The sequence below is a fragment of the Falco punctatus genome (genome assembly GCF_963210335.1).
Source record: "Falco punctatus genome assembly, chromosome: 3".
In the NCBI taxonomy this organism is placed as follows: domain Eukaryota; kingdom Metazoa; phylum Chordata; class Aves; order Falconiformes; family Falconidae; genus Falco; species Falco punctatus.
Window position 1 is genome coordinate 85,529,151 of NC_137582.1, and position 487,587 is coordinate 86,016,737.

Consider the following 487,587-nt stretch of genomic DNA (forward strand, 5'->3'; position numbering starts at 1 on the left):
GCCCTGACCTGAGATAGTGAACAGCCTGGGTGCAAATATCTGTGCTGGTCTTGAGACCTCAGCCCCAATACTTGCAAGAGACTGGCACCACCAGGTAGGTGGGATTTCTGCTTCTTGATGTAGGAACCCAAACACCAGCCCCAGTAATTAATGCTCTGGGGGCAGTGCACATCATGCCTTTCTTTCTGATGGACCTTTGGCAAATGCTTAGACACCAATACCTACCAGCATCTCCAGGCTGCAGAAACCTAGTGAGCACAGCTGAATTTAACCCCGTCTCCTGAGAAATCCCCTGTACTCTAACCTTTAGATATCTAACCAGAGCTGCTGCATTTTTTATATTTATTTATTTACAGAGATCCCTGCTGCTGTTTCTGAGTTTCCTTCTCTGTGTCCAAGAGTACTGCTTTCCCAGGGGAGAAGTGAGTGCTGCAGGAAGACAGAGGGCAAATCACACACCAAAGACCCTCCCATGCAGTGCAACGCCGTGTTCCAGATGCTGACAGCCAGAATGAAAGACAGAAGCCACTTCCAACAGGACAAAGAAAAGTCTGAGCTGGTCCAGGTACTCCAACAACAGAAGAATGTGCTGAGAATGGAAAGAGAAACCAAAGGGCAGAACAGAAGAATCAAGTCTGGGCTTTGGGGACAGCAAGAGTGCTGGGCTTGTATTGACTGTCTGTTGAGATCATTCTATACCTCTGCAGTTTGGGGCCACTGGGACTCACCTAATGAAAACTTCACTAGATTATCACTTTAAAAACTTTTCTGATTAACTTTGTCAAATGACTGACCCTACCTAGGCTACGAACCCTCCATGCTGTTAATGCTGTGACTCTGTTTTTCCTGAGTTGAGGGTAGCTTCATTTCATGCGGGTATCAGTTTCAAACCTCAAAGGGCTCTGTAGGTTCGGAGAAGCATCCTGTGGCCCAGATGCTTGTCTGAACTGCTTGAGCCTGCACAACTGGGCCAACTGTCTTGCCGGAAAGGAAAGTCTTGTGAGCCAGCAGGCGCTTCCTGGATCTGCATGGGCCAGAGTTACTGCAAGAACTGGGGTTCTTGTGCTGGCTTTGGCATGACTGTTTCCATCCAGACCCAGAGTGTGCCAAAGATTTGCAAAAGACAAGAGCTTGAGTGAGTTGAACAAGACAGTTTTGGTTCACATCTCAACTGAAGAGGTCCAGATGGTTCCTCTCTGTTCCAGAGCCAACTGCCCCGGGTATGCTTGTGTGTGTGTCAGTGCGGGTGTGTGCAGGTGTATGTGTGTTGAGCAATCAAATCCACCTAACTAAATTCTGTGGTGTTTTGTTGTATTTGAACTAATCCAATGAGACCTAACGTACATTCCAACAATGCTCAGCAGAAATGTCCAGGACTGGAAAATTATATAAAACCACTTAAAGGCAGACTTCACAGGTATCATCTCAAGGTCAAAATTATGTTTGATTCTGAGGTGCTTAATTTCCACAGTACCTTTCAAGGGGCTTGACTGCCTCAATAGGCATTTTATTTTTCCATAGACTTTACTGCCTTTTTAATGAATTAATTTGTTTGTGCTATTGGTCATTTGGTCCTGAGGTTTATACACTTTCGGCTGACTTTTTGGAGTGTGCAGAACTGAATTTCCTGGACTGATTTTATTTTAACTACTGCTCCTAGCAGATTGGAGCTTTACTTGTAGCACCCTGGTTTATATTACCAGCCTCTCCAGGAAGGACTGGTAGTTTATTTTCCTGGGGCAGAGTCACATGGATGAAGAAGTGTGTATGTTTTGTGTCTGTGAGATTTTAGCAGATTTCATCCCTTAAAAAATTTTACATTTAACTCTGAAAAAACTACTTTAGAGTTTTTATTTTTACTAGAGATATTATTAATTAAAAAAAACTTGTTTAAAGGCAAACACATTGAATCGCTACAGGTTATAGAGGCTGAAGCCAAAAGGTCTTTGTAAGCCGACATCACTTGCCCTAGATCTGACTGTATCAGGCAGTTTATTCCTCATGTGTCATGTTGGAGTTACAAGATCACACCAAGCCACTAGAACCTGCCAATAGAATAGTGCTACTCTCTATTTGCTATTGTAGCAAAGCCTTTTGTAGATTTATACAATAAAACTTTGAAATATCTGCTTCAACTGTTTTGTGCCTTGCTTTCTTGTCTTTCTTCATTGGTTCATGGGAGGCTCAAATGTCTATTGCTCTCTGAAGATTTGGTCTTGTCAGCTGTTTGGGCTCACTTGACTCACAAAATCTTCCTTCTTGGCAAAAGCAGATGATTGACATAAAAGTGAAATGTACTGGGCCTTTGAAGAAGAGGGGTTGGATGTAGAAAATATGGAGGTATTTTAAGAGGGTTGTTTGACATCTCAGATTGAGTTAAATGCAGCCCATGAGGCTGGGAGAAACGGTCCCTTGTAGGACTGTGGATTGTGCAGGGCTCTTGTTGGGTACAGCTAAGAGAAAGGCTATTGAAACAGAGGACAATCACATTCCCATCGATGCTTGAGGTGTAATATGTATGGAAGAACTGAGGCAAGTCAGGGCAAGGTGAAGAATTGCTAAGCCTGAATCAGCTCTACCTGATATTCAAAAAGACTTCAGCAGTCAGAAGTAACAGCACTCAGCAGCACGGAGACCCAGGAGCTACTACCAGGTTGGTGCTTTGCAACCTGGTGCAGTCTCGTACAGCAAGGTTAATCTCCATTCCTCGGGTTCTTTACCTATAAAACACCCCTGGGTCATTGGGACTGGAGGAAGGCAACATAGCAGGGGATGTAGCTCAGTGTTTTAAATTGAAATGAGTGTTTTTATGGTGGGCTGGGCTCAAAGTTCTGGCCCCAAAGACCTTCAATCCATGGGGACAGAGGACTCTGCTTTGCCTCTGCAAAGCTTTCTCTTCTGAGAAGGTTTTGCACTCAGGTGTATTTAGCCCCCCTTCCCTGCTTCGTATCTGGTCTCTTGCCAACAAAGACGGTGTTAGGACTGGCAGTCCAAAGTGTGGTGCAGGTGGTAATATGCACTTGGGTAGGCCAGCTGGAGAAACAAACATGCTCATTCCTTTCACAGCAGGCACTAAATGTGCATTGACCTTTTGAGCTCAGGTTGGAAAGGCAGAACAGTCTGATGGCCAAAAATGCCTAAAGGACAGCTGCTAACCTTTGTGCCTTCAGCTCTTTACAGCTTATTCAACTACAAGCCCTTATCCAGACTGAAAAAGAAACTTTGAAGATACAATTTGGATCCACAGCTGAACTCTGCTTTTGTGACCTTAACTACTGTCATCAGTAAAGAGGTGAAAAACAGGCATTAGGTGACAGACCAGAAACAAGGGTGCAGCCAGGTCATCCCATCCCTGGACAGTACAGGCAAGATTGGTCAGGAAAGCAGGGTTAGACTTTGAGTGTTCTATGGACATGGCAAAAGGGCTGGGTCTCCTACAAGGACCAACCCGATGTCTTGCAAATCAAAAAGCAAGAGCTGCTCAGCTGGAGGTGCTGAGCTCTTCCAGTAGAGGGGGGCAGAACTCCACTGTATACTGTGGGAATTAAACTTAAAAAAATGCTATAGAGACATACGTTCTCGTCATCATCCATCCCTACATGGTCCACTCCCACAGCTTCAGTGATACAAGATCAGTGGTTGCTTCAGTTGAGGAGATCTGAGGGCAAGGAGACAAGGGACAATGAGAGTTCAGTATGGAGAGGTGAGGAGGACTGATGGCCGAGTTATGGTGGAGAAAGATGGACAAGATGGGGATGACCTGTTGAGGGAGATGGGGAAAGATAGATGAGGCTTGTGAACACCAGTCTGTGATGGATAAACTGGGAAAGTTTCCAATTTTGTTCCAGAGCCTTCCAAATCTGAATCTAATAATTGTTATTTACTTTCTTTCTGAGAGTTCCAAATGCAAATCTCTAGAAAGTCACAAGGCCTACACCTTCACTTAATTAAGAAATGCCTTATTACTGCTCTTGGCTTTATCAGTACGGAGTCACCTGGGATAGACATAGCACAGTGATGGATTAACTGGCTAACACTAGTTGAAACCCCCTCCAAAATCAAAGCGGGAGCCATCCCTGTGTTTTCTGGGGCGTGATCTAAAATGCAGAGCTATTCATAAATGTGAATGGTGGAAAAGGCATATGGGGTCAAGAACTTACAGAATTGAGAAAAAAACCCCACTAATTCACACTTATTTGATAATTTTTTCCTCCCCTTCTCTCTTTATCATGGCTATACTGATGAGCTCCTTAATTTGCTTATTCAGGACAGCTTAAAGAAAGTGCTAAGGTGGACCTTCTCAGAGTATTGCATTTTTATATGAAATATTTATTGTCTCTCTTTTTCCCTCTTCCTTTTATCTCTTTTTTTTAACCAAAGTGATTGTACCGGTCAGTCATGTAAATCATATTTATTGACTTTTCAGGCAGGCTGTGTTTGTGCATAGCCTACCTGCTCCCCTGGAGCCACTTTTTCCAGCAAAGCAATGTGTAATTAGGGAGGCTGTGGAACTTTCATTATTGACACAATCGGCTATAATGGCTCCACTTATCACGTCAATACGATGCTCTGGTGAGCTCTGGGTGCTCACTTTGATCATGGAGCAGGATGCTATCTTAGTCCTATTCCCACAGATACTAATTTGTACTAAGTCCGAATTGCAGGCAGGTGACATGCTTTTTACAGCCAATATCTAACCATTAAAAATTGAAAGGAGAATTGCTATATGCAAAACTGGGCTTAAATCACAAACAGGTTTAGGTGAAAAAAAATGGTAGTTGATTATTGTCAAAGGGGCAAACATCTTCATAACTTTTGAAGCTACATTTAGGAATAGTTATGACCCTGTTTCTGAAACTTAAAATGATCATGCAGTGGCAGCGTGTGTTTCAGTCTTTCCCCCCTGCACGTTTGTTAACTTTCAACCTATTAACTTGTATCATGCAAAACCAGAGACTCCCAAAGTCACCAGAAGCCTACATGTTTCTGATATGGAGATGCTGAATAGAGGACAGTTCCATTGCTCTCACATAGGCACAGACTGAATGTGTTCAGCCAAAAGAATTGAAACACATGCCATAAGTCACTAGAAAATCAGATTTTATGTCATCCTGAAGCTTACAGAACCACTTGCTGACATGAAGTATTTCTTTTTTTCTAAAGGAACAGAATCTTGACATTTTCAAGATGAACCTTTTTGACTTTTTCCAAAAAAGCATTACTTAAACTGACTTCAACTTGTAATCCACACAAGAAACAAGGGACTGGGTGGTGTGGTGTGGTCAGGAAGGCTAGAAAACTTCTAAAAAAAAAAAAAAAAAGAAGTGGAAGAAACTGTTCTGGGATTCAGAGACATGTGACAAGCTGGTGTAAGAAGAAACCTATTTTTCATGTTCAATTTAATCCGTTGAGATATTAGGAGAGTTTCTTTCCTGACTTGACCTTGCCTTGTTTTCCCCCCTCTCCTCATTTGACTATTCAACTAATAAAAATAATCCATTATTTCCCTTGTTGCAAGAAAACACATCCTCTGTGCTACACGCTTCACACAGAGCTTTGTGTATGTCATCAGAAAGGTGTGAGTCGCTTCCTTACTCAAAATGAAGTTGCTTTCTCAACAGGGTTGAGAAGCAATCTTTTTTTTGTAACCAGGATTACAGATACTATGTTATACACTTGAAATATTACAAATCCACTCACTGGAGGGCCCAAATTCACAGCTAAACTTATGTTTGGTTTAAGCCTTAAAGACCATCCTCAGTTTCAGCAGTTGTATCAGTACTGTCCTCAAGGTGCTCTATGAGGATGTTCAGTTATATCCCACCCTGGAGTTCAAGGTCCTTTTGTGCTTGTTTCATCTTGAAGTAGAAAAAAAGGGACTGAGAACAATTGGAATTGCTGACATGATCTGGATTGCAAACCTGTGCATGTTGTGCTGTGTTGCAGCACTATCAAAACTGGCCCACTACAACAAAGCTTTTACCATTCCATCCCAGGTTACCTTCAGTAAGTAGTTCCTGTGTCTTGCCCCAGCACAGCCATAAACCTCCCCACAAGGTTTCAGAAGTTCAGCTTCTGTCCATGCTGAGTTTTGGGTTGTTGTTTTTTTTTTTTCATCCTTTTCAGGCCAGTCCGCTCTGCTTCTTGCCTCTCCTACATCCAAGGCACTCTTGCTCCTCCCTCTGCTTCTTCCAGGGTACTCTTCATCCACTCCCTCTCTCCTGTACCCCTTAGAGCTATTTAACCACTTCACAGGAACCAGCCACAGCTGCACATTATCCACATCAGCCAAGCCTCTGAAGCCAGCCCACAGCTGTATATTATCAATGTTAATTAACCTGCCTTCATTCCTCTATAATTCCTCTACAGTGCTGTGGAGACAGATGTAGACTATTAGTGACTGTGGTTTGTATTGTCATCTCCCACTGGCTCAGGACCTCAGCTGTAACCTGTCCACCCTCTGCACTCATCTAGCCCTCCCTGCAGCTGGCTGTGTTATGGTCCTGCATCAAACCCATGGTTAAGGAGAAGATGACAACAGTGTGAAAGAGCCCTCAGTGAAGACAGGCACATTGAAATACTAAGAAAAGCACTTCCCCACCTTGGCTCCCCAGTTGTCAGTGTCTTGCCTGAAAATTGTCTTTAGAAACTCACAAGCACTGTAGGGATATTTTTCATGCCATATGGAGTGATCCTAGAAACCTGGCCAGGAGAGGGCACTACCAAAGCAGGCTTTCTATATAGAACAGGGGTTCCTTTAGCACTGTTCTGGTGGAGGAAGGCCTGGGAGGGACTTCACGCACTAACCATGTTCAGGGAAACAGAAGAAATGCTGGGGTCACTCTACCCCCATTCACATAGCTAGCTGGCTCCTGGGCTTGCTCCAACCCACAGTGGTCTCCACAGCTTGGCAGACATCTCAGCAACCTGATGCTACCCAAAACTATCTTGTTTGCAGTCAGTGCCCCATCTAAAAACACACTTTCCAGGCTTGGTCCTGACCTACCATACTCTACCAGGAAACCAGAGACAAATTCAACCCAAGGACTGCCATGTGCCTAGGCACTTTTTGGGCTTAGCTTGGCTAGATTACCCCTATAACAGCAGCCAAAAGCATTCACAGGGCTTGATGGACACTAAGACATCCATCTGACATGTCAGCTGGTTAAATTTTCAAAATAAATAATTCTTTTCTTGGTTACAGAATAATGTAAGCCTGAAGCAAGACCTAACCACTGTATACCTGTGACTGCTCTTTTTAAGCATGCAGACAGCGTGCTTGTACGGTGATGTGTACAACTGCTGAGCTGCTGTGCATATTCAGGCTGAACTTAGACACTGAATGACTTCTATGACAAAATGACCTGCCTGGTGGATGAGGGAAAGGCTGTGGATGTTATCTACCTGAACTTTAGGAAAGCCTTTGACACCATCTTCCACATCATTCTCCTGGAGAAACTGGCTGCTCATAGCTTGGATGGGTGTGCACTGTGCTGAGTAAAAAACTTTCTGTATGGCCGAACCCGAAGAGTGGTGGTGGACAGAATTAAATCCAGTTGGCAGCCAGTCACAAGTGGTATTCCCCAGGGCTCAGTACTGGGCATGGTCCTGTTTAAAGCCTTTATCGACAGTCTGGATGAGGCAATTGAGTGCACACTCAATAATTTTGCAGACAACACCAAGCTGGGTGGGAGTGTTGATCTGCTGGAGGGCAGGAAGGCTCTGCAGAGGGATCTCAGAGGGTTCTGGAGATGCTGGATCGATGGGCAGAGGCCAGTTGTATGAGGTCCAACAAGGCTCAGTGCTAAGTCCTGCCCTTGGGTCACAATAACCCCGTGTAACACCACAGGCTTGGAGAAGAGAGGCTGGAAAGCTGCCTGGAGGCAAAGGCCCTGGGGGTGCTGGCTGACAGCTGGCTGAACATGAGCCAGCAGTGTGCCCAGGTGGCCAAGAAGGCCAACAGCATCCTGGCTTGTATCAGAAACAGTGTGGCCAGCAGGACAAGGGAATTGATTGCCCCCTGTGCTCAGCACCGATGAAGCTGCACCTCGAACCCTGTGTTCATTTTTGGGCCCCTCACTACAAGAAAGACATTGAGGTGCTGGAATGTGTCCAGAGATGGGCAACGGAGCTGGGGAAGGGTCTGGAGCACAAGTCTTATGAGAAGCAGCTGAGGGAGCTTGGGTTGTTTAGCCTGGAGAGGAGGAGATTCAGAGGAGACCTTCTCACCCTCTACAACTACCTGAAAGGAGGTTGTAATGAGGTGGGTGTTGATATCTTCTCCCAAGTAACAAAAAGTAGGACAAGAGGAAATTGCCTGAAGTTGCACAGGGGAGGTTCCGATTGGATATTAGGAAGAATTTCTTTGTTGAAAGGGTTGTCAAGCGTTTCAACATGCTGCCCAGTGAAGTGGTTGAGTCACCATCCCTGGAGGCATTTAAAAGCCATGTAGACATGGCACTTAGGAATGTGGTTTACTGGTGGGCTTAGCACTGCTGAGTTAATGGTCAGACTTGCTGACCTTAAAGGTCTTTTCCAACCTAAACAGTTCTATGATTCTCCATCCAGTGAAAGGCCAACAGGTCTTTTTTACAACCTGTGTGCCTTGCAGTCCTAGTGTCACTGGGGACATCTAGGGTGTTGTGACCCAGAGGAGGCAGAGGTTGGAGAGAGGGATTTATTAAATGTCTGACGGAGAAGGAAGGAATGAAAACTGAAGACACCTCTGTCCCATGTAGGGTCCCTACTGACATCCACCTAACACAGATCATTCTCATTTCATAGCTGTAGGAAATGAGGCATGCAGCTGAATCATTTGCAGGTGTTAGAAGATCTGTGTGGTTTTTGTGGGTTTTCCAGGGACAGCACCTCCTCCCTCTGTGCTTTCAGTGCTCAGCTATCAGTTTCCTCTGCAATCACTATCACTTGTTTCTCATGGCCATTTAAGGTTCCTAAATCTCCTTGCAGTCAAGTGAAAACTGGACTGTTATCTACCCTGTTCCAAAGACCCTCATCTCTGAGGCCTCCTCTACTCAGAGACTTTCCAAAAAGCAAATCAATACTGAGTCAAGGCATGGCTGTAGAGGAAATTAACTGGAAGACTTTAGGACCTGTACCTTCAAACTTCTTCAGAATTAAAGTGACCTTAATGCAATGTGGCTCACTTCCCTTTGGCTTGATCAGACAGGCATGTTGGGAAATGAATTAATCTTGGCTGAATTAACTTCTCCCTTGATCCTCATTAAGTTTGTGCACACCAAGCCTTTAGGCCACCCTATGCCATTCACCACAAAAGTAAATGCCATAACCTTGCCTGTACATCTCTGTAGAGACAAATGCTAAAATGGGTCTGGCACTTCTCTGCCTCGCATACCAAGCAGGAGGGCATGGTTTCTGAGGCTGGTTGCATCCCATAGTCTTGTTCAGACTGGTAGGCACCGTGGCAACTACAGGCATCTGCCTCCAGCATCATGGACTGTTCCATGCATCTCTGTCACAGGCAGTGGCATTCAGGCCATCAGTGACAGTCCATCCAAAGTGATGGTCCCATGGGGAGGTGCAACCATCTCTAGACTGTCCTAAAAAGCTATAAAATGGAAGCATTTAAACCTCCTTCTAGGACAGGAGAGACACTATAGAAGTATTTTTCTTTATCTTTCAAGAAAATGTTTTTTTCTTCCTACTCTGATAAAAAGAGGGCTGAGGGGACTGGAAGGCTGGAAATCTGCATGGAAACTGCTGGAAAAACAGGCATCCAAGACCAGCCAATATTTTTGCTAAGACCTACAACCAGCAAATTCTGCTCCCTGACACAATGGACACTCTCCTGGGAACCACACTATGATACTGAAAGAGTAGACACCTTGTCATTCTCTTTTCTACTGAAGGTGAGACCCATGGGCTCCTCTCCATGGCAAGATCACTCAAACCTCCCCAGGTTCTGCTTTGCACAGAATATTGACTGCATCACAGTAATTCCAAATGAAACACAGACTGAACCTTAGATGAGCAAGCATACACAGACTGACGCAGCATTACATGAGGTATGTACAACCCAAGCACCTGAAATTGCAGACAAATGCCATGAAAATCCAGGAAATTCTGCTTCCTGTAGGGTTTTTGTATATTACATTTGAACATCTGGGAAATGTAATTTCTTAGAATGTCACATATAATCTATGAAGATCATGCAAAATCCACATTTTTCCTGACGATTTGCACTATTTTTTGTTCCTTTTACCTTAAATCAGACTAGATAAAGAGGCTGGACCCTTTCAACATCCCTGCTAGATGTTACCTCCTAGACCAAGCTGGATGGTCCAAGAAGAGACCACCAAGGATCTCTGCAAAACAGAAAGACATTGGTATGGCTGATTTCTCCTGGAAATAAAGAAAACTGGAACGTTTGTCACCTGTAACAGCAGAAATCACTGTCTGGCAACCCTTGTACCAAAAGATTGGAGCTGTGCTGGCTAAAAACATGAAGTGTGAAACGGGGCCTGGAAGCAACAAAGCTAGGAAGTCTGCCATTTTACCCAGTGAACTCACCCAGAGATGTGCCTTCAGGAACTGGACATGGTGGCTAATACCCAAACCCAGCAGCATCACACGGGGGTCATGAGACCAGGCCTCAGGCCCATTTACCGTGCAATAAAGAAGTGGCTCTACTCAACGGGCCTAATTCATTCCAAACCATGCAATGTATTCAGGGTACAGAAAAAACGCAAGCTGTCTGGCCCTTGACGCATTGCCATGGCTTTAAGACACCGCATTTTTCTGCTTTTGTGGAAGATTCTTCCACAGCTACCCACAGCTCATAAAATTATTGCTTAATCTGGATTCCCTTGCAATTCTGATTATAAGAAGGAATGAAACACTTAAGTTTTTCCTTATTCAACCTTTTCTTTAGTGACCAGAGTACAAACTAGCCATTTGTCTACAGATTCACCTGGCTGCTGAAATCAGGGGGTGATCACAGACTCCAAAGCTCTCAAGCCTCTTTGGCATGCGGAAAAAAAAAATTCAAATAAATAAATAAATTAAATAAGGAAACCCTGAAAAGCCCAGCCAGCTGCCATGAGGGATTTTAATAAACATTCAGAGCTTGTTTCTATGACGCTGAGGCTCTACCTCTCACAAGGTACAAAGTGTCAATCAGGATTTCTGCTGTTGGAAGCAGGGACCCAAGTCTCTATGGAAACGAGACAGAGGCGAGGGGTGCCTATGGAGAGGCTTTCTGCTTAGATTCCCATCCTGACAGTTTACATTTGATAAAGATATTAATACCACTGTAGTTCTGGAAAAGATAAAAAATGTTGTAGCTTCCTTGGATTGCAGACCCTGATGTTGTTCCCCCCCCTCCCTCCTTCTCTCACCTACAGCCTCAGTCAATGAACTATACCCTTTGGCTGGTTTTACTTATTTACCACCATATTATAAATTATTAAATTATTGATGTAGGTGAAAAATTAGTCTTACAAGTTTTCCTCTGTAGAGGATGTGAGGATATAACAAAGATTTGCAGATGCCCAGGATGCATTTCAATAGGGAGGTACAAGCAGAGGGGATGCTTTGGGACTCAGCAGGGTCCCCCAGTGCAGCATACATATATGGGGGGGAACATGATAGAGAAAGTCCCCCCAGTACAAAGAATATCTTATCATGACTGCATCCAGCCCTGGTTTCTCTGCAACAAAGCCCCAGTTTTCCCTGTTAGGCAAGTGATCTCAGGACCCTCCAGCATCTCATCTTGAGCATTCCCCAGAAGTGCATCCCTCTCACAGTTCCTTTGCTGCCATTCTGCTTTTCTTGCCATAAGCTAGCCAGGAAGGAAAACCACCAGAGCTGCTCTGTGGGTGGGTGGGTGGGTGGTTTCCCTTTCTCTTTTGTTGATCAGTTGCTTGCTCTTGGGCTAGAGAAAAAGAGAAATTGGTGAGTTGCTCGACATCCTGACTGGATCTGAGGAACTGAAGAGATGAATTCACCACTGGAAGAAGTTAATAAATTGTTCTGTGCCTGCCATTGTGGAGTTTGGGATCTGAAATGGAGTTTGGCCATGCACAGGAATGAAAGATTATAGACAAATCTTCAAATTAAAAAGCTCCCATACAGTAAATATGTTGAGGGCAGGAGTGGAGGGCCAAGGGAGCACAAAGGGGAGATAGTGAAGGACCAAGTGTCAGACTTAACAAGCTTGCTAGGTATAAAAAGCAGTGTGATGTGGCTGTGACTACCATGCAGTGAAGATAGAGATGACTGTCCACTTGGACCTTGGCCCTGCTCCTCACGGACTCAGTAAGTCTCTGCCAAAACCAATTGCAAGTCAAGCAGGAGCTGTCACTCCTGGGGTAGTGTTTTAATAAGTGTCCCTGCAGGAGATGTTGAAAATGGTGTTAGCTATGAGTCCTGCTGCTCTTTGATCCTGAAACACAATGAGTCATAACCTGTCTCCTGCTAGAACGTGGTGAAGACTTTCCCATAGCTCATCTGATGCTAAAAGAAGGGAAGTGGCCACCTACCCATTTGCTCTGTTATCTTCTGCAAAAGTGCCAGATATTTAGTGCTAGCATATTTAGTGGCATTGCAGAGGTAATTCTGTGAAACTGCCTCACTTGTTGGGGGATCATGCAAATACAGAGTTTTGAAGGATCATAGCGTCCACCTGCTTCAGGAGAACGTTATTTGTTGCCATGCTTGCAACTCACAGATCATGTTCTAAACCATTTTTGAAGCTCTACTGGTGGAGACCTCACACTTTCTCCAAACAGTTTAGCTCAGGATGTTTCTACCAATGGCTAGAGAGAACAGGACAGCCCCTTTCTGCTTGCAGAAGACTTTTCTGTACTGAAAGGCTCCTACTATGTAGGCCCATGGCACTGGGAGGGTTGGAGTTGTTCAGCCTGGAGAGGAGAAGGCACTGGTGAGATCTTATTGCAGCCTGTCAATACTTAAAGGAGGCTTAAAAGAAAGGTAGGGACAGACTTTTTAATAAGGCTTGTACCAATAGGAAAAAGGGTGATGATTTTAAGCTAAGAGAGTAGATTTAGACTAAATATAAAGAGGAAATGTTTTTATGTTGAGGGTGGTAAAACACTGGACCAGATTGCCCAGAGACACTGTGGATGCTCCATCCCTGGGAGTGTTCAAGATCAGGTTGGATGGGGCTCTGAGCAACCTGATCTAGTGGGAGGTGTCCCTGCCAATCGCAGTGGGGCTGGACTAGATGACCTTTAAAGGTCCCTTCACACCCAAATGATTCCATGTCATCCCTCAGGATGTAATTTCAGAATATGGGAAACTGGGTGGCAAAAATGGTGTAAAATATTCTCACATTCCTTCCTATGACTGACACTATCAGTTCCAGGAGGCTCAATTTGACTCCTTCCCTGTTCGCTCAAGAAACTGTCCATGGGACCATGCTTTAAATAGGGTTGGTGTAGTGATCTGATCTGTTTTCTTCATATGGATTTTATGAATTTGTCAAACATGCTTTCTGCATCAGGACCTTCTCATTGCACACCCCTTTCTTGTCTAGTCTGTCCTCCCACTCATCATCAGGCTTATTTTACACCCGATAATTCCCTCCTTTGAATTATATAAATCTCTCAAATCCACTGAAACCTGTTCTAGGTCTCCTCAAGAGGTCAGAGATAGCAGCTGCCATGGGACTGTAGCTTCCTGCCAGAATATCTGGCAGCATCAGCTATGGTTTCGGAGAGTAGTTTTCTCTACCCTACAAGCAAATCCTTCTGTTGTAATAGCTAACACCCCTCAAGGGAAAAACGGACTTCAGAGAGCAAGCTTATTCTGCCTTTCTAAGGCTGAATTTCACTGAGGCAATTATAACTCTACAGAGGACCAGGACTGAAGAAAATTCCCCAGCATCCACCTGTATCTGTTCTCTGCATAATTCAGGAATATTCTTCTTTCGAGATCTTTGCTGGGACTCTTTTTCTTAGCACTGAAGCTGGATTTCCAACAGGTGCATTTTCAAATGCTGAAGCTGAAAGATTTCTGATAGGGGTGAGCTCACGTGTTCACTAGGGAATTATCTATACCCCAGGACCTGTAAAATAATACAGAAGCCAACTTACCCCTTGGGCAGGACACTGCTGGGAGTGCAAGGGACATGAATGGGTTGATGAGCTAATCGGATCTGAGTGCTTCCATGACTACTGTTGCTAAGGAGACTGCTTCCTTGCATCTGCATAAGTACTCCCCTACCATTAACTTTTTTAGAAAATTAGGCTCCCAGGTACTAAGTGATGAAGAGAAAGACAGCACCAGAATTTTACAAGGGAAAATTCCCTTATAGACTCCAACAAGCAAACAACCCCAAAGCTCTTTTCACATGCTTTTGATTAAGCAGAGGTTTTGTCCTGGTTTGGCTGGGATGGAGTTAACTTTCTTCTTAGTGGCAAGTACAGTGCTGTGTTTTGGCTCTGATGTGAGAACAATGTTGATAAAGCATTGACGTTTTTCAGTTGCTGCTGGGTGATGTTTATGCTAATTCAAGGAATTTTTGGTTTCTCGGGCCCTGCCAGCCAGAATGCTGGAGAGGCACAAGAGACTGGGAGGGGACACAGTCAGGACAGCTGACCTGAACCAGCTGAAGAGGTGTTCCATACCATGGGACATCATGCTTGATATATAAACTTGGGGGGTTAGCTGGGGCCGGGGTATAGTTGCTGGGGGACTGGCTTGGCATCGGTCAGCAGGTGGTGAACAGTTGTACTATGCATCGTTTGTTTTCCTTTCATCCTTTTCCCCACCTTTCCATTCTAACTGTTGTTGTTGTTATTGTTATTATTGCTATTGTCGTTATTATTGTTATTGTTGTTCTTACCTTTTTATTCTGTTTATTAAATTGTTCTTATCTTAACAATCGAGTCTTGCATCTCTTTCTGATTCTTATCCCCATCCCTCTGGGTGGGGAGGTGTGAGCAAGCAGCTGTGTGGTGCTTGGTTGCTGGCTGGGGTTAAACCATGACAGTTTTCCGCAGCGGTGCTGCTGTCATGTGATGGAGTCTTTGAGTCAAGATACAGAATGAGAATGATGGACAGATGCTAACTGCTTTTTTCTGCACACAACAAATACATAGTTCAGTAGCTGAGTTTCTGCGTCCAGGTGGAATTCATGCCTTTTCTACTGTTGACAGAAAGACATCTCAGCCCTGATCTACTCAGGGATCTAAGGAGGAAGAAAGGTCTCCACACATTTACCCTCCACTCCAGAGCCTTACACACATCAATAGAAAGATTTGCACCATGTGAAACAGTTTTTGGGTCAAGGCCTCTAATGAAGACATGATTACGTTTATGCTATAGGTTTTGGACTGACTGTACCAGCTCAGAATTGGGTAGAGATGTAGGACAGGTATAGCTGTGCAGGCTGTAGGAGATGAAGCAACATGACTGCAGAGAAGTTACTTAGGAATTCAGACCTGAAATTACACCTCAAGGGGTTTTCAGACCTCAGAGAACCTATTTCTGTAAGAGGTCTTCCCAGAAGTGTTCTGGCCCCGGAGTCTATCAGCTTGTCTTTTCCTGCTCTACTGCTGTTACTAGGTTTTAGGCTGGCTCAAGAGTCTTCTGGTAAGCAGCTATCATGGTTAACAGTTTATTCCCTGTATTTTGCCCACTTATCCGGAGTGACATGCTGAGCATTTTAAAATTCTCTAACAAGTAAGTCCAAAGCCGCCCTTGCAAGACATCATTTTGAACTCTCTGATGTATAGATTGATCTTTTATTTGGTTTTGGCTTTTTCAAGGGAAAACAGTGCATAGTTCTGCAGCTTCAGCCTGCCTGGGTTCCCAGTTTTAATCAAAACACATCTATTCTTTCACCTCTAATTCTCAGCAATAGTGGCCTAATTTGTATTTTGCCTGTTTTATGTAATGACATAGTAAAAGCATTTTCTCATTATTGACTTGACTTTGTCTCCTATCATTAGATACTGTCATGATGACTCAGTTCTAGACAAGGATTTTTTTTTTGGAGAACCCCAGGTTCCCCACCAGTCCTTGAATCACTTAGCTGCCTGTTTGGTCTGATATGAGGTGCTGCTTCATTGACCTGTTAATCACACACCTTTCCCAGTGTTGATCCATTGGGATGGCTTTCAAACTGGGAAAATAATGCTGAGAAGACTCTGCACACACTGATGGCTTATGAACTATTCACAGTGATACTGAGAAAGTTGTTTGTGTTCAAATCACAGGTATCCAGCAGGCTGGCAGTCTGGTGTCTCCTTTAAACCCTTTTCACCCCCAGCCTGCTCTTTGTTAAATCAGGTGTTCTGGGACAGAACAATACCCTAAAAGTTATTGGTTTACCCTCTGTTGTCTCACCACAAGGCTGAAATCAACCTCCTTAATTTTCACTGTAGTAGCAGCCAAAAAACCCACAAAGAGTAGTCAAATGGGTGGCAGGATGGGTTAGGACTTTCCATTTGCTGATAATTTGCCTTGGCTGAATTTGCTTTGATTGTCTGTGGTTAATCATGGCATAATCCCTCTGAGTGCAATCAACAGCAGCACACCTTCATCCTGTGCAGGCCACTAGGATATTTTTATTTCCTCAGACAAAAACATTTTCAGCAGCATAGGTGGGAAGTAGGTACCAGACAACCACTCCTTGTAGCTGAGAACTTTAATATAGACTGCAAGCCTCTGGTGGAAGGGGGAATCTTCACGGATAGGTTATAGATAGGAGATTGCAACGGTCCCAGCCATAGGATAGGAATAAGATGGGCAGGCTACTGGGTGCTGCATGGGTCTGCAAAGCTGTGCTCAGGAGCTCCTGGTGGTTTGCTTCATCCCAAGGCTGGGTATTTAAATTATTCTGCAACCCCATGCCAGGTCAGCTCTGTTGTAAGTGTAGATGCATAAAGCTAATATCTGTGGGCTTGCATTGCAGCTCTACTTAAAACACTCATGAACAACTCCATGTAGCCAGAGGACCATTGGTTTCTTGTCCCTCCACCTACATGGCAGGTAACAGAGAATTCATAAAAAAAAGACTGCAGTTTGTCTAGAAGTTAACCACCTAATGCAAATGAAGCATCTTGGTTTTCTCTCTGTACAGCAGAGGGAGAAAAGCATCTCCTGAGGACTTTTTGTCCCACCTTACGATTTTGCCAAAGAATGCAGTGAGTCTTGAAAGGTATCAAGTTCTCAGCCTTTCATCAGCAAAACCCTGATGAGAGAAATTCCATTCCTAGGGTCAATTCTTGTTGAAATAAATCCCTCTTTCTTCTTCTCTTACCTTGGTCAATTCAGCCTGTGAGCTCATATATATATATATATGTGTGTGTGTGTGTGTGTGTGTGCGCGCGCGTGTGCGTGTGTATACACTATTTCATGTCCTTTCAATGGATAATTTAAAGACAGACTCCTTAGCCTTTGATTAAGGTCAGGTCAACCGGTGGCATGTGGGCACCCAAAGGAGGAGAGTCTGTGACGTTGCACCACAAATACCTAATATCCAGTCCTGGTTATGTGGGACTGTGAAATGGAAAATGACTGCCAGCATCTCACTCTCACTCTGTAAGATTGCTTCTCCAGTGTGAATGGATGTGTTCCTTGCCAGAGAAAACCAATACCAATGAGACTGCAACATGACAAACCCCTAGTTTTGGCAGGGATTGGGAATTTCCTAGGTTAGTCTAAAACTCCTCCATGTCCCTCCAAAACAGACCAGCCCAGCTCTCCTGCTTGGAGTTTTACAGCCTACTAATAAAATCTTCCTGCACAGCACTGCAGGCTGTAGGCTTCCTGTTTTGTCTCTGAGGCATTCTTTGCTGCAGGGGGCTTTTATTTGTCTGTTCCTTTGAAGCTCACCGTCTGCTGCCTGTTCCCATCTCTCTCTGCTCTCCCTGCCTGACATATGTGAAGCTTGAAAACTTTCCCTTACAGATACTGCCTGCTTACTGCAGTCTTTAAAAATAAATCAAGCCAGGCAATACTCATGATTAATGGCCTCATGCAAACACAAAGCACCAGCCAGTAATCTGTTACCTAGCTTGTCTGTACCAACACCATGGCTGAGCCCCTCCTACAGTTTCTCTCCTTTATTTTTTTTTATGTGTGTGTTCCCTTTTTTCTAGTTTTCTTTCTTAGGTGGCTCCAGCAGTCCATCATTATACTCTGAAACTCTTCCCTCTGCCCCCTGGGACAGACAGAGCTTATCAAAATGATAAAGGGGAATACAGGTAACATTAGTTCAGCTCTGTCAATGAGAAATCATCCTGGACTTAACTGGGCACGTGCATGTGGAACAGGGCCGGCAGGAAAGAAAAAGGGAAAAAGAGACCAAGATGCTCTTTCCTGGGAGAGAAAGGGGGTCTTACTCCAGTCCTAGAAACTATAACTGCTGTCGCTGTTCCCTTCAGAACTGTTCACCAAAAAGGATAGAGACCAAAACCAAGCAGGGAGAGGCCCATGGATGTCCTTAAGATGGACATCCCTTAGCAAAAAGCCTCAGAGCAGCAAGAATAGGTGATAAACGATGACATCTGACATCCCTGGACATTGCTGGGCCAAGGTCCAGACCCAGCTTTTCTTGTCTCCCAATTTTGCTTTGTCCTCAACTGGGCAGGAGAAAGAGCAGTGTAGGAGCAGATGGATCTGCAGAGGGAACAGACAAATCTCCACGGAGCAGGAGGACGCACATGAGACACTGCAGCAGGAGCTGCATGGGGTGCCTGAAGGAGCTGCTTCCTTTGCTATCTGCTGCTATGCTGCTCTGAAGCCTTAGGCAAATCACTTCATTCCCTGGGTCTCCATTTCCACCCTTCATCTTGTCTACATGGGTGGCTTTGTAGAGTCAAGAGGGCCTTTTCATTGTACATCACCTGATCCAACAGAGCCTTGATTTTGTGATGGTCCTGATTTTTGTGATGGCTATGTGATTGTCCTGCAACCCCAACAGCAGCAATGCTATCCCTGTTCATAAGTAGGACAGTCACAGACAGCAGAGATGGTTAAACTGTATGATAAGGAAAACTAAAGAAAATCCTTGGATGTAAAAAGCAACAAAAAGGTTTGCTGTCCTTGAGTGTGACCCAGAAACATTCAACTTCACACCTAGCATTGGCTTTTTTTAGTGCAGCCTTATCCACCAGTGCCTTGTTCAAAGGAATAATTACCATCTGGGGCTCATAAGGAAAAGTGTTAGGTCCTTGACTGAACATATATTAGTTCTGGTGCTTCTCACTCAACAAAACATTCTGGTATGAAAAGACAAAGAGGCAAAAAAGAAACCCCAACAAAAATAGACCTAAACTTTATCAGGGAACTGTGTAGAGGTTACCTAGAAGCAATAAAGTGACTTTTCAGTGAGAAGACAGCTGGTGAGCTAGCAGAAACCAAACAGATCTCAGTGCACAATACTTAAAAGGTCTCCCATTGTTTTAAAGGTGGTGGAGAGGAGAAGAACATTAGGAAAAATCTCATATCATGTCTCCCTTTCCTACTCATCGCCTCCTGAGAAAAATGAAATTGCAATGCAAATGCATGCCACAGCCCAGCTGTACCTGATCCTGACTGCAGATCTGGATTAAATCAGAGGACAATTTATATATATAAATATATATATATATATAATCTTGTTCAGCTGAAGTAGCCGGGCTTAGATGGATATTGGTATGGTTAATATAACATCAAAGGGACCCTGCTTTGCAAAAGGCATTTAAATCTAATGGGTGTGAAAAAGGAAGGACATGGAACTCTGAAATGATGCAGTAGTCAGGAGGAGCAAACTCATCTGTTGTTTGCTAGAATATTATTTTTGGCTGAATCCTAAATCAAAACTAAGCCTAGTCATTGCTTTCTGAGTTTTTTTCTGAGTCTCACCAATATTACATATATTCTCTCTCAGCCTCTTTCAGGAAAGTCATTCACACTGCATAGTGAAAAGGCACTTAACCTTGAATCAAAATGTTTTGAAGGCAACTGATATCCACACTTATGAAATTGTTTCTGATTCTTGTAAATTGTAGAAAAATGTGCCTAAGGGTAAGGTTTGTGTTCAAGGAAAAAAACAGTGAGAATCTGGCCCTGGAATTCTCCATTGCATGTTTTTCTTGAGGAGGAAGGACAGTCAACATGTAAGTGCACTAATGAGATAAATACGAATCGGAATAGTACACTCTGTTCCAGGCTGGATATAGACATCCTCAAGGAAAGAAAAATACATGTTGTGCTGATAACTTGTATGTCAGTACGCAACACACACTTCCAGCTGGCATCTTATGCATATGGACAGATAGGGACTGTTTGGTAGAAGGAAAGTTGGTAAAGCAAATTATTATTATTTATCCTTCTTAAGTTTGTCAGATCTCAGAAGAAAAATTAATAAAACAATGTTCATTCTATTTCCAATTTGAACTTTAAATTTTAATCCCTACATTTTTTTCGTTTATCTTTCTCTGCCATGTAATACTCCATCATTTTATGCCTATTTTAACTAGTGAGCTTTCTAGAAAGTCAGTTGTAAAACTGGATTTTTTTTTACATTGAGTGAAGGTATGTCATTGTCACTAGCTCTTCATATATTTTTTACCCAAAATGAGGAATGAAAGTGATCTCAGCTGGCAGTTACACAGAAGACTCCCACATCCATGGCTTTCCTTGCAAAAAATATTCTGTGCTGACCCTAGGGAGTCAATTCAGTTGTCACCTATAACCTTTTGGACTGGTAAATGCAGGACAACACAATATCCTTGGTATTTTAAATGGTATTCGACAACTCAGTCAACTGTTCTCTACTGACTGTAACACAACATTTATGAAAACATACAGCCAAAGCTCACCTCAGCTGCAAAGCTTCAATAAAGGTAAATTTAGCCTCTGTAGGGTTGAGTCAGGGTGTTGGTTTAATATTGTAACAAAACAAACAAAAAAACCCACTTCAAAACAACAACCAAAAAAACCCACCACCCAAACCCCAAGAAAAACAAAAGGAAAGGTGGATTTGACTCTCATTTTATGAACAAAGGGGTGATTTTGAATCATCTGCACTGACACAGGTTTTAGAAAAATGCAGGGTCATTTTGAAGTGGTTCATTCAAAAGACCATTACAGATCATACACGAACTATTTCTATCCAGCTGGAAAAAAGTGCAAAGGTAGAAAAGACTTACTGACTTCGTAACAGCCTCTCCTAACTTTTTCAAATTTGGGCCTGACCTACTTCATCATACAGGTTATTAAATTCGCCCAACAACTCCTGTGCCTACCCAACAGAGTAATAATACAGAGTAATTCTGTAATAATTATCTCTGGAAATACTCTCAGCCTTTTCGGAAAGGCCTAGCTGATGATAGAAAACATGCTGTATTCCCATGGTTGTTTATCCTAATAACCTATGTTTGTGCCATATTTTCAGGCTGCTTGTGTCTATGCTTGGCTTCTAGGCCCTGGATTTGGATCCAAATTTATGTGACAAATTAAAGATCTCCCACCCCACTGAGCTGTACAAGATCTCCCCTCTGTTCCTCATGGGATCTATTTTACTTAAGTCCAGTTTAGCATTAGATTATTGACAACTGCTCCACCTCCCAACACCTCCTAAGGGAAGTTAAAGTGAAAAATTACTGGGAAAACTTATTGGTCACATATAGGATTTAAATGTCATTGAAAATATGTAGGAGGAGTTGTAGTTGGTTAGAGTGGCCTTCAGTTCGTGCATCCTGTTTCTAATGTGGTAATGCGGGTGAGTAAAATGGGGTGTCGCTCTCAAGCTGTATCCCTCCCACAATAAATGGGTTGTGAAGGAAGCTTTCCTGGATGCTTCACAGATTAAACGCTGCAGGGTTTGACACTTCCTGAACTTTGCTTTTTAATTGCATTATGTGATCACTGTCAGCTCTGGGCATCCCAGGTGTGCTCAGGTGAAACGTAGCTCTTCCCCAGAGCTGCTCGCTGCTGTAATAGCCCTGCCACCTCTCATTAGCACCTTCCCAAAGGTAATCCAAACAGACACTGCCATCCTGGTGCGAACCAGTATGGGTCATTTCCATGAAACTGCAGAATTCATTATAAATGAGCATTAGAGGAATCTGCAGGAGGTGGAAGATAGAGAAGTAAATGGGGAGAGGCTATAGAGTACAACTCATGCATCTATAATACAATTGCTTGCCAAAGGGAATGACAGCTTTGAGGGTTTTTTTTTTTTTCCTTGGTACAGTAAGTCTCAGACTCCAAGCACGCCACAGCACCTTCCATAGGCTCTGCAATGAAGATGAAAGCAAATTATAACTCAGTCATGGGTTTGCAAAGAAGTAGGATTCAGAAGTTGAGATACTTTGACATTCCTCTGGACATCCCAGACTGAAAGCGTATTTTTAAAAAAGGCAGGAAGAGACGATGAACCCATAGCTGCTTGTGGAGGAGGTACTTCTCTTTCCAGTTATAGCCAAGTCTGTGTTCAAATTGCCTGAGATGCTATTAAGAAGTGATAAGTAAAGAGAAAATTGTATATGTATACAATCTAAGAGATCCTGTGGATAATTCTGTATTCTTTAAGCTTAAGTATTTGAGAGTTTCAAGGAAACTGCTCTGGAGAGGCAAGGTTTCAAAACTAAGCAGGCTAATCAGGTCAACCCAATAAAGACATGCAAAATTTTAAAGCTTTTCCTCTTGACTTCAGTAGGCTCACTTATCACAGGCTTCTTGGACAGAGACTCACCCCCAAGTGAAATACCCTTGCACTACTGTAAATACTTTCGTGATTGTTTTGCTGTGTAATTGGGCTCTGGGTTGTAGATGATGTTAGGCGTGGAGAGTGTGTAGCCTTTCTTTAGCATGCAGCTGGGGTAGTGAATATGTTCTCAGGCAGCAAGTGAGTGTCTGGGGATATTTTAGTGTCTGTGTAGCCTGAAAAGAGACCCATTTATCAAGCAGCTCTGAAAACTTATTAGGAAGGAAGATCCCAAGCAATTAACACAGCTACTTCTCATGAAAATGTGCCACTTGAATGCAGCAAAGTGCCACCTCAGCCATACCAGCAAGGTAAGGGGATTGCCCAGGTATTAGCAGTACTTACTGCCCACACCAAGATCTCACTCAGAGATCCAGCTGGCATCTTGCAACTCTCTCACCCAGCCATCTTTCCCAAGTCCAGTACCTGTTGTTCCTGATATGCCCTTTGGAAAGTCAATGCTCAGAGCTTTTTCTCTGTCTTTGCCTCCAAGGACACTACGCCTAAATTCCTGACCTCCAATACACTACCCTTCAGTTTTGACTCACCAGCAAGTCAGGATCTTGCATATTTTTAGATACTTGAGGTTACAGAGACAGCCACACTTGCACTGTTGCTTTCTCTAGGGCTAACACAGAGAGAGGGACTCTAGGAAAGGACTCTGCCTACTGTCTTCAAGAGTGGACAGAGCCACAATCTCTTTGTGGCTACCTCAGAGGAACAGGGCATAATTTTTTCATATTTGCAGACTGCTTTGAGGTGTCTGAATGGAAAATATTTCCTGGGGAGAAGAAAGGCAATCTTGGATGAATTTAACACTTTGGGAATAGGCAGCAAAACAGTCATCTGCCACTTACTCACTGTGTGGCCTACAGCAAATGCTGTCACACCCAAGTTCAGCATCTGTGACAGGAGAATAATATGTGGTTCAGCTGTAATACATGTAAAGAAATGCATTGTAGACCTCTACTACTCAGCCCCTTTAACAGAGGGAGAAAACCAGGCATTTTAAAATGTGATTCATCTCTTGCTATTCAGCTGGCTACTTTAGGATGAGAGGAATTACCCTGTGAAAGTGCCTGTTGATTGCAAAGGGAGTTCAGGGTGACTGTCACAGATGGCTTTATTTGTCTGATGAATCTATCCTAAAGTGCCTCATTACATGTGTACGAGGAGCCAAGCACAACAGGACCTCAGTCAGAGCTAAATACTACTGTAATATCTATAATAATAAAGAGAAGCTGCTGCTGGGTGCAAGCTGTGTATTTGGCTTCCCTGTGTGCTAGACTGGTATCTCAGTGCTGTGGCTGTTCCTTTTTGCATTCTCCTTGTTTACCACCAAAGCAGCCTTCACAGAAAGCTTGGGAGAATGTGCAATGTGAACTGCACACAAAATACAGCCATGGTTTAGAGCCTTCATTGAACAAGTTCATTAGAGTTTTGCAGGACATCTCCAGGGCAGATGGGCACCACCACACTTGCTCTCCAAAGGGTTTTGTCCATAGCAGACACCAGCAGACAACATGTTTTTGGATACAAGGATCTTTTCCATGGAAAATATGTAAGATTCACTACTCACTACTGCCAATGAGCCAAGTATGTTAGAAGTGGGTGACTCTTTTCCCCTCAATTTTTAATGATGCCAACAGCACCCTGGTTTGTATAAGAAATGGTGTGGCCAGCAGGACCAGGGCAGTGATTGTCCCCCTGCACTCAGCACTGGTGAGGCTGCATCTCAAATCCTGGGTTCAGTTTTGGGCCCCTCACTGCAAGAAAGACATTGAGGTGCTGGAGCGTGTCCAGAGATGGGGAATGAAGGTGGTAAAGGGTCTAGAGCATTAGTCTCATGAGGAGCAGCTGAGGGAACTGGGGTTGTTTAGCCTGTAGGAAAGGAGGCTCAGGGGAGACCTTACTGCTCACTACAACTGCATGAAAAGAGGTTGTAGGCAGATGGGGTTAGGTCTCTTCTCCCAAGTCGCAAGAGATGAGATAAGAGGAAATGTCCTCAAGTTGCAGCAGGGGAGGTTTCAATTGGATGTTAGGGAAAAATTCTTCACTGAAAGGGTGTCCAAGCATTGGGATAGGCTGCCCAGGGACATGGTGGAATCATCATCCCTGGCAGTGTTTAAAAAACACATAGATGTGGTGCTTAGAGATGTGGCTTAGTGTTGGGCTTGGTAGTCCTACGTTAATGGTTAGACCTGATGATCTTGAAGGTCTTTGCCATTCTAAATGATTCTATAGTTGTAGGATTATTGGCTTCTTCATGGCTCTGCCGTAAGGTTTTGCACTGATTCAGTGAAGTATATCTATCTGTGGGGCCTCATCTGCAGGACATCAGTGTAAAGAGCTGCCCTGAGCAAGCACTTGTGCCTAGGCTGTACCAACAATAGGCATTGCCAGCTACCACTGTGAGAGCACAACTACTCCTCCGTGGGAGGTGAAGTCATAGACATTTGTTACCTGCTTTTATCAGCTCCTTCCTTCCCATGTGAACTTGCTCCATGAGCTGAGCCAAAACACCTCTCTTTGCCTGCTTGTACCTTTGGAAGTCCTCCTTGAACTACTGCTTATTTACAAGCAGCTGTGCCGTTTAACTGCAGCACTGTCATTACCTCTCTGCTGTGTGCCGGGATTTGCTTTGTGGCATGGAGTAAACCATTCTTCCATTCTTTTACTCTGTTGTTCTCTGTGCCAAATTATCTCACTCTAGCTCTCCCTCTACTCCCCCATCGTGATTCTTTCACTCAAGATCAGACCCACGCGCTTGGGCTGGTGGATATATGGTCTGGACTTCACTGAATGAATCTCTTATCACTGCTCCCAACACACTTCTTATGAATATGCATATGCTCCGTGACTGCTCATGAACTACAAAGCAAAACTATAGTGCCAGTTAGCAGCAGCTGCCGAGCTAGATTCCAGCAGTCATCTATAATTACACCCGGAGATGGGTTGTGTCAGAACAACCCTCACTCTTGTATTAGGACGTTTCTGATTTTTCAGTCATAAAGAGGGATTTCACTCATCACCAGCAACAATATCGCAGGCTTAATATTACTCCCATTACAAATGCAATGAATAGCAAGGTGCATGCTGCATCCTATGCATCACTGTAATAATATCTCAAAATAAAAATAGTACTGGAAGGGATCGGGCAGCTTTCTGCAATGAAATGAAGTGATAAGCACTGGGCTGCAGTACTGGGCCTCAATCAGTCATCAATAAGTCTGCTATCCCCCTACACCCACAAATGATCTGGAAATAAATGAAAGCGATATTGACTCTACCTTTCATTTGTTAAGACTGGAGGATTCAAAACAAGGACTATGACCCGAGCCTAGAGTGCCTCCTCAAAATGTTATCAGTCACTAACTATGGGGAATAGCATGTTAGGAAAAGACACAGATAGTGTTACGCCAGCAGCCTTGGATGTCACAGCATAAAGACCAGTTATCCAGACAGCTGCCCAGATAGCTTTGCGTCCAGGGGCAGGACAGTAGATGTTGCATTTCTGAACAGAGACCTGAAGAGTTCTTCCTCTGCTCTGTCATCATATCCTCAACCAAATAACTTGCTTTTACTCCAGTTGGTTTTTTGGTTTTTGTTTGTTTGTTTGTTTTTTAATTTGATTTCTCTAAGAAAAGAAGCAGAAGCTTACCAAGCTTTAAGAAGAAATGAACATTTACAAGACTTAAGATTAAATAAAAAAGCCAGCAAGACCAAACTTGTGGCCGTCTTTGGCCTATGATACCCTTCTGTCCTGACAGCTCTCTTCTGCTTTCCTGCACAGATGATTGGTTATCGCCTCTGGAATCATAATGAGGAGAATTCTGAACCTCCAAAAACCTCATCTATTTTCAGAAACTGGAGTAATGAACAACTGACTTTTGCTGTAGGTGTTTCACAGTCAACCTAATCAGACAATCTAGTTAAAATACCTTCCTGTTGAAAAGGATGCATGAGAAGTATTTTGGCTTCAAAAAACCAATGTCTTTCAGTGAAACACAGTTTTGACATCTCCAAAAACTGATCTGGAGAGTGCTGAAAAACTTGCATCCTCTTTTCTGCATCATAGAAGCAATGGGGAACAGTAAGAACTGTCCTCAAAGAGTTTACTGTGGGGGGCCTACCTGTACTGACTGAGTAGGGTCCCAAGGTCTGGCCTCTCTTTTTAGCAGACTCATTCAGCAGTCTCAAACTTTACACACAGTAGTAAGCTCTTGTACATCTATTGGCCATGTGCAGTAAGTGGTCTAAGTATGGTCTTTATATTATAAAGTGCATTAAATTCTGACAGGGAACATGAGATCAGCATATGTGGATAGATCAGCATATATGGATAGAAGCAGAATTCACAACATGGACGGAAAGGCCAAGCTCAGGCTTATCTGGGTGAGACTGCTTTAGCTCAGTGTCCATTTCAGGTCCGACTATAGACAACAATATGATACCATTCATCTATGAGTGATTGGTGTCATACCAAAACCAGCACAGTGATTTACACCCTTTTACAACTGACTGAGCCAGAACCTTTGGTAATAGACAAAAGCTGGAGATGACTCACAATAATGACTGAAATAACTCAGGTAATTTCATGCCTAGTTTGACAGCGAGTCAGCAGGTGCTCCATGGTGATCACTTCACCATAGTGTAACAGCCCAAATTTGAATGAGCCCAGGTACCCAACCCTATTTGCACTCTGAGTCAGACCCAGGTATGTAATTAAAATATGTCAGTTTAAACCATCTTCAGGGTGTTTCAGTTGAGGTAGACCTTACAAAATCGTCCATGCCAGCCCAGCTGACAGATGGCACCCCAGCAATGCATTGGGTGACACACCCTTACTATTGATTTTAATAACTAAGAGGTAAAGGGTGCCATGTATTATTTCAAGACACTTTTCTTGGTGTCCTCTTATTTTATGGATCCTTTCCCACTAAAATTCTCCTGCAAAGATGCATTTTTCTGATGTCATCATGTCAGTCTGGTACAGAGCTATTTAATTTTGCATTTGCTAGTAAACAAGCAGAGACAAGCCTTCCAGACAATGCTATCTGCCATCATTTCAGTGTTTCAAAACCATCCTTGATCTCCTTGTCTTTTGCTCCTAAAGATTTGATCTATGTTTCATTTAATATTTAACAAAGATTCGTCTAGCATCCTGCTATCTGTTGTCAGATGAAAGTCTGCTTGGTTCTACCAAGCACTTGAGCTTTGCCTCACCGTGTTTTGCTGTTCCATCTACCGCTGACTGCCCTGATAGATTTCTTTACACTCAGTGCTACAGTCCAATATCTGAGGTCAGTGAATATTTCAGTCCTTCACCTTAGAGCCTATCTGGTAGATCCATTATCCTTTTCAACCTTCCAGAGATTTCAGGTTGCTTACTGTTCATTTTATCTTACTTACATATTACAAGGTGAGTTTTGGCAGTCAGATCTTCACCCAGTTTCTGACCAAAGTGTACTGTTGCCCTGTGCACAGTGGTATTTGACTTTGTGAATGGGAGCAGAGGTGCAGGATAATTTGAACAAGTTTCCCTCTGTCTTTTTTCTAGGAGGAAGCTAGAGATCAATAAACTGTTTAACATCATTTATGTGTTCTGCGTAGACTGACTTACAACTCTGTGTGTTCCTGGACCTGAACAATCAAAGCAATGCCAGAGCTAAACCCACATCTTTCTGTCCTGAGCTACAAAAACTCCTTGTGAATGACTTCTTAAAGCCTGGCGTCTTCCAGACAGGAGCTGTAGTGGTCATAAGTAGATTGCACTGAGAGTTCATATATGGATAAGAATGGATATGGCTACTCACTGTGTAAGTCTGTTGTTTGGTCCCTGAAGAGTCATCACAGAGCCAGAAAGCACCCTTGCTGGACTCCTACAAATGAGGAGCAGTTTTTCTGAAAGTCCTTGCATGCTGAAGAGCACTTCTTGAAGAAACATGCTCCTCAGCCCATAGCATTCACCTCCACAGGGCACATGCCTGTTGCTGTCACAAGAAGCCAATGCACAGGGTCAAAACAAAACTGACCATGAGGGCTACAGGGTGAATCTGCTTCTCCAGATGCCACCAGTGCTAGTACATCCAGTCATCCTGGATGCTATCTCATCTTTGCTTTGTGTCCAGGCTGGAGGAGGACAGGTAGAAATGAGATTTATCATCATGTCTTCCCACCTCCATCGTCCATTGGAGGTGTTTGGTGGGACTATATGGAAATCTGGACCTCTGCTTCTGAGGGATGTCCTTCTCTGAACAAGTCGGATAGGGAAACGGGGACAATTTTGCCAGTTCCCCCACACCAAGGCTTACACCAGCTTTAGAAGTTTTACATGGCAGTCACAGATATAAGGGAACACCATCAGGGCAGTGGGAACTTTCCAGCTCTTTCTGTGGCCACCATGTTTGAATCAGGGAGTGGGGATAGATATTCCTCCCCCTCCAATTCCCTCTCCCTTCCCTACCCCTTCACTTTTCAAGAAAAGGGACATGATCCCTTCTGGCTCCCTGGCCCTGCTGCTAACATCACCCTCTCCTCCCTGACCCATGCTCCACTTGCTGGCCATTTGTACTTACAGTCCCCGTCCACCCTCCCAGCCTCTGACCCTCATTAGCCCAAGCATCCACACCAGTACATTTCTTTGGGTTTCACTTCTTCTCCCATTCTCCAGCTATAAAAAAATAAGAGATAGGGAAGAAAAAAAAATATTTTTCAAATAGGTATTGCTGGCTGTGTGGCCTGAGGTCTGTAACTTCAAGCATCCAACATTAGTTTATTGCTTAATGAGGTACTTAATGAAGGGTAGGTTAATTTTTAACTCTTTAAGTCTCTGATGTTTTGGTGTTTTTTTTATTTTTTCTTTTTTTTTTTTTTTTCTTGAACATAAATGAAGCAATGGATATATGCAATATAGTGGGAAAGGGAATTTGTGTGCAGTGCCTTTAGCCTGGGGAAAGTCAATATTAGGATAAATACTATAGACTTCCTCTGCCATCCGTGCAGAGAGTCCGGCAGCTCTCTCATCTCAAGCTGGGTCCCCATGACAGTGGGTTGAACTGCTTTCTCACGTCCCTTTCACCAACGATGATGGAAAGTCCATGGATGATTTCTGCAAACCAGATACTGAATTTGTAGGTTAAGGAAATAAGTATGGTAGCTAATGGGAAATTAAATTAACTTGATCCCACAAACATGGACACATAGCCACAGGCTATCACTAAAATAAAATAATAAAAAAAAAAACAACACAGGAGGCAGCATAGATATTCCTGTTGGTAACACTACACTTATAAATAGGCAATACCATCATACATAACAAGTATATTTTCTAGGCTTTCACACCCTAAAGTGATCTGTAGCACCTAAGAAAGATGTTACCCTTGATGGCTCAGGACAGCATTTCACCTTCCAGTGTACCCACTGCAGCCTTCGAAAAAGGCAGAGCACAGTCCCAGCATGCCATGGCAGGTTTTTTGGTCCTACATTTCTGACTTGTCCAAGAGCAATGGCCACATCCCGTTGCTACCATTAAGCTGAGGGTGTGTCCTGTCTCCCACAGAAGATGACAACAGGCTCTTCTTGCCTTATGCCCATGCAAATGCTCTTCTTCTCCTTCCCCTGCATTGGTAGAGGTTGCAGCTTGTGATGCATTTCCCAGCCCCGGCTTGTTTCCCCCAGTATTTACAGCCCCTTCCAGTCTTTACAGCACTCCTCCAGACCATCTCTTCTCTCTGGTTATGAAATAGCTGCTATCGGCTTTTTTCCCCTGAGAAACAATTTAAGCCTATACAGGTCTCTTGGCACCCAGTAGGAAACATTGCTGTCAAAAAAGCATTCCTAAATGCAAATTTAGACCCATCTCAGGTCCCTCCTTGCTGGAAAAAGTAGTCAATTCTCACTTCTCCCCTTCTCTCCATTACAATGCCCTGGGCATTTCTCACACTTCTTCAGTGCGGGGTGAATGAGAGCTGGGAAGAGGGGATGAGGGTAAGATTTTCCCTGTCACAGTTTTATTTATGAACTGCCAATGCTTCTTTCTTACTGGCAGGAAGATACACAAATGGGACCAGCGAGTGTCCTGGAGGGATAACTCTGGTCATGTCTCTTCCCATCCTAGGTCTGCCCTTGCTGCATCTTCCCTTGCCCTTCCAGCTTCTCCCTTCTTTGCTTGGGATTGTACTTTGTGTTTCTCTGCTCCCTGTGCTGGCGCTGATCGAAAGCAGGAATGAGTTGCACATTTTGCCCTCAGCTTTTCCTGGAAAGAGTATGAAACTATTGAGTTTTAGCTCAGCACTGATGTTCAGACTTATTTTTCTTTCCTGGTTCATGCCTACAGCTTTACTCTGATGGTGGGTTGGAGTTTCAAGACTGTGCTCGACAGCAGGAGATTTATTCTCTGTGGCTGAAGAAGCACATAGAGCAGAGACCTGAGCTTAAGACAAGCTTTCTTGATGATGAATACTCTTGGAGAATGGACAAAATGAGAATTTTCATCTCTGCAGACCTCAGAACATTTTGGGAAGACCCCTTTTCTCTCCCTCCCTCTCTCCTCCTCTGAAATGATGACCTTATTTATCCTCATTTAGCTTGAGAGGAAAATAAGACACTGATTAGCTAAAGAACAAGATAAAAAATAACAGATATCTGTCTAAAGAGCCAGGTAAACAGAATTTATACATCTATATGCAAGAATCTTTTGGGAAAAAAGAAGCTTCTTGACTTGCCTGCAGGCTTGAAATGTCTTGGTACTTAGGCTCTGGTGCCCACAGTTCATTATTCACCTAATCCTGAGCTAATGAGAACTGAAAGCACCATATTAGGTGGGACTCAGATGAAATAGTCCTGTAGTACAAATAAGTTTGAGTTTCATGAGCCATTTGAGCCTTCCGAGGGATGACACTGAGGAACAGCAGTGATTGCACAGTCATATCTCATGTGACCTGCTGATAAAAGGCAAAAATTAAATTACTTCCTTTATTTTCTTTTCCCAAAACCTTTGCTTTCACAGAAATTGAACTGTCGGGGGCTGGGGGTTGGGGGTGGGGTCTGGAGGAACCTCCTAGGATGATTTCGAGAGGAGGAGAGTTCAAACCAACAAACTTCAGTCTCAAAATGGACTGCTCGTTTTATTTATCTTAGTTACAAAAGACAAAATGAAAAGAAAAAATCACTTCTGAGTGAAAGGTTTCTTCTTCATCTTGTGGCATTAAAAAATCATAACCTAGCTTAGCCTTATACACGCAGCAACCAAAACAGCTCTGTAAAAATGCTTGCCTAATTAAAAAGGAAGGTTTCAAATGAGCTAGAGTCATGGGTTCGTCTGTTTGGGGACAGACAGTCCCCGTGCCCTGCTGCTGAGAAAGAAGTCTTGGGGAAAGGTCTCTGCCTTGCTGCCCTGGGAGATGTTGAGGTGTCTGACACACACCACTCTGTTGGCAATTCTCCCCTTTCTCCTTTTTCCACATATTTTCAGTGGCCACTGCCTAGTGACCTCCATGTGGAAGAGGATGGCAGATAGGTGATCATTAATTGTAGGAAATAGTTTTTATTATGTTGTAAGCAAGGAGCCAACTTGGGAGCTGGCACGTACACCTGGCATAGGCAGGGAACGTGGGACCTTGGGCCTCGAATGAGATGATCGTGTGACTCCATGCCCTGAGTGTACCTTTCCTCACTGAAATAGTGTGTGCTGGCTTCTTGCACATGTGTGAAAAGAGAAAGGAGTTATTAATGGCTGACAAACTAGTTGCATCAACAAACACCATCTTGAAAACGTTATGCATCTCCCAGCCGCATTTCTTAGTCTTCTCCTAAGTATAGATGTAACAAAGGGTTAGAGTTTGTTAGTCCAAAACGTGGAGCCAGATGCATACACATGTACAAACACAAAAAGGAAATATTTCTATAATGCATAGTTGGGAGTCAAGGTGAGAATGTTCGAACAGAAGGGGAAGTGTCCCGAAATAGTGCAATGCGAAGGAGCATCTCTTGGGTGAGTAACAGGGATTAATCCTTTCTATTGTTTCTGTATCCATTTTCAGAGTATAATTTTATCATTGTCTTAGAGTGGTTTCACAAAACAAAGCTCTCAGTAAATTATATTGCCATCGACATGGCTGACATCTAGCTGCCATCTCTGTGATATCCTAAGTGTGCCAAAGGGATGGGACACAAACATTGTGTAAGTCCCTTGGGACAGGATGAGAAGGCGGGAGCCCCAATTGCAGTGAGGGAGGTGCAGACATGAGGGGAAACATCTTGCAAGACAGTCAGGCACTGCATAGTCGGGGAAGGAGGGGAGTCTCCATGGGTGGAGAATTTCAGAAAAAAGATTGGGCTAAAATCTCTTCCACTGGAGTGGGAAGAGGTGATCATCTCTGAAGTGCAAGAATGATCCTTCAAGTTTTTCTTTGGTCTTAAAACAAAAGACAAGCTATGCAGTGAAATCAAGAATTGCCTCGTAAGGCACTGACTTAATTTACCGTCAAGTAAATTAGGTTTAAATATGGAGGGCATTTGTTTTTATTTTTCTCCACCTGTGTATGTGCTTATTTGTGTGAACGCAGTGTGTGTATCTGTGTGTGAGTGTGTGTGGCAGGGTGAGAGGAAGAAGAGGGATCCTCTGCTGCAGCCATTTTGTAGATCCCCTCCTGAAGCTTATGGATCTGCTCAAGAAACCATAGGTTGTCACTCACCTAGGGTCTTCCTTGTCTTATTTCTGTGGCTCACAAGTTGAAAAGAAGGAGAAGAAGAAAAGTAATGCGGATTTATAAATCCATCACAGGACAGTTATGAACCATAACCGTGTTGAAAGTGTGACAAAGGTGAATGTGATGCTGTATCAGGAGACGATATCATTCCTGATATCATATTCCTGTAAGCTGGGAGCATACGGGGAATGTCCCAAACCAGCCCATTCACCTTCACTCAGGCAAGATGGGTGCAACATGAAATGCATGCAGGAAAAGTCTGTAAGAACTGTCAGAGCTAAGAAGAGTTCTTTTAATAGAGAAGACTAGAAAAGCCTGGCTAGAACTGAAAGCTGAGTAGGAGTATGCCTGGTCTACAGACTCTTCCTCTAGACGTGCAGAAGGGAGGAGGAAGAGTTATTTTAGCTGCAGGATAAAACTGGCACCAGGACAAAGAGCTAAAACTCATCTCAAATGTTGGCTGGAAATGCAAAGATTTCTAAGCATCAAAGCCAAAGGAGGTTTTGGAACATCCTCCCAAAGCATCCAACAGGTTTCAGGTGGTGTGTGATCCACTTGTGAGAAGGATTATGGAAAAGCCATGGAGTTCAAGGTGCAGAAAACTCTTTCTGGTCATACACCTGTCTGAGAAAGACATCTAAACCAAATCTCTGTGGAAATGCATTAGAGGAATCTTCAAAGATTTGGGAATTCTTTCTTGTATCTTTCCTGCTCTCTTTTTTCTGATTCATTGTGGGTCCTGTTCCACAATGACATAAATCCTTCCCCAGAGCTGGCTGCATTTCAGTGCTGGGTGAGTATATGTGAAGGTTAAGAATTTCCTTTGCAAAATGTTCTGGAGACGTGAAAATACACATAGGGGTTTATTTGCAGTACATAAATATTTGGACTCCACAGTTTCCCCATGCACAAGCTCACCTGTGTTTACAGGAAACAAATATTGCAACAATGTTTTCACCATTTCTTACTAGAATTTTTAAAATGCTGCTTTTTCATCATTTCTTAAAAAATGTAATCTAAAGTCCATTTATAAATTTTAAGAATGTTATTAGCGATGACAGCAAGAAACCTCTCTTATTTGTGTAAGGCCTGTGTAAACGTTTGCCTGCTGCTCAGAAGCACAGTGGGTATGTCTCTTTGGGGAGTACCAAAATAAGCCTCAGCACAATCTCTAATCAAACTAGCACACTTAAACAAATTCTGCAAACTGAACAGTTTTAAAGTTCCTCCAAGGCAGATGAAAGTGACTCCAAGGGAGATAAAAGTCAGTAAAAGTGACTCTCATTTAAGGTGACTCATCTGCACACTGGACCTATATCACCCAAGAGAACAGGAGCCCCATCTAGGAAAGGTGGAGATGGTTAATACACTGGCTGGTTTCATAGGTAAATTGGCTTTTCAATCACAGTGCTTACAGAAGGACAAGAAGTCTTTTGCAGTTCATCAGATTGGTTGGTCGAGCCGGTGCAAGAGCTAAAAAACCAAAACCTGGACAGTTAAAAGATATTGTGGAAGGAGCAAGAGTCACTGTGTGAAAAACCTGAGTGATTTGGTTGTCATTGTCTTCTGTGCAAAGATTACATCCACCACTGTTATTTGATAATATGTTTGCAAGGAGGGGAAGAAAATTTATATTTCTAAATTTACTTGTTGTTTACTGAGGGGAAAAAAAATGTTATGGATAGGGTCTTTCATGGCCCAAAGCTTCATATTCATCATCATGAAACTGTGGAAGGAAAAAGGCAAAGAGACGTTTTGTCTGTTCTAGTTAGGGTGTACACTTAGGAAGTGCATGAGTAATTCTTGCAATGTAGCATAAAATATATAGTGCTATGAGGTCCTTTGTTATCATACATGCTTCAGGAAGTCATATTACATTCCGTTTGCAAACAAGAAATAACAACTTGACCAAACTCTAGAAAATCTCTTTGCTTTGGCACAATACTCAGTAAGAGGGATCCTGCCTCACCTACGACTCCAAAGCACAGCTGCGAGAAGTAATAAACATTCAGGGATGGAAAATACAGCTTTTCCTCAAATCACAGTTTTCATGCAAACAGTTCATATCTTTCAGAACTCTTCAAATTTTAATTAAAAACAGGAAAGCCTGAGAACTGGATTTAAAAGATTTTGGACAGAGAGAATTTTCAAGTTTGAAAGACGAGCAGCTTTTATTTTTGGCAGCTATATCCCAAAACCTACTTTGTTTTCCCAACACCTGAAGACATTCTGGGTGAAAAATGTAAGGAGTTATGGAAGAAGGGGTTTATGGATGGAAGATCAGGAGTCCTATATAAAGAAATACTGAAGTACAACCAAGTTTCTTTGAAATAAAATTGATTCATCTTTTCTCTCTTTTTTCCCCACTTTTAATTCTGAACCCTTTTGGTACGGGGAAACCTCCAGAAATATAAGCTGGATTTGCATATTCCTTCTTTTGTGTATTTGCAAAAATGAAATCTAACAAGCATTAAACCAAACAAAAACCTAAAGAAAATTAGCCAATGTTCTTACCTCTCTATATATAAATAAATGCCTAGGATATGGAATGGAGATCTGTGAAATCATTCACTGCAAATATAAGTATAGGGCAGCCAACATAAAGGAAGACTTAGATATAATCTACCATATGCACAATGACAGATTTCCCTGGCAAGCCATCCGTGCTAAGCAAAACCAGCTTTAACTGGAATTCACCATAAATGTAATGACACCTTGACATATGTTAAAATGTTCTGTAATATAATGCAGCATACAGAGACATACTGAATCGCCATGACACCTGATTTTGCAAAATCCTCTTAGTAGATTAATGTATTAGTTCTGTAATGAAGAGCATAGTAGCAATGACTAATGTGCCTATAAAGATGAGAGCACTGCTACGACATGCCAAATCATGACCTGCTCTGTGTTTCTCCAGTGTACCAATTGCTGATTTGATGGAATTTATGGAAGAAAGTTGAATTCAGAGGTCCCACCAGTTTTATAAAAAATGTCTCTCTCTGACAAGGTTTGAGTGTATAAATCACATGGGAAGTGAGCCTTCCCACACAGAGGGTTTAAATATTTAGTGTGCCAACACACAAATACACACAGGACAGTGCACATGCACATAGCACAAGATTCCTAACCTTCCAAAATGACATTTGGGGAGATTCCCAGATTCACACAGACTCAGACATTCATCCCCACACATGAGCGTAAGCATACCTGGAGCTCTATGGAAGCACCATAATCACTGATGTGTTCAAGCAAGGCCACACACCCAACATCACAGACAAGAGAACACGCATGTGCACCCACACATGTACACACATGCTAACAGTCATGCAGACCCCGTGGGTAGACAGCAGTCCATAACACTCCAGGATCATCATGAAGTCCAGGGCTGGCTTTTTTCTAGTGGTACAGTGAGGAGCAACACTGGAACAGCCAATGCTGCTACACACAGAATGGCTTAGCAAAGTAGAGTGGGGAACTGGGAACCTGATGGCCATATCATTAAAATTCCCTAGAACCAGCCCCAAGAAAAACCAATGTATTTTATTGTAACAGAGCCTACAGGAAAAAGCAAGACTGCATGGAAAACGGTCACAGCATTTATTTTTCTCATAGATCATTTCAGGATTTCTTCAGAACTGGCACCTTATTCAGATGAAAGGTAAGAATCTGAGGGCTTTGGTAGAAGACTGAAAAATGTCAAGTGATAGTTTGGGATTGAAGGGGAAGGTGGGTGGTTTGTTTTGTTTATTAGAAAAGACAAATCCCCTGGAAGGAGACATTTCTCATGGAAATACCACTTATTCAAAACCATCCAAAGAAGGTATTTTTTCTGAGATAAATATTGAGATCAGCCTGAAACTGGATTTGAACTGCAAGTGAAAGACCTGCCCAAGTCATTGGAGGGTCACTGACCCACCGACCTCCAAGGAGAAACCATTTAACATCATAGGCTGAAGTTACAGTTTGCTTCATCTGTTGACCTTCGCACAGCTCACCCTGACTCATATGTCAGCTTATCTGCAGCCATGCCTGGACATCCTACACCTCTGCAATCCAGTTGTGCAACCCGTCTCCTGCTGCAGCCCTCATGCACCCCATACAGCTGCTCACTAAAGGATGGAAGGCAGAAGGAATGGCCAGTTTCTGGGTATGTCAGCTACCCCCTGCCATACCACACCAACCTGATGCACAGCCTCTCCTATCTACGGCTGCAGCACACAGGCTGCTCTTACGATTTTAAAAATAGGTATAACGGTTCATACATGAAGCTTCACTTTGCTTCGAGAAATGGGGAAAAGATCTCTCCCTCCTGGGGGTTGTCCCCATCTCGCTATCTTCTGTGTCTCCATGCCTGTTCCATGTTTACCTCCTTGCAGAAGATGGGAGGGCAAAAATATGTGCTTAACACTGACCTGATAATGTCTGGCTTCCACCTGCCGTTACTGGATATCGCAGTCTTTGTTATTATTGCTGTTCAGACCCTGCTTCCTAGAGACCCTATTCCACATGCACTGATCAAGTCAGTTCTCCACCTTCTTCTCAGAGCAGAAAGCAGCCTGAACAGCCTCAGGTTGTTCATTTGTAACACATGAGGCTGTGGTTAAGAGCAGGTGCAGCTTACCTGTTTCTAATGTGACCAATGTGGAGTTTACCCAGCTTCACTGGCCTGGGACACTGAAAATGAGCATTATTACCCCCTTTTCTCCTTTCATCACAGAAAAGACCCATTTTCCAGATGGTTGCAATATCCTTCCCGAATTTCTCTGAACCCCTGGAAGCCTGCCAGAAGCCATCACAGCAACTGTGGTTGTGATCCCACCTGAACAACAGAAACAAGTCAGAGCATGAAGTTTTGTCTTCCCACCCTTCCCTGAGCCTGGCAGTGAGACAAGTGAGTCCAGATTGGGCTCACCAATGAATAACACTTTCTAGCATGGGGTTATTAGGATGTCTGGTTAATTAGTTCAACCAGGGTATAAAGCAGTGCGGCATGTAAGATGAGACGAGGGTTCACTTTGATATAAAATATTGCCACAAAACAGGTGACATTCCAGTCCAGTCCACAACAGTGCAATACAGGACACTACAACACAGTTGGATGCAGTGCAGTTTGTTGCAATGCAATATGATGTGGCACATTATTGTAAGATATAATACACAATATAATACCCAATTCTGTTGGAGCTGGAGGAAAATGGCAGCTTTCCCAGTTCCAGTTCCTACCCTATGTTGCTGGAATTTCCACTTCTTGTATAAGAAGAAATAGCCAAAATGAAAAGTGCTTCACGACCATGGAAAATAGCTCATGGGGACTGTGCAAGTGATGACACATCACAAAATGAGGTCCAACGTGCAGCTGTGGGCATCACTGCCATCTGAGCACCACACTGGTTCCTTGACCTGCTGTCAACACCTGTCACTTCTTGATCACATGAAAGATGATTTAGATACCTCCATGCCTCATAAGCATTGAAAATGCAAAGGATATCCAGAAAATCTGACATGGTACACTTGTGTAGGATAAAATGGCAGAGGGAAAGGTATTTAAAAGTTATAGCAGACGTTGTGGGGGATGGGAGGTCTTGAAAGGACTGGAACAGATTCCTTTTCTGGCTCCTAATTAGTATTTGAAAAATCTCTGTGTGTTAATGAAGAGTAGTCATGTTCAAATGTCACTTACACACATTGCGATTTAAGAGACTATCTTTCTGGAGAGAATTATTATAGGATATTTATGTGAAGTGTCTGAAAATCACAATGGAAGAGAAATCCTCTCATTGAAACTGAAGAGCAAAAAGGAGTTTTTTGAATGGTGAAAGCAATAAAAATGTGTTGAGTACCTAAACAGGCTGCAAAGAGGAAAATTAAGGAAGAAGCAATTGGAAGTTTATGATTAGGAGGTAGTACGAACCGTCATCCCAGTAATCATCAGAGCACTTGGTTTGCTGGCAACATTGTTCTTTTCTAATGTTTTTTCCTCCAACATCTGTCCCTTTTACTCTTACGTGGAAAAAGGAACAATTAATTGAATTGAGACCTTAGTGTGATTGGCTTTGACCCTTTAATTGCCTCTCCCTGTGTCCTGAAGGTGTAGCTTTGCTGTCTGCAAGGATCTCCTTTCAAGGTGTTGCATTTCAGGCAGGACGTATATATTCAGGCTTAGTGGGTTTGTAAAGGGAAGGTGTCATTCTGAAATGCTCTGGACTGATCAGAATCAGTGTTTTGGACCATGTCTTCAGTTTGACCAGGGTTATTTTATCTGCTCCTGAGATAGGTGCCAAGAGTCTAGCAAGAGTCTGACAGAGGTTTGGAGGATGATGCCCCAGACTTTTCATTGTATGTCACCAAAAGCTACCAAAAAAATCTGAAATTCTTTGAATGCCCAGCCCATGATATCAAAAAGCTACCTGGAGGCGAGACACAGGAGCAAATTTCCAAGGCTGTAACAAGTGTACAGCAGACTATGCTAACTTCTCACCCACCGCCATTTGTGGTTCAAAACCTCACAAAAATCCTAGTCAATATATAGGTAAAGGAAGCATTCATATGTGCTATTAGTGGTTAGACTTATTACAAAAAATAATTATTAAAAGGAGTAGAAAAAACAGTCTTCAGGTATGCAAAAACCTTTTGCTAGGACAAAGGAAACAGTCTAGAGTGCAAGTCCATGGGGGATGACCCAGGAAATGAGAGACTTTACATTCAAGCATGGGAGATAAGCTTGGAAGTTATCAAAATCTGTTCATCAGGAAGGCTAATGAAGCACAATAATTGGTTGCTGGAAAGGAGGGGAAGTGCTTTGTGTGTGGAAGAATAACAGCACATCCTACACAAGTGGCTCAGGATGGACCTAGGTGGAACTGACCATGCCTCATGGCAAAGTCAGGAATTACTGACCTTAGGAAGTCCTTTCCATCTCTGTGAATTTTATTACCACATTCTAGCTTTGATTTCCCTGGGGATTTAATTAGTTTGTCTTCCAAAATACTTTTGCATACTGTGTTCCTATGAAAGCTGAGAGATTGAATTCCTGCTTTCCCAGTGAAGAGATGGTAGGTGCAGAAGGTCTTACTGACACACTTAGCAAGGCCAGTTTTCCTCAGCAAAATTAGTGATGTCACTTTATTTATTTATTTATTTATGTTTCGCCCAGAGGCTCTGGGTTATGAATTTTTGCCTTGGGCAGTTGTTCTTGCTCGGGCAGCGGAATCCAGTCCGAAGTCACTGTAAGCATGCACAGTACATGTGAAAGCAGACCTATTACAGGGGTATAATAGAACTAAAACCCTGTGTATTTTTAGCTCTCCCAGCTTAAGAAATCAATAATCCACATCTGGAAGATATTAAGATGACTTCCTTCCATTAATGAGTGGTGGGTGCTTGCTGCAGGTACAATATTTAGGTTAGCTTGTCCACTGTCAGCAAGATTTCTGTTGCCTGCTCTCTCTTGCTTTCAAGGGTGTTAACGTTTCCTAGTATCTGTACTTACAGTTTTTGGCAGTTGGGGCTCACTGCCTTCAGGTCACCCTGAAATTCTCCTAGATAACTGGGGGTAACTAGAGGTAACTATAAAAAATGTGGTTTCCAAACTACAATCGTCTTTTATTTTTTATTTTCTTAAAATCTGACAGTGGCTAAGCAACACTCCCTCCGTATCTCCCTCAAAGATGGTAAGAATAAACTTTTTAATGTTTTGGGGCTCTATTTTTATTATCAGTGGAAAAAAGTAGTTCAGGGAGTGTTATTTCTTGTTATGCTGAGTTTATTACAAAGAACAATTTAACCTGAGTTTCTCAGCTTGCATGCGCATCTATTCATATCCTTCTGTTCCACTTTGAACTCTACTCAGAGAAATCTGTGCCAATATTGATTGCACCATGGTAACTTTCTACTTTGGGAATTCATTTAAATGACTTATAATGGTATAATAGTACTGAACACATTGCTTTTGTCCCACAAAACAAGAGAGACACCTGCAAGCAGGTGGGATTCCCTGTTTACTGCAGTGTTTATTAGCTGGCACATTTCCTAGACTGACTATGTTTAATTCAGACTGTCATGCTTCAATTCACGTACATAAAGCAGAGAAGGCCATAAAGCATCAAGCCACTGAGAGAAATATAGTTCATAATCTGTAATCAGTCACTCTTGTATGTGCAACTTTGGATGCTCTGAGTACTGTGAAAGCAACCAAATACACGCAGAGTTGGTAAACTAAAGACATCTTGAGGTACAGCCGCTACCATGGTCATATGTTTTATATGACTGTGCAGACAGCCAGGATTGCCACTCAGTGATAGTAGCCCAGCAGTGTCAATGACACACAAAGAAGAAACAGAATTTGGATCACTAAAAATAACAGCCTCCTGTAAATGCCAGATTTCTTTTCTTTGTAGGAAGGACACAGTAAGTTTCTGAAGGTATCATCCTTCTTGGTCTTTTGTGCAAAACAACCAGTTGGATATTTTTTTTCGCTTTGATAGACCAATAAAGGAGAAAAAAGAAATTGGAGTAAGAATGGTGCTGCTTGTTTTGACAAAGGACATGGTCAAAAATATGCAGCAATATGAAAGCATAAGAAATAGATGGTTCTTTGGGCATGCTGTGTCCTGTTACCTGCTTTGTGAATTACTCTTGGATATGGTCTTTGCTTGTCAAAATAAAGTACTGTTAGACTTCAAAAAGCATGACCATTCTTTCTGTATTTAAAAGATGCCACAATAATGATCTTTGAGAAGGTAGTTCTTTGAACACTGTTTGTACTCAGTGAGACCGATCTAGCCTATGAACTGCCCCACAGAACATTTTGTATGATCTCAATAATGCAGGTAATTGCATGTAAGTGCAAATGCTGGCCTGTGATGGTCCACCCTGGTTCAATCTGAGATGCTTTGGCCTGTGCCAACTGGACTTCACCCAGGACAAACCCAAGGTATTATATCTATATATATATATATTAAGGTCTGGGGAACAGCATAGGCTGAGCACTGTGTCCAGTAGATGTTTTGGGTATAGTCACCTTCTTTTGGGGGGAACATAGTTTGGGAATACACATATGAACTGAGCTGAGCAGTGCCCTAAGGGACTGAGAAAGAATCCTGATAGACAACCTTGTGTTCAGAAGTACAGGCAGTTTCACCCTTTCCATATGTTTGTCTTGTCTATGTACAATTCTCCAGCAGATGATTTGGTTATTTTATTTGGTTATATTATTTGGGACTTCAACCATTCTTGCTAACCTGTTGTGTTGCAAGGATACCAGCACATCACAATACCCTAGTTTACAGGGAGAAGTGACCTTTACAGGAATGCAGGTCATGGATTATCTTATCTCTGTTATTAGCACTTCCTAGGACTGAATAGCCTTTTTCAGTTTCCATAATCTTGACACAAGCTATGACTTTGTTTGCTTGGGTTTTCTGAAGAGGGAATACTAAGAATGTGGTGGAGGCTTCTCCAAGACAGCAACCAAAAGGCAGATTCTCCAAATGAAGAGGTACAGCTCACTGATCTCCATGCTGTTATGCTCAATTGCACTGCTGGATAATTTGGTCTTGAAGGCCCATGCTCAGCCAGATATTACTTTTTAAAGATTTCCATTTGGAGATTAAAATGTATGAACACCGAGTCGAAGGCTGAGAAGCAAATTCAGTCCCCCTGAGTCAGCAAAGATGGAATTTACAGCTTGCCTGAGTTCTCAAAAATCTTGGGGGCGGGGGGTGGGGAGGAAGGGAGAAAGAGAGAGAATAAAAAGATTTATGGAAGGAATGAAAGGCTGTCTCTATAATACTGCAGGAACCAAAACAATTACTCCAGTGAATCATTATTTTTCCATTAGACCAAAGGGCAGGTTTCACCTGCTGATGTCCCGTAGGGGCTGGAGCATGTAACAGATGAGTCTCTACAAAAGCACAAAAGAAATTAGAACAAGAAAAAGCAAAGTTCCTACAATCTACCAATTAAGAGCCAACACAAATACACCAAGCTATTAAAATTATTTGGGATCCATGGAAATACTTATATAAATAATTTCATAAGCATTTACCTTTTTCTACAAACTTTTAGGGACAGTCTAGTATCTGTAGCAACACTATCCCTGCAGGCTTTTCCAGATATCCCTTCATCTTCCCTACTCCACAATGCTGAGAGTTATCCCTGAGCTACCAAAATTGGATTCCTATCCTGCCACTCACTTAGAAACCCTGTACACCTACTGTTTTGCCCCTTGACTCAAAGCTGTAAATGACAGCCTCGGCATCATTGACTTAAACAGTAATAGATGGATGTCATCCATCCTGATAATATCTCAGAGCATGAGACTTGTCCAGCTGAGCTGGTAACCTGCTGACCATCTCTGGAATGCAGTAGAACTGGGGACAAGATGGCCAAAAGGGTTTGGAGAAGCCCTTCAGTGCCAACGTGATTGGAGCCTAGAGTAAGACAGAGTCTTAAAGTGGATCATCCCAAAACCTGAATTAAAGTGAGCTCATGAAAAAGCATTAAGCTGTCTTTGCATCTCTAAAGGTATGTTTCCCTGAACTCAAGCTAGATAAATATGTTGTTTAAAGAAATATCTTTGAATCTGCTGTGGAAAAGGGAAAAAAAATACAGATTTGTAAACAAATATGTCCTTTGACCTTTGGTCCTTTTCTCCCATCATTAGCTCAACATTTTCCAGTATTACCTGGATTGCAACAAAACTGCATTTTGGGGTCCCTAGGGAGAAGGCTATTTCCTTCCATATTTCATGAAGCTTGGTCACATGTTTTCTGTCAGTTTCCTAGTTTCTGCTCATTCTTGACTTTCCCACCCCACCACGTCTTCCCTGTTTTATCTCTGTTTTCAATGTGCAGATGGAAGTGGAAGGCTCCTTTGACAGTGTTCAGCAGATTAGTCAAATTGTTTTTCTTCCAGCTTCTCTGTCCAAAACTTTCTAAGAAGCATAAGGACTGTGAACAAAGGAACACAGGAATTGCTCTTTCACACCAGGGACTCATAACCTTCTTTAACATAACAGCCAGCTAGTTTTTTGGAACACTTTTTCATAGTGCTGCTGCAGTGGCGTTTGTTTGTTAGACACCTAAAACTGAGTCTCAGTTTTAACTATCCATGTAATGGTTTACATTCCCACAATTTTGGCTTATTTACTGTAATGCAGAATACTGTATAGTTCTTTCTGCTCACTGATAGGTTTTCTTGCAAGCATTTCTCAAGTACCATTTCATAGTTTTGCAGAATACCTAGTGGCTGATACGCCACAGGTTGGGCAACACTGATTTGCCATCCAGACCTACAAACTATCTGCTGTTACATTTATACACATGTACATTACCCTCAATACGTAGTTATGTTTCTACTAAGGCTTCCAAAAAGAGACCAGAGACTTGTCTTTCATCTTAGGAACATGTCTATCAGAGAAAATACGGTTCTTAGTCCTCCACTGAACAGAACCAAGGTTAGTGATGAGAGCTTTTCTGTCCTGTCCTTTGGCTGGTGGAGTGTAAAATAGGATTTGTTATCCTTATTTGAAGAGATAATTGATCTTACTCATCTTTCTGTGAATTAGCACAGAGAGAAAAGCGTGGTATCCTGAGTTTCAGAGTTAATGAAGCTTATTTCCCTACAGATTTGTGTCTTGTTGATTTTGAGGCATGTGGAAATACAACCACCAAGAACCTTTGAGATCTCTGCTCTTTTGCCAGGTGGGTTTCAATTCAGACAAGGAGTTCAAAAGTTACAGGGAAGACACACAGAAAGGACAACAGACACACAGACGCAGGACAACCATGTCAACCCATAGGAAATACAACTCCAAACCACTTTAGGATAGATCAGCAGTGCACTTAAAGAACATCCTTGGAGAAGGCTACGAGCAAAGATGACCACCTGCTCTGCTGTCTGTCTTCCACCAGGATATCTAAGCTGTGGTTTGCAGTCCTTGCCAGAGTGTCCAGGACTGTGGAAATACAAGACTGCAGGGATTTGGCTCCAGGTCAAAACATGTATAATCTGATGTCCTTTTGTACCTGCCAACCACAGTTACTGGAGATTTGTCCATACAGGCAGCAATGTCTTGAACTTAGGTGGGGCTTTCCAAGATCCCTCTGTATTCATCACAAAAAGGGCCTCTCTAGTGGGTCATTTAAATGTGGGCCCTCTTAAATCCAGCTCTTTGAGCCCTTGGAGTCTGTAATCCAAATTGATCTAATCTGGGATGTGTGTAATTTTCATTACAAAACCATCCAGGCTTGGAGCAAAACCCCACTGCAATAAGTACTGAACAAATATATTGTCTATGTACAAAGCAGTTTGCACACAGCGTTAAAAAACACAGACAAGCAGCCAGCCATGTTAGCACAAAAAGCAGTGATCTCAGTACCATCGATTCTCCCTCTGGCACGGTTTTCTGCTGGCATTGGCCATGACGACCATTAAGTTCTCTAACCGAAATTCAAATACTGCCAGGGCTTTAGCAAGAAGATGCAAACATTCTTCTGAATGGTAGATGTGGAGCACTACTTCAACCCTAAAATATTGATATGAGTCCAAAATAGATTTGCAACAAAAAGGAATTTAATAACATTTCCTAAACCCATGTTAGGCTTTTTAATTTTATTTTTAAAAACATTGGTTGCTGCTATCAGCATCCAGCAGGTCAAAGCTTTGGTGAGATCTTGGCCACTGTCCTGGTTTTGGCTGAGATAATTTCCTTCCTAGTACCTGATACAGTGCTGTGTTTTGGATTTAGGATGAGAATAATGTTGATAACACACTGATATTTTAGTTGCTGCTAAATAGTCTTTATACTAAGTCAGGGACTTCTCAACTTCTCATGCCCTGCCAGTGAGAAGGCTGGAAGGGCGCAAGAAAATGTGAGGGGATACAGCCAGGACAGCTGACTCGAATTTGCCAGAGGGGTATTCCATACCATATGACATCATGCTCACCAGATGAACTGGGGGGAGTTGGCCAGGGCTGGATTGCTGCTCAAGGGCTAGCTGGTGGGGAGCAATTGTATTATGCATCGCTTGGGGGTGTGTGTGTGTGTTTGGGTTTTTTTTCCCTTGAGTTGTATTTCTCTTTCTTTTTTTGTTATCTCCCTTTTCATTACAATTGTTATTATTATTATTATTAGCATATTTTACTTTATTTGAATTATTAAACTGTTGTTATCTGGACCCATGGGGTTTACATTTTTGCCAATACTCCTCTCCACTGCACTGCGGGAGTAAGCGAGTGGCTCCGGGGTATTTAATTGCTGGCTCGGATTAAACCACAACATCCTGTAGCGGGGAGATTCACAGCCTGGTTACTGAGCATGTGGAAGAGTAATTTTTTTCATTATAAGATTCTAAAAAAAGTCGGGGATCACCAAGACCATCTAACTCCTCCCTTGTGTATCTATTTTACAGATGAATTTTTTAATGGCTTCGACTGTTCTTGTGTTTATTTGATGGGGGGAGGGGGGGAGGAGGCAGGGAGGAAGACATGCAAAGGCTGCGTGCTGTGATCTCCAAAAAGGCTTCCAGAAAGAGGAAGGAATGTCTGTTCTCCATGTCCATCATGGATAGGGGAGGACATCCTGAATTTAAATTCCTGTCAGTGACATTATGGTTCGATATTAAGAAAGCACTACTAACACAGGGGACTCCGTTGTGCTAGCACTGTCGCTTGAGCACTGGGTACAATCTCCATTGTTAGGGAGTTTTAGAAGCATGCCAGTAGAAGGTCTGTCAGGACAGGAGTAAGGAGAATTGCCCCTTCTTTGGAGCAGAGCAGGGAATAGAGTAGCTCTTGAAGTTTCCCAGTAGCCCTATTCTCTATGGGATTGTTGAATAATTCAGGCTGAAAGGAACCTCTGGAAGCTACCAGGTCCAACCCCCTCCCACCCCCCACTCCCCAAGGTACTTTGACATTGAATCAGGTAGCTCAAAGTTGCCAAGCTTCTTAATATCTCCAATGAAGGAGCTTCCACAACATCTCTGGGTGATCTGTCTCTGTTTGTCTTATACATTTTTTTGCTTTATATTCAGCTGGAATATTTCTTGAATGTAGCATATATGTTGCCTCTCAACATTTTGATGTGCACCTGCAGGAAGAGTTTGGCTCCATCTTCTCTATACCCGTCTGGAAGGTAGTTATAGACTACAAGAAGATCTCTTCTTAACTTTCCCCACCACCCCACCCCCCCCAGGAAGAACAAAGCCTGTTCTCTCAGACACTGATGCTGGATCATTTCATCTGGCCCTCCAGCCATCTCAGTGGATTTGCTCAAATATGTTCATGGTCTTCTTTGCAGCAGGGAGTCCAAAACTGGACAGAGAGCTACAGATATACTCTCACATGGGTCAAAGAGAAGGAAGTAATCAGTGGGAAGGAGCAAATCCAAATCATATCCAAACATGGTAAGAACAAGGTGATCAGGACTAGTCAGCATGGATTCATGGAGGGGAAATTTTGTGACTACCATGACTGGATGATAGCCTTCTACAGTGAGATGACTGGCTTGGCAGATAAGGGGAGAGATGTTGATGCTGTTTATTCTGGCTTTAGCAAGGGTTTTGACACTGTCCTGTAATAACCCCATAGGGAAAAAAAAAAAAAAAAAAAAAAAAAAAAAAGAATGGACTAAATACATGGATAGAGGTGGACTGAACAGCTCTTGTCCTTCATGTACTTCAAACAGGTACCAGGGTCAGGTGCTCCATCATCTTCCCAAGGACTGAGGTGAGACTCAGTGGCCTGAGTTACCATTCTTGTCCTACTTGAAGATGGCAGTGACATTCACTCTTATGCTCCTAGGAACATCCCCTGATCACCATGACCTTTCAAAGATAAGTGAGAGTGACCTTGCAATGACATCAGTACCCATATGTCCTGTCATGCCCAACACATTTGTGTATGTCTGCTTTGTCTAAGCGTTCTCTAACCTGATCCTACTTCACTGAGGTTAAGTCTTCCTTGCTCTGGTCTCAGGAGGCAGGGATTCCTGAAGGCTGATCTTACCAGTAAAGACTTAAGTGAAGAAGGCCTTGAGTACTTGGGCCTTTTCCATCCTTTTTGTCACCAGAGCCCCTGCCCTCTTCAGCAGCAGGCCCACATTTTCCTTAGCCTTCCTTTTGCTGCTGACATGCCTGTAGAAAATTTCTTTGTTCCCATTGATGTCCCTCAGTAAATTTATCTCCCGACTTTGACTTTCCTAACCCCGTCCCTCCATGCTTAGCCAGTGTCTCTATTCCTCCTCCAGTCTATTATTTTCACTGCATTCATCAGTTCTTTTTTACTCATTTCTTCTGCAGATGGGGCTACATGGAGATCTCCAACATAGGGGAACACCACTCCAGCACCAGAGATCATAGCTGATATCCCAGCTTGCCAGCTTTTTTTCAGCTATGCCAGCTTATACCACATATGGAGTCTCCTTCCATGTGAAAACATGGAGATGTTTTGTTCAAATAAAGGCAGGGAACCGCACTGCACGGAGCTGGGAGGCAGACTTCTGTTTGACATATCCCACCAAGAGGTCACAGTCATAAAGAAAAAAAAGACAGACACAGGAGAAGGGCTGGACCTGTTTTTTCGCTATGCAATGGAATAACAAAAGTGGGTTGTTCTGTGTGAGTGTTTATATAAAAGACCTGCTGGGGTTTATGTTGTCTCATATATAACAAGAAAGATACCTGTGGCACCCTGCACCTCCAGAAACAGGGGTCTCAGACAGAGGATGGGTTGGTAAATTGAAGAGGCAGGATACTTCCCATGGTTTTCTTTTTAAGTGTCTTGTTAAAGAGAATTATCTGTTTCACATTTTTTGTGGGGAAAGTTTCCTGTATCAGGACTTAAACATGCTTTACTATTGTCTCAAATCTTTTCTGGCCAAAAGCATTACCACCATAATTTAGCTTTCAGCTTCATCATCTTGTCCTCTCAACTTCTGCCATATTGCAACATTTTCTACCATCTCATGTCAATGCTCTGAGCCATCAGCACATCAGCAAAGGATGCTGGAATGCCGAGGTCAAAGCCTGCCAGGCAAACCTGGAGCTTCGAGTTTACTTGGGCTTACTGGATCTATCATCTCTGTCTTCATGACCTCCAGGACATCAGGGTCATACTGTCAAGGGCACCTACACCTTAGAAAAGTGTTTAGGGTATTTAAGCACTGATTTGACAATACACTGTGATAGCCAGGAGAGCCACTGCAGCTCTGCCCTTCTGGGTTTATTAAATAAAGTGTTATTTTTTATACTACAAGGCTCAGTAATGTGGGGCTTCTCAGAGTCCACCTGATGGGTTGGCCCTGGAAACCACTTTCCCTTGAGCTGCAATACCACTTGCAGGCCTCTTTCATATATAATAACTATCATATTTGAAGCACTGGTCTTTAGCCTTTCCAAGACTCAGTTCCCCATTTCCATGAGGAGGCAAAAGGCTCTTTCCTTTGCTTCTCCCATTTACACAGCTTGGCTTCTCCTGTTTCCACAGGTTGTAAATTTTCTGCTTTCCCAGAATATCTTTGCCCAGTAACTATACTTACCTGACTTCTATCAAGGACTGTTAACACCTCTGGTTTGGAAAGTCCCTGAACTTAAGACAGCTGAATGCTGATCATGTTAACCGTATTTTCCTGCCCCCTGCTTAATTTTCTCCCTGGAAATCTGCAGTTGCTCATTGGATCTTGGAGACAGGATGCTGTACCCAGATGAACGCAGTATGATGTCCCTTTATGTTCTATAGTACCCAGACCTTTGATGACATGTTTGAGAGACATGTTAACTGCCATCATAACAATGATAAAAGGTGCATATATAATATTCACATGCACACATACAGACACATTCGAGTTCAACTCTGAGATATTTCCCAATGGGCAGTAAAAGAGAACTCAGTTTCTCATGCTCTGATTTATTCTGAGGCCTTATTCCTTTTCATCTCATTCATCAAGGCTTGAATGAGATACCAGCTTTAATAGATGCTAATTAGCAATATAAACCATCCACCATACAAATCAATAGCAGAATAATACTGAAAAAAGCCCTGTCATAATAACAGTTTGGTCCAATGATTGAAATGGGGGGAAAAATGCCGCTGGATTCTTAATACTTGAGTGCAATTAAGAAAGAAAGAATAAATTATTATTTTCCTCATGTGAATTATAAGCAATTAAGCAGAGCATATAATAAACCTTGGGACTGAAATCACTTTGGCTTTCTTGTGTCAGCTCCTCTGCTCCACACTGTGTTTCAGGGGGCTGCATTAGCTGAACCACAGTTGGATGTGTTTTTTGTCAGCTCTTGTTTGATTATGTGCTTGAATAGGAAAGCACAGCTATGACTAGCACAGATTTACTACAAGAACTGGAAATAGGAGACACATTCTGGATTCAGCTCACGGCCATCATTTCAGTGGATGCGAATGTTCTGCTTCTGCTTGGAGGACTGGTATGTGGCAACTGGGCAAAGAAAAGCAATTAGTCAGTATGTGTGGGAAGTAATTTGTCTGGAGAATTAAGGGGAAAGGTCCCACAAGGCAGACAGGCTCGAGCAGACCATATGAACGCGCCTCAACTGGCTGGACAGTGGGTTCAAACAGCAATGCCTGCACTGTAAACACTTAAAATCTGTAGTATCTTCTTCCCCCCAAAATCCTTCCTGCTCACGTGAATGGAAGTATTGCCATGCATTTGAAAAACAAGAATTTTCTGGGGGGAAAAAAAGGATCTGTTCTGAACGTACAATGAGATTATATGTGTATATAAAACTATATGGTAGGACTGCACATGTATAGTCTGTCCTGTGACTAGATATAGACACACAACACGAAGAGAACAGCTGCCTTCTGTTATGATGCGTCATGTGTACATTTTTCTGGTTGTGGGATGATGGGGTAATTTAGGTTGCTCCTACCACAGGCTGATGCGAAGGGTGATATAAATCAAATCTAGGTCCCATCACGTGGCTGGGGGAGACACCATTGGGAAAGTGGCAGGGAGCATGCTATGGCAGAGGTTATTTTTCTCCTGAAGCTGGACTGGGCTTACAGGGAAGAGGTTAGCATAGCCTGTCTCTGAGTGGAGGATGGAGAAAACAGGCACAGTAAGAGCAGAACTGAAGAGCTGCAGAGAGCCCTATGTAGGAGACAAGTTCACCTTGCAATGTTTTTTGTGAGAGCTGTGAATAGGAGTGGTTAACTCCCTTCAGCATTACCTGTAGTTACCCACTGGGTGACCATTATATCAGAAGAATACTATTAACTTCTCTGTGGTTTAAGGAGGTTTTCATGCCTTCAAAGGAGCAGGAGCAGGTTTGTTGGCCACTACTGGGATCTCACTACTTTGGAAAGATGTTCTTAAGTATTATCTCAGTGCCCAATGTTTTAAGATTAACATGTTCATGCCATGTGCTGATTACATAATTTTAAGTGAGAAAACCAGGCAATTAATTGAACTTCACTTGGACACAAGTCTGTCCTGAAGTCTTTTGATCAAGAAGGGATACCTCTTTCATGATATTTTGACTTCAGTCAAATTGCTGTAGGTATCAGCTGCTGAGATCATTCTGGCTTCAGGAAAAACACAAAATTCCTGTGAATTCAAATGTTAAAGCTAATCAGAAAAGGAACAACTTCCTCTGTTAAGCATTTCAAGATAGTGTCCATTTAAAAGGTATTGGAACAAGCTCAGTCCATGTGTTTGTCTATCTGTCTACCTATCTATGCAGCTGTTTTCCCTCAAGAGCTTCAGAAAGCCTTCTGGAACACATCAGCTTGTGGGGGGGACCTCACAATTCATACCATCAGAAAAGAAATATCGCTCCTATCATCCATCTTCCTGCAACCCAGATTTCAAAAGTATTATAATAATTTTCTATAAAACTCCCTGTGAAAAACACCAGTTCCCTCTATATATGTGTCTGTGTATTAATATATATATGCATGTATATATACACACATACATACATACATATATATACACACACACACATATATATACACATACATTTATAAAGTCAGTAAGGCACTGAACAAAATTTTTGGGAGGACAGCTTTCTCCTGCAGTGAACGTTGCTCTGGGGAATTCAACCAATTCCTTCTCTGCCATTAACTATCTGGCATTTGTCCTTCGTGGTCCTGTTTCTGAGGAGTCTCTAAAATGGACTCAGGGTGTCCAGAGGAGCTATTGGAGCCCTCCTGCCTTTTCAGGAACCCAGGCATCAAGGTGGGTTCCGGTTAAAAGCCTTATACTGTATAATTCTTTTTATTAAAAATAAGACTACAGATGGCATTGCTTTCCAAGTCAGCCACTGAAAGCCAGAACTAATTTTTTTATTGTTTCTATTTAAAAAATAAAAGATGATGAATTATGATCAGATATTCTGAAAAAAAAAAAAATATAGGTATTTCTGGAAAAGGCCACAGTTCTCTACAGAAAGATGAAGTGTTTAAAAAGACCATTATATAATGTGACTGTCTACACTGGAATACATTAAACTCTTAAGCAGTGCAGGCTATACTTTGTTTCACTTCCCACTGCTCCTAATAATACTCTTTGTTCCACTCTAAATGAATCTTTCCCATCCTTTGTGGTTTTTACATTCTGCAAATGCCTGTAGACAGTTCTGGTCCCTTTAGTCATAGATTAGACAAATTGTGCATATTGTTTCTTTTTAATCTTGTCTCCTTCCTGACTTTTTAAATACTTCTAGTTGTTCTACACCATCATCTGCAGTTTACCAATACTTGCTTGGTATTTTGATGTGCAGAACTAGCATGATTCCATAGTGGGAGTCAGATGACGCTGGTACACTTGAGTCCTTTCTGTTAAGTAGCAGTTCTGGGAGAAGCATCTCATTGCTGGCTGCACCAGAACATATGGTTTTGAGAAAGCTGTTGCAAATAGATCTCTAATTAGAGACAAGGCCTGGGGCATAGGTGATTTCTAGCAAAGGGTTGGTGTTGGAATGAAGACATATGCAATGAATTGATCTGGCCTCTCTTTTTAAAACTAGGTGGGTGCAGTGTGTCTGGATGCATCATCAGATAAGAAAGGAGGGACAACAACAGAATTCTTGGTATAGCCTGACCATGACATAAAACCAGCCTTCACAGTTTTGTATTCAGAGTTGGATCAGTCTTTTGCAAGCAGCCAACAGCCTTTCCTTCCACCAAGTAAAGTCTTCAGCTCAAAGGAAGACTTTTTTTTAAAAAAAAAAACCTCAAAGCTTGAAATTCACTACTGTCCGACATCAGCTCTGGGATCTTTTTCTTCCTTCCCCTCAGCAGAAAAGGTCTTTTGGTAATGCTATCTAATGGGAGGTGCATGTCTGAGACTGCACAAAGTGCTGCGGCATTGCATTTATTAAGAAAGTAAAGATAGGATGATTCATCTGGTCCTGTTTCCTTGCCTTTAAGACAAACTGGTTTTACTGCTCTTTTTAAGAAGCAGCGAGTACCTCTGTTTACTTGACTGCAAATTGATTGCAATGGTGATAAGCTACGACCAAAAAGGAGCCTGTGACTTGAGAACTATTTGAAAGTGGTCACTTCTCAGCTGATTACCACCTTTCACCTGAGACACAATAGCTGGCTGGGTCAACACTGGTTGTCCATTACTTTGGAAAGAAAATCTTCAGTATGGTTTAGATTACCAATCTATGCTTCCCTTTCCAACAGACTGAGTGTACATACGGCCACTTTTCATGCATCAGCATAGCCAGGTAAACGTGAATAATGTTTTCAGCCAGTCTGACATTACTCTGATTGTACCTAGACAAGGTGAACTGACACAGCTCACTTATCTGGCAGAAACAAACATTCAATTGTTTTAATAATTATTTTTTTTTCCCCTCTCTGACAGCTGAGTAAGCTAAATCAGATCACCAAGGGGACTGGAGAGCAACATCGCTGGCTCAGAGGAGTCTGTAAGAGCAATAGGAGGAAGCAGGGGTGTGTGGAAAGTTACAGGACTTTTTTTGGAGATTGAGAGCTGATAAATTATCTCAGGTCACCTCATCAAACTGAACCCCAAGGGAAACAAATCATTGCCACGAATAGCTACTGATCTGAGATACGAGGATAACATTTCTACTATCAGCAACACACTAACACTGCAGTGCTGTATAAAAGACTATCGATAAAAGACATAAACTCAAAGAATATGCAGCATAAAAGTTATGAAGTCACAGAAGCATTAGGATAAAATAGTTTTAAAAGATTATTCTGAGTTTAATTGCTGCAGCTGCTGCATTTTTGCCTTGTTGCCTTGTTTAGGTTTTAAGACGAATTCTGTGCTTCATTCCCCTGCATGTTACTGGGAACAATACGAAGCTAGCAAGCTGTCTTCCACCGAGCATGTCCTTCAAATGCGTGGAGCACTTCCCTGGGCAGCCAGCGCTGTTCTTTGCAGTCCATCTGATCAGCAAAGAACAGCCTGAACAGTTATGTGTTGGTTGTATGAACCTGGTGATGAAGCCAGAAGTGAGCTTTGCAAGGAAGGCATAAGGTTGGCAGTTCTCTGCTTGCTTACCCATCAGTAAGTGGCACAATAGATTAACAATCAGGTTAGCATGGGATTAACTAGTATAGTACGAAAACCAACAGAATTAAGGGGGGAAAACCCAAAACAAAACAAAAGAACCACTAGAATCAGTAAAGGCAGAAAAATGGAAAAGACAATAATTTCTGGCTTTTCCTCTTACCTATGCCACCTCCTTTCTTTTTCCTTGGTTTTTTTTTTTTTTTTTTTTTTTTTGTTGTTCTTTTTTTTGTTTGTTTTTTAATGTATTTATTTATTTTCCCTGTATAAAATGCTGCAATTTGTCCAACAGTCTTTGGATGAATCGACACTGACATATACAGGAGCTGATGTCTGTGTGAAGCAGCATGACTTTCCTCAGATCTAAAGCTCAGTGCAGGAGGGAGCAACTCCTCAGAGATGCTCTGAGAAAGGTCATCTGTTGGTTTTGGGAGAAGCAGCAGGGGAACAGCAGGGCTTAGCTGGGACCATAAAGGGGGCTGAGGAAGTTTAGTTTCAAAGGAAATGAAAGGAGGCTTTATTCCCCGAGAAACTGAAATTGAAGTAAGTGATAAATCTTTGAGAGTAACAAGAGTGACTAACAATATATCTGAGAAAGAAAAAGCCATGCAAAATAAATTTCCCCCTTTATGCATCATATTTTAAGGAGATTCAGTGACAACAATCTATTGCACAGTCCTTTGGCACTGGGGAGGGTCTTCACAGACTGGTGCAAGGAGAGGTCATATTTAGAGAAAGGAACCCAAGGCAGAGGGTAAGAGGGCTGATAATTAAGTACATCCACCCTGAAGATCTCAGTCCAAAAGCAGAGCTCAAAAGAGAGGAACTGAGAAAGACTTGGAATCACAGGGGCATGGCTGAAGGCCTGGAGGTAGACCTGGTGGCCTGATCTAGCCTGAGCCCTCTTTCGTCCCTCACTTGATTAGTTTTATTACATGTTTGTGTATATATATATACACATACACAGACACAGCCCATTATAGAAGATATATAGTTATGCTATAATAAATACAACATTACAGAGGAACATTTCAGCTTCCTTAGTAACTTCATCCTGTTAGAGAATTTCTCAAATTGGTAAGGAAATAGGTTCAGGACATCTATAATTATCTCCTGCTTCTGCCCACATTCCCGGCTGATGAAAAGACATTACATGGCTGTGGTTTATATGGTCCAGAGCCCTGGCTAATGGGCCATGTTGAGAGGCAGAGGAGATTCACTCAAGCTTGGCATTGCAAGTGCACAGCTTTGTGCTTTTGATGGATGCAAAGCACTGTTCGTCACTGTCCATCACAGGGATATGGCCTTAACGACATGACCCATTGTCATGAGAGAAAACAGTGTCAAAGAAGGGAGTCAAACAGCAGGGAAATGAGTACCAACCTATCATCAAACCGATGTTCCCCTTGTCTTAGCTTACAGACAGACACAGAGATAAAGAGAAGGAGGGCAAGTCAGGGGCCCTAGATGTTGACTTGAAAGGTATGCTGGTCAACCCCTGCTCCTCGAGCTCTTTGGGGACCGGTGGCATCTGGATGTGGGTGGATACTGATGACTAAGAAAGGTGTCTTGCAGCACTCCAGCTGGTAAGGAATATGCTGCTTGAGGCTCAGAGTAGCAAGTACAATGCCAAGGAGTCTCCATTGGGTAACCGGTCTACATTTGGATTGCTTTATATGAGAATAAACAGCCGGCACAAAACAACCTGCCAAATTCACATCCACACTGTGTCCTTTTAAAGCACTACCTTTTTTTTTTTTTTTTCCTTCTTCTTTGTTTAACAGCTTCACATGCTCCCAGGCAGGATCGTGTAGCAGTTTTAAAATCAATGAGGCATTTGCCATTTCCTTCTCACCTTGTCCGCCTTTGGATTGGCACTGCTACACAGCTCATATGGATCTCTCTTGATCGATCATGAAAGTAAATGACACTTTAGCTCATCCTGGCTGGAGAAAGGAGAGGGAGCAGGGAAGTCTCTGGTGCCCATCCTGGCAGATGAATCATGAACTCAGAAGGAGATTTTAGAGGACAGGGACAGCCACCACCTACAAAGAGCAAGGGCAGAGCCATGGTCCAAGGTCAAGCACTTTGGAGGAGAGCTTCACAAAACAGCACTCATTCAGAGGGACACCTCCAGGGTCTACACTTGGTGTACTACACCAAACTGTGAAAAAGTTAGAATATCTGTAAAATACTCATCCCATGTCCAACAAGAGGGATCTTAAAGCATGAGAGAGGCCATAGCTCTCATCTCCTATGTAAAATCCATGCTGCCTGGAGCTGATCAGAAAGCAGCAGCCACCTGGCATTCTCTTTTGAAGACTGGGACATTGCAAGCACGAGGGCGTCAGACTATTACCCTCTATCATCTTGGGAAGGTCCAAGAGACTACCATTTTAGCGGGAGGGTCTATTTAATTGTACAGTTGCAGGAACCCCAAATGTTACACTAAGATAACACAAGTGTGTGCTGGTCCTCAAACTAATCTTGTTGATCAAAAATACCCTATTTCTACTAGGGGAAGCATCTTCAACCCAACTGCTCAGCTGCAAGTGGAAAGCCACTGATGAATGAACCAAAGGAAGCCAATTTGGTGATGGACCAAAGGTGAGTTCCTGAGGACTATTTGTGAGCTGTGGCTCCTAGGGAAGTTTTTAACCATATAAACATAGAATCATGGAACAGCCCAGTTTGGAAGGGATTTTGAAAGATTACCTGGTCCAATATTTTGTGAGGAAGTGAGCCTAGATAAGATTGTCTAACACCTGGTCCAACTGCATCTTGAAAATCTCCAGCAATGAGGACTCCACCACATCCCTGGGAGAGGTTGTTTCAGTGATTAATTGTTCTCACTGTAAAAAAATTGTTTGTTTGTTGGCAAGATGAAACCTGCCCTGGTGCAATTTGTACCTGTTGCCCCTTGTCTTCTCCATGTGATTCCTTGTGAAGAGAGAGCCTCTGTCTCTGTCTGCTTTGCAACTGCCTTTTAATACTGAAATACTGAGATAACGTCTTCTCAAGCCTTCTCCAGGGAGGATAGACCTAACTCCTTCAGTCTCTCCTTACAGGGCAGGTTCTTCAGCCCATTGGTCATTTTTATGACTCTCCTGTGGACCCTCTCCAAACTGTCCCTGTCTTTCTTGAATTGTGAGGACCACAACTGGACACAGGTGCTATGTAACAAGCAATGGGGATGATCACGCCTACACCTTTGCTAGCCATGCCTCTGTGGATGCAGCCCAGGATCCAGCTTGCCTTTCTTGCTTCAGCAGTGCACTCCTCACCCATGTTCAGCTTACTGTCCACCAGGATTGACAGGTCCCTTGCAGCACGGCTGCTCCCCAGCCACACAGATCCTAGTTTTTACTGGGCTCTTTGCTAATGCCATCCCAGATCCAGGACCTTGCACTTCTCTGTTAAACTTCATACAGTCCTAGCTTGCCCACTCTTCCAGCTTGTCCAGATTTCTCTGTAAGAGGGCTGTCCCTTCTGACATGTCCACGTTCAACTCATGCTACTGCTGCTAGGCAGAGATATGTGAGTTTAATTGATTGATGCTTATTAGGAGAAAGACTGTATTTCAGAAGAATACTGTATTATTTCATTCATTATTTGAAAGTGGGGGGAGCAGGAGTGGGGTATTTATTTAATTTTTAAATTTAATTTAAAAATAAATTTAATTTACAACGTGGAGGGATTTTTCATCAAGCAGTGTAATTAAGTCAAAGACACTTGCTTACAGGTATCCAGACTCTTACCTGCATGAAAAGACAAGGGGAGAGGCTGTTTGGATACAGCCTGTAATGTTGGATGGGGTCTTTATATTGCAGCCCTGTGCAAACTGAGCCACGGAGGAGAAGTGTCCCTTCCCAATAAAAAAAATGGGTTTTTTTACCACATGGCTTCACCTGGGCTAGAAGTGCCAGTCACCTGTTTACACTGCTGCCGCCACCTGAACAGGACCAGGGTGCTGGGCTGCCACTGCCAGCCACCCAGGGAAGGAGCAGGGGACAGAATCGGGACTGGCTGGTCTGTCGATGGGCGCTGCTGCCCTCTCCTGGCTCCAAAGCAAATAAAACCAGAGCAGATCGGCTCGGGAAGAACGGGCATGGCAGCAGGCTCTGCAGGGATGCAGGGCAGATGGGAGATGCACAGGTCAGCAATGCAGAGATGCAGCAGGTGATGCTGCTTTTCGGACAAATGGGCTCATCCACACTGCCTGCAGATGCTCAGCCCAAATCATCACAGCCGCTGGGCTCCTGCCCACCAGTTCTTGCTTCCCAGTGGTGCAGGGATGACAGGAGCTGTCTGTAGAGATCTCCCGGGCTTGTCCTAGATAGGGGAACAAGGGCTGCAGGTGGTTCCTCATGAAGATTGGACTTTCACCTTCCACTGGATTTTTTTTTGCTCAAGGTTTTGCACAGCTGGCCAGCAGTGGGGCTTTATAATGGTTTCACAAGCATGCAGCAAGGGATTTAAAGGCTTTTTTCTGCTAGCAACCACTCTCTGCCCTAGAACACATCTCTTCTCCTCTCTGGGCTTCTCTTACTTTGTTGCTGAATCTCTAAAACTGCAGGCCAAGGTCTATAAGACCAAATAAAATGAGCTGGCATCTGTTCTCCGTCCCTGATTCAGTGTTTTAACAGAGATTTGGGCCATATGGACAAAGTCTCACCCTCCTTCTCACCCTCAAATCAGGAGGCCACATCCCTAGCACCTCCTGGGACTTGTCTCTCGTCTAAGCTAACTTAAAAACTAGGTCAGAACATTAACAGAGAGAGGTTGACGGGGGAAAACCTTTAAAAAACATCCTGAGGGATTTGCTTTCAACAATGGAAGAAGAAATGTGGAAGCCTTATTTGGTTCTGAAAAGCTGTTGGCTTGGAAAAATGATACATTTTCTGCTAATGTGACACTCTGGGAAGATGTGCTTGCTCTCCAGTGCACATGGCATCCATCATCTCTGGAAGAGGATCTTCCCAGCCAAGTGACCTTGCCCGAGGGAGCAAGATCACCTGGTGCACTGTTGTGCATCATTGCAGCATGAGGGAGGGGAGCCCAAGTGCCCTGCTGTGGTGACAGGTTATCCCTTGGCATTTTTCCCTGATGTTGGTATGGTGATGTCCAAGTCTTCACAAAGTTGGCTTTCACCTGGACAAAGCTTACCTCTGTGGAAGGTAACTTGATTAACTTCATCTTGGAAACCTCTCAGATGAAACCCAGCAAGCTGAAATCCTCTCCCTATGCTTTCCTTTGCAAGGAAAGACATAAAACTAACATTTGGAAATAAACAACCAGCTACACTGTTGTTTTATCTTAAGTCAAGCAACTAATGCAAAGTGTCCTACACACATGTGAACCCCCTGAAAGAAGGCCAGTCAAAGGAGAGGACAACTCTTTAAAAAGCAAGAGAGGCAAGTGCATAAATGATAGCTAATCACATCAAGAATGAAAAGGCAATTCTGGAAAATAAGAAAAACATCCAAAACCTATTAAGGAATGCCTTTGTATATGAAGCTGTATAGAGCCTACATCTCTTGATCTGAGTATGAGTCATATACCTAAGCCTGAAAACTTAATATTTTTTGTCTCTGAGTCAAGTGTACATTTCCAGGAAAGTTTCTTTAGCAATCCCAAGTTCAACTGCTTTTCTTCCAGCACACTTGCTTCTTCAAGCACTTCGTAAAGGAGGGGATCAAATTTATTTCTGCAGCAGATATGAAGACTTGACAGGGATGCAGAACCGTCCACATCTAATGGTGGTTCAGCTAAAGCCAAACCCATCTCTCTCTGGGTTTGCTCCTTTACCCACCGACACACAGAAAATGCCAAGTGCTTCTGTTCCTGGCAGCACAGCCAACAGTCGTGATTCCTTGAAGCTGAAAATAGGCCGAGGCTGGCAGCAGCTGATGCTTTTGCTCACAGTTCCCAACTGAGTGGGCTACCTACAGAAAGCAGATGGCCAGGGAGGAACTCCAGCAATTTGCTACAAAACAGCTAAAAGTCCCCTTCGCCCACTGCTCTGAGAGCTCAGGATTTCATGACACCTAGCGGGCAAGCCAGGCACAGTGATTTGTGCAGAAAGAAATCCTTTGAAACACGCCGGATAAACTGGGCGCAGAGAAAGGCAAGTGTAAAGCCTTGTCATACAGATTCTCAGGAAAAAAAGGGGGAGGGGGGGGGGAGAAATAAAAGCAGGTTTTGCTCCCTTGAAGGAGTTACAACCTCAGTAATCATTCCAGGTGGAGACAGGGAAGGAAAACAATATTATAGAGAGGGCAATTGATTTGAGAAACATCATACATCTGGTTAGCTTGATGCAGCCAATAATATTCATCCTCACCCCTCTTCAGCAGTCTGTCCTGCCTCCTGGTTGGAAGGAAACCTGAGCTCTTTGAACAGGGACATCTCCCGCAAGTGCCAAAGAAAGGAGAAAATTTCCTGAGAGAGACTTATGGACCTATTTTACATAAACAGAGAGAGAAACCAGGAGTGTTACCCCACAGGTAAAGTGTGACACTGCAACACATCATCAAAGTGTGCGATGTTCCTGCATCAGGCATTAGAGACAGATTATAAAGAACTACAATCACTTGCCCACTCATAAGTTTGCAAACCATTTGAGATTCATCTGCTTTAGTTTAGATCATTTCCTTAGAATGAGGTACCTCATTTCCTAGAAGTGCCTAACTCTTTCCATCTTAAAATAACCCACATCTAGCCATTTATTTGGATGAATATGTCAACATCTGGCGAGATGAAACCTGTCTCCATGGACCAGAGCATCCAGACCTACCTGCTTAAGATCTTTGCCAGATTTTGCATAGAGCCATGCTACCTTTTACTGAGCTGTTTACTGAACTTTATAGATGGAAAATAAAATGGCTGCATGCAAGATGGAGTTACAAGTCTGTGGTCCTCCGCTGTTTTGCATGGAGTGGAGGGGGTGAACCTAACCCTGATGCTGCCAGCTGAGCCTTATTCTTGGCAGTGTAAATCAACAGTTTTGCAGACTTTTGAAGACATGAAGGATGGAACCAGAGATAAGATAATACAATGAAGCAATAGAGGTCCAGTTTTATTCTTCAAAGACACCACTGTGTGCACATCACATATGCCTTTCTTTTTTCTGTTTTCTGTTTTCTGTTTTGTTTTCTGTTTTCTGTTTTCTTTTATCTCTGTGGGTATCTCTAAATACACCCTTTCCTTTTCTTCTCAGAGAATTACCTATCCCGTTCTTCATCCTCCTATAAGGACTATAGGAGCAAAAAAAAAAATCATTCAAGTTGTAAACCCCAATTTTTTACCTCTACCCAAAGATTTTGCCCAAACCACCTAATTGAAAGAATCCCAGGAGCTCCTGTTCACTCTCAGACATCACCTCACTGCTGCTGTGTTGTCTTGCTTTGCTTTCTGAACCTGTCTGCTCCTTCCCAGAGCTGCTTCTGTTCCAGGCTTTCTGAGTCACAGAGGAAAAGAAAAAAATTAAACAAAACAACTTTCTCCTTTAAGCCAAGCACAAATTAGGCAACTGAGCAGACAGAAATGCTCCCTGGTACAGGGGACAGTGGATTTGTAATCTAAATTACTGTGAAATAAAAGCATCATCCTCACTCTGTTCTCTAATTTAAACACTGTCTCCTGTTTTTCTTCCTTTTTGTTTGAGTAATTCAGTTGCCTTTGGTCTAAGGGCAAGGAATTATCATTTGCATATTTTAGAAGACATTAATTACAAGTCCTTTCACTTCAAGTCCTGATACTCATACACCGACTAGGAGCTTCAGTCTAACTGCAGTCCTGGTTCCTCAGAGGGTCATTAATTATTAAGTCTATTGAACTATACTTGAACATAATGAGTTCAGGAATGAGCAATGCCTCCCTGGGGGTACAGCTGGAAGGAGAGAAGGAGTAGCGGGAAGGGAATGAGCCACACAGCAGCAATCCCAGTTTAGGAGAAGGTGTGACTGTGAGAACAACAGAACAAGTATCCTAGTGGATTGTTTTAATTTATTGAAGTGCCCTAATCCTGTCCCAGACTGCCTGTCCCACAAAACCTGAAGTCAGATTAAGTCCTAGATTAAGGACACCAGACAACATTGCTTTTTGGCTTTGCGCACAATTGCCATGGCAGAGTGCTGAAGGACCCTACCATAATGTGCCTTGAGCTTCCTTTTTCACACCCAGGTCTTCTACTGCACTTACAGGTGAAATGGAGGATGCTATTTGTCCCATAAATTGACCCATGATAAATATTTTTAGACTTTGTCGTGCAGGCATGAAGTGTTATCAGTGCATCTGGGGAGCTGGTGGCATCATGTGCTCTTTCCAACATGGTGTCCCCTATTCCAGTTGTGGCAACCATTTGCTAGCTGACCTGTTGTGTCATGTTATACCAACAGTCACCTCTTGTGTCATAGAACCATAGAATCATTTAGTTTGGAAAAGACCTTTCAAATTATCAAGACCATCCATTTGCCCAGCACTGTCAAGTCCATCACTAAACTATGTCCCTACACACCACATCTATGCATTTTTTTAACACCTCCAGGGATGGTGATTCCACGACGTCCCTGGGCAGCCTGTTCCAATGCTTCACAAACCTTTCAGTGAAGAATTTTTTCCTAATATCCAATCTAAATCTTAAGGACATTTCCTCTTGCTCAAATCTTGTGACATGGGAGAAGACACCAATCCCCACCTTGCTGCAACCTCCTTTCAGGTAGTTCTAGAGAGCCATGAGGTCTCCCCTTAGCATCCCTTTCTCCAGGATAAACATCCCCAGTTCCCTCAGTCTCTTCTCATAAGACTTCTTCTCTAGATCCTTCACCAGCTTCTTTGCCCGTCTCTGGACATGCTCCAGCACCTCAATGTCTTTCTTGCAGTGAGGGGCCCAAAACTGAACACAGGGTTCAAGGTGCAGCCTTATCAGTGCTGAGCACAGGGGGGTGATCACTGCCCTGGTCCTGCTGGCCACACTGTTTCTGATACAAGCCAGGGTCTCTTAACCTTCATGCCCTGTGGGCACACTGCTGGCTCATGTTCAGCTGGCTGTCAACCAACAACCCCAGGCCCTTTCCATCAGACAGCTTTCCAGCCACTCAGCCCCCAGCGTGTAGCGCTGCATGGGGTTATTGTGACCCAAGTGCAGGACCCAGCACTGAACCTTGTTGGGCCTCATACAGTTGGCCTTGGATGATCAGTCCAGCCTGTCCAGATCCCTCTGCAGAGCCTTCCTACCCTCCAGCAGATCAACACTTGCCCTCAGCTTGGTATTGTCTGCAAACTTACTGAGTGTGCAATCAATCACCTCATCTAGATCCTCAATAAAGGTATTAAACAGGATCATGGCCAATACCGAGCCCTGGGGAACACCACTTGTGACTGGCCCCAAATGCCTTGCAACTCCACTCACCACCAGTCTCTGGGCTCAGCCATCCAGCCAGTTTTTTACCCAATGAAGAGTATGCCCATCCAAGCCATGAGCAACCAGTTTCTACAGGAGAATGTATGAGAGATGGTTTCATGTTTTATCTGTCCAAAACATCTGAAGAATTTTCCCAGTGAGGAACAAATTGTCTTGCTTTTTTTTTTTTTTTTTTTTTTTTTCCTGTGGAGCAGGTCAGCCTTCTTTGGTTTGTATTTTCTGGGCTGCAGCATAAGGTGAGGAGTGATATTGGAAGTAGTTTGAAGCCTTACCACAATGTTTCCATTTTTTCTCTCACATATCTGGGGTTTCACCCGGCAGTTGCCCAGGCTCAGAGGTTAAATTTGGGCTGGTCTACTAAAAATAGTCAGCTCTATTCTTCAGCTCTAAGGACCACTGATATAGAATGACCTTATGTTAATCCTTTTTTTTCCAAAAACAGGGCAATTGTGTACAAACTTCCTTCACTCTTACTATACTCTGGAATTGTCTAGGAGATTGTCGGCTCATAAGGGCAAAATACCTCCACAAAATGGGCCACTCCAACATGATAATATGGTAGAAGATCGACTTCTACACTTTGGGAACACCACCTGAACTCTTCTACGAAGTGTATCTTGGCATGAGCTAGCCTGCAGTTGCTTGGCTCCCCTTGGTTCATACAGACCATATGAATGAACTTGGGCTCATTTTGTGGTACTGAAAAATATTCAAACTCTCCCCTTTCTTGAGAGCTTCCAGGCTCTGATTATTAAATATTCCAGTCAATGCTGGTGCAAAGTGAATCACTCTGGACATCAATCTGGATCTGGACCCAACCTGACCCAATGTGTGGATGCAGATTTTGTGCTGTAGGTCATGAGAAGTTCTGGTTCCTTAGGAATCCATGCCTGTCTGAAAAGCTCACTTTCAGAGCCTCATTCAATGCCATTTGAAGATACATCAAGATAGACAGAAGGTGTCTTCAGAGGTCATCTGGTCAATGCCCATGTAAGATAGGATCTAATCTTCCTGTGCTCCATGCTTCTCATTACTAGAAATTTTTTTTTCTGGAGGTGTAGAGCTGGGTTTTTGGTGTCAACGACTTCTGCTGGTCTCCTCCAGAAGATGGCAGGAGGCAGGACTTGTTTTGCAATTCTTCTGTTCTTTAGTACTGACAGTAAGCTCTGGATGTTATTTACAGAGGTTAGTTGTGGCAGTGCAGGGAAGGCTGAGGGACATTTGTATGGCTGTCTGTAACAGCAGTTAAATTTAAGGCTCTGCTGTGTTTTATTTATGCCATGTTTCCAGATGCCATGCATAGAAATCATTTGTTTAATAAATAATACAAATAAAGACATCCAAATGCCTTGTGCTAGCAGTCTAGACAGCCACACACTGAGTGACAGCCTGCCAGAAAGCAGGAGGCCTTTGAGCAGTTTGGTTCTTGAGGTCTTCCTCAAGCCATTACAGTAATGAGTGACTACAGGGTGGGCAATTTTTTTTTCAGGTGTGTACCTCTCTTTTCAGAGACCCCTCAAGTAGCACAGGGGCCAGTGAAAAGCACATTATACTCAGTGCTAAAAGACATGGTTTTGATCCCTTTTGGTACTGCAGTTAACCTTGGGAAAGTTATTAATGATATGGAAATCTGGGAGGTTTTAATATACGTTTGAGCTAACCTCTCAGGGCGCCCTATCGTCATTGTAGAAGTGGTCTATTGAGTCAGTTGGCTGGCCTGATCACAGGTCCCTGGCACTATTCCAGGTGTCTCTAAGGGTCCTGCATGGGCAGTAGGAGGGAATGGGTCTTCTCTTGGCTCTCTGTCCTGTTGGCCAGCAATATGTAGAGTATTAGTATCCTTTGTTGCCTAAAGCTTCAGTAAATGCTGGTGCCTGGGCAACTGAATCACAGTAGACTGTAGACATTTATCTCATCCTAAAGTAGACATGCACTTTGTCAGGTGATTCACACCCTAAACTCCATTCAGGTCATTGATTGGATTGTCTTTAACGATCATGAGAATGAAGGTATTTAACCACATGGAGACAACTAAGTTGCAGTTGTTGTATAGATGAATCCCATTCTTTGTGCCTCAGTTTCTTAGTAGTAAGAGGATATTAATAACACTTTCTTATCTTGCAAGGCTAAATAAAAATGCCAAGGTATTCAATACCAGAGGAATGACATCAACATGTGATAGCTTTTCTCTGTCATGGCTTCATGGATTGAAATGACTAGTTTGGAGAACAACCCAGGTCTAGCTAAGATTAGGCAGATAGGAAGGTATTTCAGGCACTTCTTCCTCCTCATGTACTCACTCTGGATGAAGTTTCAGAGGAGAGTTCTTATTCCCTTCTGTCCTCTCAGAGAGGCCACTGCTCCTCCATATGGATGAAGAATCATTGTGTCAGAAGCAGAGTTACAGTAGTAAATGGATAATAAATGTTTCTACATAAACTGTTCCAGATATTGCTGTAGCAAAATCATTCCAGGAGACAGTAGTAACCACACCAAATAATTTGTAATCTTCATGAGTGCATGTCCTGGACCCCAAAACTAAAACATGTCTTAACACTGGGACAGGAAGAGTTCAAACACTTCTGTGGAGAGGGGAAGGAGTGTGGGACAGAGTAAGAAGAGAAAGGTTGATGAGAAATCACTGAAAAAATGAAGGATGACAGAGAAAGTAGGGAGAATGGAGAAACAGAGAAATAGAAGAATTTTTTTTTTTTAACATTTGTTGTCTACTAGCCTTTCTGCCTCTGTTTGAGATAAATGTTTAGAGTTCAAAAAATGGAGGGCTGTTCAGTGCAGCCAGTGGTCTTTACATCCAAAATTCAACATTCAATGTCTCTAAAGCAAACAAGCTTTTGGTGACGAGTTCAAATGGAGACATCTACATAAAACTTCAGAAAAATTTAGGTCGGATATCACCTACTGAGGTATCTGCTCCAAACCTCTGTTTCAAGCAGGACCAAGCTGTTCAGGTCACCCGTGACTTTTCCAGGCAAGTTTTTAGTATCTCCAAGGATGGAAACTCCACAGTTTCTCTGGATAACTTATTCCAGTATTTGACCATCCCCAATATGAAAGGGATTTTCATTCCCCACCCCAACCCCCACCCCTCCACTTACCTGATCTGAATCACTTCTGCCACAGCTTCAGTTTGCTGCATGTTGTTCATTTGCTGTGAGTTGGGATCCATCTCCTTGGCATCCATCTCCTCCGCATCCTCCCTGTAGGTAGTTTCAGATGGTAATTAGATCTCCCTTTATCTTTTGTCTGAACAAGTTTTCTCTTCCAGCTTCCCCCTTGCATATACTGTCGTCTAGCTCTCCCAACAATTCTGGTTGACCCACTCCAGTATGCTAGCATAATTTTTGAACTGGAGAGTCCCAAACTGGACACACTAGTTATTTTCCTCATTTGACTCCTAAGCAGCAGTAGGTCAGTAATGTGTCTGGGTCTTTCCAGAGTTACTCTTACTCACTGAGTAAGGACTGTGATAGGAGGAAGTGTGGCCAGTTCCCTGTATCTTCCCTGCCCTTCTAGCTCTCCTCTAATGCTTGACAATGAATGGAAGCTTCTGTTGAGGCTAAATACCTTTTTACATTGTGTTTATGATAATTAGTTTGATGGTGGCATTTCTAGTCACTTTAATACATGTTCGTTATCACTTGGCCCCTCTAATATAGGTTAAAATCTGAAGGAACTGAAATGAATGGGTTGTCTAAATGTCATTCACCCCTGATCAGCAGAAGCCACAGGATGCATCAGAAGCAGTTTCCTTCACACCATGAAAGTGAGGGAAGAGAAAGTTCACGTTTTAAACTTCCATTTCAATATACTTAAAAGCCAGATTGGCAAGAAAGAGATAGATAGCTTTTCTCAGCTTGAAACCTGAACCCAGAAAAAAAATAATTTGATTTTATATTTTGAACATACAGCCCACTGAGTTATTCAGTAATCAAGACACATTTGCTGTTTTTCCTGTACTTTCATGGATACATACATATATAAAAGTGTGTAGGTACATATACCACTTTAAATCAATCTAGTGATCAAAGGAGTTGTCAAAGCCTTGGCCATGCTCTGTTCCCAAACTGCCATATCCAGGAGGTGACAGCCTACCTCCACTGACGTCAATCAATGCTTTTGCAGTGGCTTCAAAGGAGCAGGCATCTTCTCTAGCATGCACTCAGGGAAGAAGAAATGCTTGTCTATTCCCCAGTGGGACAGAAACAGACACATTCATATTGCTCTTTCAACCACTCTGAAGCATCCAGGCTGCTTGTTTATCCCAAGCTTAGCTAACTCCCATGCGTGACAACTGGTCCGGGAGAACTAACATTGTTTTTCACACAGTCCCTCTGCCAAACTCTCCTTTTCTGACCAGTGAAGGGTGAATGTCTTCTTCTCTGGGTCATTAAAGAACAGAGAGAGATAAGAAAAAACAGTGACAAGATGAAAGCTCAAGATGAAGGAAGAAATTCTTGCTGCTGAAAGATAATTAACTGCTTGTATGCTATAGAGGTTTGTCTTGGGTGGGAAAAGAGTGAAGCCAGCCCCGGACTTATCCTACCTTGGTACAGATATCGGAGCATCTCACCTTCTCCTATTCACTCTGACACTGTCCCCAGGAAAGGAAAGATTACTTTCCCCAATTCAGAGCCACAGTGTCCATGAGACCAGGGCACTTCAAGAACCACCCTTCTGCTAAGGCAACATCTATGCCTGCCTGCATCTACTCCTGACTCTGTTTTAGGAAGACTGTAATTTAAGATCAGTATCAAACAGTTCACAGATCATGCAGCTGAGCCTAAACAAGCTGATAAAATCACTTAGGGCTCTGAGAAATGTATCTCAAGGGTGTTGATGACACCAGGTCTGCACCCACAACGTAGGTGTGCCAGGGTGGGAAGTCTGGTCACTTTGAATACAGCTTCAGTCTAATGGGGCTGAGCAGCAGCTTCCAGGGCCAGACCAGCAGCAAACATGAAAGTCTCTGCTTAATGCTGCACTGAGGCTGTGGATATCCCACAAAATACTGCACTTCCACTACTTATTTTTACATCCTGGGAAGACCAAACCATCTTCTGGCAGCAGTTTAAGGAATGTTTTAGGAAGCACTCAGGCTCCAAAGAATGAGTTTTGAGTGAGAAACAGTATCTGAGAAGATGAAAGGTCCTGTGCACTGAGGAACTTTGCTCCAATGAAGTGGAAACAGCTTCTCTTTCTTGATACTATCTGCATTGTCCACCAAGCAGAAAGGCTGGAAACATGAGCTGGAATTATTTGTGCTTATATAATCAAGCCGCATCCATGCAAAATTGCTTCTTAATGACTCATCAAACTGCACTGTTTGTCTTCTCCTGCCGACCAGCTGACTGAGAGCAGTCGTTAGACCTCAGATTCCTCCCAGGCAGCCTCTATAAACCTTTTAGTTTTATTAGCTGTTTATAAATTATATCAAAATACATCAGGCACCCACGGTTGTGAAATACTGGCAATTGCTACATGTAATAAATAACAGAGCATGGGATGAAAACATATATATATATACATTTTAAAGTGCACCTGAGGCATATTATAGTCATTGCATAATATGTTTTGACTTAATAAGAAGATGCACTTTGCATAAAGATAGCACTTAAACTAGCTTTCACTGACTGATTTATTAAATGTAAATGTTTACACTTCCAGTTTATATCCTGGGGCTAGTATGAATAAAGTCAAAACAACCTTGCGGGGGGGGGAAAGCATTTCACTGGGAACAGTGAAATCCTCCTCTCACTTCTAGTGATGTAAAGCTGGTGCATTTCTCCTGACCGTGCTAGAATTGCAATGAGCTGTCTTTGAGATCAAAATGGTGCTTTACACAGGCAAAGTAGATGCACACAAGCTCAAAATGCATATTTATTTTCATTTTTCAAATAAAATAAATAGATGTTTGAGCAGCTGACACATGGAGATGATAGTTTCCTTATCATGTGATTTCATCAAGTTGCCATGACCTGAACCCCCCGAAAAATTATAGAAAACAAAATTATTTGTGGCTGTAAATTAGACATTATGGGTATGATTTTGTATATACATTATATAGATATATAGATACATATATGTGTGTGTATATATATATATATATATATATATATAAAGACAGAATTTTCAGAGGATCAAAGAACAATAAACTAATCTTTCTTGCTAACCCTACCATCTCTGAAGCTAGGCTGACATAACACTTTCCTGCTTTCATGGAAAAGACTTATGGATGGAGTCAAAAGCCTTCTGGAGAGATTTCCATGGCTTTGGCAGGTTTTAGATTTAATTTAGTGTCAATAAGTGGGAATTCAGAATATTTTCACTACAATTAACTACTGTTTTTTTCAAAACTGTGTGCTTTTCTATGTATTTTGTACACAGGGTAGTACTTATACACTTAGAAGAAGCCTGTTTCTGGATCTTAGATCACTTTACAGTCACTAATTAACATCTCCTCTGAGGTACACACAGTGTTGTTAGCTGTGCAACATTCCTTATCTATGTGTATTGATTTGGTTCAAATATTTTTTTTCTCATGTAGTTGACAAAATCTAAGGTTGAAGACGTACTGGTGGATGTTAAACGGAATTCATATGACCCAAAGTTCATGAGCCTTTTTCCCAACATTTTTAATTTTAATGATTTCTTTTAATATTCGTCTAAGTCTTAGTAGTTATTTTAAATTGCTGAGATATTTTGGTTATTAGTTGAACTGGTAAAACAGATATATCCACCAAATTTTAAATTTAAGCATTGCTTGGGGTTTTCCTTATTTTGGGGAGGATGGCAACATAATTCCCTCATCCTCATTCTTCCTTTGTAATTTAAAACTCCTGTGGTGGGTTGACCTTGGTTGGATGCCAGGTGCTTACCAAGCCACTCTATCACTCCCCTCCTTGGCAGAACAGGGCTGGAGAGAATAAGATGGAAAAAAACTTGTGGGTCAAGATAAAGGAATTTTAGTGAAGCAACAGCAAAAGTCATGCTTCAAAAAAAAGTGGAAGCGAAGGAAAACAAAAGATGCTACACTCTACTTTCCATCAGCTGGACATGTTCAGCCACTTCCCAGGAAGCAGGGCTTCGATAGGTGTAACAATTGCTCCAGAAGACAAACATGGTAAACAGCAAATGCCCCCCTTCCTCCTCCTTTCTCTCGTCTTTTATATCTGAGCAGACATCCTGCAGTATGGAACATCCCATCGGTCACTTTGGGCCAGCTGTCCTGGCTATATCCCTATACCCACTCCCAAGGTCTTGCCCACCCCCAGCCTACTGGTGAGGCGGGGGGAATGCTGGAGAGCCATCCTGGATGCTGTGCAGCGCTGCTCAGCAGCAGCCAACCCCCTGGTGCGTTATCACCACCTTCCTAGCTCCCGGTACAAGCACAGCACCGTGAGGGCTGCCGTGGGGCTCAGCCAGACCCAATACAACTCCCCACTTTGTCACTTGTAGGTTTTTTTAGTTTTTAGGTAAGTTGCACTTTAGGAATTACCAGCGGGTTAAACAGCCACTTACAAACCCACTGCCCTCTGTGCATCAGTACTATTCTTAGCCTGCCTAGTGTAATATATGTTTGTGTTTTACTACTATTCTACCCTTTTACTGATTTTTCAGAAATAAAACTCTGATTCCTCAGAATTGTGAGGGATATTCAGCTGAAAAGGGATAGCTGCTCTTAAGAAATGTCAAAGAAGATCCTAAACAGAATAAATTTCTTGCAATGTAGGTCTCCAAGGTCACAGCCCTGCCTTTCAAGAGACAGATGAGTACTGGATGGAGCAATAGATAAAAGCTGCAGGACTGTCACAGTGCACAAAGATATCAGAGGTAGCTTAAACCAGCCATGCAGCACAAAGCTAACAGTATCTGCAAAATCCCACAAGAAGGATAAATTAGTTCATGCTTCGTTCCATCCTGGCTCAGTTGATACTTTGATACTTCAGTTAATGAATTTAAAATAAACTTGAATACATCTCGAATGCTCTGGGATTTGTAGACCTGGTTCCACTTTTTAGCTCTCTGAAAGACACCCTGTGTAACCAAGAACCTCTCCGTGTTTCGATTTTCCCTCTGTAAATGGGTATACTGGCACTTTCTTCAATACAGGACTGTGAGAATAGACTGTGCATTGGCAGTGTGCTTAGGTACTCTGTAAAGAGCAGATAATGCCTCAAGATAAAGAGGAAAGCAACTGTTTTCATGACTGAATCAGAGACATAGATCAATCAAGCCTTAGTGGAGAAACTGGTGTTATGCTCAGAGTTGGTCATCAGTTCACAAAATGGATATTTACTTGTTCTTATGAGTTTTCTTAAGCCTTCAGCAATGCCTAAATGTTTTGGACTTACGTACAGGCTGACAGTATAGTGACACACTGCTGTACTTATCTCCCACCCTTTCAGAAACTAGATGGGGACTAGAGGTCATGAATGGTGCTCCCAAGTATGGGTCGTTAGATTGCAACTATTAAAAAAGCCTCAGGTGAGACTTTATGGGAGGGGAGAGGTGAAGAAAAAAAACAAAGCCAGTTTCACTCATTTATGCTCGTATACACACATATATGTAAGCATCTTGTCCCTACAACATGTCCAGTATGCAAGACACAGAGATATTTGCTTCCAACTGCTCAGCCCGGGACAACACAGAGGACATGAGGGATGTCAGTCTTAGCACACAGCTCTCACCTCCTGGGTCCTCCTTAGGTAGGTGACCACACATTGGGTTTAGATATGCCTTTTTGTCCCCTGCAGGGTGTGAAGGGCACCAGGATCCAAGCCATCAGAATTGACTCACTCCTCTATCTCTTGATGTGGGTTTCCAGAGAAGCTGCATGCTTCAGGCTAGGATCTAAATGAGCCGGAAATTTGGTGTCACCAACACTTGCCATCCTTACAGCCATTCTCCTGTCCTTTGCTACTTCTGTTGCTTCCACAACTGACGTTCCCAACCATTCTCTGTTCAGACCAGTCTCAACATTTTTATCACAGTTTTCTATGACAAGTCAGCAAGTCATTTTTCTTTTGTTTTCTGTTGTCCAGTTTGTCCTACCAAAGATACAGGAGGGGAGGAAGAAAGAGGCACATGACTTTTTTTTAAAGTTCTTTTGGGTCTTTTCTGAGGTGGGACATCAACCAAAAGTGACACAAGGACCCCAGCTTCTCTGGGACTCAAGGTCTACTTTCTCCATTCTCAACCAGCTTCTCCCTTCTGGGTTGAGAATGGATAGCCTTGCTGAAAGGTGTGTAACACCCTTTTAATCCATCCCTTTATCCACAACTATATTAAGCCTGCCCAATCATTGTTTGAAGGTAGTAAGAGAAGCAAAGGGCAGCAGCCCAGCCTCTTGCATCACTGTGCTACTGAAGACGAAGCTGTGGCATTATTAGTCACAGACTCATAGAATTGTTCAGGCTGGCAGAGGCCTCTGGTGGTGATCTTGTCCAACTCCCCAACTCAGACAGGGCCACCTAGGGCAGGTTCCCCAGGACGATGTGCTGTGGAATATCTCCAACACCAGAGTGCTGCATCCAGTCCTGGCTGGGGCAGGACTACCAGAGAGAAAAGGAAGGAAACACAGACCTGACCCTGTAAATTTTTCTGAATTACCTCTTGGACAATACTCCTTGATTGATGTTTCCCTCCTGTACCACAGCCTGAGTTGTCCACCCTGCGGTCCCCAACCGCTTTAGTGAAAATACAGACTGTGAACTAGCTGCTGCCTTTGCACTGGGAAAACCTTCATCTTTAAACCAAAGTTTATGATTCTGAGGTTTGAGGTCTGAATTAAACTCTAGTTCCAGGAACCCTGGCACAGAAGCACAAAACATCAGCATCTTATTTAGAGGCAAGCTGTGGTGAAAATGGGCAAAAGCTCCATAGGCAGATGATTCAAATTAAAACCAAAGAAAGTGCATAAAACAACAACAAAAAGGGAGACAGAGAGAGACTGTGATAAAAGAAAAGAAAAAAAGAATTTTAAAAAAACAAAACCAAATCAAACACACACACAAAAAAACAACACCCCACCCACCTATGGCATCTGTACTGTTGCTCTAATCTGGTATCAAAAAATCTTTCACCCTTATTAGACTGTTGACAGACTCCATGCTGGCTTGCTGGGATAGACCAGTGTTTGAGCTAATGATGTCAAATAGCTACTGTTTACAGCCTGCATGGATGCAGATCTGTCTGGGAGGAAAGCAGACCTGGTGGGTGATAGTGACACAAAGTGCCCTGGTTTTTTAAATCCCTGACAGTTGCACAGAGGGAAGCTACACCTGCCTCAAAGGGGGGAAATGATAAAACCAGGCTCCCTAGAGATAAACCTGGGGAGGCACAGCAATGGCTGAGGGGCTGTGTACAAGCAAAATCTTTTAGTCTGCTGTAGGGGATGGAGTTCCATGCTGCAGCAAAAGATGTGAAGGTTATTGCTGTGTTAGAAACCACAGAAGAACCTGAGAATGATGAAGTAGGAATTAGGGCTTCTCCCCACAAAAAGGCGGCAGAATCAACAGCCCAAATAGCTGCGTTCACCTTCACCAGTCCACGCAGCATGGGCAACAAACAGGAGGAGCTGGAAGCCATCGTGCAACTGGGAAACTGTGGCACAGTTGCCATCACAACTATGCATGGGATGATCACCACAACTGGAGTGCTGCAGTGGATGGCTATAAACCCTTCAGAAGGGATAGTCAAGGAAGGAGAAGCAGCAGGCTAGCCCTCTATGTCAGGAAGTGTTTTGACTGTCTGGAGCTTAACGGTGGTGACAGTAGGATTGAGAGTTTATGTGTAAGAATCAGGGGGAAGGCCAACCAGGCAGATATCCTGGTGGGAGTCTGTTGCAGATCACGCAACCAGGATGAAGAGGCAGACTAAATTTTCTATAAGCAGCTGGGAGAAGTCTGATCACTAGCCCTTGATCTCCTGGCGGGGGTTCAACTCACCAGCTGTCTGTTGGAAATACAACACAGCAGAGAGGAAACAGTCTAGGAGGTTCCTGGAGTGTGTGGAAGAGAGTTTCCTGACCCAGCTGGTCAATGAACCAACTGGGGAAAGTGCCCAACTGCTGTTCCTGAACAGAGAAGGCCTTGTTGTTGATGTGATGGTTGAAGGCTATCTTGGGCACAGCAACCACAGATGGAGATTCAATTCTCAGAGAAGTAAGGAGAGGGGTCAGCAGAACTGCCAGGTGGTCTTCCAGAGGGCAGACTCTGACCTGTTTAAGAGCATGGTCACCAGAGTCCTTTGGGTTGAAGTCCTGAAGGTCCAAGGAGTCCAGGAAGGTGGGACATTCTTCGGAGGAAATCTTAATGGTGCAGGTGCAGGCCATCCCTATGTGTTGAAAGATGAGCCAGCGGAGCAGAAGACCAGCCTGTCTGAAGAGAGAGCTTTGGGTGGAACTCAGGGGAAAAAGTGGAGTTAATAACCTTTGGAAGAAGGGGCAGGCAACTCAAGAGGACTACAAAGACGTCATGAGATAATGCAGGCAGAAAATGAGAAGGACCAAAGCCCAACTAGAAATTAATCTGGCTACAGCTGTAAATGACAGTTAAAAAATGTTTTGATAAATACATTAGCAACAAAAAGAGGGCTAAGATCTCCAGCCTTGATTGGATGTGGGGGGAAAACCCTTGATCGAGTTGAGGTACTTAATGTCTTCTTTGCCTCAGACTTTAATGGAAGACCAGTTGTTTTCCAAGGACCCAGCCCCCTGAGCTGGAAGATAGGGACAGGGAGCAGAATGCAGTCTCCATAATCCAAGGGGAAATGTTCAGCGACCAGCCATAGCACTTAGATACACACAGGTCTATGGGACCAGATGGGATCCACCCACAGGTACTGAAGGAGCTGGCAGAAGTGCTCACTAAGCCACTTACAATCATTTACCAGCAGTCCTGGCTAACTAAGGAGGTCTCAGTTGACTGGAAGTTAAACACCATGATGGTCATGTACGAGAAGGGCTGGAAGAAGGATGTGGGGAGCTACAGGCCTGTCAGCCCTACCACAGTGCAGGTTATGGTGCAGTTCATCTTCAGTGTCGTCACGTGGCATGTGATCACGCTCAGCAAGCATGGGTTTATGAATGACAAGGTCCTGCTTGACAAACCTGATCTCGTTATATGACAAGGTAACCCACTTAGTGGATGAGGGAGAAGCTTCGAAAGTTTTTTACCTGAACTTTAGTAAAGCCTTTGACACCATCTCCCACAACATCCTGCTAGAGAAACTGGCTGCCTGTAGCTTGGATGGGCACGCTGGGTAAAAAACAGGCTGGATGGCTGAGCCCAAAGACTGGTGGTGAGTGGAGTTACACCCAGTTGGTGGCCAGTCACAAGTGGTGTTCCTCAGGGCTCAATATTGGGCATGGTCCTGTTTAATATCTTTATTGACAATCTGGACAAGGTGATTGAGTGCACACTCAGTAAGTTTGCAGACAATACCAAGCTGGGCGGGAGTGTTGATCTGCTGGAGGGCAGGAAGGCTCTGCAGAGGGGTCCAGACAGGCTGGACTGATGATCCAAGGCCAATTGTATGAGGTCCAACAAGGCTCAGTGCTGGGTCCTGCACTTGGGTCACAATAACCCCGGCAACATCACAGGCTTGGGAAAGAGTGGCTGGAAAACTGACTGATAGGAAAAATTCCTAGAGGTGCTGGTTGAGAGCCGGTTGAACATGAGCCAGCAGTGTGCCAGGTGGCCAAGAAGGCCAACAGCATCCTGGATTGTATCAGAAACAGTGTGGCCAGCAGGACCAGGGCAGTGACTGTCCCCCTGTACTCAGCACTGGTGAGGCCGCACCTCGAACCCTGTGTTCATTTTTGGGCCCCTCGCTACAAGAAAGACATTGAGGTGCTGGAGCGTGTCCAGAGATGGGCGAAGAAGTTGGTGAAGGGTCAGAGCATAAGTCTTATAAGGACAGACTGAGGGAACTGGGGTTGTTTATCCTGGAGAAAAGGATGCTAAGAGGAGACCTCATGGCTCTCTAGAACTACCTGAAAAGAGGTTTAGATTGGATATTAGGAAAAATTTCTTCACTGAAAGGTGGTTAAGTGTTGGGCAGGCTGTCGAGGGAAGAGGTTGAGTGACCATCCCTGGAAGTATTTAGAAGACACGTAGATGTGGCACTTAGGGACATAGTTTAGTGCTGGACTTGGCAGAGCTGGGTTAATGATTGGACTTGATTATCTTAAGAGTCTCTTCAAGCCTAAACAGTTCTATGATTCTATTCTATGATTCTGTCTATCTTAGTTATGCTCATTTCTGATGAGACTGCTGTCAACTTAAAAGGAAGGATTTCTCTGAGTTTGCAATAACTCTGCGCTCTGCAACATACACAGGCAGGTCAACCAAGGAGCCTGATCTATGGACATTTTTTTTTCCTTAAACATTGTGAGAAGTCATAGGTGCTTTGTGTGTGTGTAGGAACAGCTAACATCCTCTCTGTAACTCCCATCTTCATGTTGTGTTGCAGATGGACCATGGTGTGTGTTAAATGTTTGGTGGAATGGAGCAGGACTCTGCTCTTTGAAATGCACCACATCTGCAGCAATGATGCTATGACAACATGTTATTATCAGCAATATTATTTCTTCAGACATCATTCTTGGTATTTTTACTTGTCTGGAATGCCTAGAGTCTAGTCTGTGTGGATTCTTTTGTATAAAACATGTATTTCAAACACAAATCCTGTTAATTTCTTGTGTTGGGGTAATGTCTTGGATCCCCTGCGGCCAATCAAGTCTCCATGGAGCATGCTGCAAAAAAATAGAAAAAGATGGCTGTTATCCAAGTTCCCTGAGTTGCCTCCATGGTACCACACAGTCTCTGGTGTGACTAGATGTGCCACAGGAAGGGGAAGTGGAAGTAAGAGCCCTCAGTGTATGTCAGGACCCCCAAACCTTTCCCAGAGCCTTTCCTGCCAGGTGCCACAATCCTTTTTTTTTTTTTTTTTTTTTACCTTGGGTCTCTCACAAGACTCTCAAAACCATATTTCACCAAGCGACATTGTATCATTCCATCACACCATCATCATCAAAGCATGGAAGGTCCCCAGATTTAATCCCCACCTCCATTCCAGCAACAGGGGATTCTGGAGGACCCCTATAAGTGCATCAGGACTCTCTTTTTCTCCTCCTCTTTCCCCACAAAAAGACCTGGGTTTCCCTACCCACACCATTTCAGGAAATCCTACCCATGTCCCTATGTACCTGAATTCACCACAACAGCTTCTGAGGAGTTAGTCCGACATTTCCCTGAGTCCAGCACAAGGCCTGAACAGAAAGAGGACTCCTGGTTAAGTGGGTCATGGATGTCTGGTATGAGTTCCTCCCAGAGGGCTGTTGTGGAGGTCCTGAAAGAACCTCTTACTAACCAGCTATAGAGCATGCAAAGGAATACTCTGGGAGGAGAGGTTTTGTTACAGTCTTTCACAAGTTTTATGATGGTATAACTAATCTTCTTTATTTTTATTATTTTCACTAGAAGTGAGAGCAAAGACCTGGTCCTCACCCCCGAAGTAATTTTCTAGCAGTTTCTTTCAGGCTGCATGAGTAACCTCCCTCTGCTTCTGTAACTTTCCCATTGTCTGTGATGTGCTGCGGTGCCCCCAAGCTTTCAGTGCATGGATCCATGCCTGTTTGCACTCTACACAGCCAAACCCGGGAGAAGGTTGTCATCTCCTAGAAGGAGGGGTAGCAGCCTTCATCACCTGCACCATTTGATGACTGTTGTGGAAAACTACTGTGCCACCTCTGCCACACACAGCCAGCCAGCCTTTGCTGAGCTGGGGGTCTGCAGCTTACTGCTGAAGCTCTGTCATTGCCCTGTTCTCTCTCTTTCTCTCTCAGGCTTGTGACTGATTTGTTTTTCACCCACTTCTACTTGCTTATCTGTAAAGCTGTCCAGTGAAACTCAAAGACAAAAATCTAGAGGTTGCATGCAAAGTGAATTATGCTTCTGCAAGAAATGGAGCGATAAGGTAGAAGCAGGGAAAAGAAAATTCTTAACAATTGAGGGTTTTATGGTTTATAATAGAAAAAATACAAACTCAATTTTCTGATACATGGGCTGTGTTGGACTATTCATATGCTGCCAGTGAACAGCAAAGGGAGGAAACAGAGTGGGGTGGATTGGACCTAAACACAATAAATTTCCATAAGCCTCAAGGCTGATCAAGGACTGTCTGAAACCAGAAGAGATTCCTGTCTACATTGCCCGTACAAAAAACCACCAAACATCCCGTGTCTTCCGCCCTCATGTCATCAACCACAGTCCAAGGTTAAGAAAAAGAGAGATGGCCAGAGAGTGAGGAGGGAGGTGCTGGCAGGTTCAGGTGATGCCTCTGATCTTCTTACAATAGTGAAATCAAAGCAGGATGGCTGGGGACAATTACATCTGCCAGTAAAGTCGATTCTTGGCTGCCATTCCTGTTCAGAGACTCCTCCTTCCCTCTTCTCCTGATAATTACCCCTTGCACAAGTATCCCACTGCCAGTGTGTTATTAGTTCATTTAACACTGCTTGCCTGTCTCCTGTTGTTTTTCCTTCCCCACTTTCCACTGTATCTCTTCCCCATGTTTGTCCTCAGCAGCCTTTGTTGGATTTAAATCTCTTTTATTTGCTCTCTGGGGGTGGGAGGCTGTTCAAGCTCTGTTTGCCTTACAGCAGAGGCATAACAAGATGGGATGTGTTAGGCCAGTGGTATTTCATCCGTCAGCATGATTAGCTTAGAATCAGACTCCTTTGATTTTCATTCTTTCCATGTTTTCTCCTCATAGTATAACTAATTCTTTGATTTTCCCTGTATCACTGACTCAATCTTTATGTGTTGCCCCCTTCCCAATATTTTGCAACCTGTATAAAAGATACTTATGTTCTAATTATTACTGGGGCCCTAGTATAACTTCTACAAAGATTAAACATCAAAACTATTTTACAAAGTATTGCTCCTGTGAACAGATGCTAGCTGTTGTGGTTTAACCCCCTCTGGTAACTAAACATCATGCAGGCCCTCGCTCACTCATCCTCCATGGGATGGGGAAGAGAATCAGAAGAGTAAAAGGGAGAAAACTCATGCATTGAGATAAAGACAGTTTAAAAAGTAAAGCAAAAGCTGCACACATGCAAGCAAAGCAAAACTAGGAATTCATTCACCACCTCCCACCAGAAGGCAGGTGCTCAGCCACCCCAGGACAGCTGGGCTCCATCATAGTAATGGTGATGTGGTAAGATAAACGCCATCACTCTTAATGTCCCTCCTTTCCTCCTTCTTCCCCCAGCTGTATGTGCTGAGCATGTTGTCATACAGCCTGGCATACCCCTGGGGTCAGCTGGGGTCAGCTGTCCCGGCTGTGTCCCCTCCCAGCTCCTTGTGCCCCCCCAGCCTGCTGGCTGGTGGGTGGGGTGAGGAGCAGCAAAGCCCTTGGCTCTGTGTGAGCGCTGCTCAGCAGGAACCAGACATCCCTGTGTTGTCAGCGCTGTTTCCAGCACAAATCCAAACCACAGCCCCATACTAATTACTACAAAGAAAACTAACTGTACCCCAACCAAAATCAGCACACTAGCAAAGGTTTATAGGCAACTTCATTAGGAGCTTTGCTTAATCCTGAATTGTAAAGCCTTTCATATGGATTCAGATGCATGGACACATCTGCCAACACATCCACCTGTTCGCACTCACGTGGATCCACAAGAGGTGCAGTCACGGTGATGAGTGCATGAAAGACATGCGCATCCAACTCACTGGCACAAAAGCCCAAGACCTCTTTGTGAAGTTTTTTGGTGTAGTTTTGGAGGTGAGAAGTAGGAAGGAGCTGCAACGTGCACTGAAAAAGATATTCAGGCAGATCCTATTAAGTGCTGTTCCAGCAGGATGAGAAACCTTTCCTCAGAGCAGCTGTATTTCCACTAGAGGGCTGGAAAAGCAAAGCTTGTGCAATGTGCAATGATCTACACATAGAAACATCATTTATTCCTTGTGCTTCACAGTTATGCAAACAAACTCTTTTATAATTTGAAAAAAAAAAAAAAAAAAAAAAAAAAAAAAAAAAAGACAGACTATTTGAAGTATTTCCTTACTTCCTTTCTTAAAATGTCAGCCAGAAACCTTGGCTATGTGTGTGCAAGATGGCACTGCAAGCAGAATTTGACATAGAGCAGAGGCTGTGGCACCCTGAAAAAAGAATGTGTGAGGTAGTTCCTCATGGGCCAGAAACAAGGTAACATCTTTCTTATTTTTGACACAACTTTCATTCTTGTCCATCCATGCAACCATCCATGCATCTATCTGTGTCCTCCAATGCTTTATAATGCTATCAACTTATCTATTAATATTCCTAATTATTTAAACAAAATTATTTTATACCATCTGTTCTCCTGCCTTTTTTTTTTTTAAGGAATGTTACAGATAAACAAGTCTCCTTTCTTACTGGCCTTGACCACCTCTTTGAATGTAAATGTAATTGAAGAGATGCTTTGGCTTCAGGCAGGTGCTATATCTAATGTTAAATTTGAGGACAAGGAAGGCTGTTTATCTCCTAGGGGCTCTGGAGAAGATGTCACCAAGAGCTACTCAGAGACTATTTCTGAGAGGCCAAAGGGAAATGAAAGCAACGAGTGCTCACATACCACATTTCCTCATTTTTAGGGTTAAAGGAGTATCCATATGAAGGCTACTCTCTTCCCTGTTAAACTGAGCTGTGCAGAGAGGAACCCTGTTTACCAGTAAGAAATAAAGAAGCATTGCTAATGAATTGGTGCTCTATGATTCCTATTCCCTTAAGCTTTGCAGTTAATGATGATATTAACTGTTACTGTTATATTATGCTGACATTTAGAGTACTCCAAAATTGGCACAATGTGCAAAATGGGAGAATTAAACACAGAGAAGCTAATGAGTGATGCTTCGGCAAGGAGGGGAGATCACCCCTTGCTGACAAGAGAGACTGGCTGAACTTTTTCTCTGTTTGCCTGTGATGTACAGCCTGTCAGAACTGGCAGGTTTTAAGCAGAAATTCTACTGTAGTGGAAGAAAAGGGTAGAGAAGGAGATGCCATTTACATATTTAAAAAAATAACAAACATCTGACTGAATCTATAAGCAAGCACAAACTATTCCTCTTTAGGATTTACACACCTCAAATTGATCTGTAAGAAATACAGAATGTACGTACCCACACACACACTTCAAAGCAATTATTTTTATGAACAGGAACACAATGGCAGAGAAAAAAAAGTTTAATTACAGCAAATAAAAACAATAATCAAAGCCTCCTGAAGCTTTTGAAACAATATGACATAGATATCAATTTAGCTGCTCACTTGCAAACTCTCTGCTGGTGAAATGTGTCCACAAATCCTGGCAGAGGTGCCTGGTTCTCACCTGATACTGGCAGATGGCAGAGCAACACGGTCTGCCAATTTTGGATGTCAAGGTAGTGGAATCACAATTCTTCTTTACTAGCTATGAGGCATGGTCTCTTGGGGAAAGCGGATACCATGCAGATGATAGAAGCAGGAAGCAGCTCCAAAACCAACATCCCTGTCCATAACTTACACAGCTGGTAGCTCATGGTTGCCCTGTCACTGATACCTTCTGCAATACGAGGGGTATTGGGTTTGTGTGGCAGGGTTTTGGTAGCTGGGGGAGGTGGAGGCCTACTGGGGTGGCTCCTGTGAGAAGATGCCAGAAGCTTTCCCTGTGTCTGATTAAGCCCATGCCAGTCGGCTCAGGATGGACCTGCCATAGCCAAGGCCAAGCCAACCAGCCATGGGGGTAGCACCTCTGGGATGACATCTGGGATGACATGTTTAAGAAAGTGGGGGGGGGGGGGGGGGGGGGAGAGGAAACTGCTGCACAACTGCATCTGAAGAAAGGAGTGAGAATATGTGAGAGAAACAACTCTGCAGACACCGAGGTCAGTGTAGAAGGATGGGGAGGAGGATCTCCAGGCACTGGAGCAGAGGTTTCCCTGCAGCCCATGTTGAAGATCATTCTGGGCTCTAACGTTGTTCAACCCATGTTTTGTCCATTACCTCTCCCAATTACTAACCTTATCTCAAATTTCTCATGACAAACGTTGGGCACCAAAAAAGGACTGTAGTGGGTTGACCCTGGCTGGACACCAGGTACCTACCAAAGCAACTTCTGCTGGTTTTGGCTGGGATAGAGTTAATTTTCTTCATAGGAGCTGGTACAGGGCTATGTTTTGGATTTGTGCTGGAAATAGTGTTGATAACACAGGGATGTTTTAGTTACCGCTGAACAATGCTTACACAAAGTCTTTTCTGCTCCTCACCCCACCCCACCAGCCAGAAGGCCGGGGGGGGGGGGGGGGGGGGGGGCAGGGCACAAACAGTTGGGAGGGGACACAGCTGGGACAGCTGACCCCAGCTGACCCAAGGAATATTCCAGATCATATCACGTCATGCTCAGCATATAAAGGTGGGGAAAGAAGGAAAGGGGGGACATTTGGAGTGATGATGTTTGTATTCCCACGTCCCATTTATACGTGGTGGAACCCAGCTGTCCTGGAGATGGCTGAACACCTGCCTGCCAGTGGGAGGTGGTGGATGAATCCCTTGTTTTGCTTCACTTGCAGGTGTGGCTTTTGCTTTACCTGTTAAACTGTCTTTATCCCAAAGCATGAGTTTTCTCACTTTTACTCTTCTGATTCTCTTCCCCACCTCAGTGGGGGTGAGTGAGCAAGGGGCTGCATGATGTTTAGTTGCCAGAGGAGGTTAAACCACGCCACCACTCTATCGCTCCCCCACCTAATCTGGACAGGAGAGAGAAAATATAATGAAAGGCTTGTGGGTCGAGATAAGGACAGGGAGATCACTCAGCAATTGTTGTCATGGGAAAACCAGATTTGACTTCAGGAAATAAGTTTAATTTTATTTCCTATCAGAATCAGAGTAGGATAAAGAGAAATAAAAACTAAATCTTAAAACACCTCCCCCCTTCTTCCCAGGCTTAACTTCACACCTGATTTCACTACCTCCTCCCCTCAGTGGTGTGGGGGGATGAGAAATGAGGGTTGTGGTCTATCCATCACACCTTGTCTCTGCCCCTCCTTCCTCCTCACATCCTTCCCCTGCTCTAGCATCAGGTCCCTCTCATGGAAGACAGTCTTCCATGAGCTTTTTTGACATGAGTCCTTCCCACAGCTGCAGTTCTTCACAAACTGCTCCAGCGTGGGTCCCTCCCACTGGGTGCCAGCTTTCAGGCACAGACTGCTCCAGCATGGTTTCCCTGTGGGGTCACAAGCCCTGCCAGCAAACCTGTTTGAGCATGGGGTCCTCTCTCCATGGGGCCACAGGTCCTGCCAGGAACCTGCTTTACCATGGGCTTTTCACAGGGTTACAGTCTCCTTCAGAGTTTCATCTGCTCCAGAGTGGGATCCTCCACAGGCTGCAGGTGGATGCCACTGTGGACATCTATGGGCTGCAGGGGGATGCCAAGCAACTTTCTGCTGGCTGTCAGTGAGCTAGAGCTATTTCTCCAGCTGGTGAGAAGAGGTTTCTACCATAGCCTAAAAGGTCCTGTGCTCAAATGCATGTTCCAGCTTATGGCCTTTTATTTGAGATGTCACAGAAGAACGTCTTTCCAGAGACACTGACAAAACCAGATTACTTTTGCAAAAGAAGAGTTCAAACCTCCTGTTTCCTGAGCCACGTAAAATTTGACCTAGCAAAGTGAGGATATGATATGGATGATGGTCAATCTTGCATCATGTAGATAGAAAATGCCATCACTGAAAGAAAGTGTACATGTGTACGTGTGCAGCTGTACTCCACCCTACCAGAAGGAAGATGGATATCTTTATTAAAGTAGGTGGTTCTGGAAGACTAGCTAAGCCCAATTAATATTTATAATAACTGAAATTATTAAGAAAACAGTTAATTAGGTTGTATACAAAATAAGACACATCAACAGGGGATAGATCTAGCTGCTGTCTGAATTAGGGTTGGAGACTTCTCCACAGCTGCTGGAGGTGGGTTTCTCCAGAGGATTCCAAACCCTCCCCAGTGCCAGGGCAGGGAGAAACAGCCTCAGCATGCAGAGAGGTCATTTGGAGGCTTGATGATACAGATGTTCCTCATATGCCATTATCCCTGTTTCTAAGACAGGGAAATGGGTAAAGAAAGCAACACAGAGAGTTCGGGGCTTTGAAAGGTAAAGTTGTACCTTTGCATCTCTCCTGCCTTTCTTGCTTCTGCTTTCCCTCTTCGTTTTGCCCTTCTGTGCTCAGACAGCCAAAAAGAAAAAAAAAGTAGAAAAAAAACCCACCCTAAACCATTCCATACTTCCTTGCAACCCTCTCTGCCTTGTCTCAACCTCCCCTAGGCTGTGAAGCATCAAGCTGACACGGATATCTGCTGACGTCTCATTCCTTGGTTTCCAGCTGCAGTCATCCTGCTTTAAGTTGCTCTGCTTCTCTTGGTTCAGATGTCATTAGAAGCTCATTTGTGTTCCACAGAGCATAATCCATGTTCCTACAGTGTCCCAGAAAGGAACATGTCACATCTGCATATAAACTAGAATCACCACTGCCATTAAACACAGATTTTTATTTGCTTCAAGAGGATGAGCTTTCCAGTGACCGTGTGCTTTGGATGGTGTGGTCTTAATGTGACAAACTGTTTTGGGAAGGTGTATTGACTGATTTCTTACCAGTATAATGTCGGATAGGAGAAAGATCAGCAGGGATGGGCTTGTTCATCAAATCCTATCCTCTGGAATTTGCAATTAACACCAATTCCAGAAAGTACTGGAAAGAGCCAGTGCATACATCAGCTGTAGCAAAATACAGAGTTTACCCCTGAGTTTGGACAGCCCAGAGTTCTCTTTATAATTTTATTCCTAGCTCTCATGTGACCTCAGTCTGCTCATTTCCCTTTGCCAGAGTTTCTCCATATGTAAAAAAATTCTTTATGTTTCCATCCATTCCTTGACATGGTGCAGATGAAAAATGTGATTCATTCTCATTGCTTCCCAAGAAATTTCCACAGGAGGTCCAAGCCTTGCAAAAGCAGATTTTGGAGGGTGAGATACCTGTGAGAAGTCCACCTCATTTTGCATCCAGTTGCCTGGAGTACAGGTAAGGATAGTCCTTTTGCATGGATCCTGTGAAAGCCTCCATCTACCATGAGACATCCAGCAGCCCGGCATGACTGCATCCTGAATGGTCCACTGAGGAGAGTGAGGTACCTCCAAACAGCTGGTGAAGGTGGGTTGGGTCTACTGAAGATAACCAGGGAACTACTTAAATGGATTTGGTGTAGTTATGTGTGATACCTATCTCTAATATATTCCAACACTTCTGCAGTGATGTTGTCTTCATCTCTCATGCCCTGTTGTCCAGTTCCTACCTTCCCTGATGACTTCCCTTCAGGCTTTGTTTTGCAATTCATGCCTCCCTGTCCTTACTTCAGTGGAAATGCAATTCACTGTCCCATTAAATTTAACAGAATTTAATGCAACTTAGTTCAGGTCTGGTTTTCAGTGTTTTTTCATCCAACTTGCCCTAATTCAATCTGCTTCAACTAAATGCAACACAGTTAAATGCAATTCCAGGAATTTCATTAAAAATAATTTGCTGCAGAGGAAATAAATAGTATTTGTTCAAAACCAAACAAAAATTGATGCAACGTGATTTGGTTAAATGCAATTGCATTCAACAGCATGAAATTAAATCAAAGCTATGCAGTGTATTGCAATTAAAATTCATCCCTGAAAATCAGGTCAAAGTTTAATTAGTGCCAGTGAGGTTTTATTTAGTTTTCTTGAAAATATTTCTGTCTGGTACAAATTAGTAGTCCTCTATATACTTCTTTGTAATGCTGCCATTGATGCATCATTTCCCTCCCACATATTGCTGCTGAAAGAGTCATTTTACACATCTTGACCCATGAGGTTACTTCCAACTCCATGTTCTTATGTTTTATGATGCTTTCTGTCTTGACAGCCTATTGCCTGAAATTCTTTTCCTGAGCTGCTGTGAACAGTGCAGGACAAAATCAGTTTCAGCTGTGATTAGGGCTGACCAAATCCAACCTGAATGTTCAGGTCCGTGAAGAGCACAGGCACCATGTATTTGGCTGGCCAAATATTGCAAGCTGCACTCCACCACCTCTCTCTGCTCCCTTTTCTTGGAGAACAAAGGCGAGGATAAAAGGAAAGCTATTTGAGCATTTTGAAAATTAATCTGGGTTGCTATTAGTCCCCTGTCAGTAGAGCATTCTGCCTCAGAGATTTTCAGGTCAATCACTGCTTACACAGAGATATGTCTTTCCCACTACTTGTGCATGCGTATCCATTTATAGAAAGCAATGCTTGTGCCCCTGCTTGCTAGGGAAAATAACAGGTCTGATGCATACTTGCACCATTTGAGGTCCCAGCTGGTGCAGCTCCAGAGATACTATCCTGGAGTCTGTTCATGAACAGATTTAGGAAAGGGACTTAACTCATTTGACTTGCATAGAGGTTTCCTTGTGAATGATTTGTCTTCTCTTAAATTAGATACAGAAAATAACCCAATGTGACCTGTCTCAAAAAGCTTATTTCTCTCCACTGGCTCAGAGGACTAGTTGAGATATTAAAGTTGTACAAAATGAATTGCATTCTGGATGCCTGTTTTTCTTTATGCTCCCATTTACTGTTCGTTGAAAGGTAAAGTGTCTATACTCTACAAATTTTTTTTTAATATAAATTATTTTCCTTTCTAACAGGACCAGACTTTGAAAACTTAATTCAGAAACACATTAATGACCTGAAAGAAACATTACAGATCTGTAATCTGTATATTATGATATGATTAATATCATGTAAGGTACGGCTAAAAAAGGGAGCATCTGAATGCCCCAAAGGAAAAAGAATTCCATCTGAAATTTTTTTCTTTAAAAAAAGAATCACTATAAATTATTAAAAATAAAGTAGCCCTGCGAGACACTTCAATATTGGTGAAACAACAATTTCAGATGGAAATCACTCAAATCAAATTTTCTTTGAGTAGGTCCACTTACAGTGCTCTGGTGGAGTAACAACACAAAAGCATCTCCTCTGAGCATTGTAAGAAAGGCTGTTCTCTTTTAGGGAAAGGATCTGCTTCATTTTGTGGGAACAGGAGAGAAGGGAATCAAGCAAGTGCTGATAGTGCTGTACAAACAACTTCTCAGTTTTCCAGACTTCGAAGGAGCAAAAAGCAAATAAATCCACACCACCCGACTTGGACCTTTTCAGGTGCAGACAGAATAGAATGAAGGAGCAAAATGCAGCACGCAGTTAGGAGGGGAATCGATGAGGTTTCCATTCCCTCTGGTGTCTGTGATTCCTACAAGCCAATTTAACTGCCTCCCACCAGCTCAAGGTTATTCAACTGCACTGAGAAGTAGGAAGGAAAAGCGTGATGAGAGACAGTTACTCTGGGGTGTAACCTGCCCCTCAAAATGCGAACAATAACTGCAAGGGTTGATGCTTCTGGAAAGTTGTTTTCCTGCAGTCTCTCCATTGCTCCTGTAGAGACTTTGTACAATCAGATGGTGCCAGATGTCAGACAAGACAGTGATGACCCATAGGAAATAATCCTGCAAGAATAAAGCTGTTGTGATTGATAGGGAGTTTTTTGAGCTGGTCACAAAGAAAGAGATATGCAGATTCAAACCAGCTTGACTACATCAGTGTCATTGCCAGCATTACGTTATTCTCCCTGAGCCTTCCCCCCTGAACTCCTAACACACAGAAGTGGGACAACCTTTAGAGCAGGTAGCTGTCGCAGCACTCTCCAAACCAGCCAGCTGCAACAAGGCCTTTTACCATCTCATATCAACACACTTTTCACACCAATCCCTCTGCTGCCTTCTCCTCATCTAGGGTGCATGTTGTCTCTTCTCTTACTTCTTCCTCGGCTGCTCCCTCATCATTGGCTTTCAACCACTTAACAGAACCAGCCACAGCTGCACCTTATCTACATCGGCCAACCCGCTGCCCCTGAAGCCAGCCCACAGCTGTATATTATCAATGATAATTAACCCAGCTTCATTCCTCTACAGGTAGCTTCAGGCAAAGGCACCACTGGAAGTTGCACAGGCCTGGACATCCCACCCTCATGCCTTGCTCCTCAGCATTGCTTTCCTACAGTCAATTATTCCTACAGTAAGACGCTGGGGAGATCAGGTGGGTTCACACTGTGCGAAGGAGGAAATCAGCAGGAATAGGCATGAGCGTGGAAGAAACAGCAGAGTTTGGGGAATGTTTTTTCATGAAGGTGAGGAGAAAGGGTTTAATGCACTTTGCAGGGTCTAGTTTCTGTAAAATTTGGAAAAAGAAAACTATTTAGACAGGGAAAACTGTAGAAGAAAATGAATTCCACTTTCTTCTGTTAGGACATGTGTTTTGTGATGACTCAGCTGGAAAGAAAAACTGCAAGTTATGTCTGTATTTTCTTTGTTTCCTTTAGTTTTACTTCCTTCAGGCAGTGATATATATGATTTGTTTATGTTCTTCTTTCTTTCCACTTATGAATGAAAACTTGAAAAGCCAGGACTTTGATTAAACTCCACAGTGTGTCTTTCAGGAAAAGGAGGGGTGGGAGAAAAAAGAATTTCCTGAAAGTTTTTGGTTTTGGTTTTTTTTTTTTTTTTTTTTTTTTTTTACAAGGGCTTTGAAAACTTAACTGTGCTTTTGCAAAATTCTGGAATCCTTTTGCTTTACAGGTTTTTAATTGGGACTTGAGCTCACCACATCCAAACCAAATACTGAAAAAAGAAAAATAAAGAGCCTCAGCTTCCTAGACTTAACTGGGTAAATGGAAACTGTAAAAAGCAACTATGGGTCAGAATGCAGTCATTAGTTTTGCGAATTAGTGAGCTCAGCATTATGCTATCCAAAATGAAATAAGGTTAAAACATGCTGGTTTAATTAGATTCTCATGAGCTAGGAAAAGTATTTTTCATGGCATGTATCAAAATATTAATGACAATTAGATAGGCTCGGATTTCCTCTAGCAAAATTGTACAAATTAACAGGTTTTTGAAGGTGTCCATAAAATCTTTTAGCTGTGTACATGTATGTTAAAGTGGGGAGAAATGTTCTCCACTGATGAAGACTCACCCACTTTATGATATCAGATCAAGACTGTAAATCATATTCATTCCTCCTCATGCTAGAATCTCACATTTCTTTTGGCTTGACACTCATTATCAATGTAACTAATTTTCAGTTAGAAAGCTATTAGCATTTGACTACTTATAATGAGCTGTGCTGTACTAAGAGAGATGTGGTAGGTACAGAAATGATTAATATGGTAAGGAGACAGATTTGTAGTAATTATTTCTTACTAGATGGCCTCAGGGCTACCTTGGACGAGACTCCTGTTGTACAAGGTTCTGTACAAACAAGGGACCAGAAGTGAGGTCTGACCATACATCACAGGCCTGAGCTGAAAGAAAGATGGGTTTGGAAAACAACACTCAGCATAGTCCCATGAATTGCAGCCAGTCTGGCTGGGCAAGAGATACCCTTTGATTCAGGGTTTAGTGGGTTTCTCTACCCATCCAGATCCAGTTCTTGTCCTTAGAGAGCCCAAGGTGAGCACCTCTCCCTACTGTAGAGCTAGGCTGAACCCACAGATGAGTTCAGAGCAGATAACCTATTACCAAGCAGGTCTTCTTCAGGCCTGTGGTGGTGTAGATCTGCAAGGCCATTGCATAGGAGAAAGTCTACCCCTCACCTTGTATGTGATTGCAGTCCCTTCAGTGTAAGGAGTAGGTGTCACCCTTGGGCAGCATCCTTTGGAGCAGCACATTTCTGTCTACAGCATGGACACCAGCAGAGCTGCTTGTAGGGGAGGTAGGTGGCTTAAAGCACATTCTGCGTCAAGGAGAGAAAATAATTCAGCTTTGAACAATCTAATCCCCCTTTCACAGCTGCTTCCACCTCTGTCATAGTAGGCAGTCCTAAATCACGTGCCATGTGTTTAATGTGCAGAGGGGGTAGGTTATGTGCCAAAAAATGCAGGACCTCATGCACTCCTGATTTTATGAGGTCCCTCCTTTCACTTAGGTGCAATGCAGCCCCAGGGTGACTTTTGCTCATAATTTCTCCAAAATCACCTGCAAAGACATTGTGGTAGTTCAACAGTTTCTTTTTAGCTTACTTTTCATCATGTACACTTACACAATTGCAAGTAATGTGTACTTCTTGATTTTCCTCCTTTTAGACTTAGAGCCAGAAGGCTCAGATCCACAGAAGTATTTACTAGACAAAGGATTTGAAAGGGGGTCTTGCTCCTTAAATGGGAATTAGATGTGCAAATACTTTTCTGGTTTTCTGAGACTAATATACCACAGTGCAAAGTGATTTATGAAGACAACAGAGGCTGGTTAATTTAGGAGACAGCTGGTTCTTTGCTTTATTGTCTGTAACTTCTTGGCAGAGATGCATCCACTTCTATTCAATCCTTCTGCTGCCCTAGTCTTCCCCCCCCCCGCCTGGTTTTTAAGATCTTTCCAGCACCCCAGCTGTTGCTTCTTCCAGTAATCTACATGCTAAACTGAGCACAAGGACTTCAGAGTGACACAGGTTCCTCTCACAGATCATTTTCACTGCTTGTTCTTTGGTAACTATTTCAGCTATGAAATATATATTTTTTTTTACTATCACTGAACAGCCCTAGTGCCCTTACCACAGTATAGACACTTTTAGCGCTCTTTGGTAAAATGTCAACGACACATGAACACAAGAGGAGAACAATGAATTCATATACTTACTGGATAATGTTGCACCACCGTATGTATGCACCACACAATAATGTTCTTGGAGATTGCTCAGTTTATTTCACATGGTCTTCTATGCAAAACCAGCCATAATTTACTGTCTTTTGAGGACTGAGGCTCATGACAAGTTCTACAAGGTAAAACCTTCTGCAAGCATTCTCCACATGCACATAATCTATGGAGCACATCCCTCATCCTTGCTATGGAGTGGTTGTCAGGTCCCAGAACATTTCTCTTTCAGTCCTCTTTCCCATCAGATGTGCCCATGAAGACTAGCCTGAATCAGTGCTATAATGACAAACTCCAGGTGCAGATCCATAACTTGGTGACCTATCCACTGAATACTGCTAGTAGAAGACCATTGGATTTGGTTAGATGATTCATTCAAACTCCTTGTGATGAAGTAGTAGGGCCTTAGGCAGACTGGGATGCAAGAGGGGTAGTAGTTTAGGGGACAGCTGCACGGTTAAAGTTCTCACTCACCCCTCAACATCTTTAACACAGAAAAGGCTCTGCTAGAGACCCTGTGTCTCACCAGAGAGCTTGCAGCCTTGGGTGGCTGCAGAGTGGAGAAGGCTGCAGTGTGGATCCTCAAGAGGAGAGGGCAATCACAGATTTCTCAGATTATAACAAATCAAGGGCTACTGCTGAATGCTGTTAAATAGGGAATTCCTTTCAAGGACATAGAGAAAGAGCAAACCAACCCAGATTTGGTTTCAAACCTAAAAAAAAGCCCACCTGCTGGGAAGCTTGCCTGACCTACACAGTTCAGGGTACGAAATTTTGCCTCAGCACTTTCCAGTAGCTAGCCCAGTTATTTCTGCCTAAACTACATAGAAAACATTTTTTTTTTTTTTTTTTTTTATTAATAGAGAAATGGATAATCTTCCTCTAAAGAGGCTAAATGATGGAAGAATTTATCATGTCCACTTGTTGTCTGTTCTGAAGGCTGATTTAGCTTAATGATTAAAGATGTACACCTTGACTTCAGTTCTAAATTTGCTGACTTAGATTTCCAGCCACTGGAACTTGCTATGCCCTGTTTTGATTGACTCATGAGCAAGTATCTGATAAGTAATTAGAACCTCTAATCTAGTCATCTGCTAAACTGTTTCACTTCTCCAAAGAAATCGTGCTCCTGATTGTCCATCACTGAAGAGTTTATCTTTCAACTTCACATCAATGTCCCATCATATCTCTGAGATATACCCAACAGCTTCACTATTACTTTTGTTACATTTTGAAGGTGGGTAGCAGGAAAGAATACAGCTATTTATATCTTTTCTCTGACCATGTTTTCTATTACACAAGCTGCCCTATTTTTGTGTGTGTGTGTGTGTGTGTTTGTTTCTGGGTGTTTGTTTTTTGTTGTTTGGGTTTTTTTAAGAAGGAAAATATCACACACCTTTAGTGAAGGGAGAAGCAGGAAGGTGGAATAGTGCTAACTAATGATAGTCTTTGACGTAAAATAAAAATACCTAAGCACAATGCACTAAGAAATGAGCGGATCTGGGAGATATTCTCTTAGCATGAGGATGTTTCTTCCTACTTTCCAGTTTTTTCCTGAGAAGGGTTTATCCTGGTCTTTCCTGCTGACCTGATGAATAGCCCCTTTACAATCTCACCTGACTCACCTCCCAAGCATCTGAGATGGTTCCTGTGGTGTCCAGAACAGTGCCGCTGTTCAGGTCCCTGAGAAATCTCTCATGTGGATGTGTAGATCCCAGGAATTTAACAAAGTAATTTTTTCCCCACAGTAATCATATGCTAATCTCATAGCATAATGTCAGAATTCTTCAGCATTTATGCATGCACAAAAAACCAAGTGATTAATAGAGTTCAGTATTAAATTGCATCTGCATAATTGCTCTTTTCTTCTGTCTAGTTACATGACGCACTGTACAATTTTCAATTTTCTTGCCCAAGAAGATATTGCCACAGTGCTTGTGAAACTGTGGATATCATGGGATAAACTGAGAACAAGCTCAGGCCCTTGAGAACAATTTGCTTCAGGTTCACAAAGTTATTCCTAGGCCTGAATTGAGGTTGCTTGAAGATGTCATGGTGGCAGGAGAATTTCGTAACTGCAGTCAATAGGAGCTTGAGTTGCATGCTAGGATCAGGGCTTTCTCTCATCAGCATCTTGCTATTTGTCAAAGAGATTTAGACGTTTTCTGCACCAGGTTCTAGCTGCTCAGTGGGGGATATTCATGGGTGCATACATCCCACTAGATGCTCCAAAAACTTATCAGCTTAGGCATGAGAACGGATTTGTCTCCACCAAGGGGTACCATGACTAGTGTAGCCACACTGCTCAGAGTAAGCTTTATCACTGGACAAGATTTAATTAAACCATTTTGGAAAAATAGCAGATTTAAACAAAACTGAAGCAGTAAAGCATCTTTAGGAAAACGTATTTATCAATAATTCAAATCTTTGTTGATTATTTGATACCTCCAGTATCTCAGATATTTCTCAAGGCTCAGTAATTAGCCTGCATGATCTATCAGCATGCCCTGAAGATTTCTTAGATCTACATCTTCCCCTTCCTCTTAAGGCAATGCCTCAAAAGGCAATTCTGACACCAAACTGTGTTCCTTCCAAGGTGGCATGACTCCCTCTCACGTCACCCTTGTGTTCGCCTGAACCTTCTTCGCATGTGGTGGACACAGAGACATCACACACTAACACATGGGGGAGGATCTCTTTTCCCTTGTCTTTTCCCCTTTCTAATTAACATTTCTGGCACATAATTTAATTTACACATTCTCTCAATTTGGTTGGCTTCTACTGTTAATAGCTCTCTGACAACAGACTGATAAAACTTAACCTTAATATAATGAGGAATATTAATTACACTTACAGTTTCACGACTGATCTCTTTCTTTGAGCATCAGATGCAGACTAAAAATGGTTCAAAAACAGTCAACCTTCCACTCCAGCAAGCATGAGAAACTCTGTCTCTGCAATAGAAATATTCAAGCTGGATTTCAGGCAGGAAAATCTTTTCTCCCTAGAGGGGTAAGGCAGCAATGCAATAGGCTACCCAGAGATCTTGTAAAATCTCATTTTGTGGAGATCTTAAGGGTTTGACTCAACAAAGCCATGTCTGACCTGACCTAGCATTGGCAATAGTCCTACTTCAAGTTGGAGGCTGGATGAGGGACTTGCAGGCATCTTGTCCAGCTAGTACTTTTGGGATGGGGAGTTCTAAACGTCCCTATAAGGATCCCAAGTAATTCAGTGTCAGAATAGAGCCTTTGCCTAGATATGCAATTATCCATGTGTTCTGAAGCAGTAGTTTATCGCGACACAGCTCCCAGTGTAGTCTTTCCCAGTTTTTTTTCGTTTTCACCATCCATCAAGATTCAGATCCGGTTCACACCACCTCAGACCTTGGCTGCCAACGAATGCCTTGGCTTACCCTGCACCCTGTCAACTGCTGTTTTAAATCTCAGCTGTTACACTGGTATTTTCACCAGCACTATCTAAAGGTGGCTAAGGGAAATGTCTCCTGTCTAGACATTGAACAGATATAGAGCACTCCCCTTGCAGATCTCCACAGTCTTAATTTGGGAATCTAGTCTTCCACAGTTAAGGGCAAGAGGCAACCAAAGCCAGGGGTGATTCAGAGCTGCCAAGAAGAGTGTTTCTGTGTATCTTCATCTGAAGGATCATCTTCATATCCACTGGTGACAGACTCTACACAACCAGCTTAGAGTTTGTGCATTTATTTCCCCCTTAAAGACACCTCTCTCCAGAACCTGGACCTAACATGTGAAACCCTCTCATTGAGAAAGGCATCCCAAAACTCTTTCCTTTGCTGCCAGAGGTAGCGTCGCAAAAACAAGTCACAAGCCCATGGCAGACATCTTGCAGCAAGTTCCTTGTGTCATATTGCTTATACAAGCCATTTGGGATGCAGGTTGGGGCTGCTCTCCAGCATCCACCCAGTCAGTATTGCAAAGCATTTTGGTCTTCCAGGGCAAGTCACGCAATAGAGGCCATGGAAAAGCCTGTATCCCTTTTTAGTATCTTTTACATCCTCCTGGGGATCTAGCTATGATCCCTTGGAATCATCATTTGCAGCAGTTTTACAGCTCTACGCCTTGCTCATGTGTATCGCCATGTTATAACCAGTTAAGATTTCCTCATGTGAGGTGTATGCGTCTGTCAAAAAAGCATTTGGCAAAGGAAAAAAATGATCCCTCCACCCCACCCTCTTACCATGTATGTAGGTTGGAACCTGAATTCTCAACACAGTGCAAGGTGGGCAGCTGCACCGCCATCTCCAACCACAGAGAATATAACTAGCATGGCTGTTTTCAATAATAAATAAGAAAGTTTAAGGCTAATTATAACAGGTCTTCTAATTTCCATCTGAATCACAAAATCAATAGAAACTCCTTGCTCCATTAAATAATTTAAGTTGCCAATAGCTGGAGCTGTTCCATCTGCAGATGTGCTAAAACCCTGTTGATACAATGGTTATCTTGCTCCAAAGCCTTTTTGAAAAGAATGTGGTCATATAGGTGCCATCTCCTCCACCAGAGAAACAGAAGACATGAGGGAGTAGAAGCATCTTGGGCTGCTTTGATAGAAGCATGGTATGTGCTTGGGTTGTGCCAAGACAGACGCTAGGGAAAGGGAAAGTTGATCAAATTTTCTTGAATCGCTTTAAAATGAGAGTGCACTGCTGATGCTGAGGTTTGTGATACTGTGCTCCTAACAGGGCCTAAACTGCATTGTCCTCTGAAACTCCAGTGACTGATTTATGGCTAGATTCATCCTCCACCTCCGCACCCGCAATATTGCATGGAAAGATGGAGGCACTAACAGTCTCAGTTTAAATGGGAGGAAGTTTCAGTTCATTTGACCAAATTCATTACATGGGTAAAAGCAGCCTTTGAAAATGGAGTTACAAAAATTTTTCTGGTAGCCCTAGTCAAAAGAAGAGATTCCAAGGGTGACTAAATGATGCAAAATCTATTTGAAAAATATGGTTTGGTTGGGTTTTGGTGTTTGGTTGTTTTGTTTTGTTTTGTTTTGTGTGTGTGTTTTGGTTTTTTTGTTTGGTGTTTGGTTTGGTTTGGTGTTTTTTCCCCCCAGGTATCATTTGTCTACAGGAAATAAGATGGACTAGTAGCATGATTTGAAAATCTTTAATTACTCTTGACTAGTCTTTCTCGACATTTGTTGTCTTGTTCCTATTGACTTGAGGTGCTCTAAATTCTTTTCATCTTTCCCTAAAATCCAACTGGATTTATGTATTTTTGCAGATGTTAACCTTCTGGGATAAAGAGGAGACAGTCTAATAAGAGGAGTGGAGCTAAGTACACACCCTATAGACAGCTGGAACTTGCTCTGACCTGAATGTGGGGAACAAACTTCACGCCTGCAGACAATGCCATCAGTAAGTTTGAATTGATTTTGCACCTCTGGTCCTCCTGACTCCTAGGAACCAGGAGTTCTGGAGGTGAACACCATCAAGGGGAATGGCCTTCAGTGAAAGTGGTGGAATGGGCTCAGTAAGATGGAATATCTTTCTAACATTAAAGTAGAAATGAAGAATTCTCAGTCTGTGGGATATTTTCCCGCTGGCTAAAGACACAAATGGTTTGTGCAGTTTGTGCTGGTTTTCTGCTCTTGTGAAAGCAACTATTTATGGAGCTTCTTCACGAGTCTTCCCTTGGTAGTGACAAGACTGATGCCTCTCCAGACAGATCCAAACTGCAATCTATTCTCCTTCTGAGCTCTGTGTAAGTCATTACGGCTTCTCAAGATACACTGAACTGTAACAAAAATCTATTAGGATGAAATGATGAGTTCAACAAGCTGAACCGCCTTACAAACTGGACAGCAGGGTCTATCAGCTGTCCATCTTCCATTTAAATGTTTATTTGAATGAACCTGCTTTTTAGCAGGACTAGCTGGCTAGGAAATGCTTTCCTATGTAGATATCTAATAATTTTAGGTTGATTCCTTCAGGTCTGTACCAAGGCAGACTGATCATTTTCTATGAGCAAAAGCCTTTCATTATGGGAAAAAATCCTGCAGAACACTCTGTGTAAACAATATGAACACTTTAATCAAATTTCTACTAATGCAGCTTCAACAAAGGGCAATACCTGGCATTTTCAGGGAGTAGTTGTGACGTAAAAGTGTAACCAAGGAAAGTCGAGGAGTATCATGTTAGAGCAAAACAAACAAGTGTCACCTTAGCATTGACAGCTTGTAACAGCTAGTAAATATTCCCCAGTTTGCATCTTAAAACAAGCGTAACGGTTGCTCCATTCACAGTGTGCCTTAGGCAGCCTGCTAGTGAAGGTTATTAAAGCATCTTTTAAAATACATTTCCCCCAAAATTACTTGCCTTTGATGGGACCTTAAATAATAAGTGACTTGGAAACAAGGAGAATTATACATCTAAATTCAGCCTCTATTTGAGCTTTTTCAAGTATATGAAATTGGAAGAGGAGGGTTCATTCTTTCCCATGGAGAAGGGGACTTGCCAACAGTATTAGCAGCTGATGTGCTTGGAAGAGTGCTTCATGGCTGACCAATATGCTTGCTTTTTACTGTGCTTTCTAGCCATCTACCATCATCTGTCAACTTTTCTGCTGTGGACCTGGTTCAAAAGGTTTTTGTGGTAGGGGCTTTTGGTTCATTCTGCATGCATTCAAAAGAGACTACAATATTCCCTGCTGTAGCTGTGCTGTGTGTCCAATAATCCTGTGTTAAGCCCTGTGATTAGAAAAGCTTTTATCAGGAAAAGTTGTTTCAAAGATCTATATAGTGCAAAGATGGGGAGATACCGTAAGCTTTGCAATCTCTTGAGATATTGAGGATTCTAAGGAAAACAAAGGTTTGTATACTAAGGGGAATAACCAAAGCAGTTTTAGGTACCTGTGGAGAATGGTACAAGGATGTTACTCACAGCATGAGCAGCCATGGGAAATGCAAGTGAGTAGGAGCTTGAGCTCAGAATAAAAGACTGGTGAAAGATGTTAAGAAGTAGAAGACAAGAAAGGGAAATCCAGTCCTGGTAGTGAAAAGATGAAAGAAGAGGTATCTGAAGGAAGTAGAAAGAACACAAAGGTATTTTTACAGCAGATGAAGGGCATACTTCTAAAGTCAGTGGGTTTTTTGCAATTAGAAACAAGACTGCAAATGTCCACCATGTTGAAGTGCTGCACTTAAGGAGCAAGCAGGCTGTGTAGGACTAATAACCATACTTGAAGCATGGAGAAAGTCCAGGTGTGCCTCAGACCTTAAGGGGAAGAAGCAGGTGTACAGCAAGTCTGAGAGCATCCCAGGCATGATATCGCCTTTTTCACATGTATGAATGACTGTAGCTCCTGTGTACTCTGAGGTCTAAGTGCAGGTGCTGTGTGGTTCCAGATTATTTTAATTACGGCATGGTGAAGTTCCATCCCTTCTCCAACCATTAAACCAGGGGTCCTCAAAATTTTTAAGCAGGGGGCTGGTGCGTGGATGAAGTGGCAGGCAGCCATCTGCAGCTGCTTGGTTTCCTCCCCCAACCCCCGGCGGGGGGCGGGGGGGTTCTGTAAATACTGGGTGCCAGATTGAGGACCCTGGGGGGCCGTATCCACCCTGCGGGCCATAGTTTGAGGACCCCTGTATTAAACCATCCCTTCTCCAACCAGTTTTCTCCATTAAAAAACAGGAGTCCTCTCATAATGAATAAAAGGCCATAGGAGAGTGGGGAATTAATTCTGCAGGTAAGAAGCGGGAATCTGAAGACAAATACAAGGACGCTAACCTGTGATTTTCTTACTCAATATGAGTGAGGAAAGATAAGCCTGATTTATGTACAACTGGATGTAGTACTGCTGCCATATTTAAAAGAGTGGATCACGTTACAACTTCTGTAGGTATTAGGGGCAGAAGGCCCTTTTACAGAGGATGTCAGCTTTGCAGGGTCTCAGGGATGCTGAGGATAGAATGGGGTCTCATAAACACTGTGAAGCTCCAGGTCTATGCAAGCTATAGTGCTACTGCCCTGAACATTTCTTCAGGGGAAAGAAGAAAGTTGTAGAAGCAGGACTCCAGCAAAAAAAATTTGTCCCCCTTGGAAAGGCCTCTGGTTAGTTGCTTTTTTGCTGTTCTCTATGAAATTAATATATATAGTTGTGAGGGGAAGATGAAAGCTCCCTGAGTCAAACTAGTACATATACACTCTCTTAAGCCTGTGGAAAGCATTGAGACACAATAAATTGAGCAAGGCCCCTTAATTGCTTCCCTCATCTTTCTACTCTCTGGATTGGCAGGACTGGGATAAGTGTTCCAAAGCACATCCCCAAGCTTTTCACCCATAGATATGTGATAGAAAACAGTTTAGCAACACAGACCTCTGTATCCTGTTTGTTAACCCCAGGCTGTCCACCCATTCAAGACATGTAAGCCTTGTCAGTCTTACAGGTGTGTCTGGACCAGAACAGCTCCTCAAGCTGTCTGAGCAGAGCTCAAAAATTGACCCTGCACAGCAAGCAAGGAATGAGCTTCCTTAGGCCTGCAAGGCACTTGCACAGATGGTGCAATTAGGGAGAGCAGCTATGCTGCAGCGTTCAGTATGGTCACCCTCAGTTCCATATGTGTCCTGTCATCTGAAGTGGACTGGCGCCCGGCCAGATATCCTCTGTGTCTGTGTTTCCCTGGCACGCACATACATAAGATTGAACAGCTCTCTGCTGGGGCTGCTGGATCCTAGGGGCTGCGAGACTGGTGATGAGGACACTTACCTCCAGAGGACCAAGCAGCCTCTATGGGCATCCACTCTGGGCTTGATTTGCCATGTTTACTGCTTTTTGGGCACTGAGGATCAGTGTGAATAGAGATGATGTTCCCCTACTTTCTGATAGCTTGGAGACAAACTCCCTTGTATCAGTGAAATAGTCAACGAATGACAATACAGTACAAAAATAGTGTAACAGCCAGTTAAAAGATAAGGATGATATACATCTGTGGATAAAGATGAGCATTTCAGAAACCTTTCCTGCTTCTCTTACTTTGACCCAAATGAGAATGAATGAGTGGACACAACCCACAGACACAAGGTCTGTGTCAGTTGTTGAACATTCCTACCTTTCTCCACCAGAAGGCAAAGAAAAGCTCAGGAATATTTGCTGTGGTGGGTTGAACTTGGCTGGATACCAGGTGCCCACCAAGCCACCCTATCACTACCCTCCTCAGCAGGACCGGCAGGAGACAAAATAAGATGGAAAAAAAATCCCAAAACCTCATGTGTCAAGACAAAAGCAGTTTAATAAAGCAAAAGCAAAGGTCGTGTGTGTGAAAGCAAAGGAAAACAGATGTTTTTCTCTACTTCCCATCAGTAGGTGATGTCTGACCACTTCCTGGGAAGCAGGGCTTCAGTACACGTAGTAGTTGCTCCAGAAGACAAATGTCATAAATAAGAAATACTCCCCTTCCTGCTCCTTTCTCTCGTCTTTTATATCTGAGCAGACATCCTGCAGTATGGAACATCCCATCGGTCACTTTGGGCCAGCTGTCCTGGCCATGCCCCCATCCCAAGGTGCAGGGGAATGCTGGAGAGCCATCCTGGATGCTGTGCAGTGCTGCTCAGCAGCAGCCAACCCCCTGGTGCGTTATCACCACCTTCCTAGCTCCCGGTACAAGCACAGCACTGTGAGGGCTGCCATGGGGAAAACTAACTCCAGCTCTACCAACACATTTTCCCAGCTGTTTTAAAGAATGAGCTGGTATATTGCAAATAAATACACAAATCCAATCTGACAGGTGAAGCAGCAGATGTGCAGACAAGGGATAAAACTGTCTGAGAGGGACTGAAACATATCAAATGGACTTTCTTGTGGGAAAGTGACACTTTGGGGATCAAACTTTGATTCAGAATTGTATATAATCTGTGCTTCAGTTCCACATGGGCAACTACTGTGAAGACTAACAGACAAACTGGGCACATATGGGCATCAAAAGTCTCATAGAATGATCATCCACTAAATCTGCCTTAGCATGGCTGGTTTGTTCATTCGGCAATAGTATGTTTTGGGAGTGATAGAAGGACGATTTGGGTATCCCAGGAGCTTCTGTGCTGAAAAGGGAAGGTTTCCATCGTGAGTAGGGGGAGGACACTGGTGATTGTTCAAGTGCACATGTAAGTGCAAGCAGCATGATACAGGAAACTTGTGGTCTTAGTTACAAAGAACTATTACCCAGACATGACCTTTTATTTAGTACCTCAGATGAATAAAAACACTCTTTGTCTCTAGAAATCTTGGAGGCACAGCACTGGGTAGATCCCCAGGACCTTTCATGGCAGTAACTAATCCAGAAATAAGACCTGATAGGTGAAAGAGGAAAGAGACTGTCACTATATTCAGAGCAAATCATAGTGAATTATTCTGCAGCAAATGCCACCAAGGCTCTCATATCTCATACCATCCACCATGGGAAAGCAAATGAGCTGGTTGGTAGCCACCTCAGCCCAGGACATGACTGCCTGGGACTTGTGATGTGTTGGAGTTGTGGCAGACCAGCACTGAGAGATGGTGTTCTCAGCAAGAAAGGCTCAGAATGATGTCTTGCTGGAAGTGAAAGACAGTGACCAACACTCTGGGTAGCTTGTGCAGTCACGTTATTTTACCCCTGCTAAAGATCTGTTCCACAGAGACATTATCCCAAGTCACTTGTGCAACAAATTATTTCTCTATTCATACCAGGAGAAAATGAGTGAATATAATCTTTTACATAGGGCTGGCTAAAAAATGCCATGCCATGAAGACACACCATGTATTTGATTTAAAAATCAAATAAATCAGTTCATAACTTCCTCCAAAATCAGAAATATAGGGCCCCCCCCCAAAAAAAAAAAAAAAATAAACAAACTTTTTTTTTCTCCTGAAACAGTATTACTGCAAGGTGATGATCCTATCCTGTTCCAGAGACCATCCAATTTCTTTGTGGAAAATAAGAACACCATGCTGTGAACTGCAGGGTTGCATAGAGGTATCTAAGTGTAAAGTATTATTATGTAAGCAAGGTACCAAAAAACATTACAAGGTGAGGAATTATAATGAAACTTAGGTGGGAAACTACTGAGAATAAAAGTGTGAGAATGAGAGGATGCAAAAACAGCAATGGGGCACTGAAGAAAGAAGGACTGGGATTATTTCGGCTAGCAGGGATGTGCTAACAAAGGATACTGAATGCACAGCTGGTTTGCTCAAGAGGAAATATAAACAAATGGGAGTCATGAACCGGATGGATGTCAGGAGATGGGAGGAACACCAGGACCGTACCACAGCCCTCTCATTTCATGCCTGATACAGAGTGTGGTAGGCAGGGAGCTGTGTGGTTCTTAGGTGGATAGGAGTGAAGCGAAAGGCAGGGGAAGGGGACAGAAACAGGAGAATTTGAACCATTGGCCTTGGGTTGCTGAGTTAGGAAATGAAAGAGGCAAATTCAACAGGTGGATTCAGGTCTACTTTTGAAGAGTGAAATTCTCACCCATGCTTTCTGATAGGGAGGAAGAATGAAGCAGCAACATAAAAAGACCCTGCCAAAGCTAATGTGTTTCCCAGGAAGGCCTATTGGCTTTGAGAAAATTCCCCAGGTTTTAGTGCAGTTACTTGGAAGGTTTCTCTAGGGGTATCAGAACCAGTGTGGAGCATGAAACAAAGAACATGGGGTGCAGGAAGGCAGTATTTGGAGGGGATACCCCACATCTGGATATACATGGCATGGATCCTGGCTGCTTCAGGGACTCCTCAGTGAATCTCTGACAGCCCTTTAACTTTGATGCATAATTGTCTCCTGCTACCACCACATCCAAACCTAACATGAGCAAGACTGATGTAACTTCAAAACATCATTCATTTGTCTAAATAGCCCCAAGGCATTTCCAAGGCTGAAAACTAATTCTTGAGGTGAAGGGAGGCATAAAATATGCCTCACAACCTGCCTGCACATCCTGAAGTTCAAGATGACCCCTCCTCACTGAGATCTAAATACCAAATACCTCCTGAGTCATAGACTTCAGTCTTAACCTAGAACAAATTTTGACCATTGTTTTTATACAAATCAAACTGGGTTATCTCATAGAAAAGGAACACTAAAATGAAGACTTGAAATGGATGAAATACAGACCACCAGGAACAAACAGATCTATATGTTAAGGTATCAGAATCCAGATTTATGCTGACATTATTCTTCCACCACTGGGTCAAATCATGAGTTTGGATCAAAAGTTTTGATCCAACTTGGATCAAGTTTTGGGTCAAAAAGCCTGGTTAAGATCCATGTGTTCCCAGGGAAATGAAATACATATCCCTTTTCAGTTATCATTTTATGAAGCTAAATGAACTAAATATGTGTGGAAGCAATCCTTGGATTGACATTTTAGTTTTTGTGTCTTTTCCTGTATTACCCACTAGTAAAACTTAATTTTAGTGTCCTCAAGCTCAGGTCTCGGTGGAAGAAAATACCTTGATAATACCTGATACCTTGAACCCGAGTGTATTTTTAATTGTAATACGTTCTTTGTACTAGAATGTACAGGCCTGGAGCAGAGATGCAGATACTCTTCTTTTTCAAGGACTGCAATCCAATATTAACAAAGCCTTTCCACAAAACTGTCCTGCCTTATGAAATTACATTTAATGTAATAAATGTTTCCTGCTGCTCAGAGGTTCCTTTTCTGCAGAACCTTGTCTAATGTAGTAATCAGAGAGCAATTTCTTTAAAGATCAAAAAATACTTTCCAAGAAAAAGATCTTATAGTACAGTACAATCACCAAGTGACACCATTATTCAGAACTGAGAAGTCAACGGTACAGACTTTATCCTACAACACCTTCTCACTTTATGCCTATAGGGTAGGTACTGATAGGAACTCTTTTCTCCATCTCCAAGTAGGAGGGAAAAGAAGACACCCAACCACAGACAGGCAATGGTTTGAACTAGGGAATAACCCCAGGTCTCCCCTTAGTCCTGACTGTGTGTGCTGACCACTGCTCCAGACTTCATCTCTGCATTAATGGAAATGATGATAAATCTGGTGAAAATCTTTCAAACACAAATCAGTTTTTGTTCTGACAATATTCACGGAAACTTGTTTATGTTTTTCCACAAATCATCTTGGGAGAAAGTGAAGACTTTACCTTATTAGGTTTTTTCCTGAATTTTATTCCCCAGTTGTCTTAATGTTCAGAAGAAATGAGGAAAATTGCTGGTAAACAAATGTATCTCAAAAACCTCAGGGCATTCTATTGACTGGTGCAGGGATGGAAAACACTGGTTTCCTTCAAGTTAGGATCCCACAATCCTCCATAACTCTTACTTTGGCTGCTTTACAGTTGCTACCCTCTTCAAAATTCAGCCGTGAGAGGGCATGTTTTGTTTCCTGAGAACTTAATGATTGCTGATCCCAAATAGCAATGTTTCTATCTGCTATACAGTTTGATTTGAGCAGTCATCAGCAGTATTTGCAATTTAACGCATAGCCAAGGCATTGTTTAATTGACAGTAACTTTCTGAACTCAGCACTGGAATATTGAAGAATTAGACAGGAGAACAATTTGTGGACAATAAGAAAGTGCTGCAGCCTTTCCCTATTCAGTTGTCTTGTCACTTCAAGCTGTCATTGAAAACAGCCCGTCATCTCTCTTCTCCTCCACTGACGTTGTTTTGTTCACCTTAGAAAGGCTAATTAGCTCCTTGTCAACTACTGGCTCCTCCTGAGTCTTGAACAGGGGAGCTAAAATCAATTTGTCTTTCCAGCAGCATAAACCAGGAAGGGATAGGGAAGCTGGCAACAGGATGAGTGGCAGGGAATACTTAAGCCCCTCAGAATAATTATACTGAGAACTTGGGCTGGTCTCCAGCAACTTTATGTCAGTCTTTGATCAGGAGAGCCTAGACTGAATTATTCCATTTAAAAGAGAGAGAAAGTGAGGTACAAAGCCGATCTGCTCATGGCCAACCATCAGCAGAAACAGGAGTTCATGTAAGTTGTCACAGGTAGCTCCATTTGTGCTGCTGCTTTCTTCAGCTCATGAGGTGGGTCCAAGCTGTAGGTAGGTCCTTCTTGAGCTCAGATAACAGGGCTGAACTGCAAAGCCCACAAAGTAAAGGGTTTCCTGCTATAAAGAACTAAGCATCCCAGAGATCCACCATGAAAGGCAGGATCCCCAGAGAAGTCAAATGATTATTAAAACAATTATTAGATTACTTGGTTTCTTTCTTGGAGTTTTTGAGTTGGCCCAGCATTACAGGGCATTGGGTTGTTGGCTTCATCTTGGGTAATGAGCCCTGGGAATTAGCCAGTTGTTTGGGGAAAAGCGTTTTAACAGCTCACAGACAGACATTTTTTTAGAGAATACAAGCAAATGGTCGCTGCAATGAAAGTTACATTTTGTGGAGTGCCAGGCATATAAAAAAAGGTTGACATTTCTCTGCGTGGTTTTCCTCTATTTTTTCCTTCATCCTACAAGTCCATCAGGAAAGTCACTTTAAGAAAAGATTAATTTTGAGCAGATTGCAAATACTGTTTAATACCTGGCTCATCACATCCAGGAAACCTGCTTGTGCTGTTGTCAGTAAATTTGAAATGGGTATTAAGTCCAAATTTTAGACTTTCTTCTATTGGAAGTCATTATTTTTTTGCATCAATGTTCTCAGAATGGACAAATTTTGTGAGAATTAATTACGTGTTCCCCATATTACTCACCATGGGCCCATTTTCCTCAACGGAAAACAGAAAGAACTCTTTCCAAAAGTTTCAAAACAGTGCTTTTCTGTTGCTAAGTTTGTTATTGGGTTCAGTAATAGCTCAGGGTAACAGAACTGTTTCAGCTTCAAAAGCCGAGGATCCTTGCTGTCTTCCCTGCCAAGTAAGGTTCCAATGCAAAGAGGGGACTTTGAACTGCTCTTCACTTTCTGGACCCCAGGGCAAGGTAAGACACATCAGCCTGCAGGCAGGATTGCCTCTCCACTCTGGCCTGTCTCGGTCAGAAAGATGCAGGTGCCCTTTACCTTCTAGATCGTTTGGCTATAGCACTATAGTTAGTGCAAGAAAACAATATGGGACCATTCACATCAACCCTTTCCTAGGTGAAACTTTTCCTGCGCTTTATTGAGGTTCTTCTGTGCCCTGTTTAGATACTTCCACAATAGCTTGAAAAGGTGGAAAGAAAGAGACAGAGACATTCAGCTCATGCAAGATGGTTGTGTTTGCTAACAGGAATGATGATTGCCCCACTTAATTCCTCTGGAGAGGTGCAAAGTGCCACATACTCATTTAATCTTATTTTTAACTTTCAGCAGTGCTGACATCACATCACTTTCAATGGGAAATGAGCGAGTGTTTAAGTGTTCTTTCTGAATAGGAAGAAGTCAAGCCCCGAATCTGGGAACTTAGCTTAGTTTGAAATGCTTGTAAGCACTGACAAAGGAAGGGATTTTTTGTTTTCTCTTTTGATGGCTCTGCTTGTGCCTGTAATACCACTAACTGGGTATGACATACGGAATAAGTCCTCATCTTATTTAACGTCTCAAATATGGACAGTCTCCAAAGACTGTCCTTAAGGGAGGACAGCCACTGAGTGTATTTACAGCTCTGCCCTGAAATTACACGCCGTGTGTCTTGGATGCCCCTGTACACCCTCAGCCTTCCTTCTCCCTTTTAGGTTACACACTCCCTTGGGCAGATTCCACCTCAAGTTGCTTAAGTCCTGAGACCTTTCAGGTGGGATCCCCATGTAAACAACTTCAGGTGTCTATAACACAGATTTCTTCATCTGAGCCAGCTGACTGGGTTCCCAGTATGGGCAATGGAGATGTAGTCTACAGAGTCAGAGCAACTGACAGCATGCTTCCTCTGTCTTACTCTTCAGCCTAGTGTTAGAGGTTCAGAGCATGCCTCCCAGCTCTGGCCATAGGGAGGGGCTGCACACAACAGGGTCTGTGTATAACTTAACTAACTTGTGTCAGCTCTGGAGCCCCCAGCGTAAGGCAGACATGGACCCGTTGGAGCAAGTGCAGAGGAGGCCACAAACATGATTGACAGGCAGGAGCAGCTGTGCTGTCATGACAGGTTGAGAGAACTGGGGTTGTTCAACCTGGAGAAGAGGACTCTGGGGAGACCTTATAGCAGCCTTCCAATACCTGAAGGGGGCTTACAAGAAAGCTGGAGAGGGGCTTTTTACAAGGGCCTGTAGTGATAGGACAATGGGTAATACCTTTAAACTGAAAGAGGGTAGATTTAGATTAGGTATTAGGAAGAAATTCTTTACTGTGAGGGTGGTGAGGCACTGGAACAGGTTGCCCAGAGAAATTGTACATGTCCCATTTCTGGAAGTGTTGAAGGCCAGGTTGGACAGGGCTTTGAGAAAGCTGGTGTAGTGGCAGATGTCCCTGTCCATGTTAGGGGGTTGGAACTAGATGATCTTTAAGGTCACTTCCAACCAAAATAATTTTATGATGTTATGATTCTGTAAATAATCTCCTGCAATGAGTAGTCAGGTGGATCTGGTGTTACCTGCTCAAACGTCCTGGAGAAATGACCAGGTGAAGTAACAATGTACATTAGGACTTTACCTGCTGTGAAACAAACAAACAAAAAAACCCCAAAAAACAACACCCATTTATCTTTCTGTTTGCTTGAGTAAAAAAAGACTATGTAAACTGCCTGAAGACTGCAACTTTGGAGAATTAAATGACCCACCAAATAGGACTCACCATGCAATTACTTCCAGAGGAATCTTCAGCTGAAAAGAGGTTATGTTCCCCATGTTCAGGGCCCAGAAAGGAGTTATGGAAAAACTAGGCTCATCTTGTCCCTTCAGGAATCCTGTTGGCTGCAGATTAATTGATCAGGGCTAAACCTGATGCAGGATTGGAATTGCTGGCTTCTACCGCAGTCCTAGGTTTCCCTTCCCACCCACTGTGCCTTCACGCACTTACAGTTTCACCCTCTGAGCTTAATGTTTGGAAGAAACAGGGATCAGGACCTTCAGTTAGTCCACAGCTGAACTGGAAGTTGAAGGCATACCCTTTGCCTTCCTGAGCCCAGTGACATGTAAAAGAAAAAACTTCTCCTGACCTCTATTCATGACATGCCAGAAGGCCTTGACTTCCCTGTTTTATTTATGTGAAAGATGTGGATGTTGACTTTTAAGAAATCATGCCTGTGAAAATCAGGACAAAAGGGGCTTTTCAGACTCCTTTAGGAATCGTGGTGGTTTGTTTAGTACTTGCTTATTCAATTGGGCCCCACTTCAAAAGGGAGCATCACTATTACTTTTCCTATAGATATCAATTAGCATTGAATTACCTAGATGGAGAGAGGAGAGAGGCAATTCCTTGTCATTTAGAAGGACCACAGGAATCCCAGCAGCTCTGGGAGGGCTCACTGAATATCAGCAAGCACTTCTCTGGACTGTTAGTGGCATTGTTTTTCATACGTTTTCTGCTGGTTAGATTAACCCTTGGGTTGTGAGCCAGCAGGCAGAAAAGACAAGGAGTGAGCCTAGTGGTAACAAACCCACTGTGTTCTTCAACTGGCAGCTAGAAGGGTCCCACTGAACAATCCTCAGGGACTAATCACAGTGATTTGAGCCCCCTGTTGTCATGTTGACTGCATGCTGAAGCTGGTGAGATAGCTGGTGGGGTTACACCTCATTTTGATGTACTGCGCAAGCAGGAGGTGAACGTTCTCAGGAACTGAAGGGTATCTGCTATTTTTTTGAGCGGATTCAAGCAATATCCCCTAATGAGGGGACATGGAAAGCTGTGAGACACGGAGGCTAGTCCAGATTTACCATAGCTTGGGGACCCCATAAACCAGCCTCTGACGACTTGTCCCATCTCATGTTTCATACCCAGGGAGCACAGCAGCTGGATGAAGCAGGAGGCTTAGTCTTGTATGACAGTATTTTATGTCTTGACATATGGGGAAATCTGTGGGATTTATAATTCATCTACTGTAGCTGTGACCAGCCTAAACAGGACCCCACTTTTCAAAAGCTGAATTGTCTGAATGTCTTTGTAGATTATTAATTTGCTTTCTCAAAACATTGTGTTCAGTGCCTAAAGGATAAAGATTCCTTTTGCTTTCTTTTTTCTTTATTTAAATTATGATAAAATATACATTTTGCATGGAGCAGAAAAAGCAAATAAACTAAGCAGCAGTATCAAGGATTATACCCTGGCTGCAAAAACTACTTCAGAGCTGTAACACAGGCTTCCCTCCTCTGAATGGTGCTACAATCCCAAAATCTCCAGTTCACTCAAGTTCCATAGTATTACTAAGTCATAAACACTAAAAATATAGTAATTATCGGTTAATGAATGGGTATTTAATACCCTTAATATAGCAGCATCTGGCAGCTCCAGGATTTCACAATGCTCTGTATTCATAATGCAGAACATAAAGATACTCCTGCTGTAAAGATGTGAGATACAAACTTGCTCTCAGGTGGGTGCAAAGCAAAGAAACAACAAAACAGTACTGGCAAAATGCGTCAGCATCCACCAATGGTTTTTACAGCCACCTCATCAGAAGATCTCTCTATCTTCAAGCCTTCTGTTTCACACATTAATCTCAAATTCCATCTAATAATGCAAGCCATATCCCTCCTCAGTATATCCAGAAAATCTCCTCCTGCTCTTTCTCTTCCACCACTTAGTATAGCCAAGGAAACACACTCCATATTGGAGAGATCTTGTCAAGAGCAGCAGACGGAGGGTTGCTGAATGTACTATGTTTGTAATCTTCACCCCTCCCCCCTCCCTTCAGTGTTATCCCTCCCACTTCTAACATTTGACAGAAGCCAGGGTGAAGAAAAGGACAGAAAAACATGATGGTATTCAGGCCATTTTGGTTCAGTGAGGATATAAAATTTTATGGTGCTGGAGAGATAGCACAAAGGTCACCCTCCCTTTCTCTCCCCCATCTCCACTTCTGTACCAAGAAATGCATTATAAATCTCTCCCTCATGCATAAATTAAGGACTGTTGTTTACCAGTAACCTCCTTTCCTCAGAGAGTTATCAACTGCCTTGTTTAAAACGGGGTGTTCACAAACTATGAGGAGATTTAATCTTATTTTCCAAAGGTGTATGAATAAATTACCCCAAACTCTGATGGAGCAGGCAGCCGGCGGGTACCCATGAGTGGGAGGTGAATGCCTCATGCAGCTTCTGATGTTGTACTCCAATGTTAGTGCCCCAGGTTCGCACGGCTCATCTCTCAGGCTCCCATTCAGACAAATGCTGGGGTTTGTTGTTGTTGTTGTTATTATTATTATTATTATTATATTTCCTGGTAATGTTTGGTAAATCACAGTAGCAATGTGATAACAGCAAGCTCAGCCCATTCAACAATATGCAAATGTTTTCCCAGAGGAAATGAGATAGAAAAATCATGTCCACAGATTTCAAAAGGTCATTTAGACATCAGTGTGTAAACACCAGCAGTCTGCCTCCCTGCTGCCTTCAGCAATAACTCCTGTTTCGGTACTCACCAGACACAGAGACCATGCTAAGTAAGGTGTGAAAACATGAATGACAAAGAGATGGAGGGCAGACTGGGATGGAGAGCATGAGGGACCAAGACACTGAAGAGCAGAGGTGAGAGAGCTGAGCCCCAACCAGGGCTGTTCTTCAGACCAGAGTTCAGAACTCTGAAGTTATGCTGAAGTCACTTCCCAAAATACTCATCGACACATGTCACAGTTGTTTTGCTTCAGGACATTTTACATCTTTTAGCTAAATATTTCCTGCCTGCTTCCTTACCACACCAGATATGCAGTCTGCCCTGGAGGAATAGGTACAGAAAGGAGACTACAAACCTTCAAGCAATTCTACTCATACACAGTCCCAGTGGGCAGCTGCCTTGATTAATAAAAGAGGCAACACATTTTCAGCCAGGACTAAGGTACTTTTCCGCAGTTAAAGGGATGGCTCCATCACTTCTGTAGCTCGCCCTTTACACCACCCAGCTTCTAGAGGAGCAGCTTACCATGCATAAAAAATGCTTTGTGTGATGACCTTGATGCCATGGACCGGATTAATGATAACTGTTAATTTTCTCTTTCTTGTCTCTCTCTTTCAGCACACACATGGTATGCAGGCTCTGTCCTGCCACTGCATGCCAACGGCTCTTGCAAGCAATATTCAGTGATGTCTCACATCAAGGTGAGGACAACAGAGGGGGTTTATACCAGCCATACTCACTTGCCCTCACTGCCTGGCTTTATTCTTCTCTACTCCCCCGCCCAAGGTTTTCCTGATATATCTCTGATCTCTGTTTTGTCTTTGATTAGCCATACCCTCTGACTCTTGTCCTTCCTTTGAAGGTACTTGAAATATAGCTTTTATTTCTTTTTTCACTATCAGTAGAGAAGTAACTCTGGATGTATTGTCACTTCTCTCTCTAGAACTCACCATCACAAGTGCTTATGTCTGTCTATCATGTTAAAGAAGGTTGCTGGCTACATGTATCCTGTAGAAGGATATATCTTTGTTGCAACATTTATTTAGGGTTCAGTTTGGATTCATCAAGCCAAAACACCTTACTAGTTCATAAAGTCTACACATTGGCTAGAGTTGACAGCAAGACTGGCTCAGTGGGAAGGGAAATGCAGGCAGAAGAGACTGCTCAAATTTAGCTCCTGGCCCTGAGGCTATGCCAAAACAACTCATTCAAATTGTGTTCAAGCATACTTAAAGCCAAAATTGGACCTGAGGGTGGGAACAGACATTGGGGAACAGTGAAGGAAGGAGGGTGCCACTGACATTGAGATCTCATCTCCGTGACTCATAAAAAAGCTGCAGACAAATGATGGTACTTCTTCATTTGGAGTTTCAGATGTGCAGCCATGGAACGTATCAGGGTAGTGCATGTGATGGTATCAGGACCATAAGAGCCCAGTAGGTGGGTGGATGGTCCTGAGAGATGGTCTCAGGTATCCTTTTTTGGTTATGTACGTGGAATGGTTAAAGATGAATCATCTTGGTTGGTGTTTCCCATGGAGGAGGAGGTTTTACACTGTACATTCTGTAACTGATTTATTTTAAAAATTCTTTTCTGTTTTGCCAGGGTTTCTTCCAGCTGACACATTTTATTTTCTTCATTGACTCTGATTTACATTTTCTACTTAGTCGACGACTCATATACTTCTTTAAATTGTGCATACTTTGTCTTTAAGGCTATTTATTTACAACTCAGGAGTGTGATCTATTGCCATAATTTCTTCTAAAGCAGATTAAAAAGATTAAGAGGATTGATATAGCAAAAAAAAAAGTGCCTCTCAGAGAGGATAACCTTTAGTCTTCTGTAGCTGGATGAAGAATATTGGCTTGCAGGAGATAAAAGATAGCGTGGCTTTGTGTGTGCATGTGCTTTGTGGTTAGATCCTCTCCTCTGTGCTTCTACTCGCTGGGGAAGTGGCAACACTTACTCCTGAATTTGCAGGGAACAATGCATGAAGAGGCATAGACCAAGTGGTGTTTTTGCGACCTTAGGAACCAAGAAGATGGGTGGAAGGTGCTGATACACAACAGACTCAAAGATTAATGTTTATGTTTTCTTTGAGCAGGTACTGAGCTTGAAGTACCTTAAGAGAGTGTGCTTGTGCCATTATGTGAAAATGTCACAGCATTTTGGTGTATACAGATCTTTGTCCTTTCATCAAGCCCTCTGGCAAAGCACAGTGCAAAGGACAGAAAATCCCACATCACTTCTGTGAAGTGAGTTATTATTGCAACCACTTCTGGGCTGGGAAATGGGAGCTCAGACTTGTTCAAAGTGACTAGCTTCAAGATCATACCACTAGTCAGTATGAATGTCATGAAACCTGATTCCCCATTCCTACCATCCTAACAAAGAGTTTTTACCTCCTTCTACATAAGCTCTAAAATAATGTTAATATTGAACTAACATGCAGGCATTCTTGCCAGGTTTTTCTCTCAGGCTCCCCACGCCCCCTTTACCCTCCTTTTCTGTTTTGATGAAGTTTCATTGGTTTTATCCAAAAAAATTGCAGTGGATCTGGTAGAATTTATTTATAAGAATCAATATTTTACTGATGTAAAAAGGGGTAAACCCAGAAAAAAACCCTCACATTTTAGGACTTTTAGCACTTACTTTTTTTGGAGGGAAATACAGAAAATTACAAGTCACCTGCTCTGGAATCAGGACTGCATCTTTTACTGTACAGGTGAAGAAGTGCCACAGGTTGGTCCCTAATATTTTCCTATCATACATGGTCAACTGTGCCAGACATCAGCTTTTGATAGCAAATTTTTTCCTTGAGAACCCCTTTTCACTGCATATACTCCAAGTCCCTCTGGCACTGCTGTACTGATCTGACAGCATATACCACTTCCAAGACTGCCTCTGTGGAGAATTATCTCCCTATCCGTTATTCTTCTTGACTGAAAGACGTTGTATCCATGCATGAGCATGTAGTGTCTCCAGTGTTCCCATGATCCTTGGCCACTTCAGTCTCTTGGGAATGTAATTCTGCTAAAATCTTGATATATAAAAATGTACTGTTCTACTCTGCCAAAGCTGGAGAGAGCTGTGAGACAGGGAAGGACCATCTCTGCTCAGCCTGGTCCGCAGGGTGACCAGAGCAAGTAGGTCAGCACTTTGGAGTGGAGATGCCTGCCAGATTGATCAAATCCTGATTAAATCAACAAAGTGAGGGAGACAGTCATCTCACAAACTTTCTCTTTAGTAGTATTGCAGCAGCTGCTGGGAAAATTAGAAATGGTTTTCACCCAAAGAATGAAATACATACATAGAGAGGAAGCTTATTGATTTAGAGCTTCCAATCAGATTTGAGACACCACACAGGATAGGTAATGAATACTTTTTCTGAATTCTTGATGAAAACCTTAGCTAATTTCACAGGTGCTTGTCCATCAGACATATCTCATAGCTTAGTATTCAGCTTTACATCTGCATCTGTGCTTCTGTACTTCTGTGCTCTTACAGAATGAGCCCTAAAAAACTCCAAATCAGTGCTCTAGTTTTTCGGATACTGTAGGAGAGGACTTCATCATACCAGCTGAGGTCAATATCAGGCTTTTGTTCTGATTTATTAAGGATCGCCTACAAGAAGGTAATCATCAAACTGCATTACAATTTCAAAAAAACATGCAAGGTATTCATACTAAAGGTACACGACGTTACCTGGGATTCCCCAGCATTGACTATTGTGCCACTGTAACCTGATGTCAACTGCACTGCTGAAATGAGAAGATGACTATGATAACAGTCAGGATCATGTGCTGAAAATATCTTCCTTATGGTTATCAAAAGTCCCTGTAGAATTCATTCCCTGTATTCCCGCTCCCCTCCCAGAGATAAGCTTTGACCAAAGGAAGCATACAACTGAATAAATTTATTTTATAATTTCCCTTTTTTTAATTCTGAGATAAAAGAGATCCTCTGGCAAGATATTTTCCCTTGGGATACATTAATATTTAAGAGGGAGACAGAGGGAGAAATGTGTTTTACATGCTTTCATTTTAAGACTAATTTCCTCTATTAGAATAAACAAAGAGACAGGATGGAAGAACTAATTTTTCAGACTCAAATGATTTTTGCACCAGTATCTGATGTGCAACATCCTTCCCCAGAAAAAGCAGGGAAAAGAAAGCAGAGAGAATTACAAAGACAGCACATGAAAGAAAATTTTACTGAGAAAATTAAGATCTATGTGCGCGTAATATGCAGGAGGAAGTCTTGCAAGGTCACAGTGGACTTTCTTTGGGACCGAGCACTCACAGCAGCTACCACATCTGAAGTAATACAACAAAATTATTTTAAAAGAACAAAACAAACAAACAAACAAAACCCACAAAACCAACATGCACGTACACACCAACAGAAAAGGGCACACAGCAAAAAAGCAAATGACTGGCACAGATTATCTTTATGGGATGGCCACATTACTATGCTGGCTGAAACACTTTATTTCTACTCTGCAATACATAATTGACATGAGGAGACAGTGAAAGCCACGAGCTTAATCCTGCAGTGAGATTAGTGCCGGTCCAAGGACAGCAGTATCATCACGTGATAATAAGGCTTTTGGAGAGTTTGCTAGCATTGACATTGCTGGGTGAGGGTTTCTCCTTAGGTATAAAGATACAGCCACCCAGCAGAGTTGGCTGCTCAGCCTGGCTGTGTGTGGGCAACCAGAAGTGAGGATATGTGAAGAGGCTGGGAGATGTAATGGAAAGGTGCAGAATTTTACAGTGCAATGCACAATGCAGCATGAAAGGAGGGGAGATGCACACCCAGCCCTTACGCGCCATGGGTAATGGGAATGAAGGTACAGGAAAAGCCTACCAAGAAAGATGACTGCCTGCAGACAGCTGGCTGGTATCAAGGAAGAACATCAAAGTTCTACCACGTGAGTAACTTGGCCTTAGTTGGTGTAAAATGCACTTTTGTTTTCAATTAGGCCTATGGAGTACCTCACTAAAGTGTCATCAGAAATTAACTTTATGTAAAATGTCTCTATTCCATGGAGTAAGGGTCACAACAATTTCCAAGATGACACAGAGTCCTTCCGTAATTGCCAAGTTTTTGCATATATAGAAGATACCCATCCCTATTAATTTCTTACTTGCAGGGGTTTGAACTCTTGTCTTGAACTCATGTGAGGGTTTTTGGGGGTAAAAGCTTTGTGTGCTGGGGAACAGAAAGGAAGGAATCAGAATGGAGAGACTCATCTTCCTCTCTTGAAAACTGCAACACTCTCTTTTTCTTGTTTGTTGGGTGGGTTTGTTGTTTTGGGGTTTTGTTTTTTGGGGTTTTTTTGGGTTTCAGGGGGTGGGGGGCAGTCATGGTGTGTTTTATTTACATTTTAATTCAAAGGAATGTTTCCATTGTTTTTTAAATATGTATGAGGGATTTTGGGGAGAGGGAGGTGGTTTTTTTTTTAATTTGGTTGAGAACAGCAAAATTTTGAATTTTATCTGGCTTGATGCCAGCCTGAATTTAATGAAACTGTGGTCTTCTTTTAACCTAGGGACACTTCTTTTCACCCTCTCAGAACAATGATGAGAACAATTCCTCCAGGTTTCCCAGCACCAGGATTGAGGAATATATTTATTTGCCTCATTTTGCAATTTTGCATATTCTTTTTGTGAGTGCACACACACACACACACAGAGAGAGAGAGAAAGGTAATTATCGCCATGTCACCTTAGTCTGAAAGAAATAGGAAAGAAGAGTCAGCATAGACATTCCACTTCAGTGCAAGTTAAGCACTGAAATGTAGTACTGTTCATACTGAAATTCAATAAAGTAACAATTAAAAAATTGGGAGAGGAAGGATACAAGCAAAGCATGGGTCAAAAAAAAAATCCATATTGAAAAGCTGGCTTACCATTTCTACATGGAAACCCTTCTTCTCCAAGACAGAGAGTTCATCCAGAACTCAAAAGCACATGACATCTTTGCAAACCTAATCAATAGGCACTGGAGTTATGAAAGTGTAGAAATCCATGTCATATAACAGAGCTCGGGTTTTTGTCTTGATGTTTTTTGTCTTTTTTTGTGTCTTGTCTATTATCACCCCAGCAGTATCCAGAGAAATACAGGTCATGTTTATGAGTATTTTCTGAGGTGGTAGAAAATACAATCACAGTGAAAGGTGTTTTCCAGAAATTCCAGGCTGTATTTCCATGTCACATGGCTGATACATGCCATCTTCCTCATCTTGGGATAATTCAGAAATAGACTTTTCCCAGGGTATTGGCTGTTGTCCAAAGTTTCAGCAATGTTCAGGACAAAAGAAGACGTCCTTTGAATTCTTTCTTTTGGTATGCCAAGATGTGAAACTGTAAAGAGTGTTTTTAGAAGGATTTTTCAAAGGATTGCAAGCTGATCTCTCTCCATCCCAGGCACTGAGACAGCAGAAGCATCTGTAAGTGTCCTGTCTCACAATGAAGCAAAATGCTGACATAAGAAAGAACACAAACCTTTGAACATCTGGGCCATTTGAAAGTCTGTAAAACTGTGGTGGGTTGACCTTGGCTGGATACCAGGTGCCCACCAAGCCACCCTATCACTACCCTCTTCAGCAGGACTGTCAGGAGACAAAATAAGGTGGAAAAAACCCCAAAACCTTATGGGTCAAGATAAAGGCAGTTTAGTGAAGCAAAAGCAAAGGTCGTGTGTGTGGAAACAAAGGGAAACAGATGTTATTCTCTACTTCCCATCAGCAGGGGATGTCTGACCACTTCCTGGGAAGCAGGGCTTCAGTACATGTAGCAGTTGCTCCAGAAGACAAACATGGTAAACAGCAAATGCCCCCCTTCCTCCTCCTTTCTCTCGTCTTTTATATCTGAGCAGACATCCTGCAGTATGGAACATCCCATCGGTCACTTTGGGCCAGCTGTCCTGGCTATATCCCTATATCCACTCCCAAGATCTTGCCCACCTCCAGCCTACTGGTGAGGCGGGGGGAATGCTGGAGAGCCATCCTGGATGCTGTGCAGTGCTGCTCAGCAGCAGCCAACCCCCTGGTGCGTTGTCACCACCTTCCTAGCTCCCGGTACAAGCACAGCACCGTGAGGGCTGCCGTGGGGCTCAGCCAGACCCAATACAAAAGTCCATCTCAGAGTGGGAGACTTGGAAACTTTTTGCCTTAACAGTTAGAAAGCCAACAAGTTGCCTGATTGCTAACATAAGGATGCATTTAGGGTGAATATTTCAGAAGACCTCTATAAAATGCACCTTATATAAAATACTCTTTTGACTCAGAGGGTTTTATTTCTAAAAGGTTCGTGCCACATAAGTCAGAATATCAACTTTATAGGACATTAATGGTATAATAGGGATCTCTGAATGCCCACTGGGGAAAAAAATGAAGATATGTGCAAGCTAACAAAGATTAAATACCTTGCATCTAGTGTAGAATAAAAATACATAAGTGGATGGATATTGAGGTTGGACATGTGTGGCCTAGAAATCAGGTTTATATTTCTAATCATGAAGGTAGCTATTCAATGGAAAAACCTGTGTAGGGAAAAGATATTCAGTGTTGCTCAGAATTTTTCAGTCTAAACCACCCTTAAAAATTAGTGTTGTCTCCATTGGAAGGTAGTGGCTCCATATGAAAACTCATGGACTACTTCAGTCCTACGTGCTATATCCTAAAATCCTTTCAAGCTTTAACTTTTCATTAGTGATGGATACAATAATTGAGATCAAGTTTTTTCTCCAAAACCAAAGGATTTTGATCTCAAACACTGCATTTTTCTGCAAAAAGGAATTATTTGCAGACACAACAGTTCCTGAAACAACTCAGTAATTGCAGGGACATTCCACCATGGATAGTGTTCCTTCAAAGAGACCACTCAGGTTTTTGTTTCTTCAGGAGGTCTGGCTGTGTGCTGCTGGGTTGCTTTCTGTAGTATAATGAAGAAGGTGAACTTGAGGAGTGCCTCTCTGTCCCCATTCTCCTGCTCTCCAGAGACACACTGTCCACCTGTGGGGAAAGTACTCCTGCCTTTAGCAAGCCTGATCTCTCATGCTGTTATCATCTCGAGAGGGGTTATGAGTACAGGTCTATGTGTTGGTGTTCCAAAGGCAAAGAGCTCAACAGTCCCATACCCTAAATAAAGTCTTTCATGCTGGCTGGGGAAGGCCCCGGGTTGCCAAATGATGACCCAAGTACTTGGAGTCTTGTTTACCCTGTTGACAAAGAGGGAATGCAGGGAGAAACTTTAATCTGAATTTGAAAATCTGAGAATAATCTGATGCTAACCTAGCCTCCCTAATACTAAACCAAGGTATTCACTTTGAATTTAAATGTCAGATGCTTGTCTTGGCTGGTTGCCTCCTACTGACTCTCTGTTAATGGAAATCCCTCTTTGCTTCAGTCCAGATACAGGAATGAAAATATTTCCCAGTTGCAGCTGATGAGGGAATCCAGAGAAGATCTGAGAACTAAAGATTCCTCCACTTTTTATTCCATGGGAAATTTAAACCTGCTCACTAGCCTGGATACAGTCTGTGATGACATTGCAAACCTGCTTAAGAGCATTAGACAGTATGCCAGCATTTATCCACTCAGCAATGACTCTTAATTCCCATTACATTCAAATCCCCATCTTTCGCTGCAGCTTGATTACAACGGTGATTAATTTTAAAGTCAACATATTTACCCAAAATACAACATCATTAAAAAGACTAAACATAAAACTGCATATTTACAAATATCTTAACTTGATGTGATTAAAACAAACAGCCTTCACTATCCTTGTTTGAATATACACAGATGAGCCCAGCTTCTTTTTCACCTTTATTTTTTTATGCCAATAGATGGCACTAGCATTTTCTCCATTTCTTTCTACAATGTTAGATTTCCATACGATACCTGCCCTCGCTTGGATTTTCAAAGGGTTGAATTGCTCATTTCCAAGGGGATGTTTTATCCTTGGAACATATATAATATCACTCCAGTTTTGCTTTCAGCTAGTAAATTTCTGCATACTTCATAAAACCTCAATGCCATGAGGCTGGCTTTTTCCTATTGTGAAAACAAAATGAATTTAAAGCTTTCATTTCCGTACTGATGGGAGAGTTCACCATAAAAAGCCTGTAGGACCTCAGTATAGGGTGTCTTAAAACTTCTATAGCTTTTACTACATCACCAGTGTGAAAATAGAAAGAAGTTGCTCCTTTTCAATTACATTTTTTATTTGAAGAATGATCAGTGGGTTGCATGAAAAGCAGAAACATGAACAAGTGTGAATAAGGTTCTCCATTTATTTTACTCTACCCCATAAACTTGGGAACTGATTAAGATTCCCTTTGCACACCACATATGCTAGCTCAGCTTTTCTAATTAAACCCACACTTTAGGAAAATGTATTTTAACATTCTAGCAGGTGCTCTTGTTTTTTGCCAGTGTACAGTCCTCCTGAATTAAAGCAAAAATTTTGCTGGTCATTGCCATCCCAAACCAATTTTTGTTTTGTTTGCCTGTGCTAAGGAAAGGATAATGTTGTGAATGGCTCCTCCAGTGTGAGAGGATCAATGGACTTGTATTTCAGAGGGTATCAAGTGTAAACAGGGTACGGACTCAGTTCATTGCTTTGCCAGAGAATCTTTGTGAGAACAGTGTCCAAAATGCCTGAAAAGCTTGCTGTCCCAGTTCCCCAGCTGCTAACAAAAATGGTATTTCTCCAACTTGTGAGGTTATAGTGAGGATAAAAAGAATTACAGAAATGCCTTTCCCTTTTTCATATCTGCTACATACTGAAGAAGATTCAGTGGGAACTTAGATGAATCCATCAACCAGGACACACCATGGAGTCTAATTAAAAATACCATGCAGATGTTCTTATAGACACGCATATTGGTCATGCTTCCTCCACTCCCACCAAGACTACATGGATTTAGGAAACAGCCAGAAGTTAAATCCATGACAGGTCAGTGATGGGAAAGTCCCCCACATGTTGTTCTGAGAAAACATCAGGTCATGACTAATGAGTTATAACATAAATCCAAAGGAATAAGTGAGTCCTGGACCCTGTGAAATTTATTCTCATCAGATCTCTGTATTACTGATAGATCTGCTTAAATATGGCAGGTAATTATCAGCTGGCCCAGGCAGCAGCATTTTGCTTTTGCAATTTTATGCCTTTAACATTCATGGCATCTCCATTTGCTAACACAGAACTAATTAACATGCCAGTTATGGCACCTGGGCTTTGACATGGGAGCAAGCAGAAGGTGCAGAAATTAAACCACTACAATTAATTATGTTTGCCTCTTGGAGCAAGGCACTGGTGTCCTGGGATTTTCTGTCTGTCTTCGTTCCCTTTGTTCATCTCCCTCCTTGGTAATAACGCAACACTTGTAGAAATTAATTTGGTGGAAATTGATTAAAGGTGGACATTGTTTGCCCATGAAAGGAATTATCTATGATGCCCGGTGATGGGAAAGACGTGCACATATGTCTGTAGAAAGTGCATATATCTGTAGAAAGGTGCATGTTAATCTTCTCTTCTCAAGCTGCAAGTGTTGGGAGGTGGGTCAAGGAGGTGAGCTCAACCAGAAAGCATGGAAAGGAAAAGAAATAAAACGAAGGTTACACAGAAGGAAAGTGAGTTCAGCAGCAGCATCCAGCTAGACAGAGAGTTCCATAAGGTTAAAGGATTATACCCAACTGAGGCAACTTGGTAAAAAACCCACTCATACAGCATTACAGAATTGGGTCTAATGGCTGTACTTCAAGGTTTCTTGTAATTAGGAGTTTTGTCTTTGCTCTTCATTCCTCTTCCAGTTTATGCAGTTAAGACAGTACTTTCCAGGGAATAGGTACAACATAACTAATTCAGATTAATCTTGTTACAACCTGAGTGGGAACGGATTTTTACTTTCTTTTTCCTTCTGATCTTGTACTATTAGCCAGTAGTATGAAGGGGATCTCTCTGGCCACATGGTTTTACTGTTGTATGTCCCACCCTTGCAACACCCTCAGTGGGGGGAGGAGAGCTCTGTCCTCCTCAATCCAGTTTTTCTCCAGTGAAGATGGAAGTAAGAGATGAAGGAGTCCAGGATTACAGCTGAAACCAGGGATTATCCTTCACAATTTGACATCACACCCATGAGCTGTTGCAAATGGTTTTAGCCTGATAGCCAAGTATTATCAGAGGCTGTTACAGATGACTAGTCAATCCATGTATAAGAAAACAGTCAAGTAAGGAAAGCTGATTATAGAGGAGTACAGAGGGCAAAAACCATGCAAAACCTAAGGGCTGAAATTAAAGTCTGGGAGTAAGAAGACCCTGTTCTGATAGCCAAGATCCCCACTGTCTAAGAAAACTTAAGCAATTTTTTCATTATTAGTGGAGTCTGAGATCTGAAATGAAAAAGAAAGCAGAGCAAAAAGCAGAAAGAAGAAGCTGGGAATGCTGCAGCTCCATAAGGAATGTAAAAAAGTTGGTTCATCTCTCTCTGACATCATTATCTCTCTCTGTTCCTTTAAATACCAGCTCCTTTCATCATCCAGACAAACTAATCTGAAGCATTTTTAACACTTTTTCAGAGTACCATCTGTTTGCATAATAATTTCCCCCAAGTCCTTATAAGGACTGTAATAATCCCTTCATGTTAACTTTTATTATTTGATTTCCAGCTTCCTCATCTCTGAAGCAATGGCATGGGGTAATACATGTATTAACAAATAGCAGCTCCCAGCAATTGCTACTGAAAATAATCATCAAAAAAGCATGTTTCAACTACCTCATTAAAGCAACATTGTTCACATAAGTATGTTTCTATCAGCCTGGGTTGTAGTCATGAGAACCTAAGGGCAGAGGAACTGGTTCAGACTAAGCACAAGTAACTTGTCTTCAACATCAGTCAAATCTGGGTGTCTGGGGAAGAGTAAGAACAGAGCAGGCAGAGATGATACATACTCTGTTTTCTTCTATCCTCCAACCATTTTCAGTTCCACACCTGAGCCTCTTGTAGCTTGTCTATTTATTAATCTGCAGCAGGAATCTCTTCTGAGGCTTCTTGCAGCCTGAAAGGATGGTTTGAATACAAACTGTTGTCTTGCAAGAAAAAAACATCCCTTGAAGAAGGTCTTCAAATCTACAGCTGTACTGCTTTTGGCAGGAATAGAGTTAACTTTCTTCATAGTAGCCTGTATTGTGCTACATGTTGGATTTGTGATTAAAGCAGTGTTGATAATACAGGGATGGTTTTGTTACTGTTGATGAGTGTCTACACAGAGCCAAGGTCTTTTCTGCTCCTCACCCCACACCACCAATGAACAGGCTGAGGGGGGGGGGGGCACTAGAAGTTTGGAGGGGGGAGAGCTGGGACAGCTGACCCCAGCTGACCCAAGGGATATTCCAGACCATATGATGCCATGCTCAGCAACAGAAGCTGGGAGAAGGAGGAAGAGGAGGTGTTCAAAGTGATGGTGCCTGTCTTCCCAATTAGCTGTTACACATGACGGAGCCCTGCTTTCCTGGAGATGGTTAAATGTCTGCCTGCCAATGCGAAGTGATGAATTCCTTGTTTTGCTGTGCTTGCATGTGCAGCTTTCACTTCGCTTATTGAACTGTCTTTATCTGAACTCAAGAGTTTTCACACTTTCACCCTTCTGATTCTCTTCTCCAGCCCACTGAGGGGGAGCGAGTGAGTGACTGTGTGGGGCTGACCTACTGGCTGGGGTTTCTTTTAAGAATCATGTCCTTTCATTTATTCTGAATCTGGCTTCTAGTCACTTTGTTTATTCACCTAGTTCTAGCAGAAAAGATGATGAACAGCAAACCTTCACCCAACATCTCTAAAAGCTTAGGGTCTTATAGCAGTAAAAAAAGGGACACACATCACTCATGGAAAAGGCTGGAAAGATGAGATGTATTCAGCTGAACAGTACAGTTAAAGGTTGTCATATGTAATACTCAGAATGGTTCAGGCAGACTATATAATACATACATCATGCAATAACCTGTCTGAACTAGGAGGACATTTGGAGTTGTTACAATATTCAAGGTGGTACTTAGCAGAGTAAGTCTCCTGTTGTTCTTCTCTGCTTCCCATAGCCTTCATAAAACCAAAAATTACCTTCCAACTACATCTCCTTCCTCTGTACAGGAAGATAATTCTAAATATATGTCAGACCTGTGCTGACAAGAGACCAAGAAAGTGTACCCCTAGGACATTACTACTGCATTTGCCTCTGTCATACATGAAATAAAGAACATGTGCCCTGTGCGCTGCCTTGTTGGGCACCAAACCGCCTGTAATATGAGTGTTTCCACACTTCAGTAGCAGTACCTTTGATGTTCACTTTCTAATATTGGATAAAAGATTACATGAAGACAGCCTTTCAGATTCCTTCTGCTGTATATTATAAATTTGCCTGCTCTGCAGAAGAGCAGTACAAGGACTTTGTTCTTCTATTCTAACTGTGAGACAATGTCAATAGATAAGCATGTGTTAAAACTTCAAGATCATATTATTTAGACTTAATTCAATTAAACTTTTTTTGTGCTTTTGTTGGCAGTTTTCTACTAAGGTCATTCAGTCAAGCTCATACTTAAAAAGAAATAGCTGTGTAGAGTCTTGCTACTTAATATATAGGAGTGCTTCAATTGCCAAAGTCCAAGGTGAGTCAGAGGAAATGGCTGCTCAGGTAGATAGGAGGACATGCCAGCAAACAACCAATCTCAGCCAAGTCATTGCTGTCAACCCCAAACAAATATTCCTTTGTCAGTCAATTGTTTTATCTATATCTTCTCTTTATAGGTGCTCTGGCCAGTTGCAGAGAAGGACAAAACTACACTGAGTTCAAGAAATCTCAGCACTGTAGCAAGATCCCAAGAGCACTGAGAATTTTCCCAGGGACAAAATTTATCCTGAGTTTTAAGAACAGCAAATGTATTTTTGAATCAATGTACAAGCCATCACAAAACTATGGTAGGAAGGTTGCTTTACATGTCCCAAGATCAGAGAATTATAGAATGGTTTAGGTTGGAAGGGACATTTACAGGTCATCTAGCCCAACTCCCTTGCAATGAGCAGGGACATCCTCAACTAGATCATGTTGCTCACAGCTCCACCCAACCTGGCCTTGAATGTTTCCAGGGATGGGGCATCTACCTCCTATCTGGGTAACCTGTTCTAGTGTTTCACCACTCTCATTGTAAAATATGTCTTCTGTATATCTAATCTAAATCTACCCTCTTTTAGTTTAAAACTGTTACCTCTTCTCCCTATCACTACAGGCCCTGCTAAAATATTTGCCACTGTCTCTCTTTACCCTTTTAAGTACTGAAAGGCTTGTACTACATCCCGTTCTACTCCCCTCTGAGCGTACCTTCACATCAGATTTGAGCAAGACTAATGAGTTTTGTATTTTGGGTGTGATCTACCACCTGGAAGACACCATGTGGCCAAGAGAAACGAGCAAGATGAGGGTATCAGGTGTGCCTAAGGCCTAAAGAGATTTTGAAATGAACTGCAGTCACCTAGGGCTCCAACCCCAGTTTTCATGATGGAAGAAATTAAGCAGGCAGCAGCTGTTTGTGCAGCTTTATTCAAGAACAATGCTTGTAACAGAGAATGCCAGCATATTCTAATAACTGTGTGGGCACTAATCTCCACCTGAACCTAAACCGACATTGTGGAAGATGATACTGTCATGGACAAACCCCCCGGACCTATTGACATAAATTCTACCACATTAAAAGGTGCAAGAGCTTTCACGGTATTCATGTATCCAGTGAAAACCATGGCATCCAGGTGAACCTTTACATTTAGATGGTGACGTAGGAGAGCATCTGTACATTATTATAGGTGGTGGGTCCATGTACTGGGGCTTGGAAAACCACTAAGGCGAGGAATACATCAACTACAGCAGGGAAAGTGTTTCAATACAACATCAGCAAAACCAGGACTCCTTGGCTGCTAGCCCAGGTATATTAACACTATTGCCAAGTGCTGACCTGTCTGTAACAAAGACCTCTGAGTCTGCCGCAAAGTGTACTTAATTGGATGGAGAGATCTCCATTGATTTCAGCAGGATCTGCACCAGGACTCTCAGTGTGAAGGAGGGGGCACTTCTGAAGTGACCTATCAGGGCCAAAGCAATGTCACACTCAATTTGCTTTCATTTGCTTCAGATCTAAAACTGAAGCAAGCAATAAATGTATTCAAATATTAGTGAAAGTCTTCACTTAAGCGAATTTGGGATGTTTATGCCAATAGACATTTGCAGTGGCTTTGTTGATGTCTCTGCAGAAGTGTTTTGTGTTTACCTGTGCATATTTCTATTCCTGAAAAGATTATCTGCAGTGATGTGAAAACAGTGATGCCTAGAAGCATGCCAAAGACCAAACTTCAGAGACCTTGCAGTCCAGACGTGGGTGTTTCACCCATCTCCAGGCTCTACTTTCTTAGTCTCAATATACTACTACTTTTTTTTTCTGATTTTTCTTGAAAATAAGACATTCTGAGGTATAAATGGAAAGCAGAAACAATATCAGTAGCCAACTGCCCAACCAGCCAGTCTGGGCTGGGTTTGCTGGAAATGGATGGGATGCAGGTAACACTGAGGTCTCAGTATGCCAAAGCATTTTCAGTGTGTATGTTCACAGGATAGACTCTGAGAAATCTACTTGCCAAGATCTGTGTGGTATGCTTTTTCCCAAAATATGTGCTTCTTTGGCAAATTAATAGTACTAAACAGAAGATTGACATGCAGACTCCTTCTTCAAAGGGAAGTATGGGAGGAGAAAAAGAATGTAGTGCAGACTGAAAGACTCTTCCAAGAAAATTGCCACGAATAACACTGACTTACACAGAAGCAGATCAAGGAATATATTCAAGGCAGTAAACTGTGTCATAAAATCGGGCTAAAAGAAAAGACTTCCTGGAAAAAGTAAGACAGACAGCTTTATGGTCCTCCTGGATCTGGAATACTTGAAATAGAAGTTCTTTTCTCTACCACAGGGTACATTAACAGCATTTTGCCAATCTTCTAAATTGGATTATTGCTTTGTGAAATGGCTGATTGTCACTCTTTTGCCTTTATGGCCAGACTAGTATAATCTTAAGATATTTGGATGGTTCATAACCATATTGCTAAAGACACTAGCTTCTGGAGCTTACGTGGACCTTCTGTAGATTGTAGACATTATCACCTTAATTTGTGTGTGTTTGTTGTGGTGTAGAGATTGAATGCTATGAGAACTGAATAGCTTTAAATTTCTGTGTTTTGTGATCAAGATCTATATTGGAACTGCTTACCAGTTTAGCACCTTGAATGCCCCTACCCATGAATGCTAAATTAATAATTGTTATAGCAGAAGGACATTCTGTTTTACATTTCCAAGTTCATCTGTGATATGCTGTTAAATGCAGATTGAACTATAGGATGCAATTACTCTGGAACCAGGGAAAGATAATAGGAGGGTTGTACCTGACCTGACTTTGAAGTGTGGTTAAAAACAGTTAAGAACAAAAAGTGTGGTTCCCTGATACTAATTTCAGGGGTAAAAGTGAGTCACAGAGTAGAACAAAAGGATATTCTCTTATTAGCAAAAGTTATTCAAGGATTTGATGGAGATATGCAACAGGGATGTGAACTGCAAGAACCAGTGATAGATCCAGGGCGCACACAGTTTAAAATCCCATTGTGAGCTTCTTAAAATGCTCATTTTACTTACACTCACTGAGCACTTTTGAAATATAAGGATGGAAAAAGCACTCACTACTATTATAAAAGATTCCTCAATAATTCATTCACTACGCTAATGCTTCTCCAAAATCAACCTACATTCTTCTTTCAGTCTCTGCTGCTCAAATGTAGTCACAGAAATGTGAAAAATGCACTGCTTACAACCACTCTCAACAGAAAAAACACCAGAGCTTCTCTTTCTGTGTTGCTTTTGTTTGTTTCTTAATTTGTTCTTGGTATGTAGTTTCAATTATTTTATCATCTCCTTTTTTGATAATTTCCAGTTTATGCTCAATGGGATTGTCTTCTGGCATTTTTACTAGATTGCCCTGCCTTTGTGTGACTGGCATTCGAAAATTAAAAGCCAGTCACTTAATTTCCAAATTTTAAAGAGCAGAAATTACCTGGATGCAGGAAGCTGGTATTTTTGCAGCTCAGTGTATCAGCAAGATACTGATTTGTGGTAGATCTTCCGTTATTTTCATATCCATTGACCACACTGTGACCATTAACCTCCATGACAGAATTTCCATAAAACTCCATTATACAGGATCTTAGTGAGTGCACCCAGCTCTCCTCAATGGGGAAAAAAAACGTCCATGATGTATAACTCTTAAACCAATGTAAGATTTACCACATGGAATCAGACCTGTGGTCTTCATGTCCCTTGATTAGAATAATTTCATCAGAAAATGATATAGCATGTATTCCTGTAGAAAACCACAGAAAACAATCTCTTTTCAATGTAACATCTTAATTTTTGCTACACCAGGAGGATGATGTGACTTGCTGAAGGTCATGCATGCCAGAGACCTAGAGAGAAAACCTACATCCAAATGATCTAGGCAGTAGAGCATACCTTTGGGTATCCTGGTTGGTTCTCTGGGTTTTTTTTCAGGAATCTCAAATTCGGAAAAAAAGCAAATAGTTCCCTTGCTGAGGAAGCCCAGCCATGGAAAAGAGCATATCTGCCTCTGGAGTCCATACCTTAGAGGCAGTAGGTGTATGAATAAGTCACATCATTTTTCTAGGGAATGATGACTACTCCCTGGAAAGCTTCGTAAAACATAGCTGCCACCTACAGCACAAGTAATGTTGGGCTAGCAGCCACAGCATCTGAACAGATATCTGCAGCAGGTCCTGAGGACTTCCAAACTCAACAGAAACCACTGTTTTGTGGGAAAGCAAGTTCTAGTGCCAGGTAGGCCAGCCATATCTTTATAATCTTGCATTTACTGGCCTCTGCTGCATTTTTTCTAGCACATCTCATCTCATCTCATATCTCATCTCATCTCATCTCATCTCATCTCATCTCATCTCATCTCTAATTTATGAAAGAAAAATAGCCTGGCATGTCATTCAGAAGGTTGTTGACCCCTGTGTCAGACCATGCTGCTTTGCACATGCTGTACACACCAGGAACATTTGAATGGCAGCCAGCTGAGATAAGCATATTACTGCTTATAGTGAGGGATGTACACCTAATACAGAAACAGAATCCAAAGACAATATAGGCAGGCTGAGGCTTCCCAGGACTGGGTTTGCAAATCTTTGATAAAGAGAATAAAATATCTGAGAGGTTTAGTTTAATATTTACCAAATAAAAGCAGGATGAGGTCTTACTGCTTCGTTGGCAGAGCAAAGACTTAGTGATAGAACAGACAAAATCACTGAGGTGAGACTCCCTTCGATTACACTTGCAAGTCAAATCATATATATGAATTGTCACACTGTTATCATGTTCGAAGCCAGTACTGTAGATCCCACTTCTTAAAATTGCTCTGCAGCAAAGCAAGAGCAAAAGCCTGTTTGTCAATCGTTTCCTTTGTCAGTTGAAGTATTTCCAACATCTCCCACTTTCCTCAGTTTCTTCAAGCAATCATGTGAATGTAAAGGATTTGATTGCAACTTGGAGACCATTTTGTAATACCTAAAGCCATAAAGCAAACCTTATTAGCCTTGGTAGATACACTACAAACCTTCTTATATTTTTCTGTGCCTTTGAGGATAGGCAGAGCAGTGTGGTTTGGCTGGGAAGAGAAGGAGTGAAATAGAGACACAGAAATCCAGGTAGGACATGAGTAATTACAGAATTGTTTAGGTTAGAAAAGACCCTTAAGATCATCGAGTCCAATTATTGCACCCTGTAAAGATTCACAGACCGTGGGAAGCTGCTTACCACGAAAATGCAAATGACTCGCTCTGTTTGATCTGAAGGGAGAGCTGAAACACCAGTCAAGGAGTTGCCGGAGTTGACAGAAGTGGTTAAGCAGATGGTCACATCACACAACCAGTTTAAAACAGGGACTGTGATTTTTATATTAACTGTCATATGAGGAAGAGAGATATTCTGATGGGGAACGGGGAAGGATATGTTAGTTGAAAAAGGGAAGGGAAAGCAGTGTTAGTCCTATTGCTATAGAAAGAAAGGGATATAGGGATATAGCAACTTTTTTTTCTTGACATACGATGTTGAGCATACCTGAGGGACACCCCACAGCCATGACAGTCAAAGACTATATTTCTCATAAAAGGTATATCAAAACTTATTCATCGTGTGCATATTTGCTTTCAAATACAAACATACTTGCAGTAGGAAGGATGGGACTTTGAAGATATCCATCTGAAAGGCCACTTTCTTACACAAATGGGAAAGGATCTCATGAGGCAGTTCTAGGATGGTAAGGTAGGCAAAAGGGTTATTACCCATATTCTCGTTGGAAATTAATCTCTGACTTCCATTGCTATCACACTTTCTTGAGGTAGGAAAATCATTCAGGCTAAGTGCATCACTTTGCAGAGGGGCAGCCACAAAACCTGGCCACCATGCAGGTCTCTTTGGGGGTGTTTCTGGGACCTGTGCCCACAAGTGCTTTTCACTATTAGGGACTATAAATAGGACTATCAGTTCTATATAGTCATATCAAATTATAAGACTTACAAATATTGACTCTTCACACCCCATTCCTTTCAACCTTCAGGAATCTGATTGCAATTTTATGGCTGACTGAAATATCTACAAGGATTTTGGTATCTTTCCCTTAACTGAGTCAGAATGACAGCTGTCAAGGAAATATTAAATTACACAGAGACCATTTATCTGTTCCAGCTCTGGAATATTAAAAGAAAACAAAGGTGAAGGGAGGTAATGAATGAAAGGAAAAGAAAGACCTCAGTCATAGGAAAGAAAACAATTGACTGCTCCCATCATAAACCCTCGGTGTTTATTTTGGTTTGGGTTGGGTTTTTTTGAGGTTTTTTTGGGGTTGTTTGGGCGAGAGAGGCCATTGAAACTGAGATTGCATTTAGCTAGGATGGACCAATCCTGATCATAAAATAATGCTTTCATCTTGAAGAGAATGACAATGAGCATATAAATGAAGGAGAGTTTGGCACCTGATTTCCACATGGGTTTCTTAAATCTTTCCCTGACTGGTGATGAGTTTAGCTGCTGTACCACTATGATATTGTTTGGCCACAGAGCATCAGGGCATGAAGCCTCATGGTAGAAGGAACCACTGGTCTTGGTGTAATGTGAAGCTCACAGGTACTGCCACATGCATCTGATTTTACTTTCACAAGCTAGCAATATCTCATCTAATTGAGAAAGAAGGGTTGTGGACGTCCTCTTCATAAAGAAGACAGATTCTTTCTCCAGTCCATGGATGGACTCAGTTAAGTTACGCTCCCTGGCTGGATCCTTCTAGGCAGCTTCACATTCAGTCCTTGGTTTCAGTAGAATTCACATGGTCAATCCAGGGCTACATTTTATTTCTTCTCTGTCAGAAACATGCATTAGGTATTACAGCAGGCCTGCTCTTTCATTTCCTTCAGAGCAGCCCTGCAGGACTACCCTGGGCAGCCTAAATGGAGCAGACAGCTTCATAAACTCATTCATGATTGACCTGGCACCGAACAAGCTTGTTAGGAGACATAGTTTACCGTATTCAATACTTCCTGGTAGACTGCTGAGCTCTTCTCAAAATGGTTGAAACTCCACCAGTATTGCCCATTTAGTGGCCTGGGTGAGACTATAGAATCATAGAATCATAAAATAGTTTGGGTTGAAAGGAGCCTTAAAGATCACCTCGTTCCAACTCACCTGCCATTGGCAGGCACACCTACCAGTAGACCAGCTTGCTCAAAGCCCCATCCAACCTGGCCTTGAAGACTTCCAAGAAGGGGCCATCAACAACTTCTCTGGGCAACCTATTCCAGTGCCTCAGCACCCTCACAGTAAGGAATTTCTTCCTTATATCAAGTCTAAATCTACCCTCTTTCAAGATTAAAATAATTCCTCCTTGTCTTATCACTACATGCCCTTGTAAAAAGCCCCTCTCCAGCTTTCTTGTAGGTCACATTTAGTTACTGGAAGGTCTCCCTGGAGCCTTCTCTTCTCCAGGCTGAAAAACTCCAGTCCTCTCAGTCTGTCCTCATAGGAGAGGTGCTCCAGCCCTCTGATCATCTTCCTGGCCCTCCTCTGGACTAGCTTCAACAGGTCCATGTTCTTCTTATGTTGGGGGCCCCAGAACTGAAGACAGTACTCCAGGGGGTGTCTCATAAGAGCCAAGTAGAGGGGCCGAATCACCTCCCTCTACCTGCTGGTCACACTTATTTTGGTCAGCCCAGGATTTCATTGGTTTTCTGGTCTGCAAGCACACATTGATGGGTCATGTTGACCTTTTTGTCAGTCAGCTACCCCCCCCCCCCCCCCCCCCCAAGTCCTTCTCCTCAGGGCTGCTCTCAATCCATTCTCTGCCCAGCCTGTATTTGGGCTTGGGATTGCCTGGACCCAGGTGCAGGACCTTGTACTTGGCCTTGTTGAACTTCATGAGGTTTGCACATGCCCAGCTCTCAGGCTTGTCAAGGTCCCTTTGGATGGCATCCCTTCCCTCCAGTATGTCAACTGTACCACTCAGCCTGGTGTCTGCAAATTGCTGAGGGTTCACTCAATCCCACTGTCCATGCCACTGACAAAGACACTGAACAGCACCAGTCCCCATACAAACCTCTGAGGAACACCTCTTGTCACTGGTCTCCACTTAGACATCCAGCCATTGATTGGAACTCTTTGAGTGCAACCATCTAGCCAATTCCTTATCCACTAAGTGGCCCACCTGTGAAACCTATGTCTTTCCAGTTTAGAGACAAGGAGATCATGTGGGACAATGTCTAATGCTTTGCAAGAGTCCAGGTAGATACCATCAGATGCTCTTCCCTCATTCAACAACACTGTAACCCCATGATAGAAGACCACCAGATTTGTCAGGTACGATTTGCCCCTAGTGAAGCCATGTTGGCTGACAGCAATCACCTCCTTATTTTTCATGTGCCTTTAAAATAGTTCCAAGGAGTGCTGCCTGGCACAGAGGTTAGTCTGACCAGCCTGTGTTTTCCTGGGTCTTTCTTATTTCTTTTTTAAAAAAATCAGTTTTATATTTCCCCTTTTCCAGTCCATGAGAACTTCACTGGACTGCCATGACTTCTCAAATACAATGGAGGTGGACTAGCCATTTGATCCATTACTTCTCTCAGGACCCGCAGATCTCATCAAGTTCCATAGACCTGTGCATCTTCAGGTTCATTAGATGTTCTTAAATCTGATCTTCTTCTTCAGTGGGCAGTCCTTCCTTCTCCCAGTCCCTGCCTTTGCCTTCTGTGACCTGAGTGATGTGGCTGGAGCACTTGCTGGTGAAGACTGAGGCAAAAACATCATTGAGTACCTCACCCTTCTCTATGTTTTCGGTAACCAGGTCTCCTGTTTCCTTTCAGAGACAGCTCACATTTTCCCTAGTCTTCGTTTAATCACCAATGTACCTATAGAAGCTTTTCTTGTCGCCCTTCCCATCCCCGGACACGTTTAATTCTCTCAGGGCTTTAGCTTTCCTGACCTGATCCCTGGCTGCTCAGACAATTTCTCTTGTACTCCTCCCAACATACTTGTCCTTGCTGCCACCCTCTGGAAGCTTACTTTTGTGTTTGGGTTTGTCCAGGAGCTCCTTGTTCATCCATGCAGATCTCCTGGTGGTTTTGCCTGACTTCCTCTTTGCTGGGACGGATTGTTCCTGAGCTTGCAGGAGGTGATCCTTGAATATTAACCAGCTTTCTTGTGCCCCTCTCCCCTCCAGGGCTTTATCCCATGGTGCTCTACCAAGCAGATCCCTGAAGAGGCCAAAGTCCAGGGTAGTGAGCCTGGTGTACAACCTTCTTGCTGCCCTAAGAATCTTGAACTCCATCATTTCATGGTTGCTGCAGCAAAGGCTGCCCTTGAGCTTCATGTTCCCCACCAGCCCCTCCTTGCTGGTAAGAACAAGGTCCAGCGTAACACCTCTTCTTGATGGTTCCTCCATCACTTGGAGAAGGGAATTATCATCAATACATTCCAGGAACCACCTGGACTGCCTATGCCCTGTTGTGTTGTCCCTCCGACAGACACCAGGGTGGGTGAAGTCCACCGTGAGGACCAGGGCTTGTGAACCTGAGATAGTTTCTATCTATCTATGGAGGTCCTCTCTGCTTAGTCTTCCTGGTCAGCCAGCCTGTAGCAGACTCCCACTATAATGTCATCTGGCCCTGCGCTCCCTGTTATAAACTCTTAATAAACCCATAAACTCTCGGCTGGCTCCTCATCCATCCCTAGGTAGAGCTCCATGCACTCCATCTGGTCATTTACATAGAGGGTGACAGCAACTCTTCATCTGCCCTGGCTGTCCTTCCTAAAGAGCCTGTATCCTTCTATCCTAACACTCCACTCACGGGAGCAATCCCACCACATCTCCATGATACCGTTAAGATCATAGCCCTCCAGGTGTGCCCACATCTCTAACTCCTCTTGCTCATTGCCCATGTTACGTGTGCTTGCATAGAGGCATTTAAGCTGGGCCCTGATCAAGCTGAACTACTGACTGGAATTCCTTTGTGCTGTGCTTCAAGTGGTATCCTGCTGACCTGTGACACTTTTGCAGGCTCTGGGCATCTGTTGATTCTTTTGATGCTTTTGTGCAAGCAAACCCACTCACCCAGTGAGCATACTGACAACCATTTTTTCTGGCAATGTTTCAAATAGGGGATCTCCTCCTTGCAGGTTGCCCTAGGGACAAGCATTTGTGCTTTGATTTCACTGGTCTAGGCTCCTGGTATTGCATTCTGTGTGGTGAGAGGAGGTAATAGCAAAGCTGGATCACATCCTTATCCATTTTGCTAACTGATTAGCTCAAGATGTAGTCTGCTTCCCAACCCCCCAAAATGTAGTCTCTTGCACTAGTTTATTCCTAAACTCTACTGTCAGTTTCCACAGCCTCTTGGGACATGTCTATGCAGATTTCAGCTCAGAGAGACCAGCATTACTTGGCTTATTCTTCAATTATTTTTTTCATTTTGTTCTGGCTTCAGGTTTTATACATGTCTTGTTTTTCAGGTTCTCCATATTCCAAGAATGGCCCATAAAAGATGCATACCAAATTGCTCTGATTCCCCCTCCATTTCTTAATGCTCTTGCATGGGATTACAAACAGATCATCATCCTCAAAAAAAGATTAATTTTAAGGACAGGATTTTGAAGTTCGTGTGACCAGACAAACATATATTTCTCCTTCCATATATATGTATTCAACATCTGCCAATCCCATCCTGGTATCACAGGGGATATTAAATCTCTGTTGTGTCCTGACCATACTGATGGAGGTGATCAGGTACACCCTTATACCTTAGTCCTTACGGATCCTTTGAGAACTAGAATAGTATAGAATAGAATAGAACAGAACAGAACAGAGCAGAACGGAGCAGAACAGATTATTTTCAGCTGGAGGGACCTACAAGGATCATCTCATCAAAGTGCCTGACAAATTCAAGGCTAAACAAAAGTTAAAGCCAATTATTAAGGGCATCATCCAAATGCCTCTTAAACAGACAGGCTTGGGGCATCACCCATGTCTCTAGGAAGCCTCTTCCAGTGTTTGACCACTCTCTCTGTAAAAAAATGTTTCCTAATGCTCAGTCTAAATCTCCATTTGTACAGCTTTGAGCCATTCCCATGTGTTCTGTCACTGGACTCCAGGGAGAAGAGATCAGCACCTCCCTGTCTGCTTCCCCACCTCAGGAAGCTGTAGAGAGCAGTGAGGTGACCCCTCAGCCTCCTCTTCTCCAAACTAGGCAAACCAGAGTCCTCAGCTGCTCCTCACAGGACATGCCTTCCATCCCTTGCACCCGCTGTGTTGCCCTCCTCTGCACACATCTGTTCACATCCTTCTGAAATTGAGGGGCCCAGAGCTGCACACAGTATTCAAGGTGAGGCTGCACCAATGTTAATTACAGTAACATAATCACCTCTTTTGACTGGCTGGTTCTACTGTGTTTGGTGCACCCCAGGATGCAGTTTGCCCTCCTGGCTGCCAGCGCACACTGCTGGCTGGTACTGACCCTGCTGCCAGCCAGCACACCCAGATCCCTTTCTGCAGGGCTGCTTCCCAGCCACTCCTCTGCCAATCCTCTCTTGAGGTTGTCTGCCCAAGGGCTATCAAATTATCGCTGAGTGATATTTGATTGCATCCAGATTTTGAGAGTGAGACACAGAATCTGCTACAACCTGGCTAGTCTGGGCTGTCCAGTGCAGAATGTCCTGCAAAAATGACTGCAGGGACTGACTTTTCTTCTTAATCCTGCGGGCAGCAGGTTTGGAGAGGGGATAGATGAAGGAGGAGATTTTTTTTTTTTTTCCTGTTCTTCTGATTTTATCCTAATCTTTATTTCGCATTTTGTGGAGGGTAAGAGCAGAAATACACATTGACTAAAACCTACAACATCTAAGCAGTGCCCTGCATCCCTTCTACCATGACTTTCTCAGGCTGTCACTGAATTTACAATCACAAATTTGGCGTTTATAGCTATGTATGACAACATGAAGAAATTGTTCTAGAACTAATTTTCTACCATCTGGTAGGTTCTAACAATATCTTTGTAAAGCCTCAGGGAATGTGTATGGCTATGTACAGCCATTAAATACTGTTGCATACATTGATAAAATTTTCTGTAGGCTTGTGCCTTCTTAGCCTTATTGGTATGAATTACAGATGTATTTGGTTGATTGACCCACACAGTCAGAGATATGCACAGAGAGACACACAACCACAGCATCTGCACGTTTTCCTCAGAAACTTATTACAGGTCATGGACATTTTAATGTGTAGGTAACTGGCAGCAGTCAGGAAACATTACCGCAGTACCTGATTTCCCAGATATTTAGTTCAGCAGCCCACAGATTTTAAGGCTAGATGGAGTAACAAACCCATCTTTTTAGATTTCATTTGAAAGCCATGAAGAAATGGAGTCCTGGAAATCAGTAGGGATCAAGTTTTAATCCCGGGACCCCTCAGTCTTGACCAAAGAATTGCTTAGAGGATATCCACACTGAACTCAGCTCCACAGGTTTTTAAGCTATGAAAGTAGATAATCCACAGGGCTGTGCAATTTCTCAGCCACTGTCAGTCGACTTCCTATTATAATTCACTGCACGTTCCTAATAAACAAAATGTTCTTGTTGCAAATTAACAACATTGGGCCCAATCCATGTCAAGGCCAACATCAGGAGTGTGAAAAATCCAAAGCGTCTGGCGTGTTTCAGCAGGTTACTGGGCTGCCCAGACTCCACCTCTCTCTTTTTCTCTGGCTTTTTTTTTTTTTTTTTTTTGTTTTCATTAGAAGAAAATAAATAGTTGTGTAGAAAAAGAACAGAGTGTGCCACTGTTCAGTCAGTTAAAGAGGTTATGTGCTGATAGAACTCAAATAAGTGAGATAGGTTTGTTCAAAACCAGATATTTGAAATCACTGGATTTTAATCAGCCAAACAGCAAGTTTCAAGTAACTTTGGGTCTCACTTTGGAAAAATGAGTAACTTGTATCTTGTATAGTCTTCACATAATGGAGATTGTCATAGACCTTCTTTCCTCCCAAATAAGTATTTGCCATTTTAACAGATTTTGAGAGTCAATAGAGTCATTGGAATCACCTATTTGTGTGGACCCATCCTTTCCCCACCCATGGCCAGTGCTATTTAGCTAGCAAATATTGGTGACAAACTCCCATCATTTTTTTCCTATGGGTCTAAACATGTGGATTTCTTGTATTTACAGGCTGTCTAGCGCTCACAAGTTTTATGGGCAATGTTTTGCCCAAGAGTCATGGCTTGGGAATGACTGCTTTCATCTGACAGCCTGCATCATGTCGGTTCAGTTATTCCTCCAGCAAATCCACAATGCCATGAAATAAAAACTTCATCAAAGGCCTTCAAACAAAAAGACATCATCTCTGGCTTGGAAAGTACATAGAGGGCAGATTGCTGGAGGCTGGGAAAGTATAATGGTGAGGCATCAGCTTTTTTCACTCTTCTCAAAGCATCTGCTACTGCTCACTGTGGGGAGCAACACAGTGGAGTAGACTGAGCTTTTGGTCTTCCCTGGAGCATCTGTTCTTATGTTCATCTATAACAACACTCTGAAATACAGCAAGTATTTTCATGTTTAAATGCAATTTTTTCATAAAGACTTCCTTCTGCTTGCAATGAAGTAAAAAATTCCACCTTTTGTTGCAGTCATTTCTAGTAACTCAACACAGGACCTTTAGTCTCTCAACTTAGGATTTGTCAAAAACATTCTTCCTGGAGGTACCAGTGTGTGCACACACAAATAAAAATGTGGGGAGTTCACAGTAGCCTCTCACCAATTTTTGTGTCAGTTAACTGTTGGAGAAATTGCCTCAGGGTCATACATCAAACTGCACCAAGACTAAAGCAAGATTCTGGTTCCCAAACTATACCAAGGAATAGCCAGAAAAATGGTCGTTTGGAACCAGCTAGAGGCTTCTTAGAAACACAAATAATAAAAAAAAATATTTCTTCTTTGCAAGAAGAAGAATTGAGATCAGACCAAGTTTTCTCACATCATGGGAAAAGGAGTTCAGAAAGAGGGGTCATCTGGAATAGCAAACTGCTATGTGAGGTCCAAAAAGCTGGGAGCATTTCCCCTCCTACTTTCAGAGCAATCAGGGGCCTGGAGGTGGGGATGCTACTGGGGAATTGCACCTTCCAGCAATAGACAGAGCTTCACAGATCTCTGCTCCTCTCTCAAAAGCTGGCCAAACGGTTCTCCATAGCTCTGCCCTAGGCTAAAGGGCTGTGAATCTTTGGCTGCTTGCTGCTTGTGGGATTTGGCCTTTGCCTGTGCTTAATCTTACATGCAGCCTGTCCTACCTACCCTCCTCTGCCCAGTTCCTTGAAAATCCTTTATTTTCTCTGTGCTGAAGGGGAGAACTGATATTTCTAGTGTCCCATCCCTTGATTCATCCACTGTTTTTTACACTCGCTTGCCTAAAAAGACCACATTATATTTGGGTATGAAAGGCTCTCCGTGGATCACTTAGCCTAACAAAACAAACAAGGGAGTGACCTACCAATATCCAGTTTTCTTAATTCCTCATCCCATCAGGTATCTTCCAACAATGCTGTGATCTCAGATTTCATCACTATTTTTTGTTATGTCTGATTATTTCTTGCCTTCCTGCCTCATCCACCCTCATTCAGAACCAGGTATGCCCAAATTCAGATAAAGCAATGCAATGTCATCTCACAAATCCTACATCCACCAGATGGGAATGTAACTGAAATTATTTTTGTAATCCACTAATATACTGCTGTGTCTGAAAGAGCCAGGATGGTGTCAAGGGAATTGATGGTGGATGTTAGGTTCTTTATCTGCTAATTAGAGTTTCTTAATTTTTTTTTGCAACACAAAACCTCACACAGCCTGGCACATCTGGAAAACATAAGCAGGTTTTGGTGAATGTGTGTTGTTTACCTTTTTCTACCCACACAGGATATTAATTTTCTTTTCTGGCAATCTCTAGCACTTCAGCTCAAGTTATAACTTTTCACTCTATTTGTTTTACAGGTTTTTCATTCAATCATGGCCTGTTGGCCCAAAAGACATCCATTACACACCCACAGTGTAGGCAGAGAAATGTCTGGGGGAGGAATGAAATGTTTCAGTTTCTGAGCTTGGTTTTAAAGTTGTCACTTCTGTGTATAACTAAGTTTCTGGTCATGGCATTGTTTGACCATGTTGAAAAGTTATTGTGTGTATTTGCTGGAGATTTTCCCATTCATTGCACTTATGGTTTTTTTGACCTGCTTTCTACCTGCTTCCAGAGATAAATGTGTTTAAAGGGCTGTATTTTAAAAGGAAAAAATAAAAGAAGGGGGAAAATATTTTAACCATCATTGACCTACAAGCAATCTTAAGGCTTTTTCACACGATGGAAGGACAGGAATAACAGCTTGAGAAACAAAACTAGAAGGACTCTGGACAGGAGAAAGAATTTTTTTTCCCTCCTTGGCTGACATTACCAATGAATTGATTAAACATCTTCAGAAATGTGTCATCTCTGAAAGGTTTTGGAAATATTACTAGAAAGTTGTCATTTTATAAGAAAAGAGACTACCTTTTCTGTTTGATATTTCCAAAATATACAGAACATCATCAGCCAAAATGCACACATTGGAGACAGTCAGAGAAGGAAAGAGGCACCAGTGCTTGCGTTTGCTACCATACAAGGGGCAACATACACAGGTTGAAAATGGGTGGATTTAAGATTAGATGTTAGGAAGAAATTCTTTGCTTTGAGGGTGCTGAGGCCCTGGAACAGGTTTCCCAGAGAAGCTGGGGATGTCCCCTCCCTGGAAGCGCTGAAAGTCAAGTTGGATGGGGCTTTGAGCAAGCTGGTCTAGTGGCAGGTGTCCCTGCCCACAGCAGGTGAGTTGGAAGTAGATGATCTTTAAGGTCCCTTCCAACCCAAACCATTGCAGGATTCTGTGATTCTACAAATATCATTGAGAAGGAAGAATGAAGGGCTAGCAACTTCCAATAGTACCTCTGGTAAACCTTTCCTCACTGATCTTAGAAAAATAAGATCACAGAATAATTGTTGTAAAAAGTAAAAGTCCTTGGTTTTCCTTTTCTTCTTTAATTAAAAATTTTAATTAAGAGAAAAGAAAGAAAGAAAGAAAAACTAGCTGCTCTGCTTAAGATCTGCTTTACCTACTGGAAACAATTGCCTGTTCCATAGTGTGTTGCTAACCATCTCTCCCAGACTAAGCCTAGATCTCTTCCAAATGTAAACCTGGACTCAAGGTTGGATTTGTCCTGCACTTTTCTAATTTAGTGCAGTGCATAAACAGCAAGCCAAACATCATGTGCTAACAACCAGCCATCATGCAGCAGGGTCCAGCTGCCCAGCAGTCCATGTCCAGAGGATTAGGTTCCTCTTTTAATATCACCTCTTTTCCCATTGCTGGCAATGTCCTGATGTGTGCATTTCAGCCAGCTAATTACCTTGTCCACGCACAAAGCATGCATGAAAAATTCAAAAACCATCAGAGCCACATGTTCACTGGATATTCTTCACCTTCAAATACCATTTTCAGACATTTCTTGGTGTGTCTGTCCTTAACACAATCCCACAGATGTCTCACGTAGGCTTCTGTTAGTCTTTGAAGAGCTGTGCACATCATGCCTTTTAGACCATTAGCTTCTGCTTATCAGTCACACTCTCTAGTCCCTCATTACTATAGTTGCAGTGTTACTATAATTAGACTTTGCATTTTTCAGACCTTCATGGCAATGTTTTAGTTTACAAATTGAAGAGTTCGTTCATGCCAGAATGTTTTCTTTCGTTATCAATTTCTTTCTTTTTTATTTTAATTTACCCAGTGAACCAAAATATCTATTATTTGCAGAGCTCTAATTTAGAGAAGAAATTAAGGCATACATTTGTAACACTGTGCTATTAACTATTTAATCTGCTTAACTAATGCTGTGATGGATTCTCCATCCCTGTAACTCTTAAATCAAGAAGAACTTTTCTCCCTTTGTTATAATGGAATTTTCTTATTTAAAAATTAAGCTTTAGTATTAGCATGACTATTAGACTTGAAGCAGAAATTAGTACTGAAAAATCCTATTTCCTGTACTGTCAGGCAAGAAGCCAGGGTAGGTAATCACAGCACTCCTTTCTAATAAAATAATCTGAAATGTAGTTTACATAATTTATGATGGTGGTACATCCAGACCAAGTGTCCCCATGTGCTCCAGGAACCATCTGTATATGATCAGTAGTCCCCAAAATTCAGGTAATCCCTCCAGCTGTCTTTGACACCAGGTGCCTTAAAGGTAAGATGGACATAAATCAGCAGCATTTCCCCTGAAGTGCAACAGGAGATTCACATTGCCAAGGGCAGATCTCTGATGTGGGTTTCTATGGGGATCCTTTACTTGTGCTTTGTACAGCTTTCTCCTGAAGTGAGAGTCCTAATGAGCCCTAATGTGGCTACAATTCAGCTGCTGCAGAAGATTTTTTAGATCTCTCTCCCTTTCCGTTCATGGCATCTGGGTGGCAGGGCTGCAAAATCATAAATTAGCAGCACATGTTCAACACAAACTTCTCACACAGGATCTCAAGGGCTGCAAGGTCTTTTCAGAACTGCCACAGGCTCCTCTGAAACAAAGAAATCTAGAGAAGGATTGATCTTCCACCTGGAGAAGTCCACAGGCTTTTGTGTCCAACATCTCCATAAGACCTAGTTGCCTCAGGTTTTCATTGTGAATATATGGAGGAGAGATGGAGACTCTCCCATGTTCAGGTAAAAATCTAAAGTAAGAAAGATGGAATAGGTACTTTTAGGATATGACTCTCTTGTCTAAGAAGAAAATCACTGGTCCAGGTGCAGGAGTGTATAGTCAGAGAGATTCAGATTTCCTCTTTCTTAGTTGTCTGTCTGTAGAAGTATTCAGCAGGGGTTTGGTTTTTGTTAACCACAAAATCTGGGAAGCAAGGGTAGAAAGAGAGAGAGAGGGTGCTTCAGCACACCCCACCACTACCACCACCATCTCTTCCCTGAGCAGGAATCACTGAAACCTTGACAAGCGGCAGCTCTGACTCAACATAAGCAGGCCAAGAGTGAAGGCAGCCAAACCCCCACATGTACAAAAGTAGCCCCCAGGAAGCATGAGTGACCAGAAGCATGGTGAACAGGGTGGGCAAACAGGACATGGTGCATCAGCCAGGGCACGGTGCAGCAGTTTGCACTAGGAGGGTGTGCAGGGAGGGCACCATCACCCTAAGGGCTCAAAGAGTCAAGCTCCAGTAGTGGTCATCACCCTCCCAGAAGAAACCTAGCCATGGTTTCCACTTGGCCAAAAGTCAGAGACAGAAGGCACGTGGTGACCCAGATGGAGCTCCCAAGAAATAGGATAGCAGCGGCCCAGGTCATGGGCTGCATGGAGTGCCTGAGCCTGTCATTGTTACTGGAGGGCAGAGGAGAAAACACCTGCGTGAGGTGTGACCAGGTGGATGATCTGCTCAGCCTGGTGGTAGAGCTGAAAGAGGAAGTAGAAAGGTTAAGGAGTACCAGGGAGTGTGAAAGGGAGATAGGCTGGTGGAGCCACTCCCTACCATCATTGAGACAAATGCACCACATGGATACATCACAAGAAGCAGAGGCTCCCCTAGCTGCTCGCTACCAGGCAGATGGACAAGGCCTAAGTGATGAGGAAAATGGAAACAGGTCCCTGCTCAGAGCAGTGGATGAATCACCCCCCAGCCTACTTCACCTTCCAGATGTCCCTATACAATAGATATGAAGCTCTGGAACCTGATGGCCAGGAAAATGATGATATGGATGAAGGCCCATCCAGGCTGGAGGAGTTGCCTAGGGAGAGTCAATCAATCCCACGCATCATGGCCAGCTCTGCTAGGAAAGAAAGAAAGGTGGTTGTCATCAATGACTTGTCTCTGAGAGGTACAGAGGGCCTGATGTGCTGACTGGACACAACCCATAGGGAAACCCGCTACCTTCCTGAGACCTGGGTAAGGGACATTAGTAGAAAACTCCCTTGTCTGGAAAGGTCCTCTAATTACTACCCATTACTGACATTCCAAGTGGGCAATGATGAAGTGAAAACAAGAAGTCTGAGGGCAGTCAAGAGAGACCTCATGGCACTGGGGGGACTGGTTGAGGGATCAGGAGCACAAGCAGTGTTTTTTTCTATCTTGCCAGTTGCAGGGAATGACGAGGCGTCTAATTGGAAGATCACACAGATCAACACCTAGTTCCAGGCCTCCTGTCACTGGCTATTTTTTTATTATTATTATTATTATGGCTCACTTCACATGGCACCAGGCCTGCTGACAACAGATGGAGATCTGTCTCAAATGGGGAAAAGGATCCCAGCTCAGTTAGCAGGGGTCATCAAGAGAGCTTTAAACTACAATCAAATGGGAAAGGGAATAAAACCATACTAGCTACTGTGGAGAAAATTAACCCTATCCCAGCCAAAACCACAACATGACATCTTGATCACCTTCTATAAAGGGCTAGTAGGAATTAACTGATCCTACTTGGGTCTACTGTCAGTCCAAGCATGATAAAAAATGAAAAACTGTGATTACACAGGAACTGTGTTGAGGATGGCGCTCATGAGTATCCTATACCTGTTGTGGAATTTACAGCTTGCAGGACAGTACTCTCCAGTCTGCATCACAAAGATGGACACTAAAAAGTTAAGTTTAAGTGAGTCAACACTTTAAAATTACCTTTTATTTTTTTTTTTAACGAATACGGTACAAGAAACAACTAAGATTTGATGAAAATAATCTTTCTTTTTATTGACTCTTTTCCTCATCTTTGCTGAAAATAGATGGGACAGGGGAACCCAGAAGAGAAATTGTTTATTATTATATAAAGTACAGAGACTAAGGAGGCTTTGGCCAAGGCTAGCGCTTCAAAACACTGCTATCATGTGTTTAATAAATGTTACTAATATCACATCCTTAAAAGCCAGAGAGAGTTGTGCCTTCATTTTAGCCCAAATATGGCTTAAATTTTCAACCTGAGTTCAGTCAAAACTTGACCCAGAATTCATTGTAGGACTTACAGGTCAGTCTAGAGTTTCCATTTTGCAGGACCCCAGTTCTAGGTCGGTAAGAAAACTTCCCAAATTTCATTAAGAAAATTTCCCATGTCTCCTCCTTCACTATAATTTCACTTGCCTCGGAAATACTGGAATTCACTTATTGCTTGAGGCAAGATACAGGAGCAAATGGACCACAGTCTAATTGAGTCTAATAAATCCTGTGTTCCTCAATAAAATATCATGCTTTTAGTCCCCTGTTGTTTCTCTGAAACCATGCTGTGCTTTTGAGACTGGAGAGCATATTGGAAACCAGAAGTTGGAGAGGTTCAGATGCGCAATGGAGACGTCATGTTTGCAGAAATACAACTTGGCAATTTTCACTTACAAGTCTCAATATTTGACCTTATATTCAATATCAAGTAAAAAATTATTACAAGGAATTCCAGCAAATCACACAACAAAAAATGACATTGTTTTTGCTGTGATTCAAATCTTTTCCTTTGTTGTGTTTTCTGTCGTAGTGGTGGGTTATATGAAGATGATTAAATGATATTCTCTCCAGGGGAGTGTTTTTAATTATGTGCTTCTTCCACGGCAGCTTTGTAACAGCAAGTTTCACAGTGTTTCATAATCCTTTGATGGGTTTATCCTCATAGAACATGCATGAGCCCAAGGTTTGGAATCTGCACTCACCTGCCTTGTTGTCAGGACGATTTATGGTGAGTCAATGGCAGCACCACAATTCACAGTAATTAGTCCAGTGGGAAATTCACCCTAAAAGACTGCTGATGAGGAAACCAGCCTGGACACTTTCTCTCACTAAAACCCAGGGAGGCTGAGTGAAAAATCATGGTGACGCTGAATTATGGCCATTCAGGTCTTTCCCAATTCACTGCAAGGTCATTGTCACCAGGCAGGCAAATATTCATTTAGTGCAACCTATACTAAAATCTCACTAGAAGGTACTTCATCCTCCAGATGTCTCAAATTCTAAGTCCTTATAAAATGACATTTACATGCTTCAACAAAATAGAGCAAAATCCCAGCTATCTATGCTAATATAAACAGGTAAGGGATAACTAAGGTGATAGGCACAGACCTTGTGTCCAGTGCAAAACCAGCTCTGGTTCACTATACTTTTTACTGGAGGTTCAATGCAGGATCAGTAAGGCCAGGCTACTCCTATATCCAGCTCTCAGCAAAGCTACAGTGAGTATTTATGGTGATGGCAGGTCTTGCACTACATCAGGGACAACTGCATAAGCATGCAGCCCTATTGCAGGGCACGCCATCAGAGCAAATAAGCTGCTTAACCTGGTGCTCAGTGCAGAGACATCCCAAATGGCTCAGCTGAACCACTTGGGTTGGCCATATTTATCAGTTTCTGCTCAGCTCCAGCCATGTTTTATCCAAAATCCAATTCTGTCAGGGATGTTTTGCAAAAGTAGTTCACATTTATTCTTCTCAAATTCTGCTGCGCCTCTTACTAGTCCTTCCCCTTTCCTGCCACTGAGGGAAACTTCTGTGTTTCTTTTATACAGTGGTGACAAGAGACATAATTTTCACAATGTCAAATTTTACAGAGAGCAGCAAAAAACACCTCACTCCCCTGCAACACCCTACATTTTGATTTCAGGCAGACTTTAAATACTAATAATGAGTTCTTTGGAATCTGAGCTTCCAAAAATAGTGTGTTTATACACTGACAAGCGAAAAGATGAAGTTAATGAACCTGAAGTGAAGTTTTGATCCATCACACTAATAACAGCAGCATCATTTTTTACATTTGTCAAATGCTTCCATTACTGTAACATCTCAGAGTCATTAGTGCATTCAGCTCAACTGCCTTAGGAAAAATAGCCTCCATTTTATCTATTAATATTTAACGGACAAGGAAGTTAAAGGACCTGTCAAAAACCACCCAGGGCAGTTGTGCTGTAGCTGGGAGCTAAATCCAGAAATCCCAATTTTTAAATTAGTACTTTAAGCCTGTGATAAAACCCTGTTCACTTTCAGTCATTAACACACAAAAAATACAATCAGAAAATATCAAGATGCTGTAGTGTTGTGCTTTCTAAGACATAACTTGGGTTCTAAGATGACCAGATTAGAACTGCATGTCCTTTGGAGTGTGCTTTAGCATCCAGAAAGTACTGAGGGATAGAAACAAAGGCTTTTGACACCGTCTCCCATAATATCCTCATAGATAAGCTCAGGAAATGTGCGTTATATGAGCGGGCAGTGAGGTGGGTGAACCAGCCAAATGGCAGAGCTCAAGGGTTGTGACCAGCAGCGCAGGGTCTAGCTGGAGGCTGTAACCAGGGGTGTTCCACAGGGGTCAGTGCTGGGTCCAGTCCCATTCGACTTATTCATCAGTGACCTGGCTGAAGGGACAGAATGCATCCTCAGCAGGTTTGCAGGTGATACAAACTGGGAGGAGTGGCTGATTCACCCAAAGGCTGCACCGCCATTCAGTGAGACCTGGACAGGCTGGAGAGTTGGGCAGAGAGGAACCCAATGAGGTTCCACAAAATCCAATGTTTGGCCCTGCACTTGGGGAGGGACAGCCCCATGCACCAGCACAGGCTGGGGCTGAGCTACTGGGAGGCAGCTCTGTGGAGAAGGTCCTGAGAGTGCTGGTGGGCAGCAAGTTGCCCATGGGCCAGCAGTGTGCTCTTGTGGCCAAGAAGGCCAATGGGATCCTGGGGTGCGTTAGGAGGACTGTTGCCAGCAAGTCAAGAGAGATGAACCTCCCTGTCTGCTCTACCCTGGTGAGACTGTTTCTGGTGTGCTGTGTTCAATTCTGGGCTGCTCAGCTCCAGAAAGACAGGGACCTACTGGAGAGGGCCCTGTGGAAGACTACAAAGATGATGAGGGGACTGAAGCATCTCCCTTCTGAGGGAAGCCTGAGAGAGCTGGGCCTGTTCAGCATGGAGAAGAGAAGGCTGAGAGGGGATCTTGTCAATGCATACAAATATTTTAAGGACGGGCGTCAAGAGGATGGGGCCAGGCTCTTTTCAGTGGTACCCAGCAAGAGTACAAGGGTCAAAGGGCACAAACTGCAACATGGGAAGTTCCATTTGAATATGAGAAAAAACGTCTTTACTTTGAGGTTGACAGACCACTGGGACAGGCTGCCCAGAGAGTCTGTGGAATCTCCTTCTCTGAAGATGTTCAAAACCTGTCTGGATACATTCCTGTGCAACCTGCTCTAGGAGAACCTGCTTTAGCAGGGGGTTGGACTAGATGATCTCCAGAGGTCGCTTCCAACCCTGACCAGTCTGTAATTCCATGATTCTGTGAAAGGTGTTTCTTGAATATTTTTCTATAACCTTTTTAAGGCTACAAGAGAGGAAATACTGATGGTGTTTTGAAGGTATGTTCAGTGGGATTCAGCTCTAGCACAAACCATGGTTATTTAGGTTTCTGTATATTGTTACCAACATGCGTGTCAGGTATCCAAGGTCCAGTCAATACAGACCTAGTCAACATAGTCAGAGGATCCCAGACAGTAGTTCAGTTCACCCTGAAATAGACATCATAGGTAAGATCCAGTTGCCTGAACATAGACGTGTAGTGGCATTTGTGACATCTTTGCATGGCTGTGATGATCAGCTCAAACCTGCTGACTGTACTGATTAGCTCATCACTGCTGTGAGCTCAGATACCAATGGATGTATAGAAAGCTGCTTGTCAACACCTACAATGAAGTATCTCTGCCTTTACCTGATTACCACTTTTTTGATGCATTTCACTTCAATTTCTGAAATTCTAAAAATCAGCAACTGAAACAAATTCCTGAGTGATAACTATGGTCTTTCAAGCACATCAGGGCTACCTGCTTGCTTTGCAGGCTGTATTCAACTACAATTGAGCAGGCTTTCAGACAGGGCATCAAGATTAAGAACCCTCTTCTTTGAAGGGAACCTTAGCCCCTTTCAAGGTTCTATTTGGCAGATATTTCCATCAAAAGATGCTCTTAATTGTTGTGTAAAGGGCCACCATGATCTGGCCAGGATAGAGTCTTAAATTTGATGCACACTAAATGAAACATTACTTCTGTGGCTAACCAGGGATGACTACTACCTAGAACTAAGCTCTCAAGTGATCTTATTTACCTCTTCTCACAGATTTCCATTATGTTCCCTAGGAAAATGTAGGCCAGAAATGTGTTGGCAAAATGCTTCATGGAACTGCTCCTTTCTGTGAGGAACGAAAATATTTACACAGGCTACAGCAAACAGCCCAAAAGGCCATCTGATGCCCAGATGGCTTCTTGCATTTATAGCATGAAGGTGACCTATTTCTGCCCAATTTGCAATGGCAAGTATCTGGCCATCTTTAATTTCCCATTCAGAGGTGATTGTCTAGCAGTGACCTTCAAAACGAATCTGCAGTGAAGCTTGAATTCATACAGCTCGTTCAACAGTAAGAAACAAAAGAACATGTTATCATCAAGGCAGGTGTGTTGTGTGTCTATTGTCCTTCACACTTCCAAGCTGGTTAGAAAATGGTAGGTGTAACTTCTGACCAGTTTCTGCCTTCTCTAACTCATGATTCTCTGGAATGGAATCAAAATAATTGCCCAAAGTTAACTATTTTGCTGAAATGTCAGTGGTATCTTGGCAAGGTCACCAACTACCTGTTGGTCAAGACATGGACTGACATATGAACACCTGCACAGCCTGGCTGCCTCAATCCTCCTACAACACTTCTCAGCTGCTGCTCTCTGTACCCTCATCTTCCCATGTCTTTTCCACTGGCCAGCTGTCACTGAAGATGACAGAGCTTCATTTTGCTGAGGAGAAGACTGAATGTGAGGCAGGTACTTGGAAACATTTGAAAAAACAGGTTTTCAAAATATCTGTTCAGGAAAGCAGAGCAGGTTCATTTTTATGGTGGTTTTTTTTTGGTTGTGTTTTTTTTTTTTTTCTAGTACTAGTTTCTCTGCCACTCAGATGTTGGCAGCTGTTGAACTCCACTCAAGAGGGCTAGAATGCTTCCTTATTCTCACTGCAGTTTTAGTCTTTCAAAATATATTTTAGTATTGCTCAAACATAACTTCAAGGAGAAGACACTTCATCCTGTTCTCCATCCTGACAGGGTAAACTTAAAGGAGTAGGACTGAAGGCAAAGAGATCTATTTCCCCTTCAGCATAGTTTGGAATAATAAATGATGATGAATGATATTTGCAGCTTGCCTTTCAGTCTTTTTATCGCAAAATGAAGGAGAGTACTTAGCCTCTGCCTCACAGGTTTTGAATCCAGCTGTTCACACAAGTACTTACTTCAAAAGGCCTTTGTCTGAAGCATGAGTATAAAGCCACTTTCCATTTAGATGGTTTGAGCACAAGCGAGAGATCGGTGCATGGAGATCATTATATTTAGTCCACATTAAACCATTTGATGCATGAGTGCATGGGCAGAGAGAAGGAAGGAAAACAGACCACTGGGACCCAAGAGACTTTGTACTTTATACATCATTTTTTTCACTCTGGAGACTTTTGCTGGAGGCACTGTATAGAATGGGGCATTGTTAAAAGGGACATAGGACGTGAAATCATATCTCCCTTTTCCCTACCAGTATCCACAATCCTCTAAAAAAAAGGTAAATCTCACTGAAAGTGATTTCTCCTTCTTTTCAGAGGCAAAGAAATCTTACTTGGTTAGTCATTTCCACATTCATGGAGATGATGATCACTGAAGGATGATCACTGAGCTGTTGGGGAAGCAGATTTCCTGAGTACATATTTTTAAAATTTTTCTTCCTAGCTTAACAGCTAGCTTCTTCCAAACTCTCCTGCCTCAAGCAACACACTCTCTGCACTGCATTTCCCAAAGCCTGCTAGTAGAATTAAAAAATATGTTCAATTATTACAGCTACAACTGATTAATCTAAGATACACAAAAGTGAACCCAGTGCCAGTAAGCTTCTGTAAACTCAGTGTTGAACAGAAATGTCCTGACAGTGCTGTTGGGAACTCCAGACTTTTCAGCTATGCAATTAGGGACATCAAGATTGAACAATATAGGACCTCTCAAATGCACAACCACAGAGCGGAGTGCATCCAAATCCTACCAGCAGAAGTCTTTGCTGAACAAGAGATCTTGTATGAACAAATGGACTAAGCTTAACTGAAGAACAAAAATCAACAGCCTAACCATATTGAGCCAGGAACCAAGCACAGTCAGCCAACTCTATCTAAATATCAGCTCAATAGTTGCCCTTTCCAGAGAAAGGATTATTATTATGTGTTTGTTGATTTTCTGGTTATTTGGCACCTAAGTTTGTAAATCTGCATTATAAGATGCTTCTGATTAGCTGGGGAGAGGCAGTCATATCCTTCATTTGCTGAGCAAAGACTAATTTTGTTACAGACCTAAGAAATTGCTGGCATCCCCCCGGCTCAGTGGGATTCCCGAAACGCCTATGTGATCCAAGTGGCTTGTACAGCAGGAAGGCACTGGATCCCATCCCAGAGGTGCTTGGCAGAACAAGTAGTAAAATGTCCTTAGTCTGGCATAAAAGGAGTATTCTGAAGAGAGGTAAAACACACATGCACTGACAAAAGTAACAGCAACCTCTAACCAGCCCATAGCCCCTGGCTGCGTACCAGAGATCTCAGCTAAGCAGAGCCTGAAGGATGATTTCATCTCCTAATGTAGCTTGTGTGAAAAGGAGATGATATATGAGATGTACCACACTTGAAATTTTGCGGTATTAGACCAAACCTAACATTGCCATAAGGTGTAGAGCATTGATCCAACGGCAGCTGTTTTGGCAGGTTATTTGATGGGTTATAATTATTAGGATTGTATTTTGGAGAACAGAAGGGGTCATCTCCCTCTCACTCCAGCTTCATGGTGGGTTAGATACTGTCTGTCTTCCCAAAGCCAGCCTGAAGCCCTCATAATCTCCATGCTATCCTGTGTTGATTCAAATCAGATGTGTCCTGGAATATGATCCAGGAAGACATCAATCCAGAATTAACAATCACAGCTTGATACATTACTACAGGGTCCAGTTCTATTGTCAACATCTTTAACCATGATGCTGAAAACAACCTGGACTGTGTACAGAAAGAGCTGCAAAAATTATTTAAGGGCTGGAAAAATGTTGTATTGTGGTGGTGGAAGGGGGAAGTCAAAGAACTCAATATGTTTTGCTTAGTATAAAGAACATTCATTACAGTGCATAAATGCCTTCATGGGAAGAAAATACTGGGTAATAAAAGATTGTTTAATCTGGCAGAGGAAGGCAGAACCAGAACTGATTGCTTGAAGCTGGATTCAGATAGATTCCAATCAGAAATACAGTAGAGGCTTTTAACTGAAGAGGGAGGGGACATCCCTACTGAATCTGACAGTGAAGTGCAGGAGGTGAAACTCTGAACTGATCTAAAATTGATCTAGGAAACAAGGTAAGGGGTATGCATGAGCAGTGTTGTTTACACAGCACTGGCTGCTTGGTCTCGGGTTCAATCCAATGCCAGACACAACAGTGCCAGGCACTGAAGAGGGAACTAAATGATGGCTTTTGTCTTCAGGACATTTACAGTCCAGTTATAGGACAAGAGGGAGCCCTGGATAACCACAAGGAATAAAACAAAAAGTGGGCATTGCAATGGGCTGTATGTTGGCAATTCCAATGATGTGTTTTCACAGTTAAGCCATGGTACGTATCTACTATGCACTCAATAATTACTGTGTGCCTTTCCAATTCCCCTGTCTCTAACAGAACAGAATAAAATTGGAAAAGATACAGAAAAAGGTGATGGGGATTATCATGGAAGTGGAACAACCTCCTTGTAAAGAATGACTAAATAAATTTGGCTTCATCATCCCAGAAAATGAGACTGTTGGGAACTGACAGAGGTCTGCAAAGTATTGAGTAGCCTCAAAAGGGAAGAACCATTTATTCATCATCTCCTTTTTAAAACTATTTTTAAAAACAAAACAAATTGAGTTATTGGGAGTTCTGAAATGGGAATAGCAGGTGGCACACTCAAAATGAGCAAAGGAAAATACTTCACACGGCAAAAACTTCAGCTACAGGACTTCTCAGCATAGGACATAATAATTGCTAAATATTTACACATCTTCAGAAGTTGATTAGACAAATTAATAGAAAAAAAGTCAATCAACTGATGACTGCTAAATACAATATCATCACCTCCAACTCCAGAGATCTCTACAGGGTACAGTAGCATTTTGCAGTCTACTTCTCTCTGTCCTTAAACTCTCCACTTGGCATCATCTATTGAACATTTTTTTAATACATCCACACTGCATTCCTCAGGCAATGTGAAATCCCACCACCTGTGCTTCATGGCTAATGACAGCAATGTGGGGTCACTGCAGGGCTTCAGATACCAGCTTAGAGGGGCTTCTGGTTTTATCCAATAATAACACTTTTATGTCCTAAGTCAATGCCAAAAAAATGAATTTGGAGATTGCTGAGCACAGGAAACCTACATGTTTAGCTGCTTCTTAGCCAAGACAATGGTGTCATTTTGTATCAATGTGAACACATGTCATTACAAAATTAGCGCAACCCAGGTTTGCTAATGCAATTCTGTCTAGAAACAGCTGTAAATGATGCATGGCCTCCATGGTGACACTACAGCAATGCCTAGCAATTCATGAGTGATCAAACATATCAGAAAAGGGGGAGACAATCTTCCTAGAAAAAGGTATGGGAGTTGCTTTATGCCTAAACAGCAAGGCATTATAAACAGGTTTATTTCCCCATCTGTCAGGAAAAAAAAACCCAACATAACAAATACCCCATAAGTAAATGAAAGACGTATAGAAGTGAAAGGGAGGATAAAAACTAAGTATCCATTTATAAAATACAGGCATATTCCCATAAACAGAAGTGAATCAAAGTATAAAACCTTTTTCAGTAAAAAGCTTAAAATTCACAAGGCATCACCCTCCACTAATTATAATCACATCATTTTGTCTTGTCAACCAACAATTATTATCTATCTATTAAAGCTTTTAGATTATAGGCTGCCTTACATTGTTAAAGAGTGACAGGCTATATAACGTTTTCGAAAATGAGCATATAAATAAGGGTTCTTATTATTTTTAAAAACAAAAGTGTGTATTGCAACATTGTAATTCTGGGTTTTTTTTAAATTAAACTGAACCACAGCTGACAGCTCTTGGAAATTAATATATTTATAAGAAGGCACTCCAAAGACCTGCAAGATATACTGCTACCCTCAAATAATCCTAAATCACAACTCTTTCTTCTTTGCTAATGCATTTTGCTTCCTGTTATCAATGACTTATTAAAGAGTTGTTTGTGTCATTTGTATTCTCACAGAGTATATTATAGATGATTTATTAAGCAGTTATATAAGTCATCAATGTCAGGTTACAGTTGTGCATTATTTTCTTTACTCAGCTCATTAGAACTGAGCAGCCTCACTTAAGGAAGATGTTTATACTGTAAAAGTGGAACCCCCAGTCTGAAAGACTGCATTAGTTAAAGATCCTCAGATGCTACATAATGTATAGTGGTTGCAACCCTTCCGTAATCTATTATTTCCATAATTCTCACCTAAGAGCAGGAAGAACCTCTGTGAAAACGCAGAGTGATTTTCCCCACCTTTAATGCCTGGCTGAGATGGATGTTGTGTGTGTTACATGATACAGCAGACGTGTCATGAGAGGAAAAGAGGATGACATGTTCATGCCTCTACTGGTGTCTGGACAATTTTTTTTTTTTTTTTTTTCAGGGTGTTTTCCTGCCTTTGAAAGCATTAAACATCTCCTGGAAATGCCTTGGTGCATAATGCTATAGAATGGATCCAGCCTGCTTCTCTATCTAGGTATTAATAGAAGATTAAAGCAATTGGATGTCTACTGGTTTTACCTTCGCAAAATGCCTTCTGGAGGTGAATCACTGAAGCTTTTATCCCTGAGGACATCTTTCTGAGATGCCAACAGGTCCAGGTCTCTGGTAGCTGTCAGCAGATAATGCTGGGACTCTTCTGAGGGACTGTTTTAACAGAAAAGATCCATTTGTCATACTGCCAGCTTTTTTCAAGGCTCAGCTGATCCATTAAGAATTGTCTGCTATAGCTCCTGACTCCAGGCACTCACTCCAAAAAGTGGTCACAGCCATATGGGTACCTCTAAAAGTCCCATGTCTGAGTCATTACCAAGCTGGCAATGGTCATGTAGGTAGGGATGTTCTCCTTTCTGCAAATTACCTATGTGACACCAGCCTTTACTCGTCTCCCACACAAAGAAAAGCCATGAAGTATTGCCCTTGTAGGTAATGGTAAATTATCTCACCTGTCAAGAAACATGGTGGGTTTTTTTTCCGTGAAACTTGCTGGTTTATCACTTGTTTTATACTTTGAAGCCTGTAGAGTTATTTCCTTTCTAAATGGTGAGCTTTAATTAAACCAAATTACTTCCAACACTGTATTGAAGGATCCTGAAGGCTCTCTGCATCCTGCTGTTAATACATATTTAAATTACTATGAAGAAAATGGTGCTGTGAATTGCAGCGATGCAGCTAAATGACTTTGTTCATCAGAGCACATCTAGGTACAAGAACAAAATGCCCTGGGTTCCTGCTGGGACCCCTGTACCTTGTCTCCTCTTCCAACTGCCCAGTAGCAAATTTCTGCTGATTCTTTAAAGCCAGGCTTCCTTCCAGGAGAGTAAGTTGTGGCAAGAACTTTCTTCAATAATGAGACCTGCAGGGAGAGGGTTTGGTTTTTTTTGTTGTTGGTTTTTTTTTTTTTTTGTGTGTGTGTGTGTGTGTGTGCTGTTTAAACACAGGTTGCCCATAACTACTAACCATCAAATTAAGTGGCACGTGTGTTGGAGTCAGCAGAAAGAAAAAAACAGTTTCATACCCTTTGTCCATGGCTTTTATGTTCTGCTTCTCTTGGGGGCCACAAAGTTTCCTCCTGTCACTGGGAGAAAAGAGAAAGAGAAGCCATAAATTGGTTGCTCACATTCTCACTTTGGTCTACCAGGCACAGAGCAAGTGTACAGAGAGGCAAAGACAAGCAGATGCACATAGCGCCTAGAGGGCTGATTCTGCATTTTCCAAAGTCTTGTGCTGAAATATGTTTCCCTGATGGGCTGTTGCTTCTCCTACTGTCATCTGAACTGCAGCTCAGGAGTGTTAAGTTGGAAGGGATGACCTGGGTCATGGTCTGCTCTCTCCTGGGGCACCAGGTACCATGTCATACGAGCCCAGATTTTTAAACTGATCATGTTTTGCCTTCCAGTTCAAGATTTTAGTTCTGCTGGGAGCCTATACCAGCATTCCTCTCCTCTGACAGCCAGGAAACATCTTTCATTTTCCAGCCAAAGTTTATTTCTGGCCTGCACAGACTTCTTTCTTCTGCCTGTACTGACTTTTTTATCAGGTGGCTCTTCTACTACATTCAATGCTCCTGGTGTGCTTATATGTGATCACCATAGACTTCATTTTAGTGATATAAGCAAGGTTGGATCTTCTTTTTTAATTCTTCAAGAGCTGAGCTTTTCACCCCCTAAAAGACACTGAATCCCATTTTGCTTGTCCTCAAGTTTTTTTGGTGGTTTTTTTTTTTTGTTGTTTGCTTGTTTTCCTTAGTCTTGGGTAATGAGATGTTTACATAGTATTCCTTGTACATATTCACCAGGAACAGGACTATGTGCCACAGTTCTGAGAATTATTTCCACTAAAGAAACCACTTCTAATACATCCTTACCCGTTATGGGCCACCGTAATAAGGATCCTGCATGCTTTGAATCACTGTCACTCCTATGGCTTGGCCATAAAAATGCAACTGATAGGACTGGACCAGGGTCTTCCTAGAAACAACACTTAGGAGCAAGTAAATCAGCATTCAGAAACAGGCCTGTCTCTAGTTTTTAACCATCTAATCGAAGACAATTTTTTTCCTGGTTGCTACATGTGAAAGCACAGCCAGAGATGGAGAATGGACCAAATTACCTCAGAGAGGTACCAGACACACAGAGGGATTTTAATTTCTACTGAAGTAAATGGGAGATAGGCATCTAAATGTCTTTGTGGATTTGTGGAGCTGAATGACTGAATGGATTGGGTCTCTACACTTTAAGAGATCATTTTAAAAGACATTTGATCTCATTTTTGAAAGATCTTTTGAAAGTCTATCAAGCTGAGGACTGCCACAAGAAAGATCCTCCAAATCATTAGCCATTTCTTTGAAATATTAGTTCTCTTAAGGACAGCTGTGCTGACACTACTCAGTGCATATCTTTAATGTGAGAAATAATTCAGAATACAATATATCCAATTTGGGAGAGAGTAGGTGTTTAAAAGGTTTTGAGGAGGAAAAGTTATTTAACAGTGTGCATCACTGATGTAAAAAATCAACAGCAGTGTGTGGAGCACTTGAATCCCACTAAGAACTCAATAATTTTGAGATTCCTTAGCATTCAAAGGCAGTAAGTAAAAATTTAGAAGTACTGCTTTGCAATGAAGTATTGCAGGAGATTTGATGGCTTAGATGATGGCTTAGTCTTTTTAATGGTTATTAAGCAATAGTCAATGCCATCATTTTCAGTGGTGAGGTGCTCTCTGCTGTCTCCCCACTTGACATCCACAGACAGACTGTTTCCTCCATGCTGTATTGTTTTACATATTTACAAAAAATTAGGCTCCATCTGCAGCTTGTGAGGCTGCAAAAGGCAAACAATTCCCCCCAGATTGAGAGCAATAATAGGTTGTTCTCCATGCAAATTGGGCACAGCAAATGCTGGGTAATTGGCTAAAAATGAGACTCTGATGATCTCTGTTCCAAACTGTCATTTAAGACAAACAAATGTATTTGCGTGTGCGGAATAATGCCAGCGTACAGCTGGAGGAGTCTTAATAGTTGGGCTATCATGTATTGATTCAGGCTAGACTTCACCATGCAGATGTGTGTGTGTGTGTGGGGGGGGGGGGGGGGATGACATGTTTGTGAGCAAATTGAATTTGCTCTGTCCTTGTAGGGGAATCAGGGAATAACAGGACAACACAACCCCCACACAGCCCTTGGGAACCAGAAAGCTTTTGTGCTTACAGATACCTTCAGCAGAAAAGCAATGGCTATCCTGGGCCACAATAAAGGTACGTCTGGTGCTATAGCATGCCTTTGATGACAGCCAGAGCAAACACTTCAGAAGGTTATAGAGTTGTATTTCCCTAGATATTGCCTCTTAGAGACTGACTTAGAGACTTTCTTTGTTGTTGAGGGACACGTGCTCCAGCCAGACCAGAGCCATGTGCTGATGCCAAGGTAATGAACCTGTTAAATAGTAAGGTTCACATTTTCTGTATTTCTATTTACTTTTTTTTTAGTAGGTTCACATGGGTGGTTTTTTTTGTGCTTGATCTTGGTTGCAGATCACAGGGAAGGAGACCTTACATCTGCCTTCAATGTACCTTGGGGGTACATGCTAAGAATAATACAATCTTCTTTCCAGTTCTCTGACTGCTGTTTGATCACAAACAGGAAAGTAAAAGGCTATCATTGCATAACACATTGGAGAGGTGAAGGTTTTACTACCCCTTGATACAAGGAAAAATCTTCAGATGGAGCCCTTAAGAGGCTGACCCTCAGCAGAAATCACTGCCACTTGAAGAACCATCAGGTGAGTAGCTGGTAGGGGCAGAGATCAATCAGATTGGCAATAGGCAACCCAGTCTGCAAAAGCACCTGCCCTCCATTGCAATTCAAACCTTCCCAGTTTGTTCAAATGAAGGCAGGCCCAAACAGAGAGCCATTTGAGGGCAAAGCCTAGTGACAGGCAAATGAGCATCAGGTGCAAACAAAGTCCACTCAGGAATGTCTATCCTGACAGTCTTCAGGGAGATGGTGCTATAGGCACAGCAGGACATTTATCATGCCATGGGTAAGCAGACTGACCCCAATCTTAGTTGGATCTAGGCTGACTAACCCTCTGGCAGCTCCTTTGAAACAATAATATAATAACTTGGGAACGTGCCCTGAATGTGCTGCTTTGTTATCAGCAGGCAGCTGTTCAACTGCGATTCATAAATCCTCATCAGATGAGGAGGAGTCACAGCACAGTTCAGTCAGTTCAGTTATACAACACCTGCTTGTCACCAGGGACTGGGCAAATGGCAGTCACAGAAGCCCAGCACTGCAGGTTGAGTGAGCTCAGTGCTGTAACGCAAAGGGTCTGCTTTTCAAAGGTATGCAACTTTGTTGTTTCCATCTTGCTACGTAATGCCTAGAGAAACTGTTTAAGCAGAATGACAGCTTTCAGTTATCGCATCAGTTCTTTTTCTGCCAGAGACCCAGGCTGAAATATTAAAACTCTGCATGATCTCATCCAAACAGGCAAAGTACTGCAGGTTTACTTACACGGCACAAGCAGGGTTAAAAGATCCAGGGAAGCATTGCTGGTAGAGCAGTGCAAAGGCAAAAGATTGCTGTTAGTCCTAGGAGTGAAAAGTAGAGGGTGTTTCAAATTAAGAGTGAGGAATAAAGCTCCACTCGGTGGAGTCAGAGTCTACTTTCTTAAGCCCTATGGTGAAGATGATCTCAGCAGTTCATGGAGCTGCATTGTACTGAACCCCACAGATAACAACCAATACAGGCTTATCTAGAAGTCTACTTGATTTTCTGTTCTATAAAGAGATAGCTTTTATTATTTACATTCTTCTCATACTTGTCTATCATCTTACCCTTCTCAACCCCTTCTTCCAGTGCTGTTGACTAAACAGCAGTGACCTTTTGTAGCAACTCAAGCACACAAGGGTGGACCTCACAACGTGCAAAAATAGAAGCACAGTTAAATTTAAGTGCAGGGATTGATCCTTGAAATACAGCCATGTTCTGATTTTGCATAATCAGATGCAGTAAAAAAGTAAAGATAATAGGGAATAAACAAACACTTGAAAAAGCAGTTAAAATGAATTACGCATGTGCATATGTGAGTGTACAGAAAGATTCAAGAAACAAATAACAAGCATTCACAAAAATAAATATTTAGGCAAAATATAATAAAAAATTCAAGGAGCACTGCAATAGTCCTTCAGCTTTCTCCGGAGACTCTGACAACATTCTCTAGTCTCTTCTGTAGGTGTTTAGTGATTTACTCATAGGAAAGTGGACTTTAAAAGGTTGAAGTATGTGTCCAAATACAGATGCTAAATGAAGTTAGATTACACCAATACAAACAAGAAATGTGTCAAAAAAACATTTTACACTGACTGCTTCCCCAGACCAACTCCAGAGTTTTGAGTCTGGTGAGGTGATACAAGGGTAATAACAGCATATTTCTGGTCTTAAAAGTTCAGAAATTGTATTTGCAGTTTCTGTTCCTCTGTATCCCCCAATTCTGACACCTCTGCTCTACAATAAAGCTGTACAACTTGTGCTGTAGCAGTATCTGCACTTTCAACTGTGCATCCAACATGCAAAAACAAAAAATAAAAAAAAAAGTAAAGACATAATTGTGTTTTGTATAATCACACCTAATGTAATTAATCAAATAAATGGACTACTCACATGGACCTCTCTTTTTTTGTCCCCATTTAGCTAACAGCTGTGAATCCCTCAGTCTTTTATTCATTAAAGACACAAGCAATAGTAAAACTTTATGCCCAGACAGAATATTCTGCCTCAGCTGTTGGAAGGTCTCCAGGCCAAGAGATGTTTTTTTAGGGTATCTAAGGCAATGGCATCTCCGTGATAATTGGTGAACCTTGGCATCATAGGGTGCACAGAAGTAATAATGGAGGACAACTGCCTTATGCATATGGAAAGAGTTGTAATAAGGAAAGTCTTGAAGATACGGGAACAATTACTTTCTAGGGCTGAGTGTCAAAGCTACATAGAAGCTTTACCCAAAATCGCAGCAGGAACTTTGCAGAGAAGCATATTAAAGCTTTGTTTGAATTTACTCCAAAACCCAGATGTGTCTACCATCCAAACCATAACCATTTCAATGATTTCTACGAGACCCAGGAACTGGGGTCTTGAAATTAGAGCCATTGGATATACTGAATATGGTCCCTTTCAGGAAAGGTCTTGTTCATGCAGCATGCACCTTAGGACCAACAAATGTATTACAGTCTGTTCCATCAGTTGTTATTGCTGATTTAGCCTGATCTGCAACCTGGCCCAGAAGTGTGTGGTCATGGTTTGCAGCAGGCTTAGGCTAGCTTTCAAATTCAGCCCTCACCATCAACAAAGAATTTGGCATTTCTCATTTGCTGGTGGCAAGAGGAAGAACTAATACCTCATAGAAAAGCCCCCATTCCCCACTGAAAGCTGATGACTACGGCAAGCCTGGCAACTGAAATTACATCCCCGAAGGTCTCAGCCATTCCTCTGAGCCAGGAGCCCTGTCTAAAACATATCATATCACCAAAGAGAAAGCTAGCCTAACAGAATCATCAAGGTGTTGGACAAACTCCTTTGGCTGCAATCTTCTGCCTTCTGAAAAGCCTGAAGGAAATATTTGTGGGGAAATGTGGCCATGGAGAAACACTTGTTTTCCAGGCAATCAGACATGATGGAAAACTCCAGCATAAATTTGTTATGCCTGGTTAAAATGAAAAACAAGTCACAACAGTGGGACAGACTCAGACAAGAGGCCAAAGAATAGCACAAGAATTTTGTCACTTCTCATGCCGAGAAAACAAACTGAACCCAGCCTCTTGGTGTGTTTAAATCACAACATTTCCATGCAGAGGCAAGGATTAACTGTTCCCTTGAAGATCTCCAGCACAGCAATCACATAATCCCTCCGCCACCTCATATTAAAGATATTTTCTTTTCTATAGCTGAGGGTGAAAAGTTTAGTGAAATCAACTTCCCAGAATATCGTTCTTTTATTTATGGGGGAAGCTGTAGTACTTAAGCTCCAGACATAACTGCTGGAGCAAATAGCTGCAGCCACATCTAACAGGGCTGTAGCCCTCTTCTCCTTTGTTGCCCAGTCTGCAAGGGTGGAGAGTAAATGCAGGGAGGGCAAGCAGAACCCCTGTCCTCGATACTGCAGTGTTACAGTCATAAATCAAGCCTATTCTTAAGGCTGGATCTATCATTAACGTTATAAATATTGAAGCCAATGTTACAGGCACAACTTCTGGAGGTCTTTAGATGAGGAATTGCTGAGCATGTTAAACCTATTGCAGCAGCCCAAATTCATGCATAACTGAGTAGATCCAGGATCACAAAGATTTCCATTATTCCAAAGGCTTTCTTCAACAAATTTATTTAATGGTGTCTACAGAGGTGTGTGTGGGTACTGCAATGACCATCTCTTGTACATCAATGCCCAAGATCTGTACTGCATATGTAGGTGGAAGGGGATGCCTCAAGAAACATGTTCTCCAGAAAGCATCTTTGTCTTCTAAATGCATCATAATGATGTTGTTTGCCTTCTGCTTTGCCTGATCTTCCTACAGACCCTACGCTTGCTGAGGCAGTAGAAATGCCGGGAGAAGCCAGAGGAAGTGTTATATTTTCATTTACTTTTGTGACAAAGAATTATAGAGATGGAGTGTAGCTTTGCAAGGCTGGTCTTTCATCAGACCTGCCAATATCCTCAGGTAAACCTTGAGCTATCCTGGGCAAAACGGACACTATGACTGAAGACTTTTTATAACTAAAGGACAAAATGCACAGTTCAGAATAAGAGGGGAAAGTGAATGATTTAAAGTGTTTCCTCATATTGTGGAGCTCTTTGGAGGTGGACAAAATATCTGCAGATGCAGCATATCTTCTGTTAGGATATATATGGATAAACTGAATTTCTTTAGGAAAATCTGCTTATTGAACCAGGCTGTGAACTGGGTATCTATGAGCTGTGAACTGTGAGACCTATAACAACTATGTCTCAAGAATCACAATATTGCTGCATGCTACGTAGCTGTAGGAATAATGTGAATTATCCTTGCCTGGGTAATGGGATTTAATATATTAAGAAATTTGCCATGTCTTAAACTCCATGTAAAAGCTAAAAGAGTGTCAAAGACTATGAGGGACTTAGTGGAGCAGCTGATAGATCCACCTTGTAGGGATAAACACTACCCATAAAGTACGCGTGTACTTGTTGAAAATGTATAGACCTTTTACTTCAAAGGGAGAGACTGAGAAGTAGAGGTCCTTTTCTTTCTTGAATAATGATTTTTGGTGCTTTCTGCGGATGGTTAGGTTGTGTGTTTACCAGCTTGCCCTAGAGTTTTGCATCAGTGTGGGATCCCCCCCGGCAGGGTTACCAGAGGTCATGGTCATCATTTCAATGAGTTTGAATATGACTGGGTTTCAATCACATTGAATAGGGTTTCTGAACAAAAGCCCTCCTCTAGATGTCTGTCTTTTACTGGTGACTGGGTACACTGAAGGAGGTGGTATATGGCTTGATTCATGAAAGATGATGTTTCCAGCTTAATTTGAATGAAGTAGCTCAACTAAAGAAGAGCATCACCCGGCCACACCTTGTCTTACAGGTTAACACAGACCACATCCACAGAGGTGTTTTGTCCATCAGGATGCTTTCTGAACCAAAACTTCTCAAACTGACTCCAGTATTGAGCCCCTAACAAAACTGTCCTATCTACTTTCATGGCTGCCTCAGAGATCATTTCATTTTTTTTCTACATGATGTGTGACTACTTGGAAATGATGTCTCTTCTTTAAGCTCTGTGAGGGTCATTAATATAAAGGCCAGTTGAATCTCTGAGATTCCCCCTGCTTTTAACAGCTGCTCATTCAAATGCTGTAGTCCTGCGGGTAAAAAAGCAACTGAAAGCTTTTTCTTCTCACCTTGTTTCAGCAGCTAGCAAAATAATGGAGGGACATGGGAACAGAAATCCATAAATACTAAGAATTAGAGCCAAGTATTGTCACATCAAAGGCCATTGCTTTTAATTCACCAGTTCCCAGAGGATTATTCCAACTGCTTCTTGTATGACCCAGCTTCTATTTGTGCAAATGACTTAGCCCAAGAGGACATTTTAGATGACATTTATTATTTACATTTTTATATCCCTTTGGAGATTCCTTCCCCTTCCACTTGCCCCCACATCTTTCTATTAATTTCTGTCCCAGCTTTCTCACTGTGCTATATCATTTCAACTACGAGAGTCAGAGCTGAGGAATATACCCAAAACCAGTGTTCGGAGTACTGCAGGAGAAAAAGAAATAATGGAATAGCTCATCGGTTGAAATTCTAGCTTTAACAGGTTGTACTAAAGTTTGCTTGTGGTTTATCAGTGAAACAGCTTGTATTTTCATGTAGAATTTCTTCCCAAAGGGTTTTGTAGTAAATGTGATTTAGCAGGCAGCACTCTTCCTTTATTCAGTCACAATAAAATAACATTTTGCTGGACACTGTTTTCATACCATAAGACCATGCTATTCCTAGTATGCAGCCACAGTTTGCCCTTTTTGTCATGCATCTCACAATTTCTTTTGCTTTCCCGCAGGTATGGGTGGCAGTATTAATTTTAGCTCAGAGGTGGCTGTTGCAAGGGGTAAGAGCATGCGAATGAGGAAGAGGATAGAGTTATCTAAGAGTAACTCCCAATTACAACTGAATGCAAAATGTTTTTTCCACGCTATGAAGCATGTTAATAGCCTGCCTCCAAATCTTCCTGTCCTTTCCAGGAGTAACCTGTGCATTTCAGTGTTCTTGAGCGAGACAAAGTTTTATATGCCTGAGGAGTGGAGAAGCCACTGGAGAGGTGGGAAAAGCAGCCTGAAGTCTTTGCCTGACACAAAGGAAGGATTTTGGTCAAGGCAAACAGCCTCCCCTGGGTCATTCTGAAGGACCAAGTTGACCTTTCTTCCTTTCTTTTCTTATTTACTGTTACACAGTGATGCCATCTGCTCCTACAGAGCACATGTGGCCACCCAAAATGTGGCCGACCAAAAAGCCATTCAGGTCAGGCTGTTACATCTTCCATGGGAATCTTCCTTAATACTCCTGAGGAGCAGCTGCTGAGATACCTTAACTCAAACTAACAAAGTTAAATTTAACCTTTGCAGAACTGACCTAAATACAGGTCTCGCTCTCACTGATGGATGGGGTAACTCCACATATTCCATAATTTAATAGGAAGTCCTCAGGAAATTACTCATTTAAGCATGTTCCTCATCTACTAAAGAACAGGAGTTATTATTTATAAAATAGTCCACTTTTCACGTGTTCATGTCTGAACCAATTATTTGTTCCACAATCACCCTCACTTTCAGGAAGGCTGTATATCTGGGTATGATATGTAAAGATTAGATATTGTAATGAAAATTTACAAATCTGTAGCCCCTTTTAGCCACAGACAGTTAGATGCTTTGCTAATCTACACGCCTATTTAGTTCTTTTTACCCATCCCTTAGTGGCAGATGTGAAGATATTCAGGGACAGGTTGTCACTCATGCACATTGTTACCCCTGCAGTGCATGTTAGGACAGCAAGAGAGAAAAGTTTTCGTTTCCAGGTGCAAAAGGAAGGGGAAAAGAAAGAGGCAGGGAATTTATGGTAGATAGACTTGGTATATCACCCCAGATCATTCCAGAGGGGTTTTCCAGAGCCAAGGACAGACTCCAGTGGGGAAAGCCTGACTCCTTGACGTCAGTAGGGATCGTGCTACTGAATTTCATCTAAGTTTGCACAGACTACTTCAGGCTGTGAGCAAAACTGGTCTTCTTCCCATTCAAATGAGTCCCCTGCCTTTGCACTTCCCAAACCTGTGCTCAGCTGTGCATCTCTGCTCCCTGCTAAGATCAGGGCAGGACTGGCACAGAGGCTACAGAGGGTGCTGTTTGATGTCTTGGGTTTGTCTGTGTTTAATAACCACTAAACTTTCTGTGTGATAGCCTTTGCTCAAAGAGTGGGGCAGGAAACTAGGGATGAAACACCTGGCTTTCTGAGAAAGGAACAAACTTAATGCAGTTTTCCCTTTTGCCAATACGTGAATGGATGTTGCTGCTTGCAAGTTATCACACGTTCAGACATCTGATGTTCTGTGCAACTTCAAGCATATTCAACATCTTCCCCTAAGTAACAGTTAACTACTGGAGGGAATAAATACTATTTGGAGAGACATGAAGAGAGAGAAAGGTGTCTCTTTGGCATTGAGATGCATTTTAAGTGAGTGGGTCTGAACTGTCAGTGAGCACAGACTGTCCCAACAGCTATACAGCTGGGGAGGCAGCGTGTGCATGTGTCTGCTAAACTACAGCATGAGAAATGGTTCGTGGCTTCACTGACACTTTCTTAAAAAGAATAGCTTTGCTACTGTTTGCAATGAAACCAAAAAATTGTCAAATCCAAAGGAAATGTTTCAAGTCATTCAGTGCTTTGAACTGTGGAAATGTTTCAATGAAGTTTGTTGTTTGTTTTTTCTTTTTGCAAAATGAAGAAAATTTAGAAGTGAGAGTCTGTTTCAAATGCTAACTATCTATCTGTTTCATACAGGGAAAAATCAGAAAATTATTATCCTGCCTTTTCAGTTCCCTCTGCTATTTCTTTTCACCGAAGCCTCAGAAACCCTTCAGGCTCTTTGCTCATTTATAAACCCCAGGAAATTGTCACTAGTTTAAGAAGGAAAAGTAAGAGAAGCATTCGCATATTTGATAACCTAGTACTTCAGAGTCTATTCTCATCTACCAAGGGACTATTCTCATTTACCAATATCACTGGGGGAAGCCCAATCCAAAACAGAAGATTTGGTGAATAGGATTTGAAAGCTATCCAGCCTGGCATGGGATGGAAACACACATACCCCTCGCAATCAATGCTGTCTACTACAAAGAACCACTGCTGCTTTGATACCACAGCCTTGTATGAAGACAGTCATAGAAATGCAATAACAGCACTCTGAAAACTATAAGTAGCGCATTAAACTCTGCTCCAGTTCCTTAGCTCCCAGTGATAACAAGCATTCACCAAGAATATTAGTTATAAAGATGCAGCACAACATGTGCCAGGAAATTATAGACAGAAAAATCAATCACGTCAAATGATGTGAATGCAGCACTAATCCAAGCTCTAAAAGCCAGAACTTCTGGTTTTGTGCCTAGAAATATCCTGGCAGAAGATAAAGATCTTATCACTTGCTGAAATGAAAAATACAACTTTTTAAGAACATATTTCTGCACCCACAGAAGAAACGCCAACATTCATTTTTGGATGAAGGAATTTGGTATTCCTTCTTCTATGTCTATGAAAACTTATGGAAGATGGAGATACTCTGTGTTAAAGGAGATGCAATAATTCACTGATTTGTGAATTCAGAGCGTCACCCCTATAGGTAACGTTTTTAAAGCCTATACTTAACGCAAGATGAATAAAAGAAAATTTCAAGCCTTCCTGGACTCTACTGAATAGCTCAGTAACCTTTGTGTGCATTTATAATTTGCTGTTGCTTTTCAAAATGCCGTGCACAAGAGAGAGGAAGAGAGACTCAGAAGGATAGTTAGCAAGTGGAATGGGTTATTGGGGAAGATGATTGAAGAATCTCATTGTGCTGAAGTTTTACTGACATTTCCTTTCTACGGAAGGCAGACTGCCACCTCAGCATTTCTCATCTTCTTGAAGTGTCTTATCTTCTCAGCCATGCGTTCATATGCTGTGTTAATGAGCATGATATATAATACATTTCACATAGAGCCAATGCAAGCCTGATTTACAAAGGATGGGGTGAAAACCTGCCTTTGCAATGGGATGTGAATCCTAATGTAGCAGAATATTCTGCAAATGTTGTATAGTTGTAAATAATGGAAGAAGGATAAGAATAGAGAAGTCAACCCAATACCTGAGATGCATCTTAATTGCCTCTCTCGGTAGAAACAAGTAGCAACACATGTTGATTCTAGTGAGCTCAGCTGTGCAGATATTTTAATGGTTTTGGCCCAGTTTGTAAAACTTACAATATTTATGGATTATTGTTTTACCAGTTAACCTGCCCCTCCTGAGTTACACCAATGCAAGAGGAAAGGTTAGTCTCATCTCACTGGCATCTGTTTAGATACATCTGAAACATTTTTTAGACCTTCTGAGCTGGTTGTAGTGTGAGGTCTGCAAAAATGTTCAATGGTACCAAACTGAGTGAGGAAGGGGACACTTCAGAAGGGGGAGCCATCCTGCAGGAAGACATGGATAGGCTGAAAAAGTGGGCTAACAAGAACCTTATGAAGTTTAAAAAAGACAACTACAAGGTCTTGCACCTGAGAAAACAAAATCCAGGAGTGTAGCACAGGCTGGGATCTACCCAGCTAGGGAGCAGCTCTGTGGAAAGGGACCTGGGGATCCTGGTGGACAACAAGCTCAACATGTGTGAACAGTGTGCCACTGTGGCAAAGAAAGCCAACAAGATACTGGGTTGCATCGACAAGGACATCATCAGCAGAAATGAAGAAGTCATTATCCTGCCCTACTCAGTGCCTGTCAGGCCACAACTGGAACACTGTTCAGTTTTGGTCCCCTCTATGCAAACAAGATGTGGACAGGCTGGAGAGGGTCCAGAGAATGGCCACAAAGGTAATCAAAGGACTAGGAAGCCTGCCATATGAGGAAAGGCTGAGGGAACTGGGTTTGTTCAGCCTTGAGAAAAGAAAGCTATGGGAAGACCACGTTCCAGTACTGAAAGGGTGGCTACAAAGAAGATGGAGACTCCCTTTTTACAATGCGTCACATTGAAAAGACAAAGGGTAATGGGTACAAGTTACTCCTGTGGAGATTCTGACTGGACACAAAAGGAAAGTTTTTCACAATGAGAACAATCATCCATTGGAATAACCTCCCCAGGGAAGTGGTGGATTCCCCAACATTGCACACTTTTAAGGTTCAGCTGGCCAGGGTGCTGGGCCATCTTGTCTAGACCATGCAAAGAAAGGTTGTACCAGATGATCCTTAAGGTCCCATCTAACCTGGTATTCTGTGATTTTATGCTCAAAAAATAGGCTTCCTTCAGCAGATCAAAGAAAGAGGTATTCAGCTGTATTCAGACCCAGCACAGGTTTGTAGACCCTGATGGGAGCAAATGGATTTCCTTCTTCCTATTTCTCTGTTGCTCTTGTGCCTTTATTTTTTCCTCCCTTTCAAACCTCTTTCTAAAGCATATTAAAATCTGTCCTGTATTCACTCTTTCAAGTGCAGGACAACCCTCAGTACCAAAATTCTAAAGGATCTGTTTGTCTCTCGATTTTTTACGTATGTGTGCTTTCCTAAGAGCTCAAAATTAAATTTTAGCAAAACAGAGGAACTTGAGATATCGGGCTGTTCTTTCCCCTTTGATTACAAAAGATTTTGCCTACCATTGCAAACAACATTCTCCTTTGCACTAAGAGAATATTAACTTTTGACACCAAAAGATGTGTTCAGCTCTTTGTTTATTTATAGTAACACATGCACTTCTTTTAACTACAAGTCAGTAATTTTATTTCATTGACTTACAATACACAAGACCTTGCTGAACATCTGCTAGGGAGACCATGAAGGGAAAGGGCAGGGAAGATCTCATCACCTTTCTACCTTGCCACAGCACTTTCTTGTAGCGCCAGGCATTTCTTTGTGCATTGACTAGACTTTTGTACAAATTAGGGAATGGTGTCTCCTGTTTGATTTGATTTTGATCCTTCAGGTAATGTTTCCTGCAGCTCACTTCTTGTTACCCCTCCCGTGTCTGCATTTGATTAGTTGCTGATGGAGTCTGGCATGGAGTCCATTCCATCGTGAAGGTGGAAGAGACTTCTGCAATGTGTGAAACATTAACGCATGCTGTGTTCATCTGTCTATTTGCTCAAGAAATACCATGTGAGAAGCTCATACTCTTCGGAATTGTCCATTCCAGAGTGCCCCATTGAAGAGTTTCTGCAATTAGTGACAGGATTGCTCTAGTCACAGCATGCAAGCAGGCCTTGCATGCAACAAGTTGGTTTGAAAATCTCCTTTAGTCAATGTACTGGACCTGGCTAGGACAGAGATAACTTTCTTCATAGCAGCCCATATGGCGCTGTATTTTAGATTTTTTAAGACCAAAACAGTACTGATAACACACTAGTATTCTAGCTTTTGCTGAGCAGTTTTTGCCCAGCATCAAACCTTCTCTGCTCTTCAGTCTGCATCCTTGGAGGTTTTCAGGACCTGACTGGATGAAGAATTAGATGGCCTGGTATGACCTTGTAGCTGATCCTGCTTTGAGCAGAAGCTTGGGCTAGAGACCTCCTGGATCCCTTCCAGTCTGAATGAACCTGTGATCCAACTATCATGTATAAACACTGTGGTCTCCCACCTACCTTTCATAGTGCAGGAAGGGGGATTTTATCTGAGGAATAGTGAGTTTGAAATCTGATACAAAACACTGCACTAAAGCCGGTTTTCAGGACTCCAGGTCTTTGCTGCTGTTTCATCACAGTGGGTAGTCCTTATTTAGGAGCCAAGCTCTCAATTTTGATAGAGTTTAGTGAAATAGAGATGAAAACAAATGATGGCCATTAAAAGCTGAAATGCTGCTGCTTGCTAAAATTCAGTCAACTGCTCCTGTGACAAAGTGCTTTATAGATACTCAGTCAACAATGAGGACTTCATTTTTCTAAGAATTGCCCTTAGAAGCACACAGATCCAGTTTTTCATTAACATAACCTAAGCTCTTCATGTGAAAGTCATCTCCGCTGTAGGATGGGATGGCACTTAGACACAGGGTACTTCCTTTAAGGTGGTTGCCATAAAAGCTCCCTAAATATAGAGCACAAGTAGACGTGCCTTGATACTGATGTTTACTAAGCGTTCACTGTCTCCCAGTGGTAGCTTTTCTAGGAAGGAAAAACTTAGACATATACAGAATGAGAGTTCAGTATCTGAATAAAAAAAAAGAAGTGGGTGTATTTCAGCTGGATTGGTACAAAACTGAAAGTTCACTCAGTTTGGGGTTTACTTTCATGTTTTGTGGAAAGAAGAATGCTTTGCTTCACTTTCAGGTTGGAAAAGTATTTCAGAAAACCCTTTTCAGCTAGAGGCCAACCGAGAAAGAAAGACTTCTTTTTGAAAGGAGAAGTCAAAGCATTCTTCTTCCACAGGAATTAGGTAGATATTTCCAAAATATTTCAGTGGCAAATTTATACCACACAGTGCATAACAATTTATTTACTGGTTGAAAGGAATCATAGAATCACAGAATGGTTCAGGTTGGAAGGGACCTTAAAGATCATCTGGTTCCAAGCCCCCTGCCATGGGCAGAGACTAATTCACGACCTCATCAATTCATGACCAAATCAAATCGATGTAATTTAAAGAACAATTTTGGCAGTCCATTTTTTTCTTTTTTGGTTTTTAATTGTTTTTTTTAAAAAAAAAAACAAAATCAAAACCAAACAAAACCCCAAAACCTCCATTCAGATATAGCCAGGAGGAGTTTAGCCAAAAAAATGTGTTGAAAGCTCTGTTGTGAAGATCTTGCCCTGTCATCTTGTCATTAACTTAAAAATCCTAAATAAAAATAACACAAATTCCCCAGAGCACCTTCAAAACATTGCCTTTGTAGTCACACTAAGGCTCATCTTTCACAGCATCTTACAGATCCCTTACGTAGGGCCAGCTTGTGTCTTAGTTTTACAAGGCAGAAGATTTGATAAAAAAGAAAAAACTCGTTTGAGCTCCTGCCTAGGAGTATGAGCTTCCTTCCTACACTTACCAGGAAGGGAATTACCATCTTCTGCATGAAAGATATTTTCAACAGAAAAAACAGATAATAAAATTCAGTTTCTCCAACATATGAATGTCACTAAAGCTCACTGTATTACATACTGCCCCCCTCACTCTATATAAGGTTTTTAATGCAACTTTTTTATTATTTACCTGCATATTAACTTTTTTTTTAGGATTTAGGGGAGTTTCCTGTAGTGCTTTTTCTTGCCACATCATCAGCAGAGTTCTTTACTAGTAAGCACTTGTTAAAGCAATCTTCTCCCGTGTGTAATCCAGCAATAAACTGCTAGAGAACAAAATGGTGAATCTTAATGTATTCTGAAAGAAATGGTGCCCTTGTAGGACAAGGGGAATTAAAAAAAAATAAAAAGGGAAAAGAGAAAAATATTTTGTTGTCAGATTTAATTTATATTAAGGACACTTATACTGGAATTCAGAAAATGGGGAAGTTTTCTTTTGAATCTTGATGTGCTACTTTAATTTCTTTTGGGGGAGGATGGGCAGCTGGGAAAAGAGGACAGGAAAGAAGGGCTAAATTACAGGGAAGCCATAGGAGCATTTTGCTAAAATGACAATTGATAGGGAACTATATAACCCAATGCTTAACCACCGTTTGTATTGGGAACTGGAGCATACCTAGGTCTCTCTTCATCCAGAAGACTCACTATATTTCCACATGGATCTCAGCAAGATTTCAAAGTGTAGCTTAGAAAAAATAAAGTATCTTGATGCACTGGAGTGCAACATGCAGGATGAATAAGCAACTTTTCCCATTTGCCTGATCTAAAATTAACCTCCAGTGCTGCAAACACACATTTTTAAACCTTAAAATAAGGATCAAGCTATGGGTAAGAGCTGGCAGGAAAATTTTCTTCTGATTTAAGGGACCATTTATCTCAGAATCCAGTGTAAAATACAACTCTTCTCTGTAGATGGAGCACAGTGTTTGTGACCTGAAATATGAGATTCCCAGTTGCGTTTCCACATGCATCATAGAAAAGATACGGAGCAACACATCTGCTATAGAAACATGAACTAGACAGCCAAGGATCCAGAGCTTGGATTTACCAAACGGGAAGCAAACCAAGCATAGATCGTATTTTTGACTACGGAAATGCCATGACCTTATCAGTTAATTGCTTGCTGGCACTGTTTTTAAGCATGAAAGTATGGTCCTGGCAAACTCCTCTATAAGTATCAGAGCCAGATGAAGTGCCCTCATTTTTCTGGAAAGCATCCCTGGAAACCCTGTATTTGATAAGAAGCACAGAGAGAGATATATCAGCCAACTGACTGGTGCATCTTCCTCAAGCTCAAGCTTCAAAAAGTTGCGATGAGTATTTCTGCCTTAACAATTTTAATTCAGAAAACCAGGGGAATGGGTCAAAGCTATCATGTGATTAGATTCTTCTCCGTTGTCTCTCTTTCTGGATACACCATTTCCAGGTACCTACTGACTGAAACTGAAAGACACAGAGCCAGTCCTAGTTGCAACAGAAAAAAAAAAAGAAAAAAAAAAAAAAAAAAAAAAAAAAAGCAACTGAGTAAACTGCTACCAGAAATTTGTTCCTTTCCTTCCTCTGTTGTGAAGAATCCACCCAGGTAACATTACCCTACATCTGGAGCACTGGCAGGAATCAGTACCATCATGCATTATCTTGTAAATCTGTTTCTCAGTAAGAGAGCAAATACCGACTTCTTGAGGGAAAGGTCTTTGGTAACTCCAAATAAGACTTTTTTTTCTAGAAGAGCTGGACATTCCTAGAAAAGCTGGATATCCCAAGACAACAACTCTCCTTTCTCCAGCACCCTGTTTCTTCTTCAGTCGTTTGCACTCTTCTGAACCAACCTGATCAATACATAGTTAATGAAAAGCACAAATAGAGTTGGTCATGGAGAAGCTAAAGGGCAGGATTGGACTAATTTAATCTACATTTAAGGAATTTCAGTTTGTCTCCCTACAACCTGGTCACACCTTTTGGAGTGCGCAGAGAAAAAGGTGTATGCAGTAAGTGATTCAAGTGACATATTTCAGCTGTCTGTATTAGGATGCTCCAAACTCCATTGCTACGGTTGAGTAGCTCCTCGCTGGCAGCTTAGGTGCCAGTGTTTGCACTGAATCCCATAACAAGTGATCTGCCCAAAGCCTTGGGACTGAGATTACAGGACCACTGCAAAAGGGAAAGTTGTCCTAAAGTCCTGCTCCAAGGACCCCTCTGCTAGCCCAAAATCTTATCCCACTGCCTGGTCTCTGATCTCTAAACTCAGGCAAGAGGCTTTCTATTGCTCTGGATAATGCTAGCTGGTTGCATTTGTATTTACAACTCACTTGCCTTTGAATGCTCAGAGGAAACATTTTTGCCTGTTTTTCTTTTACATCAGTATTTACAACTCGGTTGATTGGGGCTGAGGTGGTTTATTTCAGGGTGAGTAATTATACTAGGGACTTCATACATGAAAAATTAATGAAAGGAGAAATTGATTAATTTGTTTGATCTTCATGTGGAGGTAGAAAAAAATCCCACCTGCTCTGAGAAGGAAAATAAAAAGTACTGTTTAAAGCTTGTGCTCATGTTATGAGGGTAATGTCTTAATCAAGGGAAGCCATAATTCAGCATTGCATGGGCAGTTTCACTCCTTGTTTCTATGCAGCACCCTCCCATTCAACCTCTAACGGATTCATCCATTCTCACATCATGTATAGGTGTTGTCCTCTCCATCGTATTTATATGCACAGCACAGAAAAGAAAAAAACACACAGGGAGTTGGCACAGAGCTCCCTTCAGTCCCCCATCTGGTAGAGCCCAGGAGCTCTGTTCATATCCCTGGCTGCAGCTACTCCACTGATTTTTTATTTTTTTTTTTTTTTTTATAAAGAGTTATTTAATAAGATTTTTTTAATTGGTTTTCTCTAGGTTTTGCATGGACAAAATTAAACCCATAATGTGTGCAGATAAATGTACTGCTACCCCAGGGCTGGTATATCACACAGTGAGATGCTCTTTATTAAACCAATTTTTCTTTTTAAAACAGTATCCTCAAAAGAGAGCTAGGAGAGAAGGAAGATGCTCTTGTGGCCCAGAAGCCAGCCTGGAGACATGCTCCCTGCTCTATCTGCCCACAGGGACTAAATATGAATGCACATGAATGCAAGGGGAGCTTCTTGTTTCTTCACCTAAGTTCATCTTTGATCAATGTGTATAAAACTAAAACTCCTAAAGCAAGGCACATCTCCTAGGGCAGTGTATGCAGTCGAACAGCCAAACTCCTGTTGCAAAATCCAAGCATGGCTAGGGGCTTAAGTGCACTAACCACTATATTTTATTTTTTTAAGGGACAACTTAAATTATATCATTCTGATTGAGCCAAAACAGATGTATCAGCAAGCCCTGGGATATTTGTGTTGTCTGTACCCTTTAGTGAGCTAGAAAACTAGTTGCTCTGGTATGTTCTTGAGGCCACTGCAGTCAACAGCTTCTTTGTGTTTTCACTGATAGGCTGGTTCCTAAGGAAAAAAAAAAAAAAAAAAAAAAAAAAAAAAGCCTGATCCTTTGCCTCATAATACTCAAGCAGGTACCACTTCTGTTTTAAAAGCAAAAGTCCTTCCTTCAGGAACCAGGACCAGAAATAGGCTGTGGGACCCATTTGACAAAGCAGTGTTAAAGCATCTTTGCAAATAACCTTTCCCATGTGGAAAGGATGGGTTTAAACTAGGTACTTCAGAGGATGGTGGTCCCAGCTGAGGGAAATGGGAGGTCAGGGTAGTAAGTACCTAGTGTAAGGTGAAAGGTGAGAGAAAAGCCCCAAAAGGGATGAAAACAGGTTAGAAAATGATCGTCTTCCCATGCTTGTGCACAAATGTCTGGCAAACAAGCAGAGGAGACAGAGATCTGCACGATCCCCTCTGCAGTGCAGTAACAGCATCCCTGAAATACTGGAGACACGGTGGGACAGCTTGCAGGACTCAGTCTGGGCTCCCCAAGAAAGGCAGAGGGGTTAGACTAGAGACCTCCAGAGGTCCCCTCAAACCTGTGTGTTTAGGAATCTGCATTTCTACTTGGGAAATTGCTGGCAGCCAATAATGTCATTCAGAGCGGGTGATCTGGGGAAGACTGCACTCTTGCCGAGTACACAAAAGTGGTGTTGAGCTGTGACTCAGGATGATGAGAAAGGACAGTGTGCACAGCCAGTTTTCAATGCGATGTGGCTGTTACCTCTCACAAATATGCTTGATAAAGTAGGAATGTGCCTACCTCCCTGATGGTCACTTTGGCAGAGGGACAGATCCCTGCAGAAAGCAGCTAGAGATATGAACCAGAGCCACGGTCAGGATGAAGGTTTTCCCTTCCCTCCCAGATGACCTGCTAAGGAGGATTTTTCTTGTCGTCCTTTGCCGAGTCAAAGAAAGACACTGTTAGAAGAGTTTATTTCAAGGGAGAGTGAGTGGGAAATGAGAAATGAAGCAAAGAGTGACAATGGGGAACACCTGGAGCAGGACAGAACCAAGAGAAAGTGATTCCCTAATCACACCAGCTTTTTGTTCTGGTGGGTTGGCTTACAGCATGTGTGTAAAGGGATAGTGGGGACAGCTGGACTGCAGGAAAAGCAATGGCCAACCACCACTGCATCCTGCGATTTGGGCTAGCTACCCTGTCTGTCTTTCTTTCCAAGGGACACACTGGCTGACCACTAAGTACTTAACTTCTACTGCATTTATCCTCCAGAGCTCAAGAAGAAAGAGATGTGTTGTTAGAGCCACTTCCAGGCACCGAGAGAGGAATGTGGCTGGAACAGTGCAGGGAAACCGTCCACCTCAGCTGTAACTGTCATTTATGCCTGAAGTTTTGCTTGTTCTCTCATGAGAAATAGTAAAAGGAAGAGGAAGCAGGAGTGAAAGGTGCAGCAGGAAAACAATACAAGACACAATGAGAAAACATGAGACGTCATGAAAAAAAAGATAAAGAGAGATGGAACACAAGGCAAAACATCCAGAAAAAAAGAAGGCAGGCATGCAGTGGCTTTGCTAGTCAGCGTTACATGAGAAATAACCAGTATCCACAGTGCTGGACAGATGTTTGGGACCCCCTCAGAGAGAAAGCGATTGAGAAAGGGAGAAAAGGGAGACAGAGGAAGAGAGAAGGGAGAAATTAAAGCAGCAGCAAGTGAAAAATAATCAAAAATAAAACAAAGTCGACACAAAAAACGACTTTCATTTTCTCTTGCAGGCACTCTAAAGTGAGCTGTATGAGCAGAGACTTTAATTTGCCTCCTTCCCACAGTCTCAGCCCTGCTGATTCATTCAACTCGGCAAGGCTACACTGCTCACTAACCTACAGTACCAATTTATATGCTAATAGCTTTCGTTTGTAAATCAAGGCAGTCTTCTTCAATGCCTCCCCCCACCCTAAATTCACTGGAGCAAAATGCTGTCCATTTCTGTACACAGGGCTGGGAATTGCTAACTCTGAGACACAGAAGACATCAAATCCTAAATAATTGGATCACTGATGGAGTTAATCCCCCTGGATTAAGTTGCTGTTTCATCTCAGCCCCTCACCTGCTCGGCAGGAGCCTTTCTAAACAGTTTTATAATTAGTGAAGCTTGGGAAAATAAAAAAAATAATAAAATCCTGCCTTCTTTTCCTCTGTAGCCTTCAATGTTCCCTGATTTTATTCTTCATAGCTCTTCTTGGAAGGACAAGCTGGGACAGGGAAATGGCACTGCTTGTTTCTTAGATCCCTTTTCCACTTTCGAAAGAGTCTACAAATAGCTGAATAGGGCAAGTCTGGGAGGAGCTTGCCCACATCCAGGAGACAGGATGAGAATAAAGTGGAACTACTGAGGTCCTGGGTTATTTCTAGTTTCCTGCTGGAGGACACCCAAGGGACCAAATAAAAATACATCCTATCTCCCAAAGGAAAGATGCTTTTGGGAAGCTTTGGAAAACCAAGAAGTCTGTTTTCTCAGCAAAGGTTAGGGCTGTGTTTAATTCATCACCATTTTAAAAGGAGATCTTTTGATCCCTTCCATTCCCTCTGAGAAAATCCTCTGCCCCTACATGGTGCTGCTACAAGCAGCCACTGGGATTATGAATTAAGCTAAGCAGAAAGTGACTTGAGTCTGGGAGTCTTCTACTGCACCACTAGATATTCCACAGTGGTCACACATGTTCATTTATTTTGAACACAAAGTCTGTCCTTTTCCTGACAAACTATCTTTCACAGTCACTGGATTTCCACAGGCCAATAAAAACAGTGTAGTTTGGTATGCAAAGGTTGTTACTTGGAGTAATTCATACCCATCCTTAACACTCCAGAACTCCTAGCCAAGTTTCTAGCAATCAATACGAAAAAAACAGTTACCGAGCAATCATGTACTTCTGCCTCCAAAGGCAGCCCCGTTTCTTCTTGGAAGCCTTTTCTTCAATAATTTTTGCCCAGGATACTTTCTCGCTGTCAGCTTTTGTGTTTTGTGGCATTCAAAGGGATCCCTGGTATGAGCTACTCCTGTATGGACAGGAAAAACCTACTGCTGAGCCTCTAGACTGGACCCATGAGTTTTGAAGATGCCCTTTGGGTGTATTTTGACCACTTCCCTCTTTTGAACACAGTAACTTTAAGAAATCCTGCATTAACAGCAATGGAGATAAATGCTTAATGAATGACGGAGGTGATGGCATAGTGACATTCACATCTCCCAGGCTGCAGGTCAGGGTGCTGTGGTCCAACCCTACACCTGATCACCATAGCATCCTGTCTTCCTATTAAATGTTATTCCTAGTGATTTTCTGTGCTGATTTGCTCTGTTAGTTCTACCTTGAGCTTCTGTTTGAATGCACTGAGCTGCAAGCCAGGCTGGTTATGAACAGGGTGGGAGATCTGGGGCCACCTGCTAGATTGACCCCACCAGCCTCAGGAGTTCAAGGTGCCAGACAATGGGGAGGACTGAGACCTGGAGGTCAGCTGCTGAACAGTTCCAAGCCCACATGCTGGATGTGACTATCCCTGCGGTTTCAGTTCTGGTGGGCTGGGGACAAGGAAGAGGATGGAACCATCTCTGCTGTTCATGTTTATCCATTACATGTATTTATGGGGTGCTGGTAAAGGCACGGCTCTCTGTGCTGAGCTGTGTGTCTGGCTGTGTCTGTACACTCCCTGTGTGTGTGCCTGCTGGGAATGCATGCTCACCCCCAGTGATGTCTGGACTTAGGGACACAGCGCTGCACAGCTTTTGTGCTGGAGCAGGAGGAACACTCTGCCCTGTAGCCCGCTGGTTGTGGCTGTCTTGAACACCCTTCTCTTCTGTGGGGTCTCTCTCTTGATCCTCCTCCATGTTATTATCGCCCCAGCTCTCCCCCAGGTTGGAATTACCACACTGCCAGTTAGGAATCACATCCTGACTTCCACCCTTGATTTTTCCACATTTCTATCTTTATAATCAGGGACTCTTACTTCCCTTTAGATCCCATCAGCATCCTTTAAGAGAAAGAATTGAATCCTTGAAGAGAATCCTTGAAGAGAAAGACAGTCATCAGCAACAGTCACAAACCTCTTGACGTGGTTTAAAGAGATTAAAGGAGCCAGTCTCTCTCAGCTTGACCATGTGGTCTTGATTCCTCTGAGCCTTTGAAAAGCTCTTCCCAGTTTGAATCCCTCTTCTCTGACTGGTTGCACTGGTCTCACCACCAAGGAGGCGTCAGGAGCCTGGGCAGCCCCAGGACCCCTGGGTGACTGGACACACAGAAATCTCACCAGGTTCTTGCAAAAAGTCATCTCCTCTTCTTTACTGGTACTGGAAAGGTCTTTCCTGGTACCCTCCAAGCTTGACATTTTATTTTTCTCTGATTGCTGATTGTCCTGAATAGATCCAAGCCTCTCTCCCTTGTCGCTCCCATCTGCTGAGCCTCCCAGGCTGTAGCATGAGCTCTGTGCTTATCTTGACCGTGTGCTTTGTACTATGAAATGTCATTCCGTTCCTTTCCCTGTTCTCACCAGGCATCTAGTTCTCCTCGGATGATGTCTCAATCCTTCTCTGTATTGACAATATCCCTCAAAGTTTTACCTCCAAATCTTTTATTGGCAAACACAACTTTTTTTGTTCCAATGCTCCAAAGATAAATTAAGACAAAATCTTCAGCTTAACTGAGGGACATGATTATTGACTTGTGCCCTACTCCCACCATAGGCTCTTACCCCCAGCTGTTTCCTTATCTACCACTCACATGAATTCTCATTTTCTCTACCTATATCACAGTGCAATAGTCTATGAGACACTTTTCAGAGAACAGATAAATTATTCTGATTGCAGATCTATGCTCAGGGAAATCAGCTGTTTTATTCAAGGAAGATAATTAATTACTATGGAAAAGCACTCTTTGGTTGACTATCTACACAGTGTGATCCATTTTCTATCTCCTTTGGTCTTTACCGATTATTTTAATGGGTCCAAAACCCTGCCTGACACGGAATGGGGTGAACTTTTATAATCCAAGCTGATTTGCATTGTCCTGGCCTAGCTGGAATGAGAGCATCGGAGGCCAAGCTTTTAAATCACTTTCTTTCATTAGCAAACAATAGGTGTCAGCCCTGAAATGTCAACCCTTCCTCACCCCACATCAGAAAAGAGCTTATTTCACGGGCAGCAACTGGGACCCAGAAATTCCTCTTAGGCCTTTGACCTCCTCCAGAAAATTCAGCCAAACTGAGTGAGAGGATTTTATACCTTGAATGGTACCATGGCTTGGCCTAAAGGGTATCGGTGGAGGAACCAGATGGTCAGTATTTAGCCCTTCCGTCTGCTGCTGGATATTCTGTGCTCAAGACAAACTCCTCTGCTTTCCTCTGTGTTCCTGTATTTTAAGCAGGTTGCCAGCCCTTTGAAGAGGACATAGCCTCTTATTTCCTATGTAAATGTAAAGCACCCACGACTGATGGAAGCCTATGTTGGCTGAGGCCTCAAAGCTTGAGTTACAATATTAATAATAGGTCTAAACATGAGCTAATGCAAAGAAGCTGCCAATTATTTCAGACAATTGATCAAAGCCAAGAAACACCTTATATACATTAAGTGACCCTTTGATTGCCCATTCCCTGAAGACCCTCTGCCCTCACAGACCAGGAGATGGCTATTTACCTTTTCATTTAATTATTTCTCCTGAAAAGAAACTCCCCTGCACTTCTCTTGCTTCCTGCAGAATTTGCCTCCTTTCTCTCCTGCTTTCAAATCACTCCCAACATTTGCATAACTTTCTTCTGTCATTGCTCCACCTCTGGAGAGGTCACTTGTCAAAGTGCTGCCACAAAGCAGCACTTTATTTTAATTTCGAATTTCTGTGGCTTTGAAGCTGACATTTTCCATTAAAAAAAAAAAAGAAATAAAAAGAAGCTTATTTCCCTCTATGTACTGCATAAAGCACAGCTACGTGTCAGCAACAGCAGCAGGTCACTTTACAAAACCAGCCGAACACGTCGGGAAATGTGGCCACCCTGGGTACCACCACAGGTACTCAACAATTTAGGGAAGAGAAAACAGGGGAAGACTCAGGCATTTATGCAAAAGTGGTGCAGGGAAGCCTGTGACAAAACTAGAAACTGAGTCTCCATCTCAGAAGTCACTGCTCAGTACCTGCTCCATAGCAAAATTCATGTTGACTCCTGCACTGCTACGCCAAAACAGGAACTCAAGATTGTTTTTCACCTCCATGCCCTGAGCTCTGTGTTTTTCATGCCTGCCCTGATCTTTGCAGGAGGGCAGCAACTTGCTGAGTTTAGAATTAAGTAATGCATTTGTGGCTGGTCACCTGTGGGAGGCAAAAATGAGCCAGTCCTATAGGATCAGGTGAGACATGTATTTCTGTTCTTCTTTTCCTTTGCTGAAGCTGAACTTTATTACCAGTCTGCTCGGTTGAAAAATTCAGTTTCCTCATCATAAATAGAAAAAAAGAGAAAAATAAATAATAGAACCCCCAAGCAAACAAAACCCAACAAAAAGCCATTGCAGTTGTGCACATCAGACAAGTGCTACTGCAGCTAATTAATTGCTGCATCTTGCTTAATTCCCATTCTCTTTCTGGAGTGCATTGAGCACATTTTTCACATAAATCTTAGTTGCTGTCTGAGTGCCTTTTTCAAGTCAGTTTGACATTAGAAATGTGCTGTATTTAACCTGCCCCAATGCATTTTAATGTTTTTGTACATTTATGGTTTTTTACCTGTTTATGGAGTGGTGTGTGTGTGAGAGAGTATATATGTGTGTATATATATGGGTCTCTGTGTGTATGCATGTGCCTATGTCAGAGATTTAGGGTCAGAGTGCTGTTTTGCATCACATATGACATTTTGCCCCATGAGCACTGTGTAGGACATGGTGGTGGCTGCCCACACAAGGTTATATGTACACACTGAGCACTCCTTGGGCATGTGAAAATGCTAAAGCACTTCTAGCCCCATCAGAAACATGCTTGTCACTACTAACTGCTGGGGACATGCTGATTTTGATGATCAGGCAGGTATTCACTTTCCTTTAGAAATCTGGATTAACTGAAGGAATACGTTGGTGATGTCCTGTTTTCTGCATAATGTTCTAAGCCTTTGAATTTTCACCTCCTCTAATGAACAAGTACCTGCCCAGCTGCTGCTGCTAACGAAGCTGCAGGCATTTCCAAGGCAGAAAATTTCATAGTATTGACTTGTCTTTTCCTCAAACTTGGCCTTTTACCTAAAGGACTTAAAAGTCAATGGGAAGTGGTGGTGGTGAAGACTCGGCCCTGGTGTATCTTTGTAGACATGGAGTCGTCTAGCACAAGTCAGGATGCAGCGGCTGAGAGCAGCGCACCTGTGCTTATTTCTTAAGTGAAATCTGCAAGGGGAGAAAGCAAACAAAAGCAAACAAAAAACCCAAAGGATTCTTCCCCACTGGATGAGGGTCCTGCTTGTCCCCTGTTCCCTTCCAAAATACATCATCTGTCCTTTTTTTCCCCAATTTAGAAGTTCAAGGAGCTCTTGCAAACTCCACAGGAGACAAGAGATGTTGCTTTTCAAAGAAGCAAACAGCTGTGAAGCAGCTGGCTGGTGGGAACCTGATCCATGATGGTGATCTTGAGACTTCACCTCTTAAGATACCACAGCTCTTCTGGCTGTCATGGTGGCTGCATGCTCTCTTCAGAAGCCACGTTTCTCCTCCCTAACATGTCAAAGCCACAGTGTCCCTGGGACACAGGAGGAGATGAACAAGGCTGGCCTCCTTATGGTGGGGTTCCACAGAGAGTTGTTAGGGTGAAGGAAGACAGTTCAGGTTGTATGGTTGACTTCTCTTGAGATGATCTGTGAAGAGACTGGAGAGTGACTGAAACCTGACCAACTCATACCCTGGGCCTCTTTTTTGATGTTACTGTCATAGCAGCTACTCAACTTGGTGAGACAGTGTAATGAGTAACATTCATTACTGAAATATAATGTGCATACAATCAGCAGTGAGTTTCTCTGTTGTCGCTACTCAGCATCATGTCCCCAAAAGATTCACAGGTTTTTAAGCCCAGGAAGGAGTTATTTTGACCATCCAACATGAAGTCCTCCTGCATGGCCCCAGCTGAGGAACTGTGCTCATCTTCCACACTGTCATCTCTGACGCTTGGTAGGAAATTGTTCTACCCAAGGGACATGCCAGCATAAGGGAGCTTTCAGCCTCAGATACATAAAGGAGTTTTGGAAAATCATTAATCAAAATAGGTCTGAGCAAAGAAGCACCTGGAGAGCCCCTCTACGGTCTGAGCAAAGAAGCACCTGGAGAGCCCCTCTACATGGATCCCCTGAGGACTCCTTACTCAGAGAGCTGTTGAAAGCTACTTTGAAGGTGTTTTCTATTTTCTTGAAAGCTGCAAGGTAGGCACATCCCTGGTGAGGCACTGACCTCTTCCTAGGAGGAGTGGGCTGGGAAAAATAATCACATCCACGCACCCACACACACACCCCATCAACATTCATCTCCTTTCTTTTCTTCTCTGTTTAGATCTTGTCACAACAGGAGCTCAGGAACAGATATTCACTTCAGGCCCAGATTCATCATATCTCATCTTGGACACCTCAGACAGTAGTGCAATGAGCCCAAGCACTGCCTTCAGCCACAAAATAGATAGACCACAGAGAGTCTGTGGACTCCTGCCCTAGTCCCAAACCTTCCAGGAATGCTATCTTGCTCCATATGAGCAGCTGTCACGAATGGGTGATTTGTATTGCTGAAATCACCGCTGTCAAAGGTATTGGCAAAAGTGATCTTAATGTGATGTTGTAAAAGTGTGACTTAACAAAGCTTAATGGGAAGATTCACTCTATTACTATGTGGAAGAAACAAACAAAGGAAAATCAAGTTAAAAGCAAGCTGGAATGATTTACGCAGAGACCAGAGATGCAAAAGGGTAAAGGAGACCCTCCTGTTGAGTCACAAGGTTTCTAAACTTCTTATGGAGCCTAGGTGTGGTTAGGTCCAATCTTAGTTTTAGACTCAGTCAACGGTCTATGTCTAATGGAATTATCTATACAAAGTTTATAGTAATTAATACTGAGTAACTAAATGGATTATTAATGTTTCATTAGTATTAATTCAGCATGCCATAAGTCACTTACCAAGGATCTGTCATGAGTTAGAGATCTCTCTGCCTTGGACAAAGAAGAATATTAAACCTTGAGAGACAACCCTGCTCAAGGGGAGAGCTACCTGGCATGCAGTCCAGTTGCAATACAGGGAGAACTCAAACTGGGCTCATTCAAAGATCCATTGCTGGTAAAAGGTCTCTCTGCCTTGATGAGCAACCTTGAGAGTGTCCCAGCTCAAGGGGAGATCACTGCCAGGCGGCCACCCTGCCTGTCAGGGAGAGCTCAAAGGCAGCTCAGTTGGGCTGTCATATTTATGGAATAAAGTAGTGGCTTATAGTCAAATTGCATACAATGGAAAGGTGTGCACGAGATTCCTCGTACCCATAACTTTCTTTGTTCCTTAGTAAATGAGTCTTGGAAAACGCACCGACTATTAATGTGTTAATTCCATGACTGGTGTTCCAAGCTCATGGGCATCAGTGCTCACTGTGTCACTCTGCTCCTTGGTAGGTTTCCTAGAGGAGTTTTTGGATGGGTGTGGCTCAGGCCTTCACCTTCTTTGGAGCATGTACCAAACCACTGCTGGTTTAGCTAAGGGGTCAAATATATCCGTCACAGCAGCCCAGGGGAAATGCATTTTATTCAATTTTCAGATTCTCCTCAATTTTCCAGCACAGCCACATTTTCCCAGCCTAGCAACCAAGAAGTATGATTTCTTCCATGTGCAATGTACCATTTACCCACTGCCACAGCGTGGCTCTGCCTCCTCCTTGTGAGATCATGTGGGAGTGTTCTCTGTTTGCCCCATGGCTAATAGCCTGGGGTGGCTGCAAGGCAGGATCAGGGGGTTGTAGGTTCAAGTGGACCTCAAGAGGCCCTTTCCAAGCTTGAACTATCATCCTGTGACCCTTCCTTGCAGCCACACCACATTATGACCACAGTGCAAACCGAAACCACCTGTACATATGCTGACCTCCTGTATCCACCGCTTCTGGCAGTGCTGTTATATTTGCAGTCCCATGAACAAAGCCAGATCAAGTGCTCCCTCCTTCCAGCTCCCTTTGATGAGTAGCAGCAGGACCTCCTGATCCATCCTAGGGCTGTGAACTGAGGTTTGGGCTCTCCTGCCCATCACCTCATACTGGTGGTCAGTATCTCCCTTCTACCTGCTAATGCTATAGGATCATGGTATGGGAGATGTAAGGTGAGAAACATCCCTGTATAAAGGATGCAGAAGCCCTGGGACTCATCATTATGTGCTGCTGATTGCAGAAGGGTTGGATCTTGGCTCAGGGATGGGGATACTGGGCAAAGAGCCTCCAGGTAGCCCCATGCCTCTGCAATCATTTAACATGTTTCCAGATATCCAATTCAATTCAGCCAGGCCAAGAGACATCATTACAACAAGGGACCTCCTGGGCCATAATGGCTTTGGATCAAGGCTCTGAAGAGGAATAGCCCTGGATCCCATTTGCCAGATCCCTAAGTCTCCTGTAGTCCTGCATATAAACCTAAAAACTGTCAATCAGGTGATGGAGCAGAGTCAAGGAGATAAGGACATGTTTTCTTGATGAAGGATTTCAGCCATTCAGGGGTAAGCGGCAAGGAAGTGAGTAATCCCTAGTTCAATTCATTTCTTGTCAGCTTTCACGAGCGATATCCTTAACTCCCTCGTGCACTGAGCCGTGCTCCTGCTTGCAGCCTGCCTGGTAATGCAGGAGGTGGCAGGGGAATCCAGGTGAAGCTGAGACGGGCTTTGCAGCCATGCAGACAGTGTAGCATCAACATTGCCCTGGCCCCATTGGAAACCATAACCCAGCATCACTGCCCTCTGCCAGTAACGCTGCCAGACCTGTGTTCAATACTGGCCCCTCACATCGTATGATATTGGGTAGGGGGCACCAAGGCTTGGGTTAGAGATACCTGCAGAAAAGCAGGCTGTGCTGCACAGAAAAGGGAACCCCTCGTGCCCTGGAAACATGCATCATAGGGGGAGGTATTTTTTTGGGGTGTCAAGCAGCCACAAAGCCAAAAGCAAAAGATGTACTTCTGGGGCAAGTTTGGCCCCAGAGTATGGCTCTTCCAGAGAAGAGGGCTGAGGTGGCAGCTTGCGGGGCCAGGAGAGGTGTTTCCCAGCACCCGGGTGCAATGCAAACCACACATGGGGCATGGGCAGGGGCACTGTTAAAGAGCAGACATCACTAGAGTTTACACCTCTTTTATTAGAAATAAGACACATTCATCTTGTGCTCTGAAAACTGTACAGAAAAAAATTGATGAACACAGAGAGGAGGGAGGGGAAGGCATGGCATGAGGCACGGCAGGGCATGGGGAAAACAGAATTAACCGGAGGAGCTGAGCAGAGAAAGTCGAATATCAACAGTTATTAAACAAACATTTATCTCTCTAATTACATAACACCGTTAATGTCCTGCAAGTCGGCTGGAGTGGATGGGTGAATGGGGAAAGCTGGAGAGAAAAAGGCAGGCTCAGTTGGGCAGGGAAAGGTGGAGGGGGGGGGGGGGGGGGGAGGGGGGGAAGAGAAAAGAATTAAAACACAGTAGAAAGATATCTGTATGCTAAAATTCATAATGTGTAATTATAATAATTACAATATCATACAACCCAGCATCTGAGGGAGGCCTTTGTGCTTTCCTGTTTCATAAGAATAATGTAAAATTGAACAATAATATCACAGTTTTTTATAAGTAATCAGTTTCCCTATTTTTTAACTATTTGGATTTTTTTAAAAATTTTTTTTCTTTCCATCCTTCATATTATACAGTTAATGGCACGGTAAATGCCATTGTCCTTAAAGATTACCCAGGTGGCCCAAAGGAAAGCTGAAGCAGAGATGTTTGCACGTCAAGCACCATCTCTCAGTGGAGGAAGCACAACTGGGGTCAGTGACTGTTTTGCATGTGGTATCTGTTACTAACTTTTTCTTAAAAATGTGTTGTGGTGGTTGTTTTTCAAAAAGAGACCCAAACGCACAATAATAGCTCAGACCCTGATCAAGCTTTACTGCTGTCTGGCACGATCTGGCCACGCACAACCAGAGAGAGGTTTGTCGCCACACATCTCTAAAGCTGGAGAGCTGTTCCAAACGTCAGACAGTGCTGGAAATGTTTAAAAAAAAAAAATGAAGTCTGCATGTAATGTCTGTGGTATATATTTTTAACTATAAAAATATTGCACATTTTTTGGGGTGAGATGTAGATACCTTATTTTTTGATAATGGCCTTGAGAAATGTTTTATTTAAAAAAAATAAAATAATTATTGTTTTTTTCATGGTGAAATAAAAAGACAGTATTTTACAATGAGGAATATCCTGCTCTCCTGATCAGCTCCACCTCTTCCTTCTTGTAGGACCACAAACCTGCTTGCTAGCTCTGGGCAGCAGGGAGGGAGGAGAAGAGCCAGCAAGGGGAAAATAACCGAAGCCCAAACAGAATAAAACAAAGCAAAACAGCGAAGGGGCTGTGTGTTCCCACCATCCCAAACTTTCCACGGAGCAACTTGCCTTCCACCTTCAGCAGGTGGCATCCTCACCCCATGCCTGCGCAGTCCTATGGCACAGAAAGGCATTCGAAATGACAAGAGCCAAAGAAAAGAATAGTCTCGGGTTTCAAGTTCTCTTTTTATTGAAGAAAAGAAAAGAAGAAGGAAAAAAATAGATTATTTTGTCTGTTTGTTTGTTTGTTTGTTTGTTTGTTTCCAAGTGGACATTATTCATGTTGTCAGTTTGTCTCAGTGTCCTAAGGCAACATCTCTGTATACCAAATATCTCCAGGTACATCGGCAGATCTGTCTATCCCTCTTTCTCTGCCTTCCAGGGAGGGGCAGCTTGGAATAAATCTGAGTCCAAAAGCAAGGAAAATAACAGAAAAAAAAAAAAAGAAAAGAAAAGAAAAGAAAAGAAAAAAAAAAAAAAGGATGAGGCCAAGAGGACCTTTGCAAGGCCCGTGCTGAGTTTATCTATTTAACAGTCAGTGAAACGACCTACATTCTTCTTGTTGGTCAGTTTTTCTAACACCATCAACCCTCTCCCTGGAGACGGGGCAAGCAGGTTTTGGAGGTGGTCCTTTCCTCCTGCACCTGTCCCACTCCTTAGGGTGCGTAGAAGCTCCGCTGTGAAGGGATGAGAGGAGGAAGCCTCACCTTACCTCTCCACCTAAGCCACGGATGACACCACCACTTCCTGCTCCAGGCCCCGTGGGGAGCTGCTGCAGGGATACCACGATGACAGGTCATGGTGTGGCACATAGGAGTGGGAATGTCTTCTTGGCCACCACTTGGTGCATCCCGTCTCCTTCCTTCTTGGATCAGCTGGTGAGAGAGCGGTGCAGGGCAAGGATCGGCAAGGGATGCCACAGACCCTCAAGGCTGGGTCTCCCCCAGGGATCTACGGCCAGACCGTACCCCAGCGAGGCTCTCACAGGCATCCCCTCTTGTGGTCTGCAAACAACCCCAATCTTCTTGGCCCTTCGCAGTGGCTGCTGGGCATTCTTCCACACCTCCCTACAGCAGAGCAGGAAGGCTCCCGGTGTGTGGCAGCAGCCCGAAAGCATCTTGGCAGGGCTTGTCCCCTGCAGCCCCTCCCCACCCTCTGCCTCCTCCTCGCTCTCTTCCAGGTTCACTTCTTCTCCAGTCCTACCTGGGAAAGCTCGTGTTGTCCTGAACCTACAGCTACTATACTCTATAAAGTAATATTCCCCCTGTCTGCTGAGAACAATACAAAAGTTACTCCATCTTACCAAAGGTTTCAAAAGAAACCAAACACTTCTCTCGCTCGGTTCCAGTTTAATTTAATCTTTTCTTTAAAACGTGGTTTTGTTTTGTTTGTTTCATTTGTTTTCTGGAAAAAAAAAAGTCCCTTTCTTCCCTTTCCACTCAGACCTCTGTCTGAAGGTCAATAATGTCTTGTCCCACCAGGGGAATGGTGGCTCCTGTTTTCTCCCACTCTACAGTTTTTAGTTCTAGGGGAGACTGTGCCACAGGTTCGATGTCCTTTTTAACCCATGATGGTGGGGACTGGACTTTTCTGATTCCTTCCCAGGGTCTCTTGTTTGGTGTCTGCTGTTTTTCTTGCTGTGAGATGAGGGAAGTGTAAGAAAAGAGAGAGAGATGGAATGAAACAGAGGTTAGTACCCATGCAACAAATCGCATTTTTTCACCTCCTTATCTTACGTTAAAGGCAATTTTTTCTGTGAAACTCCTGATCCAAACTAAAATGGAGTTTCAATGACAATTGCACTTGCTGTGTAAGCTGTCTCTTTTCAGGAAGAAAATATAAACTTCCCCCCCCCCCCCCCCCCCCCCTTTAGCACTTAATGCCTAGATAATTCAGCTTTCAGCTGAGGTTTTTGCCACTTGCATTTCCACTGAAAACCTGAACATGCTTTTAAGAATTTAAGATCCTTTTCTACTTCTACAGAAAATCCCCACATAGAAATTCAGCTTACAATGAAGTCTTTCTGAACCTACATAGACTGCATTTTATACAGATACAAATACATTCCTTATGTAGCACAGCTATTTATAGGCTATTTAATTGCAGCAAAACATGCTAACTATTTTGCCAGTAAACCCATGCTGTTTGATGGGCTGGATCATAAGCTCTGAAACTGAACGCATTTCCATCAACTCCACACCAAGCCTTCAAGGCTTTATCGACCGCTGTTAGCCCAGTCTCCCACCAGCATCCCACCACGGATATCAACCCAGAGAATATCTTTCAATGTTTCTGCTGATACGTACCAAGACAAGACTCTGGGGAGAGCTGAGGTTGTCTATAACGGGTGTATTCTTCAGTGTGTATATGAAGGGAAGCCCATGCAAAGATTTTAAATGAGTTGTTCCACTAAGCTTCACCCCCACATCAAGAGTGATGCTGTTCACAATTAATTACTCCCACAAAACACTCCAGCACTGGGTAAGAAAAGTCTTCCCCGCACGTGACAGGAGCACAGAGCCCTTTTGAGCCACCTGCCAAAAGGGAAGTGGCAGCTAGCGGAAAGGGTGGGAGGAAAGGCAGCTGTATGGAGGATGGCAAGGACAGAAGTCTTGGAAGAAGGTGAGGAGACAGACATGCAGGTGACATGAAGCACAGGACATGTCACAGCTTGATGCTTTCACTAAAATGGATTGATTGAGGGGACATGAAGCCACACATAGATGGCAGTGTCATGATTGTACTCCAGGATGCTGCAGAGATTGCTGTAGCCCCATAGGAAACCTAAATACCCATCTGCTAAATGCTAATCCACCTCTTAGCATCTAATTTTGTCCTTTCCTAAGAGACTTTTGTAAGTCTGTTGTTTATCCCACCTCCACACTGCAACGCCAATAGGAAAGGCACTGTAGCATTATCCCTACATGGACAGCTTTCATCACATCACTCAAGCCAATTTTGCTTTTCCAGTCTTTCACCCTCAATATAAAAATAAGATATGTTTGAAGTTGCTCCTGCATCCTTACAGCTGCTCACAGGGAGAAGGCTCTGGGGGAGGTCATTTGGTGGCTAGACTGGGAAATGTGCAAATGTACAAGCCAGGTAAACCTGGTCTTCTCAATGTGAAGTGAAAACATTTGATTTATCTTTATTTTAATTCAAAGGGAGAATAATAACTTTTTTAAAGTCCTTCGAAAGATAATTGTTTTTCCAAAAAATCAAATTTTGGAAAAATATTGTTCAGAAGAATGTAAAACATCTCACTTTTTGAAATCTGCAGCTGAGGCTTTCATTAAACTCTACGACACACAGCTTTTCTTATGCTGTTGATGTTATTCTCACTTTATTCCATGATGTAACACAATGGTGATCAATACCACCATGACAGAAAAGGTGATAAAATTGTTGATTTATTCCATTATCTATTTTGGAACTTATTTAAGAACAACTGCAACTAAAATCTGAAACCTTTTAACGGTACGTGTGTCTTAATGAGACAAGTTTGAGACTTCCTCAAGTGAAACTACCTACAGTGGTTTTGCAGGCCTTTAGTCTGCCATGAAAAGATGCAGCAAGAAGATATCAGTAAAGAGAAAAGCAAGTACAGAGAGAAAAATGGAATGAAACAAAGAGTTTCCCAAAAGGTGAAGGTAAAAAGGCTTGGTCAAAACAATTCTTTTCAGCGAAAAACATTTTTTCTCCTACAACTGATGTAATGCCACAAGTTTTCAAAGTTACCAATGTCCACAACTGTATTATTTAACAGAGAGCAGCACAAATGATCATATGTATGTAGCTCATAAATAATTCCATCTTTTCCCTCAAATGAAAGCCCTTCTTTGATGGCATTATTTATGGCCACCTTCAGCATCTGTGTCTTCTATTCCCAACCAATCTCTGTTTTAACAGTCCCTCCGTCTGCCACACTCCTGACCTTCAGCCTCTCCTTCATGCTGTGAAGATGCACCCAGATCTGATCATGTACACTGAACGTGATCAGCAAACCTCAGAGCCATCCTTGTCATGGGCTGCTTTTGAGCTACTGAATGAGAGCAGCTGCAAATCCATGTAGAGAACAAAAATGGGAAAAAAAAAAACCCAGCCACCAAAACCATTATGAGCTCATATCAATAGCAATGGCCTCTGATCAGACCTGTCACTGGGGAACAAGACCTAAGGGTTACAATAATCATTCAGTTGTGATAAAACACAGACATTAAATGTTGTGAATTATTGAGAAGGGATAAATTAAGAAGGGAAGAGAGAATTAAGCAGAAAACATCACTATGCCAGTGCATAACTCCACTCTGCACCTGCATCTTGTATATTATGTGCACTCTGAGTGCTTCCTGATATAGAGGAAGTGATAAAGGTGGTCCTTTTTACAGCCATGCACAAAGTTATGGAGCATGTCGTGTAGGAGGAAAGATTACATAGACTACGACCTTTCAGCCTTGAAAAGAGATTGTGGATGGATGTGAAAGAGGTCCATGAAACTCTTAGAGGCTTATTGTCAGTAGGAATGGACTACTGATGGCTGGAATCATCTCTTCCAACACAAGAACTACAGAGCGTGATGAGGCACCAAGCAGTGCCTAGCCCAAAGCGAACCCCAGGTGCTGGTCCTGCACATGGTGCCCAGCCAAACTGCAGACTGCCTTTCCACAGCTCTCTGTTGATGCCAAAAACTTCCAAAGTTATAAAAAGTCCGTGGAAATATGCACAAAAGCAACACCCATTCAGTAGGGTGAAGTAAAACGACACCATTCTGCATCAGGGAGTCTCTGAGCACAAATTACGGGAGTCCTGGGGACCTTTTTGGAGATACACTACCACATGCTTGCCCTCCTCTTTTATTTTTTCAAGCTGCTTTTTCCTCTGCCACGGAGACAAGGCAGGGCCAGACTGGCCTTGGGTCTGACCTCATACAGTTTTTTTTTTATCTAGCTTATCAGTGTGATGTGTTATCTAGCTATGACTTTGGTGGGCTCAGTGACTCCAAAGATGTCTGCTTACAGTTAGAAGATGAAAAGGAGTCTTGGAAGACCAGGAAAGGAGGAGGGGAAGCTTGCTTTTAGTTTCCCACTTCTGAGAAAACAATCGGACTTCTCTCGTGATGCTGTGAGCACAGGTGCTCCCTCAGGGGCGGGATGCAGCAGCTGCCCACCAAGGTGCACCAGCAGCTCACGAAGCTGCATGCACGGTGCTGAGCTGAGGATGGGTGCAAAAGGCTCAGTGCCTGGTGAGATCTCTGAGCAGGTTAAACACACTCAGCCAGGCTGAGCTCTGGCAAGGATGCTGTGAGACAAAAGAAAATTTTCTCATCTTGGCAAGAGGTACCCTGGGAATTGGTAGCAGGCTTCTGGGAACAGCTCCCTTTTTCTTTCCTTCCATATGGAAAAGGTTTTTATCGGGTCTTGGCCACTTGAGCAGCATACAGAAGCAGCCACTGGGCTCATGCTTCAACTCCAGCATTTTCCTCTAGCCACACTGTTGGGTCTTAGCAATCCTTGCAGACAGGAGGGAAAACTTATCTTCACACAGAAAAGAAGAAAAACCTGGAGAGAGGGTTGTGTAATCTGGCTGTAAAAGGCGCCAGTGCTGGCCCAGAGCCTGGTGCCTTGGAGACAGCCAGGAATGGCCCAAGACAGGAGCTGAAAGCTGTGTAGGCTGCTCTGCCAGTAACCCACAGAGACAGAACCATTACTCTGGCCTGACACAGCCCATGGGCTTCTGGCCGTCAGGGAGCAGGGAAATGTTTATCAGTTCCTGCCTGGTTCCAGCACGGCGGAGCAGCCTGCTCTGTCGGAGGGGTGGGAAGGGAGGGAGCACCCAGACCCAAGACTGGGGTAAAATGTGCTGCACAGGCAAGTCTTCATCACCCTGGTGGTATTTGGAGTCTCCTTCATTCAGCCACAGCTTTCATTATGGCTGCACATCTTCAGGGCAGAGGGAGAGGATTTGGGATAAAAGGCTAAGGTGCAGTGCCAAAAAACCCCAAAACTAAATCCCTAACAGAGACACAGGCGAAGTGTACTGAGATAACCCCCAGAGCCCTCTCCTACAGCTAGTCCTGGCAGACTGCGAGTCACCTGTGCTGGTCTCATGGTGGCTATGGCAAGGTGATGGTGGTGGAGTGAGGCACCTCCCTACCACGGGATCTTCTGCGCGTTGGCTCTGTGCCACCTTCAAGGGCCCATCCAGGCTTCATCCAGAGCACCTGGATCCCAGTGCGACCCTTTGGCTTAGGAGTGGCATCAGTGCGTTGCATAAATACGGCACAGGAGACTGAGCAGCTGCTCTCAGCCACAGCTTCCATTTCACATGTGCAAGCTGCTAAGCTGCATGTCTTGTGTTTGGTTTGTGGGTTTGTGGTTTTATTCACTTGGTTGCTTTTGGTTGGTTGGTTGGTTGAGGTTTTTTTTTTTAATACCCAATTTTTATAGTTACCCTGAATAACCTGAATAAGAATTCAGTGCTTTCTACAGAGCACTTTGGGATAACTCCCCAAGAACCAACTACTCCCATGCTGTTTTCATCGCCTCTAGTGTCAACTTGAAGGATGTTTCATGACCCAAATGGTCTCTCCCCATGACACTGATGACTCTAGGACCAGAACAAAGTTATTCAGAGCATATAGCAGGGAATCTGAAAGATAAATGTGGCTCACGCTGTCTAATCCATCTTTGGATCACTGTCGATGAAAAGTGATTAGAGAATGGGAAAGCTGTCTTGTTTTTTTTTCACAGAATGATAAATTTTCCTTTTCTTGTTTGAAAGAAGTAGCTGCAGTTTCTTTTATGCTACTGAACTACAAAGCTAATATTTTTTTTCTTTTTTCTTTCATTTAGGAGAAAATCAAGTGGTTGACTTTGTTCAGAATCTCATTTTTTTAAAAAAAGAAGAAATAATATGTGGTTTTATCTTGCATTGATGGAAATGGGTTAGGAAACTTGAAATACCCAGCATTTGCTGGGTTATAAAAACATCTGCTTCTGTATTCTCTGAAGTTCAGATGGTCCAACCTGTAGGGGTTGCTGTGAGCCAGAGTCTAGTGAAGCCATGCACAGCTGCAGGTGAAGAGGCACTGAATCAAGGAGGTCTTTCATAGACCCTCAGAGGTTCTTTGCATTGACTTACAAACAGCCCCTTGCCTGAAGGTTACAGAGAAAGCCTGTGGTCCCACCAGCATGAGGACCAGGCTACTCTCCAGACTATTCTTGTTAATCCAGCTGGTTAAGATATCAACTTTTCTTGGACAAAGCTTATGGTCTACTGAAGAGGTCCACTCTACCTGGTAGACATGGAGGACTAGGCATTCCCCAAAATGCTGAAAGCATTCAAGGCTGCCCCACACCTCAGAGGGGCACCTAGGGACTCCAGGAGAAGACTAAGAGCATCCAAAGTGCAATTTTTTGTAAAGTCCTTTTAAAATCAGTCTAAATAACCAGGAGCTTCAATGTGCTGGTGGCCACTGCATGGTTCTGGAGCAGCTGATAGCTGGAGAGCTTCAAAGGGCAGGAACTGGCTGTCGGTACAGATATAGGGGACATTTTTTCTGAGCAATATAGAGTAACTGATGCCTGATACTTGGGACATGAGGTATCAGATGATCTACAGAAGGAGGTGAACTTCTGATTGATGGTATATTTGGACAGCCGGTAGCTGACAGATGGTTTATGGCTGAATGAATTAAGGTTTGACGTCATTTTCATAACAGAATTTATTGCAGTAATTATTATACTTTATGTAGCATTCCTCCCTATAAAAGTTACCCTAATTGGTCTTTTATAATTTGCCAGTTACTAAAGCCTTTAAGAAGTGTGGAGAGGATTAGACACATGGCACAGAGGAGATACCCTACCCGTGAGTGGAGTTTCCTTGCAGAGGCACACACAGCAGACAGCAGGAGGAGCACAGCCTCCCAATTTCCTAATTCCTCAGTGAGGAATGAACAGGAGTTTGACACTGCAACCCCCATCTGAGCTCCTCCACCCCCATCATCCGCCCAGCAAAAAAGTCCCCATGGACAGGAACGAAATTTTCCCACCTGGGAGCAGGGCTGATGCCTCCCCAGTTAGCGAAAGGACAGGTAATCAGCAAGCAAAGGAATTAATTCTGTCATGCAGCAGATCATGCCAGGGACACACAGAAAGGCCAGGAATGAGCTGCAATATTGACCAATACTCCTTTTTTTCTTGCTACTCTGATGCTAAAGAAAGTGCTGGTGGAATGGGTATATCCTCCAGGTGTCTGAAGCGGAAAGCTAAGAAAAATCTCACCCTGAGAAGAGAAAGTTATCAAGACAGAAACACTGTCTAGAAGGAAATAAGGAAAAGTCATAGAAAGGCAGAAAAAAACCCAAACTTTGTATCTTTTTCCACTGGGCTTTGGAGCAAGTGGTTTCTCAGGATCAACAGAGAGATGGTACTGGATTTGAGAACTGAGTTACAGATGGAGTACAGATCCCACCTGTGAGCCCCAGGACAGGGCTCCAGGCAAAGCTAAAGCCATCCAAGCTGCAGAGAGCGGAACATAGCAAGTAGCTAATAAGCAAGTATGGCAAAGGAGAGAAATTTGCAGATCTCTGTTCAGCATGGCTTTCGCCGACCTTGGCACAAGTAAAGAGCTGCTGTTTAAAATGAATGCAAAGCCAGATGTTGGCAAGAAGAGAGGAATGTATATGTGATTCAGACTTCTCTAATGGAGCTGGATTAAAGAACTCCTGCTGAGGGGGAAGGCAGGAGTGTCACTTCCACTGCTTTCAAAGCTGGTGGTGTGCTTAAAAGAAACAAAGCCTTCGCTTCCTTTAAAAGCTGTAAAGCCTCCACTTTTGTACCATGCTGTTGCAGAGCATGTGAACCCCTCCCAGTGTCCAGCCCAAGTACTGGAATGTTACAGCACAGAAAATTTACCATAACCCATGACAAGGGCATGCAGGGATCTATTAGTGCATTGAAAAAATAAACTTTTCAACTTGCAGTCACCAAATCTTTCTGTACGTCACTGTGCTTATATGTTAACTCCCTAGCACTGAAAAGTTAGCTTTGGATAATAGTGTCTACATCCCTGATTAGTTCATAAAGCCAAAAATGAGTGAGACCCCTTTACTCTGCTGCAGTGGTGAGGTGGCCTAGGCTTGAATGCAGGTGGATGTGTGGTCCTTTATGCTTTGAACACAGATCCTGCTGGACAATGTAATTTTAATCAGGAATGTCTGAGCATGCTTCCAGTGAGAGCATTTTATAGTTGAGGTACATATATAAGAAAGTCCATGTTACATGGAATAGACTTCATGTGGAAAAAAAAACCCATGGACAAATTCAAGTTTGTTGCCTAAGGAAGGAGAATTCTGTATTACTGTGCTCAGAGGCTCAGGTCAGTTTAGCATTAGTAATGTGCTTTGGTTTGTAGCAAAATAACTGCAGCAACCACCAATGCCACAGTGCTTCGAGGGAATGCACTGCATATGGTCAAGTTTCAGACTTGGCTGGCATTCCCGGCAGTATTCTGCATCTCCTAATTGCCTTCCTCTGGCATACCATCCTGGCAACATTGCTCATTAGTAAGTCGATGACAGGTCAGCTGATGACAGCAGGGACACCCTAATCTCAGCAGGATGTGGATTAGGCTCCAGATCTCTGCTGTAGCTGTTCCAACTTAAAGATTGACATGATGTCTAGCAGCAGCGTTGCACGTTGCCTTGCATCATGTGCATGCTTCCACTATGTGCCCTCCAGTGTAAGGGAGAAGAGAGGTCCCAGGGAAGGACACCTTGGTCGCTGGGTTAGGGGAAAGCAGAATTCACCCCCAAACCTGTCTCCGTGCCTGATGGGTGAAAGACAAGCCCAGAGGCATTTGTCAAGGTTGCCTTTGATAGGGATTGGGTCATTCTCACCACAGTAATGCCTTTCAGAAATGGACCTTGTACAGGGAGAACGCTGAACAGCTCAACATTCTGGACTCCCTGGTTATGTTTGCAGCTTTGCTAGTAACTACCCTGGGGCAACGGGCAAAGGGCAGTCTTCTCTATCTTTCAAGTGTACACTGTGGTAATACTTATCCAAAGTTATTCCAAAGAACTTTGCTGAAGACCTTTTAAAAATCATGTTTCACCACTGAAGCTGGAGAAATTCTCTACAGTAAACACATGTGATGGTTGAATTTTCAACCCCTCTTCCTAAAGAGACAGAAGATCTGTTTCTTCCTCTCATTCTTCTGCTGGTGCTTCCTTCAAATCTGACAATGTAGTAGTTCATCTGAGAGGAACTATGTATTTAATGTGATAAGGTAAATAATTTTTGCCAGTGCACTGAAGTACAGAGAGGACTAGCACTGACAAAACCAAAATCCAAACCAATCCCAAAGGGCCAGCACTATTCCTAGGAATTCCCAAAGGAGATCTGTCCTATGCAGGCATTTACTTCAACCCTCAGCAGCCCCTTTCTGACCTTGAAGTTGAAGGAGGAGAGAGGAAGTGCAAGAAGATTAGGAAAAGCATCATGTCTTGGAAAGGACTAAGGACAATGGGACATGCTTCCAGGAGAGGATGGAAGACTGCCAGAGCTGGAGAGGAACTCGGTAGATTGACTTTGTGGTTGCTTGTTTAAAAGGGAAATCAAAGATACAGCAGTTCAGGCAGATGGACTAGACCCAGTAAACATCCCCCCTGCTCTATGATGCTAGGTGTGAAGGGGTTCGAGGGTATTCCAGGATCCTTATGACCTTGTTCATGCCCACAAGGCAAGGAGTTTCCTACTGCTGAAGGAATGTGTTTGGATTTGTGTGTCATGGAAGGGTTTGGGACAGGTCTACAATGCTTTTCAATGCAAAACAAAAGCCAGACTTACGCTAACGTTAGTTTTATCACTTCCACCAGAAGAAATACTCCATCGTTTTATAACCTAAACATACATAAAAGAGAAAAATTTCTTATGTTGTTACTTTAATCCCTGGTATCTGCAGTTTGCCTTCTCAGGGCAAGCTGAAGATGGGGCATGATTTCCAGTGGGTCCTCAGCAGCAAATGGTAGAAAAAAGGGTGAAGAAAGCTATTTATTTTTCTTTGTACTGCTTTGGATGTTTTTAAACCAATACCCACTACTGACTTGCCAATAATGATCGTTGCAAGCTCTCTCTTCTGGGTTACATCCAAGGGAAAATCACAACGTGAAAAAAAATCAGTCAATATGCAAAGGCCACCTTCACAGCTGCTTTCCAGCAGTTCAAAGCTCTTTGATACTGACACTGGAAACTTTAATTCTACATAGATGCATCTCTGAAATTTTGAAAACATCTCAGTCTATAAAACCATCCTGCAAACATACCACAGATTAACTTTTACATGGTATTTAAGCATTTTTGATTTTACAGCAGTGTCACACCTAAATAATAGGGGAAAAAAAGCAGACATGACATTCAGTGAAACACATCGGGATTCTGGGCCAACAGAGCCTTCTTTGATCTGAACCTGACTTCTAGATTCACTATCCCTCTCATTCTGTAATGCTGGACAACCCATAATGACACCTTGCCACACACAAATAAAAGTAGATTTTGCTGGGACCACATCTCTGGAGCTCAGTACAGCAATGCTGTAAGATCTGAATGCAGACCAAAGGCTCTGTGGTGCTCTTCTTCCACAAAGAACCAAACTAAACCACTTCTTCAATCACCCTCTGAGCTCTGGTCTTACCTCTAAGGAAGTCCCATCAAAATAAGCCCCACTAGCACCACCTTGGCCATGCTGCAGGTGACTATGCACCCTGGATCTGACCTCGCTTCCAAATGACCAAGAATATTATGAATATCTCACCTTGCCCCTCTTCTGAGTGCAGGCAGAACCCAAACTTCATTTCTTACTGCCAATCCAGCTCTGCCATTTTTATTTTTTCCCCCTTCTGCTGGAACAGATATACTTCCTTGCAACTTTTCAGCTCTTGCCCACCATACCTAATAGGCTGAGACATGGGGTAGGTGCCATCAGCCTGCCCTTCCTTACTTGTGTTACCCACATCACTTACTACACAGACTCCTGCTACCTGCTTCTAGTACCAAACCTCTGCCCCTCTGAAAGGCTGCCCCTCAGCCTGCCTCCCTCAAAGTCTCTTCTTGCCCTGGCAGTTTGCTCTTGACCAGTAAAGCCATGTATATGGTGATCAGCTGCCACAAATACATGCATCTAATTAGCATGCAGTTCCCAAGAAGCGCTGCCACCACCATAACTTAAATCCCATTGCTATGGCTTTCCCAAACAGCTATACCCATCACTGCCACCTTGGCCTCCAACTCAGCCCCTGCATGCAGGGTACATGATTCCTACTGTCCCCACCTTCTGCCCTCCCCGCTTTCCACCTAGATTGCCTCAAGGCTGTTCTAGTTTCCAGTTCGTAGCTATGAGTGGATGCACACAGCACTCAGAGATGACCTGAAAGGGAATGCAAAGAACAGACACAGACACAGGGAGCAAACACAAAGAAGACAACTCAGACTGTTCACCATGAACAGACATGAGAACAGACAACCTCCTTCTGGGCTACTGACCACTCTGTAGGCAAGCTAGTGGTACCTCAGTGACTCTCCATGTCCTGTGTGGTGCATGTGTGCTTGTTGCAATGTGCATAGACAGAAAAGCAAGGTAAAGTATTTAGTGAGAGGTCCTAAACCTTCCTGCTTCTTCCTGTGCTCCTGCTGGCACTAGAGGGCTCTAGGAGATGACATTTCTGGAAGTGTCTGACTAACCTTGCTGTCCGTTGTTGGAGACTCCTTCTCCTTCTCTGCGTGCTGGAGTTTTCTGTTCAGGTCTTGGAACATGTCTTGGTGACGTTTTCTTGTGTGCATGATTTTCTGAAGCAAACACAAGGGCCACAGATCAGCAAACCTTATTCAGCTGTACAGAAAGGGCATGTCTTCCCCCCAGAGTTACATACATTATTAAAACCTAGCGCTGTCTCCCTGCAGGTGCAATGTGTCGTGCCTAAACTACCTTCAAAGTTCACTGTGGAGCCACTGTAGCACTGCCTTTATTTTCAGGATGAGATGGTAGAAGACAGTGGAAAAGACTATTTTTTGACCTTATAGTTACCCTAAAGCTGCAACTGCCAACTGTTTATGCTGCAGTTTGTGCTTGACTGTCAGTGTTTGACGAGCTAGACCTAGGAAGATGTGCTGGCCTTCTTTAACTGATAACCTGACCTCTATTATCAGTGTGTCTCCTTTGCAAACGTGTTCAGAGCTTACCCAAACATGTAGAACTTGGGTACAAGAAGTCCATCAGAAACTATTTCATAATTTTCTTTTTTTTTGTATTTTGGCCCTTCTGCATTTCACTTCTATCTTCTATTGCCCGGAAGGAAAGGCAGGACCAATTTCTATAAGGACTTCCCTTTGCATACAAAAGCATGTTGATTATGGCTTTCTTGTGCTCTGCCAAGTGCTAGGTAATTGGAGAAGGTGGCTCAAATAGTTTGGGACCAACTTGAAGTATCAGCTTAGATGTACCCATGAGATGAAGGTCACAACCTGGAGCTCTGAAGTGAATCTAGTGTGAAGGCAACTCCTTGTGGGCACGTAACATGACTGTTTTGGAATAAGCTAGCAGTTTTGAAAAGAAAGGATAGCTCTGCCAAGAAGGATGCCATGATGGGACTCAGGATAACTGCACTACCTTCCAGTAGCCCACGGACCCTCTGTGGAGGATTGGCTCCTTCAAAGCATTCCACTCTGTGCCTCAGGTGTGAGGACAGATATTTCCCTATGTACAAGATAGACTTTTTCCACCCAGGCTGATTCTGTGAGGTTCATTAATAGGTGTGAAAGACCAGGGTTGATGATGGGTTGTGACAGTGGAGGCTTATTAGCTTCCTTTCTGTTAAGCAACAGATCTTGTGCACAAAAGGCAAGGCGTTTTAGGCCACCAACTAAATGCACCTGTGCTTCCCAAACATTAATGTGGGGCAGTCACCTGCCACTCCATCAGCTCTCCATAAGCATTGTGCTCACAGAGAAGAAGTTACAGGCCTTGGGCAAGCCCATGTAGGATCTTGATACACAAGTCTTTATACAGAAGCTACTGCTTCATAAATTATGTACCAATATAAATCACACATTTGTTTAGCTGCACCGGGTAAGCCTTACTAGGCATCCAGCTCAACTCTTCCAACCCATCATTTTTAAACCCTTGGAGAAGCTCTTTGGCAAAGGCAGCACTCCTGCAAAGGTGCCAGAAAGAAAAGAAAGCAGCATTTTCTTTTTCTCATCTTATCCCTAGAAAAGCACATTCAGAAAGAGATGTACTCACCTCGAAATCCAGCTCTGCATATCGGGATTTCCGCCTCTGCGTATTCAAAAGAAAAAGAGGTGGGTGAAGGTTAGGAAAGGGTTGATGCTGGTAAGTGGGCACAAACTCAACCACACAGTACATAAAACAGGGAGAGTGCTTCTCCCTTTCCTTATTCCTACACCTTTAATGTGTTTCTCTGGCTCTTCATGATGGAAAGTGCCAGCCATTTAAAGGGATGTCTACTAGAAAACACTGAGCCTTGAGGAGGACTGAGCATGGGCTGAACATGGGAGTTTGGCCAGTTCAAGCTCTGTCCCAGTTATGAGCTTGCAGATTGTTTGCAGAATGGGAAGCAGAGAGAGAGCAGTAGATCATCCAACTGATCTGCTGGAGCTTTTGAGCACCAGTCAGCCGAGACTAAGTTTGGACAGCAATGGCCAACACCTGCTTTCTGACAACAGGCAAGAAAAGGGCCAGATTGCCTAGGACAGACCTCAGCATAAGATCTAAGGTCTAGGGACTTTATTAGCATATATGCTAATATATGTAATGAGTCATCACAGGTCAGGAGAGGGCTGCACTTATGCAAAACCTCTGACATCCCTCTGATGCTAAGAGCATGCTGGGGCATGCCTTAGGGACACTACACTTGTGATCACTAGGGTTTTCTCATCTGTATCATGACTGAAGTCATCAAAAAAGGAAACAGGCAGAGGACAGAAGAAAAAAAGGTAATGCAAGCCATGTGCCTTGCATTAAAATGAACAGTCTTCGACAAACTAATATTTTTATTGGACTTTGCATTGCCTGTAGGGCTAACAACAGTTCATCCAGCAATGGAATATGTGGAAGACGTTAGCGATTTTAAACATTACATTACAAAATGTAATCACATGCCAATGATCCCTCACGATAATATAATACTGGCACTGCATGGTGGGCTGCATTTGGCCTAAGGTGCTTCTATTGAAACACCTGGTGTGGTCAGTGTTGAGGGCAGGGCATAATACTGGGCTGAGAACAACACAATAATTCACATGCTTACCTCCAAGGAGCTCATGGAGAGGGTGGAGACGGTCTCACTCTTGGACACCACACCTGAGTTCCCTGAGTCACCTGTGTCACAAAGGCTGTTGGGAATCTGTGACTCGTTGGAGACATTTTGTGGAGCCAGCTGCTGCTGCTGTTGTATCATGGGGGAACCTTGAACCTCACTACATGTCATGGTTACAGGCTCCCGTGGAGGACTTTTGACAACAAAGCCTGGGTCAGTAGCCATACTGAGGTGGATGAGTCGTGTCTGGGGCATCTGGTCAATATTGATGCTGTATTTGCTCTCCTCTTTGGGTGGTTTGGCCCGTAAGGTAGAAGTGTTGGTAGGCAGAATGACGTAGCTGGTGTCCAGCGTTTGCTCTTGTGCCCGGGAGAGTTCCGAGTCCAACTTCTTGAAGATGTCCCCATCACAGATGTAGATGGACTTAGGTGGCTGGTTCTTGTCCTTCTTCAGAGTGAGAGTGTGATTGGTGAACTCATTCAGGTTGATAGCCCCCAGGTAGTGTGGTGAGCCCTGAAGATGCATCTTGGAGACATTGGCTGGAAGACTGTTAAAGTTTGATGACCCCTTCTGGTGATTGAGTTTCAATTTCTCCTCATCTGGCAGTGATGGACGCTTCAGTGTTCCTGTGATGGTTGAGGTCCTGCAGGTGGTGATGTCTTTATTCAGCACTAGGGAGACAGATAAGTATCCTTAGCACCTCACCTGGGTTTTTGTTAACACATCAATACATCTACCACAGTCACACCATGTTAGCATGTTCCCTTGGACCTCCCAGAAAGAGGCTATGGTGGCAGAATGGTTTTATACATTTGGGGTTTCTTAAATCCAGGATGCTGAAGGAAAAGCTAAAGCTAGGGAGGAAAAAAAACTCATTTTGAGAGATGTGTGATGCACAGAGAGATCTCTGTGATGCAAATTTTCCAACACAATCATGGGTAAACCTCCCAATCAGGCCAACTGATATATTATTTATAATAAATAATATCTTGAAAAGTGAATACATGTATATCTATTTAGTACATGTAGTATATGTATATATGTGAAATATATATTTTACTAGCCTATGGGGGAGTAGAAGTCTTTAAAATAAAACATTGCTTTCATGCTAAAAATTATTTTGATTCAGAAAATAACTGAAATGCAACATTATCAATTATTTTAAATGTAATTTTTTTTTTTAACTCACTGAACTACTTCAAGTTGCTCTTTCCCTTGAAGAGTTTCAGTGTCAATAATTTGGTATTTTAAAATTCACATTTTGTTATAATTTTCTAACTGCTCTCTGAAAGAGCTTTACATTCTAGCAAACATGGCAGACTTTGCAAGAGCTAATTATTTAGTGTTTTTCGATTTCCCTTGAGGAAAGAAAGGAGTGCCATGAATATTCCTTAATAGGAGAGGAAAACTTTAAATGGAGGATGAGGTGAACATGCCAATTAGGAGGTATATAAAAGACACAGAGACATTCACTCCCACACAGCACTGTCCACAACAAAACATTTCTAGGCATAAGGATCTATTGCTTAGTTGCTTTCAGGCTGCAGCAAAGACCTTAGGAAGATAATGACATCAGCCTTGATGTCTCCAGGGGATGGGGATCACAGACTGTGGGGCAGGGGCAAAGTGGTGGGGACGGAAGGCTACTTACCCAATATTTCAGCACAGAAAAGGAGAAATAAATGCATGTTCCCCTTTCACTCATCTCAGAAGGAAATAACAAAAAAGGTCCTTTCACCGATTTTTTTCTCAATGGACTAGAGACAAGATTCTTTGGGGTAAGTGATACTCCTCAGCTGCTCCACCTGGGACAGAGGCAGGACATGACACAGGCATCCCATGGGACTGAGGACACTAATTTTTCCGCCAATTCATACCGGGAGTGATGGGTACTGGAAGAACAAAGCTCCCCTCAAAGACTACAGAGCAGGCAGAGCAGGATGACAAGGATACCAAGTAGAAGAAAAGAACTTTTAAAAACCTTTTAAAGCTAATCACAATGGGTGTAATTATGGCAGCCATGGTCGTCTTGACATTGCTAGAGGACATGCTAGGATAAATCAGAGCGTTGCAGCGTATTCACAGCATACACTGCGGGATGATGTTACTGAAGTCAAACCCTTCATTTGGGAGTGTCAGTAACGTTTATTGATCCAGGCTCTTCTCCATGCTCATGTCAGTTGCAGAAAGTAGGTTTGGAGAGGTTTGCACTTGGCAGTCTCCAAGCATGGAGTGGAGTGAGCTTTCAACACTGAGCTGTGGACCCGATCCTATCAGTGAATCTAAGTGAGGAGGTTATGAGTGGTATCAGGCACATCTCCCATCTGTCATAACACGAGAGCTGGTGCCTCCAAGAGCAACGATGGCCAGAAACCAATGGACAGATTTCTATTTTTTATTATTCAATAAGCAGAACGCATAGATGATGCACCATATAGAAAGGCCTCTGAAATGGGGACTGCTACTAACAGCTTGGCACAGACTAGCAGCATTTTAAGAGCAGAAATATCTCTTCAGGCAGACATCAATAAACAAATTGTGTAGCTGTATGCTGGCAAAGAAAGGGAAGCCTAGGCTGTTAACAAGCTGCTGATCCAGCGGCTTCTGCCCTGAAGTCATGTGAAAGCAGTCAGCTCCTCCCTTTCCTCTGGGAAGCTCAACTTGGGAGGAGCAAGAAGCTGGGTCGCAGGTCCAGAAAGGCTTCTTTACTGCAGGAGCCCAGGGTCTGCCTTGGTGTCTCACTCAAGGTGGGCTGCTGGTTGTGTAGCTGTTTGTGTGTGCCAACACCCAGCCTGAATGCACGTTCATTGAACATGCATTCAAGTCAGGCGTGGTCTCACACGCATGTTTTCCACACGTGATTTTTTTTTTTTTTTGAACTGAGATCTTTGGTGCGGAAAAGGAAGGAAGACAAATGAGAAAAGGGAGACAGCTAAAATTAGATTAGAGAGTGTGAGACAGAGAAACAGAAAAGAAAAAATGGACAAACCCTGAAAAAAGATAAATGGACAGAAAGAGACCATGAAATAAGATATCACAGAGATAAGTGAGATAAATATACTGTGACTGTGATAAGCATAGGGAGAGAGAGTGAGGCAGAGAGAAGGACAGGAAAACATAAATAAGATATAGATAGATATTAGATAGATAAATGATTGTGACAGTGATAGACAATACACAGAAACACAGTGACAGAGATAAATGTTGACAGAGATAGAAATACATAAATAACTACAGCAAGACAGACAGCTGAGGACAGAGATAAATAAGTGATTGCAAGATAGACAGAAAGATGAATTATAGATAAAATACATTAGAAGCAGATAGATAAATGATAGATTAGATAAAGAAAAAGGTAAATGAAAGGACAGGTAGATGTGTACAGAGAAACAGAAGGAGAGAAACAAAGAAAAAAGGAAGAGAGAAAAAAAGGAGGAAGGAAGGAAGGAAAGAAAGAAAGAAAGAAAGAAAGAAAGAAAGAAAGAAAGAAAGAAAGAAAGAAAGAAAGGAAGGAAGGAAGGAAGGAAGAAAGAAAGAAAGAAAAGAAAGAAAGAAAGAGAAAGAAAGAAGGAAAGAAGGAAAGAAGGAAAGAGACAGACAGAAGCTTTCCCAAGCAACTGAACGAAGAATGTACTGTCCTTGGCTAGGGGAGATCCTGGTTTGGAAGATATGAATTATGTGCAAGCGCCAAGCAAGCTGGTATTTCTCTTGCTTGGGAGAGCAGTCAAGTCTAGGAGGATAAAGGATAGCCTAAATATCTACAAAAGGTAAGGAAAAAAAAAAAAAACCAAAACCCAGCCAAATGGTCAGGCATGCCAGGACCAGGAGAGGATGAAACCTGCAGAGACAAACAGGTAGCAAAGGAGAATCTGGACAGTGCAGACACCCCCGAGGACTGAGAAAAAAGGGGATTATTGCAGAAAGGGACTGTCAACTCATGCAGATCTTCAGGATCAGCATGAATGTGTGTGATTGAACACACAGCAGAAAGGTGCAGGCAAAAGAGAGACCTGACCCACCTCCCTATGTACAGGCAACTTCCAACTGCACTAGAAGTGTGCATGGAGCCAGGTGGAGTGGTGGGAAGGCTCTCCACATTCCAGACCTTCAGCTCTCTGAGGTTGGTGTGACCGGTGTAAGCCCCTTGGGCAGGGCTTGCTAAAGCAAAGGAGGACCACAGTAGGAAGAGATGGATCCAATCTCTTCTTCCTTGATACTCTTCTCTGCCACTGCGTTACATGGGTCATAGGTAAGAAATAATACTTTGGAGGCAAGGCTTAATCTTAGTTAAAAAGCCAAAAGAGCTACAGGGAAATGGGTTAAGCAAAGCATAGAGGAGAATTGGGGATGTTGCTTTCTTTTGGCCAGGGCTCAGAGTAAGGGCAGCTCAGACAAGTACATGCAAACCACTAAGACACACACAAATAAAACAGAAAGGAAAAAAAAAATGGCCTAGTTCAATCCCCAAACCAGGTCACTTGTTGATTCTCACCTGTGATGTGCTCACCTGATCTACAAGCCATATCCACATCTTTCTCAAAATCGGTCTGAAAGACAGAGAACACAAAGGACGTCGTCAAAAGGGGGTGTGGCGTGGGGGCAAGAAAGCCATTTGGAAAATGCAAAACTCCACTTTAACTAGTGAGGCAGACACGACCATTGCCAGAAGAGTGGAGGAAATACGTTTTGCTTGGGTTTTTGAAACACGGTAAACAGACCAGTTTTTTCCACTTGTGGCTTTTGAACCTCAGGCAGTGGTAAAGTTGCAATGTTGCTTTTCAACTAGATTCATCTGGTCGTCCATACGCTAGTTCCTGTGCTGCCAGATGAAAATATATCCCTGGAAAATGTTTATGCACATTTCTAAAAAAGAGGGGACAGGTTCCTGGCCTGATCTGCCTTGGATACATCACCCTACACTTAGTCTAAGTGGATTCCCCTCCAATCATTTTAAGGATTTGGGGATGCCGCTGAGAATGCTCCATACCCACTGGGCTTTCTTGTGATCTATCACCGAGTCACATGAAGTGGAAACAAGCCTCTGCTTCTGAAACTCAACATATAAAATCAATGGTCCTTGCAGGTACAAAGGCTGAATAACTTTTTCAAGCTGTCTGTAAACTCAAGTGAAACTCCTTTCTTCTCCCAGTATGCATTAGTTCTTTTTCTAAAGCTTTTAGCAGATAACATTTCAAAGAACTGTATACACTGAGTCACAGTGGGTCATGAGTTTTCATGGAGTAATAGAAAGGCCACAGACTAGCAAAAAGGAGAAGAGTTCACTGATTATTTCTAGTATCATTTCACAAAGAAGACACTTAATATAATTGTATTAATGTGATTAAATGCATTCCAGTTTAATACTATGAAGAGTGTAGGGAAAAAAAATGCCCACCCCTCCTGTGATAAACACTTTCATATTAGCAGTTTGAGATCCAAGAGTTTTTGAAGAGCTGTTTAAGGAATTAGCTCAACCTTCTTGAGGCTAATTTCTTAGTAAATTATTTGAGATATCAAAAAAATCTGGAAAGAATGGAAGAGAAATGAGACTGAACTAACATTTAAATGGGCAAGTGGGATGACACAGAAAAATATAATCTCATTTTCATGATAGGAGTTCCAGAAAAAAAGTAATCAAACAGCCTGTATTAGTTCTACCGATAAATAAAAGATAGGTTTATATTTAATACCAGTCAACAAGATTTTGTGGAAAACAGTTCTACTCAGCTAAGCTTCTTTTCACTTTTTGGGCAGATTTGGAGATTACTGCAAAAGGTAACAGCAAAAATGCCAGCCTGAAAAGTTTTTGATTTCTTTGGTTATTTTAGAACTCAGTCGCCATACAGTAACATTGTACCCCTCTAAAAATATCAGTGCAGAGTCATCATTCATGTCTAGTTTGCAGACCTTTTTGTGCCTGAATGTGAGGAAACTGATGGTAAGCTCTCTACTTCATACATCCATCAACAGTGCAGAAGTAAATGCTTTGCTAAATACATTGCTAAAAAACTTGTAGTTGACACAGAACTTTGCAAGGTGGTTGATAATGAATCAAAACTGGGTGTTAGACAAAAATCGGGAACTTCAGAATATAGTGCTTGGGATGGTGACAATAGAGTAACAAATATAGCATCCACATTTTAATAGGATGGTGAGTGTCTGAAGGGCATGTGGAAAAGGGTTATATAAATAATTTGAAGGGAAATGTCTTACAATGGGAGAATAAAAAAACTCAGTGTGTTAACTTATTGAAAGGAAGATTGAGACTGATATGATTACGCTATTATTGAAGGAGAAAAAGTACTAGGCATGCAAGGGGCTTTCTAATTATGAATAAATAGGCATAGCAAACCTGTCCAAAAATAAGAAGACTATGCATTTAAATTAGAAATCAGGCACTTGTTTTTAACAAACACCTGTGAGGTCTGGTAGAATTATATATCTCTCTTGATGTCTCGGTGTCTTGTGCTGGTTGAGAAGAGACCTTGTTCCCAAGCACAAGCTACTTAGCACAGGAGTGACTGCAAAAAAAATACCTTTGGGTTATGATATGGGTCTAATATTAACTAGACATTTTTGGAATTTGTTCAAATCTTGTGATTGTCCTGATGTCCTTACTCCAACCTCAGAAATCAAATGCCTCTTGTATCATCTACATCATAACACTAATAAAGCAGATGCAAGACAATTTCTTATAATTTATTCTTCTACAGCCTTATCTAGGCTCTTTGTAAAGGACTTACACAATAGGACCAAGGTTTTCAGTGCTTAAACTGTAATCCAAGCGAAGCAATGTAAACAAGTGTGCTTTTGAGAGAAACAAATTCCTTTGAGACAGCATCTTTATAATAATGACCCAACACTCTGTGACTAAAACAGTATTAAACTACTGCCTCCTAGCTCCAGCCAGGACAAGGCAGTGTGATGGGGATGAAAAGGTCGGGAAGAGCTGGGAGGTATATTTTGGCTTTGTATTTTCCAGGAAAGAAAGGATCTTACCAAGATGCCTGCAAAACCTCGTGTGTAAGTCTGAGCCCCTTAATATTACAATGAAAAGAAACCAGACTTGTGTGAAAAAGCCTATGCTGAGTGCTGTTTGTTCAAGCATAGGTTTAATCGTAGAATCAGAATCATAGAATGTTTTGGGAAAAAAAGGATGACAATTGCAAAATATATGACAGATGGAGCCCTTTGTTTATCAGTTAGGAGTTAAAAATGCCCATAGATCCATTAATAACAGACTAGGTGGTAGTTTTCCCTACCATTAGCTGAGCATGTCCGTTCTGAAATGACCCCCCTGAGTCTCCATTGCCCTCTTCCTGACGATCTACTACTCGGCACTTTACAGCATCCTGGACCTGCAGGAACAAGTGGATTTGCAAAAGTCAGAGTCAGAGAGAAATACCAAATCATATTAAATTCTGCTGAAGGGAGGAGAAAAAAAGTCCTTGGTAGATCAAAAGAACATGGATACTACTTTAGTAGCATTCAGGTATTCATTTAAAATGGCTTAGATGTTACATATCTCACAGACTAACAGAACAAATCAAAGGTTTTACAGGTATCCTGGGTCACTGCATTGGTCACCTCTAGTTCCTTGATTTATATGATCAGGAATCAAAAAATCTTCTATTTTGCAGCTTGAAATAGATTTACAATAAATGTTATTGCATAAATCACTATATTGGGGTCTACAATGTCTGTTTATGATCCTTTATCAGCCATAATATATGACTGATCTGAACCTCACTGAAATCAATGGGGAAAAAAATGGCAGTGACTAAAATGGGAGTTAAATACTGGCCCATATTCATAATGCAATTAGTTGAAGGAGTCTCAGCCAAGCTAGTGGTGTAATTCCATTGATTTCATTGGCCTGACATAAGAAATTAATCTGTTTTACTTAATTTAAAGAAGCTGTAAGAAGATAAAATGAATATTGAAAAAAACCCAACCCTTCCTGTCTCTGTTATTAATAGTCTATCCACTCAGTAGGATGAAAAGAATAAAAGAAACATAAAAGACTCGTCCTTTTCTTCCCTGATACAATTTACTATTTTAAACCTCCACAAGGAGGTTGGAGAGAGTTTACTCAATTTCCTTGCTTGATTATTGCCAGCTTTACTCTCTAGCTTGAATATCTAGGTGCTAATGCCAACACACAATCATTCTGTAAATCTCAGTGTAAGTTGCCCCTCTTGATATCAAACAAACTAATTGTTTTCCTTAATATTCCATTTTCAGAGGCAGGGTGTAAACATTCTGGAAATATTTATTTTGGTATTAAACAAGCAAAGCCTGACACGTTAGCTAATCTAAGACTGTTCCCCCAGATTCCATTCTGCGACACACTCAGCATGACAACCATCGATTCATCTCTCCTTCCCTCTGACCGATACTGTCACAGTCGTTTTTGTGGTCACTGTCTACACAAAAGGAAAAATTCGTGGCATACCAGGCTGACTGGACATTTTTCAGATGTTTTCTATGGGAAGTGTGTTGATTATATAAAAGAGAACGCCTCATTCTTCTCACCTCCCGCCTCAGTATGCAATGGACCATAACGATGACAAAGCCCTCCAATGAGTCAAAGACAGCAAACAGGATCTGGAAAAGTGCTGAACGCCGATCTGTGATTGCCAGAACTGCAGACATCCAGGTGAGAGCCAGGAGAGGTAGGACCACGCAGGAGCTCCAAAGGGATGCCCTGTCAAGGGAGAGGAAAAGAGAATTCAGTTCCACTTCAGCCTCACGCACTTCCACGTGGGATGCTAATTCAGCCTCCTGATCCCATGGGGCTTCAGAAGACTTCTTCAGCAAACAAATACTCGTGCTAGATGTCTTCTGAGTCCCTGTCACAGGGAAGCAGGAAGATGCTTTGCACACTCACGCTACCAAAACAGGTGACACATTTCTACGGGAGGGACTACATTTCAATGGTGCAGTCATGCATAAAACTTGAGGTAGGGAGGAAGGATGCAGATACCTCACTCCCCCTTTCACACCCTTCCCACTCTATGACACTAGTCCACAAATCTGGCATTTCCCAAGGAGGGGAGACAAAATACAATCACTGTAGGTTGCCAAAGGGAAGGGGAACAGTTGCAGCAGAGACTGGATTGTCACGATGCCTGTTGGTACTTGGGTTACAGACACTTGGACTTCCACAGCACATGGAAGACACCAACACTGGGGACATGTGTCACGGTTTCAAGTGACTAAAACGGACAAGCATAGAGCTGATGTGAAGACTGGTATTTCGCTCTTGGTCCCTTACTCTACAGCTGATGGTCCCTACAACACTACATCAATGAATATCAGGAGAACTGATACCTGATCCAAATTTTCTGTGAACAGAAAAATTTCTCCTTTTTGTGTGATCTCCCCAGCTGAATGCTTTAAAAAAAAAATTACAGTTGTTTTTATTTTTAGCAATTATTGTAAATAATTTTATTCTTGGGTGGACATTCTGGATTAAAATAATTTCAGATTCAAGCCACTTAATTCACAAGACTGAAAACCAGACAAAACAGTTTTCTGTAATGCAAGCACTGCCCTATGAATCTCCACTTTATCCATGAATGATGGCTACAGAAATGGGAAAGCAGCTGTGTTCGCATGGACTATTTAGTCATTCTGTTCTCTGACCAAAAAGGGTCCCAAGCAATTTTAACAGATTACTAGGGAGATTTTAAGCTGTCAGTCATCCTAAATATTTGGCAGAACTGGTGCACTAGGAGTACCAGGAGAATTTCTCCATGGACTTTCATCAAACAATTAAGTAGACTTACGCATAAGCTGAATAACAAGTTAAGCTTTAAGATTTTTCGGAATAGAAAACCTCAGCCTATATACTAAGAAACAAGTACAAGTAACACCATAAATTACAGGACAGATATCATGACACACGCTTTACAGTACTTACATGGGACTTGCTTACCATTTTCTGAGATATGATCAAGTTTTTAACAATGTTTACTTGCTGGTTATCCAGGTACTGCTCTCACAGACCTCAGTGAGAGTTTTACCTGAACAAAGCTGGAGCTTGGACACAGGTATGGACATCAGGATATAATGCCCTGGCTTCAGTTAAGTGTTTTGCAAGGATTGTTACATCTGCTGGGCTGTAATGACCACATACTGAAATGACAGGTTATTTTTATAGTCATATTGATACTCTAATTGCAAATATTTATACAACCTGTCCAGACTCAGATGTGTTCCTTAGTGGTATTATTAAGCAACGTAATTTACTTAAGGGAGCAGGTAAGTGGAATATACTTTTTTTTTTCCTTTTTGATTTAAAGAAGCATTAGGAGACTTCTATGTAAGGTAAAGGCCGTGACATAATTTGATGCCTTGTGATTTTATACAGGATGACAAACTGAATGTTCTTCAACGTCAAATATGAACTATAATTTCAATGTATTACTTTAAAATAATAATTTTTAAAAAGCATCAGCCAGACAGCCCTCAACCAAACAACTCCTAAACAGACATTTTTATTCCACTTCTCCCTCAGCCCTCTGAAATCTGCCTCATTATACTGAAATCTCTCTTTGCTGTCATTTGCGGTGGTGCATTAATAAAACTGGGTAAGCAACTAAGTGCAGTAAAAAAACTCAAGAGAGGCAGAAAAGCCAAATGAAAAGATAAGACTTGCTCCATAACAAGCCACTCTAGATGTGTCTTCCATGCAAGCATCAGCAAACACAACATGCTGATATGTGGTTTGGTAGATGAAGTCATTCCAGTAGCAACTTGCAATTGCGATTGCTGAAAACTGGCAAAGCCAATAGAGGCTGCTAGAAAAGGTCTGTACCAGGCAACTCTGCTTCCTGGAATTATCTTGTCTCCCAGAATACTCTTAATATACACAAATCTGTATATACACTTAATATACACTACCACCAATGTGCAAACAAAAAACCTGACAGACACATCTGAGAATGGATCTGGCCTGTAAAGCACAGGTCTGAACCAGCCATCTAAATTTGGATAGCTTTTCCATTCTTGAAAAGAACTGCAACATCAGATTGACAATGATTTAGATCTGGATCCAAGATTTAGGTGTGGATTTGGGGTTGTAAGGGATGCTGTGAGGAGAAAAATTATGATTCTTTTTAGCAAATGGTTAGATTTCAATCCCTGTCTTCAAAACCTGCTTAAACAAATTATGCAGGCACCCTGCTTTAACAAGGCACCGCTGGAGCCTATTTGCTATCCAGAGCAAAGATGCAACAATCTGTAATGACAGCGGCCTCCGTTCAGAGCTCCTGCTGTCTTCATGCTGGACTCAGTGAGTCCTTCCCAGCCCCTTGCTCTGTGTGTCTCCATATGGGCAAACTATTCAACTTCCTTCTGAGTCAAGACATCCTGATGGACTTCACTACTGCTTCCAACACAAGCAACCTTAAATCACCACTTAAATCTCTGCCCTTCCAACCAGAGGACGAAAACATCATCTGCCCCTCCAACTCAGATTATGAAAACAGTATTATGCCACATATTCATTTGGAATAAATCCCAACTGAGTTGCACTGAATTACACCAGATAAGAGTATGGCCTTTCTGCTCTCTTTGTGATTCACTTTGCAGATGCTTTGTCAACAATATTCATCCCTTAAAAACATTATGGAAATGTTGCTTGGCAATGCATAATCTTTATTCTCAGGCAGCAGATGGCAACAGGTCACAGGAATGTAGCTTACTCTAACCTCACTTTCAGAGCTCTGCTTATCTTTTGGAATATTAAATTAAAAAAAAAAGTTCCCTTAAAAAAACCCCAAAACATAAAGACTGAAATTTTAGAAGTAAACTCAGGGGAAGATAAGCGGGTTTCCTGTGACATTGCCCTTAATCCTACTTACTGTGAGCTGAATTCATAGTAGAATTTACACTTCTGCCACTTTTCTATCTGTCTGTATTTTAGGAGGTACTGTGCATCCTTAAAAGAAATAACTTATAAGACCTAAGAAACTTCATGCTATGGTGCCATGTGATGTGAAACGAAATTATGATTTGCTTTATAGTGACTCTTCATTACAGCTTATCTATGATCAATGAATCTAGGAATTGTATTGCTTCAGACAAAGCAGATATATGCCAAGATCTGGCAGACACTCCTATATATGACAGCACTCATGATAAGTGACAGCAACATCAAGGGAAGATCATTACACTGCATCGTGGAAGCACGTTGCTGTTTTATTGTGTGATGACCATGACATGACAGTGTTACTCAGCAATACAGTTATAGTGTCACGTTTCTCCCCACCACACCTTCCTTGCTGCATTGCAAAGGAAGGGAGTTACTTTGGGATATGGCAATGCCACAGCACCATGCAACCAAATGTAATTACACTGATGTGTGACAACATGGCCACACGATAACACTGTCCACAGCTTTAGCATGTCAAAGACAGCCTTCTGAAAGCCCATAAGCAGCCCCAGCTCTGGCCACAAGCAGACGATGGTCTTTGGCCAAAACGACAAAGACTAGCTGTTGTTTTGTTCTTTTAGCTACCTCGCAGCCTTGAGAGCCTTCAACCTCACAAAAGAAACAGGATAAACTGATGGCACTTAGAGGACAGTGATGGAAAGAGCAAAAAAATGGTTTGGAAACAAAGATCCACATGAAGACAGATTAAAAGGCCTGCACCCTGACAAAAGGCAAGTGCAGAGGGAAACACAGGACATGCCAACAAAGATGTAAAGGGCCATTATAAAGAGGTAAGTGATCAATTCTTCTCATTACTCAACACAGACAGGGCAGCCAGTACCATAAGCTACAGAAACAGCAGAAGGAAAAATAACTTTATAATTCAGAAAGGAGCTCCTGGAGAGGAGCTCTGAAAAGGGAGATGGTAGATGGACCCAACGCATAAGGCAAGGGATGGCTCCTACATGCTGCACAGCGTGGCATGTGCTGCCCCGCTGCTCTGATAAGTGCGCTAGTCCTGCATCACAGCAGTTCTGCTACAGGAAAACCACAGTGCAAGGATTTACTTTATTTATTCTCTCGTGCTTTATCTCTCCTCTAACTTGTATTCCTCCTAAAAGCAAGAGAGTTGCCCCAATTTAGGGACAGTTTGGGAGAAATTCCCTTTAATGCAATGCCCATATAACCAAGATAGGAAATCTGTAACTAGAAAAAAGGGGGCTCTGTGCATGCTCTTCCCATGCACAGGCAACACAGAAACACAATATATTATTTCTATTTTCTCTAAAAGACAATTCTTCTCTCAGTTGCTGTGATCTGAACCATACAGCTAGGGGAACAGGAAATCAAATGCCTCTAAATGAGACAGGCAGGTAATGAAGTAGCATACTGCTTGAGTATTCACCCCTACTAAGGGAATTTGTTCTTTGACAATCCAAGAAAGGACCTGCAGGGCCCAAGTATTATCCCCAGGTTAAGCACACAATTTCAGATTCCTTGAACTATGAGAACACTCTCTTGAGGAACAGTGTCCTTCATAAAACCAGCCAGGCATGGAAATACTGATGCATATTAGTCTTAGAACTATGAAATGGGCAGAAAATTTGACATCTAAGATTGAAATTACTTTGAGCCCCAAGAAAAAGAGCAAATCTCTTAGATGGGAGATTTGATACATGAGCTTCTGATGACATAAGAGGGACGACACATGAGAAGGGTCATGAGGACTCCCTGACATTGACTCTTGGGTGGGTTGTCTGCAAGAAGAGTACATTGTGCCAGGGCCTTAGTCCTGGGATAAACACTTCCATATAATCAGAACTTGCAAGTCCATATTAGCAATGCACGGCCTGGCAGAAATTCCATCCATCCATCCATCCATCCATCCATCCATCCATCCATCCGTCCATCCATCCATCCATCCATCTGTCCGTCCATCCATCCATCCATCCATCTGTCCGTCCATCCATCCATCCAATCGCAGTCAAGTATTTGCAGTGGATGTCCTCTTTCACAGCAAGTACAAAGAAATGGCATGCTCCTGAGATATTTTTTCCTTGTCTCCAATAAAAAATTTTCATGGGCAGCAAAGGCAAATTAATTATAAGGCAGTATTTCACAGGCTGAGGCTACCCTACAGGCAGCAATAAAATGAAGGAAATGTGGGAACAGAAGTCTCCAATGGCACAATATGCCCAGCATCTTCTCCAGAACAACCTAAAGGGAAGGGGTTTTTTAACCCACACCTGTCAAGTCTAGCTAACCCTTAACAGGTCATAGACATCCAAAGCTTTCGTTTTTATCATTTCCCAAGAATGAGAAATTGCACAATTTCCAGTGCATAATTTTTTCACTTCTATCATGATTACTACCTGCTATTCCATCAGTGGTTTACCCTGATTTCCCTCAATTACACATCCTCTTCTCTGACCCCTTCTCTCTTAGACACAGATATTACCACGAAGAGTTGCTCAAAACTTCTATGATTTCCAAAAGCCAAGAAAAACGGGCAAAAGGATCTATCCTTCCATGCCATGCTATTCCAGAAATGGGCCTCTGAAACCTATGGGAGGTAAGCTGGACAGAGCATGAGCAACCCCAGCAAGAGCAAGGCAGGAACAACCTTGATGTGCTCTCTACCAAACAACCATGGTGAATGCCAGGTCAGAGAGGACCCAGGAATCCTCATGGCACCTGATTTACATGACAAGACTTCAAAACTGAATGGCAAAGTTGGTCCAGCGTCTGGGATGAAGGCCAGCACAATTGTGGCAGTGGTATGAAGTATAATCAGGTCTTTGCCTTATTGACAGCCTTATGTGCAGTAGATTTGGAGTGGACGACAAGGGTAGATGAGGGCTGAGTGAACTAATTCAAGTATTAGTGGTCCCTTTGCAAGGACAAGAACATAGGACACTTCAGGACTGTCCTGGTCTTTGCTGGAATAGAGTTAACTTTCTTCTTAGTTAAACCACGGGTTAAACCATGACAAAGGCAAACAACAAAGCCAGTACTAGCATTTATCATCTAGAGTATTCTATCTGCTGGGGGAAAAAGAAAAAAAAAAGACATATCCTCTTACAAGAGCCCTCCAATTTCTATAAAACCACTTAAATCAAAAAAGCAGGGTAAGTAGGAGATCTGAATTTCATATCCCCGTTTTTTTTCTGATTTGAAGATGAATCAGAATATGTGATTTATGACAGACCAATGTCAAACAATATGGGAAGGATTTGAGGTTGTTTTACTTTCAAAATGAATTTACTATGAACTTAAAGCCTCTCCTACTCAACAGTCTAATTTATTAATTGTAAAGCTTCTGCTGGTTTAGCATTTCTTTGCCATCACAGGAAACGGACATGTAGTGACCTGCTAATTCCAGACTCGTGATATGAGTGTCTGGACCAATGCCATCTCACCATCTCAGCTGGGCACTGTTGCAGAAGGTAAGTAAATGACTTCAGCAGTGAAAAATAAATGAGATATTGTTTAGGTTTTGCATCTCATAGAAACTGCTAGCTCTTAATAGAGGTGATTGCCTGTTCTTTTTCCTGTTCTCTTTTTCTAATGATAATTGGTTGCTATTCAGAAATGTACATTCTTCCCTAAATTATTTTGGATTTTATATAAATGGCTCAATTTTCAGAAAAAAAGGAGAAAACCTTGTGGGTTTATTTCCTTTTGTATTTCTACATTTTGAGATTTGGCACTCACCTGCCTATTTTTGTTTAGATTAATTAAAGGTAGGAGTTTTCAAATTGCAAATGTCTAGATTTGAGACTGCTTCTTTCACACATTTTACACAGATTACTTTAGACATCAAAAGAAATATTTAGCATCACTTGGAAATGATGTAGATAATAAAATTTCAAAAAGGGAAGGGAAGAAAGACAGACCTTCCCTCATCACTCTCCCTCCTACCTTAACCTTTGGGAAAAAAGCCAACTATATAAATAGCAACAATTTCTCCAGCAGAACAAAGCTCTGGCATTTTCTTTTCCTTTTTTTTTTTTTTTTTTTTACTAACTCCACCAGCATCTAAGAAGAGATTTAACAGCATTTGACTTTTGTAACTCAGAGCTATGAAGCGCTTTAAGATTTTAAGGACTAATTCCAAGTGCTTTCAGGAGTCCGAAAGAGGCAGTCAAGACTTATCAAATCAGAACTGCAGCCCTATGAGGTATTAAACTGAACTCTAGCCTTTTATAAGAGAGAAAAAAACACTTAGAAGTGATTCACCAACTCACTTAAATCATACTTAATGCTCTGTAGCCTCTGGAGTAAAAAAACTCAAGCACATGCTGAAGTGTTTGACAAAGCTGGGGTTTGAGGCCCCTGTCTACCATTTAAATTAATGGGAACCACATCTTTAAGTTTGTAACTTCAACAACTAAATTAAACAGGGACATTAAACATATATCCAGCTTGCAACAAATGAACAGTCCCTCTGTCTTCCATGGGCTGCTCACATGCTTAAATCTAGGCATGTCATAAAGTGCTTTTCAGGATCCAGCCCATCAGCTTTTGCTCTAGCAATGTAGCAGGAGCCCTACACTACTCATGGCCCACAGAATGAGGTCAGGGAGAGTTGGGGATGTGGGGAGGTGGGCAGGGACATGGGGGGAGAAAGCAAACAAGGGCTGGTGAGTGCCGGGAAATGAAAGAGGGAAATAAAATAAACTAAAAAAAAAAATTAAAAAGAAGGTGGAAAGAAAGAAAGAAAAGAAGTTGAAATTAGAGGAACTAACATGGCGTTACTGGTGGCTGTGGCCGAAACTTCAGCAGAAGAAACTACTCCACACTTGGAACATTTGAGCGTCATGCCGTAAAGGGGCACTGCCATCTGACTGCAATTAAAACCAAAAGACTGAAACAAAACAAAACACTTTGCTTATGAACACAAACGTAGAAAGGAAAGGGAAAGAGAAGCCAAAAGAAAGGAAGAACAAAAGAAAGGAAGAAAGAAGAAAGGGAACCAACCAACCACACCCAGTTTGAGAAGAGAAATGAAAGATAGGTAGGAATAAAACTCTCTCATCTGTACCACTCCAGATGCAGGAAATGGGAAGGATGTACAATTCAGAGACATGTTGGTGCCGCTGGAGAGGGTGGAACTGTGTTGGTGAATGTTTTGCGAGATTCAGGGTGTCTCTTTCTGGCACCCACGGAAGAGAAACCAGTACTGCTCTCCCAGTCTCCATCTCCTTATTTTGTTTTGTTTTTGAGAAATTACACGTTTCCCTCCTGGCCTTTTTTACTCCAAAACAAAAAAGGTGGCAGGGTTGTACAGTAGAAGGCAAGAAGTAGGGCTGTGGGGACTGTGTGTGCTTATCTTCTTCCCTAAAGCAACACAAGGGATAAATCATATGTTTTCTCCACTGGCCCTTGTATGCTAATCCTCACATTGGTGGGGATACCCACATGGCAGCTGACAATACCAGGAGATAGGCCACTCTTTGGTTGCTTATTCTGTGATGAAGGGCATGCAAATGGGCCTGTTTATGTCCTGGAAGTTAAGCAGGAGCTTGCTGTTTTGTAAGGCCATCAATCTGCCCTGAAGGGAGCCAGACTGGCTGACTACTTTAGAGACATTTCTCCTCTCAGGTCTTGTTTTGGAGCTGAAAACATCTTTGGGATGAACCCTGAGACTTACGTCAGTTGCTCCCACTTTTTCTGGAGGGGATCAACTACAGAACCAGATCACTGTGGGCTGCTGGTACAAGGGGCTGCAGGGATCTGCTAAAGGACACATCCTCATGATTTTTAAAAGGTGATGTGTGTGAACCCACCTAGCTGACAAGCCAGCTCTTAGGAGCCCAGAAGCCACATTAGCTTGGCACTGGCCCTGTTTCTTCCCAGAACTTACTGGTTTGTGTGCACTCTCTGATTTGCACAGACAGACATCCACATCAGATCTGGATTAGAAAACGGGCAGGTGTCTGCAAAACATCCTACAGACCTCCACGCAGTGCCTGATATGACAGAAGGCATGAACATCATTGCCAAAGGACAGTAGGTCTGTCGTTCTTGGGTGATGACAGTGCGGCTGGTGAGGGGTGACCTTAGCCCGTCCCAAACATTGTAGGGTTTACAGCCCTGCCCTGCCTGGGAGAGAGATTAGGCAACTTAACAGATCATTTCTCAGCTTTTATGGCCTTGTGTTCAGTCTCACTGAAAAAGGGCATCCCCAAGAACACCAACACAGCATTATCAGTGGTCCTAGTGGCCCACTTTCAAATGGCTATTGATTGGTCTTTTAATTAGTTACAGTGACATAAGCCATTACTCCCTTCCAGAAAAATAGCTAAGGTATCCCACAGAAACTTTCAGCCTTCAGACACAGAGAAAATTAGCTCCTGTGTCAAACGATACACATCTTCCAGGAAGGATGGTGCAAATCCAGTGAGGACAATGGCTGAACCAAAGATAAAGTGGGTCTTGAGAGGCATTAGGTGCATGACCCTTAAAAAAAGACAGTTTATCCCCAGATCTATAAGCCACAAAGAACAGATAAGCAGAGAGACAGAGAGAGGCAGAGATAGGCAGCAAAAAGAAAGTAGATTGATTTGAGGAATTTGATGGAAAACTATACCAGAAAAAACATGAATGACACTGAATCACAAAGAACTGTCCAAAAGACCACTGTAACACACAACTGTAACTGCTGTTGGGTGTATTTATACAGAAAGTTGTAAGCAGTAGGCACAGATGTGGATACATTTAGATTCTAATTTGTTCTTGTTGGGGGCATGTGGTGATTAATATATTGGATTTCCGTAGCAGGTTTGTATTGGTGCCTGTATAAAAGGGTAGCTAATGAAATAATCAAAGTGAATAATGCATTCATTTAATTTAGCTTTTTCTGCTTCCTAAATATCCACTAACAGCTCATGGACTCATCTGGTGTGTTCACTGGAGCCTGGATTTTGCTACCTTTTATTGAACAGTGCTTTAAACCATGCACGGCCCAAAGAGCAGGAACACTGCTTCCAACATGATACATCCTCAGATGAAGGACAATCCGAATCTGTTCCTATTTTAATGTTGTTAGTTATCTTTCCAATTATTTTCTTCTCTATGCACTGACAATCCAGCTCCATTACACCCCACCAGGACAGTCACACAGAGAATATTTCATACAAGGTATCGGGGCAAACTTTCTCAAGTCCTCTGTATAATCAACAGAGAGATAAAAGAAGTAAAGGTCCTCTAAGGGGCAAGTTGGAACAACTAAACAAGGCTCCCGTCTCTCTCCAGTAGTTACAGAGTAAGCCTAGGGAGATTAAACTCAGCAGGCTAAAATTAGCCTTTGTGTATATACCCCATAGTCTCATTCTTCTTCCCTGGCTGTGTGAGCACACAAATGCTTCTGGAATAAACGCTGAATAAATTTAAAATTCATTTTAAAGGCTCCTGCCTCTGACATTAAAACATTCATCTATAGTAGCATCCCTGTCAACGGAGCTCAAACACTGTCAGTGCAGCTGCCTGTGAACGGAGACTGTTCTGCTGGAAGATACTTGCATGGTTTTCTCCCGTGCCCAGAGAGGAGTTGGGGCAGTTGTGTGCATTACTCCATCTTTCCAGGTGATCACACCCAACTCTCTACAGCCTGGTTTTGTGATACACCTATAAAATCATTGCCATTAGAAAGTCAACATTTTCTGGCAGATGTGACGACATAATCATAGCAATTTCCTTAGCTATGATATTAACAAATTCCTGCTAAGTATAGGGCAAAACCTATCCTGTCTTGGGTATTCGTGGGAATGGTTAGCACTGATTCATTTGTGCCAGTCGATCTGCCATTTGTGTGTCAGGCTCTTCTTAGTGTTCCAACAATACTTTTTTTCCACTCTTTTTGGTTGTTTTTTTTCCCCCCATCTTTGTTTTTGCAGCACTGAACCATACTTCTTGCCTCTGCTAAAGGAAACACAAGGTTTCTTTATACCATCTACTCAGATCCAAACATCTCATTCAGATCTACCTTCCAACACGGTTCCCAAGCCCAGGCCAGAAGCGGCTAGCTAAAGGGAAGGAGCACCAGAGCTCTCCAAAGTGCTCCCGCACTCTCAGTGGGTGCACTTCGAAAGCAGAACTAAATCTTTGAACACAGAGAAGGCTTAAAAGTGCTGCACACACACACACGGACACAAAAGGGGGGGGGAGGGGGAAGAGAAAAGAAAGAAAAAACAAAGAACATCAGAAAAATGACTTTTTTTTTTTTTTTTTGCTTTGCAGGTTTTGTTTCAAAGTACAACTATGAATGTGATCAATAACCAGCTATGTATTAAATAAGGTCATTCTGTATGTGGTTTAGATTAAAGACGGAGAGATTGAGACAGCAACTCACTGCTCTGCTAATCCAATAAACCATTTATTTCAGCGCTGACTTTCAAGTGCAATTATCTTGCTACAGACTCTGCCTGCAGTTTGGGTATTTTTTTGAGTTCTCTCTTTGTAAAGAAGGCATCACCCAGAATAAAGCACTCACTTGTTAGCAGCTGCTTCAAGCAATGCACCAAAGTCACTTCTCCATGTACCTGTTCAGCTGTTCAACCCAGCAGCAACCAGCACCTCTGATGATCCAAACGTGCTTAAGTATCCTCACGACCATGGCACTGCTCAGGCATCAAAATTTCCTTCTTTGCTGCACTGAGGGACCGCACTGCTCAGTTATGTCAATACTGCTAATAAAACATGAACCTTAACAGGTTCCTGTGTTTCTCCCCTGGCTGGATAAGATCTTGCTTCTACCCTCAGTTTTGCTGCCATCACTCAATTAAAAACCACTTCCAACAGAACTACTCAATAGTGCAATGACAATGACAGGAGTATTGAATCTCACCTGTATATTTTGCCTCTACCCTCTGAGACCCAGTTTTAGGGCTCAAGAATTTGTAGCACCGCAGCGGATAAAGCAGCTTATCCTCCCTGTGAAGCCTAGCAGTGCAGCAAACAAGGCTACAGGTACCCATGGTCCCTCCACTTTCATAGCTAGGGTATATCCTGAATCTGCTCCACCAGCTTCCTAGGGTTTTAGGCTCTGCCTGTAGCTGTGGTGCAGAGGCACCAGAACACCTCTTGCTTTCCGTGCCTCTTTGTAAACAAATTCTTCCTTCAAGACTATGAGCGTTACCCACTGTGATAAATCAAATGCCATCACCGGACAAGTGAGAGCACACAACCCTGTCTTTTCTAGCAGCAGGTAAGGAGACAGTGTCTCTGACTGCAACAGCAAGCCAAGTAAGGCCATGGAAAATAACGTACAAACGGCAGCCAGGTTGACCTGCGTATTTGATTTGACTCAGAGTGTCAGCATGCCATTTCTGTCCTTTGCTTGGAGCATGGCATAGCTCAGGGCTAAAGTCTGAGCAGGCTACAAACTCATTTCTAGAAACGACTGTGAAGGGGGGTGTGTGTGTGTGTGTGTCTCATCTTGCTGGAGCCAATGACAAAATAGCCCTTGTCAACAGAGTTTGGAAGTAACTCAACAGAGAGCCCTGCACGGCAGCGGCCACCCCAGCCAACCCCTAGCGAGACCAGGGTGGTAAGAATTGTGGAGCCAGCTCTTCAATTTATACTACGCAGAAACCCATGTAACATAAGCCCCAGGCTTCAGGGATGGAGGTTGGGGTGGTGGCTGTGGAGAAGATAAAGAACATCAGGTGGCATCAGAAATTTTTCTTGCAGAAAAGTTATCTTACCATTCCTTCTCTTTACACATCTACCCATCTGCTAGTCTGCTCACTGCTAGACCTCCAAAGACCCTTTCCTTAAAAGTATCACACAGCTTTGCTGTCCCTGTGCCACCTGCTAGCCATTAGACATGACTTCTCTGTTACACAGCCCATACCATGTGCCACACTCAGCAATGACAGGTCCCTCTCTGATCCAGCTGCTCTCTCTAGGAGTTAGTGAGAAGAATCACTTTGCTCTCCCTAATCTTTGGGAGGATAAATAAGCCTGGGCTGAAGCCATTTTAACAAAGAGATGAACTTCTAACCTTCCTCCATAGTAACACAGTGCTGCTGCTTGGGTCTTTTGTCTCTGCTGCACTGAATGACAAGACAGAGACATTAAACCAGCTGTTGTGTTTGGGGTTGGGTTTTTTTATCTTTCATTTTGTTTAAATCTGCTTTTGCTTTCTGTTTGAATTTCCAATCTCTCTTTGCGTTCCTTGCCTGGTTATTGATCACAGCCTTGGGCGGTTTGTTGTTTTTTTTTTTTTTTTCATTCTTTACTTAGATGTATTGATAAGGCATACCCTGCCCGTTCCTTCAGTTTCTTATCTGTTATTCCATCTTTGGATACAAGTTTGTTAAAAACCAGAATGCCAATAACCATGTTCACCTGTCGAAAGAGAAACAACACACAATTTTGTTCTCAAGTGGGTCAGGTCAAACTTGGTAGCAGAGAAGGAAAAACCCCAACATTTGGCAAGCTAAGTCCCTCCCATCTTCCCAATTCCAGGTAGCATGGTCACACCTCTGCAGGCCATGACCCCTTTTGTCCCCTCTCCACCCTGTCCCACCTCCCCTGGCCATGCATCAGTGAGTTTGGGAGAGCAGAATGCAGCTGGCAGCAGATCGGAGAGGTCTCCATGATCCAGGACAAGACTGTAAAGTGCTGAGATTGCTGCAGGGCTGTTTGAAGCCTGATGTATGCTTGAGGTCTAGCAAGGCAAACTCCAGGCACAAGAACAATTTTTCAGGCTAATACAAATAGAAAGTGGTTGACGCTGGCTTTCAAAAATGTCTTCTGGAGTCTGTGCTACCAGAGCAGCAGCATTAAGAGGATGAGGCAGTGTGGTGCAGACAGCTTGTCATAGCTCTTGCTTGGTGAGCCACCACTGCTGCTCTCAAAATAAGAGGTGGAAGGGGCACTGAAGCAATCAGAAACATCAGCTACTCTGGTGGAGTATCTTGGGAGATACTGCAGATGGCACAGCACACAGATTAGCCATCTAGTCATTTCCAAAGAAATCAGTGGGCCGGACAACTACATGCAGTCCTTCGGTTTGCTTTGTTAGGGTGAGAGCACGGATGTCTGCGTCGATCAGGTATAAACATTCACAGTGAAATACAGGCTGTACAGAGCTGAGGTCTTGCCAAGTGATCCTAAACTCTTCACTGTCTTCTGACTGCATTCACTGCTGCCAGCTGCATCTGGTTTACAAACCTCATCCAAACTTCAGCAACCTCTGAATGTGAACACATTAGTAACACGTGAACACCACCCTCTTCACGGAGGCACGGAGGCACAGCACTGATGGTGGAAAAAAGTGACACTCTCCTGGTTTTGCTGTCAGTGAAACGTCTGGTGTTGGTAGAACGATGTGCTAGATGCTCTTTTGCATGTAGGGCTTACAAGGAAATATTTAAGGCCAAATTCAGATGTGCAGCATCACGTGCTAGCTGAGAGCTTTGGTGAGTTTAATAGATCCTTGAGAGGTGGTCCTAAGAGACACCTAGTACAACACTTAGCCTAAAGGAAGGCAGATGTCTGCTCACACCAAGCCTCCATCTAATTGCCTAAATCATCCTCAAGAATGAGCAGTCCTTCTGAGTTTGGATTGCTGGTTTCAGCAAAACACAACCAAGCTCACTGATGTGGAGTCCACAGCTGGGAATAAATGGAAGATCTCACAAATAGCAGTTATTTTCTTTTGCATCAGCTGCTGGGTCAGTGGACTACTTTCCACAGCTGTGAGTCCATTTCTAGAGCTCACCATGGTATTGTTTTAGAGAATCAACACTGGCAAGTCAGACATAGTAACTCAGCCAAGGATCAGCAGGAACTCAAACCCTAGTTATGTGCTTGGAGAGGGAAAGCACTTTCAGTTCACTGATCCTTCTTCACTGTGCTGGAGATCAACGGGGTCAAGAGAGACCTTGTTTTTTAAGGCAGTAGGAAAGATGGGGTTGAAGTGTGGCAGGCTGGATCGCTCCTGGGACTGGCCACAACCCATTGTGTATCCTCATTCATATGCTATATCTCCTATATAGCAGGGGAGATGACAAAGTGCAGCTCTGCAATTCTTTTACTAAATAAAAGCTGTTTTATCCAGTACATTGATCATCATGATCAACATCCTGCTCTGATCCTGGCTCCGTTCCTTTAAAAAGGCAGGGATATAACATGGACGTGCCTCTAAACACAGCCACTCTTAATAACATGTTTATTAATTAATAAAATGCAGTGCAGCTTTACTTCTTCATCTCTGGGATGCCATCTCACAGCAAAGGCACAGGTCTGAGATTCAGCCCTTGAGATAAGCAGTACCTGATGACTGTCCTGACTTCACCATGCCATGAGCCTCTCCCTGCAGTAACCCACTGCCTTCCACCTGCACACAACTATCACCAGGCTGCTTTGCCTGAGTAAGGTGAGTAAAACTGCTTGTAAGAGCTCTGCATTTGAGGTTGCCAGGGTTTTTAAGACTAAACGTCAAACCTTTGCAGCTGTTCAGTGTCAGTGGACTGACTGCAAGCTGCAAATATTGCTGAAACTGCAGGCCATCTGAAGAATATTATTTTGAGTAAAGATACTCTCCAAGCCAAAGGCCTTTTTCCAATGTGAGAATAATAAGGCAGGCTGTGGAGGAAGAAAGTTATTGCAGGTGATAGGAAATCATGTTGATAGCACTGCAGTACCGAGATGCTTGAATGGCTTGGTACGAGTAAGCACAAATCTTGCCTGGCCAGGGCTAAGGCAGAGGTAACAAGCCCAGCTGTAGCCAAGTCAGCTGTGTGCAAAGTCATGCTTGGGCACATATATTTCACACTGATAAGAGTTTTGGGTCAGCTTGGTCATGCCCCACCTTGATCTGTGCACCCCTGCACAACAGCAGCTGTATTGCCTCTGGAGCAAATGTGTCCTGAGAGCAGCACAGCTGCATATCACCTGTACAACCCTGCAAGAGCCTGGCTGTCCATATGTTGAGCTAGGTGAACTGTCCCTCCATCGCTGACATGGTCAACCTGAAAACAGGGCAAAGTACGTGGAGAACATACAGCTGCCCAGTGCATGGCTGAGAACTGTATGTTCAATTTCTGGCTCTGCTCAAAGTCACAACATCTGGGCAACTTATTGAGCTTATCTGATTCCCATTTACAAAAAAATCTTTCAGTGCTGCTGCTTCTCCTTCTCCTTCCCCAAGCTCCTCAGTACATATATCAACCTGGGCAGCATTCACTACTCACTTTAGCCAGCATTGAGTTAGGTAGTCTAAACTAGATGTGTGGGCTGTCTCTCCAGGTACGGATTAGAGACAGACACCCCCAGAGATGATTCAACACTTCTTAATATCAGCTGTATGAACCACCATTTGCAGGTGTTGACCACTCTGTAAGGACATCTCCATTTCCAGCTTTGATGGTGACTGAAAGCTGAGATGCCAAATTGAAAGCAGGCTTATGTGTTTTTCTCACACTTTAAAAATGCTAAGGAAAGCTGAAGGATTACTTCACTTGTTGGCAGAACAAAAGCAAAATGGCTTGAGGCAGCAGATTGACTCCCTCTTCTTGGGCACTACCAAAGCTCCTTCCCTCTTAATCACTGCTGTCTATTGAGCCTTCAAGCCACTGAGCCAGAGCTATAAGCTGTTATGTTGTTGGGGCAAATAGCTTGTCCATCTGAAAGCACTAAGCCACTTAATGCTCCTGTCAATTTTCCTGGCTATAAAGAAGACCCTGACCCCTATCAGCTACGTTACTGAGGGAAATCCAACTATCATATGCCTACAGAGACTGAATGACTGGCTGGTATGAACACCCGTTTACCCCCACTCTTTGCTGACTGCTCTCTGAAGGCTCAACTACGTGTCGCAGCCTTCCACTAAAGAAAGACCCTAACTGATACAAGCCTTGCTTTGTTATAGAGGAGGGGAACTGCTGGCTTGGTTCTTTGTCATCATGATGAAACCATGGCACCAAGGTCATTTGATGTGCAATGGCAGCAGTGAGAACAGAGGCAGCAATAGCTTTCATGTAGCTACTCTCCTGTAAGCCTGCTCCTGCAGTGGGGTGGTTAACCTTCCAGGCATTGCACAAAACAAAAGCCTGATCTGAAAAAGAAATCGTGTCAACAACCTCATTCCTGTGGGGCCCCCCAGGGCACCTGAGTCTTAGAGGACATACAGGTCCTACACTGGATAAAACACTGGGCTGCAGAGAAAGACTGTCACTTACATGTGGAGGCCCAAATGTGGCATTAAATCCATTTGAGATTGCTGCAGAAGCGATTTCCTAGAGGATCAGTAGTTCTCAAATTCTTTGAACCCTGACAGTCAAGATTTCTCATGGCCAGTGAGGCTTCAACAGCAAGGAAGCTTGATAAAAGGTATGTCATCTTTTGAGTGACACCTTCAACTCAAGAAATGACTGGCCAAGACTGGCTTTGGTGCTGTGTTGGAGCCAAGGGTGAGGGGACAGTAGAACAGACTCCCACCATGGATGGGGACAGAGTTTAGGAATGTCCACTTTAACCATCCCATCTCTTTGAACTAGAAGCAAACATGACATTTTTAGGGTCACAAAAGACCCCCGCAGCACTGATTTGAAAACCTCCATTTCACCTGCAAACAAGGAAGCAGCTTACATGCACTGAACATCTGGGACAGACCAGGAATAAATGCTGGCTGTGGAAACACAGCCTGGTCTGAAAGTAACCAGCAACAGCAGTTTCTGAAGGAGTTAATGTCAGGTATTTCCACCATCATCCTGCACTTCCAACCAGATTGGGCAAAAGAGAGGAAAAACATTAATCTGATGTCTAGGGAGCTCCAGAGAGGACAGAGATGGAAGGCTGAGAGCCGAGGCATATTACATTTCAGAATCAAACCCATCCCAGATTGCTGGCTTCTAACACTTTGCTCTTTATTCCTGGGGGAGAAAGCTATTCAAAGCATGAGTGGAAATAAAGAGGGGCATTCTTGGATTGAAAGAACAAGGAAAATGCTATAAGGTAAAGAGAAAAAAAGAAAAAAGAAAAGCTTTCCACCAAGCTTAAATACCAAAACAACAGCAGCAGCTGGTCCCACGAAGGCATAGAGAAGACCTCCCTCTAATGACAGCCAGCAGCTGGAAAATGAAGAGAGAAAAGAAAGTTACCCAGTGGCTAGCATCACGGACAGGTACATGTCTGCTTCTTCTCTTTGCCTGTAGGGTTCATCTTGGGAGGTGATACCCCATGGCAAAAAGAGTTTACAGCAAGCAAGTTTTGCTTCCCCTTTCTCCTGAACTTGCATAAAGGCTCATTTGCCTGGGGGTCTGCCTGCAGAATGGCATTCAACTGTGCACGGAGGAATGCATGCAAAATTAATGGTAATGCTCTGTTTCAATGGAAGCAGAAGCGGTTGGATCAGTTTGCTGGCAAGATGATGCTCTTGTCCTACTCACTTAGAAAACAGTGGGAATTGTCCCTTGCTCATTAACCACTGTGCCTGCCAGAGGATTAGGTCCAGGAGGGCAATACTTCTCCTGGATCCTTCCTTTGAGCTTGCTGCCATAGGGAAATTTGACAACACAGCAGCAAGGTGGGAATTCATAGCACTCCTTAAGTGAATGCTCTGAAGGAATGAGCTGAACATGAGGGGTATGGTGCATCTTCTGGAAACCAGCTTGTTCCTTCTTCCTCACACCATGAAACCTGAGAGGACTTCCCCTTTCTCCATTGACCATGAGTGGAATTTAGGTTCCTAAACTGCATGGTGCCTACACAAACTGAAGGGGCTCATCTAAATGCTGACATATGCCCTATTGGTTCTACCACAGACCCAGTCACCCTTTATGGTATTTCTAGTCAGCAGAGATTCAACCAAAAGACTCCGGGATGAGGCATCTACTTTCAATCAGATGAATCACATCCTGAACTCCCTTGACTGCCTTGACCAGATCTTCACCATCCAATTAAGCAGCGCACCTAACCCAGATGGAGACATCACTGGAGAGATTATAGAATCATCAAATCCTAAAATGGTTTGGGTTGGAAGAGACCTTAAAGATCATTTACTTCCAACCCCCCTGTCATGAGCAGGGAGATCTTCCACTAAACCAAGTCATTCAAAGCCTTATCCAACCTGGCCTTGAACACTTCCAGGGAGGGAGCATCCACAGCTTCTCTGGGCAACCTATTCCAGTGCCTCAGCACCTTCACAGTAAAGAATTTCTTCCTTATATCTAATCTAAATCTACCCTCTTAAAAGTGTAAAGGCATTACCCCTTGTCTTTTCACTATGTGCCCTTGTAAAAAGCCCCTCTCCAGCTTTCTTGTAGGTCCCCTTTAGTTACTGGAAGGTGTCCCTGGAGCCTTCTCTTCTCCAGGCTGAACAACCACAATTCTCTCAGCCTGTCTCCATAGCAGGGGTGCTACAGCCCTCTGACCATCTCCGTGGCCCTCCTCTGGACTTGCTCCAGCAGGTCCACATTCTTCTTATGTTGGGGGTCCCAGGGCATAACACAGTACTCCAGGGGGAAGTCTCTGTAGAGCAGAGTAGAGGGGCAGAATCACCTCCCTCTACCTGCTGGTCACACTTCTTTTGACACAGCCTAGGATACAGTCAGATTTCTGGGCTACAAATGTACATTGCCAGGTCATGTTGAGCTTCTTCTCAACCCATGACCCCAAGCCCTTCTCCTCAGGACTTCTCTTAATCCTCAATCCACTCAGCCTGTATTTGTGCTTGGGATTGTCCCAACCCATGTGCAGGATCTTGCCCTTGGCCTTGTTGAACTTCATGATGTTCACATGTGCCCACCTCTCAAGCCTGCCAAGGTCCCTCTGGATGGCATCCCTTCCCTCCAGCATGTCAACCTACCACTTGGCTTGGTGTTGTCAGGAAATTTGCTGTGGGTGCATTCAATCCCACTATCCACGTCAACAACAAAGATGTGAAACAGAGTTGGTTCCAATACTGACCCCTGGGGAACATCCTTCATCACTGGTATCCACTTGAACATTGAGCCATTGACTGCAATTCTTTGAGTGTAACCATGCAGCCAATTCCTTATCTACCAAGTGGTCCCTCCATCAAATCCATGTTTACAGTTTAGAGACAAGAATGTCATGCAGGACAGTGTCAAATGCTTGACACATATGAGTACCTCAGCCTTCTCCATATCCTGAGTAACCAGGTCGGTCTCCTGTTTCCTTTCAGAGACAGCTCACATTTTCCCTAGTCTTCGTTTAATCACCAATGTACCTATAGAAGTTTTTCTTGTTGCCCTTCCCATCCCCGGACAGTTTAATTCTGTCAGGGCTTTAGCTTTCCTGACCTGATCCCTGGCTGCTCAGACAATTTCTCTTGTACTCCTCCCAACATACTTGTCCTTGCTGCCACCCTCTGGAAGCTTTCTTTTGTGTTTGAGTTTGTCCAGGAGCTCCTTGTTCATCCATGCAGATCTCCTGGTGGTTTTGCCTGACTTCCTCTTTGCTGGGACGGATTGTTCCTGAGCTTGCAGGAGGTGATCCTTGAATATTAACCAGCTTTCTTGTGCCCCTCTCCCCTCCAGGGCTTTATCCCATGGTGCTCTACCAAGCAGATCCCTGAAGAGGCCAAAGTCCAGGGTAGTGAGCCTGGTGTACAACCTTCTTGCTGCCCTAAGAATCTTGAACTCCATCATTTCATGGTTGCTGCAGCAAAGGCTGCCCTTGAGCTTCATGTTCCCCACCAGCCCCTCCTTGCTGGTAAGAACAAGGTCCAGCATAGCACCTCTTCTTGTTGGTTCCTCCATCACTTGGAGAAGGGAATTATCATCAATGCATTCCAGGAACCACCTGGACTGCCTATGCCCTGCTGTGTTGTCCCTCCGACAGACACCAGGGTGGGTGAAGTCTACCGTGAGGACCAGGGCTTGTGAACCTGAGATAGTTTCTATCTATCTATGGAGGTCCTCTCTGCTTAGTCTTCCTGGTCAGCCAGCCTGTAGCAGACTCCCACTATAATGTCATCTGGCCCTGCGCTCCCTGTTATAAACTCTTAATAAACCCATAAACTCTCGGCTGGCTCCTCATCCATCCCTAGGTAGAGCTCCATGCACTCCATCTGGTCATTTACATAGAGGGTGACAGCAACTCTTCATCTGCCCTGGCTGTCCTTCCTAAAGAGCCTGTATCCTTCTATCCTAACACTCCACTCACAGGAGCAATCCCACCACATCTCCATGATACCGTTAAGATCATAGCCCTCCAGGTGTGCCCACATCTCTAACTCCTCTTGCTCATTGCCCATGTTACGTGTGCTTGCATAGAGGCATTTAAGCTGGGCCCTGATCAAGCTGAACTACTGACTGGAATTCCTTTGTGCTGCTTTTCAGGTGTTCTATAGTTGACCTGGAATCCCTGTCAAGGCTCTGGGCATCTACTGGTGGCACTGGTACCAAACTGGTAGGAGTGGGATGGATTGAGATTCCCCTTCCCTGGCAACTTTAGTTTAAAGCCCTCATTGCTACCTGAAATGCAGGATGAATTCCATCTCTCACGTAAATAGTATGAATACAGCCTAGGTGTCCTCATGAAGCTCCTACTGCACCGGACAGTGACGTGCTGCGCACAGACATATCCATACTAACAAACTTGCTTAAAAAAGAAAAAAACCAAAAAACAACAAAAACAAAACAAGCGAAGAGAGGCAGGGGAAATCTCACTCTGCTCCCATCCTCAGAGCTGAGCATCACAGGCTGTCTGGATAGCCAACAGGATTTTCAGGTTTGACCATAAAGTCAGGAAGAAAACAATTTTTCACTGGGAGAGTGACTGAGCACTGGCAGAGGGGTTGTGGAGTCTCCATCCTTAGAGCCACTCAGAAGCACTCTGGGCATGGTCCTGAGCAGCCAACTCTAGGTGACCCTGCCTGAGCAGCGGGGGCATTGGAGCAGACAGCCTACAGAGATCCCTTCCCACCTCAACCAGCCTGGGGCTCTGTGACAGTCATCAACAGTTACAGCAGCACTGGAGCTGAAATTTCCATTTTGTGGGCAATCCAGCTGTTCAAAGCATGGACACATAAACTAGGTACTGCGAGGCAAGAAAGGATGCAAATTTACACTGTGCCAGCAACCCCATGGAAAGTCTGCATGCTTTGACATTGCAGTACCCTGGAGAAAATGTGCAATGAAGTAATCCTGTTTCAGCAGTAAACTACCGTGCGTTTACCACAGGAGAAGAGCAGGTAACCACAATGGAGCAAGGACTTTCTTAGAGCTCTGAACCCAGCTAACCCTGCAGTAATTCAGTTACGTGTCTGTACTCTCAGCAATACGGTTTCATTCTGCATCAGAAGCAAACCCATGTTGACTCTCAGAGTCTCCCGGGAAACAAAGCCCTCCTGGAAACATTTCAGTTTTGTTGATCGGCCTCATATGTTTTTTGTATCAATTCTGACTTGCAAAAAACGCTATTTTTTCACCCCAAAACACAGAACATTTGGGAAAAGAAAAAAAAAAAGTATTTCAAATTGAAAATCGAAAGCAGGACATTCTGTTTTTCTGAGACCTGCATCTTGTTTATTTCTAAATTAAACCTGTGATGTGTTAATTTAATCAATTCTAATTCCTTCCTGATAGCAAGTTGCTCTCACAAACTGACTGAGCTGCTGTAATAATAAAACGAATAATCAGCTGAGGAGGGAATAAGAATGAAGCTTTGTAGGGTTGCAATAACTGGAGGTCTCCCTAAATGCAAGGAGAGGGCAGGGGGAAGCAGGAGGGCTCCCAGATCTCAGTCCTTGCTCAGACCTTTTTACTCCAATGCTCCATCCTAATTTTGAGACCCTTTTTCCCAGGGTGTCTTCCAACCAACAGCTGAGCTGAAGAAAGAACTGACAGTTCCACACTCCAGTTAGTGATGAGGACTTGGTGTAATGAGGGCTCTCGTTCATGCCAGGTCCCTGGCAGCCCCTCCTCCCCTCTGAGCATCAGGCTTTCTGAAGGTGAGTTCACACATCACCAAGCACTGGTCCTTATCCCTTCTGACTGTCTGACCTCCCTGCCACAGTGCATAATGGAAGCATTCCCAAGGCTGTCAGAGGTGGTGGCTGACAGCAAGGGAAGGGAAAAGGTGAAGCGATACCCAAGAAGAGGAACCAACAGCAAACTCCAGCAATATATTAGTCTAGCGGAGATGCTTTTAGCCTTGTGCCTACAAGGCGCATAAATAGTTGCACTTCACTAAGAGGTTCCCCAGTACTTGCCAAGGAATCTCTTCACAGATCTCTCAAATAAAATTACCACTGGAAGGGAGTAAGTGAACGGTTTAACAATGCTCAGCAGCTCCAGACTGCTATTTCTAAGCGGTGCTTCCCTGACTGACAGCAGCTCTTGTGTTCAACGTGAAAGACCTCTTTGCAAAATATCTGATCCTTTTGTGAATCTGCCACAGCAAAAATGTGAGATGGATGGCTTTTGTCTTGGTGTGAAGGGCTGACTTCCAGACACCTTCTTGACTACACTGTACAGCTCTGCCAGCAACAGGTCACACCTAGATCGTGTGCAAAATTAAGTGGCTCCAATGCAACAGCCAAAATATTTGTATAAGACTGCAGCTGGGAACTGGGGCTGTCCCATCAGTACTAATTTAGAAATTAATATAGAAGCTGCTGAGACACCTGTGGGTGACAGAAGCCCTGACACAATGACACACAAGGACCCCTGGCAATTTGCAGTGTCCTGGCACTGCTCTCAGAAAACTTTTTGTGGGCTGTCTGCTGAGGAAGGATATGAGTTCCCAGCTACCAGTAGCACAACCTCAATTACTCAGTTCAAGCTTTAGGAGGCAGTTTGTCAAGCTTTAGAGGTCCAGGGTCAGTCCCTGGAGTACCAGCTAAAAGGAGAGTTATTATTCAGGCATTCAGCCTAATACCAGGAGGTGAGCAGTGGCGGGCCCTTTAGACCTCCATTATCTCCAAGACTCTTCGAGACTGGAAGTACAGCAAGTACCCTACCCCAACAGCTCTCCAAACAACCACACAATCTCCTTTCAGATGCTGTTCAGATAAGAAAAAGGATAAATCCCCTTGTGTTCTCCTCCCCTCCTTGTAGATGGAGAGTTCACAGCACTCCAGAAGTGTCTTTAGCCAGAAAGGCCTCTGAGTGAATGGCTGCTGGGGAATCGTCACTCAGAAAACAACAGAGGCACAGTCCAAATCCTGCAGTACGTATTAAATTCTTAATTTGAACCTCTCTCTCCCTTCTCATCTTTCCACCCAGTGGCCCAGTCTGGCCATCTAAAGGGTAAATATTACCTACAGCCTTCCCACACTTGGCACTGTCTCTGATCTCTCGTGTTACAGCTTGGAGATGCAGCCAACCCTTCGACTGCTACCACAGCCTGACGGGACAGCCCTCCACACTGCCACTCACTTCTGTTCTCATCGTTACAGAATAGCTTCACCCCATGAACAAAAAAAAAAAAAAAGACAGGACAAAGCTGGGTGAAATCCTGCTTAGGACCCAGGTAGACCACCTTGTCAGAGGTCCCTTTCTTAATGTGCTCCACTGCAGTTGCCACCTTGGTGTACCCTGCAGATGAATAGTTTCAGTCATCGTGACACAGAGACACGTTATGCATTTCACACGCTGTCCCTTCCACAAGCTTCACCATAGCAGTCTGTAACACCAAGATTAGTGCTACCATGACTTCAACAGCTGCAGCTATCCCCAAAATGCTCTCACAACAATGTCCCATAGATGGATGTCAGAGGTTTTTTACCATTGTGAGTGGGATGAGAAGACGACTGATATTTAGTTCAAATCCTGTGCTCAGCTAAATAACAGAGCCCTGCTTTGTCTTAATGCCCATGTCCAGAAGAAAACCAATGGGTGATAATGCACTGCTCTTAGGAATCAGAAATTGCAGGATTGGAAGAAGCTTTCAAAGACACTGTGAAGTCCCTTGTGGTATATCATGCCAGCTCTTTTCCCCTGCTTCACAGGGAGGGACGTGCTGGGGCTAGTGTCTTTCCTTCCTTCTGCAGGATGGAAACATTGTGCCTTGAAAGTCTGCCACTGCCTATTTGAAATGCCCTGTGCATGCCCTGTGCATGCTAGGGACAAAGCTGAAATAGCTCCTGATCTCTAGCTCCAAGCTTTGCAGCCACCTCATGCATTTCTGCAACGGACAGAAACCAACAAACATCCTGGGACCAGCTTCGATCCATGTCTGTATTCTTTTTATATGCCTTTAGCATCAGACAGTGTTAAATCTAGGTCTGAACAACTTCAAGTTTTTGAGTTCAAGCTCTGAGATTACTCCTATGTAATATTGACTTTACTCTAGAGGAGAGGTAAAACCAAGGGCATTCCCACACATAAATGTAAGACAGCTTTTATGCCTTTGGAGCAAGGAAACAGGGATAAGTGTGAAAGCACTGCAGCCTGTCAGGGCACCCTGCCTAGCTTGGTCCACATGAATATTTGTTTCATGTTTTAAAATGCACCAATGCACAAATGTAACTCTCGTTACAGTGATGCTCAGCACTGTTTTATGCTCAGCATCATGGCTCATGAACCCACCACATCATCCACCTGGCACAGCAGTGAGCACCCACTTGCTCTCCCTGCATGGAGGCAGGACAGGGACTGCTTAACCAGCACCCATGGGGACATCCACGCTGCTTGGGGCAGAGACGCTGGCTTGAGGGGGTGACTGCAAGTTAGCTCTGTTTAGCTCTGGCTCTTGGTAAAGCCAACAGCAGGAATTACAACAAGATGGCAGCGTTAGGAATGTCTGATGGGCTCTCTGTGGTTGAGAAGAATTGTTGTTCTTCGCTGGGACTCACCAGCTTTACCACATACTGGGCTGCAGCATGGAAGGGAGGTGAAAGGAGGACAAACTGGACTTGATGGGGTGTGAAGGCCCCCTGCTATTTTGGTGACAAGCACCTTGACAGCAGAGCTGGGAAACAGTGTCACTTGGGCTGCAGATCCTGCTGGGAGCACAGGATCCCCTGCCATTCCTCAACCTCCCCCTCCCCCTGCCTCCCATCCCCTGCTGGGCAGGGAGGTAGGCAGCATCCAGCCCTTGGATGCAAGGAGCAACAGCGTCTTTAGGGCTGAAAGGAGTCAGAGGATTAGCAGCAAAAGGAGAAGAGCTGGTGTGGTTAAGCATCCCCTGGGAACGATGGAAAGTCAGCGCAGCCTGTTGGCCACCTTGCCGGCGTGCCAAATCTGGGAGCAAAGCAGGAGTCCAGCAGGTTTTGTCACGCGTTGACACCCTTTTGACTGCAGTCTAGAAGGGTATTGCTCTGGGCGGGGAGATGTTGGCACGCAGTGGTCCAGGGCAGTGAAACAGGGTGTGCTTTCCTGCACGTTCTTCCCTTCCCTGCCCAGGCTCTTTTGTGTGGTCAATGTGGACCACAAAACACGCGGCGACCCTAAGCATTAATGGAGAAGGAGCTACAGAGCTTTTTGCACCAATTGCCACCAGTCTCTAAACAGGAAAGGAAGCCAAAATATTTAGGACCTCCTTCCCATTCCCCTGATGCTTGTTCATTAAGAACTGGTCTTGCAGACTTGCACAGAGTAAAGTGCCAGAAACAGCAGACCCACAGAAAAGCTAAAGGGTAGCTGGGATCTCAGCAGTGCTTCTGAACGCCAGGCTATGCGTTGTCCTCTTCTGAGTCATGCAACACGCTGGATCACTCTCCACCAGGACACGCTGAAGCCAAGTCACTTGAGCTGGGGCAGGCAAGTCAGGACAGGTATGACCAATGCATCCTGATGCCAGCACAGGCTTCAGGGATTGTAGCTAGGGATTTGCATTTGACCAACCCACGTTCCTGAGCCCTCTGTATTGTACAGTATTTTGCAGTAATTTAGACTACATAGCAAACAGAGAATGCTACTATGCTGTTTCAATAGTCTCCTGCAATCAAAATGCAAACCCTGGACCATTTGGTCGTGGGTGTGCACAATATGGTGGGAATTGAGAAGGAGCAGACATTCCACATGATATTTTCTCAGTGGACCTATTGAACCCTCATCCGTCACTGGCCACATCTCCAACTTCTGTCTTAAACATTTTTCATGTGGGATGCAATCTACTAGCTAGGAAGGCTTTAGATAATGATGGGTTGCAGTAGGGAAGGGCCTGATTTATTGCTGCATAAAATATTATCCTTTGGCTGCCACTATACATAAAATTTCTAAGCTATCTTTCTCACAACACAGTGAAAAAACACCACTTTCTTTTTCTTCCTCTTTTTCAAGTTGCACTAATGCTTCAGCTCTGAGTAATTCCAGCCTTGCCATCATGTGGTTTTTACCTCTGAACCATCTTATTCTATTATTTCTACTGCTGCCTTCTTCCCACATTACATGCTTCCTAAAGGCAAATCCTGTGGAATTTGGAAAACAGGCAAAATGATATCAATTTCCAAACCCTGGATTGAAAAACTCATGCTCATTCTGGTGTCTCAGACTGAGCCGAGCTATTTTTAAAACCTGGGACCAGTCAAGTAAATGATTAAATAGATAAACACAAAAGCTACTTTTAATTTTTAAACATCCTAAACTTTAAATAGTCTACATTTTCTCCTAAAAAATAAAATTAAAAAATCTCTAAGTAGAAGGTACATACATCAAAGTTATGTCATATACACAACAGTTAAATCTTACTAGTCTCTATAAACTTGCTTTTAAAGTAATATACAACCCACCTTGGCCAGCTGATGGCTGGAGGAGGCAGGGAGGCAGGATGGCTCCTTCCTCTCCCATCATCCCTGTCTCCCTCTGCCATGGGCAGCACAGCAGAATTTAACCCCTGCCCTGGCTCCTGCAGCTTGTGACTGGATTTTGGCAAAAAGGATGGAGGGTAAGACAGGAAGAAAAAGGAAGAGCTCCTTTACTCACTAGTTCACAGTGCCGTACCCCTTGGCTTTAGTAAATCCCACGGAAATGGCAACGACCAAGGCGGGGAGCCCTGTGGAAATGAAACAAGGAAAATTGGTCATTTAAGCATATGTGCAGCTCATCTCCCACTCAACCGCATAATATACCCTATTCTGTCCAGTGTTATTCTAGCACCATCTGTCCCAGCCTGGGTCTTTGGCAGAGACTGAACTCAGGACCTTCAAAGCCAAAAGCATGAACCCATGTTACCTCTGCTAATGAAGTAAAGGCCATCAGCTGTAATCAGCTCATATCCTGCCGTGGTCTCAGCGGTTGTGTGGTGATTGACAGTACATGCAGATGCATAAAATGCATTTATTTTGTTCTTGTGTATGCAGGCTGGCCAGAAATATATAAGGGTGTCTCCTGAAGATGGAATATTCAGCCACAACCCAACACAAATAAACTAGCAAGGGGGAGATTAAGGACTATGTTTGCTCTTAACAGAATGTATGATGAACAACCCAGGTTCAAATCTCATCCCAAATGAGACAGAAAAGGAAACGGAAACATGTTTTCCCTATCACAAACAGGTCCCGGTCCCAAACAGGTCCCCCAAAAGTGGTGGGCCATGATCTATAACAGAGCAGGTCCCTCTGAACAACAATGGAAAAGAGCATCAGAACATCAGATCTTTCTGCTAACCAGGATACTTCCTCTCTTGCCAGACCTGCTCCCTTTTTGTTTCCGAAAGGGGAGTAAACCAGCTGCCCTCAAGACGACACACTTCATTATGAGCACTGCAAAGGATGCGCAACTTAAGTCTGTGGCTGGGATGCCTCAATGTACCAAGTATAATTTATCTTCAGAGTATCATGAGCTAATGGGGCCAAGATGGGATGTCATTTCAGGTGCATAAGGGGGTGAAGCTATGGATTTGATCTTGCTGCTGGAAGCTCCCACAAAATTAGAGAGGAGTATAAAGAAAACCTGCTGGTTATTGTGCAACCTGCTGGTTATTGGAAGAAAACACATAAAAAGCTCTGAAATTCTGGGGTCCTTGAATGTCTAGGCACAATGAGAACTAGCAAAAGACACTACTTCTTGCTAATAGTCTTCTGATCTTTCTTATTCCTGCCACGACGAAGTGCCCAAAGACCTACGGAGGAGATTGGGTACTTTTGTGGTTCACTAGCCCCAGCCCAGTTCTCCCCTTTCCCTGAAGAAATGCCTGGATATCAGCTAGTTATATCTGGTTCTTCATCTATGGAGGTCTCCATGTGGACTTTCACAGCCCTCCTCCTCATGACATGATGAATTAAGCTGTCTCAGTGCTAAAGATGGGCAAATCCCTTTAAGAATTAGCAGAATCAGTAGCCAGTTAGGGTTAGTACTTCTTGACAAGACCCCAATTCTTGCACTGTAGAGGTCATGGCAGGTGACTGCAGAAGACACTGTAGATCAAAGGGATGTGCAGACACGGCATCTAAACAATAACCCTGCTGGCAAGGTGGTCACTCAGCAATACAAATCATTGCAAGACTGATTAATGGTGATGCTCTGCAGCCAGCTTGGAGGTATAAGGCCAGGTTGGCTGGAGTATACAGCATTTGAGAGTTATCATAAAGGGAAGTGTTTCTCCTCTCGTATGAGATTTCCAAGCACAGCTCACGTTTGATCAGTCTAAAACCAACAGGCAGTGTGTTTAAAAGATTTCTTTTCCTTTTTATTTTCTTTTTTTTTTCCTCCCCCCCCCCACCCCCACCTTTTCTTAGTTGAATATTGCTTCTCTTTCTAAGCCTCCTTCACACCTCATCTGGATATATCCTGGGTGCTGTACTCACTAAGATGCCATCAATATGGCATTCCATGACAGGCACACCAAGAAACCACATGTGAAAGGACTTTTTCAGTATAGCTTGATGCAAAAGGCTCTGTGAAAGAGGAAAGTTGGCTAAGACTCCTCCAAAAATAGCAGCTTGTACTTCGCAAAGTGCCTCTCTTAGATGTGATAATTATGCAGAAATACAGGCTGTGAACTCGTCAGCTTATAGGGACTGGTTTGTACTGAGCCTGGGTAGGAGCCTCAGCTTGTGCTGAAAATGTACCTCTGCAAGGAGCATTTACTGAAGGTGGTAGCTATGCCATGGTAGCTAAGCTAAAGAGCATTGTAAGGAGGGGTGCTGTACTCCTCTGCCTTGAGAGAGCTGTTAATGATCTAATCACAGTTAGATGTGATGAGACTGAATAAGAAAATCAAAACTCTTAATCTGTTTTTGATTATTTGAAAGAAAGTTATTCCTACCTGGTCTGTTCCATTTACTGTGTGTGGATTCTCCTCCTAGGCAGTCAGTCATGCTACGTAATCAGTGGCAAGGTTTTGGGGGCTTTCTGCAGAAAGTGAATTTTACATATACAATTCCAAATAAATACATTAGAAACCTGTTTCAGAGAGTTTTGTACTGCCAGGCCAGAGGAGAATCAGGTCATGTGTTCATCATGTCCCCCTAGAAAAGGTCGTTTGCCAATAACTGCCAAGAGCCATAACTGTTATGAACAACTACAGACCCACTTAAGAGCTTGAACTGTGGCAGCATTAAAAATCTAGTAGTGGAAACTATGACATGGTCATAAAAAGACTAAAAAAATTACTTATTCTTTACTCAGGCTAAATATGATGACTGAATTGTTTCTACGGAACAGTTTGTCTGTCTGTTCTAAATAATAATAGTAAAAAATTTCCAATTGCTCTTTTCTGGAAAGGCAGAGTTACATACTGAAGAGAAGAAAAAAATAACACCCTAGGAATAAATCTCATTGCTGATGAAAACCACCATAGCTTCAATGAGCTACAGCTGACAGCAGCTGAGAACTTGGCAAAGATGTCTAGAACAAGGGCTTAGAGAAATGCTAATATGCAAAGGGGGAAAAGGGGGAGAATCAGCCCATGACAAAGTGAATTGTGCTAATTATTTCAGATTATGCTCTTTAAAACGTATTTTCGGACTCTTTCCTCTTAGAAGTGCCATTAATCCCAGCTCTACAGCTGAAGTCTAACAGGATGCTAAATACCAGAAATTCCCTTGCTGCCTTAATAGGCGAAAACGTTCTTCATTTCTTGTCCTAACCTACTCCAAATGGTTAGTATGCATTATTTATCAGCCAGTGCATCCTAGCTCAGAGATGACTATGTTTTACTAGCAGTGCAAATTATGCTTCTACACATGTAGGGTGTTTTCTTAAATCTGTGCAGACTACAAATGTGAATGTCGCTCATCCAAAATTCCCTTGGCTAACACACCCATCTGTCCCAGCTTTTACAAATCAGAAAAATCCCTTTTTATTGCCTAGAAAAGCTATTAGTTGGTTGCATTCGATATCCCTGATGTCCCTTGAATCGCTGTGTTCGTGTATAAACATATGCATGAACACACACAGGCGCATCCAGCCTGTGCTTTGCATGTATGTGGCTATGCTCCTGCTACACACAAACAGCGGATTTCAATAACACAATTTATTTTCTATCGTAAGCAAGAGCTAGGAGAGAAAACTTAAAGGGATCCAGGTGCTGGAACGAGGATGGCTCTTGATGTGCCAGAATAAATCACATCAGGGCACCTCGTAAGCATCGGAAATACCTTGCCTGGGGAGAAATGCTAGACTTCAGTAGTAAAACGAGACACTAATACAGCTCAGACACACAACGGTTTCTCTCTCCCTTTCTCTTTTTTGCCTGCTCGTTTTTAAGCAACTTTTTGTTCAGTTGCTCTTTTCAAATGCACGCTTGTTACTGCTTTGAAAGCCCAGGTTATGGGTTTGTGTTTGTTTTCTACTACAGAATGCATCATTTAAGGCTAATAAATTAAACATACGGAAGAGGCAGAGGGAGAGAAATTAGTTACCAGCATCTGTACCAGTCTTATAGTTTATTTGTCTACAAAAAGCCCTGCTGCCATGGAGATGGGATTTCAAAGCTTGCTTCACTCCAGGTTGCACGTGGAAGGAGACAGTGAGAGAGAGAAAAGGAGAAAGCAAGAAAGAGACCCAAATCCAGCAGAAACTACCCTCAGCATACCCTTTGAAAACTCAACCCCTCCGCAACTCATCTATTTGGTGTGACCCTTGGGTATGCTGGGTGGCAAGCAGGTCTTTGCAGCTCTTGCTGATGCTGTTTTTAACCATCTCAGCCTTTCCTGACACCCCTGAAAGGGTTCCCAGCACCCTCTGCCAAGCCTTCTGCAGGGCATCAGTCCCTCTTGTAGCCCAGACCCTCTCTGCTCCACAGACCCAGGATCCTCACCCCATCCAAGACACAAGAAGCGCTTGCGGATGATGCGGTTCCGTAATCGGCCCGTCACGGCCATGTAGGACTGCCAAGCCTCGGTCAGCACCCAGCAGAAAGAGGAGAGGAAGAAGAAGTGCAAGAAAGCTGCCACCAGCGTGCATATCACCTGGAGAGAGGAGGAAAGGAGGACATGTGAGAAGAGCAGCAGGCAGAGAGAGCAGCGCTTAGGAGAGCAGAAGGTGCAGGGAGGTGCTTCCAAACCAGGCTCTGGAAGGCAAGGTCATGGAGATCAGGACACAAAGAGACGTTTTAGAAGGCAGCCTCCCCCACCAGCTTCAACCCAGCAAAAGACCAAAATTTCAGTACTACACGGAAATCAGCTGCTTTCAAGCATGAGCTCTAAGATTTTTGCTGAAGTCTGAGCCTGCATCCCATCCTGGTGCTTTCTTGGCTTCAGCAAGGCATATTCATTTTCATAATGATCAAAACCATTGCCATGATCCTTTTGAGGAGGACGAAGCAGTTAATAAGCCGTGCACTAATCTCAGCTCAAAAGATTTGCAAAATACCATGTCATTGGCAGCCAAGCCATAGAAATGAAATCAGAGAGGGGCAATTTAGACAGTGTCCTGCCAGGGAAGGATCACTGAACGAAAGAGTTAAGCCATGAGAACTGGGTGAAATCACGGCTGCCAGGGGCTGGTAAGGACTGCAAACATGAGTAGTGCAAGTTGCCCAAGAGCATATAACTGCTAGCAGACAGGGGGAAAACAAACAAACAAACAACAAAAAAACCAACCAAAAAAAAAAAAAAAACAAAAAAACCACCACAAAAAAAAACCACCTAAAACCCCCAAAGAAACTACATTGGAAGGAATTTCATAATGGCGATCTCTACTACTCGGTAGGGAAATGTCTCAAGGGAAACGTAGGGAGCTTAAGCCATTTAAAATTAAACTGGGGAAAGTACTAGCAAATGCATTATGAAGAACAATCCTGTAGTGCCAGGGAGATGGACTGGAAAGCTGACAAGCTCGTCTTTGTTTTTAACTCAACAAGGCCAAATCTTTCACTGGTGCAAATTGGTGCCGCTCTGTTTAACTCTGCCAGTTTTCCACCATCTGTGAGCTGGAAACTGTGAATCAATGTACTCAAGAAGAAAATGATGGAAAGAAACTTCAGTGGCTCCCAAGGAGAAGGGAGAACAAATAGACTTTAAAAGTGACTCTGGAGAAAAAAAATATGGCTTAAGGCATTCAGGGCAGGGGGAGGTTTATAATAAAGCATTTCTCTGCTTTTATCAGGAAATATGGACTTTGGGTTTACGGTCAATGAACCTTCCTCTTTTTTCATCCACCAGCATCTTTTAACACAGAGCTCTCATGCATGGAGTGTCTTTTTTCACGATTTTATCGGGTTGCTCTCGATTCATACACTGGCACAAACTGGCATTATCAGAGGTTGTGAATAAAAGTAAGACTGTGTGTTCTTTGAGACAGGAACTGTCTTTTTGTTCCACATTTGTATTTGACACCAAAACCCTTTGCATTCTGCCTATAAACAGATTCTGAATGGCAGTTCAGTACAAATGACACAGCTCAATATGATAATTTCAAGTAATTTTCACATTTTAAAAGAATCCTAAAAAGGTAGTTGTTATTCATCAGCTTACATACATACATAAAACAGTTAAAAACACAGGATGCTTTCTGGAATATATTTTAAGAAACTGTTATTTTAGAAAAAACAACATTATTTTTTATTTTTTTTTTAACATCACATACAAAACTATTTGTTTTACCACTTTGGTTTTGTTCTGCACAAACACAGTTCTGCCCAGTGTGCCAGCAGTTTGTTCTGCACAAACACGGTTCTGCCCAGTGTGCCAGCAATTTGTAAAGGGGAGAGAAAACCTTTGCTTTCCGATTTTACACCAGAGATACATTTTCTGGGTATTTTTTTCTCAATCGGGTAGTTTTGATAAAATGGGAAGGAAGAAGAGAGGAGGGGAGCACAAAAGAAATATGCACACCTTAGCTGGGCCAGGATAAACCCATTGTCTGAACTGAAACCAGGCTGTGAACTTGGCGAGCTGATGGGCAAGCATGTATTTGCTTCTTCTACTCCTGCTGCAGGTTTTTTTTCCTTCCTTGTAAGGAAAAATAATCACCTCCATGAAGGCCTAAGCACAGGGATATGATGTCCCAAGCTGCTGCAGAAAGATCTAGCAGAGTTTGTCAGTCTGTCAAGGCCATTAGCCCTTGTTTTCCTTTAAGAGGAAAAATCTGTTTCCTTGCAGCATGTAGCCATGCCTTTGAGACATGGACAGTTCATGCAACATTAATTTCTTTTGTATCACATTATTGCTGACACTAATTTTTTAGCCTTTTCCCATGCCTTTCATCTTCAAAAAGCTTAGCAAATCCAGGCATGGAATCTTGCCTTTGAGGTTACATGGATGGAAATCAAGGGAGAATTTGGCATTTCCAGGGAAACTAATACTGTAGAAAGTCTCCCAAGTAACTGCTATTATAAATCAATCATCACCAACACTTTAAGATGCTCCATTATCAATAATTGAATGTGAATAAAATCCTAATTTACACTTCTTCGTCTCTTCTCTGTATAGTTTTCTTTCTCTGTTCCCTGCCAGAGACTGTTTACTAGATGGCTAAGCGGAAATCCAAGAATAACCTTTCTATTTATGGTGTTTCATGCATATGTATGTGCAAAGAGCTAATCTGCCTCACGCAATCGAAGCCCGGAGCTTTGAATCCCTGCTAACAGCTCTGACAGTCAACACCCAGAGTAATGTGAGAAAAAGCACGAGGGAGAACCTGAGCTCACAACTGTGCCCTGAAAGGGGTGGGAGAGGGTGAAGACATCCACCTCCTGTCCTGGGGTGAAAAAGAATAACCAAAGAGGTGGTCCAGGCATGGTTTGCCATATCGTGCATACTTCAGTATTTCTTTCTATGGAAAGAAGTTCCTAGCCCACACTTGGGGTTGCAGACGATGCACCCAGGGAAAGCAAGAACTTATCTCACGCCTTCTCCACCTCTTGCCAATGATGTTGGCCATGAAAGGCAGCTCTGCTTCATGAACTTAATTTCTGAAAGGCACTTGTTTAATAGCAGCAGGGCTGGCTGGCTGCATGTCTCCACACTTCTTTTCACACGCATGACTCAACAGCTGTAGAGCTTTTGCTAAAACAACCTACCCCTAACAGCCCTCCACAGAAATGAGTGTTAGTGATTCAGTAAACCCTGGGGCTTCTCTGCAGAAATGCTTCCAAAAGTGACAGCATGCTCTGGCTGCCAAAGTAGAGGCTTGAAAAAACTGGCCATTCACTGGTTATTATTAACTAAAACCTAAATTTTTACTTCTGATTGAGATTGTGGCAGCAGGAGTAGTGGAGGATGCTTCTTGCCTCAGTTTTCTGCTTAGCAGAGTTAGGATAGTTGAAGCACTTGTGGGGATGGGGAAAGGTACAACTGGAAAATACTAACAATGAGCAGTGATTTGTCATGCCAGCCGCCAACAGGGAAACTAAAAGTACGCTAGCTGGAGAAAAGTCATACAGGCAACATGTGCGTCTCCAGCTGGGTCTGTAATGGGGGAAGGCATGTACGTGAAACCAGGGCACTTGGCTTGAAAATCCCCGTTATGTCTTGCCTTTACTGCTCGAGTCACACTGTGATCCACAGCGAGTCCCTTGCGGTCCCCAGCTCTGCAGCGTGCACAGCACGTCTGGCAATGCTTCCTAACCCAAATAAAGGTGTTTTTTGTGGCTGTGTTCATTAACATCTGCTAAGCGCTTTAAGCTCCGAGTATAAAAGTTGCTGGAGAAATAAATGTAAAGCTGAGATATTGTGTTGTTTGGTTGTTGTTGTTGGGTTTTTTTAAAGCCTTTTCTCAATCTGTCTTTCTTTGTAATTTTTGGAAAATAAAATGGTTAAAGCCTTGCAAATAACCATGTTTCTTTAGTGTGCCGTGTGCCAGCTACTCTAGGCAGACACTCAAAAATATCACATTGGTTTTAATCAAAGCCCTGAGGATGCTGACAAATTATCAAAGAAAGAGTGAGAGAGAAAATAGAAATCTGCCATTTAGTTGTGTCTTTGACATGTCGCTAATTAACAGATGGAGGAAAAATGAGGAAGAGCTGCCTGAACGGATCATTTCAGTGCTAAACCAGGGGAAAAGCAAACAAATAAACAAAGCCCAACTGATCTCTTACCTTATTCCGGGTCTGGGTCTGTCCGATCAGGATGAGAGCGTTGGAGGAGATGATGGATAGACAGAAGTTGATAAGAATGACAGAGCGCTCTGAGCGAATATACCTGCAGCAAGAGAAGAGGGGGAGGGAGATCCACCCTGTCACAACGTACATTAAGTTACCTCTGCAAAGCATCAACCGGGTGCAGGTTGCACTGGGCCAGGCTCTACAGAAGGCCATGGTAAGAGATGGCCCATTTCCTGCAGATCTTGTATGTTAAACAGACAAGAACAGGGGGGAAAGGGAGGGGGAGAGCTCGGGTGCAGTGCTCAGCCCACAGATCTCTCCATCCTCCCGCATCAATGCTGGAGTTATGAGCATAAGTCAACAAACAAGGGGCCAGTCTGGTCCCTAGTCTGAGCCTCTCCTAAAACAGTAGAGTGCTTCAAGTCTTCTTCAGCTCTGCTTACTTGAAAGGGGACTTGAAAAGGAGCTTACAAGAAAACAGACAGGCAACACATGGAAAAAATCCCAAATAAGAAGAGCCACAGGCATGCTGGTGATGAAAGCAGATTACGAATGCATGCACCTTCACAACAAAGTGTGTGTGATTCAGCATTCCCTTTTGTTTAACCTAACAACCCATCCTGAAGTGAGAAGTATTTGTGGCTTCCCCCCTCCCCACCCCAGATGGAGAGGTTTAGCACTTCCCAAAACTAGGCCAAATAAGTAACTGCAGCTGTGGGTCTGGGACATTAGGGATCCAGGTTAGGAAGCTGTTGCCTTCAGCACCTTGCATGAGCAAGCTATTTGTCATTTCTGATTTGCAATACTCAGCACAGCACCAACCTGCTGCTGAGGTATGTGCCCAACAATTAACTCAAACCACAGGCTGCAGAGGGAAATTTCTTTGAAGGCGCTTTTATCTACCTAATAAAATTCAAGGGGAATTGCAAAAGTGCAAGCCCTCAGGGACTGACTCAGGACCTGACCATACCAACACTCATACACGTGAATAATCTGAGTGATTCGTCAAGTGCCCTGCCTGAATGCCAGATGAGTGAAGAGTAGACGCTGATGCTTACAGAAATTAGAAACAGATCTATTAATCAAGCAGCTCATCCTTGGAGGCTAATGCAGGATTATTTCCTATATTCCAGCACATCAACTATTTATATTAGGAATGTAATTTCATTAACCGATTTTAGCAAGAGCAAGTTGGTCGTGCTTTGGCTGCAGAGTTTTGAGTTTCTGACTATGTAAGCAGGACGAGTTTACTGCACGTGTCTGTTCTGCCAAGGGTAAATCTGTGCTTCAGACCTGCTGAAGGCTGCAAAACTTTGATTTTAACTTCCCTCTGAGTTTTACCTTCAGACAAACATTAATATTGAGGATATGCTTTCCTGATTACAGAAAAGTCACTGACGCAAACTAGCCTGAACTTAAACCGTGTTGAAAATCTGGTTTATAGCTAGTTCTCCCTGAAACTCACCCAACCCCAGAACAGAGTACAAAACGTAGGCTTCTAGTTCAGCTAGAAACCAGGATTACTGCCTGCAAAATAAGACTCTGGTTCCTTTCATGGCCAATCTGATCCCAAATTTCCCCATTTCATTGGGCTTAATACAATGCTGTGCATCACCTGGATCCTATTCCATTTGTGGCTGAGGGTACCAAGCCATCAATCTACACTTTGATTGTAAAGCAATCAAAAATCAAAAATTGTAAAGCAATTTGAAGTAAAACATTGTCTCCAGTCAGCAGCTTCTAGGGGATAGAAAGGGAGATCTGGACTCTGTCCTGGTGGGAATGAGATTTAATAAATCTGTGTAGCAACACTATGATCCAATTGGCATTAGTGTGCACTTTGAAAGTCTCCTCTGGTCAAAAAAGGTAAGAAATGAGTTGACCATAAGTATAGACTGCATGTGAATGTAAGGGAAGATAATACAGCTGTCTTCAGATTTTTTCCCCCACTTAAACAAGCCTCTCCTTTCTCCGTGCTTCCTTTCATGCACTGCGAGTCCATCCTGTTCCCCAGATCCCTGAACCTCCAAATTACAAGATGTGGGTTCAGAACATGTAGAGTCACATCATCAGAATAATTTAGGTTGGGGAAACCCCTCTCAAGTTCCCAGTCCAATCCTCTGCCCCCAAAAAGGGCTACTTTCAAAGCCAGATCAGGTTTCTCAGGGTCTTGTCCAATCGAGTTTTGAAAATCACCAAGAACAGAAATGCCACCATCTTTCTTGGATGACTTGTAACAGCGCTCAACTGATTTCACGGTGAAGAATTGTTTTTCTTAGTAACCAGCTGGATTTTTTTCCTGCTGCAGCTGGTGCCTCTAGACCTTTCGCTGTATACCTCTGCAAATTGCTTGACTTTTCCGTAACTCCTCTTTAACAGCCTTCTCTTCTCCAAGCTAACCAAGCCTTGTTCCCTTTGCCTCCTTTTACATTATGCTCTCCAGCTCCCTAAGCATCTGCTGGACTTATTCCAACGTGCTGACATCTCTGGTGTTGGGGAAGTCCAGTATTTGGCACACTTGCCAAGAGTGTCAAGCAGAGAGGAATAATCAATTCACTTGACATGTTGGCTATACTCTTATACTCTGTATAGCCCAATATAATGTTGGCCATCATTGCTACATGGCTGCACTGCTCATTTATTTCTGAATTGTTGCCTACTAGGACCTGCAGAGCCTCCCCTGTGGAGGCATGAGGAAGCCAGTCAGTCCCCAGCCCATCCTGCACCACACTGTTATTCTGTCCCAGCTGCAGGACTGTGCATTTATCTTTGTTGCACCATTTCTCCAGCCCATATCTCTAGGTTTTTGAGGTCCTTCTGAATGGCAGTGCTGTTCTCCAGCATATCAGTCACTCCTCCCAACCTGGCATCACCCACAAACCTACTGAAGGTGCAATCTGCCCCATTATCCAGGTTATTAAAGAAGACATTAAACAATATTGGCCATAGTATCAACCCCTGTCAGATGCAGCTAGTAACCAGCTCCTGATTAGGCTTCAAACCTTTGACCATTACCCTTTAAGCCTGTACAAACTCTACCCAGTAAGCCACCTTAGAAGCTACCGATCCAGTGCACAGTTCCCTGGTCTGGACACAAAGATGGTATGGGAGACTGTTTTAAAGCCATATTTTGTAATGTCAAAATATATACCTGCTTCTCTCCACTGTCCAGACAACCACTCACCCCACCACAAAAGGGAAAGAGGTCAGTCAGGCACAATCTGCCCTCAATAAATCTGTGCTGTCTACTCCCAATTGCTTTCTTGTCCATCATTTTACCTGGAAGTAACCTTTATAACTACTTGCCTCTTAATGTTACCAGGGGCTGTTGACCAGGCTCACCAGCCAGTTGTTCCCTGGACCCTCCTCTTGCCCTTTTTAAAGCAAGGTGTAACATTTGCCTTCTTCCAGCCATCAGGAACCTTCCCCAGATGATACTGGCTCCACAGTAAAACCAGCCAGCTCCCTCAACATCGCTTGATGCATGCCATTTGGTCCTGTGGACTTATAAAAGTCCTTCTTACTTAAATGGTCTTCCATGCTCTCTTCCTTGCAGTGGGCAGTATTTTCTTCCCCAGATTCTGCCACTAGTTACTGTAACTGGGGTGCGAGGGAGCAAACCTTGCCAGCAGAACAGAGTGATGAAGGCACTGAGTATCATCACCTTCTCTACTTCCTTCTCCATTAGGTTACTTGCCCCATTCAACACTGGGCCACCACTTCCCTGAGCAATCTTTTGGTGCTGGTGTACCGACAGAAATCCTTCTTAATACTTTCCACATCCCTTACCAGTTTCAAATGCAGCTGAGGTCTGACCTTCCTATTGTATCCTGCATTCATGGGCAATGCTTCTATAGTCCTTCTTGTTAGTCTGACCTGGTTATCAAACATTTCCTTGTTATGTTTCAGCTCAGCCAGAAGTTCCCCATTATGCTAAGATGGCCTCCTCCCATGCTTGCTTTTTTCTTCCATTTCCTCTTCTCCAACTCAGGATGTTCCACAGAAAGAAATCACCATTACTATCCAGACCCTCTGGCCAAAAAAAGTCAGAAACTCATATCAGAGAGGGAAAAAACACAGAACTTGATGGGTTTTGCCAGTGGAGACATCTCCAGCAAAGGTAGAGCTGCTCAAGGGGTCTTACTACCCCTTGGCTGATACATGAACTCTGCCTAGTTATCAAAACATGCTGTACTCAGCCACCAAAGCAGGGGAAGTCTCACTACAAATTTAGGGAACTTCTGCTCTGGCCTGGGTCCTGCAGGATGTGGGGAAGCCCTGTGCAAACCAAGACAGATGGAGAAGGTGGGGAAAACCCTGCAGTCTGTCTGGCTGTCTCCATTACACTCCCTCCCTCTCCGCAAACACTGAGTCACTCTTGCTTTCTCACTGTGCGTACAGACATCCTTCTCAGCGCACTCACTTACTCATTCCTGCTACCTCCCACCAAGGCCACCTAGTGCCCCAGCATCTCTGGCAAAGGCAGAGCTCCTGGGTTTAAAGCATTAAAAGCCCCTTGAGAGCTCACTGACAACCACTAAATCAATCCTCAGGCTTTGATGGGCAGGGAGTGAGAAAAGCTCACGCTGATATCTTTCAGTGATACAGCATTCACCCAGCCACGGCCAGTGAGAAAGGTCTGCCGTGCCCCACATGCTGATGGGCTGGTGGAAGAGCTATTCAATAGCAAGCATTGATCTCCATGCTACGGAAAGGTCACTGACTGAAGAGGCTGTTGAACCGCAGTGAGTTCAGAGATGGAAAACACTCCTGAAACACCACCGTGTCAAGGAGCTACTTGAAAGGAGTGGTGCAAACCCAAGCTTAGAGAAACACAGTACTAAGTCACTTCACCTGTTCTGGCCCTTGAACAGTTCTCTTTCTGCCCAGTTTTTCAGTTTTCAAGAGGGAAGATCTTTTTCTTTCAGTTCCCCCTCTTTTTCCACATGGACAGCAGGGCACGTAGCCCACACACAGATCGTATCTCCAGCTGTGACCCAGGACAGCCACTGGCGAGATGTAACAAGGTCACTCCACTTCTATGGCCCACTGTGTCACTGACCTCTCTGTTGAGACTGCTAATAAGGCCAGAGATGCACCATCTGCAGCAGAGTTTTTGCAGCCATCTGTCTACTGGGAACTGGAGTGAGTCCACCAACAGGCCACCAACAGCCGTCAAACAGAGACAACGTCCAGTTTTCAATGAGACTGTGCCAAGTTGGCTGTGCCTGAAATGATCGCTTGCATCAAAAAGCTCATGTCGTTCATGCCGATGGCTGAGTACGTACCACTAAGAAGCAACTATTATTTGGCGGTTTTGAATGGGAAGCGGAGGGTAAATTAATTTCATCCCTGATATGCAGCCCAAAGCTGGGATCACCTCCCTTTTACTCTGCCCCCTTTTCTTTACCATCTTCCTTTCCCTCTTTCTCCCCCACCCTTTCTTTCTGCTTCCCATGTATAAAGAAACCCTAGCTGGGCAAAATTCTGGGAAAGTTTCCAAATTGTCAGCCTCAGTGAGCTTATTCATCAGAAGTGTTTCATACTCAAGCTGGGTCTATGTATGCATGCTCCAGATGCCTTTGTCCAGAGGTCTGAATGAGAAATTTCCCAGCCAAAGCTCCCCAAAACAGCTGAGCTCTGGCAAGTGCTCTCCACAGAAGACCAGGCAGTTAGGGTATGAGGAGTTTCTCCCTGCATGGTGAAAAACAACCACTTTGTTACTGCTGTATTTTAGCAACAGCAGCTGGAATAATACTGCTGATCCCACTTCTAAGCATTCCTCCAGCGGTTCTCTATCAGACTATATAACATCTAGGGCAAAACAAAGCAGGAGCCAGGAGATAATGTTGACTTGAGTATGATGTTCCTGAGCCCATTAACAGGACAGCACATTCATGTCCAGCAGCTATGCCTAAAATAAAAAGGACACACAGAGTGCTCAGGGCTTAGCCACAGGAATGCTGTGAAGTTCAGAAAACATGAAAACATGATCTACAGAGAAGAAATGAAACAAACTCAGCGCACCAAAGAGAAATTCTAGAGATCACTTGATCATGCTTTACAAATATTTACACAAAGAGACTTAGGATAGAGCCCTTTAACCAAGATATAGCTGGTCTCAGGATCACTTGGAAATGCATGTCCATCCTTGGCTAGCTCACAAATGCCCACTCAAGCCTCCCATATACATGTCCCCCATTCATGCTGATCATTTTGGGCATAGCCCTAACGCAAAGGCTGGAATGAGAAATTAAAAAGAGCGTATTTTAAACAGGGCAGGCAATTAACTTTACTGTCCTCAATAACAGTAAATATTGAGGGGCACACTCCTGGAAGAAAATACATCCTGTTATTCCAAATGACTCTGGCATGCTCCAAACTGATTCAACCTCACATATGAACTAGGGTTTCAGATCCTGAACTTGTTTCTGACAGGAAAGAGAGGGTGAGGCTCGAACACTTGCTCTTTACTCTTCTAGCCTAACTTTCCACTTGATCCTGACACCAGTGACACCAGTAAGTCACCTACCAGCGCTGCCCAGTGCTGCCCAGCCTGAGGAAAAGCAGGAGAGGACAAGGACTTGAGCACATCCAATGATACCCCAGGCACGGAAAAACCTGAGTTCTAGATAAATGTTATTATGATCAGTCTTCAGCTTGTAGCACTTGCCATAATTAACTAGCCACTATGCACTGTCACAGTATCAACAAAAAAAGATGCATTTTTGCTCATTTTTTACTGTTCTGTTTTTTCCTCTATCACAGGGTAGAAAAAGTTATCTCAATTCACAGCTCTGAACTGAGTTTACCCTTTTCTTCATACTATGAATCACTTGACAAAATAAGAGCTTCAGACTGATCCCTTCTCCCAAAAGGGTCACCAGTCATATCCAAACCATATACTCTCTGTATCTGCTCCATTTCAATTTCACAGTCATTCACCTGGTTCTGATTTTCTTTGTTTTATTTAGCTTAGAGTCATGAAGCTCTCAGCATGTTTGCCATGGGTTTAGGAAAGGCACGGGTCTCGTATTTTAAGTTCACTTTGTTCAATGCAGTATAGGGGGAGAATCCTTTGCGCACCGCGGCTCCTCCAGCTTCTACAGTCCACCAAAATGTATGTAACAGGGACACGGGCCAATGTGGGCCTTTTTTCAATAAAACTTCGCCAAAAAATCACTTTAGCCTCTATAAATGATACAATTTAAGATTACACCTGACCTGCTTATAGGCGTACAGGAGCTCTCTGCAATGGGATGTACTGAGGAATCCCATATGCATCTGAAGCTAAAGGCACAACATAACTAAGAGGTTGGACAGTTATTTAGACCATGTGGTTTATCGTCCTTAAGCTCCTGAGAAGTGCTGTCAGTTCTTCAGGCCAGATGTTTTCATAACAGGTCGTGGATGTTTTGATGTTATCAAAGATCCAAACAGGAATAACTTGAAGCACACTGCCTGCAGGCAGTGTGTATCCACGTGTCCGTGAACAAGGTTTCCTGAGGTATATGAAGGCATCTAAAACAGCACATGGCTTTTGAAAATGGTACAATGTGACTACATGGGGTCATGGCATTGATTTCACTGTACTAATTTCTCTGGCGCTAAAAGGAAAGAACAATGCCAGCAATGCCACCATGATGACTTTTTGCAGGACCCATTCATTACCAAACGGTTCTTCCTCAGGCACCAGACACCCAAAACCAGAGAGCAAAACCTCCAGGATCCATGTAGATCAAGAGACAGTTACTTTCCCCAACAAGAAGAGAAGAGAATGAAAGCCATACCTCCAAACAGAGACATAAATGATAATCAACAGCAAAAGTGTCAGCGAAGATACTCCACAGCCTACAATTAATGTGACAGAAGGGACCAGCACCTTTTCCATGTTCTGAAAGAGAGAAAGTGAGACATTAAAAAAAAAAAAAAAAAAAAAAAAAAAAAGATGCTCAGCAAACACTACCAGCGCAATTTCATGGTAAGAACTTTCCTGCTAATGTCTGTCAACTCACCTGACCTTCACATCGCACTGCACATACAAATAGAGAGAAAAGAAGACCAGGATCTTTTTCTCATTGACCCAGACCTGATTCTGCTCTCACACACACCAGTGTTAAGTCCAGGTAACAACTCTGATATCCATGGTGAAGCAGGTGTGTAAAAGGTGTGGATTGCAAGAGGAGGATCAGGCCCTTCATATCTGCTGTGAAACTTTGAAGATAATTAACGAGGCAATAGGAGAAGGCAGTGCCTACACTAGAATAATTGCAAATGAGCTCTTCTGGTAATGGTGGTGATGAAGGCTGGAGGATGAAAAGAAGGTGAAAATCTTCTACCAACTACAAACATCCATCTGGAAAAGGAGAAGGTGAAGCAAGCAAAGAAAAAACAAGATGTATATCCTTCCTAGTGACACAGCATCCAGTCATACCACCCACCACTTCACTACTCTTACGCTACTACACAAGGCATTTTTTCAAATGCAGGGCTCCTTGCTGGAAAATCTGGTGTGGAATGGTTCTCCTCTCCTGTCTGACACAAAAGATTTGCTGATCTTGCAACATAAAGAACAAACAGACATGCCACAACCTCTCCTGATCTAGTTCTCTGCATCACTGGGACTAGCTGGGTAACTACCCAATATCTGCCAGACTACTGCCACTAAACTCCTCCTTCCTCAGCTTAGAGGGAGGATCTGGACCCTACTTGGTTTCCTTTGTTGCAGGCTTTTTTTCTGGCATTTTTCGCATTTCCACATCAGAGATCTCTGCTGGCATGAAGGCAGAGAAGCAGAGACCCACCACGCAGCAGACACACAAGAACCCTCTATTTAGACTGATTAGGCAGTACGCAGAGGTGTGGGAGCACAGTCAAGGTTGTCATTACATTGGCACAGTACCAACACCTATCATTACGGCCATGGAGATGAGATGGTTTCTGACATAGCAAGGGCTTAGCATAGGAAAACAAACAAACAAACAAACAAAAAAAAAAAGGCAAGCAATTACACATGAACTTGGGAATGGAACAGGCAGCCCTCTAAGGACTTGCCTACACCGTTTTGTTGGCAGGCATGAGGCTGCTCAACCTGAACCTCCAATCAGTGGGACACCAAGAAGCTGAGGCTACTGCAGCTCTGTTCCAGGCTACTGAGTCTTCTGCAAAGCAAAATATATTAGGCAAGGCTCAGTGCTATGCTTATATGGAGTCTGGCCACCTCAACACACGGGCAAAGAAGGATGTGTCCATTGACTCAAGGCCCACAGTCATTACGTGTTTACTCCACAGAGCCCACCACAAAGAAGACACAAACAACTCGATAGGTTCACTGAGCTGAATTTTCCCTGAAGTCTGAAGGGCTTGGGAAGATCTTCCTTACTTGCATATGTTGACCAAGGGCACCTCTGACATTTCGAATCTCATCGGGGGGAATTAATGAAGAACAAAACTTTCACCATACTGCTGCAGTGAATCCCATGGGAGCTATTGGGAAGGCTGGTCCAAGAGCTTAAGGGATCTGAGACAAAATTTAGTGACACATTCAATGGCACGACTGCCCAACTGGCATACATACCCAAAGGAGTACAGGTTGATTGAGGGATCTTTACTGGATGCAGACCAGCTACAGACTGGAAGCCAAACTGCACTGCAGTGTGGTGCTACCTTTCTGCAACATTCCCTCTCTACAGATAGTATTAGCCTTCACACACCCAGCATGCCTGTACAGCCTTCCTTGAGTTTGCTCTGTGAAACAGGAGGCTTAGGACTCTCCAAAACTGCACCACAGATATGTACAAAGGGTTTGGATGCTGATCCTCATGCAACTTGCTGAAATTATGGGGCTGGATTTCCAACAATATCTTATTCCTTTTAAGTGCCAGCATTTGTGTACAAACTGCAAGAATAACAAGGTGCTGAGCTTCACCAATTCATCAAGCAGGTCCTGCATCTCCCTCCACCTAGAGCTTCCCAAAATGCTCATGGAAAATGTTTCAGCTCACACGTGGATTTTTCCTCAAAACCTATGGATACTTGGATCACTGCAATTCTTAACATCTACTCATATGACTGTATTCCCATCCTGAGAACTTGCTCCTGACAAATATTTGTGGAAGCAAGAAACAGATTTTTGGGAACCAGGTAAACATAAAGACATTTCAATGAAAATATCAACATTTTCATGCCATCCATCAAACAAAATTGAAATCGGACATATTCCAGACACTGTGCCTGCTCCTTAAAATTGAAATGTGGAAGGGACTTTTCTGGGAACAAAACCCTCTGATTTAGTCAGGTACTGGGGTAGGGTGTGGAAGAGAAAAGATGCCATCTCCACTATGAAGCAATGGCGTCTCCCTTTGACACTTTGTTTCCTCCCCTGAAGAACCCAGGCAGGCAACAGCTCTGTCCCACCTCAGAGATGCACGGTTATGATAGATGTACTGTGAAGCACAAGCTACTCAGACATGGATTACTCCTTGCTTGCTCACTCCAAGCTCACTCCCAACCTTTTCTCTCTCCCTGCTCCTCCCTTACGGCAATATGTGTTCACATCGCACAAATGGTGGCCTGGGATGAGCATCAGTTGTGACATTTGATTTAAGTAGGTCTTATTTCACTGACTTTTCATGGGTAACTGGATAAAAGTGGGGGAGGAGCTCCATTAAAGAAAAAAAAAAAAAAAAAGCAAAAAAAAAAGCGCCCAACATATAACTCATTCCTAAACCACCCGAGAGTAAAGAAATGGAGTTTGGATTTGAAAGAGACAAGCAGACTACATTCCTTTATCTCCAACACATTAACCCTAACACCCCTCATGCTCTTTGACATCCCTCCATCCCCAACAACCTCAGGTTCTTTCACTCCCTTCCCTATCCCCTTTGCCACACCACCCATAACCCTTTCCTAGGTCCTCCATAAGCAAAGAGGTTGCATGTACCGGACCATTCCTACGTCAGATGTTTGCTCATTGGAAGGTATTACACAAATGATGACCAGCCAGGTGGAAGTCAGACTTGTGGGTAACAGCTGCTGTCTGTCTGCAGCCCTTGTCAAAGAAAAGACCCTGGTCTGCACCTCCTTTATCCTTCAGCCAAACTTTCACAAGACCCATGCCCACCAGAAAGACTTTTGCTGGAGAGATGCAATGAAGCTGATTCCTCCTCCCCACAGAGAAGGGATGACTGGTCCAGCCCTGATGGGATTTCTGTTGGCATCATAAGGGTGGATAACCATAAAAAACAGTGGTGCAATAACAATGGGAGCTCAGTCCTTTGGGAATAATAAATCCTAAAGTCTTAGGCCCATGTAGCTTAGGATACTGCTTTCTTATTTCATTATTGAGGTTTCTCTATCCTCCCCATCTGCCTTTTCCCCTCCTCCACTTCTTCCCTTTGGCAAACAAAGCATCATTTGTTTTATCTCTTCTGATTAATTAACCCCCCTGACAGAAGGTGGTTGGATGCTGTAGGATCTGAACCTTGCAAGGGAAATTTCCTTGGAGGAGAACAAGGGGGAAAAGCAAGGCTGTTTTTAAAACTAGTAATGCTACCAACAGAAAACCAGCAGGGCATGCTCAAGGTTAAGACAGAAAGCAGTCCTGCGGGAGTTTCCCAGCACCACAGCTGAGGAGCAAACTGGCTGTCTGCAAAGACAGGCAAGGAACAGGGTCTCTACCTTCTTGGACTTGAGGTGGTCCCAGATAGCCTGTCCCTTGCTGCCTCCCCATGTCTGCTGGCTGGTGCCACCCAGCAGCACCCTGAAACACGGATGAAGCCCTGCCTGTTTGGAGCTGGAAAGAAAACCTTTGCCTGGGCTGAGTAGGAACAGAGCAGGTCATTATGAGTTGCAAGTTCTGTGATTCTGTCACCAAGCATGACAAGGGAGGAGAGAAGCAATCAATGACATCAGCTGGGATGGAAATAACGAGTGCTACTGCCTGGGGCTGCTTGCTGTCCTACCACCTCATCACTCTGCCTAGCAGGGCAGAAGGACGCTCCTCCACTTCTTTACAATTTCACTTTGCTTCCTTCTTCTTTTCTATTTCCTTCTCTTCCTTTCTCCCTAATTTTCTTCTCTCCTTTGTCTTCTTTCCTCCCTTCCTTTGGCCATTTTCCATGACACATTCTGCCTTTTCTTCTTGCTCTTAATGCATCTCTCTGGCTCTGTCGCCTTTACATTCTCCGCATTTCTATCTTTCCTTCTCTTGCTTTCTGCAGAACACTGTGAAAAGCAACTTCATTCAAGTTGTGCTTGTTCCATTACCCTGCTCTGGCTCCAGGGTCAAACAGGCTCCAGTCAGAACAAAGTATTTCTTAATGCCATGCAGTTTGCCTGAGACCATTCAAGAAAGCTGTTCGTTCTGGTTTTTCCATTCTTGATACTGAGAAAGGCTGAAGAAAATCTTTATAGGCACAACATCATACTCATAAAGTCACCAAAAAGTTAAACCATTTATTTAGCTCCCAAATCAAACACAGGCATACACGTTTGGAATTTAGGGTGCTGGGCTTTGTTTTTAGAAACGTGTTGCTGTTCAGAATGGTTGCCTTGAGCCTGACATCCTGCACATTTGAAATTAAAGACTCATAAAGTCAGAGAATTACAGAAGTACTGGTTGCAAGGGACATCTAGAGCTTTCTAATCCAATTTACTGCTTGAAGTAAGACTACCACTAACTTCAGGTGATGTTGGTGATGGTTTTGTCTTGATGAGTCTTGGAAATTCTCAAAGATGGAGAGCTCTGGAGTTCATTCCAGGGCCACACCACTCTCCTGGTGATACGGTTTTGCCTAAGGTCACACATTAACTTCCCAAGCTACAGTTTGTGTCTTCTCCGCTTGTTAAATCATCAGGCACAAGTGAAAGGAGTTTGATTTTATAATTTTTTGTACTTGCCCCTCTGATACCTGTAGGTTGAGATCAGATTGCCCCTTACATTCATCTTTGCAAGTCCAATTCAGCCCAGCTCCCTCTGCCTCTCCTCACAGGTGGTGAGCTCAAAGCAATGGGGCTCATTCCACTCTTCTGTCAAAGAACTGGACCAGATAGGTGTGATTTACTCCAAGAATTGCTCAGGGACGATTTTACTGTGCCAGTGGTCTGAACGCTTTTCACAATCCTTGAGAAGTTTCTTTAAGCCACATTGTATTGATTTTGTTGCTGGCTAGACAACTCTTGTCAAAACCAAAAGCTAGTTGTTAAAATTGCTGGAAAATTATGCTTTTACCAGTACTCAAAAAGTGAACTGCTTTCTAAACAAAGGGGTGTATGTCAGTGCTGTACTGACTGAGGAGGGTTGAATGACGAAGAGGTGAACGTGCTCTTGTCATCTGCCCAAAAAATTCTGAATATTTTATTTTAATCTCAGTTCAGTTAGATTCTGGGTTTCTCATTCAGGCTCAGGCTCTTTGTATATACTGCAGTGGTACGATAAAGCACCAGCCATGTACTCCAGTACAGCCACTGGACAAACAGGACAACAGCCACCCAGAAGGGCAGCAATCCACAGCAACATACAGCATCTTTTAGAGACTTCAACAAGTGATGATATGACACTTTCACCTGGGTGAGAACCAGGCTCTTGACAAAACTCAGCTGCCAATGCTGCCTCTGCTGTGCGTGTCCACCTCTGGGGATTCCGCAAAGCCAAGAGGAGCACAGCTTTGCACTCACCTGCAGAAGAAGCAGACGTGAGGCATGCAAGAAGACCTATTGAACAAGAAGGTGCTGCTCATACCCCACCATTCTCCTGACCATCACACAGTGCTCAGTGAAAGTAGCACTGATGTCCACCTATCTGGTTGTGCTGGGGCATGTCTGTTGCTGACACCCTGGGGTAAAGCTGAAGTTGCTCGAAGGAAGGCTTAGGTTTTACCTCCTGGAAGACATATTTCTTCCACTAATTTCAAGACAGGGAGAGAAGAAGAGCACAACAAAAACTCTTTTTGGTGGACCCCAAAATATGGGCAATAGCAGGGATTTAGTGAAGGCAGGATTGGGCCAGAGCCAAAAGGAGCTTTTCTGGTGGGTCAGCATTCTCAGAAGGACTACAGTGTTCACTTAACTCAAAGCAGAGGAGCAGTGGGGAGGCACCAAGCCATTTTTTTCAATGGAATCAAAGAATGGTTTTGGCTGGAAGGTAACTTTAAAGATCATCTAGTCCAATCCCTCTGCAATGAGCAGGACATCCTTCTCTAGACCAGGTTGCTCAAAGCCCTGTACAACCTGACTTACAACACTTGCAGGGATGGGGCAGCCACAACCTCTCTGGGTAACCTGGTCCAGTGTTTCATCACCTTCATTGTAAAAAACTTCTTCCTTATATCCTATTTAAATCTACTCTCTTTCAATTTAAAACCATTGCTCCTTGTCCTGTTCCTACAAGCCCTGCTGTTGTGGATCACATGTGGATCACAACAAACCCCACAGCTGCTCACTCACTCCCCCCACAACAGGCTGGATTGGGAGAATAAGAAGGGTAAAAGTGCAAAGCTTGTGAGTTGAGATAAAGACAGTTTAAGGGGGATGGGGGGGGGGGGGGGGGGGGGGCAGGGGGAGAGCTAGTAAAGAGGAGAAAACCCAAAATCTAAGAAAAACAAATGCTTCAAAAGAGAACAATTGCTCACCACCACCACTCAATCATTTCTCAGCCAGGCCCCAAGAAACAGCAGCAATAGCGGCCCCATCAACCTCCAACCCCCCAGTTTTATTGCTGAGCATGACATCATAAGGTGTGTGGCATACCCCTGGGGTCAGCTGGGGTCAGCTGTCCCGGCTGTGTCCCCTCCCAGCTCCTTGTGCCCCCCCAGCCTGCTGGCTGGTGGGTGGGGTGAGGAGCAGCAAAGCCCTTGGCTCTGTGTGAGCGCTGCTCAGCAGGAACCAGACATCCCTGTGTTGTCAGCGCTGTTTCCAGCACAAATCCAAACCACAGCCCCATACGAGCTACTGTGGAGAAAATTAACTCTACTCTGAGCAAAACCTGGTAAAAAGTCTTTCTTATAACACTTTATATATTAAAATGCCACAATAAGATCTCCTCAGAACCTTCTCCATCCTCTAAACTTTGAGGAGGGCTTTGAGATCCCTGCATGAAGATCACTTAGTGGCATCATCAATAAATAATCTTCTCACAACTTCTTTATGGAAAAACCCGACATTCTCCCCAGCTCAGCTCATGTCATTGCAAGACAGGTCCAGCGGATTACTACCTTGTTTTGCTTCCTTTGTATCTTAACTACAGGCTTCTCATGTCAAAGCTAATCGTCACCCATTATAGGGAATGCATTTGTGGAGCTGAAGCCCCTTTTATGTAATTTGGCCAGTCTAACAGGCAATTCTGTGTAATTACAGTACATAAAAATCACCCAGAGAGACATCTTAACATGCTACTATTTATTAACAATTGCTAACTCTTCACTTGGTATTGAGTCTTCTCTCAAGATAAAACATGGCAATCTGCATTTAGTAAACAGCCTTGATGAAGCTCTCAGGGCAGTGGAGAGGTCATGCAGCTGCTTGTTAATAGGAACTGTCAGGATAACTTCCTTCAGGCTAGTGGGGAATTACAAGAGTTAACAGCATGCGTTACTTACCTGCCAGTTATCAATGCCATGGTCAGCTTGCTGCTGCTGTTTGGACTACCAGACTGCACCCTCAGTGCCTCAATTTCCAGTCCTGATATCAAGGTGGGCTGGATCAGGCTCATATTAACTCTAAGGACCACTGTCCTCCTGCCCAGCCAGCTGTTCCTAAACATTTTCACTATCATTATTTAAAATACACTATGCTTTGTTCCCTCCCCATCCATTTCCCATTAGACTTTGTGCGGCCAAGCTACTGAAATTGCTGTTTAACTGGGCTCCAATGAGTAGCTGTAAGCCACTTCGCATCCCTCTGTAAGCTGCAGTTTGGGAACCAGCATCCCGAGCAAGGGGACTGCAAGCAAGGAGAGCAGGGCTCTATTCCCAGCTTGCCCGCAGGTCAACCGTACGCGTGGCTCCATCATTTAAGCCAATCTTTTCAAAGCCCTCTCATCCAACTTGCTTTAGATTGCATACACTGGACTTAACTTCTCCGGGGCCTATCTTGACCCCCTGGAAATGGAAAAGAATAACACTGCCCTCCACCTCTTTTTCAAACCTTAATTCAGCTTATATTTCTGATATGTGTAAACGCCTTAGGGGGTTCCTCAAGCTACTTCAAGACAATCAAGCACCAGCATCTCACTCTCTGCTGCACAATATTAACATGGGAAGGTATGGAGGAGGAAGAGACCCTTTGGTTTAACTGTTTGTGAGCTGGCCAGATGCAGCATCTGGTTTTTAAATCTTTCGTTTTCATGCATATGGTAAAACTTGCTCTGTTCCAGACTTTCCCTTTAAAGCATGTTGAAGAGGAAATAAAACCACTTTCTATAACAAAGCTAGTAGTAATCAAAATGGTCTATTCCTCTATGAGTACGTGCTCTTTTCCTTCTGAGACTACAGAGGCAGAAGCGAACTTTAATCAGACTGTGCAGTACCACAGGCACCGCGGTAAGCAGCAAACCTCTATCTCGCTATGTCAGTCCTAGAAGATAAGATGGTCCAGGATCCACTCCATTACCCTGAGATGAAGTCGTACAGTATAGATGATATTCATATAAACTCACCATTCAGAACAGAGGGGTCTTGTCCATGCTGCCTAGTGGAACATCCATGGACCATGCCCTCCCCTGGACCACAGCTGGGCATTGCAAGTTGACACAAGCCAAGACACAGCCAGGGAGCATTTTAACAACTAAACAGTAGGGACAATTACAGGACAATGCTAGAGCTGCTTTTGCCATGAAATTTATCATTATTATTATTATTATTATTATTATTATTATATTTTATGTTATTGTTATTATTACTAGTGCTACCATTATTTTACAGTGTGGACATATGCTCGAACCACTAAAAATGAGCCTTCTTTAACGCTCCTTTCTGCTTGGGATTGCGGCTTCTTTGTACTACACAAAGGATAATCAAAGTTTGTAACTGATTTGCAAGCCGCTTCTTGCATTACCCATCCTGCCCTGATTTCACAACACGCCCTTATCTCTAGTAACTTCACAGCAGCAGTGCTGAGCACCTTGCAAGGAAATGTGGTAAGATTTACACACAGTTAAAATAAAATAACTCCATGGCAGACTGGGAATGGAAAATGAGGGTAGAATCCAGACTGTGTTTATTCTGATTTAAGCAGTATTTTGGTTCCATGCCAGGCAACAGCATTTCACCAAATTATTCCAAAACAGCCCACTGTTTGTTTTACTCTATCAATGTCACACTGGTGAGTGATGCCAGACCGACAGTTCTCCCCACAGCACGGACAACACGTGCCTTCCCCATGCCTGCGCATCCTGCTCTTAGGAGAGACTCAACCAAGGAGTGCGGGGAACACCTGAGGCCATGGTGCCTGGAGAAAGACTTCTGCCAAATATGCTTATATCACTCTGCTGCCTACCATCACGGAGAACAAACATCTGCCTTCCTTGTCCCCTTCTAGCACGCTTGCCCGCTGAAGACCAGCCCTTAAGAAAAAGCTTCATCCAAGGCATAACCTGTGATCACTTTTGCAAAGACTGCACAAGCCACCTCTAAAACATCTCTTAAACCCTGCCTTTGTTCAGTCCCTTTAATTATCACTTGCAGATGTGATTCCTCTCCTGTAGGACCTCCACGAAGGTTCCCACCTCTCACTGCTCAATCACTGAAGATCCCTGCACTAGCAATGGCTCCTGACCTAAACTAGGGTTGAACCAACAACCTTGAAGTAAAAGATGCCTCCAGTTCATTTTCATTCCCCAGAGGCTTTCAGGGGCTCATTGGCCAGAGCTCATTTCTGAAAAGGAGATGAAGGGATTTCAGCCATTTGGCAGATGATTGGTATTCTGTTATGATGATAACGACAGCTTTATTCCTATTGCAAACCGAAGAGCTTGTGGGATCCAGCATATTTCCACCCACCCACCGCAATACACAGCTGATTACTGGGGAGCCACTGGTGCTAATTTCCTCTACATGAAACTGATCTCAAAGCAGCACTCAAGGAATCCGCTTCTGGCCCCTATGTCCATCTCATTCACAGCTGAGTGACTGGGAAGTAAAACTGTAACAGCCCCTGGATTTAGAACTGCACCGAGTTGATATAAACAAGATGAAAACTGGCCCCAGTAGTAAGATACTCCCCATCTGGGGAATGGCTGACATGACTGCCATATTTAAAAGAACAATTTGTCATGAAAAAGGAAAGCATTGTCCTGCTTGTGGGAAAAGAACAGGGTCATTTCCCTTTCACAGATCTATTGAATCTGTTCTGTATAGCATTCTGGTTAGCAGGGCAGGTAGCTAGTGAGCACTCTAGATGCCATCTTAGTTTTGACTGTCTGTTACCACACACAGCATAAGCCCAGTATCCTGACTAGACAGTACTAACATTTAGAGGGAATTTTCAAGCTCAAATACTCATAATTACAAGTCTGACATTTGTTCTCCATGCGTATTGCCCACTTTCCACACGTATTGGCATTACTGCCAAAATCTTGCCAGTAGATTTGTCCACTCAGCATAGATAGCAAAAGTATGGAGGGCACAAGCCTTTCAGAAACTGATTCAATTTTGGTTTAAATGAGTAGACATTGCTAGTAAAAAAATAAGGACACCTTAATTTCCATGTCTCACTGCATGGCAATTCAAGGGTAACCTTAGCCTTTAGGCAGGGCACAACAGGGCTCAGTGGTGAAACAGCCTGCCCAGATTACGTAAAATTACCTAAAAAGGGCTTTTCCAGGCCAAAGCACCACAGAGACAGGTGCAAAATGATGTAAGAAATACAAGCAATGCTCAACAGTTCAACTGACTCTTCAAAAACAACACACTTAGTCCCTGAAGTGCTTTGAAAAGGAAGATAATCTCATTTAGCACTAATGCGCTGACTCCCACCCCTGATGAGCCCATGAAACCCAGCCTCCATCACCCACTTGTTGCCATTTTCAAACCAGCACCTTTGTGATGTCTCCCACGCTGTCCTCTGCCATGGGAGAAGCTTCCCCAAAAACACCGAGAAAGCTATCCAGTGCTCTAGCTTTAAACCTCCCTTGTAAAACCCTGCTTGGTGCAATGCCTACAAAACAGTCCTGACAACGGCAGATGTGCCACGACTTACTGCGGATCGCGATGACTAATGCCCTCGTGCTGTTTACATGTGCCCCCACACCCGCCTGTATCCAAGCATCCTTGCATTTCAGCTGGAAATTTCAGCTGTATATCTCACATATTTTTGGGTTGGGGTGGCTTTGTAGCTCATTCAGCACTGAGCAGATCGAAGTTGTGCTCCACAGCTAAAGCCTCCCAGGTGATGCAGTGGTCTAAATAACACATTACAAACATAAAATAACAATGGATCAAGAGCTACAGCAGGAAGTGAAAAGCAGGCAAGGTGGTCCCAGCAACTGGCCAGACTGATTTTTCCACATACATGCCCTAACGCACCAGGGCTTCCCCATCTGCCTCCATCCCGCTCCTCCACCTCGCAGCAACGTGCCACCCCTCTGCCACATTTCTCTCTTCTACACAGCAAGAAGCAGACACAAAGAGGATCTAGTTCACAGAATTACAGGCAAGAAGGTGGGAAAAGACCGGACAAGCTCAGCTCACCCACTGCCTGCCTCAAAGCCATCTAAACCATCCCCAGCCTGTTCAAGAAAACCTTTGCTGACAGAGACTAGGCTCTCAGAGCTTGACTATCCCTGCAGTCAGAAGGTTTTCCCCTGTGCCTAAATTAAATCTCTCACACTGCAATTTGATTCCAATCCCCAACAGACACAGAAATCAGATTACTGTCTTTCCACAGCTACCTTCTACCCACTTGAAGACTATTATCCTCTTTCCCCTCAGTCTTTTCTCCTTGAGAAAAGAGTCAAACGGTTTCACAGAGCTCACCACCACTCACCATCAGTGTGGAGGTACCACACCAAGCATCTCTGACAAATCTTCTCCCACGCTCATACTCACACACACCCACACTCACATACTGTACCAGTCATCCTGCTTGAACACAGAGCACAGCATCCCGGACAGGTACCGCTCACCCTCTTTGTTCACATATCTGGCCCTTGATGGCTCAAATCTGCATGCACTGAGTCTGACAGCTGCTTTCTGAGCTCTTAGGAAAGGGGAAAGTGGGAACTGGGAAGACCCTGGTGTCCTGGCTTAAATCCACACCTCCTTTAACAGAGCAGTAAGCCGTGGCTGGGTAATAGGGCAGCTGTCACACTTGCTAAGCTGCCTTCATGGCAACAAGCCATTAAGCACTGCAGCTCAAAATAAGCACCAAACCCCTAAGGAACACCTGGACACACAGTATCCCAGGCGTGCACAGTGTGTCTTTCACTTCAGCTGAACACAAGGGACTAACCTCAGCCCTGGTCAGCTCCTGGGATCACTTGGTTAATGCCTGTGCTGTTCTTGCCTTTACACCGAAGGGTGAATTTGGCCTGGTATTACTTACGCTGAGGCACTGAATCCCACAATGGTTTTAAGCTCCCAGCCACTTGCTCATGTTCCTCTCCCACGTCCCCTTCAGATGAAGAGATACAGGGTAATGCAGCATTTGCCTGCAGAAGAGTCACTGCCAGGGCTGTGCAGAGCTCGCTGGCTTCGGCTCGCAGGGGAAGAGCCGCAGACCCAAGCTGCTGCAATCCCACCGCCTGGAGTTTTGTCATGAGTTAAAGACCTGAGCGAATCCACAAGCGTGGAGCAGAAACTCAGCGGAGGAAAGCTGTCAGCTGTGAATATCTACCGAACTACTCGCTGGATCGACAGACAGCTGAATCCGCAGACAGCCGCGAAGGAGGTGGGATGCTGGAAGACTGCTTATTATGCTGAGCCAAATCTTCCTATTATTGCCTTGTGTGCTACCTGTCTTCTTTTAATATATTCAAGTGTTGTCTCTCCTAGAAGCACAGAAAGGGATTTCCTATCACCCTTGTCTCTGATTTCTTTCCTATATATGCTCGAACACCAGCCACTTATTTGCTGATGGGATCCCTTCTTAGGTACCTGTGTACAGCATATAGCAATCTCCATTCACATCTGTCACTAAAGTAACAAACCAGGGTTCCTCTGCTCCCTGGCACCTGGAGTACATCACAAGCTCTATCAGTAATACCCCTCCTCTAAAAACTCAGCATAAATCATCCGTATATTGACTCTAGGTCCTCTCCAGACTCAAATGAGATTTAGCCCAAATTCACTCCGTAATGCATATTGACAGACTTCAGGTCAGTGATGACAAAGCAAACGTTTAAAAGCTGGTGACTTGCCACAAAGTGACAATGTAGGATCGCAATTCAGCCCCTTCTGCTAAGAGGCTACTTTTAAAAAATAATGCAATTCATTTAAGAGGGAGCAAGGCTGTGGGTTGGCCCATTTGGCCATCTAAGGGCATCACACATCCTCTCCGCTTCCCAATTGTATTATGAAAGAGAATGGGAGGGGAAAACTGTCTGCCCAGCTGGTTCGTACCCTATCTTCTGCATGCTATCAACACCTGCCAAAACTCTGGGAGACAATACTGGGTTTAGTGAAGAAAGCATCCCTGCTGAGCAACAGAAAGACCAGCTTGTGATTTGCAGGATCGCAGCCTGTTCCTGCAGGCTGCCACAGACCTTGGGGAAAGGTACTCCTAAGAAAACACAGCAGCTGCTCCTGCTGTGGAGCAGGATATGAGTTAACCCCAGAAATCCCCAGCAGCCCTTAGACCGTAACCTTCCCCAGACTCAGCCCAAACCAAAGCTCTCCTGAGATGAGCAGGAGTCCAGCTGGAGTGTCCCTTTGTCCACGTAGAGTCCTGCAGTAACAGCACAGATCCCCAGGAAATCTTAGGAGACATTTCTAGTTCAAGGGCTCTGTAGCAAGAGGCACAATCAGCTCTGGAGAGACACTCTACACACAGCAGCATCTCGGAGAGGACAGGATGATTGCAGGAAGAGGTGCCAATGGCACAAGCATGGGAGGCTTGCAGAGGATTTGGACCTCAAAAGCCCAAATGTTCTCAGCACAGTAATGTTTGCCCTGGCAAGGCTCTTGCTAACCGAGCAAGCGGAGGCTTCTGATGTTCTGTCAGGGAAATGACAGCACTCGGTGCTTTCTGTAGCACCCTTCAGGCTTGGGGCACTGTGCAAATATGAATGCACACTGCCTGGGATGTCACCTGCAAGCATGCTGCAGCTGGAGAAACGGAAGCAGAAAACAATGAAATGATCAGCCCAAGGTCATAGTTTCACCTACAGGCACAGAAATGGCTCTGGCTGTAGCCTAGCCAATACAGTCAGATACACCAGTCTAATAAACTCTTCCCTAAACCCCTGTACAAACTGGCAGTAGTTTGATGCCTTAAGACATCAAGCTGGGCAAAACTCAGAACTTGCCTTCAGCAGAAAAGTCCAACTTTTGAATCAAAGAGTTAATACTGCAGGAGAAGCAGCATCATTATTAACAAAACCTGAAAACTACTGTAAATATGGGAACTGTCTGTTCTCCAGGCATGCAAAAGACTTTGTTCTTATCCAGACTCCAGATCTCATGTGATAAACAATGGCAGAATATAAATGTTAAAACATTCATCACCAAATAAAATACTCCGGTCTTATCTAAGTGAAACACTGCTATAATTTTCCATCAAAATGTTATCAGAACTGCTACATCCTTACAAAATATTTAATTCATGAACATCAACATTTTTCCAGGGGAAAAGCCTGCTGCTGGAAAACCTGGATCTACTCCCTGTGCAAACAAGACCTTACAGAGGTTTAAGGCTTTAAAATAACTCACCTTGTGTCTACGCACTCTCCATGATGTACACAGACCTCCCATTGCACAGGGCAATCTTTTCAGAGGGAAGATCTTCAAGATACAGCAATATCACACCAGACCTGCATGTTGATTCCTTTCCCAGCCTGCTCAGCCAAGTCATACAGTACACTGAAAACCTACTCTCCATGTTTCGTTATTTCCCCAGGGCAAAAAGGATTTGTTCTCTGCTGCACACACAAGGTTGTGATGTTTTCAGGGGAAAAAAAAATAAAATTAAAATGTTGTGATTTGAGAGAGGAGCTTGAAGCCGTTGTCCCTTTAGGTGGGAAACACACCACAAAAAGTGCCTTGAAATTATGCAAACTACAGATATCCATGAAGGAAGCCTCTTGCAACATCCTGGGGTATCATAGGGTCAGGGATGTCCACTGCGTACAATCACCAGCCTTGCCAGCATGCTTTCCAGTCAGCTCTGTAGTAGTAGCTCTGCTACAATACACCCCCAAAAAATATACAGCTGCTGTACAACACTTCCAGCTAATAGTGTGCCTGTCAGTAAACACCGCCATGGAGAGGAGATGTTCCAAAAATTCAGCACAGACATACAGTCAGCATTCATACAAGTTCCTGCCACCAGCACCTTTCAACCTTCGCTAACACCAGAGGTGAGAGCAGAGCTCCGATGTCTAATTCTGATCAGCCTTGCCTCTGCAGACCAGGCTAGTGAAATGCAGGGGAGTGAGCAGAGAAGTATTTGTACAGTCTAACTATGGTTCCAAGTGCTGTAAGAACCACGCTTTAAAATTTCATAGACTTTATCAAGGCCAATCATGAGCTGGTAAGCAGACAAGACAACACAAAGGAAATTCAAACAAGGCCACCAAAGAGCGAAAGGCTCTCCTCCAGGACCTCAGGCTCCCTCTCTCTTTCCTTCCCACTTCCAAAAAATTGCCCAAACTACTGAGAAATATTGAAAAAAAAACCACCAGAAGACTCCTAATCAGCCTGACCATAGTTTGCAAAGCTGTAGTTTGCACACATGGCTCTGCAGTTTCCTTTTGCCCTTATTCTCTGTTTAGCACTGCTATCGTACAGGTGTAGCTTCAGAGCACATCAATACCATTGCCTAAGGTATAAAACCAAGATGAAGGGAGAGCCCCAAAAATCTTTCCTGTGTTCCTTAATTTAAGAGGTTTTAATCTTTCATGATGGTCAAACAGCAGTTGTGCCAAACGAGTGCAAGAGGCTGCCTCCGTTTAGTTGAAATAGCAGGATACAAGGGAAACTGGATGCAGAGAAAGAGTCAGATTTGAACTCCAGCTTTTGAGCTGGATCTGAACAGCTCCATCAGGGTTTAGGGATGTCTGTCTCCACAACCGATTCAAAACAAAGCACTTTCAGCCCCTAGTTTCATTGGAATCAAGGAAAACTGGTTCCTTTCCCCATCACATGAGCAATTCAGGGAAACTCTGTCCTTGGCAAGTCCGAATCAGCTGCCTGGGCAGCAACAGTCATCCTCCACAAGCCTTTTGTGGTCCTTTTTCACTGCAAAGAAGCTGTGCCCATACCGGGGTTACAAATATTTCAAACTGCCAGGGCCAAAGACTCCAGAAGGGAGATTTATAGCAATAAATAATATTAATGACACAAGCGGACTGAGCTTCTTGTCCTGAGAGCTCCAAAGGCACATGAAAAACTGCACTATAAATGTCACCACCGCAGACACCAACAATGACGAGATGCCACCTCTGGGGAAGGGAGGCAGCCCCATGCTTGCTCAGAATGACGCTCAGTCAGGAAACGGAGGGTGGTACCACAAGGACCTGGATGAACAACACTCCACAGCATCAGCAGACTCTGGGCTTTGGTTAGTGGGGGGACTCAGGAGGTACCCAGGTCCCAGCTTTCTTCCTAGCGTGGCCACAGGACTCATTCTGATGCTCATGAGTTGATTCCAGGCTGGGCAAAAATGAGTTGTGAAAATGTAACTCAACCAGGAGCCAGAGGAGTCAGAAAAAGAATGAAAAGCAATTTTAGGCCTAAACCCCAAAGGACCAACTGAGAGGTTAGTTGCAGATATAATAAAACATGCCTGGGGGAATGAAGCTGCATCCTCCTGCAGCCAAGCCCACTCTCAGATGCAAAAATACTTGCATGGATGATAAAGGGCTTATACCAACCCCGCATTACCCAGATAACACTCCGAACACCTAGAGCTGAGGGATAAGCAGTATCTGGCCACACCAAGTTAACCATTTTTTTCCCCTAGCTGCTTAGTTCAATAATACCAAGCACTGTGTGAATATAAAGTCTCTGTTAAAGAAACTTCTGCTTTAGCCAAAACAAAGCCTCCTTTCTCTCTTTTCACATCTCCTGGTCCTCTGCCCACTTGCAGAAGAAGGATCAGCAGAGGACTTTCACCAGCAGCTCAGCAGCACACCTGGGCTGACTTCATTTCAGGCTTTGCCTTATAAGTATTCCCGCAGCAGACATCACAATTTATATTCTTCAACCACACAACCTCCCTGAACTTTTTCAGGACTGGGTTGCTTGCAACAATAGCACGGAGTCCATCCCATGCGGGACAAGGCTCACCTGTTAATTACTGTGGTAGTCACCACAATGTCTGGAGCAAAACACTTAAGTTGCCGTAGCTTGGGCTGAAGGGTGAAGCCTTGCTGCTGGCAGGGCACAGCCATGCAGGGTCACAGGGCAGGTACAGAGTTGCAGGAGATGGGTCCCAGCTGGCTTGCCTGAGCTCAGCCTGTCCACCTTGAGAAGGCTGGATACCACTCCCGGAGAGCACTAGCCCAGCAGGCTACCTCCCTGCCCACTTGGTTTCACACAGACCCTAGCCTGCCTGCTGGGAAGACAAGGCAACAACGACCCATGGAAGAAGATGAGTGCAGGGACACCAGCATCAATGCAACCAGCTCTTCCCAGGTCCCTTCCAAGCAGGAACGCAGTCCAGGTCCCACCTTCAAGCACCCTTCAACCAGCTCATCTCTACCAAGACCAGAAGCTTGGTGCCTCTCTCAAGAGGACCTCAAGAACAACTCTGCCCAACACCCCAGAGCCCATTTCACAGCGCCGGAGCGGGTGGGCCTACACGGGCCCGGGCAAACACAACCAACGCTGTGTCTTTAAAACCACTTCAGTGCAGATGTTGTTTCCATGGTAACTAGTGGACCAAATACATTAGTGTTTCTAATAATAAACCAAACCTTCATCTTGGAAAATGTGATCCCCCCCCCTTCCCTTTACCACCATCACCCTTCCTTTCTTCCTTTCCCCTCCCCTTTTGCTGAATTAAGCCAGCATTTAACAAGCAAAGCATAATTAGTAAATAATTGCAAGGGCCCAGTAAGTCCCAGTGCCCAGGCAGATGGAGAAGCACTAGGTGGAAGGGAGCAAAGGGAGCTTTGCTCTGTGAACCTGGGAACTGCCTAAAAAGGGATTAACTACTTAAAAAAAATAATAAATACAAATTTAAAAGCACAAGGTGAAAGAGAGGAGCCTGCAAAGCCCCTTTTGACCACCCCAGGGTCCCTTTGGTACCCTGGCACCCACCCCGCTCTCAGACTCAGGGTGCAGCCGCCCAGTGATAATTTCTAGGAATCTCACACTTTTTTCCAGAGGCTCCGTCCGAGACACGGCACCGGCTTCGTGTCACCGACAGCGGCCAAAACTTTCCAACTCCTCCCCTCCACGGTCCCTTATTACAGACTGGGGACACCCCCCCCCCCAAAACCCCAAAAGTGGGGGATAGGGAGAAGGACCCCGAGGCAGTGAAAGGGTCATGAGTGAGCTGTGGAGCTGCAGCGGGGAGGGAAGGGGCACGGAGCGATTCCCCCCTAAACCGCCCCCCCCCCCAAAAAAAAAAAAAAAAAAATTAAGACACGTGTGAAGAATTCGTGCGTGGGGAACCCACGGGAGTGAATACACCCGGCGGGGGTTGGTCGCCCCCCACGTTTAGCGATATTCATACGCAAAGGCACAGCGCAGGGATGGAGGGATGGGAGGAAGGGGGGAAGCAGTGCAGCAGCAGCAGCCCCGATGTGTCGCTGTGTGTGTGTCGTTGTCCCAAAGCTGCGGTCAGGGTCGGGGGGAAGGGGAGAGGAAGGGCGGCGGGGAGGGGGGAGGGGGATGCAAAGCCTCACGGTGTGTCGCCACGCTCCTGGCGACACCGGACTGCAGCAGGGCTCGGGTCCGTCCCCGGTGCCCCTCCTCGCAGGTACGCGGTACCGGAAAGCAGCACGCCGAGGATGCTCCGCTCCATCCCGGTCCCGTCCCCTTCCCTCCGTCTTTATTTCCCCCTGTCCCCCCGTGCCCCCCCACCCCCCCACCCCCGTCTGCTTCTTCCCTCCGCCCCTCCCTCCGCGGCGCGGCCGGCGGGACTCACCATGTCGGGGCTGAGCTGGGCTAAGATGGCGAAGGCGGAGAGCCGGTCACACAGGCACTTGGTCCGGGAGGCGTCGAGCGGGACCGTTCGGCAGCCGCGCCAGGACCAGGCGCCGGGCGGGGAGGCGGAGGCGGAGGCTCGGCTGGAGGGAGGGACGGGGCGGCGGAGCGGGGAGAGAGGGAGAGCGGCCGTCAGGGCGGGCGGGGACGGGCACGGCGCCGCAGGGGGTACCGCGCCCCCACCGACCCCCCCCTCCCGCCGGCACCCCCGCCCTGGATCTCCCAGTCCCGGTCCTGCTCTGCCCCAGGGTCCGTCCCGCCCTCCATCGTCGCCCACCGTGGAAAAGTCTCCCTCGGTCCCCGGGGCTGCTCTGCCTCACTCTCCCCGTATACAGCTCCCTAACCCTATAGCCCGCAGATCCCACGTATGCACGTAACTGTACAGCCTTATCCCACACACCCACTTTGTGGATGCATAACCCTATAGCCCTGTGATATACACCCCATATGAGGATGCATAACCCTATAGCCCTATCCCACACATCTCATATACACCTCCTTAACCCTATAGCCCTGCCCCACTTATCCCATATATCATAACCGTATGGCCTCATCCCACACATCTACTGTGTAGATGCATAACGCTATAACCCTGTGACACACACCCCATATGGATAAATATTCCTATAGCCCTGTCCTATGCAACCCAAATACACTTCATTATCCCTATAACCCAGTCCCACATATCCCACACACAGATGTATAACTCTGTACAGCTGTCCCACAGACATGATACACACCTTGCTCCTGCCATAACCCCATCCCTCACCTCATATACCCCCCATACCCCTGCCCCACAGTCCATACAGATGTAGTCCCCATCTAACCCCCCCCCCCCCCATAGACCTTCCCCAGCCACATGATCCTCATTCTCCCACACACACTCTCCTCCTCCACCCCACCCCCAATTATTCCACAGGCACCAGTGCCTGCTCCTCCACCCCCCAGGCTGTCCCTCTTCCCTCCTCTTGTTCTGTCACCCCCAGCTCTCTGGGACTAGGGTCTCCATAGGCTGTCATGGGACTCCCCTCAGGCCTTTGTGGCACCCCCAGAGCTCTGAGCATGGCAGGAATGCTCCTGCCTCATTGCCAGAGGGACCTCAAGAGATCAAAGTGCCAGAGTCCCTACTTCTTTATGGCATCCTTTCAGGCTGGGGAAGAGCATCAGAGTGGAGAAGGGGTCACAGGTGGGAAAGACTCCATGTGAATTTGGCCTTCATCCCACAGGCAGGATCATTACATCAGGGAATATTATTACAGACCCATCTCCATGTGAGAACTAAAGGCTAAACCAGGGAAAAGGGGACTCTCATGCTCTGCCTCATGTGCTGGGGTACAGTCATCACCCAAAAAAGTACAGTCATTTTCCACCCATTGCTTCTCTGTCTTGTCCAGACCACTCTCCTGAAATGTGGTCATGTATGGGGTGCGAATGTGCAGAGAGTAAAAGGACAGAAACACGATGGATGGGAAGAAGGTGAGGATCCACGTGGATAACCTGGGCTTCACTGAAACTTGGGACAGTATGTGGAGGCAAAGCAAAAGGACCATATGCCTTCACTAGAAGAACATGGGTGTAAGACATCCTCTCTACACATCTGACCATCCTCAGAGGAGGGAACCTAGTCAAAAATGCCAGCGGCAAGCTCAAGGCAGCTCCAGATGGAGCCAAGCTGCTCAGTAGCTTTAGGTGTATCACAGATGGCCTGGACTTCTCTGTACTGCTGACTCCAGCAGACCTGCCTTGAGTTGCAAAGAAGTTTTTTGCAGGTCTTGACTCCATGCACACACTGACCCATTCCTCATGCAATGAGGCAGAGTCTCCCCTCACCTCCTTAACCACTGTGCAAAAAAGTAGGGAAAACGGGCTGGGTACCAACAGGATAACAGAGCATCAACACGGGCTGCTGATTCTGTTGTGATTATCTACTCAGATCCAGTTTAACATGTGACACTGAGCCTTCCTGAATCATCTCCCGTTTTAAAGCACTTTTCATATTTCTTTTTTTTTAAAGAAAGGCAGCCAAACCAATTTTACTGTAGAAGTTGTCATCAACATGCAACATTTTTTTTCCAGTGTCCATTCGGGGCTTTCTAAAAGTCTGGACCCTACTGTGTGTCCATCCAGCTGATGGGACATATATCTGCCTTCCCTGGATAGTTGGCTCTTCACTGAGCTAAGTCACATCACCTCCTGAAGACTCTCAGATCCAGCCATTGTTCCTTGGTCTCTTCCCTGCACCTTCCGCAATTCATCAGCACCCTCCTTGGAGGGGACTGACAGATCCAAGGCCAATCTCAGACGGAACAGGAATTCTCTATTCTCCCCTATATGTACTGCCTATATTTCCAAGAACTGCATTGGCCAGTCATTCTGTTTGTTCACTGTCACCAAGAAAAATGCCTTATTTCTGATGTGTATATAAATAACAACAAATGCTCAGACTCTACCAAGCAGTTATGTATTCTCATAGAAAGTATTAGTTTAGCTTGACAAGATCTATTTTCCATAAGTTGTTTGCTATTAATTTCTCTGTTTTAATGAGTATGCTATTATTCAATTATAATCATAATATTACCCACAATCCCCTAATTTTTGGATCCCATATCAGATGGTGTGTTATTGTGCCTAAGACAGATGTGAGACGGATTGCTCTGGAGGGTGGCTGTTGTGCTGGCAGACACACGCTCCTCTCTCCAGATTTTTGGGAACACTTCCACCCTTCTTTTACTAAAAAAGCAATGATCCCCAATTAGCCTTAGCCTGCTCTTAGCCTGCAAAATTACTGTCTTGTTTCTCTTAAAAACATTGTACTTTATTAGATGATGTATAGCATGTTTTTTAGATGCTGGTGTAATGAAAAGTATTTCATTAGCCTGGGATGTGGATTAAGTAACAAGGCTCTCTTCCAATTACAGAATACAGGCGTTTATTGAAATTTCTGCATTATTATCAATAAATGTCATTTCTAGCTATTAACAAACCAGTATCATTAGGATTTATTTCAGGTTTAGTATACTCTAAATTTTCCTTTTTATTCATCTTAACCAGCCTGAACAATAAAATTCTTCTGTCCTTTTTTCTCTTATCTTTTTCAGGCTTTTGATTTGTATTGCTTGCTATCAATTTATCCTTTGTCCTTATCTCTACAACAGCTTTTACTTTCTCTTTAAAACTGAATGTTGTTGGGTTTTTTTGTAGATACTGGTTTATTTGTCTTTCCTTGGGTTTTTTTGTTTGTTTGGGTTTTGGTGTTGGGTTTGGGGTTTTTTGGATTTGGAGGGGGGGGGGGGTGTTGTTTGTTTAGTTCAGGGGTTTTTTTTTAGTGCTTTGGTTATCTTTTTCATTTATAGGTTTGCAGATATCCAGAAAAGTGCTCTTAAGGAGCTCCTAGTTATCCTTAACTTTTTCTGTTAAAGCAGGCTCTCACAAGGAATAGACATGCTTAAAGCTGTCATTCATCAAACATCAAATATGTGTACGTTGACACACACATACAGTCCCGTTCCCAAGCAATCTGAACTTTCTTGAAATGTGTGAATACGATTGCCGTAACATCACTTTCAATCCCAAAGCCCAGCTTTACTCATTTACCAGCTTTCAGAGTTGAGTAGGACAGATCTGGGCCATGCATCAACAGAAGTAACCTCATCCAAAAGAACAAAGAAAAAAGAAAAGCAAAAGAAATCAGAAAGTCTACCAAAAAAAGGAAGCCCCAGGGAAGGTATCAGAAAATAAGTAACACTCCCTAGATGCTGTGCCTGGCCTCACATGCTTGTGGCAGGAAAGCTGACAGTACAGCAGTGAATGCAATATCAGAATAAAGTCTGTTCGGGGCCAAAGCCACACTTGGCACAGTCTGGTGTCCAATTCTAGATGCACATACAAAAAGATCACATAGCGATATCTAGGCCAGGAAAAAAAAAAAAAAAAACACCAAATTATAATAGCTGCCCTTTGCTCTTATAAGACCTGGTCTGATGCCAGCTTATTTATCCCACTGGATTCAAAGAAATCAGTTGGATCAAAGCCATCCAGTTTTTATGTTAAAAGCTGCTATAAATCATATAAAGGATGGGTGATGTGCAATGTAGTGAGTCAAAAACTTGGTGTAAATCTCCTCAGAATAAGTCCAACTATGCCATGTAATAGAAGATTAAAAAAGGTGGCCCTCATTACTACCAGTGATTATTAATTGATTATTACCAGTTATTAAACTACTCAGAATATTCAAGTGCTTGGTGCACCAAAAAGTCATGTCCATCCCTCTGGCTTTAAGCTCCTTAGAAGAATTCCTCTTCTCTCCTTTCCTTCCTCTTTGCAAATTTGCTTAATTACCTTTTCTCGTTGCCCTGAAATCCTTTTGATATGAACACCTCTGCACCCTTTTGGGATATGGTTTGGAGCTGGGTTAGAGGAACGTATTTGCAAGTAGAAGGACATGCCAGAAGAGTCAACAGCCTCTTTTCACTGTTCACATGCTACCGTGTGGCAAGAGGCGGGCTCAGCTCAGTCTTTAGATTGCTGAGCGAGAGATTTCTTGGGCATTGCACCATCACAAGGACTAAGTGATATGTCATCTAAATGTTTGCTCATTGCTTGACCCACGGCGCTCAGGTGAGGTGCCAGCATTGCCTTATGCCCAGTGTGAACATGATATTATGAAACTTCATTCAAGACTAGCTTCTGGATTCAGCCCGTGTTTCTTTATTTTAAAATTAATTTCTAGTCCATGTGGTTGCTGAGAAACTCCTAAAATCACATGATTCAATTGCAACTGGAAGGCTTCAAACTTAGAGCTGTATTGAAGTGAAATCTCATGAATAATACTAGTCTTGTCATTTTGGGTGGTCCCATTCCTGGCTCCCAAATGTCTGAGCCTGTCCAGCAACATCTGCTGCAGATGACATATCCACTACCACCAAGAAAGATCTAATGGGATCTTTCCATGGTCCAGGGCATCACATCTGGAGTGTCGATCTTGTTGGATGCAGACAGCATTCTGCCCACACAAGGGTATGTAGGTTCAGCCAGCAGCTATTACCAAACACCTCGTAGTTTGGCACAGACTTCAAATCCTGAATGATTCGATCACTGCATTTTGTAATAAGAAGACTGTTTCACTGAGATCTGTTCCAATTACAAAACAGGGATGATACAATAAGGAGATATTGCATATTTGAATGTAAAATACTTTCTTCACGGACCTGATTACAAGCTGTAGAAGAAAACGGGGTATTAATGAACAGGTCCGTAAGGGGAGCTACATGTGTGTGTTTGTGTGTTCATGCTTGTGTGTACAGGTTTCAGCTGTAGGTCAGTACTAAGCCTTTATCTTCTCAGCAAAAGAACTTTGAATCTGCAGGAAAGTACACTCAATTTGTAATAGAAAAACCCATGATCACAGCTGAGTGGCAAATAAAAAGAGCAGAATCTGAGTTATTCACAAATATTGAATCCAGGTACACTAATAAGGAAGCAGAATTATTTCCAGGCGGTCTCAAGAGGGGAGGGAAGAAAGAGAAACTCTACTAAAGGGAAAATGTGGGCAGAATATTAGAGAACAGTGTATTCAGACTGATTACAAGCCATTCAAAGAGGAATTGTAGAAATCCCCAAACCAGGCTGGCATAAAACACATTGTTCTGGAAGGGTTAGCAGGAAACCTGACAAGTTGGTTCTGCCTGTAATGTCTGTGGTCAGATTTATCTCCAGTGTAATTCCAGTGATGTTCTACAGGAAAATGTTTCACCATATGTTACAACACGACTATGAACATTATTTGAGCACTTGATGGGAAAAAGCAATTAAGTTCTGTCTTGTAGATTTAAATAGGAGCTAAGCACATGCTTAAGGACTTTCTTAAACATCAACGCTCTTCTGAATAGGAATTTGCACAAATGGAGAGCCTTTGTTGTGGGAAGAGGTATGAATCAGAAAAAGCTTTTAAAAATGAGGTGTACGTTTGAGACTTAAATAATACAAATGATCTCCAGAGGTTTCTTCCAACCTCAATGATTCTGTGCTTCTTTGATATTTCTTGCTTCACATGGGCCGTTCCCCCTACGCTAACAGGCAGGTCATGCAAGTGCTTGGCATGGGTCCAGCTGACAGATTGATTATTAATTTGGAGAACGAACCAGAGATGAAGTCAAAGTTAATCCTTTTTGTGGGATTCCCAAAAGCGATTTTCATTTCCAGCCAAAGACTGCCCCAGAGTGCCTTTCAAACACTTCAGCTCTGCACAATAGCTCAGGACAAAAAATGTACAATCATTTTTCTGCAGCAAGTGTGTTGGAGTCACCGTTTCTGCAGGACCTCAGGGGTGGATTAAAAAGTGGATGGTTCCCAGGAAAAAGGGACATGAAAAGGCTTGCAGCTTTTGAAAAAAAAAAGGCTGATTAAAAAAAATAATTAAAATAAATCTTTGATTGGCTGCTAAAACCATCACAAAGGATCTCGTGCCAGATAGGTAAACACTGAAATATATTAAACACTAAGCTAAAATCAATCTCTAACACTCTAGCTGCTTGAGAGTTTTGGACGCTGTCAGTGCCAAAGCAGTAATTGTGCTTTGGTTAGTTTGGACCTTCCTAAGAACTGAATAAAAGCCACAAAACTGTTTCACAAGGGTCATCCTATTATCCAAGAGATAATTTTGCCTTTCTGCGATCAATCCACTGATTCAAAGCCAGGCTGAGCTCTCAGTTATGCTACTGAAAATCCTGCGAGACATCTCACACATCCAGCAAGTCAGTCTAGGCTTACTGGAGCAAAACCTATCCTCCTAGAGAAATCATGCACTTCTGCATCTGAATTTGAAGTGTAGCACCAGTTTGATCACATCCACGTAACCCAATCTGAAAACTGAAGCTCCAGCGCAATAACCGATTGTCTAGCACTTTCTCTACACTCATTTCGAAGAAATAAAGTGTCAACAACCTCATTTTGCTTGCAGCCCAGAAAGCCAACCATATCCTGGGCTGCACCTAAAGAAGTGTGAGCAGGTCAAGAGAGGTGATCCTGCCCCTCTGCTCTGCTCTCATGAGACCCCACCTGGAGTACTGAGTTCAGCCCTGGAGTCTTCAGTATGAGAAAGCCATGGATGGACCTCTTGGAGTGGGTCCAGAGCGGGGCCACAAAAATTATCAGCAGGATGGAACACCTCTGCCATGAAGAAATGTTGAGAGAGTTGGGGTTGTTCAGGCTGGAGAAGAGAAGGATCCAGGGAGACCTTCTTGCAGCCTTTCAATACTTTGAAAGATGAGAAAGATGAGGACAGGCTCTTTAGCAGGGCATGTAGAGACAGAACAGAGAAGATTCAGAGTAGATATAAGGAAGAAATTTTTTATGATGAGGGTGGTGAAACACTGGCACAGGCTGCCCAGAGAGGAGGCAGATGCCCCATCCCTGGAAACATTCAAGGTCAGGTTGGACGGGACTCTGAGCAGCCCTGATCTAGTTGAAGATGCCCCTGTTCATTGCAGAGGGATTGGGCTAGGTGACCTTTAAAGATACCTTGCCACCCAAACCATTCTATGATTCTATGATAAGGAAACTGAGGCACACGAAGGAGATGTGAATGGATACAGCCCTGTATGAGGGCACCAACAGAGCTGCGGTCTTTGGAGTAATCAGGCACTCCTGCAACTACCGAGCAACATTGCCTCCCAGTCAATAAATGCATCCATACATCCTTTGCCTGGGTTCCCTGGTTTCTTCACAAAAAGAAAAAAATTCAGGTCTCTGGAGCCAGTCTAAAACTTTATGCTCAACTGCTGAGATCGCTCTGTTGCCTTTTTTCTCACCTCTACCCTGACAATGCAAACCTGACATTGAACAAAACAATTTTCTGCAGGTAGGAAAGAATCAATAATCAGATTAGCAACTATTATTAAATTAGCTCTTTAGAAAAAAACAATGAAAATGGGGGGGAAAAGGGGGGGAAAGCCTACTATTGATCCAGTTGCTTTGTGAAAGAACATTAAACCAGAGCAGAAATATTAATTTTACATATTTTTTCTTTTTCTTTCAGAGGTCCCTAATTCCTAGTGTTTTCAGCTGATTTGCTTCTGAACTGACACAAGCAAAATTAAGACAATGGTGATTTATGAAATGATTCATGACCTACGGGAAATGAGGGATATTTGGAATTTTCTCCAGGTCCTTTCCTTTTTGTGTGGGGGGAAGGGCGGGCCGGGAAGAGAAAGTTATAAGCAGGTTAAAAGCAAGGCCTTTTCCCAGCTGTGAATTCATAATCATGGCTAACTGAATTGGAGCATTTTGCAGGGGACAATGTTACTTACTATCTGCAAATTAGCCCCAGAAAAAAGCGAAACAGCCCATATGCAGCATCCAATCTGAAGCCTTAATTAACATAAACAATGTTAAACTGCACAAAGAAATACATATTACCATTGAAATAAAGCATATGGCTCGCTAAATACCCGTAAGATTATCTGGAGATAATCTTTTCAGACACCATAAATACAGCTGATGCTGAGCTGTAATGACTCTCATCAGAAGGCCACACCATCCCACCAGAGAGGAAACTCAGCATTTCCCAACATCATCAGCCTCCTGGGCTTTGGACTCTGCCTTTTAAAATCCAGAGCATGTGGTTGATAATTAATGAACAGCCTCCCCCTTTACATCCCTGCTCAACAGCTCCAGAAGAAGGTCTGAAATGCAGGCATCGTCTCTTGCAGACGAAACTTGCGCCACACCTTGGTCTCTGAAGACCTGCGTCAGTGCCCAGGGAAGGGTGGGGTGGGAGAGGAGAACTTGGCTGCTGGGTCCATATCCTGTGATTGCAATTCCCTTGTACTTCCCTGCCAAACATCCTTTCCCACAGCAATCACAGGACAGATGTTTCATTGGGATGGACCCCCAGAAGGACCACTCTGCCCTGTGTGTCCTACACAGTAAGCCACTGAACAATCCTCAACAAGTGCCACAAATGTAAAAGTTTTGCTACAGGAGACCCAATACCACGGACTACATAGAAAAGTGGAGAAACCAGGCAGTGCTAGTGTCCTTGGTCTTCAATAAAGAAACAAATATGAAAATCCCTGTGAGGTGTCACAATATTCAGGTTGCAGAGGAAGCCGCTTCAACAGCTCCTGCTCATCAAACCAGGGGAAATGTTCCTTCCTGACCCCACTTCTAGTGGTTGCTGAATAATTACAGATCTGATCTCTTCCACAGGATCACAGCTCAGCTTACACACATCAGGAATTTGGCTTGAAGTGTTGTGAGCGTTTCTTTTATTTTTATTTTATTATTTATATAGAATGTTTGAAGTCTTTTTGTCTTGTGGATTTTCTCCTTTAAAAGGATGACATTTTCAAGCTCCTCTACAGAACCCTGTGAAATAGAAACAGAAAAGCCTACAGCTCCCTATAATCCCATGACTTCATGGGTTTAAGAAAAAAGAAAAATCATTCTCAGATTTAGCTACACTGCAAACACTGGTATCATCAGGTTGCTTCAAATGTCAGTGGGTGCATATGACCTTGGACTACTCTCCACAATAGGTCAACGTTTTATCCATGCGAGACTTTTGCCTGTGCTCTCAAAATTGTTATTGCTATCCAGACCTAAAAGCACCGTTACAGCAATTCTGTGATCCCTCCAATGTAAGAAGTCCAGGCCATACCTCCTAATCTTATTTTTGGGCAAAGTTGCCCCACTGGAGCTTTCCCACTACACCAGAATATCAGAGAAGCAAATAGTTCATTAGATGTCAGGGCCGTCTTGGGAAAAGGGTGGAAACTATCTAAAGGAGCTACTACAAAAGTATCGTAAAGAGAGGTTGGGACTTTCTGAAGTTGACTTTCCCGAGTGGAGGAAAGTGTACCACTGGGACAAGAGCAGAATGGAAAGATGAGCAGTAAGATGGCTGGTCTCATTATCATATAGGGCTCCTTTCCAACAAAGGACAAGGTGAAATCAGTGAGTGATGTATCTGTCTCTCTCCCACCCCTATGTGACATTCACAGCTGCTTATCCAAGGCTTTGCAGGACCATTCTCTCCAGGGGCAGCTCTGCGGGTGTCCTTGACCAGAGAGTTTGCATGCAAGTATTTTGGCAGGTCTTGCAAAGAAAGAACAGGAACCAGGACTGTGCTGAATGGGCTGTCACCCACTTAGTGTACCACCCTGCACAACCCTCCTGAAATCGCCTGGTTCAGCAAACGTGTAGAAAGAGTATGTGTTCCAGCCAGCCACGAAAACGTTCAGCTTACCCTCTCAGCTTCCACATCAGTTTTACAGCTGTAATTTCTCAATTACCACGAAAAGTCTGAGACCTTGTAGACTTGTGGCTGGTTATGCAGTTAGTCCCTCTCATGCTATGGAGACTCAACACTGGATCATAGTCCAAAAGATGGGACTCTGCTTTTCTGTTTAGAAAAAGATGTGGCTCCACACCAGGCATTAACCTGTAGGTGGTCCAGGCAACCCTCTTTCTCTGTCTTGTACCACAGCCAGTCATCCTATGATCATTTCTGAGAAACTGGGAAAGTTTCCTAGTTACACAGAAAACAGTATCAAGGTACCAAACTGATAAGCAGCAGCCTGTGCTTCGCATGTACTGAAAAAATTCAGGGAAAATTCTCAGAGGAACTGAGCACATTAGCAAAGTACACCATTTTCTATGCCTGGACATCATGGTCCCATGGGAAAGGGAGCTTGGGAAGAAGGTGATAAATGCTTCTGCTGAGTGTACCAGATGCCAAAATAAATGTAAGACATTGCAGCCAGTAGTTAACAAGCTGGAAACACTCCCTTTGGCTAGTCAAGGATGTACAAATGCACTCGGTTTAAAGGCAGGGAGAGCAATACAAACACCTGGTAAGAGATATTTCAGACGCTCCTTAGGGTATGGCCAGGCTGCCTCAGACACATCAGCATCTATGTCTTATTCACTGTTCAGTATGGTATCTTCTTAGATGACCACAATGGAGCCTAAAATGGCTTGGAGCTCTCTGCCAAACCCTCAGCCAGAGTTCAGGGGAGCAGAAGGATGATTAGCTGCATGAGGAGATGACCAAAACCATCACCCCATGCTTGCTTAACACAAAATCCTGACAATGACAAAGCAGCAGGCTTGTCCACCTGGGGATTTTGAACATTGCTCTGGTGCAAGCAACTGAAAGGAAAAGGGAAAATGACAGTGTGTTACTAGCTCTGAACAAAAAACCCACTTCACTCCCAGCTCTGGTTGAGATAGAAACATAAAATCATAGAGTCATTTAGGTTGGAAAAGACCTTTGAGATCATCAAGTTGAACTGTTAATCCACAACTGCCAAGTCCACGACTAAACCGTGTCTGTAAGTACCACATCTATAGAATCACCAACCCACCACCTCCCTGAACAACACTTTCAGTAAAGAAATGTTTCCTAATATCCAATCTAAACCTCCCCAGGCATAATCTGAAGCCATTTCACCTTCTCCTGCTGCTTGTTATCTAGAAAAGCCTGATGCACACCTGCCTACAGCCTCCTTTCCAGGTAGTTGTAGAGAGCAATAAGGTCCCCCTGAGTCTCCTCTCCAGGCTAAACAGCCCCAGTTCCCTCAGCTGCTCCTCACAAGACTTGTGTTCCAGACACTTCCCCAGCTCCGTTGCCCGTCTCTGAACACGCTCCAGCACCTCAGTGTCTTTCTTGTAGTGAGGGGCCCAAACTGAACACAATGTTCAAGTTGCAGCCTCTCCAGTGCTGAGCACAGGGGGACAATCACTGTCCTGGTCCTGCTGGCCACACTGTTGCCGATACAAGCCAGGATGCTGTTGGCCTTCTTGGCCACCTTGGCACACTGCTGACTCATGTTCAACCGGCTGTCAGCCAGCACACCCAGGACCTTTTCCACCAGGCAGCTTTCCAGCTGCTCTGCCCCAAACCTGTAGTGTTGCACTGGGTTGCACAGGGTTGTGGTGTGCCAAGTGCAGGACCTGGCACTGAGCTTTGTTGAACCTCATACAGCTGGCCTTGGCCCACCTATCCAGCCTGTCCAGATCCCTCTGCAGAGCCTTCCTACCCTCCAGCAGGTCAACACTCCCCCTACCCTCCACTTTGGTGTCATCTGCAAACTCACTGAGGGTACACTTGATCTCCTCGTCCAGATCATTGATGAAGATATTAAACAGGACTGGACCCAGCACTGAGCCCTGGGGAACACCACTTGTGACCAGCCACTGGCTGGATGTAACTTCACTCCCCACCACTCTTCGGGTTCGTCCATCCAGCCAAGTTTTAACCCAGCACAGAGCACACCCATCCAAGCCGTGAGCAGCCAGTTTCTCTGGGAGAATGTTGTGGGAAACACTGTCCAAAGCCTTACTAAGGTCCTGGTAGACAACATCCACAGCCTTTCCCTCATCCACCAAGCAGGTCATCTTGTCATATAATGAGACCAGGTTTGTCAAGCAGGACCTGCCTTTCACAAGCCCATGCTGGCTGGGCCTGATCCCCTGGCTGTCCTGCACATGCTGCATGATGGCACTCAGGATGATCTGCTCCACAATCTTCCCCAGCACCAAGGTCAGGCTGACAGGCCTGTAGTTCCCCAGATACTCCTTCCTGCCCTTCTTGTAGATGGGCATCACACTGGCAAACCTCCAGTCTTCTGGGACCTCCCAGATTAGCCAGGACTGTTGACAGATTATGGACAGTGGCTTGGTGAGCTCCTCTGCCAGCTGTCTCAGCACCCTCGGGTGGATCCTACCCGGCCCCATAGACTGAGGCCTGTCTAAGTGGAGCAGCAGGTCACTGACTGTTTCCTAGTGGACCATGGGGACTTCATTCTGCTCCTCCTCGTCCCTGTCTTCCAGCTCAGGAAGCTGAGTACCCTGAGGGCAACTCATTTTACTACTGAAGACTGAGCAAGGGCATTAAGTACCTCAGCGTTTTCCTCACCCTTTGTGGCAATGTTCTGCACCACATCCAATAAAGGATGAAGATTATCCTTGGCCCTCCTTTTGTTTCTAATGTATTTTGTAAAAACATCTTTTGTTATCTTTTACAGCGGTGGCCAGCCTGAGTTGTAGCTGGGCTTTCGCCTCTCTAATCTTCTCCCTGCATATCCTTGTGACATCCTTATACTCCCCCAATCACTTGTGCTCTCTTTTTTTCAGCATCCCTGTCTCTAAAATGGCCCTAGCAATCTTGATGCTCTTCCCAGCTTGTCATGGCAAAGTCAGGGACAGAGACACAGACTGCCTCTTATCTACCTATAAGCAGCACTTTGCAAAACAGCAAACAAACACTGCTGCCGATGTCCCAGCCCTGTCTCAAAGAGTACAGGAGGCCCCAGGGCCAGGTTGGGAAGAAGGATGGCTCTCTCACCACCAAAATGCTAGCTCCAGGGTATGCTGCTTCTCAGAAACCTAAATCAGAAAATTTTAATGGCTGAGTGCAAGGCTAGTGGATAAAGAGACAAAGAAAAATAAATCAGGCGGATGACAGAGGGGCTGGGAATAGGAAGAGGTAGCAGACGGTAAAAGAAATTAAATCAGGAAGCCAAATTAAGGTGCTGCAGGCAAAGATGAAGATGCTGGATTAAAGATTAACCGTAACCAAGAGGGAGATGCAGTCCTTTAAAGGTACAAATTACTTCAATGCACTTAGCAAAACCCACACAAATCGCCTAAGAATAAAGTCCTCACAGATGCAGCTGGATCACAGTAACAGATATATCTGTATCTGGGAACTCTGGATAGCTTCACACTGCAGTGTTTCCAGCTGAGAAGGGGCATTAAAAGAGCAAAAGCAATTGCCCTAAAAAATGGGAAGCCCCATGCTGGCTGAGGCAAAGGAGATGGAGTGCAAGAAGTCCTTTGAGAAAGGCTTGGCACTGTACAGACAAGGTCTGGGGGTATTTTGAAATTATTCTGAACCCAGGGGAGCTGCTGAGCCCTTTGGGGCTATCTGTTCATTGAGCATTTCCTAATTTATCTCTTGCCAAATAACTCCAAAGGAATGGTGAGCAAGCTCAAAGTGAAAGCACACCTTTCCCACCTGCTTCTTTGCAGCTGAAAGCAAGAGAGGTCAGCAAACATCCCCATGAAACTGCAAGCCAGTGAAGCAGGTCACCCTCGGGCTCAGCCGCTGGGCACAGAAGATACTTGTCCCATCACGACACATTGTGTTTGCACCATTTCACATCATCGCTCTGGGACTGCCGGGAGAAAGGTCGCTTTTGCATTGCCACCTCCTTTTAGCACAAGCAACTCACATTCCGCGGTGGAGCATCTAAGACCGTGAGCGTGAGAGTATGGAGGTGGGTGGAGGAATTGAGTGGGGGTTGTGGGGTTAAGTTTTTCAAAACCCTGAGGCATTTTTGTCATCTTTCAAACATGTTAATAGGGTTCTCCCAGGCAATACAGACTTGTTAAGGACACAGTGACAGCAGGTTACTTCTGGCTGTGTTAGCCTGCCTGTTGTGGTCCAATCCTGTTCCTCGGATAGACAGAGTTTGGAATCTTGCTGTTACTGGCACAGTTGTCCCATGATCAGAATGTCAGGGAAACACCAAAAATAAAATCAAGACCCACTTCAGGCCTACAGCTGGACATCAGTGAGCTCTGAATCAGGCCTGAGGAGGAATTAGGAATTCAGAGAGACAGGTGATAGCAGCAAGAGGCAGGCGCATACACACATGCACACAGGGATGCTGCTCTGTAGATGAGAAGGTTTAGTCAGTGTCAGTTCAGCTAGCTGCACTTTTTTCTCTGCCAGTGCTTTTCTTTGCTCTTTCCTTTCCCTTTGGCCTCCTTTTCTTCTGCACTCTGCAAAATGAGCATTTCATGGAAGTGGGGCAGCCAAAAGAAGTGGAGCTGACAGCCCCTTGAATAGGTGGAATGCCTCCCTCATTCCCAGTTCAAATTTCAGAAAGCAACGTCTGCCCATTCCTGAAGGTCATTTGGATTTGGATCCTGGTTCAGGGATGCTGCATTGCTGTTCGCCACCTCCTCGTTGTTATTCTGTGTCTATAGCCACTATAGATGTTCTGTCAAATTATATGCTAGTTTGTTACAGGTTTGGGGCGGTAGAGGGTAGGTAAAATGTAAAGCAATCCACAAAAGCCCACCCTGGTGGGACCACGGTGACTTGTACTTTGTCTTATGTGGGTGTATAAAGGAATCTACTGGAGGATTTGCTTTGGATTTACATTAGCAGAAGAAGAGGAAACCGCTGGGAAATAAAGATGATGCTAATGCAATGAGGGGGCTGGTGTACTATGTCTAAATAAATGCTAATAAAAAAATGCTAATGTTTAAGATTGTGCTGCCCCCTCTCCTTGAACAACCTGTTCCCAGCCCTCCTGGGTGCTGATCAGATGGTTTCTCAGCAGGGATCGATGTAAACAGCTCCCTGGTGGGCAGGACCCAGATCAATCAGAGGGAGAGGGTGAGATCCCTCAGCAGGGCTGCGCTGCTCATCTGGGAACTGAGAGGTGGCTGGATTCGTCGATTCCCTTTCAGCCCCAAGCCACGCTGCTGGGAATGGTACCCTGTCACAATTTGACATGCATGACAGCAGTGAGGATGCAGGGATGCAGAAAGCCACCAATACCAAAGCTCAGGATTGTAGTGAAACTAGGGAGCAGTGGAGAAACTTCGCCAGCCTGCTAAAAGCCTGCTGGACTGGCAGGAGGCTGAAACACAAATCAAGCTTCAGACCTGCAAAGCTGGCAGAGATTTTCCTGCTGGAAGATTTCCCCACCATGCAAGAGCAACGGTTTTATGTGGACAGTGTGACTGTTGTCGGGTCTGCCCTAATTCCTATTTTCCCCTGCCGATGGTTCTGGCTGGAAGAAAAGACATGCCGGACCGGCAGGCATAGCACCCCAGCCCTTAGCAAAAAGCAGGAATAAGGAGCAGGTGCTGAGCAGAGCGACACGGATCTGCTTGTGCTTTTCCCAGGAAAGCAGGTCACAGAGGAGGAGGGGGAGTCATTTGCTCTTTGCTGCTGAAAATGTATTTAACCAAAGCTACGCTGGTAACCAAACACTCTGCCAGCCGCTGGAACTCATACAAAGAGGGATTGCTATCAAAACCTTTTAGACCCACTTTCTGCTAATGAAAATGGCTTTCTGAGATGCAGGGTGTGGAAACCTCCCTCCTCCCAGCAACATTTCTTCATTAAGCTTTCTCCTTCCTCCTCCCCATCCTGCCTTATCTCTGTACATCTGGGTAACACAAAGGACAGAGTGCTCCCCAAGAAGCCCAGACAGCAGATTTTATCTCACACCTCCAGCAACACCCTTACGCTCAGCCAAGCAAATTGTCCAAACTGGACAGATGTTGCAGCATCTGTGCAAACTCGCACTCAACTGTCTGCTGTATTTTATGTGCTGAGGTTCAACCAAGTTGCAGTGGCAGGCTTTGGAGGGACTCAAAGAGTATTCATTCAACAGGGAATTTCTGACTTCCCAGTTAGTAGGAAGACATGGAAATACTCCTCAGCTAATTAAATACCTGCCAATTACAAGGCAGCACAAAGGATGACTGTGCTGGCTAAAGCAATTTATACTGAAAAATGTCTGTGCTGTCCCGTCTGTGGTTTGCAGCACCGGGAATGGCTTTTATTGCCAAAATTGCCAATTGTGCAACAGAAGGCAGAGTCCTAGGGGTGAAGTGTCCTTTTGTTCCTGCCCATTCATTCACCCCAACCTGCCCAACAATAATACACACACACACCAGTGCCAAACACATCTGCCATTGCCTCCTCCCCTGGCAGACTGATCACTAAAGCCCTGCTTTTGCACCTCCACCTCCTGCAGACCTGTGCAGATTCCTTGGGCTCTGGTTCCATGCTGCAACGTCCTTGCAGAGTGCGAACCAGCTTCTGCTAGTCAAAGGCACTGACTTGTGATACAGCCTTCCACAGAGCCTGGAGGGAGCAGGATTGGGTCTATAGCTCCCAAGCTGGGAAACTCAGCAGTCCTGCTGAGACTAGCTGAGATCTCAGGTATTAAGCTGATAACAACAAAGTGCACTCAACCCTCTTGGTACTCTCTTTCCTGAGATCTGGGGGAGGTAAAGACTGTGGAAATAAGCCAGCTAGTATCACCACCACAGCTGAAATGCAGAATCCCAGCAGGAAGCTTTTATCCTCTGGTTCAGCAGAGCTGCACATTGCCAGGGTGTTGCCTCCAAAAGCCAAGCTGGCACCTGGAGCCAGGAGCCTCCAAAAGAGGAGATCAACCTGGACTTGCAGAGGGTGAATAAGGGGGATTCCTGCTGCTGCAGCTCTCTCCAGCCCAGCTGGGAAGGTGGGGACAGGGAAATGTCCAGAGGAGAGAAGCAAATGACCATCAGCAATAGAAATAAAGTTGCTCAGCTTTTCCCTAAGGAATAAATAGTGGAGACTTCTGGAGATCAAAGGGCATCCAAGTGTATGCATGTATGTGTAGAGGCAATGAAGTCGATCAGAACATTTAATTTGACACTCAGGGGTCCTGAAGGGGAAAAGGTTTGGAAACCACAGTGCTAAGGCGTGTGCTGGTACAGCCTTGCTGTATTCTTCCCAACCTGCCCAAATGCCCTCCTCCAGCACTGCTGGCTGGTGAATCAAGGTCTTCCACACACACTGAACAGCAAGCAGATAGGTAGTTTAGGACCAAAGTGATGAAGCTACTGGTCCCAGCCTTCACCTGTCCGAGGGTAACAGAACTAAGCAGGAAATGTACAGTGGATGTGACAGCTCCCACTCCATCCTCCTGTTTGTTCTTTCTTTCTTTCCTCAGATGACAAGTGATATCAGAGTGAAGGAGTACTTCTCATGAGCTGGGGGGCTCCCTGGCCACCTCTTCTGATGGCTTTCCTTGGAGGGAGGCCAGGAGAACAAAAGTGCTTTTTGCAAGTCCTGTGTTCCGGGGACCTGAGAGCAGGTCCCCACGTGACTTCTGCTTCAAAGCAGCAGAAATGTTCTGAGAGTTACTGTCAGTTTTGCTGCATTTTGAAGCCATCTTAACTGTGAAAGACTCAAAAGCAAAGTGACACTTGTCATTAGACCGACAGTGCTTTCTCCTGCCTTTTCTGTTCACCAAAACTCTCCTAAAATATTAATCTGGGTAAAGGCAAATGTTAAAGAAACTTCAGAACTGTAAGTGACCTAGAAAAGGAGGTTTTTTGCTCAGCTTTAGTTGCAACAACAGCATATTGAAGGCTGTGAAATACTCAGGCATGACAGTAATCGGAGTCATGTAAGTCCTGTTTCACAGACTGTGGCAACAGCTCTTTACTGCTGCTGAAGATGTAACAGGCAGGACAATCTCAGCTGCTTTCCAGATCCCAGGAGGAACCGGCAGAGTTGGCAATTAGCAAAAGCATCTTTTGCACTTGTAAACTGAATGAATAGGGTGGAAATGAACTGGGAAGCAGGGACATGCCCATTGCCGTGATGCCATTTCTAACAATACTTCTGAGATGTCATCGCCTGAGTGGAGAGAAATGCAGCAGCCTCCGAGAAGCAGGGGTAGAGGTGGGGATTTTTTTTATAGCTACGTAAAACAAACAAACAAACAAACAAAAAACCAAGATCAAAACAATTTTTATCCTACAAACATAATACTCCTGAGAACACTGTGATGGGATGCACCTCCCCATCATTTCAGACTTGACTTAAGGAAGAATTTCTTTACAGAGAGGGTGGTCAAACACTGGAACAGGCTTTCTAGAAAGGTGATCAATGCCCCATGCCTGTCAGTGTTTAACAGAAATTTAGACAGTGCCCTTAATAACTTTTGGGCAGCTCTGGTCAGGCAGTTGGACTAGATGATCATTGTAGGTTCCTTCCAACTGAAAACTGAACTGCTCTGTTCTGTTCTGTTCCGTTCATTTCTGTTCTGTTCTGATCTGATCTGTTCTGTTCTGTTCTGCTCCATTCCATTCATCATTTCTATATCATTCCTTGTGTGGGCACTGGGGTCCCCTGTGTGACTGCTCCATCATGCTGAGCCAATGCCAATTCTGACATGTAGGTTGTTTCCTCCCCTGCCCTGTCACAGAAGTCTCAGTCAAAACATGTTCAACCTCCCCCCTCATCCTAAGTTGTTTCTCTTGAGGATGGACAGCAGATTCTTTGCTGGGACTAATCAGTGCAACTTTAATGACTGCAAAGATGATAGGGTTGCAATACAGCTGCAGCTGTGTGTGTGCTACAGCCTTTCCTTTCACTGCACTCACACTGGCTCCCCATGTGCTGGCATGTGTAAATTACACCTTAGGCATCAAAAATCCCTTCCTTCCATGTAACTTTGCAGGTGAAGAATGATTTTCCCAGCCAGGACCCAGATCTTGCAGTAATATTTAGACACAGGGAGCTTCCTCCATCTCCTTGCATTGCTGTGTGTGCAGCAGCTCCAAGACACTTTTTTCTTGAAGCTGCCTGGATTTGGGGTATTTGCATTGCAGTGCTCTGCCTCACTCATCACGACCAGTAACTAAACAGGCTGTTGGCACATGTTGTTAAATGTCATCGAACTCTCCAGCAGTCCTTTGACCAATGCATGGGACACATGGACGGGAAAAGGTTTGCCTGAATGCGGCAGACTTCTCAATAACAGTGATACATTACTGCAGCTTTCATTTATGGAAGATCAAAGACAAAGATACTCCTCTGATAGCCAAAAGACCTGCAAACAGCCTTTAGCAGCACTTGTGCCCCAGCCTCAGATTAAGGTTGAAATCAGAACAAAAAATCACATGCATATTGATAATCCCTGCGCCAGATCCTGTAGAGTGCCCTTGAAGTTGTCAGGAGCCTTGCTGAGGTTTGAAGGATGCTCAACATTCCTTAAGGTTTGACATATGATCTAAACCCACCATTAAATAATTAATGTCCACAGCTAAAAAAAAAGTAGCATTCTGCTGGATCCTTGCCTCCTCTGGGCTCTTGTTCTCCCAATACAGGACATAGCTAACATTTTATTCAGAGCCACCAGCACAGCCATAAGAAAGGACAGGAGATCTGAGTTGTGGCTCAGCTCTGATCTCCCTTGGTGACAGTAGATAAATCACTCCCTTGGTTCCTCCTTCCCCACCTGCAAATGACAGCAGTTAGTTTTTTGAGGACAGCCCATAATTCATCCATGCAATTATTATGACCCTTTCCGTTTTTGTCCCCTTGGCTAGGTGGTGGTAGATTGGATACATTGGATCATCAAAAGCTGAGGGGAACTGATATACTTCCCACTTACTTTGCTGCCCCTACTTCCATCCACACCAGAAAGACAGACTGTCCTCAAGCCTGCAGAACTCACCTCAGGAAGATCTAGGCTCTTGCTAGGTCAGGCTTAGGGCCACCCTTCCAGGCACCACACTCTGGCAGATGGTGAATTGGTACCTTGGCTGTCCATCAGAGACAGGCAGCAACTCCCTTTGCCTGACTTACCATCCCATGGACATTGCACATATACGTTAAACCATCTTGAGAGGCAGCTCTGGTCTAAAGCAGAGGGCAGCTCCAGGAGATTAATACACATCTTCCAAAGGGTCATTATTGTAATTGAACTGAAGTATCTGCAAAGCCCTGGAAAGAGCTTTGACAAGTCTGAAAATTGTTATATCCCATGTAATGGGGCTTTCTGACCTTGCCGCATCAGTTGTTTTTCTTTCTGTAGCTCCTGACTGAGGGTTAAAGTGGATCCCAATAAATCAAATGGTCAGGGCAAAGAGGATGTGTCCTCTCTGGGAGGAAAGCTTTGCTCATTGCCTTCCAGGAGGGCTCAGCATTGACTGCCCTAGGGGTCTGCCTGCACCTGCTTTTCCCACTCGGGCAGCAGGTCAACTGCAAGACATCAGTTCTCCCTGCAGTGGGAGAGGCTGCCGTGCTCTGCATCAAGCCAGCTGTCAGAGCAGGCTGGATGCTGCATTCATTCGCTAATCTGCTCTGCCACGCAGCTGAGAGGCCACCATTAGCTGAGGCAGCCGGTGGGATGCGCAGGCTGGTGTCCTGTGCCATTGCGTGCTCAGCCTTGCAGTGATTGCCCTGAGCCTCCCTGGTCCCATTCTACTTCATGAAAACTAAAATTCACATTACGATACTCACTGCTGCTCACACAACCGATGCGTGATGGGCACAGCTGACACGTGAGCTCATTCGGCATGGATGACCAGTTCAATCATAAAGCTCTCGTTTAGATATTCATTTTTCAGTGATAAATAATAATACTTATTTTTGCTATTTGCTATCACTAAATGGACCTCCGTGCTGCTAGGTTTCATGACATTTAGAGAGCTGTCTGATGTTATTAGCACAGTAGATTCAGGGAAAACTGAGGCACAAAGCTTACACTGATTTGCCCAGACACACAGAAAGTTCATCATTAGATGAAGACTGTATCCACGGCACTGTGTCCTGTTTTCACTGCTATATTTTAGCTGAACATCCCACCTCCCAGTGCAGTGCACAAGCAGTCAGGTGAAAATGAAAACAAGTCTTTTTCTCCTCTTTAAAAATAGAGGCAAACCTTCCCCCTCCTTATTCATGGTGTGTCAGCTCTCAGCACTTTCCCTCCACATCCATCAGTCCTACCCAGCCTTGAGCAATGATGTGGACTCATAAACCTGTCTCTGCACCCTGACCATTTCCCATGGGCTCCCACCATGAAAGTGAGAGCTCTGCATGCTGTCTGGGGCTGGTCAGCATCCCCACTATGGGGAAATCCATTGCCTGGTCTATGGAATATGTGCTGGTGGTTTTTTGTGGCTGATGCACAGAGCAGACGAGAGACCTGCTACGCATACCAGCTTAGGAGGGGTTTCTTCAGCCCAGTTATTAAAGGTCAAGAACAAACTCTTGCATGTTTGTCAAAACATTTTAAGAAATACTAAGCCCCCCCAGATTTTAGCAAGCTTGATTTATTGTGATTATGACGGTTACCACTGTGTTTCTGGCTCCCATGCTGGTGTAGTTCATGTGTTTATTATAAAACAAGGAATTTTAAGAAATTCATCTGAACTTGCCTCAGTCTTGCAAGGAAGTTGAGCAAAGGAGCTTGATGGGGAAACTGTTTCTTGTTTCTTAACAGAAACACATGTTCTTAACAGAAACACATAGCACGTAACCTGCTTGAGCATCTACCTAGCGCTGATGGTCTGCGCTTTGAACAACCCTAGACCTGAGATAACTTGTGGTCACAACACACCCTCCTCACATCATGCACAGGCTGTTCTACAGCATTTAGCTTCCAGTAAAGCCAAACAATGCTCCAGAGGATACAGACCTGATATCCTCAGGAAGATGGTAGGAACTGCATGTTTATGGACAGAACCATTTGGGAAGTCCTGATCTAGATCCAGACAGGTTTTTGTGTGTTCATAAAAGGAGGATAAAACCAATCCAGCAAAGAAGTACAGTGAGGTACGGTGACACCACTCCGAATTTTACACACAGAAGGTGCTGATCATCCAGGTAGTGCAGGTGTTTGTCTCTCTCCTATGTATCTGAGGCTATTTTGAAGTTGCTTTAAAGCTGCACACAGCTGGCTATTGAGTCATTGGAATCAGAACACACCAAGGATAGGCTTCAAGTTTCCACAGCCTCCTTTCCCCTCCATACACTTAAAGGTCTGAGGCTGTGAATCAGAGCTCTCCACCTGCACATACAGATGTCTGTACTGTTATTACATTCTCAGCACATACAAGGTAACACACAGGCAATCACCAAGCAAAATGCAGCAGAAATGCACCAGCGAATGGGTCTGGAGTCCCTTCATGCAACCTGGGAAGTTAAGCTCGGCTTCTACCATTTGCCACCAAAAGCCACTTCCTTGGCAGGTGGCCACAGGCTGCTAAACGTATACCCTCCCATCAGCAAAAGGGAACAGGAGTAAAGGGTATCGCTACTTGAGAGCAAAGAGCTGTAAATAAAGAGAGCAGGCAAGGATTCAGGCAAAACATGCAACCCCAGTCTGGCACGCACAGCATGCTGTGCAGAGGTTTGTGTGTGCACGTTTCCCTCCACCCCTTCACATAACACTCCATTACTCCCGCCTGCATTTAAACACGTAGTGTGCTCACATAGCTGGAGACTCGTTGCATGAATGAAGGACGGCTTGGGTTAACAGCCTGATCTGGGTACTTGTATCCATTTGTACACATGCACACGTAATTTCGTGTTGCCTACACACAAACACGCATCTGTGAGTACTGCCTTGTACTTGCAGATAGCTGCACACCTCATGTGTGCTTATGTTCACACTGACACACCAACAACACCTTGCAGCCTTGACTGTGCACAGAAACACACTCACACATGTCCGTACTCACAATCCAGCACCAGCGCTCACTTGTTCCCACCCACTCACCTTTTTGTATCTTTGCACATATTTTGCACATGTGCCTTTATATGAATAGATAGCACAGGCACACATGTGGGCATACAAGCCATCCTGAACCCCACAGTGCTCTAGCTCACAGTGCACACTCAGCACTGAGATGAGGTTTTGGAATCACACCATTGAACCCAAGCTCCTTCCCGGTAGGAATGTCCTCCAGGTCTCAGTGTCTGGCGGCTGCCAGTTCTGTAAAGGGAATTAATTTATTCCATCTGTATTCCTGACCCTTTTACTGAGGAAGCAAGGGAAAAGCTGGAGTGTTTGATTCAGAGCCTCTGAATCCTCTCTTCTCTCCCCTTTTGCCTTCTGTTGAAAACCATTAAACCATGCTCTGTTGGCAGGCAGCAGAAGTCCTGTATCATGCTTCTCAGCTTCTCCTGCATCCTGTGTGGTGAAAGGCACTGGACAATAAGCCAGCTCCAGCTTTGCCAGTCCCACAGACAATGCTGACTGCTGGGCAGCAGCTCAGCAAAGGCCAAAGAAATGTAACTCCTCTCTGAAATGGGGCTAGGCACAGCCCTGCAGTCTGGTGGTACCTTGTGCCAGCTGCTTTGTGCTAACAAGGAACTAGACCACCTTTTTCCTGCAAGGCCTGGAAATTCAGGTGGCAAGGTGTTTCCAGGAAAAGGTGGCCCTGGGGTAAGGCAGATGCCTGGGAAAGTAATCCCCTGAAAGCAGTTCTGCTTGGTCCTTCCAGCAGGTTGAGCCGGGAAGCTAAATCCTCAGGCTCTAGAGGTGTGACTGGGTTTCACTGCATTAGCCCTGTTTTGTCTGCTCTCGTCCAGGGCTAAAAAGGGGCTCATGGGACCATAACTCAGTCTGCCCGGCTGCACACTGCAAGTGCAGCCAGACAGAGTGAATTAGGGGCTACTTTTAACTGAGTTTAACATAGGAGAACTAATGGGAATATTCAGATTAACCTCCCTGCACGCCCCTGCACAGACAAGCTTTGCAAGCACAGTGCTGCCTTCTTTCACAGACATCCCCTCAATACCTCCACAGCCGCACTTAGGAGAGGCAGTGTTTGCAGCTGGAGCTAAAACTGAAGATATTAGTGGAGGGCAATGGAGCTGGAGCAGGGGTACTGGCAAACCCCAGAACAGACACCCTGCACATGAAGAGAATGTCACTGGCAATGTTGCTCCCCCACAGCCAGCTGGATTGTTGCAGTAGAAAATATGTAATAAGTCATATGTCATGCATATGTCCAAAGAGGAGAGAAGTGCACTGATTTCTTAAGGGGCTTTGGGGCTGTAGCAGCCTTCCCTTTCTACCTGCACCTGGGGGACCCATCTATCTTTGTCAGTGCAGACAAGCTGTGTTACTGCTTGATCTACAGCTCTGGCAGGGCCATTAATGCACTAGGTGATGGACAGAAGAAAAGGGAACCTGTTTCCTGACTTTAGAAAATTTTTCTTCAAAAGACAGGAGATGGATCAACTGACGTGATGAGCAAAAAGTGTCCATGGGATGCTATAGATATGACCCATCCTCTGTGACACTTCTCTGTGACACTTTTCTGGTATCAGGGAGTACTGGCAGAAATTGACCTATTGTACATGCCCTCTGAAGGAAACCAGTGAGCAACCACCAAGACTGGGATTGCATTAAAGCCCCAGAAAACACAGAAGAGGAAACTTCATGCCTTTCTCTTTGTCCAGTGCATCAGAGGCTTTCAAGAAGTAGGATGAAGCCCACGGAGCCTACACCGTGTCCTGCTACCCATGCTGCCTTGCACCATGCATCAGTGCACAACTTGCCTGCAATCATGTGTAACGTGCAGTCAGGAATCAGAACAGCTTGGGACTCTGTAGATTAGACACTGGTCATCCCATCCTGAAAACAGGAATTTCAGGCAAAGCAGCTGCACTGCAGGACTTGTGGGACAGCTGGGCCATAAACACTCTAAAGACACCAATTATCCTACAGAAAAATTGTGGTGCCTGACAGGCAATATCTCCTTCTAGGATGTTTTTGGGGCTCCTCTGAGCTGTTTCAGACAAAACAAACAAACAAAAACACCACCACAAGCTTACTATGACACTGCAGAACTCTCCCTGTGGGTTGCAATTCTTTGTGATCACCTTCAGTTCTGCCAGCCCTTGCTTCACACAGCTCTATCAACCTTGGTCCTTGAAGGACCATTATACGCCCTATACCTCAAGCAGTTCCTGTCTGAAAAGAGCCCATGCATAGGTCTCTCCACACCATCTGTGAGCTATATATTAGGATCCTGTAAGTTTCTGAACAGGGACAGATCAATAGTCTACTTTGTTTGGCAGCATCATAAACCATCACTCCATGCAGCTGTGAACCCTTGGGGGGGATTTCTGCCTGAGCTTGGATGGGCATCAGATCCAGCCCAGAGCTGGGAGGATGCGATTTAGCCTTGTCCCACTAGCTGAAGTGCTGCTTGTCTCGCTTTCAATGCCTAACCTTGCTGCGCATGGGTCACCCTCCTAAACAGTGAGGTCTGCATTTCCTAAGTTAGATAGGTTAAAGGCTTTAATTACTAGAACAGATGATCTTTCCCAAGGGAAGGTAAGAGTGTCCTTGAATCAAACCCACAAACTCCTAAGGCACTTTCCATTCCAAGAGCAAAAAGCTTTTATGCAAATATTTTTGAAGGTTTGGAAGCCCTCTTAAGATAAGTTATTACACTATCTAGCTATTATTATTCTCTTCTTGGAGACAGAGAAGCAGAGAATAGTTGGTGGCTGGAGCCAGGCAGATTCCCTAAGAGCAAGCATTTCCTGTAGGATGAGAGGTCCCTTGGCAATGCAGACCTGCTGGATCCCACCCTCTGCATGTACGGGACTGGCTTTCACACCTGCATGGGATGACGTTCTCCCATGCACCATGAACTAAAACACAAGACCCAGATGGCAGCCTTGGTCCTTGCCATCACCAAAGCACACTGGAGGGGAGAATTAGCATTCACCTGTGGCTGTGGGTTTGTCCATCAGTCAACCTAATCTCATGTTGCCTCTCCAGGCACTTGGTGGTTTGTGACTGTTCCCTTTCATCTCACAACAATCCTCATCATTTCACCTGATCCCACACTCAAAGAATGCCAAACCCCAGCTCTGCAGGTCTGAGTACACAGACTCATCAGCCCCCTGGGGCAGCAGGACTCCTCTGTAGCCCCACATCTTCCAGTGCAGCCCTTGAGCAATGCTGACACCACCACCACGAAACTTTGGCAACTGTCTCCCCATTTCCCTTGCCACATGGCATCTCTGTTGTACACCAAAGCAAGTCAGACGAGAAATACAAAGCTGGTGATGGGCAAGAACATGAAAGCACATAAGATGGCTGCATCTATCAACTCCCTGCATCCCGTCCCAGCAGGAGAAAGAGCGAGTAGGAGACGAGATCCTGCCTAGGTTTTATCTTCAGCAGGGCTAAGTAGCTAATAATTACTCCAGATGAATACCCTTGGAGGAGAGCCAGAGAATCCCAAATCATTCTCCAGTTTCAACTTTCAATTTACCCAGTCAGTGCTAAGCTCATTAATCATACTTGCAGCACCCAACACAACAGAAATTAGTCCCTGATCTTCTCCCCTCTTATTTCATGACATAAGGAGTTGGGGGCAAGAGGAAGAGAAAAGAGATGGAGAGGTGCCACCCACAAATCTAAGTCACTCAAAGGGGCTGGAATTAATAAATCAAAAATCCATTGTTAATATTACAAGCTTAAATATCTATCTAAATGCAAATGAATGAACACTCAGGGGTTCCTCCTCTTTTCTTTTTTTTCTTTTTTTTTTTTTTTTTTTTTTTTTTAAGTAAGTGTTCCGTTCAGCAGCTCTGTCTTGGAGGAAGCACATGGCCATACGATAATTGTCTGTTCTAATTGCAATTTTACAGTTCAACCCTTCACGGCCCATGGATTTTAAGTGGCCTTTAAAGGGTTGTGGCGTGTTTTGGATGGGATTGAAAGCTCAGGTGGTTGCAGTAATTGGCAAGAGTTTTCGTGTGAGGATTACTTTGTTTCCTACCTCTGTACCTGTTCAGTCACATTGGCTGCAAGGGGTTAAATCCAGAGGATGATTCACTGGAATCAAGTGGAGTTTGGATCCCCAAGATCCAAAGCCTAAGATGGATGACTGTGAACATAAGGAAGGTCTCCCTGGCCAGCCATCCTTGGAGCACGAGCATGAAGAGCCTGCAAAAGAGCAAGCTTAAGAGACAGTGGTGTCTTCTGAGCAAGCACCACCAGGCCAGCAGGCTGGCCTGGGCTGCACAGGGAATATGGCAGGGTGAATAACAGGCAGGAAAACAAAGCTGTAAAGCCATTAAATTGGTCAGAGCTGGGAAATGGGATTTTGTGAGATTCACCCACTTGCACGACTGTCTTATGAGAACTAATCAGTGGGAAAGCATCCAATTTAAAGAGAGGGGCGATGTGAAGGAAAAGGTGGGAGCAAAGAGGGGAATCACATAAATGTGGCTGAACCTCAAGGTTTCCTGGCTCAGAGTCACCAGTCATGGTGCCACATGCCACATACCAGGCAACCGGTCCAGATTTTAACCTAAAAATCCTTGTTCCAAACAGGAAACAATTATCCAAAACCGTGATGCAAAACCCTTGACAGCTCCAGAGTGCTGTTCAAGTCTGAGGTGAGCATTCAGGCCTGGAGAACAGGGTTTGCATGGTTTGCCTTTAATTAGACTTTCCCGGGAGGCAGTAGTGGTAGCAAATCAGCTTTAAAATGTTGCACAAACAGCTTGGCAGCTCTTGTTGCCAGAGCTCACCAGATCTCATCTAGCTTTGGAACATCCCCTAATAAAATGTGCTGACATCAGCAATTTTGACTTTTCAGCTGCTTGAGATTGCAAATGCTGGTTGAAAACACTTTCAGGTGCGTGTGCATACACACCGCAACACACACAGAAAGCAGTCTTAGTAGCAACATTTGTGCAACCAATCTGCTGGGGTTTTGGAAACCATCCTTGACAACTGAACCACAGCATCGCTGCCAAGAAATTGTGCTCAACTCTTAGCTATGAGCCCATCCTTTTATGCCATGAAGATGCAAGGATTAAAGACTGAAAGCATTCCTAAGACTCTGTACTCCCAGAGTGACAACAGGCAACTGAACAAGCTGCCAAGCCCTGGGCACAAGGATATGAGCAGCCAGACCTCCCAGGACAAGGCAGAGGTGACTGCACTGAACTGGGCAAATTTTGCCTCCAGATCAGCGATGGTAATCAAACATCTCAAACCACGTTCAGCACTGGGCAACCCTTCATCTTGCTCATAGCAGGCACTTTTCAGTGCCAGCTTTGTCAGATATTTGCCAAGCTTGAATACCACCAGTCTCTCCCAGATCCAACCATGTGCAAACTGGATTATGCTCTTTTCTTGCTCAGACTACAGCTAATTAAATCCAACTCTGCGCATAGCAGGGAAACACCTCCATCCTTCTGGACAGAGCCATCTCTCTAGGATGTAGAAAGCCAAAACCAACGAGATGGTGTGCAGAACAGAAGGGGCATTGGTTCCAACTTCTGCCTTTACTTGCCAAAAAATGGATTTGTATACAAGTGCTTTAATCCCATTCCATCACGGGGAGACAACAGATTTAGCAGAGCAGGCCAGCTCCTATCCAAGCATCCTCCTGAGTCTGCCCACTTATACACAACTCCCTGCTCTGGGCTGACCTACAGACTCATTCTGCTCTCTGACAGTGATACAATACAATTACTTCTTGTATTACAATAAGTAATACAATAAAATACCACCTTACTAATTTCATGAAGGTTCCCCTGCATGCTGCTGTGTCATATGGTCAGCATAGCACAAAAGGGCTCCTGCATCCCAACCATCTACTAATGCTGGAGCAATTTGTACTACAACACAGAGGGACCGGTTTTGCCCTGGGCTACAACATGGGTGTGATTTCACAAGCAGGGAGTCCCTCTGGATCCTTCAGCTTTGCTTTGGATCCACTCATACATGTGAAATTAATCACAGACCAACAAGAACAGTAAGCTGACTGCAAATATGTTGCCCGCCTATGTGTGTATATGCTACTTAATGGAGCATAAGAGGAGAAGAATAGAATCATTTTTCAGATGCTGCAGGTAATAATAATAAATAATAATAATAATAAATGCAGAGGTAGGTGCCATATGCATGAGATCTCCGGGAGAGAAACTGGCTGTAAGCAGAAAAGAAGTCAGGTTGGTCCTCAAACTGAGATACAAAAGTCAGTGAAGTATAAACACCATTAGATCAAACACCTTGTATCCTTGTCAAGCTAACCCAGGATTTAAGGCCACACTTTCAGAGTGTACTTTATTTTTTTTTCCTAAGACGCACACTCTCTGACAACTACTTCCCATATGCGGTTTATGGTCCTGGCTCTTTGTGGTAACCTGGGATTTCTTTTTTCTCTGCTGACCACAATCACGTCACTCAACACCTCCTGGTCAGCGCCAGTCACTTCAGGAACCCTAGCAGAAATCATTTCACTGTATCACAGCCGCACAACACGTACTTCACCGCTGCAGGCCGTATTTGCAACAGCGGGCTCTGATTTTGCATTACTCTCCTCATGGTGCACAGTTTGGGGTGAGCACTACAGAGAGCCAAGCACTGTTGTGTCAAGTGCAGTTTAGGACAATCTGTGAAGGGCTCCACAGTCCTGGGTTTCAGTTCATGTGTTCCTCATGTGGGAGCATCCGAAACTGGAAGAGTCAAAATAAAAGGCCACTTTTGCAAAACGTAGGCTGGGGTCCAAAGCATCAAAGAAAGTGCAGACTCTCCTCCCTATGACCAGAAGCACACACAAACATCTCTGCTCCAATGCTGAGAGATGTTTCCCTGGCAGAGACCTACAATGCTCTCAGCATACAGGACCCTTCATGGTACATGCTGACAACACCTGATTGCAGAGCTTTACCTATAAGACCCAGTCCAACTGGCAATAACAGACAACACAGTAAGAAGGGATGCATTTGGGTGAAGGAAGAAACACTCCCCACCAGGGCGAAGCCAGCCATGGAGTTGGAGACAAGAAAAAACTGAATCAAGAGAGCAAGGGCTGACACTGACACATCACTGCTAAAATTGCAATAATTTCACCCAAAAAGAAAACGGGGTCATGAAAGTAAAGAGAAAGCCACAGAACTCACCCATCAGTTTCATCCCACAAGATGCAGGTCTGGTTGGTGGTTCCCTGCCAGGAGACAAGAAAGGAAAAAATGAAGCAAATCAGTGCTATGCTGTTTATGGGGTGTTTGGAGCTACTGGAATGAAACACGCAGGTCCTGTAGAACAGCTTCTGTTACTCTAAGCATGGTGTGTCTGATACACCAGATGGGCAGTCACAGGTCTCAGTCCTTGGAATAGCTCCTTTCACCCTTGGCTTGAATGGCAAGAATACAGTGGGCCTCAGCTTGTTCTGCATCAACAGCCCTGTAGAAGGCTTTGACTGTATCTTCCCTGACTCAACCTACTGATGTTCTTCCTTTTTCCTCCCCTCAAACAGAACCCTTTTGCTGTTCCCTTCTGTAAAGTGGGTCAAATACAGCATGTGCTTTTGTGGGACACCATGCTCAGAAGAGCCACAGCCCTGCAGGAGGTGATCAGGTGTGTTTAAAGCTTCCTGGAAGAGGTTTACCACTGAATCCAGCTGCAACTGTCTTAGACCCCTTTGGAACATCCTTGCAGGAAAGTCCAAAGCAAAGACATGTTGGGTCTAATATTCGCGTTGCAGACCCTCAGGAGGACATCTGAAACCCACAAGAACAGACTTCAGGGTATGTAAATGTCCATCACATACATCTGTTTTGGGTTGAGCAGGGGAACCTGGAGGGAATCTTCAACTGCTTTTTTAAATTACTGATCACAATGGTAATATTCATGCCTCTAGCTGCATCTGAGGACTGCAAAGAGCATTGCAAGTGTTAATGGAAACAATATTTCCCCTCCTTCTTTCCCTCCTCAAGGAAGATCATTGTTATAGCCCATTTTTTAATGAATACATAGTTCTTCTCCCGTGACCATGCCCACAATGAAATGTTGTGAATTTGGGACAAGCATTCCTGTGTTCCCTGTGCAAGCAGTGCTGTCACCCTCCTCCTGCATTGGCAATGCCTGAGCAAGGAACACAGAGCAGGCAGGGTTTGCATGGTTGACCAATACAATGCATGCTTGGCAGTGAGCAACAAGAGGACACCAACACCAGCCTCGTCTCAAGGTGGCAGTTGAGTTAAGGGAGATTGAAGGGCTCTGCATTGGCAAAGAGGTCTCAGGAGCCCAACAAAACCACCTCCTTCCTTGCACCAATACATTCCTGCTATGAAGAAGCAAACACGGTTGCGGGATGGTACAGGTTCCCAGGAAATACTTACATTGTACAGGTGGGAGAATTCAATTTCCAAGGGGGTGAGGAGAGACCGGGGAAATGGCTTAATTGTCACAGAGATGACTTTGGAGTTCAGAACAGTGCCGTTCCTGGGAAGAAGAGGAGAATGAGGTGTTTTAAAGGGGACTGATGGACCTTTGCAGAGCAGTGAATCCCAAAGCATTTGTCACTGGTGGTACAGGCTTCAGAGTACACAGTGCAGAAGGAGTTGCCCCCATTACTTTAAAATGTTATCAAAGACACTTCCTGCTGGTAGACCTCACCCGCTACCTTTTGAGCTCCCCTCACAGCCACTCTACATATATCCCTCCAGGAATCAGATCATTTTATGAACCACGTAAATCCCTAAAGCCATTGGACTTAAAGGCTGTATCTATCCCAGCAATAAAATAGTCCTGGACTCATCTTCTGTCCCTGACACAAGGAAACAGAGCTCATTTCATGTGCTTTCCAAAAAAAACCCCTCTGTTTTCCTTCTCAAAGGCTGGCTTAATCTGCGCTGCAGTAAGTGTTAGGCAGGGGCATGGCTGCCTTTAACAGCATATCCATGGGGCAGCACATGATCCTGTCCAGTTTACTACTGGGAGCACTGGCGTGTATCTCCATTCTCTGAGGATCAAAAGCAAATGGAAAGAGGCCAGACCTTGATGTCTAATGTCTGTGCCCAGAGAAATACCCTAATAAATCTGGCAGCCCTAGGAAATTTGGCTGTCGGGAGAGGCAATAAAGGAGGAGATAATCTCCCATATCTGTGCTCCTGCTCCCTGGAAGGCCAAATCCTTTGTAGACATTTCCCTGGACACTGAATATCTAAATACACACAGTACCTGGTGTTTCTGCAGCAGGAAAAGACTTGGGTGTTCAAAAAAGCAAGAGGTCCCCAGCAGTTGAAAAGGCTCCCTCTCTAAATTTACCATGAAGGAGTCATCAGTAGAGTGGTAGCCCAGACTCAGGCTGCTCCCAGCCCTTCCAGCACCCATGGGCAAGGGACATCTTTCCCTAACCAAATCTCTACCAAATCTACAGGCACTGGCAAAATCTTTCATTTTTCTTTCTGGGTCTTATTTTGCTTTTACAAAAGAATTATGTGGCAAAGATTTCCACTTGTTTAACAGCAACTGGATTAAAAAACACAACCAACCAACAAAAACACCAAAAGCTTGGAGTTGTACACAGATGTGTAAGGGGATGCTCAGAAAGTCACTACTCCACAAACAACAGAGGGAACAATAACATTGTTTTAGCAGAGTAAAGAAAAAAAGCAAAAAAAAAAAAAAAAAAAAAAAGAGTAAAACAAGTTTTCCTTAAAAAAATAAATAACTAAATAAATAAAAAAAAGAGGCAATAAAGTACAAATATCAGTCTACAAAGGAAAAGGGAGTAAAAATCAGCTCCAAGCTTTGAAATGTAGGCAGCTGTAGATAAGCTAAAAATGAGAGCTGCTGAAAGGTAAACACCAGCGCATGTCTTCATTAGCAGCTGTGTCTTGGTTCAGTGATGTTGAATATTTGCATGAACAACCTAGATGACACCGAAACATCCTTTTGAAGGCTGCAGACCAGGTGAGAATTGATGTGGTAAACAAAAGCAGAAGAAACATTTGGTTTTTCAGCGTGGCAGAAATTACTCATGCACAAACCGTGGAGGTTTCTTAATGGCCAAGTAGTCACAGCCCAACCAGAAGTTATCCCAGTGCATCCAAGAGCCAGCAAGCGCATCTGAGCTTGGAGAGTGCAAGGTGTGTGTGCAGAGCTACACACTCTGCTCTGGGGAGCTGTGACCCAAAATGTACCTGAGGAGACTGACTTCAGGGCTTTCAATTTCACTTTGAGATGGTGAAAGACTGGAGAGAGTTCAAAGGACAGAGACAAAATTAATCCAGGTGCTAGAAAAGCAGACAAAAGACTCCTGTTGAAAGGCATGTCTGACAGTTCATTGCATGTGGGGGATTTTTCACTTGCCCACCTGAAGACCCAGTGCCTGGAATTGAGTGTCAGGCACGTTCATCCTTAAAATAAAAGACAGTCTCCTAGCAGAGAAGGTAATTAAGCATCTGAGCAGCTTGCTGAGGGAGGCAAGGGACTCAGCATCATGGGGAATCCTTTAGGAAAGAAATGATCCGTCCTTCCTAAAAACACGCCGCAACACAGGTTCTGGGAAGAAAACAAAACACATCAATATCTGGCTTGGACAGGAGGTCAGATGAGCTCAGAGAGCTCCTGCATAGCTGTAAAGAGCACACAAACAGCTGTAAACATGCTGTTTGGTACATGGGGCCATCAGGTGCCAGGCTGTTGATTCTCCAACTGCTGCCCCTGTCCAGCTGGGACCAAGCGCTGCTCAACTCCCTGGCTTGAAAAATCAGGTACCATGTGTATCCTATCTCAGTTGTCACAGCTGCTAAGAACTGCAGGGCTCTCCGGATCCAAGGGGGCAGAGAAATGTGTGGCTCGAATAAGGAATTGCTGCTTGGGGGAGGTAAATTGGGACAATTAGGAACAGCTCAGCTGGTGCTGTTTTTTGAATTAAATCTACATTTTTTTCTTTTAGGAAAAATCACTCTGCTTTGAATCGACGTGGTCAAACCCAGGATCTGTGTCCTTATTGCTTGTGTGTAGCCAGGAATAACTGCTCCCTTTTGTGGTCAGAAATATTTTTACCCCATAGGCAGATGCTATACAGCTACATGGTTATTTAGAGACGTTCTTCTTAATGCTGTGTCCATTTGCACGGTGGTGAAGAGGTACTTTTCTGCTGCTGCTTCTTTTCTTTTTTATTTTCTTTTCTTTGACTCTCCATGGGTGATTCAGGACTGGATTTTTTTAAAGAGGGACTGTCCTTTAATTAAGGAACGTCTTAAATCAGATCTCCCGTGGGAATGCTGTTCAGAGGCTGTGGCTGCTGCAGCTGCTGGTTATCAGAGCTCATTCACTGCTTGGCCACAGAAAGCTGAAATACCGCTGGATCATTTGAGCCAATGATGTTTATTGCCCTTCTGATCTAATTCCCAGTGCTGTAATGGAAGATATTACAGAATACAGTTGGCTGGCTTGCTAATTCCTCTCTGCTCTCACTCGGAGCTCTTTTGCCATTGCCAGTGCTAAATCTGTAGGTATTTAAATGATTATCGGTGAGGAGAGATGCCCTGGTGTTTATGGTAAATGGGCTCATGCTAATCAGTGCAGAACAGATTTAGAAGGTGCCTTAGGATGCTTAATTTACTGCCTCAGTACCAGCCTTGGGAAAAAAAAAAAAAAGAGCAAGATAGCGAGAGAGAAAGGGAGAGGAGAGAAGAAAAGGAAAGGGAGCACTGAACACAAAAGCTTCGGTGCCCAAGGCAGTTTGCAGCAGCCGGGAACATGGTAGACATGTGCAGCCAGGCGTGCTGCTACTCTCCTCTCTTCTCCCTCAGCCTGTCTTCTGCCGTCATGCTCTTGGAGGGCTCAGCATGGCTGGCAGCTTCCTGGTAGCTTGGAAGGATCAAGGCAGCTAAGCATCCACCGTCTGTCAAGCCCCCCAAAATCCCTCGTGAGGAGGAGGGCAGCGTGAGAATCCATTCCTGGAGGGCAAAGGGTGGCAAGCAGCTGGCAGGCATGATGTGGCAGCGGCAACAGCACTGTGCCTCCCCTCAGATCTGTGGTGCACAGTGCTGAACATGGATGGAGAAAACCTCCCTGCCCCTTCAGCAAGCCATGTCTCTGATACATCACCCCACCTGAACATGCAGCATCCGTCAATGGGGGTCAAAATATTTGCACTGCAAATCAAAGTCTGTCTCGTTGCACCTAGTGACCTTTGCTTTTCCCCTGGAAGACTAGGGCTTTTCAGCCAGAGAGATCAGCAGGGAATCCTGGTGATATCCCAGCTGCTCACCCTCCCCAGGAAACCCCCCTTACCTCTGGAGGGAAAGTATGTTGCCCACATTCCGGTACAGCACGGTCCCCACCACGAAGACAGAGGAGTCGTCCGTCTCTGCAGGACACCAAAGGAAAGGGAAGAATACAACAGCACTGAGATGGTTGGGATGTCAGCTGTCCCCATGTGACACCCACGTGCAGGATTAGGCCTTGCGTGGAGGGGTCTCTGTTGGGGCACAGTCAATGCCAGCATCACTGTGGTGGGATGCAGTGCCTGATGCCACCACACCGGGTCTCCATCAGTCCCAAAGAAGGGCTCAGTGCCTTTGGGGTGACCCAGCACCCCAGGCGTCTGCCCTCACGTAGGGCTCGCTCATCCCTAATGACCAGCTTGGTGCTCCCCCATTCAGAAATCCCACTAATTCCTCCGACAGCACCATAGCAGACAAATCTGCAGGGTGGAAAGGTCTCTTGCAGCCACCCAGAGGCATTTGGACCTGTCTGTAGCTATTAAGCCATCATAGAGAAGAGCTGCGCTCAGGCTGACAAGAGCAGACAAGAAGGGGAGCTGTCCCACTGTGCCTGGTCTGACCCCACATCTTATGCACTGCCTTGGGAGGCCGCGGGGACCACGTTCCCAGATGAGCCTCTGAATCATCTGTGTGACCTCTGGGCATGTCATTTGACCTTCTCCTCCACCTCCTCCTCCTCCTGCGCTTCACAGTGCCCAGCTGCAAAAAGTAAGAACTTTTCCCTGAAAAAGCACAAGTGGCAGAGGCAGCCCTGTGGCCAGATTTTCAGGGGGAGAAAAAGAAAGTGTCTGGGTGAAAACCAATGTTGAGGAAGCCTGGGGAAGTGCCCTGCGGTGGGGCTCCTCTGATGTCTTGTACTGAGGCTGAACTTACAGTGCGCCTGCTCCATCAGTGCAGGGCAGACATGACTCTGCATGTCTATGTTCCTCTTTGTCAAATTGGGCTCGAGTGGGATAGTTGGTGAAAACCTAACTAGGGGAGACTGATAGACAGGCTTGCAGAGCAATTGCATAAGACATGCTTCTTCAGGAAAGCCGGCACAGCCTTTTGGCATTTCCCATGAATCCCTATGCAAACAAGGATCCTGCTGCCTTCAAAGCGAGTTTTCCCTTTTTGTTCTAAAAGGATTCGGTAGGGCATTTACAGAAACAACGTGTGCTCCTATGAGACTGTGAGTAAGCAAAGACCTAAGCCCCACAGGCTGGGTTGTCAACCTCCCAAGAAGGCACAGGATCCTGGTTGTAATAGAAGTGGAGGCTTGCCTTTCAGTTTGGGACAGATCTTTAATAATGAAAATGCCCATCAATCCTGGTATACAGAAATTAAACCCTCTGATGTGCTGCCCATCTGGAAGAGCATTGTGTTTTGGTCATCTAACATCCCCTCAGCAATGTTTGCTCACCAGCAGCATTGGCACAGCCTGCAGCCCCAAGAGGCACTTCACTCAACTATATAAATCAGTGCTGGCCTACTGAAACCAACTGTGCAAGGTCAGATTCCAGCAGTGACGGGGTCTGGTTTTGGTCTCACCAAGCTGCCTGTCTCCATCACTTTGCTCAGGATAGTTGCTCCTGTTCCCAGCAGCCAAAGAAAGGAGAGGATCAAAACTAACAGTGGTGCATCTCCACTATTAAGCACTGAGTAAACCCTTAGAAAGACCACCAGCACAAGACACTCAAAGCAGGGGCAGCAGAGCTGTGGGTGGTAATCAGGAAACCATGGAAAGGTAAAGACTGATGGGAAGCTGGTTCTTCAGGGTAGATGTCACCTTTTGTTTCCACAGTGACTGCTGCTCGGGGGCCCTACAACAGCTCTATGTGAGGATGTTTCTAATAGAAATCTGGAAAACAGTACCATGGGGAAGAGATGAGGCCTCTGGGACAGCCTTCAGCCCCAAAGCAGGATCAGCTCTGCCTGTGTCTGGTGCCAGTAGCTCGTCCAATGAATGATGGAAGGTTTCCAAAGCTGAAAGCTTTACAACCTCCTGAAACAAGCTGTAATAACCCTCCCAACTTACTCCAACTCCTCCAAGGCAGATAATGCTGTCCTCAAGGCACAACAAAACATAAGGAGTGCTTGACGTGATCCTTGCTCTGCCTATGACTCATTGTTTACCCTTGGGGGTATCACTTAACTGTTCTTGGCCTCATCAAGAGGCTGCTGCTGATGGCTGCAATGTTTCTATCCCCAGTAGGGAAGCCCATGACAAGAGGTCCTGGTATGACAAGAAGAGGCCAAAGGTCTTCTGACAGCAACAGCTCACAGTCACTGGCCTCTGTCCCAAGGAAGAACAGCACAGGCTGATGCAGCAGCCAGCAGCTTGCTCTCTCAAAGCCACTAGTGACACACACCGCATCAGGGCATCTAAAAGGAAAACCCACCATTTCCCAGCACTCTGCCCAGCTTACGGTCCTGCTTTTGAAAACTTAGGGCTCAATCCTGCCAAATGTTAAGGTGTTCTGCTAGAAGATTAGCACTCTGTGTTGGTTCCTGTGACTTGAATCCAGGTAAAGGCTGGATGCTCAGAACCCTTCAAGTTTCATTTCACATCTGGAAGTGAGGACAGCTTGGCTTATGCATCCAGCATTCCCACCTCCACACTGTGGCTCATATCCATGCCCTGCTGTGAAGCCCGTAACCTGAGTGATAAATGCCCATGCATTTCATTTCTGAGGGCAGGACATTTCACACAATTGCCACAAAACCATAACCTAGCAAAGTTTGTCCATACAGCAGACTCAGACCCATTGGTTGCTCAGTGTGACATGCTGACAGCCAGCTGCTTACCCTTAGATGACCACATCAGGGCTGGATCCAGTCCTAGAGGGCAACTGCAGCATTGTTTGCCTACATGGCCATGGTGATAGGTGGCAAAGCCATGCCCCTGTTGCACCTGCCTTGCTTGCTCTGGTTAACCATTCTTATGTGGTACCCACAGAGACAACTACCATTCACTACCCCTAATGGCAAGCCAGTGTACTCAGGGATGCATGAAAGATTCAGTTCAGCACCCAACGTGACGTGAAGAGGATTGCAAACTTATCTCAGCATTCACATGCATCGGTGACAGAGTGACTCGGCAGACGCAGGGATGTTTTAATTTCTTCCCAGGTTCAGAATCCTTGGAAGAAGCAATCATCATTGCGGTGTTGCTCTGAGTTTTTGTGCCAAATCCTGTTCTTTTCTAATTAAACTGCTTTTTTAAGAGATCTACATCCACATCCAGGCACTAAGCCTGCCCCTGAACTTCTGCAAGGAGTTTAGGTTTGACTCTTGGCCAGGCCACCTCTGAAAGCCTTATTTTCACTCAGCAAAGGTTCTGTGAGCAAATCCAGCTAAGCTAGAAGGAGAATTTGAAGAACAACCAGTTGAAGGAACCTGTCTTAGAAAATGAAGAAATACTCTTTTGAAGTGCTCTGGCTGTGCTGCCTACCTGTCAGCCCTGAAGACAAGATGCTCTTGGAGACAGTGACCTTGTCCTCTGAGTTCTTGGCCCACTCCACCATGCCCCTCCAGCCTTTCATGGGGAAGGTGATGTCAGTTGCTGCATTTGCAGGCAGTTTGTGAATGCCGAGGACTAGAGGGAAGCAAGAAAGAAAGAAAAAAAAAAGTAACCTTAGCCATCCTTAATAAATTCACGTGCTGAAAAAAGCATTGGAGGCAATAGTGTGAAATCAGATAGCAGAATGAGTGAAGCTGGATCTTGATAGCTATAGGAATGATGCTATCTTCAGATAATGTCTATGCATGGAGGAAGATGACACTAACTGTTGGGACTCATTCTTCTGTTCATTGAAAAGGACCTGCCTGCACCAAAACTGGCAGAAGAGAGGTCAGTCTACTCCAGTCTCCTGTCTCCAGGAGTGGCCAGTAGCAGTTGTGAAGAAGTGTGAGAAAGAACAGACCAAGGCATTTCTTGGTCTGTCGTCCCAGCTTCCAGCAATCAGCAGGACTTCCTCAGCTAGCGGCCATATCCAGATCATCAACTGTAACAGCCACCAATGGACTTCTCCTTTGTGCATTTTCCTAATCCCATCATGAACCCATCTGTACTTTTTGGCTTCTGCAACATCCTCTGGCAACAAGTTCCATGCTGTGATTGTGCATACAGCATAAATCAAATACTGCCTGCTGTTTGCTTGCTGCCTGATCACTTCATTGGCTGCTGTGCAGCTCTTGCACTAAAAAAATAAAAGGAAGCAACTAGTTCTGCCCAATTTGTCATCTGTTCTCCATTCATGGTTCCATAGATACCTCTCAGATCTCTCTGTGAAATCTCTTCTTCACGTTGAAGTCCTAACTTATTTGGAGAAAATCCACCCCGTATTTATGATCATCCATGTCTTTCCCCAGACCTTTTTAATGTTCCACCACCTGCTGCCTTCCCTCCTTCCCTTCCCACAGCCCAGGTTATACATACTGCACAGTAATTACAGCTTCCTGGGGTCTCTCCCCAACACAGGGAACGCAAATCAGCTCACCCAGATTGTCCGTCACTTGGTAGGAATCCCGGAAATCTTTCATGCGAAAGCTGATGACATCAATGAAATCCTCCATGAGCCTGAACAACTCCTTGGCGTTTGGCCCTATCTGCAGAGAGAGGGAGAATACTGACTAGCACAGATACTAATGAGCATGGCATGAGTTTCTCTGAGGGCAAAGGTTTCTGTCCTCACACATGTCCTGGAAGCATATGCTGGGTATAATGGAGTATTGTGGAGCTGTGCAGAATGAGGACTGAGAATTCCTAAAAACAAGCCTAGAAAAATAAAAAGAAAAGGGCAAGAAATAATAAGACATTCAGATTGATAAAATTTAGGCTGGAGGGCAATATCTCAAAGCAAATCAAAGGGAAATGTCTGAGACTCTCTGGAGCAGAAGAAAACCTACCCATCTCCTTTCCTTCCCTAGGATTACCTCTACTACCAACAACCCCACCCAGAGCAGGTAAGATACTGCTGATGTTTTTTATGGTCCTGTTCCTGCAGTTAATGCAAGAATAGAAACACACTAGGACAGTCTTAGCAGCCGTGATTTAATACAGTTCTACTTTCTTTCCAGGTCCATGGACTTGGGTATTTGGACCAGCCTAGCTGACAACTGGCCAGAGGCATTTGCAATTGCACATCCAGAGACATCATGACAGAGAGTGAAGATGTGTTCATGTTGATGTATTGAAGCTTTGCTCTCTGTCAGCTTCTGAGAGCTTTTCTCAAGCCTTAGATTTCCCTGACACTCAGGTATTTTATACTTGGCCTGAGAAACATATTTGGGCTACTTCTGATGGTATATATATATATGTTACCTACTGAGAGGGAGCCCACCAAACATTACCTCAACCAGCTTAGTTAATTTTGCTATCACTTGACTGAAAGCAGCCATGCCAAAGGACCTCCATGGTCTAATATTGAATCCCAGGCATCAGATTGCATAATCCTATCCAGAAAAGCATCACGATCTGGTTTTCTGCTTTTCTGTTTTGCCAGTACGAACTCACTTTCCAAATAACCAAGTTGCTTCTTTTGGGGCTGTCTTGGAGCGTCTCTGCCTCTTTTTTTCTTTCCTGGTGTTTCCCCGATTAGAAAGATATTGGCAGTAACTCTTCTTTGCCTGTATTTTGCCAGGCTAACACAAGGCTGTTAAACAATAACTAGTTTTCCAGTGACAGATTTCATAAAAGATAATCCACTTGAAATGAGCTGTGCTGACTACCTGTCTTTTCTTCAAAGCACATTTGCCCACAGGGGCTTAGCAAATACCATGAGAGGCTGAAGAACATCAGTTCAGCTCTTCTTTTCCTTTTCCACCACTTTTAACAGCGTTTTTGGTTCCTCACCATAATCCAGACCTCCTGAGGTGGCTGAGTGGAGCCAAAGGGATGGCTGGGGACAAGCAGGACAGCAGGATGGGATGGAGTCAGGGGGGAGACTAAGCCATTGAGTGTACAGGCAAGGAGCGCAGGGGAGGCCGTGCGTGTCTCTCTCTCTGCCTATCCAAAGAAGCCTGGTAAGACTAAAACCATATCAGGATCAGGTCAAAAACTCCTACCAGTACAGTAGGGGTAGACTTGAGGAGAAGTGAGCGAGGAAGCTGTTTTTAACAGTATGCTTTTGTATTCTATTAGAGATTGAAATCACAAGGTCAAATTAACTCCAGGTTACACTGACCATTGTCTTTTAGGCTTTTGTCATATAATGACCAACACAATTTCAAAAAACATGGTAGCTTTTCTCTGAATAATTTTCTGGGTTGATTTGCTTTTTAATTTCCTTGAACATCTCTGCCTGGGGAGCCACAGGGCACTGGGATGTGAGACTGTGATGAAGTTGCGTTTACTTTTAATGAGCAATTAGGGAGCTACAGATCTTGCTTTAAAATTACTAGTTAATCGTGCAAAACACGTGGCACAATTTTGGCCCAGCAGCTTTGAGGGAGAAGGACAGACTGATGAAACCTCTGTGGTCACCCAGTTCATGAAGATTTCTGTGACCTAAAGTCATAGTGTTGGTCTATCATCTTGTTTCCCTCTAAAATATATGCCAGGCAAACGTTCTCCCCATGATCCCACTCATGTAGGTTACAGTGATGCTGGTAGCAGGCTGGGCTGTATCTGTCTATAGGTGCAAAAAGCAGATTGTACAGGGAAAGCTGGTGGGCACAAATTGCCAAGAAGAGTAAGCTACAGCTGTTTTTAAGGAGATCAACAGGGTTTCCCTGTTGTCATGACAACTTGACAGTCTCCTCTGCTCTGTGCTGAAATGTCTACATGCACCTGTAGGCTTGAAACTGAGTATTTGGTCACAGACTCACGGAGTCACAGAACGGTTGAGTTTGGAAGGGATCTCGGATGTCATCTGGTCTGACCTGCCTGCTCAAGCAGAGCCACCTAGAGCCAGTGCCCAGGACCACATCCAGATAGCCCACCTGGAGCCATACCATGTCATCCTTTGCCAAATGCAATGGGAAAACACCAGATCTCAGGGAGAAAAGAGAACAGGTCCACAAGGCTGCTTAGTTCCTGGTGGAGTTCCTGTTGCATGAAGGAAATGTATTCAAGTCTCTGCCTCATGTTCTGGACTGTCAACAACTGTGTCAGCGCTTGCTGTCAGGAGTTTTTCCCAGAAGACTTCCCGGGTTGGTGTGAATATTACTGGACTCTCAGGTTACTCTTTGTGTTGGGTGATTTTTTTCTTGATTGCTTGGTATTTCCAGATCTCTTTGAGGAATTTTGCAGCAGTATCAGGTCGTTAAAAAGGAGCTGCTGGGTTCTGACCCACACCTCTGGGTACCTTCCATAGGACTGATCTCCCACAAAGGCTGAGTTACATTCCTTGTTCCGGTTATTTTGCAAACTGAGCTGGTGTTTGTGTTCCAAGGTGCAATACTGAGGAATGGACATGGAAGAAACGAGCTTTATCATAGGCCCTTCCACCAGAGTTGCTCGTCCGAGGCAGAACTATTTCACTGTAATGTGATTCCCAAAAGTTGGAGTGAGATGACAGCATTGAGCAGCCCAAGGGCTGGCCAAGGCAATGGCAAAAGGACAGGGAACAGGTCTGACACAAGCCCAAGCAGAGAGTTCAACTGCGGCAGAAGAGACAAAGGCCATACAAGACAGACAGAAAAACAATTAACACCTTCCCCCAATACATGAGAGTTTAAGTACAGAATTATTCAGCAGGATCCCCAACCTTGAGAGGAGAAATAAATCAAAATGTAACTGAACCCTGGCTCAGCTCATGCTGAGCAGAACCAGAAGCTCAGCTGAGCAGACCCCAGCTCTGAACTATGAAAATCCTGCTTGTCCTGCATCATTTTAGCCAGGAACTCAAACCCATGTAATCCCACTTCTTTGTCTTGACAAGAGGAAAGACTGGAATTTTAGCAAGCCAGCAGGGTTATCAACTCCAAACCAAGCCTGACCTCTAAGACTTATCCAAAATCTGCTATTCACCACCAGTCTTTCACTTTCTTCATGCAGAGACTCTGGCTGAGATCCTGTGGCTTACTGTATTACCCCATAAATATGGCTCAGCCAGGCACTAAGCTCACCTGCATGACCAGCTGCATGAATTGGCTTATTGACAGGCAGCTCTGAAGCTGACCAGAGGTGACTGTGTCTGAGCTGTCTGTCTCTTTCATCATAAGGATTTATCCAAGGAGAACAGCATTGGTGGATGGAAATATTTTGTGATCTGTGGCTGAAACGGATATATGTTGCACACAACACATTGTGGGCAAGAAGAGCTAGAAGATCATGTAGACACTTGGAAATTCCCATTGTCATGGCTTAACCTACACTGAAAGCCTGCTTTGTTTCAGGGAAGGTGTTGAAGGTTCATACCAGCTGAGCTTCCTCCCATTTTTCCCGGTTGTCCTCCGATAAAAGATTGCTTATGATCTGGACAAAGTTCTGGAGAAGGGAGACAAAAGAGGAAAAAAGAGGTGGTTAACCAAATGTAGCCCAGGCTCGGAAGGACAAAGTGATGTGAGAGGAACATGTAAGAACCAGCCATGCTTCAAGAGGGTTCTTATGGTCCCATCCCCAAAGGGTCCCACAGCATTTTACAGGCTTCTGCCCCCAACGATGTTAATGGCAAAACAGATTGTAGTAAGGTCTTTTTCCCAAGGCCTTCACTTTGACTACTGTATCTGCTGTGTTGGACTGGGAATATGTCTTGTATCCATTCTTGAAAGTTTTTAAGAACAGATTAGGTAGATATCTGTCAGAAACTGGTTAAAAACAGATGATCTTGTCTTGTATAAATCTCTTTCTATTCTATTTTCTACTATTTCTGTTATTTCCAGCACAGGGAAACCTTATGATCCTATTTAGTCTGTGACCAGGCAAGAGAAGTAGTCATTGATCAAAAGGGTGCTATGCATGGCAGTATCTTTGCAGCACACCACGAGAAGGAAGGAGACAAGATATTTCAAGATCATTGATTTTTTCTCTAGTTTTATCACCCATTGCAGATCCTGTAGGATCAGCTTAATGTTTCAAGTCATGGGGTGGTGAGCCATCCCAAGGGTATATCTTGTAGCCACTCTGCATGCAACTGCTGAAAGTAAATCCCCGGGATAAGAAGCCATCAAGACATTCTCCCACATCAACATCCAGGTACCCAATACCTCAGGATCATCTTTCCTTTAGTCATTAGAGTGAAATCCCTTCCGAATAATGTACTTGTATCAATTAGACTCCACAGTAAAGTGCTATCAGGTTGAAATAGTTCAGGGTGACTTTGGTTTTCAAGTTCCTTATAAGCCAGGGGGAATAATTTTGAAAGGAGAGATTGTTAACACAGAGAGACACTTCACTGGGACAGAAAACAGTCTGGCTTTTCATCAGCATTGTATCGGCTACAAAGAAAGTAATCAAACACTGAGCCCTGTGCATGCACATGCATCTGTAACCTGGCCTTGGTCTCCAAGATATTAATCTCAGCTCACCTGCACATCCCCAGGAGTGGGGCTATGATAAGCCCTACGGAAGATCTCTGTCATGTTCCTGAGTACGTCCATGGTGGACAGCAAGTCCCCACTGTAACTGGTCCCATCCTGGGAGATTTCCACAAGGTTTTGGAGCACTTCTGACAGCCCGTCTCCCATCAACCCACGCTGAGCTTTGGAAAGATGTTCCCTGGCCTGAGAAACAGAAAGAAACATGACAAACACTTTAGGGACAGTAAAAGTGATGGTAATGAGGTCAGTGAAGGAAATGCTGGGGGAAGGTTTTTGACCTTCCTGATAATTCAGAGTACAGATTAGATGAATCTGACAGTCTTTACTGGCCTGAAAGCCTGTGGCATCTTTAAAATGGTAGGAGAGCAGAAGTGAAAATTTCTATATGCTCACAAAGGAAAGGTTTTGTGTAGGTTCAGAAAAGATTGTTTTACCACACAGGTGCTATTCTGGCCATAACCCAAGGCCAGCTAACAGAATAATTTTGCCCCAAACCCTTGTTTTGTTATAAACAATTTGGAACTATTTTAGGACAGACTGTGGCTTGCCCTGAACATGGAAGGGCAGTTCTTATAAAGGCAATGCCATTATAAGGCAAGCCACAGGAGACCAGCAGAAATTCGTCACAACAATGAATTTAAGACTAACAAAAAATAAGTGGCTTATTTAAAGGTGATACAGTCACAGATATTCTTACTGATAATGTGATATGAAAGACCTGGTAGGACATGGATTCTGCCAAGATAGATATTGAAATACCCAGTGAGGAACCATCCCTTGTCCATACATGCATCACTAGTTAAGCAAATGAAACCAGTAAGAGAAAAGCAGGGGAGAGCTGGCATCTCCCTTTAACATGAAAATGATGTTTTCCTTCTTTTTTGTAACTATAGTGGTGTAAACAGACATTTGAGGGGATCCCAAACCTGCTGAGCTGAGAAACCAGACAGCCTTACCATCATCTGTATGTTCCTGTAATCAATAGAAACACACTTGATGTATGTAGGAGGCTCCCAATAAGCTAGCCCTTCTTCATCTAAAATGCATCTTCGAAGGATCAGCCCTGGAAGAGGAAAGAAATGAATATGGGAGTGAGGACAGCAGTATGAAAAGGCAAGCACCTTGATGGAGGTCACCCAGAACTGGCCAATGCATCCACGCAGGCATACCTACCAGCACAAAGGGTAGCAGGGGTATCTGCAGATGCCTGAACAACACGTGAAAACATGTAGGAAAGATTATTTCTGTTTTCTTCTGCATTTTCTTAAGGAGGAGCAGGACAGCTAAAGGAACTGGGGATGAAAACATAACCTTGCAAACTGGACATGGCTAGTCGAGGTGAAAGAATGTTTCTTCTGCCCTGGAGGGCAGCTTTCGTCCTGGTTCAGGAAATTCCATGAGCCTCCCCAGGTGGCATAGTCTGGTACTTGCATCTAAACCAGCTACAGTGGCTTGTGCTGCCTACACAGTCTCAAGGAGAATAAATACCCATCAACACCATCTTTGCATCAGCTGAAAAACCCTGAAAGCTGCTTGCGGTCCTCCCCCAGGCCTTTCCTTAGCTTCCGCCTACAGTAAGTTTTGCAGTGGCAGTCACATGCCTTTGCGATGCAGAGGAGCAGAGATATCAGCGAGGAGGAAGGGGAGAGGGATCACCTTGCCTAAGCAGTTATGCTGCTGTTTGGAGAGTCTCTGAGGAGCAGGTTTTGCTGGGTCCACAATCCCATCGATACTGCTAAATGATTCAGTGATCTTCCTATGGACACAGCCCTTCTTCTAGGTTAGTGTTTGGGGTGATACTGACTGTCTCAGGCTGCATGAGCCAGAAAGGGAGCTGTAGGGTTTGTCTGTATCTGACAACCTCATTCAAACAGTATAAAAACTTTATTACATTTATTATTGACACTGCTGCCCCCATTTCTGTTCCTGCCTTAGAGTGAGGAACATCCAGCTGAGGACAAGCTCCACCACCAGCATGTCTCCTGGAACCTTCTCTGCACTGCTTTCCACTCCTTGGGGAACACACAGCCATGGCCACATCAGACAACACCTGGATGCCCATATCCTACCACTTAACACTACAATGATCAGATCATCAACTTGAGCACCTGAAGAAATGTTTAGAGAGCTGCTATGTTGTCTAAGAAGGAGAGGACAGCACCTGAGTGTGAGTGGACAATGCAATTCCCATTTCCTGCTTTCAGATACTAGCTTCTTTTATGGAAAATGGAGAGAAACGTAACACCCAAGTCTATACGACTCTAGTAAAACCCGACTTGATTTTGCAGAGCTATTTGCAGATAATGGGGAGAACATACTACAGTAACCCTTGATTGCAAAACTGTCCCAGGACTAGGCAGTAGGTGGATGGGAGACCACCTCAGATTCTCCAGTACGAACCAAGAAGTTGTTAAACAGTGAAGGACCACAGAAACCCTGAGGAGTCAGTTTCACTCTGAGTGAAGGAAAGGAAGTCCATTTGCCTGTCCTGTCCTCCCACAGCCAGGTTCTCCTTTATCTTGGAGTCAAAGGATGAAGAATACACTGAAGGTGGGCTGGCCCCTGAGCCAAGGCATGCCGTCATGCTTACCAGTGGCATTGCGAGGACACCGGACAGCTGCAGCATCCCCAGCAGGAGTCTCTTTCCAAACCACAGAGCCAAGACTTTCCTCATCACAGATTTCGTGGGGCTCTGCAAGGAAGGAAAAACTCCATTGGTAAAGCTTCCTCCTCAGCAGGAACATGGAAAAGGGAATGGAAAGAGGAAATGGGGGAGCCTGGTCTCAGGGGAAAAACACTGTGGTGTCAGCCAGGAGGCCTGGAGGTGAACTCCCACCTCTGCAGCTGCTTGGTGCATGGGCCCTGACAAAGCCACTTAACTTCTCTGGAATTTGCTCTGCCTGTCTGAAAACTGGGCGTCCATCCATCCTGAGGATTAGCCTGCTAATGTGCATATAACAGCCTGGGAGAGTCCACTAACACATTTTCATTGCCTTGTGGCAGGTCTTTGCAAGAAAGCTGTTGTTGCTATGCCCTACTAAAGAGTTTTCTTGTTTAATGTGCAGATGTCCACCTTTCATAAGTGAACTCCATGGCTCCAGGCTCTACTCCTTCCATCCTTAAGGGTCACCACCTTCAAGGTCGGATGTGTCTAAAATGAAGTTCAGCATAAATAAATTGGAGTAAGAATGAAGGAAAGAACAGCAAGTAGATGACAAAACCAGATGGACATAACCCCTGGGTGGACTTCATTCAGGTCCTCTGTCTAGTGCCAGCTTATGTGAGGCCACAGGGAGAAGATCTGAGCACCAGCAGACTGCATTTGTATCAGCAGCTCATTTCCAAACACTGCTGCAGTCTGGGAGACTACAGAAATGTGTTTTGAGACATCACAGAGAAAACTCTTTGGAAGGAGGGTTTTGGATGCTTCTGTCTGTGCGTGGAGCTGAGTCGGCCCCAGAGTCAGTGGGACCTGGTAAAAAACCAGTCACTGCAAGAGAGCTTTTTGCTGAGAAACTCATTACTTACAGCATGTAAAACAGAGGGGTACATGAGGATGGTGTTAAAGCTATTTATCACTCCTGAAGGTGGGAAGAAGAAAAAACTTGATTCAGTGGTTTTTGATTACAGCTTTTATTTATTGTGCATGTAAAACTACGAATAAAAAGAAAGCTGAGTGCATGCCTGCAGCTGGTCAGGAAAGGCAGCTGCAAAGCCAAAGCCAACCAGCTGTGGAGCCTGACAGCTGCCTGCTGAACTTCCTTCCCATATAGGAAGGCACTGCCCATACCAGGGTCCAGTGATGCCAGTAGAGACATGCCAAGGTTGTAGGGAAAATGTTCATCTGCCATAAAAAAAGAGGGAGACCTTGAGTTTTCATGTTGGTCCTAAGGGAGCTGCGGGGCAGTGATAACCCTGAAGGCTTCTTTCTACAAGGGACCATGCAATGGACATGCTTACATAGACCATTTCAGGACCTTCATCACGGTGCAAATACCTGGTGATGGACATATCCCACTGCTGCTCTGGAACTACCCAGAGCACCAACCTGGCTGTGGGAAAGGCTCAAACCTAAGATTACGGGCATGGCAAGTCTTGTTTCTTTGGAGGACTCATACAAGACTCAGTAAGCTATCTACACATCGCTGCTCCTGGAGTCAAGCTCCAAGACTGTGGCTACAGCCCCAGCTGCAGTTCAAAGACAGATACCTCCTCAGTAGACATTCATAATGAACAAGTTTCACTCTCTGGTTGGAAACAGATGCTTCTTCCCCTTTTTAAATTTTAAAATTCCTTCTTGTGTAATCGCTATTGTAATGAAATCCCATAGGGCAAGCGGGACCCCTGCAGTGCTCTGCACATATGCAGAACTAGTCCCTGTGCCAACAGCTTGTGAGTTCTGTAGGTAAGGCAGAACATGGGTGGAAAAGAGACAGTTTCATTTCCAACCTGTTGACACGGAGCTGAAGGAGAACAAGATTAAGTCACCCAGTTGTGACCAGTACGTGATCACCAGAAAGCCTGTGGCAGAGTGGGGAGCTGAATGCAAAACTCTTGCCTCCTGGACCAGTGCTTTGACCATTGTCACAGACTCCCCACATCAAACTGTGGTTCAAAGGAGGGTTTGGGGTGTGGCGTGGGAAAATTCTTGCATCCTCGGCTGCAAAATAACAGAAAACATCAGAAAGCAGAAAGGGAGTGTGCTCACTTCCGACCTCCCCTTTCTTCTCCTGTGACCCGTCAAACCTTCCTGGTCTCCTCCCTCCTGCAGTCTCCCTGGGGACCGCTGAGGGATGCTGTGGATCAGAGATGCTCTTTAGAAATACACTGATTGTCTGGCGTTGTGTTGCCAGTGAGTGCAGAAGCAATTCCCAGGCTAGGAGAGAATAATTTCATCCTCTTTTTCTCTCCTTCTTTTTTTCTTTTTGAGGTTGCTTCATAACAAAATCTTTTTTACCAGCGTAACCTATTTGCACGGGGAGATTCTAATAACTAACCCAATTAAGCTCAATTCTTCTGTTCAAATCAAATCATGCTGGCATTTGATACTTTCTCGAGAACAAATTGAGCAGATTTATTTTTAGCCTCTGATGATTCCTCACCTTTTCCTTCCCTTGCAAATTAAGAACTACAGTGAGACCCTTCTGGTTTTGAACCCTAGCAGGGCTCAGTCCCTGAGACATGCCTTTTCCTTTTGAGCACTGCACAGGCATCAGCCCCTGCAGAAAAAGAAGAAAAGATTGGGCTTGTTCTGCCAGGGCCCCAGCTGGCACACACTGAAGCTGAACTAAATCTGCATTGCTCTTAGACACCAGCAGACAACACCGTGCAAAGATTTTCTATGGTGAGGGAGAGCTTTGTGGCTCAGTTAGAAGAGATTCTCACATGCCACTGCTAATTGAGAGGCACAGCTTGTAAGGAGAGGTGATGTCTTTTATTAAAGTGTAGCTGGAAAGAGTGAATATGCTGTCACACAGCCCTTTTCTCTGTCATCTCCAAGTTAAACAGGCTGAAACTTCCACACTGAAGTGTTTCGGCTTTCATCTTTGTCTTCAGCAGTTTGCAAGGGAGTCTGAGGGTCAGCTGTCCTCAACATGGCAGATCCACCGCCAGAAACATCTGCACCAAAACCGCTCCCTCCGTGCCGAGCTCCAGCTTGTCTTTTAGGGAGACACCCCCTTTCCACTAGGACTGCCAGGGTACTGCCATGAGAATCTCTCCTGTCTCTCACTGAGCTGTTCTGACAATTAATTACCCTTTTGGTCAAAAATCAGAGCCTGTTACGATCGATGCAATCTGACTGCCAACATCACATAGGCCATTGATTCCCCACCAGCAATTTCACCAGGCGCTTCAACTGAGACTGAGAAAGGAAATAAAAATGCTGTACAAGCCTTTTTTCTGGCCTCTGTATACTGTGTGAAAGACAGACAGGAACAGTCCCAATTTCAAATATTTGGTCCTGCTTATTGTCACATTAAATCTCAGGTTTTCCTCTGTCCTACAGCTCCCTCACCCTCCATTCAGGCTTTTGCACCCTTTTTCTCAAATGGATGCTGCTCCCATGGCTACAGCTGGAGGAGGGAGATTGGATAAGGCTCTGACAGATGCAGACAGATCTGTCTTCAAAAATTGCCAGTAGTGCTCAGGTCTCCCAGAGGCTAAGTAAAGGGTGGGAAACCACTGCAGCATCCTCAGTGCTCAGCTGCTTCATGGACTTGAGACTCTGATAACAGTTTTTGCTGTCAGATAGTGTCTCTTTTCCTCTTACGATTCTATGGCAATGAAAAGATGAAAAAAATTAAGGTTAGGCTGGTGGGACTTACCAAACATTCACTGAAATCAGCATGGTTACACTGGCTGCTGCAACAGTTAAATCAAGCCTTTGACACATCTTGTGCCTGGGTTACGGGCAGGGTCCAACTCGGTCACAATTCCATGTTGCATTCAGCCCTCTGACACAGGACGTGGAAGCTCTTTTCAAAATCCAAAGTTCCCTTCATGTAAAGGAAAGTGTGAGGGGTCTGGGATACATACCAGGACACTTTCTGTCATTGCACTGCTTATACTCTTCCTTGGGGCCCTGGCAAGTCTCTCCACCGAAGAAGGGCCCGTAGCACACTCGGTCACGTCTCTGAGTCCCACCTCCACACGTGGTGGTGCAGCTGCCCCACACTCCCCAAGCCTGCCACTTCCCATCCACTGGAAACAAAAAAAGAGGAAAGAAACAACCTGTCATGCCCAAACATAATCTGCCCCAGAAGGAGGCAAGGTCTCAAGGTCAGCACTGGAACGCAGGGTGAGAAAAGCATGGTTTTGTGGGAAGGGAGATCTCTTGCCTCAGATCTTTGTCTGATCCTCAACAGACATGAAATCAGTGTGCTCTTCCCCATTGCAGCAGCCCTTTAATAGAATCATAGAATCATTTAGGTTGGAAAAGGTCTTTAAGATCACCAAGTCCAACTGTTAACCCAGCACTGCCAAGTCCACCACTAAACCATGGCCCTAAGCACCACTTCTAAGTGTTTTTTGAATGCTTCCAGGAATGGTTAAAGGGTGCTCTTGTGTTTCTCAGAATCCTCACCACCTGCAAAAACAGCCCTACCTCTTCCCTTGGGCTCAGATCTGGGGCTGTGCTTGTGAACAGTCTTCAAGTGGGCAGAGATTAAATCTGCCTGGCAGCCACATTTGCTAGCCAAAGTCCATAGCCGGAATTTGATTGGGATGTGCAATGTATGTGTGAAAATAAGCCTTGCCAGGAAAGGCCTGGCTCAGGGATTTAGAGAGACCAGTAGAGCCTTTGGGCAAGAAACCATGAAGAAACATCAAATAAACCTCCCTCCAGCCATTTCTATTGCACTGTTTTTTCACGTGCCTTGGAAAGAGGTTTGGGACGTTGTCTCATGCCATTGTATCTTTTCCCAGCATCTTTACAGATTCAGTGGAAATGCTACTTTTTATGTTAACAATGGCATTTATCAAAATGCTACTTCTTTTACATTAACAATGGCATTTATCAAAGCCCTATAAAAATGTTAATTAGCCCTCACAACAAGCCTGCAAGGTAGAGAAACATCTCTTCTGCTGCATCACAGATGAGAAACAGCAACTCAGTGACAGAACTAGAGCAAGGACCTAAGTCTGCTGATGACTATTTGAGTTTTAATTAGAAGTTAACATATCATCTTGGGTTTATTAACTCCTTTTGGGAGGATGGGGGATCCTTCTCCTTGAAGAAGTAGAAGAAAATTATCAATGAAGAGGGACAGTACCAACCTCTGGTGCTTTCATTAGTGGCACTGTATGCAGTGAAATACAGGACCAACATTGCTTTGACAGCTAACTCTGAAATCAGTGGGACAAGGCTGTCTAAAAGTGAGGCGCTTTTAGTCTTTGAAGTTGTCCATAAATTGCAAAGAAGGAGTGAGATACCTAAACACCCAAACCTACTAGAGACCATGTAGGAAAGTCCAATACCTGTGTTAAATACTGCTTACGCTCTGTTGCAGATGGTGATGCTACCAGAGAGGATAGGGATTCTGTGAGGAAACAGGTATACCAGGCTGAAGAGCTACTGGCTTCTATACTTGTGGAGTGGACAGAACAATACCTGTTCACCTGAGCAAGGTATAAGTGCCTCAAAGAGCTGAGCTGTTTATGGCTATCTCTGTTCTCTCAGAAAGGGGAGAAAGATAGTCTCCATCTCGGGGCTCCACTTCTTCTCAGTCCTATGGTCCTATGGTGAAGCACCCAGGGAGAGGCAAGGAATAGTCCAGGAGAAGAAAAAACATTTTCTTGCTTGGCAAGAAAAATTAGTTGCTGAGCAATCTTGAAGACTTCTAGTTGTTCAAGCCTTCTTTCCAGGTCAGAATATTTTACACACCCAATTAGTCCCTTTGCAATGGCCTCCCCCAAGACCTCTGCAAAAAAACAGGAGCAAATTGCACCTGCAACTCTATAGTGCTGGTGTCAGTCTGAGAAATGCACATTCCTGGTGCTAAGTGTGCTCTGGTATCTGCTTCAATTTTCATTGCATCTCCTGCATGAAACAGCTGTCTTGGAGCCCACGGTCCATGGTATAAAGACAAGATGATTATTCTGAATGTAAGGTACTGGCTACAACAGCTGGGGAGGCAGGAAGAATAATAATAATAATAATAATAATAATAATAGTGTTTTTTTGTTGTTGCTATTATTATTATTATTGCCCTTATATATATATTTAAGACACAGCTATATAAGCAAAGTAAGTGACAAGTCTAAGATAAGCATGAATCAAGACTTCATTGTGCCAGACTTCCTTCATCATAGATAAGGTTCAAAGCTGTGATACAATGGAGGTTGCTTCCCTGTTTGCTTCAACTATAACTAGGAGAAGCGAATTGGTAGGAGAAGAGGAACAAAAAAAAAAAAAAAAAAGGACAAGAAAACTGAAGCATTATAGAGACCAGGAAAGGGTTCCATTGGTATTTTGCTTGTGTTTCTTTTAAGCACATGCTGAAAACTGATATCTAAGGTTAGAAAGACACGTTCCCTGTGGATAATCACTACATCCCCTGTGGATAATCACTCACCTCTCCGGGGTCTCCTGGAGCATTTGCCAGCTATGGATTTCAGCTGGCATGGTCTAGTGGTATGATTCACAATCTCCTTATTACTGCATTACTGGTGAAAGCTGTGCAACTCTTCCACAAAGAAAAAAAATTACAAAAGCCTGCCTGGGACTGCAGAGAAAGATGACCCAAGAGAAAGAAAAAGTCATTGGTCACTGACCTGGGCATTGGCGCAGAAAGCAGTCCCTGGTCTCCACCCAGTGTCCCTGGCATTCGGCTCCCCCATATGAAGGTCCATTGCACTCCCTTGTCCGCTGCTGGGTGCCGTTGGAGCAGGAGGCAGAGCAAGAGCTCCAGCTCGACCACTCATTCCAGTTGCCGTCCACTGAGTGGCCCAAAGAAAGATAACAAAACGGAATGTGAAAATCGCTCCCACTGGAAGGAGACATGTGCAAAGAGTATCTGGCCTTTGCCTACAGGGGACCAAGGCAGGGGAGGACAAACTGGAGTCACAGAGTGTGAGAGAGGGCAAAGATTGTCAAGAAAAAGTTCAAACAACTGTATTAATGGCAATTTGTTGGGACCCTCTGCAACCTCTAACTGGTATGTTATGGCCTGGCTGGATGCAAGTGCCATAACATTTCTGGTTTTATGTCCATACTCTATGTTAACACCGTAAAAGTTGAAATTATTGATATTACACATTCCATCATGAAAGTCAAAACTAGTAATATTGCTGATCATAACATAATGTCAAAATAGAGAGCATGGATCATATTTTCACTGAAAATTTTGAAGGAATCAATACATTACCATGACATTTCCCTTTTTGGGCAATCATCACTTTTTGAGGGAACCCATTCCTCACCCAGAAGCAATGCATTAGTCTGCAGGAAGAGAACTTTCTCAAGCACCTAAATGTGCTGTTTTTCATTAAAGCTCACACAGAAACTTGAATCACAGCATTATTCACAGGAATTCATGCTGCTAGCTGGGAAATGTTTGGAGCAAAGGTGTGCTCCAACAGGAGACCACGAGCAGAGTGCATGTGTGTGGTCAATGTACCTTTCTCACAGTGAATTAACACTGACAGGCTTGATATGTCTCCACACAGCAGTGTCTTTGATAATTAAATAGAGGAAGGAGGGACAAGAGAGGTTATGATGGGATGGGGTTGGAAAGAAACATGAATACATCTTATTAGCGTGGTACAGTGTGAAGCATTCCCAAGTGTGGCAGTTACCCCCTAATTGGTCCCTGATCAACAGATCCATCACCCAGTCTGCTATTCCTGGAGCACTTTTTTCTCATTAGCAGCGGTCATCATGCTCTGTTTAGCTCTCATTAGCTGCTAGCTCTCACTCAGAAAAACGACCTGAATCCCTGAAAAGTCTGAATTCTAGCTCAAATCATGTTGCTGTAGATTGCAGCTCATTTTCTTTGTCTTTGTTTGTCAGTCCAAGAAAAATATATGCAATTTGAGCTCCTGTGTAATCCGCAAGGACTGAAACAGCCCTGAATAATCCCCATTGCAGTTGAACAGCTTTTTGTTTGCAAACATGTTAAAAAATGTCAAAAACATCCATATGAGCAACTGTTAAACTGAGAGGGGGTCACGTGAGCTCAGGAAGTGTGAAAAACGAGGCAGGCATAAAAGTACTTCCAAAAGGTGCTTGTTTTCAGTAATCCAAGCTTGATATTTTCATTGTGCATAAATTCAAAGCATCATGCCAGTGCCTATCAATCCTGAAGAGGGTAAATGCAAGAAGTGGTGACTGACAGGTGATTCCTCTTTGGAAATGATCCCAAACCCCACAAAGTAGACCCTACCAGGTATAAATTAATGTGGCTTTTTTGACTGAAGGTAGTGCTGCTAGTTCCCATGCACTGATGGTGTCTGCTTCCCGGTAGCATCCCATATGTTGGAAAAGTGAGATTGCATTTATCAAAGTAAACGTTGCATTTACCAAAGAAGTTGAATTTACCAAAGCTGTACCTGCTGCTGTGGCAGTGGTGATTGGCAGCTGACCACAAATGCGAGTATTTGGAGGTGGAAAAATAAATTGCTCAGTCAGTGGGAGATAAAGAACATTTCATTTTGTTTGAGATGAGACATTATTTATTCATAGACTGTAATTTCAAAGATGTTTAAAAAAAAAGAGAAACAGGGATGTCCGTGTTGCACCTCCAGCCACTTGCACTGATGTAAAGATGCCTCTTGGACAAGATGCTGAGGGCTCTCCACCATAGCCACAGCAAACACTGCTCGGTGCCGTTGTCACACCGCAGTGTGAGTCTATCAAAAATGTTCACTGGAGTCTGGCTGGTGTAGCCTATGCAGAGACTGGCATTGTCTTCCTCATTCTCTCTCTGTCTCCAAAGGACTTGGGGCTCAGCCCGTGGTATCTGCTGCTCCAGAGGAACAAAAGCTCTGTTGTCCCTGCAGCAAAGCATTTTTATCAGCTGTAGTAATAAATCCTCAGAGCGGCACAGTAATAAGCAATATGACTATCTGGTGTGTCAAACGCTGAGCAGCGCCCATTGTTGTGCTTCAATGATTCCCCAGTGCTGCACTCATTTGGCACTGCAGAGCCACTGATGGCCTTTGTGGCATTAATTAGAGCTGAAGTCTTGCAGTTGGGCTGCTTGTCTCTTCCACCACTATTTCATTCTCGGCAGCATATCCACATATTTATTTGTATTTAAATTAATTATGGATCAATGTTAACTCAGGGTATGCTTTATTGCCCAAGCAATGCCAGGTCTGACTTCTTCAATTTGTCTTTTTATGACAGAGCCAGTTTGTTGCCTGGGATGTTTTTATTCCAAGTAGAGTCTTCTGCACAGTGGCCAGAAATCTGAGGATAGCTACTTGGGGTGAAAACCGGGTGGGAAACACCAGGAGACTTCCCACTAATATTTTCACAAAGTTCTCACCACTCCCACAATCCCTTTCGTCCTCCAGGGAAATAATATTGTCTCATAATGATTCTCATTAAACTGGAAAAATGTCAGTTGACATTACCCTGGGAGAGGGAGGGAGTGTTGGGGAGCTCCCTTGAGTTCAGATCATGTTCACCAGGACATCCAGACTTAAATAAAGGGGGACTCTGGTAAAACCAGGGCCAGTCTGGTTCAGGGGAAGGAAGCTACAGGAGCACGAGTGGATTTCCACTGAGTAAAAGCCATTTCATCTTGAGGTTTTATTTCTGTTTTTTCCAACCAAAACTCAGGGAGAGCCATTTGGAAGTGAGACCCAGGGGTAGGGAAAAGGCACTTAAAAATATTGAAATATAGCATGGAAGGCTCTCAGGAGTCTCTTGGTCCATCTCACCATCCAAAACAGGATCAGTTACAGAGAAGATTTGCATATGCTGTGAATTAACGCACATGTATTTCTAGCAAGTAAAACTGTTAATTAATTCCAGCACAATAACAAGCCAAGTTAGGTGAAAGAACTTTAAACCATTCACTGGAGATAACAGCTGAGAAGCTTAAGATGGTCTTGGAAGCAGTAGTGATAACTGAGCCAGTCGAGATCCAACCCATATAACGCGTCCTCTGAAAGTTATTACACAGGGCAAATCTGAACCTAAGGCACTGCTGAGCTGAGCAACCCTAGAAAGCACCTCTAGGTTCCTCCTTCAGTGTGTCCTTTACTTATAGAGGACCTTCTTTAGGACAGTGTACTCATTCAGCTGAGCCAGCTACAGACCTATTCGGTGAGCCATGTGTGGGCATCTTCAGAGATGGGGAGACCTGCTGGAGGGAAGGCTTTGAATCTCTAACTGCCTTACCTGGGCAAAGTGCAATGTTGCAGAATTTTGTCTGCTTCTCTGGGCCCTCGCAGGGGTTCCCACCAAATTGTGGAGGCTTGCACGTACGGGTCCGATCTCTGTACCCTCTTCCACACGTGGAAGAGCACAAGCTCCATGGAGACCACTCGTCCCAGGTGCCATGCACTGCAATCAAAGCAAAAGAAGTAAGTTTCTTTTCCAAAAGAGGTCTAAAGAAGTGAGTGAGCCCACAGAGCACAGCCTCTTCCCACCCAGAATGAGCAGCATGTGAGAAGTGAGTGTGGGAAGGCCAAGAACAAACCAATCCAAAATACGTGAGAGGAACACCGCGTAATTTTTTATGTTTTGGTATCAACACCAAGTGCCTGTTACTTTCCAGTCTATTTTAAATAAATCACAATGCACTTTTAATTGACCCTATTCTTTTCAGATTTTTGAGCCAAGAGAAAACGACATTTTTTGAGCAAAAGATGCAGTTTGCTACATAGGAACAAACCCCCCACCACTCTTTTGGAAGCATCATCATCATCATTTTGTCACTTCTTACCCTTATTTCCCTCCCTCAACACATTTTACCACTGAATCGTCAAAGGCTACAGCATTTCCAGCCTCTCAGAAAAGCTGTAGTCTGGCTACTAATTACTATCATATATCAGTAACACCACAGAGGCAAAAGTAGAGAGACTTGGAAGAACAAAATGGGATGGACAACATGCTTCAGTAGTGCTCAGGCCATCACAGGTAACTCCTGGACTTAAACATTTAAAGCCTTCTAATCTATATTAATCTAATCTTCTTCAATCTAATCTGATCTAATCTAGCCAGGTCATTTATGGAAGGTTAGTCACCATACTTTCTAGAGGCCAAATATTTCAAGAATTTACTGATCCCTCTTAAGGGACTTTGTCCCTCCCAGCGTTACTGGAGAAGCTAATGCAAAATCAATAATGTTTCATGAAAACAAACAAACAACACCCTCAACCCCACCCCCCCAAACCAACAAAACCAAAGAAACCAAAAACAACCCCCCCAAAAACACAGGTACTTTTCCAGTCCTTCATCAGTTGCTAACAGTGATTGATCCACCAGTATCAGGAAAGGGTGTGCAAACCTAACATTTTGCAATTGTCATCTTGCATGGTAGGAGATAACTAGAGTAGGAAACACAGGAAAAAGCACAGGGAAAGAGTCTGGTGGTTTCTCCATTGTAGGATTGCTCCTGAACAACGATGTTTCCAGCTGAGAGTCGTAAATAACACACCTAGTTTAACAGCATAATTCTTCACATTAACGTCCAGGCTCCCCAGACTGTACATTTTCATCAAAATTTTGGAAGAAGAAGAATGAAAAAAGGGATGATGGCTGGCTCAGTTCATACTAGCAGCCTGAGTTTTTCATGCTGAATTTGCAATGGTGTGACCAGTGTTGGCACCTGAGCAACTGAAAGTATCATGTGGTGCTTCTCTTTCCCAGCCTGCCCCGTGCTTGGAAATACCCCAAAGGACACATGCTTTTCAGATGTACTGCGTTAATTGTCTTTAGATAGCACTGAGTTATTCATATCATGCAAAACAAGTACCCATCTAATGGTGCTTGGTCTAGCAAGGGTCTCTGTATGAGGCTTTAGGGTAAAACAAGAAGGAAGAGGAAACAAAAAATGTCTCCCTCCAAGAATCATGATAGAATGGGTTGGGTTGGTAGGGACCTCAAAGATCATCTAGTTCCAAGCCCCCTACCATGGGCAGACACCTTCCACTAGGCCAGAAGAAGATATCACAGTGGAGATATCACAGACAGTCAGTCCTCTGTGCATCTCCCTTCCCCTCCTGCTCACACATACATGAAGCGCTCAGCCCACCTGGGCACACTGCAGAGTTGTTGCACTGTCTCTGCTCCCGGAGAGGGCCGCTGCACTGAGTGCTGTAGGAAGACGACACGCAGAACCTCGTCCTGGTCTGCCAGCCCTCCCCGCAGGTAGTTGAACACACACTCCATGGGGACCACTCCTCTGCCGCGGGGTCACCTGTTGGGGTTGGAGCAGAAGGTGAGCACGTGGCACGTCCTTAGTACCTGGATCTCCAGGGCAGTGCTTGCCAAGTTCCATTTCACCAGTCGCTGGCGAGCCGTGAAGTTGTGCAATGTGTCCCACGTGGGGTGTGACAAGAAAGGTGCAAGGGGATTGGTGAGAAAATGTGAAGGTTGACAATGGGCTAGAAGTTTTTTTTGGGTACTGCATAGAGCTGTAACACACACACGCGCACACACAAACACACACTCACACAAACACACACTCACACGCACACACAAAACCAAAAGGAGACTGTGGAAGCCTCAGGGCACTGGGCAGGGCAGGCTCCACCATAGATGATGAAGCGGTGTAGCCACTGCAGAACTATGTGAGCTGGGGTATGTAACATCTACTCAGAGATAGTACTAATTAAGTAGCAGTGATTGGACAGATACAGTAAATATGACCATAAATTGAGCGGTTGTAAGGATTCGACTCATTTCCTGCCTTCTCACAACCCCTACCAATGCAGATTGGCAGTGGAGGTGCAGACAAGTCAGAAGATGACAGTGTCTGAGAAGGACATTGGCTGAAGTAACTCCACAGAGTTTTCGCTTTTCATCTCCTTCACCTGTGGAGAAGATCTGCGTTAACTGTGTGACGCAGAACAAGGCTGACTGTTCCAGAGCATCGTACAGTCCCTATCAATTGCTTACCTGATGGACAGTATTGGAAAGACAACTACAAGTATCTCATTGAACAAGAGAAGGGAGTGGAAAGCAATGAGACAAATTCCCTTTATCAATAATATTCCTGTAGAGAGACAGTCATGCCAGGGGTGTTTCAGTCAGACCACAGCCTCCAGGTAAGTCGTCAGAAGTGTGACGTGGGCAGGGAAAGGACAGTTTTCCATTAATTTTCATAGGTATAAGTCTACCCTTGAGAAAATGTCTTTCTCTCCCAGATGAAAGCAAAAGCTTGCTTCTTTCATTTAAGTAAGCTCTGCATTGTTTGGGTTTTCTGATTTTTAATGGGTTGCTAATAATTACCCATTATAAACCTAGAATGTAACATTTGGTATGTATAGCACACAGGCATATGGCACAAATAAACACCAGCACATCTTTGAGGATGCATAATAGAGGGACATACCCTTCTAGTAACAAGTTCTTCAGAGTATCAGACTGCACCATGTCACATCCTAACCAGATGCATCTGGCAGACTATGGATGATATAAGAAAGGTCATTGGGTGCAGCAGGTAAGCATGACTTCAAGGGTCGTACAACATGGCACAGCCTGAGCTGCACCCAGCACTTGGATGTGTTTCCCACACCACCACCCCATTCTCAAAGCTGGACAGCAGATGCTGTATTAGATCGGCCAGCTGCAACATGGAACATGAAAGAGACTCTAGCAATGGGCTGCTACAGCTTAAGATCTCAGCCTGCTTGCAGGGCAGTGAGGGTTAGAAACCAGCTGCATGGAAGTCAACGTCGGTACAGGAACTGTGATGGGGACTGTAAGGGTTGGAGACCATCAGACTCTCCAGTATGAAAGCTGTGCATGTCTGACTTTTTCCTCAAGGTGGTATATTTATGTACTAGTGTCTTAAGGGGAGTTTTCTGCATGCAATGAAATTTTATGCAGGATTTCAAGAGTTTGTGGCTCTCATCAATCTGCTCATTGGGATTTTTGGTAATCATCTATGTTGTTATGCATCATGCTTTTCAGCACATCTCCTTTGAATGTTTTCAGTCATTCAGGCAGTTGATTGGTAAAAATATGCCCACTAATTGGCAGATGGTGCATCAATATGTGCAGGGCTGTTGAATGGGGAAAGTGTAGAGGAAGAATTATCATTGAGGTAAAATGGACAGGCTTTCACTCCTTCATGTACTGGCTGGACTTAGAAAGAGGTGGAGGTAAGGATGAGTCTTCCTCTATCTCATCTATGCCATTGTAATGACTATCATGAGACTTAACTGCTTTTGTTCATTAAGCCAAAGTTGTTCAATACTCTTTCTCTTTGCTTTTGTGTTTTGGTTCATTAATCTATCCAGCTGGTTCCAGTTAGATATATGTTATGGACCACTGGCCTTTCTCTGTGATGTGTAGGACACATTATGTGTTTTGAAACCTTGGGGCTTCAAGAAAATATCACTCCCATATCCTGTTTCTCAACTATCAGATCTGCTGGTATACAGAGATCTTCATTTCAATGGTAGTTTTGCTGCCTTTCCAATAAGGAACTTGACTGTCTATCAGACAGACAGTCCTGTCATACTCCGAGTTCACCACCAGCAAGTTACTTTTTTGGCACCGTCATTTCAGTTTTTGCCATCCAGAGAGGCCCAGAACCCAGAAGATCCCCCTTTGGCCCACAGATCCCAACCATTCCTGATACCTAGCCTGCTTGGATGCTGCATGAACAGACAGTGCCTTTTCACTGCTCAGAGAACACCCTCCATTGACCTTAAGTGACAACCCCAGTACTGCACTGAGCAGCACCAAGTCCCTCAGTGTCAGGGAGCTGGCATTTTTTTGGTAATTGAACGCTGCTAATTTGTGCCCAGAAGTCTTTCGAAGAGGCCAGAGGTGGGGTAGGGGAAGCCTGCAGACACACAGCTGCCTCCTCCATCAGCAGCTCATGGTTTGGAGACTCTACCACCCCATCACCTCCCCACTCAGTGCTGACTGTGATTTTGCAATCTCCATATTCAGTCAAGAGTTACTGTGTCATTAGATGAATGAATGGCATCTTTGAACCAAATTCCTCTTCCGCCTCATTCCTCTTCTTCATTATTTTTGGCCTTTCCCCTTTCACAGTAGAAATATCGATGATTACAGGTAAATCTCCTCAGTTATCCTTTCTCACATTGCACCAATCCCTGGCTTTTAAATCCATAATATAGTTTATTTTCCAAGTGCTTATTCCTTCGGGTTTGGTGTAATTTTGAACTAAGTAATTTATCTCGGTCTACTGGGGCACTATGTCCAGTGCAGTCTCAAACCTTGCAGAAATTCAACTGATTTTCAAATGATGAGAGACCCAGTTTTAAGATGCTCTCAGGCATCAGAACAAGCTCTCTCATTCTCCATCCAAAAGAAGCAGGATATTTTCCACCATCAAAACTATGGGTGAGAAGAATTTCTGCACCCCTGTGGGTCAGACTACAGCAAATACAAATTACTGGATGCAATATCTGCCAATTATTTATCCCAGAAGTGGATCCTGGATCTGTTTTTTGATATAAGGGCAAGAAATCTACCAAGCTCATCAGGTCTGAAAGCCCTTTAGGACAGCTCAGTACTGTCTTGTAATTAAACTTGCCAAGGATGCACTCCGCCAAATTGAACTTCATCCCCTAGAGGACAAGGGACCATGCACTGTCCTCCATCATGACTGATGCCTGTAGACATGTCTCTTCAGGATGAACCTTTGATTAGCCCTGTGATGCTCTAGGCTAGCTTGGGGATTAACAAGCATGTCCCAAAGGAGTTCACGAGGACTAGGACTCCATTTCAGGTGGGAAGATGGCCCTTTGCAGGGCTTGCTGCTCCCACAAAGCCAGCTGCAGCACCTTCCTTCATCTGGAGAGGAGCCAGCAAGTGCTACAGAAGGAGACATGCTGGGCATCACTCCACAGGGACGTAGCACTGCAGTCCAGGGTTCTTTCCAGCTCCTGACCAGCTCTGAGAACAACTGAGCTGGCTTTACAGAGAGCTCAGCTGGCTGCAGGGTTCCCAGCGGCACCTGCAGCTTCTCTGTGACACTCTTTCCCTCGGCACTAATGGAGTGGCACATCACTGTCATCCCCCTGCCAGGATCCCTTCCCGGTTTTGGTGTCATCTGTCAATCTGACATCTTGCCATGTTCAAGCCACTTCTTCACTCACATCCTGCTGCTGGCACAGAGCTCCTGGAAAAAGTCTGTGGGCTGAGCTGGGAAGGCCTGTGCCAGGGACCTGCTGGGCTGGATTTCACTCTTGTGCTATTGCTGGAAGAGACACATGGGCAGCCAGCATCACCACACCTGAGAGCACAACTGTGCCAGAGCCTATGGGCCAACAGAACCTGGACACCAGGGCTGCAGAGGGCTGGCAGGAGGAAATACTAGTCTTCAGCTGTGCAGGACCATCCCCTCATCCCTAGTCCTTATGGCTGGCATCAGCTGTTTTTTGTATTTCATATTTTTCCAGGTCTTGACTGGATGTGAAATGGTTTATCCCCTACAAACTCTGTTAATTGCTAAGGAAGACGTGGGCTTTGCTTTGGCACCTCCAGCTAAAGACTCCCTCTAAATCTCTCCCTGGGCTGTACCCTCTGCCTGGTCTTTACATCTCCTCCATGCTGACTTCTCTGAACAACTTGGCAGCAGTTGCTGCTCCTAGGATAGTGGCAGGAACGTGACATGCTTGCAGTAGGACAATGCACATCTCCCAGCCCATGCTGCATGCAGGGATAACCAAGCCCAAGTCAGCCATGATGCAGCAGTGGCTACGATAGCAGGGAGTTAATAGAGATGTCACTGAGCCCAGATGCAGTATCCAGCTGAACGGCAGGAAGAAATGCCAAGCTATAAACCTGATGACTGAGCTACAGGTTGGAACAAAGCACCAGGGAAACACCAGGGATCAGGTAGAATAGAACAGGGAACATCACAGGACATGCCTTGGAGTACCTTCTCTTCCTCCTCATTTGGACATGTGTAACGGAGAGATTGAGCTCACCTTCACCAGGTTGTAGTGGTGCAAGCACCCTCCCTCTCCTGCAGCCTTTTGCCAGCCGCCACTGATCCTACAGGCAGTGGAGCTGCTCCTACTGGAGGGAACAGGTTCAGCAATGGGTAGCAAGAAAATTCAGGCCATCCCCTGACTTGTGTTGAAATCCACAACCCCAGCCGCTGCCCAGTCATCCCCAGAGCATCCACACCACACAGCTTCCTGATGCTGCTCACTACTGCAAACTGGCAAAGTCCTGCTGTGTTGGACGGAGCACAGCTGTTTTACACAAGAATATGACCTGCTTTTCCTTATCATCTATTTCAAAGCTCTGGCTCTTCAAATCACCTGTCTGAAGCCTTTCTAGAGCACAAATTATTTGCAAAGTCAATAGGCAATGATTTTTACCTGTTTTAAGCTATTGAGCACACCTTGCTTTGTCCAAGACCCATGAGCTTCTGCCATGAAAAGCAGCCATGAAGGGAGAGCACAAAACCTCTCCAGACTGGATCTGTCATAGATCTAGGTCCAGTTCATTCCCGTCTTCCCAGCTCACTTTCTTTGATATAACTACATTTCATTCCCCTTCTGTTGCAGAAGGGTGGAAGGTCTGGCTGCAGAACTTACCAGATAAAAGTCCTTGCACAGCGTAAGACCCAGTGACAGAGGAAAGCCGTCCTGCTTTCTCCCTATCATGCCCTGTACACCTCCTCCTATGGTCAATGGAAAGGCATGACACGAACATCAGCAAAGAGGCTGTATCACAGTGAGGTCAGCTTTGGCTTAATGAACCATGGCTGTTCGTATAGTTCAGACAAAGCAGTGACTCAGAAGTGGGCAGAGTGATGAGAAGCCATCTGTGAGATGCATGGTCTTGTTAGAGCTTTGTGTCTAACCCTTTTTGCCTTCTCTGGCTAATGGCAACAACACAAAACCCTGTAGGGTAATGGAAGGGGAACAAACTTGGTGGTGACCATTTGCTCAGTGTGTGACTTCTTGGATAAGCCCACACTAACCTGGGCGGGGGGGAAAGAATTGGTTAGCTGGGTCATTGAAACAGCAAAGCGAGTCAATGCAGTCAGCCCAGCCCAGCTAGGAGGTGCAGTGACCAGGCAGTGTACCAGCTCCAGAGGCTGTTGTGGTAGGTCAGAGCTTACCTATTTGAGGTGCAGGGTACCCGTAGTGCTGCAGTTCGTCAGTGTCCTCTCGCTTTCTGTTATCTGTGGACCTCAGCGATTGGCTTCTGGAATTATAGCGTCCATTGGCTATGGCAAGGTAATGGGTCATGTAAATACACCTTGGTTCACTCTGCAAGATCTTTCACTACAAAGGTTACACGTATAAACAACAGCGACCTGCAATGTTTGGTTGACACAACCACCTGCTTTCCAACCCCAGCACCCCTGGCCACCAGCAGTCCCCGAGGCTTTAGCACTGAGCCAGCCTACTAGACTCAGAATGGCTGGCAGGTCAACCCCTTGTTTCTCAATGAGATGTGGGACCATGCAGAATATGATCCCTTATGTCTGGTCTTTAATCAATTTCAATAATTTTATAGGGTGTCTATACTCTTTACTGTACTTGTGGAGGATTTAGCCTTTTCAGATACACTGACAACAAATCCCACATCATCCCAGCAATGTTTTGAGATCTATGGTGGTGACTGGCAGCATTTTTTTGGTGCAAAACTCTGCCTTGCCACCAGCACCTACTTAGCCATGGTCTACAGAGTAATCAGAAAATACTGAGTGGAACAGGCAGGTAAGGGCAGGTGAGAAGGAAAGGGAAAACCCCAAAGGCTGTCTCCTTCACAGACTTCACCACCAGCAACAAGGAGAGATGAAGGTCTGGTGTCAACATATTGACTTATGTACCAACTATGGCTGGGCACCTTTCCAGCTGAAGGTTGGAAGCTCTTGACCCTAATGTCCTAACTGAAAATCTCCCACTGAAGACTACGGTGTTGAGATCAGAAGGTAAACAATGCATCCACCTTAAAGAAGAGGCATTTAACTCCTGACTGACAGCTAGCACCCCCGTTTCTTCCGAACTCACGTATCTGCCAGCTTTGCATTTGTATCTCATAGGGATCAGCCCTGAATTTGCCACAGAGGAAACTAAAATTTCCATTCTCCATGTCACAACCCTGACACATGCCCTCCCCAGTAAAGAGAGAAACAACTGAGCAACAGCAACCAAATCCTGCCCACCAGTATGGCCTGATGTAAATCAGGACAGCTCAGTGACTCCACTGGAGTCACGCAGAATAGCAGAGCAGAGCTGAGACCCAGTAATCTGTGATCTGGCAACCAATTTGTTTCCAAACAGCAAGTACCAGACAGAGGATCTTTTTCCCCAAGGAGGTAAAACAGTCAGACATCTTTTGAATAAGCACAAACTGCCAAGAGATCAAATGGTGACAAATTTGATCTCAGAACCCTGAGAAAATTAATAAAGGTTAATGAAGCTTCAGTGTAGTGGCAGAAATCTTTATTGCCATCCAAAAAGGGAAAGCAGAGGAGGGAGAGGAATTACTCAGAGTCCCTGCCAGGAGCCAGACTTTATATTCACTAGTGTGGTTCGCAGAAAAGGCCCATTTAGTTTCTGAAATTATATTATTTCCCATTACTGTTGCCCAAAAGAAGGACTTAAGGAACCTAGGAACTGGTCACACAGACGCCTTCAAACCTTCCCAGCACCGACTGGTTGCAGGCTGCTGAATGGAGGGGATGGGATGGGGCAGTCACCCACCTGCCATCATCAAGGGAAAAGCACCAATAGCCAGACATCAGGACTACAAACATCCTGATATTTGCATACACCTTGTTTTTGTCTGGCTCTTTATGGGAATAGAAAGGGCCCAAAACCTTTGATTTTAATAACTACAAAGTCACGGGACTTCTCTGTGTGAGATTCAGTTTTTTAAAAATGCCATCCTCTAACTAGCTTTCCAATATCAAGTGTCTTGGATTTCCTTAGGAGACAAGATAAATTAGTCCTATATTTGGGACACATCACAAACCCCGCTCCATTCCCACCACCCTTTGCAGACTATACCTATGCACATTCTTCTTCCCTGATTAAAGCCCTCTACAGGAAAGCATACAAACCACAAGAATACACAAAATCTCCATCTGCAGTAAATCCCATAGGCTTCCCAGGGACTTGTTTAGGTTGTGAGGAGAAACAGAGGCTGGGCAACAAGGTGTAGATGTGGAGCCTGGATGGCTTTGTTAGGTGCTCAGAGCAAGGAAGGTGACAAGGAAAACCTGGGACTGAATATCCCAGAAGCAGCCAGTGAGCATGAAGGCATGAGTGGACAGAGATAGGAGGCAGGACAGGAGGAAGGAAAGACAAAACAAAATCAAAGGTTTAAATGCCGCCCTGGCACCCTGCACCTCTTCTCACCCGTTATTTGGGTCCCATGTACTGACATCTCCTAGTGACTTCTAGTGACTGATCCTAGTCTCAAAGGAGCTGCATGATTTGCTTTGCTCCCTGATGGATATAAGTCTATGCTGTTATTGCTCATCCTAATAAAAAACAATCAGGTCTAGTGGCTGAATGTGTGACCCTTTCAGCTTGCCCCAAGCCTCCCCCAGCAAAGACTGCCTCCAGACCTGTGCTAGGGTCACTCTGCTGCAGCAGGCAGCCTCCTCTCTGGAACAGGTATTACAGAGAAGCATGTCTGTCTCCATTCAACACGGAGCATGGCTTAGATTTAACCTGGACAGTTGCCTCAAATGTATGCAAAAATCAGCTGTGGTTCTGAACAAAGCAAGGAGAAGCTGGGTCCCTTACGCACAAGGTAAAGTTGGTGCAAGTGATGCTTTGCTGTGGATTTTACACACCTGAATTTTAGGGGTCAGGGGGAAGGTCACAAAATAAAGGCAATGGGGAATTGCTTGGATTTCAGCAGTCCACTTCCCACAAGGGTGTCAGTGGAGAGAAGCGATGTCAAGATCAAAGGAAGACCTAGGCTTGATTTACATCCCAGCTGTATAAATGCCATGAGGATGGCACATTGTTGAAATACTCAGCACCTTGGAGGAACTAGCATGAGGGCTAGAGAAATAATGCCCTTGGAGGGAATGCAGAGATGTTGCAATTGCAAGCAAAGGCAAGCACGTGAGATTTTGGAAGAACGTAGCTCAAATGTGGATGGGGAGGATGATCTTGCAGTGCTGGCAGTAGTGGGAAGAGGAAGCAGGTGACCAACGCTTCTAATGAGAACATGGAATGTGTCAGACAGCACTTTGCAACACAACCAAGGGGAAAAAAATCAATGCAGAGATTTTGCAGTGTTGTGGGCCAAGGTTTTAACATCCATGCACATCTCACCAGAGCTACACGCTCTTGCCTCTATAGTCCTCCCCCAAACAGGAGAGGCAAGGAAAATAGCAGGATCATGAAAATTATTCAGGCAATCTGGGATGGTGGGAATGAAAAGATGGACTAGTGCAAAGAGTGAGTGGAAAGGGATGGTTTAAAAACCCCATTGAAATGGGGTAAATGTATCTCAGTGTAGTAAAACTGAAGAAGGTGTTGTCTGTGGGGTTTCTGGGGCACCTAGCAGGTGCTAAAGGAATAAAACTGAGGATAGAATCACTAATAACCCCTAAACCCCAAGATCTCAACGGATGTAGAAAGGGGTCATTTTGGAGGCCATTGAATGTATGGCAATTGCATAAACAAAGGAAATGGCCCAAAGCATTTTGATGTGAACATCTGAGACTTGTGAAAACATCACTGGGAAAGTTGCATGATTCCCACATATATAATGTCTGAACTACCATTAAAAGGGGAGGCAGTGTGAAGACTCTGCAAGCAACAGCAGATACCTATAGGACAAGGCAATCTTCCAGCTTGCAGTGAATTCTAGCCTGGCCTGCAGGGGATTGAGATGCTCTTACACGTGCGCAAGATATTTCTGCTTGTTGGTTGCAGCAAAAAGGTTATTTTTAATGAAAATCAAGGGCAGCAGAGAATAAGACTGGAGCTCAGTCTTTTGAATGCCATGGAACATGTGTTTCTTCACACCACTAAGAGTTACACAGCTGAAGGGCTGGAAAGCCAACATGGATCAACAGGACTGTACTGGTGTCACACTCTGCACCTGATGGCAGGATGTGGCCACTCTTTTCCCAGCCTAGGGCAGACGTATCTGCCCAATCTGCATATTCATAAAAGTCAGAGATAGCTTTGCATTCCCTTTGCCAGATGGGATGGCAGGGTTTCAGCTGGCTTCTGTACTGTTTTTCGTTCCCCAGGAATGAATGCAGGCTGCCTACATCTCTGATTGTTCTTGCATTTCTCCAGCACTGCTGAATTCCAGCACCAGGGTCAGGCCCATGACACCTCCCACCCTGATTTGGGTGTTGTTCTTCCACATTGCCCATCCAGCCTCCCTGCAAGGACCCTCTGCATGCCAGGTTGTAAGCAACCACAGCTGCTAAAGCACCTTGCAGCCAAGAGGGGCCACCGCACAGTGGGTGTCCCCTTCCATCCAAAGGGGGTGGACCTGGAAAGCTCCTCTGCAAGCACTTGCCACCACACTCATGTTGGCTTTTCTTTCCTCCCTCAACAAAACAGCATCTCCTGGCCAAATCCAACAGATGGAGGAAATCTCCCCTGTCTGTGCCAGAGAGAAGGATATCACTGGGTCCTTTGCCTCTAGCAAGGAAAAAAAATCAGAGTTACAACAAACACTGGGTGTTGTCTTTCAGATTATGCCTCTTAAGATGAACAGCTGCCATGAAAAAAGGTTCTGCCTAAGCCAAGCTGCTGTTACCAGACAAAGTTTCTTTTCCAGTTTGGGATGAGCCTTCATTACAGTTTTTCTTCAGTGTTTTGCAGCTTTAGGTTTTGCCCATGGAGATAACTCACCTGACTCACTTGCTCTTGGGCTTGGGTATGTATCCCTGGGGAAATCTATCCAGATGAAGATCATCAAGTAAGAAACTCCATTACATGAAACAACAGAAATGGTGGCCCAAACAAGTGGAAAAACTTCAAGTCTACATACAAGTGGTACCTGTGGAGTCATTCAGCCATCCCTGTGCTGCGATTTCAAACAACACTATGGTCTCCAGACAATGTGCTCGGACTCAGCCCTGGGAACCATGTGGCTATAGCTACGTTTCAGTGACTAAGCTGCCAGGAGTCACACCCTTTGGAAAGGCTGAGAACCACCGTGGCCACTGCTGCACACCAAGACCCACTGAAGCGGGGCAAGTCTGGAAGAGGAGGCATGGCAGGACCTGGAGAAGGTCCACCTGGGAGAGTAGATATGTGATGAGAAAGATTAGATCCCTCTAGCGCATTTGTCATGGCCAAGCAAAACAAAACAACTAATGAAACCCTCACAGATCCTCCACAAAGGTTTGTCTCAGCAGCTCCAGAGAGATGAGTGGCAGCACCTGAAGTTGTTCCCAGTGAGAACCTGCCCCAGATGTGGTACCAGATCAAGACCTCTCCCCAAAGCTGGAGATCCAAATAAACAGCTGAAACACTCTTGATAATCACCCATCAACTTAGGAGCCACTTTGGCAAAAGCAAGGAAGGAGAAGTTAAAGAAAAGAGATCAGTTTACCCTTATTTTGAATGTGGTGGTGATTTCTGTGTTATTCCGACCTAACTTGCTTGGCCAGAAACCGACTGTACTTCTCTGGTGTAATTAACTTCCTTGGACAAGTTTCAATATACCCCCACAGCAAAAGGGAAAATATCAGAGCACTCATCTCTGTTTTGTTTGTTGTTTCATCAGGATTATAGATGGCCCTTTGATTAAGGAAAAGAGAATTTTTTACTGGTTTGTTTTTTTTTTTTTTTCTACTAGAAGATTAAGTTGTCAGCTACTCCACAATGCTTGGAGAGCTAGTCAGGTATTACTACAAGCTACTGAAATGCTGCACAGTTCAGGATAAAGGTGTTCTTCTGTCCAGTTCTTCTTATCTTCTTCTTTTTCTTTATTTTTTTTTATTAAAAAATAAATTGATTGGACTCTATTTAACTGCAATGTATAATGAACACTTAGGAAAATAACAGTTCAAGTGGAAGAATGAACATCCTACTCACCCTTAACAAATCTAGGAATAAAAGACAATAGGAGAGTAACAGTGACACATTTAAAACAGGATTTCTATTCTGCTTTTAAATCCTCTCAGGTTTTTGGTACAGATCACAGTAAAGAGAAAAAAATAGGATATGTGCAAAAAAAGTCCTTCCTGTTTTAAAGTGCATATCTCTTAAGCATGGCTGCAAAGGCAACAAGGGACAGATTCACTGAGGGGCGAGCTCAAAGACAAATGCACAGCTTGAGTAGAGATACAGGATTATCTTGAGGTAGGACACAGACCTCAAGATTTGCATGGACAAGCCTTCATGACAGATTAATTGTTCACATCTTCCCTCAAATGCTTTCCAGCTTGCCAGCATGAAAGCATCACAGTGGGACTCAGCAGTTTGTCTGCAAAGAGGCTCCTGGGAAAATTAATCAGAATTAACTTACTTATTTCAAAGAGATAAATCAATTTGTGCTGCCCCACTCTGTGAGTGTACTCTTTTTCCAAACTAGGGCCTTCCACTTAGCTCAAGATCTTTTCTTCCAGAATAAGCTCAGCTGAACAAACTGCACTGCAATTTGGAGCAGGAGTTGACTGGGTATGTAATGGAGAGAGAACAGGAAGACAAGTCAAATCATTTATTGAATCATAGCCCCCCCGGGGTACAATCAGAGTTTTCTACACTCAAGATCAGCTTTGTTGAATGTTGTGTTCTGGAAAAGACAAGTGAGTAAATAGTGCGTAAATAGCGATTCATCTTTCACTGCTGTGCTCCACACAATGAGCAGAGCTGGAAACCCAACCCAGACTTCCAGGCTCCACAGTTGCCGAACATCCCACTTCATCCCTCCTTGCCACAGCAGAGTCAGGAAAACTGTCATGAAGAAAAGCCAAGTTTTGCCCCTGGGACAAATCAAGGGAAGAAGTTATACCCCTTGCTCAGTGCTGGTGAGGTTGGGACTTGGAAAACTGTGTCCAGTCTGCCTGCACCCTGCTCCACCACTGCCCCTACCCACTGCAACCCCCCCAGCCCTCCAGTTCAAAAGCGATGTGAAGGAATCAAACAGGTCCCACTGGAGGGCTTTGAAGATTATGAGGGATGGGGACAGATGTCCTGCAAAAAGAGTCTGGGGAGCTGGGTCCCCCTTTTGTTTATCTAGCACAGGAGAGGCACTCTAGGAAGGTTTTTTGCCTGTTGTCCCAGGTCCCCCAAGTTCAAAGAATGGCCACACCTGCAAAGCCCCCTCTACCCACCCACAATGCCATCTCCACCTTCTTCTCCTTCTACAGAATTGTCCACCAAGACTGATGTGGACCTTCCTCCAGCTCCATTCAGGCACACTCAAGCTGTACATCTGGACATCCTTTCAGGTCCAGCTTCCAGGTCTTTGCACTCTTACCCTTACTGCCCCAGGCTACAGCTGTGTTACAGCTACAAAGTCACCAGCAAGCATGGGGGACACAAATTAAATAACCCTAGTGTGGGCAAACCTCAGAGGGAAATTAACAAGTGTGAGTCAAGGGGATGAAATTCAATATACTAAGTTTCATTAGGAAAAAAAAAAAAAAAAAGCCTAGTTTCAACGTGATTTAAATTTATGGAAGTGGTAAAAAATGCATGAAATAATTTTAGCTCTTATTAGAGGAATATATTTATGTCCCTCTATTTGAACTTCCCCTTTATCAGGAGATACTTCCTTGCCTTTGAAGACAGTTGAACTTTCCTTAGTTATTTGACTAGTTGGAGGAGTTATTCAAACATTCTCTACCATGAATTTGAAATAAAAAGAGGGGAATCATTATAATCAGCCATTTGCTTGCATTTGCTAGGCTGAGCTTTTTCTGCTGTTTTTTTTCCTCTTCATCCCCCTCTTGACTCAGCTAATGCAAAAGAAGAACTGGTGACAAAAGTGCCAGAGGTTCACCAGCTCAACCCATTGATATCTGACTGCTGACCAGCACAGACAAGCTGTCCCCTGCTCTCTGGTGAGGAGGTCTTGGAACAAGGCTGTATTACAGGAGCAGAGCAGAGCATCTGCCAAAGGCTTTGCCTTGCTCAAGCCCTGTGCTTTTCCTGTCTAAGGTCCAGATCCTTCTCCACATCTTAAGATTGTAGGCTTCATTTTGTAAAAGAAAGGGACAGCAATGCTGCTCTTGATTGGGAAGGTGAACTAAGCCAAAAAGAAGCGAGATTAGCATCTGTCTTGGCTGCATGCTTTATTTATTGGGGAAAGAAACTCTAACTGTCAAATAAATGCCTTTAAGGGTGCATATTTTGCCATCGATGCCAGATTTATCACCAGCATATGAATACCTGATGTAAGCCTGCTTATAGGTTCCCATAGATTAGCCCCCATTCTTTGGGGTAAAGGTCTGGATCTGCAGGTGTATGTGTTGGAAGACGTGTCAGCATGTGCATGCGTGACCACGAGACAGGCAGGGAAGGGCAGAGCCATGCACAGCCGAAGTCCCATGCTCCCCTGGGCTTGCCACTCCGACACGGCCCTTTGGCAGCTTTGCCATGCCTCTAGAACATCCTTCATTATTCATGGCATTGAGGCCAAGCTCCTTGTGGAAAGAGCGACCTGCTCACGCGCGTGCAAGGGAACATGCCTCCACTTACTATTGCATGCCTTCCTATTGCACAGCCGTCCTTCCTCCAGGACTCCCTCGCAGACAAGACCTTCGTTGGGAAGAGGCTTGCAGGTGCGCATGCGGGTCTGCAGGCCTCCCCCGCAGTCCTTGGTGCAGTCGCCCCAAGCCGACCATGGGTTCCAACCACCTGGGCAAAATCCAGAAAAGCCCCATCAGCTTCAGTGAGAGCCCAGCACCCAGGAAGCCGAGGCAACACTGGCCTGGCAGGCCCTACAGTGTACCCACTGCCAAGCCCCCAAACTGGGATGTCTTTGAATGTGGTAGGACTAGACACTGCAGGGCAGCCCAGAAAGTCAAGACATAAGAGGGGAAGGGAGAAACATTGCCTTTTCATTGACTTCAGCAATTCCCTATCTCTAAACAGGGATTTTGCGTTCCTGGAAACCCTGCCCCATTTCTAACTAGTCCAGTTCTTCCTGTGCTTGCTGCAGCAGAGAGGTCCCCTTCTCTTAGAAGGCCCCCTGTCCATTTTGTGGCCTGTTGGCTTCTCACCCCAGAAGGCATTTGCAAAAAACACCTCAAGGTACTTATCCAACATTGGTGGGATTGTCTCTCCTTCGTCCTCCCCCATGCAAACACACATGCCTACTTGCAGACAACACAAGGGAGTTGGGAAGGTGTTGAGGTCCTACCACCCATTCACCCCCTCAGAGAAACACTCCTTTTCCCCATATTGCAGATACCACCAGCCACAAAGAAGTACCGCTTTCAAGAATGGCTTCGGTGAGGGAATGATTTTCCCCTCCAGCACCCTTGCAGCACCCATGGGGAGCAATCTGTGAGCACAGTAAGACAAAGGAGCTTTTTTGGCTTCCCTCCCCAGCCATGCTTAGTGCTGGTGTTGGCAACACATAGCCTTCCCCCTTGTACCACCAGCTACAGCCCTGCAAGCTGATGGAGCTGGCAAACCCCTTGCTGCCAGGATGGCGCTGCCGCTTGCAGAAGGGAAATGCTGAGCCTGTGCAGCCTTCCCCACCCTGCCTCCTTCCAGCCTGCTGAAAAGAACAACTGGATCTAGTGGGATGTCCATAAATGTTGATGGAAGGATGGACCATGAATGCTATCTGAACTTGGCATGCCTCCCGCAGTCCAAAGCCTTACAGCAGGGCACCTGCAGGGAGCCCACCAAGGCTGGGTTTCATGTTGTAAAAAGACGGCAGGGGATCATCCAGCCCCTTCAAGTGATGGATAAGCTGTCATATCCCTCAGTGGTCAGTTCACTCCTCATCGGCCATATGCAGCAAGCTAAAATCTGCTAAAATAGGCCTCTGGTTCTAACAGCTGGTGACTGCTTCTGCTCCATCGTTTTCCCACTTCGTGGGGAGGAGCAGAGGAGGCCCTTTATCCCAGAGGTGGTCATTCTCAGATGGCTGCTTTTCCTGCTGTGCATTTTCTCATTACCCACAGCTACCCTTGGAGATGCTTCAGGTCAAGAAATTCAGCTATATGCCACGCTCAGGCACAGATAAGGATAATGAGGTAAAGATGTGGCTTTCTGAAGAGAGGAAACATTGGGAGAAAGACAAATGCTGCTTTTAAAACTAAAAACGAAATAAAGCCACTTTTTCTCACCAACAGTCAGAGTTTTCAGAGAGGCAAATGATCCATTTCAGCTGGCCCAGTCTCCCTGTGTTGTTATTTATAAGGCAATGGAGATCATGGATGTCCTCTGAGCTGTGGGCTCTGCTGCTCCCTACACACCCTAGGTAAGACACCAGCCCTGTCTGCAAAAACACGGGTTCTCAACAGCCCAGCTAGATGTCAGATCAGAATATAGGGATATTACCAGCACCCACTTGCACAGGGTTGGGCAGATACTCATCCACCTCCACAGCACAAAGCTGCAAGTCCATACTCTACTACCATCAGCCTAGCTGTGCTCTAACTTGTGCTCCCAAGACAGAGTGAAAATAAACACATTCTGAGCAACACTCACATTGATGAATGCAGTGGAAGCTGGTTAGATACTTGTGCTGGTTTTGGCTGGGATAGGGTTAATTTTCTCCACAGTAGCTCGTATGGGGCTGTGGTTTGGATTTGTGCTGGAAACAGCGCTGACAACACAGGGATGTCTGGTTCCTGCTGAGCAGCGCTCACACAGAGCCAAGGGCTTTGCTGCTCCTCACCCCACCCACCAGCCAGCAGGCTGGGGGGGCACAAGGAGCTGGGAGGGGACACAGCCGGGACAGCTGACCCCAGCTGACCCCAGGGGTGTGCCAGGCTGTATGACAACATGCTCAGCACATACAGCTGGGGGAAGAAGGAGGAAGAGGGGGGAGGGAACAATCAGTATGATGACGTTTGCCTTTCCAAGTCACCCTTATGTGTGATGGAGCCTGGCTGCCTTGGGGATGGCTGAGCACCTGCCTGCCAGTGGGAAGTGATGAATGAATTCCTTGTTTTGTTTCGCTTGTGTGCGCTTTTTGCTTTACCTATTAACCGGTCTTTAACTCAACCCACAAGTTCTCTTCCTTTTACATTCCTGATTCTCTCCCTCATCCCATCAGCAGAGAGTGAGCGAGTGGCTCCGTGGAGCTCAGTTACCAGCTGGGGTTAAACCTTGACAATACTTAATAATGAGATTAACACAGGAAAATAGAGCAGGATGGAGATGCAGGCTAGTGAACCTGCCAGCAAGGTGCTCAGAGATACTGGCAGCATTGTGGAGGATGGAGCTGTTATTGGCACACAATAAATATTTGACCTTAAAGAAGACTGTCTTTCCTTTGAAAGACACTTTCTCTGTTGGTTCCTTTTCTAAACAGCACAGGGAAATAGGCTTGTCTCTCCCGTTCCCTGATGGAAGACAGATTGTGTTTCAGTTGCAAGAGAGGCCAATGGCATAATAGCAGGTGATGCCTTGCTTGAGCTGATCGGTAGGATATCTGTAACCAGGCACATTTAGGAGTTAATCAGCTCTTTGCTTGCCCTTTTAAGGATGTCTTACTTTACTCTCACTCCCTTGCAAATTAGAAGTGGTGCTGGGGAAGGGAGAAAGCATCACCACACAAGCCTTGACTAGCCTTCTGATTTATTTGCTTGTGATGCTTTATAAGTCAAAATGCGTAACTGTGCCAATGTCTTAAAGGTTATTTTATATTGTGTTTGTAAGCAAAATACAGACTGGTTATTCAGACTGATTGCCTGTCATGGTGTCCCCAGTTTGATTACAGGTTATTCAAACAGGTCTGCATTTCAAGGTATAACCTATTATGATGACATCAAGCCCCTAAAAATATATAGAAATAGATGCTACCTGATCTCACTATGGGAAAAGTGGAGGATAGCGTAGGTTCCAGTTTTTAACTTCTTTTTATGCTGCTTACCCTCAGCAATGGGAGAACCAGTCAAAATAAGAAAAAAACCACACCATGACCTAAAAACCTTAACTGGAATGAGATCTCTTTATGAGGTTGAGAACAGATAACTTACTTCCTCTCCTTATTCCTCAGTTTCCATACCGTTTGTAAGTACTAAAGAGAAGCTAAAGAAGTACCAGAACACTTATTAAATCAACACAGGCATTTATAGCCAAGACAAAGGTATTCCCCACTTTATGGAGTAGTCTTTTTTTATCATCAGGTTGTCCTGTGGTCCTGACAAATTAAATACTGCATGTTATTTATCCTGTTTATTGGCTGTCAGATAAACCTTTTGAAATCTCCCTTCTTTCCCTGGGTCTAGTCATTCACTGTTCCAAGTGATTTGTCTTTTTTAGTGATGCTGTAAACTAGCAGTTGAGGGCCTATTATATGAAGTAATACCCATCCCATCTTGAGGGGGAAAAAAAGTGCTGTGCTGTGAGTAAAACACTTGACTCTTCTGCCTACTGCTTTAAAGCATCTGGCTGGTGGAAAGGGGTGGCTGGGTAACAACAAGTGAATAAGCTACCATGGCCATGGAGCAGCTAAGCTGTGGCAACACACGTGCTTTTACCCCAGTGCAGATGCTGCAAGAGAGACACGAGTGGCATTTTGTCACTGTAATGTCTGCACACATGCCCCATCACTCAGTTCATCAGGAGCGATTTTTTGAGCTGCAACAAGCCTCATGACTCCCCGTCTTCTAGGAAATGTTAATACCCAACTTCAGTTGCACAATTCCTTGCTCTGCCTCTTCTTACATTTTAAGCATGGGGTTGGAGAAGATCTTTCTGATGCTGGGAAGTAAGTAACCCACACAAAATACAATGCAGAATCCTACTGAGGTTAATGGGACCCTTTGCAGATAGTCCCTTTTGTCCCCAGAGTCCTGTTTCATCAGCTTTTAACAAACTGCTGCACCCCACTGATAGATGCAGGTTGAGTTGCCATCTGTCCTTAATCCAGAAATAACAAGTGTGCTGCAACTGCTTCATGAAAGATTTTGCTTTTCTAAGGCACTGACTCCTTTGAAGGTCACATACCCAACCCATTCCCACTTAGCAAAATTTTGCTCGGCTACATCCTTGTAGAACTGCAGACCTTCCTCACTCTGCTCTTTAATCCCTTTAACTGGAGTAGCTGTGGCTCACACCTCCAGCACCAGAGGTTCCCATTACAACCAGCAGCTATCACCTCAATCACATAGCAAGGCTTAGCTTGAGTTATTTTATTTTTTGAGAACGGTCCCAGCTGATAGCATGAATTTTGCAAAGGTGGCTGTTGCATGTGAGGCTGCTGCTCATGGGACTGTTTTGAGCACCATGGAGACTGTCATTCAGGGGGGCCTTTAATCCAGTTTCTAAAGGGCTTTTTGATCCTCCTCAGTCGGTTCTTATCATGATCATGTACTAAAACAAATTACTTTTCATGCTAGGCTGACCCAATGCATTCTAATTCTCCACAGTTAAATGGAGAAAATTTCAAGATGGTCAGAATCAACTGGCAAGCTCACATTTGGTGTTTCTTGCTCTGAATCTTAAGCAGAGATGCCACAGTAATAGGTATTTCCTATTACAAATTAACGGACAGAGCTCCATTTAGACACCTCATCCAAACACCCTTGATCTTTGGGAAGATTTACATCCCGATTTGGAGTTTATCTTTGCAGCTGACAGCTGCGATGTGTCTCAGATGCTAGTCAGTCAATCATGCCTTTTAATTTAACAGCAATGCTTTAAATTAGATGACAGTGACAACAGCAAAAACTAAGGAATCAACAGAAAACAATCAATAGAGCACAGCAAAAGGGCCTTTGCTGACACACTACATCCATCTCCGATTTTAGTTTTTTGGATTTAGCTTCCCGCTGACCCCAGCTGCAGACACTTTTTGCTGGCAGTTCTCTCCAGCTCAGCAGGCCAGGACATCTTGTGTCCAAAAGACATGCCGAGACTACATAAAGCCACCACAGTTCTGTGTGCTACCACTGGAAATAACTTGTAGTGGACCTTATATTACAGTATCTGAGGGCCTGAGAATCATCAGCAGTTAGCAAATGAGTGAAAAAAAAATGTTATTTCTTATGCAAATAGGAGGAATGATGCTGAAAGGAGATTAAGAGTGAGATTGTCTTATACCATCTGAAAGTTAAATTTGTTATACAATGGGGAAAGCAAGAGAGCTACACCCCAAGGTTTTATCACTCTCCTATCTTACTATGCTGGGAAAGAGCAAGTCCCGAAGGGACTATTTTGAAGACAGCCTTCTATTACACAAAACAGTGATCTTTCCCTGGAGAGCCATGCATTCAGCTTGCTACTTCTGTGGAAGAAAGGAAAAAAAAAAAATCCTTTAGGAAGATGTCCCCTCCTCATGCCCCATGTGATGAAAACCTATGGCAGCACAAGTGAGTTGCTCCAGTGGTTCATTCTCTGCCCTTTCAAAAATAAATCCCATGCAAATACTTTGCTGTTTTGCAGGTTGTGCACACTAATATTGAAACTACCCCCCCCAAGATCCCTAAAAGAAAAAAAAAATCATTAATTCCAGCTTTTCCTGACAACCACCTTCTTTCAGATGCCAAAGCTTTTGATGAAAGATGCATGAACATGACACCCCCATTATTGATCTAGTGAGAAAGAAAATTAAAAGGTTGGGAGTAAGTACCCTCTTCTGCCCACTGTCCCTGCTGGGGGTCATGAACTCCATTAGGTTATCTGGTAATGACAAATTCAATTCAACACAAAGACCCAGAGATGATCAAAGAAACACAACAGGCAAAGGCATCGTGGTAACCTACTGAATCAAAATGGACTACGCACAAGGAGTACCCTCAGAGGAGATGGATCGGCCTGTGGTGTGAAAACCACCACTCTGAGTCGTCGTGAAAGACACTCTTGGAAATGCCATGCAAACCAAGAGGGTCCCTTGCCTAAAAGGCTATAGGACTTACTGTCCTATACAGAAAATAGAACGTGGGGACTGCACAAAACTTTTTATGGCGTTCTCGGGGGTGAAGGAAAGGGAAGGCTGCTAAGTACAAAACACCAGCAAGCTTCAAGCTCGACTAGCCAGCAAGTAGGACAAGGGACACCCAAGACAGGGACATCAATCTGCACAGCCAGGATCATCCCTTCTGTGCTGTGTGTGTTTACCTCTGACAAACTCTGTATTAACAACAGCTATAACCGTACATTGCGATTCTCCTCCACAGAAAGGAGATGTGTGGGAAAGTGATCAATATGAAATAAAAGTTCATGAGTGACCAGGACAAGGTAACTGGGGATAGCTGTTCATTGTCTTTTCCAATATTGGAATTCTGAGGGGTGTCAAATTCAATTAGCAGGAGGCAGGTGCAAAACCAATGAAGGATAAAATTCATAGACACAGAGCACTGTCAGACTGTGCCATGCTTGTCACAGCATGAAAAGGTACAAAAGTTTCTATGAATACAGAAAGTAGCTAGGGAAATACATGGGACAGGAACTCATCAAATGCTACTAGATGCCAAAACAGCAGCTCTTCCTCAGAAGGTGTCGGGCCACAAATTACTGAAGGCCAGAAGGATACTGTATGCTTGTCCTGTTCTGCTGTTTTCTCTTGGTAGCCACTGCTAATGAGAGGATATTGGGCCAAAAGACCCGTGATCTGGCCAGCAAAATGTCCTCTGGTGCTTTCACAGTTGCTTGGCCTCTTCCTACCTTAAGTTTATTACCAGGACTCTTGTTCACAGAGATATGTTCAGAGCACAGACAGCTCAAGGTCAAGCCATTATTCCCCACCGCCACGCAAAAAGCTGCTCAGATCACTCATTTCTGGGTACCCAAATAAGTGGTGTGATTTTTCAAAGCTGCTGAGTGGCCAAAGCTGTCATCGATTTCCGTAACATTCACCAATCCCTGCAAATGAAGGTAACGAGACCCAATTTGGACAAACATTTAGGACCAGCTTCAGCCTCCCCGTGTTGCACATTATTTAAGGAGGATGGAAATGAGGCCACAGTGCTCAGCTTTCAAGGAAACACAGCATAAAGCTATGCTTATTACATGATTCCCTGTAAATGAAACACTAGGGATAAAGAGAGATTATTTATGTGGAAATAGTGGGGGAGGTGGGCAGGGAAATGAGAAAGGGAATGTTTAGTCTGGAGTAGGAAATCAAATAAGACCGTGGTAAAAGTCTTCTCTTAAGAAAGCCGTAGAGGCCTAATCACTTAACTTATTTCAAAGCAGAGCAGGCAAAATATCAGAGAACAGACTTGTGAAGAAAAATCCAGCATGCACCACCGGGGAGGAATGAAATGCTTTCCCACCCTGAACCTCTGATACTGTATAAATCACATCAGAGCTGAGTTCACACACTACTTGCTTCTTCAAGTTATTGCAGACCTCCATGCAAAGCACAGAGGGGACTTATTAGCATAGACACATGCATACCCCTGTACAGTGATAAATATACGAGCACATTAAAATCAAACTGTGTAGCCCGAGTTGATTGAAACATTTCCTGATATGAGTGTCACTATCTGTTTTCATGAAAGCTGGTTCAAGGAAATCAAAGAAGAGCATTCATGAAATTTCCTTTCATGTTCCATCTACCCTGGCTTGAAGGGCCTCAGTTTTGTCAAAGGTGTTTTCACCTCTGAAAAGGTATAAAGCATTTGCAGAACACTGCATAAACCCATAAAAGCAGTAACATGTTGTAACACCCAGAGCTTTGCAAGCACCCTGCAATTTCAGCTTGTTTCCTGAGCAGCATTTCCAGCTGAAGGATTTCTATGGTCCCCGAGACTGCAGTTTCTCAATCTTCCGTGAGCTGTGACATATTTTTCTTTGCAAGAGCCCTGCAAGGCAGGGCTGGGCTGTTATTGCCTCTGCAAGATGAACCAGGGAGGGGCTGAAAAGCCAGCAGTATCACAGGGCACCTGCTATACAGCATAGAGAGAAGCTAAATTTTCTTAAAGCAAGCATCTTACAGAAGAACAGAGAGTAAATCACCCAGGAGGACAACCCAGGAGTCAGGTGTCCCCAGCTCAGAGCAGTTTTGCTAAGGAGACGCTGCTCTGCAGATGCTATTCATGGCTCACAGCACTCCTGGCTCCGCTAACTGCTCCCAGGATAGAGCCAGAAATGCGAACTCCAGTGCAATGCTGAGGCAGCCGCTTGGCAGTTATTAAACCAAATATTTAATGACGTTTTGATACACACAGCCAAACCCTCTTCATACAGAGATGTCAGTAATAAGGATTTTGCCTGGAAGGGGAACAGAGGCAGTTGAAAACCACATGAAAGTGCTCGGTGTGTGCGCACCTCTGAGGAAGGCTGGCGAGCAAACAAGTCGTCAGCAGGCATTTCTCCCTTCAGTGTCCTCTCCTTCGCAGAGCTGTCTGTTACACTCATCCTGCAGTGGGAAGATGCTAATCTTGGCTACCTTGCTGGGCAGAGGCTGCCTTTACCAGCTCATCCTTTGACACATTGTTAGTGTTTTTCATTGCAGAAAGGAGAAAGCTTTAGGCTTGCCTTTAGGTGTGGTTTCTGTCTCTCTCTCTTATTAAGCCCCCTCGTTAAGATAGGGAAAGACAGAATGGTCACATCACATACCACTTGGGCAAGGTGAGTGAAAAAACTGGGGGAATTAAATGCTGATGTGTGTCTAAGGGGTCAGGGGTAGAGCAGAGAAGAGCTTCTCTGCAAGCCAAAGTTGGGGATCAATAAAGACTACATGCCCAGGGAGCTCAGGAGGTCACTTTGCTGAGAAAAGATACCCAAGCAGTCCATAGACAGTTAAAACAGCCCTTTGGGAGAGGTGCTGTCTGAACTGGATTGGTTGGGACCAGAAATCGCCTTGCACTGGTGACCATCTGAGGTTTTTTATTGGGTTGACCACTCTCACTGGGATCAGGAATTGCATTATGGGTTAACACCTGGGACCAGTTTGAGTGTGGAAGGATCCTGTCCCAGCCCTGACAATGATGGAAGGCAATAACATAAAGCTTTGTCTGCACTTGCTGCACTTGAGGTATCCAGAGTCATTGCTGGGGTTACTGCACCAGGGCAGCTCATGAAGATGAGGAACAAATCTGTCTGCCTTTTGCCCTCCTCTGCCACTGTCAGTATTACCATTCTGTTTGCTCTCAGTCTGTGATCTTCTGACCATTAATTGAGTGTTATCGGTTGCTCAAATTAATTAGAACATTTTGGAAATGAAGGATCTTTTTGAATCTGCCAGTGTTTAAGGTAGGAAACAGAAATCAGAGGTATGAGCAGATATACCTTGGGAAACCTGGCTGCAGATGAGTGAAAGGGATTTATTACATGGCAAACATCTGCAATCAGTGACAGTGGTTTCATCAGTGCATCCCACGGGCAACTAGGACCACCATGTACAATCCAAGCAGGAGGCAGATAGATGCTCAAACCATTGGAGGCACCCAAATAAAAAGCTGCTACTAGGTTGCTTCATGATAGTTTAAGGAGCTAGCAACAATTCTACATCTGGGATAACATTCACATGGTAACCAGCATGCCTTAGCATGAAGGGCAAGAAAGCAATATTATCAGCCTTGATCAACATTATCATTAAGAGGTTAATATGATCTTTTGACACTGATGCTAAGGTGTAGTATGTGTATTGAATCATTAGCATTGTTGCTGGCAATCTGAAGTTGGGGCACTATAAAACAGACTGCAGGCACAGCAATTCATTCAAAGATCCCTTGGAGACACTGGATTACAATGATTAAAGCAATTCTCAGCCTGATTCATAAACAACTGTTCTGAAAGTCATTACCTTTTCTATCAAAGGTAAAAGGGGATTACTCACACATGCCTGCTATGTCCTTTCAAAGTCCCAGAGTGGCACAAGGAAACACAACTCCATCTGGTCCTGCAGGCAGCAGACCTGTGGTCTCATCCTGTGCTTTTATCCTGAAAACTAAATAGGACTTGACCTCTTTTTCTTCTTAATGGCTTGATGCACAATGGCCTGTGTAGCCATGTTACCTTGCTACAGGTGAGTTCTCCCTCTGATTTCTTCTGTTATGACTGCTAAAATAAAGCCTTTTCCCTAATGAACATCTGAAGCATCTTCATGAGCATTTTCTAACCCTGACCCTGCTGAGCCAGACCCTGATACCCATAATCTTTAGCCAACAGAGATCAAGATCTGTCTACTTAAAACCATTCTTTCCTACAGACTAATCTAACATGAAATTCCTTTGGTCTGAGGTCCTGCTTAAGAAAAGGAAGGCACAGTGTTGAGAGATTTTTATCAGCACAGATGATGAGGCAATGCCACGAAGGCTCAGCATTTACCCAGGCATTTTAAAATTATTTTTTCTGTTATTGATATTTGTCATTTATATTCCCGCAGTGTTAAGAGGCCTTGAGTAAGACAAGAGCCGTCCTGGGATTGGCACTACTGGCAAAACAGTCACAGGCAGTCCTTGATCCTAAGAGCTTGCATTAGGCAGTGCCTAAATACTGCTGTGATTGATAATAGAGAGAGAGGTGAATGTGCATGGAGAGGGAAGAGGAGAAGAGTAGGTATATTAACAGATATACAGAATTTCAGACTACTTTACAAATTATTGACTGTACTTACAAGTTAATCATCGTGTGCATTAGCTATTTTTTTCTATGAGAAAACACAAACATCCCTGAGCTACAAGATTGTCTGGACAAATGGGTAGAGTCTGAACAGACCAAGAATGTCATTTTCCTCCCAGCACACTCCTCAAAATTGAGTGGAAATTAATCCATATGAGAATATAGGATGGAGGTTGACAGCAGAATATTTCACTGCATCCTTTTTTCCTTTTGTCACCATTTGTGCTCAGAGGAGTCAGGAGTGGTTGGGTTATCATTGATTGCCTGGACTATTCAGGTTGGAGAGCCAGTACACCATGCGATTAATTTTCCTCTAACACTCCATGAAACTAGAAACATAGCTAAATTGCTTCTGGATAACCACACAAATACAACCCCCAGAGTTCAGCCCTGCCCTCCATTCGTCTCTTCATGACTCGTATCTGAAGCCATCAGATACACATGGCACCTGTTCCACATGGCACAAAAGGATCATGGTTGTCAACTCCAAGTGAGAGCTGCAGCCCCCACAGCCCACAGACTGGTATCTGTTTGACTCTGGCCTCTCTTAACATGGTTTAGTCCCATCATTCCTCTCTCTGAAGCTGTCCACACCACCTTTCTGGTAAGTACAATCCAACACCTACCTCCCCTAGAAATACTGGCTGCTTGTCCAGCAATTCTCACTCTGCACAAACCAAACAACAGCTAGTAATTATATCTACTAATTACAAGTGACTCCTGTTTGGGGACTTGTGTCCTATTTTATTTTCCTCTGTGGTCATCTGGGTTGGTCCATGATGGCCAAAATCAGGAAGCTGGGTGAAAGACAGATTTGCACTGCCTGGTTTCAGAGGGTTTCCAAATGTCTCAGGTTGGATACATCTTTTTTGAGCACATCAGTATGAGCCAAGAGCAACATCTACTGGCCAAGCTGTTTAGTAAGACCAAGTGTAGACCTGTCACAACTCACAGATTGTACAGACCACTACACATCTGTGAGATATTTTTGGTTAGTACATAAACGCGTGGCTTAGCACCAGCATTTCCCAGCTGTGGACATTGTCATCAAAGCAAATATCTCAGCCCTGCACACCTGGACCTAGCTCATATCCATGCCTAATCTGAAATTTGCTGTTCAAGGTCACTGTGTCCTGGGTAGTGCATCTTGGTAGACAGTAAGTACTTGCGTATCCCTGCTTCTTCATAGCATAGCACTCCTTGCACTTCCATAAAGTATTCCTGGGCTGAAGCAGTCTGAAGGTGGGTAGCAGTCCATCTGTTGCCACCAAAGCTGCAAGAAACTTACAGTAAGGGCTTTTCAAGTGGTCTAACTTTAGACATAGAAAATGAAGAGTCCAAATTCGGAGGCTAGACCTGTTGGTGTGTCTGCTGGTGTGTGGGGGGGATGACAGCTAACAGCACGAGTGTCTGTATTTCAAGGTGGGGGCTCAGCATAACAAATGATGCCGGGTAAAGCTGGATTATGATGAAAAATAACAAGAAGGAGCTTCATCCTCCAGAAGAGTCTGTCTATGTTGTTATCAGCCCTGTTCTCCCTCACTCTCAGCCTCTCCTTTCACAATCCTCACAAGGGGGTGTGGGAATGTGTGGCAATGAGAGAGAAAAATTGGTGAAGCTTCACCCAAAAAATGGAAGCAAAAAAAGACTGTGAGTTCATCTTATTAGGAAGATTGAGTCTAAAACTCATCAATAACAGGCATAACTTATGTCTCCATCTCTGTGGCCTGGCAAACAGGGCCATTTGGGCATTGATCAGTGAACAGTGCTCTAAGTCAGAACTCCAAATCAGCTACACATAAAATACAATTTCCAACCCCCAAAAGACCCACTTCTCCCTGCAGAGCAGGATCTAAAGGGAAGTAAGAGTGAAGCAGCTTGATCTGTATTCTGAGATCACTGGAAGATCACATACAGTATGCCAAAACATTTCCAGAGTGGGCAACATCTCAGCTAGTTTTAGATGTCTATGGTACAGATGTATCTATCTGAGCACTTCATACTTAAAGGATGAAAATAAGCACTTTTAGAGTGTAGGTTATTTCACCAGCTTGCTTTAGAAAGAGATTAATCTCACCCCAGAAATGTCCATTTCTCTATGTTGATTATAGAAGGAGACCAAATGACCTCCTTAGACATCAAGAACACCATTTGGTCAGAGAAGTCCTTCTCTCGTAACATGGGGAACTGAAAGATGGCATGGAACCATAAATGGTTAAAAGGCAATTAGCACAAGCCAAAACTGTACAAAATGAGAAGGATCAAGCCTGCCTGCTGCAGGCAGGTGGTGAGCTCGATCTTTGTAGGTGTCTTGCCGGCTGCCTTGCAGCCACATCCAACTGTCCATTTGGCAGTCTCCTTTCAGGACATGGTGCCCAGGTGGCCCTTGCAGACAGAACTGAAACCAGGACATCTGAGGTCTGCGGGGAGCTGTGCCCTTTGAAGAAGCAGAGACCAGCAGCATCACAGGACTCAGAACTTGTGGTCAGACTTGCTAGAAGCCTCGTGCATGATCGCAGAAGAGTCATCTTCCTTCTGTGTCTGTTTTCTAAGCTAGTGAGGGTCTCTGGTCATGATGGGGAATATGATGACATAGGAGGGTACTGAAACTGGGAGGGAACAGAAAAATTTTGCTCTTTTGAACCATGATCTATAGACATAGACCCCACCTGGTCCTGTGTACATTTTACTAAGCCTGGTGCAGTCCAAACCCCATCAGATCCCTCAGTCCCAAGCTTCATCTAGCAAGGGACCATAATCAAACCCACCTCTTTGTACAGGTATGGTACCTCCCAACATAAGCAGGTAAGGCAGGTTTATTTTCTGCTTTATTCTGGTCCATAGATGATGGTATAGCTGAATTCATGCTGGGTCCTTTTAGGATCCCAGCACCTCACGGGGAGGACAGACAGGTTCTCACAGTGAAATGGAACACCTAACTCCTCCAAACTGCCTCCAGGACCAACACAGAGAAATGGTGGTTAGTACCCAAGGCCAACGAGAGTTCAACAGGACCAGGAAGATCAGGATGCTCATTAAGGCTCATTTTACCTCTTCCTGAAGATGCCTGGCCTTATCCAATTCTTTGAGGGTGCTACCATGACTTCCACCTGGTTTCACACACGTTTATAGACATGGCTTCAGCGCAGCACTTTTGGGAGAACAGGGAAAAGCCACAGACAGTCTGAATCTTCCTTCACTCTGCCACACTATAATCTCCTGGTTACAGCAAACAGTGCATGAAAGGTTTTAACAGCAAGTGTCTTCTTGTACATGGGAAGAAGTCATCCTCTTATGTCTAACAAAGAAGATAACTCTGGGCTACAGAAGCACAGGGGTCTGGTCTCAGCCCCATGCCTCCCAGCTGGCCCCTATTTCTAGATAATAGGTTGAATCAAAATGCTGCATCTAAGCAGATGGGATGGTTGAGGTTTTCTGATCCCTGACTGAGCAGGCACACGAGGATGCACACAGGTAATGCGTGAGCAGAGGCCAAATAAAGAACAGAACATAAACCCAAGGCAGGAGGGGCACTAACCTAAAGGGAAAGGTTGAGCTCTTGTGTCTCCTTGAATAATGCAAGGAGCAAAATATTCTGTTACCAGCCTAGGGAGCAGACAATTAAAACACTACTTGAAGCAAATGTCTCCTGACTCTGGCTCAGAATTTCAATTAGTCTGGAAAGTCTTATTGCACTTAAGTGCAGGTTAGTGACATTTCAGGAAGGAGAGATTGATTGGGAGCTGGGTTACAGCTTAGCCAGCGGGGATCATGTCTAGGGGCCTGTCCTTAAAAACAATGTGTGATCTCTGCGTGGCATTTTCCTTGTTTAGCTCTTTTATGTTTCCTATGAGAATTAATAATCCCAGCCAGAGCTGTGTCCCCTCCCTTCAAACACTGCCTTATTTTCTTTCCTTTTCAATGTTCTTTAAGCATCCTTAGGTATCCCAAAATATCTCCTGTGACTTTTCTCTTCCTCCTAAAGTTGTTAACCTTTTAATGTCTCAAGAATTAGGCTCTGGCTTCCAGGAAACTTTTCATACCAGTTCACCAGCTTTTCAGAGCCAGAGAAATCAGGAGCATCCACTACTTTTTGTCCCTGATGGACGCTGACTTTGGGATTGCTGAACTTGGCAAAGATGGCAAAGAACGGGGGGGGGGGGGGGGCATAAATCAGCAGCATGACCTAACAAATTACACCTGTGGGTACTAACAGCTTCTCTCCATCTACACTGGCTGCACAACAAAGTGGGAAAATGCCCTAAACCAGCTCAAAAAAAAAAAAAAAAAAAGTTAGAAGACAGCAAGTGTCCACCAGGGAAAGCCCGGTAACTGGTAAGCCCAGGCAGGACCACAAGGTACTTTTGTGTAGAATGTCACTGCTGTGGTTAGATGTGAGTAAGATAACTACACTTTTGAGATGTGCACGAGATAGGAACCAAACAGGGCAATGGCTAATGAACACACAGGTGCAATAGATTTTCCTGCCATAATTGGAAGAGGCAGAATTTTTATCCATAAAGCATCCCAAAATTAATCTCCATGCCCCAACCATGCTTCTTTTGTCACCATTTCTCATGCATCTATACACAACTGTGCAGACTATTAAAAACATCACCCAAAATGAAAACTTCCCAGAACAAAACACTCTGATCTAGCACTTAAACTCCAGCATAACCAGAAATTCTACCACAGACACACTCTGGAAGAGTTGAGGAACAATGCAAATAATAGATAGGATTTTTCTGCTACAAAAAGCTATAGGTCAAAGACCCTCTTAGGGACTCGTGATGGACACATTGATGGGCAAGCTGAATGTGTGCTGTGCTGTTAGTTGTATCTTCTGCTCAGAGGTGGTGACTGGTTTTTTAATCACTATAAATGGACTTTTTTTCTCCATAATTCCATTGAATTGTTTTCTTGATCCATGGACTCTTCAGGGCTGGCAGTGTCCTGCAGCGAGCTGTTCCACAGGTCCACCATACACTGCCTTGGCATGCTGGGCTCGCCAGTCAAAATTCCCTGCTGAAACCCAGGATATATTAGCTCAGTAGGACAATAAGCTCTGTATATTAATTTTGGCTGGTCTGGAGACAGACTGCAAAGACAAGGCTTTTACAAAGACTGTTTTAAATGCATCCCTTCCTTCAGGCACCATGGAGACTGTACCAGCATGTGATGGGTCTGCTGCGGCAGAAAGGCTGCAGCTCCAGAGGCTCCGCATGTCTCTGGGAGGGCACAGGTAGCTGCTGTCTATGAACAAGTCCTATGACTAAGAGGGATGCACAGGATCAGTACTGACTCTCTTAGCTTTCTATGAGCTTAACTATTTCTACAGCCTCCAAAGATGCTTTTACACATAAATGTCTATATACAGGCATGTGTGTATCAGGAAAATACAACTCACTGTGAAGATATTTTTCCTCCATATTTTTTTTTCCTCCTACATGGCTAAAGCCTCCCACATCATCTTTGAAGTATGGAAATGCATCAGAAGAAAGGCGATAGTGTTATGCAGCAGCTTTCCTCTCAGGAAGCAAACTGGCTGCAGTAAGGCCAGCTCTTATCCTGCCTTTTCCATTCCGTCTGAAACATTGTTCATGTGGGGTTCACAGGTTCTTCCCACTCTTCGTCCATGCAGGAGAGAGCCACATGGGTACCTTTAACTTCAGACCCAGCAAGCCTGCACACAGCAGACCCAGCAAAAACCTTTCCAAAAAGCCAGTCTTTGCCGTAGGGAATGGACTCGATTTTGCTGAAAGGCAAATATTTGCCAGAGAAGGTCTAGCTGGGTCCTTCGGGGTTCTCTGCACGTACAGGTTAAATTACTGGTGCACACTGCTTGGGAGCACAGGAGTAAAACATGATATTTTTTTAATATTTTTTTTTTCCTCAACAGATGGTGTTTTCTTCTCCCTTGGTCAGCTATGAGAAAGGTTTCATTATCAGAGGAAACACCGTTTTGTGTCATCATTCATCCTTTCCCACGGAGCCATTCATGGCCCACATGAACTGCAGCCACTGGGAAACCACCCTGAACCCTTGAAAGCATCCTGGAGGTTTTCAAACACCCCTTCAACAGCTTATTCCTCTTCACATCTGTGGAGTAAGATGGATTGATGGGAGACCCCGAAGGGTTATTTTGCCCATGAATTATTTACACCCACTGGATAATATTTCATTTTAGACTGGCCTTGTTTTACACTTGTAATTTTTAATTCTTATAATTCCACCTCCAGCAAGAAGAGGCTCCTGAGAGCACTAGATTAGGTCTCAGTGGGCACACTCCTGAATGCATAAATAACCTCTCCTCTGCTGACAGCACATGGGAGATGGGCTGGGCTTTCAATGAGGTTAGGTTCCCTGCCCCCTCCCCCCCCTTCCCTTAAAGGAATCTTTATATCTGTGCAGCTATTCTGTAACATGCCTCTGTTTGGTAGCAAAAGCACTATTTAAATGCAAATGTTGACTTTTTGCCAGGGACTGGAGGGAAAATACTTGTCTAATGATGTCCTTCCAAAAGTACAACTGGTGCTGTTTTAAAAGGAATTGGATCAGAAGGAATTGGGACTTCAGTTCCTTGCACTTCTAACAACCTCTGCCAATGTTATCTTCTACCCATTGAAATCATGCCTATCTTTGCAAGGAAAAAAAAACAAAACAAAACAAAACCAAAATCAACACATATACAGGCTAAACTAAACCCAAAGCAATCTATTGATCAGATTCCTCCTTTCTTTGCCCAGCCTGGCCAAAGATGGAGGAGATGGGGCCACTGCACACTTACTCCAGTTCAAGTTGTTTGAGTTTTTTTGTCCTGTCTTGGGACAGGCGTTCCAGATGTTAAATGTCTGGGTGACAGGGACAGTAAGGTGATTGTTGAGCTGCGACCCACTTGAAAGCGGAAGGAGGTGGCTGGCAGGAAAGGGAAGGCAAAGAGAGGATTCAGAATCTGGAGGTGGGTGAGAAGGAAAGGAGACCTGGGGTGAGTAGGAAAGGGAAAAGGTGCCTGGAGCAGCGTGATTAAATTATTTTTTTTTCTGGGGAAACCCACTGTTCACTGTTTTGTATCAATTTCCTCTGTTGAAATACTGATTCTGATTTAAAACCAAAACTAGGCAAACCTTCCAGACATGGTGCAAAGATAAACAGCCCAGTAATGCTGTAAGAAGACCAAAGTTAGGCCAAGCAGGAAGAGGGGAAGAAACCCCAAATATCCAGGCAATATCCCCACAGAAGTGTCTTCACCCACAGCCATTGGGCCAGCAGCAAGCACATACCCTGGGTTTAATTTTGGGTCATGTCTACTGCTCCCCATAATAAAGTTTTGTGTAGGAGCTGTTGTTCTCTGTCCAGATGTGCTGGCTTCATCAGCAATGAATGGGACAGAGAAAGTGCATGGGGACACCTTAGTATTCCTGAAACAGAGAGCTGGAAAGGGATGGACATGCTGTGAGACCTGTCTTACATGGGAGCTGTAACACAAGCAGGAAGCTGGGTTGAAACACTTGGCAGTGGAGGCAGTAGGTCTGTCTGCATGATGCACCTCACCAGCCAGAGCACGGCTTCCCACATCCTTCTTCCTCCTACCCAACTCATTGCCTGGGCTCTGCAGGCTGATGGGTTTTGGGCTGTTTTTATCTGATGTGGTTCAGTTACCAAGGAGATGACAATCTGCCAGGGGGAACCTCTGTGGCATCTGGGGGCGGGAAACTGATGCAGATCACTCAATGGATGAGGACAGCCCCAGGCTTAGAGCTCAGGAGCAGGGAAGCATTTGCTGTGGCTCATGTAAGATGTGCCAGGCAGGCTGTGTTCTAGATGACCTCCAAAGTACCATTTCAAATGAAATCTGTCTATCTGTGGGATGAGGAAGATGTCAGTTTGTCCTTAGCACCAGCTGGGTATTCACATCCTCTGGGAAATGCAACTTGATAAAGTTAGAAAAACTTTGTTTGCTGCTCCCATGGCCCATGAAGTATTATAAATCAGGTCCAATGGTTCAAGCAAAGCAGGTGGCAGTTCTGCTGTGGCAGAACAACAATGGCACTAGGACTCCTGTTGCCCCTGCTGTTCGTTTGCTGTCTACCCCACCCCTCTCCCTTCAAGGACCCACACACAATAACGAAACCCTTGGTAGCCTCAGCTCAACACCACTTAAACCATCCCAGCTGGGACACTGGAGGTGAGAAATGGTTGCCTTGCCTAACATCAACCCATGGCCCAATGAACCTGTTAGAGAAATAGGGATTGTGTTGCCTGCACCCTCACTAAAGCTCTTTCCGCTGAGAAGAGCTAGACAATCAAAGCTTCAAGGCAATAATTCTCCTGACATCAGAGCTCATTTTTTAGAGTGGGGTAGAAAGATTTGGCAACCTACTGCCAGTGTCCTGGCCTTCCTTTTCCCTTATCCTCCGTGTGATGTTGAAAGGGCTTAAAAGTTTATTAGGTGAGTAATTTTGATAGTCTGCCTTGAGACCGTAGTTACGGGAGCACAGGAACAGAAAGTCCTTAGAAATAAGATGCTGCTGGTACCTGTTTTGTCATCAGCTGTTGTCTGAAGAGAAGCTACAACAGGATATAAGTTTAAACACTAACTTAGTAGTAGCCGATAGGATAAAGATAGAATCTTTATTTACCTTAGGTAATTACAATACTAAAACCCACACATGCAGGAGGTTTTATATGAAAATGTGCAACCACTTCAGTATAATAAACTAGAGACAGAAATTAGAACATGCGCGAACAAGCTTTTATACAAGTGACCAATCACCTGGTTTTATATCATTTCTTTTTGTTGCCCTTTTGTATAAAGGACACTGCATGTTTCTTAAAAGGTGTGCTGGCAGCATCAGACACCTAACACCCAGTTCTGCAGAACTGAAATAAAACAATCTCAACTCCGTGATGGTTGGCTTATTGCACACCAGGTGAAGAACCTAGATTTGGGACAACACATGGACCAAATCGTCACCCTGTGCAGACATTTGCCCAAACTCGGATGGAGTTGAGAGGTGTGGCAGGAGGGGGAGGCTGCATTTCTTTGGAGGTCAGATGAGACACATCACCAAACAAAAGGCTTGTGAAGGATAAAAAAAAAACCCTTGTTGGAGCACTGCAGCTCTTGTTATTCCTGAGTTGTCTTTAACAATCACTTGCTGCAAAGCATGGGAAAATACTGAGCCAGCAAAATCCCTCTCCTTTCTGAGAAGATTCAGAAAGAGTCCTTCCAACAGGCAGAGTTGCCAGCAGACAGGCTATTTCTTCCCAATCCCCACCTGATGCTCAAATCATGACCATGAAAGATGAGTGCTGAGGGACATTGGTAACTAGCAAGAGACATTGTTTAACAAGTGTCTGCAGAAGTGGGTTCGAAAACAGTAACTCAGGGGAAGGTCCTTCCTCCAGCAGCCAGGGAAAAGGGAGAATATATTTTGGTTTGGTATATTCTCCTCGCCTGGGGAAGGCTCTGTAGCTGAGGTGTCAAGTTTAATTTCTTCCCAACGTGTATTTTACAAATAACTCATTTGTTCCTTTTAAGGTTAGGCAGCTCATACGCCAGAGCAGTGACAGTCTCCAGCAATGATTTAATGGAAGGGAAGGTAGGCTCCTCCTGTGTCACTTTTCAGATGCATTCAACATGAAGGACGTTGTGAAAAAATATGCACTTGAGGTGTGGTAACCCCACAACAGGCACCTGGGGTTGCCCAAGCCAGGGCTCTTCTTGCTTCAGGCTCCTCTACCAAGAGAAGTAAGCAGAAAACAGGACAAGGATGGGGCTGTTCTGGGAGAACATAGCTATTAACTAGCTAGGAAAAATCAACATACCTTTAAATTTGAACCTTTGTTAACATTTCAAAAGGAGAAGCGAGCTTTCAGAGGGCTTGTAGTATAGGACTGAGCCAGCACAGTGACACGTTAGATGAGTGGATTTTTACTCTTTTTTGATAATCCCAAACACCCATGAGATACAGGAACAAATCCTTTGGAAAGGATGTGGTGACGCCCTCACTCCTATTTTGAAGAACAGATTATTAGGGATGGATTGGGTAAAGATTAGGGATGGGTTGAGTAGCTCCTGCCCTGGGGTCAATCCCAAGGTGGTTCTGCTCCTTGAGTCTTGATATATCAAACCAAAAAGGCTGATGTTACAGTACATTTCAGATTGGTCTGGATATAATCAGACTTGCTCAGTCAGATTTTTATATCCCCACCCTGTCTGGGAGACCACGGGAGCTGATTTTAGAGGGGGAAGAGAGAACATGGAAAGCAGATACGCAGTTGTCATGGCAGGACTTCATAGCAATGGTGCACATTTTCAGCAATTATCAGTGCTATTTCTAAGTGCATCAGCTTATAGGAATATTACACAGTTTGGGGACAAGTGGGAAGAATAAGTGATTCTTTGTCTAGCAAGCCCTTCGATTCACACAGCCTGAAACACCCACAGTCCCTGCCCAGGGTATGTATCCCAGGCCCCATCTTCACTGTGCTTTTCAGGTAGAAGTTGTAAACAGTTGCCCAAATCCCCATCTATCCTGAAACAACACTGTAGGTGAGGATTAAAGATCTGCATAAGGAAGAGCTACCAAGACCTTATGAGATGATCAAGAGCTTCATAAGTAATGAATAAGATTATTTAAAAAAAAAAACAAAAACCTGCATCTACCCATGGCTCACAGAGCAGCCGCACAACACAGCTGTGCTGAAAGGAGGACTATAAAGCTTATTCTATCCAGCACCAAAATGCAGCTGATTCTGATGTGGAATGCGCCAGCTGCCAACTGCACAGCGGTGTGGGGAAAGCCATGCTCCAGCAGTCATTGCCCCATAAATTTGATACACCAGGCAATCAGAATCTCTGGTCTGAAGATGCTTTTCCAGCACCTCTGTGCTAGCAGCCTTCTCAGGAGGAGCAAAAAAACCAAACAAAAATCCCCAAATACATCAAAATGCCTGAAAAATCCAGTGCCATCAAATGACCAGCATAGCAAAGACTTAGCACAGACCAGAGCAAAGGGGGTTTATCAGGGCATTTAACGGTAAACATTCCCTAAACCACTTCTTATTAAAATAAGCAAATTGCTTTCTGACCAAAAGACAAATTTTCCATGGAAGCATCTGGGGTTTTCTATATTTTTGAGTGAAAGAAGAAAATGTTAGAACTCAGTGTTCTGTGTAGGACATTCCCACTAGACCCATTTTGAGGGGGAGCAGGAAGACAAGAACTGTGAGTGTGTCACTGCTGGGGGAGTTAGGAGGAGATTTTTAGTGGGCTTAGAAAAATAAAAAGGCAGGGAATTTTAGATAAAACTTTTCAAGTGCATGAAAATATCTCCCCATGTCTAATTAGGGACTGGTACAAGGTTCAAAAGGGAGTGAAAGATCTCCATGTGAACCATCTGGGACTCTGGAAAGAAAAGAAGCATTTATATCCTTGCATTTGGAGTCCTGGTGCTGTGGGAATGGCTCAGTAAAAAGCCAAGCTCATGGCACCCCCCAAGGCGGTGGTGCAGCAGATCCCTTCTCTGGTTCTCTTGCCCTCTCCAGCTTTAGAGGACACTTGCACCAGCTCTGGATGGGAGTAGGCATGTCTGGATAGATGGGTGTTGCAAGGGAAAAAGAGAAATAAAGGAAAAGAGGAAAGAGAAAAAAGCACTAAAAAAAAAGAGAGAAAGAAAAAATTGCTTTTTCCTACTAATCTCCATCTGAAAGTCTTAAGGATGTTGAAATCCTTTATTCACGTGGGGAAACTGAGGCACAGAGTGGTTACATATCTTGCCTAAAGAGACACCAGGCACCTATGAGCAGAGAGCTGAAACACCTTTCTCCTGCTGTAATTGCAGCAGGGAGAGGCACTGCAGGGGTTGAAATCCAGGCAGTCCTCCACAGAGGGGTGGATGCCAGGTCCCATCAGCGGTGGCCTTGCAGTGGCTGCATTTGCAGAGCCCTGGCTCCAGAGCTCGGCTCCTGGGTGCTGTGTCTACCAGAGTGAGAGCAGCATCTGCCTGGAGGAGCACAGTACAGCCAAGCAGAAAAAAAAGTCAGCTGCTTCCTCTCCTGTTACCCTCCAGGTTGGAATCAGGGAGAGCTCTCCCTGGCACCGCGCAGCACTGCAGATCTTCCCTGGGCTTAGCTGATAATTATTCCATATGAGAACACAAAGGCAACGACCCCTTTGGGCCCGCACGTAGCAGAAGAAGCAAAGGGGAGGACAAGCTGCACGCTCCCATTCAACCTGTCTCCTGGAGAAAAAGAAATCCAACCAGCGAGTCCCTTCCCCATGACCTGAGCTCACCTTCTGGACCAGGAAACTTTATGAGCTGTGACACGAGGCCAGGCTTGCAGAGTGGGGTTGTGGTTTCTGAGGATGCTGGGAACTGAAGGGGACACTGCATAGGTTCAATGTAATTTCAGCGGTCTGGAATTTTTTTCCTGCTGTGTTGATTCAATGTGACCGATTCATTCCTTTTGCAAAATGGCTCCATTTAACCAAATGGAAACTTCTGTCCTAGGCTGAGATGTGGCATTTGGGAGGCCAGAGCTGCCTCTCTCAATGAAACCCCACAACCACGTTGACTTAAGCTGGTCATTGGTAGATGTTTGGTCCCTTCCTAGTGTCCCCAAGCTTTATGGGGTGAGCCCAAAGATGATCACATAGCCTCAGCCCTGGCTTTCATCCTCTGATACGGCACCCCAGCCCCTTTTTATCTCCCTGGCTCCATGCATCCACTGCAAACCACCCCACTCTGCCCATCATGCGCAGCTTCTGCAGTACTGTTGTATGCATTGCCTGCCCTTTCCTAGTGTCCCCATGCTTTGGGTAGATGCACTCATCCTCTGGAGCCCTTGCAATGGTAGGATGTCAGGAGTCCATCTCTAAATGGCTTCCAAATTCTAGATACTACCAGGTCACTGGGAGGTGGACCCCTTCCACCTGGCCAAAGATCAAGTGGCCAACTGCCAAGTTCAGCTCCTTGAAGTCCAAGCAGCTTTCTGACCAGGTCACTCATGCTCATGCAGATTATCTGCTGAGCCTCAGAAAAGTATTGCAGGCAAACCCCTCATGCTGTCAACCCCTGCTGCCCCTGCTTCAAGCACTGATCAGCACACAGGAGCCAAACCTCCCTTTTAATGTCCTAAGGCGGCCAAAAGCAGCACACCAGGGACAGATTTGAGGCCTACAGGAAAGAAAACATCACTTTACACCCTCAGTGAAGGGAGAGCTTTGCTTTCAGCAGAGCATATGCCATCTGTTCCTCTCGCCCACAGATCCGGCCACACTGCGCGTCACTGCACTGCCAAGCACAAGGTATAAGCGACAAGCTCCATCAAGGCAATGCTTAACCCTCCTCCATTCTGCACAGGATGGTGCTGCCAGGGCAAAACTAGATAGTGGGGCACTCTGAAGACCATCACACCTGACTTGGCATAACACAGGGCTGGCAGATCCAAGGAGCCCGGTGAAGTTGCTTGCAACCTCCTCAGTGATTTTGCATCCAAGCTGGGCAATCTACAAGATTCAGGCAGAAAGACTAGGGAACACACTAGGTTGCAAAGCAAAGTGAATACAGCCAGGTTTGGTTCACTCCTTCGGGCCTTGGACCATCCCGTTGTCACTAGGAAATCCCTTGCACACCCACAGGAGGTGGCCTTCAGCAGCAAAAGAGCAGGGAAGCTCCTTTGGGACTGAAATCTCTACCAGAGAGAGGAGAGACATGGAGTAAAAGGGGCAGAGGAAAACCTGTTTCTCAAGCTACTTCTCCAGCTGAAACCTGCTTTGTCAGGGGAGGGCTCCTGTATCCCTGTTTAATGATCCACTTTTCATTTACATTTAATTAGAGGAATGAAAGAGCCATTTAACAAGATCTACACTAAATGCAAACAAAAGGGATCACTAGTGACTCAGATGCAGGGGTAGAGCCAAGAGGTGGGGCTTTGCAGGCAGCTTAATCAGACCTTAAGGCAGCCTGTGGCCAGAAGGCACCATACTGTGTGTCTCCTTTCTGACACTTGGGTGGTTGCACCATTATTCCAGCCACTGCCTGGATCCAAATGAAATCTCATCCCTGTTTTTCTTTCCTTGAGTTGGCTTTCAGCTGGCTTGGTGAGCAGAATTGCTTGCCACCCATTGCAATATCACTGGTGCTGATGTCTCCCACAGCAAGACCGTGCTCAGGCGGAGAATGGGAGGCCAAACCACCCCTCTCAGGGCCATCTCAGGAGGAATTTTGCTCACTCAGGTCTCAGAAATGCACCAGATGATACAGTTCCATGTGCATAGCTGCTGTGCAGGCTTCAGCTTGCACCCCTAGCCCTTCATCCCACATTCCCCCATCATCCCTCCTGTGACTGCACAGCTGCCTGTTGCCTGTGGGTACATGCAGATCAGCCTATGTGAGTGATTAAAACCATTTATTTTTTGTTTCTTTTTAAGCTGGGCCAGCTCCCCATCCAATATTGCAGGTGGTCGCACATACATCTGTGCCAACGTTGCTGAGGAAGGACAGAGAGGCTTGAGAAGAGAGGAGGGGAAGCTCAAAAAGCCAAGCAGCAGTGGAAGGCACTACATAAGAGGCTCAAAGCACACAGACTGTTACCAAGCCACCTTCAACCTTGGTCTTAGGGCCATCTCTCTGCCACGGGTGCAGGCCATATGGCATTAGGAACACATGCCCACACCACACTCAGCTCCAGACTCCTGCAAAATGCAAGCACTGCAGGGTGGATGCAGTACAAAGTGGATGAAGGGGTATAAGGCCATGGTGTCTTATGATCCAGACTTTCCACCTGCGCAGCTGAATGAGAGAGCGAGGCTTATAATATGGGCTGGTGGACTGAGCTGTGTAAGTTGGTCCCGGTTGTTCCTACGGTGTGCAAATCGTGCAATGAAGCTGAAAGTGCTTTCAAGACTGGTCTAAACCAAGCATGAACACACCCAGGTGTGTCAGCACCAGCTTCACCCTTCTCTCAGGGTTGGATCTCATTAACCCCAGAGGAAGAAACATCATCTGTTCTCCTACGAGCCAGAACTCACCGCCAAGCTCAGCTTCACATGAAGATAGGCATGTGAAGGGGAAGGGAAGGACTGTTTCTCAAGGCATCCTTTTAATAAAGGGTCGTGTTTGAAAGGGAGTCGTGTTTGAAAGGGAGTAATCAGAGGGTGGGGAGGCAACCTTTGGGCAGGGGCTAGGGATGATTGTGAAGATGAGGCAGGCAGAAGGACAATCTGAAGGTTTGCTGAGGATGGTGTAGCAGCAGATCTCAGCAACTGTGAAATGGGAAGCTTCCTGAAGATTTAAACTTACTGAAACCCTCTTTTAATTTTAATTCCTATGAGAGATTTCTTTGTTTGCTTTAATCTGGGGAAAGAGACAGCTTCAGCAGGAGGAATGATTTGGGATGCACAGGCTTTACTAACATACTTCCTACAATGATCTTCTTCTCCAGCCCTTAGATCCTGCAGAAAAATCTTTCCTGGAAAGGGGATGAAGAGGAGCCAGCAAGGTCAGGTGGCTTTTACCAGAGATGGGCTTGTATCAGGGCTAACCTTGGTACCTCATTTCAACCCAAAGGTGATCACTTCAGCTATAGCCAGTGGCAAAGCTGCATGCAAGCTCCTATAACCATTTCTCAACCTCTATCAACTATCCAGTCCCTTTGTTAAAGATCCTGACTCCTTCCCTCTGATGTCTGTTTTGGGATAGGATGAAGCCTGCCCTCATACCCACCGCCCACCTCGAGCAGAAATTTGTTGACTGAGAAGGAACCTCAGGGTGACTTGCAGAGATGTGGATGTCTCCACTGGGAACAGCTGGAGTTAGGCAGTACAGCACACAGGACATCAAGAGCTGAGATCCTCTGCTGAAAGCCAGGGCTCATGTCTTAAAGAGATTAGCAAATCATTTACTGAAACGGATGTCCCAGATATAATAATGAGGTGTATGATAAAACCGAGCTTGGAGATCTGTGGTGCAATGGCACATCCTAAGATACACGTGCTAGTAAATGAATTCCTGTCATTACATGATCTGCCCAAATCTGGGATTTTCTTTCTTTCATAGTGCTGTCAGTAAAGTTTTGCAAGTATTGAGCAAGAGTTTTCACTTTGGACTCATTCCTCTTACTGGCTCCCCAGCTGCTTGGTTCCCTTCAGACTTCGTTAAACCACCTCCAGCTCTGCTGATGTATGAGAGAGAAATGTGGATCTGTTATCAGATAATAATCTTGACTTGCTCACTGGGTAGCTCACAGCAAAGGAAGCAGCAGATGCCCCAGCCATTACCAGGCAGCAATCAAGTGAGAACAGTCCAGTGTTTTCACCTCCACAAATGGAGCATCACAGAGGTGACAGCACCTTCAGACGACAGAACGAAGACTTCTCCACCAGATAATCTAATACTAAGACCAGCCTACTTGTGTGCTTGTTCATCCTGGTGTAAATCCTGATCCCTTCATCCCACCTCAGCTGACTGACCCCATCTTTGCACCTTGGCAGCTAATGGTGCTCTTTCTTGATTTAGGATGAAAAAACTCAGTACTAGGCAGAGAGCGAATGGAGTAATCGATGTGATAGAGACAGCCTCAGGGCACAATATAGTTCATCACTGAAGCACTGAAACCCTACAGTGGGGGACTAAAGATATTTTCTTTGCACCACCCACATGCCTCCTTTAATGTTAGACGATCCCTCTCTTTGTAGCTGCCAAGCAACCTCAATGCAAGGGTTGTATCACCTTGCAAGAAATTATCCTTTTCCTAAAAAAGAAGTAACTCCACAACCAAAATTTAACCATAGTGACCGCTGGAGTATTTAATATATATTGTATTCATTTTATATATGTATATCTTTAGATTTTATTATTCCTACCCAGTCTTACTAAGAGCTGTCATTACAGCTCAGGGAGCACTGGTGCTAGGCACTGTGCAACTGTTTTCTAAGAGCCAATTCCTTGCAAGATCTGAGTCAGAATAAAGAAAAAAAGGGGGATAAGAACAAGATTAAGTGCACACAACATGCAAAAATGCTTTGACTTCTTCAAGGTCATGAGCAGATTCAAGAGTAGAGCATAGGTCTCCCCTTGAGGTTCTGGTCCAGCATACTTAGGACCCCTCCCAGCATAAGACAACATCTAAACTGGATGCAGAGGCCCATGTCACGCAGCACAGATGACACACTCACAGTATAAAATTAATTTCAGCGTGCTGCGCCATAAGAAAACACCCACATAGAATGAAATTTCATCTAACATTATTTTTCTTCTTTTTCTGGCAAAAATACATAACTGGCAATACCAGATGTTTCACAAATTCATGCATTCTATCAACTTGTTTGTCTTCAACAAAAGCAAAATCCATTGCAGAAATGTACAGTCAATATTTGGGTTTTTCAACCCAAAAATGTTGGGGAAAGGGACTGATCCAAACCTTACCTCTATTTTATTTTGTTAAAAAACATCACCCAAAGTAAAAACAATGCATTCAGTTTCCAGGTTCAGCAGAAGACTGCATGCAGCCCCGAGCACTCACAGCCCTGACATGTCCTTATCACTGCAGCTTCCATCTCCACACACGCATCCTCTGGATGCAAACCCCTGCCCTCCTCTGCCCACTGCAGAGCCTGGTGCTCATCTGGAGGAGCCAGTCTCCTGCAAGAGCTCCATGGATTTACATCATGTGCCACATTTATGGAGACACATTGCAAAGTGATACTCAGGAGCACGTGGGTTATGGAAGGCCCACTGGCTAAATGACCCATGTCTGTCATTTCTGTGTATTTTTCAAATGTTTGTTGAAGAAACATATTAGGCTTTTCACTTCTTAGTCCCCTTCCAAGAACAAACAAAAAAATGTGTTGTGCCTCAGGCAGTCTTTTTATTATCTTACATAGAGTTCATGCAATAAAGTCCATTAATTAAAACATGAATATTTAAAATGGCTTTCAAGAATGGCATCCTTATCTCACTAGAGGGAAGAAGAAAGAAGAGGGGGAAAGAAGGGAGGGAAAAGTGGTAAAACACAAGAAAGTCAGAAGATAGCTCATTTTGCCAGAGGAGCATTCAATTATTTAATTGCTGAATGAATGTATTTTCCCCAGCTGATATCATATGTTCATTTGCAGCAAGAGGGTCAGGGTGGAGAAGGGTGAAAAGGGAAGGAGCAGTGGCAAAAGCAAATAGGTGGTTTTAATTAAAATGTGAGGCAGGCAAAGCTGTCACTTTTGTCAGTGTTCCCTTTTGAAGTGAGGACTTCCTCACTGCAACAGTCCTGCAAAAGCAGAACAGCCACAGTTACAGCTGGACTGAAGCTGCTCTGACACCACAAAAGGAACAGGCAGTGAGATGGAGCTCAGCATCCCAACACCTGCCTAAAAGTGTCTTTGCTTCTCAAATTCACATCAAAGGGTCTTAGTGCAGTGAGAAACAGCACCCAAGGTGGAAAGACGGACAGTGCAATGGGGCATATGTGTGTCAGAGGTACAGGTCTGCACACACAAACCAGCACAGCTGGAGACACGTGACCGAGTCTGCATGTGCTGCATGGGGCTCGTGCGTCGGTACCCACATCTGAGCTGGGATGTCTGGAAGGCAGTAGTGGAGATGTTGAGGAGCAGCCAACAGTCTCCAAAACCACAACCCTCCAGTAAAATGCCCCCCGAAAGTGTATGTGCTGCAGGGATAGGTGCTACAAGCTCTTACGTTGATAAGCCACACATCGAGCAGTAGAGAAAAAGCTTTAAGGAAGAGCTGGTGGTCCCTAGGATTGCCCTGGTTTGACCCACTGCTCAAGTACATGGTGGACTTTAAGCAGATCAGGAGCCTTTCACAAAGGCTCACAGAAGACTGCAGCATGCATTGCACTGATTTGCGGTGGGAGGGCAGGGTGGAGGGAAGCATGTCCCACCAACAATGGGCTTGGGGACAGCTTTGGACGACTGTGATCTCAAAGCAAGTCCTTGCTTTCTCCTTTCTGAATGTCAAGCCATACAGGTTCTTTCCCACCAAATTATCAAGCTACTCTAAGAAATCCATCAGGTTCCTTTGGCTCCTGGGGGATTAGCAGCAGTTGTGCTTTTCACAGGAAGGATCCCACAAGTATAAACAAAACCAGCTTCTTCTGAAATGCACCATGAGGCACTGACTTTCCAGATAGGCCTCATGGTGCATTTTTGAAGAAACAAGGAAAGGATGAAGCATGAGTCAGCCTCTTGTTCCTGCAGCGAGTTTACACGCTGCAGGTCTCCATGTACACACGGCCTCTCTTGAGTGGGAAGCAGCACCCCCCGTGTCTCTCTGTGAGTCTGGGTATGGGGCTCCCCATGGGGGTCTCAGCTCCGGGGTATGTTCATCGGTGTGTACTGGCACTCTCATGGCTGTGGGGGTGTGCGGAGATGGGGGTGTGCGGTAGCTGTACATGTGCACACATTTGCAGACTCATTTACATGAGTGTGTATCCACTGCAGAGCACGTACATCTGCTTGTCAGGTTTGCATATACATGCAGGTACATTCCTGCCCATTTGTATATCTACCAGCTCTGTGTGGTGTTATGCTGTTGTGTGCAGGCATATGTCCATGTACATTCACACTTGGGCATCCATCTACACTCCCTCATGAGCCTGTGCTTGTATATAGATCTCTTTGTGAGTGCATCCATGCACCAAATCAAGCCTGTGGATATGTGCATCTGACTGCAGACATGCATGGATGGAGAGGCGTGCTGGTGCCGCTGTCTGTCTGTCCAAACATCTCTGGACAGGACCTGCCTGTGCATGGACAGATGTGTGTGTTTCAGCTTGCTGAGGGATAGAGTAGAGCAGGAGGTGGGGGAGATTTTGCATTTCTGGTGCCAAAGAGTGTGGCTGCACCTCTCACACCAGGTCAGTGGGACACAGCCAGGTGAAGCATGGACAGATTGTCAGGTCTGGCTGTGCTGCAGGCTCATGGCTGCACCCTTGCAGAGGGATAGAGGCTTGCTGACTGCTGCCTCCTCTGCTCCCTCCTCACCCCCTGTTGATGCAAGCTCTCAGTTAAGCCAGGAAAACCCAGCTACACCATTCACATTTTATAACTGCTGCTCCTGGCTTTCCCTTATCACCTTTTAACTTCTTTCTTTCTCCTGCTGAAGTACTAAGAAGTGCTTTTTTGACTTCTGTGCCTGCCCTTCCGCAGCCATTGCTCACTGAGGGGAGCTCACTTCTGAATGAGAGACAAAAGGTGCAAAATAAATACCCCTCTACAAACCTTTGAAGCCTCCAGTGTTATGTATGACATTTCTCCCAAGGCCTCCTGCCCACCCCTACCTACCCGGCCCTGCTCTAGAGAGTAAGACCCACTCCTGCTGTGTGACCCAGGGCTGTGACCTACACACCAGCTGCTTCTGGCATTGCATACCAAGGGGGATGCTGCAGAGCGGCCCCGAGGTTGTGGGAAAGGCTAGTGTATGGTGGGCTTGTACTCAAAGGGCTTCCACTCCGACAGATGCTTCCCTCCAACAAGCACACATCATCAAGTGCCCATCACACCACTTCAGGAGGCCCCTGCCTCAGGCAGAAAAGCAGTTGGTGAGCCCAGACAAGAGGCTGTTGCCTTTTTCTACCTGTCCCACTTTAGACCTGCAGTATGTTCAGCTGGAAGTAAAACCTAAATGAAACATGAATTAAATCACATTGGAGCAGGTAAAGGAGTGATTTCTAGGGGCAGAATTAATTAGATGTTTCACATATTCACCCATGTCTGCAACATGCAGAGTTAGTGGCTACTTCCTCTCCTAAAAAGTACATTGGGGCAGTGACGTGTGTCTCCAAGAACCCACTGCTATTCTCTGGAGGGACTGAAGCCCCATGGATCAACATTGTCTTTGTTACCCAACACATATTGCAAACTTGGTCTCTCCCCTTGCTCTGTTCTTGGGATAGTGCTCGCTTTCCATGTGTCCCTTTGCCTTCATCACCCAGTGCAGAAACATCTTTAACCCCAGGGAGGAAAGCAACCCCAAAGCCAGGCTAACCCAATGGCTGTGGTGGGACCATGTGGGAGAGGTCCCAGGGCACCCACTGAAACACCAGCCCAGGTTTTCTTCCCAGGCAGCTCCCCAAAGAAAGGCGATCACTGCCTGATTTATATTCCTTCAGCTTCTGATGTTTGAGGCCAGTCTCACCCCAAAGATGCTCCATCCATGAAGATATCTGATGAGCATGAGTCATCCTAAGTGATCCCACTCACCAAAAAAATAGCAGTACAGCAGTTATCTGGTTTATTTGGCACACCATCCAGATGAAAAATGGTCCAGATGTGTTACCTCCTGTCCAGAAAATGACTAAATAACCCAGAAAGGTCTTGGTGGTGGGACAACCCCAGAGGAAGGCACTGGTGGAAGATGAGGGTCATGAAGTATTGGTATATGAGCAGCAACAAGAGGAGCTGGCCTTGTCACAAAAGAGCAATACAGGTCTTCACATGGTAGGAGATCAGGCTTCATCCTTTTGACTGTTCGCAAAGCCCTATTTTTAAGAGCAAAAGGGACAGCATGACACCTTGCCCTCCCTACTGGCAAGTTTGGGGCCAATACGTCAGGCTCAGAAAAGTGGGACATTGTGTTTAAGGGCTTGTAAAAGTTTTTAACTATTGTCTTCCTCTGCCCTGCAGCAAGTAAAAGGCACTAAACTATGCCAAGGTAAAACTCCCACCAAACTTGTCACTGGCTCTGATGACAATAGGCTCAAAACGCGGCACTGCTGAACTGCCCATGGGGCAGGGACACCGGGGCTGGTAGGAGGGAAGGGACTGCGTAGAGTGGCATGTTGCATGCAAGAGCTGCTGAGCAAGAAAAGCCATCCCTGCCCTGACAGCTGGTGGGCTCCATCGTGGCTCTCCCCTGAGGTCTGTTGTTCTCCTTGATGGCTCCTCAGCTGTGGTGTGTCTGCGGGGGCAGGTGGCTGAGCTCCCTGAAGGGGCCTCCTGAGCTCCTCCATGGCCCAAAAGCACAGAAGCATGAAAAGCAATCTCTTTAAATACCTCTCTATAGTTACCTGGGGACTGTCCTGGTCCTGGCATCTTTTCTTCTTCAGCAAGTACCAATCCCCCCCGCCTCCCCTCCCGGCAACACAGTCATTTTTTTTAGCAGCTCTGCTGCTCCTCGTGGTCTGCCTTCCTGTTATGATGTTACCGATCTCAAGTCACAGCACCACCCGTTGATCCTGGCTGACCCTAATGCACCATAGCTAGCTTAATTTCAATCCAATTAAAGAAGGTACTCCCAGGATTTAAAATCTAGACATGGGAGAGGAGAGTTTGGGGAGGCTAACAAGGCTGAGAATCTCATTCTGTGAGGAAGATGGTCAGACAGGTTTAGATGCTGCAATGCTGGGTCGTGATGAAAACATCACAAACATCTCTAGGCTTAATCACCCTGACAGGCCAATGCTGGGGCTGGTGCCGACTCTTCACAATTTGGTTGCAGCATCCACAGATTGAGTACGTGGCTACCCATCAAACACAACTTCACAGGGCTGCTCCCAAGTTAGTCACTCCAAACCCAGCAGATCTCCCTGAAACGTGTGCTGTCCAATGCTTAGCAAAAAGTACACAGAACAGCAGGAAGCTTTGTAATTCAAAAAATTATAAAAAAACAAACAAAAAACCCAAACAAAAAAACATCCCAAAAACAAAAACAAAAAAAAAGCCCACCACAAAACCAAAACAGCCCACAAAAAAACACAAAGCCAGCAAACCAAACAAAGGAGGAGGAAGGGGTATGAGGAGGAGAGGTTTTGTGGGCAGAAATTAATTGTCATCAGTCAGTTTTATTGTTGTTCCTTTAACTGACCCCATGTAAACAGGACAGAAGAAATACTGAACAAGTCCAGCTGTAAATAGCAGTCCTGGTTCTTCTGCCTGGGTGCTTTACTGCTAGGTATGACCAGTGACATCTTTCCAAGCACATGTCCACAACTGGAATTCTGGTGCAAATGTCTCCTTAGTCCAGCTCTGCAGAGATTACTAGCCCACTGACTTTAGAGAGCTGTCATGGTCTAACCCCAGCCAGTACCTAAGCACCGGGCAGCCCCTTACTCCCCATCAAGGGGTGTGGAGGCGAATTGGGAAGGAACATAAAATGCGGGAGTTGAGATAAGAGCAATCTAATAACTGAAATAAAATAAAATCAAAACAATAATACTAATAACAGCAATAACAATTATAATGAAAAGGAAGGAGAAGGAGAGAGGAATAAAATCCAAAAGGAAGGGGGAAAAACCCCAAGTGATACACAGTACAGTTGCTCACCACCTTCAGACTGATACCCAGCCAGTTTCCGAGCAGCTATGGGCAAGCTCCAGCCAACTGCCCCCAGTTTATATAGCAAGCATGATGTTCTGTGGTACGGAATATCCCTTTGTCCAGTTCAAATCAACTGTCCCGGCTGTGTCCCCTCCCAATTTCTTGTGCCCTTCCAGCCTGCTTGCTGGCAAGGCCTGAGAAACCAAAAGGTCTTTGACTTAGTATAAACATTACCTAGCAAAACTAAAAACATCTTTTATCAGCATTATTCTCACAACAAATCCAAAACACAGTACTGCACCAGCTACTAACAAGAAAATCAAATCTATGCCATCCGAAACCCAGACAGGAGCTTAGGCCCAATCCCAGGCTAATTAGGCACCTAGAGCACAACTGGTACCATCCTCATGGACTGGAATTGTTCATGGGGACTGGACTGTCTCTCCCCTGGCAGCTCCCTACACTAGGACTGTTTTGCCGGTGAGAAGATGCACATGCACAGCATCCCTATCTTTTAGCCTGGTTTCCCCATAGGGCACTGACTTCAAAGCCAAGAAGTCCTGTGTACAGCCAAGCTGCTTCCTTCCCCTTCTGGGCTACAGGCTGGCCCTTTAAAGAGGTCTCTGATGACCAATCTGAACCTGCACTACGGTCTTCCCCATGGCACTTGCCCTGCAATGCATTTCTTCCACACTTCTACTTCCGACCACAGAATTAGTAGAAATGGCATTTGGTTTATGGTCTTGGTCACACCAGCAAGTTTAGTTGAAAACAGCTAACAGAGTCAAGTTATGTGAAGGGGACACCAAAACTAGACCTTGATTTCATCCAGCAGGCACATGGGACATCATATAGGTCTGCATATGAAATGCACACAGATCATTGAATAACGCCTTTTGTGTGGCTGGGTTTAAAGTGGGGGAGCAGGAGGCACAGGGATACATGATGAAGTTACTGTACCCCAGGTCCTATCCCCGCCTCCAGTAGATCCTGAAGCAGAAAATCTGTGTAGGTCCTCTTCTGCATCAGTTCCAGGCTCTCCACAAGAGCCAAGGGGCCATTTTGGTCATTTGGTCTTCAGAGTCAGGAGCAGGACCCGTGAAATCAAGTAGAGAAAGCATTCATGCTCTTAGCTGTTTCTCCTGCTTTCAGTACCATACACCAAATTTCACTGCCTTCCTCTGGTTCGGGCACCTTCAACACAAATATCCCTTCCCGCAAAACTAACAAGCAGGAAAGTGTCAACTTCCATCCAGAAAAAAAAAAAAAAAAAATCAACAAACATCCAGAGTGGTAGAGGCCAGGGCATCCCCATCTTCATCCAGGCAAGGTGACAAAGATAAGGACCTACACCAGTAATTTTGTTTCTGCTATAGGACACAGGGAGGGATCAGAGTCCCTTCTATTTGATGGTGATTTCACCCCTGTGCTTTAGGATTCTTTTCTCTGTGCCTCTTCCCCATTGCTTGCTGGTGTTTGAGCAGACCGAAGCCCATTTATTGCAAGGAGAACACAGCTCAAACTGTCCCAGAAATGGGACAAAGCAGCCTGCCACAGCAGTCCAGTTTCTTCAGGAGGCTGGAGTTGCAACTTTCACCCCTGCAGGTCCCTTCCCTTTCTTATTGCTTGCAAACGCTGGGAATATCCCAAGTCAGTAACTGGTTGTTTAATGGCATGGACCACTCAAGTCCTATTGAGAGCACTGAGCTTAATGAGGTGTGTGGCAATTATTGCTTTATCAAAACTACAGCCAGGGAACAAAAAGAAATATATCTAAACTAAATGGATCTGCAATTCTGATGATGTGCTAAAGGACGTCCTTTCCTAGGCTGGTTGTCTCATCCTGCTGGAAGGCTGAAATGTAGGATATCAGTATCAGATTGCTGTCTGCAGTGAGACCAACAAAAGCGTGTACTACTCTGACATTCAATGACTAGAGGTGACATTGGCAGAGCCACCCCAGAGACACAGAGTTTCTGAATCATTCCTAGGTTAAAGTGTCACAGAGCCACTCTAAATGCTACCTGCTGAGAACCCAAAACAAGTTTTCCAGCCTATTTAGCCAGGCTTGTTTCAGTGCTGTCTTGAGAGATGATGGGCTCACAGGAGACAGAATCAGCACCCATAGATGTTGCAAAATTTTGCTGATTATCAGGAAGGGAAAAGGAAAATCTGGGAAATGAGTTACAGAGGTGATAGGGATGCTCTGGAAGAGGCATGAAATCTACTGCTCTGCCCAACATGGGAAGACATTGCTGTGGCTTAGAGCACCCACGTCCACTCTCAGAGTTCTCATGGATAAGCTGTCAACCCTGCTAAGCCCCTATTCCCCGCATGTTAGGCAAAGATCAGAGCCCTTCTCCCCTCCAGGATCTGTTGTCTGCTAGATTTCTGAGGCAGATGGACCAAGTGTCATCTCTGCTAAGTTCTGGCTTCACCCAAAGTTTTTGGGAACTGCATCTGGATAGAGGAAACCAGCACTGAAAAAGAGAAAGCTCCCTTTCAAGGAAACCTGAGAGAAACCCCAGAGCTGTATCCATCATGAAAGACAGGATCTGTCAGGTCAGAGAGCTCACTGACAGGGAAACCCATGGAGGTCAGGCACTGCAAAGGAGAATCAGGCACCTGAAAAACCCTGTGGATCCAGTTCCCCTTGGAAAGACAATGTTTTCCATTTTTCAGCCTGCTCCCATCACCTAAATACACCAGATATTCAGGGTGGGTGGTAAAAAGGGTCAGGACTATTTTTGTGTACCCTCCCTTCTGAGACATTAGCATCCTCATTCTCGTATTCAGCAGTTACAGTTGTAAAACTACACTGCAGATGTGATGATTTTGAATCTGGTGTCTGTTTCCCTGAATCTAAATTTCACCCTGTATTCCCACAGAAAACATTTTGGGGTTGCTGCTATGGGTCCTGAATATGAGAGGATGTTAAACAATGGCAAATTAAAAAAAAAAAAAAAAAAAAAAAAAAACAACAACAACAAAAAACTGAAAAGCTGAGCCTTTCACCAGGCTGCCACTCATTAAATTACCCATAAAGGTCCCCTCATAGCAATAATGGGAGTAGTTGCCTGTGAAACTCCCTCAGCAACTGGATGTAAATTCCACCTTTGGTCTCCCTGCTACAACAATAGCTCATTCAGACCATAATTGCTGATGTTTCTGCATTGTGATCATGTCCACAAGCTGTTGGGTTCACAATCACTTTATTTTTTCTCATTTTAATCCCTCCCGCATCTCCTAAATAGGGCATCTCCATGTAGATGCATGCACGAGTGAATTTAGTGCTGTAACGGTGACGCGGACACAGGAAATCTCTGCTCTGCCACTGAGAGGACCCCAGTACTCTTACACTCATGCCTAATACTCCCTAGGATCCAGTGATAGGATGCATGGGAACGGTTCAAAGCTGCACCAGGGAGGTTTAGATTGGACATTAGGAAGCATTTACTTACCAAGAGGATTGTCACACACTGGAACAGGCTTCCTAGAGAGGTGGTTTAAAGTCCCAAGCCTGTCAGTGTTTAGGAGGCATTTGGTTAACAAAGCCCTTAATAACATGTTTTAGCTTTTGGTCAGCCCTGAACTGGTCAGGCAGTTGGACTAGATGATTGTTTCAGGTCCCTTCCAGCTGAAAATATTCTATTCTATTCCATTCCATTCCATTCTATTCTATTCTATTCTATTCTATTCTATTCTTCTGTTCTGTTTTATTCTATTCTAATTTTAAAGTCTTTAATGACCCCACAGTAAAGCAGTGGGCCAGGCAGGACTTGTGCAGGTCATAGAGATCTGAGTGTTTAAACTGAGTTAGAAACCCCCTTTTCAGCACCCATGAAGGAGTTACCCACACTTGTATCATCCATAAAACACCCTACAGACTGCATGCAAGAGACATTGGGTCCAGCAGGGATTCACTGCAGGAGACAAGGTGTCCTGTTTGCCAGGTGTCAGGGTCTGTTCAACCTCCTTCTCCAGGAGCTGTGAAGTAGTGTCAGCCCTTGTTCACAGCTGCTGAGGTTTGGACTTAACCTGGGGAGAAGTCACACACAATCCCCTGTGATTTTAGCAGGGTAATACAGGAAAATTTTACACATGAGCAGAAACCAGCCTTTCCTTGCCCCGTGTTTTGCTGGTGATCTCTCACTGTATCCACACTCTGCTCTCAAGGATGTACAGACTAGACAGCAGGGGCAAACACAGATGGAGAAGCGAGGAGCTGGAAAGCAGCACACCTTCCCCAAGCACACTCAATAAATCCGTGCCAGAAGGAAGTAGAGGCAATGAAAATGTACCCATCCAACTCCCTTTGCCATTTGGTTGGCAAATGCAAAACCAAACCAAGGCAAATCCAAAGCTAAACACGTTTCTCTGCAAGCTCAGCTGTTGTTTGTGCCTGGGGGACTCTTGCTGGAGGAGTAGAGCCTGTGTCCTAAGAAGGAGCTGAAGGCAAGGATAGGTTTGAGACCCTGCCCCTGGGCAATCCCTCACAGCTCTTGACCAATCTCTGAGTCTTCATGGTCACTAAAGCTCACCACAAACACAAGAAATTACTTACAAAGTTATTTCTGCCCTGGGGGAGATTCAAAGGGAGGAGAGCTGTGCCATACAACAAGATTCCTGCAGCAGGAGGATGGCAGTTGATTCATTTGCATAGAGATGCCTCTGGCTCCTCTTCTACACCACAGACCCCCTTCAGCAGTCACTCAGCCCTAAGTCCAGGCAGAAGCTCATCCCTGCTGAGGAGACATCATGCTTTGGCCAGCAGAACTGGAGAAGCATGAAGCAAAGCTTCCCAACAGCAACTGAGGTTTGGAGGATGTGTCCAGCACTGAGAGATTTATGGAGTTCAGCTTACTTAATGCAACAGAGGTTAAGAAGCAACTTGTTCATGTGCCTATAAATGCATCTCCAAACAGTAGAGAACGTAGAGACTTCTTAATCTAGCAGACAGAGGTAGAAAAACATATACAGGCTGTAAGGTGAAACACCACTAACAAAAAGAATTTAAGTGATGAGCATGTGTGAGGAAGGAGGGTCTGCATTTGTTCAGAGCAAAAGGGACAACAAATGAATGGAAAAGATTAACAGAAAAGGCAGGAAAATTCCCAGTATTTCAGACTAGCAATATTTTGATTCCATTTTCTGAAAATTAAGAAAGTCCATTTAAATCTCAGTTTCAAGATTTTTAGTTGGAATGCATTAGTGAAATTCTCTGGTCAAGACATGAAACCAATCAGACTCGTTCATCATAAAAAACCCTCCAGCCCTGGAGCCATTTACTTTACCAAAGAGCAAATAATATATATCAGGGACACACATTTAACCCTGTTTTGCAGTCAGCATCTTGGACCCCTCCAAGATGGGGATATGTGGAGCGAAAGGACTAGAGCATTCTGGTTATCTCTTTGGGCTATCAAGATGTGACAGCATTGCAATGGCCTTCCAGGAACAGATTATGTGGAGACAAGACTTATTAGACATTCATTAAGTGCCTAACTCAGCACAGCACTTAAGCAGACATTTAACCTTCTCTCATTACAGTGTCACATCCTCCGTGTCCCTTTTAAAGCTCTAGCTCTGGTTACAGTGAAGCCAGCTCATGTTTGGGAAGGTCACTAGGGTTTCAGATCATGAAGTCCCAATGCCCAGCATTTCAGGAAGCTTTCCCATCTTCAGCTCCCTGGTGTCCTACCCAGAACTGGTGTGGGACCCTACTGCAGGAATGCCAACTTGCATTCTTGAAAGAGTGTTAGCCTCTAAACGTCAGGACCTAGAATCAGCTGCCACATTTTTCCCATGTTGCCCGCATCAGCCAAGGGAGACCTGATGCTGGCCAAAAATAGTTCCCCTGTTGAATTGTCTTGTCCTAGCAAAAATCCCCTGTTCAAGCCTTCCAGGAGCAGCAGCTGAACGTAGCTGCAGCAGGGATGGGAAATGTGAGGGGTGAGCTGCTGCTGCCAATACATTTCCAAGCTTGTCTTGCTGATAACAAGGAAAAGTTCCATGTGCAGCAAGACACCAAAATATCTCCTGCAGTCTCTATACCCGGACAGATTCTGCCCACCACCGCCTGCTGTAACCTCTGCAATGTCTTGTGTGGGACAGCAAGTGCAAAGAGGGTGTCTCACTAAACTTGGGAAACAAATTTGGAGTGGTCTTTCCTACCTCCAGACATTGAAAAGCAGATGCTGCAGCAAGGCAGAGTCATTTTGGCAGAATTAGTTTGTGAAGTCCCTCATAAATGGCCAGAAACATCCCTATGTACCTGAACCAAGTGTAAACTCATTGCCCTTGAGTGAAATCAGGCTGTCAGTTTGGTTCCTTGAGTGCCCCAGTAGCCCTGGAGCAACAGGGTCAGTGTGCACACTTCTCAGTTGTGGCCAGGAGATCTGTGGTCAGGGTCAGTAGCAGAAGTTCAACTCCCAGCTCTGCTGTTTGGCCACCAAAGCCAACGTTCAGCCTAACAGGTCTATTCTCAGCCTGCTCTTGAGTGTCTTCAGACACCACCTAATCTAGCACACAGCCAAGTAGGTGTGCTCTCGTCTTTCAGCATACCAGTGCCCAGGGACAGGGAGTGAACCTTTTCAAAGGGATCTCACCCACAGACTGTGAGCCAAAGCACAGCTGCTTCCGAGGCAGCATCTCATTGTAGCCTCTGTAGATCTGCACCCATCCATTTCCTTTGGAAAAATCCAAGGTATAGAAAAGGCACATCAGGGGAAGTCAGGCTCCACATTTTGGGATCTGGCAATTCCTTGTGTGCCTCGAAAATCATCAAACTAGATTAGTACAACACATAAATGTACCCTTGTTCAAAGGCAGAAGTGTCAAGACAGGTCCAGAAACAACAAATGACTCAGGAAGCAGCAAGGGGCTTGTGGGAGGCAGGGGGCGAGAAAAGGAAAAAAAGGCTTGTAAGCAAAAAAAAATGCTACAAATACAATCAGGACAACAACGACAGCAATAACCAAATAACCAGCATCAGCACTTGGAAATCAGGAACCCTATCAAAATATTCCACCCACAAAATGCTGTTAAGGGTTTGCTGGCTCTCTGCCCAAACTGGATCTCGCCTCCATCTTCCTGATCAAGCCTTTGCAAAAATCAAAACAGACACAGTGACAGACAGAGCAGCACATGGGGAGGCCGGGCACCCTGCAAGCATCGTTTCCATGTAGATGGCATCCCACCAGTGCAGATGATAAATCTGTATTTTCAATACAAAGCAGTTGTGAGCAGCCAGCAAAAAATTATCTACACTCTTCACAAATATTTGACACCCAAAAAGGATTTTGATTCAGCCACCTTTGAGCCTCTTTCGTATTTATTTTCTGGGAACATTCAAGCACTCAAGCTGGACTAGGAGAGATCTTTACAAAAGCCAATATTAAGCTTGAATGCTTCAGGATTTGTTGAAAATCTCATTTCAAATTTCACCTTTGGTTCCAATGAAAAAGGTCAGACTGCTTGGGTTGAATGCATAAATCATCCAATCAGCAAATTCAAGGCATGACACATGATTTAACGAAGCTCGCATCACTCCAAGGAGGCAGCCAACACGGTACTCCTCACAAGCTGTTTGCACAGGAGAAAAGGGCATTGCAAAGAAATCCAAAATCTGGAAAGCGAATATTACTGTGTGCTCATAGCCAGGGAGGGAGGCACGGCTGAAGAACTAATTTGCAGGATTTATGGCTGTGCTGCGTGCCTCCACGTATTGATTCACAGATCAGTGAGAAACAAAATCTCCCCTAAAATACACCGACGAAAGCACTAGTACCTGATCATATACTAATCTCTCAGCTAACGCCAGACTGCGGTCTGCAAGAAAATCACGCTGCACAGCTTGGACCTGTGCCTGGTAACCTCCTTCCTACTGCAAGCAAATTTAGCCTCCTTCCCCCGACCCTGAGAAAGTCCCCCCTGACTGGGGGTGTCTGCAAAAGCCACAAATTCCAGACCCAGACAGATGACAGCTTTCTCCTGGTGGCAGAGGACATTTCAGTCCAGCACCTGAAGAAGATGAGACCCTGGGGTGGGGGTCAGGCATGGGTCTGAACCTCGCCAAATTGGGGGCTGCCCTCCCAGCTGCCCAGATTCCTATTTAGCATCACACTTCTGCTTTACATAACCTGCTTGCTGGCAGGTGGGATGGGAGCTGAGAATAAACGCATAGAGCAGATCTGACACAGGTGCTGAAATAAAGGGTTCACTTTTAGACACACACACACACACACAATTCTCTTCTGCTTTGCACGGTACTGTAGCACCAGCAGATACCATGTCAGATCTCTGGAAGGATCATTTCCTTCCCCAGACCAGTGCCCAGGTCAGACTTCAGAGGCATCTCACCCTTATTCATAGCCCTTTTTGTCATGCCTCTTTCACCTCCCTAGTCCCTTTCCAGCCCATACCGTACTCAAGATCATCATCAAAACAGTTATGAAATATCTGAGGAATGAGCCCCAGCAAATCACCAAGTAACCCCACAGAAGCAGCATAGTGAGTTTTCTTTCTGAAAGCCTCCAAAAGGAAAATGAGGCTGAGAACAAAATAAGAGTGTCTTCTGTTGCCTTTTCCTTGAACTAGACCTGAGAATTAAGATTTCCCCATGAATTAAAATGGTTGATAGCGTTGCTGAGTGCAGCCCGCCTCGGGAGGCAGCTTGGCTCCTGCCTTTTTTAGGACATCGGTAATTATGTTGGAAAACTGCTCACCCTCAGGTAAGAATCTTCCCTCAGCAGCTGTGAGGCTGCAGAAGTAAAACAAGCAAGGCACAAGCCCTGGGAATGAATGAAACAATTTGGGGTATATTTAGGGGAAGCTGCTTTGTAATTCCTGTCACAGGCTCATAAGGAGCCACCGAGGGTTACCAGACCTACATATCAATTAAGAAATAAGGTTTTCATACCAAGCATCTACAGACTCAGACACGGAGGTGATGGGGACAGTGTGAGACCCAGGAGAGGAGAGCCCAACCAGCCCTCCCTCCCAAACACCCCCAGCAGCCCTCCACTCACCCAGGAAATCCACTCCGCTGCTGTCCTTGGGGCTGCTCATGCAGTTCTCCAAGTAAATTCCATCCTTATAGCAGTCTTCCTTCTTCCTCGTGAGCCCCAGGATCTCGCTGGCCTGATCTAGGACCTCCCCTCCTGAGCAAGAGCATGGGGTCTGCATAATGCCGCATGGGTGGGAGCTGCTGCTGATGGCCAAGCACGCATCCAGCCACTTGCAGAGCATCTGGCAAGCAGCTTTGCTAGGGTTCCTGTTGCCCACCACAAGGTACTCCACTGAGAAGTCCCGCTCCTGAGCCTTTGTGGGCTTCCACCGCACAGGCCAACTCTCCACCCCTGGTGGTGCAGTCTGCTTCATCTGGAGGAACTGCTTGTTGGACTGGAGGAAGGCATAGCGGGTGGACCCATCACAGAGCTTCAACACATCGTCGAAGCTCTCCATGCCCAGGTAAGTGCGGGTGGACTCCAGGAAAGAGTCGAACTGGTAGGTGCGGATGTGCTGGTGGTCACATATGCCAGTAGGTTTTAGGATCTTCATGTACAAAGTGTACCTCCGAGGGTCAGGGTTCTGGATAATCCAAGAGCAGAGAGAGGAGTTCAACGGGAAGACGGCAAAGGAGGAGAAATACCCAAAGAATTTCCCCTGGACCAAAGTGGTGCAGGGAGTTTGTGCCAGGTCCAGAGCGACCACGGTCCACACAAAGTAGAGTGGCGATACCAAAAGCAGGTTCAGGGCAGATCCAATGCTCCTCATCCTAGGTCTCTGGTCCTCTGGAACTCAAAGTAAATGTCAAGCAGGTGCCAGATCCTGAACATAACAGGGACCAGCTTAGAGGAAAAGTGAGAGTTTAAGTGGCTCTGGATCCGAAATCAAGCCAATCCTCCCATGTCTGGATTTGAGCTCCCTCCTGTGGCCATAAACAACACCTGGAAAAAAAGGGAAGGGAAGGAGAAAGGGAGAAAAAGAGAAAAGATTTGGAATTTGGGGGTTTGGGTGATGGTTTGTTTTTGTTTTGTTTTCTTTTCTTTTCGGTTTTGGTTTTACTTTTTATTAACCATTTTCAAGGCTGAGAATCCACACAGCATCTCCAGTCCCAGCACATCTTATGGGGGGAAGTTGCAGCCTCACATCATGTTAGGTTTGGGGGTGTCCCCACCTCCAGGATGTCCTAACCCCCAGGAAGAGTCCAGCTGTGACTCACAGTGGGGGACAACATAGCTGTGACCCTGCTCTCCCAGTGCCTTCTGCCCACGCTGCGCCCTTCTGCTGAGCTGAGCAGAACCTTTGCGGTGATTTCTAACCATCTCCCCGAAGCAAACACCACTGATCTCTGTTTTAGGGAGTTTCCACCCCTCTCCATCCCAATGGAGCCAGAATGCTGCTTCAGTGCAGCCTTCATGCTGCACCTGGGCTGGAGGTTGGCATGGGCAGCTGGGCTCTGCCTCCTCCCTTCCTCCTGACACTCCTTGCTGTTTTGCTTCTTTTATCTCCTTTTCTCTCTTCTCCCTCTATTTCCACCAACCCAGTGCAGGGGAACAGAATCATTATTCAGTACTCCAACTCTAACCCTGAGTCCAGACAGGAGGCCAGGGCTGGAAGGAGCTGAACACCCAGTAAAGGAGGAAAAAAGGTTGGTAGAAATGGATTTTAAGTCTTCCCACATCTGGCAGCCACTTTGCCTGTGTGCAGGACACCCCAAAGCCTGTGGTCCTGTAGCTGGGCATAGAGCACCTGCAGAGTGTGAGAGTCCTCCCGGCCAGCCCCAGGATCTCCTTCAGGATCTCTCACAGAGCCCCTTCTGCAAAAGTAACATCCACCCTGCACTGCCCTATGGGACCTGTTCCCTGCAACACTTTGTAGCGCAGATCCCCTTTTCACCCCAACCTCCAAGACCCCCTCCCGAGGGACTTCTGCACCCTCACTACTCTTGTAAGTCTCCCTCTTTCCTACCCCACCAAGAAGACTCCCCTGTGCTCCCTTCTCTCTATCTCTCCTTTTTCCAGAGGAGGAGAAAACGGAGAAAAAGCCATCAGTAGGAGGACTCTTTCCATCTTGTACCCCCTTTCTATGCTATACCCCATATTTGCTATACTTATATAGCATATAAGTATATATATATATAGCATATAAGTAAATATATATATATATTTGCTATATATATAGCAAATATGCTATACCCCATATTTGGGGAAGGGCCCTGTTAGTAGATGCGGGGTTGACAGGCAGGAGGGGCAGACCCTCAGTGTATGGGGCAGAGCTTCTGCTGCTGGGCATACAGCCATGGCACCTTTTCCTTCCCATCTTTCCAGCCATTTCCTTTCCTGCCGTTTTTGGCTCATCCCAGGTAGAGCAAATCAGGAGTTTCCCCAATAAGTGAGGCTTGCCCTGGCCCTGCAGCCCTTGCTGCCATTAAAACAGGGCTGCTGCCCAGGTTCAAAAGGACAAATCAGACTCCTGGGAGGGTGGTTTCCCCTACCAAGTCAGACTACTGCCTTGATTTCAGGAACCTCCGGTGCCTACAGGTTCATGAAAATCGAGCGCTCAGGGCCTCTGCATTGAAGCGTGAGTGCAAGCAGCCTAACTCCTGAGATGCTAACATGGTCCTAGGCTGAAAGCCAAAATAATTCAGATCATCTGGGATGTGTGTCTTGGTGATCAAGGACCCAGGTGGCGCTGCCAGGAAGGAATTAGGGTGAAAGTCTATGGAGAGGGGCACCTGCTGCAAGGGAGGAGGGAAAACACTTCTGTGTTGCAGCCATTGACCCTCTTCACAACCCCATGGTCCCCACACGACTCATCCCCAGTCCTGTCATCTCCCACCACGCTGCCAGGGTCTGTCTTCCCAGACTGCAAACAGAGGAAGCTTTCACAGCAGCCATGCAAATTCCCAGCAAATCTACAATTCAGGTAGCTGAACACAATCCCAGGAGAGACTGAAAAATCAGAGATGAAGTCCATAGACCACTCTGTGCATCTCAGAAGAGATAAGAAGATAAATGCATCTCCACATTCACTTCTTGGTTTCTCTCCTTGCTCTATAGAAAACTTCTGTCTCTGCATATACCCTCTTCTGAAAAAAAAAAATAATCTGGGGAGGAAAGGGTTAGGACAGATCTGCTATTTGCAAACTGTGTTTCATCCAAGTTTCAAATCATTGTAGCCTCTGCCAGTAGATTCCTGAGTGTCTGTTAGACCTGACATTAATCAGCATGGAGTCCAAATGCATATGCACTTAAATTTTTTAAAAGTCAGGTCCCCACTCCTGACAGTGGCCTCCAGCTTACAAAGCTCTGCAGTGCAAATCTCCCTGTGCCAGAATCCAGCCTGCCTCCGGGGCCAGATTTCGGGAATGCAACCTGCTTAGGGGATGCAAAGCAGCAGCGCACTTGCAACAAAAACCACAGGCATCAACCAAACATCCTGCAAATTTGCAGAGAGGTCATCCTGATTAGCAGGAGGGGCTGCTTGCAAATGACTGTGAATGGCTTAAATATCAGCTTTGGTACGTGGAAGGTGATTGCTTAGCTGAGATTTTGAAAGGAGCTGCTGGTTCGCCTCTCCCTCGCTGTAGGGCTGTGCCTGAGCACTGTTTGCAAGCGGGCACGGCCTTTGCAAAGCCAAAATCTCTCTGACCTTCACACCAATGAGCCAGACAGGGATCATCTTAACCTCTGGTCCAGACCGTGAAGAAACCTGCCTCTCCCGGTTGGAAGCAGGAGCCAACGGTGCCTCCATAGCAACAAGATGATTAGGAGACAGGGCTTGCACCGAAATTCAAGATCCGGAGATCCAGTCCCTAACGGTGACTTCAGCGGGTGGGATTCAGCCCAAGCCTCCTGCCCTCCACAAACCCAGTTTTTCTCACGCTGGCCACAGATGTGCTGAATGAGAATGCAGCGAGCACAAAATGCATACCCCCTCACTGACCCTCCCTGGGAAAAGCACCGTAAAAGCCCACAGACTTTAACTAAACAGACCTGTTAATGGGACGCTGTGTTACGGTTGTTAGGTCTCAGAATTGATTTCCCCTGAATGCAGTCCCATCTGGAATGTTTTGCCATAAGGAACATAAACATATTTTTTCTCCTTCAACTAATCCTTGCTGAAGTGGGAATCCTTAAAGCAGAAGAAATGAATAGACAAAACCCCCTTCACACCTGGATTTTTGGCTCAACACGTGATGGACCTCCCAGGGAGGGAAGATGCAATGGGCAGTTGGCTGGCTGCTGCATTTCAGCAGAGAGATCTGCCTTCTACACTGTAATCCAGAAAAAATCCCAAGGGGGATATATACCAGAGGCTGCAGCATGCAGCTGGGGAAGTGATACTAAATGTGTGATAAGACAGATCATTCCAGTGTGGGAGACCGCATTCCTATGGCACACAAGCAAATTTGCCCATATTCCCACAGTTGTTGCCACAGCTAGTGTCTAGGTAGCCTGGCTATTTCGGTAAGTTTGTGTGTTGGGAGACATCCACGTCTAGTCCCATCCCTTTGCTCCAGCTTGGAGTACATATGCCACCCCTCCTGCCCTTTCCTTCCAGTCCTGTGCCTGGGAGATCGGTCTGGCAAAGAAACCTTTTCTGGAGTAAAGCTTGGGGATACCAGGTGACCGTGGAGTACCTTGGGCTGTCCCTTGCCTGCATTTCCCAAGGACAAACCAAAGGGCAAAAATTTTGTCTTTTTTGTGTGTGTGCCCTTGGCAGAAGGCAGTCGTTCATCTCAAGCATCTCATAGAAAGAGGCTGACAAGTTTGGTCTGAATGGCCCTTCTGCCTTGTTTACCTTGTGCAGACATTAGAGATCATGAAGCAGAGGGTTATGAAGATATGTGAGCCACTGGCATGGCTCCTGCACCCTCGCACCACTGTGCAGAGCCCTAGTAATTTTTTCTACCTCCTTGCTGCGTATTTGCCACCCTACCCTGCCACCCACTGGAGTAGGCACAGTTCAGAAACACAATGCGAGACAGACTCACACCTGGTACTAGGGCTGTCCAAGGGGTTTGGGCATCCAGTTTGCACTAGCCCCAGTGAATTTTGGAACCTGCAAGCCATAGTGAGGTGTTTGGTGGTGCACCCTATCTTCCTGCAGTAATGATAAACAAAGACGATCCGAGGCTGAGTTTTCCACCACCCCCTTGTCCCTGCTTGCTTTCTGCACATTTGTATGCCCCTAGAACACCCCACGCTCACAGTGGTGTTGCAGGCAGCATGGGATGTGTGTGAGCAGCAAGGGATCAGGGCATCCCCTGACTCTGCCTGTGACTGTCTCCACCCTCTGCCTGAATAGCCCTGCATGCCAATTTGCCCTGTCCCACCAAGACCTGCCAGGTTGACATCTCCCAGATGCTGCGTTCGACTTTACAGCTGTGCCCCAGCATTGGGATTTCAGCTCTGCACAAGCAGGAGGAGCTCGTGAAATGCAGGCAGTGCTGCAATGTGCCCTGCTTTGCAGAGTCTGTGCATCGCGCAGCGGCTTCCCACGCAGGAAGGACAAGCTCCCTGGTTGTGCATCCACCACCTTCCTTGGCTGTGCCGGTGGCACAGGGCTCTCAGCGCAGCAGCCTGCATGTGGCCAATGGAGGGCACTCTTAGACATACACACACATGCGCACACACGCACACACTCCGTGGAAAAAAGGAATAATAATAATAAATAAAGAAAAAAAAAATCAAAACAATGAATTCCTACGGCTGCCTGTAGGACCTCTCCCAACACCCTCACCCTGATTTGCCCCCCTATCCCAGCCATGCCCCAACTCCCTTCTCTCTGCCCACCAACCCAGATGTGCTAATGTCCAAGATTTATCTCCCTCTGCTTTTACTTCTCCTGACCTTGGTGCATGACTGACATCGCAGCAGGGTGAAAACCACTTTCATCAAGCTAATTCTCCTTTCCTGGGGCTTCCCATTTCCCTGTAAGAAGTTCCCAGATATCAAACAAAATATCCCTTTTGCCAGAGGCAGAAAACCACCTGGCCCCAAAAAGCTCAGTCTCTTGATACTCTGATAAAACATGGGAAACGAGTATGCTCTGTCCTTATTCAAAAGGAACTGCTAGCAGGAAAAAAAAAATGCTGCAACTGCTTGGAAATTTTCTTTTTGCTACTGAGATGAGTGAGCAAAGCATAGTGGAAATGCCTAGAAAAACACGGTGACAGCTGTGAACCGGCAGCAGAGAAGTCAGGAAGGGCTCGGACCTGGCTGTTCGACTGCAGCAGCTCTGCTGGTGTGCAAGGAGAGGTGTTAGCCCTGGATGGCACCTAGGGAGGGATGGAGTTTGGAAAAGTCCTGGAGCAGTGCCTCTTCCATAAAATCAGTGCTCAAACCCAGTTTTTTTTTCCCTTAGTATTATTTTTAATGATCCATTTTCCTTCTCTTTTGTTTTCTACAAGTATTTATTTGACTCTGCCGCCGCCCCCCAGAAAGAGTTTGTCTACAGAGGTTTGTGCTTATTTTCTGGCAAAGCAGAATCTAGTGAAAATGAGAAGCTGAAAGAGCCAGAGGATGAGTTGGAGGGTATTGCAGGACTGGGAAATCCTTTAGGTCTCACTCTGACTTCAGTGTACATCCCCTCTCCGATGAGGCATTTCAGACAGGGACCATATCCTGGAAAGACTGTTAAACCAGCTCCAACTGGAGCTGCCCAGGTCACGATCTGGGTCCGGCCAAATCTACCTTTGGACCAAATGCTGAGAACTGAACTCAGACAACCCCCCTTAGGAAGCAAAGGAAAGCAGACAAGGGTCAGATAGACAAGAGTCTGGCTCTGCTCCCCTCCTGCTGTTTCACTTGCCAAAAGCATATTTCCGCATGGACCCCTCAAAATCCAACATATTTGCTCCACCACTGTAAAGATGGATGTACTGCCTACTGCCTCTATCCATCTCAATCTTCTGAGTACAGAGGAAACCTGATTCTTACCTGTCTGCTGTGTTAATAAATGATGTTTGTACACACTAGCATCCTTCTTCCCAAATTTCTCTCAGCGTCAACCTGGAAAAACGCCCACTTTAGGGGTGGACTCCAGCAGACATGTAACAGCCTGCAGGAACAGCATGAATAAGTTGGGAAATATTTGATCCTGTGATGGGGTTTGGCTTGTGGGGACAGAATCCCAGTTCCATTTCAATTTTCAAAGGCTGGAAGAGGTAATCCAGGGAAAGGGAGGGCTGGGAGGTGATGTGTAGCAATGGAAGGCTTTCAACAACAATGAGGAAACTCCAAAGACCCTGAGCCTCGGCTGAACCATCCCATCTCTGATCACCTTCAGCACTGGCCAGATGGGAGATGCTATTGGGGAAGCCAGAGGCCAGATTTTAATCCTGGCTTCAGAACTTCTACACAGTCTCAATTAAGCATCTTTGCCAATCCATGCTTCTGTTTTCCCACTTGAAAAGATGGATGTAAGAAGCATCCTCTGCTTTTCTCTAGTGCTCTGTGATCTGAAACCCTCCAGCAGAGTGCTGAAGATGGTGATTCATTTCCAACCCACTAGGATTTTATCCCAAAATGAGATTAACAGCCTTAAAGGTGAAAGTCTCTGCTCCAGATCACATTAATTGAAGATGGGCCCATAGCTAAAACTCTCAGGCAGGGGTGGAGGCAGGTCAGGCTCAGTTCCTGCCTCTGCATCTTTCTTTCAGTGAGTCAGATCAGGGGACAACTGAGCAGAAAGGCTTGAACCCTAAAATCTAGGACCCAGTAAAACTTCTGTAGAGAAAAGCCCAGCAGACAAGGAGGGCCAGATGTGCTCCATCTGGTCCCAGATGTGGCTGCCCGACGGAAGTGAGCCTAGGGCTCTGCAGCACCTTCTGTTGGGCCCAACAGAGCCTCAGACAGACGTCATGTGTGTACTTGGTGTCTTCTAAACATCACTTCTGCCTGAGCTGTAACTGTGTTTGTCCTCATCTTTCCTCCATGCAGGTACAATGTTATTGGCATGGCCTGCTGAGACTACTACCGTGACTGGGAGTTTCTCAAGGACTGCGTGACATCGGGATGGGTTAGATGTCATTGCATAGCAAAGTCAAGGAATCTACAGGGTTCTTGACAGAAGGCAGCTGATGGTGGTCATCGTAACATCACATCTTTCTCTGCCTCCATTTCCCATTGCCAAAGCAGACTTAAAACCTCAGTTAGGTACAGCCCGAGTTCAGACTGGTTGTTGCTTCACACTGTTCCCAGGCATTTCCTCACCCCCCCTGGGGAATATACAAGTCTTCTCATCCCAGTAAGATCAGACTTCCCTTCACACCAGCATCACCCACACCCTTTGACTGCCCTAGCTCCCATCCATCTCCATTTAGTGGTACCACCCGAGGAGCAATGGGCATTGTCAGGAACACCCTGGATTCTACACCAGCAAATCCTAGAAAATTCCCACTTCCCTTCTTGCCTTGTTTCTGCCTGTTAGTGCTCCAAGGCTGATGCTTTGGGGTATTTTCCCCTATGCTCCTACCCTGCTCCTGGGTGCGAGGGTTACACAAGAGGGCCTCTGAGGGCAAGGTCGTCCTAATGAGCGGCAGAAAGCAGGCAGGAGCCAGACCACTTCCATCGCCATTCATTCGTGCTGGAGACCAGGATGTGATTGATTGGAAATGCAGCTGGAGGTTAAAAGCACTGGCGTTAGCTGGGAAGCTAAGTGGGAGCCCCCGGGGAGAAGGGATGTTCAGGCAGGGGCTGTGTGTGCATGCTGAGGCTCAGACTTGCAGGGTCAGACATGGGCAGAACAATGGCTGGCAAATCCAAAATCGGGCTTCACAATTCACGGGGTTGCACACACACAGGCCAGAGCTCAGCACATGTTCTGATGCTGGCCACTGGCACATCCTGCATAAACACATGCACCAGGGTTCATTTTCTGGCTACTGAGGCCAAGAGCCTTGACGTAGCTCATATTCATGTGGCTAAATTGCTTGTCCTCAAAAGCAGAACATCCTTGTTGCAGTGCTTAATGCTCTCTCCTGCACTGTGGCCACGCATGGTCTGGGGTGGTGCTTGCTGACTGTGGCCAAAACCTTGCCAGGAAGTATCCTCAGATGTGTAGGCAGGGATGGGACAGTGCTTCAGGCAATGTTCTGGCTCTCTGAAGTTACTAGTGCAGAGCTAGCTACAGAGGATAAAGGAAAAGCTAGTGTCTTGACCAAGGCACCTGGAGTTCTGCTCCTGCCTGGTCCATCCATACTCCCTGGGACTGAATACCTACTGGATTCAGCCCTTTGGCTGCCCCATGGCACCCTGGAGGTCAGCTGGCCAAAGGTAAAGAGGATGAACACCCAAGTAGCTGGTTTTGTAACCACCCCCAGACTAGGATCTGCACTACCTCAGGTCCAAGTGCTCAGGAAAATAGATTTCTACTTTGCTGTCCTCCAGCTCCTTAAATGGCTGGGTATGATCAGCAACAGGGGATGACCGCAACCAGAAGCCTTTGTATGAAAGTTTTAATGTGTGCTCCTCATCTGAATCCTGCCACGGTTTTGTGCTCTCACTTAATGACTGTGCCTCAGTTTCCCCATCTAACAAACAACATTGACATTACCCCAATGATGGGATAGATTTCCTAGGCAGCAGCTGGGAAAAGACTACATCAGGGTCCAATTTTACAGCAACCCTGAAAATACACTGCTCCGTTTTTGAATGTTGCAGTCTCAGCACAGTTAAAACTGGATTGGGAATGTTTCCCCTTCTGAAAACAGGAATTCAGCTCATAATTTTAGGCATTCAGTTTCCAGTGCCCAGCGAGAATGTCTTTAAATTGCACACAGAAGGACTGTAAGATGGTATTACTCAGATCTGCAGTTTTCCTGTACCTCTCAGCAGGAGGAAGATGGAGATTCAGACTGTGGCTACAAGAAACACCTGAAACACAGGTTCTTTTAGTAAAACCAGAACTGTGACCAACCCTTGCCTTACTTTCACTCTTCACAGAGTGAGCAGCATGAGAGAACTTCAACTATAGGACTGCACTAGCTATGGGAGTGATTCCAGCTGCTTCCACACAGTCTGAAACGAGGGGCTTTGAAGTCTTCTGATACCATGCTAACACGGGTAAACAGGAACTTCCCAGTGGCATGGAGAGGGTAGAAATAGCTGAGCTTGAGCTGAATGTGGGTCCTTTCTACCATGTTGAGCACCGACCTAGAACGTGGAGAGAATCAGGAACATACCTGATCCACTTTGAAGCCCCAAGTTTCAGTGGGTTTGGATATAGCCATGACCCTGAAGCAGCAGAAGTCTGCAACCTGAACTTAGAAAACAAAAGAATTATAAATATGTGCACTTCTACAGCACGTTCTCTCTAAGGTTCTCAAGGGACATGGGGAGAAGCAGTGAATTAAGCCTCATGACGCAGAAAGCCATCCTTACTGACCCCAAAAGCTGAACACAAACAAAAGGAAGCACTTTTTCACACAGCTCATAATTCAATTGGGGACCTCATTGCCAGAGGATGCTGTGGAGGCTAAAGGTATAAAAGAGTGCCAAAATGGATTAGAGAATCTGTGGAGGACCAGTCCATCAGTTGCTATTAAACACGATGGTTCAGATGCAACTGCCAGTCTCAGAAGTGTGTATACTTCTTTGACTTTCCTTCAGTCTTTTATTGTGCATCCATATGGACTTGGATGGCCCTGGGTCAGGCAATCCCCAATATCGATACAGACTTCTGGGTGAATGCATTGATTCTCTGCAGCCCTGCAGAGAAGGACTTGGGAATATCGGTGGATAAAAACGGGACATGAGCTGGCAATGTGCACTTGCAGCCCAGAAAGTCTAGCATATCTTGGGCTGCATCAAAAGCAGCATGGCCAGCAGGTCAAGAGAGGTGGTTTTGCCCCTCTACTCCGCTCTCATGAGACCCCACCTGGAGCACTGCATTCAGCTCTGGGGTCCCCAGCCCAGGAAAGACATGGACCTGCTGGAGCAGTCAAGAGGAGGACAAGGAAAATGGTCAGAGGGCTGGAGCACCTCTTCTATGAGAAAAGGCTGAGAGAGTTGGAGAGAGGCTTTTTACCAAGGCCTATAACAACAGAATAAGGCATAACCATTTTAAACTGAAAGAGGGTAGGTTTAGACTGGATATGAGGAAGAAATTTTTATGATGAGGATGGTGAAACACAGGACTAGGTTGAACAGAGGAGTTGTGGTTGCTCCATTCCTGAAGGTGTTCAAGGCTAGGCTGGAGGAGGCTTTGAGCAACCTGATCTAGTGGAAGGTGTCTCTGGCCATGGCAGGAGGTGAGTGAAATAGATGATCTTTAAAGGTACCTTCCAAACCAAACTGCCCTATGATTCTGTGACCTTTGCTCCTTCCTTAAATGACCATTCTTGCATTTTTTATGGAAAGGTGCAGGGATATTAGTAACTACTCTTACGACACAAGACACATGTCCATACTGCTAAAGGAACCACAGCCAGATCCTGTAACTAAATGAAGTGTCACAAGTCACATCCATGTTGTTAAAGTCCCCTACCAAAATAGTTTGGCCTGATCCATGTCCTCCTGTTCAGTCTGCTATGCCTTGCATGGTGCCTGCCATTGCAGTGCTTAGGAAGGCAGCCATTGGGATGGTCATCTGCCCTGACCTACAAGACATAAACCTTTCGGAAGTGTCATGCCCACATCCACGCAGTGCCCTGCCTGAGCTAACCATGCTGGATAGCAAAGGGTTCCTGCTTGCTCTGCTCCCTGGAGAACCCCCTCCTTTTCCTTGAAGACACCTCAGGGCAGAGACTACTTTCTAAGCTCCCCTATAACCAGTCCTAAAATACTTGAATGTAGACAGGGTAGCAGAGGGATGCAATCATAGCACAGGCGCTAATGAGCTGGATTATTCCTTGCATCTCATTTATCAGCCTCATGACAAACTGTTCAGGATTAGCATAAACGAGATGTATGCTTCTCCCCTTTCCAGTCTTCTCTTCAGGAACCCTTGAGCAATGTGACACAGGAGGGAAGATGGCTTGCTGTTGAGCAGCAGACATGGGAGTTATTGGGAAGCAAAGGACTCTTCTCACTTCCTTGGCTTTTGTTTAACCACGGGAGATGATGGAGGACATTACGGAGTGATATGCGCGGCACCGAGAACAAGCTGGTTTGGGGCTAGGGTTAGCTGTCTGTGTGCAGCCTTGATGAAGATGAAGGATTGAAGGAGTATGGATTATATTTATTCTGAGAAGGACTCGGATGATGCTCCATCACAGCGATGACAGCGGAGTCTGTGATTTTCACATGCTCCTTCATTTGTATGGGTGTTCAATTCTGGCTCAGAGGACAGGCAGACAGGACAGGAGTGAAGAGCTGGAGGAGAGCTAGAGGTCTGCAGACAACAAGCAGGGCTTAGAGTTAGGTTTCTACCCAAGACCTAGGAGGGCACCTCAGCTACAAAGGCATGTGCAGGCAATTCTTCCGCTTCCCATTTCCTCCAGACAAAGAGTTTAAGATTGCTCCTCCTGCTTCCAGTCCAGCACTGTTCGGAGCAACCTCGCCATAAGGTAGCAGCATGCACAGATCCTGGTGTTCCCAAGCAGCCCTGCAAAGACAAACCCACGTGTGCAACCCAGAAACCACCCTCAGTAAGCCAGGAAATGCAGGAGACATGAGTGGTCCTTCTAGGAAGGTGCCAGGAGATGAGGATCATGGCCTGTTTTGCCCAGAGGGTAGGCTGACCCAGCACAGTGGGGCACAGTGGATATCCTCAGTCTCCGAGGACAAGACCCAGAGGGCCTGCGGCATCTCCAAGTTGAATGGCAGGCTGAAATCCAGTGCAGGTTTGTTGCAAATGAAAGCCCCCACCTCTGTGTGAGACACAATGAGCAGATGGTTCTCCTTTTGTTCATAAAGAACAGAAATGCACATGCCAACTAAATGCTAATTTGCCCTTTTGCTGTCTGTCTCCACAGGCTATGTCTATACTACCGAAGGAAACAGAGCAGGGGCTGTTCTTTGGCTCTGGGGCCAAGCATGGCACAGCTTGCAGCCACACACCTCAGTTGTCCCCTGCGAAACGGGCTGGCCTCATCCCACAGACCTGCGGGAGAGAGTCCCTTGGCTCAGCCATCTACCAGACTGTGTCCTGGCACTGTCTCGGGCCAAAATTGCACCAGGGAGCATGCGAGTAATTAAACGGTCTGGATGATCACGAGACCACACTCATGCCTGCATTTAATCCCTCATTTATTTATGAGGATAGACATAGCCTCAGAGGGAGTGAATGGACATGAACAGCAAAGGGTTGGTCCTCTGGGGTTTCACTGGAAGAACTGAGGGGTGGTAGAGATCTCCCCACGAGGAGGAGATCCAGGTACACCTCTTTTGGGTCAGGTGGATCTTTGCATTGGAATCACGTCAGTGGAGGAGCTTGTCTCTGCCTTACTCAGCTCTCACATAAATAGGGGACTTTGGCCTTGACAGAAGACTATGAATCCTGGCAGCCCCACCACGGCTGATTCGAGTGCTCCCCTCATCACTCAGCGTGCCTGACCCAAATGAGGAAAAGCATTAACCCAGCTCCTCCTGTTTGTCAGGGCTGTCCATTGGCATCTTACAAAGGGCCGGTAAACATGCTTGGGATGGGTTGGTCCTGGTTAGGCGAGCAGAAGCATAATGTTTGCTGCCAATGCTTTTCATGAGAACTGGATTGCTGCTTTTTCTCTCTCCCTCTCCCTCCTTTCCTCTCTTCTTCTTTGCCTTTGCAAAGTGCAACAGCGTGGGGATGAATCGCCTGATTGTGTGCTCCTCTTTCCCCCATCACGCCGCACCAACAGCAGGGTTGGGGGATGGAAAAGGAGCCCAGCTGCTTCTTGTGGGCTGTTCTCTCTCCACCCACCAGGCACTTTAAATCAGACACAAATTAACACCAATTCCTGGCATTCTTTATTAATCGGATCGGCTCAGTGTTAGTTTGCTTTGCTTCTATCTTCTATTTTAATATTTCATCTTTTCCTTCAAGCTCACCTTCCTGAAGAGAATACCTAACAATAAACAGCAATGCACTGGAGAGCAGGGATGGCTCTCGAGCTGTTACTGGTAGTGATCATCTCCAGTGTCTCAAGCTTTAAAACATGCACTGTGCCCCAGCAGGGGACAGCAATCCCTTGAATGTCTCATATTTCAGCAACCTTTCCCATCCATACTGCTCTCTAAGCATCGCTCAGTGAGAAACCCTATGCACACAGTCACAAACATGATGAAATGCAGCTACCTTTAGGGTACAGTGCATCTGTCATGCATCATCTGATAAGGAAGTTACGTAAGATCTCTTCTCTTAGCATAGGAAATTGGGGTAGCTAAAATTTGACTGCCTCACGTGGAACATAGTGGAGGTAAAAACCTGACTCCTGTCTAGGCACAGGTGATGCTATCTCCAGAGGCCCCACAGTGACTTAAACATATGGAGGTGTTCCTACACCCTGGGAAAGGTGATACCAACCGTGTCACTGATCCTCATCATAATGGGGCACCATGACCACCACAACCAGAATGTAAAGAATGATGGAGGCACACTCACAACTTCACGACTTGTCTTTGGAGATCCAAGAAACAAAGTACTAAGAGAGTGTTGCTGTGACTGGACCTTTAGGAGCAAAGATGAGAAGCGTTGTAACCACTCACTAACCTCCTTTGCTGCTCCCAGCTTTGAGACACAGGACCATATGTCCTTCAAAGCCTGTTATCCACTAAGTCTCTCCATCTTTGCAAATTATTTGGTCTTTTTGTGCCCTGCCCCTCTTACACTCTTGGCTTGCCAGTCCCCATCAGCAATGTGAGTGATGGAGGCAAGATGTAAGGGACAGCTTATGGGTTTTCTGCTGCAAGTGCCATGCCTAGCTAGGGAATTGGCTGGCACTCCACTATCTGTATGGCCATGTTTGACAAGCCACTCCATCCAGTATGCACCATTCGGCAACTGTCAAACCTTTTGTGGATTTCCGTCTCTGTAATATTCGTTTCTTAGCAACTCTGTTTGCTTTTAGCAAAAACAAAATGTCTCTGCCTGTGGCATGCTATTTTGAGCAGAAACAGTGCTGTTTCAGGTCCACGCTAGTCAGAGGGACCCTGGTGAAAATGGTCCTGTCCACCCACTCACTCCTAACAGCACTCGGTGAAATTCTTATTTGTTTCCTTGCCGTTCACCTGCCGCAGGGAAAGCATAGCAATCCTGGACATGGACTGTGGCAAACAGCTAATACTGCTACATTGCTTTTCTACAGCCCCAGCCATTCTGGAGATCTTGAAACATATTGTGTAACTCTGGTAATAAAGGTACAAGTCAGCAGCAAATTTTACAGCAGAACAAAATTTCAGCAAGAAAATACAGTTATGTGACCCCTGTGTACTTTATTGAAAATGTCTCTGGTCTTGCAAAATTTGATTGAATCCAGTTCTACAAGAAGCTTTCCCAGCACATCCAACTTACAAGAAAGACCACTGAACTTGGAGGGCCAGCCACACACCCTGACAACCTTGTAAAAAAGTTCAGCAATAGCAATTTCTTCCATTAACCCAAAATGAATGCCAGGAATGTGAGGGTTGCTGTGTTATTGCAGGATCCATATTTTTCATTTTTTTTTCTTTTCAGTGATAGTAGTGTCAGTTTTATTCCCACCAAAATGATACAAACCCAGTCTCTGTCTAGTGGAAACCAGAATCACTGGTCAGGTCTACTCACAACCCCTCTGTAAGGTAAATCTTACCCTCCTTCCTGAGCTGCCATTAAGGGTGAGGACAAACTCATCTTAAGCAGCATCAGCACCTCTTCACACCATGATTTTGGAGTTCTGATTGATTGGAAACTGATACCAATTAAAAAACAACTAGGCAGAAGTGCTGTCACACGTTACAGGTTCAGGAAGGAGCTGGATGAACGAGAGCCCAGAAAAACAAATGGGAAAAGTGCCCCAGCCCTTTGGCTAAAGGCATTTAGCGTCACAGTAGCGAAGGAAGATGAATGGAAAATGGGACTTTTAGAAGGCCAAGATCCGCTGCTCTTGAAACATAACTACAGGTATCAACTCTCCCACCCATCACACAGAACTCATCTCTCTACATCGTATTCTCTGTCGGAGTTTAGCTGTGCACATCACCCTGAATATGCCCTGCATCTCTGAACTCCTCAGAATATTTAGGACAGGATAGAGATGTCACATCACTAAGTCTACCCCTGGCAAAAGGCTCCTTTACTTATCTTCTCTACCTCTCCATGCCCATGGGAACAGCTGATCCCCTGCCATGTACTTTTCAGCATTTTATCCACTTTGCAAATGACTCAAATAATGATGACTTTCTTTATGAATCTAAAAATCTCAAAAAGCTGGTGAAAAACCAGGGAAGATGAATAAGAAAAAGAAAGACTTCAATTTTAAAGATCTGTAACTGGCAAAACGATGGATGCAGGATGTGAAAAGAGGAATGAGGATGACATGAAGATGCTCAGCAACTCCAGAGTTAATACCTTGATGCCATCATGTTTCAGGAGGCCTCTGGTAATCAGTGGAGTTAGATTGAGCTCAAGCAGTGTGGGAATCTACTTGTATGGTTTGTAGCCATTTTCTTCAGAAATAAGTACCATCTGTCTTTGATTATAGATCCAAAGTTATTCACTAAATCCAAGAAGCCTCAATGACGTCAGTGGGGCCAGGAATCCATCTTTTTATTCCTGAGCTCAATGCCTACATATTGTTTTCATGCAGCTGTAAAGACCTCATTTATGCATCTTCTTGATTTTTCTCTCGCTCATTCATCCTGATTCATCCTCCTCTGCTTGGAGCTCCTTGAATATCCTGTAAGAAGCCCACACACTCAGACACATTCTTGCCCAAACCTACATCACAGTATATTTGTCCAACTAATTGTTACTGAAATAAAGTTCCTGCTTTGCAAAATTGCCAAGAGCAATTGTTTTGGTGAATCATAAATACAGCAGAAAGTAAATGTTGATTCAGGTTGCTTGTTTCTGCCTTTGGCAGACCAAGCCACAAGAGTACATACATTGCTCAAGAAACTAAGATTTTAATGCAGTAAATAAACTATAACGGCAGTGGCTATTCATTAGGAGACCCCTACATTTTGAACTGGGAAAAGCCCACATATCTACAAACCTGTCTGCTAAAATGATCAGGAAAGACTGCTTCAATTTCAGCCTCTGGCATTGGTTTGGTGAGGCAGCTTAAGGGTTGCATACTTCAAAGAGTCTTGACTCCATTGGGCAGTGGTCAGATCTTAGAAACCTTGGGACACCAGGGTCTCCACCTCAGCCTCCCCTGACTGAGATGAAGGGATGAAGGACTAATGGATACCTCTGATATAAGGTGGAGTGCTTTGGCATGCACTCTGGGAGGCGAATCTGCAGCATGTCATGAATTTCTCCCTGCCAGGGATCACCAGAGCAGCAGCAGGGCTGGTGTAGATATGTGCTTGCATCTCTACCTCTCTGCTCAGCATCCTCATCTCACCTGAAAATCAGCTTCTTAAGGCTAAGGAATGATCCAGGGGAGGATGCAGGAAGATCCCAGAGCCAGAAAGAGAAGATAAAGTAGATTTTGCCACTAGAACTTGTGGGTTGGACTGTAATATAGAAGGATACTGTGCATTTTATCCAAAGCCTTTTTAAGGAGAAGTGTAGAAATTGCCCAAGACTTGAGAAAATAGGAATTTTCAGTTTGGTGAAGTAATGCTTTAACCGTTAGGTTTTGATGTTTAAAATGTAGGCAGGACCACCTGGAAGATACTCAGAAAGTGTTAACTTGATCTATCCTTAGATGACTGAAAGACAGAGATGCAAGTCTGAGCTGGCCACTCGAGGTTCCTTGAGCTATCCATGGAAGGAAACAGGCATCTGCAACAGGGCATGATTTTGGACAAGTCACTGGGGTCCAAAGATCTTAGTGTCCCAATTAGTCCTGCACAAGCAGACAAGCTTTCATGGGTACATTTATGAACCACTACTGTTCCCATGTCTTTGGGAGGAGTCATAAGCTTCCATGGACAAATTCATCAGCAGCACTGCTCAGTGAGGACAATTCATGGGAAGACAGAAACTGGACTCCAAAATAGGGATCCAGATCCCATGCCTGGACCATGTGCCAAAAATCTTGTTGAGCCAGAGTCCTGTACTATCTAGGTCTGTTCCCTAGTACCAGTGGAAGATCACTATCTTCTTAAGCAGATAACAATTAAAAGGCCCTCTAAGTTGTACTGTAATACAAATAACGTATAAAGATAACACTGTCATATTTCATAATATGATGACTGTAATTCCACTCTTGTTAAAGAGCAATTGCAGTGTAATTATGGTAAGTATGTTCTCTAACACACTTTAATACCACAAATACAAATGTAATATAATTATACTCCATTACATTATATATTAGTATTGCAATATAATTTTACGATAATGTAATAATATAATTGGTAATTATAGGACGTATTACATGTATTATTTTACATATGAGCACATACACATGGACACACCCCTTCACGTCTTGCAAAATAAGTGACTGAATGGTTCACAGTGCAGCTGTAATGTCACTGCAATGCTGTATATTCAATTCAGCTAGCATAGGGACACCAGAGAGCTAAGATAAACCATTCGCTCATGCAGTTAATGTTCTTATTACATCAACAGAAATAATTATTGATTTAGAAAAAAAAAACCCACCACAGTGTAATTACATTTTAATTGCAATATAATTCTATTGTAATTACACTTTTTTCTGTTATTTAGCTTGGCCAATACCAATCAGATTAGTGAGGCATTGTTCTCATAATTTTAAAAGATTGTATTATTGTGCAATATTGCACAGGCTCCCGAGAGAAGAGGATTCATCATTGATCTATTATTTCTGTGTAAACCTGGATTAGTGCTAGAAAATTAATTATAAAGAGCAACATTGCTGTATAGCCCTCCTGAACTCTTCATGGATCTGGTACCTCCAAGTCACTGTCACTCAAAAAATCTGAATAAAATACTGAAGGAAAGGTGAGGTGCCAGAAGATGGGTCCTTGCCCTTGGTTTAGCACCTTACGTCATCTTTTAAGGAGGTTATTTGAAAATGCTATAGTGTTTACAGTGAAAAAGGAATATTATTCTACCTAATTCTGCATTCTCTCCCCAAAATCCCACTTGATTCAGGACAGCTGTCTACACAGAGAGCATAAGAACATTATTCATGTTGAGCTCACCTTACTCAAGATGCAGTGCATTGGGCACATCTGGGTCCCTCTGAAGTCAGTGATAATGGAAGATGTTCCACTGAAGGTCTAAAGAACTAAAGTTACCTTACTTGTCTCAGAAACAAGAAAGGTTTGGGAGACCTCACAGATGATAACAAACAATTATCTCATCATCAGCCCCAAAACATTTTTGCGTTTAAAGCATTGGGAAGAACAATTAGCATCCTTCCTCCATTTCACCTCTTATTTCCTATTCATTAAAACCAAACCAAACTCAGTGAAAAAGTTGGAAAAGGAATGAAATCCTGTGTTCCTCCCAGATACTCTGGATGATACGGTAACCATGGCAACAAACAGTTTAACAGAACTCCTTTACCTTTGATTTTTCATTTTTGTCTTAATGTTTACCTGAAATAATGGAATTTTTCTTTCCAGTTCATCTCCTGTGTAGGGCAGTGATTACTGGTCAAAACTCTTTGTACAGTTTCTCATGAACTGCTCTCCCTCTTGTTCATTACTTGCATGAGGGCATGACCCAGTCCCAGCTGAAACCAGGTTGACCATGAAGTTCTCATTGGCCGTTATCACAATTCCGCACCACCCCACCAACCCCCGGAAAAAAAAACAAACAAACCCCCAAAACACCAAAACAACAACAACAACAAAACAGGAGAGGAGGGTGGGAGATGGGTTGGAGACACATCGTGGACTCACCAAGCAGCACCTAAGAGTTAAAACTGTGACTCATTCCACGGCATGCCCTAGAGACCAAATGTTCTGGTGGGTCTCAGGAGTGATTACACAGATTCACAGAGGTACAATCCATCCATCCATGGTTACAGAACATGTTTGTTCAGATACATCTTCCAGATCAGAAAAAAACAAGCAGTCCTTAGTTCAGTGACTGCTGGAAATAAAAAGTGTGCATCAAAGATGGGATTCCTTTACGCTTACTCCTTTTTGCTTTGTTCTTCTCTAAGGCATCTGCTGTTGGCACTAGCTCCATAGACCTTTGGTCTCACCCAGCATGTGTGTTAAGGCATTTTTGTGCTTAAAGTCACACTCAGCCTTCAGACTTCCCATCTATCCTGGTGAACAGTGGTGTTGCAAGAGAGGAACCGAGCTGGTGAGCCAGGACCAGCATTTGGCCAAGATTCCAGCCTGGTCCCTAGGTTCAGGTAGGCTCTGTGGTGGGATCCTGTGTGATAAATGCAGGGTAAGGTCTGGACAAATGGTGTAATAAAATATACTGCTGTGCAGATCATGGATTGCTCATCTGACAGCCTCTCTCAGTCTAGAGTCACTGAGTTGTGTCTCCAGAGCTGGGAATGGTTTTTGAATTTCCATGACATTCCAGGGAAACCTGAACCAAGCACAGTGCCATAGGCAGCGACCTCAGAGTCATGGCCCAATGCCTGTCACTGCAGAGGTACTCAAACCTGGTGTCTTGCTTGGATTTCTTTTTGAAAAATCAGCTAATTTCAGGCCAAGGGTCAAAGAAACAGTTCAGGGTGGTGAGGCCATACCCCACAGACACTAGATTCACCCAGGTCCTACAGGAAAACAGGGTTCCTCTTGACTACAAGGAGTAAGTCCAGCAAAAGAACTGGAGGGTGGTTTTTCTGTTGTTTTGTGCATGGGTTGTTTTGTGTTCGGTTTGGCGTTTTTTCTGGTGTGGTTTTTTTTGTTTGTTTGGCTTGTTTTGGTTGTGGTTTTTTTTGGGGGTTTTTTGTTTTTTTTTTTTTTTCCCTAGAAAACCCCACAGGAGGCACTGACAGGGAGCCTGGCTTCTGCTGCTTTGACATTGCTCTTTCTCACTTTGCCCAGCAGAAACACTATGGATACATGAAATAAAAAAGCCCTTAAGCTTTCTTGCAGCTCCAGCTCAGCCTTCTCTCCCGGAGCATGCAGGCAGACTGCAGCAGCTATGAGAGAGGGGCCAAGTGTTTTCATGCTTCTCCCCAAAGCCAGGACACTGTGGCAGAGTCAGACTCTGTGCTAGGGCTTGGGCTTGCAACCAACGCTGACACTGCATTGCAGCACTAGGAAAAGTGGGGAGGGAGGAAAGCTGACATGCATCCTGCAGGGAAAACAGCACAGGTAGAATCCTCCCGCCCATCTCTGGTGGGAATCCTTGTCAAAGAGGGTTATGCTCCCATGGCATCTCATCACAACAAGGCACAGAGATAAGTCCAGTGCTGGCATGTAACAACAACAACAACAAAAAATATTTAAAAAAATCCCAAATATGTAAGCATAAGCCTAGGTGAGTTGGCAGTTCTGTTTCCTGCCAGTCTAACTCATTACTTCATTGAGTGCTCTGGGATGCCCAGAGTGTGAGACTGTGCTCTTAGAAAATACACCACTGACCTACAGCCAATTCCACCCTTCTTCAATAGAAAGCAGATCAAGCTATTAAAAAGCATGAGATGGACTGATTGGTGGGTAAGGAATTGTCCGGATGGTTGCACTCAAATAGTTGTGGTCAAAGGCTCATTTCCAAGTGGAGACTGGTAACAAGTGGTGTTCCTCAGGGGTTGGTGCTGGGACCAGCACTGTTTCACAGCTTTGTCAGTGGCATGGACAGTGGGATGGAGTACACCCTCAGTAAGTTTTCTGACACCAAGCTGTGTGGTGTGGTTGACATGCTGGAGGGAAGGGATCCCACCCAGAAGGACCTTGACAGGCTTGAGAAATGGACCTGTGTGAAATTCATGAAGTTCAACAGGGCCAAGTGCAAGGTCCTATAGATGGGTCAGGGCAGTCCCAACCACAAATAGAATCATAGAATCATACAATCATTTAGGTTGGAAAATGAGTCCAACTTTAAGATCATCAAATCCAACTGTTAACCCAGGACTGTCAGGTCCACCACTAAACCGTGTCCCTAAGCACTGCATCTACATGTTTTTTAAACACCTCCAGGGATGGTAATTCCACCACCTCCCTGGGCAGCCTGTTTCAAGGCTTGACAACCCTTTCAGTGAAGAATTTTTTTTCTAAAATCTTATCTAAACCTTCCCTGGCACAACTTGAGGCCATTTCCTCTTGTCCTACCACTTGTTACTTGGGAGAAGAGACCTATCCCCATGTGTCTACAAGCTCCTTTCAGACGGTTCTAGGGAGCAGTAAGGTACTCCATGAGCCTTCTCCTCTCCACACCCCTCATAAGAGTTTTGCTCCAGACCCTTCACCAGCTTCATTGCCCTTCTCTGGACATGCTGAGGCTAGACAGACAATGGGTTAAGAGCAGCCCTGAATAGAAGGACTTGGGGGTGTTGGTTGATGAGAATGTCAACGTGGCCCAACAATGTGTGCTTGCAACCCAGAAAGCCAACTGTATCCTGGTCTGCATCAAAAGAAGAGTGACCAGCAGATCAAGGGAGGTGTATTCGCCCCTCTACTCCACTCTCATGAGATCTCCCCAGAACACTGCATCCAGTTCTGGTATCCCCAACATAAGAAGGGCATGAACCTGTTGGAGGGAGTCCAGAGGAGACCACAAAGATTATTTGAGGGCTGGAGCACCTCTCCTATGAAGACAGGCTGAGAGAATTGGGGTTGTTCAGGTTGGAGAAGAGAAAGCTCTGAGGAGACATTTTAACAGTCTTCCAGTACTTCATTAAAGGGGCCTACAAGAAAGCTGGAGCGGGACTTTTTACAAGGGCATGTAATAATAGATTAGGGGGATAGGATAGGATAACGGGTAATGGCTTTAAACTGAAAAAGGGTAGATTTAGATTAGGTATAAAGAAGAAAATCTTTACTATGAGGGTGATGAGGCACTGAAACAGGTTGCCTAAAGAAGTTGTGGATGCCCCATCCCTGGAAGTGTTCACCATCAGGTTGGATGGGGCTTTGAGCAACCTGGTCTAGTGGAAGGTGTCCCTGCCCATGGCAGGGGGATTGGAAGTAGCTGCTCTTTAAAGTCCCTTCCAACCCAAACCATTCTATGATTCTGTGATTCTTTAATATTCCAGGGGTTTGTGGCTGCGCAAATCTGTGTATGTATACAAATAAATGCAGTTAAACAGATATACTGTATGCTATTGTCAGAGGATTCTGTGAGTAACAAAGAATGGCACATTTAAAAGTCTATGTTAAAACTGGTACTTACCAACCCATCTCCATAGGTGAAAAAACCTATATTTTAGGGACATAGTAGCTAAAGAAGAGCGAATTTTGCATGTCAACACCCCTAACACTGCATTTATGCAAAAGAAGATCTGGAAAGGATGGTCTTTACTGTGGATCTCTGGGACTCATTTATGCTGTCAGGTCACGGTATATGCTGAAAACAACCTTCAGAAGAGGAAATCAAAGACTGACTGGTGGGAGGAAGGAGATTTGACAGGTCTGCTGACAGAAACTAGAGAAAAAAAACAGGAGGCAAATTTCATCTCTGGGAAGGATAAGTTGTTTAGTTGAATCCATTTGAAGAAGGACTGGAAGAATCAACAGAGAATAGGTCCTCTAAGTAATATCAGTGGGACTTCTTTCCCCTCAGCACGTGGTTACTGCTAAGGACCCAATGCCTTGAGCCTTCCTGAAAGCCTTGAGAAGTACCTGCATAGGAAGTGAGTTTCTTTCAAGAGTGTGGGTAGTCGGTTTCAGAAATCATAGGAGGGCTGAGTCTCAGAGATGTCAGCTCTTTCTGATGACCAGACTCTTCCAAGTGTCCTGAGTTGGGTCTTCTGGTGAGCTGAGGTTTCTGTTATTGAGACATGCCTGAATCACTGGTGATATTAAAAATAGCCCAGTGGGATTTGTGAGGTAAGTTCCTCCTAATTTAAAGGGATCCAACTTTAATCTCAGAACTGAGGCGACTACAACTGGCTGAAACATTCATCACTCACTCTATTCTTAGTTTTTTGCAATGTCAGTCATATCTTTAGCAAACTAAAGGACCATGTATTTTATTGTTGCATCTGAAAATATTACAGGAAGGCAGGCTAGGAAATGAGGAAAAGGGAGGGTAGCTATGAATAACAGACTGAATCCTAAGTTGAAGGGAAAGAACATCACCTGTCCAAACATCAGCCCTATTTTTCTTCATTTCTCAGTGGACTTCCAGCTGGACTACTGATCAGCATCGACTCATTGCCTAGCTGATGATCTCTGAAAGACTGCAGCCCCAAGCAGTTATCTTTCAGAGAGTTTCCTTGCATTCCTCTGCACAGCCTGTAATTGGATATGAAGCTTTTTTGGGGATGCATTAGCACAAATGATGCTCTGCAGAAAGGAATTGTATTGCAGCATCTGCTGCCGGCACACTTAAGTCCTCCCTCCCCTCCTAGCTGTTGTTACTATTATTACTGCAGAGTTCACAATAATATGACTTGGAGGGTCACACCTTGTCTGGGAGAGACATACTCTAAAAATTATGTATTCTTCCTTTCTATGTCTCCATTGCTAGCAGTAGGATGTTGACATGACTGAATTCCTGGGAAGGAAAGAAGGAAGGGGGGGGTGGGGAATGGGGGACAAGGGGGCAAGCAGTGGGTCCAATGTGGCAGTGGAACTGAATTCTCAGATATTGAGATGGAACAGTATTTTCCATCAACAGTGTTTGCAAAATTAAGCAGTGCTGACACTTAATACTGGAGCTTGCATGAATTTGGTTTATCTTTGCTTGTTGGCTAGCATCTTCCCAAGAACCCAGCTTTACCAAACGCAGGGAGTTGCTTTTGCAGTGCTGGAAGGATGCAGGTTTTTCTTCTGGGAGAACCTATTTACAGGAAAGATCCACTTTCCTGAGAAAGCTGAGATAGAACAGCTCAACTTCTCTGTGTGCTGGAGAAGTGCCATGGTGGGAAGTTGGCTCAGGGGAACTTGGAATGAAAAATGGGGCGTTTCGTTTCTAGAGAACTGCCTTGATTCCTGTTTGGACCAATGAGGAAAAAATGAAGGTTCTGTTTGGATCAGTCACAAGAAAAGGAAATTTCCTTGTCATGGCTTCTTCATAGATTTTGTGGTCCTTCCTTAATTTCTAACCAAGTTGGTGCTCACACCTCAGAAACTCCAAGGCAAACAAGCACTAATAACCCTATTGATGATATTCTTCAGTGAAACTGAGACTTCTTTGCCATCTCATATCTGTGTCTGGGAGACACTACTGAGGACGGATAGATGGAGTCCAGCTTCATTTTGCTTGTGCTTTTTATTCTCCACAGCTTTCAGTCCCACAACTTTTACAGGCATGAAAATAAGCTTTCAAGCAAAGCTCCTCTGCTGGAATAAACCAGAAAGACTCTATCATATCAAGCAAGCAACATCATTTCAAACTAACTATTTTTTAACAAGGCACCAGAGAGAGAACATTTCCTTTCTTACAGTAAGATAATCCCTCTCTTTAGCAATTCAAAGCAATGAAGTTGCTGAAGGGTCTGGAGCACAAGTCTTATGAGGAGCAGCTGAGGGAACTGGGGCTGTTTAGCCTGGAGAAAAGGAGGCTCAGGGGAGACCTTATGGCTCTCTACAACTGCCTGAAAGAAGATTGTAGCAAGGGGTGTCGGGCTCTTCTCCCAAGTAACAAGTGATAGGATGAGATGTAACAGCCTCAAGCTGTGCCAGGGGAGGTTTAGATTAGATTTTAGGAAAAATGTCTTCACCAAAAAGGTTGTCAAGCATTGGAATGGGCTGCCCAGGGAGGGGGTTGAGTCACCATCCCTAGAGGTATTTAAAAGATGTGTAGATGTGTTGCTTAGGGACATGGTTTAGTGTTGGGTTTGGCAGTGCTGGGTTAATGGTTGGACTTAATGGTCTGAAAGGTCTTTTCCAACCTAAATGATTCTATGGTTCTGTGACTCTAAGGAAGGAACAAAAAAACTATGCCCCAGCATCCTAGACAGCTCTTGTTCCTTGCAAAAGAAACAGCCTGGCTTGACATTCATACAACACCAATGAACCAAGCAAACAGTGCTCTGGAAAGTCCTGCCTCACACCTCTGGGATTTAACAGCTCAGTGCAATAACCCTAAAAAAGAGCTGGTGATTTTCCAACAGCTAATGACAAGTTTGATAGTTAGGCCCAGATCAAAGCCAAGGGCGATTAATGATCTAACAAACCAGTCAATGAACTGGTGATGAAGACCAATTATAATCCCTACCAACAGCCCCCACCAAAGAATCACCTTTATTAGTCTTTTCTTCCTTCTGTAGGGTCACGCACAGGCAAGGGGCTATTTCAGGAAATTACTTGCTCCTTGGAAATCAATAACCAATCAACACCTGGAGTTTATTCTGAAAAAATGCATATGCCAGAAAAAAAACCCTCTAAGAAACATTTTACTTAGAGAATAAATGAACCCAACACGTTATGTGATTTGCCTTAGTCTCAGCTTTTCAACAGCTTATTCAAGGGGACTCTTTTTTTTCTGTATTTAAAACTCTTACCAAAAATTTACAATGCTGGGCAAAAGCACATATAAGTCGAAACCCATTTCTTGAGGTGTGATACTGACTGAATGAGCAATGGGAGCTCCCTTGCTGTGATAGTGAAAAGGCTTTTCTGAAAGAAACATGTATAACATGGGGATGTTATTTTAGGAACTAGAGAGTTTACAACAAACTTCCTAGGTCCATAAACAACCCAGGCTGGAAGAACAATGTTGAATCATAGACAACATAGGGAGACACCTTACTCCACCTTCCTACCTCTAGAGGTGTTTCACCCTGCAGAAAGCATCCCTGAACAATGACTTTCTAATCTGCTTTTAGGAGCCTCGCAACTACAACAGGCCAGTGTGTCATTACCCATCTCTCTTGGAAAAGCTCTGCCATGTTTAATTTGGATACCCAGCACTGCAGTCTAAGCTAATAATTATTTGTCCTGTAGATTCAGAAAACTATCTTATTTCCTTTCTTTGTCACAATTCCTCCTGTACTCCCACACCAGGCAAGCCAGTCTCATAGAATCATAGAATCATTTAGGTTGAGAAAGACCTTTGAGACCTAGATCGAGTCCAGTTGTTAACCCAGGACTGCCAAGTCCATTGCTAAACCATGTTGCTAAGCACCACATCTTCATGTCTCCCTTTACTGTACTTTTCTATAGACTGGAAGAATCTTATGTATGGATCTGTTTATTCTTCCACATTAGTAGTGTCCTAATCTGAACTTTGAACTCAGCAGCTCATAACAGAGCTCATATGAAAAAATGCCTTACCAGATAAGCCTAATACTGTGTTTCCAACGGTGCCTATAGGAGACACTATTTAAGGAGAATACATACTTTTGGACCATCTCTCCTATTCAGAATCTAGAACTGCTAATTCAGAGGCACTGAAGGAGACTGCCAGGTATACCTTTCAGTATCCACTTGGTTTCACAGTGAGCCAGCTTCTTTAGAGGACACCAGTGGACATGATACTGCTGCAGTTTGCACTGGTGGACTCATCTCAAAAGAGTATCAAAATATCATTCGGGAGCTTTGGGAACTGTTGGAGCCAAGGAGCAGAGCTCCTTTATCCCCTTTACCTATCGAGCCAGTTATATGTCACTTACTTAAAGTATCTTTTTCCTACTACTCCTTCTTTCCAGAAATAAATACGGCAGTGGATACTACCTCCTTCCTAGTATGAAAGAAATGGAGGTGGGAATACAGACAAAGGGAATTGGGTGGGAGAAAGAGGTGGAACAAGTAGGTGATGGTTTAGAGGTCAGTGGGCAGGGATAAAAGGCTATTAAAATGTGTGTGTGTGTGTGTGCGCGCGCGCGCACGTGCACGCATGTGGGAGTAGCGGGGTAAAATAAACTCTTATTCTGGAGTAACCCAGCTGCAGCTGATGACCTCCTCTCCTAGGATGAGACAACTGCGCTCTGCTAAGGCTTATATGTGAGCCCCCTGCTAAAAATATGAAGGGGTTTAACTCCAACAGCTAGCTCAGGCACAGGATTTACTATTGGTTTTAATAGTAACCATACTGGAGGTACAAAGACAGGAAGAGTGGTACAAGAATGTCAGCCTTCAAACAGTCAAAAGGGAATAAGAGCAACCTCCTAAAAGTGATTTATCTCATCAAAGAGCTGAAGCACTTTTGCTTTATGAGCAGATGATGATGGTGGTTTCAAAGTCTGTTTTTCATTTCATGCCTGGTTTTGTCACCAGCCTCTATCTTTGGGGGCAGCAGTGGGTACAGTGCATCGGTGCAGTCTGCATTGACGATATCAGCCCAACCTAGCTCTGATTGCTTGAACTGCACTGGTGTAAATCATCTCTCAGCCCCCATGACAAAATGAGTCACTGATCCTGGCACTTGGCTGTCTTGGCAGGTCTCCCAGAATTCATTGCATGGCTCTTAGCAGTCAGAGGATGCTTTCAATGGGATATGTGGGTAGAGGTATATTGACTTCTCTGTGCCTTGGTTTCCTCATCAGTGGAACAAAGCTAGTAACCCTTACCCACTCCTTAAAATACGAAAGGAAAACCTTCATCAAAAAACTTAGCCAGCTGTGGTTTATGTAATGCTTTGTGATCCTGTGGCAGAGAGAACTCTAGGACAGAAAAGTCAAGTATTATGAAAAGTCTAAAAAGTCTCTCCTCCACATACTGTCAACTGGTTCACGCTGACTTAATCTCTCAACTCAGCTGAGCATCTGCTTGTCCAGAATTAGCCCTGGGGATGGGAAGCCCAATTCACATTCCACCTGCAACCTGCAAGGTGAGGCACTGATCTCACTCACCAGCTGGAGCTGGTTAGGGGATATTGTCTTGTTTCCTTTTTTAAACACTGAGCTGTCCTGCTAAGACTGTCCCTAGTTGTCTTACTCTTTTGTTCCCTGACCATCAATTTGACTTAATTTACTCCTCTTCCACTGATTTACAGACCTTCATAATACAGCACCTACTACTGCTGCCAGACTTCTTTTAATGTCAAGTTTCCCTCCCCCACCACTCTATCTAATCTTCATTAACTAGTTAATAACCACCAATTATTCTGTAAATAAATGAATGGCTGAGCTGCCACTATGTCATGCTTTCCTCCTGCCAACAGGCACAGTACCGAATTCACCAACTCACAGTCTTTACAACAGATATTTTAATAGAACAGGATTTGTACCCTGGGATGAACTTTTTGCTGTTGCTCAAGAACCACACATTTTGAATGGTTTGAGTACAAGGGAGCAGCGTTAGGTTTGCCATTGGTCTTCTGAGGTTCAAGATATCACAGCAGAGCTTCCCCACTTCCCCAGGTACCTTTCTAACAACACAGCTTTTGGAATAGACCTGCAGAAGTGACATGACCCATGCTGTGCCACCAGACTGGGAGTGGGTAGCCATCAGCTTTTCTGTTTTAGACCCATGCAGACCCAGTGGGCCAAAGTCTAGCCTCATCTCTACCAGTAGAAACAGAGTGGCAAAAGAGATGTGAATGGGATGGGTATTTCTCTTCAAAACAAGCTAACAGATTGGAAACTCTGTTGAAAGGCAGAAGATCAGAGCCCATTCTTGATTCCCAGGTTTGTGACTTCCTGGGTGCTCTGGGGTAAGTCACTTAGTTCTGCTCCCTGGCTGCTCTGTCTATTAAAAAATGTGCTGTGGGGTGCTGAGTCTTCCTTAGAGTGTCTTAAGCAATGCTTTAAAGTCTCACATGAAAAGCTCGGCAGGAGGGAGCAGCTGTTACTAGCAGAATCACACCAGCTTCACGCAGATGTGAGTGCTGAGCAGGTCTGCCAAGTCCCAACTTCCTCTGTTGTCTGCCCTCTCAATAGCAGTGTTATGGTGCCCTCCTGCTCTGTCACGTTAAGTCCCTTGCCAGGAGGTCCCCAATGCTAACAAGATCAAACTCGCAACACTCAACACAGGCTGAGAGCAGTGCAACTTTACAGATGAAAGCATGGATACAGAGAGGAGTTGAGGGTGGTACATTGTTGACATGGGCTCCAGATGAGTCAACGAGTGATTCTGTTCACGTAGACATGGTCATCCTCTTATACATGTGGTCGAGGCTCTGCCTGTTCTGCAGGGACAGGAGATAAGCCCCAATCTCAGTTTTGGGTACTGTTCCCTGTGATTCACCAGCAAAGTGACTATTGCTTTCAGTGACAGAAGATCAGTCCTGTTCTGTCCAGGACTCAGTACTTCCCCAACAGACCCCTGAAATTAGTAGCAGTATTCTCACTGATTTTAGGGAAGAACATGTCAGGGCATTAGTTTCTTGCTTTCTCTCTCCAGAAGGACCCATTTACTCCTCTCTCTCTGGAACAGTTGGAGAAATTTTTCACCACTGTACTGATGGAAGAAACGACTCTGCTTAATAGAAGCAGATGGAAAAAATATGAGGTCATTTGGTCACAAATGAAAAACTTGCCTACTCTAGTAGTTTAATGCTGAGTTTGCCTGCCCCATCTATGATTAGATTATTACTTATTCACTTATTCATCTATTTAATCATATCAAGAGAGGGTGCCCTTCCTGACCCTTCTGGGTACTTGCTGATTCCTTTGTTCTTTTATTCTGCTTTTAACTGAGATTATTTCCATACAGGTTCCTTTCATAATGAGCCTTGAATTATTTTACTTTATCATCCATAAGGTTCTCTATGCTTTGTTGGTGTGTCCCTATCTATCTGAGCTATTCCTGCAGGACACATTACTCTTAAGTGACTCATAAGAATCAGCCATTTGCAGAGTCCTGGATTTTAAGGCTAGTTGGACCCTTCTCTTTCTTACCTTTTGCATGGTGATGGCCTTAGACATTACACTGTTCATGAACTTTTGGCTGTTATAGTGTGTCTTTTAGAACTAATACAAACTAAATCAAGAGGTGCAAAGCTTGTTATCTGAATCCCAGGACACTTGGGTTCTGTTCACAGTTTTGACAGTTTTTTGCATGGCATCTGATTTCAAACCTCCTTTTCTTAGTTTTACCACAGCTTTCTTGCCCATAAATTGGGGATTTCTCTGTTGGTGTGGGTTGTTTTTTTTTTTTTTTTTTTTTATCTGAAGATGAAACAAGTTGTGTAAGAGAGAATTATCACACCAATATGAAAGCCTGCGTAGGACACACAGTTTATTGATTTCCTGTGAAGTTGTCCTGGTGAACAGGTATTATTTCTTGAAAAATTGACACCATGTTTCCTGGTTGCATCTATCTAGTTTAACTAAGAGTTATTATATACAGGGAGGGTTCTTCCATCACAATACACCTGCACAACACACCCAAGAGCTAGTAATATTAACCCTCTCTTAAATTAAAGAATACATAGGAAACAAGGTGAGCTGTTTTTGGCTGTATTGCTTCATTAGTAGCAGAGGTAGAAGGAAAATCATGGGGTCCTGATGACCAGTTTTGTTGTTGAAACATTAGATAACTCCACCCCACACACACCCCACCCCACCCCCCATGTATTATGGTTTATTTGTATTGTTTAGCTTTCCCCAGTGATGGGACTGCACTGAATAACTTCTTGAGTCCTTTCTTAACCTACATCCCATGTATCAAGATGGACAGTTAACTATGCTTATAAAATCAGAAGATCCTTTCAAAACAGCAAACAAATGCCAGAAATCAATATTAAATCTGCAATAGCACCACTGCATCTCTTGTTAATAAAAGATGCAGTATTCAAAACTCTATCTTGACTTCAACTAACCAGTCATAAGCACCCAGTTTAATCCAAGCACAACGAAGGACAGAGCTCAGAAAGGTGACTCAGATCCTGAGCCAAGGAAAATATAAACCTGGTCCAGAACACAGAGGTTTGGACTGACACTCTTTTACATGACTGGCAATTGAAAGCTGTGCCCTGATAGGAGAGCCTGGGAAGAAAATGTGCTCCAAGAAATTCCAGGAAAGAAATGAGGCACTTGACATGCAGTTATCCAGCCTGATCTCACAGACCAAAGGTTACTGCCATTAAGATTTCCTCCAACACAGAAGCAGTGATCTGCAGCAATCTGGATGGCGTTGGAAGGGAGAATACTGACTATAGGATGAAAGAGTTGGAAAATGTGCCAGGTACCTAAATAGCATTCATAGCACTAAACTGCAGCAGGACAGGCTCTGGAAAAAGTTGATTAATAAACACTAGAACACTTTCTTATGTCTTGCTTTTATGGTATTGCATGAGCCATGTGAGTCCCAAAGCATCAAAATATTCTAGTGTAACAGTACCACGGGCATGGAGCAGTATTAGTATCCTGTGCTGGTACATGGTGAGCCAACACATTAAGTACGCATGTAGCCATGTTTTCAGTTTTTCCATCCACAGTGATCTCACCAACCTACTCCACGAAGATACCTGAGCCCAATCTCCAGACATATTTGGAAGAGGAGTTTCAGGCCTTTCTCGGTTGTCCAGGTGCATTGAACCAAGCTTCACCACCAGATACTCACTTGCTTACGTCCTTCCAAGCATGGTGCACATACTACAGTTTAGACTAAAGTTTGGCTAACAGCCAGAAATCTTATCACTACTCTTCATCTCACAGATAACGATACTGCACAATGGGATGTGTGTTAATATCTTGAAAAAAAGCTGATTGAAAGAGTCTGATTATATCAAAAGCTGGGCATGTATGACAGCTGCAGATCTTTCTCAGCCCTTACTTCTCAACATCAGGGTCTTAAACTAGTGGATATAAACAGCAGGCACCTGATTTCCTAACTTTATCTGCCTTTGAGGTAGGTGCTTCCATAAAAGCAAGTCTGTAAGCTCAAATAATCAGTAGTAACCCAGAAAACCGTCAGTGAAGGGTTGTACATGATTCATCAGATGAAAGGTAGATACCTCTCCATTCACTCTCGAGATGTGTCGCAGCAATAACTACCCTGGAAAAACTGTGTAATTTCTGGACATTTTAGATGTACAAGAGCTCCATAAAGAAATAATACTGCAATTTCAACTGGCATTTTACTGGAAAACAACCAGTGTATACTCACTTGGTATTTAACCCATGCAGAAGGTGACTGGCTGGCATGTTAGACAGAGATATTCATCAGAATTTGTTCTGCAGTGAGCAGGAATTCCAAGGACCAAACTAGTAAGGAGGTGGAGGAGCTAACTTAGAGAGATTACAGAACGTGTCTTCAAATATGGCTAAAAGTAGAAGGAACATCCACACACTGGTAGGTGCCTGGTAGGTAGAAAAAATCCCTAAGACTGACATCCTTCACAACAGTGAGGTCAACGATTTTATGGGTGAGACCCACTGTGTGCTGGAAGATGTGATCATGCACAGTGTTTCTCCACAGCAATTGAAATTTTAATTCTTTCAACAGGATGCGGAACGAACATGCTTCTTTGCATTATGTTCATTCATAACACAGGATCAGAAACACTGTTACAAGTAATATTCACGTCATGCGGTGTTGTTATTAAAGCCCATGGGTTTCGGAGGGACTAGGAGACAAGCAGTGCTAAAGCAAAAGCTTATCAGAAGTCTGAGCAGCAATTAAGAGCAAGTCTATAAAAGAAGTTGGCAGATGATGGAACAAAATTATCAGGTGATGCAGTCACGAAAGGCAAACAAACAAAAATGAATTCAGGGAACAGCAATTTCTTTCTGAAGGCAGAAGAATCAACATGTCTGAAAGGAAAGTGAAGGGAGTGTAGAAATGAAGGAGAGGAGATGAGATTGTATTCTTCCATTCTGAGGAGAGGAAAACAAGTTGCAGATGAGACAATCCAATGAGATATTTTATTACTTCAGCTTTCTGGCATTTATTGCTGGTATTTATTCTGGTAATTATTGCTGTCTATTTTTCTTCTTATTTTACAAAAGTACTGAATCCATCTCCTCTGTAAAGTGTCCATTATATGCAGTCAAAAATAACTTTCCAAGACCGATATGATCTGGATTGCAGTAGGAGCAATGACTCAAATAAGGAAATATTTCTCCTCTGCTGCTTTTGTTTCAAAAGCCAATCATGTGAATGTGTTAATTTGGACTTAACAGCTTTAGAGCATTTAGTATTTGGGAACCTAGAAGAAAATGGGGTCAGAAACCCAACGTTTCTAAAGACTGAGGCCTAATGTTATGCCTTGTACAAGGCCAGGTGCAGGGTCCTGCATCTGCGTCAGGGCAACCCCTGGTACCAATAAGGGCTGGGGGATAAAGGGATGGAGAGCAGCCCTGAACAGAAGGACTTGAGGGTACTAGTGGATGAAAAGCTGGGCATGGCCCGGCAATGTGAGCTTGCAGCCCAGAAAGCCGACTGTGTCCTGGGCTGCATCCAAAGAAGTGTGGCCAGCAAGCCAAGGGAGGTGATTCTCCCCCTCTACTCCACTCTCATGACACCCCACCTGGAGTACTGCGTTCAGCTCTGGAGTCTTCAGTATGAGAAAGACATGGACCTGTTGGAGTGGGTCCAGAGCAGGGCCACAAAAATTATCAGCAGGATGGAACACCTCTGCCATGAAGAAATGTTGAGAGAGTTGGTGTTGTTCAGGCTGGAGAAGAGAAGGCTCCAGGGAGACCTTCTTGCAGCCTTTCAACACTTTAAAAGGGGCTTATAAGAAAGTTTGGGACAGACTTTTTAGTAGGGTCTGTAGCGATAGGACAAGGGGTAATGGTTTTAAACTAAAAAAAAGGGAAATTCAGACTAGATATAAGGAAGAAATGTGTTACAATGAGGGTGGTGGAACCCTGGGCCAGGATGCCCTGACAGGTGGTAGACACCCATCCCTGGAAGTGTTCAAGGCTGGGTTGGATGGGGTTCTAAGCAACTTGATCTAGTTGAAGATGCCCCTGTTCATTGCAGGGGGGTTGGATTGGATGACCTTTAAAGGTCCCTTCCTACCCAAACCGTTCTATGATTCTAAGATGGGTTGAAACAGAACAAGGTCTTAAAATAAAAAGATTAGTCAGGATGAGTTTAGTACAATGCTCTGGGTGATGTTCTGTTTGTGTTGAGAAAGGAATGTACTCTGAATAATTAGAAAAGATAAGGTGGGTACCTGAAGGAGATAAGGAGACCATCAAGTCGGGAAATCATTGAACAAAGAAAATTGAAAGGTCTACTCCACCTAGATCCCACCTATTGTGAATGGAATGATTAGGTGTCAAAATGAAATGAGTATGTATGTAAAGATGTTGTGTAACCTCTCATGAAAACTGTATAAAATACCTAACTTTTCACTGAAAACTTCGGAGCTAGTTTGTCCAGTGCGAATCATCTAGCTCCCCAACATTGCACAAAATAAATACCTTTGCTGCTTAAAGACAAAATTAATCTCTGAGCAGTTACTCTGTGCCGTTTTGTCATCAATTTGGCTAGCCAGGCAGGAGAACTCTCTGCTGGTGCTGGAATCCAGGGGCCTGAGGACCCTCGGGGCCACCGACTGCATCGTCTGTCAGTGAGACTCCCCTACCCCTTGGCTTCTGCACAACATAAAAAGATATTTATATTTATTATTTGTTTTGAATATTTGGTTGTCTTAAGATTTGGGAAGCTGAAAACTTCCTTTAGGGTGTCTTAAGATTCGGGGAATTCCTAGAACGTAACAACTGAAATAGCGCTCTGTGTCTAGTTTGTTTGATGTGTTGTCTTGTTACATGTTCAAAATTAGAGTTGTGAATCATGTGAAAAAAAAAAAAAAATAAATTCTCGTAATTCTAGGTGAATAGCTGAAAACTTATGCTGCTTAGGGCCAGAAAAAAATTAGAATTTGTTTTTTGGCAATTGTTCATTGAAATACATACTTTGTGCAATTATTCATTGAAATAATACTTTGTGTGATAACGCGAACTGTCAACATTACTAGTTGTATGTAAGTGCATGGTACCTTGTAACATACTGCCTGCATGACCGAGGGCTGCCTGGAGAGTGTGGTGTGTGTGAGAGACACGGTGTCACTGCGAAGCGAGTGGGGAGTTCCGATCTGCATGTCTGTGTTCCCCGCGAGGGGCCAGCCAGAGACGGGCAGAGCGATTGAAAAATCGTATGAAGTGTTGGAATGCATAATTAGAAATTAGAATGGGAAACTGTGAACAAAACATTAGAACTAACATCATTGGGGAAAAGTATGAACTAGCTTCTGCACTTAGTGTCGTAGGTGCTGTCTGTATACTCAAGCAAAGCATGGCAGGTGTCTAAGATATATTATCTCCTTCCCCCCCCCCAAAAAAAAAACAAAACAAAACAAAACAAAAAAAAAAACCACAAAAAAACAACCACAAAAAGGCCAAAAAATAAGTTTAAATAGAGGTCTTGAACTGTGGTGTATGTTCTGAGATAAGTATGGTGCCTCCAATAATAACTAATACATTGTAGACAAATATATCAGACTTATTAGGAAGATAAGGGGCAGGCCAAGCAAAGAAATAAATACCAAAACACCCCTGGGATGTATCTTGAAGCATTGGAAAGAATTTGGCGGAAATCCTGGTGGAAATTTGAACAAAAAGACATTTTTAAAACTATTGTCAGAAATGGTGGCCTCTGTATACATTAGGTGATGGTGAAAGATGGCCACTCGAAGGAAGTCTTCATTACAACACAATTTTACATCTTATGCTGTTTCTACATAGAGAACAAAAGTGGGATGAAGTAATGTGTGCAGATATGTTTGTGTGGCAGAAGGAGTGCAGCATTAACACCACCTGATCTTTGATTATGGCTCTAGAAAAGGATAGGGAAAAGCTGAGAACTAAACTGGAAAGATGTTCTTGTTGAAATTTTTGTGTAATATATGATTGCTATGTTTTGTGGGAAAAAGAAAAAAAAGCATTCAGGTTGTGGTTCCTCCTGTGGAGCAACCAGAATGAAGCACGTTGTAAGATTAAAATTTGCACTAATGTAGGACCTGAACCAGGCAGGGGGAGTCAAGGACCCTGTGAAAGTGTTAAAGTATTGGGGTGACCCGCTCAAAGGTGCGATTGAGTCATGCTGGAGGCATGGCAGACTGTTTGCTGTTTGCCTGCAAAGTTATGATAAATAAAGAACACAGACTTAAAGAAACAAGTAGCAGATTTGCATTCAGGGTAAGAAAGAGTTACAGCAGAGGTGCTGTTGCAGAGGCAGGCATTTGTAACCTGCAGAGCAGGAAGAGCATCTCCTGCCCGGATCCTTCAGATGGTGAGGAGGAGGGGGTTGCTGTTGCTGACAATGGAGCAGAAGGACCTGACAATGCCACCCCAATTGCTGTAGCATTTGTAGTACAACAGGAACGGTAACGGCCCCTTTAGGGCAGGCAATGGGGCCAGAGGGTCTGACCAAAATAAAGGTGAATCTTTGATGGAGAACTTTAGGTGCTTGGAATTTGGTTGTAAAAGACTGTCAGGATGATCTAATAGGACTAGATTAAGTTTCGAGTTGATTGTTACTAGGTAATAGTGATGTAGAAAAGTTAATAGAAGGAACAGGGAATGTTGATAAAGAAGAGCTGGGTCGTGCTAAACTGGCAGAGGAGGAATGTCAGGCAGAAGTGAAAGAGTGAATCCCTCTCCTGTGGGATCGGATCACTGTGCATATTGTAGGGAAAGTGGGCACTGGAAGCAAGATTGCCCTAAAATGAAGAACCAGCAAGGGGTTCTGGTGAACTAGGGACTAAAGAAAAATGAGGTGGAATTTTTAGTGGATACAAAACCAACTTATTTGGTGTTAAACTTCAGTGAAAAGAATTTGTTACAGTTGTGGGAGCTGCTGGCCACCAGGAAAAAAAAAAGAAAACATCCTAAAACCTTTAAAGTACAAATTAAGAAAACAAATAGGTATGCCAAATTCACCAAAATCTTTGTCGGGATGAGATTTATTAGAACATCTAGACGTTTAAAGGAGAAATGAAACTAAAAGTTAAAGATGATCAATTAATTGAAATCTTGAGTTTATCTTTAATTCAACAGAAGAGCGGAAAAGAAGACCTCCCAGAAGTAAAAGAAATCTTTAACCAGGTATATCTGGGAATAAATTCCAGGTAAGGCAAAGAATGCTTTGCCTGTTACAGTAAAAATGAAAAGGGGGAGGCCTGCCTAGTTCAGATAAAAGAATATCCCTTGGTCAGCAGGGCTGTGGTGGATATTGGCATAAAAATTGGAAAAAAATACACTCTGTAGTAGTTCTACTATTAATGTAAATCTGTGTGTTTTGCCATGACAGTGACTTGTTATGGGATATGCAGATGAAACTGCATTGACAACGAAGTACAAGGAATAAGGTTGGTCAAGTGCCTCCTACCATAGTCAAGGGCAAGACTGGGTTGGCCTCTGTGTTTGCCACCAAGAAGAATCTTCAGCTCTACTGTTGGCTGCAACCCAGTGGGCGTTTTGCGGTGGGAACATGCCATGCCAGACCTTGATGTGAGGAATGGCCCCCTCTGTTATAAGAGGGTCATCCAGGAAGGAAGAACATAAGACGACCCATTGAGGCACTGATTCATAGTATAAATATTTAGACTGACAAAATTGTAGGGAGAACATGAATCAAACTGGGACAACTGGAAAAGGAAACTGTCCAGGGCAACAGTGACAAACTGATTTTTCAGAACTCCCAAGAAAAGAGGGGTTTCAATACATGCTGGTCATGACAGATGCCTTTTCAGGGTGGCCTGAAGCACTCCCTTGTCAAACCAATAAAGCTAATGAAGTAACCAAAGTACTATTACAAGAAATAGTACCGAGATTTGGGGTTCCAGCAGTAATCTCTTCAGACAGGGGCTCACACTTTTGTGCACAAGTCGTACAAGCAGTAAGTAAAACATTAAAAATCAATTGGCAACTGCATACACCCCACAGATCCCAAGCAAGTGGGCAAGTAGAAAAAATGAACCATCTTATTAAACAGTAAATTGCCAAAATATGCCAAGAAACCAATTTATATTGCTATCAAGCTTTACCTATTGCTCTAATCAGACTGAGGGTCAAACCATGGTCAGAAGAGAAGCTGAGCCCATTGTATCTTGTATGGCAGACCCTACGTGATACAAGTTATGAATAGTGAAGCTCTAGATCAAATAGATAACCAGTACGTGTATGATTTATGTTGTAACTGTAGGGAAACAATTAAATAAAAATGCTACAGTAGTATTAGAACACCAGCCTAAGCAACCTGACTATAAACCATTTAGTCCTGGTGACTGGGTATATGTCAAGAATTTTTCAGGAAACTCTCTGCAAGAAAAGTGGGACAGACCCTTCCAGGTGTTACTGACTACATTCACAGCAGTACGAATAAAGGAGCAACCCACCTGGATTCACTACTCCGAGTCAAGAAAATTCCTGAGAAAACTCCTGAGAAACCATGGACTTCCAAATGAGGAGGAGCACCTGCCCTAAAGCCTTCCCAATGCTGATTCTTGGACTTTCGATAAGTATAACTTCATCTCAAGCTCCCATTTTAGAATGGCCATGGTCTAATGCGCAAATTATCAAATCACTTCCATGGGTTAGGCACACCGCTCTCCATGAACCTAGAGCCTAACCCAGGTCTAGCCATTTGAGTTTTATCTAACAACAAATCATATACACAACAAGACTGGAATAAGACTCAGAATTCATTAAAGGTGTTAATATAATAGGACAAGAGATGAAACAATTCAAGCTAATAACACCTATGGAGAACTGGTCACTTACATTTAGTCATATGAAAGATATAGACAATAATGTTTGGCAAAAAAAAAAAAAAAAGGAAGGACCAGTTTCCTGCCTGTGGGGTAGTGTTAAAAAGGGTAAAAGAAACAAAGCCCAGTGTGAGCTTAAGCTATTGTTAGATCGGTCGGTTTCAATTATGTATTTATGGGCTAGCAAAGACAGAGGTGCTTCTGAAATGTTTATCATTAAGCTTGAAGAAAGTCCTACTACTAAGCCACCTTTAAAGATTACCAGGCTTGGTGGCAACTAGCAAACTTTACCTACAACCCACTACATGAACAAATTGAAGCATACGTGCTCACAATTAGTGCAGCAAAAGAACAATCTTTCCTGTTTTGACACCAAAAAGTCATTGTCAGACCCATGGACCATAATGTTTGGGCAAGTTATGATCAGACCAGAGGCAAAGGGCAATCGATTAGCATTGAGGCATGTATCCCCAGAGAACAACTGGGATACATCTGTGAAAATGCAGTAATAGAGAATTAAGATCTATGTCTAGATATTAAAAAGGGTACTTTTACTTTTGAAAAGTTTCCACATATTGAAGCCCAATCACAAGTGTTTTATGTAGGAAATGGATGTGCATGTGTTAGAATTTCTTGTGTTAACTTAACTATTGATAATTGTCATCAAAAAGCCAATGGTACTAATTTTTGTGTATGTAATGTTACTAGAATTGTAGGCTGTGACTTTGATTATGTTGTTCCTGTAACTACTAGACAGTTAATTGAAGCTGATTACACCCTGTATCACGATGTACCTGAATTACAGATAGGCATGAACATTAGTCTCTTTAAAGTAATGCTCAGACATCCCGACATAGAAAAACTGGTCCAAGAAGTAAACAGAACGGCCCAACGCATACTTTGGCAGGTAAAACATGACTCTGAAAATATAAAATCTATCTTAGCCAATGCAGAACAAGTATGAGAACATTATTGGTGGGACATCTTCGCAGGACATTCCCCTAAAGCAACACAAGTATTCCATTATTGAGTACATCCCGTACTAATCACATGGGGAGGAATGATCCTATTATCCCTCTTGAACGTCTGTCTGTGGTATAAACTAAATGCCATAATTAAAAGAACACAAATAATGTGGACAATGATACATGTCTACCAAAGCCCTTTGTCTTTGAAACTTGACGAAAGAATTCGTAAGTCTCAAGAAAAGGGGGGAATGAAACAGAACAAGGTCTTAAAATAAAAAGATTAGTCAGGATGAGTTTGGTACAATGCTCTGGGTGATGTTCTGTTTGTGTGGAGAAAGGAATGTACTCTGAATAATTAGAAAAGGTTCCACTGAATGTACTCTGAATAATTAGAAAAGATAAGGTGGGCACCTGAAGGAGATAAGGAGACCATCAAGTCGGGAAATCATTGAACAAAGAAAATTGAAAGGTCTACTCCACCTAGATCCCACCTATTGTGAATGGAATGATTAGGTGTCAAAATGAAATGAGTATGTATGTAAAGATGTTGTGTAACCTCTCATGAAAACTGTATAAAATACCTAACTTTTCACTGAAAACTTCGGAGCTAGTTTGTCCAGTGCGAATCAGCTAGCTCCCCAACGTTGCACAAAATAAATACCTTTGCTGCTTAAAGACAAAATTAATCTCTGAGCAGTTACTCTGTGCCGTTTTGGCATCAGGGTGAACAGGTAATGTCATCACAGTGGTGTATACCCTACCAACACATAAAGGGGGTAACAGCTTTCTGATATTACCCTTAAACACTGCTATCTTCCCAGCTGATCTACTCAGCCTCTTCACTTCTCTCTTCAAATACAGGAGAAGAAAAAATCAGAAAAAATCAGGACATGACATATTCAACAGGTTTCTAGATCTCATTGTGGGAGATACCGAACATATCATCTCAGGTTTTGCTTGCTGGAAAGTGGGATGTGCAAAAAGAAAACCCCAATATACAGGGATACATTGATGTAGATTAGAAAATTATGAGGAATTGCTCAGAGGAGTATTGTCTCTTCACACTTCTGGCTGCAGTCACATTAACCTTGTTTAACCTGCATTGTACTGGACTATTCCTATAACAGGGTAAGCCCAATGAGATGGACTCAAGATGATTAAGCAGGACCCACCTTTCTTTGGTCTATAAGATTCATTGGCTGTTGCTCTTCAAGAGAAGAGTGAATACCTCTTACTAGTCAGTCTCAGCTCTGAATAAGCTCTTGCAAGTCAAAAATGAGTAAGAGGTCACCTCTTCATGAAAGAAGGCAGAGATGTTTTGTCCATGTTCCAGACTAGGGCTTCAGGCACAAAGACATGGAAGAAGTCTTTTAGGGTCACACAGGGATCCTGAACGTGAGTTGTAGTTTCCTGCTGTCTAAGCCAAACATTTTCCCAGGAGATACCTTCAACCCCTCTTTGGAGAATGTCTCTCTCTGCAAGCTCAAAGAGTGAAGCTGTCTGAATGGAAATGGCTGGGAATATAGGCACACAGCTCCAGGCTCTTTTTTGCTCTGAAAATACTCAATTGTCTGTCATCTGTGGATACATAACCAATTATGGCAGCAACCAAAGAAATTAAATACATTATCTTGGTTTAGGGGGAATTAAAAAAAAAAAAACCAAAAAACAAAACCAACACAACAAACAAACAAACAAAAAAAACCAAAACCAACAGCTGCCACTTCAAGAGGGAAAAATAAAATAATAATCCTGGAACAAATCTCTTAGACTCCTGTAGGGCCCTCTTCCAGCAGCTATCCTAAACATAAAAAAAGAAATTTTTCCTGCCCTGGGTAGAAGGCCATATCAGCCCTCCAGCTTCACTATTACGTCATTTAATGCCTATTGCCTGGATTAATAGGCATATCAATCAAAAATACTTTTTGGAGCAGAACTTGGCTGCAGCTGCTTTCCTTTCTGGGGATCCCCTACAGTGCTCTATAAAGCAGCAGATTAAATACTGATGGAGAAGTGCTGGGAAATAGCAATTGTAGCCATGGTGATTGTTCATACTTACGCCAGTACATTAGATCTTGGTGTCTGAGTGGGAGAATATTAGTTGAGGTGCTAGGGTCATGCTTTGATATACCAGGACTCATATTTAGAAGGTATATATAAGGTAGCAAACACCTTCACAGTGCTAAAGGTACATTAATTATACTTTCTGTGACAGTCTATAGTCTTGGTAGAGATATATACACTGGTGATACATCATTAGCCTTGAAAATCCAAGTGTTCATTTGATTTATTAATGGCAGAACGGTTTATCTTTAAACATAACCATTTTAGGAGGTTCGATATATAACAAGGGTTTTGGAACAGCACTGCTTCTCTTCATTCCCCTGCAGATACCTAGCAAAGTCTTATTTGTTTGTAGAGACAGCCCTGGGTGAGAAGGCTTTAAAGAAAAGAATGCCAACCTGTCTTTCTTCCCTTGCTCCCCATCCAAAGCCACCGGGCATAGGAGTTTTGTATTTTGCATTTTGCATTTTTTGTAATTTGCACATAATATAAGCAATTATGAGTAGCATTGGTTAATCAGTGATTATTGTGAAGCACAAAAAGCTCAGCTGCCGGTAACTTGAACATGGGCAGACTACTTGCTTCTGTACCCATGCCCTCCCATCCCAGGAAATGGGTCCAATGCTGTGTGGTCCATAGGTTGATGGGAAGTAACATATCTCTCTCCTGATGCCAAAGCTGAAGGTAGCAAAAGCCATCTGCATTGTAGGATGTTTCCCAACATGAGTTATGCTTCTGCCCCCCTCTGAGCTGCTATGCTAATGTATGCCATGGTCTGCCTTGCAGAGAGGCCAGGATTGTTATGCCTACCTTTGCCCTGTCATCTAGGTCTGTGGATGGAGGTGAGCAGACTTCTGTGCTCTCCCCTGCTGCATCTAGCCTTGACCAGGTATTTTCCACCCTTCACTCATTACCTGCGATGTTGCTGGTACCTAGCTATTAACTATCAATCAGCACCATCAGCCTGAAGTAGCACAAGGTAGTTTTGCTGTGGTCGACACATGGTGGATTTACAGGAGTTTCCAGCCGTACTCATATCCCTGGTCTAGCAAGTCCCTCCTACTGCCAGCTCAGAATCAGTGCTTCACAATCACAGCTCAGCATAGTGCTTCAAAGGGCTCTCCAGTAAAGATACCAAGATAAAATTGCCTGACACAGGTCACCCCTATTCTTTCGCAACAGCATCACAGAGTTCTTCTGAAAACTGCAGCATCCTGTGCTTGGACAGTAACCTTAAACTCCCTGGGAACAGAAACGTACTAAGAGGAGGCAGCCCCACATGTTTTCCCTCGGGCTGAGAAGGGGACAGAAGACTCTTGTCTCTTCCAAACCACCATCACCTCTTGCATGGGAAAGCCACAGATCCCTACCTGCTGCCAGCCTAGAAACAAGCCGTTTGAGACCAAGCAGCTGTCAAGAATAATGCAATAGCTTATAGGAATCTGAGAGCAGATCCAGGCTAAACCCAGGCTTGCTAATGCCTGATAAATGTCAGCCTTGTCTGCTTTCGGGTAGGTAGGGGGAACAGAGCAAAGGCTGCCTGCACTCCATGTTGCTTCCATCTGACTAAAGCTGCCAGAGCTGTGTCAGGTGGACTGCTGATAAAAATGTAACTCAACAGGTCTCTGATGTCTGTAAACACCTCTCCCTGGAGGAAACTGGGATCTGGGGCCCACAGGGATAATGCGAAATGGCAGTGGATGTATCCCAGAGGGACATGCAGCCGCAGGCTCGTCAGTGAAAGACGCAGAGAAAAGTTGTGGTGCTGGATGGAAACAGAATTCTCAGGGGCATAGCCAGCTTTGCTAAAAAGCTTTTCAACCTGTCTCTGTTCACTCAAATGAGGTCACCCCCTGCACTTCCACAAAACCCAGGAGCTTCTCCTGGTCATCCCACTTCGGTAGTGTCAGTCTGCTCCTCCCTGGAGCAGCTGGCAAGAGATGTCAGGTTTTAAAGCACATATTCAGGATAATAGCACGATTGCTGTTTAACTTCTAAATTATGTATCACCCCCCTAGCACACGCTCTCAGCAGGTGTCTGTCTCGGAGCTGTACAAGGGCACTGTCAGCTCCACACTTGTCATCAGCCTGGAGCAGTTTCAGACGAGATCCTCCCACCTCTCTTGGTGCTTCCAGTTGTTTTAAAAATGAAGTCAGGTAGGTCAGCAGATTGAAAGCCATCACTCTGATAGTTTCAGGCAAAGGAGAAGTAGGGACCAGAACTGGTAACCCCTCATTTGAGAGGAGGTGACCTCAGGGTGGTGTCGACAGGGGAGGATCAGCAGAGGTGGGGAGGGGGAATTTTTTAAACTGCTCGAAACAGTCTTACCTACTGTATCTCGAGCCATGTCCATCTGGCTTTTGAGACAAAAAAAGGGGGGTCCTTCTGCACAAATAACTGCTGGGCTGTGGCCTAGCTCTGCCAGGATTATATTGGCTTTTGTGCAGCACAATCAATACAATCCTTTACAGTTTAATTTATATTTTTTAGTCAGGTGGGAAAGTAGGGAGGTCCAAAAAGAAGCTGAGCAGTGAAGTAGGAGAGTCACACTGCTTTTATGCTTGCTGACTGATGTCCGTTTTTCATGTGGATTATGACCTGTGGTCCCCTTACACAGCAAGGCTGTGCTGGTTCAAAGCATGGCATGACTCACCATGTGCCTCACTAGAAAAAAGGTCTTGCCTTCTTGCGGTGATTTCACAGAGCTGGCATGAACCATGCCCCGTAAGTGGTATAGACAGGGCTGAAGCTGAACTTATCTTCAGGGAGGAATTCTGAACTGGAAAAGGGAATTTAGTGGAGCTCCTTTAATATGCCTGATGAATGCCTGACCTGAGGGGCCAGACTGCAGCAAATGACCTTTCCGACATCAGACCTCCTTCACCACAGCTTGAATTATTCCGTGATCCTTGCAGAAAGGACCCTGGGATCTGTCATTAGAGATTCAAAATGGCTATTAAAGCCATCTGCCCCAGGCATGACCCGGTTTGCTTTCTGATGCCAAATACGCATGATGATAATTTCTGAAAGATGGGGAGCACTGCCCTTAGATACACAGACACACACAAAACCACTTCCCAAACATCTAACACACACTCATTTTCTCCTCGGACTCTCCTTTGAGTTGATCTTTCCAAAACACTGACCCAGTGACCCCATTCCCTCCCCCACCCCCCCACCCCAGCCCCCAGTAGGCCTTCAATTAAATCCAAAATTGCCTCTGTACAAAAGGAGCTCTGTCAGCTCCATTCAGAGAGGAACAAGTGGCCTGAATAGCTTCGGGTGCACTGGAAACCGAGAAACAGTGTGGTCTTGTGTTAAAGTTGAATGGTGGCGAGGGGGGCGGTTGGAGGTTGAGGGGGAGCGTTGAATCAGTTAAAGTAATTATTGAGTCATTCGGGAGGCTAGGAGGGGAGAATTCTTCCTAGACAAAGACCTGCAATAGACACATAAGACATTTCACCCCTTAAGGAGGTCTTGGGCAGAAAAGGAAAGTATCAGGTATAAAGCAGCAATTTGTAGAAGTCAGAGCTACTGTGATGCTCTGGCCTCTTGTTCTTCTTTTGAGTTGGTTGATCTTGGACCTAGCTCTTCTTCACTTCTTTATTCAGTTCAGAGAGTCCAAAGGTCTAATTCACTTCTTCTGTGTACAGGGGTTACAGCTCAGCATGTTTACATACATCACGGAGACAAGGGATTTGATTACTTTCTATGTCCCGGAATCATCTAGATGGTGAACCCAGAGAAATGTCAGGATCATTACAGAAAGACCTCTATCATTTGTCTGACAGTTAATACTAATCTGACAGCTTCCTAAGCAAAGTACTTTGGATGTAACCCAAACCTGAAAAACTGTCACCCATCAACTCGGCAGGAAGACCACATCCATGTACATGTCAGTGCTATCCATCAGAAACTAACCAACAGTGAGAGCAACAGAGAAGACAGTTTAAAAGGCCAGGAGAAAAACTCTCCGGCAGAGAGGTGGGGCAGCGGTCCAAAACCAGCAGTGGCTTTCTACAGAGGTTCCTCTGCTGCTGCAGGGTATATGCATCTCTCCAAGAGCAAGGTGCCATTCAGAGGCAGGAAAATTGTCTCTGTTACTCTGTCACACAGAGTGGTATCCTGGTATCATTACATCCACTACAGCATGCCTCCCACTCCTGTCATGAAGAAGATCTCAAGACATTTCTAGACAAACCTTTAGCGAAGAGTCTTCTGATGATTCTCTGCGTATAAGACCAATGCATGCATATGAACCGGAGGAGACCGAGAGGACAAGATTTGTAGCAACATCTTATTTTCTCTACTTATTCCAGGCCAGGAAAGACTGCCCAAGTGTTCATTTTCTGGTGTTTTGCCTGTCCACACTGAAATGTGAGTCCCAAGGTAGAAGTTAGTGAGTAGTAAACTTCAGGTAATGATCCAATACAATTTGTATTTTTCCCTACTGAGAGATTAGGATTTCAGCACATTTATTAGTTATTTTCACTTATTCAATTATTTGTTCCTCGGTGAATGAGATTTTTTTTTTCAATGCCATGTTCATTACAGATAGGAAAAAGAACTATTGGGGTGCCATGCTGGTTAGTGATACCAGTCAGAGCAATCACAGATTGGGCAGTGTACAATAGTCCTGCTGTCAGAAACACTGTTCTGTGAGGATAAAAATCAGTACATGTTAATTCTCTTCCCTTCCAGAATCTGTTCTTCCTGCCAGTGAAATAATCACTGTGTTTATTACTGTTTATTCGTACTGCCATAGTTTTCTGAAGCCTGGGTCACTCAGCAGAAACTATGAATCTCCCATGCTCTGTGTATATAGACTAAGGCACCAGGATAATCAGGTATCAGCCATTAAAAAAAAAAAAAAAGGTAAATATTCACACAAAACCTTAGATTTTTAGGGTTTTGACATGATTATCTCTTCTCCTTTGAGGTACAAAGTCACAGCATTGCAGAGCTCTTTACTACAAAACACATTAAATATCAGCAGCAAACTTTTCCTTCTAATTATCAGAGCTAATAATAACCCTGCTAAATTTCAGGGGAAGGTACATCCAACATGTCCATGCACACAGCCTGTAGCAGGGAACTGGCTAAGCCCAGGAATAGTTTGGCCTTATAGGCTATATTTGCTTGGGTAAGCCATGCTAACGTGTCCAAGAGGCTCCCAAAGTGTGAGATGGTCTGTATAGGACTTAACAGGGTATCCTTATGGGTCTGTGCTGTGCCAGTGCAGAAATGCTCTTAGGTAGTTTTGAAATTGTGAGGTTTAACTCCTAAATGTTCCCTCTTGCTCCTCAGCACAACCTTGGGGCTCTTCTGCTCAGCCTTTTCTTTCTCATTTGGCATTCATGCTGCTCCTCAAACTCATCTCTGCAGCTCGGAGTTGATGCCTCCTCTCTCACAACAACAAAACATGCTACGACAACGTGCTGAGTCATGGTTTGGCTCAGCCAAAGACAATGTCATCTCCTAGCAACGGTGAGATGATGCTAATGGGATCCTTGCAAGTGCAAAGCTGCAATGGCAAGCATGTGCAAAGGCTGCCAGGGCAGGTTTCACTTCTGGATCTCATGCTATACCTTGCTCACCAGGGGCAGAGGTCATGGCAAGCTGAGGTTTTGAAGCAGAGCTTCTCCTGTGACCAGAATGGCCATGAATGACAACACCAAGACAGCAGATAAATCCTGCCTGAATGCACCATGATGAAAAACCAGCTACAGGGCTCAAGCTGAGCTCTGTCTCAAAGGGAAGTTGCGTTATGCCCATCTTACAACAGGCAATTAGTCATAGACTGCTAATGACTTCGTTGGCCTTTGTGGGACCTATTTCCAGGTGGAATCAGAATTGCTGGAGCTTGACTCATAGACACTGTCCTGACAGAAATCTTTTGTATCTCCAGGCCTGAAAAGGCCCATTACCTTGAAGCTGAGTTTGCATTCACTGAAGCTTTTGAGCAACGCATTTACTGCTACAGTGAGATCTTGCAGGGGCTTAAGTAGCTGTGAAAGGAGTGGCACCTCCCAGTTATGCTACCAAGTTGGAATGAGCAAGTTCTGAGCATTTTCTGCCCTACAAAAATTGTGACCACATGGTTCGTTGCTTGTTTTAGGCAAAGCAGAGGCAAAATAGGGTTCATGTCCCATTAGCACTATGATTTCAGTGAGCGCTTGGTGCCCTAAAGAAGTCATGGAGATGGCCTGATGTATTTGCAAAGTAACCCATGAAATGAAGTACAGTTTTAGTCAGAGCTTTTAAGCCCGTCCATGATACGTTTTAAAGTCCTTCCTTTTACAGCCCTTTCCTCCATCCTCTATAAAGAGAAGAAGGACAGGTTTACAACATCCATTGCAGTTAACAGGGTGGAATAGGGTAAAGTAGTAGGTACTTCCAGTGATGCAAGAGGTGATTAAGGAGTGAGGTTTTTCAGCAGATCATTCAAGTTGTAACTAAAGTTATAAGTCACCCTTCTTGAACCTATCCTGGAGCAGTTACCTTAGCATTTTCCCAGCTTCACCTCTATTCCTGCTTGGCTACATTTCCTTCTAGGTTCTCCCTCCCCTCCTATGAGCTTGATGTTAATTTCCAAGATTATGTTCAAGATTTGGAGAATGATAATGAATGGGTTTTGTCTTACAAGATGGAAAAAATAAAAAACATTACCTTTTTTTTTTAATTTTTCTTTTCTCTCCATCTTTAGCCTTATTTCATGATTCTTTTGAAGAGTCACATATGAGGCACAGAGGAAACATGCAAAGTGGGTAGGCTTTGTCAATGTAAATGAAACGCATTATGCTTCTACAAGGTACCAGCTGACTGTATCATTATTAGCAACGGTAATAAAAAATGCAACTCTCTCACCTTAAGGGGATTTGAGTCACTGACATTTTAATTAACAAGGTTGCTGTCTCCCAGCATCAAGTCTGCATTCTGCACAAACTTCTCTCTGCTGTAATGAATGGACATTAGATGTCCTTTGTCCTTCATGACAACAGTGCCATGTGAGGATGATATGCCCTATTGTGTATTGCACTGGGGACTGGTTTCAAAGTAAAATGAGCAGGAGAAGGCACACCTGGCAGATGATGGTCTTTCCCTTTTTAGGGGCAAAACCCCCTGAGGAAGCAGCTGGCAGGAAGCAGGCTGCTGGCAGCTAGTCCACACCGGTCACGAAGCATGGTCACAACAATATTGAGGAGTTTATCAAAATACGCAAACCTAGAAATGAGTGGACAGGCTGCTTTGAAGAGGGAAAAACTGGAGGCAGAGCCTGACACAAAAGTCTGGTAAAGGTCATCTAAGCTACTGAATCCCTTATCCAGGGACTGTAGATGACTATGCAACACATACAGAAAGATTTCTGAAGTCTTTCCTTCACAGCCTCACAGGCCATGATACTGGCTGACAAAAACATATATTGTGGCTATCACACAGGTGAGGCAGGTAGTACCCTCCCCCTTTTCTTCCCTGACATTCATTTGTGGAGGTAAAAAATGGCACCAAAAATGAACAAAACTCACTTTTTTTGCTGCGCAAGACAATAGTGGATCTATGGTGCAAGGAGGAACTGGAGATGGATGGAAGGAGCCCGGGGAGAGAAGGGATGAAGGTGGCTTTGTCTCTAATAGAAAAGCCTATAGACAAAGAAAAGAGAGAACATGGATATTTCCAGCATCGCTGCAGGTAGAACAGAAAGGTATATATAGGATTTGTCTAAATAATACCAGGAACCAGGTTATATCCCACTCTGTTACAAAACTGGATGGCACAACCTCTACCAGCTAAGATCTTCACCTACCCTTTCCAGTAGTGCTACATTGATAAAATCTGGCAATAGCTCATGATATGGAATACAAATAGGGATTTAGAATGGAAATTAAGTGTGTGTGTGTGTCTTCTAAACTGGTAACTAATCACAGAAGGGGCAGCAGCTCCTCTGCCACTGCAAAATATTAAACTGAGACGGGATCTAATTCTCCTGTTCAGCCTGAGTTAGGGGACTGTTTCAGAAACTGCTGAGTGAAGCTCTCCGGTCTGCTCTACACAGATGGCATATCATCATGTTCGCTTCTGGCTTTAAACTGGTTTTGTGTAGTGAAGCCTAGGGGGTCCTCTATTCTCTGTACTGCCCAGCAGCAAGGATCTCCCTTCATTCGGATGTATTTGGAAAATCAATCAATACATGAAAGAAAGAAATATGATTTCAGTTTTTCAGAACATGTGGATTATATGCATAAAAGTAACTATCTTCTATTGAGATGTCCAAGAAGCACCTGAACCCTTAGATACATATATAGATCTGGCACCACATAACAAAAAAATAAGGGGTTTAAAATAAGGAATTATGTTTTGTTGTTGGAAGTCCTAAGAGAAGGCAACAAAGCACGAAACATCTTTAAAACACCTTTATCTGGTATATGTTGGGAAATCTCCTCAGCCAAAAATTATCCCAGACTAGAACTAGCCCAATCGCTTGAATGCTAAGCACCCTCAAGACTTGCCTGAACATAATGGAAATAAGGAGCTGAGTTCACCCTCCAAGTTCCTGTATTTTTGAAAGTTAGTCTCTGTAGCCATAAGATAGAAGATGACTTCTGCAAACTCCAACAAAGTGTGTTGACAAGATCTAAGATTGCCCTTTGCCTGCCTCCTGACAGTCACAAAGCCCTCTTGTGACTTTAATATAAATGTTTACAGCTCTTTCCTAACAGCACATTTGCCTCCAGGTATTTCCTTGTCTCGACACAATCCATTTAAACACCAAAGCTGCCAGTTAGCACAGTGCTGAATTGTGTGTCTGGAAACCAAATGGTTCTTTAAAAATAGAGGAAATTGTATTTACAGTAGCAGTTACTGTATCATCACTATCAAATGAATTTTTCAGATGTGATCCTTTTGATGAAATGCTTTTCTTTCCCCACCTTCTAGCACAAAGGTCACTTCTCAACTCTGTTTCATCATAGTTCATGTTATAATCCCCTTTAAAATAGTAGTAAGAATAACCTATCTGTTGTTTATACAATGCCTTCTTTCCTCTCCTAAAACTTAACTTCATCCATCACATGAGAAGACAGTAACGACCAGTTTGTTATTTGAATGCTTCTTTTGAACAGAGAGTTTTGTAGCAGTAACTTGTCTTGGAAAATTTGACACAAGCAGCAAATCATGTTTGATCTTTGGGGACCATTCAGGACGCTTTAGAGAAAAAAAAAAGCATTATTTGGTTTTGAGGCACAACAAGGCAGCCTAAGCTTTTTAACAGAGAAGAAGAGAGAGTCCCTTGTGGATTTTGGCAACCTCTTGTGTAAGCAGTAGATGTGGCAAATGTGATTTATGGGGACCAAGGCACTCTTTTCACCAGGTCCATTGCCTTTTTTCACATGAATATTACAGCTAGACACGCCTGGAGCACCTGTCCATGTTCAGGCACAGCTGATGGTTGAATACTATCCATTGCCAAAACCATTCTTCCCAGATTTAGATCTAGCCCACTGGCCACAAAGTGACAACCCTGTGACTGAAGTTTATCTAAAATCCCACACATAGGGAGACTGAGGGTATGTGGGAGGTGAAAGCAAAACAGTTTTGACTGTGTCCTTCCCAACTTCATAAACACATGAAGGGCAATGCACCCAGGCAGAGATCAGAGAGAAGTGGAGAACCTCATTTCCCAAAATACTCTTTTATCTGGTATCTGGGGTCTATAAATAAATAGAAAACAGGACTGCACACTGTTGAAATAGCGGCATGTGGAATAAGGCAAAAGAAGTGACGGCAAATATAGTGGTAAAACATCTTCACAGGTACAACATATACTCAGTCCTTGGTGGTATTTCTAGCACGGACCATGCCAGACCATGGGGTCACTTGGCTGGTCTTTGACACAAGACAGAACTTTTTCAACACACAGTCGCTACTAAACCAGAGGTAGAATAAAAAAACAGTAAAAACTCTCTGTCATCTAAAAAAGCAACAGAAGTGACAGTCCCCCAATAAGATGACAGTATTTATGAGCTGGTGTCACAGGGTGAATGAAAATTTAGTTGAAGAAGCAAGGGCCATGCACTGGGGAGGGGACCTGGTGAATATGCCACTAGCAGAAAAATCTGCTGGGGGTTCTCTGCTTCCCAGATAAAAACATTCAAAGATGGTGGGGGGCCCTTTAGTTACTCCACAAGATCTATCACCTGCGTCATCCAGTGATTTCTGCATTGAACCAAATAACTTGTAACAAGTTGAGCTAGAGCCTGCCTTTCAAAAAGACAGGCAGTTTTGAATTACAGATTTTGAGCCATGGAAAATCTACCACCTCCCTTGGGAAGCTGCCATAGCAGTTAATTAATTTTTCTGTTAAGAAATGTTTGCCATAGTTCCAGCTTGAATTTGTCTACATTGCTCGAAGGAAGGATCTTCGTCAGGACTGTTAGCGATTTCTGGTACTTATACTCTACCTTCATAAGATCTTCTTCAAACACTTGATAAATGTTAGAGAAACCTCACAACATCCCTGTGAGACACAAAAATGTAATTATCTTAGTACATTACATGGATGAGAACAAAGGCAGAGTGGAATTAAAATTCCACTCAGGCAAAGCTAAGACATGAATCAAGTGGGATTCCTAGGAAGAAAACCTGGTACCTCCATTCGCTGCTCCATAACACTGTCTCCTGCATCCATGCTTCAGAAACAGTCAAGTTTAGGTGTCCTTTACAAGTCAGAGACAACCCTAAAGAGGATGATCTCAACACTGCTGAGCACCTTCATCTTCAGGAAGAACTGAAGGCACTGAAGAGCAGGCAGGATCCGTCCTTCTTTGCTCTGTGCCTAGCAGCTTGCACTGATCCACATAGCAACGTATTTACCCCCCGAGTTCTGAAGTTCAATAATGCAAGATGTTTAGGGAAGAGTCAGGACTTTTCTTCCTAAACACAGCAAGGAATGCAGAAGTTACTTTGGAAGTACTGGAAATTTCCAAGATATCTCAGTCAGGTATAATTCCCTTAAGTCCCTTAACAAAACCCTCGCCCTTGCTCTTGTTAACCGCTTGGTCAGTGACCAGTACTTTATGTCTCCAGAAGCATTTTCTCCACTACTTAGCCTCCAATGACACCTGCTCTTCTCAAAAAGGATTATATGACATGGTTGGCTTGATGACCTAGAAGGTCCCTTCCAGCCTTATGTTGTAGTAGAATATTAATGACTCTGCTAATTCAGAGCTGTCTGACCTCCACTCTGTAAAGCTCCAAGCAAGATGATCTCGCTCTCATTATAGCTGTCGTGTTCTCAAATAACCTGTTCATGTAAAATGTATGCAGTTTTCTTCTTCTCCTTGCAATACAGTGATTTCTCTCTGTAACAATCTCCCAAAAAGCCAGTCACTGTTCAAGTGATCTTCTCTGTAACTGTCTGGAAAATGCTTTGGAGGTTATTTCCTTTTTATTCCCAACAACCAAACTAGGTATATAACTATGAAATTAACAGAGTCCTTAAATGAGACTCTAAAGAGTCTGAAATAATTCAACTTAAAATCTAGAAGGAATCTAATGTGCTGCATTTATCTCCTGTATTCCCCCATCCCAACTAATGCAAGTAAGTGCTTGATGACTTAGGTCAGGGAAGGCAAAGAGGCCATTTCTGTTCCCTCAAATAACGGTGGCTCCTATGTGCCCTCAAGGCTACACCTGCCTACGTGCCATTGTGGAAGCTCATAGACCTAGCCAAACAGCTTTTAGGTAATGTCAGGTACCTGTGTGCCCACATGCAGCAGAACCTCAGAAAATCACCTGGGGGGTCTTCTGCCAGCACCCAAATGAGTGCTCAGAAAGGTGGGAAGGGGTGAGATGTGGAGCAAACCACATTAACTCTGGTGTGGTGCCATCCCTTCAGAGCAATGCAGATACACCAAAGCTTTTTCATTCACTCAGAGTTCAGAGCACACCCACAAATGATGTGTCCCTTAGCAGACCTCTTAGGGTTATTTAAGACTCTTGAGTGGTGGAGCAAGCCTGTATCATGTACTGTACAGTCATGTAAATAGCCTTCACTTTATCTAAAGTTCTTGTAGGAAATGCAGACACAGAATGATGTTATATGGGAGGTAGTAATGATAATAATACTAACAGGTTTTTTGCAGACTTCTCAGTAGATTTTAGGAATATAAACTTTGTGTCTTACAGATTCAGGCCTTTAGCCGAAGTTAGGCCAAAAAGAGATGTCAGGGGAAAAGGAATCAAAGACATAGGTGAGTGTAGAAGGAAAAAAACCCTGTCACCTCTACTATACAGAAATATCAGATTGATCCATATTTCAAAATAGGTTGAAAGTTAGATTTAGTCTGACCAAGGACAACAACTATTCGCAATGATACAACATACTGTAAATCTAATGTCAGAGACTGGACAATAGGCGATTTCTTCCCTGGAGCAGTGTTTTGCTGGCACTAGATTCATGTTCATGCTGAGGTTCCCACTTGCAGGTAAAATAACACCCTCACTTCGTTGCAACTTAATATCTGAAGCTTGGGAAAGATTTACCCCCACCAGGCTGGCCATCTGTTAGCCTTCCCCAGCCTCTTCAAACTTTTAAAGATATCTAATTTTCCTCCCTGTCTGTCAATTTTCTAAAATAATACTGCCTTTGCATTTCTCTCATGAAATATTTTTCTTTTCTTTTTTTTTTTTTTATTTTACTTTCTTTGCTGCATTTCATGATTAATATTCTCATTAAAACTTCTTTTAGAGACAGTTCTTTGACATATTCTGATTTTCTGGAGCTCATTCCTTAAACATCTCCAGTTCCAAGCTCATGTCTAGTCAACATCTGCTGCTTGCCAATTGTCTACAACTCATAAAGTCTTATATACACCCAGCAATCTTGCAGCTCATAGGGAAATCTGAAAGGAAACCCAACAGGAAAGCCACATAACCTGATAGATAGCACTCTAAAATGTGCATAAATCTTCCTCCCATCCCAGGATGCAAGCCTTTTCTAAAGAGGAGGCAGACAGATTTAAAGAAAAAAATCAGATTATTTAAAAAAAAAATAAAATCAGATATTTTTTTTTTTAAAAGAAAAGTCTTAAAAGGGTATTCCCTGTTTTTCTTGGAATGGTGGAAGCCTGAGCCTTTTCTGTGCCAAGACAGTTAGGCCAACGTTGAGCAGAGGAGAACAGTCTGCAGGGACCAGCTGGACGAATAGAGATGAACAAGTCAGTTAAGTGAAAGGTCTTTTCCATTTCTTACTGACCATGATCGAACGAACAAAAGCCACTGAAGAACAGTGATCCCTCTTGGGGAAAGACCTGCTTATCAACAGGGAAGTATTGAGTACAATATTTTGTTTTAATGAAATATTTGGCATGTCCTGCAGTGATCAATGCCAGAGTTTTGGAAAGAACGATAGCAATAGACTATAATTAGCTGCGATAACTCCTCACAATAACAAATATATTCTGTTTTGAATTATTCATGAACTACTGTGTTATTTATGGCAATTCCAGCCTTTCTTTTCCTCTGGTAATGTGGGGTGTTTAGGTTTTGAGTACTTTTCTTCTTTTTTTGTAATTTGGCCAGACACAATGTTTTAATTACTAGGCACAGGAATAAATAAATAAATAAGCTCCAGGAAAGGGGGGTGGGGGAGTGGGGAGCAAGTTTTCAGTGATGCAAGTTTTCACTCACATTGGGGGGATGAGGAGGGAGCAACAGGATGTGAATTTCTATGTTGTCCATCAATTACCTGTCTTTCTGACAATGCAGTATATGGACCACCTAATTGGAAGCAAGAATGGACCACTTCTTTGCAAAGTCCAGGCTACTCAACTTTCTAAGCACGATTTCTCACCAAGCAGATGGAGGGTTTCAGCTTTCCCCCAAGGTTCTCCACATGAAGTACCCAAGTAAGTGCTTGGCCAATGTTCTGTATGTGACTGATATCTCTACTCACAGCAAATTGACCCAATGGCTGGGATTTTTGTCTGTTTTTCTCAAGAGATGCATTGTTTAGTTGAGTTCCAGCTAGCAAAAGTGATGGGGGAGGTATTATGCATTAAAAATTGATTTACTTGAGCAGCTCGAGATAATGAAGTCCTCTAGTCACAGAAGTAAAGTACAACCAGGCACTTACTGGGCTGCTGCTGCAGTTTACTGTTGCTCCACCTTCCATCCTTGCCTTTAAGAGACAATTTACCAGGAGATGTGGTCTCTGCATTATTGCAAGGAGTACTACTTGCCTTTTGGCTATGAAAGTATTAGTCCTCCAGAAGCAAAGGCTCTGATCCAGAAGATCAGAGAAATAACTTCACTCTCTTTCAAAATCGGTGAGTTAGGCATATAATCAAACCAAAGCAGCTTGAATACCTGATCTGAAGCAGATTGATGTCCATAGCAAACCCTCCTTGTCCTATCCAGTGACTATCATTATTCTGGGGAATCTAAGGCCAAGAATCACCCAAACTTATTTCTCTGGATAGCTCTCCAGCAATAAAAATCCACCTATCAACAAAAGGTCATTTCCATGCAAGATCTTAAACTTCTATTTCAAAGGCTTTCTCTACCCAGATTTTACAAACCACTTGTCTTTCACAGTAGCTCCCACAAGGAGCTGTGTTGAACTGAAATGCTTGCTTTCCAAGCCATGAAGCAATCCCCACTGCACATAATAGTTTGAAAATATTACTTCTCACCCCGTCCTCCCTGCAGAAAGACTGCCACATACCTCCCAGAAGGGAATGAAAGTAATCTAACATTCATATACTGTATTAATAGATAGGTTGTTAAGAGACTGAAGTACCTGATATCTCAGCTACTGATACATCGCATAAAACTGTACATTGTACAAAAGCCAACACACACACACATGTATATATGCACACACGTGCACACACTCTTTACGCATTGCCATTTATCCAGAATAGAGGAAGGGTAGTGATGCTAACACTGATACCCCAAGAGAGTTATTTGGTGTTGGATTTCTGGACACTTCAGAGTCAAGTAACACCAAAAGATAATTGGTACTGGAAGACCTTTTAGAAACTTTGCTTTGAGGTCTGCCAGCTTCACAGGTGATCCCTCCGTGCCCTAGAGACTGGGAGACAGAGAATGGACATTGTGTTCTACTAACAAAGACTGTACCTTGGGTTTATGATACATTTGAAAACCAGCTTTCTGGTTGCATAATACTATCCTGAGATTTGCCACCTTTGGTGGAAAAAAAAAAAAATCCTTCAAGGGATTCTTCCAGGTTTCCCTGACATTTAAGAGCAGTTGCTTGACTCCTAAAATGAGCCAGAAAGGTGAAACTCTGTGGGAGCAAGAGGAGGAGAAAATCACAAGACTGCGTATTTAGGAGAGATCCATGTTCTCACCCATGCAGAGGATGTGTGAATCACTGCTGAATGGTCTGCTGAGCTGACTGTGCATCTTTCACCCCAACTGCTGCATTTCTCTATCAGCAGCAACTGGGGCAGAGGACACATTCAATATCTACTGAATATAATTAAGTCTAATTGCAAAGTTAATTGTTGAGGAGAAGGCGGGGGGAGAAAAACAAACAGCGTGAAACTAAGTGAGGATATCAGAGCTCAGCAATCTGACATCCTCAAGATCAAGCTGAAATTCAGCTTCTGTGCCCCATATTAACTACATCTTCCTGTGTATGTATGTGTCTATCATTCATCGCTTCTCTGGCTGGACACCAATGACTGCCAAACCCCTCTCCCCCCAGAAAAGGACTCAGCCCTATTAGCAGCTAAAGCAGCAAATTGAAAATACCTTAGCAGCACCCTGAAAACTTGTTCAGGCTGGGACCCAAGAAGAATGAGGGTATCTTGGTTCTAGGAAGAAATGATTTGACTGCATGGCAAGTCTAACTGTTTATGGGCTATACTGCCAGCTGATGTTTATTGCTGTAGCTTCATTGACTAGGACAGAGCTATTCTGATGCTACAGCTGCTAAGATATCTCTTAGATGCTGCTTCATTCAGAAATAAAGCTTGAAGTCTTCCAAAACCTGATCTACTGTGACATTTCAAGATCTCCAGTCTGAAGGAAAGTTCCTGGGGATGACATATTAAAAGTAGCGTGGAGTGCGCTTGGAGACATATGAAAGAATCAAAAACTTCAAGTTTACTCTCCCTGTTGATAGGCACAGGGAAGTGATATCCATCTTGTGCTTCAGTGCTTAAGTTCAGCATGCAACTTTAAGAGATTGGGATGGAATCCATTGTCTGTCTGTGAAGGGACGAATTATGGTCACTGTGAGAAATGGGGATGCCAGCCCACCTGGACCTTCACAGGGGCCCAGCCTGGGCTTTGAAAGCTGGAGGTCTACGGTGCATACAGCTCACTGTCTTTGGTAGTGAACAGACCTGGACAGCACTGTGACACACTGAACAAGGCTGAGTCAGGCAGGGGATGCTGGGAATAAAAGGGTCTGTGATATGGCAGCACAGACTGAAAGGTTGTACTGCGCAAACATCCCCAGACAGTCGCTCTTCTCTGATGCAACATTAAATACCAATTTGCAATTGGATTGCAAATTTTGTGTGAATTTCATGTTTATTCATCCTTCTCCACTCAGTGCTCTACACAGTTTTGGTGCTTCCCAATGCAAGCAGTCACAAAGGAAGGAAAGAGAAAAAGCACATCAGCCATATTTTTTTTCAAAAAACCACAATCCAACAGGAGAGATGAAGACCACTAGAAGTAGCATATCAGTCAGATTCTTCCTGTGTTTCAAGCACACATTCAATCAACACCTCACATGTTGCCTCATGCCAAGTAGACTTGTATGTGTCTGAGTACACATGTAGGATGCTAACTGATACAATGACCTTGTGACGAAGAGCAGGGCTTGCCTGTCCTCTGGGTTGCCACAGGAGAAGCAGCACCACTAGGACCTCTCCTAGAGGCATTCCTACACACTTGCACACCCCAAACCCCAGATCTTCCTAAGTGCATACAACTACTGCAACAAGCCAAATAAAAGCATAGTCATCTCCAAATAGATCCTTCCACCGCAGCTTTGTCACTTAGCTCACAGATCACAGAACAAGAAGTACAGAGCAAGGTCTTCCCCACTAAGAGGAAGCAAACCAACCCTTTTTTTGCTTAACATGTTGTGATGATAATCACAGGATGGTTGTACTAGCAACTAGGGTCACCAGGGATTTACATTGGGAGACATGCAAAAAAGCCAAATGATTTTGTTGGGGAAGAGCGTTCTTTGGTTCTCCCCTTAGCTGTTTGGGTTTTGCTTTTTTTTTTTCTTTTTTTTTTCCTGCCATTTTAGTATAATCTCTGAGAAGGCAGGGTGGGGGGGCTGAAGGAAATCCAGCTGTTGCCATGGCAGCCTCTAGCTGGCCATCTCCTGCATCACTCACAAGTTGCACAGTGCTGTTTCCCTCCAGTGTCAGCTCCTGGTTTCAGGTGTTTTCTTACTGGCAATGGCAGGGAGGGAGTGTGCATGCAAAGCAGTGAAGAGGGGGGATCAGCAGTCAGCGTAGGGTGGGAAGAGGTGGCCTGGAAGGAGGAAGGATCACATGAGAATGGGTGAGAACAGATCATCAGGAGTGAAAGTGAATGCAATGATGGATGGAAAGGAAGCATTTAAAGGCAGAAACAGAATTAGCTTGGTGGAGACCCCGGACAGAGACAGAAGTTTGTTCGTCACCTAGAAACTAGTCTAATTTGTGCTGGCACTTGCCCCAAACTGGTGGAGATTCCCCTGACACAAGAGCCTCTTAAAAAACACTACGCTACTTTCTCCCTAAACCCATCTCTGGCTTCCGCCACAAATAACAGCACCACGCTCTGAGTTCAGGCTCTAAGTTTAGTCTCCATCATGTTTAGATCTTAATGCAGCCCAGACATTAAAAATTCATGTTCTGATGGTTTCCATTTTCACAAGGGCCTGTTCGAACTAATGACATTGCCTCAGCAAGCACTTCATAAGTTAATCATATGCTATCATTTCTCACTGCCCTGAAGATGGAAGCCAAGAAGTCTTGCTCACAAAGCTTCAGCATTCATGGGTCTCCCTGAAGACAATCTTCCATGCCTCCACAGGATTTAACCAGGTACTTGCTGAACATTTAAAGCAGTAAAAATCAGGAGCTTATAGGAGCATTCCTGGGGATGAAGTGACAACAGCTAGCAGGGAAGCTTCCACTACCCTTAGTGCTAAAAGGAAAATCATATTCAAATGACTGGAAGGTTAAAATTAATTGCCTCCCCTACTATTGGCACTATGCAGCAATGCAGAGCCCACAAAGACTTTGCTTTGTCCACCACAGGAGACCTCAAAACCCCAGGTTTGTAGCCCTTGAAGCTACAAAACTACAATGTGCCAAATTAAGAGAGCAAGAGGAATGATGGGATGTTTAAAAATCTAAGGGCTGGGCCATGACAATGTATATTTTAGCTGAAAATGCCTTGATGGCCCTAAAAGGACCACATTTAACACTGCTAAGGAAAACCTGACTTGAGGGGTAGTGTTGGTCTATACAAGGGTGAGATTGACCAAGCAGGCACCTGATAAAGCTTCTGATATAACTTCGAGAATTGTGAGCCCAACCCATAATCAATCTCCAGAGCTCCAGTTCATTAATTTTTTACTACAGTGGGGGCTTTTGAACATGGTGATGAAGAACTTAGAGACTGAATGGATGTGAACCCAGTGGAAAGACAGTCATCAAAGAGCTTTCTTTTGTGCAGGGTGATCTTTGCACATAACAGGAGGGGAAAGCATTAGTCCAAGACCCAGGAACACTGAAGTGGGAACAGACTTGCAGATCCCATTTAATATGTGCTTCCAGTCCAGGGAAAGATTTATTTCATCCTGTCTAAACAATTCAGGTAATGGGCCATCCTTAAAAAGTCCATTGCATCCTTCCTTATTTTTCACTGTCAGCAATGTAAGTCCTTCAACCTGCTAATGAAGCTTACAGTTCCATTTTGTCCTTGGACATCGAAAACTCTTTCCCTCAACTATTTCATCCTTACACTTGCTTCCCAGTCGCAGTATGTTTTCTTTTCACAGTCCGGGCTTTGTTCAAACTCTGATGTCTGGTGGCCCCAGCACAGATGTGGGGAGGTACATGTGTATCCTGTTCTCAGGCTATGGCTGAGATCAAGGTGCACATGGATATCAGATAGTCTATATCTATCTATATCTATATCTAGCAGGCTATATAGCGTCCTCACAGACAGGACAGGGCAGAAGTTTATTTATCTTTCCCTGGGTATCAAGAAAATGCAATAGTATCTCCTCCTTCCCTCCCCAGTTCAAGTTCCAAATGAAGTCTTCTGTCCTTTGCTCCTGTCTCCTCTTCTCCACCCTGGGTTGCAACTTCCCACCAAACTTTATGCATGGTATTTTCTAGGGTATTTTTTTCACCTAATACAAAAGCTACAGATCCTGCTGCACTGGGATCCTTTCATACTGCCACTCTAACTCTTGCATCTCTTTACTCCTCCTTAGCATCATCACCAGCTAGCTCTCCTTTTTTCTAAAGTGCATCTATCTCTGCAGAGACCAGCATCTTGCAGTATCTTCACTCAGCTGGAAGTCTCCAGCATAGGAAATTAGCACCACCAATTATTCTAATACCCCTAAACCCTGCTAATCCCACTGATGCTCTGTTTCAGCCTCCTCAAGCTGAAGGCAATCCACTGATTGTTTTTTCAGCTCAGCAATGAGCATGGGGCTCAGGAGGAATGCAGCAGCTTGCTTCTGTCATCCTGGGTTTATTATCACACATCTTTTGTCTTCACAGTCAAGAAAGGCCACTGATGAGTGTAATCACAGGGAAAAGCCCAGATCAGAGAAAAGTCCACAGCCAGAGAGCGAAGTAGTGGGTCAGAGGTTCATTTAAATCGAAAGTCACATGCAGTAATTGCATAAATCTAAAACTATACCTACATGGGGATGTGTGGTGTTATTTTAGAGGCAGAAACAAACACTATCAGCAATAGAAATGGATAGAGATGCTATGCAATGAGAGGTGTTTTTGAATGGCTCTTCAGGAGTGAGGTAGTAAGTAAGTAAGAAGTGAGGTAGTAAAAGTAGTAAGGAAGTCTTTCTTCACACCAATAGTTTAAAGCATTGGAACAGCCCTACCACCTGCATTAGGACAGGAGAGACAGTTCATTTTGATTGTCCACTGCTCTAAGCATGAAGTAGAGCCAGGTTTAACACCCATCTTATTGTAAAGCAACTGGAGAGGATTAAAAAAAATAAATAAAAATGAGAAAATAGCATCTAGCATGCACGTGTTGGGCAGAAAGGTCTACAATGGACAGTCATCACAAAAGGGGATTTATCTCAGAAGGGACAAACTATTCAGACTTCACTGCAGAGCATCCCAGTAACCCCCAGCTGAGGACAATGGGACACTGTCTGGCCTGGCAGCATTAGGAATTCCAGCCCTCCATGACGTTATGACGTTTGTCCTTTCCTTGCCCTTTGGAGGCAGGTGCACTCACAGCTCCTCTCCCCTGGGATGGTTTTGTGCTGGTATGTCCTCTGCTATGCCAGAGGAGGTCAAGATCTGTAATTTTCCATTACTGCTGCTTATCAAATGTCAGCATTCTGGCAACCTTCAAAAGTCTCTGTTCCCCTTCTCGCCACTGGGACCTAAAAAATCTCTTTTCCTCATTCCCTGTTCAGATTTTACATAAGGGACTCAAACCTTGAGAGAATTGTAGGCAAAAAGGGAAGTATCAAGTCTCTTGTCTGTGTCACCCCTTGTTACTCATCCAGTCTGGCACGTTTTTCCATTCTTCATGAAGGACACCTATTTCTTGCAAGTGGTTGATGCTGAGGAAATTGCTTTTAATGTTTCGAAAGATCCTCAGCATCCTTGGAGGCCTTAAAACACAGAAACTACTGTGGCAGCAGACACAAGAGGTTTGGAGCTGCTTTCAGAGATCAAGGCATACGTCAGCTTAAAAGGAATCCCCTCTCTGCAGAGAGAATGAGAAGACCTGCTACATCCTAAAGAAAAGATGTGAATCAAAGAGTCGCTAATGGTAGACAAACTCAGTGACACAAACTAGAAGTTTTCTATATTGGGGAAGTCCTTAGTGGCTTTGGTATTTAAGCTGCAGGGTTTCCAAGGCATCCACCCATTTATGAGACTTCTGGGGAGAACCTGCGACTAAGTGCTTACCAGTGCTTTACTTAGATACTGTTAAGTATATGGGCAGATACGTTCAGGTAAGCCTGGATAAGAGGCAATCGGTCTGTAACTCCATGGAGAAGATGTATTAGTCAACCTTCACATAAGAGGTGGACAAAGCATGGCCTATACTTCTCCAGAATTACCTGGGCACTTAAAACAACTGAGGCTACCAACATTAAGAGCAGCTTAGGGATAATGAAACTCCAGCTATGGCTTTAAGCTCATTTTGGCCATCTGTAGGGAAATGATTAAGTAAAAGCTGAGGTGCAGAGGGATGTGCAAATGGACAATAATAAGTTGTTGTAAATTCCCAAGTCATCTCTACTCATCAGGATTTCAGCCAGAGATCAATACTGTTCATAGAGACAAACAGATAAAATTAAAGTTGGCCAGTGGCAACCTTGAGTCATCCCTCTAGACAGTGTGGGTTCATGGAGTCTTGCCTTGGAAAGAGTTTACTGAACAAAATGTGGTTCTTAAATACCCTGGCTCAGCTTTGATGCCAGATACAAAACACCTTTCACAAACATGCGAGCTGGAAGCCTTGGAGGAAGAGCACATTATCTTCTGGTGAAAGATGAGGTAACTAATCTTCTCCACTTGGATTTTTTTTCCTGACCACAGATGCTTTATATGGAACTCCTCTGATTTTGCTTGTGTGGGGTGTGGAAACCTCTATTTAGGTGAGCAGAGGAGGGATGGTACCTTACCATCTAAGTGAAAAAGATCAAAATCTAACATGACTTTTAATGTTTATCGGGTTTTCTTAACCCAGCAGAAAAACGCTAAGTATGACAAATGCACACCAAGAAGGAAAGTAATGCACAGAACATCAACCTCTCCAGCTGATACTCCAGGAGGTTAGAAAGGTAGTTAGTTAAGATGGATAGAAGGAAAATCCTTCATAAGAGTTAAGAAGCCAGTGGGACTCACTAGTACAGGTCATGGGAGGAAAAGACATCAAGTAATTCTTCACACTCTGATTGGCCATTAATGAAAAATAGTAATTAGTAATGTCAGTAACCTTTAAGCAGTGCTTTTAATCTTCACGCATTCGGCTTTAGCAGTAAGGCTGTTTAGAACAGCAGTAAAGCTATTTAGGATAAAAGCATCTAGTTTTTAATCTTTGAGCTTTAGGTAATAGAAAAGCCACTGCAGTGACAGAGAATCTCCTTTTCCAGGTACAGGAAAATCAAAAGTGCAGTGATTTGCATGGCAATTACTGATGCTATTCCAGCATCTCTGCAGCTTGTGCCTTGCAACACCTTTATTTTTATGTTTTTTTTTAAAAAAATCCAAGAAGTTGTGGGTTTTTTTCATATCAGATTTTCAAAAACTGATTTCAAAAACATGATTCTCATGCAGTTTTTGTAGATCTTCCAAATCCCTTATTATCTCTGCCATTCGCCTCTGACCACCATCTGATATTTTTTCTTATCAGTCTCCTTCTACACATGGAGAATCTCCAGATTTCATAGATCTGGTAAGCCTGGGTTGGGGTAGGAGGAGAAGCAGGCAACAAATTTGCAGCTGTGTAAATAATACACTGTCTCTTGTTTTCCTTCTTTGCTGCTGGTAGCTTATTTTGTTTATTACTCATTAATATTCTGATGATTAGTGAAACATTTGGAAAAATGTTCATCACTAAAAGAGTTGTAGGTCAACTATTTCATTTCACAAGGTGTTCGTTTGCCTCCCTTTGGTGACAAGGACTTGGGTAGAGGCTGAGGGATCTCAACCTCTCAGCAGCTCAGGAGGTCACAATGGAGGAACAAGATCCTCAAAGACAGCAGTTAAGGGTTTAGTTCTCAATAGAGAGCTTCTTCAGGACCATTGGGACTGGGACATTGTGAAAAAATACTTTATTTGTTATCAGCTCTTCATTACTTGTCATATTTCTGTTCTGATCAGATACTCACAAAAGGAACAGAACTAAATGTATGCATAGCACACGAGTGGAGAAAGACATGCGCACACATGCACCCAAGGCTGAAAAAAGAGTTCAGAAATCCAAATAGCTGTATCTGGAAGCGTTAGTATGTAACCAACTTATCTCATTAAACAACAACAACAAATATATATATATGTAGGAAAACTGCCTATGCATGTTACATATGGACTCACTTGAACCACTCTATGGGGGAAATGATCATGATTCATGATCTATGTTTTATCAAATATAGCTTAATATAGAATTCAACTGAAGACATCCGGAGTATATAGCAGTCAAAGAGATTATGTCAAAAATCACTGGGTAAAAATTGGTTCTGAGATAAGCTGTTATGAACGAACAAATTTGTTCACAGAAATTCAAAATTTTTCCCAACGGACTTAGGAGATAGGAAGAAAGAAAGAAAGAAAAGAGACTAACCTAACTGGCTTTACTGTTGTTGTTGTTGTTGTTATTAATTAGTAACTCTGACTATCCTTTTCTGTTATTTTTCCCCGATCAGTTTGAAGAGCAACCACATTGAAAAGATTTAAACTTCATCTCTGGAACAAGTTAGATTCACCTTCATTTCAAAACGCCTCTTTTTTCCCAGTTTCAGCAGAAGAGCTCAGGGGTTAAGAGAGCTGTCATAGACCGACTAACAATTTGCAGCCTTGGATTTGAAGTGGTTGCCTAGCAGTAAAAGACTCCTTACATACCACTCCCAGCTGGAAGTATTCCCTATTTCATATATATAGTTAGCTATAAAGATCATATGTAGGAATATATAAGAAAATATATTAATAGAAGTTCTCCCTCAAAATCAGAGTTTTGAGTATAACTGGAAAAATCCAAACCCTCTCAAAAGCAGTGGAGCATCGCAGAGTCAGAGTCAGCAGCTCAGCCCTGCAAATCAGCGTTGGATACATAGCAACAGATGCAAAAATCAACTTGCACAAAGCACCATTCTAAAGGAGTTTTTTCAATTTCCCTTCAGCTTGAGGGGAACACTGGGATGGTATTAAGTCTAGGTCATTCTCCATAAAACATCTTCCATTTTGGTTTGGGGTTTTTTTTGTTTGATATTTTTTTTATTTTTTTTATATGTGTGTGTATATATATATATACATATATATATATATATATATACACACACATATACCTGCTTATTGCAGGGGAGTCATATGACATGACCTTTAAAGGTCTCTTCCAACCCAAACCATTCTATCATGTTTTATATATATATAGAGAGAGAGAAAGAGATGCATCTAGATATATATGTATATGTGTGTGTATATATAATACTAGAAGAGACATTTATTGTTCATGTAGTTTGTCCTCAGGCAGAATAAGGCCATTGAATCTCACCCAAGGACTCCTGTGCTTAGCCCAGAACCCCAGGTTTAGCACATACCCCACCATTATACCTTACTTGTGTATTTTCTGACAGCCCCATGAGCCATTCAGCAGTGGTGATTAGCAACAACAATATTTGGATGCTGTTTTTTCCCGTTAAAAGAGCGATAGTGATGAGCCTTGCAGAAGGAAGACTCGTGTTTATCCACAAGAGAGCCAGCTTCTTTCCTCCCATGAGTTTGCAAAGGCACCAGTTATCACTTAAGCTCTTCCACACAGACAATCCATGGTTATTAATAATTTTCTCCTTCCAGTCACAGGCAGATCACCGGCAGAAGCTGGCTGGCTTTTACTCAGACCAGTGGAACAGGCTTTCTGTAAACTTTGGGTCTCTTTTGCCCTATTTAGGTCAGGAGTTAATATCACTTATCACAAGCAAGGGGTCATGTCCTGTTGTATAAAGTCACCGCATGCCAAGTGGGCTGCCAGAATGAGCTGCCCCTCTCATCCAGTGAAAGCTAGGCTGAATTGAGACCTGTGCCTGAGCACAGCGGAGTGAACAACACCGCCATATGCTGCCAAATACTCACAGTGCATCCTGAGTGAGTTTTGCAGGGTGCTTTTTCTGGTCTAAGACACACCATAAAGAAATAGTGCTAAATCCCCCCACCCCTCCTTTTATATTTTTTTCTTGCCCCCCTCCCCACAAAAAAAACCCCAAACAACAAAAAACAAAACCACACCAAAAAAAATGACTACACTGTCCCAGTCTATCAGGCTTAGCTTTCTGAAAATTAATAGGTCAAAAGGAGCTGCCCCAATGTGCGATAGCTTTGATCCACCATGATGTTCAGAGAGATCTTTCTCCCTGAAGGTCAAAGGAATTTTGAGTCCTGTCTTAGATCATGACTGGAGTGAGTTTAGGGGTCTCAAGACCCTTAAAAAGCCTTCTACTCAGATCACATGAATTTGTCTGGACTTTTCTCCATGACTCCCATGCCCTAGACTGCTTTGGAGAGCACAGGTACAGAGGTGATCAGAGAAGCTGTGCTTTTCTCCTCCCCTCTTCTGTCTTCCCCATCCACCATGCACACCAGTGCCAGGAGAAGGGCATCCACCCCAGACATCTCTAGGTGAGCACCTTAGCTAAACTGTGGTTCCCAGATGGATTTGTCCCACTGTCCCTTTTCACCACTACCTGCATTAAAGACAAAAGCGGAACCATTTGCATTGACTGATTTCTGCAGCTGGCACAGCCCTGCCAGCTGGCAAATACCCCTGAGACACGAGGGAGCCTTTGTTCTCAGGTATTGGACAGCACCTTTTCTTCTCCCTCCGTTTCTGAGCAGCCAGCACCTTCCCATTGTCCTCTACAAGGAGAAGACCAGACACTGTCAGTATTAGGGATGCAGGGGACAAGGATGGGTGGTGGCAGTCGCTCTTCTGAAGATGCCAACCTCCACCTTGCTGCTGACCAAAAACCCTGCCACTGGGGGATTATACCATTGTCCTCCTTCCTCTAGCCCGCCTCCCTCCTGCCCCAGCAAAGCAAACAAGGCAAAGGGCTCTGTTGTTTCGGACCCCTGAGGGAAAAGAAGAATGAAAAAACAGCCCATCCTCCCTGCCTTGCATGTGATGTGCCACAGAGGAGCATCGGTGCTGCCAAGCCTGGTGACTAAGGCCAAAGAGAAAGGAGATAGAGGAACACAAGGGCCTGCTTGTTTGGGTTTTGTTTGGGGAGTTATTTGAAATTCAGCAGCAACTGGCATTGGAGAACAGACTCCACTCAGAGCCTCTCTCTTCCCATTCATCCACAGCCTGGCAAAAAAGGGAGGGGGGGATGTAGGCTGAGGAGCAGGAAAAACAACCAGTCTCCTTATAATAATGCCCGCCTAGCAGAGGCAGCCTCTGCCCACAGGGAGGCATTTGAAGATTCATTGGCGTTGGAGGGAAGTCATGGCAGGACAAAGCTTTGATGCCCACAGCAGCCTGGCATCGAAGGACCCTCTCTCCTTAGCAGTGCTTTTGGCAAGGCTTACAACCTCCTTTGTGAAGGCCAAGTCACTTTTTTGCCTCTGCCTCAGTTTCCCCAAATGTAATGTAAGACTAATACAGTCACATTTAGATAATGGGGGCATTCCTAAGCTAAAGGGTATAAAAAAGTAAAGTAATTCCTGTGGAGCAGAAAAAAGCAGAAGATGAAAATACAAGTTGGGTACAAACAACCAACATCACTGTGAAAAAGGCAACATATCAGTCTAGGATGCATTGGGGGAGACAATTCCAGGTTTCCAAATATGGGGAAGACACTGCCTTTGCCCATATCTAAAATATTGTATCCAACTTTTGTGGTCAGCTACAAGAAAGATAAATTCACAGTGAGACAGGGTTGCAGGGAAAGATCACTAAGATGACCAGGGATACATAAGACATACCAGAAGATACTGGTGTATTTGGCCTTGCAAAAGGAAGGTGAATGGAAGATCAAAATGATATACTTCAATGCTGAGAAGGAAGCACCAGAGGAAGGAAGACGCTTTGAAGGACAGTGATGCCATGAAAATAAACAGGCTTGATTTGGCAAAAAAAAATATACCTGGGCTGAGGTTTCCAGTCACCAGAGAAATTATTGTCCCGGACAGTTAATAATGTATCATTAACAAGGCAATCTCCCTGCTACCATTGAACGAGAGCTCACTAGGAAGGCAGCTGGCTTTGGGAAGTGGCCTTCTAGTTCTGTCCTTCTATATTTAATGCAGAGAGATGGAAGCATTGAATCATAGAAGACCTTTAAGATGACTGAGTCCAACCATTAATCTAACACTACCAAGCCCACCACTAAACCATGTCCCTAAGAGCCATAGCTACACATCTTTTAAATACCTCCAGGGGTGGTGACTCAACTGCCTCCCTGGGCAGCCTGTTGCAAGGCTTGAAAACCCTTTCAGTGAAGAAATTCTTCCTAAGAGCTGATCTATACCTCCCCTGGCATAACTTGAGGATATTTCCTCTTGTCCTATCACTTGTTGCTTGGGAGGAAAGCCCAGCACCCACCTTGCTACAATCTTCTTTCAGGTAGTTGTAGAGAGCCATAAGGTCTTTCCATTTCTCCAGCCTAAACAGCCCCAGTTCCCTCAGCTGCTTATCTTCACACCTCTGTAGCTTCCATCTATAGAGCTGAGCTTAACAGGGGGCTTTTGCATCAATGTGTTTGTGTATCCCATGAGATGCCTCCTTGCTGTTTTCTCTCAGGTGTTTGGTGAGTCATCAGCAGCAATGTGAAAGTTTTCTAGTCTAACCTTACACTAAAGTCCCCAATAGCTCAAGGACTCCTGTGATAGCTTACAGACCTGACAGCTGCCTTCTGCAGGCAGGAGAAACTCCTTCCACTTGTGTACTCATTTTTGCTTCCTCCATCTCTAATGCTTTATCCTCAAGGATACAGATAATTTAGGAGTCCAAGGCAAATTCCAGAGGGTAACCATCCTGACAGGATATAGCATGATCTTGACAAGCCAGGTCACATTTAAACCAGTGGGTTCAAGCCCAGCGGTCCTAGTCTATACTTACTTGAGCTATCTTGGGGGTCCTCCTTCTCCTCTGAGCATCACACTCCTGGTAAACCACTGGGAGTTGTTGAATGCCACAGTACTGGGGGCAGAAACTTCTTCACTCACTTACTTCCCTCCTGCCTTACTTTCCTTTTGATGTCAGGATGAAGGTAGCCAGGAGAGATGAAAATCACTTGCTGAACCATCTCCTGCCTCCTTTTAACATCGCAGGAATCTGTGCACATAAGTAAATCTAAATCCAGAGAAACAGTCCCTCTGAATACAGTGACTCTTCATCCTCTCCCATCTATATTATCCCATGATGCCTCTTCCCCCCAATCACACCCTCACATGCCCCCTGCAGTCATTACCCTCTCCAGCACAGGTACTACATGCATATTTGCAGCAGAGGGGCAATGCTCTTTGCTACTTCTCCTCGTAGGTGTGACACCCTCTATCCCACGTTTAAATCCCACCTTCAAGTCTAAAGCTCCTTTTTGGTGCCTTTCAGTTGTTTAATTTTAGGCAAATTGAAGTTTAGGCTTCTAAAAGTAAGATTCTCAATCTCCACATGCACAATGAACCTAAAGGACATGCCCTTTCCAGCCAGGATGCTGATAAATGTGGCTACAGTGCCAAAGAGACCTTCATTCCCTGTGAACTGCTCCTTTCAGTTTCTAAGATGCTGCTGTTAGAGAGGCAGAGCTCCTTGGAGACCGAAAGAAAAGATGCAGAGGCAAATACTTCACTCCTCATGGAGACTGTATTCTGTCCTTATTACTGTTTCGTAATCTTCTGGTCCTTTCAGACATACCTCTGTCATCAAATTCTGACACCTTTGTGGCAGCTGTCATATTACCTGGTATTACTCTGCAAAATCAGAATTCCTGAAGTTATGCAAATATAAAAGACAGATAATATTAAAAAAAATTACAAGTCAGAATTAAAAAAAAGAGTATATTCCCAGCTGTCAATGCTGAAACAAGCTAGAAAGGATGACCACAGTTCAAATTCCAGTTGTTTGGTTTGTTTTTTTTTTTTTTTTTAATTGTTTTTTTTTAAAAAAAGATTTCTTAGCATGTCAAGATATGAAGGGACTCACTTTTACAATTTCCAGATTTTTTGTTTTGGCCATGTTTCATAACTAGGTGAGCAAAGGTGAACAACACAGGCCACAGATCTCTCCATTCAGGCCCATGCAATACTCAGAGAAGATTGTGTCATTCACAGTTAAACCCAGACTGGATACAGCTTTCAGAGAAGAGTGCCTCCAGCCCACGGGGGGAACAGCCACTGCTGCCACAGTGTGACCCTGTTCAAGGAACGTGTAGTCCCTCCTCACCCCTACCTGGCACTGTGCTTGTTCCTCACCACTGCCTGCTATTTCAGTCCAAGTGTCCCTTAACACTTTGTTCACATTGCTGTTTTAGACTGAGTGTCCTGTACTACCTTGTTCTCATTGCACTAAAGCAAAAACCAAAGAAACAAAAAACAACACCAAAAACACCCAACAAGAAAAAAAACCCCATAACTAATATAAATGGAGGCTGGAAGTATGGACATTTCACTGAAGTCCTGAAGCAAATAACATCTTCCAAGGAGATTACTGTAGTGGACACAGGCACATGTGTTTTATTTATAGCTCTAGTTTTACTGCAGTCACTCAGTCAAGCACACCAGGACTGTATATAGGCAAATGCAGTTCACTTCTCCCCTTCTCAACTTTAAAGGGTAGCTAACAGCTTGTCCAGAGTGTTCGCTATGAATTTTATGAGCACAACTTAATCACAGAGTTAGAAAACCGTTGCTCAGGAAGCACAGCAGCAAGGGAGGGAGGCAGATCTCCCCTTGGCTGCCCTCCTGGTAGGAGAACAATGATATAGAGACACTCCAAGGAGGAACCAGGCTACCTATTCCTTTTGGAGCCCTCTCTCAAGTCTCCCTCATTTATATAACATGCTCCATTCATCACCACTTGGAAGTCTCTAAACCAAGGCACAGCAACTCTATAAAAGGTTCACTTGATTCCTACCACAAGTCACAGCATCCGTGCATTCTGCATGGCATGAACGTACCACTCCTGTTCACAGGAGCTCAGACACAAGATTATAATGATCCCTTCTGGCCTTACAAGTGCTGACTTCCCTTGACTCCCTCTCTTTGATGTTAATTGTTCTACAGAGACCACTTAAATCAAATAAAGCCAAGGTGTGACTACAGCACCAGCTATTGAGATGCTGGGAGTGATGATCAGGTGATTAATCTGGTCTACTTTCTCTTGTTATCACCCCATTCCCTCTTTTCCCTTCAATGACCTCTTTCCAAACCTCTTTCTCTCTGATGTGAAGACCCTTGGAAATGTTTAAAAGCTTTCCTGGAAGAAAAAAAAAAAAAAAGAAAAAGAAAAAGGTTCTTCTCCCTAACCTCCTCTGAGCTTTATTTCTCTTGCCTGAAATTTGCTGTTGAATTTAAACTTGTCTATGTCACATTACCACGAAAGGACCCACACAAAGACAGTAGCCTGCTGACCCCTTGCACCTTGCAATCACTTTGACTTGCACTTTCCCCCACAGACTGCAGCCCTGTCCTCATATCCTGTATTGCGGTAGGTTGGTAGGAATCATGTTCATTCCCACCCACCCAGGAATAGAACTGGGACACTTTCATTCCCTATAAACTTGTGCTTTGCAGTCACAGATGTCATCCCCAACGTTTAGATCTACCTCAGTCTATCTGTTGGCTTGGAGCAAACAGGAGGGTAATCAGAACCTGCCTGACACAGCAAATCTAGGGAGGAGAAAAGGGGAATCAATTTTTATAATACGTTTTTGGCACTACATATTAGATATAACTCTAAATGCAAGCCATAAAGTTGGAGAGGCTTATAAATTAAATCCATTCTGTCCCTTTTAACTAAAAAGTGACCTTACCATAGAATTAAATGTGTTTTTTATCCAGTGATCTATGGAGCTGTAAAAGTGGCTGATTGTTGCAATATGATGTTATAGCACAGAGGAGCCCCCAGACAGGCATCTCCACACAGCTCGGCCCAGGTACTGCTGCTTGGTTTACAATTAACACAGGGCAATATATTGGCGGGGTTTTCACTCCTCTCCCTGCCAGAAAAGGGTGACCCATGTCCCTGCTGAGAACAGCCCAGCCTGGTCAGGGCTGTCCTTTGAATTGTGGCCGGGGTTGGGATGGGATCGTGCTGCCTCAGCAGGGCTGAAAACACATCAGAGTGTGTGCTAAAAAGTAAACTATCTGCACAAATGCAGAGCGGTTTTTGGATCTGTGTCCTGTCCCCATTTAGTTTAATGGACCCTAACTACAGCACAAGAAGAGGAAAGCATTAGAAAGTACCCTGGGGTTCAGCAAAATGCCATAGTGGTGGAGAAAAGGAGGGTGGAAGGTCCTTGATTGCTCATGTAGTGACTCTATCCCCCTGTTCCAATAATCATACAGGAGACTCTGAAATACAAAAGGTTTGACATTGGATTCCAGCCCAGAGGACACAATTTAGGATGTTCCTGAATGCTTTTGAATGGCCAGAAATTATCAGGCTTTGTCTCACAAGAAAATATGGTTTTGAAGACTCTGCTGGGTTACCGGTTAGCATTCATGCATGTAGGCTCTCAGAGCCTGCAGGAGACTCAGTGCTCCAAGGAACATAATCAACCCAGGATTGACGGCTGTTTGACTTCCAATCAGTACAGCGGTGAAGAAAATGTCTTCCCCCATGCCGTGGATGAAAGATGCTGAGGGAAGTCAGTGGTGTGTTGCCTCATTACTACTGAGAAGTGGTGCAAAGGAAGAGCCAGGATCCTTCCCAGCTATTGAAAGTCACTGAAGCTTGGACAGAAAAGTGCTGCCAGGTCTGCCTGTTTTTTCTATGGGGGCACTGGACTGGTGTTGTCCTGTGAGCCCCAAGCCTCTCTCAAACAGCAAGAGTGGGTTCAGGAGTGTGGCCCAGATGGGCCAGTATTAGATTGGAGACTCATCTGAGATGTCACATTCCACTGTGCTCCACATTGATTTCAACTAGCTGTAGGCCAAGCCACCAAACGGAAATCCACACTGCTAGCTATGTTACTATCTGGCACATCCCAGGCTATATATAAAATGTCCTGAGATGTGGTTTGTGAGTACCACCTCCCTGTAAGCCCGAACACTGATGCCAATGGTCCCCTCTCACTTTGGCTTTTCTTTTTCTCCTGGTCACCAAATGTATTATGATTTGGCTGGATAGTGGTGTTTTTGTCTGCAACTATACTATTGAACCACACAGGGACAGAGCCTGGGCTCAAGAACTGTCTAACAACTGTCCACAGTATGTAATTGTTACCAAGGTAATGCCAAGAACTATGCAGGGGACATCATGGGCCAGGGACTATTACTGATAAATCATATGATCAAGGTTAAGTTGCAGGTAGGGAGCTGGAGTCCCTTAGCCCTGTGGCAACAAGTTGCACCATGCCACTTAGTCAAAGAACAACCCCTGGCATGTATTGTTGATGAACTTCTGATGTGATATTTCACTGACCGCAGATGTGCATGATTTCAGATCCACACACACACTAGAGATGCTGGGACAGCAAGGGCCTTGCAAGGATTAACTAGAAGGAAAAGAAACTCTGATGGTGCCAGGTGAAACCGACTCCACTCCTGGAATAAGAAGGAAAATGATCTTAGAAGAGTTGATATTACAGAGCACAATGATGCTCAGCCTCAGCCAGAGCCTTTACTAGATGCCATGTTGCTAACAGCAGTATAATATTTACCCAGGCTTCCTCACTATTCTCTCACCTTGAATATTTACCAATGTCAGAGCTTTTCTTCTCCAAGGGGAAGAATAGCTAATGTTTTACTGAGCCGCAAACACTTTTGGAGTCTTTGCTATGGATTCTTTGAAATAAAGTGAAACAACCATTAACCAGCAGCTGGTGCACTGGGCTGGACTGGGCTGATGTTCTCCACCTCCCGGTTCTGCCTGCCTATCACACCAGTGCAAAAATGCCAGGCTTTGTGCTGTTACCGTTTCAAAGCTCTTCTTGGTTAATGTTTGGCAAAATCCAAATATTGCAGCCATCCAGGACCCACAATGGATCAAGTCAAGATCATATGGAAGACAAAACTCACCAGCAAGAGTCTTCCCTCCAAAGAAAGAAAAAACCAAATCAACCAACCAACCAAAAAACAATTTCAAGCTTTGACAATGCAGTTGGATTTGCACAGAGAAAATTCTGCTGCTTGCATACCAGCTTTTTGTAAGCCTAGAACTCTCCCACCCTCACCATTTCTGCCATAGTGATACCATGAAGCACCAGCTAAGAGATGGACCTCATTGTAGCAAAGAGGACCAACTACCCTAATCTCATGGACCCCCAGTTCAAATTTTCCTGAGGCTGAGAGCATCTAGGAAAGGGTGCAAAGAAACTCACTGTTCACAGATAGCAGCAGTTCTCCAGGAGCTTCACAGAGGGATAGGGGTGAGCTGGAGATGAAGCAAGATCACAAGACCACCTGATGTTGAGCTTATCTCTGTCAATGGTTCACTTTCCATCTAATTCAAGCCAAAGACTAGCCAGCTGCTTCTGTGCTCAGTAGCCCTACATTGGCCGTGCTCATGTTCAGTGCTGTACAACCCACAGTGATGTAAGCCTGAAAGAGCTCAAGAAAATCTCGGAGACAGCAGTGTTGATCAATAATTTGGGAAGGAATAAAGCACAATGGCTTTAAATAATTTGTCCTGTTGATGACCCAGGAAACAGACAGGCTTTGCCACAAGAACAGAGAAAATAAGGGTATAGGCAGAGCCCCAGCTGACAGTATTTGATGAGGGCTTTGTGGCTGGACAGAACAATTACACCACCAAAGTCACCTTCCAGACTAGAAGCCAATCTGCACAGCTAAGCCCCCCTTCCAATTACTCCTTCTCTGACCATCCAAGGAGTTTTAGCAATCAGACCGATGCTTTCAGAAAAGGACATCTGAGTGGCAGGATGGACCACGGAGTGGAAAGTATGGCTGAGCAGCATCATTAATTCTCCACCCCATTTCTGGCATTTGCACTAGGGTGATTGATTTATTCCCCCCTCCTCCTCCTCCCCAGCTACAAATAACTTCTACAGGGAGATTATGCTGTCTGCTGTGTAATCAACAGCAACTTCAAAAGGGCTTAGCGCTAAAAGAAAACCTCAGAGGGCAAGTATTAAGTGGGAAACAAACACAGCATTTGGGTTGTAATTTGAGGTGGGAGGCTGGGGTTTTAATAACCACATTGCTACAGCGTGCTGTGCACCTTGTGGTTCATAAACTGCATTTATGAGTACAGAAGGTTACAGGAAGATTCTTCAGTCCACATGAAAGACAGCCATGTCTGCTGTGGAGCATCCTACATGTTTAGTTGTGTGTGGTAGTTGTATTTAGCACCAGCTTTCCTATCACTGCCCAGCACTGTTCAGCTCCAGGACTGGGAAGCGTTGTGTCCTGTTTAGATCCAGCCGCCCTTTTGGGCAAGGGAAGGGAGAGGAGAAAAATTACTTCTTTGTCCCACACTCCCCTCACCACACAAAATGGAAAACATTGTGGTGAGTTCCTCTGTAAACACATTTAAGACCTGTTCAAGATAGGTAAGAGAAAGGCATTTCTGTTCCCTGAACCTTTTAAGATGAGCTCCAGCCCAAGGAATAGTCCTTGAACATGCTGGGAGCTGGTGGAAATCACAGCCAGCTTCACCAGCCATCTTCCTCATCCCCAGCATTACATCCCACATTGTACCTGATGCTGTTGGTACTCCAGTGCTGTTCTCATGGGCACTCTAGGATGGTCTTAGAGGTCCTTTTGTAAAGATCTTTGCTACTAATCAGATGTCAAGAACCAGACCAAGCAAGGGAGGGACCCACTAGCCATCATAACCACAGAACCAGGAAAAAGTAGCTGTTGCAGCCTGTGGTGGAGGATCCCCTCTTTCCACACCTGAGAAGACTCCCCTCAACTGCAAAACAAGCCTGAATGCTTGGCTTTTCCCAGGACAACAGAGGAAGCTATTCACAACAAAGCTTCAGTGATGGAAATAAAAGAAGCTGAGTATCAAATCTTAGAGCTAGGTGCATGCACATTCCTGATCATAGATCATAGATCACTGATCATTCCTGTGCACTTGCTTCCACAAGTAGCATTGCCACTAGCCACAGCCCAGCCAAAAACTCAGTGTAAGACTCCAGAGGGATGAAGGGGTATGGACTTGCCAGCAGTGTCCTTGGCTAGAAAAGTGGGATTAAGTCAACAGGACATCAAACCAGGTCTTTGTCCCAGCACAGGGCAGGGACAGTCTCTGCTTCTTGAGGGGTAGTAAGGCTGTCTCATACAGTAACAAAAAATTTTGCTCTCACTTGAAACACCTCAGTGCCCTTAGATCTGAGCCTCCAGACCTCAGTGCCTATCAGATTTCCTCCCTTCTGAGATACCAAGCCTGAAGGGTGCTGTCATATAGTTCATTCCTGGAGACTGTCCTGGCAAGACAGCTTTCAGTGCTTTTCCCAGGGCACCTTTAAATACCCTGCAGGCCTTTGGCTCAGCATATACAGGCCCAAGAGCAGCTCCTGAGGGCAGCTATGTCCAGTGGGGGTATCAAAGTGTGCAAGACTCATGACTCATCTTCACAGAATCACAGGTGCTTGCAGTTGCAAGACACTCTGGAAATCTCCTCCAACCCACCCTGCCATCTTCCTCCATCTTGGTAGAGGATAAGGCTTTGGACTGAGATTACCCCATCTTGGGGCTTGATACCAAAAATTCCCCTTCTAGTGGCATTTCCATGCCTGCAGGTGCTGTCCACAGACAGGCAGTTGTCTAGTCCCTGAGGGATGCCTTGGGAACATCTACAAGCATCTTAACCCTCATGGCAAAGGATGCCTTCCTGGTATTTCCATGCATTCTGCTTAATTGGACCCCCCAGCTAACTGGCATTTGTTGGGATCTCTCCCAGTTTCCCTCTCGCCCTCCCAGCCTTGCTGTGCTTCTGACTGTCACCATCTCTCCTGCTGGTAGCAGAATGTCCATCTGGAGAATCTGGAAGTCCCAACAGCATTGCTATCCCTATTAACATATCTAAAAACTACAAGCTGGCAGGAGCCAGCAAGTCACAAAGGACAGACAATATTTAACATTATTCATGTTATTTTTTTTAAGCATTCAGAACATGCAGCAAACGTTCGTTCACCATTTACTTAGTCCTTCACTTGCCCTCATGGCTGATCTACAGGTGCTAAGGTGGGTGACTGGAAGGGCAGTGCTGTGTCACACCTGCTGCCTCTGTTGAGATGTGGGCAGCTCAGAGACCCACTGACCTTGTCTCACATAAGCACCCGTGTGTTTGCCTGCCCACATGCTCTATGGATACAATCCACTTGGTCTTTATCACAAGGTCTTACACTCTTTCAGGCTGACTGCACTCACCAGAGCAGACCAGGCAGTAAATGTGCTTTGTCAAACACTCTGCTTAAATCGAAACCCACCCCTAGAGCCACCCTTGGAAAGATGCTGTGCCTCAGGGAACACTTGCAAGGCAGGCAGCATGTGACACCATTGACTAACCACATCACTGCCGAGCTCCATCCCAAGTGTAAGTGCCAAGAGAGTAGTGCCCTGCTTACAGGGAAAAGGTTCACTGTCATTCACACATTTAACATCACCCACGACCTAACAGAGAGCAGCTGTACAGGCTGCTAGGTTACAGAGAATTTTTTTTCTTCTCCCATCCCTGATTTCTGCCACAAAAATCATAGGCTCTGCTGTAATTCTGCTTTCATAGAGAGATTTTCATGTGACACACACAAGAATCAAATTCCCTTACCGTTGCCTGCATATGACAAGCTGGCCCCAAGCTCCAAAAAGCAAGGTGCTCACCCTTGCCCCTTTCTTTGTATGAACAAAGGTGAGGAGCTTTTTGTCAGCAATTAACCCTTGTTTCAGCTCAATAGGGCTGATCAGATTGTAGAACAACATCTGAGAAGTGGAGATTAGCAGGCCAAGCTCTTTAGTAGTTAAGGCATCAGTGCAACTACTCAAAATCAGATTTCCCTTTCTTCACTGGCATTTGATTAAAGCCTTTTCAAGCAATCCTTTACAACTTCCAGATGCTGAAGTCAGGTGATAGAGAAAAACTCTGGGGTTTTTTTGCCTGGGAAATGGCTACAGTGTGTTTTTGAAATGTGGTCAGAAAAAAAATCATGCCCAGAAAACATGTGTAAATGTGTGCATGTCTGTGCACTTGCACTAATGCATAGCTCTGGTAGAGCTGACCAGACCACAAACGTGCAAAGGCTTTAGTAGCATGGTTCAAGAAGGGAGAAAATACTCTTAAAACAGGAGCTGAGTCTGGAAATAGATTGTGAGAGGATCAATTTTCACTGCATACTGATTTATTCAAACCTTCCACAGTGGCAAAGCCCTCTATAACAAAATATCTGATTACAAGACTATGACCATAAATTCCACACACCCTCAAGCAATGCCCAATGAATAACTGACTTGTTAAGGGAAGGAACCTGCACAATGAATAAATCTACCAACAGGGCTTTCAATACAAAAGACCCCATCGGGACAAATTTCCTTCTGAAGCTGTATCGACTTTCATTTGCAGGAACCAGCAGATATTTGTTTCGAGAAGATAGCCATTGTTAGATTGCTGCTAAACAACATAGAGTATAAACCAGGCTCCTACCCCAGGCATAATCTGCTTGCTTATTAAAGTGGCCTGGACTGTACAAAAGACTATTTTTGCTGGATGGAGTGTTATACGTCTCCTGGAAAAGCATGTGTTTAATCCAGAGTGAATCCAAGGCAGGTACAGGACACTTGCATACTTCCAGACCCTCAGTTGTAGAAAGGCATTAAAAAAAAAAAAAAAAAAGGATTGAGAAAGGACAAGAAAACATGACTCAGGAGGAATATTTAAGGGTAGACATGCATTCACAGTCAAAACACGAGAAAACTAAGTTATGCCTGGTGCTTGGCTGGTGCTCCTCATCTCAGAGTCCCAAAGGAGGTGTTGTTTGACCAAGTCCATTTGAACGGCCGGCACAGAGGAAGGAAGGCATCCCCATTTTACAAAAGAAAGCACCAAAGCGAGGAAAGACCAATGTCTCAATTAACTGTGATCCAAACCCCTGGTCTGAGACATATGGTTTGGCAGTGGATGAAATCAGCCCTACAATGCCCTTGGTCCTTAGAGAGGATCACACTACAGCATCTTTTAAAATCAAGCCATGGGGCTTGGTGTCAGGTAGACCAAAGTTTCAGTGGCTTGTGTAGCTGTGAGCTTAAATGCTCAGCTGAGACATCCACAAGAAGACAGAAGCACAGATAGGACAGAGACAAAGCGTTTCAACTCCAGATCTAATCTAACACAGAAATTGCGATGACCCCTATCCTGAAAGCATTTAGCGAGAGAACTATGCTAACTCTCAATGAATATGGAATGGCTAAGGTCTGCCAGGAATGGGATAGTCCTAAGGCAGAGGGAAGAAAGAAAAGAGCCATTTTGCAAACAGCAAGGACTTTATTATAGGCCAGCTGAGCTCAAAAACTGAGGAAATATCTCCATCTAGTAAAGCCAGCCTGACTACAGGCAGTAGGCAAGGTGAGCATGCAGGTGGGAGTGCTGGAACTGTAGGATGGGGTATCACAAGGCCTGCCTCTGACCACTGCTGGATGTTCAGAAAAAGAGCTGGTAAAAATATATACTAGTGCATGCATACCATATACACAAAATGGTGCCTCAAATATATGCGGGATTCCTCCATCCTTCTCTCAGGCCAAATCACAACAGCAAGCAGCAGCTCTACCAGGAGTAAATCACCAACCTAAAAAATGTGATGCTCGCTAGAAGGAGGATTTTGCATACTTTATGTATCTTGCTTCATACATGCACTTCAGGCTAATGTGCGATGCACCACATAAGATAACAGCCATCTGGTTTAATTTTTACCCCCAAATATTCCAAAGGGGTAGAATGTCTAGATTTCCTTACAAGGTCTCTGTTCTTTCTTCCTCCGGATGCCATTTGCTTTCCCTGATCCCCCGTGTCCCAGGGGTAACGCGTGACAGCAAACATGGCAGAGCTTGCAGTTTCAACAGCTTATTTATCATCAGCTGGTCATTCCTTGATCAATGTTTTATGAAGGGATATTTCAGAAAAAAATCAGAGGGAGTAGGAGAAGGAAAGTAGGGAACCATCCCCAGTTTAATCTTGATAGCTTTGGCAGGGGGTGATTCACTCCAAGAAATTAAAATCAGCAAATCTTCTCTCATTTTCTTTGACAGAGGTAACCAATTTAAATTTTCATAAAGGGGGCAGTGATGTGTGTCTTCGCAAAACAGTCACCAATCCAACAGCCCTCTGATTTAAACTATTATCTTTCTTTTCTCCCCACCCCCGCTACCCCTTTCCCTGAGAGCTTCTGGGAGCAACGTGAGAAATTATCTCACCATAATCAAACTAATACAAAACTCTCACTCCAAGAGGCACCACAAGAAATTTCTAAGCTCAAGAAGTGATGATGAATGGGTGTCCTGAAGGGACCTAATTTATTGCTCCTTTTCCTTTTTTCCTTTTTTTTCTTTTTTTTTTTTTTTTAATAACGTGGTCTTGTGTTTTGTAGCCCCAGCATACTGCAAAATGTATTAAAGAGCCAACCATGACACAGAGTGCATGTCAGAGAAAGGGATGTACACTCGCCACATGGGCTGGTCTGCCAGATTGCTCTCCAAGAGAGAAGTTTGGCTTCCAGGTGGTGAATTCTTATGTTCTAATAAAATGCTATCAATATGGGTCTGGGGTGGTGTGGCGCTGTGGAAGAATTGCCTTTTGGGCAGCAGGAGCATTAAGAAGGGTTACAAGGCAGATGGGACCTCCTATACTTGGATGCTCTGGAGGATGCTAAAGACCAGGATGATGTCTGTGGTGGCCCTGATTTGGAGAAATGTGGGTTGCCACAGTTCCCTGTCATGGTGATTTGGGACTTGGAGGGCTGGTCCCCAGTGGGTTTGTGACCTAAGGAGGCTACACATGAATCTAAATAAAAGGAATACATCTCAAGTCAAAAGGGTCCCCTGCCTCTCCAGTGCAGATGGGACACTGAAATACTGTTTTCTCTGGCAGAGATGTGGTTCAAAGCAACTGAGATGCAAAGGAGATCCTATCCCACCTTGGCTGAGAGAACTGTGCCCCAGCCCCTTTCTTCCCATGCTTCAGAGCCCCAGATCCCCACCCCACCCAAATATATCGATGGATATCAACCCCCATCAGCAAGTTACCTAGGCCTTAGTCCAGTTTCACCCAAGCACAAGCATTCCCTCCTTCCCACCTTCCTTCACCGCAGAGCCTTCTGCAAACCCCAGGCAAGTGAAGAGTCCAGACAATTTGGGGAAGGAGCCACAAGAAGAACGTGGGAGCATCCTGTGCATGGCAAGTGCTGAGATGTGCTGGGGACCCCTGCCCTTTGCCTGCAGCTACATTGAGCTGTTCCTACATATGCTGCGACACCAGGAAAGACAGTATTCTGCAAACCTCCAGGCCAGGTGCCAGCTCCCTTCCCTCTGAAGGCTCGCTTGGGGATGTGAATTTTCTCCAAGGGGAGGAGGCGAGCTAGTTACAGAGACAGCGTGTCATCCATCTTGAAGAAAATACTCCTCTCTCTTTGCACCTGTCCTAGAAAGGTGGCAATCAGCATGCCGCAAGCCCGGGATCAGGCCCAGGAAAAGCTTTGCCTCATTTGTTTACCAGCGCAGTTTTCCTGGAGCTAATTAATGAGCCAAGCTGATACCCTGCAACAGGTACCGATGGCAGGGGATTTCCTGCGTGCTATGCTCGAGAAACGGGAGATGCATTTGGATCTAAGATCACACTGCTTTGCCCTCTCCCTCCCCCCCAAAAAGGGGTATAAAAGCCATCTGCAGCCACACAGGCACCTTGGGAAGACCCTCCATCATCTTCTCCACCCCCCCACGCCCCCACCCCCACCTCCCCCCCACCCCGCGCCAGGAGCAATGAATGGGCACGATCTCTGTTGCATGATACTCTGGGCTGACTCCCAGGAGCAGAGCGCTTGAGCACCCTATTCCCCACTTGTACGAAGCCAGGGTTCACATGTAGCCCCCAAGCAAGCCCCTGGGGCTGGGGGCTGCTCCCCCAACTCCTGGGCATGGGGGTGAGCAGAGCTGCACAAGCTGCTTGCGCATCCAAGGAGAGTCCCTGGCAGCCCAAAAACCGTCTGCTTTCCCCAGGATGCTGAGATGGGGAGAAGTGGGGCAGATAAAACATGCGGGGGAGTACGGTAAAAAAACATGGGAGGGGGGGGGGCGCGCAAAAAGCCCACGGGAAGATGATGCTCGCAGCGTGGGGAATAAACCCCGTGGGGCGGCGTTTCGGGTACGGGGTGTGAGGTAGCCCTTATTGCGAGCCCCAGCCGTGTGTGTTTGGGTTTTTTTTTTTGGGGGGGGGGATTGTTTTTTGGGGGGGAGGGCAGGTACGGAGGAGCCCCTCTCCGGCGGGCTGTACCGAGCAGCCGTGCGCTCCGGGGGCGGCGGGCGGCGATAGCCGGGCTGCGAGCGCCACCTCCCCGCCGCTCGCCGCAAGCCCCGGCCGCCCTCCCACCCCCCCTCTACCAAAAGCTGCCGGGCTGGGGAGGCTGGGGGGACCCTGACACTAGGAGATGCTCCCCCCACATACCCCTTTTCCCAGCCTTTCCCACCCGGGGTTGCAGCTGGGGCAGCCTCGATGCTGTGGGGAGGGAGGAGTGTGTGTAGGGAGGGGTTGTTGCTAAGTTTGGGATGCTTGCAAAAGGGGGGTCTGTAGGGGCTGGGCAAGGGGTACTGCTGGGGGGGGGGGGGCGGGGGGGGAGGTCTGTGTGTCTGTCCTGGAGCACCGTTGAGTGCCTGCGGGGCAGAGGGCAATGCAGCTCTCCCTGGGGTGGCAAAACAGTGGGATGTAGGAGTTGCTCCCTCCACCCCTGAGGCTGCCTTTGGCTGCTCCTTGGGGATGTGACTGGGGTTCAGGAGTACACACACACACATACACACACATTTCCCAGACCAGGTATGGGGTCTGGGACAACCTCCCCTGCCTCAGTTTCCCCCATGTAAGGGGAATAAGGGTTCAGACCGCTCATCTTTGGAAAACCACCCCACTGCACAGCTAGCCCTTCTCTGAGCCAGACCACCTTTGCTGGTCAATTATGGGGGGGTCTGAGCCCGTAGCCTTGTACCCAGGGCTCTGCAACACCATCCCAAGTGCTATGGAAAGGGCCCGAAGCCCTGCTCCTGCCCTGCCTCTGCCCTGCTCCTGCCCTGCCTTCGCCTTGCCCCTGTCCAGTTCTGCCTGACCTTCCCCTTCGCCCTCTGCAGCAGATGCGATGTTGCACCCTGACCCTACTACAACACACAGAGTGGGGCATGGGGGTCCCCTGGTCCCATCCCCCACCCCCCAGCACCCCCATGGTCCCCATGTCCCTCTGCTGCAGCTGAGACCCACCAGGCAGGATGTCTTGCCTGCTTAGCCCTCTGCCTGTCCCCTGCCTGGCTCAGACCCTGGCTCAGCCCTACCCTGTCCCCTTGCAGTGCGGCTTGGCTGAGAGCTGGTGCAATTCTTCAGTACCCTCCGAGGGTAAAAACCTCCCCTGCTCTGTGCCCTGCAACCTTCTTCCTCTTCCTCAGCGAGGTGTTGAGCACAGTAAGGACGCTGGGACCCAGGTTAATGAGTCATTAATTAATTAGGGACCCACTTAATATGCATGGGGAGTTGTTTGTTTCCTTTAGCAGCCCAGGCTTTGGATGAGATCCCAGTTTAGCGAAGCCTCCAGCCTCGTCTCCCAGCTGATAATAGATAATACAGATATTTCAGCACCAGCCAAAGCAGAGTCATCATCATTAATACACAGTCCTCCCTGCTACGCAGCGGAGGTCGCTAGTCAACTCCGTGGAGTGCCCAAGGCTCATCTCTCCTGGCTTTTTTTAGGCTTTACATGGCCAGGTGAGAGCAAACCTATAGCTAATCAACAGGTAAAGGGGCCGGGGAGATGCACCCCGCACCCTGACCACCCCTGCCCCCCTCCCAGGGAGCACAGGCTTTTGAGGCATCATGATTTTCACTCTACCGCACAGGCAGGTTTTGGCATCTGTCAAAGTAGCTTTGCTCTTCCTCAGTCCCCGCTCCTCTCCTCCTCCTCCCTCAGCCATCAGCTGTCAGCTGGCCCTGGCCCTCACCAGACCCAGTGGTGGAGCTGGATTGAGCCTCAACCCCTGCAAGCCCCAGCTCCAAAGGGATGGGGTAGTCAGGGGTGGGGAGGGGGGGTGTCTTTTTACCCTCCATCCCTTTGACCTTGCCATGATATTCTCCTCCCTATCACCTCCTCTCTGTGCAACTGATTCACAGGGGTTATTTCCTTGGCCAGGGCAGGATCAGGGACCTGAGTGTGATTCACAGCCGAAGGTACCTTGCAGAGTTGATCTGCAACCCATGCCTTTGATTGTCGGGGACTGATGCCTTCCCTCAGCCAGGACTGGGGCACAACCAGGCTGAAAAGTCCCCTAGAAATCTCTACCTGATCCCCTCCACCCTGCTTTTTCTTCCAGCCTTGGCAGAACCGTGGCTGAAACACCTCTCTGTGAAAGTCTGAAGATGCATCAACAGCCACCCTCCATCAGCGAATGTCAGGCCGTGAAAGGGAAGGGGGTGGTGGGGGAAGAGGGAGAGACAAATTTTGCGATTCATTCCCACACAGGGTGATTCAGAACAAGATGCTTTGTAATTACGCATTCCTGATGGAGACTCCTTCTCTCTCCACTCCCCCAAAGAAAGGCTAAGCCATACCTAGGTGCCAGCATCCCTCAGGAGCCCAGCTCCAGGATCAGTGTGTGTGTGTGTATGTTTGTGCCATACTCTGATCTCAAAATAGGCTAAAGGCTAATTTTCTCCTACAGTGTGAAGAAAAGTGTTGATATATGGCATTTAAGGGGGGGTATTAGGAGCTCGTCACCTCTCCAGCCACTGCCTCCAGCCCTGGGAAGGGGCCACACAAGCAGCAAAGCAAGGAAGGACACCCCACCCCCCCCACCCCCCCCAAACTCTTCAAGGAAAAGGAGGAAGGCAAGGAGCTGGGATGGGGGCAGGTTCATGCCTGGAGCAGGCAGCTGCCTATCCTTACGAGACTTTGTTTGCCAACATTGCAGGCTGAGGAGTCCCGGACCCCAGGGCTGCCCGGGAAGGCACCGCGGCTTCGCAGCACTTTGCAGTTCAGCTCTGACTGCTCTGCAGCTCTCCTGTCGTGATCCCCTGCTCCTCTTCCCTTGCTTGGCTGCCTTCTCCCCCGGGAACAGCCCACTGCCCAGCTCCTTTCCCCAGGACATTAATGCATTTCCCCCCTTCACATCCTGCAGACATCAATATTTTCCACCACTGCTTGATGTTTGCCCACAGGACCCGCATGAACAAAAGTTAAAACTTCCCATGGCAGGGAGTGATTATTCTCTATCTGGCCAAATTGCAGAGCAGAGGGGATGAAAACATCCTCTGGGTGCTGTTTCCAGGGGCAAAAGCAGAGGAGCAGGTGCCCACCACTGCCCCTATCCCTGCCTCCCCTGGCGATGGAGAGAGACCCCCCCTGCACTCAAGGCAAAGCGCAGCCTAGAGAAGTCGTGTTCCCCCTCTCCCTCCCCTCAGAGGAAGAAGGAAAGGTGGCTGGGAGCCCCTTACCTTGAAGAGCTCCCCAGGTTTTATATCCTCCTTCTTCCTTTTGTCAAATTCCAAATGGAAACCAGCAACATATCCAGGGGTAACCAGCCCAACATTGGGCAGCTTGTGAAGTCCAAAAGAATGGCAGAGCTCTCTCTCCCTCCACTCCCACCACTCTTGCCTCTACATATATATATACATACACACTTATATATATATATATATATGTATATATTAAATGAAAAAGGGGGAAAAAAATCCTAAAAGAAAGGGGGGTGGGGAGGGAAAGGAAGGGAGAACCTTTGGTGTTTCTGCAGACAGGCAGGTGGAAGAGAAAAGCTGAAAATAATTAAGCCGTTTTTTGAGGAATCCTTTAGGAGAGGGAAAAAACGCAGTTAAAAGCCAGTAAATCATTAGATCCAAGCAGACGATCAAGTCTTCTCCTTTAAAAAAAAAATATACAGCAGGGTTCAGAGTAGCTTTCCCAGCAGCGAAGAGCAAGAATGGTCTTCTTCAGAAAGATATGTTTGTTTAAAATCCACTCGTCTGCTTTTCTTTCTTTTCTCCCCCCACTTTTTTTTTTCTTTTCTTTCCTTTTTTTTTTTTTTTTTTTTGTAAATTCTGCTTCTGAATCTCTCTCTGTGAAACTAGATCCAGCCTTTGTAGCCAGGGGCTGCATTAAGGATTACATCAGGCTTTTATAAGCTTTCCAGATCACACATTAGAGTGAGAGAGAGAGAGGGAGGGAGGGAGGGAGGGATGGGAGGGAGGGATAAAATGCACACACACATACACAGGCACACGCACAGATCGGAGCTTTGTAAAACAGGCAGCTATAGGCAAGGACCCTAACTGCCACGGTATCGCATCGGGTATGCTCTGCTAGCCTATAGGAGGAGAGGATGGATGGATGGATGGATGGATGGATGGAGCAGAGCAGCCAGCGAAAGCCGGAGTGTGTTGGCGTCTGGGCAGCGCAGCCTCCCCGGGACAGCTTAGCCCTAAGCAGGGAGCCAGGAGGTGAAGGGGGAGCCGGGATGGTGGTGGTGGGGATGGCAAGGGCTCTGCTCCCCCCACCCCCCAAAAAAAAAAAACCAAAAACCCCCAAACAAACAGCCCCAACCAACAGCCACCAAAGCCCCAACCTGCAGGGGTTCAGCGCGGGAGAGGTGCTGGTCCCCGCAGCGGGATGCGCAGACGGGGCTCGCCGCTCCTCGGGTGCCGGGAGGGAGAAGGGGCTGCTGGGGCTCCCTCACCGTGTCTCTGTGTGTGTGTGCGTGTGTCCCGGAGCTGGCAGCCTGGGGGGGGGGGGGGGGGGGGGGGGGCGACGGGGGGCGACGGGAGACTGGACAGGAGGGCGGGGAGCCCCGGGGCAGAGGCTCCCTCTGCCCCAGAGCCCGGCAGGCGGGCGAGCGCTGGAGCTCCCCATCGCCCCGCAAGGGCTTTACCCCAGGGCACTCGCTTTGCCTAGGGAGGAGACAACAGCCATTAACCATTCCTTATTTTATTTTTTTTTACTCCTTTTCTAGCATCCTCCCCAACTCCTTGCTCTATCAACACCCACATACGGGGGCGGGGGAGGGGGTATCAAAGAAATGCAACACCCCAGGGGGGCAGGAGGATGGGGGGAAAGGGAGAGTTTGAGCAGATGGAGGAGGAGGAGGACATGGGCTGGAGGGAAAGGCACATGCTGCATCCCAGCAGCTTTGGGGTTGCCTCCCGGTTTACAGCCCGGAGAAGGTCCCCCGGTAACGAGGAGGCTGCCGAGCGGAGAGGGGGTGTGGGAAGGGGATGGAGGGGAGACAGATAAAGCTGGAGAAAGGGGGGAGAGCGGAGGACTTCAGCATCCTGCCAGACTTCAAGACCTGCCCCTTGTCTTTAACCCTTTCTACTCCATCAGGCAGAAACTAGCCCTTTTCCCAGATAAAACCACCACCTGCCCTGCTCTGGGCTGCTGCCCCCAGCCGCCCCCCCCCCCCCCCCCCCCCCATCAGTGGAGGGGCACAGACCTTCCCCAAAGTGCAGAGACAAAAATCCCAGCTGCCCTCACCCTCTGTCCCTCTGCCTCAGGGAGGGTGAAAAGCACCCCATTCCTCCCCCCAAGGACTCTCCCAGGGCACCTCCATCACGCCCCCCCTTGGCCTTCCTCCCCTGTACTCCCTTCCCTTCACCTCATCCAGCCCTTTTACCTCCATTCCCACATCTCTGAACCTCTTTAAATCCAAAAAAAACTTCTGGGGAACGGGGAAACAGGAGAAAATTGTTCATTTAGGGGAGCTGAAGAGTAAGCCCTGGCTGTGGTACAGCACGGCGAACCAGCATCTCCTCATCCCCAGCCAGCACTGCAGCATTGTTGGCCAAAGGCATCTGTGACATCTCCAGTTAAGCAAGGACTGGAGCAAAGGGGCAGCTGGGGCCTGAAATGCTTGTTTTTAGCCGACAGGCGGCTATGCTGGATTAGCACGGTGCATGCTCCGCATGGAAATCTCTCTCGTTCTCTCTCCAGCCTTTCGGGAGTTTGTTTGGCTGGTTTGTTTTTCTTCAAGAAGGTTTCCCTGCTCCTCTGAGTCCCCCAGGGATTTCTTCTCCACTTCACTTTCTCCAGCTTCTCTTTCTCCACCCCTCGCAGGTAGAAGCAGGAGAGCAGAGAGCTTTGGTGGGAACCACAGGGTGCCTGTCAAAAGCAGCCCATGCAAAACAGCAGGTCCTACCCCTGTGAGCCCCACAGACAGGTAATGCCATGCTTTTGGGGTAGTGGGGGAAGTGGTGGGACTTTCCTTCCCCATCCTGTGGTTGAGGAGGTCAGGCAGAGCAAGGTGCAGCTAGCATCCCTCCTGTGTTGTAGGGCAAAGAAGCTCAGCACAAGGAAAAAGTGCCAGGAAGTAGTACTGACAAAACTAAAACTGTTTCCAACTCCCACTGCTGCAATGGGACAAGATAGAAATCTCATCTTGGTGGGAATGAGGAACTGGTCTGGATGCAATCAAAAATTTCACTGCAGCCCATTTCTAGGCAGTCCTAGATAGGAGGCCCATGAATCTCCAGACCCTCATTTAACAAAAATGTAAACATGACCCACACTTGAAGAACATAATGAAAAGAGGTCTGATCTCTCTGTTTCTCACTGTGTGCCCTGCAGGCAGAACTTGGGGCCAGCTGCAACAGTGACCAGGACACTGGAGGATTTGGGGTGTGCAAGTGGCTGAGGTAACAAAATGCAGTAAGTCACCTGGTCTCTTTGGTTTTGCACATCTGTGAAGTGCTTAAGAGGAAATAACTTTACTGTAATGCACAGGCATCTGTGAAACTCATTGCTGCAAGCTACCTCTCCGAAGACAAAGAAGTCCATTTGCAGAGCAAGAGATGCGCTCAGCACATCAGATCTTTTAAAGTCCAAGTTTGGGGAGACATAGACCCTTCCTTCCATGCTGCCAACAGAACTAAAACATGTAATACCTGTGGCAAGTGGCCTACTTTATAACAGTCTATCTCTAAGTCATCTGGTTTGACCAGGTTTTAGGTCATTTTTCATCCTAGTCCACTCATGTGGTGAAGACAGGCAACCCTTGCATCCTCAAGCAAAAAGGGGAGTATCATGCTGGAGAGTGGGCCTGGATGAGCAGCCATGCCATGGAAAGGGAAGGAGAAGTTGCATTAACAGGGTTTTTCCCCTCATCAGTCTCCACAGTTCCCAAAGGTGCCTCCTAAGGGAGTCACTGAGCCAACAGCACTGGAACACACCAAGATGTAAAAACACCTTTGCTCTGGTGGTTGTCTCCATGCTCCCCATGTATGGACCTTCCCAGGACCATGCTGCCCAGCCCTAGGGCTGCACCATTTATTTATGACACAGAATGCCCTGCAACAGAGATCCCAGACCCATTTTTCTTGAAACCATGCAGAAATAACCAAAAGGCCTGAGCTCAGCCCAAACTGGCAACCCCTGTCCCACCACCATAGGGTGGGAGGACTCCTGAAGTTACTCAGGACAGATATGGGTTCCATCAGGACCTTCCAGTGTCATTGCCAGAGGAAAGAGAAGCAGACAAGACTAGCAAAAACAGAAATTTCAAGGCACAACAACTTCTCGGACACATCATTCCCAGGCCACCATGGAGGTGCTAATAAGGCCAACCCACCCGCAACACTTCATGGGGAGGTTCTGGATGAGTTTTATGGCAAACACTGGTTTTGCTGTGCAAAATCACAAGCAAGTGACAACTGTCATTCTCCTCTCCGCTACAGTCTTGATGCTTTTGCCCATGGTCTGTTTTCTGTCTGGACTTTGCAGATGGGAAGGCATGAGTTGGATCCAGATGTAACTCTCTGCTTCTCTCTGACAAAGGGAAACAGCAAACAATACAGATAAGCAGTCCCTCTACTCTTATATATGCTTTAAATTTAGACCATGCTTATTGCACAGAAAACGCCTCTTCTTGTCAGAGCCAAAACTGGTCAAGATCAAGATGGGATGTGAAACATCTAAGCTCAAACACAGCATCCCTGGGAATCTGCAAAGAGATTTTGGGAGAAGGAATAAGCTGCACAATTCAGGGGCCTAAACCAGTCTCAGACTACAAAGTACATGAAGGAAACATGAAATAGAGAGCAAAATATCTTCTATATACCAAATATTTGCACCTGCTTTTGAAGCACTTAATACCGATGGAAATAAGCTGTCTGAGCTGGTAGTTGTTCAGAGCTGGTTTAGATTTACCTCCGTCCCTCCCACCTCCCACATTGTGAAGGTAGGCTTGTGGTCCCATTGGATTAATTATCTATCCCTAAAATCTGCTGGAAGCACAATTGCAATGTAGAGAAACTGAGCCCAGTTTGTTGGAAGAGTCCCCTCCACCCAGGGGCAGCCCAAGCCACCAGAGGTGTAAATGAGGATAGTAAGGAAGAAACAGGGAATGTCCGGGCTTCCCAGGGGTTGTTTGAGGAGGATAACTGCAAAGCAGGACTGGTTGTAAGTAATGAGTGTACTTTCCCCCCAGCAACAGAGCCTGTGTTTACATCTATAACACCCTGCATTGTGCCTGGCTAAAGGTCTGCTTGAAAACTTCTAATTTTCAGCCAGCCACACCCTTCTGCTGAAGTGTGACCTGGAATAACTCAGCCGCACACAGGGCTTGACAGGGATTTTCCCATGCCCTTTTCTCACATAACTGCTGGGTTGTGGTTTCTACCTCACTCTTCTTGTCTTTTTATTATTTTTTTTAAACTAATTTTCATTCCTGTTACCAGCTGTGGTTTCTGCTGCCAGGGCCTGCTCCAGTGTGTTAATGCTTACATCATCACACGTCAAACCTAGCAACTACAACCTCTCCTAAGTGAAAGAGAAAAAAATGCTATTCCTCCTTACGTGGGCTGTATTATGTTAAAGAATTGTCTCTGTTCAAGGATTGCCTTTGCTCAAAGACCTCCGTTCTTGGACAACATGTTAAGAAACTTCTCCTAAACCAGAATTTTAGCATTTAACACATTTTATAGAGTTGTAAAGTAAGGTGAGGCAGCAGTGCCAGCAGTGCCAAGTGACAGCATGGAAAATCCTAACTCCAGCCCTCTCCTCTAATCAGCTTGTTTTTCACACCAGGGTCAGGGGACAGCTCCATGGAGCCCAAAAGTGGGATCCCAGTGAGGGGAACAAGCACCAGCACATACATGGTTATGACCAGTGATGGTGGCTGGAGCTTAGGTAAGTGCCTGCACTGTTGGTGAGGAAGCCAAGCCATTGCCAGGGTCCCAAAGCTCTTGAATCATCAGGGGAGAGGATAGAAACCCGCTCCAAAAGTATTTGTGATGCTGAATCTGGCACTCTAGGAAGCAATGATGGAGCTGCAAGCCTAGATGTTCACAGGTCCTCTTCTTCTCCAGAGCTTTGCACTGATCCTGATCTTTCTTCTTTCCCCCTCCCTGTCTAGGGAGGGAAGGGATGGGGAGGAGATGATGGTGAAGTCCTCCTGCTGCCTTCCCTCTCAGCACCAATCCTCAAGATTCACTGTTGCTCCAGCTCCCTTTCCTCCCTTCCCCCTCACACTCTCCCTGTGTCCATTTCCCCAACAGGCACATTCTTGCAGGGATCACAGGAGCTTTACAGATCACTCTTGGCTGGAGTATGGAGGGACACCATCACCACCCTCCTACGGCAAGGCCAAAAGCTGGTAGAGATCCAGGAACCAGAGGCTGAGAACCAGTAGTCAGAAGATAAAAGTAAAGGGTTGGGGGGTTTTTTTGTTTGTTTTGTTTTTCTTTTTTTTTTAATGGGGGGTGGGGGTGGGGAAGGGGATTATTTTAATTAGTAATAAGCTATTAAAACCTTGAAGGTGCTTGTCCTAGAGGGAGGTGCATTGCATCTGCTTGCGTTATGGTGAGGCAAAGAGTGACGCAATTGCCAGTGAAGTCAAAACCAGAGCATCCCAAACGATCGCATAAAAGGAAAC

General features: G+C 44.2%; 2 protein-coding genes and 1 long non-coding RNA gene across 10 annotated transcripts in view; 2 read left to right on the forward strand and 1 right to left on the reverse strand.

Annotated features, from left to right (window-relative positions):
* ARC (activity regulated cytoskeleton associated protein) overlaps window positions 1–6,896 on the forward strand; it is a 12,297-nt gene extending 5,401 nt beyond the window's left edge. Inside the window, exon 2 of one of the 2 annotated variants that reach the window (XM_080380281.1) lies at window positions 357–6,896. The gene's annotated coding sequence lies outside the window, so the exon portion shown is untranslated. The other variant, XM_080380282.1, reaches the window with a different exon arrangement.
* Window positions 6,897–186,833: 179,937 nt separating this feature from the next.
* On the reverse strand, window positions 186,834–481,294 carry ADGRB1 (adhesion G protein-coupled receptor B1). 7 transcript variants are annotated; one of them, XM_080380263.1, is made up of 33 exons: window positions 481,166–481,294; window positions 393,682–394,602; window positions 350,374–350,532; window positions 341,844–341,951; window positions 335,814–335,978; window positions 333,956–334,120; window positions 330,379–330,543; window positions 327,643–327,807; window positions 323,696–323,797; window positions 322,062–322,168; window positions 321,094–321,288; window positions 319,985–320,053; window positions 316,122–316,230; window positions 315,074–315,217; window positions 311,648–311,723; window positions 307,738–307,840; window positions 306,517–306,560; window positions 275,965–276,106; window positions 256,509–256,612; window positions 248,713–248,815; window positions 244,489–244,639; window positions 240,210–240,279; window positions 230,378–230,444; window positions 225,629–225,714; window positions 220,110–220,208; window positions 211,956–212,127; window positions 210,683–210,778; window positions 207,928–207,967; window positions 203,412–204,091; window positions 202,385–202,420; window positions 200,827–200,931; window positions 198,937–198,990; window positions 186,834–189,723 (listed from the first exon to the last, which is right to left on the reverse strand). In XM_080380263.1, exons 2-33 carry the CDS (start codon window positions 394,427–394,429, stop codon window positions 189,526–189,528), a joined length of 4,827 nt encoding a protein of 1,608 aa, XP_080236389.1. In that variant the 5' UTR covers window positions 394,430–394,602; window positions 481,166–481,294; the 3' UTR covers window positions 186,834–189,525. The 7 variants fall into 7 exon arrangements, with proteins under 7 accessions (XP_080236389.1, XP_080236387.1, XP_080236388.1 ...); XM_080380261.1 differs by having other exon boundaries at window positions 207,913–207,967; XM_080380262.1 differs by lacking the exon at window positions 481,166–481,294 and adding an exon at window positions 443,911–444,026 and having other exon boundaries at window positions 207,913–207,967.
* Window positions 481,295–481,940: 646 nt separating this feature from the next.
* Window positions 481,941–487,335, forward strand: LOC308060944. Its single transcript, XR_013926988.1, has 3 exons — window positions 481,941–482,016; window positions 484,284–486,842; window positions 487,211–487,335. It is a non-coding gene; the product is annotated as an uncharacterized lncRNA (long non-coding RNA).
* Window positions 487,336–487,587: the final 252 nt, after the last annotated feature.

Bases quoted from the DNA above. Each gene is read 5' to 3' on its own strand.
- ADGRB1 (XM_080380261.1), bottom strand. From the start codon at position 394,429: ATGAGGAGCATTGGATCTGCCCTGAACCTGCTTTTGGTATCGCCACTC. The intron at 220,209-225,628 runs GTATGCCTTATC...TTTTAATTGCAG, and splicing joins AAACTGAAGGAACGGGCAGG to TCAGATGGCAGTGCCCCTTT. The intron at 207,968-210,682 runs GTAGGGAAAACT...TCTGTCTTTCAG, and splicing joins ACGGACATGCTCAGCTAATG to ACCGATTTTGAGAAAGATGT.